Source organism: Stenella coeruleoalba (assembly GCF_951394435.1).
Source record: "Stenella coeruleoalba genome assembly, chromosome: 7".
NCBI classification, from domain to species: Eukaryota; Metazoa; Chordata; class Mammalia; order Artiodactyla; family Delphinidae; genus Stenella; species Stenella coeruleoalba.
This window is the reverse complement of record NC_137153.1, coordinates 120318072-120839037: the sequence shown is the minus strand read 5'-3', so window position 1 is coordinate 120839037 and position 520966 is coordinate 120318072. Positions and strand designations below refer to the sequence as shown.

Sequence of the window (520966 nt, the reverse complement as noted above, 5' to 3'; positions counted from 1 at the left end):
ACGTGCTTACCAACACACAGGTCCTCCAGACGCCCTGCAGCTGGGTGCCCACGTGAGTCCGTTCTGGCCGAGCGTGTAGACAGCAGTGTCCAGGGAGGGCCGCCTTCCTGATGAGCGAGGCTTTGGGTCCCAGCCGCTTCTTCCTGCCTGGGGTTCAGTCATGTTGCCTGGTGAGGCGGCAGCACTCTTGCACCCGGGAGGTGGGAGCCCAGGCTAGGGCGGTGGGCAGGGATGAAGCGGGAGCTCGATCTCTGGTGATGCGGGGCCTGGACGCCTTGTTGTGAGAGCTGGTCTTCTGTGTGTTGCAGCCTCGCGCACTCCTAACTGATACAGGCCATCAACCCCCTTCTCACCTGGGGATTAAGTGGCCTGGAGCCTGAAGTGGGGGGGCTCGTGGGTGCGCTTCAGAGCTAGGCATCCTCACCCCTCGGCCCTGAGAGGGCCACTGGGGACTAGTCCTCAGGGGCATCCAGGTGCCTCTTGGGAGGAGAAGGACGAGGAGACAAGGACAGCCCGGCCTAACTTCCCAGTGGGAGGCGGGCACCCCCAGGGCCCTCGTCCGAGACCGAGTGCAGCCTTGGCACCATGGGGCCTGCTCCCGCCCTGTGTCCTCCGCAAGGTGATGGTTAAAGAGACGGGAATGAAGTGACAGGTGGAAGCCCCCTCCCCCTCCCAAGGAGAAGGGACCGGCACAGACAGCAGGTGGGCAGGTGGGCAGAGGGAGGGCATAGCCAGCCTTCTTTATTCTGTACGCGGGCCTCTCACTGTTGTGGCCTCTCCCGTTGCAGAGCAACAGGCTCCGGACATGCAGGCTCAGCGGCCATGGCTCACGGGCCCAGCCGCTCCGTGGCATGTGGGATCCTCCCGGACCAGGGCACGAACCCGTGTCCCCTGCATTGGCAGGCGGACTCTCAACCACTGCGCCACCAGGGAAGCCCCGCCAGCCTTCTTTAGGATGTGGGGCAGCCGGTGCCGAGAGCCCAGCCCTGGCTGGACCCCTCTGGTCTCCTTCTCACCAAAGACCTGGCCAGACTCCACCCGGCAGACACTTCTGGGGACCTTCTCGGGGTCTCGGCCACGCACGCCACATGTACAGGTGGGTCCTGCTTGGGACACACAAAGGCAACAGAAAAAGGGCAGGGTGAGGCTCACCAGTCAGTCCCCGTGCCGGCCGTCAGCCCCTCCTTGGGTCCCGTGATGTGGGCTGGGGTCTGATCTGACGGGGTGAAGTGGGTTCCTCCCCGCTCTGGCCTCTGTGCGGGGAAGGGTCAGACCCAGGTTCCCCCGCCCCGGGCAGATGCGCAGTGACCCTGGTTCTAACCACGCTGGGGTTCACACCCCTCCCCTGCTGCCGCGACTGGCCAGGCCTGCAGGGGGTGGGGCTGGGGGTGAGCTCCGCCCGGCCAGCCTGGCGTTTCTGCCTTTTAACCGCCTTGGCCAACACCCTCTCCCGGGACTCAGCCAACTATTTCTGGGCCGCTAAGCGGCACAGCAGCTACTTCTCTCGCTCAAGTATGACATTACATTTTTTCGGATGGCTGGACCGAAAACCGGGAACTTGTTCCGGAAGTTCCCGGTTTGCAGCGTGTAAGCGACAGCCTCGCTCTGTCCTGGCCGCTCCCCCGCGTCCCTCCAGCGTCCCTCCACCCCCCCGTCCCCACTGTCTGGGCCGCCAGGCAGCGGTGGCAGCAGGGTCAGGCTCAGAGCCCACACAGAGGCCCCCGGGCTGCAGGTGGCCCAGGAAACTTCTCCCCGGTTATTTCTGGCCCCTGTGCTGGCCCGTGGACTCCTGCCAAAAGCAATTACTGAATTTTCATCTTGTTTTGCTGACGGCTTAGAATACGTCAAAAATGTTCTGCTGGGAGACCCGAGGGCGCTTTGGGGTGGGGCTGGGTGCTTGAGAGTCCAGCAGGGGCCTGGTCCCCCCAGGACTAGACCTTTGGGGTTCCGGCGAGTCGGGGAGGACGGGGGCCAGTGAGGGCGGTTTATTAGGCTGTTGTCTGATGGTGCTTCTGGAGCACAGTCTGTGTGCAGACACTGAGAATCGCCCCTCTCCTTGCGGCGCGGGGGGATTCCTCTCTTCCGAGGCTCAGAGCTGTTCTGAGACCCGGCGACGTCCCTGTCCTGGGAGGTGGCTGAGGGGGAACTCTGCCCCCTGTCTGTGGGCCGTGGGCTCACCCCGTTCTGTGGTGGGCAGGGCTGGGGGCTGGGGGGCAAGAGGAACAGGCAGGGTCTGCGCCCAGGGGTCTCCCCCTCCCCCGGCGCTGTGCTCAGAGCCACTGACAACAGGCCAGGAGGACAGACCAGGCCTGGCCATCTCCTTTCAAGTGTCCCCGTTGTGCGGCCGTGGGATCTGCACCCAGGCCCTTCGACTCCAGCACCTCTGCCGGGAGCAGCACGCCATCCGGGGAAGGACCTTGGGCCGCCTGATGGGCAGGCTGGACTCTGCCGGGTGGGCTTCGTCCAGGGCCCAGGCCACTCTCCACTTCCTCCCCCGCCCTCGGGAATGTCCACCGGCCACAGGCAGAGATCGGCTGGAAGGCGGTCGGTCGGGGCCGCAGCCCCAGCCCTGGGGGCCTCCTAATCCTGGTCTGGGGGGAGATGGGGGTGGGGGCCCCTGCCTGGGGGGCGGGGGGGAGCCCCAACCTCTCTGCCGGTCTCAGTGTCCACCACAGGGGTTTCCAGAAGGGAGTGTGGAGATGGGAGTCTCCAGGGAGAGGAACTCGGGCTGGGAGTTGAGCCGTGTCTGGGGGTGTGAGCACCCCGACCTCTTGGGACCTGGGTTCTTTGCGCACCTCGGATGGTACCCCGCCGGGGGGTGAGAGCTCCCTGCCCTGTGTGGAGATGGTGCCCGACCCCGTTTTCCCACCAGCCCTTCTTCTCAGGGTGCACAACACTCGCTGCCCCGGGAGGGAGGCCAGGAGGCCGAGCCCATTCTACATGCACAGGTGTGTGGACACACACGCACATATATGTACGCACGTGTGTGTGTGTGTGTACATGCTTTAACAAAGTGCCCCCCGTCCTGCTGGGCGGGCTGGCCTGGCCCCTGAGCTTTGTTACAGGTCCACACTGTCCTCAAATGCTGCTTGGTGCCCAGCTCCTGGCCGGGCAGTGGGATCGGACCGGCCCTGCCCCGAGGGGGCTCCGGGTCTAGTGGGGTGAGACAGAAGCTTGGCCGGAGGGCGTACAGGAAAGGGCTCCAGGCCCGGCCTGGAGTGGGGACCACGCAGGCTTCCTGGTACCGGCGGAGGGCACCTGGTGGGACCGGCCAGCGTGGGGGGGCTCTGGGGAGGGGGCGGTGGTTCCGAGGCCCCAGGGTGGGAAGCGGCTTGGTACTGGGTGGCTGGGGGCTGCAGTCAGCCTGTGGGGAGGGGGCAGCCTTGGACACTTGGGGCTGGCCTGGGTGTGGGGCGACCCTCGTAGATGCCACGTGTGTGCCGTGTGTGCCTCTTATGTCCCCGTGTCTCCCCAGACTGGGCCTGGCTTCCAGCTGTCTGTAGCCCTGGATTGGCCCCATGTGTTTGGAATTATGGTTGCAATTTCAGGGGAAGAAGCAGATGGGGTGCCTGTCCTCAGCCGTCCCCGACCTTTGAAGGCTTCGTCTCAGAATGCGCAGAATGTCTGTCCGGGGAGCGCAGCCCAGAGAAAGTCCGTGACCCAGGAGGCCAGTGGAGGCCAGGGTCTCAGGGGCTGTCCATGGTGGAAAAACTGAGGCTCCGGAGCTCTCAGATTAGCTCCCCAAGGAAAGGGCTCGTCTCAGAAGCCTGCCTGTCTTTCGCTTTGTCACAGCTCGAGAGAGGCATGGACATATATACACTACCAGACGTAAGGTAGATAGCTAGTGGGAAGCAGCCGCATAGCACAGGGAGATCAGCTCGGTGCTTTGTGACCGCCTGGAGGGGTGGGATAGGGAGGGTGGGAGGGAGGGAGATGCAAGAGGGAAGAGATATGGGAACATATGTATATGTATAGCTGATTCACTTTGTTATAAACAGAAACTAACACACCATTGTAAAGCAATTATACCCCAATAAAGATGTTAAAAAAAAAAAAGAAGCCTGCCTGGCTCATTCTCACGGGAACAGCAGGATTTGCGTTCTCGGGCCTGAAGGATGGAGACCAGGGCCCTGCGGTCCTTAAAGGGACTGGCTGGCAGGTCTGGATGCAGTGGAGGGTTTGGACATTCTGGGAGCAGCGTAGGGGGAAGGGGCCGCTGGCTGTCTGGGTCGGACCCCCCTCTCTCTGGAACATTCCCCAGGGGCAGCCCTGGCTGTGGGCGGGTTTGAGAGTGGGCTGAACGGCCCCAGGATCCTGGCCAGGCCTGGGCCTCCCTAGGCCTTTCCTGCGTCCACCAGGCGGGCGGCCTACGTGCTTGAGTGCTTCCCCGCCCCTCCTGGATGGAGGTCTGGCCCCGCCCACCAAGGCAGGAGACTCAGATGAGCTGCAGTTCCCTGGTGGTCTGGGCACATCCTCTGTTGCCCCTTGACCCTCTCACTGCCTCTGGACATGATGCTTTTCTGGGTCCAGTGCATCCTCAGGACGCCGCCCTGGGTCCTGAGCACACAGGTTCCCCTCCGCCTGGACTCTCCTGGGGCAACCATCTTGTGACACTTGTACTGTCTGCTGGACGGGACTTGCCAAGTGAGAAGCTCCCCAGTGCAAGGGCTGGTGTGCGTGTGCGTGCAGCCCCAGAACCCCACGGCTGGGGACCCTGAGCCTGGGCCCCCGTGGCTGCTGGGCTCTGCGCTCCATCTGAGGGTGAGGCTGGAGCCCGCGGAAGCTGCTGCCCGCACCCACAGAGCCCCGCGCTGCACCCTGGGACTTTGAGACGGCAAGGGCGCCCTTGGCTGCCTGGGCTTTCCCTCTTCCATAGATGTTTCATTTGTCAGAATGAAAGCGGAGTGCCTGTTGGGCCCTCGGCCGTTTCTCAGAAATGGGCCCCTCCCCGGACGTCCCCTCCAGGCATGGCTCTTCCCTCCTTAGTTCCCAAAAGTCCAGACACAGTGCCTCTGGGTCGGGAGCTCCAAGCACGGGGCCTGGCCCCTGGTGCACTTGGCACCAGGGCCTCACGTGAAGGACCCCCAGCTCTGGGTTGAGCCAGCAAGCAGGCCTTTCTCCGGGCAGCTCCCAGATGACGGCTGCGGACCCCCTTAACGGTGGGAAGGCACCCCGTCCCTGGCAGCCCTGTGGAAGCGAGGGAGGCTGTCCACACCTGAGAATCCCAGGCCCCAGAGCTTCCTCCCCCATGTCCTGAGTGCCCGTGCTTCAGCTCGCCTACGCCCCTCCTAGGGAGGGCAGAGGGGGTTTCTGGTGATTGGGGCCCCCTGCCCTAAGGTCTTGGCATGAGGTTGGGGCAGGACTCTCACCGCCAGGCGCCCCCCCCCCATCGTTCCTCGAAGCTGGCCAGCCTGGACTGCAGCCTCGACGACCTGGAACGGGCCCCTGGCCTGCAGGAGGCTGAGCTGCAGCAGACTTGGCCTCCCCTCTGTCGGGAGCTGAAACCCTTGCTGAGGCCAGCAGGCTGGGGGTGGGGCAGCCGGCCTGGCCTCCGGGAAGGGTTCCTGGGGCCGGGCCATCCCCACAGGGCACCCTCCTGAGCTCCCGTCCACCCTGCAACGTGACAGATGTGAGAGAGGACCCAGCACCCGACCTAGAAGGTGTTTGAGAGAGATGGGGGGTGGGGGTGACACAGGAGAGACGGAAGGCGGTGTTCCCATGGGCTCTGAGCCCCCTGCTGGGCCCAGGCCTGCCCGTCAGTCACATTGGCGCCCTTGACCTCGCACTTCTGTCGCGGCCCCTCCCCGTCAGGGCCGCCTGGGGATTCAGTGAGCTCACATCCGAGCACACCTGGCACAGCAGCCCCGTCAGCGGCTGCAGAGAGAAATACCTGTGATCGCAGGCGCTTTGGGCGGCCGTCTTGCTCACCTGCACGTTTGGACTTTTCTGCAACGTGGCCGAGTGACGGGTCATTTTTTAAGAGTTAAAGGGTTGCTTTGAACAAACCTGGAACCGTTGCCTACCTGTGTGCTGCTTATGTGGTAAAAAAGTAAAAGAAAAATGAATAAAAACACCAGAAATCTCCTCGTCCGTCACAGGCTGACGGGGCGGCAGCTGCTCTCAGGGCTCCGAGTCGGTGGGGTGGGGTCTGGGGGGAGGAGGGGCACGGGGGGCGAGACACACACGTGGATGCAAGTCGCCCCTCAGCAACGAGTGGTGAACGCAGGGAGGGGGTCGTGGAAGGGGCCGTTTGGGAGGCTAGGGTTTTCGCCTGGTGCCGGAGCATGAGCAAGGTTTTAACAGGCAGGGAGCAGAGGAACGTGCGGAGGTGTCCAGGCGTCGGGAAGCCTGTGAGCGCCCGGCCTCTCCACACCCACGTCCCCCCGCCCCCCACCCGCCCACTCACCTCCTGCACCCCCCACTCACGCCCCGACACCCACACCCACCCCCCTCCCCCCGCCTCCACGCCCATCCACTCCCCCACACCCGTCCCCACTGGAGGCTGCAGTTTGACGGGCGGGTGGCACGGTGCCACGGGAGGTTTGGAAGCGGGGACTCAAGCCGGGGTTGGATGGTGACCTCGGCCCCGCATCTTGCTGCGCGGGGACTAGGAAAGCAGTGCTTCTCAGCTGAGGCAAGTCTTAGCCTACAGTGGCCCGTGTGCAGGATTCGGGGACAGGCTTCACCAACCCTCAGATCCCAGGGGTGGCCCCTGAGCAGGTAGGTGGGAACCGCAGCACAGGGTTCCAGAAGCGCGGAGCCCCCTGCAGCTGCCCCCGGCCACTCTGGGGCCAGCATGCCGCCCTACCCCACAGACGGCACCCAGCTTGGGGCGGGGGCTCCAGAGAGGAAGCTTGCACATTCCTCCGGTTCGGGGCTCTGTCCTCCCACCGCTCCTTTGTCAGGCTGGGACGGGGGCCAGCCAGCCCCCAGGACACGCTGTCCCTTGGCCTCGCCTTCTGGAGTGGAGCCCATGCTGGGAATGAATGGCGTCTGACCCTGTGTTCCAGGCGAGGCTGGGACAGTGTCCTCAGGATGCAGCTGTGCCCAGCTGTTCCCTGAGCGACATCTTCCACCCCCTCCCCAGCGACTCGGCTGACCAACGGACACAGGTGTTGGAGCCCTTTTGGGGACCCAAGACCCTGGGGGACAACAGGACAGAGGCCAAGACCTACTTGGCTTACCGAGTTGTGGACAAGTGCTGACGCCCTGAGCTCTCCCAGGGGCATTGGGGCTGAGAAGTTTTGTCTACAGCCCAGTCCACGGGGTGCCCTTTGTTTGTAGGTGCTCAGGCTTGTAAATTGGGGTTGGCCCCAGCTTCTGACGGAACAGCTCGTAAATCCCCCATCGGGACCACCGGGGTCACCAGCAGAGGGAGGCCAGTCTGCCACTGTGACCTCTTCCCTCCCTGGACCCAGAGGTCCTCGGCCCAGAATCTCCCACCTGAGTCCTCGTTGGAACGGTCGCCTTCACCGGAACGGGGGAAAAATATAAGCTTGTGTTCAAGGCCAGCTCAGCCCCAAACCTTGGGAAGTCACAGAGCTTGCCTGGGCCTTGGGGTTCCCACGGGTCAGCGAGGTCACCACTGCAGCTGCCTCTTAGAGGCCTGGGCACTTTAGAGGAGGGGTCCCAGCCTTGAGACCCAGCCTGAATGGCCAGTGTGGGCCGAGGTCTCCTTGGAGATGCAGAGCCTCTGACCATGGCTGTTGGCCTCTGCGAAGGAGGTTCTGCAAACAGCCTCCACTCGCTCCCGGGCCTGCTCCCACTGGAACGTAAGTTCTCCGAGTGCAGCAATGTCACCCTTCTCATTTACTGCTGTGTCTTTAGTGCCTCAGACAGTGCCCGGCAAATAGAGGAAGCTCAATGAATATTTGATGAATGAATGAAGGGCTTCACCAATTACTGACTCATTTGTTGAGAACGACAGAGGTTAAGGGCATAGACCCAGCAGGCAGGCTGTCCGGGTTCTGAGGTTAGAGTCCGTTACTTACTAGCTGTGTGACCTTTAGGGAGTTATGAGCACCCCAGAGCCTCAGTTTCCCCATCTGTCCCTACCAATATGGCCAGTCAAGAGCCTGTACAAACCCTCCCACTGAAAGCAGCTACACATTCTGGGTAGAATAAAAGATGTTCATCTTGAATGCTGTCTTTTCTTTTTTTCTGGCTGCGCCCTGAGGCTTGTGGGAATCTTAGTTCCCCGACCAGGGATCGAACCTGCGCCCTCAGCAGTGAAAGTGCAGAGTCCTAACCACCGGATTGCCAGGGACTTCCCCTAGAATGCTGCCTTGAGCTGGCTAGGAGGTGTGGAATCCTCAAGCCAGGATGGGGAAAGTGGGGACCCAGAGAGCAGCGTCATACACTAAAGCTGGCTTTGCTTCGAGATGTGAAGGCGTGAGTTCACTGCACACCATCTGACACCAGAAAGGCTGAATGTATTGTTTATTAAGCTGGGGAGAGCCACAGTTGGGAGGCCAGAAACCCCAAATCGAAGCTAACTGCAGGCCTGGCACGGATGTTCAGTGTGACTCTCAGAGGAAGCGTTTGGGAACTGGGTGGTCCTCAGCGAGGGGTGTGACCGCCGCTGATTGGCTGAGTGAAGCTAGTGGTCACCAGGAGGTTGGGATAGGTTTGCAGCTGGCTTGGCAGCTGTTTGCTGTTATGATGGCCAAAGAACAGACTGTCTTCTCATTTTGAATTTGGAGAGTTGAGGTCTTTCTCTCCTCACAGGTAAACCAGAGCATCATTGTTTTTGTTTGTTTGTTTGACTTCCTTTGTTCTAAGGGACAGAAGGCAGAGCACAGAGGGGGCATATGTTGGGGGCCCGATAGAAGATCACCTCCACGCATCCAGGGTTCCCAAGGGCTCCACCTCAGCGTCCAGGTAAACTAGAAAACCCACCTGCCCTCTAAGTAAGGCTTTGGCCCTGCTCCCTCAAGCCTCGGTGCTGAGGAGAGGAGGAATAGGTCTCTAAGAGTTCGTAACCACAAGCTGGCCCTCAGATGCGTGTGCAGCCTGAATCCATACTCCCTCAGTTGTCCCCAGTCCTCAACAAGGGACTTTACTTTAAAGCCTTCTCAGACCGCCAGCACTCTCTAAAGGAACCTACCTTCGTCTCAAGCTTTAGAAACATTTCACAAAGGCCCACAGCCCATGAGCAGTTCAGAGTAAAGATTCACTACATACCCAAGAAGATAAGGCTGCATGAGTGAAAGCAGACAGAAACAATAGACAGTAGAGTCAGATTGGCAAAAATCCGGATATTAGAACTGTCAGACCCAGAAAACGAAGTATGTTTTATAGAAGAAACAAAAGGGACTTGAATACATTAGTAAAGAGCAGGGCGACTCCTAGAAGCAAAAAATTACGTAATACTTGAAATTAAAAACCAAAGGATGGTTTAACAACTGCTCAGACACAGCTGAAGAGGGATCAGTAACCTGAAGGACAAGGTCAGAGAAATTAGGAAACTTGCACCTGGGAAATGTGAAGAAACACGGAGGTTGGAGTGAGAAGGCAAGCGTATTGCTAATTGGAGCTCCAGAAAAGGAAGAGAGAGAGGATAGGGACAGAGGCAGTATTGGAAGAGGATTAAGGCTGAAACTGTTCCAGATCTAAGGAGAGACAGCCCCGCCCCCCCCAAAATATAAGGAGCCCAAGGAACCTCAAGCAAGATAAGAACAAGGGGTTCCCACCTCTCCGCTTCAGAGTGAAAACGCAGAACACCAAAGGCCAAGAGAAGACCCGAGAAAGAGTCAGAGAGGAAACACAGATCGCCTTCAAGGACGATTACGCCGAGAGCCTACTTCTCAGTAGCAGCAATGGGAGCTCGAAAATAGAGAAGTGATTGGTCAAGATGCCAAGAGCAAACGGCTCCCAACCTAGAAGTCAGTATCCAGTGAAAAGTGGCAAAATAAAGACAGCGACAGGCAAATAAAAATCAAGAAAATGTCCCACAGTTTGCGCCTGAGGAAGCTTTAAAGGACATATTTGAGGAAGAAGGAAAGTAACCCCAGATAGATGGCAGGAATGTTAGAAAGGACGGAAATCAAAGACATTATTATATATGTGGGCAAATCGAAATAAATGTGGATGGGGACCTCCCTGGTGGCGCAGTGGTTAAGATTCTGCTCTGCCAATGCAGGGGGCCCGGGTTCAATCCCTGGTCAGGGAACTAGATCCCACATGCATGTTGCAACTAAGAGTTCTCATGCCACAACTAAGGAGCTGGGAGCTGCAACTAGGGAGCCTGCTGGCTGCAACTAAGGAACACACCGGCTGCAACTAAGGAGCACGCCTGCTGCAACCAAATAAATTAAAAAAAAAAAAGAAAAAGCAATGTGGATGGTAAAAAGGGCGCGTGGGATTTAGATGAAGACAGTGCGAAAACACAAGGTAATACCGGCCTTAAAGTTGCGGGGGGGAGGTAAGTGGAATGAAAACGTTCTAAGAAAGAAAGAAAAAGTATTCATTTAGTATCGACTTTGATAAGCAACTACGAAAAGAATAGAAGTAGAGCGTGTAAATTCTAGACCAATGGAGAGGAAAGCAGAACGAGAAAACTCAAGAATCCAACAGAAGGCAAGAAAGGAGATAAAACAAAACACAAAAAGACAAAATAAGGTGGTAGAAATCAGTCCAACTATGTCGGCAATTACAATACATAGACCCTAATAGAATAGCTAAAAGTTATAGTGAAAGACAACGATTTCAGGCCAGATAAAAAGGACAAACTCCATCTGATATTTATAAGAAACATCTAAAACATAAAGATCCAAACCCATAGAAGGCAAGCATTAATGCAAGTACCAAGCCAGAGAACACTGGAAAGACCATCTTCACAGCAGAAACATACACTTTAAGTCAAAAAGAACTACTAGGGGCTTCCCCGGTGGCCGATGCAGGGGACACGGGTTCATGCCCCGGTCCGGGAAGATCCCACGTGCAGTGGAGCAGCTGGGCCCGTGAGCCATGGCCGCTGAGCCTGCGCGTCCGGAGCCTGTGCTCCGCAACGGGAGAGGCCACAACAGTGAGAGGCTCGCGTACCACAAAAAAAACCAAAAAACCAAACCAAAAAAAAAACCTACTAGAAATAGTAGTTCGTTCTTTGCTTAATAATAAACAAAAATCGATTTATTGGGAAGATATAACTGTTCTTCCTTTGAATGTACCTAATAACAAAACCTCAAAACAAAGATATATTATAATGCAAAACTTGGCAGAACTACAAGGAGATACAACAAATCCACCATTGGGGTGGGAGATTATTTTGAAAAACAGGTTCAGATGTATAATTTACACACCATAAATCCACGGGTATTAAATTCAATCAGTTTTTGTAAATGTACATTGGTATGTAACCCTCACTACAATCTAGTTTTAAGCTCCTTCCCTAAATTCTCCTGTGCCCATGTGTAGCCAAGTCTTTCTTCCCCACCCCCAGTCTTAGGCAGCCACCAATCTGTTTTGGTTTCTCTAGTTTTACCTCTTCTAGAAATTGGAGGATTCTATCTATATGAAATGTTGTCATTATGGGCTTCCCTGGTGGTGCAGTGGTTGAGAGTCTGCCTGCCAATGCAGGGGACACGGGTTCGAGCCCTGGTCCGGGAAGATCCCACATGCCGCGGAGCAACTAAGCCCATGTGCCACAACTAATGAGCCTGCACTCTAGAGCTCGCGAGTCACAACTACTGAGACCGCGTGCCGCAACTACTGAAGCCCGCGCTCCTAGGGCCCGTGCCCCGCAACAAGAGAAGCCACCGCGATGAGAAGCCCTCGCACCGCGACGAAGAGTAGCCCCCGCTCGCCGCAACTAGAGAAAGCCCGCGTGCAGCAACGAAGACCCAACACAGCTAAAAATGAATTAAAAAAAAAAGAAATGTCATTGTGATTACAGCCATGCTAGTGGGTGTGAAGTGGTATCTCATTGTGGTTTGATTGGCATTTCCCTGATGTCTAATAATGTTGAGCATCTTTTCATGCGCTTATCGGCCATTCATAAATCTTTGCTGAAGTGTCTGTCGAAATCTTCTGCCCATTTTTTCTGGCACTGTCTATCTTCTTATCATTGAGCTTTGAAATTTTATTTATATATTCTGGATACAAGTCCTTTATCATGTATACGTTCTGCAAATATTTCCTCCCAGTCTGTTTCTTGTCTTTCTAATTTTCTTAATGATGTCTTTTGAAGGGCCAAAGTTTTTAATTTTGATGAAGTCTAATTTATTGATTTTTTTGTTTTTTGGATGGATCACATGTTTGGTGTCATATCTTAGAAATCTCTGCCTCACCCAAGGTCACAAAGATTTTCTCTTATGTTTTCTGCTAGAAGCTTTCTGGTTTGGGGGGTTAATTTTTGGGATAGGGTGTGAGATAAGGGTTGAGGTTCCTTTTTTTGCTGTGGACCTTCATTTGTTCCAGCATCATTTGTTTTAAAGGCTGTCCTTTCCGGAACGTGAGCTTTATTACCGCTCTCTCAACAATGGACAGCGACTACTTAATAAAAATATAGAAGATTTAAATAAAACAACCAGCACGCTGGATCTGACGGACTCCTCTAGAATGTGACCAGCAAACATGCTTTGCAGGCTCCCACAGGGCAACTGACCACACACTGGGCCATAGTGACCGTAGCCCACTTTGAAGCATTGGCTGAGCTCAGGACCAGTCAGAAATCTGTAATGATAACAACGGTAATATAGCTTGAGAATCCCCTTATCTGCAGCTAAGCAAGAACACATCATTGTGGAAATCAAAACAAGGGCGATCACAGAGCTTGTCTCAGAGGGTTGAGCGGCCCAAGAGTCAATACATGCAAAGCAGCACGTGGAAGTTTCCGGAAGGCGCGGTGAGAGCCAGCGCTTGGCCTTTTGTTCCCTCCGCCTACTCTCCTTCGTGCTTCTTCTCTGGTTCATGCACTGTCTGTTTGACGGGTGCTGCCTGAATAATCAGTCATGCACCAGACGTGGGGGAGATGGCCCAGACCCCCCCCCCCAGGCAGCGGGGGAGTCACCCGTGCGCAACTGGGGCCGTGAACCCAACAGCCAAGTTCCCCGAGCTCTCACAGCAGGATGCAGCACCAGTGGCTCAGCTGGTCTGCAGTGAAGTTTCCATGCCATCAGGAAGCAGGACAGGGGGGCCGTGAGGCGCAGTGGACAGCAGGCCGGACTGGGAAACCCCACACCAGACGGGGTCACGTCTCAAATCTATCAGTGCGAGATCTCAGATACACCCACACTCATCCGTCCTCCATCTTCCAGTCTGTGCAGGGTGATGGCCAGGAGGCATTAGGACGAGGAGGTGATCACAGGTGTGCGAGCCCCGTCCAGGCTGTGGAGCCCAGTGCGGGGGTGACGACGACCGCCCATGGGACATGGGCATCTCGGGGCCCATTGTAGAAGAGCGGGCGTTCGCGGGGGAGATGAGCCACAGCCCTTGGCGGCCTCTGAGTTCGCCTTTTGGGCCCTGCTGCGATGTGATGTCTGGAACTGGCTAGAGGCCTGAGGCCAGACGGTGCCCCCGTGCCCTCTGCCCCTTTTCGCCCACCCCTGGCAGTCAGGGCTGTCGGTCTGAGGCCGGCAGCTTCCCGGAGCTGCAGCCGGTGGCGGGAGCTTATCAGCTGTTGCTTTGAGGCTGGTGGCTTCGGTGCGGGGGGCCCGAGGCTCTGCCACACCTCTTCCAGATGTGGCCACGGCTACCCGCTAGCCTGCCTCCGGCTGGGGCTCTCCGCCAGCAGCCCTGTTAGCCGAGCTTTTAGGAAAACAACCCCAGTGAAGGCACCAGGGGCCCAGCTTCCCTGAAGGGAGAGAAGGGGGTGGTTAGGCCAGATGCGCTGTTCCAGATACGCGCTGGCCTCTTCCTTCCCTGCGGCCCGCTCAGCCTGGCCCTGGACTTGGGGTGGTCACAGCCATCTGCTGGCTGGGGACCTCAGTCTCCCCGGCTAAAGGGGCTCCCTTGAGGGCTGGGTGGAGCTGTCATCCTCTGCTTCTCCACAGCGCACGTGGGCGGGTGGCGCTCGACGGCATGCTGCCTGTTTGCTGGTGGGATGGAAGGTCCTGTGCGCCTCTGCGGGCCTTCCTGACGCGTCTGCAGTGGGGGCCTGTGAGGGAGGTGCCATTTCCCCCAGCAGCCCATTGGGTGGCCCCAGCAGGATGAGCAGGGGTCCCTGCCTCTAGAGGTGCTGGGAGCTGAAGGTCACCCAAGGTCACATGGCCCCTGGGGAGTGGGCACTCCAGAGCCAGCCCCTTTCCTAGCCCCTGGGCTCCACCATCCTGCTCTTGGGGGACAGGTCAGCAAGGGGTCAAGGCTAAAGCCTCGGAGGTCACAGGTTAGCCATTTATCACGTGTGGGCTCTTCCAGGAGCCGTGAGCCTGCCCGTGCCGAGACAGACACAGAAAAACCCACCCGTTTATTGCTCTGGCCCATGTTTGTTAGGCAAGCGTGGGGAGCTGGGTGCCGAGGGGGACGCTCCGGCCGCACTGAGCTCCCAGACTTCAGGAGGTCTCAGACGCCTCCTGGCCCCTCTGGCCATGACGTCGGCGTGTGCGGTGCCCTCCGGGTGCCTCACCTCGCTGTCTCCACCCCACAAAGGATGCAGGGGTCCAAGGGACAGAGGACACTGGGGGTGACCTCGACTCTGTGCAACTTTACGGAACCAGTGGGCTGTTCGAAAGCTTTGGACAACTTACCTTGACGACCCTCCCGGGTGAGGGCAGCCCCCTCCCGCCCCTGAGCATATGCAGACACACCTCCTGCAGCCTGCTCGGTCAGGGCCACCCTGTCCCCCACGCCCCCTTCCTCCGCCCTCGCCCGGACCCACGCTGCCTCCTCTGGTCTGCTTCCCAAACTTTGCCCACCTTCTCACAGCAGCGGGACACGATGGCGAGGCCGCCCCCTCCCCAGATTCTCCCACAGCAGAGACAGCTTTCTGGACCGTGGGCACCCAGCCCACCCACTCTCCACCTAGCCCCGCCCGGAGCCGTCCATGGGCACTCGGGCCCTGCAGTTCCCAGATGGACCCTGTTTGACCTTTCACCCTCCCCCTGGACCGCTGCCCCTTTCTCCTTCAGGTCAGTGAACGGCACCCCCTTTGCAGAGACTTTCCTGACCCCCATCCCTCACTGCTCATCCCTGTCTCTGTGGCCCCCGCTAGACTGTGGGAGCTGGAAGGTCTGCCTGCTCCCGGGTGAATCTGAGGGGCTGAGAAGGCTGCTTGGTGACCAGCCAGGAAGCAGGTGACATTTAACCTGGGCCCAGGGCAGCCGGCTTCTTCCTCCGCCTCTGGACCTTGAAGTCACCAGGCCAAATCGTCTCTCTTGTCCTGGTGAGAGAGACATGGTAAAGGGACAAAGTAGCTGATTAAATAGCTAATCCCACTAGGGGATTGTACATAAGGAAGAAAAGTACAGGAGACCCCTGTAAGTTAACGATCACTCAAGAGAGCAGGTTTGCTTAACCACAAAACCAAGCAGACTTGCTTAGTGGCAAAACCATGCAACAGAAGCATGAGACGCGCCCCAGAACAATAAAGCAGCGGCGGAGCGAGACCCACGTCCTGTGCAGCGAGGTCAGTAAGTTACTGATTCCCAGGACACGCTCCTCTGCCCACGCGAAAACCAAAAATATAAGGAAAGGGTGACATTGTACTGAAACCGGAGATGATTTACCATTTTTAGTATGCGTTCCTGCCTTTTTGGTCATTTCCATTGCGCCATGGCAGTCCCGGCTTGACCACGTAAGGCCAAGAAAACTCCTCCGCCTGCCATGGAAGAGGAGGTGATAATGGAAGCTTGACGTCTACTCAACAGTGAGGAAGCAGGTGGTCTTTTCCCCCTCCCCGTTTTTCCTTTGATTGTGAAACCGTAGCCCACTAAATTCTCGGGGGTGGCACCCTCTTGCCTGCCCACTTGTAAGCCTCACAAGTGTCCTATTCTAATACATCACTTCTTATCTATCACTTTGCCTGTCGCTGAATGCTTTCTGCGCCGAGACATAGAGAACCGGAGCTCCTTGCAGCCCCCTGAGATGCATTCATGCCAGCAGTGGAAGCAGGGACAGCCCAGCCGTTGGCATCATCTCTCCATCGGGTCAGCGGTGGTTTTCCTGCTGCTGTCGGGAAAGGTGCAGGAGCTCAGGGAGATGGTCAGCACACAGGGCACGGTCAGACTCAGAGCATGCCTCGCAGGCGAGAACAGAGAGCCACGTGTCTGCAGGCTCCCACAGTTCCGTCCACTTGGCTTTTCTAGTTTCAGTCTCAAACCTGCCTCTTCCAGGCAGCCTGCCTTGCTTAATTCCTTCACCCATAATAAACACTTGGTTTGAAGCATTTTGTTTCCTTGTCAAATGGGGGTGTTGGAGGGTGAATGTTCCCTGAGGGTAAGGATCCGTCTACTACATTCTAGAGACTCCCTTGCTTGCCCATGACCACTGATAATGAAAGCAACAATGATGCCATTAAAAAAAATGTCCTTTAAAAAATACTCTGCTAGGGACTTCCCTGGTGGTGCAGCGGATAAGAATCCGCCTGCCTATGCAGGGGACACGGGTTTGAGCCCTGCTCCGGGAAGATCCCACATGCCGTGGAGCAACTAAGTCCGCGAACCACAACTACTGAGTCCGCGCGCCTAGAGCCCGTGCTCCGCAACAAGAGAGGCCACCGCGAGAAGCCCATGCACCGCAACGAAGAGTAGCCCCCGCTCGCGGGCTTTCTCTAGGCAACGAAGACGCAACGCAACCAAAAATAAAATTAAAGCTTTAAAAAAAACACAACTCTGCTAGTGCTCTGTATTCAATTATCTCATTTAATCTTGGCAAAACCCATGTGAAGTGGGCTCTACTACAAACGGACAAACTGAGGCATAGAGGACTAGGGGAACGCAGCGAACGTGCCTGGGGCCGGAGTGGGGAAACTAAAGCCGGGGCCCTGAGCACCCCACTCCTCCCAGCCCCGCCTCTCGCCTCCTGTTTCTGCCTTTATCACTTTCCCAGGATCTTTCCAGTCCAGCCAGCCTCTGACTTAATTCACCCTAACGGGCCTGAGCGCCTGGCGGGGAGAGGCAGCCACTCCCAGTCAAAGGTGGGGGATCCGGGTGCAGAGACGGGAAGAGCCAGGCCCCAGGGCACAGAGCCTCGGGGAGGTGGTCGGGACAGCAGCCAGGTCCCCAGGTGGCACGTGCCCTGGGTCGCTGCTAACCAGGGTGTTCAGCTTGCTTTGCTAACCAGCTAAGCAGCAAACCCCGGGGCTTCCAGCTGACTCTGCAGAATCGGGCTTGCCCACATACCTGGCCCTCCTCCCTGCAGCTCCTCCCGCCAAGACCCTGCGGCTGAGACCAGGACGAATTCCTAACACGGTGCCCAGCGCCCAGCGTGCCTCGCTAATTACAATCACAGCAGCTCCGAGAGCGGACCAGGATGAGGCAGATGGGGAGCTGTAAAGCCTCTTTTAAAGGGGCAATAAAAGTTTTGGGTTTCAGATGGTCTTACTGGGGAAGAGAATAACAGAGACAGGAAATTTCAGTAGCAGACACGACAAAGGCCACAGCACGCAGACTGCCCTCAGATGAAAACACCTCCGCTGTGCAAACAGAGGCCGTCCTGGCGGGGGCCCAGGTATTCCCCCCACCATGCCAGCCTCACCCCAGCTCCTAGGGGAGGCGGAGGGGTCGCTACAATAGACTGTTTTGTCTACTTGTTGTAAATGTTTATAATACTTCTCCACTGGGGCCGCTGGAGGTGTGGGGCCCCCCTCCCCCTCCCCCTCGGGGCTCGGAGTGTGTGGGCACCGGGAGGGGGCGTGTGCCTGGGCCTGGGGCTCGTGTGTGCTCCGGCCAGGGAATGAGCTGCTTCTTCTTCTTGCCCTGCAGGGTCTGGAAGCCAGGCCCAGGCCCAGGGAGGCTACTGCAGGGCTCCAGCGGGCCCCCCGCCCCCCCACCCCTGTCCCCCACCAACCACGCCGAGGCCACAGCGTCAACTGGGAGCTGCAGCCCCTCTGCCTGTGTCGCTTGGTTTAACCCAGGGTGCCCAGAGCCACATGTCCAGGGAGCTGCCCATCCTTTTGTGTCCTGTAGACGTGCTGCCCCATGGGCAGCTGCTAGCCGCAGGGGCTAGGTGCCCCATAAAATACCGGACGCTGGGTTACATTTGAATTTCTGAGCAACAGTGAGTCATTTTTTAGTTTGTCTCCTTAAGTATATCCCAAATTTAAGACATACCGAGGCAACATAATGATCTCTTGTTTATCTGAAATTCAAATATAACCAGGCATCCTGTATCTCATCTACGACCCTCCACGTGTGGCTACTGACATTTCAGTTCATTAAACGCAACTGACGCTTAAGGACTCAGCTCCGCCAGCCACATTTCAAGCGCTCACCAGCCTGTGTGTCAGGCGACCGCCGAACAGGACGGGCGAGCCTCTCCACTATTAAAGGAAGCTCTGCTGCACACACTGCTCTAGGCTTCCAGTAACATCTAGGACTACGTCTTCAGGCTCGCAGGACTCAGGGACCCCTAGTCCTTCCCCCATCAGGGCTCGGTGGGAAGGGCAGTCCTGTCTGGAGCCCAAGATGGCCCAGGATGGCCTCAGAGGTGCTTCCCGGCACCAGGTGCCTGAGTCTCAGATTCCAGGGACAGGAAGACCCCAGGGCTCGATGACACTGGGACTCGGAGGTGTTTGAACCTGAAGACCATGACCCTTGGCCCTTGTTAGTCTTGAGGTGTCGGGGTGACCGTTTGGGGTGGCTGCCTCCCTTTCCGTTCCCTTTCCTGGGCACTCCCCTCCTGGCCCTTGGGTAGAGCCCCCAAGATGCCAAGCGGGCCCTTGAGCCAGAGGAAGATGCCTCTGGGGTGATTGGCAAGACCCTGGGCATGGCCACCAACTCACTGGTTGGTGTCCAAGGGACGAAGGCCAGCTGCCAGCATCCCTGGGCCTCAGCGTCCTCCTCTGCAAAGTGGGCTCAGGACCTGGACCTGGACCCGCCAAGGGGTCTCTGTGGGGGACAGCCCTGTTCAGGAGGGGCGCAGTCGGGCCCGGAGCCCGAGAGGCAGACAGGGCTGAGGGCTGGAGCGCGTCTCCTAACTGTCCATGACTTACAGACTTGGCCAGGCTCCCAGACAGCCGCATAAATCAGCGCGGCCACAGCGAGCAGCCTGTTGGTGCGGCGCTTAGGCTCGGCGGGCCCCTCGCCGCTCCCTGCTCGGGAGCGTCTGCGGCCTCCAACTTTCCATGTGCCGCCACAGCGCTGGGGGTGGGTACTCGCTGGGGGGGATGGGAGGGGGCAAGAGGGAGGTGGTGGGCGGGGCGTTGGGGGAGGGAGGTGGTGGGCGGGGGGTTGGGGGAGGGAGGTGGTGGGCGGAGGGGCCTTGGGGGAGGGAGGTGGTGGGCGGAGGGGCCTTGGGGGAGGGAGGTGGTGGGCGGGGGGTTGGGGGAGGGAGGTGGTGGGCGGGGCGTTGGGGGTGGGAGGTGGTGGGCGGAGACCAGCCACCTCGCAGATGCCGTTTCTGGAGTAACGCCCCCTGGCTCCCGCCATCCCACCGTGGCCCCAGAGTCTGCCCCTTGCCTTACCACCTGGTGCTGAGACAGGAGTCTCCTCTTGTGGGTGTGGGAGACGGGACCAGGCGGGAAGTCCCTGGTACAGGGCCCCGGTCTCTTCACGTGTACCTGTGCGTGGCGTGTACATGTGCGTCTGTGTGCGCGTGTGTGTGCTCACACCCCAACAAGACGGCCAGAAGCCAGTCGAGGCAGCACCTGCACCCCCTTCACCGGGCACAGAGCTGCTCGGTGGAGAGGGCCTTCCGCGCCCCGTGCCCTCCCGTGGGGACACTGTGAAGGCTCAGCTCCCGCCCCGCACCCCCCATGGCTTGGTGAGGACCCTGATTGTTGGTGGGCTGCTCTGTCATCAACAGGCTGTGGGGACAAAAAGGGGCTGAGCTGGGGTGAGATTGCCGGTGTCCAGGGCCCTAAGACATGGGACGCCGGGCACTCAGGGAGGCCGACAGACGCGCCCCGGTCGGCGGGTCAGCCTTGTGCCCAGCCCTCGGTGCTGGAGCCAGCTCCCTCCCGGCCCCCCGAGGTGTGGAGGAGGTGACTTCAGGACAAATCCTGGGCCGTCCCATGCGGTGGGTGTGGATGTGGGTAACTGCACCGTCTGGCAACACGAAGAGGCCCCAGACAGGTGTCGGGAACTTCCTGCCTGAGAGATGCGCCCAGACCATTCGGCAGGCAGGAGGCTAGTGTCTGTGAGGTGATGTCTGGGAGGGCCGCTCCCGCCCGCACCCCCGGGCCAGTGCAGACAGGCCCTGGATGGGAGCAGGCTGACCTCTGCCCTCGGCGGAAGGCGAGCCCTGCCCCGTGAGGCCAGCCCGGGGGGCCCGCTGGCCTCCGCTCAAGGTCCTGGCACCCAGGCCCACCTTCCCACGCTGGGCCGGAGCTCAAAGGCTCTGAGGGCACTCCCGCCTCTTGCTTGGATAGCTTCATAGCGAAGTGGATGCTGTGGTGTCAGACCAGGGACAGTGGGCTGGGGTCCTGCTCTGGGCCTCGAATACGCCACCATCCCTGACTGTTTCTGAGAATCAGATGAAATGACGAGTGCGAAGAGCTTGGGCATCCCGTACATGAAAATGGCTTGATTCAGGGACCCGGCTGGAGGGGCGCCAAGGGGCAGGCAGGCCTGGGCCGGGGACAGAGTGGCCCCGCTGGGCCTGGCGCGCTGAGCCTGAGGGCACAGGTCAGGGGTGGGAATCCCTGTTTCCAAGGGGAGCACACGGGACTGGGGTGGCGGCAGACCCCCTTGGGGCTGGGACTGGGCGAAGAGGCGGGGGGGACAGACGCTGGCTCCAGGGTTCTGCAGACATACCCACTCGTCGGGACCTCGGCCTAGGAGGAGGGAGAAAGTTCTTTCCTTTCCAGCCTGGTTCTTAGTACCCAGTAGAAACCTCAGAAGTGGATTCTCAAGAAGCGCTCAGTGGGGCGCTTCCCACAGCCCTGGAGGCTCCTCAGGATCGAGGAGGGGCGCTTCTCCAGGTCGGGAAGGACGGAGGACTCTCGCCAGGCCTGGGACGGGGCGGGGCAGCGGCCTGGAGCCGGGGAGGCACAGTTAGACACAAGCGCAGCAGAGGGTGGAGCAGTGCAGCTTGGTGGGGGGCCCCGCGCTTCCAGCCTTCTTGTTGACCTTGGGCAGCAGCAGGACGAAGGCCATGGCCAGGGCACAGTGGTAGAAGCTGTGGACGTAGGTGTAATCCCAGTCCTGCAGGGGAGACGGAGGACCGGTCTGCGGCCTCAGCCCCCGCGCTGAAGCCCAGCTTCCCTCCCACAGCCCTGCCCCGCCCTGGGTCCTCCGCTCTGTGCCCCGGCTGCGGGCCTGGCGTGACATGGCACCTGCCAGTAACAGGGGCTCCTCCCCGACCCCCTGGCTTGTCCTCGGGAGTCTGGCCAAGTCCCCTCCTCCAAGAAGCCTCCCTTCACCGTCCAGCCCATAGTGGCCTTTCCCTCCACCGAACCCCTAGATCACCGAAGGTCTGCGCCAATTCACTGCGCCTTTGATGATGCGGCTGGGGCTCCTCCCTCCCCCCTCCCCCCTCCCCCAGCACATCCCTTCTCCCTGTCTCCCCTCTCCCTCCCTCCTCCAGGTGTGCCCGCTGCCCCAGGCCCCTTCCTGGCTGTGCACCTCATCAGAGGCGAGCCCTCTGTACTGACCCCCCCGACACAGCCCCGCGATGCCAGGGGTGCCAGGGAAGGACCAGACCGTGACTGGAGGGGGTGCACGAGTGGGGCGCTGCTGGAGGCCCCGGGAGGGGCGCGGCCCCGTTCGGCACCTGGCCAAGCAGGCTGGTGCTGACCTGCTGACCGGAGCCCTTGTGGGTGGGCTGCTTCCCAGTCCCCCGCCAGGTACCTCAAAGAAGAAGCGCAGCATGAGAGCCAGGGCCCCAAAGCAGAGGCCGGGGCCTATCTGCTGGGTGTACACGCTCTTGTCGGGATACAGGCGCCTCGTCTCCTTCATCTGCTGCAGCTGCGGGGAGAGGGGCCAGAGGAATGCTCTCAGTCCGCAGCCTTGGGCACCTGCACCCTGGGCATCCTCAGGTGGGAGATGGGGCTCAGGGAAAGGCCCGGACGCATCTGGCCCAATGGCTGCAGGACCCAAGGGAGACCCCCCCTGGGTGATCGGGCCGTGGATGCCCTGGGCATTTTGACCCCACAAGGACCCCCTGCCCCGTCTGCCTCTTGGGGTGAAAGAAGGCCGCCCTTTCCAGCCAGAGGAGAACCCGAGGGGACCAGACACGTGGTTATCTACAGCAAAGGGGTATTGGCGGTGTGGGACCTGCCCGCCGGCGTGGCCGTGGCGGGTGGGAGATGAGTGTGGCCATCCCTGCGAGACCTCCAGTCACTTTCAGAGTCGACAGACTCATCGTAGCATTTATTAGACACACCCGACTGGCGTGTGAAACCTGCCATTCCTCAGATGCTGATACCTAGGGTAAGGCTCAAGTGGGAGTTTAAACACATGGGTTCACATACAGTGAAAAGGTGAAGTAAATGCGGGTCACATCCTGAAAACCCAATCCTTCGGGGCCAAGGCCTTTCAGCGCACACGATGTTTTGGATTTCAGCAAGGGAAACGGTTGCACACATCGTGGACGGTGGATGCCCCGGCGGGTAGGGCAGTTCCCCGTAATGGCACCGCCCCCCCGCCCCCCACCCCGCCAGCGGATCACGCAGAGACCATGAGTAGCTTCATGCTGGGTCAGGGCAGGTTTTGTCACCAAATGAATTCTCAAACGATGCCTGAGTTTTCAGTTTTCTGAAATTTCCCATTGCTGGTGAGGAATCAGGACCTGCAATGTCGCGGGTGGCGTGTGGGTGCAGCTAGGGGAGCGTGACTCTGGGGGCAGCCGGCTGAGGCCCGGAAGCTCTCCTCCAGCCAATCCTGCCCCAGGTGGCACCCGGGCCCCGCTCCGCAGCCCCTTCACCCATCTCTCTCCACTTCCTGTCCCTGAGAGTTGCTCAAGAAGGGGCAGGCCTCCACGAGAAAAACTCAGCCCTCATTCCAGGAAACAACTGTCCTTGAAAAGCCAAAATCAACTCCACATTTAATGGTCTAGAAAACACCATTTGAGCCCCAGATGCAGGGAGCCAGGAAGCCCTCTCGGTTCCCGTGGTGCTTCGTGGGGACACTGGCGAGTGACCGCTCTTCTGGCTAATTAGAATCCAGCCCAGATTCAGCCCCGGCCAAGGTCTGCTGGAGGAGCGCCTTCCAGGGCACAACTCGGGAGCCTTTATCCCACTTCCTGCCAGGGAGGGAGCGAATTATCAGCACTGAGAGCGCTCTGTGTTTACGCATTCCAGCATGTTAATTAACGTGGTCCTTCCCGGTCCAGACAAGTCAGACCCCAGCACACTTCCGCCCCTCTCCGAGGGGCCTCCTGGGTCAGCGCGGGGCCAGCTTGGCTTCCCCAAGATGTGGTGAGAAAGAGGCTCCTTCCCTTCTGCTTGGAGTCAGGACCTGGCCTCACGCTTGTCCTGCCATGACATCTTGTTAAATTGCTGACCTCTGAGCCTGGTTTCTTCACCAACCAACTGGCAAACTAAATCCTCCGCTCTCTGGGCGGAGAGAGGAGTGGGGCGAGTTTGGAACGCTCACCACCAGAACTCTATTTTCCCTCCCCAGTCTGCACCTTCTGCACCAGCGGCCCAGCCCGACCTCTTTCCCCTGAGAACCGCCCTCCTGCTTCCCAGGGCTTTGTTCTGGTCCCCAAGGCTCAGTTCCTTCCCTGCCCTGGGGGCCCAGGAAGTACGCCTGGGTGCACCCTGCCCGGGCAGCCCTCTTTCCCTTGGGCTAGTCTGAGCGGGTTTCAGTCCTTGCAGCCAGGAGGGCCTTGTTATGACAGAGGGTGCGGGGCAGCCCTCTTTCCCTTGGGCTAGTCTGAGCGGGTTTCAGTCCTTGCAGCCAGGAGGGCCTTGTTATGACAGAGGGTGCGGGGAGGCCTGGGGACCACGTGTAGAAGGCCTCGTGGTGCCAGGCCCCTGGGTGCCCAACCAAGGGCCATCAGTCTGGCTCAGGCTGCTTCCCTGCCCACGAGCAGCTCCACCTTCCGGTCGGCCTCACGCACGTCCTCCCTCTTTATCTGAACCAGGCTCAAGCCTCAGCGCCTCCAGGACGTCTTCCCAGATTAACCCAGGCCACTTCCAATTGACATTGCATCTCTAAACCAGCCATTCTCTTCAATAATAATAATAATAATGACAATAATAAACAGTTGGGCACATTAGAAGCCAGGTTCCGTGCCAGTCCTTAAGAGGCATTATCTCAATTAATCTAAGAACCAACCCTATGAGGTAGGTACTGGACTGTAACACCCACTTTACAGATGTGGAAACTGAGGCAGAGAGGTTAAGTGACTGGGGTCAGGTCCAGAGCTAGTGAGTACAGACGTAAAACAAACCAGGTTTGCATGGCTGGGGCACCCGACGGTCATCTTCTATGTGTTAGCTGAGGCCCTGTGTCCAGCCTGCCAACCCACGTGGCAGGAGGTAGATGGAGACCCCAAGGGGGAGGAGTCACCGTCAGGGGAGGGTGCCCCGACCGTCGGGCTCGCACAGTACGTACCCACTTGGCCGTGATGATGAGGACGGCTGTGCCGATGGGCCCCGAGTACACCCCATAGCCCCAGCGGTCATGGTAGGTCCGCACGGCGATGGTCAGGACGCCAAACATCACTAAAGTCGACCGCTTGGGCTCATCGAAGTCAGCCAGTGCTGCCAGGGAGAGAGCCGGGTGAGGTGAGGGGCCTCCCGCGCCCCTCCCGGCCGCTGCTCCCCCAGAGGCCCTCCCTTCGGGGGCCGGGTGCGGTGTCCCCTCTGCCAGGGAGACCCCGTGGCCCAGCCTGGGCCCCCCAAAGGTCTGAACTGCAACTGGTTTTAAAGGACAAGCAGGCTGCTGCATTCCCGTGGACAGAGCAGCCTGGGTTAGGCTGGCGGGAAGCTGCTCTAATACAGAGAGCAATGTGTGGTGTCCGGGAATGAATGTCTCCCACGGGACCACTAGGGCGCAGACACGAAGACCACAGCTGGGAGACGAGAAAGATCTGGGTCCTTCACAGGCCCGTGCCCGTAGCAGGAAGTCCCCAGTCTAACGGGGACCGTGCGACCTGACGTCGCCACGCGTCCACAGTAAGTGAAGAACAGTCTCAGAACCGTGTGGTTTCGAACGGTCCCATCTTCATAAAGACCTGAGCTAAAAATCGTGTGCGAGCCTCGGGGACGGCCTTGGGGGCGCAGACTCTGAACTGCGAGCGGCGGTTCTCCGGGGGGAAAGGAGGGGGCCGAGCGCTTCCTTTTTTCCTCTGTACGCCTCTGCTCGGTCTGTCAAAACAAGCCTTTACTAAATGTGCCACTTGAAAAGGTTATGGAAAATGGGAATCAAGGCCCTGAAGGGCTACGCCTGCTTTTTCACGGACTGAGCACCACTCTGAACCTCCGGGTAAGGAAGGAGGTTCTCAGGGATGAGAGGCGGCGGGGAGGCAGGCGGCGGGGAGGCAGGCGGCGGGCTCGGCTGGCCGAGTGCAGGGTGGGTGGCGGGGGACCCAGGTCCCCGGCGCAGGGCTGGGCTGCCGGGGGCGGCCACTCACCCATCAGTGACACCCACATGCTCAGGGCCGTCCCGTAGACGCTGAAGTACTCCAGGATGTCGTGGCGTAGGAAACAGAGCACCGACAGGCCGGGCCCGTTGCAGGCGTGGTAGAGCTGCCGGGAAACCCACAGACGGTCGGTCAGCAGGGAGAGGAGAGCTCTGGAGCCCCGGGGCCATGCCTGGGCCCCGAGCCACGGCCCCGTGAGCTGGGACCTCGGGCAAGTCACCGAATGGCCCCATGGCTCTTCTCCCCATCTGAAACGTGGGGACGCAGCGGACTACTCCCCCATAGGGTCTTGCGGACGAAGCCCGCAGAGGTGAGGACCCTCCCATGTGATCTACAGATTCCCTCAACATCCAGGTCTGCTGAGGCTGGAGCCTTTTTCCTTGGGTACCGGTCTGCCCTGCACGGGCCGGTGGGGCCTTCTCTCCCACCATTTACCCCTCTGACCACCGGGCATCTGCAGCCCTGGGGGGCTTGCGAATTCTCAGGTACTGAGCCTGCCCTGTGGGTTGACCCCTCAGCAGGTCGGGGTTGGGGGTCAGAGGTTTGTTTCTTTAAGAGGGTCTCGGGCTGATCTCGGGGTGCCGCCGGAAGGGAGCCCGCTTTGAGAACCACCCGCCGGCAGCCCTCAGTTTGTTTCTCTAAAGTGAGGACAGATCGCAGAGACACCCCCGCCCCCGCCCCCCCCCCCCCCCCCCCGGCAGGTGCGGAAAGCAGCGTCCTCCTTGCCCCCCTCCTCCCCACGCTCCTATAGTTGTCTGCCAGATGCCTAATTTAATAGCAATTTTAAAGCAAAATGTCTGTATTTTCAAAGCTGTCAACTTATTTCTGGACAACCGTCTCCTTTCGCTTACACATTTCATCCTTTTAAGTAATATTTAATGACATGATGTAATTATTTTGACAAGCTCAAGGGCATAAACAAGCTTGGAGCCCAGCACAGGCGACGCTTGGTTAGCCCAGCTCAGCTGGGTGGAGAGGCGTGCAGGACAGCAGTCCACATCTGGAGGCGCCAGGGATGCTACGGTGCAGGGGTGGTGAGAGCCCCGGGTCATCTGGTGAGTCGAGCAAGTTGAGGTCGATTTAGAGCTTCCACTGGCGGCAACTTCATGGGAACTAAAGCTCAGGTGCACCGAGGAGGCATTAACAGAGATGTAGCGTCCAGAACAGGGGAGGACACGGTACTGCTCCCCTCTGTCTGGTCAGACCCCCCCAGAGAGCTGTGCTGAGCTGCGGAAGCTGCACCCTTTGAAGTGCCGCTGGCAGGGAACAGGTTGGGGGAAAGGGATCAGGCCGTGGATGTGACCGTTTAGCTCAGCAAAGAGGAGCTTCAGGTGGGGCGCGATCAAGGTGCTCACATCTCCAGGAGAGAGGAGGGAGAAGAACACTTGTTCCCCGTGGCTCCGGCAGGCAGAGCCAGGCCCTGTGAGTGACCCTCCGGCTCCTTCCAGAACTACTTCTCCCCACCCCCACCCGAGCCCTGCTGTCTCTGTACCCATTGTCTCTCTTACATAGCACAGATCGCGATGTGCGATTAAAGGCTTCATCACTCTGAGATTCTGGACGCGGTCTGCGCCCTGTCACCCGCCTCGTCCCAGCCTAGAGCTGGCTTACCATCGGCCAAGTGTTTGCCTGTGAACACAGCGTCAGGGAGGCTTTGGAGCGGTTTGAAGGAGAGCTGGCCCAGGAGGGGCCTTTCCCCCCAGGCCCTCGGTTCACCCCTGCTGGAGAGGTGGGGCAGGTGAGACTCAGGGGGGAGCCACCTGCCAAGGATCAGGGCGAAGCAGCTGTGGGCCCTCAGCCTCTGTGCCTCCCTCCCTCTTCCGACCGAGCAGACCTGGCTCTGCACGGCGCTGATCGGGGGCGCGGGTGGCAGGTGGCTGGATGCCTGGCAGGAGAGGGCGCGGCTTCCGGCGGCCGGCCTGGCAGGTCCTGGCCGTGAGCTCTGACAAGCGGCGGACTGCCCCTAGGGCTGGGGTGGAAGGCCCCTGTCAAACGGGGACGAGAGCCCCTGCTCCGTGGGGTGGGCCAGGGGACTCCACGTGACACGACACGCAGCACGGGTCCAGCAGCTGTCACAGGACGGGCCCGGTGGGAACACAGAAGACTCCACACGGGAGGCAGAAGTGGCGATGGTGCCACTGGGGGCTCTGGGAGAAGGGGCCTGATTGTGTCTTTAGGCCGGGGACACTTGTCGCCGGACGCAGCTGTCCCTGCCACTCTGGCTGGGTGGGGCAGGGCGGGGTGGGCCTCTGAGGCCAGCCGCAGAGGCAGCTGTGGGGTCAGCTCAGCCCCAGTGGGGAGGGGTGGCCTGGCGGTGACTGTGGTTTCGGGGGCGGGGTCCAACATGGGCCTGGAGGACAAGACCCCGGCTCCTCTCCCCGGCCCTGGGCCCTTGTACTCACAGAGAAGCCCCCTGTCTGCCCGGCTCTGGTTCCTCATCTGCTGGGCAGACCTCCTGGCCCTCACCCAAGCTGGGGTCCCGCGAGCAGCAAATGAAACGGCTTTCGACAAGATTCCTTGAAGGAGCTGGGAGGCCCTGCTGCCCGGGGAGGCCCTGCTGCCCGGGGAGGCCCTGCTGCCTGGGGAGGCCCTGCTGCCCGGGGAGGCCCTGCTGCTCGGGGCTGGGGGGGCGCCCACGCACGGCTGGCACTGCCACACGGAGTCCGGGAACCCTCACCTCCCCCGAGCATGCTTCATCAGGGAGTTGGGTTTAAACCAAGGCTGGGTCTGATGGAAGATGATGGAGGAAAAGAGAGTGGGGCCCCTCTGGGGGTCCAGCGGCAAGGGTGGCTGGAAGGAGCCTCAGAGGCTCACAGACAGGGAGGCAGGAAGGCACTAAGATGTAGAGAGATGCTGGCTGGCTGGCTGGTTGGCTGCTGGCTAATCAGGCAGGTAGAGAGGTGATTGATTAGATATATGTATAGATGACTGATTAGAGAGATAGTACATAGATAGGTAGGTAGGTAGACAGACAGACAGAAGCTAGAGGGATGGATAGATAGGGCCAGAGAGACACATGAGGGCAACAGAGCTAGGGACGGACACCATGAGATTTAGAAAGAGAGTCAATTCCGTGAGGATACGGCTCCAGAAATCCAGAGAGAACCAGACACAGCGCGAGCCAGCATGAGAAACACAGAGCGAAAGAGACCCACAGGGAGACGGGGGAGGGGGACAGAGAGAGAGAGACAGACAGCCAGACATATAAATAGAAAGAGAAAGAAGGACTCCGAGAGAGACGTAGGCCCCAAGAAGGAGAGACAAGCCGACGTGAGCAGGCCCTCCTGAACTGAGGCCAGCTGCAGAATCCTGGAACCAGATTCCCCTGGCCCTACACGTTCCCTGAGCCCTGCTAGCCCCCTCCTGGGCCTGGAGTACCAGGGAGAGTCGGGGGGGGGGGTGGTGAAGAGGGGAGCTGGAGCCAGGAGGAGCCTTGGGTGGTTGGCAAGAAAAGGGGGATCTTGGAGGGGCTTGTCCCTGGCGCGCTGTGGGCTTGGTCTCGCAGACACCAATCCCAGGGTGACTTCCTGCCACAGTTGGGGAAACTGAGGTCCAGGAAGGTGAAGGGGGCCCACAGCCCTCTCTCCTGGTCTCTGGGCTCTTTCCTCCACCTCCCCATCATCACTTTTCTTCATCACCCAACAGAGCAACGTGGTGGAAAGACAGCCCCTGTCCTCCGTCTCTGGGAGGGGCCCCGGGTGGGTCCTATCCCCAGGGCCCCGGACTTACCGCCACAAAGAACATGGTGAAGAGGTAGACCATGGCCTCCATGTGGAACTGCCTCTTGGCAGCAATGCTGACCGTGGGGAGGAAGACCAGGCTGCTGAGCGTGGGCAGGAGCAGTTTGGCCACCAGAGTCCCCATGGGCTGGGGGGGAGAGGTAGGTGCAGGCCTCCCGGGTCTCCAGGGCAGAAAAGCGAAAGGGAGAAGGCCCGCTCCTTGCACCAGGGGCTCCGGTGGCAGCTGTGGTTTAAATGCCCTGAAGAGAGGCAGGGCTGTGCGCACACATGTCCGGCAGCACGTGGAGAGGGTTCAACAGCTGATGTACCATGTGATCAGCACTTGTCTCTGATTTTTTTTTTTTTTTTGGGTAGGTCAGAGCTGTTGATTCAAGGAGACCGGCCTTCTTTTCTCCGAGGCAGCAACTTCGGAGAAGAGTCTCCACGAGCACAATCGCCGATGTCCAGCCACTTTCCATCCTGGCCCCTGGCCCCTCCCCGAGGTGCTCCGGCTCCGGCGTCCAGAATAAGAAGAGAGCAGACTCTGCTGCTTGAGTCACGCGTCCACAGGAGGCAAGAGGTTAGAGAACCCAAGGTTCAGCAGATTCTAATCACTAAAAGGACCCTGTAGATAAGTTGCACAATTTACCAGCCCACGGGCATGTCTGACTCCCCTGCTGCTGCCCCAAACAGGCTTCCTTGGTAACTAAACAAATGAAACTAACATTCTTTTCTATTTGGTTACATAGTTTCAAACCTGAAGTACACAGAACTGCACGAGCTCTACCAGTGTCCCCAGCGCAAGGGGGATGCTAGCCCTCTCAGCATTCCTTGGCCTTCGGGAAATTACCTTCCTTTGTTGAAGAGGCCTGGGGGAACTGGCCAGCAGGGTCCCCCCTACACTGCCCCGTTATCCTCTGGCCAAGGAAAGATGGGAGTGTGGGAGCTCCCCAGGCCAATTCTCCCTCCCTGGAGGGACTGCTTGATTCATTGCTTGACTGATTAATTCTTTTGTTTATTTGTTGCCAGCAAAAGGACAGCTTTCATTCCGTTTTGGTTTTCATCATGATATAATGGTGTCGCCTACAACAAAACGCACATGTACAGTTCGATGAGTTTTGACGTGTGCTGTGTGACCACCCCTGCGTCCCCGTGACTCCAGGACAGCCCTCGAGGCCCCAGCAGAGGCAGCCACTGTTCAGGTTTCTGCCACACGCTTGACTTTGCCTGTATAAATGGACTCACGCGGTGTGCACTCTTTCGGGCTGGCTTCTCTCACTGCCCCGGAATGACCCTGAGATTCAGCCACGTTGTGTCCAGTGGCTTGTTCCTGTGGTCGCTGGGTGGCTACGCCGGAGTTTGTTCTCCTGGGAATTGGAATCTGGAGTATGGGAACAGCGGGGGCGAGGCCAGGAGGTGCCCATGCATGTCGGCGCCTCAAGGAGAGGCTGCTGGCTTGTCCCACGCCCCCTGGGCCCGCTTGACCCACCTTTCCTTCCATCTGGGAGCTCCCTCACACCTTTCCAGAAGTCTCTTTTTTTTCTCATACGTTGGCTGGGGGACATTTCTGCCGTTGGCCATGAAAAGTCCCATTCAGTACACGTGGTCACGTCATTCTTCTGCTCAAGCACCTTTCAAGGCACCCTCAGCCCTCAGCGTGAAGTCCAAGTTCTCTGGGGGATCGCGGGGCCACCCCCGGCCAGCCCTGTCCCCCACAGCACACCCCAGCCTCCACGGTACGCTAGGACCCCGCCCCTCTTCCCGGCCTCACCCCCTCCCCTGCACACACACTTCCCCCTCCTCTGACATCTGTGGGACGGGTCCCCATCCGGCTCAGGCAAGCTGGGGTGCTCTGCGCTGGCCCCCAGCGCGCCACTCGTTCCCGTCCGGGCCTCCAGCTCTCTGTGTCGTGCGGCCGGTGCGGGGCTGCTCGGGGTGTGTGCCCACTGCTCGACTGGCCAGCTCACCACCCAAGTCCGGGGCCAGGCCTGGCACGTGGTGGGTGGTCAGCAGACACTGGCTGAATGAATGACTCTGTGAAAAGAATGAATGAAAGGCCAGGGAGGCGGGGCTGCAGGGCATTTCAGCCTGGCACTTAGGAGCCCCGTTCCCTCTCCAATGGGAAAACCAGATCGTGCCGTGTGTGCAGCTCTGGGTAAGAGGCAGGCGACCCCCTGCAAGCTGGTCATGGGGGCCCTGATCATCCCGGCCCGCCTCTCCACACCCCGCTCCTGCCCAGCCCCAGCCCCCAGCCCCAGCTTCCAGAAGGGGTAGAAATCGTGTGGCGAGGAGACGGATTAGAGGTCAGGGGCTAGGAGAGAACTCTCCGGAGCGGTAACCCCGCTCAGGAGCAGGAAAACATTCCACAGTCGGTTTTGTGCATGACTCTGTGTGTGCGTGTGTGTGTGTGTTTGTGTGTGTGCGTGTGTGTGTGTGTGTGTTTTGCAGCTGTAAACTCCAGGGCCGGGGCTGCAAGCTTGGGGAGGGGAAAAAGAGAAGGGGGAGGTGATGGAGGAAGCAGGAGGGGAGCCGCACATGTGTTGTAACCATTAAGGACCAAGGGGGCCGAGAGGGGCTGCCCCAAAGCAGGGAGACAGGTGGCCAGCCTGGGGGCGGGGTGGCCCAAGGACCCCCCTACAGAAAGGCTGGGACTTGAGCAGCGCTTTTGGGGGGGCGGAGCGTAGAATGGGGGTCGGGGTGCAGCCTGTGTGTGGCTCCCGTCGCAGACCTGGCCGCCTGGAGACAGGCCAACTGGCTCAGGGGAAGGCGTCCAGCTCTGAACAGGACTTAAAGGACCCTCGGTTCTCACTGGGGCCAGGGAAGCGATTGGCCTGGGGAGCTGGGTGGGGCAGAGTAGAAGAAGCAGGCCGGTTGCTGTGGGGGTGTTGTGCCCCCAGGCACAGGGCAGGGGGAGCCGGATCGGGCTGGGCTGGGAGACAGCAGAGACGTGCTCTGGCCTCCCCGTCTTCTGGGCTCCGGTGGTCCCTCCAGCCGAGCGGCTGGCCTCCGATACCCCACTCCACCCCACCCTCACCTGCTGGTGCTCGGGCCAAAGGGGATGCCACAGGCGGTGCGCCCTCCTTCTGCCAGGATGCCCTTGCCGGGCTTGCCTCCACGTTAATATTGTAGCCCTGGGCCTCTCCTGACCCCTGGTGCGGGGGAGCTGTCCATTCGAACCCCTGTGTGTGTCCTGAAAACCATTTACACACACAGACATTCATTCAGGGCCGGCATGTGCCGAGCTCTCTTCCTACTTTGTCCCTTTGGGCCGTGCCAGCAGCTGGAGGCGGGGGGTGGGGGTGGGGGTGGGGGGGGTGGACGCCTCTCTCTCCCCATTTTACAGAGGAGGAGACTGAGGCCGGGAGAGGAGGGGAGACTGGCCCCTGACGCATGCTCCTAGCCAAGGCCCCCAGGCGCATCCCTCCTCTCCCCAGCAGGTGGCGCTGGTCCCAACGGGACCTGGCAGGGCCTGTCCCGGGCAGGGTGGGGGCCGCTGGCGGGGCAGCCACAGCCTGGGGAGCAGGGAGTGGGAGCCGCCCCGCCCACCCTCCCCTCCCTCGGGCCCCTCGGCGTGGAGAAGGCTGGTTTTATAGAGGTGCTGAAATGCCCGGAATGCCACACGGCTCCCACCTCCCGGACAGCTGTCTGTCTGCTCAGCCGCCCAGCAGAGCGGGGCCAGCTGCTGCATTCGCATCCTACACGTTCTGAACGGCCGACCCGCAGCGCCAGAGCACAGCACAGCAGCCCTTGGCTCTCTGGGCAGCGACCCGCTGAGGCCCTCCTGCCCCTGGGGGGAGGGGGTCTGGGTATCGACGCTCCTGATTCCTCCCGTGGGGGTCCCCAGGCTGGAGGACCATCCGGGGCCCCTGCGACTGGGGTTGTGACAACATTCGTGTTGTCCTCAGCTAATGACTGGAAATGAGCAGCTCCAGCTGCCTCTGGTGAGCCGGGCGAGGGCCCCGCCCCTGCTTAGCTCTGGGGCCTTGGTGTACCCTCTGTCCGGTGAGCCTCAGTCTCCCCATCCACAAAATGGAGCCCCTCGTCTCTGTCTCATAGCGTCACGGAGGGCATAGGGGCAGGCCCTGCGGCAGCGGAGGGGCTGTCCCGGCAGGAGGTGACCCCCGCACAGCCGGGCTCGGCCTGCGCGCCTCGGCAGGCGGTGAAATTCAGGAGCTCAAGGACGCAGCTCCCGCCAGCCCCACTGCCCCTTGCCCAGCAGTGGTCTGTCCCTGGAGCGCCAGCGGCAGGCTTACTTCCCAGCCCTGACAGGGCCTCCCGGGGCCCCGTCCTTGCTCCAGATTTGGGGACAAAGGAGCCTCTTTCTAAACACCCCAAGTCCCCCCACTTGAACCTCGAGACTTGGCCTAAGAGAAAATGCCAGTGCTGACAAAGAGGGAGGGGGAGGACTCTGTTCTGTGGTCCGGCCTGCTGAGCTCCAGTGGTCTGTGGGGGTGGGTCCTCCCTGACGGCCAGCCCAGGCCCAGAGCATCTGCCCGGGGAGCTCACGGGGAGGGACTTGCTGCTGGGCCTCCCTCTGGAGCCTGGCTCTCTTCCAGTCCTGGCCAACCACCTCCAGACTGGCCACATGGTCCCACAGTGTCCCAGTGCCTGTTGGGTACAAGAGCTCTGCTGTCAGAAGGTGCCCAGGGTTGCCCCAGGCTCTGGGTGAGCAGCAGGACATCGGGGGACAGGGTAGAGGTCGTCACCCTCCAGGCCGTGCTGGCAGGCCTCTGGGTGCCAGGGTTGAGGGCCCACTTCACAGGGGCTCTGGCTCTGGTCCCCGTGTTTCTGAGCTCTGTTTCAGACACTTGGCTGTGCAGGACAGGGCCCAGCTCCCGGCGTGACTGTCCAACCACTGGGACCACCCAAACTGGTCATCCCATGGCCCGCTGCACCCCTCCCCCACCCCCTCCGTTCCCTTCCCCAAGTGGGCTCTTCCCCTTCCGCCTTGTTTTCCCACGCTTCACCTCGCTTCCCCTCAGAAATGTGCCCAATTTCCTGTTTGCAAGCTCTTCAGACATCTAGAAAACTCTGGTGGAAAGATAATCTCCTTCTGAAAAAACAGGTGTCACACAGAGAGTGGCGGGGACACCTCACCGTCACCCCGAAGGACCGCCGGACAAATCCACCCTTCCATGCACTGAGCACCTGGCTAGAGATGCTGGGCCCTGGCAGGTGCTAAGATACAGTGTGAACCAGGAGTAGCCCCCGCTCTGTGGGGTCACAGCCACAGGCCGGGGAAGATCCCGCTCAGTGCGAGAAGCCAGATCGAAGTGCTGGGCCACCTGGTGGGCTTCCTGGAGGAGGTGTCCTCAGAAAATCATCTGGAGGGCCAAGCACGTCCAGATGGGTGTGAAAGAAGGGCTCCAGAGAGGGGACAGCGGGAACCAAGATGGGGGCTCCGAGCCATTTCTTTCAGTGACTCTCCAGGGAGCCCCGGGCATCATCAGAGCTGGCAGGCAGCAATTCCGAGGGCTGCTGGGTGACCTGTGGGGCCCAGTGCAAAACGGGGAGCCCCTTGTTCACCAAGCAGGACAAAACTTTCTCATTCCTCCAAGGGCCTCTCCCGAACAATAGGAGTGTTTTTATTTGCTGTTAATGTTGTGCTCCTTTGGGCATGGGGAGCTTGTGGAGTGAGTGCCTGGGACCCCACCGGAGACTCCCAGAGGGCAGAGGGCAGTCCTGAGAGGTGCAGGGGGTAGGAGGTCCCCCAGCAGAAGTCTCTCCATCACTCTATCACCCCATCCAGTGTCGCTCCGAGAACACGAATTCTAAGATAACACGATTAAACCTTCAACACGGTGACGGCAGAGCCTGGGCCCCAGGCATGGCCTCTTCTGAGCCTGGGCTGCTCTTCCGGTCACCCACTGTGCTGCTGGTTAGAAGCTTCTTAGATACTCTGGGTTCTGCCGTCCAGGCCTGGCTGCGACCCCGTGAGGTGGGTCCCGAGGGCATCTAAGGCCCCGCCAGGAGGCCCAGCCCGACCGGTTCTCCAGAACTGACAGTGGCTCCGCGCTTGGCACTTGACGAGGTCTTCGGAGGCACCCCCTGCCTGTGCCTGATTCTTTATCACCAGTCACCTCCCGCAATTCCTAGGGTCTTCAGGGGCCCCAGGGCCTTCCCTGACCCCTGATGTCTCCCTCCGAAACCCCCAGACCACCAGTGGACCAAGCAGTGGTCACAGCTCCCTGCGGCTCTGGAGTCTGGGGGCTCGCTGGAGTCCTGCGGGGTGGGGGAGCCCCGGCCGGCTACTGGAGGTAGAGGGTGGGGTGAGGGTGGACGTGTGGCCCTCCCAGGTCACACACCTGCTAGAGGTCCCAGAGCTGGGGGTGGCAGCCCGCCTCCCAGGCACTGTCCCGTTGAGCTAAGAGAATGCGCTGGGGTGTTTGCGTCAGCTGGCTGTAGGGTCCCTCCCAAGGGAAACCGTTAGTCACCCTGGTGCTGGCTGGACGTGGATCCAGCAGTGCCCGGAGAGCTCGGGAGCATGCCCGGGGATCAGGGCCCTGGCGCCTGGGGGGCGGGGCAGGGGCGGGGCAGGGGTGGGGGCAGAGGCCCCAGGGCGCGAGTCATCAGCAGTGTGTCTGTGAGGGGTCGGTGAGTGTGTGTGCCTGTGTGTGCATTAGCGTGTGCCCCTGTGTGTGCCTGTGAGGTTGTGTGCGTGCGTGCGTGCACGTGCACCAGTGCCGCGTGCCGGGTTCCATCGTGTCTGCGCTTCAGCATGCTGACCCCAGGGGGCAGCGTGGACCTGGGTTTGAGTCTTGGTTCCACCCAACCACCCAGGGGCCCCAGGGGAAAATGAGATGGAGGAGACCTGCCTCCCAGAGGGTCTGGGGAGGATGAACGTGATACAAGAACCTGCCAGATGGAGAGGATGTGCTCAGTAAGGACGCTGGGGTCCCTGATGTGCCGCCCTCAGACGTGCGACCCCGGGCACCACCCAGCGGTCTCGGGGCCTTAGTTCCTCCATCTGTAAAGTGGGGAGAGCAAAGATGCTGACCTCCTAGCTCTCAGCACAGAGGGAGAACTCGATGCAGGGCAGCAGGCCTTGTTGGTTTCAGGATCATCTCTGGTTGCTCTCCTCCCTGACCATTCCTGTTGGTGGCAGAATCTTCCCAGGGGTGGAATGATTCTCAGTCGCCCAGGGAGGCAACTGGAGGAGCTCACCACAGTTCCTTCCGGCAGGGAGGGTGCAGGGAGGGGGAGGGCTTTCCAGGCGCCACTGGGAGCCATCCGCAGCGCAGAGGCAGGGGGATGGATGAAATGGCTCAGGGCCGCCCCACTTCCACCCCCACCGCGCGGAGGTGCCGGGAGGGTGGGCTCCAGGGAGGCTGGTGTGCGGGGCGGGCGCCTGGCGTTGTTTCCGGGGCAACTTGCAATGTCTGGGGTCCTCCCTGGGTGTCTGGGGGCCGAAGTGCGTGCCGCTGGCTCCGTGCTCTGCTCCACGCTCTGACTCAGCAGGAACACAGGCTGGAGCCCCACGCCGGCCTGCCAGGGGCTGCCCAGCTGGCCCGCGCCCAGCCAGGCCGCTGTGCCCTGCCAAGCTGGTGCTGAACATCTGCAGAGTTCCGCGCGCCTCCCCCCGACCGGCTCTGGCCGTCCTCGCCGTCTGGCCCGCAGGCCGTGGGCACTTCTGTCCCTTCCCCGGAACCCTCAGCTGAGCCTTGCTGCGTCTCCCTCAGTCCCTCCGCCTGCTCAGGCCTCCGTTTCTCAGGAGAATCTCTCCAAGGCTGGCTGGATGACCTCAGAGCATGGTGTCCCCTCTCGACCTCAGTCTTTCCTTCCGTAAAACGGAACTATTGGATTGGATGCCTCATACACCCCAGACTCCATTCTGGGGAGTGGCAGAGACTGGGCCCCCTCTGGAAGCAGAAATCCGACGGACCAAGCCTGGGGCTCGGCTTTGCCGCCGCCAACCTCCCCTGTGACCCCGGGCCAGTGGGCACTCCGCCTGGACACCCGGACACGCAGTCCCGTGTTCTGGACCTGGGAAGGCGGCCTCCCTGCTCGTGGCCGCGGCAGCAGTCAGCAGGCAGCTGGGCCGGCCTGGCCGGGCTCCAGAGGCGCGGAGCGGGTTAAAGTGTGCGCCAGGCCGGCCGGCGGGCGGCGGGAGGGGGGAGCAGCCTGGTGGGAAGTGTGAGTTCCTCCCTGTCTGCCTGACAGCTATAAAGGCCGCCGCGCTGCGGAGCTGCCACTGGGCTGCGCGCCTCCCGGGAACCCCCTCTCGTGGGTGCTCTTTGAAGTGGAGGAGGGAGGCGGCGAGAGGGAGGAGAAGGAAGGGAGAGAGGCCCAGCCCGCCGCCCTCTGCGCCCCGAGGCTCCCCCGCACCGCGCACCTGGCGCCGCCTGCCCGCAGCAGAGGCTCGGCCCCTTTCGTCCGAGGACAACCTGCTGACCCCCGGCCAGGTAGGCCTCCTCCCCGCCGTCCCGCTTCCCGCCGCAGCCCTGCCAGGGCACGAGATGCGGCCCCAAGCGCATGCATGGCATCCCCGGGCCCCTCGGGGGAGCCGTTATGTAACAGGAGCAGGGCTGGTGGGGAGGGGTCCAGACCCTCCGAGCGTGGGCGCGGGGGGCCCCTCAGCTCCTAGCCTACCGCGCCTGAAGCCCTTGTTTGCACGGCAAGTCTCTCCCGCCGGCCGGTGGCTGTTTTTGGACCCCAGGGAGGGATGGGTCCCGCGTGAGCCGGGCCTGGCCTGCAGCCAGCGGTGTCTGGGAGCCTTAATGAAAACCAAGTGTGCAGCCGCTCAGCACCTGTCTTCAGCCTGCAGGCAGGAGCCGGGGCACAGACTAGCCAATGGGACGCCGAGGGGCCTCTGTGCCTGCGGGAGGCTGGGGGGTGTAGATGGAGGCCTGCGGGGGAGGGGCGGCAGCCGGCTGGAGCGGTGGCAGGCCGCCGGCCGGGAGGTGCGGATCTCAAGGGCTCTGGCTCCAGGCTCTGGGGTGTACTGCCGCCTCGCCTGGGGCAGACAGAGGGCAGAGACATTCTTGGGGTGTGAGGGTGTCATTGGCGTAACTCTTGAAAATTTGCAGGTGCTTGAGCTGTGCGGAAACGAGGGTTTGAAGGAGGAGAGAAGGGGGCAGATGTGGACTTAGTTTCAGGGCTGGCAGGCGTGGGGGAGGGGGGCTCTCCTGCCTCCTCTCCCTGGAATTAGTCCCTGAGTTTGCTCTGGGGGCTGGGGGCTGGTCGGCCACCTGGCTGTGTTGCTTCGGGCAAGTTGGCTCCCCTCTCTGGTTCCAGGCTCTAGGGGGTGGGCTTGATGGCTTCGGAAACTCCTCCAACCCCTGGCAAGTGACAACTCGGGACCTGAGACAAACCCTGGACAGAGGCCGCTGTAGGCCCCACTCCTCCGTCTCAGGGACAGATAGGGGAGGCTGGGGGCCCGGGAGGCTGCAGGCTCCCCTTGACCTGACCCCTGGCTCGGAGGTCCAGTAGTGTTCTGTGCTGAGGGTGCTGACTTCTTGGGAGACAGCCCCGTGGTCCTAGGCCACCCTCGCTCCAGCACCCCGGAGGCACAAGCTGTGTGTCTTCTCTTGGGAAGGAGGGGGCACAGACGCTTGGGCTCTGCGCAGCGTGGGGTCCCTCAGGGCAGGGGGAAGCTGTGTCCAGGGAGGGAGAGGGCCTGGCAGAGCCTGTGGCGTCCACGGCCCCCTCCAGCAGCTCCATGTAGCCGACGGGAAGGATCGTTCTCCCACGTGGCCAGCAAGTGCTGAACAGATAAAAATCCCAAGGTGCTCTTGGTCGGGTCCACCGGCCGAGGTAATGGATCGACCCTCAGCGCCTTCATCCAATGGATGCAGCCTGGGCCTATAGGTGTCCCTGGGTTTCTCTCCAGGCGTTCCCCAGGCAGCTCAGCTATTCAGAGGCAAAGCGTGGCCCATGTCCCCAGATGCCCTCAGATCAGGTGGTACGGGCGTAGCGTGCACACCACCACCCTAGTGTCTCAAGCCCGTGCAGGCATCTCTAATCGTTCATTGAGCCCTCCCAACAGGGCCACCAGACCGCCACTACCAGCCAATCCCAGATAACCTCAGGCCTCAGCACTGGGTGGGCTCCGGGAGCTTTTCCCCAAAGCGGACTCCAGCCAGCTGCAGGAGGAGCTGGACCTGGCCTGGCAGTGACTGTGCCCTTGCTTCCTAGGATGGGTGGCAGATGGCAGCCTTCACGCTGGGCCTGGTCCCTGCTGGCTGTGGCACTTGTGGCTGGGGGTGCATCGTCCACAGGGGCCGTGGTGAGTGGGGCGCACGACCCTTCGCCCAGGTGGGCTGACGCTGAGGGCTGGGCGGCAGACACGGGGCAGGGGTCCGGGGGTCCTGGAGTGCCTTCCCAGATCCCCTCCCGCTCCCGGGAACGCGCCTTACAAGCCAGTGAGGCCAGCCCCTGCGTGCGGGGCTCCGGCCGCTCCAGAGTCCTTGCTGATTCGGCAGGACAGGGGCTGACTGCTCACCTTCTGAGAGAAGCCCCGGAGTGTGGCGTGTAGACGGGCGGGTTTGGGTCCCGCAGAACCCAGGCTGCTCGGGGAAAAGAAAGGATGGTTAGGCTCAGCCTCAGGATCCCGCCAAGCTCCCAGGATGTTCCAGATCCCCAGATGGGGCAGGACCCGAGGCCCACAGCTCCCTGGGAGGCCCCCCAGAGACCGCCCTGGAGATCTGAGCCTAGGCTTCGAGCAACCCACCCAGGGGGCTGTGTCCTCCTGTCCAGGGCACGGGGACGGCAGGCCCGTCCGGCCAGGTGCTCCAGCCTCCTTCTAACTGTCGTGGGGCCTCTCACCCAGGACAACAGCCCAACATCCAACAGCCTGGAGGCGGGCACCGATGCCACCGCCTACTGGTGGGGAGAGTGGACCAAGTGGACGGCGTGTTCCCGCAGCTGCGGGGCTGGGGTGGCGTCCCAGGAGCGGCACTGCCTGCAGCAGAGGTGCGGGGCTTGGGCACGTGGCCCTGAGGGGCTGGCGTGGAAGTGGGGCCGCCTGCACGGGAGACGGAGGCCTGGGAGGTGGGGGGGTCTCGGGCCGGGAGAGGGGTCTTCAGGTTGAGGCTGCACAGGCCAGGTGAGCAAGTCAGTCTTTTCATTGGCTTCCGTTGAGGACGTGGCTTCTGTTGGGTCCCAGGCAACAGCGTCCTGGGGTTCGTCCTGCTCCATTTCTAGTGCTCTTTCAGTGAGGGGCCAGGCCCACCCTGGGTTTCTCTTCTGAAGACCTGAGTTGAATAAACATGGGGGAAGCATAAGGTGCAGTGGTTACTGTTGGCCAGACCTGGGTTCAAATCTTGCCTCGGCCACTTCCTAGCTGTGTGACCTTGGGCAAGTCACTTAACCTCTCTGAGCGTCCGTTTCCTCATTTGTGGCGTGGAGATTATGCTCGAGTCCACCTGACGTTTCTGAGAATACAAGAGACAGTGTGTGGGTATGCACTGCAGCACGGGGCCCATACATGGGAAATGTGGTTATTTTATTACTAACTCTGTGTCCTGAGACCCTCTGCTGTGTGCTGGGGATAGAGAGGTGAATTGGATCTCACCCCTCCCCCTGAAGAAGGGGCTGAGAAACACCCTCAAACTACCTGAATACCTGTGACGTGAGAGGGCTCTGGTGCAGCAGCGGGGCTTGAGTGGGGAGGAAGGAGGCCTCAGTCAGAGGAATCAGAGCAGGCTCGGGGGCAGCGTGGTGGAGGAGTAGCCCAGAGGCCGCCCAGGAGCAGAAGCAGGGTCAGGGCTGCAGCCCGTGTCCTCCCGCCAGGAGGACGTCTGTCATGGGCACTGGGAACCGGACCTGCACGGGCACGTCCAAGAGGTACCAGCTCTGCAGAGTACAGGTGAGGCTCCGCCAGCCGGGACCCCCTCCCCCATCCCCCTTCTCTGGCAGGTCTCAGGGCAGCTTCCCGGTGGCCCTGGGCCCTCTGGACACTCTGTCCAGGGCCTGCCACTTACACCCTGTTGAAGAGAAGGGTGGTGAGGGCCTCCGGGCTCAGAATCCCCCCTTCCGGCATCAAATCAAATTTGTGGTGCCCACCACGGGCTGCGGGCACCTGAGGGGAAAAGGACCCACTTCTGCTGGCGGAACTCCAGCACGACCTCAAGGTCTGGGGTCTAGGGGCGCGCGCGGCCCCTGCACTCAGCGTGAAGCCTGCTCGCGGGTCTCCCCGGGGGACTGGGGTCACCGGCATCCCCCCTGTGCGCCCGCCTCCGCTCTCTGCGCCCTCCACACCCAAACCTTCTCTGTCGGTCGCGTGCTGCACCGAGGTGGCTGGGTCTGGGCAGGAGGTGCTGACCCTGGCTCACCCTCCGGTCACCTCTTGATGGGGCCAAAGCCAGTCTGAACCAGACCCCCTGGACCGGGGGCGGGGCAGAGAGATGATGCTGTGCGTGTCCCCATGTCCCTGCGTCCACGTGTCTGTGTGTCTGTGTGGGCACACGGGGGGAGTTAGGGGCTGGAGGGAGGCGAGCGGCCATGACCTCTGTGCTGGCCTCGCTGGTCAGCTGCCCTCCTGACGTGAGCTCGGGAGGGAGCCCTGGCCCAGTTCGGCTTCTGGCCGCGGCGTGAGCAGCTGGGCCCCGCGCAGGCCCCTCCCCTCTGCCCCACGGGCCCCTCTTCTGTGAAGTCAGGCCCACGCAGTCAGTGCCCGTGTCCCAGGCACTGTGGCTGTGGATGCGGACACGCAGATGGGCTCCTGCCCGAGGACGCGGGGTGCGTGGGGACCCCGCGCGAGCACCGCCGAGGCCGGTGTCCCTGCCGCTCCATGTGCGGCCGGGGAGAAGGCCGGGGCGGTGGGACTGAAAGGATCCAGCCCAGAGCACGGGGAGGGCCAGCACACGTGGGTGCTGGAGGCTTGGTCCTCCCTCCCTCCTTCCAGAGAGCCCGAGAGACGGAGAGCACGGAGGAGAGCCACTTCCTGCTCTGCCTGGACAAAAATGCTTTTGTCGGGCCGAGTCCCTCCCAGAGCCTCCCGCCCTGTCTTCCCGCTTCCCAGGAGTGTCCGCCGGACGGGAGGAGCTTCCGCGAGGAGCAGTGCATCTCCTTCAACTCCCGTGTGTACAACGGACGGACGCACCAGTGGAAGCCGCTCTATCCCGGTACTGTGGCCCTGGGCCACCCAGCAGGGAATTCTCTGGCAGGATCTATACCTGAGGGTCACTTCCTGGGGCCTGTGGGAGGGAATGTCCTCGTCCAGTGGGTAGGCAGGTGGGGAAACAGGCCCAGAGGTGGCGGGGGGTGGGTCTCGTCCAAGGTCATAAGAAGTTCAGGCGGCAGCGTAAATGACTTGGCCTCTCCCGCTCACCGGGTAAGTGCAGGGTCCCCAGGACCGGCAGCCCAGGGCCATCAAGTCGGCTCAGACCTCCTGCAGAGGGTACACTGCCCCCCACTCACAGGGCGGCAGAGGCTGGACTTCCAGAGCCTGGGCTGGGCCAGATCACCTGCATCTTGGTCCGTTTCTGCCACTGAGACCCCAGGCAAGTTCTTTCCATTCTCCAGGCCTCCGTTTCCCCATCTGTGCCATGAAAGAAGGGCCGTCTCAGTGCGGGGGAGGGGAGGTCCCTGACCCTGGCCCCCGCCAGCCGCCCTGAGACCCTGTCTCCCCCATCAGATGACTATGTGCACATCTCCAGCAAGCCGTGCGACCTGCACTGCACCACCGTGGACGGCCAGCGCCAACTCATGGTCCCCGCCCGCGACGGCACGTCCTGCAAGCTTGCCGACCTGCGAGGGGTCTGCGTGTCTGGAAAATGTGAGGTTGTTCAACATTGTAGCAGAAGTACCACCGGTCTCCTTGCGCCGGCCGCCCACCTGTCCACCCAGGCAGTGGCGGCCCCGGGGCCCGGGCCTCAGCGCCCTCCCAGCAGCCTCTCCACCTCCCTTCCTGCAGCCCATCGGCTGTGACGGGGTGCTCTTCTCCACCCACACGCTGGACAAGTGTGGCGTCTGCCAGGGGGATGGAAGCAGCTGCACCCACGTGACAGGCAACTACCGCAAGGGGAACACCCACCTGGGTAAGAGCCCCTGCCGCTCTGGGTCCAGGGCCCGTGGGATCCTGCCGCCGGCTGCTAAGTGGCTGTGCAGGGTCCTTCCCCTCCTGGGCGCCCCGATCCTCCACCCAGGCCCAGCAGGGCTGGCCAGTGGCTCTGTAAGGCCCCCATTGGCTACAGGAAGAGCAGCAGCTCTGTGTTGAGCACCTGCTGGATACCAGGTGCCGCAGTGCTCACGGGGATTGGGGACCACATCTGACCCAAGCGCAGCCTTCAGGGAGATGTTAATACCATCCTTAAAAGGGGGAAACTGAGGCACGCGTTCCGTCCTCACCGCTGATATGAGATTGAGGTCTGGGCGCACAGATGCTGGGGCCTAAGCTCTCAAACCCTAGTTTCAAGGTCTGAAGCAGTGCCCAGGCTCCCGCCAGCTCTGCGCCGGCCGCAGCACAGAGCCAGCCCTCCTGGGGGTTGGGGGAGGGGCGGGCAGGGGGTCTGTGCCTGTGACAGGACTTTGCACTTTTGGAAGGATATTGCTTCTAATACTCAGTCTTGAACTGAATACATTCCTGGGTCTCAGTTAATGCTTGTGGGATTAAACTGGGTTATCACAGCCTGCAGACTGGGAAAGGCAGGGCAGCTTGAAACCCATTTGACAGATGGGGAAATTGAGGCCCAGGGTGGGAATTGCCGGCTCGAGGTCCCTCAGTGAGGCCAGGTGCGTCTGGACTAGAGCCAACCCCTCGAGAGCCCCCAAGGACCTGGCTGTCGGGACCCCCACGTGTCCTGGAGGTGGAGGGGACGGACACTTTCGGAGTTAGAGTTACAGGGCTTGGACGAGAGACCCAGGGATGGACATGCCGACTGAGGAGAGGCAGGGTGAGGACAGGAGGGGTGTCTCTAGCGGAAGCCCAGCCGGGCAGGGGTCTGAGTAAGGCAGGGCGAGCGCAGTGGGCAGAGGCCGCTTTCTTCAGAGGCCTAGCCGTGGGAGGGGCGCGGGCAAAGACATCGCGCCTTTCCTCCCTTCCTTTCACAAACCTGCTTTTGGGACCTTCCGCCGGATGCTGGGGCGTCGAGCTGGCAGAGTCAGGGTTCAGAGGGTGCGTCTCTTTCTGAGCGCCTCCTGGGTGCCAGGTGCGGCAGTCAGGTTCATGCCCGCGTGGAGCTCTCAGCTTGGGGGCCCGGGGCTGACCCTTACCCAAGCCCACCTATAACTCTACCAAGTGCACTGCACGGAGCCAAGTGCAGCACGGTTAACTCGCTCCCGGCTCTTGACTCCGGGTGGGGACTACCACTGCTGTCATTTTACAGATGTGGAAACAGAGAGGTTAAGAAACTGGGTTAAAGTCACACAGCCAGAAGAGGCAGAGGTGGGTGTGAACGCAGACAGCCTGCTCCCGGGTCTGTGGTCCTAAGCGGTGACCCACATGCTCCCCTGGTAGATGTGTGCGAGGTAGCTCGGAGCTGGGTGCTCATTTAAAAACGAACACATATAAACCTTCATTTAAGTAAATGATATTTAAGCAAAGTCATCATTTCCTAATCGTTTTACCTCTATAACTCTTGTGTCTGTCAGCTGGAAATACTAGGGCAGCAGGTAAACGACTGTGTCCCTTTTCCCGACTCTGCGCCCAGCGACACAAGCTGGCAGCCTGACATCGGCCACAGTGGGTGGAAGCGCTTGTCCTCCGGAAATCGGCCGATACTGCAGGTCACAGCTGCTCCTGTCCTCCTGCCAAGAGAGCCAGTGGTTAGGCGTTTAGGGGCTCCCCGCGGGCCGGAAGGACCAGCTCAGGGTCTTCAGGGGGCCGTAAATGGGGGCGGCCGGCAGGAGCGGCTCACCTGGCAGGCGGGCCCACGTGCCCCTCGGGTGACTTGGGCATCGACCCCAGCAAACCTGATTCGAGAAGCCCCTCACCACCCTCTCCCAGACGGCTTTTCACTCTGAGGGCTTTAAAGCAACCTCCCTCCTTCTCCCAGCAAACCCTCTACCACCTGCTGGCAGCACGGTCCCTTCCTCAGACCTCTGCCCCCCAAGACCCTTGGTCCCTTTGTGGGGGGCTCTGTGAGGGTCTCCGTGGCTGCCACCCCACCTGACTGGGGCCTTCGATGACAGGCCCTGAGCTGGGGCCTCGTACTTTCTCATTTACACCTTTGAATGTAGCAAACCTTTAAAATCAACGTGATGGTATGACGACGTGGGTTTCTAAAATAGCACCTCAGGGCCGGGCTCTGTGCTACCCAGAATCTCCTCCGTCATCTAGAGTGGGGGCCGTCATCCCTGTACAGGCGAGAAAACTGAGGCCCAAGGGCTGCAGCAGCCTTCTCAGGGTCACCTTGGTGGTAGTGGCAGAGCAGGACCCACGTATGTTGACTCCGGCAGACTTATGGTCCCTGTGGCCTGTGGTGTGTCTCGGAAGGAACAGGGCAGGTACCAGGGAGCATCTCCCGCAGCCTTGGTAGGAAAGCGTCTCGGAAGCGGGGAATGCTGGGGCCGTGCCGGAGCAGTGGGTCAGCTCTCCCGCGGCAGGGCGTGTTCCGCCAGGTCCTGGACTTGCCTCTTGGGCCCCAGGTGCGCAGCTCTGGCGGCGGGGAGGGGCTGCCCTTAGACGCTGCCCCTCACACGCCAGGAGTGCAGGAGGGTGGTGGCTGCCGTCCTGCAGTCGAGAGGCAGTGGCCACAGCCGGCCTGCCGCTCACCGTTGTTCCGTGTCCCCCAGGTTACTCTCTGGTGACCCACATCCCGGCCGGCGCCCGAGACATCCAGATTGTGGAGCGGAAGAAGTCTGCGGACGTCCTAGGTGTGTATGTGGGGCCTGGGTGGCGTCACAGGGGCTTGTGGTTTCGCGTGGGGTGCAACGTGTGGGTTCTGTGTGGACAGGGGACACTTGACCTTGGGTCCCTTCCTGCAGGAGAGGGATGGCCCCAGAAGCCAGAGTTTGACCTGGGTGGGTGCACGTGTGTAGCATGTGGCGGTGGTGGTGGGGGTGTCGTAGGGAAGCTGACCTCACCCCCATGTGTGCAGAGGTGTTGCACTCAGAGTTGCTTAATAATGGAGGGGGTCATGACTCAGATAGTGAGTTCCCCGTCCCTGGAGGGCAAGGCACAGGCAAAAGCTGGAGGTGCTGGCGGTGGCCTCTCTGCTCCCCCCGCTGCCCCCCCAGGTCCGAGGAGTGAGACTCTGGGGCTGAGAAGGTTGAGGCAGAGCGAGAAGGAGTAGGTGGCCAGTCTGAGGCCAAGGGTGACGAGAAGCAGGGGTGGGATTCAAACTCCCGTCTGGGGCCCTCGAGTTGATGTTTCGGCCACTGGACTGTCTCTGGTGGGAAGCTGGATTCAGGAGGGGTCCTTGAGGATTGTGGAGTCATTGGCATGGTGACTGAGGCGGTGAGGCCCCACGTTGGTGACAGTTTCTGGAAGGGCTCCCTGTGCAGTGGGAAGTTGGCGGGGCAATGCACCTTGTCTGCACCCCGGGGGAGCCCCTTCTGGCCGAGGAGGGCAGATACTGACATCTGTGAGCCGATCTGCGCAGGGCAGGTGGGGGACCCCGGGCAGGGCTCACCTCCCTCCCTCTCAGGCCAGCTTCTCGGGGGCCAGGGCTGGTGGGGCACGACCACCCTTCTAAGGGGACGCAGGGCTGGAGGGTGGGCCTTTGGTAAAGATCCTCAAGGTTGAGCTCAGCACGGGCTCTCAGCCCTTCAGGCCCCGGGGCCCCAGTGCCTGGGGCCCTGAGCCCCAGCCCCCAGCCGGCCGGTCTGCACGCTCCAGGCCCCAGCCCCTGCGGCCCGAACACGGGGGCCAGGCCTCTGCCAGGCCGGTTGCTCTGTGGCCCGCTGGGAGGGTGGTGAGGCCAGGAAACACCGTGTTCCCAGAGCTGGCTGCAAAGCCATCGTTCTTGAAACAGACGCGTGGAAATACCAAGGGCAGCCTCGGAGCACTGGGAAAGCCGCAGGAAGGAAGGTCGTTACTGTCAGGAAACAGGTTTGGACTCGGGCCGGGGATTTAACCCTGTGCACGGACCCAGCCCGTCCGTGTCCCCCTCGCCCAGCTCCCGCTCTTGTCCCCGTTAGTTTTCAGCGTCGCCACATGGAGGGTGTTTTTCCAGCAGACGCGTCCTCCTCGCTGCGTCTGCCTGATAATAAATTAACCGCCCGTCTCCTCCGCTTGGAGTTGCATCAGAAGCTTTGGAAGCTGGACTCTTCCCCACCTTCGGGCCAGTTCCTGGCACGGGCTCTAAAGAAACCCTCTGGAAGACACACTGTCCCCGAGGTGGAGCCCCGCCCCACGGCCCCGGGCCTCCCAGGGAGGGCCAGCCGTCCCGCCTCTGGACAGATGTCCCAGCCCGTTGCGGGGGGCCGCACGTGCGTTCCCGCTGTCTGGGCGTCATCGCGCTCCAGTTCTGGGAGTGGATGTCCTTCTGAAGTCCTTGGTTCCAAGTGTCCACCGGCCTCAGAGAGAGGCTGACTGGGAGCCACACGGCGGGGAGTGGGCCGATCCGGCCCACGGTCAGCCGGGTCCCCCGGTCTGGGCAGCAGAATGTCATGCTCCCAGCGAGAGCACGGAACTGGTCAGCTTGGGGTCGGGTAGGGCCTGCTGGGGCCGCTGGGACAGGGCTGCAGTGCTGCTCGGCCTGGGCCCTGGTGGGGCACTACGGTCCTCTCCCCGTGTCGGGGAGGGGAAGCTGGGGGTGCCAAGTCAGCCCGGCTCACATGGGGAAGTCTGCAGCAGAGCCAGGCAGGGTGGCCCGGCCCCAACCTGGCGGACACCTGCTGTCCAGCGTGTGTCTCGACCTGGCCGCTTGGTCCCTATGCTTTACCTCACCTCTCAGCCCCAGGCCCTTTGGGGGCGGCAGGAACGGCAGGACCAAGTGGGCCCTGGGCCAGCCACCCTCAGTCGTCCAGACAAGCCCTTGTTTATTTTAGGCTGATAGGAAGGAGGGCCCACATCTCCCTGGCCAGGGCCACATGCCGTGTGCAAACAGAGCGTCCCACTCCCACGACGTGCAGTTTCCTGTCTTTGGGTGTTTGGGGAGGGTCGCAGGGATCCACAGGTTGGCCAGAGGCCCCGAGTGCGAGGTCCTGCCCCCCACCCCATCCCCACTCCGGCCGCTCCGGCTCAGGTGACCAGGCAGCTGTGCCCTTTCAGCTCTTGCAGATGAAGCCGGCTACTACTTCTTCAATGGCAACTTCAAGGTGGACAGCCCCAAGAACTTCAACATCGCCGGCACCGTGGTCAAGTACCGGCGGCCCATGGACGTGTACGAGACGGGAATCGAGTACATCGTGGCGCAGGGGCCCACCAACCAGGGCCTGAACGTCATGGTGCGTGGGCCGCGGCTCCGGGGCTTCCCCAGAAGCCGGCAGCAGGCGGGGGGCTTCCGGGCCAGCGCCTCCACGCATCTCGGGGTGGGCCTCGTTCCTTCAGTCCCTCGTTCACTCACTGAGTCACTCCCTCGACCCAGCCCTCACTCAGATTTTCATTCCTTCACTAGTCTCCCATTGACTCATTAATTCATTTACCTGTTCACTTGTTCACCCAAGCACCTGCTGACTCACACTCTCACTTGTGTGACCCTCCTCTCCCCTCCCTCCCTCCCTCCTTCCTTCCTTCCTTCCCTCCTTCCCTCCTTCCTTCCTTCCCTCCCTCTGTTAGCACCCCTGGAGGATGTGCACAGCAGGAGGTTCTGTGCAGGGCATCAGGAACTGTGTGGGGAGATGAGGACAGAAGGCTGGATGGGGTACAGGGATGCAGGACCCACTCCCCACTCCACAGGTTGGGGTTCAAGCCCCGCATGGAGTTCCCTACCCTCAGCCCCATGGACACTGTGGCATTCCTGCCAGGTCCTCGATGCTGAGGGACCATGGCGGTGCTTGTCACGGCTGTCCCCCTGATGCTGCACCCAGCATGCTCATGGCTTCTGGGGGGAGTGCGTGGGGCGTGAGCAGAGGGCAAGAGAGTTTGGCTTGCTATGGCCAGCTTGCCGGGACTTTTCCTGTGGCTACTGTCTAGAAATGAATGGCATTGCCGCTTGGTTCCCCAGATCTGAAAAGGCAGAGGAATTATCACCGAAATCAGGTGATGTCAAGAGGCTCTTGGAGGCCTGCCGGCTTTCATGGAGGCTGAGGGATACGGTGGGGACAGAGCCCACCCACCTGACCAATGCCAGAGGCTGGCCCATGGCAGGGGGCAAAGACGTTCTGTCTCTCACCCGTTTGTTTCGTGCCCCTCCCAGGGTGGGCGCCCTGTAGTGCGCCTTAACAGGTGCTCCAGAGACCTTCACATGTTACGTCTCCGCCACTGATCCAACGGCGCGTGTCTTCTCCAGACCTCCTCATGCCCCATCTTAAAGTCTTTTCCATCCAGGCTCCCGGCCAAGCCAAGTGCACTGCCCACGAGTCAGGATTTATTCTTACTTAGGGCCACTCTGCCTTCCAAACAGATTGGGTGACCACCTTACAGTACGGCCTGCAGCCCTCTGGGAGGATTTTCCTTCACAGCAATCCCATTTTCAGCTCACACCCCCCGACCAAGCTGCCGCAGCTCAGAGCCGAGTGTTGCCATGTCGCTCCTCTCTGTCTTCACCCTAAGGGCGCTCCGTGCAGCCGTAGCTGTGAGCTGAGAGAGGGATGCTGGTACCAGAGTCCTGGATGCTGGGAGGCTGGCTCACCCGTTCTTCCGTCCCTCTAGCCCTGGACTGCTGCTGGGCCCTCCTGACCCCGTAACTTAACGGAGTTGAGAGACCTCATGTTATCATGTTCGGCTCTGCGTGGGTCACTTGATGTCCTGCGGTCAAAGGGTCATCTCTAGGAGGGTCTGATAGCACACCGGGAGGCTTTTGCAAATAACGTTTATCTATTTTAGGTGATATGGCCCTTCCTCTAGAACACCAGGGATCTACGTTATCATTTTCTTAGCAAAGTTTGCCAGAAACTCCACAGTCCTTCTTCCCCCACCACAGACACCTTTATTACTGCAGGGGCTGCTGGGTATTACAGCCCAGGTGGTGGGCTGCTTGCGTCACAGCCTGGGCCTCCTGCAGAGCCCTTTCTCCTCAGGACCCCACTCAAGGCGATTCCAGTATATGGATGGGACCAATATTCCCTGATGCGGAAATGTTGTGTCCTAAATTCTTCACGATTGGGGGCATGAGATATGATGTTTCCCTTTATTTTCAAGGAGATGTCTTGTGCTGCCCTAGAGTACTGGACCCTGAGATTGTCACTGATGTGGGGCCAGTCTTCACAGGGGTTAATCGTCAATCCTCTGGAATACGTATGTTATGCCAAGGCCTCCAGTGCCCCTTCCTGCTCATCAGGTCTGATAAACATGATGTCGTCAATGTAGTGGACCAACGTCATGTTCTGTAGGACGGTCCAGACCCGTTTGTACCGTGTTATGACGGGAAGCGGGAGAGTCAACCATAGCTCTGGGTCAGAGCGCTAAGTGTATGAAACAGAGCGCTTCTGCTTCTCCTTCCTGATGGGGGTAGAAAAGAATTTGCCAGATGGTCAACTTGAGGGCATGTTAATCTGCTCTAGGAAGGATGCCACATCTGTCCCAAAGCTGCAGCTGGGGCTACTGCTCGTTTGAGCTTGCAGGAATCCACTGTCACCCTCCTGGATCTGTCTTGCTTTTGTAGGGGCCAAACTGTTGAATGAAATGGGGGCTATGATGGGGTCAGCACCCCTGCATCCTTCAGGTCTTTGCGCGGCGCTAATCTCTGTGTTTTGCCCCCAGGATGCAATATGGTTTCTGATTTACTCCCCGCCCAGGTCAAGCAGCCAACAGGAGAGTTCTGCTGACTCCCAGTTATGCGTTTGGGGGCTGGGTGACCCTTAGATCCAGCGGATAGACTGTCAACCAGACCTGGGCCTTGTTTGGGCCATTACTTGTCATCCACGTGCTCTCACCGTAACGGGGACAGTAATGATGCTTTGGGTCCCTGGTTAACAATGACACCTTGAACCCTGGTCCCACAATGTCTACCCGTTTCTCCACTGAGCAGCTCACCAAGTAAATAGCTGTGGGCTCTTTGGTGGGAGAACCGGGGTAATCATGACCATATCAACCAGTTGGGGATCATTCTTCCCGGGGACCTGGCTATTCCATCCTCCAGCAGATTCTGGGTCTAAAACGTGGTCCAGGAAACCGGGCAGCGACTGTGACGTTTATGTGGCAGCTGTCGTCTGCTTTGCGGTCATCCACCCGCGATTTCTTCTGATCATACAGGTTGAGAAGAACCTTTGCTGGGCCCATGCGTTTGTCCCCTAGGAGTCCTTTGTTCTGTCAGCCGTGCCCAAAGGCGGCTCAAGCTCCCTGGCTACCGTGTCAGCCTCATTGCTCGTTACAGTACCTGAGCCCCCTTGTCCGATTACCATGGACAGTTCAGCTCTGTACTGGCATCTCCTGCCACTGGCCCTGGCCTAGGAGGACACCCAACACCATCCCTCTAGGTGTCCCTCTGAGTGACGTGGGTGACCCTTCACCATCACGCTTTCTTTCACTGTGGCGGCCGGAACGTCCTCCAGGGGATCCTGCAGAAAATAGTCACCTGGCGGCTTTTCCAGCCTTTTCCTCCCTCTTCCGTCGTCTGCCGTGGTGGTGTCAGCACGGGTCCTCCCCTTAGTGTGTTGGCCTCACCTTCCCGGGGTGCTTGCGAGCGTGGTCCCTCCTCCATCCTGAGCCGGGGCTCCCACAGGAGAGACTCCCCCCATCCAGGCTCAGCTTCTGCCATCTGCCGCGGCTGGTTCTGCAGGGTCGTTGCCGATGGCCCCGTCTCCCCCGAGCAGCCCCAGGGCTCCCCTGAGTAGGTGAAGACGGCGCTTAACGTGAGCCATCAGCCAGGTGGCCCGGGGAGGAGGTGGGCAAGGCCCTCAGGGAGGCAGAGGTCTCCGTACGATCTTCAGGAGAGGGCCAGGTGCTGGCCTCAACAGCAAGGAATGGCCACTTTTTAGGCTCAAAGATTCAGGGGAGTCTGAGATTTCAAAATTTTTAAGCAGATTGACTCAGACCCCCACGCCCCAAGTCTCCTCCCGGTCGGGCTCTTGGCGAGGTGGAGAAGCCAACACGCCCCGGCTCTCTGACGTTCTTCCACCTTTTCTGGCCCTGCTGGAGGACACGTGAGTCTCTGTGTAACACCTAGGAGGTAACACTCTGGCTTGGCCTTAGGTTGGAGGTTTGGTGGTGATGTCACCCTAGCCTTTCACTGTCTATCTCCAAAGCGCCACATTCCGAAGACCTTTCTCCTTTCTCAAGGTACACCCCAAGCCCAGCCAACTCCCAGCACTTGAGACATGGCGCCCAAAGCACGTTTTCTTCCTCTGATGTCTCATTCCAGCCTGACACCTGGGGGGATCTCAGGGCTCCATGCACGGCCAGGGAGGGCTCGCGTCACCGCTGCTGGCGGGGGATCCGGCTCCAAACTCCCATTTGAGAGCTGCTTCCTGGGGCTTCTGACACCGGCTGACTTAGGCGGCGTCCCTCGAAAGACCCGCGAGCACTCAGTCGGGGGAGCAGGACAGTCAGGGGGGAAAGCTGGGGGGCGACGCAGTCTCGACAGAAACCTCAGCCCATCCCCCAGTCAGCTCTGATGCTGGGAGGGTCCTCAGGGGCCTGGGCCCTGGTACTTGCGCTCGGCTGGCAGCGGGGGGCTCCGGGGGGAAGGTGGTGGGGACGGTGCACTCTTATAACTTGGGGTTTCTGGCATGTGGTGGTAGTAAAATGCAGGTTGGGTTTTAATTGGTTTTATTACCTTTAAAACATTATCTGCACCCCGCGCACCCTTCACTCCCTGTGCCTGGGGCGGACGGCTCCCTCTGCCCCTTCCCTGGCTGCCTTCGCCTGTCTTTGGACACGGACTACCCCTGGGGCCACGCATAGCCTTGGGTGGGCGTGGCAGCGTTCTTCGGTCAAGGGTGAGTCCCTGGGAAGGACTCGGCTGCAGGCCGCCGCAGGAAAGCCTTCTGCAGCTCAGGGACAAGAGTCTTCTGTCCTCAAGGGGCTTGTGGGCCGCAGGCCGCAGCAGCCGCTCCAGGCTGGTGGGGAAGGGGCTGGGGTGAGGGAGGGCTTGGAATCCCACTTCTTCTCCTCCCCCAGGTGTGGAACCAGAACGGCAAAAGCCCTTCCATCACCTTCGAGTACACGCTGCTGCAGCCGCCGCACGCCCACCGCATCCAGCCCGTCTACTACAGCTTCTCAGAGCCCACCGCAGACAGCACGGAGAGCCAGGAGCTGGACGGGGCTGGGCTGGTGGGCTTCCTTCAGCACAACGGCTCCCTCTACGGCCAGGCCTCCTCGGAGCAGCTGGGCCTGGACAACCGACTGTTCGGCCACCGGGGCCCGGGGATCGAGCTGGGTCTGAGCAAAGGCCAGGAGACCAACGAGGTGTGCGCGCAGGCCAGCGGCAGGGCCTGCGAGGGGCCCCCCAGGGGCAAGGGCTTCCGAGGTAACCAGGAGGAGGGGCGGGGTGGGGCGGGGCTTCCCAGGGAGAGGGGCCTCGGGTGAAGGGTCTTCAGAACCCGGCACCTGCAGAAGAGGGTGACGGAGGGGCCGGTTCCGTGCAGGCTGACCGGGCAGGCCCAGGGCCGGCCCTTAGCAGACATCCTCTGCACATACCTTCCTCCAGGTGGGTATGGTTATCCCCATTTGACAGGTGGGGAGACTGAGGCTTAGAGGGAGGGGTCTTGCCTGCGTCACACAGTCCACCACGGAGGAGCTGGGGGCAAATCCAGGATGGTCCGGCCCCATAGCCCGTGCTCTCACTCATTCAGTGGAGACAGACAGACAGACAGACAGACAGACAGCATAGCGCGCGAGGTGTGACCAGAACTCTGGGAGGGAATGACGGGCAGCTGAGGGGCACAGGGAGGACCTCGAGTTCTTGGAGAGGGTGACCCCTGACCTGAGGGCTCCAGAGCAAGTACGGGTTAGCCAGGGGAGGGCATAGGAGAGGGGCGGGGGTGAGGGGCCCAGCAAGGGCCAGCCTGGCGGGACAGGCTCCAGGGGAAGCCGCAGGAGGTGCAGCTGAGGACGCAGCGGTGGGTCACAGTCCCTGACCCCCCGCTGCCAGCTTGGCTGTACTCCTGAGGGCCGTGGAGTGACACGTCGGGGCTGGGCTGGACCATCAGCCCTGCTGAGGGGTGGAGGTAGAGCAGACTTGAGGAGACTCCCCTCACTGACTTGGGGGCAAGTTTCCAAGACCCTGAGAGTCTTCAAGTAGGAAACACTTTAGAGGCGGTGTTCGTTCCCTGGGGCTCCTGCAGCAAACTCCCACCAACCGGGCGGCTTAAAACCTCAGAAACGTATTCTCTCCCCGTTCTGGAGGCCAGAAGTCTATGGAATAAAGTCAAGGTGTCGGCAGGGCTGTGCTCCCTCTGGAGGCTCCAGGGGAGGGTCCTTCCCGCCGCTTCCAGCTCCCGGCGGCGCAGGCGTCCCTTGGCTTGTGGCCGCATCGCTACAGACTCTGCTCTGTCTTCACACGGCTTCTCCTCTGCGTCCGTGTGTCTCTGCGTGTTCTCTTCTTAAAAGGACAGCAGGCGTTGCAGTTATAGGGTCCGTGACGATCTCACCTGGAGATCTGTATGTCTGTGAAGGTCTTATTTCCACATAAGCTCACATTCTGAGGTTCGGGGCAGATGTGGATTTTGGGGAAACCCTATCCAACCCACGGCAGGGGTCAAGCAGGCTCCCCAACAGGAGGTTGTCCAGGCTGGCTTGCGAGCCTCCGCCGGGCGATCTGTGTCCGCTCATCGGGCAGAAACCTGCCTCTGGACGCTTCCCGGTTCAGGTCTTTGCTGCAGCCCCCCTGCTCCGCCCCTGCCCAGGGCAGCCCTTGCCCCGCCACGAGGGGGCACCGGAGGTTGAGCCACCCATCTCCCCTGTAGACGGCAACGCCACCGGGACGGCTCATGCGGGACACCAGGATGACCAAGAGACCGGCGCCCATTTTACCTCCCAGGAGCTCCTCTCGGCCAACGCCATCTCCGACCAGCTCCTGGACACGGACTCCGACTCCAGGGAGGTCCCCCTCAATGAGACCAGCAACAGCATCTTTGCACAGGGCGCCCCGAGGGGCTCCCCGGCCGACAGCCTCTACGTCGAGTACGAGGAGAACGAGGGAGCCGGTGCTTACCTGCTCAACGGGTCCTACCTGGAGCTGAGCACTGACAGAGTGGCCAACACCTCCTCCGAGGCCCCGTTCCCCAACGCCAGTGCCAGCCTCCCTGCCCTGGCTGGGAACAGGACGCAGAAAGCCAGGTAGGAGGCAGCTCCCCAGTCCTCTCTGGGGGCTGCCGGGCGAGGGCCGGGACGGAGGTAGGTGGGAGAGAGCCACCCCCGCCCAGGGCCCCCCCCGCCTCACCCCGCGGATCTGAGCAGGGGGTCAGAGGCCTGGGTTTTAGCATCTTTTCCACGAGTTAGGTCCACGGGCTAAAGCTGGTGCCGAGTGCCCACGTGTGATGTGATCCCAGGAACTGGGGGGCAGAGGGGGAGGAGGTGAACGGCTCTGAGCACTTGGGGCTAAGTGTTCCGTGTGCACAGAGACATGTTCTCATCACAAACAGCCTTAGCTTCAGGGAGGGGTATTGGGCTCAGAGAGGAGGTAAGTGACGTCCTTAGGGCTCAGAGACTGGAGGCTTGGGGTCCTTGGGTTCTCGGTCTGGACACTCACTGCACACGTGGTCGCTGTGCGTAAGGTGGGACAGCTCTCGCGGGAGACCATAATGTTCCCCGAAGGTGGGGTGGCTCGGGACAACCTTCCCCGCTGGCCAGGGAGGAGACTGGGGGACGGTTCAGTGGGGTCCCCAGCCAGGGACCAGGCCCCAAGTCAGGCACTAGGAACAAGGCCTTCTTCTGTGGGGCTGGAGCTGCCCTGGGACGGGCCGTGGGAGAGAGTCCAGAGCGAAGGACACGCTGGGGAGGCCTGGACAGTCACACTTGGGGACACCTGAGTCGTGGCTGGCCCTGGAGGAGTCTGAGGCCAGGAGCCTCCCCGGGTTGGGGTCAGCTGGGATCAGGGTGGCTCCAGGCCTCCACTATCCCTACTAGAGGACAATTCCCTGGGCCGATGATGACTCCCCTGTTCTCCAGGCTAGCAGGGCAGCGAGGCTGGTTTAAACAGACCGAGCCAGGCTCAGCACCCCTGGTGGCGAGCGGGGACTGGAGGCAGGAACAAGCCCACTGTTTTTTTTTTTTAATTAATTAATTAATTAATTTAAAAATTTTTGGCTGTGTTGGGTCTTCGTTGCTGCACACGGACTTTCTCTAGCTGCGGCGAGCGGGGGCTACTCTTCGTTGCGGTGGCTTCTCTTGTTGCGGAGCATGGGCTCTAGGCGCGCGGGCTTCAGTAGTTGTGGCACATGGGCTCAGTAGTTGTGGCTCGCGGACTCTAGAGCACAGGCTCGGGCTTAGTTCCCCTGTGGCATGTGGGGTCTTCCTGGACCAGGGATCGAACCCGTGTCCCCTGAACTGGCAGGCGGATTCTTAACCACCGCGTCACCAGGGAAGTCCAAGTGCACTGGGTTTTAGTTTATCTTGTTTTCTGAGGACCCACCCAAACCCCTTGGCTTTAGACACCAAGCCAGTGGAACCCTAGCCAGGGCTGAAGATGCAGAGGCGGGCGTCCTTGGGGAATTGAGTTTGATGGAAGATTTGGGGTTCACTCTTGAGGTGAGGTGAGTGGAGACGACTCTCTCACCCTTCCCCGGGGATGAGAGCAGGGAAGCTGGGCCCCTGAGCCCACAGGAGGTGCCCCCCTCTTTTCTCAAGCTGTTTTCCGAGGCCCCATGAGATACCCAGGGCACATCCGGGGCAATCCTGAGGCTCTGGGTGGAATTCTTTGCAAATGTGGCCAGAGTGGGAGGTCTGGAGCCTTCTGCGGCTGCCCTTCTTCCCATAGGGTCCATCTAGGCCATCTGCTTGCCTGGCCCGGCTTCAGAATGCAGGGAGTGGGCCTTGGGGGTGTGTGGCAGCCAGCGGCCGGAAGGGCGAGACAGGCTCTGAGTCTGGGGGGGGGGTCAGAATCAGCCGGTACTTGCTGTTGTGATCCGGGGCCAGTTACTCAGGGCTCTTCTCACCCCCAGGGCTGGCCAGAGGATTGAGTTCCATCTGGTACTGAAGCGCTGAAGGCACCTAGTGAGGACCCAGCAAACGGGAAAGATCGTGAACACACTGAGCCTCGGGGTGGGGGAGGGGCCCTTCTGGGACCACGACCCCGTGCGAGGAAGGCCGCCCATCTCACGGTCAGGGTCCCTCCGTGAACGGGCTTGCCGGGGGGCACACAGGCTGCTGTTTAATTTGGCTTCAGGCCTGGAAAGTGCCAGTGGGTCTCCATCCCAACCCTCTCCCCTCCCCGCCCCGTCCCCATGGGACCTGGACCCATCGGTGACCCTCTCTGGTCCTCAGTTCCCCATCCCTGAGCGAGGGGCTTGTCAGACAATGCTTCAGGGCCCGCCGGTCGGGCACTCAAGGATTCTTAAGCCAGGTCATGGCACAAGATTTTGGGTCCTTAGGTCACATTATAAAGAATGTCTCCTGCCCCATCCCAGTTGACTCCCACCCCACCCCTGGGCCCTAAGGGGAATGATTGGGTTTCCAGTGCCATGTGGGATGCAGGAACCAGTACAGTGATGGTCATTACTCAGAAAGTCCTGACGTGGGGAGATGGGCGGCTCCCCCACCAGCTGCTTCAAAGTACACCGCGGACCAGAGGCCAAAGATGGTCTTTGGAGATAAAGGGCTGAGGGAGGTGGCGGGGTGGAGGGGGGTGGGGGAACCGCCAGGACAAAATAGCCCTGTCGCAGCGAGTTGTCCAAACACAGGAAGTCGCGTCTGCTCAGAGAGGGCGAAATCAAAGGGGCAGCCCAGAAAGGAAAGGTTATTTTCACCTTCTCAGAACAGCCCCGAACGATCAAGGGACGCCCCGACACCAGACGCTGGCGTTGGGAACAAGCGTCCGAGACACAGAGACACAGGGTCCCCGTCTCAGCCTGGATCGGGGGTGGCGGGGGTGGCGGGGAAGCAAAGCACCTTATGAGCCTTTTATAAACACGCGTGGCGGTCCTGGGGAAAGGGTCCAGACGCGGGATCCGAGGCATCGCAGGGCTGAGGTGGTCCGAGCCTTTCGGATCAGAGGGTACTACCTTCCTTCCAGATGGAGGCGGGTGGAGGGTTGGTGGTTTCAGCGATTTCCTGGGTGTGTTTCTCCCCAGGGCCCCACTTCCGAGAACAGAGTCTTTCAGGCGTTGCACTGTTGTGCAAATACACGTTTCGAGAGGCGGGACAGGCGCCCATGCGGTGCTCCCACGAGCAGTGCCATGTGGGCAGCCCCCCCAAAAAATACCTTTGGTGCTTAAAACCCGAAGGGTTATTTTGGACCGCTTGCTGTCTCTCCAGAATGAGTCACGCTGCCTGCTGGCCCAGGAGGGTGTAATTAGATAAAGATGGCTTCTCCATGGGTGGGGTGGCCGGGCAGGGGCTGGATCTTTTCATCCCCTTTTGTTCTTGGGGAGAATTTAAAGCTGTGGAAAGGAGGGTGGGGGACCCAATCAGCACATTTCAGAATCAGGCTCTTCCTCCCCGGGGAGGTTCCACGGGTCCCGTGTTCTGAGATGCTTGGGTCTTGGGTGGGTGGAGCGCCCCATCTTAAAGTTCCCGCTCACTTTTAAGGAGGAAAGAGGGAGGACCTTCCCCTTCCCCCGTATGTGTGGAAAGGCTGGGGCAGGCTCCCGGTGGGGACGCCACCAGGTGAGGGGTCCCGGCCGCCCGCCTGTGGCCGGCTGCCCTCGGCTTTCCCCTCCCTCTCCTCCCTCTCCCTCCTTCCTTGGTTAACGGAGCCCCATCAGTAAATTCGTTACTTGAGGTCCGTGGGTAGACCATTTCCTGGTTCTCAGAGCACGATGTGTCTTCAGGGCAACATTTATGCAAAAGTAAAGTGTAAGAGCCGTTCTCATCCACTTGTGAAATTCCAGAAGTTGGAAGACAAACAGTAAACTCCCAGTTGAATCCAAACCAATGTCTCTATCACAGAATTGACTGGAAGGCCTTTTAGAATGGATGCCCTGCAACCAACCCTCATCTAAGCCTGACCTCCGGGGTGACAGAAAGCCCCAGGGAAAGGACCTGCGAGCGTGCTCTGTGAGAGGGTCTGAGCTTAGGGCGGTCTTCAGTCAGCCCCTCTGGGCAGGAAGGGAAGTGGAGCCGGGCGGTGGGGTCTCAGGGACGTGCCGTCCCCCGGGCCATGGGACCGCGTCCCCTTTGCCGGCTCTGGGGGTGGCAGGGCTCCACGGGCCGCGTTCAGACTCAGCCGTCTGCATCTCAGAGCAGATGCCCGGGCTCTGGGAGCTGCCGCCACCTCCCTCTGCCCCTGCCGAGTCCAAAACGAGCCTGCACGTTGGATACGGAGGTTGGGCCCCAGCACACCGACTGGTTCAAAGAAGCAAACAGTCCTAACAATAGTTGGCTGGGCCGTCTGAGTTCCGGCCAAGAATCCTAGCCCGTCGCTGGCGGGGACCCAGCCCGGCGTTCCCTGGCACAGCAGCCCTTGCAGACCTGGGCAGAGGCGTCTGGAGGGGACGCGGCCACTCCCCCGTCTGCAGCTGAGCTTTTCTATTTTGATCGTCGGAGGCCCAATGGCTAGTGTGCCCCATTCAGTCAGAATCCCAGCTGAGGGAGGCCGTGGGAGAGAATTCTTGCACCTTCGCAGCACACCAGGTGCTTCTCCGGTCCCTTCCCGGGGACAGGGCAGGAGGAATCTGCACGACCCTGCTAGAAGGTGAGAGCGAGCAGGCTGTGTGTGTGGAAGGAGCAACTGCGATGTTGGGGAGCCCCAGATTCTTCACCCCCCAGCCCCCGAAGGTGCTCTGACGGCTGCAGGCCAGTGAGCTCAGACAGTCATTAAGACGGAAAATGCCAACGTCCGTTCCTTCCTACAACCCGCCGCCCCGTGGGCGCCGCTTCCCTTGTCTCTGTTCTAGACGGTGGGCACTGGGACCCCGACAGGTGGCGATTCTGCCTGGAGCTCAGGACAGGTCCACGAACAGATCCTCCCGTGAAACTCACCCCCTTCTCTGCTTCACCTGCTTTCAGGACCAGGCCCAAGACGCGCAAGCACGGCGTGAGTCCCGCGGACATGTACCGGTGGAAGCTCTCGTCCCACGAGCCCTGCAGCTCCACCTGCACCACAGGTACCCGTGACGGGTGCCGAAGGGCGGCACCTGCTGAGCCCACCTCACCGGTGGGTGCGAGTCCGGGCTTCGGGGCCCATGCACCTGCTTGTAGCCCCCAGTTGCCCACAGGGAGCTTATCTAGCAGTTTCCTGACCCACGAGGCAGTGCGATGAGGTGGGAGTTTGGATGTCCTTGTGCTTACGATGTGCTGGACCATGGTAAGGCCCAGCCGCTGGGGGGTTATGCAGCCCCCCAAAGGCTCCCTCGTCATTCTTCATATCACACCTTGTTAGAACAAACATCCTGGTTAAAAAGTAAGAAATCTCAGGTGGTCAGGATTTTACTTTTGCTTACAGCAAATGTAGGAGGGGGAAAGAGACCCACGTGGTCTGTGGCAGAGGGAACTGTTGGGATTCTAGGACCTCGTCCAGGGAGGAAGCAGGAGGGGAACGGAGACCCCCGGGGTTGCCTGGGCAGATAGACACGTGGAGTTAGGAAGTGTCTGAACCTATGTCTGCTCACGTGGCTGGGTGCCACCACAGCAAGCTTCTGGCTTACAGCCCAGGGCCTGGGGCTCCATCTGCCGCCAGCTCTGGTCCCCTCCCCCGGGGACTGCTGCAAGGTCAGATGCCAGACCCAGGTCCGGGACCTGTGGCAAATGTGGGGAGACCCCGGGTGCCGCCTTATGTATACCTGCGACTTCGTGTGTGGGTTTGGGCAAGACGAGTTCCTGCCACTCAAAATGTATGATCCCCGACCCTGCCCTTGCACTCCCACCCCAGCTGGCCAGAGCTCTGGCTGTCCCCTGCGTGCTCTGGCCAGTGTGGAAGAATTAGCAAGCCACCGACGGGAGCCCGGGCAACCGGTGGTCTGGGCGTGGTCACACCTCCTGCAGCCCTGGTTGGCATCTCAGGAGGAGGGCCCGAGGGAGGACCTGGGGAGGGGGCCCCGCAGGGCTCTGAAAGGACCACAGGCTCTCCGTCTTGGGCTGGAATCTGGGGCCCCCTCCTTTTACATGCCCCTCCTCCCCCAGCAGGGCACGGGACAGGCTGAGTTTGGCCCCCTGATATTCTGGAGGGCGCGAGGTGGGCTTTGTGGGGTATGTGGTGAACGCTTGGGATGCGCTATTTGGTCCACCACACCCCATGCCCTTGGCAAATTGCTTAATCTCTCCACGACTCAACTTGCTACCTGTAAAACGGGATGTCCGCCTTTCCAAGCGTGGTTACAGGGCTAGACACGAAACGAGAAGTAAGTTGTCGTGGCCAAAGCTGACCTAGCGGGCGCCACGGCCAGCACTGCTGCTGCTGGTCTCGGGAGAGGACAGGGCTGAGTGCTGGGATGGGTGCGGGAGGAGCCGGCCTTGAGAGCCTGCTCCCCAAGGGCAGGGTCCTCTTCTGAATCGGGAGCCCCGATGTCATCCCCACGCACGCCGGGATTGTCACAGACCACGTGACTGGGAGTGTCTCCTGTTCCTCCCGGACACATCGCTGCCCGGGGAGGTGACGTCGCTTGAGATCCCTCCAGGACGAAGCAGCCTCTGTGGCGAGGGGCCTGAGCCTGGCCCTGGGTGAAAGATGGTCCCCAGGGAGGTCACAGCACCATCTCTCCATGCCCACAGAGTGGCCAGGCAGGGTATGGGCAGACCTGCCCTGGGTGGCCCGAGGCGCAAAGTAGGACGAAAGAAGAAAGGAAGTGAGAAAGACAGATTTGGGCTCTGCTGAAAGGAAGCACTCTCCTTTAGACGAGCCTGTCCGGGACTGACATTAAAGGCCCCGACGCGGAGTGGGCTCCCCATCACTGCAGAGGCACCAAGCTGGGCATGGGTGGCGCTCAGCAGAAGTGGTGGAGTCGGGTCCCTGCTGAACGGGGCCTCCGTGGCCGGCTCTCCTCCAAATCCCACCGTACCGGGCGCCGAGGCCGGGCCGGCGCTGGGGGCAGGGGTGGTTTACAGCAGCTCTCCTGTGTCTGTGAACTTCAGCATGGCAGCAGGCAATCTTTCCTTTCCTTCGAGACGCTCCTGGGAGCGGTAGAAATGTAGGTGAATCGGTTTGGACTCTTAGCTGGAGCCTCAAGTGATGATTTCCAGCTGTTCTTGGCACCTCCTGGGCGCAGGCTGAGGGGAGTGGAGCGGGCGGGCCCCGCGCTCACGCACCTCAGGCAGAGCAGGCCCACCCAGCCGGGTGTCGGGCTTCTCTGCGCCTTTCATTGAGAGGAAGGGCTCGGTCTGAAAGGGCTCAGTAAGAAGGTTTGAACAGCACCGCGTTCAAGACTGATGTAGGGAGGTGGGTGTCCGGACGACTGGCGCTCTGACTGCCCCGCGTCCCTGGGGGGCTCCTCTGAGCAGCACGCTGCGGCCCAGAGAGTCTGACAGCGCTCACGTCACCCCCACCCCACCAGCGAGAGACTGGGCTGGGACCAGCATTCCCGTCTCTCTTGATCAGGACCTGCTGTGTTTCCACTCGATGACGAGGAGGGAATGAATAATCAGGCACTTGCCGAGGGTCTGCAAGTCCCTAAACTTGGACCTCCCTGGGCCCCAGAGCTGGTGTCTCTGAGGCCTGGAACACTCTGAACAGACCTGGCCAGGAAGCCAGTCTCCCCCTCAGCGACGGCGAAAGACGACACAGCCCAGCGCTGGCGGAGAGGCACCAGTGATTGCAACCTGGCTCGGCCCTTACGGAAAAAAAGAAAAAATCCCCACGTGGGCTGCTTCCCAGGCTGTTTCGTTCCGTCCAGGGCTGGGGCTTGGAGAGGCAGGAGCCGCCGGCTTTCAGACACGCGCCGCTGGGAAGGGAGCGCAAGGTGGCTGGGGCCCTTGGTTTACGGGGAAATCAATTTCCCTCTGGGGGAAGGGTGACCCCAGTGAGGAGGGTTCCGTTCCCTCCATCATTCAGGAAGGCTGGGTCCCTCTCTCTCTCTCTCTCTCTCTCTCTCTCTCACACACACACACACACACACACACACTCACACACAGACACACACACACCAGTAATAACAACCACCACAAACCCTAACCTCACCTGGGGACTTCACTAATGTTAACCCCATGTTAACACTCTCCCTGAGTCATCCTGGCTCTTTGGCAGGGACCCACCCACTGTGTAGTGACTTTGGCCCATGTGCCAGCTCGGTACCGAGCACGGGGTGCAGGGGAGGAAGACCAGAGAAGCAGAAGGTGGAGCTGGGGGTCAAGGAATTAATAATTTTAGTTGAGGGCTGGCCCTTTACATACTGTCCCCCGATGGGATTGATAGAGTACCAGGTATTTAATCACAATAATGATTAAAGAAAGTTTAAGAGGGAGTTTGATAAGGACTAGGGCGTGCCATGGAAGGGCAGGGAGGATCTGAAGATCTAATATAACATCTGAGGAGTCTGCAAAGGGCTGGAATGGTTAGATTATCCATCCATTCACCCATCCATCCACCCACCCATCCATCCATCCATCCATCCATCCACCCACCCATCCACCCATCCATCCATCCACCCACCCATCTACCCACCATCCACCCATCCATCCATCCATCCATCCACCCACCCGTCCACCCACCCATCCATCCATCCATCCATCCATCCACCCACCCATCTACCCACCATCCACCCATCCACCCATCCATCCATCCATCCACCCATCCACCCACCCACCCATCCACCCACCCATCCATCCATCCATCCATCCATCCATCCACCCACCCACCCATCCATCCACCCACCCATCTACCCACCCATCCATCCACCCATCCACCCACCCACCCATCCACCCACCCATCCATCCATCCATCCATCCATCCATCCACCCACCCACCCATCCATCCACCCACCCATCTACCCACCCATCCATCCACCCATACACCCACCCACCCATCCACCCACCCATCCATCCATCCATCCGTCCGTCCGTCCATCCATCCATCCATCCATGGATGGGTAGTTGTTGAATGAATGAAAATGAGCGACACTTGGCTGGCTTTGCCTCTGGGCCTCTGTAAGGGCCAGTCTGAGTTTATTTAAAACCCAGGGTTTGTGACACATAAACTGGGCGCCCAGCCTGGGCTGGATGGGGTAAGGGTGCAAAAAGAAGAGGTCAGGCCACGGGACATGGACGGGGAGAGAGTTCAGATCCACAAAGCCGTCCTCGCTGGGCTCCACCTGCAGACCTGTCAGCTGGTAACTGTCACTATCCCCGATTTAAACCGGGAAGTGCTGAGTGGTCGGGTGACTTGCCCATGGTCACATGGCCTGTCTGCCGGTCACCAAGGTGCTCACAGTTGGCTCACCTGGCCCCTCCCTTGTCCTGAACCCAGGGGTCATGTCGACGTATGCCATGTGCGTCCGCTATGATGGCATCGAGGTGGACGACAGCTACTGCGACGCCCTGACCCGGCCCGAGCCTGTCCAGGAGTTCTGTGCAGGGAGGGAGTGCCAGCCCAGGTACCTGCCACCCAGGCCCCGAGCAGGGTGTGTGTGTGGGGCGGGAGGCGGGGGCCTGGGGCTCTGCTTTGCCCCTGCCTGCGGGAGGGGCGGGAGTCTGCACCTTGCTCTGTCACCCAGGCGGGCCGCAGGCCTGCGAGGGGGGCTGCACTGGCCTACTGTCGGTCCCTGCGTCATTTCCCACGTTTTGCGGTAAAATCTGTCACTGTGCCTTGCACACAGGGGCGCTCAGTCAGTGACTCCCACCGCAGGCTGAGAACCATTCTGAACGTGACTCTTTGCTCCTGCCGCCCCCAGGGCTACTCGGTGCATCTAGAATTTTGAGAAGCCCAAAGGGATTATTCCCGAAATTCCAGGCTGATGGGTGTCCAGGCTGTGGGGGAGGCCCCATCTTCCTAGCCCCCCAGGCCTCCTGTCCTGCCTCACAGATGGTCCGAGGCTGAGCCCCAAGCATGTCCTCTTTCTGGTCATGATCATGGTGGTCCCAAGATGAGCCCAAGGGTGCCCAGCCTTGGAGGCCAAGTGCATCCCGCTCTCTGACGCAGATTCACACCCTCTTTTCTTCTGGCCTCTGCATCCCGGGGCCTCTGCTCCATCCCGGGGCCTCTGCTCCATCCCGGGGCCTCTGCTGCATCCCGGGGCCTCTGCTCCATCCCGGGTCCTCTGCTGTATCCCGGGGCCTCTGCTCCATCCCGGGGCCTCTGCTGCATCCCGGGGCCTCTGCTCCATCCCGGGGCCTCTGCTGTATCCCGGGGCCTCTGCTCCATCCCGGGGCCTCTGCTCCATCCCGGGGCCTCTGCTCCATCCCTGGGCCTCTGCTCCATCCCGGGGCCTCTGCTCCATCCCGGGGCCTCTGCTGCATCCCGGGGCCTCTGCTCCATCCCGGGGCCTCTGCTCCATCCCGGGGCCTCTGCTGCATCACGGGGCCTCTGCTCCATCCCGGGGCCTCTGCTCCATCCCTGGGCCTCTGCTCCATCCCGGGGCCTCTGCTGCATCTCGGGGCCTCTGCTGCATCCCGGGGCCTCTGCTGCATCCCGGGGCCTCTGCTCCATCGTGAGACCTCTGCTGCATCCCGGGGCCTCTGCTGCATCCCGGGGCCTCTGCTCCATCCCTGGGCCTCTGCTGCATCCCGGGGCCTCTGCTCCATCCCGGGGCCTCTGCTGCATCCCGGAGCCTCTGCTGCATCCCGGGGCCTCTGCTCCATCCCTGGGCCTCTGCTGCATCCCGGGGCCTATGCTATATCCCTGGGCCTCTGCTGCATCCCGGGGCCTCTGCTGCATCCCGGGGCCTCTGCTGCATCCCGGAGCCTCTGCTGCATCCCGGGGCCTCTGCTCCATCCCGGGGCCTCTGCTGAATCCCGGGGCCTATGCTATATCCCTGGGCCTCTGCTGCATCCCGGGGCCTCTGCTCCATCCCGGGGCCTCTGCTGCATCCCGGAGCCTCTGCTCCATCCCGGGGCCTCTGCTGCATCCCGGGGCCTCTGCTCCATCCTGGGGCCTCTGCTCCATCCTGGGGCCTCTGCTCCATCCCGGGGCCTCTGCTCCATCCCGGGGCCTCTGCTCCATCCCGGGGCCTCTGCTGCACCCCGGGGCCTCTGCTCCACCCCGGGGCCTCTGCTGCATCCCGGGGCCTCTGCTGCATCCCGGGGCCTCTGCATCCCGGGGCCTCTGCTCCACCCCGGGGCCTCTGCTGCATCCCGAGGCCTCTGCATCCCGGGGCCTCTGCTCCATCCCGGGGCCTCTGCTCCATCCCGGGGCCTCTGCTCCACCCCGGGGCCTCTGCTGCATCCCGAGGCCTCTGCATCCCGGGGCCTCTGCTCCATCCCGGGGCCTCTGCTGCATCCCGGGGCCTCTGTTGCATCCCGGGGCCTCTGCTGCATCCCGGGGCCTCTGCTGCATCCCGGGGCCTATGCTCCATCCTGGGGCCTCTGCTCCATCGTGAGGCCTCTGCTTCATCCCGGGGCCTCTGCTGCATCCCGGGGCCTCTGCTCCATCGTAAGTCCTCTGCTGCATCCCGGGGCCTCTGCTCCATCGTAAGGCCTCTGCTGCATCCCGGGGCCTCTACTCCATCCCGGGGCCTCTGCTCCATCCCGGGGCCTCTGCTGCATCCCGGGGCCTCTGCTCCATCCCGGGGCCTCTGCTCCATCCCTGGGCCTCTGCTGCATCCCGGGGCCTCTGCTCCATCCCGGGGCCTCTGCTGCATCCCGGGGCCTCTGCTCCATCCCGGGGCCTCTGCTGCATCCCGGGGCCTCTGCTGCATCCCGAGGCCTCTGCATCCCGGGGCCTCTGCTCCACCCCGGGGCCTCTGCTGCATCCCGAGGCCTCTGCATCCCGGGGCCTCTGCTCCATCCCGGGGCCTCTGCTCCATCCCGGGGCCTCTGCTCCATCCCGGGGCCTCTGCTGCATCCCGGGGCCTCTGTTGCATCCCGGGGCCTCTGCTGCATCCCGGGGCCTCTGCTCCATCGTGAGGCCTCTGCTGCATCCCGGGGCCTCTGCTGCATCCCGGGGCCTCTGCTCCATCCCGGGGCCTCTGCTCCATCCCTGGGACTCTGCTTCATCCCGGGGCCTCTGCTGCATCGCGGGGCCTCTGCTGCATCCCGGGGCCTCTGCTCCATCGTAAGGCCTCTGCTGCATCCCGGGGCCTCTGCTCCATCGTAAGGCCTCTGCTGCATCCCGGGGCCTCTGCTCCATCCCGGGGCCTCTGCTGCATCCCGGGGCCTCTGCTGCATCCCGGGGCCTCTGCTCCATCCCTGGGCCTCTGCTGCATCCCGGGGCCTCTGCTCCATCCCGGGGCCTCTGCTGCATCCTGGGGCCTCTGCTGTATCCCGGGGCCTCTGCTCCATCCCGGGGCCTCTGCTGCATCCCGGGGCCTCTGCTGCATCCCGGGGCCTCTGCTCCATCCCTGGGCCTCTGCTGCATCCCGGGGCCTCTGCTCCATCCCGGGGCCTCTGCTCCATCCCGGGGCCTCTGCTGTATCCCGGGGCCTCTGCTCCATCCCGGGGCTTCTGCTCCATCCCGGGGCCTCTGCTGCATCCCGGGGCCTCTGCTCCATCCCGGGGCCTCTGCTGCATCCCGGGGCCTCTGCTGCATCCCGGGGCCTCTGCTGCATCCCGGGGCCTCTGCTGCATCCCGGGGCCTCTGCTGCATCCCGGGGCCTCTGCTCCATCCCGGGGCCTCTGCTGCATCCCGGGGCCTCTGCTCCATCCCGGGGCCTCTGCTGCATCCCGGGGCCTCTGCTCCATCGTAAGGCCTCTGCTGCATCCCGGGGCCTCTGCTCCATCCCGGGGCCTCTGCTGCATCCCGGGGTCCCTGCTCCATCCCGGGGCCTCTGCTCCATCCCGGGGCCTCTGCTGCATCCCGGGGTCCCTGCTCCATCCCGGGGCCTCTGCTGCATCCCTGGGCCTCTGCTGCATCCCGGGGCCTCTGCTCCATCCCGGGGCCTCTGCTGCATCCCGGGGCCTCTGCTCCATCCCGGGGCCTCTGCGGCATCCTGGGGCCTCTGCTCCATCCTGGGGCCTCTACTCCCTGTGCGTTTGCTCCTTTGTGAGAAGCTGAGTGCGCAGCCATGGGGGGGGGGGGTCTGCTCTTCCCCTCAGAGAGAGCCCCCATGGTGGGGCTCGGGGCTCCAGGACACTGAGGCAGGATCCCCAGTTGGAGGAAGAAGGGCGGCAGTGGCAGGAGGGGAAGGCACTCTGGGAGGAGGGAGCAGCGTCAGCAAAGCAACAAGGCCGGGACTTTGTTTCCCTGAAGTGGCTGGAGGTGGTCTGGAGTTGAGAGCAGGTGGAGCCTACAAGGGCTCCTGGGCAAGCCGGCCACGTGCAGGCTCGGGTGCCCACTCACCACCCTACCCAGGTGTTTCCTACAGCGGGGGAGGCGGGGGTCGCCACGGCAACAGCTTCCCTGTGGGGCCTGGCCAGCTTCCTGTCTGACAGCCCGTGGTGGATTTGGACCCCACGAGGGAAGGAGGAGCTGGGCCGTGGGGTCCCGGCCAGCGGGAGGAGGGTGGGGGTCGCTGAAGGCCGTGCCCGTCCCGAGGCAGGTGGGAGACTAGCAGCTGGAGCGAGTGCTCGCGCACCTGCGGCGAGGGCTACCAGTTCCGCATCGTGCGCTGCTGGAAGATGCTCTCGCCCGGCTTCGACAGCTCCGTGTACAGTGACCTGTGCGAGGCGGCCGAAGCCGTGCGGCCCGAGGAGCGCAAGACGTGCCGGAACCCGGCCTGCGGGCCGCAGTGGGAGATGTCTGAGTGGTCAGAGGTGCGCATGCGCAGAGCGAGCCGGGCCAGGCTGGGAGGTGGGGGTGTCGGGGGGTGGGGCGCTGGGGGTGTGTCGGGGGTTGGGGCGCTGGGGGCCTGGCGCAGGGCCCTTGCGCTGCGACTCTAGCAGCCGCGGCCCCGCCCTCACCCCGGCTTCCCCGCAGTGCACGGCCAAGTGTGGGGAACGCAGCGTGGTGACCAGGGACATCCGCTGCTCGGAGGATGAGACACTGTGTGACCCCAACACCAGGCCTGTGGGGGAGAAGGACTGCACGGGCCCTCCTTGCGACCGCCAGTGGACAGTCTCCGACTGGGGGCCGGTGAGGGCGGGCGGGCAGTGGGGGGCGGCGCTCAGAGGGTGTCCCCGCGCGATTACGAGGAATCAAAACCTTTATCCCAAAACAAGTGGTCACATCCCGATGCCCTTTTATAAGCTCCCTGTCTGTCTGTGTGTCTGTCTCTCTTGCCTCTTGCCTGGATGAGACATTCAGGTGCTCACTGGGGTCCCCTCTGAGTGCTGGGTGTACAGATGAGCTTTTCAGGTGTCTTAGGCGTGCTTTTCTCTGTGTGTTTTTCAATGGGCATGCAATCTTTCTGTCATTAGAACAGAAACTGTTATTTAAAACATGGTTACCATGGCAACCCCTCCCCTCCCCCCAGCTGTTCTCCTCTCTTGGGAATGATGTCTGGGGGACCTGGGAGGGGGCTCTGCCTCTAACCCCGGGTGTCCCCTTGCAGTGCAGTGGGAGCTGCGGGCAGGGCCGCATGATCAGACACGTGTACTGCAAGACCAGCGACGGACGGGTGGTGCCCGAGTCTCAGTGCCAGATGGAGGCCAAGCCTCTGGCCATCCACCCCTGCGGGGACAAGAACTGCCCCGCCCACTGGCTGGCCCAGGACTGGGAACGGGTGAGTGCCCCGCGCCCGAGCCGGGTGGCAGGGCCCCCTCCGTCTGGGAGAGCATTTGGCCGAGAGCCAGGCGGCCAGAACGACGGACTGGTCAGACGAGGAACTAATTGGACATTAGGACCAAGTGCATCCTAATTCACACAATTCACTAAACATCCATTTGAAAGAGAAAAAAACAAAAAAGTAAGAAAACCTCTTAAAACTTCCCAAATCTAAATAGCAAATGTTCAACGAGGCATGCAGGGCTGGTATAGTTCCCATGACCCCATGTTCCCGAAAGATGGAAACCCAGGGTTTGGGGTCCTTCTGCTGTACTCGCTCTTGGCTCGTGGGCCCTGTACATCCCTTTGTTCTCACGACCCCTAGACCTGCCAAGGTCACCAACTTACAATTTCAGACGAATTGTTCTCAACCGCACTGCTGTCAACTACTCGCTTCAGGCAGATCACGATGAGCTAAATCATCTGAGGTCGGATGGCCGTTAACCATTTTGTTTCACAGCAGATGGTTTTATGCTAAATTGCTTGTCATTAGATCTGTCTGGGGCCACGTGGTTATCGACCGGAGAGTTCTCGGCCAACTTGCCGTCGACCTAAGCGTTTTCACCCGCTTGCTATTGACCGAGACATTACCACTGGCCTGGCTCTGGGCTCTGTGTTCTGGTCCTCGTGGCCTCTGGCCCTTGACCCCTGACCCGGCCCCGTCTGTCACCCTGCCTCAGTGCAACACCACCTGTGGCCGAGGTGTGAAAAAGAGGCTGGTACTGTGCATGGAGCTGGCCAACGGGAAGCCGCAGACGCGCAACGGCCCCGAGTGCGGCCTGGCCAAGAAGCCCCCGGAGGAGAGCACGTGCTTCGAGAGGCCCTGCTTCAAGTGGTACACCAGCCCCTGGTCTGAGGTAAGCGCCTGGCTGGCCCCCCGCTGAGGTCACCTGAGGCCAGGCCTGAGTTCTGGTCCTGCCAAAGTACCTCCTCTCTCGCCCCAAGTGCCCCTCATGTCCCCCCCTCAGCCTCCATCAGGGCTTTTCACCCCTGGAAAGATTGTCAGTGCTACCAAGTCAGCTGGTGCAAGAGCCACCTCCTCCAGGAAGTCCTCTTGGATCTCACCTCTGGGATCCCTGCCATGCTCGTCCTGGGCCGTTTTGGGGCCCAGGTCACTTCCGGCCTTGCACTGTAGCCTTTGAGTCGTGCATTTGACAGCACGTGTTCCTGACACCCAACACGGGGCAGACAGACCCCAGGTGGGTACCGGGACTGTGTGGGGCTGACTCAGATATGGCCTCGGTCCCGGGAGCCAGAGTCAAGGCAGGAGGGACACAGGACTGGAGAGGCGGAGGGGATGGCAGGACATGTGCACTGTGGGCAGAGGGAAGCCAGAGGAATGGCCGCCGCTGCCCTGACACAGGCCTGGCCCCTCCACGGCCCTGCGGGCTCCTCGGCCTCAGGCTGGCGGGTGGCTTGGAGCCGAGATCTCTCTGCTCTCTACAGCCGGAAGCAGAACCCTCACCTCCCAGGCCCCGAGGCCCCTGTGGGTGGGCCGGTCCCAGCACTTTGCCAGACGGGCTCCTTTCCTCCGCCCAACAGCACCCCGGGAGGGGGCTCCTCTTCCCATCCCACGGGGGAATAAACCCAAGTTCAGAGAGAGAGCTGACCCCCAGCTCCTGGGGCGTGAGCAGACATTGGACGCTGCTCCGGGCGGGCCGAGAGCTGTGCAGAGTGAAGGGAGGCCCTGAGCCGGCCCGTCCTAATGAGAGCAGGGCAGGGCGGGCCCTGAGGCGCGTGGGGCTGGGCTGAGCCGGGAGAGCAGCCCTGGTCCGCAGACCCCACCCCGCCCCAGTTCCCTGGCCGAGCAAAGGGGGTCCTTTAGCTTCTGCCTTTTCTCTCCTGGCCCCTTTCCTTCCCTGTGGAGGCCTCCCGGCAGGATCCCAGGGCACCCGGGGGTCGTCAGCATCCTTCAACCTTTCTTACAGCACAGGGGCGGCTGTGTCTAGACTTGGGTTCTTACAGATTCATACCGTCTCCCTGATGTCTCCTTACAGCAGCATCACCAGTCCTGTGCCCCAAGTCCCCCCTGCACTTGGTGGTGCTGTAGCTCCCAGGAGGGCGCAAGTAGGGAGGCCCACGGTGGTCTTTGCACAGGAGCCTGGGAGCATTGGGGGAGGGGCGCCCCTGTGTTGCCCTGATGATGGTGGGTGGGCAAGGGGTGAGCGGCCCGTGGGGACGTGGACCTCTGTCCTTTTGTCCCTGGTTGGGGTGGTGTCTGCTTCCCCTGTGGCTTCCCCTTCCCGGGATAGGGGCTTAGAAAGAGTGCATCCTCCCAGCTGTCCCATCTACTCAGGGGCCGAGGGACAGCCAGAGGTTCCTCAGGGCACCCATCCAAGGCTGACTGTTGTCTGTGCTTGGTACCTCCAGACTGGGCCAGCCCCCCGCCAGGCTGGGAGCGGGCATTGGGCAGGCAGCCCTCCCTGTGCCTCTGCAAACAGAACCAGAGGGTGGGCCCAGGGCCAGGGCCTCCCACCCCAGACCCCACTCGGGAAACCGAGGGCTCGGGTCCCAGACGTGCCTGGGGGACGTGGGGTCACCCACATCGGGGCAGCCAGAGGGAGCCACCGCCTGTAGGATCTTGGCAAGAGGACGGCGGGGTAACTGGGCTCAGCAGATGGCCCTGGTGTTTGGGTAGCTCAGCGGGGTTTTCCAAGGGGAACATCTGGACTCTGGGAGCCGGTGAGGCGGTGGCTTTGGAAGGTACACGTAATTGGTCCACCACAAACACAGCTTGTTACTGGCGTGGGAAACCAGCACTCTCCCTGGGCCGTGGCCCTGTGTGTCCTGAGCATTCGGTAGCATAGGACCCAGGAAAGCTACAGCCGAAGGACCCACCGGCCGGGGGTGGGGGGGGACAGTTGAGAGAGGAGATGGCCACACCCTCACGGTGCAGACGGGGAAACTCAGCGGCCCCGGGGGAGGGGGGACGAGCATTAGCGTCTCCTGGCTGCCAGCCAGTGCCCTTCCACGTGTCCCGTGTCGTGACAGGGGTGGGATCCCCCACCTCTGGCCAGAGCCCTCGCCCCGCCGGTGGGGGCTTGGGCCATGCCATCTCTCCCCGACCAGTGCACCAAGACCTGCGGGGTGGGAGTGCGGATGCGAGACGTGAAGTGCTACCAAGGCACCGACATCGTCCGGGGCTGCGACCCGCTGGTGAAGCCCGTTGGCAGACAGGCCTGTGACCTGCAGCCTTGCCCCACGGAGCCCCCAGGTGAGGGGGAAGAGGCTGAGGGCGGGGCAGGGGCTTTCCCGGGAGAGCAGAGGCTGGGCTGCGCCAGGGCCTGCGGGATGAGCAGGCATCGGCCAGGGTGACCGGGAGGGCCTAGTGGCTACAGGGACCAATGCGTGTTGGGGAGTGAAGGTTCCTCCTGGAGTGGCTGAGCCCAGGCTGGGAGGTGAGGGTGGGAAGGGCGGCAGGTGAGAGCTGACTGGAGCTTGGGGTCCCCAGGAGCCATGCCAAGACCTGCACTTTGGAGACAGCGTCCGGCTTCAGAAGATGGGAGGGCAGCTGTGGGGCAGGGGACCAGGGAGCCAGGAAGACTTAGCCAGAGCGCCCCCGAGCTGGGCACGCAGGAGCCGGGAGGCGAGGGGCTGAAGCAGGGTCTCTGGCTCGGGCACCTGGAAGATGCGTGAGGGTACTAGGCTCCGAGGGGGCACCAGGGCCGGGTGATGAGCTCTGCTGTGGACCTACTGAGTGGAAGGGGCACCTGTGGGCCTCCCGGGTAGGTTCAGGCCTCCAGGGGTGAGATCAGTGGCTCTTCCAGATCCTGGGCCCTGGGCATTACCCTTCCCTGTGCACCGTTCACATCAGTTGGTGGGGTCTGTGACATCCCTGGAGTGGGACGGAGGCAGGGAAGCAGTGGCAGAGGTAGAGCTCAAGGAGAGGAGGCGGTGGGGTGGGGCCGTCACCCCTGACCGCCTCCTGATGCCCTATGCCCCCCGCCGTGTCCCCTCCCCAGACGACAGCTGCCAGGACCAGCCGGGCACCAACTGCGCCCTGGCCATCAAGGTGAACCTCTGCGGCCACTGGTACTACAGCAAGGCATGCTGTCGCTCCTGCCGGCCCCCCCACTCCTAGGCCCGGCGGCCGCTCCTCAGAGACCGAGCACCCCATCCCTGGGGCCGCAGCAGCCCCTCCACGGACACCCTCCCTGCAGGGCGCCCCGGCTGTGAAGACGTGACACTGAGCCCCTGCTCTCTCCCCGGGCAGGAGAGCCCCTCCCCTGCCCCCCAACCCCCGAGCGCGCCCGTCGGCCCTCCCAGGACAGAGCCGGGAGGACTGGCGCGTTTGTGGCTCCCACCCGGGGGCCTGGGAACATCCTCTGTCCCTCCAGGGCTGTGGGGGTGAGGAGAGGGGGATGGGCAGCCAGGGAGACGGGGCGCCTGGGATCCTGATGCTGTCTAGGTGACTCCTTCCGGAGGAATTTTAATCTCACGACGTAGCATCGCTCGCCTCCCTGATACGAAGCTCTTGGCGCGGAGGGACCCACCGCACTTTACACCTGGGAAGAGGCGTTTTTCTCGCAGCACACGGCTGTGCTGTCGCCCGTCGGCGCTCTCTGTACGTTAATAAAGTGGTCCTATTTATGGCGGCATCTTGGGGTCTCCGGGGTCTGCCAGGCGGGGTGGGGTGGCCGTGAGGCTTCGGGAGCTGGGGCCGCGGTCTAGCTCGCCCATTCAGAAGGCTCTGCTGCGGCCTCAGGTCTGGGACCAGGTGGGGCTGGGGGCCGGGCTGCAGCGTCTCCCTGAGGAGATGACAGGGGAGAGTGGACAGAAGGTGACAGAAAGAGTGGGTGGCCTGCGGGGAGGGGTCTCAGGGGCATCAGGACTCGGGCGCTGGAGTCCGAACCGAGCCCATCTCGCACCTCCCAACTGCTGTGGGGCTTGGGGGACAGCGGAGCCCAAGGGAACTCCCTCACCCGAACCACGGGAGGAAGAGGTGAGGCAGGCAGGGTGGGAGGCGCGGTGTGGGCCCACATGGAGTGCTCAGGAAATAGCCATCACTACTGTTTCTGGGCCTCTTAGAAGGGCTACTTAATCTAGACTTGTGGGTGCCGGGACACAGGAGGGCTTCCTGGGGGAGGTGATGTTTAGGCTGGTCCAGCCGCGGGAGTTCTTCCAGATGAAAGCGGGGTGTGGGGGGGCGGGTGGAGTGTGGAAACGGAAAACTTCCAGGGAGAGGGTGGGCGCGGAGGATGCCGAAAGCACCTTGGTTTGGCCACAGCGGAGAAGGGACGATGGGGGTGTCCACCCGCCGAGGGACAGCGACATGGCACAGGGCCGAGGATGCCGCAGGGAGGGTCTTTGGGGACGGGGGCAGGGAGGCGAGGGGCTACCTGACTGCTTCCCCGGGATGCAGGGCCAGCCTGTCCCCAAACTGGGACCAGAGCGGGGTCCACCACAGTGTTTAGGATGGCATCCAGGGGGCTGCAGGTGGGTGAGTGGCTCTCCAGGTTCGCCGGGGCCTGTGGGGTGAGCTCCCTCAAGGTCAGCAGCTCAGTTCCGGCAGGGGTGGGTGGCCGCACTGCAGGGGTCTGGGGCTCCCTGACACACCGCACCGTTGTGCCCTGTCATTTCCCCCCACCCCCATCTTTTCTCTCCTTGTGACCTTCCTCCCCCATCCTCCTTTCCACCAGCACTTTCTGTGCGCATCCTGTGCGCCAAGGTCTGTGCCCAGTGCGTTACCAGCGCTGCCTCTTTAACCCCAAGAGCCCCGTGGAGTCGGTATCATTGTCACCCATTGCGTTGATGCTAAGACCCGTGCCCAGAGAGGTCAGTCACTTGCCCCAGGTGGCTCAGCCTGCCACCCCCCACCCACCCTCCAGGAGCTCAGGGTTTAGGCCAGTGGCTTCCAATTATGGAAGACTGACACATCCACCCCGGGAAAATCTAAACCAAACATGGCTGCGGCCGGGCGCCTTTGGGCAGTGCCGTGACCCCTGGGGCTGGACGGGAGAGGAAGGCCAGCTCTGCCCGGTGCTGGGCTGGATACGGCCCCACCCGCCGGAGAGGGGTCTGGGCTAAGACCCCCACCCCGGAGAGGGGTCTGGGCTGGCCTGGAATGTCAGGCAGACCAAAGACAGCACACGGTGTCAGGAGTTTTATTGGCTCTCGAATCCGTCAGAGAGCAGGCAGCTCCCCGCAGGTCCCCATGGTGGAGCCGGGGGAGTTCGGATGGATGGGTGCGTGTTGATGTCAAATGGATCTAGGAATCTACACAGAGGCCAGAGACCAGAAAAGGAAATAGGAAACCGAACAGAACAGCCGCAGGAAGCGCCACCTCCTGACCCTCACCCCCCTCCCCACCCCCGCCCACCCCGCCCAGCTAATGCATCAGAAACAAACTCACGGGCTGTGACAAAGGAAGGGGAAGCTTGGGGATGAATTCCATTAGCAAGTCCAAACTGAGGCAGGAGGAGAAAGGAAGAAGGTGGGGGCAGGGGGGAAATCGACAGTGCCAAAAATAGTAAGCCTTCCTAACTCTGCTCACGTCCGGAGTCACAGCTCAGCAGCCCTTTGGAGAAAGAGCAGAAGTGCGGTGCTCAGGCCGCCCACAGCTCGGGGATGGCCACGTGCCCCGAAGGTTTGTCTGCTAGGAAGGTGGCTTAGCTGGGGAGCCTGGTCCGTCTTCCTGGGCAGACGGGGCTGCCCTGCCAGGGTGGGGGCTGGCTCTATGGCTGGGCCCAGAGGCAGAGAGAGCCCGGGAGAGGGCAGGGGACTCTGGGGGCCATGCTGCCGAGAGGAAACGGTGCCTCTGCGTGGACGGGGCTGCGTGCCCCGCGGGCGGTGCCCCTGGGTTTGGGGCATTTCTCGAGCTGGACGGCGGGGGAGCCCCTAGCCCTGCTGGGAGCGTGCGCACGGGGCCGGAGCAGGGAAAGGGCAGCCTGGGGTCTTGCTTCCAGGTCCTCCTGAGAAACTGGGCAGGTGGCAGAGCTCGGGGGTCTGTGCCCCGGGTCATGAAAGCAGGAGGGCCCTGGGGGGGGCTGAGGCCCAGGAGTGGGAGGGCCCGTCCCAGGTCTCACGGGGAGTCAGTGGGTCATTTAGCCCCTGTCCATGGCTGCGTCCGCCTTACCGCATCGGGGCTGAGGACTGACTGGGCATTTTAGTGTGGACACTGCCGACGTGGGGGGAGCAGCACGTGGCCTCCTCCCCACTCCATTTTCACCAAAAAGCCAGTCGGGGCTGTGCATCCCAAGGGAGCTCCCCCTTCTAGGGCGATCTGCCCAGCTGGGGGCCCAGCTCAATCAACCAGTGTCTCAGCCTCCTGGCGCTTAAAGCCAGAGTGTGTGTGGGAGGGGCGGGGGGAGGCCCTGTTCTGGGACGGGGTGCCTGGTCTGCAAGGCGCCAGGTGAGGCTTGTGCTGCAGGGCCCCTAGCATCGCGGCTGCCACCCCTTCTTTGAACAAGTAGGTAGACTGAGGCCCAGGGAGGGAGGGACACGGCCAGGCGGTGAAGCCGGAGATGCCGACTTGCTGGGGCTGAGACGGAGGCCACCTTCCACGGCCCCCTCCCTGACGGCAGCACTGGTAGCAGCAGCCTGGGGTCTATGCTCCAGAGCCCTACCTCACCCTGCAGCCTGCCAGCCGGATGCTACCGCACACCTGTGCCCGCATCATGCCCGCCTCCCTTCCGGACCCAGGCCCCGGGGGCCACCACCCAGGGCGGCCACACTACTTTCACTGGGTCTGACCCCCGCCGCGAGCCCCGGAGCTCCCCAACGGGCCCCCGTGAGGACGCGGTTGTGAGGCAGGCTGGGCCGAGCCTGGGTCCCGGCCCAGGGCCAGGCTGGGACGCCGTGGGGACCCCACCGTGGTCTCAGGACCTGTCGGCGGCCGGGGGCGCCCTCAGACGTCGGTGCTGATGCTGCGGCTCCGCGAGAAGGCCTCCCGCATGGCCGAGAGGCGGCTGGGGTTGAGGGCCTGCAGGGCCCCGAAGCTCCCAGGCGGCAGCGCCACGTCCTCCCGGCTGACGCTCTTGTGGGCGACGCGCTCCCCGCCGTTGCGCACGCCCTCGTCCTCCTGCAGGAAGAAGGTGGGCGGCTCGTAGTGGGAGCAGCTGCGGCAGAGGGCGCGGGCCTGCGGGGACTTCTGGCTGAAGGAGGCGGCGGTGGCCGGGTGGAGCGCCGGCCCGTTGGTCAGCACGAGGCTGCGGTGCGAGTGCAGCGGGGGCAGGTGCGAGTGCACGGCGAAGTCGGGCTCCTCCTCGTCTTCCTCGGACTCCTCCTTCTTGCAGCAGTAGTACTGCGGGCAGAGGGCCACTGTGACCGCCGGCTCCCCGGCTCCCCTCACTGCAAGTGTGCGGCACCCAGCTCAGACACCCGCGTCCCTGGCACCACCACTCACGGGAGCTCGTAATCCAGGCACCCCGGACTGCCGGGATCCCTAAGTGAGGGATTCGCTCGTTTCAGCCCACGGCAACTGGGGGCAGGTGCAACGGCCAACTCCATTTTGCAGGTGGGGAAACTGAGGCACAGGGGGTGCAGGCAGCCTGAAAGCGGCAGAGCTGGGATTCGAGCCCAGGCAGTCTGGTCCCAATCTAGTTCCAGGGCACCAAGCCGTGCTGCCTTGCCCTATGCACGTGGCTTCCTGTCCTCTCTCAGGAAGAAAGATGCGGGGGACCTAGGACAGTCCTAGAGTGTGGGTGGGGCAGGGAGTGCACAGATGGTGGAGTAGCACCGCCCAAGGGCTCACCCCTGCTCCCCGCTTGGCAGCTGTGTGACATCTGCAAAGGCCCTTACCCTCTCTGAGCCTCAGCGGACTCACCTCACAGGGAGTCTGGGGAGCCGTCATCACCGAGCCCTCACAGGTGGAGTCCGGGGGTGCCGTCTGCCTTGCACCTTCTTGGAGACCTGACTCTTCCGCCTTCCTGGGCCCTGGCTCCCTCCCTCTGCAGGGCCCCCTCCGGGCTTCCCTCCCCGCGCCCCCCCCCCCCCAGCTCCCGGAGTACCTGGAGCCGGCAGTAACACAGAACCGCGATGATGCAAAGCAGAATCACAGTCGCCAAGATGCCCCCGGTGATGACCACGGTTCCGGCTGTCATCCGCCCCCTTCTCCATCAACAGCCTGCAACGCACAGCACCAGCTTCACCACGTTGTCAGCTCGTTGCAGAAGGAAGCTGTTCTAGGTTAGGAGGTTGAGGAAGCGCTCCGAAAGGGAGAACGAAAAACCCAACTGCATGCAGGAGGCAGCGGCTGGGCCTGGGGCTCAGGTGGGACATCCCCCTCGGCCTCTGCCTCTGCCAGCAGTTTCCACACCTCTAGGAGATGCTGCTGACAGCACAGCGCCTCGCTCTCAGGGGTCCCTGTAGGTTTCGTGAGCGCGTAGCCTAGCATACTTTCAGCCCGGGCGACAAGCTCGCGCATAAATTTACCCAAATGCAGTCGGGCTGAACGTATGGTTTTGTAACCGGCTTTGTCCCTTCACCAGCGCATCCTTATTTCTCCTTCCCATTAAATTTTCTTCTGTAACATAATTTCGAACCATATTCCATTTTATAACATAACCGATCCTTTTTTTTTAACATTTCAAGTCACCGGTAAAATACACGTGACATAAAATTTACCATCTTGACCATTTTTAAGTGTACAAGTCAGTAGCGTTAAGTATATTCGCTTTGCTTGCAACCGACTTCCAGAACTTTCTCGTTTTGAAACTGAAAACCAAACTCCTTTTTGGTGTTCAGGCTGTTGACATTAAAAAATAAATCTTAAGCCAACGTTTCCATACACGTTTGCGTAGCTAAAAACGGAAGCCACTTGAATTGCAGGACCGACTTCAATTACCTGTCCAGGATAAGTTCTCAGAAGTGGGATTCCTAGGCCTAAGGATGTGCCCCTCGTAAACTACTGTGGAAAATTTCAAACACACACAAAGTAGAGAGGATGCACAATGCGGTCACCAGCGGTGCCCTTGTGAGCACTGTCTGGCCGGGTGCTGATAAACTAGTTCTTGGAGTGAAAGCACCCTGACCTGTGGCGTTTGCTGATGCTCGTGCCGTAAATATTCTCACTGTGGCCCATTTCAAGCGACCAGGCTTTAATAGCCGGCTTGCCGTATCCCTGGACGGTTAACAGTCATCTCTGAGGCACCAGCTGCTGCTGAGCACACCCTGCCTCAATTTCCACCCCCTACCTTTTTTTTTTTTTTCCGCCAGGGGAATAGCATGGCACGGGCAACTGAGTTCCCTAAAGAAATCCCAGAGTGTCTTAGTTTACTCATAAATACTTCAGTGCGGAATCTGACAGGTGAGGACCTTTAAAAAGCCTCCAGTCATCTCCACAACGTCTTTTTACAGTTGGTTTTGCGCAAATCAGGATCCAGTTTGCCCCTTTTGACTGTAGAAGAGTTCCCATCCACTCTCGCCCCTCCCCCCCCGCCCCATGCTGTTTATAAAAGAAACTGGGTCATTTATCTTACAGGATTTTCCATGTACTAGAACTGGCTGCATTTCTCCCAGCACCATTTCATATGTCCCTCCATCATGGTTTTGTCCTCTAAACTGGCTTCCTATCGCTTCACTTTCAGGGCCCCACGCTGTCCTTGTCGTGATGTTGAGACTTGCCGGTGGGTTCAGCTGCCGTCAGCCCAATCCTCCCACCGTAAAATTCCCCATCAGCCTTCCACCTCATCCTTTCAGCAGCCGCTGGAAATCATAGCCTACGTCTGTTATTTCATTAGGAGTTGCAAATAGCGACTTTTCAGATGCTGTCATTTCTTCTGCGTGTATCAGCTCTGGTTCTTCTCTAAAGAACCTTCCCCATTACCTATCCGGTAATATTAAAAGACAGTCTGCAGAGGAAAGGCGTAGACGCTCAGTTCGTAACTTTTTCAATTTTCAGAATAAGTTGGCGCCCCGTGAGACTTGTGGTCGCTTTACTGTATCACTGTGATCTCACTGACTTGTATATACATCTGTTGTGTTTTAAGCCACTGCAGTCATCATTCTTTTTGATGTTCAGATGATCCCACCGGGACCGTGGGTTTGGAAGCACCTCCAGGTTGACTCCGGCGTCATTTTGGTGGGACCCCACTAACCCTTGGTCGCATGTTGCTTTTAGGCATAAGATGTCCCAGCTTATCTCCTGGGACACCCTGGTTCTCTTGCTGGGAAGTGGTTCTGGAGAACACAGCCTGGGCACTAGGGGTGCTAGCTGCCCCTGGGTTTCCAGGTTTTCCCGGTGGCCAGAGCTCAGAAAGACTTTTTTTTTAAGGAATAGAAAAATGAACTGAGTTTATACTGACATTTCCATTTAAAATTAGAGATCAAAGGGTTTTGACATGTTAAAACGTGATGTCTATGTGACCTTTACAGTGCAAATTTTATTTCCTAATAACATGCACTTCATTATTTGCTTTTTCCCATCATATATAATAATTTAAAAGTAGTGTTACCGATGTTTTTACTAACAAGTCTACTGAATGGAATTTGATATCTGTTATTTTTTTTGTCCTTGTCCCCTTAGGGATGTGTAGTAGAAAGACTGTTTCAAAGTCACTTGAAATAATTCTTAGTACGGTTTTCTTTCCACCACCTTGATATTCAGGTTCATTTATTCTAGTTAGTTTTTACTTTCTTTAAAAAAACGGATTTAGCTTTGCTCTTTAATTGTAGAAAACATTTGATTCCAAAGTCAAAAGCGTAAAACCAGGTGCATTCAGAGAGGTCTTGCACGCCCAGCCCCCTCCCCCGAGCCACCGCCTACCCTACTCTGCCCAGAAGTAACCATTTCACTTAGTTCTGGGTTTATCCTTCCATTGCTTCTTTCTAAAAATATAAGCAAATATAGATTTCCTTCTCCTCCTGAGCGAAAGTGGCATTCTGTCTACACCCTCCATACCTTCCCTTTTCACCCAGTAGTCTCTCCCCAGATACACCACGTTTCCCTAGGGGCGGGATTACCCCCAGGGGCCCCTAGAGCTCGCCCCGCGGCGTGAAGGGGCCCCACTCACTCAGTCAGGCCCTGCGGGCCGGGATCTGCGTTACCTCCCACGTCTTGCGATTACAGGAACGTGCCGTGAAGCGCTCTGTGCAGTGCTCGGTTCTAAAGCCGCTGATGCGCCTTTGCCAAAGACTTGATGGGATTTGGGCCGATTTGCTCTCTTCCAGGAATGTGTGAGAACTGACAGACGGGGTTTTCGTTGGGAGACTCGGGGGGTCTGGGCGGTCGGTGGGTCAGGAGTGAGGGAGGCTGCGCCCCGCCTGGTGAGGCTGGCTGCTCAGCGGTTCCCCACAGGCTCGTCTGCAGGGTCAAGTGGACTGGCAGGGAGTGGCCGGGCAGGGACGCCGGGGACGCTGGCCTATAGGTGGAGGAGGACGTGAACGTGTGCTCACAAGGGGTGGGGGGAGCGTCTTGCGACAGAGGCACAGCTGGGATGGGAACCCAGACCCTGAGCAGACAGACAGATGGACTGAAAGGTACATCCAGACAGGCCCAAAGCGACGAGACAACGAGACCCAGACTCACAGACAGCTCCAAATTCAGACAGACAGAGGTGCAGACAGGCAGATCCAGACAGCTGGAGCAATAGGGCCCGGTCAGGAAGACACAGTGCAGGCCACACAGACAGCAGCAGCCCCAGGGACCCCTGCATTTCTGGGCGCCCTGCCGGGCAGCTCCGGCCTTCCTCGGCCCCCAGGGTGGCTGAGGCCAGCTGGCCCACCAGCCCTGCCAAAGGTGCAGGCCGACCGGGGCCGGATCCAGGGAGCTGGGTGTGCAGAGGAAGCAACCAGCGGGGGACGCTGGGCAGGGCCAGGCCTGCCGTCCAGATGCGTTTCATGCTCTTCACAGAGGTGAGGCAAAGCAAAGCACGCAGCTGCTGCGCCCCACGCCCCCAGACCCTTCCCCCTGGGGGCTCACAGGGACACCCCGGCTTGTCTCAGCCTGACCCTGGAGTGGCCAGAAAGCGGGCAGTGGAATGGACCCCTGACAGCTCTCCCTGGTCTTTGCGGCAGCCGTGGGAGGGCAGAGCAGGCACCGGGACCCCCAATTTGCAGAGGAAGAGACCGAGGTTCAGAGAAGGCCAGAGTCCCTCCTGGTGATCCAGCCAAAGCCAGCCCCCCATTCAGGGCCACTGATGCACGCGTGTCATCCTGGCTAATGGGCCCGTCGCAGCTGAAAGCCACGTGTGACCCAGCGCCTGCCACGGGAAATCCAGGGCCTCCCAGGCCCAGAGGGCTTCAGCAGCCTCCGTACTCCCTGCCGCTCCGCTGGCCACGGCTTGCTGGGGCTGGGATGGAAAGGCGCCAGCCCCCCCACGCCGGGCCAGCCGTCTTCTCTCTCCCGGGAAGTGGAACCCGGACCTGGAGACTGGCCAGTCCCTGCTGGTCCCTTGACCTTGGGTAGAGACATGGGCACTCAGGCCGCAGCCAGGGCGGCATGTGTGTGGAGGCAGGGGAGTTGGTCCAGGCGGGAAGAGAGGAAGGACGCAGGTGCCCAGAGAGAGCCAGGCTGTGGTCCCAATTCACAGGATTCCGTTTCCCTCCCTGAGACCCTCAGAGTGACTCTTGCTGTGAACACATCAACCTTGGGTGTGCTTCTGCCGTTTGTACCCCCAGAAAGATCATTATGGCCCTGCTTCCTGGATGAGGGAGCTCACTGGGCTTGGGAAAGGTCAAGGAGGAGGTCAAAGTGCAGGAGTTAAACTCAGCGCCCCCAACACCCCAGCCGGACGGACCGCTGGGAGCCAGCCTGGCTCTGTCCCCAGTTAGCTGCAAGCGTGGGGCTTCGAATACCTCCATTTCTCTGTGCCTCAGTTTCCTCCTCTGTAAAACGGAAGAACACGGAGGATTCCACCCCGCGGCAGGTGTGCTGTGCTCAGTTTCCTATTGTTACTATGTCTCCCTCTCTGCCTCTCAACCCTCTATCAGGTCCCTGAGGGCGTGGCCACGGAGCCTCTCCCCGGGTCTGAGACACAGATGGCCCCTCGCTCTGCCCGGCTCTGGGTGGGGGGCCTCCAGCCACAGGCAGCCTGGCGGCGCGATGGGAAGGACCCCGGCACCGGCCAGGCGCCCAGGACTGTCAGCAGGCACAGCTCCAACACTCTTGCCCCGTCCAGCTGGAGCGTCTCAGCCTCACTCCGCAGATACACGCACGCCGACGGGCAGCAACGCCCGAGCCGGGCGCCGCTCCTGGGACCAGGCCCGGGCAGCAGACATGCATGCACACCACTGGCAGCTTCGCTCAGGCCCCAGCCTGACATCAGTCCATGGTCAACTCCGAACTGCCCCCGAGAGTGTGACATGGCCTCCCTCACCCCACCCTCCAGCCACCCCTATGCCCTTACTGTGCCCCACCCCAGGGATGCTCTTCCCTATGCCTCTCCAGGCCTTCCCCTGCCTTCAGTGCTCAGAACATGCCTTCTCCTCCAAGAAGCCTTCCTGGACTTCTTTAATGCCACTCACAGAACCTTGAAGTCCCACCCCTCTGTTTAATGGGGGGTGTAGGGGGAAGCTGAGGCCAGTGCAGGGGTGATGACCGTTGCGGGGGAGACATTCGTGACCTCACACAGCAAGTCAGTGGAAGAACAGCGGCCAGAGGACCCTTTCCCCAAGCCCCATACCTTGCTGCCCTCGCTGAGCTGTCGCCTCTCAGACCTCCTTCCTGTGCCTGGGGACGCTGCCCAGCTGGACACTGAAGTAACCAGGGCTGAGGGGCCCTTGTCCTGCCCTCGAGGGTGGGCAGGAGGGGGAGTGTCCCGCCATACACTCGCTGGTAACCCTGGGTCTCAGGCCACTCTCTGGGCCTCAGTTTCCTTCTCTGTAATATGGGCATGGGAGGATTTAGAAAACCAAGTCCTGCCAGCTCTGGACTGGAAGGATCTAGGTCTGTATCTTTAACCAGCCCTGCCTGTGAGGGGTCCGGATAACTGAGATGCAGGACAAAGTTTCAGAATCACGAATGTGAAAACGATGCCAGCTGCTGGTCCAGGCAATAGATCAGGATGGCATCCCGCAGGGGGGCAGAGAAGGGAAGGACCGCAGACACTCCGATAAACTTGCCTGGGAGCTTAGAGGGAAACCGGGCTGATCCAGTGTCCCCTGGACACTCGTGTCCCGGGAATGGCTACGCCGAGTGCCCAGAGACCAACGGAGGGCTTCGGGGCTCAGGGGGCAGTATCGCGTCAGGGAAACCGTGGGGGGCTTCCTGGAGGAGAAGGCTTCTGAGCCGTCCTGGAAGGATGGCCATCTGATGGGCCAGGCTGGGTCGGGCCGGGAGAGGAAGGAGAGGGACAGCGAGGTGCCGGCAGGTCCAGTGCCAGCCTGGTGGAGGCTGCCGCCGCCGTCCCTCCTCCAGCTCCCTGGCCCCAGCCCCCGCCCCAAGTCTCCACGCACCGCCAGCCAAGACGAGTTGGCGAGGACTGAGCTGAATTGTTAATCTGCCCCCCGGGACCATAAACGGTTTTAAAGCTTTATAAACGGCTTTGCTTCCCTGTCCCCGCCCCCGATTTTTACAGGGACAGGCTGTGAGATGGGGCCTCCCTGGGCACCCCCGGCCCCAGAGTCTGTGGAGGGGGGCTGGGCGGGCCACGGCCCCTTCCGAGAGCCCGGTGTCTCGCGGGGAGCCGCCGCTTTACGAGCTGCGGTTGCCTCCTGCGGCGAGGAGATCCAGTGGGGTGGGGGGCAGGAAACACCTGGCAGCGGGGCAGACGCCGGCCCACCTGCCTCCCCCTTGCCCTCACGGAGCCCCTCCCCTGGCAGAGGACCCCCGCATGGCTGCCATCTGGACCACGTGTCCTGCACTGTCTCAGACTCTCCTCTGTTCCCGTTGCTGCATCCCACCCACCCCTGCCTTGCAGACCAAGGATTGAGTCTCCTCAGTCTGCCTGTCTTACGCCCCTCCAGCACCCCCCACCCCTTCGCCTGTTCACCTGAGATGCCCGGCGCCCCTTCTAGGAGCCAAGGAGAAGCCCAGCCCTGCACCCTCCACACTGGCCGGGCCTCAGGCTCAACCAGCCCAGCGACTCCTAAACCCTCCAGGGACGGGAACCCGGGAAATATGCAGAGGCCCAGGCCTCGGTGGGTCTGCGTGGGGCCCTGGAATCCGCTTGCTTCACAAGCAGCCCTTCCAACCGGGCGAAGATGGTGCCGTTCATTTCCAGACAGGGAGACCGAGCCTGGGGGCAGAGAGGTCAGAGCTGGGCTTGGGACCCAGGTTTGCCGCCTCGCTGCCAGGCCTTTCCGCATCCCGGCGCCTCGTCGAGCTTGTGGAGAGCCGGCACGCTTTTCTCCACAAACATCTGTCTGGTTACCAGAGCGCTCCTGCTACCTGGGAGCCCAAGGGCCCCGTCGTCCTCGAGCGGGAGTGGCCCGGAGTTCCTGTCTAGACCTCCTCCACATTTGGTCCTAATTTCACGCTCCGCGGGCTCCCAGATTCCTGCGTTTGGTAATAAGTAGACGGCGAAGTGCTCCGCATCGCTGGGGCTGGCCTCGGAGATGTTATCCAGAGCCTGGCTGGGGGTGGGGTGGCGGAATCGGGGCCTGGGGCCCGGAGAGGCAGCTCCCAACACCACCTGGAGTGTCCTCCCGCCAAGCTCCATCTTCAGCCCGGATCAGCTCAGCCCCGAGAGCGCTCGGGCCAACCAGGCGCGGGGGACCCAGTAAGCCGGGCGTGTGCCCACCTAGGGTTCCAAGGCTGGAGGACGCCTGCAGCAGGGGGCTTGGCGCTGCCAGGCGGGCTGCGTTGCTGATGTTTAGGAAATGCTGTGGGTGCCTCTGGTCGGCCGGCTTTGTGCTCTGGACTCCTCGAGGACCCCCAGAGAGAGCACAGGGGCTGTGCCATTTGGACAGCCGTTTCTGGGGTTCACAGAGTTCCAGAAGCTCTCCCCATAGCCCTGCTGAAGAGCCCCTCGGGGTGAACCATGTGAGAGCAGGGCCCTACCTGGGGTCCACTGCTCTGTTCCTGAAGCCCAGTCCAGAGCAGGGCCCACGGTAGGGACTCAGCGCCGACTGGGAACGAATGACCTGCCGGGGTCCTTGAGCTCTTGAAGGGTGCACCGGAATTTCCTAGTGGGACCCTGGCGGAGCTCTCGGGGGGCGGGGAGGGAGGCTGGGGGTGTGATGGGGAACGGCGGGTCCCTCCTTCTCTGGGCCTCAGTTCAGCAACAGCAGGGTTAATGAGAACAGCGTCAGCGCATTGATCTCATTTCTCCCTGTGGCCGCCCCAGGGTGGAGGGTGGGACACACCCACTCTCCCAGGCCACGTGGGAAGCGGGGCTCAGACGCATCTCTTTGCTCGATTACCCCACTCACGTTTTCTAGGGGTGCACTGAGGCTGGAGGAGTGAGTCAACCCACCGAGCAAGCAGAAAACCCGACTGGATGGACACCCCATCTTTGTGGACCTGCCCGGCCCACCGTGGATATGGCTGGAGCTGAGGAAAGGAGCTCGCAGCTCTGTGGTCCAGGAGGGGAGGATCCAGGGCAGACCCCCGGGCCTGGTGGCTGGGCCGTGGCCAGGAAACTGGAGGGAGCAGGGCTTTGCCCCACCTGGGTGGGCCAGGGGGCTCAGGGCACCTCCAGCTGGGTGGCCTTCTGCCCCCTCTGGCATGGTCCCCAGGGAGTAGCAGGAGGAACCCCTCCTGGCCTCCATCAGAAGCTGTGCCAGAGCCGCCCGGGGCCTCCCTGGTCCTCTGGGGCAGCGGGTGGCACCTGGGAGGGCCCTGGTCATCCTGGGGGGGAGGCCCGGCCCAGAGGGGCCTTTCATGAGGCAGGCCCTCGGAACCCGCTCCAAAATTAAACCCTCAGTTGTGGCTGCTGCTGTCTGGCCCGGAGCCCCTGCCCTGCTCATCCAGATGGGCAGAAACTCGGGGTGCACTGGGGTGTATGGTCACACGAAGTTGGATCCCCCAGCTCCGTGGGGGCATGGCCGGTGGTGTGGAAGTCCGCGAGCATGTCTCTGCCCCTTCGCCGTGCAGACGGGCAGCTGTGCCCCAGAGAGGGAGCCTTGCCCAGGGTCACCCCGACCTCTGCCACAGAGCGAGAGCTGGGCACAGGCTAGCGACCCTGGACCGCCTCCCTGGGTCCCAAGGTGATGGCGGGAGGAGGGGAGGGGTGGGAGGAGGGCGAGGCCCCCCGCTGCCGGACGTTGAGCTCAGCAGCTCCCAGACCTCTCCTGTCCACCCTCCTCGTGGTCTGAAGTAGTACAGACGGCTGTGGAGAAGCTCACGGTTCACGCCCATCTCTCCGGCCGGCCCTCCAGCTGTTGACCCCAGCACGGCACAGAGGCTGCCGGGGCATCCCAGGACCTGGGGTTCCTGCCCCGCCCTCCTGCCCATGCTGCGCCACGGGGGTTCCTGAACCCAAGTCTGGACTGGTCACCGCCTCCCTCTAACACCTTGCGTGGCTCCCCAGTGCCTCACAACAGCAACAAGCACATCGTCCCGTCCTGAGCACCTCCTCTGTGCCAGGCAGGGCACAGCACCCTTGACCAACATCTTTAATCCCTAGGAGAGCCTGAGCAGGGTCACCATGACCCCATTTTACTAACAAGGAAACAGGGGCAGAGCTGCACGTGGCTCACACGATTAGGCGTGGGGACCAGGGGGTGAGCCTGGGTGCGCCTCCCAAAGTGTGCGTCTTGTCTTCTCCCTCCTTCTCCCACCCCGCCCCAGCTTGCCTACGGGTGTCAGGGGCAGGGGTGCACCCGCCTCCTCGCCCCCTGCCCGACTGGAAGCCCCGTGAAGGCAGGAACCTGGCTGGCGCCAGTTCTGCGGTCCTCCTGCCACCAGGGGGCAATAGAGCGCAAGGACACAGTAGTGGCTGCAAAATGCGGGCAGATGTGAACTGAGTCGGGGTCCGTTTGGCAAGCCTGCGCTGAACAGGCCCCCTGAACGCGGGAAGGGGAGGCACGGGGTCTTGCGTCTGTGGCCCCCACCTCCCGCGCTGCCTGGCCGCAGCGTGTCCTGGGCAGGTAGTGGGTGCTGCGGGCCAGGCCCGCGTTGGGGTACCCGTCAGAAGGAAGGCAGCTGGCATGCACCATTCCGGAACTTTCTAGGCTGTGGTGGGATCTTTACGGGAGGGCGGGTTGGAGACCCCGAGGGAGCCCCAGCTCAGCTGCAGATGCCGCGGGCTTTTTCTCTCCCTTAAAATAACCACGTGCAGAAGCTGGGTTTGCAAAACCCTTTCTGCTCCTTGACGTAACTTTTTTCGCCGTTTTTTTCTTTTCTAACTTCCTCTTCCAAGAACTGGGCACGGCCCCTGGTACCAGCTCGGAGCTTGGCGGGCGCACAGGAGGGGGCTCCAGGCCAGGGCTTCCTGGGACCATCAGAGCACTGTTCGTTAAGCACAGACCATGTCCAGCCGCTGGGCAAGGGCTCTCCCCTGGGTGTTTCACTTCGCCCTCACGGTCACTCTCAGCACCGGCGAAGAAACAGGCACCGGGGGTTGGGGGTTAGGGGGGCTCCGCGTCTGGAGGGGCAGGAGGGAGGAAGCACAGGCAGGACCCCATCTGGCCTCTGCCCATCCCTGCGGCTCAGCCTTGACGTCCATGAAACCCTCACGACTCAACCAGACCCAGGGGGGCAAACAGAGGCTCACAGACTCGGCAGGGACGCCCCGGCCCCAGGCGATTCAAGGGCCACCTGCCAGCGCAGGCTGGGCTCCTGACCCCTCGGCCGCGCGGCTGCCCCGAGCATGGGAGAGCGGGCTTTCGGTGCCGGGCGTGACCGTGGCTCCACCATAGGAGGGCCTGCCTGCCGGGGGGCTTTCTTGTATCCACAGAGCGCTGGCCACTGCCCAGGCCTGAGGGGATGAAGGTAACGTGCCCCCACCCCGCCAGACCACTAAGGCATCCAAGTGAATCAGCCATCCCACTCACACCGGGGCTTCCCACCCACTTCCCTGCCCGTTCCTTTGACAGAGCTGTCGTCTGTCACGTGCCGGTGCTGACCTCAACTTCCGAGAACTCCTCTCTCTGCCAGGGGCCCCTGGGTGCCGAAGGGCCAACAGAGCAGTACCATTCTGGGTTGGGGAGACCCCCAGGCCTAACCTCAGGGCGCTGTCCCCCTGGCTGTGTGTCGCGGTCAGTAACCGTGGCTGAGACAACACCATGGCCTCAGTGCTTCATCCTGTCCTGTTCCCGCCTGCCTCCCTGCCAGGGCCTGGGCCAGGCCGGCCCCCCAGCCAGTGCCAGCCCCCTCCGGGGCCCCCATCAAATTGGAGATTCTCACCTGGGCTGCACCAGCTTCCCCGGGGCGGGGGGATGGGGGGGCTCTGGACTGTGGGGATTCCCCTGTAAGTTTCTGCTCAGAGGTCCAGGTGGGCTAAGAATGCTCATCTCGACCGTTCCCAGGGGATGCTGAGGCTGCTGGACCAGGGACCACGCTTGGAGAACTACTGTCCCAAAGGATGGGCCCCCCAAAGCAAGTCTGGACCAGCAGTGGCTCCCAGTTGGCCCTGAATACAGCCCACGCCCACCAGGACCAGCCCAGATGCCCCACCTCTGCTTGAGGATGGGACTGCGTTGTGGAGGTGCACACTGGCCTCAGGCCTGTGCTTGCCCCACGGTCCCTTGGCCTGGGGTGCCCCTGGGACCATGCCCACTTCCTTCCAGGGGGCCGATGCCTTCTGATCCTAACGGCCATGCTCAGGCCTCCCCTTCTGCAGGAAGCCTGCTGTCTCCTCTGTGCACCGGGCTGTCCTCTCCATCCCTTGCGGTTTCATCCTCAGCCGCTTTCCCGCTAGTCCCCACAATGCACTGGGATCCCCACGAGGGCTGCACCATCAGCCTCACCTTGCCGCACAGACCCTGGTAAACAGCAGGAGCTCTATATACGCCTGTGGATTGAGTCACTGGCCAAAGCGGAGCCCCTGGAGCTAGGCACTGGGGGAGGGGGAGGGGGCCGTTGGAGCCATTGATGAATTTACAGGAAGAAGATCAAGTTAGCTGTGAAGGGCTCATGCAAGAAGGGTGAGGGGAGGAGGGATGCTGAGCCTGTGAGCCCAGGGGACCCCAACCAAATCTGTCCCCCTCCATGCCTGCAGTGTGACGTGGGAAAAGCCCCCCTGGGTTTACCATCTGTGAAAGCTGGATGGGGACAGTGCCTGCACTGGCGGCGCTCTGCAGAGAATGTGCACATCACTCCCTTTAAGCCTCACCATCGCCCTAGGAGTCGGAGTTATTAACCCCATTTTACAGATGGGGAAACTGAGGCTCAAGGAGATACTGTCACCTGCAAGGTCGGCGACAGGCAGAACCTGGGGCCAGGCTGGGGGTCAGGAGGCTTTTTCAGCAATGCCGGCTGCCTCTGGCATCTCACAGCGATTGGACGAGCACCCAGTCAATCACCAACAGCCAGTCCCACTCTAGGACCTGGAGGGGGCGGGGAGACTCGGCAGCAGCCCTGCGCTCCGGGAAACAGAGGCACGTGGTGGCGAGTGCAGTTCAGGACAGAGGTCACGGTCAGCGCAGACTTCAGCGCTAGGGAGCAGTTAGCAGTGCCGGGTGTGTGGGGAGTGGTTTCCCTATTAGAGCATAAATACCTCCCTCTCCGGCCTCAGGACCTGCCTCTGCCCACTCTTGGCCTCTCTCTTCACCCTGCAGCCTCGCCCACAATCACTGGCCTGAGCTGCTCCGGGCCTATGACTTCTTTGCTCAGAGCATCCCCAGTGACACCCGGGGACTTGATGAAATGCAGAGTCCGGTCCCGCCCAGACCCACCGAGTCAGAAACTCTGGGAGTGGCCCAGCGAGCTGTGCCTTAGCCTCAGGCAGCCCATCAGGATCGCCCCCCAACCATGCCCCCCAGCCCACCCCAGGCTAAGGACGTGAGACCCTCGGGGGTCCAGGGGTCTCCGATGTGCAGCTCAGGCTGAGTTGGGAACACAGACATCTATGCATGCAGTGCCGGCAGGCGGATCTGCCCCGAGAACCCTCACAGGGGCTGAGGGACCTGACTCGGGGTTCACCCCATAGCCCGCACGAGTCCTCAGAGCCCCGTGCGGTTGTACCCGGTGGCAGTGGAGGCAACAGCGGATGCACCTTGCCGCAGTGCAGCTCGCAGGGGGCAGACGCCCCCATCTCTGGCTCGCCCCGCTCAGCGGTCCAGACAGGATGTTGCAGCCAAGTTCCCGCCAATCCTGCCGGGGACTTTCCTGGCGAGCTCTGGAGCCCACAGTTGGCCACTTCGGTCATGCCCTCTGCCATCCGCTGGCTCAGGCCACCCTCAACCATCTCATCTGAGCAGCCATGGTCTGTTATATACGTTCTCTTGCAGAACCTTCACTGCAGCCCGAGGGATTCCTGCCACCCAGAGGCTTGGCTCCGATGCAGCCCGGGCTCGTGCCTGGCGGAGCCGGCTCTCTCTCCCAGCCCTGGTCTATCTGCGAGTCAGAAGACTTGGGTGTGAATCCAGGCTTTCCTCCCTCGTGCCAGGGTGACCATGGGCATCAGAGTCCTCATCTTCTAGCAGGATGTTAATGCCAGTCTCCCAACCTCCTCCTCCCCCTCCTCCCTCTTTTCCACAAGCATTTATGGAGTGCGGGGTGTGCCGCGTGGTGGGCACAGCGATGAACGGGGCCAGGGCCCCTGCCTCCTCCGCGGGACTTCCGGGCAGCCTGGCTGCACACCCCTGCCCAGAGCCTGGGCTGGAGACGCCGGTAGCCTCAGCGGAGCCCCCGCTGACCTCCTCGCCTTTGTATTTTGATTTTTTTTTTTTTTTTAAACAAAATGCGCCCGTTCCATATAGACTGTGCTGAGCTTTGTCTCCCTTCAGGTCAGCACATGCGGGCCACGGCTCTCCCTGCAGAGCACCCCAGCAGTGCAGCCAGCATCCCTCTGGAACGAAGCTCTGAGCGTGACTCTCCTGGTCCAGGCCCCAAACATCTGGTGTTCCGGGCCCGCTGCACTTGTCCCTGATTTGCCTTTCCAGCCTGGTTGGCTCTCCCTGCGACGCTCCCTTTAACGGGTCTGGCTAAGGTGTTTGTTCCCGGGGCCTTAAGACCACAAACTTTGCATTGTCTTGCCTCTGGGCCTTTGCTGGTGCCATTCCATGGGACCCTGAACTCCCTTCCACCTCTGCTTATGAAATCCTCAGCCATCAGTCTGCACGCTCCTTGAGAAAGCCTTTCCTGACCCCCAGCCCCTGGATACGACTCCTTCTTTGGGATTTAATAGCGCTCGCTGTCCAAACTAGGCACCTGGCGTTTATAATTTATCAACAATTCAACGCAAAAATTCACTGAGTTCCTGCTGCGTCCTGGACTCTGTTCTGGGTCCCTGCCTTGGTGGAGTTTTCAGTCTTGTTGGGGGACACAGATGGGGCGTACGGAGGGAGCATTCCGGGTGCTCGCTGGCGGGATGGGGGGGCAGCTGGGAGAGGTGGCTCCTAGAGAGTGACCCCGGTGCCGGGACCTGAAGGATGAGAAGGGAATGACGGGAAAGAGCATCGACAGAGGAAACGGCACGTGCAAAGGCCTGGGGGCAGGCGGCGCGGGGTGGACTCAGGAGCCCGAGCGCACGAGGAGGAGGAAGCACGAGGACGGGGCGCGGGGGAGGTCAGCAGGGACCTGGCTGCGCAGCGCGTTCCGCTGCGCCTGGCTCGGCCTTCACGGAGCCCTGGTCCTCACGCGGCGTGCCTGCTGGAGCTCGGGGGCCCTTCCTCCCTGAAACGACTCCTACATCGGCCGTCCTCATGTTTGGATGCGCACCCAGTCGCCCGGGAAGCTGGTGAAGCAGCTCTGACCAGTGGTGTGGGGTTGCTGAGACGGAACACGTCTTTGTTTTTGTTTTTGTTTTGCGGTACGCGAGCCTCTCAGTGTTGTGGCCCCTCCCGTCGCGGAGCACAGGCTCTGGACGCGCAGGCTCGGCGGCCATGGCTCACGGGCACAGCCGCTCCGCGGCACGTGGGATCTTCCCGGACCGGGGCACGAACCCGTGTCCCCTGCATCGGCAGGCGGACCCTCAACCACTGCGCCACCAGGGAAGCCCCGGAACACGTTTGAACAAGCGCTGGGTGGTGCTGGCGCTGCCGGTCCACAGGGCACACTTGGGGGGCGGAGCACCAGAGCCCTTAGCTGACGCTGAAGCTGCCGGACACGTCCTTCCTTCCCGGCTTCCTGTGCGGCCTCCTCCCCGGCTCCTGACCTCCACGTGTCCAGGGCCCAGGGGTCCAGGCCTCACACTCCCTCTCCGGTACACAGCCGCTCCCAAGGTGACCTTCCCCAGCTCTCCACACCTCTGGACAACATCCAGATTGGTAGCCCTGGCCCAGCCCTCGCCCTGCTCCTTGACTGCCGGCCGGCCTCGGCCCCTGCACGTGCAGCGCGGGGAACACTGGTGTGCAGGAAACCCAGTTCCCGACGCACCTCCTGCAGCGCCCCATCCCAGGGAGTGGCATTTACACCCTTCCAGCTGCTCGGACCCCAAACCCCCTAGTCCCCCGGGTCCCCTGCGTTGTTCTCACTTCACACCCGACCTGTCAGCAGATCCGCAAACTCCACCCGGAGTCTGACCGCTTCCCATGCCTCCTCCTTTTCCAGCCCCTCCCCTCAAGCCTGGGCTGCTGCCTGAGTCCCCACCCCCACTCCCACCCCCGGCCGCCTGCTCTCCACACAGAGGCCAGAGTGATGCTCCACACAGAGGCTTCAGGCTAGAGCTCTCTCCATCCTCTTCTCAAAACATCCCCGTGGGCCTGTGTCACTTAAAATAAAACACGACATCATGGCACTGCTGCATCCACAAGGCCCACCAGCCCCGCGCAGCCCCTCTTGGACCACGTTTCCTGCCTCTCTCCCCTGCTCACACCAGGCCCACTGCAGCCTCAGGGCCTTTGCACTGCCTCTTCTCTCTGCCTGGGATGCACTTGTCTCATGGGCTCTTGTCCTCGTTCCATGCAGGTCTCTGCTCAAATGTCTCCTCCTCAGAGACCTTCTCTGACCATCTATCCGAAATGACCCCCTCCCTACCGTGGCTGCCCTTTACCCGGTGAGGCTCGTCCTTCCAGGGATTTGAGTCGCCGAGCACAGGGGCGCCATCTCTTTTGCTGCTTGCTGGATCCTGGCGCCCAGAGTGGCTCATAGTAGGTCCTTGGTAACTGTCAGCTGAGTGATGAATGAATAAATGAAGCCGGGGGAAGGCACGGAAGGGTGCTGACAAGGACGGTACCTGGTCAGTTCTGCTTTTTAAAAACGCCTCTGTGGCTGCAGGGTGGGTGGGAGGGGCCGTCCAGAGGCTGTTGTAGGCATCAGGTGACAGGAGAGGGTGGGGCTGGAGAGAAGGGGAGGGGAGGGGGTGACTGGGAGGAGTCCTGGGGACCCCGAAGCTTCCGGCCTGGGCAGCTGTGGGAGAGGCAGCGCAGTGTGACACGGGGCTGGTCTCCAGGCTCTGCATCACCCTGGCCAAGTCACTTAACTCCTCTGTGTCCTGGTTTTCTCAGTGACAAAACGGGGGTGACACTGGGACTCCCCTCATAATTGGGAGCACTAACCCACATCACGAGAGCAGCATTAGCTAATCAGAGTCCTGGTCAAGGTGGAGGAGCAGGGCCCAGATTTATCCCACAGCCTGAAACAACTAAGCATCCAGGACAAAAAGCTACGAAATAATAGCTTCCAAGTCACTGACATCAGATGATGAAGGACCATCCTCAAGAGATGGGTGAGGAATGAGGAGAGCCCAGGACTGTCCAGGCTCCCCACCTGGTGAGAGTCTCCAGGCTGCAGAGCAGGGGAACCCAGGCAGGGCCTGCCGGTACCCCCTGAGTTGAGGAGAGAGAGCCGAGAGTCCAAGGACGCTGCGTGGCCAGAGTGCACAGGGCAGGGTCCTGTGCAGGAGGAGCTGCACAGAGAGAAGTACAGATCTCTGCAGAGGGTCCCCTTGAGTAGTCAGCCGAGTACTGATCAGCACACGTGCTGTGAAACTCCCAGAGAAAGAACTTTTTTGTTAAGAGAAAAAAACATTTGAAAGCGTTCTAGGGAACACTATTGGAAGCTCACACAGACCCGGGAATAGTTCCTGCTCCTATCAGAGAGGAAAAGTTCATAATTCCTGGAGCACTGGGTACAGAACTCAGAAGGGCTTTGGCTAAGTGTGCTCTGGTCTTGCCTCCCAAAGCATAACAGCTGGGGCTGAAGCAAACTGTTTCCAAGTAACACCCACACCCCAGAACAAAGTTCACAAATATATATATAGGGGTCTAGCACCCAACAAGGTGAAATTCACAACGTCCGGCATCCAGCAAGAAATTACTTGGCAGCAAAGATGCAAACGAATACAGTCCACCATCAAGAGAAAAATCAGCTGAAACTAACCCAGAAATGGCAGATGATAGACTTAGGAGACAAGAACATTAATGAAAACAGTTACTATAACTGTCGCCCACATGTTGAAACACTAGAGAAGAAACTGGACACGTGAAGTAGAAACAGAGAAGATGTTGAAAGGAACAAAACCAAATTTCTGGAGATAAAAAAGCTACGATGGCTAAGATGAAAAATACACTGGATGGGGTTAACATCAGATTGGATATTGCAGAAGAAAAGATAGGTGAACTTAAAGACAGAGATAGAAACTATCCAAAATGAACACACAGAGATAAAAGACAAAACGTAAATAAGTAAGCAGAGCTTCCGTGAGATGTGGGAAACTTCAAGTGACCTCGTAGATGTGTCACTGGGACCCCCAAAGGAAGGGGGATGCAGAAAAGTGAGCAGAAGAAGTACTGGATGAAAAATTTCCAAATTGAGTGAAAACCTATGGACCTACAGATCCAAACAGTCAATGAAACACAAACACAAGCGCGAAGCAAACGACACCGAGGAAGATTATAATCAAATTCCTTAATACCAGCGATAAAGACACGATCTTAGAGAAAAAGTCACGTGCCACATGTAGGGGAACAAAGACAAGAAGGGCGGCCGACTTTGCCCTGGAAACGATTAAAGCCAGGAGACGGAAAGAAGGCACACCAAACTAGAATGTTCTATCCAGCAAAAAATCTTTCTGAAATTAAGATGAAATCAAAGACAGTATTAGTATTGTTCCCCCTTCTTGACTATGATGCCCCGGAGGGCAGGGCCCATGGCTCAGCTCCTCGCCAGGGTATGTACGCCATCTGGACCTATTACTGGAGGAGTCTTATTTTCTCACTGGGTTTGGGTCCCCAGTGGCCCTACCTGAGCAGTGGGTTGGGGAGCCATGTGGGAAGTTCGCTGCTCATGGGGGACTGGGTGGAGTCTGGCTTGTCTTGGGGGAGGCCCATGTGGAGGGGGCAGTGGCCCTTCAGGGGCTCTCCCTACGGAGGACCCCAATTGCTTGGACCCAGGCCCTGACAAGCGAGCACAGGGGGAGTGGGTGCGAGGCATGTTTTGCACGACAACCTCGTGCTTTGCGTTCCCCTCACTTATCCCTACAGGAGTGTGAAAGTACAAAGGAAACCTGTATAATGCTTTTAAAAACAACCAACCAAAAGGTATATAAATTTTAGCTGTTCACAAGGTTACAGAAGTTTCCACGGCTACCGCCGCAAGCTGCGTGCACCGAGGTGAGCAGGTGGGGCCCCACTTAACCCAGCGTACCAGGGCACCTGCCCGATTTCTGCCCAGGAACCAGGTGCCTGGCTGCCGGACTGGAGGGGAGGCAAGCAGGGAGCGAGTGAGAACGGCACTGCCTCTCCCCGCTCGCGCCCGGCCCTGATTTCAGCGGCTAATTAGAAGAACACCTGGGTCTTAAGCTCAGTTTTCAGGTACAGCCTCTCCCGCGCAAGCAGCCCTGTGCGTTGGGAAGACAGGATTGTCCCCTTATCCACACGGGGGCACAGGAGACCAGGGGCTGGCGCACCCAGGCAACTACAGTCGGTGAAATGGAGGCCTGGGCTGCTGGTTAACTTGTAAACTCCCAGGACGCCTTTGTGTGTCACCGCTCGGCACACCCTGGGCGGCCCTGAACTCCCACCCCTGGAGACAGCCCAGAGCGGACGGAGGGGCCAGGGCCAGCCCTTCCTGCTGAGTCCAGGCAGTGCCGCCTCACCCCAGGGCTGTGTGTGTGGCAGGGGGCGGTGGTGTATGTGTACATATGTATGTGTGTGTGTACATGTATCTGTGGGTGCATGTATACGTGTGTTCTGTGTGCGTGTGCATGTGTTGTGTCTGTGTATATGTACGTATGTGCATTATGTATATGGGGGTATATGTGTGTGTCTGTATGTGTGTGTGTGTCTGTGTGTCTGTGTTCACGGTGAATGAAGAGCAGATGAACAGGGGCAAAGGTGAATCCAGCCACCTGGTTGTTCCAAAGACAATGACTGGACCGTCCAGCAGTGGCGGAGGGGTGTGTTACCACCGCCCTCTCTGGACACACCCTTTAAGTTCCGGGGACCTGGCACCCACCGGGGACCCACCTGACCCTCCCCTTGCGTGAGATCAGTGCAGCTCATTTAAATCAGGCCCAGCTTCTGCCCTGCGGCTTTAGGAAGGGCCTACAGCAGGGGTGCGGCTGGAGGAAGGTGGGGGGCAGGGGTGAAAGGGTGGACAGACAGCCAGGGAACCCGTGGAGCGGGTTGGGGAGAGGTCGATCTAAGGTGGTGGAACCAGGGACTCCCAGAATCTGAGCACCCACGTCCCAGAGTCCTAGAAAATCAGAATATCCGAGCAACGGACGCTCAGAATCTGAACCCCCTGAATTTCTTCTCTTCCATTCAGAAGGGACTTTGGACGTTACCTGGCCTAATCACCCGCTGGGTGAGCAATAAGGGAACTTTTTTCTTCTTGAAATCACAATGCACCCAAGATGGTCAGCCCGAGCAGTGGGATCTCCAACTCTCCCTCGGGAGGGAGGAGGGCGGCACCACCCCTGACTCCCGGCCAACTTCCAAGCTTTCCGCTCCTCCCTGGAGTCACCCCAGCTTCTGTCCCAAGGACAAGCCTGTGCACCTTCATTCTGGGGGCAGAGGCCTCAAAGGGCGGCGGTCAGCCCCCGGCCCGCCCCTCGCCCCTCACCCACTCACTCACCTCTTCATTCGTCTGACGGTTTACGGAGCTCTGCCTGCTGGGTCTGCAGGCACCCAGGCTGCACACTTGCTACGAGCCTCTTCCCAGCCTTGGCCACTGCAGCCGACTCAGAGACTCCCTTCCAAGCTCCTGGGGGCAACTCAGCTGCCCCGGGAAGTCTTCCGTGGCCCAGGCTCCAGCAAAGCCCGTGCCCGGAGCAATCTGTTTACATCTATTTTCCTTTTAAAAAAAATTGGGCTCAGCCATTCTTAAGTGAGTGTAGGCGTGTTGTTGAAAGGGCCCGTCTTGCAGATTAAATGATTTTTTCAAAACCGGGAGTTGCTGTCAATGAAGAGTGGCGGTGTTAACCCCTGGGGCCTGGCCAGGAGCCAAGGTCCGACCAAGTGAGGCCACCAGGTCCAGAACCGCCAACCAACACTTCATCTGATGATGACATTCCCACACTGCATGGAACAGAGGATGGTGGGCACTGCATAGAACAGACCCTGCTGATGCCCAGACCCCCAGGCACTGGCTACGCTCCTGCCCCACTGGCTGATTTCCCATCTCTGGGACACTCTGAGCCCCTCCTTTCCTGAACAGGTTTCGATTGTTTGGAAGGGAGACCCGGATGGGAATATAGACGCCGTTTCTGGCTCAAAACGTGGGGGGTCTCAGGCCAGGGAGAGCCGGGCAGAGGCCACCGGGCCCCCAGCAGATGAGGTTGGCCCTCAGAACGGCACAGAAACATCCAGCCGTCCAACAAAAATCTACAAGTGCCCCTACCCGGTGCCGTCCCCGAGCCACTGATGAGCCAGACCAACAGGTACCATTCTCGACGGGCTCCCAGGCCGTGTACAGAGGGAGGCCGGTGGGAACGAGCCACAGAGCTGGGCATGGACGGGCTGAGAGCGTGCCCTGGGCCTGATCTCCTCGCGAGGTGGTGTGAGGTCAGGGATGCTTCCCTGAAGGGCAGGCCTGTACTAGCCAGGAGGGATCTTTCAGGCCGGGAGGTGAGGAGGTGGGAGGACCCCCAGGGATGAAGGGTCTCGAGTGTTCCAGAATTGGAAGTAAGCAGGGCAGGGGAGAGAGGCGAGTGATGAGGCTGGGGGTGGGGGCTGGCAGGGTCTGTTCCCTGCAGGGCCCCCTGGACCATACCAGGGGTCTGGGATCTAGCCTCAGTGGGGATGGCTTTTAAGCAGGGTCCCCAGCCGCCCATGACAACAGAAAACCCGAGTTCCAGCGCGACGACCATTCCACAGCCTCCAGCCACCAGGCCCAGAGACCCCAGAATGTAGCAGCAGGTTGCATCTGTCATGCTCCTCTGGGTGTGCGGGGTCTTAGCTGGGTGACGATGAATCCTCACGACGAGGGGGGTACAACCATCCCCGTTTGTAAGGACCAGGAGACTAGGACACAGAGAGGTTTGATCACGCGCCTAAGGTCACCAGCTGGGAGGAGCCCTTGCCGGGGGCTGGGCTGAGCTGCGGGGTCCTAACCCTTGTGCCTGTTCTGCGCATCCCGCTAGATCTGCAGCCCTGCTGGCCCCCCCGTCCACCTCCCCCTACGCCCTCCTCCTCGCCCTCCCCTCCCCTCATCCTCACGTCTCATTGTACAGATGTGGATGATCCCAGGAGAAAAGGGCAGACGGCAAAAAACCAAACACAGCCCAGTGGTGATAAAAACCACCCCAAAAGTGATCATTCAAGACACCATGTCGTAAAACAAACTATGTTTTGGAAATAGAAATCTGTTTAGAGGGAATGCTCGTGTGGGAAGTTCCATGAAGGTACGATTAAAGTTGACTATATTTTGAATTTTGGAAATGGGTTCGCACTGAGCCAGGAGCCTTCTGCACGATGAGTGTTTTAACCAAACAAACCCTAAACACAGGTAGATACCAGAAGCTGACAAGTCGACGAAAGAGAGGCTGCTACTCTCTTCAGGTGAAATACGAGACTTTTTTTCACTGTCCTCCTTCAAACCGGAATTGGATCATCACATCTTGGGATCGGCCCTCTCAATGCCGTGACCGGTTTTGCAGTGTTTCGAGGGGATACCCCGGCAGGAAAAGACACGTGCTTTCTCGCTCTAGATGTGCGGCCTTCTCTAAGCCAGCGGCTCTGCTGGGCTCCGGGAGCAGTGGCCGGTGGGGCGGGAGGGCCCCCTGCGAAGAAAGGCTGGGGTGATGGGTCGCGCGCTCGCCTTGAACTGGAAAAGGGCGCATTTTTATTTTGTCTTAGGAGAGAGTCCCTGAATGTACGTACGGAGTGAGGGTCATTTGCCGAGGCCAAGCGGAAGCATTTGGAAGACAGGATGTAAAACATGGCTCTTCAGACTGCGAGGTGAGGCCCTCGACAGTGTTCCGGATAAACTAATGATGCTTCCCTGGCTGCCTCCTTCCTCTGCTGGGTCAGACACATTCCCCGTGGTCCCCGCTGCAGCCCCAGGCTTTCCTGCCTCCTATCGCGCTTGGCAAAATAATACCAGCTAACACTAGGGGGCGCGTTGGCGGCAGCTGCAAACCCGTCTGGCGCGGCTGGGCCCCGGGGCGGGGGCGGGGGCTCTGCAGTGGGTCCTTCCTTTGACTGCAGCAAAATCCCCTCGGCACAGGGGGCGGAGGTGGGCCTTTTAAAGCCTGGCAGAGAGACCAGAGGATGACAGAGGGGGCCACGAGCGGGGAAACCGACTTCAATCACAGAACAGGTCTGAGTGCTCAGGGCCAGTGAGACCACCAGGAAGTAGCCCAGCTGGTTCTCACGGGCAGGAGAGAGATGGGGAACGCCGGGGCATCTTCAGTGGGTCACCAGCCAAAGTCAACAGACGGTGCCCCTGCGTCCCCGTGACGGCAGAAACGCCCCATCTCTCCACCACGCCTGCTCCTCCCCACTCCATATGCGTCCCTCAAGGCTCAGCTCAAATTCCACCTCCAGGAAGCCTTCCCTGACTGCTCTTGCCCACGGGGTCCCTCCCTCTGAACCTGGGACGCCTGCCGCCTCGCACCCAGGTTACAATCCACCGAGAACTGCCCTTCCCTTGCCATCTCGTTCTATTCACGACTGCGTGTCCCCCCGCCCCACCCCCCATCCCCGGCCATGAGATCCTTCCCTGTAGGGATCACGTCACTGAACAAATCTGTGAAAACCAGACAACGCAGAAAACCCGGATGACCTCATACCTGTCTACGGGTCCAGGTAAATAAATGAGAGAATGGGGCGCTGGTATGGACAGATGCTCCAGATGGGCTGCTTTTAAAAGGACGAGGGAGGAGGACGGGCAGAAGAGCCCTTGGTGATGCCCAGCGTGGCCACAGCAAACGACTGACCGCTAACACAGCTTCTACTTTGCGACAAACAAACAAAGCTGCGTGTCTTGGTTCTTCTTTTACAGCAGATATGCCTTTATTTTATTTAAAAACCCTTTAATGTAGATTAAAATGAATATATATTCATTAATAATGTGAGTAGCACAGAGGAGACAGTCACCTACGACAGCCTTCTGCGGGTAGAGCCCTTTTTCTGTTTCGGCGTAGGGTATGTTTTCTAGAACAGTGTGATTCAAACTTCATGGAGCTGGAGAATCACCCAGGGAGCTTTTCAAGCAGGTCTGGAGGGGGCCTGAGAACATCTGCGTTCCCAACAAGCTCCCAGGGATGTCAAGGCTGCTGGTCTGGGGGGGCCGCCGCTCCACATTTATGCTTGTACGGTACGTGCAACTCGATCCGGCAAACAACCATAAAGATAATAAGAATACAGAGAAGACTATTTTCCAGGCCCAGCTGCTAGACAGGACCAGCCTGGGAGCGCCCCGAGGGGCCACCTTTGCCACTGCCGTGGCGTGCGTAAGCCGTGGACCTGGTCGGGAAGAATCAAGATGCAGGTGGCCGTCAGGGAGCCAGAGTGGTCCCAGGGTAGGGTCTGCCTGCTTGTCAGGGGCAGCCCCCAGGCCAGCCTGTGGCCAAGCCAGGCAGTGAGCACCGGTGGGGGCTGCCCTGGGGGAGACCTGGCCCAGAAGAGAGGTTTCTGCTGGGGCTCCTTGCTGCATGGGCTCCCCTGCCCGATCGGCTGGAACATCCTATGAGGCGGATGTCAGTCATTTTATTGCCGTTGGATGTAATATTGTTGTTTATTGTTGTTGGATGTTATTGTCATTTTATTAGTGAAGAACCTGGGGTCCACAGAGACTAAGTAACTTCACTAAGGACACACAGCTTAGACACAAACACAGCTCCAGTCAGCCCCAAAGGCTGTGCTCTTATCCACTCGGCCGCACTGCCAACCTGTCCTCAGTAGTCAGGGCATGTGGCAGGCCAGGCTGCAGCTCCAGGAGCCTGACTTGTTCTGGGGTCCCTGCCCAGGTCCCTGATCCGCCTCCACCTGGGACTCCCAGCCGGTCCAGCCCTCTCCCACCTCTGCAGCCTGGGAAAGCTGAGCCTGACATCTGCCCCCTTCTCACTCTCCTGGTCCAGGCCTCCCTTGTTTCCCTTCTGTCTGGATGCAGCGGTCTCCCCCAAATCCTCCCTGCTTCCAGCCTCACCTCCTCCCAGGTACCCTCCACGTTGCACTGTGGGGAGCGTTCTCTAAAGGCCGTATCTGGCCGAGGTCCTCCCAGGCTCTTGCTGTCTGTGGTTCCTGGGGACCTCGGAGAAAGCCCACCCGCAGAGCTGGGCTTACAAGCCTTGCTCCCCACTTCCAAGGTCCCAGGGCTCTCGCCAGGATTGTTTATTTAATCCTCCAAGGCCCCCAGGGAAGAAGGGGCCACAGTCTCCACTTCACAGCCCGAGAGCCAGAGGCCCAGGGTCCCATGGCCAGGAAGCAGCAGCGCTGGGCTTGGAAGCCAAGCCTCCGTCTGAGTTCGGGGCTCTGGCTCACCCTCCACCCAGGACAAGCTGGCCCACGCACCTGAGAGTTTCCCCTTGCAGCACCCTCCATCCCCGGGCAGACACCAGCAAGGGGGCGGGGCCGAGGCCTGGGGGAGGGTTCACCAGCGTGAGCCTGTTCAGGGAGGGGGCCTGATTCCAAAGGGAACAAAGAGCTTTGCAAAGAGAAACAAGCGCGCACTCCGTACCCAGGAGCCTCTCTGCTCAGTAGTGGAAGGAGAGGAGCTGGCAAACGCCGAAGATTCTGGGCTTGTCAGATCCCCTCTGGAGCAAATAAGAGGTACCGACACACCGCCAGGAAAGCCAGTGCCGAGGAGAGCAGCAGAGCCAGGCTGAGAAGCCCAGCCGCCGTGGCCTCGGTGGCGCAGACCCTGGAACAGGCTCCGGGTGCCAAGGCCGCCAGCCAGGACTCTCAGTTTATGCCAGTGGGGAAGGCAGAAGCACCCCCTTTTTTGCACACGAGGAGGCTGAGTGATCTGCCCAGGGTAGCCCGGAACCCTCTCTCTCTGCCATGCAAATTGCCTTTTTACTCATGCACAGGAGAGAGTGGCGGGGCTGGGAGCCGCGTGGAGGACAGGACGAGGGCCAGCTGCCACTCTGCCTTGCCTCCTGCCCGGTTACTGAGCCGTAATAAATCTCTCCCGCGGCTCCGCCTGCCCCCTCGCCCCTCCTGAGTGCTGTAATTATTCCTCGCGGATCCCACTGCCATCCCTCCACAGCGCAGGCCCACGTGGCAGGAGCCCAGAGCCGCTCTGCAGGAGCGGGTCCCGGGGCTGTGTAGCCCACCCAGAACCAGCAACGGGGGTCAGCAATTTACAACCAGCCCCCAAACATGCAAGGCTGGGGTCCTCCCTGGAGTGGGAAGTGGGGCTGGTGGGATTGGGGGCTTGGGCTCACATCAGCCCTGAGATTGCAAAACCCCTGCAAACTCTCCCAACACTGCAGCTCGTGCCAGCCTTGCCCACTCCATTCGGGGCTTAGGTGAACAGAGCTGCAGTGGCCCACAGGGCACATTACATGATTCACCCCATCGTGTCACAGATGGAAACTGAGGTCTAGAGAGGGGGAGTGACTTGTCCAAGGTCACGCAGAAAGGTGGACAGAACTGGGCAGCTAAGTCTTGGCTCCAGCAGCTGTGCCTACCTTTTCCCCAAGTGCCCTTATTCATGTTGGACCATCGTGCTGGCGTAAGCAACGCTTGTCTGGGGCTCAAAGCCTTGGAGCCTGGGGTGGGGGCTCTGGGGTGGGGGCTCTGGGACGGGCGCTCTCCCCTCCCCATGCTAGAGAGGCAAAGATGGAGAAGCTGCAACCCTTCCGTGTGCCAGAGCCTGGAGCAGAGCATCGGCTCCCTCCGGAAAGGCCAGCAAAGCTCCCCAGAGTTCCCCAGCCCGACTCCTGTGCACCCCTGGGGCACCAAGGCTGGGAGAGCCCGTGGATCCTTTTCAGACCCCAACCCCTTCGGGAAGCCACTTCCAAGCTTTCCAAGTGAATCCGGACCCGTCAGCCCCACTGGAAACGCAGTCAACGGGAAGACCAGAGCTCAGCGGGAGTATCACCCCGTCTTTTTCATCCTGTTCTGCAGGTGCTTAACAAGCCACTACCAAATAAAAGAATGAATGGAGACAACCCCACACTGCCTTGAGCCCTAGCGTCAGGAGCAGGACAGATTTTTCACAAGTTCCCAGCACGCAAGCTTCTTTAGAAAGCTTGTGGTCAGCGCACACAAGCAACCTCTTCCCCAGCACAGGAGGCGCCTGCACCCACCTGCTTAGATGAGAAGAGCTCTGGTCACCTAGACCCCATCCTCGATGCCGCCAGAAAAGGGGGAAGGTGGGGACATGGGCATATGTGCTTTCCTGGCGAGCCCGAACTTTTGGGGGTTGGAAGTTCTCATGGTTCCTGGAAGCCCCCCAGAAGCCTGGCCTGGCCTGAGTGGAGGGGATCGCTGGAGGAAGGCTGGCAAGGTGTCCCTTCTGGCATTCCTGAGCCGGCTTCCTGGGGAACGTGCAAGGGGGCATGTTGGGGCTGTGGCCTCCGGGACGCCCTCTTGTCTTTGAGAAGGGTCAGTGAACTCGACCCTCAAGATTCTAGTCTCAGAGCTGCGGGGGGCTGCACAGGGGCAGGACTGCTCATGCCACACGGTCCCTGGCCTTGGGAGTGGAAGACATGGAGTGGGGTGAAATGGCAGCGCTTGGGGGGTGGACAGGGCACCTCTCCTAGATTTTGGGTGTTTGGAGAGTCCTTCCACCCCCGACTGGAAAAACCCAAATGCCAGTCTGGCGCTCCCCTCCCCCACTTAAGCTGAGATTTCAAATAGACAAAGATTGGGTGTGAGGTGGGTGGCAGGGACAGAGGCTGGCATGTCTGAGGCCAGCTCTACCACTTACTGGCTGTGTGACCTTGGGCAAGTGACTAAACTTCCCTGAGCCTCAGTTTCCTCATCTGTCAAACAGGGCCAATGTCCCCTCCTCGCGGACGTTGGGTGCAATGCATGGATGATACCACAGGTCCAGCACCCAGCATGGTGTCTTGCAGAAGGCAAATCTTGGTAAAGGAAGGTCTCAGCCCCTGGCAGCAGAGAGAATGGGGGCCAGGCACCTCCTGGAAACTTTCCCTCTCCAACATCCCTCCTCCCCCGCCGGGAGACAGACGAGGCATCCCTCGGCACAGTGGGTGCCCCTGCCTTTCCCTCAGGCCCTCACTGCCCACTTCGGTTTCTGTCCACAGCCTCCTCGACAGGGCCGTACTTTGAGGGCGGCCGGAGATGGGACGGGCTTCCCGGGCTCCGGCAGCTGCCTGGGACAGGGACCTGGCGCAAGGCAGCCCAGGCAGGCTGCGGTGGGCGCTCCAGACGAGGTGGGCACTGAGCCGGGGCTTCCCCGCTTGCGTCCTCTGCCCCCCACGCCCCGTGACCCGCGCGCCATCTCGGCCCTTACCTTGAACCATGGGAACGGCGCTGCCCGGGCCGGCCGAGGACTTGGGCGCACGTGACGGGGCGGTCCGGCGTCCGTCCCAGGCCGGGCGCAGCTAGTGGCGGCCGCTCACGCCCAGGCCACAGCTGCGGCGCCTCCTGGGGCCCGGCGGGCGAGGCGGGCGCTGGAGAGGCCCCGGAGGTCCGCGGGAGGCGGCTGCGTGCCCAGGCGGGAGCCCCCTGCCAGCGCCGGCTGCGCCGCGGCTCCGGACGCCCAGGCTGGCTCCCGGCGAGCGGCACACGCGCGCTTCCAGCCCAGTCCCGGGCGCGGGGCGCGCGCGCAGGCGGGGAGGGCGCGCGCCCGAGCAGGGCGGGAAGCGCGCCGCCGGCCCCGCGCGCGCCGTCGTCGGGGGCTGCGGGGAGCGGCCCGGGAGCTGTCCCTGGTGCTGACGGCTCGTCCGCTCAGGGCCGAGGCTCGCGACCTCCCGCCGGCCTGGGGGCGACCCCACTCCCGCCCCTTGCTCGCAGCCTGCTTTCCTGGCGCTCTCCGTCTCCACAGCGTTGGGATTTGGAGTCAGGCCGAAGCTGCTGTTTACCAACAGTGCAACCTTGGGGCAAGTCCTTACTCAGGAAGTCTCTGGTTCTCATCTTCAAAATGGGCCTAAGAGCAGTGCCTGTAAGGTTGGTCTGAGGGTGAAATTCAACGACGCCTAGGGGCTTGGCACACAATGAGTGCTTAGTAAATGCTTGCCTTTATCATGATTCCCCCCCACCACCACCATTTTCTTGTTTAGCAACCACGGAGCAAGTGAGAGCAGGGGGCAGTGCTGCTTCGGGGCTGGGCTGGCCGGTGTTGGGGACTTGGTAGCTGCCTCTGGACCTCTTAGGGCATCCATAGCGGAAGGGAGTACACTTCTTTCTGGGGACTTCAAAGCACAGACTTAGGACCAATGGACAGAAGTGAAAGCGAGGCGGATTTGGGCTGAGTACTTTCTGATGGAAGGTCCTTCCGCCTGAAATGAGCGCTCCGTGACCTCTGTCCTCACAGACCTTCCAGAGGAGGCTGCACCCACAGGGACCCTGAACTGAGAAAGTTCTGGAATTAAAAGGGCTTTGAATCCAAACATGTTAAGCAATAAGAACCGTGCCAGCACCCTGAAAGCGCGGTTTGAATGTTTGCTTTATTGACCCTTAAGTTCTCTATAAGAAGCTATACCCTGGCAGGAAGAACGTGTAACTTCACCCCCATACTAGAGATGAGAATACTGAAAACAGGGGGAAAAGTGACCTCCTGGGAGTCCATTCCCACCTTACAGATGGGCTGAGGACAGAAGGGTAAGCAGCTTGCCCAGAGCCACACCGCAGGGCCAAGGGACCAAACGGACAGACTCCAACTGTCCAACCCGCTGTCCAGCCTGTCAGGTCCCCTGGCAAGGGTCACAGTCTACTTTTCCAGAAGTATTCAAGCTATTTTGAGTCTGGAGAGTTTCCTTATAACAAACCAGGCAAGTACCTTATTCCTCTTAACTAGTGGGAAGAGCTGGTGCCTGCCCCTTGTATCTCTGTCCCTTCTAAGCAGGATAATTAAACGTCACCTGCCTCATTTCCCAGGGGACCAGTGGTTGTGTTTGTTTCATTAATTAACTGTGAGCCGTACCTGCTTCCACCAGGCACTTATCTCACGATAAACATCACTCCTTATGTGCTTAATATGTTCTAGACACAAGCTGAACGCTTGTCCTGCGTTGTTTCGTCTAGTCTTCTCAACAGTCCAGTGAGATAGATGCTGTTGATACCCTGAGTTTGCAGCTGAAGACTTTAGGCTTAAGAACAGTAGACTGGAGGTGAGCTGGACCAGTTCTCAGGCGTGTGGTCCTAATACTCTTCTTCCAGATTTTCCACGTTTTCCCCAAACTAGGAAAAAAGATGGAAACATTAATAGAAATTCCACATAAGGAGTCAGAGAAAGAGAGGAGGAGGGGGGGAGAGGGGGAAGGGGGAGAGGGGGAGGGGGGAGAGAGAGAGAGAGAGAGAGAGAGAGAGAGAGAGAGAGAGAGAGAAAGAGGAAGACACGAGAGAGGTGCAAACTAGCCAGCCAGTCAACGCTCTAGGAGTCGGCACAGGAATCCTTTAAATCATCATTTCCAGTCAAAATCCCCGTTATGACAACTGAGCAACTTTTTTTTTTTTTCCCCAAGATTTCTTGGATCCTAGCAAATGTGTGCCAGGAATTTTAAAAGGAGCATCACTGCCAAACCCTCTTTACCAACCAGCTCCCAGGCCCTTCCACTGCTTCCCATGCCTACTTTTCATTCATACTCTGCAGAATCTCACCGCCGTGGGCCTGGACGGCTGCAGACCTCTGACACCGGTTCGGGCTCTGGAGCTCCTGACCTCTGGTTTCTTTCCTGTGCTGTGGAAGGAGGTGGGCTCCTGGTGCTTGTGATGGTGTAATCGAGCCCATTTTATTGAATCCAGACTGAATACGTCCTCCCAACACGTAAGGTAGATGCCTTTCTTATCTTCACTTTACAGATGGTAACAGAGGGGTGAATTGGCGCGCCCGTGGTCACACGACCAGCAAGGAGGTGGCTGAGTGGGTTTCATCTGGATAACGATGTCCCATCGTCACCACCACACTTGGTCTTTGTGTGACCAAAGCGTGGCTTGATTTTAAGCAAAAACCCCATTTCCAAAAATAAAAATGGGGTGGGGGAAATGAAGAGTCACTAGTCTGACTTTATAGAAACAACTCACCATCAGATTTCCTTAAATAACACTTTCTCCTGCGCATGAAGAAAAGGATTTGAGCTACGCACAGTTCTTTCAGGTTTGGCCCAAAACAAGCCTGGGGGTGGGAGGAACGTCATGGCGCCACCCCACTGGTGTTCCTTCCACTACAATCTGCTTTCCAGTTGCATGGCAACTGCAGACTACGGCAGCTACTACGTCCCCGGCACCAGCATCTTTCTGCAACGCAGAGCTTCATGGGTATAACTCAAATCCAACAGATGGCCAAGTTGGGTGAAAAAAAATCCCAACACGTTGGATCATGCGTGGCAATTTACAGAGGTTCGTTTTCCACTGATAGCAAATGGGGCTTTCGTAAGTTGAGCCTGGCACAGTAAAGACGGGACCTTTATGGCCACGTGTTTCTTGGGGGCAAGTGTGACTAGCCTGTAGGGGAGGGACCATGGCTTGACCGCGGGGACTCAGCCTTCTAATCACAGCCACACAATACACACAGTCACATATAAGTTCAGGTGGAGTGCATTAAGTTCTCGGGGGGCAAAGGACATTTACCCAGCTGCTATTTCTGACCCGAGTCTGGTCCTGCAGAGAGACAGAGAAGCAGAGCGCTTGGCAGGTAAAGTTTCTGCCAGGATGTGAGAATAACGGCCAGCTCTCTTTCTGGGAATCTTCAGGAGGGGGTGAGTTTGCCATCTCCAGACGTGTCCAAGCAGCAGCTGGCCATCACTTAAAGCAGAGGCGAGCTGGCCGAGCTGACCCCGGGGAACCCTTCCAACCTTGGAGGTCCGTGAGATTTCGGAAGGGGCAGCCGATGGCTGCTCAGAGGGGGCGCCCCTTCCCCAGCCTCTGTTTCAGCTGCCCAGTGGATCTTGGGGAACCCAAAGGGGCACCCCGTCGAGTTTTCCAAGTTTATGGGCGCTGGGCCAAATGACAGAAGTGGCGGCTGTTTCCACCAGGGAGTACTTATGGAAATAGCCTGTACCTTCGGGCAATTGCTAAATTAACCTTCGTTTGGTCATTGAATTGTTTTGTTTTCCCCATCTGCACTCCTAAGGGGTTCCGCCTGATTGAATGGGCTGGTGGCAGATCCGCTGATGTCACTAAATCTATGTCCCCAAGCCAAGCCCGTTTAGAAAACAGATTAATTAAAAAAAAATAATTGTGGGATGGGCAACACCATGACACTGTGATTATCTTGTGATGTTGGCTAGCAGCGTGTACTCACATCCTAGACTAAGGACTTGGGACTGGGTGTCCTTTGGACGTGACCAGGAGAATAACAAGGCATCAGAGTGTGTGAGAGTGAGAGGGTCAGACAACCAGGCGTGCAAGGGGCCGGGAATGGGCGGGTGTGTTGTGTGTGTGCCGGTGGTCAGGCACACGTAGTGGGTGGGATGATTCCAATTGCCCTGGTGGGAACAGACAGCCTGGTCTGTTTGAATGGACATCACTGATGGTTTTTAATCACCGCAACATTTGAAAACGTTGTGACAGCAAGCTTGGTATGTTTGTTCTTTAGGAATCTTCGAGGCTGCTGGACGAGGAAACCATGGTGATGACAGAGGTGCTTGGGACACAGCCAAGGGTCCCTCAGGGTTCCTTGTGTGAATCTCAGGACAAGTCCTGCCCAGGGTGGGGGAGTGAGATGGGGCCCCAGGGGATTCTTATTTGCTCCATTTCAGAGATTTGTTCCTTGTTGAGAAGCCTTAGCAGGAGCTCTCGGGATCTGATCTTCAGTTTCCCAGCCAAACCTTCCCACAAGAAGAGCAAACCCAGGCAGTGCGTTCATTCATTCATCCATCCATTGTTGTGCTGTGCCCCGGGGAGGGGTGCAGAGACAAGGGCAGAAGCCCCTGTTATCTGGGAACTCAGAGGTGGGTGAGGTTTCCAGTGAGACAAGGCTCCCTGCCTCAGGTGGAGCTGGACCCGGGACTGTACTATGATTAGCTACCCCTGAGCCCTCCTGACAGCCCTGAGAGATGAGAACTCTTCTTTTATTTGACGCATTTGACAGTAAAGAGCCTGAGACTTGGAGAAGGGAATGCCTGCCTGCGCTGCGCCACGGCCAGGATCCCGCTGGCCCTAAGTCCACACTGAGCATGTCCCATGCTGTTGGGGGGCCCCCGCTAATCCTGCTAAAAAATAGAAGATAAACATAAGAGATCGCCTGTTTGGACTATGTGACCCTATTGTGAACCTTTCCTAAGAGGAAAGCCATCTCCTGCCACCTGCCTGCGTCTGTTAGCACAGGCTGCGGAGAATGCTGAAAACTGTTCATTTTAATAAGAGATGAAGACGGAGGCCCCTCTGTGACTGACACTTACAAACGTCATGACCCGACAATAAGGTCTGTGTGAGGTTGGAGGCCTTTCATCCCCATAGCGAGGGAGCCGCTCCTTCCCTCAGGAGGGTCTCCGAGGTGCCATGTGAGCTCTAGCCACCCAAGCCCTACAGCAGGTGACCTCCTCTGGGGCACAAAGACCGGAAACATGGACTTGGCCGTGGCTCTCCTGTCAGAATCCATCGCTGCTGCCAGCTCCCGATGGCAAGCTTGGTGGGGGGTGAGGAAGGGGGAGGGTTTGGGGAGGGAGGGGGGCACAGCGAGGTTAAATGCGGGCAAGCAGAGCTGAGCACGTGTTCCGGGGTGGCGGGGCGCAGGGGTGAGGGGTGGGCTTACTGAGCTGAGACTCCCTCCTGCCCTGGTCTGGCCACTGCCCCCACCCCCCCCCCCCATCTGGGGGCCTGAAGCGACCTAAAGGGCATCAGCTACGGTCCTGTGCTCACGCACACTGCCGCCCGAGCCAGTCCCCCACGGTAAAATGGGGAGGTATGCGTGGTGTTTCGAATTCCACTGAAGAAGCTGGGAGGACAGATTTCATCCTCAGCCTCCCTCGCCAGGTCCTTCTCTACCGGGCGTCTGCTCCCTTTCTTCGTGGCCCTGATTCTCGGGCACCGTCTCATCTATGGCTCCTTCATCCTCTGCCTCTCTGTGCCGGGAAGGAAGGTCCATGAGGGCTGAGCTTTGTCTCTCTCGGTCTCCGGCTCCCAGCCCCAGCCATAGCGACTGTTTGTTGAATGAATGAAAGACCTTCGCATGAGAAAGCGTTTGTCTGAGGCTCTATGCTGGTCCTAGATTCTCAGCCTTCCAGACCAGGAGTAGCCAGAAGCCAAGCCTCCCTCTGCGCCTGACGCCCCACTGAGACCACTGGCCGTGATGGTCCTTCCTGTTGGATGGATGAGGAAACCGAGGCAGTGAGGGGCAAGTGACTGCCGGATACGGAGCTGAGGCACAGCTCAGGGGTGTGCCCAGAGCCCCTCCCCGCCACCAGGCTCCCCAGAGAGAAAAGGCAGAGCCCATCTCAGCCCATCTGCCCTGGGGACACTTGGACCACTGCAAGACCCCTAAGTGGGGCCTCCCACCCCGCTCCCCCCGACCCCCATCCATCCCACGCACGTCTGGGCCCCTCCCCAGCGGGAATTCCCTAGCCGTTCTCCTCGGCCTCCCGGATGGAGTGCAACTTCTGCAGGGCAGGCCAGTCCTTCGGCCTAGGACCACCCCCAGATTGGCTGATCCCAGGTGCACGTTTTATGTCCGTGCCTCACTGCCATTGCCCATGCCGGTGCCTCTGCCACAGATGCTCTTTCCACCCATCACCATTGGACGAACTCCTACGCACCCTACAAGGCCCAGCTTGAGTGATGCAGCCTCCGGGATGCCAGGAGGATCACATAACACTTTGATCAAAATTCTAATGTCCCCTCTTCTGCAATTGTTTACCTCTCTTTGAGCATGAGTGCTTATGCCAAGTCAGACTGACTCATTTATTGAGCACCTACTGTGTGCAGCACTGGGATGGGTGCTGTGATGCAGAGGTGGACAGGACAGGCCCAGTCTTGTCCTCTCAGAATCTACCCCTGGGTCAGGTTCCTGGTCTGGGCTGGTCCAGAATTTGGGTCTGGACCTGTAGATCTGGTCACACTGCCCTGGGGCAGCACAGGGGGAAGACAAGGGCTTGGAGGTGGACAGAGCGGGACTCGACCCTGGTCCCCTGCTTCCTAAGTGGGTGAACTTGGGCCCTCAGCTCAGCCTCAGTTTCCCCATGTGCGGCTCTGAGCCACATGAGTCTGCTTACCTCCCAGGTGAGCATGAGGCCACCCCCGCCCCGCCCCCTCCAGTGTGGATGCTCTGTGAGGAAAAGGCTCTGGCCATCCCAGCAGCGAGGGCTGCGCTGGACATGAAATCCCACCTGTTCCTCCTGGTGGTCCGGCCTGGCGCCTGGGTGCTGGTCTCTGGAGCCCCAGTCCTGCCGGCTTTACCCATCCTAGGGGCGGAGTGGGACTTGGCCAGACAGCTTCCTTGCCTCTGATGGAGCCTGGAGGGGAATGGCGTTCCAGCCTCGGCCCCGCCCGCCAGCCGCCCCCTGGGCTGGGAGTGTGCTCCCTCCACAGCCCCGCCTGCAGTCCTCCCTCCTCTGCCGGCTATGGAAAGGCCTTTGCGCTTGGTCTGTGCCTTGGCAATGATGGCACAGGAGGCTGGGGGCAGGGGGCAGCAGGCGCCAGGCCGGGGGAGAACATCTGGGTGCATTAGCATGCGGTGCTGGAAACCAGGCCTTGTCTGCAACCAGGGCCAGTGGTGCGCTGGCAGCAGGAGACATGGCAGGGAGGGAAGGGCCCGCCTCGGGCATCTCACTGACCCATTGTCACCCCCAGATGGGTCAGTCTGGGGCCATGAGTTCTCTCTGCTGGTGGTTCCTGTCCGCACTGCACCCTCCTTGCCCCCTTTCTCAACGCCTGGGGTGCAGTGTGGCTCCCAGGTTGGGGAGGGACCCTGGGGCCGCTGTCCTTGTTATGAAACTAGAATCACCCACGAGGACACTGCTGCCCTTCCCGACGCCTGCTGGCCTCTCCCGCTGCACTGTTTCCACTAGCCTTGCCGTTCGTGTTCTGATGAGAAGTTTGGGGTAGTCGGGTGACCCTGTGCGTGCTGAGACCCTGCCACGTTTGTGAGCCATGCCTCTCCCCTCGGAGGAGCCTGGGACGGCCGCACTTTGCTGCCACCAGGGATGCCCCTCCCTTAGGGGCTCTCACCCCGAGCATCGGGCGTTTGGGTCAGAGTGGACCTTGCTTGGCCTGAATGTCGGTTCCCTCCCTTTTACGGGGGCGCGGCATGCGGCTCAGGAGGGTGGGTGAGAAAGCCGTGTGTGAGCAGTGAACACAGCTGCTGCCTGTGTGGACACGGGCGAGAGGAACCTTCCAGTCTCCCCCCAGGCATGGCCAAGGAGCGGGCATGGCAGGTGAGCGAAGGCCGAAGCGGGGTGGGGGGGAGCTGTACACCCCGGGCCCCTCTCTGTAGGGTTGCATCTCTCCATGTCATGCTGGCTCCTGGGACCCAGCGCTCTCCTTCTGGGGCCTCTTCCCTTCATCCCAGCAGTGAGAACAACAGCTCATTCCTGCCCTTCACCTGGGGCCTCTCGCTGGGCCCACCTCTTCACAAAACCCCTGTTATTAAACCCTCCTTGAACACCCTCACCTGAGTGACCTGTCATTTTCCCTCCGGGACCCTGCCCGATGCGCCCTTCTCCCAGACACACCGGGACCCACACTGGATGTGATTAAATTGCACGATTTCGTGGCGTTAAATGACATCTCTGGTTGACTATGCCTTTGCCCACCTGCTGCCGTGGCTGAGAATCCTTTCTTACACCTGCTCATTTCGCTGGCCCATTTCTTCCATTCCTGAGGCTTTGTGTCTTCATACTGATCTGTGGGTGCTCACTACATATTCAGGATATGAAACCTGAATCTCTTTTATGGGTGGCAAACATTTCCTCCCCGCTGCTGTCTGTCTCCACCTCTCTTTATGGTCCATCACGCTGAAGCTGACAGTTTTCAAGGGTAGATCTGTGGGGCTTTTTCTTTAGGGCTTCTGGGAGGCTGATGAAAGTACACGATATTTTCCCTACTATTGGTGCAATTTTGACTTTGATGCTTAATTTTTAGCCCATTGAGGAATTTTGCAAATGTGAGCCAGAGGTTTGCTTATTTTTATTTTCATTTTGTTTTGACGCACGAAGAGCCAGGTGTCACCTGTTCACTATCGAAGTGAAAATCACATCCATCGTAAATCTCATTCCATACACGCAAGGGTCTGTTTCTGGACCCTCTGCTCTCCTGTTTGCCTCTCCCTTCCCCAGCATGTGACAGACACAACTTTTACGGCTCTGTGGAACCACTGTTCTCGAGAAGGGTAAAATGCCTGTCAGTGTTCCTTTATCTTGCTGCCAAATTTTTCTTAAGTTTTTTCCTCTTCTGAATTACGTGTATTATCAGCTCGTGAGGTTGGGAATCCTTGGGGGGCTTTAATTAAGATAGAACTGAATTACAGATTAATTTGAAGAAACTCAACGTCTGGAGAGTAGTGCAGAATGGTAGAAGCCCTAGGACCAGACAGCCTGGGCTCAAATCCCAGTTCTGTCTCTCCCCAGCTGTGTTCCCTTGGATAAGTTGCTTGACTTCTCTGTGCCTCAGCTTCTTCTTGTGTAAAATGGGGTAATAATCACACCAATATTGCTGGAAGCATTAGTGTAAAAAATAAAAGAGCTAAGATATGTAAAGCACGTATGAAATCAGACATCATCTGTTTTAAGATAAATCGTTATTGAATGTATTACTAGGAAGGAAAAAGCTGCGAGTTAAGCTGTGATATGCCCTTAATTGTAAAGTATATGTCAGTTTCAGAGATGTTCAGATGTGGAGAATATACTTATTACAATCAATACAGGAGAATATTGTCTTTACAATGTTACAATGTCTTCCCATCAAGGAGCCTGGTTCTTATCCTTAAATATTTACTGAGATTTTCATTTTCTATCCTTCAGTTAAAAAAAAAAATTTTTAAGTGCTTTTATTTATTTATTTATTCTTAAATTTATTTATTTATTTTCTGGCTGCGTTGGGTCTTCGTTGCTGCACGTGGGCTTTCTCTAGTTGTGGTGAGCGGGGGCTGTTCTTCACTGCGGTGCGCAGCTTCTCGTTGCGGTGGCTTCTCTTGCTGCGGAGCACGGGCTCCAGGCGCACGGGCTTCAGGAGTTGTGGCACGTGGGCGCTAGAGCGCAGGCTCAGTAGTTGTGGCGCTCGGGCTCAGTTGCTCCGCGGTGTGTAGGATCTTCCCGGACCAGGGCTCGAACTCGTGTCCCCTGCATTGGCAGGCGGATTCTTAACCACTGCGCCACCAGGGAAGTGCCTCGTTCAGTAAAATTGTTTAGCATCCTTCATATGAGTTCTTTAGGGTCTTTAATCATTTTTAGGAGGGTGAAGGGGTCCAGCAGCCCAAAAGTTTGAGAACCATGACTCTGCATTAACAGAAAGGCAGGGAGACCTAAGGATCATCTTAACAGAGGTGGACAGGGCAGCTAATCACAGTCAGCATCTATTGCTGTTTGAAAAGAGAAACTTGCTCACTTAGGAAAGGGTATCTGACGGCAATCGACGGCAGGCCTCCTGCACTTGGGGAAATACGGAAAGTGCTCGCGGGAACAAGCTGGGCTGTGCACCCTCGCACGCCAGAGTCTCCGCCGCCAGGGAGGCCTGGCGAGTCTGCATGACAGAAACGGAAATAAAAGACACAAATATTGAACCGCCGGAAGCTGAAATGTGACTACTCACGGACACTGGAAAATTCCACTTGACAAAACCAAGCGAACCCAATGAAGATTTATTAGGACAATTACAAGTTTAGCAAGTCCGCCAGCTACAAAATAAACGCTTTTAAAAATCAATGCTTTTGTACCCATTACCGTAATCCAAGTAGAGATGTGATGAAAAACGGATTCAATTTGAGGAGAGGGACAAAGGGAGCTTAACTGAACATGTGTTACTTATTTATTTTGTAAAACTAAAGCAAACACGGCCTAATAAGCATACGGAAGGTCTGAGTGGTGAGCACGTGAATATCTGTGACACCATTTCTCTTTAATTTTCTCATATTGGAAATATTTTAGAATACAAAGATGACAATGGATCCCATTCCTGACAACAACAAAACTACCCGGACTTCACCGTATGCTGACTTTTGTCTTCCCAGCATTTCTTCTGTCCCGTGTTCTCCTCTTTCTTGGGTTAAGATTTTTGTTTCGCCAGAATACACCCTTGAGTAATCCTGTCAGAAAGGAGGGTGGTGGCCAAATTTGTGAGTCCTTGAATGTTTCAATTTTGCCCCAAAAGCAGAATGCTGGATTTGGAATGGTGGACTTAATAACATCTCTCAGAATTTTGGAGGAGAGATCTGGGTCCCCTGTCCTTTTGTGCTGCGCTTAGGAAAACTGGCATTGCTCCGGCATGCTCCTCCACAGGACAGCGTTCTCCCCCTCTCGCTCTTTTTCTCAATTTTGCCCTCAAGTGGAAGTGCTCACTCGCTCTCTGGGAGCCTCTTCACTCTGTCCCTGGTGTTCCTTCTGGCCGCCCCAGGTCTGCCAGCCTGTGTCCATTGGCTCCGAGTCTGAAGATGGATGTCTTTCCATAGCTCTGGGTCACTTGGCTGTTTTCTCCCTTCCGTCCTTGCTGCTCCACTTTGGGATGTCCCTTAGGTGGCTGTGGGGCATCTGGAGCTGTCCCCCAAGTCCCCACTTTTCCCTCCTGTTTTCCATCCCTTTGCCCTTTAAGATGAATTCCTCCGGCAGTGCCTGGCCTGGTCTTCCAGCACCGATCTGCTCCTCACATGTCTCCTTTCTGCTTTCAGCCCGTCTATTTTAAATTTCCAAGATCTCTAATTAGTTCTTTTATATCAAGGCCCATTCTTGCTTCATGACTACGATAACCCCTCTTATCTCTCTAAAGATAGTAATTATACTCATTTTAAAATCTCTCTGCTTACTCAATCAATGCCGCTCCCCAGGGAGCTGGGGTTTGTGTTTCTGAGATGAAGCCTCTGTGATGGGGTAGCTTTTCCTCACTCGCTTGGTCTGGTGGGCAGTATGCCTATTTTTGCATTCGATCTGTCTGCCGCTGCTGCGTCGGTTTCTGAGCCTCTGACGGAAGATGGGGTGGTGTGAGCATCCGGGCAAGGTGGGTGGGGAATTGCTTCCCTGGACTGGGGGAGGGGGTCCCTGTGTTTCATCAGGGACAGTAGTTCCCTGGTCAATGTCCTGCAGTGGTGACCACTCTCTGCTTTAACCTGGGGACTCAGGGGCTCTCCGCTGCTTACCATGTGGGGGAGGAGCAACTGGTCACGGGGCTGGTCCGTGGGCAGCAGCTCGAGGAAGCACGCTGACCATCCTCCCACCCGGCCACGCGCCTCGTCTCCGTGGCTCTGAGTCTGGGGCTCCAGCCTCTCTAGCCGTCCTCTCAGAGCACCTGCTGGGAACGTAGTTTCCTCTAATCTTGTTTCTTTGCATCTTTCTGTGATCCCTACAGAATTCTGATCCCCTGAAAAGACTCCATTTTTTAAAAAACCAATCCTGTTATGAATTTTTTTCTTTTCAAAACATCTTTCTGACACTTGGTAGGATTTGGCGGGGGGGGAGTATGCATCGCTTCCCATTTGACTGAAGCCTCGGAACGTTATTCAACACACCTGAAGAGCATGTTCTGCCCTGGGTACCCCCACGGGCCCCCTCCGGGGCAGGTGAGGCATCAACAGATCCTGGGTACCGAGTACCGGCTCCCAAGATGCAGCAGCGTCCCTTCGTTACGGATGACGCTTCTGGATTGAGACTAAAGCCTGGGTCTGCTTGACACTGTGAGACCACACAACAGAAAACAATCAAACCGCTGAAACCACAAAAGTTATTGATAATTTCCAGGGCCTCCCCCTGAGCTGGGGGTGATGACGTCTACATCCCAAAGGAGACACCAGCTTACGTGGAGTTCCCCTTTGTCCCTCAAAGTGCTGTCCTGAAGCTTCTGTTTGTTCAAATGTAAGAAGGTGGTTGATGTTTTGGTTTTAAAGGACACCCCTCTGTACCGAGATGGTGTCAGTGGCAACAGAGGATCTCAGCCGGGGGGGTGGTAACATCAACCGGACTAGCCAAGGAGATGCCATGCGATGGGTTCCTCGACAGACCCCCTGGAATGTACCTGGGACCCTCAGTAGCGACCGCACAGTGACCTCCCACCTCCCACCATGCAGGGGACTGTCAAATGCAGACCTGTCGTCCAGGGGTGGTAACACCCAGCCCAGCCCCAGCCCTACCGAGACATCTTGTCACTCTAGATATGGACCACGCGTCCCCCGGAAAGATGTCCCTGTCCGCACCTGCACCGGGTCACGCCACCTCCTCACCGACGTGTAGCATCGTCTCTGTTCCTACGTTTAATTCGCCTTGACCCCCGCCCGCTGTTGGGCAAGTCTCTGTATAACTTGATCAGTGGAGAGACAATTGGATCAGGGCGTGCAGATCGCTGGCCCCCTCTTGCCTCGTGAATGTCAGAGGCCCCCGGGCACCGGGACCTGCTCCTTCCAAAGTCTCATCTTTGAAAAGCAGATGGCGAGCTTCAGGCTTTATTGAATTTGCGTTTATGTATGTGCTGCATCTGACTGTAGCCGGAGGGCGGCTGCCCGGCCCAAGAGCGAATTTGGCCCGTCAACAAGGTTAAAACCCACTTACCTGTAAGAAACTATTTGTTCCAGGGAGGGGGTTTTGCCTTTGGTGGTTGGCTCCCGGCCAGCGGCTGACAGTCTTTCTTGAGGAGAGCCTTTTGGACCTCGGGAGCGACTTCCGTGAGGAAGCCCAGCTGCCTGCCTCTAGCCCCACCGTTCCAGTTCTGGGGGCTGACCCTGAGGACTCACAGGCACGAGAGCCTGAGGATGGAGGTGCGTGACCCTCATTGCACCGCTGCCACCACCGGCTTAGATGAGAAAGCAAACAGCCCACGTATTTAACCAGCAGGAGGTGGGTTCAGTAAGTTTGCACATAGTCGCACAAGGGAATATTGAGAAAGGAGAGCGGCTGCGTGCCCAGCCCCCTCGGAAACAGACGCTTGTGCTCTGTGCAGTCTGTGCCCCAAGCGGGACCTCAGACGTCGCTCGGCGCTGGAGGAGCCGGGCAGGCTCCGCCCCGCAGCATCTCTCAGATCTGACCTCCAGATCTGCCCCGCCCCAAGGTGGGCGGGGCCCTCTGACCTTCAGGCCCGAGTCACCTTTACTCGGCTGTGGCTTAAGGAAGGGGGGGCAAGTCAGAGCGTCCTGGACTGGGCGGCACCAGCTGACCCGCGGTGCTGGGCGGCAGCTGGCAGGGACAGTTGGGGTCACGGGAGGTATAGCAGCCCCGAGCTTCAGGACCACGGGACGGTGTGGCTCTGGACCTCTGCACGGGGTGTAGAGGGGCTGGTCCTCCGAGGAGCGGCGTGGCCGGGCAGCTGAGGTGACCGCTGCCCGCTGGCTCCCTTGTCAAGGCCATCGTGTGGGCCGGCAGGGCCTGCGTGGAGCTGCCCGGAGGATCAGGCAGGCCCGCCCTCTCCTCCAGCCTGACCGCCACTGCCTGTGGCCTTGCCTGTATCTGCGTGTCTCTAGTCTGGGGTCCTCACCTGTGACGTGGTGGTGGTCAGGGCTCTGAATGCTCGAGAACGCCCCGCGCATGCAGCCTCACGTCAGAGCCGGGCGGGGGCTGGGCTCAAGCACGGGGCACCTCGAAGCATCAGGAGGACCCAGACCCCAGCAGCATGACGGCTGTCACCTACCTGGACTGGCCAACTCTGGGCCAACAGTAGGTGGACTGACTTGCGGGTGACATGGTGGCTGTCCTCAGGGGTGACTGGGCTTGTGGACGTGAACTAGAGGTGGGCACAGGCCTATGGAGGCAAGAGGGGCAGCCTCGTGTAGAGACAGAAGCAGCAGCGCCCCCGCCAAGGTCACAGCCAAGTGTCAGCGCCGGTCCCTGGGCGCTCACCCCGCTGGGCACTGTTCCCATTCTACAGATGAGGAAAGTGAGGTTCAGAGCACACAGCTCCGTCCTGACCACACAGCAGCCAAGCTCAGGGCTCAGGCCCCTCTGGGGTTGGGAGTGGTCTGGGTGCCGCCTGAGGACCGGCCACCTTTCTGGCAGTGGCCCCTTCGGAAAATCTAAAGACACAAAAATTGCGCACCCACACCTGCCACAGGGTCCCCAAACTCAGGAAAGAGGACGGTGTCCTCATCGTTTTGGAGGATGCAGAGAGCGCAGAACCTGAGGATGTTCTCCTGGTGAGATTCCTCAGGGCCCTGCAGGCCTCCCCCCAGGTGTGTGTCGTCACCTACAGACGCGCTGGTTAGGGGTGTGTGTGAATGTAGGAGTGGCTGGGGTGCAGGCCTTGGATCTGAGGACGGGCAGACTGAGGCCCCAAGAGGAGTCAGGAGACCTCACTGCTCTGGCCCAGGGAGCTCTGGGACCAGTGGGGGCTCTGGCCCAGCCGCCAGAGAGGGAGTGGGCGGAGGTTGGAGCTGAGAGGGCCTGGGGTGCCCTGGGCTCCTGCATGCCCCCAGCCCTCGGGCTGTGGCCACACCGTTTGATGCCCTTGGCCCTGGGCATCTCAAGCCTTGGATGTGCCGTCCTAATGTCAGGGCCGCCACCGTTAATGGGCAGACATGGGGGAACATACGGGGGCGGCAGATGGATTAGCTGGGAGGCCATGCTGCCTATACCTTCACATCACGACCAGCCATGCTCAGGACAAGGGACGGAGACTTGCCCCCCGGGCATGGGGGTGGGGGGTCTCCATCTCCGGCAGCCCCCAGCAGCCCTTCTCAGTCCGGCTTTTGCCCGGCTGTCAGCTAGATTGCTGGAGTTTTTTGGGGGGCACTGCCTGCAGCCACCCTGGGGTCGTTGGGGGCGGCCTGGCCTGGCCTGGCCTGTCTGGGTCAGGTCCCTAACTGGCTTCAGTCGGGTTGCTGTGAAGCCAGCCGGAGCGGCCTCACGTGGCAGAGGCGATGGGGGATTACAACGTGAAGGATGACAGTGTCAGAGAGATGCGGGAAAGCAAAGGGCTTATTAAAACGCTGAAATTGGTTCCAAATGAGGTCAGCCGTCGAAGCGCCTTGGAGGAGAGCCAGGCGCTGAGCAGTGAACAGTGTTTATTTCCCGACAAGGTGGCAGCGACGCCCCGGGTGCCACCCCCCCACCCCCGCTTCTGGAGGGCACAATGCGCCCAAACACCAGAGCAGAGCCGGGCAGGGGGGTGGAAGCAGGGGGGCAGCACGCCCACCCCTGCCCTGAGAGCACCTGGGCCGGGACAGCACTGACAGTGCCAAAGGGCGCCTGGGGTGGGCAGGAGTCTCACTGACACGGGCTGGGGCAGGACCACTGAGTACTGCTTCCTTATTCCAGGTCGGATTGCTTGTTTTTTAAAATCCATTAATGCAAGGAACGGCACCTCGTGGCAGACGCCACCTGATTGGACCAGCTCCTTCCCACCCCCAGCCCAGCCCAGAGCCTCCACAGTTTCTCTCCCTGCTTGAATTTCTCCTCCGAGCATCCCTTCCTTCTGACTCCAGTGGAACTTCCCTGACCTTGGCTGTCTCCAGGTCCAGCCCCCCTGGCTAAGAGTGCACCCTGGGGTCCTTGATCTGGGCACCAGGCCGGCCCTGTCCCCGACGGCACGATGCTGCCCCTCTCTGAAGCTTCATCTCGTGTCTGCGGACAGTCAGAGATCGGGCACCCAAGGCCGGTGGGGCTGAAATGAAACAAGTAGGTGAAGGAATGGCCGTGGACACAATTTCTATCTCCTGTTAATGACCTGGCCCGCGTTCCAGCCCAGTTCTGAGCTGGAGGAAGAGAATGCCTGTGAACACGTGTTCACACACGCTGCTAAGAGCCACGCAGACCTTTTCTCCTCGGCTCTTGGAGCAACTGTGGATCTCACCTGCATGCGGAGAGGAACGGGCCCGAGGTCCGCCGCAGGGCTGCTGACTCCAGTCCCGGGCCCTTGCTGCCAGGCCTCACACCTCTCGATGCCCAGCTCCCTGGGGGTGAAGGGAGGCGGAGGGATACACGGTTGTGTCGTCCAGCTCCTCCGACTCCAGATGGGCTGGGGATCTGATGGGGAAATGCTTCCGTGGGGAGGCCCAGCCGGGACTCAGCAGGGGTGGAGCGGGGTTCAGACCCAGAGCTCCGACCCTTCGGTGGTGCAGGATGAGCCCTTGGGGTCCCACTACCCCGGGAGAGAGCTGGTGCTCGTTCCGTCTGTCTTCTGGCCGGAGCCACGTGGATGGCCAGGAGGCTCACGCAGAGCCAGGGCTGCCGTGGAGCCCTGTCACCCTCGCTTTGCACCTGCCGGGAACACGGTGCCCGCCCGAGCCGCCCGTCTCACCTCCTCCCCGTGGCTGCACCCTGATCATGGCGGGGGGTGGTGAAGGTCCATCGTATCGTGGGATCCCAAATGCTACACGCCTCTTAGGCACCACAGACGAGGGAGTTTGGGCAACATTTTAAAGAATGAGGCGGTGCCCTGTGGGACGAGGCCTTCGGAGCCTGGTCTGGGGTCTCCCCTGGCCTGTGCCCGCCTGTCTTCTGTGCAAGGCAGCCTTACCTAAAGGCCTTTGGGTTTGATCCTGTAGCCTGACACCCCTGGTGCCCCCCCCAACCATGGGAACACCGTCCTGCCAGGCTCTACCTGAGTCCCTGCCCGGGCTCCAGGAAGCGCCCCTGCCGCCCCAGGCCAAGGGACATCCCTGGGCTCTACCTGAGTCCCTGCCTGGGCTCCAGGAAGCGCACCTGCCACCCCAGGCCAAGGGACAGCCCTGGGCTCCGTGCTGTCACTTGTGCCGAGGGTCTGCAGCTTCCACAGCCCCAGAGGGCCTGCTCTGGTGGCCCATTGTCCTTCCACATCTTTCCCCAGGCCCAGGACGGGGGCCTGTGGTGGCATCCTGCACTCACTCATGTATTCACTCACTCAGCCCTTTATTTCGCTCCAGCTCTGTGCTGCCCTGGGGAACGGGCCCCAGCAGTGGGTGGGCAGGCAGTCCCTGCCCCATGGAGAGCAGCTATTGTGGTGTCAGCTGCGTGAGTGACGTGCCCTGTAACGCCTCCACCTGTGTACAGTCGAGGGGGGTATCCCGCAGCCTTTTGTAGCATCTTTCCTTCTTCGGCCCTGTTTGCAGGGCAGCCCAGCCACTGGGAAGCAGAGACCAGCACCCACCAGGACCAGGGGAGGGGAACTTGCTCCAGATTTCATACTCATGCAGAGACACAGTCATTCCTTCCGAAGGAACAGAGTTCAGAGCAAAAACAGAGCCTGCTGCTGCAAGCTCTGGGCTAGCCTTTGTCACTATTTGAGGATTTGTGGGTATTTGAAGACGATATTGTGGACACTGAGGACATTGGTCAAGTTCTTGGTTTCTCCAGAGAGAAGAGGAATTGGAGGAGGAAGAAAGAAGGAAGGGTGTCAGATTCCTGGAAGGAGGAGGCCAAGTTCAGAGCAGAAGGCAATCAGGGACAACTTCCTGGAGGTCACAGCACAAGTCAAGTCCCCTCTGCACAGAGAAGGACAGGAGTGAGCTGGGATGCAGACAGACTGACACATGGGGCTTGCGGAGCCGTGAGTCCCAACGGGCCCGTGCAAAGGCTCTGTGTTGCGTGCGGGAGAAACCATGCAATCGGCTGGCTGCCCTGGGAGGGTTCAAATTCAGTCGGGGTCCACTCCAGGCTAAAGCACATTGTGGGCTTTGGAGCTTTGGACACAGGGAAGCAGGCCTGGCATTCACACCCCTTTCTGCAAAGTCTGTTTCCCCCAAGAATTGTGCCCTGCAATCAACCCCTCGGCAAGGTATGAATCAAGAAGTCTGCTCCCGTGAAGTAAGTCAGAAAGAGAAGGACAAATACCATCTGCTAACACATATATGTGGAATTCAAGAAAAAAAAAAATGTCATGAAGAACCTAGGGGTAAGACGGGAATAAAGACACAGACCTACTAGAGAATGGACCTGAGGATATGGGGAGGGGGAAGGGTGAGCTGTGACAAAGCAAGAGAGAGGCATGGACATATACACACTAACAAACGTAAGGTAGATAGCTAGTGGGAAGCAGCCGCATAGCACAGGGAGATCAGCTCGGTGCTTTGTGACCGCCTGGAGGGGTGGGATAGGGAGGGTGGGAGGGAGGGAGACTCAAGAGGGAAGAGATATGGGAACATATGTATATGTATAACTGATTCACTGTGTTATAAAGCAGAAACTAACACACCATTGTAAAGCAATCATACCCCAATAAAGATGTTAATAAATAAATAAATAAAAATTTAAAAAAAAGAAGTCTGCTCCCCAGCAGTGTACCCTGCTCTCTGGGGCCCCCAGAAATCCACCTGCAATCTGCCCCCACCCCTAGCAGTACAACCACGTCTTCTGGAGCAGCTGTGGCACCAGCTGGAGCCTGTGGGGAAATCGAGAGAAGACAAAAGTGGGAACAGCAGGCCAAGGAGAGAGTGTTTAAACACAGGGACTATTTGGGGATCGTCTTTTATCTTTAGTTTGAAATCGGTCCACCCTCTAGTATTATATGGTAGAAGCAGCTCCCTGGGCCTGCGGCCGTGAGGTCTCGTCACTCACTGGTCACCTTGGAAACCCCTCGGAGCCTCAGTCTGTCCATCCACGGCGGAGCAGCTCATGGGCCCAATCCGTCAGCTCCGCGGGGACAGGCCCAGGCAGCCAGCCTGGTGGTCAGCCCAGTGCCTGGCTGGAGGCCGCCTGCAGGGAGGAGCCCTTTCCGGACACCTCTCGGAGACTATTCAGAGCGAATGAAACCAGCCTGTCTGCTTCAATTCCCACTGATGATGTCCATGTGTCATTAGTGCCAATTAGGAGAAGCAAGGGCAGCAAAGCGTTTGGCCTGGGGCCCGGCCTGGTGGGAGGGTCACTGGGACAATTGAATTCCCCACCAGACAAATGTGATTACCGGTGGAGCCCGGGCCCACCCCCTGCGGGGCCGAGACATAAATGGCCAGGTGGGGCGGCCAAGCTCACCCAGCCATGCAGGTCCCCAGCCCCAGCGTGCGCGAGGCGGCCTCCATGTACGGCACAGCGGTGGCCGTCTTCCTGGTCATCCTGGTGGCCGCACTGCAGGGCTCGGCACCCCCCGAGAGCCCCTTCCCCTACCGCATCCCCCTGGACCCCGAGGGGACCCTGGAGCTGTCGTGGAATGTCAGCTACGTGCAGGAGACTGTCCACTTCCAGCTCCTGGTGCGGGAGCTCAAGGCCGGCGTCCTGTTTGGGATGTCGGACCGTGGCGAGTTGGAGAACGCCGACCTGGTCGTGCTCTGGACCGACGGGGACAGTGCCCACTTTGGGGTGAGTCTTCCCTCCGCAGTGCTCCTGAACTTGCCTTTTCCTCTACACTCACCGTCCTTAACCTGGCAAAGGAAGTCTCCCTCCTGCCTCTCTGGTCGCGTTTACTCTGGGCATCCCTTGTGTCCCAAGCTTGGGCATCTCGGGGATGCTGATGTGAGGACAAAATGGGAAATCGATGACTTCCACGGTCCTTGACTGCACGCCCCAAATGACAGAGCTCAGCGTGACCAAGGAGCACAGCCGCACACGAAGGACACACTCGCCACATAAACACACGTCCTCCACCGCCCCTGCCCTCGGGAGGGCGGCCCCACGTACCCACCCGCATGAACAACGCCCAGAGGTCACACGCGGCCAAGCACGGTGGCTGGCCTGCCTGCCCACTGCCAAGGACGCAGTGCTGGCTCATGTGGGTAACCTGAGCAGGTGCAGACTCCCCGGCCCCCAACCCGGAAGTGGAACGAACCGTCCGTGGAGTTAAGCCAGGACGCTGAGGGCGTGCGCTTCCCTCCACGCCCGAAATTCACCCCCATTCTTGCCAGAAAGGGAGAAGGAGTGGGGGGAGGTTTCCCTTCAAAGGAGAGAGGTTTTGGGGGCCCTCGACAAGCTGAAGGGAGGCCCTCTGGGTTGGGGGAGCCTAGCCATCTTGCCCTGAGCCGCCACCCAACATTCTTCCACCCTGACCTCTCTGGGGACCAAACCCAACTCTCTCATGGAAACAGACGCAGGAGGGTTAAAACAGTTTTTAAGTCAGGAGGCACTTTATCTGTGAGCAGCGGGGCTCTTCCTTCAATTAAGTGTGGGAATCCAGCGGTGCTCCAAGCCGGGGTCAGGACAGGCCCCCGGCCTCGCGTTCCTCATCTGCAGAGTGGGTACAATCATCCCTCTCCACCTTCTCGCGATGTGTGAGTTCACACAAGCTGGTCTTTCTGGAAGCCGGTGGTGCTCTGTCCAACCCCTGCCACAACTCTGCAGGAAGGAAGGAGCTCCGCATACTACCCAGGGGAGGGTAGGTGAGCCCGACCACCAGCCAGACGGGGTGGGGCCTCCTGGGCCCCGGGCTGTCCCACCTCTCCTCCACCAGGATGCTCAGTGGCTACGGGTCACGGCCAAGAAAGACCTGGGCAGCGCGTCCCAGAGGAGCCGGCAAGCCCGGAAGCAGCTTCCCCGGCTGCCAGGAGAGCTGGGGCCACTCGGTCTTCCAGCACAGGCAGGATAAATTTGCACAACAAATTCCTATGCAAACAAATGTCAGACTTGTTTTTCCTCCTTTAGCAAATATGTTCAACAATTAGTTCTAGACTTCCAGCCGAAGGCTCACGAGCTGACTTTCTGCTTCTGTTTAAAACGAGTCCTTCTGCAGATCAGCAGTGCACCCCAGCACGAGCTCCACTGTGCTTTTCTCTAGGGAAAATGTGGCAAAATCTTTGGCAGGTTTCTTTTTTGCTCAAGGAAATGAGGAAAACATGCTTCAGCCCTGAATGCAGGGTTTAAGAAAATCCTAAGGCCAAGGACTGGTGGTCCCGTGTTGTTCCTGAACTGGAATAGCGGCCTGCTGGTCGGGGGCAGGGTTTCCCTCACAGCCTCCTTGCCAGGTGGACGGCTTTCCGGGCCCTGGCCTGGAGCCCCGGCGTGGCCGAGCCCTAGAGCCTGGTGCCAGGGAAACAGCTAGGGAGAGGGGAGGGCAGGGTTTGGCCAGAACCACCACCCTCGGACATCCTGGGGAAATGCAGCAGGTCCGTTTCCTCCTGGGCCTCGGTTTACCCTCTCCGGGCAAGGCTAAGACTAGGGCGAGGTGGGCAAGATGCTGGGGGGGGCGGCGTTTCAGGCGGGCTCACTCTCAGGGGAGTGCAAGTGCAGGGTGGGCAAACCCTCTCCGAGGTTCCGTGTGCTGTTAGGGTCCCTCCCTCCACAGACCAAAGGCGATTCTTTGTCTAAGGCTCCCGGGTCCCACCCAGAGGTCTGGGAACCTGCATGGCTAACCAGCCCCAGTGAGTCCTGGCTGGCGTTTGAGGCCGTGTGTCAAGGGCACAGAGGAAGAGAGTGGGGTTGGAGGTCAACTCCACTGTCTCAGGCAGACACCGAGTGTGGGCGTGACGCCCACCCCGGGCAGAACCCCAGGAGCCCCAGGGCGAGGTGTGTCCAGGGGCTGCACCGCGGGCGGCCAACGCTGAACTCGGCCCCTTGTGCTCCGAGCCCGCCCTTGCCTCTACAGGACGCCTGGAGTGACCAGAAGGGGCAGATCCATCTGGACGCCCAGCAGGATTACCAGCTGCTGCGGGCACAGAGGACCCGGGAAGGCCTGTCCCTGCTGTTCAAGAGGCCCTTTGGCACCTGTGACCCCAAGGATTACCTCATCGAGGTGGGTGGCAGCCCGCTTGCCCAGGAGACCGTGGGCTGCGTGGAGCCCTCTTGCATACCAGGGCGGTATCCCTGGGCCGGCCGTGCACAGAGAGCATGGATTCCAGAGGCGGCTGGGTGGGGACAAGGCAGGTGGGGAGAAACCAGTTCTGCCATCGGCGTCTGATCCCTCAAGCAAGCAGCTCGTGGTTGACACGTAGCTGACGTGTTTCTAGATGTTGGTCTCGCCCCGAAGCTTTCAGACAGGGACCTGAGTGGTCTTCCTCCTGACTAGTTCTCTCTTCCTGGTCCAGCATCTTCAGGAGAATTCTGGAGAGAGCCCAGGAGACTTGGTTTCCCAGACTGGCTCTGTGGCCAACGGACTGTGAGGCTCCGGGCAGGTCCCCTCCTCCTCTGGGCCTCAGTTTACCTGTCTGTAAAAGGGACTTAGATGATCTGTAAGGCTCGGCCTGCTCTGTCTAGGAATTCACAGCCGCAACAGATCTAAAAATCCTTAGGCTTCTCACGCTGCTCCTAGACCCTTAGGGAAAAACAAGCCAGTTCCCTCCTGAAGGCAAAATCCTCTCCACTTTCCAAGGCACCTTGACACCCAAAGTCTGTGTTATCTTTATGACGCGTCAGCGACATGGGCTGGCCCAGTGCTACACGAGGAAACTGAGGCCAGACAGGGGAGGACTCGCCCAGGGACACACGGCAGAGAGGGGACAGAGCTGGAGCCAGAAGGAGTGCCCTTCCAGAAGGAGGTCTGAGTCCTTACCCTGCTGGCTCACCTTCCCCACGGACAAGCGCAAGGGCAGGCAGAGGACCCTCTCCCGGAACTTTGCATGGCGTCTGGTGCCAAGGTGTGCTCAGCTCAGAGCCTGCAGCCTGGGTGTGGGGAAGCCTCCTGCCTGGAGCTCTGAGACACCTGTGCAGAGAACAGCCCTGTCCCCAGTGACCCTGGGGGTGGTGGAGGGAACACATGTCCCAGGTGAGCCAGCCGGCCTGGTTCACAGCGACCCAGCAATGGTTGGTTGAATGGACGCTAAGCAAATGTAGATAGAAGGAATTTAGGGAGACAACATGTACTAATGGCTGGTGCAAACCGTGGGCTCTGGGGGTGGTCGGCCTTGGATTGAATCCCAGCCAGGTCCACACAGAGCCTCAAAGCTCCCCTCCTTCAGAGAAGTGAGAATCGGGCATGTCACCAGCCAGGCGGGGGTGGGTAGGGACCTGGCATCTCCCCGGTCACCAGGAGCCCAGCTCTGGGGGTGTGAGTGGATGAGTGCCGGGCCCTGTCTCGCCTGCAGGACGGCACCGTCCACCTGGTGTACGGGATCCTGGAGGAGCCGTTCCAGTCGCTGGAGGCCATCAACGTCTCCAGCCTGCAGACGGGGCTGCAGCGGGTGCAGCTGCTGAAGCCCAACATCTCCGTCCCGGCCCTGCCCTCAGACGTGCGCACCATGGAGGTCCGCGCCCCCGACGTCCTGGTCCCCGGCCGGGAAACCACGTACTGGTGCCACATCACCGAGCTCCCCGACGGCTTCCCTCGGCACCACATCGTCATGGTACGTGGGCCCAGCCCTATCCCAGCTCTGCCTCCCACCTGGGGCCTCGGAGGTGTCCCGCCCCGGGGAGCTGTCCGTGGTCCTGCTGGGACCAGTGACCTCTGTGGTGTGGCCCCCAGGCAGGGTCTGAACTTTCTGCAGCCACAAGTGTGCTCTGCCCCGCCCCCCGTCAGCCTGCTCACTCCCCGCCCTCCCAGGGCTGCTGCACCCCAGCTTCCCAGCCTGGACCAAAGGCAACTGATGTATTGATTTTTGCATGTTATCTCGGGACTGGAACCGCTGTGTAGCTATTTATCTGTCCGTCAGGACACCCTCCTCCTTCATGAAATAACAGCTCAACTCAGAGCTCAATGGCTCTAAACACCTTCCTGGAGATATAACAGTAAGGACAGTAGCTGTTGAATGTCCCTTCTTTGCCTGGCCCGGGGGAAAGAGGAGGTGGTTTACCCCCTCCATCACCACAATGCTACACACATAGTGCTAGATATTATCACTCTTATTTCCATTCGAGGACGTGCAGCCCAGAGAGGTAGTGTGAGTTCCCAGAGTCACACAGCAGGAAGTGGTGGGCCCGACTCAGTGCTGCACCTGCCCCCTAGGCTCAGCCTTGCCTCGGGCAGCCTCCGTGTGTCTGTGCAGCCACGTTCACACGAGGACGGCGGCCTCCCTGTCCCCCAGCCCCCTTATCGGGAGATGACTGGCTGGGTCCCCTTCCCTTTGCTCCTGAGCTCACCGTGAGCTTCTGGCAGATTCTGCCTGCTTCCAGGTTGGTGGCTCCACCCCCAAACCTGAGCCCCAGAAGCACCCCTGGAAATCACCAGGCTCAACCCTCCCATTTTACAGAGGGGCACGCAGAGGCCCACGGAAGGGAGCTGCCGGGTGACAGCCCCACCCGTGGGGGTGAGCAGGTGGGCGGGCGGGGTCCGCTGTCCCAGGTCCAGGGGGTGCTCTGCTCCCGCAGTATGAGCCCATCGTCACCGAGGGCAACGAGGCCCTGGTGCACCACATGGAGGTCTTCCAGTGCGCAGCCGAGTTCGAGAGCTTCCCCCACTTCAGCGGGCCCTGCGACTCCAAGATGAAGCCGGAGCGGCTCAACTACTGTCGCCACGTGCTGGCCGCCTGGGCCCTGGGCGCCAAGGTGCGTGCCCTTCCCAGCATCTCCCCAGGGGGCCCCCAGTTATGCATGAGAGCCTCCAAGAAGTGAGGCCCCCAGGGCAACCCAGGCCCCGAATAACCCCGTCTCCCCACCACCTGTGCATCGTTGGAATCCCATGGCTCTTCTGAGCCACGAACGCCTTCTCCAGCCTCCGTTACTTTCCTGTAAAAATGCAGGAGCCCCACGACCTAACATTCCTCGTGGGCATCGCTCTCATTTCCCCGATCAAGTTCCGCTGGACTTGGACGGGTCTGTGCACAGGGTGGTCCCGGGGCTGGCCTCCCTGGGCTGTGTCCAGGGTCTTCCAGCAGCTTCCTCCACCGGCTCAGAGGAGGGGCTTGGGCGGTGGGCTCGCCTGGGGGCATGAGCTCTCCCCACTCCCTGACCCCGAGTCTAATAGGAACGTTGCATGGGCTGGTAGTGAGCTGCCCATCACGGGGAGAGTCCTAATCTGGCTGCCCCACCAACAGCACTCACTGCAGCTCAGGCCCCAGCACATGGGTGGGTATGCCCTGACCGCCCCGGGACCCCTCTCTTGACACCCCAGTCTGTCTGCCTGGCCTGACCCTGCCCTCCCTGCTCCCTGCAGGCCTTTTACTACCCAGAGGAAGCCGGCCTTGCTTTCGGGGGCCCTGGGTCCTCCAGATTTCTCCGCCTGGAAGTCCACTACCACAACCCGCTGATGATAAAAGGTAGGGAGCTCCGAGGTGTGCTTCCAGCCTTGCCGTCCTCCCCTCGGGAATGCTGGGCACGGCCATACCCAGTTAGGAAGATAGCCGGGCTGGCGGGGCTTAGCACCGCATCCCTCTCCCCCCAGGTCTAGCCTCCTTGTCGCGTGGCCCACCGCGGCCTGCGTGCCTCTTGTCTCTTGTTCACGGCCCGTCTCCTGGGCCTGCGGTGGGCTCCCCAGGCAGAGTCTCATCGGCTGGCTCATCCGCACGGTGGGGGCCCAGCATCTTCACCCCTCCCCCTTCATAAACACAGCTGCCACCAACACCACGCTGTCCCAGGTACCACCTGGGAAAGGCAGGCAGAGGTTTCTTGTGTGCCTATTTTGCAGAAGAGCAAATTAAGCTAGTGGTGAAGGGATGCCTCCAGGGCCATGAAGCGAGTAGGAATTGAGAGCCAGCAGGTCTGGTCTGACCCGGCTCCGTGGCCTCAGTGGTGCAGCCACGCTGTGGTCGAGCCCACACTTGAACCTGGCAAGCTGGGTCTGATTCCGAAGCTTTAAGGAACATTTAGATGTCGGGTCCATCTGAGGAAACACAGCTCACCCCTCCTCCCACACCCTTTCCTCATTGGCACCCGACAGAGCAGAATGCTAGCATCAGGTGTGCCAACCAACGGGGTCCCAGACAGTGGAGGGAGGTCACAGGCCGGAGTGGTCGCATGTGCCGTCTCCCCTGAAAATCTAACTTCTGTGAGGCTGCTCAGACCAGGAGATGCCCCCCCAACCCTGACCTCCCCTCCCCAAAGGGGTGACTCTCCAGCACCCATGAGAGGCGGCTCTGCCGTCCCCAGAACAGGCTGGGCCAGGACAGGGCACATGGCAGGATGGCAGGATGCAGGCCACTCCAGAGCCAACACGATCCCTGCCTAGAACCCAGCCGCCAATGGTTTGACCATTGGGAGGCACAGCCCCAGGACTGTCCTCAGGGCAAAGGGAGTGCCTGGCTCACTGGGGGGCGTTTCTGGCTATGAACTTCCCTCCTGCTTCTCAAAACCTGTCACCACAGAGCAAACGCATGCCTGGAGTGTGAATGTGTCGATGGGATTTTATTTCCATGTGCTCTGTGTCAGGGCAGCAAACAGGTTCTGCTCACCGGGACTCCTCTGACTGACCCTCAGCTGCAGCTCCAGCTCCCTGCTGGAAAGGCAGCTGAAGGCCGTACTGGGATTGATTAGCGATGTCTGCCCTGGGCACTGGAGGGGTGGCTCTTGTTTGTTTTTCGCTGTTGAATTTATACTAGGCAGACAGAAATCCACAAGACCCCCTCCTGTGAGATGCAGGATCATGTCTCATTCCCCAATTTACCACACCAGACCTTAGGTCCAGAAAGGTGCAAAGGCTTTTTAGGAGGGAGACACAAGCAAAGTGCAAGAAAGTATGAAAGGAAGGGTCCACATGGTCTGGGCGGCATCATGGCAGCTTGTGACCTGGGCCTCGGAGGACAGGACCATTTTCACAGGGGAAGCTGACAGGTGCTTCGTTCCAGATGGAGGGATAGGCTGTGCCGTTCACAGACACGGAGGTGGGAAAGGGAGACAGGGGGTCCAGCCTGGCTGCAATGGAGGGGATGGGAAAGCGAGGTGGGGGCAGAGAGCAGGGACTGCTGGATCATCCTGTGCCTGAAGGAGGAACCACCAGGGTCAGTCTTTAGGGTGACGCTGCCAGCAGATACTGTATCCGAAACGGAAAACATTTTCCCCTCTCTGTTTCACCAGCATCTCCTGCCATATATTGTCACATGGCCCTCTTCCTCTCACTCACTCTCTCTTTTTTTAAATGACATTTTTCATTTGTGTAAGTGAGGGGCAGAAATAGTCTGACAGATTAGACATCAGCTCCCGGCCAGGTCCCAGCCTGTGTCTCCCTAGCTGCGTGACCCCGGGTGGGTGACCCCTACCCTTGCTTCCTGACCTCCCTCAGCTGTCCTGAGGCTGGGGAAGCTCGTGCATGTAACGCTCCCAGCTGGGTGCGGGCACCAGGCTGTGCTCAACCAATAGCACCAGCGACTTCTTCCCGGCCGCGTCACTAATACTTTGTGCCGCCGCTGGAATTATCTGCAGCGCACACAGAGGAGTGTACGTCAGCTTGGGCCTTAGCATGACACGGGATTTATTGCTCATTTAAAGCCTGAAAGCAAATGGATTTTTGAAAACTCCTTAAGCGTCAGGGAAGTCTGTCTCTTGCTGATTATCTGCTTGTATTTATGGATCTTTTGCCAAATGTAAAGATGCTCCTGTCACTTTGCAAATCTGGAGATCGGTCTCTTTTCTCTAAATATCAAAATTCAACAATTATTTCACTATTTAATCCCCATCTGAATTTTAACCAATTGCATCTCGCTTTTTATTATTATCCTCTGATGTAATCAGCCCAGAGATACAGAGGCTGAGTCTGGACATTGCAGGAGGAGAACGGGGCAGGGAGGGAGGGAGGGAGGCAGAGGCAAGACGGTGTGTCCTCAGCTCTGCCTCAGAGCAGCTGAGCAGGGAGACAGCCCTGCCCCCAAAGGTGCCCTGGGCTGGGGTCCCAGCTCGGCCACTTCCCAGCCCTGCAATCTTGAGCAGGGTCTTCAGCTCAGGTTCCGGGCCTCAGTTTCCCCGTCTGTCATCGCGGGAGGATGATTCTTCAGTTACACGGGCTCCCCCGCCCAGCTCCCAGCTCTCCTGCCCATTCCGAGGGGATGGGCCATGTCCAGCCCCTACTCCTCTCCCATGGGACTAGCCCCGAGATGCCAGGGCCTCGCTGACCGACTCCTGGCAGGGAAAGGATTACTCGAGACCTGTGGGTGCCGGCATCCCCAGACCTCCATCCGTCAGCTTCGTATGATCACTGCGAGGCTGCCCAGGGAGCCGTGGACTCTCCAATTTGCCGACTACAAGAAGACCTGGCAGGTGTGGCTGGAACATGATGGGCAGAAGCACCAAATTCTTCTTTGGAAGAGGTCCTTGACTTTGAGCCCAGAGAGGGACAGCAACTTGCCTGAGAGCACACAGCACACTGTTGAGCAGATGGGACCCAGGACGGTGTGTGAGCCGGGGGGGCTGCACCCTTAGCACTGACCCTGCTCTAGGGGTCCACGCTCCTGCTTAGGTTTCTCCTGCGATGTCCTCCCAGCACACGCAGCCCCTGGGTCAACCCTGCAGGACAGGAGTCGAAGGAGGAAGGAGGGAGAGAGGCCACAAGAAGGATGTGTCCTAGATGCTTCTTGCTGACTTCACCACACAGACTCACGCTCACCTGCCCGATGGGGCCGAGGCTCCTCTGTGAGAGCGGCCACGCCCTGCTCTCTGCCCAAACCTCACCGACAGGTGTCCTGCTGGTCAGTTCCAGCTCAGAGCCCTTGGAACCAGCAGGAAGAACATCAAAGCACTTCCCAAGCCCTCCGAGGCGCTGGCGAGCTTCCTGAATGCACCGCAGGCACCTCACCCGGCCCAACAGCACGGTTTTGGGTTTTCTTTCGTTGCCTTAATCAAGTCTTTCCAAAGCATTCACCTCGTTTCCACGGAAACAATGGCTCTTGCCTTGCACGTGGGAATTGCACAGGTGAATCGGTCCTTGTAACCATGGCGTTCCTCTGGGGTAAACAGGTGTGGGAACAAATGCAGGTGGGAGGGGGTGTGGGTGACTGGTGCCTCCTGGTTGAGGGTGGCTGGGGGGGTCCGTGTGCCAGGCGGGGCGAGGGGCGAGGGGCCCCGCTCACCTCCGTCCCTCCTCCTCCCAGGCCGGCGCGACTCCTCGGGCATCCGCCTGTACTACACGGCCACGCTGAGGCGCTTCGACGCGGGCATCATGGAGCTGGGCCTGGTGTACACGCCTGTGATGGCCATCCCCCCGCAGGAGACGGGCTTCGTCCTCACCGGCTACTGCACGGACAAGTGCACCCAGCTGGTGAGTGGGCCGGACATGGGGCTGGGCCGGGCACCGCCCTGCTTCCCCTGCTGAGGCCCCGAGGGTGGGGGCCGAGGTCGGCGGCTTGTGGCTTTGCTTTCCCCACCCTGCAGCTCCACCAGCACCCCCCCCCCACCTCCTCTGGACGCCAAGGAGCCGTCCCGCCGGCCGGCGTGCGTCTGCACCTTCCTCTCCAGTAATAACTGGCTCCCGCTTAGTCCAAACCTGAACCAGTGTTTAAAATACATGCTCGTCCCATGAACGAGACAGACAACCCATTCACCATGAGAAGCGCAGGCAGGGCAGCTAACACCCCTGGGTCCCGGCAGCCTCTCCCCCTCCCCGAGGTAGCCAGTTGCTGGATCTCTGGTGCCCCTTCGGACTTTTCCCCTACCTGTTTCTACAAGCCCTTACATGCGGCATGTTTAAAAACAAACTGAAGAGTGAACGTTTGTCTGTGACGCCCTTTAACCGACGCACAGCACAGATTCAGTGGGAACTTCGCTGGCGCCGGACCAGGTGAGGCCAGCGAGGTGCCTGGGGCGCAGGACACAAGGGAGCCCTGACGCCCAGGGCTGCTGTGCGAGGGCAGGTGTGGCACAGGTAACGCTTAGACTCGGGGGCAGGTGGAGGGACCGAGCTTCGGGAGGAGCGGAAGTGACTCCCCAAATTCTGGGCCCTCGGTTCTCCCTGGCCTCCCCCAGTCCCGGCCTGTGCTGAACTGTCCCCTCGTCACCAGTATCCAGGCTGCTGTCAACTTTCCACTGACAGGAAGAAGCCCTCAGGGAAATTCTGTGCCCGCGGGAAATGCGTATCAGGTGTATTCTAGAGGTGGAATTGCCGCGCACAGGGATGTGAGCTTTCATTTGAATAAATCTGGCAAAAAGCCCCCCAGAAAGCCCGTTCTGGGGCTTCTTCCCCCCACAGTACCAGAGGGTGCCTGGTGCCCCAGACTTCCTGACCCACCGTATTATCAATGCTTAAAATATTTTCTCAATCACTTGGGAGAAGAACGTCACTGTCGTTCAGTTTGAATTTCCCCATTTGTAGAAGTTGAGGGTGTTTGCACCTGTTTCTTGGCCATTTGCCCTTCCTTTCTGCGAATATCTGTTCATAACGTTGTCCAGTGTTTCTAGTGGGTTGTCTGTCTTACTACTGGTAGAAACCAATAGTAAAAGAAGCCAAAAGTTCTTTTTATATGGTGGGTGTTAACGGCATGGTCTGTTGGGAACGCTGCAAACACTCTCTCCCATGTGGTACCTTTGCTTCTCACGATGACCTGCAAGGTGAGTGTTAGCGTCCCCACTTCACAGATGGGGAGACTGAGGCTTGCCGGGGCCACAGTGCCTCTGGTTGCAGAGTGAGGAGTCAAACAGGGGTCTCTCTGACTTCTCACAGCAGCCTGCCTTGTGATGCGGTTTATATGCGGATCTGTCTTCCCAGTGAATGGATTCCCTGGGGAGCTCCCTGAGCCTCCAAGTCTTAGGCAAGCAAAGGGCCCTCGAACTGAAGGGACAGAGCTGTCAGACTGCACTGGCCTCGTCTGCATCCACGGTGGGTCAGCTCTTATCTGAGACCAGGGGGGACAGACCGTAACCACAGCAGCATCTGACACTTTCCCGTGTCCCCAGAACGTGGTGACACCTTGCCGTGTGAAAGTCTCTGTGGCCTGAGCCTGGAGCTGGGGCTGCAGACTCACCGGCATAGAGGGGCCCCAGGCCGAGTGACTGACCTTTGCCCGGGGTACACGGGTCATGCTGACCCGCTGACCTTGAGAATACGCCTGTCACCAGCCTGGGAATGCAGCCCTGCCTTCTCTCACCAGAGTCTCTAAATACTTTACAGCCCCAAATAAAAATAACTCCGTTTTCTTGCTCCCCTTTAAATGGTACATTCTTTGTGAAAATCGCATTTCTGTGGACTCTCATGGAAGGGCCTCCGGCAGAGTGGGGGATCTCATCTCCGTTAGCAGACCTCCGAGGGGCGTGATTTCTGCAGTCGGAAGTCTGGCCTGGTCCAGGTATCCTCACCCAAGACCAGCCAAGAAGAAGCACAGTGTTTTGGACCACAGGCCCCAGGACGGCAATCCTCCTGCACCTGTCACACACCCACGGCTCTGGGCCAGTGGTCGGCCTCTGGGGACCAGACGGGAGAAACCCAGGGCCCCATTGTTCAGCAGGTGCTCCCAGGCCTGGCCCCAATGGTCACAAATGTGGCCACAAGGTTTCCCAGTCCTCATAATGACGAGGGCAGGGGACAGTAGCTGGAGGAGAACAAGATAGAAGCACAAACGTGAAATCGGGTGACGTGCGGAAGTGCAGCAGCCTGGGGTCGCTCAGTGACGGGGCGAGGGCACCAGGACCTCCCGGAGCAGCCGATGGGGTGGACGAACACGGCGGTGTGTTGTCAGGGAGAGGACCACGTTGAGTAGAAAACGCTTGACGTGCGTAATCCGTTTTAGGAAACGTTCTGTCTAAATCAAGTGAATGTTAACGCAAGAGAAACATCTGGAAAATGGCCGTCTGCCCTGGTGGTGATGTGAGGGCTGGCCTGTTTCCTCCGTGCTGCCCGCCTGCAGCTTCACGGTCACGCCACGGCTGTAGTACCAGGTGACGGTGACGGCAGGGAACAGCGGCCTGGCTCTCACGCAGATGAAGGGAGGTCGTGCCGAGGGCAGCTGGGGACCTGCCAGTGCTGGAGGCTGGCAGAGGCTGGACAGGACGGCCGGCACTGCTGTCCCACGTCATCTGCCGGACGTGAGGACCCTAGAGTCTGTGGAATAGAGGCAGGATGAACCGACCAGCCTTCGGGGGCTCAAGAGAGGACCCAAAGGGAAGCCGTCGGCAGCCGGACGAGCCTCAGGCTTCTCTCCAGCTGCGGCGCGCGGGCTTAGCTGCCCCGAGGCACATGGGATATTAGTCCCCCAACCAGAGATCGAACCTGCGTCCCCTGCCTTGGAAGGCAGATTCTGAACCACTGGACCGCCAGGGACGTCCCTCTACTGAGTTTTCTGATGGGGGGTTTCACCGATCTGGGAGAAGGAAGGGCCTGGGTGATGCAAACGGTCCAGGGAAGTACTCACATGGCCGTTCTGTGGCCCTGAGGGTGCAGACAACCACGTGGCCAGGCCCTGACGCCCCCCCCCATCCCCGCAGGCTCTGCCTCCTTCCGGAATCCACATCTTCGCCTCTCAACTCCACACGCACCTGACGGGCAGGAAGGTGGTCACGGTGCTGGCCCGGGACGGCCGCGAGAAGGAGATTGTGAACAGAGACAACCACTACAGCCCTCACTTCCAGGTAGGGCCCACCACCCCACACCCCTTCCCCGCCCCGCCCCACCCTGCTGGCCCGCACAGGGCATGGCTGTGGGCTGTCCGACCCTCTCTCTCCCGACGGCCATAGAAACGTCCCTATTCCAGGGCTCCCTCTCCCGGGCCAGGCCCAGACGCCCGAGGAGCACACACAGCCAGCCGGTTCCTCTTGCGGATTTCATCTGGGGGAGGGACTCCAGTGGGGGATCCTGGCGTGTGGCCGACTGCGGGATTCGGGGGACCCTGGCAGCTTGATGGTAACATCCATCTTAGATGACCACCTTCTTGTCCTAATCTGTTCCTGACCGGAGGCCAAACTTAACTAGTCCTGGCTTCCCACAGAGGAATCGGGGGGGCTGTGTCTGCAGTACTCTGAAGTCTCCCCCTCCCCCCTGCTCTGCCCCTCCCCCTCTCTGCCCCTCCCCTCCCCCAACTCTGCCCACCCCAGGAGATCCGCATGTTGAAGAAGGTCGTGTCCGTCCACCCGGTGAGTGCCCGGTTAGGGACGGGGGGCCAGGAGTGCCAGGAGTGCTGTCCCCAGTGGGGAGGGACAGGAAGCAATGGGGGAGGGCAGAGGCTGGGGAAGGCCTTCCAGAGCCAGGTCCATGCAGGACAGGGGCTGGGGCTGCCCCACCGTGAGACTCACCGGGACTGCACGGAGGGGCCGCAGAGGGGCCGGGACCAGACTGCACTTGGGGTGACAAGCATCCTCCCGCCTGATCAGCTGACCACAGACCCGAGAGCCTTAGGGAGAGATGAGGGCATGGGGGTCACCGTGGGTCCCTCCAGCCCCAGGCAACCACCAGCCGGCTCTGTCCCATGTAGGAGGGGCCACAGAGGCCGACGAGTAATCACCCCCCGGGGACACTCAGAGAGGGACCCTCCTGTGTGGGTACCCTGGGCCCACTGCTGGGCTCCTCAGTAGCGGATTGACTACCGCAGTCAGGCGCCAGGTGGGACGGGCCCAGAGCACCTGGTACCCGACACGGGCCGGTGCTGACGGGCCTTTGTCGACTTGGTCCTCAGGGAGACGTGCTCATCACTTCCTGCACATACAACACGGGAGACAGGAAGCTGGCCACCGTGGTAAGTCACCTGGCTTCTTGCCATCTGCTGCAGAGCACGTGGACAAGTCTTATCTCCTCTAGACCAGAGGGCAGGGCTGCCCCTCCTTCATTCGTTCAGTCAACCAGTGGCTCTCAGGGTGTGGTCCCTGTACCAGCAACGTCAGCATCCCCTGTACCAGCAACGTCAGCATCCCCTGTACCAGCAACGTCAGCATGGTAAAAGAAACCGATGGTGAACTCATCGGTTCCTCCCCAGACCTATCGAGCTGGAGCTGGAATTTGGGTGGTGACACCGCGACCCGAGGTTTAACAAGCTCTCTGGGTTATTCTGACGGCTGCCCTAGGTAGAGCGCCACGGCAATAAATACCAACACTAGAGCCGGTGCTGGGGAGCGGCCACAGCTGTGAGGTCGCTCCCCGCCCCCAAGGAGGCAGGCCTGCCACCAGCGACAAGCAGAGTTGGGATAAAACTAAAGACGCGGTGGAAGCGTTGGGAGCAGGGCCAAGAGAGGCGATTGTCAGACAGAGACCAAGGAGGGGGAGAGGCTGGGAGGGCCAGGCAGAGGGGAGGCGGGCGGGCAGGCAGAGGACAAAGGTCATTCTCACACCTTTGGTAACAAACCTGCAGCCACTTTTCTAACACACTGTTCATCAGCAAAAATAAGGGGGCTACGGAGACGTTCATTGTTACGCTGTCCCCTTTTGGGCTTCATGCTAAGACAATCCCGTGTAAAGGTAGTCGACTCTGCTCCGGAGGGCTGGGGCATGGGTTCACCTGGGCTGGGCTGTGGGCAGCCCGGAGGAGGACCTGTCCAGGGCTAGGTGTGCAGAGAGGTGGTCACGTGACGAATCGAACAGCTGGGGCACCTCTGAGAACAAAGGGCGGCCCTGTTAACAATCGTGCCGGGTCAACAGGCACAGAGCAAGACCGCCCGAGCGCGCTGACCCCTTGCTGACAGAGTCTCTGACTGTCTCGATAGTCAGCGTGGGTCCCAGGAATCACCCCGGGAATCACGAGGTTCCGAGTGCACCAGACCTGGTGTTGCGTCCCAGCCTGCGCGGTCCCCTCCCCTCCCCAGGAACTCTGGTCTGCACCCGCGACTGCTCTGTCTCTTCATTCAGCTGACGTTCCTTGAACGTCTACCCTCTGTCCCATTTAGTTTCCTTTAAGACAGCTTTATTGAGATATAATTCACATGCTGTACAATTCACCCACTTCAAGTGTGCGATTCAATGACGCTTAGAATATTTGCTACGTGCAACCGTCACCGCAGTCAATGTTAGAACATTTCCTGCCCCCAAAGGAAGCCCAAATCCCTCAGCCCCATACCCTCAGCCCCAAGCAATAGCTGATCTACTTTCTGTCTCTGTGGGTTTACCGATTCTGGACTTTCAGCTCCACGGAATGATGTAATCTGTGCCCTTTTGTGACGGGCTTTTTTCACTCAGCATCGTGTTTTCAAGCTTCATCCAAGCCGTGGTGTGAGTCGGTGCCTCACTCCTCTTTCTGGCTGAATAAGACTCCATCGTGTGGATGGACCACAGTTGTTTGCCATTCACGCGTGGATGGACACTGGGGTGTTTCCACCTCTTATTTAGGGTTCACACCAGTCTCCAAGGTAGGAATCCTCATCTCTGTTTTCATGGGTGAGAAACTGAGGCTCAGAGAGGGGAGACACTTGCTGAAAGTCACACACCTGACAACTAGGGCTGAACAGGCATTTAGCCCCGGGCCGTGTGCCCGTAAATTTCCTGCCTCGTGACCCCTCCCTCCGTCTGGATTTAAGGTGACAACTGCTCTGGGTCTGTGGTCACAAACTTGGTGGCGGGGGCAGGAGAGCTTTGCAGGCACACATCCCTGCCCTAAACCCCAGCACCTTCTTTTTTTTTTTTTTTTGGTGGTACGCGGGCCTCTCACTGTTGTGGCCTCTCCCGTTGCGGAGCACAGGCTCCGGACGCGCAGGCTCAGCGGCCATGGCTCACGGGCCCAGCCGCTATGCGGCATGTTGGATCTTCCTGGACCGGGGCACGAACCCGCGTCTCCCGCATCGGCAGGCGGACTCTCAACCACTGCACCACCAGGAAAGCCCGCTAGCACCTTCTTTATGAGACTGCAAGGGGGGGCTCAGCACATCACACAGCCGCTAACGTGGAGCGCCTCCTAACCCTAGCCCTTCTCCACGCGGAGGACTTGCTGTAATGACTCAGCCTGTCTGTGCGTAGGAACGCTTGAAGCTTGGCCAGGACCCTCTGAGGCAGCTGTCCCAGGAAACAGTGAGATGGAGCAACTGGGGGCACCCAGCTGGCAGGGAGCAGGGCTGGTCCAGGCGCCAACACTGCACGTGCCGCCTCTCGGTAGGGAGTCTGTGAGCTGAACAACGCCCCGGGCAGGACCACAGCATCTCCTACCCTGTGGGCGAGGCCGCTGGGGCTGAGGGTGGGAGATGTCAGGCACCGGCTTGGCATCCAGCCGGTGAACGGTGAAGGGGAGCCCCCCAGGCCGAGCCCTGCTCCGTGCTGCTTCTGCGAGGGCCATGCTCCCTGCCCCACCCGACCTCATCCGGGAGAAATGGTGTCACGTCCAGGGATGTTGTGGCCACGTGAGTGTTCCTGAGGGCTTCGGGCCACCGCCCCGCACCCTCCTCGGGGAGGTGGCCCCGTCACCAGGCGGGATGACAGCGGAGGGCAGCAGGGCCTTCCCACACTCTGACAGCCCCGGGCCTGAAATGTGATTTCCAGCCCAGGGTGGAGACAAAGGGAGGGCTTCCTGAGCACAGCCCGCAGAGGGTCGGGACTCTCTCTTTTGATGTCTGAGACAAGCAGTAGTAGGAGGTACAGGAATCTGTGGAATTCCAGGAGGGAGGTTATCTTCATGATCTGAGGCCAGGCCAGGACGGCCCAGAGGCCTTGGGAAATGGGGGGTCAGAACCAGGGAACAATACAGGTGAAACCCTCCCCCGAGGTGCCGCTCAGGAGCGGGGCAACAGCTCCTGGGGAATTTCCTTTTTAAACAGTCATCCTTGAGCAGAGCTGCCCAGGCTCCCTGTCCACTGCCTGGCGTGAGCCCGCAGCTGGGCTTTTTACGGTGCTTTTGTCCTGCCATAAAGAAGCAGATGCCTTTCTCCCCTCAAACTTTCCCACCAGCCAAATAACCCCCCCACCCCACCCAGGCCCACTCCATTGTTCACAAAGAGCTGGGAGCCTGGGCAAGGCAAAGGTGGGCCGGGGCCATGCACCCAAACCTGCCCCTGCCCTGCTGGGGTCTGAGCTGCTGCCAGGCGGACCTCTGCTCCCTCCAGCCTGGCCCCTCTGCTGCCAGGTTCCTCCTCTTCCTGGGTCTGGGCTCCACGTTCAGCGGCTCTGAGAGCAGGGACCTGGCCAGGGGCTTAAAGCTGGTGGCACTCTGCTCCCTCCCAGGATGACAAAGCCACAGGTTTCCCTGGGTGGCTTGTGACAGCCTCTAGTCACTGGCGCCTCTTCTGCAGCCCCTGCTGCTCCCAGAGCTGAGTTCTGGAAATGACGGGTGGCCATGCGGGGTCTTCTGTGAGGGGAGGCCTCCCCTGCTGTCCCCAGTCCCCAGGCTCACACCGCAGACTGAGGGGACAGCTCCCCAGCCAAGGTCGGGAGCCTGCATCCACTCAGGCCTTGCCCTTTACCCTCCCTGGGACTCAGTTTCTGCATCCATAAAATGGGTACACTAATACCCCTCTCGGGTGCCTCCGTTGTAGTTTGATTCCTAACAACACTTACCACCACCCGAGACGAGCGTACTGGCTGACTTGTTTGCTATTGGTCTCACCTGCAAAGGCTGGGAATCCCAAGAGGGCAGGGACTTTGCTCGCTCAGAACATGGTGTGGCACCGCGTGGTGAGGGAACGAATGAATGCACGAATGCAGTGAATATATGAGATGTCGAGCGGCAGCGTCCCGGAGTAAAGCGCCGCTGCTGACGGGCGTCATCTCCGTCCCGCAGGGGGGCTTCGGGATCCTGGAGGAGATGTGCGTCAACTACGTGCACTACTACCCCCTGACGCAGCTGGAGCTCTGCAAGAGTGCCGTGGACCCCGGCTTCCTGCAGAAGTATTTCCACCTTGTGAACAGGTGATGGCTCCAGGGGAGCACGTCTGCTGTGCCTCCCATCCCTGGGCATGGCAGGGGAACCCCAACCCAGAACCCCCCAGGCCCCGTTAGGCAGCTGGGCGAAAGCGAGGAATCCAGGAGGAGGGGGAGCACAAATGTGGCAACCATGTCTCCACTCCCCCTTGAGGTGTCTGTGGCAGGCATCACTAATCGATCTCTGCACTTGTTTCCTAGTGAGTCTGGACTTGGCCTGAGAAGCCCCCTCCACCCAGCCTTGGAGCAGCCATTCCCTACTGATCCAAGCTGGCAGAAGAGATGAACCTATTAGCCATTGCCAGCAGGGAGTCAGGGCCAAGGCAGTATGTTAGGAGGCTGGTGGCCTGAGAGCTACTCTGGGGACCCCACCCATCTACAGGGAGGCGTCACTTGCCCTGCTGGGCTCCCCTCCCCTCTGCCATACCCTACTCTGGGCTGTTTCTTCCCCCAACAAGGTTCAACAGCGAGGAAGTCTGCACCTGCCCTCAAGCCTCTGTCCCTGAGCAGTTTGCCTCTGTGCCCTGGAACTCCTTCAACCGCCAAGTGCTCAAGGCTCTGTACAGCTTTGCCCCCATCTCCATGCACTGCAACAAGTCCTCGGCTGTCCGCTTCCAGGTATGCCTGCCCTGTGTGTGTGTGTGTGTGTGTGTGTGTGTGTGTGTGTGTGTGTGTGTCAGGGGCACGCCAGCCGCCGCCCTTGGGAACACCGTAGCCCCTTCCCAACCCCCAGCAGCAAGTTCTGCGGCTGCCCACCCCTTAGTGCCCCAGGCCCCTCAGAGGACCCCGGCGTGGGTGACAGGGCTCCACCCCAAGGAGCTGGCGAGACGCACTCACACAAAACAGTTGAGTAATCTGGTGGTGACAGACGGGCCCAGACAGACAGCTGACGGTCTGCAGAGGGAGAGACCGACAGCCACCCCAGAAGGGCGCTACCCGCTCTCTGACGCCGTCACATCACGGGACTAATCTTGGTGGTATGAGCAGGCCGCCAGCAAACTCCCCCGGAGTCTAAAAATAAAGTGCTCAGGGAGGGGCAGGTGAGAAACCATACAGTCTGAAGCTGCAGGCTGGTTTCTCTCCTTATCTGAGACCCGCTGGGATTCAAAGGCATCTCATGTGTTCCCCGGGCCAGCCGCCTGTCTGAGGCCAAGGCTGGTCCTGAGTTAGGCGTGGAGGGCTCTGCAGCCTGCAAGTCTGGAAGGCAGGTTTTCTGGAGGCATTTGGGAGCTGGATTAATTGCTATAAATCAAACATTCCCAGCACCAAGGGCGGGCCTCATGATGGTGCGTCAGAGAGTCGTTTAGGGCAGACGTCTGATGCGGTTAAAATGTGCCCTTTGATGCAGCCTTGTCATGGGGCGGGGGGTGGGGATCGCTAAAAACTCAGCCTGTGCCCAGGGCTTCTGACTGCTTCTCTGAAGGAAGTGAGGGGCGGCCAAGGAGGCAGATGGGGGCCTAGGATGACTTCCGGGTGAGGACCCCCAAGTAGCAATGGGGGGTTGGTTTGGGACAAGGTGAGTTTAAGGGAAAGAGGTCATTGGGAAAAGGGCCTGGGGAGGTGGCCTCCGCTTCACCCCTCCAGCCTCAGTTTATCTCCTGGTCCCTTCCTTGCAGGGTGAGTGGAATCTGCAGCCCCTTCCCGAGATCATCTCCAAGCTGGAAGAGCCCACCCGCCACTGCCCAGCCAGCCAGGGTCAGAGCCCCGCCGGCCCCACCATGGTCAGCATCGGCGGGGGCAAAGGTTGAGCGGGTGTGGTCTCCTCGCTCCCCCCTCCACGCCGTCCCTGTGGGCTCACGCCGGCTCTGCGCACCCCCGTACTCTACGAAGACCCCTATGGAGCAGCTCTGTGTGCCCAGGATGAGGGGCTGGACCAAGCCACTGCCTGAGACTAGGGTCCATTCCAGCATTCTCCCCCGGGGGAGCCCCTGCATGGCTGAGAGGGTCCCGTGACAGCTCCCTGTTGACCCGCCGAGGACTGGGTGGACCGAGACCCTCGCGCACCCTTTTGACGCAGCGTAAGGGTAACCTCCCTCGGAGGTCTAGAGTCCAGTGCCCTGAAAGCCCTGCCGTCTCTCTGGGAGGGGCCAGCCTCCTGGCACACGAGCCATGCCTGGCCGCCATCACCCGAGCTGGCCCCGCGTCCCCGGCCCCGGCTGATGGCGCTCTGTGTGGGCATGTGACAGGTGAGAGTGCTGCTTCAACGTGTCCCTGCAGACTGGCTCACGTGTCGCAGTGGGCGTCTTCCCAGCTGACAGAGACAGGACAAGCCATTTAGCTAGTTAGAGACTTGCCTGGGGAAACTGCTCCATTGCAGGGTAAACAGATATTTTCGCCCACCTAAAGGGGAAGCCTAACAGCACCTCTCACCACCACCGAAAGATGCGACAGCAGAGATCCAGACAAGGATCTGGGCGCCGGCTCCTTGGGAAGCGGAATTAATAGCCCGGGTCGCTTCTCTCTGCGGCGGGACAGGCGGCTGATGGAGCAAGCGGGCCCTGGAATCAGACCTGCGTGAGAAGTCCAGCCCCACCTCCCTGACCCTTAGTCTCCTCATCTGTAAAACGGGGCCAGCGCCGTGCGGGTTACTGAGACAATAAAACGCGTGCGCAGGGCGGCACCCAGCGACGGCTAGTACAGGGTGGTGCTGCCTGGCCAGGCACCCTGTCCCGGGCGGAGCAGAACATGCCTCACGCCTCCTGGGTCAGTCTTCACGTTCCTCCCTCTTTCTTCGCTGCCTCTGTTGAAGGCCAAGTTCAGCTCTTGGGTGGTTTCTGCCAGGAGTGACAGATTCAACTCTGTCCAGCCAGTTCAGCAAAATTCTGTACAGCCTCTAGGGGAGACAGAGGGTGATGGATGGCCTCCAAGTCCCCCCCAGCCCCGCCTTACACCCCAACAGCCGTCCGCTAAGCGCTGCCTCTCCTCCTGCCAGACACTTCATTACAGACGGGACGAACGGGCCCAGGCGCCCTGCACTGCGTCACATAAATCATGGCTTCCTGCGCCGTAAGTCACAGGCCATGATGGCTGTGAAACGCCAGGCCTGACAGAGGCTGCAGGGCGGCCAGCCCTCTGTCATCTTTAGAGCCCCGGACGACAGCGGGGAGAGAGGCCCCTCCCCTCAGGGCGCAGCCCTTGGGAGGGCAGCTGGAGCTCGCCCAGCCTCCGGCCCTGGTCTTCTGGCCCAAAAAGACCCCTTCCCTCTGATCATGCCCACCTGGCAGCCCAGACAGGGGTCCCAGTCAGCCCAGAGCTGTGGCAGAGGGTTCGAGGTTGACCCCCGGGCCTCACACCCACCAAGCCCCTCCTGGCCGCCATTGCTTTGTTCCACACTTGTGGCACCCCAGCCTCACCAAGGAGGGAGCTGAGGTTCACAGAGGAGACGCCCCTCCTCACCCGGGGCCCCTGGAGGATTAGTGGAGATCAGGAATCACACCCAGTTCCAGAACCTTCCGCCACCCACACCGACACCCTCTCCCCTTCACTCACTGTCGCTCGCAGGCTGCTCGCTCTTTACCTCGTGGGCAGCCTGCGCTTCTCCCCCTATCCCGCCCAGATTACCGCACCCGTGTCACTGATAAGAGTACATACCTGGTTCTGTGCTAACCCTCCCACGAACCCACGACAGACTGTTTCTGCTCCCACGGACAGATGGGGAAACTCAGAGATCTAAAGCTAGGTGCTGAGGTCACCCAGAGTGAGCACAGGGCCAGGAAGTGACCCCGGGCCTGTGTGACCGCAAAGCCTGGGCTTGCAACCTCCATTTCCTTGCTTAGGACCCAGGCACTGTCCCGGGGCCTCGTGGGGACTAAGCAATGACAGCTGGGGCAAATGTTCACTACCTGAAAATAGCCGGTCAGGGCGAGGCACTACCTTGGCCAGGTCCCTTTGAGCACTGTCCAGGATCCCCCATCTTCTGAAGGACTGGGGCGGTGGAAAGAGGGCGGTGAGGGTCCCGCAGCCTGGGTTCCCAACCCTCCCTCTGCTGTGTGGCCCTGGCCAATTTACTTTCCTTCTCTGGGCCTCCATCTTCCCATCTGCCCATGGAGAAGGTTCCCCAGCCTCCTGGGGGCAAGAGCTGCTCGGGTGACATGCCCAGAGTCCCGGGCTGAGGTGCGCCCACGCATGCTCAGTGTTGAGAAGGCCTGGGGCTGGGTGGTGGGGGCCGTTCCCAGGCTGCAGGCTCCCACGGGAGCAGGTGTGCCTGCCTGAGCCGGTCCCGGGAGGCTCCAGGGCTATATTGCCCGGTGGCCATTAAGCTCATGTGGCTGTTTAAGCTTAATTTTAAATGAATTAAAATGATATAAAACATTTGGGTTCTCAGTCACACCGGCCACATTTCAAACACTCGATAGCCACGTGTGGCCATGGCTACTGTACGCGCAGCCCAGGTATAGAGCATTTCCATCAACGTGGAAAGCTCCACAGGGCTGCGCTGCACCACGGCCGGGTCCCAGACAGCACCAGCTTAGCTGAGCTGCCTGGGCTGGGAGCCACGTGCATCCTCACATCCCAGCAGCCCTCTTGACGGGCCCGGCTCCGGACAGAGCAGCTGGACCACCGCAGGGGTGCAGGAATTGTCCACGGAGGCATTTGGGGCAGGACCAGTCTCCCAGGCTAAGGGTGGTCCCTCCTGCTTCGGAAGGTCCAGCCCCTTAGCCCCAGTGCAAAGCATTAGCAGCTTCCTGCATTATGACCACTGACAGGCCTCCAAAAGCCCAGTGGGGATGCTTCGATTCCCCCAACCGTCCCTGGCCCCCAGCCACCCATCCTGTGGTGCAGATGGAGAAACAGAGCCCCGGGGCTCCTGGGGGCTCCTACTGTCCTCTGCTCCATTGCAGCGAAAAACAAAGCTTCTCGTTATTGCAAAGAACCCCCGTTTCATCCCCCTCCGACCCTTCCAAAATGCCCTGAAAACCACGCAGGGTCTCCCGGGGACACGCACGGCTCCATTTTCTCCCGTCTGTCTAGCGCCCCCACCCTCACCCACCCTCAAGCATACACTCCACATTTCCCTGCATTTTCAAGAGGTTCTTGGGTGGAAGGCAGCCCACTGTGTCCCACGAATCCCAGGCCAGAAACTTCTGTGTTTGTGGCAGGCTCCTAATAAGGACTTGGGGAGCCCTCAGCGGGAGATTCTAGACTAGACCCCAGGAAGCCCTCCCCCTGTGCTGACATCATGGCCCAGGAGGCCTTCCTTTGCCTCTGTGTGGGGACCCTCGCCCTCTGTCCCCTCCCCGGTCAGAAACCAAAGCTTTGCCCTGGGCTTCCATCCTGCCCCTTCCTCCTCTGGAGGTGAGAGGAGGGGTGGGGGGCGGCAGGAGCGGGGAGGCGAGAGGAGACAGTTATTTAGGGTCCACGGAGGCAGTTCCTAGGAGATGCCTGGAGACCTCACGGGAGAGGGGAGGGGCGGCCCAGGCGGAGCCCCGTGTGGGCGGCCGAGGGGCAGTCACCCCCAGGCCCGGCCTGGCCCACAGACCCCTAGGTGCAGCGTTTCGGGGGTTAGCGTGTTTGCAGCGGGGGCCTTGGGCGATGAGCCTTTAAACTGGGGAGACCGAAGAATAAAGCTGAGAGGGAACAAAGGCAGAACCAGAACCAGCTCATGCTGGGGGTGGTCTGAGGCCTTCCAGCACTGCCACGGGCCCCTGAGCCCCTGGAGTGGCTGTCAGGTGAGGAAAATCGGCAGGCCCCCTGAAAGGCCGCCTGGCGCCCCTGGCGACTGCACCCAGCCCCGTGGCCATGCTCGGCGAGGCCCCTCCCGGCCACAGCGTCCACGCCTCCCCACGGCCCACTGCATGCCCCACTGCCTCCCGCTCGTGTAGTGGAGCAAGGACCCTGGGAGGAGTGAGGGTCTCGCCAGGGTCCCAGGGATTCCGCCTGGTGGACCCTCTTCAAGCTCACTCTGCGCGACCCCGAGCCAGATGGCTCAGTACCTTCCTCTCCAGCAGTGACCTGGGCGGGTGGTTCTGGCCGCCCAAGGGAAGAGCTTTGTTCCACGGGGTGGGGATGAGCTGAGCGCTCGGCCCTTCCAGGCCAGATGGTGCTTCTGTCGGGCAGGGAGGGTCCCCGGCAGGCAGAAGCTCCACTAGGGTGTCCTCAAGCGGAGGCAGGGCGAGGGAGCCCAGGGGCTGTGCCCCCACCGCCCCCTTGCAGATGGGGTGGCTGAAGCCCGGATGGGTAAACACGGTCCAGGCCACGTGGCAGGTCAGGCTCACCCCAGGACCTTAGCACGTGACGGGCTCGTCGTCCACAATCACTCAAATGCAGCCCCAGCTCCTCTCCTTTGCCGAATGCTTTTGTTGCCCCTCTTACCAGCTCTTCTGGAGGGAGGTGGGCCCCACGCCAGCTCCGTGTATGTGAGGGGTCTGGGAATCGAGCGGGCTGCGAGTTGCCTGGGGATTCCACTGCCAGGGCCCTTGGACCTCACGGAGGACAGGGGCACCTCGTTCCCGCCAGCCACGCAAAGACCAGAGGCGGGGTGCCAGCGGCTCTGATGCAAATGCCCTTGCTGGGTGCAAGGTGTCTGGGGTCCCTGTGGTCCCTAACAACCTGCCAGGCTGACAGACAGGAGCTAGTGAGAGAGTCGGGGCCTTCACCGTCCCGGGCCCCTGCAGGAGGCTCAGAGCTCCCGGCACGGCTGGAGCCGCACGCAGGTTGAGTCTGAGGGCGCGGGGGCGTGGGGGGGGGCACCCTTCTCCTGTGTCCAGCCAAGCTCAGTACTCAGAGCCACGGTGAGGGCCACAGTGCTCATTCTGTCCAGAAAAGCCTTCCAAAATAGACGCAACAGGGTGTGTCCGGAATGGGATTAGGAAGGACGGGCTGAGGTCACTGGCTCCGAGGGGAGGGTGATGTGTTCTAGCCCTAAGCGACCGGGCAGCCTGCTGAGGGCCAGGCCGTGGCCTAGACCTTCCGGAGCTGCGGGATCAAGCAGGTGAGCTGGGGGGTGGCCCGTGACAGCCTCTCTCATGTCGGCGACCCAGTGCCCTTTGCAGAGGGGCCAGAGCTATTTCTCCCCAGCAGAGGAACAAACACAAACAGGGAGGGTGAGAACGAACGTTTGTTTCTGGGTTCAACCCCTGGGGAAGGAGTCGGGCTGGAACCTGGGCCTGACCTCCCTCGTCCAAGGCCTCCCCCAAGGATGGCTGTGGAATGAACACGTGCACAGGCCCCGAACAGAGGTCCATGGCCAAACCACAGGGCCCGGGGAAGCAGCCCAGGCCATCTGGGAAGCCAGCTACCCTCCTCTCCTCCGCTGGTCCTACGGGGTCCACTCGGGGTTCCCCAGGCCCGTCTGTGACCAGGGTGGTGGGGGGGCTGCAGGCGTTCCTTTGCCTGAGGCTTGGGAAAGACAGAGGTCCCCGCCCCCCAGCTTGCGGTCTGGCGAGGGGGCCAGATTCTCTCTACAAAGGTCACCCGAAACCCAAACGTCTTCCCATGGCCTTGGCTTTATTAGCCTGACCTGTTCCGGCCCCGTCTGCCGTGGGGCTGAGTGGTGTGTGCGCCTCTGAAGGCAGCCTGGGCCCTCCGGGGACTGCCTGCACCTCTGGTACCGCGTGGCTTCCCGCCTGTGTCTGCGGGAGCCGTGTCTCTCCTGTCCCCAGCACCTGCCACGCCTGCTCCCCACGGGGCCGGGCTCGCTGGGGCACAGCTGCGTGGTGCCGCTTTGTGGCAGCTGCCTGGGCCCTGGGCTGGCCGCCATCCCGGCAGGGAGGCAGGGCTCCTCCAGAGGCACGGAGGACAGGTCTGGAAGCCCCACGAAGGGAGCCGGGACTCACCCCCTTTCAAGGGCCTGTGCGAGGCCCATCCCCAGGGGGCCGGAAGAGTGGGAGACCAGGACCAGAGCTCAGTCCTAATCAAAGAGTAAGGACAGGAGGCACCCACCCGGGCAGGAGGAGTCTGCCAGGTTCTCACCCAGCAGCATGCCTTCCTCTCCAGACCTAGAGAGGGAGGGGCTCTCGGGGAAACCAAGCCAGGAGAGGGAGCTTCTGCACAGGGGAGGGCGGGTGCTGACCTGAGACCCCTCCCACCCCTGCTGCTGGCACCACTTTCAGGGCTGGGAACTCTCAGGAGGCTCAAGGCAGGAAGCGCTTGCTGTCTGATCCACCCCCCACCCTTCCTGGGATCTGGGAACCAGACCATTCTGCTAACCTTGACCTCAGGGACCGGGCCAGTCTGGCACGCACGCTCTCTGCCTTTCCTACTGCGCCTGAGGCAGACAGTACTAATCAATCCCCAGTTCCAGACACACCTTACACCTCTGCGAGGCTGCTCTGGGCAGCCTTCCAGTCAAGGCTAGGAACCCAGGGTAAAGCTCCCCGCCTCCCTGCTTTGACACGGGCCTTATCAAGTGCTTCCTAAGCGCTTCTCAGAAGCTCTCAAGGGCTACAGGCATGGTCCCTGAGCCTAAGGGGCTATGGGTGGCTTTTTTAGGGTGTGGGTGGACTCGAGACCACCCTTTGGTCAGTGACCACAGCACGGGCCTTCTGGGTCCTCTTTCCACCCTCTCAGTTTGCATCTGTTTGGGGGGGGGGATGGTTCGCAGGCCTCGACTGAGGGCAGGGGGAGCCCAAGTTCTGGCCAGGGTCCTCTGGCCTCCGGATCGGCTGAGGCCCCGCTCCCTGCCCCTCAGTAGATCCCTTTCATCCTCTTGTTGTCGGGATCGAAGGGAGACTTGAGGTGAGCCTGGGCCGGGTAGGTCACCCCCATCCTCTCCAGGGCGTACTCTCCACTCTTCACAAAGTCCAGCGAGACCTAGTAGCAGAAGAGGAGGGATCTTGGTCACTCGTTACCCAGTGGGTGCTGGGCTCACGCTACCTGCCTCTTGGGACGGGGCCGGCTGTCTCGGCCTCACGCCCCTCCTGCGGGCAAACCCGTCGCTGTGCTGAGGGTCCTCCCTGAGCCGAGGAACTGCCCTGAGCAGGTAGATTCCGTGTCCCCGTGCCCCCGGGTTGGACTTGAGCACCCGGGGTCCAGCAGAGCCGAGGTCTGGCAGTCAGTGAGATCTCTCCCGCGGGGCAGCACCCCTCCGCCCTGGAACTGCAGGTTCCTGGGAACCGGAGCACGGCCTGGACACGCAGGGCAGTGGCGGGCAGAGGCAGAGTGGGCTGGCCCAGCACAGGATCCTGTTCTCCTGGTGCAGAGAATACACCCAGGGCCGGGCCTCACGGAGGGGCTCTGCTCGGGCTGTTAAATGACCTCTCTCAGCAGCTCAGGGTTGGATGGAAAAAATACCCCAAAGAGATGAGGCTTTTTATGTGACTGCAGTGTTGAAATGAAGCGGCTTCTAGACCAGGCTTCTGAGCCGTGGTGGGCACTGGCCGGGCTCAAAGCTCCACGCTGCCCCCACTGGGCCCAGAGGCAGGTGGCAGAGACCACTGGTGCCTTCAGACGTCTGAAGGACGGGCTTGCCCAGAGCTGGGGCGTAGTCCTTGCTAATAAACACCCCGGAGGCCACCAATTCTGCCCCCAGGTCCAGAGCCTTTCCTTTCAAGGGCAGTTTTCCTATTTTACAAAGGAGTCTTGGTTATCCCGCTGCTGGGCTGGTAAATGTTTAACAACCAGCTCTCAAGGGAGGGGAAGGGGTTGGGGGATGGGGGAGGCCTGATTGTGGCGTTTGCCCATTTCCATGGTATAAACACACTGGACATCCCTGATGGCGGGGTTGGGAAGAGGTGGACACAGTCGGCTCTTACAAGCCAGCCTGAGCCGGCCCTGGCCCTGCACTGGTCAAACCTGGGTATCCTGGGCCACCTGTCTGGGTAGGGATAAGCGTTCCTTCCTCGGTCACATTAATTAGAAACCCAACCTGACCAAGCAGAAAGAGCAAGAATTATTGTTCTTTGAAAGAAGAGGTGACTAGGCCTGCACCCACCCCTACCCTTGCACGGGGCAAATGGACACGGGGCTTCAGCTGGGACCCAGGGCTCCATATCTGGGGTGTCAGAGGGTCCTTTGTCACCGCAAAACGCCATCACTAGCCATGGCAACCCCATGGCAATACGTGGAGCTCATTAAGGCTCCACTTAGAGCAGAGCTCTGTAGACAGCCCTGTGAGGCAGGTGGGAATAATCTGTCCCCATTTTACAGATGAGGAAACCGAGGCTCAGAGAGACGCCCTTGTCCAAGGTCGCCAGGCCAGTCCAGGGCAGAGCGCCAAAGCTACTGAGGCCGAGCCTGTGTCCTGAGCCTCCCAGCCCACTGTGGATGCAGCCTCCTCAGACAGCACCGCAGCCTGGCCCCTTCCCCCTTGGGCCTGCCATCGGGCCTGGCCCGCCCCTGAACCTCTGCCAGGGCTGGTCTGACTCACTCCTCCTGCCCCCTCCACGTTGCTGCTTCCAGGTGCCTCTCCCAACCTGGAGCCTCAGTGGGAGGAGGTGGGGGGCCGCAGCCCAGAGACTTTCGGGGCAGGGGAGGCCGGAAGGCCCAGCTGGGTGGGCATCCCTGCCCCGACGTCAGAGCCTCTTGGGGCCCCTTTCTCCGCCGTCAGGGGGCTGGTGCACGACTCCAGGGAAGCAAGCAGGCAAAGATGGCACCGATGATAATGAGCTCCCCCCACTCGCGTCACACCACCCAGCCAGCCCGGCACGAGCTTCACACCCCTCCCAGGGCTCAGACCCCCGGAGGCCCTCTAAGGGCCCTCGCTCTGCCCTCACTCCCCTGCCAGTGTGCACGGCGGCATCCATGCTCGGTGGGGGATTATCTGGGTTTACAAATGATTGTTTGGGCAAAATGTTTAGATTTTCTCCACCCGGAACAAGCTGCCCCTCTGTCTCATTGCCAAGTTTCCCAAATGTGCCTGCGCGCGCGCGTGTCTGTGTGCACGTGTGTCAGTACGTGTGCGCACATGCGGGTATACGCGCGTGTACACGGACGTGTGTGCACACAACCGTCTGCACGCACACGGGGTCTCAAGCTCTAGGGAGCAGCGGGCGTTAGCCTGGCCCAGAGCCTCTTCCTGACCAGGAGAAGCTTGGAGCTTCCAAAATCAGATTCTTTTGGAGAGAAAACATGGAAAGAGCTCCGACTCTGCCCAGGGACACAGCCCCATCAGTCAGTCACCTCGCTGTGCTCTGGTCCCCGCACGCCCGGCACACTCGAGGCGGTGGGCAGGGGTGCTGGTGCGGAGCCTGAGAGGACCTCGGGCTCCCGGTGGCAGTGCTGGGGAGCTGGACTCACCGGCCCGCCGCTGGGGTCCCGGATGTAGCCGTAGGCCAGGGTCTTGTCGATGGTGAACCCGAAGTCGGCTCTCCGGACGTGGCCCACCACCTGGCCGTTTCTCCAGATGGCCTCCAGGCCGAACATGGGCACTTTCCTGGAAGAAGCAATAGACGGCTGGGACCCCAGATGCCCCGGAGGGGAAACTCCTGCGCTTTGCCTGGTCGAGGAGAGAGGAGCCGCGCCCGCCAGACCACGGGCTCCACGCTGCGGGGCTGGTCTGCTATGAGCCCCCGTGCCCAGCGCCTGGGCCCCGGGGATGCCACGGCACAGGCTCCGAGCAAATAAATGAATGAACAGAAAACACCAAAACCAGGATCTGACTTCCGTGTCTCTAGGGACAGGCCCCACAGGTTTGGAAGAGGCCCACCTTGAGGATTTGACTTCAGATCAGTTTAAAACTGTCGTACGACTTGTTTTACTCTGACGGGTCTCCTTTGTCTACAGCGTGCTGCGTCGTCTATTAAAAGCGATTTTCTGTATTACATGTAAGGTACAATGCTCGCTGTAAAAGTTTTGAAAATTCAAAATAGAAAACAAAGATTAAGCTATAGTCACAGAAACGCCAACACCGGATCGTCTGGTGCAGATCTTGGCAGACGTGCCCCTCCTGTGCGTCGCGCCTGCGAGGGCTGTGCTGGGCCCTGGGGAGGCAGCGAGCACCACGTGGCCCCGTGGGGCCCCGGGGCGGGTGTGAGGACCACACCCGGAGGCGAGTGGGGCACAGCTGGGCCCAGTTACGGTAACTGGAACTGGGTGAACCCTACACTGAGGAAAAGAGCCTGCACGGGGTCCGGGGTGCCGCCCAGTTCAGAGACCAGGAGGGAAAGGTCTGGGCCCCACGGGTCCAGTGGATGAGGGTGGGACGGAAGGAGGCTATGTAAGCACCTTCTTGTCTCCTTTGGTCTCACCCAGTCCTACCGGGGCGCCACGTCCCTGGGAGGGAACAGCCTCAGAGAGGCCACCTGCCTCGCCCAGGGCCCCAGAGCAAATGCCGCGGGAGTTCTCTGTGACTCCCCAGCCGGCGCCCAGGCCGGGTCTCTCCTCAGGCCTGGGACCGGCCAGGCCACGGCACTGGGTGGGTTCTGCAGCCCGGCAGGGAACCCCCGAGCGGGGAGAGCCAGGCTGTGGCCGGTGCCGTCTGAAGTTGTGGGCGCTTCCTGGAGGGCCAGGCGGCAGAAGGCCTCGGCGGACCCCTGCTCTACCTGCACCCCAAACCAGAGCTGAGCTGCTCCCCCGGAGACGGACAAGGAATCAAGCGGAGAGGCGGCCTGATGGGAGCCCAGGGAGAAGCCGTAGGACGGTGACGGCCCCCAGCTCTGCTCTCTCCGCCCCCCTCCCCTGGGCACTCTCAACACTTGCTTTGAAGGTTCCAAATCTGGGAGAAGTGGCACCCTTGACGGCTGGCTGTCAGCTCCAAATCGACGAAGCCCAGAGACGCCCGCCGCCCTGGAGACGGTTGCTACTCAGACTCCGTGTCACACCATCTATGTCTTCCAGTGCCGGCACCCCGGACCCAGGGACAATGTGGGCTCAGCTCCGAGCACGTAAGGGCGACACGCTCAAAAGCTGCCCCGGGGGAGGTGGGGGAGAAGGGATCAGGCCCCACCACAGGGCTCTCCTTCCCCCTCTGCCCCGTGCCCGGGCGAGAGCCACCCTGTCCCTTGGCCCCCATGGTCTCCACCTGTAAGTGGGGCTGGGGGCCCCAGCCTGGCCCTTCCCTCCACGGTCCCCCCTCCCGGGCTGTGGGGGGGCTCTAATGAGGACACACCGTGACGGGCAGCCAGCTCGAGGCCCTTGGTCTGGCGCCTCCCACAGAGCTGGCTGGGGTTGGCAAGGCCTTTCACTTTTAAAATCTGTGTTTGAGGGAATTCCCTGGCGGTCCAGTGGTAAGGACTCTGCACGTTCACTGCCGAGGGTGTGGGTTCAATCCCTGGTTGGGGAACTAAGACACTGCCAGCGCATGGCATGGCCAAAGTAAAATAAAATCAAATCTGCGTCTGATGAGCGCGACCCTCTTTACTCCCTGCTGACCAGCACTGGCCCCGGGCCTGGTTTGCACCCTGCCCGGCCCTGGCGGGATCTGAGTTTGCAGCGCTGGCTTCGGAGTCAGGCCCGGCATGGACCCAGCCTTCTCACCTGTAACGGGGCTGCGGTGGGAGTTCTGGGAGAGGGTGCCTGGCCTGTGGGGAGCGTCACACCAGGCGGCTCGAGAGGAGGAACCCCGAGGCCTGCTTGTCTGCGGCAGTCACTTCTGGCAGCCCTGGCCCCAGGGGTACTCACTCGTCCACGGTGAAGCCCACCAGGCGCCGGCAGAGGCCCTTGGCCCGCTGCTTCTCCAGGGCCTCGCGCCCCAGGAAGGGGATGGCGGACTTGAGTTTGCAGGCGAAGGCCAAACCCGCCTCCAGGGGGCTGTCATCGGGCCGCAGGTCGGCGTGCCAGTGCCGGTAGCCTGGGTGGGAGACGACGGGGTCAGCGCCAGCAGAGGCAGACACAAGCCCTTCGCGAGACGCACGTGGGCCCCTGCCCCAGCCCACATGCCCACCCTAGAAACTCCGTGACCTGGGCCTCCCGGGGCGGGGGGCATCCTCGATCGTAGTAGGTCCCCTGGACGAGCCCCCATCAGCACTGCGGCACCTGTGCCGTCAGGCTGGGGGCCCTGGGGAGGGGGCTGTGAAGGGGCAGCACTGAGGGCTCCTTCCCGTTCCGATGTCCTCCAGCTCTCTCCGGGAAACTTGGCACTACGTCCAAATCCAGCTCTGGCCCCCGTCCGCCCCTACCTGGGAGAACACCCCTCCCCTCAAGAGTGCTGGTGTCAAGAGATGCCAGCACCACCCCCGGGCCTGCATGGAGGACCCGGTTCGTGGACAGCAAAGGGGGTTTGGGGAGATAGCAAAGGTTGGGGGAAGGGGGAGCACAGTGGGGCTGGAAGGATCATGGGGCCAGAGGTGGGGGTAACAGCCTCTCTGCCTCCAGTGAACGTGGCTCAGGCAGCCCACCGTGGTGTCCAAACCCTGCACACACCTTTCTCGATGCTCAGGGAGTCGATGGCCCGGTACCCGGCATTGACGAGGCCGTGCTTGGCCCCTGCTGCCATCACAGCCTGGTACACGGGCAGGCAGGACGACCTCGGGATGTGCAGCTCCCAGCCCAGCTCCCCAACGAAGGACAGCCTCATGGCCCGGACCTGGGGGACAAGTCACAGCTTAGACGTGGGCCAGGGTCAGACGACTGAGGTCAAGGTCCAGCCACCACTTACTGGTGGACACTTCCTACCGTCACCATTATTAGCCGGCCCTGGGCCCAGGCCACGGCCTCTGGCCCCAAGAAATAGGGGGTCCCGAGGAGAGTCCTCAGGGGCACTCTGGAAATGTTTTTTGTTGTTGTTTAATAAGTTTATTGATTGATCGATTGATTTTTGGCTGCCTTGGGTCTTCATTGCTGCACGCGGGCTTTCTCTTGTTGCGGCGAGTGGAGGCTACTCTTCGTTGCGGTGCACGGGCTTCTCATTGCGGTGGCTTCTCTTGTTGGGGAGCACAGGCTCTAGGCGTGCGGGCTTCAGTAGTTGTGGCACGTGGGCTCAGTAGTTGTAGCTTGCAGGCTCTAGAGCACAGTCTCAGTAGCTAAGGCCCATGGGCTTAGTTGTTCCGTGGCATGTGGGATCTGCCCGGACCAGGGCTCGAACCCATGTTCCCTGCATTGGCAGGCGGATTCTTAACCACTGTGCCACCAGGGAAGTCCCTGGAAATCTTTAAAAGGAAGGGGTGTCGTCATTGGGGGTGGGAGAAAGTGGACATGTGGTTCCCGGGCCACAGCTCTTCTCCTAAGTGACTGTAGGGATGCCCTTGGGCCTCTGTAACGAATGACTACAAACCCGGGGACTTAAAACCACAGAAGTGTGCTCTCTCCCAGTTCTGAGGCCCGAAGCCCAAAAGCAAGGTGTGGGCAGGGCCACGCTCCCTCTGGAGGCCCCAGGCGCTCCTGGCTGCGTCATCCCGACCTCTGGCTCACTCTCCTCTTTGTCTGTGTCTCCTCGTCTCCAGCAGGACACTTGCTGTTGGGATGGGCTCCACCCTGAGCCAGGATGGTCTCACCCTGAGATCCTCTGCCTTAATCACAACTGCAGAGACCCTATTTCCAAGGCCCCAGCCCCAGGTCCGGGGTGGGGACGTGGACGTCTCTTTTGGGGGCCACCGTTCAATCGTCGCAGTGACTCGGGCAAGCCTCTTGGCCTCCCTTTGACCTCGATTTCCTTGTCCATAAGCGGGGTCAGGGGCCTGGCTCTGTCTGTCTTAGGAAGCCTGACTTTTCCTGCACGGCTGGTTTGGGGGCTCGTCACTTACACATCCGGCACCTGGCGGCCGCCTCCAGCCTTCGGGCAAATACTTGAACCCTCAGCGTCCCCATGCGCAAGGCCCAAGCGTGGGACTGTCCAGCTCACAAAAGGGACAGGGAGGGTGCAGCAAGTCACAGAGCTCATGGAGACGGAGGACCTGATCCCATTACTGCTCTGAGCCCCAAGGGCTGCCCAGTGCAGCTCCTGCCAGGATAATACCTGAGCAGAAGGAGAGCGGGGGCCACTCTGCCGACCACGGAACCAGCGCCTTATAACTCTGACACTTCAATCGCACCGCCACCGAGGGGCTGGATTCGGGAAGCTTTTGAAACAGCACAAATTTGCCGAGTTGCCATTTGTCCGGGCCTCTCAAAAAACTCAAAATTGACACAGAAAATGTACTGTTGACATTTCGCTGCTCCCCTGCCTTGTCAACGGGCTTCTAATTTTAGACAGCCCACGGAGGAGCTCAGGGCTCAAAGCCAATCTCATTTTGAACAGGAAAAAATCATTTTTAAAGCTCACCCATTCACGGCCTCAGGAGCGCCGGTCTTATCGGACATACAGCCCCCCAGTTAAGTCAGGCTCTTGAATGAATTTAGGGGTGGGATGGAGCTGCCCCCAGCCCCTTCCCCAGCTCCCAGGAGCCCGGCGAGGCCAGGAAGCTGGCTGGTCTCCATCATACCCCAGCACACAGACGGGCTGAATTAATACTTCCTGAGTGAAGGGGGAAAACAGGCACAGATGGACAGAGCTCTGCTTTCTGGCAAAGTGAGGGGAAGGGTTTGGGGATTCCTAGGTGACTTTCTAAGTTGCCGGCATCATTGGTTCTTGAGACATCTTGTGTTTTTTTCTCCACCGAAACAGTGGAGTTGGGGGAGGTCTCATTTCTTCTGAGAGAGGACACGTACTGAAGGGAAGGGCCGAAAATAAGGACGTCTGGAACATGAGCTCAGGGTCAGCCAGACCCACGGGCTGCCTCTCCCAGCCTCAGTGCCCCCATCTGATAAATGGGGTGAGCATCAAGTTCATGGGAAGCTGGTGCCTGGTACACAGTCATCTGACGGTCAACGTGGGCTTGGATGGACTTTAGAAAGCAATCCCCAAACTGAGGCAAACTCCCCTTCAAAACAGCCCCACACTGCCTGGGAACCGTGGGCAGTGGACAGGGCCACAGAATTGTGGAAGGCCATCAGGAAGGGCCTGAAAGCAGGTTTTGTTTAAACCTTTTCAGACCCCAAAGACTCCCCCGATACTGTCAGAACCGACAAACCTAGTCAGCAAGGTTGCAGGATATAAAATCAACATGCAAAACTGGCTGCCTTTCTATACCCTAACAATGGACAATCTAAACAGGGAATTAGAAAACTATCTGTTTACAAACACATCCAAAAAAATAAAATCCCTAGGAAGAAACCTAATGACGGTGGTGAAAGACTTGCATGCTGAGAACTATAAAACATTGCCTAAAGAAATGAAAGTTCTTTCATTACACAAATAAATGGAAAGACATCTCGTGTCCTCAAGATATCAACGCTACCCCAACGACCTACAGATTCAATACAATCTCTATCAAAATCCCAGTGGCATTTTTTTGCAGAAATAGAAAAATTCACCCTAACAGTCATATGGGTGACTTCAAATAGCCAACAATCTTGGAAAAGAACAAGGCTGAAGGACTCACTTCCTGCTTTCAGAAGTTATTACAAAGCTACCACATCAAAACAGCATGGTACAGCATAAAATCAGACAAACAAATCAACGGAACACAAAAGACAGCCCAGAAATAAACCCTCATGTAAATGCCCAGTGACCCTTAACAAGGGATCCAAGACTGTTCCGTGGGGAAAGGACAGTCTCTTCACCAAACAGTGATGGAAAAACTGAACCTTATCTTACACCATATATAAACATTAACTCAAACTGGATTAAAGACCTAAATGTGAGGCCTCCGACTGTAAAAGCCCTAGAAGAAAACACAGAGGAAAACTTCGTGACACTGGACTTGGTGGTGATTTCTCGAATATGATACCAAAAGCACAGGCAACAAAAAGCAAAAATAATTAAATGGGACTCCAGCAAATGTAAACATTTCTGTGCATCAAAGGACACAACCAACAGTGAGAAGGCAACCTACAGAATGGGAGAAAACATTTACAAATCATGTATCCGATAAAGGGTTACTATCCAGACTATATAAAGAGCTCCTACAACTCAACAAAAACAACCTGATTAAGAAACGAATTAAGAACGTGAATAGACATTTCACAAAGATGATATACGAATGGCCAACAAGCATATGAAAAGATGGGCAATGTCACTAAACATTAGGGAAATGTAAATGAAAACCATGATGAAGTATGATTTCAGACCCATTAGCATGGTTCCTATTTAAAAGAAAACACAGAAAATAATCAGTGCTGGCGAGAATGTGGAATTGGAACCCTTGGGCACAGTTGGGGGGAATGTAAAATAGTGTAACTGTTAGGAAAAACAGTATGGTGATTCCTCAAAAAATTAAAAATAGAACTACCATATGTCCAGCAATCCCACTTCTGGGTACATATGCAAAAGAACTGAGGGGTAGAGAAGGAGCCGGTCTGGTCATGTGCGTCCCGGGCAACAAGCATCCTGTTATCATCAACCAAACTTAGCTCTGCAAATAAAGGCTGGAACAGGACCTCGTGTGAGGCCCTGCTGGGAGCAATGCCCTCTTCTGCTTGGCCCAGCTGGGGTGACCACTCAGGAATCAACAGGGCTTGGCCAGCGCCCATCTTTGCAGTGGCCAGTGTGCTTCTGGCCGGCTGGCCCACAGAGGAAGGAATTGCTTCTAAAGCCAGCAAGAGCCACCTGCCAGCTGGGCCCCCTGGGAGGCTCAGACTCCTGGGCTGTGGAACGGAGACGCTAGAGGACCCCTGAGTGAGAAGAGATCCTGCTGGGGTGGGGAGGCAGACCCGCCAAGCCCCAAACACCTGGGTGAACGTCATTACTTCTATGCAGTGCTTCTTCATTCCAAATTGGCTCAAGGACCCTCTCCTTTTGGAAGGTTCTGGGTTTCAGACCCCTCCACCAGGACATGTGGGGCCCTGTAGAAAGTTCTGCGGGATGCTACGGGTCCCCAAGGGTGAGAGGATTCTCCGCTCTGCCCATCACATGTTTCATTCAGGCCACTAGGGTGGCAATGAGATGGTCAGCAGGGCGTGGTGTGGGGGAGTTCTCCCCTCCTGAGGCCGAGAGTGTCCCCATCAGCCTGGGCTGCAGCAGGCTTAGGGCTTATCCGCCCCGTAAGGACAAGGCTGGAATCTGGAACACGAGTCACGAGATGCCTCTGAGCCCCAACCCGGGGCTCTGCACACAGTGCGTGGTCAGTAATGTCTGTGGTCCCACACGGGGTCACCTGCCCAGACACAGATGGCCAGCCCAGCAAGACGAAGCTCCTAGCTACCCAGTCCACAAACACCTGTGCTCAAACATCCCGTGGGGCCCTGGCACGCCCGCCCCCAAGCTCTGGACCCTCCACAGTACTCAGGATGCTGCCTGGTCCTCCCGGCACTCACACCTGACGCAGGGCAGGTGAGGGCCAGCCACCCAGCCGTGCAGGCACCAGAGTGGCTGAGAGCGTGGGCTTGGGTGCCACATAGCTACTAGGTTTAAGTATGAGTCACAACCGTTGCATCCCTGGCGACTGACATCCCTGAGTCTACTTCTGCAAATCCTGGCCGATAAGAGAGCTCCTAGGGCCCATGGGAGCAGTCAACAAAGCTGTCACTATAGAGCCCCAGGCAGGAGGCTGGCTACTCGGAGAGGTGGGTGACGCTGGTGTGCCCATTTTACAGATAAGGATACTGGGGCTCAGGGAGGTCAAGCCACTTGCCCAAGGCCCAGTGATGTCCTAGAAAATGTTCAACAATCAACTCTTGGGGGGCAGGGGGCTGTTCTGTAGCATTTACCACTTCCTGTGGTATAAATACTCCTGCTACAGCGGATTTCAAGCTAACGATGGTTTAACCACCCCTTGCTGATTTTCGTACAGATTTAACCCTCAGCTCTCACGAGCTGGTATGAGCACTTCCCAAGACGCTCGGAGGACTCACAGCTAGTAAGTCAGAGCAAGGAGTCGACACCATAAGATCCTCCCTCCCTGCCCTCGACTGACTCACTGGAATATTTCTGTGGGGAGGGAATATGTTCCGGTTTCAGTAAAATGGATTTGGGGGCTTGGTTCCATGTTTGGTGCACCAGTGAACTTCCTGCCAGCTCTCCGTGGGGAGGACTGAAATCAGGGTAGCGCTAGGTGCCCACCCCAGCTCGGATAAAGGCCACACGAGTGCCCCAGGCAGGAGAGCCTAGGTCACTCCTGTGGGATGTTTGGCCACGGGCAGCATCAGAACAAGCCTGGAGTAGCCTCTCTGGGCAGACACCGCAGGAGGCTTGAGCAGGTGACCCACAGACACGGGCCCAAGCTCTCTCAAATCACATTAGCTCGTGGCGATTTCACCTGTTTCTGGGGAGTCTGGGTGTGTACCGGCACCCCGACTCACCGGGCACGTCATCCAAACTCAGTCACCCCTTAAATAAGTGAGGGTCTCAGGGGCTCCCGAGGCAGGGTATAGGCAGGGATCAGAGGATGTGCAGCCCCTGCAGGGGCCCAGAGCCCTGAATCCACAGGAGAGGGAAGAAGCCAGGTGGCAGGAGGTTGAAAGGATCTTCATTTTTCAAATCCTCTGGACATCCCAAGACACCCTTGATTCCAAAAACATCCTGCAGTGGGGTGTGCAATCTCTCCTAGGAGTCTGGACCAGAAGGCTAGTTTACGGTGGTGCTGGTAGTTCTGGTGAAGGTGGTCTGGTGACGGTGGAGGTGAAGGTAATGGTGGTGGTAAAGATAGTGGTAATGGTAGTGGTTGGTGGGGATGATGTTTGTGGTAGCAAGGTTGATGGCAGTATGGTGGTGGTGGAAGCGGTGGTGGTGGCAGTGATGATGATGGTGGTGATGGTGGTGATAGTGGTAATGGTGGTGGTGGTGGTGGTGCTGGTGGTGATGGTGGTGATGGTGACGGTGATGGTGATGGTGGTGATGGTGGTGGTGATGCTGGTGATGGTGATGCTGGTGATGGTGGTAGTGGTGGTGATGGTGACGGTGGTGATGGTGGTGGTGGTGGTGGTGATGGTGATGGGGGGGATGGTGATTGGAAACCAATTTTCAAAGATTCAGAATAAATAAAAGGTGTGATGCTCAAACCACACTTCACAAACTTGGCCGTCTCAGAGGATCAAAAAAAGAGCCACAGATTCCAAGCAGGTGGTAAACGCTATGGCCCACCCCCAGAAAGGCCCCGTCTGCACCTACAGACAACGGCAGGGGCCGCACGATCAGAACATCCTTGCAGAGAAAGGACGGGGTTCTGCCCTGGAGGAGCTTCCAGAATCTCTGAAGCACACTCCTGGGAGTCCCTCTAAGCCACCCAACCTCATTCCAGCCACACCTTGTCCTTATACTTTCATGGCAAGAAGCTGTCACTGCCCCCCACGGGACACCCCTGAATAGTGGCCTTGGCCACCATGTCTCTCAGCTACACACCACCCCCGGCTCTCTAGGACAGAGGTGAATTTGCACAAGATGTGCAAAGCGACTTTTTAGGCGACGGCTAAAACCCAGTTGGCAAACGCAGGCTCTGTGAAGGTATGGGCATCCCGCCTCTGTCCGTACAACGCGTGGGGGTGGGAGAATGTTCCATCCCAGACTAACTGAATCTGAATGGTGTCACAGCAAGGACACACACAGTCAGGAAAAGAAATTCAATTTCCTTTTGACCTGCAATTAATTTTCAGGAAAAAATTGCTTTATCACGTTGTCTAAAGATGAGCTTCTAGCCCAGCACCTTATGCTTTCAGAAGGGGTCCCCGCCCTCGGTTGAGTCAGGGAGACACCGCGCCTCCCCTGGGAACCAGGCCAGGAGCAGGCTTTCACTGGGAACCTCGCTGGCCTTGAGGACATCCGGTCAGCTGGCTGCCCAGGGGACAGCTCCCGCCCTCTGTTCTTCCTCTAGGAATGCCAGGATCTTGCAAGCCTGGGGCTGGTCCAAGCATCGCAGAATTATCGCAAAACAACGGCACCGCTCGGCTGGAGGTACCGCTCAGCCACGGCCGCCCACCCACGCGTTAGCCGTGAGCGTGGGTCACTGTGGGCGGCGGCGGGGTCCTGCTCACCCACCCTCGGGCAGGATCTGTGGTTCTGGGCGCTGACCCTCACCATTCCGCGTATCCCTCGTGACCCGGAGGCCTTCCCGATGACTCAGACACACATATTCCTCTCCTGCATCTGGTTGGCTGGCAGCCAATTATCTCCCATAAAGGCTTGGCCCCGAGCTCCGGGCCCAGCGTCGCAACATTGACGGAACCGGTGTCAACACATGATGACATTACTTAGGAGAATATGAAATTCCCCCTGGATCCAGAGAGCATGCAGGATATCTGGACAGACTTACAGGACGGGCCAGAAAAGATTTTGGTCATTGTCTAAACTTTGTGCTACAGATGGGGAAACTGAGACCCAGAGAGGTGGTCCCACAGAGGCCGGGGCAGGACCAGAAGCCAGGCCTGCTGGCCCTCAGCTCTGCTGGGCGCTGAGGTGGTGGCGCTCCCGGACCCCCGGATCCCGGGCTGACCCGGTTCCCGCCTCCCCGCCTGCCTGTGAGGCCACCGCGGGTGGGGGCCAGGGCGGTGGCCAGCGCAGGTCCCATGGCCCAAGTCCTGCTGGCCGCTGACTTCCCCATTCCTCTTGCCGGCCAGTGGATGGGAAGGCCTTTGTGCCCCTGGCCTGGACCGTCTGGGAACTTGTGTCTTGGGTCACTGTGAGGTCGGCAAAAACCGTAACACTGACACAAAGGAGGAACAGCCTAGCCTTGGGGCCCTCGGGAGAAGGCGCGGTCGCCAAGGCAGGACTGGAGTCCCCCTGCGCACGTCTTCCTCTTCACCCCCACGTCAGCTGCTGAGCAGCGGCGGCTCCTCTCACCACCCAGGCCCTCGCTCCGACGCAGGCTGGGCTAGGGCTGCAGCGTCCTTCCCGTCCCCCAACCTCAACTAGGCTGTGAGCCTGTGGAGGGCCAGGCCCGTGTCTTCCAGCCCAGAGCCCTGACCTGGCAGGCTCCTAGCCAACACGTCCAGAATTAATTCTAGGGAGAGTGTTGGGGAGCTCGGCACTGGGATAGAGCCTTCAGTTTGGAAGGGATGCTGGAACTCAGCTGGGCATCCAGACTGGCCATGTATGAGCCCACGGGCCAAATCCCTCAGGTAGCGACTGGCCTTGGACAGCTCTGTGCTTCTCCCCGACCCTGCCCCAAAGGCCTCGGGGACAGAAAATACCAAATGACTGCTGAACGGCCAGGAAGGCTGGGACCACGTCCCTGGGACGCCTCTGACTCTGGGTTCTGTGTCATAGGTCAATAATCAGAGTCATAAAAGGCCCACCATCGAGGAAAGCCCATCACAGGTTATTCCAAGGAGAAAAAGCAGCCCAACCACATGTCCTGCTCAGCGGAGAGGATGGCCCGACGTTCAGAGTGGTTCTCAGGCAGTATTTCAAGGAACAGGAAAACGATCACAGCAACTTAGTAAGAGAACAAGGCCGAACGTGCAAACTATATACATGGGATGATCTTGCTTCTGTTTTAAAATTTACAGGCAGAGATTAGGGAGAGAAGATGGAAGGAAGTACACTGTCAACCTTGGCTTTCTCTCTGGTGGAATGAGAGGGGTTTTTGTTTGTTCTTATTTTACTAATATTCCCTATTTATAGTGAAACCACCCATCAACTCTTCAGCCAGACTCTGTGGCAGGTGAGAAAGGGAAGTCTCAGAGAGGTCAAGGGTCACGCCCAAAGGGGTCATGTCAGCGGCGAGGTCTGCACCCAGGCCCTGCACACTGTGTACTGTGGTTGGAAACAGAGAAACGAGCAGTAAGGTGCTTTTGACTAAACCAGTAAAGCCAGTTCCAGAGGAGGGGGTGGAGAGAAGCAGCCCGTGTATGTCCTGCACCCCATGTATCCCACCCCGTGGCCCCCGACCTGTGCCTGTTACCCCACTCAGGAGTTCATCCTGGAGTCTGACCTCTGCTTCCACCGGCCAGAGCCCCGGCCCAGCCCGGCTCCTGGAGGCCAAGATGCAGCCAGACGGCCGTGGGCCAGGCCTGGGGCGGCAGCCAGGGCCGGGAAGGGCCGGCCCCCATTGCAGCCCGTTGTCCAAGACTAAGGCCCAGGTGCCTCGCTGCAGCGACCCTCGGCTGGCAGGGGAAGCGCTCCCACCTGGTCTTCTCCCACACAAACCCCGGAACCACACACAGGCTGAGCCAGCGCCAAGCTCCCAGCTCCCCCTCCCACTTCACAAGTCAGGACGCCGCCCCAGACAGGGCTGGGCGCTGCATGGACCCCACGGGGGCCGAGAGGGCCAGGGCTGCAGTCGGGGCGGGCCAGACGCCACTGTGGCCTGGGGTGGAGCTGTGCCATTCCCTCAAAACGCACGCCCTCTCTGGTCCCGGCAGGCAGGAAGCAAGCTAGACAGAGACATCCCCAGTTTCCTGCCCCCCAGCACAGCCTCCAGAGAGGGAAGGCAGACCAGAGCCGGGCCAGCGCTCCTCGGCTCTGCAGAGCTGCTTTTATCTAGTTTCTCCTGGCAGCCTCCTTTCTGATGTCATTGAAACATTGTTTACTTGCTAACGGGACCCAGATTCCTCTGACCTCCAGCCCCTCTGCAGGCCAGGATCACAAACATCCCTTAGCACTTTCCCCCCCAAACCCCCCAGATGAACACGAAGGAAGTAGAAGAGGGGGAAGTGCCCCTGAATCCGGCTGTCTGTCCACCCACCCCCTCCTTAAGGCCACCTCCGTGTTCCTGACATATTCGTGCGCTTTTTATGTTTCATTAGCTGGGGGCGGGCCTGGGCAGTCCATCCAACTTCTCTGAGCTCAATTCAGGGAAACACCCGTGCTGGGGGTAACATTTCCTACGTCGGGAGCTGCTGTACGACCTCGTTCAACGCACCTGGCTGTGATGCACACCTGCTAACAGGGCGATCACAGGGCAGCACCTCCTCCCCTGCCCCACCCCCCTTCCCCTGCCACGGCAGTGCTGCCTCTGGGGACGCGTGGCCACGTCTGGTCACAGTTTTGGTTGTCACATCTGGGGGTGCTCCTGGCGTCAGGTGGGTGAGGCCAGGCACGCGGCTCCACACACTGCGATGACCGGGATGCGCCCCCTGCCCCGCCAGAGTATCTGTTCCGAAACGTCACCGACAGTGCTGAGGCCGAGAAGCCCTTGCTAGAACCTTCCACACTGTCGTGAGTGTTAAGCACTAAGTACTCGTGAGTCACATGCTTTGTGCCTGGCGCCTCGCGAGCCCTCGGGTGACAGCGGCTGAGGTCACCTTGACCGCCTTCTCCTCACCTTGCCCTCGGGAGGTCAGGGTGGAGAACACGATGCTCATTTTCCTAAAAGGACACCACGGCCCAGGAGTAGGGCCTGACCAGAGCTGGACCCGGGACCCCGGCCCCAGGGTCTCTGAGGACATTGAGTCCGCTGCGGCCCTGATACTGTCCACAGTCTCAGAAGCTTCCGGTCCTGGGACCCGGCCTTCTGGAGCTGGGGGAAGGGCAGGGGCTGCTCCCTGGGGCCTGGCGGTGCACCCCGAGCGGCCCCTCCCCTCTCCCGCAGTGCCGGGGGCTGGGAAGGGGGAACACTCCAGAGGACAGGCCGCCTCCTCAGGACACGCAGACCTCCGGAGCAGCGTAATTGCTTGGCTGTCCCCAGCACTGTCATCTCCAGGGAGGCGCAGGAAATGCCCTGATCTGGGAGGGCGTGCCCTTGCCTCTGAGGAGCGGACACTGGGGGCGGCTTCACAGGTGGCAAGTCCCTGGCAGAAGCTTGGGGCTGCGCCCCTCAGCGTGCGCCAGACACCAGGTGGGGGGCACAGGTGATACCTGACTTTGACCCCCGCTCCTCGTCTGAGGCCCTAACAGCCTGTGGGCAGGACATGTGGTCCCCACTTCACAGTAGGGAACCAGGGTCCAGGGAGGTCCACTGACGTGCCCAAGGGCACACGACTCCCAAGCCCCGGGTTTGTTCCCTTGCAGCTGCTGCCCCCTACAGCCCAGGGGACCGCGGCCAGGTGGTACCTACCAGGTGCCCGGCGGCTCTCACCAGCTTGTGAGTGAACAGCGGGAAGGCCTCATTGCTCAGGTCTGCATCGAGCACTTCCTGGAGAATGGCCCGGCTGTGAGCGAGAGCAAGGTCGGTCAGTCAGTCGGTCAACAAACACCTGCCCAGCCCTCCTGGGTGTGTGGCCTGGCTGGAGACGCACTGGGGACACAGCAGTGAGGAGGACGGGGCCCTGTCCTCACGGGGCAGACCGCCAACAAACATGCTATTAATAAAACACACCAAGAGGGAGAGGCACCCCAAATCCAGTCAGATAAGAAAGGCACCTTCATCAGAGCAGTGACAGGAACAACCAAGCCCTGGGCAGAGACACGACTCAGAGATGGGCGCTCACAAGCTCTCCTTTCTCAGATGGGGGAACCAAGGCCTGGGGCAGTCATCTAGCCAGCTAACGCCCCTCATGCCACAGGCCCCCGAGGGCAGGGCCCGCCCTCCTCAGCTCCCCTGCCCTGCTGGCCCGGCAGTCTGGCTCTCATGCTGGACCTCTCGGTGTCTGTGGAAACCTTCAGTTCCTGGGCACCGTGCCCCTTGCCTCCCTCCAGGACTTAGTTGACTCTTGCTCCCCTGCATGTTTCCACCGGGTGCCCCGGCCCCAGTTTAAAGTTTTGTTATCCTTCAGGTTTGGTGCATCCGTCACCTCCTACAAGAAGGCCTCCCTGATTCCCCGAGTCTGGGTCAGGTTCCCGCCCCTCCCCACACTGCCCCCGGTCTGAGCTCACAGCCCTGATACGTCTCCTGCCAGGGTACCTCTCACACTAGTTGTATTGATACTTGCCCCCACTGAACCAGGAGCTCTGTGCCAACAGGGCCCCTATGCCTGGCACAGAGAGGACAACTGGTAAATAGGGCTGATTGAAAATGGGCTGGCTTTGCACTGCAGGGCCAGCTCCCCATTGGCAGGAGACAGCCCCACCATTTCTGCCTCGCAGGGGTCCCAGCCAGTGCCCAGAAACACGTCTGAGGCGAATCCCCAGCCCCACGGTGCCGGGAGCTGCCCGCCCACGCCTGCCCGAGGTGCCCAGCGTGCTGCAGTGTGTCAAGATCCTTATGTAACACCCCGGCGCCCACGTGGCGTCAGCCCCCGGAGAACCCACACCCAGTCCTTAAGAAGCCCATCCTCTCTGCGGCCCTGAGCGGATGGGGCCAGGGCTGCTCCCTGGTCTTCCCAGCAGGGGAAGGAGGAAGGAGGCTGGAGCTGCCACCCGGGGCCGGCGTGGCCTTAGCAGTGCCAGGGGTGCCCCAGCTCGGGCACCTAGATGGGCAGGCAGGTCTGCCAAGCACGGGTCGGGGTGCAGGAGGCTGTGCCTCTGTCAAGGGGCAGCGGGTGGCACCAGAGGGCACCGGCTCCGGTCAGAGAGCAGGTTCAGGTCCTGCTTCCTTCACTCACTCCCACCCCAGCCTCGCCTCGGTCCCCTCGTCCGCTCCAGGAGGGCAGCGATGCCACCTCACGGGGCCCTTGTGAGGGGGCAGCCACCAGAAGGCACGCGCCAAGCGCCGTGACACTAACAGCTACGATGGCAATCACTGTTCCCCGCGTGTCTCCCCAGTCACGTGTGGCCTCTTGAGCTTAAGGTAATTAGGGTAAAACATTCTGTCCCACGGCCACATGTCAAGGCCTCAGTGGCCGCATACAGCTTAGTGGGTACTGTACTGGACCACCAATTATGGAATGTTTCCAGAAAGTTCTATCGGTCAGCAGGTCATACAGCATCTCCCATGGTCCAGGTGCCACGCCGAATGCTTTCCACCTGACAGCTCAGAAAGTTTAGCCCTTGTCAGCGGTGCTGGTAACATTATTATTCATACAAGAAACTTTGGGTTATTTTTGAAAGAGCGAGGACAATTTGGGGGAGAAAGCTAAGAAGTTACCAGGAGGAGGAAAGCTTGTCTTCCTGCCCTGGCAGCTGTCACTTGCCACCCTCCTTGAGCAGCTTCTAATGAGGCTGGAAGAGGCTGGTCTGTCCTCCCGGGGCCACACCTTGATCTGTCTCTCTGGTACCCCCTCCCTCCCCTGCCCGCTCACCTCCACCACCAAACCAAAAATGGCCCAGTCCCTGGCCAAGGTCGCAGTGCAGATGAAGCTGAGGCTTCCGAGGATGGCCTCGAGCTCAGGAGGCCAGGACGCCCACCCCCGTTCAGCCCAGAGATGCGAAGGTCAGTGTGTGGGGAGAGGAACCCCACATACTGGACCCATCGACCACCTGGACACGGCTCATCACTCTCCGCTCAGAATCCCTGCTTCACCTGGCCCCTGAGGCTCCTCACACCTGCCGGCCTCCTACTCCCTGGCCCAGAATCAGAGACCCCGTTAAAGCCCTTCTTCTGCTCAGTTCCCTCTCCTGGAGGAGTAGCCTCTGCACCTGTAGGCTCTCGCCTCCACTGCCCTCTGAGCGTGTCTCCTATGGCCCTGGCCTCACTGGTTTTCCTCCTGCCACAGGGCCTTTGCACCTGCTGCCTCCTCTGCCTGAAACACCGTCCCTTCAGAGAGCTCCAAGCCTTGACCCCTCATTTCCCGCAGTGTCCCCTCCAAGGGCCCCCTAATAAATATTGCTTTTCATGAGAAGCCTGAAGTCCAGCACTTGATGGTTAAGGTACACAGCCAGCCGTGATTCGGAGAGCACGTACCGCGTGTGCCGTGTGCCTCTGTGCGAGACGATGCGCGCTCAGAGCCAGCTACACTCCGCCCGGGAGGGGAGGGCCGCCAGTCCAGGACCCAGCGGGGGTGCTGCAGGCTTGGTCAGCTCCAAAGAACCAGGGAAAATGGACCCCGTGGCGGGACCTGCGTGCACTGTCTGGGGATCCTGGCATGACCCCGGCTGACAAGGATGTCCCGTGGACACGGCCATGCTGCATCTAAGCGTCAGCTTTGGGATAACCTGGCTGGAGGTGCACCGTCCTCTCTTCTTCACCAATAAGAATAAAAATACTTCTAACCACCTCCAAGGGCTGTGATCAGGACTGGAGGAGATGTTGGTATATCCCAGCCCCCTGGCTGGTCAATGTGAACACGCTGTGCTTCCCCCCTTATCCCCTATCCCCCCGTCCCCTCTCCAAAGCGCAGCCAGAGGGATCTTTCCAACGTGCACAGCTGCTCAGGTGCCCCTTTGCCTAAGACCGTCGTGGGGCTCCACGCACAAGCTGGAATCCGAGGGCTTTCCAGGAGCTGATTCCTCCTGGGTGGGAACACAGCTCAGTAAACGCTCACAGAATGGATTAAGGAGTGAATGATCGTCTGCAGACCTAGTCACTGGGGGCGTTTAGGGAGCAGCAGGCCACCTCTCGGTGTAGAGCGATATTCTGAGCCCAGGTAGCACGTGGAACCCCAGTCTGGCTCTGCCCCCCTAGAGATGGCGCACATGATTCTTAGTCTGTGTCAGCTGTCCAGAGACACCCTCGCTGGCCCTTCCGTGACCACTGAATCCTCACGTACTGATTCACAGTGAGGTTCAGTCTGAGTCTTTCATTAAGGGCTTTTCTGTATTCTAGTGCTTCGAAAAGCGTCCTTCTGGCGTGGCCTCTCTGAGGTCGCTGGCACGTCGAGCTTACTGACCACAATGTCCCATTCTGAAGCAGTAAGTGGTTCTGCCCCGGGCCCCAGATAGAGGGCCGAGGGCCCAGGGCCCAGGGGCACCCCGGTGCCTGGCTCCCCGCCCTCTCCTCACCTGGCTGGGCCCTGGACGCTGATCAGGCCCAGGTCCTCGGAGCTGTCGACAAGCTGGCACCGGAACCTCCGGTCCTGCAGCACCGTGGTGATGTGGGACCAGTTGTGCTGGGCCACAGCCCCGCCCACGGCCAGGTAGTAGCCGTCCCCTGGAGGAGAAGCACGGGACTCAGCGCAGGACTGTGGGACGGAGGAGGCGGGGCAGAGGGGATGGCCCGAGGCCTCGTGGAGAAAACACACACTCTTTCCTTGAAAGTGAACGACAGAGGCCCAAGTGATGGGGACACTCCCAAGGGACCCTGGGTTCTCATCACCCGCAGGACGAAACGTGGGGAGGAGGGGCTGGGTGCGGGACCCCCTGAGGCTGCGCGCGTCAAGGGAGCATTTTCTGGGGGAGTCTGAGGATTTCTCCCACTTCTCAAAGGGTTTGTGGTCCAAGAAAGCGTAAGAGCTCCCAGTGCCATCACGCCGTGGGGAGACCGAGTCCCACCTCAGCTGCCAGTGCTGGGCGAGCTTGGACAAGCCTCTTTCCTTCTCTGAGCCTCAACGTCCTGACCAGCTCCCGTTTCTCTTCATATTCCCATGGCCCCCGGTCTCTAGGATCCCTGCCATGGCCTTATGGGGGCTGGTGTCGAGCCGGGGCGTTACAGGCAACACACCGTTGATCCTTCAGAGGGGACTGACACTCGTCACCACCCTCGGGAAAAGGAGACTGAGGTTCAGAGAGGTCACACGGTGTGAGAAGACTGGCCTCTGTCCAGCTCTGAGTCCACGGCCTGTGGAGCATCCACTGGGCCATGCTGCCACCCGGGTACTGCTGAGCGGAGGGGAGCTCACCTTGGCCCAGTGTCCTGGGAGAGCCACTGCCCCGGGGGGCTGTGACCTCAGACAGCTGTGTGGCCCTGGACCCCTCATGCAGCCTGCCTGAGCCTCCGAAATGTCACCTGCAATTTGGGGTGAAGGCACCTCACCCGCGGGGATGCTGTGAGATTCAGCCACTGTGTGTGCCCTGGGCGGGCAGGCTCTCACTGACTACTCCCCCCGTGACCTGGTGGAGGTGGCAGGCCTGGAAGGGGCTTCGCTCCTCTGCATTTTCTATGCGCCCTTCTCCCCATCCCATTCCCTCTCTTCCTTCCTTCCTTCCAGCAGGGCTCCCCCCATCTCAGAGTGATGGTACCCAGTCAATCCCTGACTTCCAGCCTCAGTTTCTGCATCTGTACAATGGGAATGAGGCCAGAACCCCCCCCCCACAAGGCTGCTGGGGTGATTGAAGGAGCTATGGTGGCACCAGGAGCCCAGCTTGGGGCTCAGGAACCAGGAACCGGGATGGTTACGCACTGGGACACTCATCTCCCTCCCCGGGGGTCCGGTCCTGCCCAAGGGCTGCTTCTCTCAGCTTTCCGCGCCATTCACTCTGGGCCCCGCCGGGGGCTGGCCTGGCACCAGCCCCCAGCCCACTCTGGGCACAGCTGGCATGGGAGGGGGGCAGCAGCTCTCGGGGAGGCTACAGAGTCTGGAGAATCCTGCCTAGACGCCCTTCCGCACACTGGCCCCCACTCCCCGAGGCTTCCACAGCAGTGGAACAGCATGTCATTGTGATCATAGGTGCGGGCACCTACTATAATTGAAAAAGAGACACGCCCCACTTCGCTTCTCCGGCAGGGGAGCGTGAAGCTCGTAGCAGAGCCCAGACGGGGACAGGGGATGGGGTGGGGGGGCCTGGGGCCTCTGCTCCCTCCCCAGAAGCACTCGCTGGCTGGGCTCTGATGGAAGGTCCTGGAGCTGGGACCGGTCAGGCCACCACACCTGGAAGCGTGAAGCTGGGAACCCTTTGCCCCCTCCAAGCCAGGGTTCCACCAGCAGCAGCCGGGGGGGAGAGCAGAAGAGCCCCTGGCTTTGCCATCAGCCCCCCACGTGGAGACCCCAGCCAGAGCCCTGGTCGTCCTCCCGCCCCGTCCAGGTGACCTCTGGAACATCCCTGACCTCGTCACCCCACGTTCTGTGTGCCCGTCTGCGCCCTCAGTCCTGGCTGTCCATCCAGACCCAACTCAAAGGCCAAACAAACAAGCTGATCCCCAAGGATCCCCTGCTACCTGGGCTGGGGGCTCTTGGGAGCTGGATTGAGAACACCTCTGAGGATCGAGTCTCCAGCGGCATCCTCTACCCCAGCGCCCGGAGCACGCTCCGTGGGCCCCGCGGGGCCCCGCCCGTCTGCAGCCATGCCGAGGCCCCTCCCAGGGGGACCCGAGCATTAACTGAAGCCACCTGGTTCCAGACAGACGGCGGCTGCTGGGCCTGGCCTCCTCTGGGCAGCTGTCTCTCATGAAAAACATCGCGAAGTGCCCAGGTCCAGGTCCAGCCCACACGGCGGACATGGCAGGGAGGGCGGTCAGAGGGCAGGCTCCAGGGCCCTGGCTCGGGCCGGGAGCTGTGGACTTTATTTTGTACTTTTCAGAATTGTCCAAATGTTTCCTACAGGTATGTACTCCCTTTGTGATGTAAAATACTGTTCAAAATCACATTTAAGACGGACAGCTGCTTTATACACAACCTTGATCACACGTGAAACGCACATCCTCTTGTCTTAACGGTGATCTGACCTAACAGGTATAAACACGCGCACTGACTGGACATGCATGTTCACAGCAGGAACAGTACCGCTTTTTTAAGGCTGAAAATACAAGGTCCGTATGTGGGTTTTCTGTGCTTAGCGGTGAAGCCGGGACCTTTAGCACGCTCCACAGACCACTGTGACTTGCTTGTCATCTGCACACGCCCTGGCAGGTCAAGAACCCACCAAGTGCAAACCTCCCCACCAGGCGGCCGTTTAACTTGAGGCAGACGCCCCCAGCGTCCAGGAGAAACATCTCCGGGGTCCATTAACACCTCCCCTTCCCCTCCTCTCAGAGCCTGCTCTTCCCGCCCTGGCAGGCGAGTTCTCCTCCAGGGCCAGGAATCCACCAGACTCATCGGGAAGGGCACAAGAAGCTGCCCCCTTGGGCCGTGGCTCAGCGTACAGAGCCTTGGTGACAACTCCCCCCGGTGACGGGGACTAGTTTCCAGGTGGGGAAACAAGCTCAGGGAGGCTGCTCCCCAGCCCTCCTGGCACCCCCAGACTCTCGCTCAACTCCCTGCAGCAGCTCAGGGAGGTGGGTCATTTGTCTCCACTTCACAGATGGGGAAACTGAGGCTCAGAGAGGCGGGCCCCGAGCCAGGCAGTGGCAGAGCCAGGATTTCAGGGACCTGCACACTCACTGGGGTCCCTCTGTTCTGTCTCCCCAGCTAGACTCGCTGTCTAAGGATGGCAGCTGTGGCTGGACCGGGCCTCCCCTCTCCTGGGGGATGAAGGGCAAAGTTTCCAGCGGCCCTTGTCAAAATGCCCCTCTCCACCCAGCTCCTCACAGGATCCTCCCGCGTTCTTTCCTCCACACCTTTCTAGCAGGTGGCTCGTATCCATCCTTCGAGGCTCAGGCCAGACATCACCTCCTCCAGGAAACCTTCCTCATCCTGGCTCACCTGCTTCCCATGGCCTCCCATAATCCTCACTCTTTCCCACCCCCTCACAATCCCACCCAGTGTTCTATCGGGCTTCTCCTGCACCTCCCTCTCCCAGTGCCCAGGCCAGACCTCGCCCCCCTCCTCCGTGACTGAGTCCCACGCAACTGAATGGCCAGCAGCACTGAGCCAGGCCGGGAGCTGGGGCCGCCAGGTTTCCTGAACGGGCTGACAGTGACCCTTCCCCCGACGGTACAGTGCAGCCGCACAGAGAGCAGCACAGTTGAATCCTTTCTCCCCTGCAAATCCAGTGTCCCAGAGGTGGCAAGGGGGCCCCTTCTTGGAGAGAGGGGATGCTTCCCACGCTCTGTGAAGCTTAGCCATTGCTACTCTTCCCTGACAGAGACAGGCTTGCAGCACTAGAGATTCGACTGCTCCCATGTGAACCAAGGGGTGGGTCGGGGAGGTGAACTGATGGGGGCAGATCTGGCTCAGCGTAGTCAGACCTGTGCAAACAAGGGGTACGAGTAATGAGCTCCCCGTCACAAGAGGCATGCAAGCAGAAGCAGAGGGCCTGCAGAGGGCAGTGTGGGTGTCAGCTTGGGCACAGAGCTGGATATCTTCTAAGGACCTGCCCCAGTCTGAGACTGAGAGTTACACGGGAACGGAGACAGCCAATTCAGCATAGATGCCGGTGTCAGAAGGAGCTAAGTTCTCTACGAGGGAGGCGTGGCCTTATCCTCGGCTCACTCTCTTCCGGGCAGGTGAGCTGAGCACGCACACGCTGTGGCCACTCCGAAACCCTGCAGGACGGGCAGGTTCAAAGGCATAATCACTGAGCGCTGGAAGCCCAGCATCGTTGCCTGAAGCGAGACCTCTGAGCTCCCAGGCCCTGACTGCGGCAGGCACACGCGTGACCAGAGCAGCCTCGGCAGCCCCTCCCAGTGCGTCCTGCGTCGGCGGCCGCCTCACCGAGCGGGGCTGCGTCGAGGGCACTGCTGGATCCTCGAGGCATCGCTTACCTTCAAAGGCAGGGGCCAGCGGGGAGGGCTGGGGGCTGGGGGCAAGGCGGCTGACGGTCAGGTCGCTCTCGGTGCCCCCGCGGTGGTTCAGCATGCAGGTGTACACCGTGGAGCCTGCGGACAGGATGAAGACCCCAGAATGTGGGAGCCATTTAGCAGGGCGGCCCCTCAGCTCAGGGTAACCCTTGGTCGGATACCCTAGGGGGACAACCTTGAAAGGCCCCTCGTCTCAGTGATGCCACCACGACTGAATGACCCAGAGAGGGATGAGCAGGTCACCCAGCACTGCCATGCCCAGAGGAGGAAGGGTCAGGAGGGAGGCTTCTTTCTTCTAGAAATGCCTCGAATCCCTCCCTCCCACCCACCCCACCCCCACGCTGGGACGTCTTTAAGGGCAGGATTTATATCTCATTCATTGGGCGTTCCTAGCACCATGCCTGGCACAGCAGAAGCTCCTTGAATGGCTGATGAACAAATGAGTATGCAAAAGGAAGTAGATGGATGGATGAGAGAATGCGGAGGTGGGGAGAGGATGGGGGGAAGCACGGATGGAAGGAGGGGACAGGTGGGTGGGTAGAAGGGTGTTGGCATGATGAATGGGACGCAGGGGATTAAGGAGAGGTGAGTAGCAGGTACATGTGAGGCGGGGAGCAGGTGGGTTGGCTGGATAAATGGTATAATGGGTTGAACTGTGACCCCTAGAATGGTATGTTGAAGTCCTAACCCCCAGTCCCTGTGAATGGACCTTATTTGGAAATAGGGTCTTTGCAGATGGGATCATGCTAGGGTGATCAGAGGTCATCAGGGTGGGGCCCTAATCCAACGTGACTGGTGCCCTTAAAAGAAGACGAAAATGCAGGGAGAAGGCCGTGTGACTCAGAGGCAGAGATTGGAGCAACGTGGTTGAAAGGCATGGACGGTGGCCACGGCCAGAAGCCAGGAGGGGCAAAAAGGAGGGATTCTACGTTCTTGGGATCACGGCCTGAGTCTGAACTTCCAGCCCCAGGCTTGTAAGATAACACATTTAGGTTGTTTAAAGCCACTCAGTTTGTGGTACTTTGTTACAGCAGCTCTAGGAAACTAATAGCGATGGGGCTGGGTGAGTTTGGGGTCGGGTGGATGGGGATGCGTGATAAAAAAGGAGAGGCATATCCCAAACATTGCATGGGACATACTTACACTAAGAAGTTATTCATCCTTTATTTAGAATTCAAATGGCACTGAACACCCTGTGTTTTTGTTTAATTCTAGAAACCCTACTTGGGGAGAGCATTCCTGGGGGGGAAGTGGACAGGTTCTGCAGCCCCAGGAGACTATTCTGAGGACTTGCTGCCTGGAATCCTGTCTGGAACAAAGTAAAAGTGGGGGTGGGGGCAGGGGGGAGGATGGAGGAGGAGACAGAGGGTAGAGGGAGGGAGGAAAGTGGAGGGGGCCTGGGGTTGGGGCTCGGCCAGGAGGGCAGAGGGGTCTGGACACGGGGACCCAGGGCCAGGCCCCGGGGGCAGAGCCATGAGCCAGATGAGCCCAGAGAGGACAGGGTTAGCTCGCTGTCTCGTCTCAGTGCCCGGGGCTGCACCGAAGTGGGAAAGCGTGGCCCACCTGGGCTCCGTACCTGGGGCCCGGCTGACATCGGCCGAGAAGAGCCAGTCGGCGGCCTTCCTCGCATCCAGGCCCACCAGGTAGAACTTCCCAAAGTAGGACATGTCAAACACAGCAGCGGCCCCTCTGCAGGCCAGACACTCCTTCTTGATCTGAAAAGTTCCAGAGGTGGGGTGCTGTGTGGGCTCAGGGACCTGACTCCCCCCCCAGACCCTGGGGCACTGGGCCCTTGGCTGCCGTCCTGCTCCGAGAGCCCCTCCTGCCTTCCCCCCCTCCAGCTAGGAACACACGGTGACCATCCTTTTCAAGCACAGGAGACACTCTCCAGGGTAGACCAGAAGCCATAAAACAAGACGATAAATTCAAACGGGTTAAAATCGTACAAAATATGTTCTTTGACCACAGTGGAATCAAATTAGAAATCAGTAGTGGAAGAAAAATCGGGAAATTCACAAATAAGTGAAGTTAGACAACGCAGTCCTAGATAACCAACGGATCAAAGAGAAAGGGAATTAGAAAACACTTGGAGATGAATGAACATGAAAATACAACATATGCAGACTGATGGGACGAAGCTAGTGCTGTGCTCACGGAAGTTTTACACCTGCAAGTGCTCTCCAGTCAATAACCTAACTTCTCCACTTTGAGAAACTAGAAAAGGAGAGCAAATTAAGCCCAAAGTAGGCAGAAGGCAAGGCAGGCAGAAGGAAAGACATACTAGAGATTAGAAAGGAAATAAATGAAATCTTGAAAAACAGAGAAAATCAGCAAAATTGAAAATTGTTTCTTTGAAAAGATCAACAAAATTGGCAAATCACTAGCTAGACTGACCAAGAAAAAACAGCGAAGACTCGAAGTACTGAAATCAGGAATGAAAGAGGAGTATCACTAACCAATTTATAGCAAAGGATTTTAAGGAATACTGTCAACAGCTGTCCACCAACAAATTAGACATGAAATGAAATTCCTAGAAAGACACAAATTACTGAAGCCGACTGAAGGGGAAATAGTCTGAATCCATCTATAATAAAAAAGAGACTTAATTAGTCATTTAAAACTCCCCACAAAGAAAAGCCCAGGTCCAGACGGCTTCACTAGTGTATTTCACCAAACATTCAAAAAAGAATTAATACCAATTCTTCACAAACTCTTCCCAAGAGGCCAGCACTACCCCTGATGCCAAAACCAAAGACCTCATAAGAAAACTACAGACCAAAATCCTTCATGAATACAGATAGAAAAACCTCAACAAAATACTAGCAAGCTAAATCCAACAACATATAAAAAGGATTACACACCACGATCAAGTGGGATTATCCCAGGAATGGGAGGCTGGTTTACCACCCCAAAATCAATCGACGTAATGTACCATCTTCACGGGATAAAGAACAAAAACCAAATGATCATCTCAACAGATGCAGAAAAAGTATCTGACAAAATCCAACACTTGTTCATGATAAAAACTCCAAGTAAACTAGGGCTAAAAGGGAAATTCCTCAACCTGATAAAGGGCATGAACAAAATCCCACAGCTGACATACTTAATGGTGAGAGACTAAATGTCCCACGCTAAGATCAGGAACAAGACAGGGCTGTCCACTCTGCTACTTCTACTCAACATTGTACTGGAGGTCCCGGCCAGAGCAATTAGGCAAGAAAAAATAAAAGGCATCCAGACTGGAAAAGGGGAAGTAGAACCATCTCTATTTGCAGCTGATGTGATCTTACATCAGAAAATCCTAAGGAACCCACTGAAAAACTATTACACCTAATAAAATAGTTCAAGAAGGTTGCAGGATATAGGGTCAATATACAACAAATAAAAAATTTTTGTATTTCTATATGCTACCCATGAACCATCGATGAAATTAAGAAAATAATTCTATTTACATCATCAAAAAGAATTTTTAAATGCTTACACATAAATTTAACAAAAGAAGTGCAAACTTGTACTTAAAAACTAGAAAATATCTTTGAAAGAAATTAAAGACCTAAATAAATGGAAAGCCCTCTCATGTTTACGAAATGAAGACTCACTATTGCTAAGATGACTGTACCCCCCAAATCAATCTACTGATTAGACAGAGTCTACCGAAATCTCGGCTGGCTTCTTGGCGGAAGCTGACAAACGGATTCTAACATTCATACAGAAATGCAAGGCACCCAGAATATTCAAAACAGTCTTGAAAAAGGAGAACAAAGCTAGAGGATTCACACTTCCTCATTTTGAAACTTACTACAAAGCTAATGTACTCAAGACGGCGTGGTATAGCATAAGGATAGAAATACAGATCAATGGAATAGAATTGAGAGTCCAGAAATAAACCCTGACGTTTATGGTCAGTTGATTTTTCACAAGGATGCCAAGGCAATTCGATCGGGAAAAGAATAATCTTCAACAAATGGTGCCAGAACACCCGAATAGCCGTCTGCAAAAGTGCGAAGTTGGACCCCTTCCTCACGCCACACACAAAGCTTCATCAGAATGAACCACAGACCTAAGTACGAGACCTAAAACTATACCATTCTGAGAAGAAAACGGAAGAGTAACTCGTTGTGACCTGGGTTAGGAAACACCTTCTTAAATATGACACTAAAAACGCAAGGGACAAAAGAAAAACTACATAAGCTGTACTGCATCAAAATTAAGAACTTTCGTGCTGCCAACGATATCGTTAAAAAAGTGAAAAGCCAACCCACAGAAGGGGAGAAAATGTTTACAAATCATAAACCTGATGAGGGACTTGTAGCCAGAATGTACGGAGAATTCTTATAACTCAATAAAAAGACAAATAGCTCAATTTAAAACTGAGCAAAATATCTGGATAGACATTTCTCCCAAGAAGATATACAAATGGCTAAATCTGCACATGAAAAGATGTTCCGCACCAGCAGTCATTAGGGAAATGCAACTCAGATCTTTGAGATACCACTTCACACCCACCCGGATGGCTAGCGTCAAAAAGAGAACTACACGTGCTCACGAGGATGGAGAACCGAGAACCTCGTCCGCCGCGGGCGGAGGTGTGAAACGGTGCAGCCACTTTGGAAAAGCCTTCGCAGATCTTCAAAACACGAAACGTGGAGCTACCACAAGGCCCGGCAATCCCACTCCCAGATATTTACCCGTGAGAAATGAAAACATCTGTCTAAAAACTTGCACGCACATTTTCAGAGCAGCATTATTCATAATAGCCCGAAAGTCGAACCACGCAAATGTCCATCAACAGATGAATGGATAAAGAAAAAGGAGTGTATCCATGTAATGGAATATTGTTCAGAATAAGAAGTCATGAAGTACTGACGACTTCCTAAAACATGGATGGTCCTTGAAGACATTATGCCAGTCACAGAAGACCATGGTACGAGTCCATTACGTGAAACGTCCAGATGAGGTAAAGCTACGCAGACAGGAGGTAGATTAGTGGCTGCCAGAAGGTGGGGATGCGGTGAGAAAATGGGCTAATGGGGATAGGGTTTCCCTGGGGGGGAGATAAAAAGGTTCTAAAATTAGATTGCAGTGATGGTTGCAGAACCCTCTGAAAATACTAAAAGCATTGTACACTTTAAGTGGTTGGGTGGTATGGTACGTGAATATATCTCAATAAAGCTGTTTTTTTTAAAAAAAAAAAAAACAAAAAAAAACAAGGCGACATCTCTCATTATTTCCCTCCATACGGTACGCAAACGCTTGGCTCCAGTCTCAAGGTTTTCTGCTGTCCATCTGTTTCTTCTGCTTGGTCTTCCCTTGCAATGTCAGTCCATCTTTGCCCTAAACCCCTCACCCCATCGCTGAGCAGATGTGCCAATCCCACTGCTTTTACGGGAAAAAAAAAAAATTATAACAGGAAAGCTGCCACTTAGGGAGCATTTAGGGTGTGTGAGGGGCCCACGCCATCTCCTCCCGCCCCGTGTGGTACAGACACCGCTGCCTGGGAGCAACTGTGATTAGCAGCCTCACGGCCGGGTGCCCTCTGAGGCCCAGGGGCAGTACGTGGGCCACTCAAGTTTACACAGGTGGAAACGATGAGCTGTTCATCACCTGGGTCTGTCTAGTAGTGCCCCGACCCCGAGAAGCCACCGTGCGCATCTCTCCCCGCTCTGCGTTCAGTGATGCCACGTGGGTGGGTGGGAGGGAGCGGACGGTGAGGGCATTTATACAGGGGAAACTGGCCAGCGCCGGGGATCAGGCTTCCCCCTGGGACAGCTGGTTGTTACACGGCACCCCATGGGGTCTGCACAGCTCCTGCACAGCTCCAGGCACCACTACTCTTTATGGAGCTCCCTTCACCCATCAGCCATGTGGTACCTTCGCTTACACTGCTGGGGCTGCAGATCAAAGCCCAGAACAGCTTCCCGGGCTGACTCTCGTCTAGCCAGGCTGGGGAAGTTGCCAAGGCTGAGCACAAGTGCCTGTTTCATGCTCTGGGACTGTCGAGGTGCCTTTGCGCGGGTGGGATGCAGCCGTGAAGCCAAGTTGGCATCCCCTCCCAGCGCCCACATCCTCAAGGGCCTGAACATCCCGCAGGCCTTGGAAGCCACCGTGCGGAGGTGCCAGACGGGTCCCCGTTTGCTCCCCGGAGAGGCAGCCCCCAGGGACTCCCGGGCTTTCAGACGCACATGCCTCCCCTTCCATTTCAGAAGCCGCCTCCTCCAATGCCTTTACTAGGGCAAGCTTCGGAGGAAAGCCTGCTTCCTCCCCTTCAGGACCGGGTGCAGAACTAGTCACGATAAAGATGCGGGCCTGTTCAGAATGTATTAAGAGTTTCCAGGCAGCAACAGCAGAGCTTTGCTTCTAAGCAGGGGGCCCCACGTGACTGCAGGGGTCCCACGCCCAGGAAGCTTCCCAGGCCACCCATCCCTGGGGACCCCCAGGCTGAGGCCTTGGCCCCCTCTCAAACAGATACCGAAGGGACTTCGCTCCCTCCCCAGTCGGCCACGTGCACGGGGACACAGCACGTTCTGCTGGGTAACAAAGCAGCTGGGCGGCTCCGAGGGGAAGCTGGCATAGTCTCTTCTGCAGAAGCTGCCTGTGAGAACTTCCCTGTGTGACGCAGACTCAGAGGGACTCACCTCAACCCCAACAGAAATGAGGAGTCGGGAAGGGAAGGAAGGGGCCAGGAGCCGCCAGGAGCGACCTGAGAATCGGAGCAGCTCCGAGAGGCTCAGAGACGTGAAGCCCTGGCCCGAGGCCACACAGCCAGACCCAGGCCTGGCTCCAGCCCCACTCCTTGAGCAGACCTCACCGCTGCCAAAGTCTTGGTACAGACGGGAGGGGAGGGCAGAGAACATCACCGATTCCTCCACGAAACTGAGCCGGCCAAAAACGGGGGTGGGGATAGCCGGCAGAGAGGGCCAGCCCACGGGGACGCCCGCCTTTCTGTCCCATCAGGGATGGGGCGTCCTACCACGTCGTGGTGGGGCGGGAAGTCGAAGGTGTACTCATGGCCCAGCAGCCTGCCGTAGAGGTAGTCCTCGTGCGCCCGCTGCCTGTAGGCCCCGTAGTAGTCGTAAGGGAGCACCTGGGGCAGAAGAGGGGTCGTCACCGGTTCCGCCCCCTCCTCCCCCCTCCACGCACAGCGTGGCCCGGTGCCCGCGGCCTGGCCAGCCCTGAGCCGGGTCCTGCGGAAACAAAGGTCCACAGGGCAGAGCTGGTCCTGCCCTCTCCAAGCCCCGCTCTCGAGGGGCAACGCGCTGTGGACGAGGCCGGGGTGGAGGCGGGGCTCAGGCATGCCCTCCACGTTGCACAGGTGACACCATCATCTCCATGGCGGTGGGAGCGCTGGGGCCCCGGAGGGTGGAGAACGAACGGGGTGTGCTCGAGTAGGGAGGACGGCGAGGGACGGGGCTGAACGGGAAACAGGCGGGTTGACTGGGACCTCGGGGGCCACGCCAGGGCTTCCGATTCAGCGCCAAGGCGCTGGGATAAGGCCCAGGGATCAGCCTGCGGAAGGAGAGGGAGGGGGAGTCGGGGCTGGGGTGGCCGCAGCGGTGGCTCCAGGTGCTGTTGCCATGGTGATCCGGGACCAGGTCCTGCTCGGGGCCAAGCCCTGCGCAAAGGGCCTCGCGCTTCCGGGAAGGGAGACCCTCTCTACAGATGAGGAAACCGAGGCGCCGAGAGACTGGAACTTGCCTCAGGTCACAGGCGAGTCCTGAGCGCCCGGCGTGGGCCCCAGAGGCTGGCCCCTCAGCCACCACTTGCCTTGGCTTCTCCTGCACTCGGTCAGCCGCTCTCAGGCAGGCCCAGGACCCAACACCCCGCACTTGGCCCTGTTCCTGCGGATGGGGCCCCTCCTCCTCCCCCAGCCCTCCCTCCTAACATCCCAGCCCGCCGTAGCCTGGCCAGGGGTCAGGGGTTTGGGGACGTCTCGTCACCCAGTGCCCTGGACTCCCAGGATGGCTCCCGGGTGGGGACTGCACAGCCTGCCCATCTCGGGACCAGGGGTATGTCGCCGATTCCTGCTCTGGTCTCATCGCCTTGCCCGCGGATTCCGGGGAGAGGGGCTTCCAGGGCGGACCAGGCTGGCTGCAGTGGGCTCTGCAGAGACCTGCTCAAGGAGGGGTCTCCCTAGGCCCCTCCTCTCTGCTGACCCCAGAGAAGCAGAGGCAGAAGCCATCAGGAACTCTGGCCTCCATCCACCTCACCTAACATGCCCTGGAACTTGCCTTGGCACATAGCTGCCACGGAGATGGGAGATGGGTCGCACCGGAAGGCGACTGGAGAAACATAGCAACGGGAAAGGGGTTTTAATTTGTACAAATCTGGATCAAATACTATCCCCCTCAGATCACATCACCTGCTCCAGAGACCCCAGGCCGAGGGGCTCACAAGCAGGACGGTTTTGACTCTTCTCTGAGGACCCGGGTCCCTGAGAGGCACTGGGTGGGGGCTGGGCAGCCCCCAGGAGGGCACCCAGAGGCCAGGACGCTGTGAAGTACCAACTTACGAGCTAACACACAGAATGCATAATTTTGGCTAAATCCTCCTACTAACATTCACAGTTGCCGTTGCCAAAGATATATGAACCAAATTACGAGAAGACGCTCTGATTCCTCCCGTAAACCTGGGAGCCTCGTGTGCAGCCTCCCCTCTGTGGAACACCAGCTCTCCTGGCCCCTGGCCCATTTGGGCCGTGGAAGGCCGGGCACCGTGGGCGGTGAGGGATGCCTGTGGGGACATCCCACGACCTCAGGTGGCCCGGCCGGGGCTCGGCTTCTCCAAAGGCCAGGTGACACACCCGCCCCACGGCACTAAGGACAGGGAGACACACAGCCACCTCCGGTGGGGAGGACGTAGGCGGGACGGTGGGCAGGGGCCGGGCGCAGGCCGGGCTGGGGGCATGGCCGCTGGGTGCCGGGGAGCCACTCACCGGAGCCGCGCCGTGGGGACTGAACCATCCCGGCCTCTCCCAGCCGTGCCGCTCCTGGAACACGCAGCCTCGTGCGAGGAGTTCCTGGTTGTGGAGGGAGAAGAGGCCCACTCAGGCCTGGCCAGACACGCAGAGCAGGGCAGGGAGGGGAGAATCCACCACCCGCACCGCAGCAGGCAGCGGGCAAAGAGGTCCCAGTACTCGGAACCAGGACCCAAGCCCAGGCTCTGACTCCAACTGTGCGGCCCTCCCAGCACCCACACTGCCCGCCTCAAGAATCCCCCATCTGCAGAATTACCTTCTCTTATGGACCGAACAGCACCCCCAAATTCCTATGCTGAAGCCCTAACCCCCAGTGTGACTGTATTTGGAGACGGGGCCTGTGAGGAAGGAATTAGGGTGAAATGAGGCCCTAAGGGTGGGGTCCGAAGCCTTATGAGGAGAGGAGAAGCCACCAGGGCTGTCCCTCTGCCAGGAGCAGACACAGCGGGAAGGCGGCCGCCCTCACCAGGAACCGGTCAGCGGACACTTGGATCCTGACCGCCCAGCCTCCAGGACTGTGAGAGATGAATTCGAGCCCCCCAGCCTGGGGTGTCTGTTACGGCAGCCCGAGCGGTCTGGGACACCCATTGACCCAGCGATGCCACAGCTAAGCGTACACCCAGGAGAAATGACACCAGGGACGCAAACAAGCCCGTGCACACCTGCGTTCACAGCCACCCAGAGGAGGGGACAGCCCAGGCGCCCATCAACGGATGAATGGATGGCCAGTGTGGTCCACCCATACGATGCGATGTTATTCAGCCTGACAAAGGAAGAACATTCTGACACCTGTTATATTGCAGATGAACCTCAGAGGCAAGGTAAGGAAAAGCAGCCCGGCCACCAAGGGCCACACAGGGTACGATCCCATTTATGCGAAAAGACCAGAACAGGCACATCCAGAGAGACAGAAAGTATAGATCGGTAGCTTTTCTAGGCTGGGGGGTGGGGGCGACATGGGGAGTTGTTGCTTAATGGGTACGAGGTTTCCTCTCGCAGTGACAAAAACATTCTGGAACTGGATAGCGGTGACGGTTACGCAGCTCCGTGTATGTACTTAACCCCCTGCGTTGTACACTTTAGAGTGGTTCAAATGGCAAGCTGTATGCTGTGTGCACTTTACCACAATAAGAAATTACAGCAGACACAGTAAAGTAATGTGGCGGCAGATTTCTTTGAAAATAAATTTAGCCTGGGGGGAGAAAAGAATCTCCGCTCTAAGGTTTGGAAGGGCCCTGTGCCTGGGGCCAACCCAGCCCAGCGCCCAGGAGGAGTGGGCTTCGGAAGCTGAGCGTGGCCGGGCGTTCAAGGGCCAGGACCGATGGGCGCCAGAGGCCAAGACGGCCTGAGTCTCCCCCTCCCCGTGGGCCACCACCTCGAGGGGGAGGGCGCTCCAGGTCACATGCCAACTGGTGACCCCCGGATGCTTCCTCCCTGGACGTCCAAGGGGGTGGCAACCAAGGACACAAAACCCACTCCCCTCCAGTGAGCGTGGGGACACCTCCACCAGAGACGCATCACCCTTCCTGGGAGGGAAAATGGAGAGCAGGCTCCTCTGTTTAACAAAACACACGCCAACCATCAACGGCTGGGAAGTGTCACCAGGAGGGTGCTGACGAGGAAGTGAAGTGTGGGTGAAGGCAGATTCCTCCCCGGGGGCAGGGCTGCTGCACCCGCCAAGCCCCCTCCGGGCAGAACTGTGCACATGTGAGCAACGTGCCTGAGCCCATCTTCCACCCGAGAGTCATCGAGCAAGCCCTGCGCTCCTTGGGAGACTGCTGCGCTGCGGGGACGGTGCAGGCCCGGGGACAGGCTGGGGGAACCCGAGCCCACGTGGGGCCCAAGATTCCCAGCTGGCGCTCTAGGCCAGGCTGGAGGACAGGGCAGCCCGGGAGCCAAGGATGTCTCTGTCCTGGGGAGGTGCCGTGGGCACCAGCTCCCTCTGGGGTCCAGGCGCTGGAGCCCCAGATGAAGGAGGCTTCTTCTGCTTAAATGTTACCTGCTTACTGCGCCCTGCCCACCTGCCTCCCGCCCCAGCCATCCAGTCAACAAACATTCCCTGAGCACCTACCCAGAGTCAGGCTCTGCGCTCAGAGTGACTGGGGCCCAGCCCCCGTTGCCAGGGTCCTCGTAGACATGGGGGCAAGGAAGGGGGGATGGAGATGGACTTGGGGTTGGGGGGGGTAATGGGAGCACAGGGAAGGCACCTGGGTTGTCAGGGGCCTGGGAGAGTGCCCAGGGGCAGGCCCCAGGAAAGGGCACCTGACGATGGGTTTCATCATATAAGTAGAAGCTTGCCGGGGAGGAAAGACATCCCAAGCAGGCCCCACAAGCAGGAGCACGTCTTCTTAGCACGCCACTGCCTGGTCCTGCCCTCCTGATGGGCGACTGCACACACCTGCCGGTGCACCTGGCCCTCACGACCCCCCACTGTGCTCCACGCACATTCCCTCGGTAAGTGCCCAGGGAGCGAAGGAGCCAACACCTGCCCTGCAGCTGGGGGCGGGGGGGCGCTGCATGCACTCTGTCACCCCACACCTGGGGCTCCCTGAGAGCGCCGGCAGCCGGCACAGAGCAGGCACTGCGGGGGGGTGGGGGTGGCACCTCGTGCAGGGGGTCCGTCCTCATGTTGCGTCCAGCCAGGGGCTCGTCGTGGGGGAAGACGACCGAGTAATTCTTGGAGTAGGACTCGTGGCTGCGCTCTCGAATCCAGCGGCCGTGGTCCGTGAGCGAGTGATGGAAGCGCCTGTCGTGGATGGAGTGGCCCGTCACTGCCTTGGGGACCCTTGTCCCCTCCACGGGAGTCCTCCCTATGGCTCAGGCCTCAGGGGGGCTCCTGGCTCTCCGTTCTCCCACTGAGGGGCCTTGGGCAGCCCGCAAATCTCGGGGAGCTCAGCGTCCTCGCCTGCAGCCCCCTACAGCTGACGGGCGCAGGGAGTGGACACCGCAGGCTCAGGGCCTCAGGCTGGGGAAGTGCGTGGGGTGAGCCGTGCTCCTTGCCCCCGACCTGGGCCCCGGGCCGGACAGGCCCCCATGATCTCGTGAAAGCTAACGTGAGGGATCTTCGGAGTTTAGGGTCAGCAGATGTGATGGAGCGCCCCTTTCCCCTCGGTGCCCCTCAGCGGAGGCAAGGGGTGCAGGTGACGGCCTCTCAGGTCAGACCCCCAGGAGGCGCAGAGGAGTGGGAGAAGTCCCAGCTGTGCTGGGGGCACTGCTCCCAGGGATGGTGTGGCCGCGATCCCTGCACGTGTGTCCCCTGGCAGCTGGGGGGACACCAGGTGCGGCCACTCCACCCATGGTGGTGTCCAACTCCGCCCGCGGATCCCACGCGACCTCCTGCTGAGCTGAGAGGCCCCTCCCCCAGCCTTCACGGAGGGAGGACAGCCAGGGCCAACCAGCAGCCCTGCCGTCTGGTCCCCAGCGTGGCCACAGTTGCTGGGCTGCGTTACACGCTGCGCCCTGCAGCCCCTCCCAGGAACAGCCCACTCTCAGGCGCCCAGCTCACTGCGGCCCCCGCCTGCCCACTCCTCCACTCCCCGCCTGTTGGCATCTCACGTGTCCTGTGGGGCCCACCTCCCCCCGGCTGTGTCCCCATCAGTGCTGCTGTCCTCAGGGGCCTGGCCTGAGCCTCAGCAGGGCTCCTCAGCATGCTGCTCTGACCTGTGCAGGGGCTGGGGCAGGGGCTGCCGATGTGGGAATTAGCACGACAGATACTATTCGTAGTGATTGCCGTCGTGTAAGGAGCCCTTTTCCAGGGCAGGCCCAGGGCTGCGGGCCACCTGCAAGAACCCCTCGTGCAGTCCTCAGAGCGGCCTCAGGTGTGGGGCTCCTGGTTTGACTCATTCCACGCGACAGGAACCTGCTGCACTGAGCCAGGAGCTTCCAGAAAGAAGGGGGGCCACGAAGCACCGCCAGGGGCCTGGGGAGGGGTCCCAGCAGCGGCACGTGGGGCTGCAGGAGCAGGCTGATGAGGGGCTGAGCCGGGGCGGGAGGAGGCCAGGAGACTCACCCCCCTTGGCAGCAGGAGCCCAGTGGCTCCTGGGATGGGACGTGGTCACCCACCCAGCCTCGCTGAGAGTGGGGCTCCTGGGGGGCTCTCAAGGGGGGAGGTGGAGCCTCAGTTGTCCTCTCAGACCCCCTGGGTGGCAGGGACCAGGGAGGGGGATGGGCCTGAGGCAGGGCTGGGTGATCCCTGCACAGGCACATCCGGCCCCTCTAGACAGGCCCCCACCAGCCCCTCTGCTCGCCCCTGTGCACACCTGTGGGTGTCAGGGGCGGGGGCACTCAGCTCAGCCCAAGCACGACAGGGGTCAGCAGCGGCAGGACCACTCCCCGTGGTCCACAAGGACCCGGCTGCCGTTTTCCACCTGCATACAAGCGGGCAGAGGGGCCTGCAGCCGGGGTCCGGCGTCCAGCCACCCTCCTGACATAACAAAGAGCGACTTCTCCTTCCCTGGTTGCCAGGACCCCAAGAGCTTTCTTTAAAAACAACGGCCCGTGCTCTGGGCCCCACCTATGCCAGGCCCTGGGGGAGGCGACGCATCCCTACCATGAGCCTCAAATGCACTCCACTGAGAGGGTGGATCACTGTTCCCATTTCACAGATGGGGAAACCAAGGGCAGGGAGGAGGAAGAACTGGCTAATTGGTGGGGGGCCGGGACAGCTGAGAACCTGTTTGGGTGTCCAAAGGGGGTGCCTCTGCCACCATCCGTGAGGCAGCTGCTGTGGCCTGAAGGGCACCTGGTGCCAGGCCAGCCCCGGGAGCCTCACATGCAGGCCAGGGTCCAGACACGCCCTGGACCCGGCCCTGGGTCCCGATCGCCTCCTCAGGCACCTCTCCCTGAGCCCATCCTCCAGCGTGTAAGACGAGGAGGTGACATGGGTCAGAGCTCTGCTCTGATCTCCTGAGTGTCTAAGCAGGGGCACAAGGCTGGCGCTCCCTCGTCCGGGTTTTTTGGTGACTCCCTGACACAGTGCCCTCGTTTCCTGGCTCTGCCTCTCTTGTGGCGCCTGGGTCTCCATGCCCCGCTCAGGCCAGGGAAGCAGAACATCCCATCAGTGCTGAGAGGCCCCGGGTGCCGGTGCCACAGCTGGTCCGGTGGTGGCAGCCGTCCAGTATGTGAGTGGGGATGGGGGCGGGGGTGTGGGTGCTGGGTGGACACGGACGCCCCACATCAGTGACCGCTCAGGCCCGATGCCATGAGCCGGTCATCTCCTGGGTGCATTGCCCGGGCCAGAAAGGCGGGTGGCCCAGATCACAGCCCCGACCCCTACCCACTGGGCCCCAGCACTCAGGGGCTCCCTCCCTGGGCCCTCTGCCTTCCAACCTGTGACGCAAGGCCCCAGCCAGGCCGGGGCAGAGGCAGGAGCTCTGCCTTCCACCCACAAACCCGCCCACAAGACGCTCCCTCTAATGTCACAGCTTGTGAGAAGAGGCGGCTGAGGAGGGAGGCTCAGACCCATGCCAGGGGCCTCCACCAGCCCCGGAGGTGAGAGGCCACTCGGCGAGGCCGAGGATACGCCCTGGTCTGTCCGATTCCACTGCTGAGGCCTCACCCCGCGAGGGAAGCCGGACGGCAGACAGCCCTGCAGGGCTGGAGCTGGGTCCCTGCCCACTGGCTCGCACGCGGGGTGACTTCAGACACGATGCCTCTTGCAACGGCGCCTCTGTTTCGCTGTTTGTAGCGGGAGGGGCTCAGACTGGCCCATCCCTGAGGCCCCGTGCAGCTTTATCATTTCTGGAACATTCCTCTCTTGGGAGAGCACGTGGGCACAGACCCAGACAGACTCCAAGGTGGCGCCAGAGCGGACCACGCTGTGCCAGGCGCCATGGAGGGGGCGGCAGTGTTGGGGGGACCTCAGGGTATGTCTGTCTGTCTCTGTGGGGACCAGACATCCCCCCCAGTGGACGCGAGGTCCCCAGCGGGCCAGGCAGGGACGAGGTGAGCAGAGGAGCTGGGGTGCGCAGAGCTGAACCAGCAGCACCTCCAGCCCTGCCACCTCCAGCCCTGCCACCTCCAGCCCTGCTGGGCAGCTGGGATCTCCCCAGTCACAGCGGAGGGGGCCGAACACCCACAGAGGCCCCTCCAAGCCGCTGCCTCGACTGCCACCTGCAGCGCTCGGGGCGCAGAACTGCCGCCTGGGGGCCAGACCCCAGCCCCACCGATTGCCACCCTCCGGACCCTGCCTGGGGGCACCCGCATCCCTGTCCCAACTCATAGAGGTCAGTGGGACGCCTCCCAACTCTGATATCAGTGCCCCCTGGGCTCAGCTCAGCTTTGTTTAGTGTTTCCGTGTGCAGACCTGATGCCGAGCGTTTTACCTACACAAACACGCTCACTGCTGCCGGCGGCACTTACAGCATATACATCACACCCCAGGTTACAGAGAGGAAAGTGCTCGGCACGGGGTCTGACTGATTCCAGACACTCTGTGAGTGACGGATGGATGCAGCTGACATGTCGCTCAGGGCTGCCTGTCTCCCAGACCTGCACATGTCCTAACAATGACCACCAATTCAGCCCCATTTCCTGGGCAGCCTGTGCAGTCCCTCCTGCTCCCCGGCCTCAGTCTCCCCATCTGCAAAGTGGGATGATAAGATCTCACTGCTGAGCCCAGAGCTGTCAGGCGGGTCAGGCAGGACACTGGGACAAGAGGTCCTGGAAACTGTAGAGGGCAGTGGATCTGCCAAACCCAGGCACCCTGCAGCACCGCCCCCGCTGGCAGGCTTCTTCCCTTTCTTCCCTTACTGCCACCTCTTCCAAGAAGCCCTCTGGATTTCAGGGAAGGCTCCTTTCTAAATAGCCCTGGATATTTACCCCACCCCACCCCACCCCACCCCACCCCACCCTGGGGCAGCCGCCTCCTGCCCGCGGGTCCCAGCGGGCCCTTGCCTGATGTCGTAGCTGTGCATGTCCTTCTCCGGGCGCCCGTGGATGATCCAGTGGGCCAGCTCCTGCCCACAGCCACCTCCCAGCATCATTCCTGGCAGGAGCGGAGCCGCAGGTCTGCGATCCACCCCCAGGGCCCTGCACCTCAGTTCCGTGCCCCTCCCACCTCTATGGGCAGCATCAGCCCCTAAGCCCTGGATCTCACACCTGGGGTGCCACACACCTCCTAACGGGACCTCACCCCCTCCCGGCAGGCTTGTCCCATCTCCACCCCTGTCAGGGCTGCAGTGCTGCCAGGCCCAGCACCCCAACCCGGGGTGGGGGGTGGGGCTCTGAGAACTGAAGGAGAGGCCCAGTTGGCTGTCTTCACTTGCAGGGATGCCAGGGAGTCGGGGACGCACTGCTGCCCACGCTTACCTGCACTGTTGAAGCCGCAGCCCAGGAAGAACCCACGGAGCTCGGGTGCCTCCCCCATCAGGGGCTTGTGGTCCGGTGTGAACGACTCTGAAAGGGAGGGGCAGGCCTGAAGCTCCCTCCCGGCCACATGCTCCTGGGTGGTGTCTCCCAAGAGGGCAGTAATTGAGGTAGGGGTGTGTAGGTGCCTCCTTCATCCAGACCCTCCCTATCCTCAAGACCCAGCTCAACGCTGCTTCCTCCAGGAAGCCTCCGTGATTGCTCCTGCCACATTCCCCTGAGTTCCTCAGCATTTACGACCTGAACTGGGTTCTGCCTTGGGGGGGTCCTGGTGTATCTCATGACTATCACCATTCTCCTGCTGGTGAGGGGCCGCTCCCTGAGCCCCCATCACTGCACGGGGCTCCCGGTCACTGTACCATCTTCCTGCTGTGTCACTGCAGGGCACTCTTGCCCACTGGACACGAGTACCTTGAGGGCAGGGGCTGGGCTTTGCTCACTGTGTGCGGTATCTCGAGGCCTAGCACAGGGCCCAGCAAACAGTAGGTGCTTGATAAATGTTCACTGAGTGAATGAAGGATCGTAAGTTCTTTGGGAGAGGAGACCAAGTCTCTCGCTTCTGTCTGCTGCCAGCGTGCCGAGAGCAGAGGCCAGGATTGGAGAGCATAGTGATAAAGAGCTGGACTTTGCAGCCACTGTCCTGGGTTCAAACCCTGCTTTACCCCTTCCCAGCGTGTGACCTTGGCTCAGAGCCGCCTTGATTTCCTCATCTGTAAAATCCGGATCAGGGTATTTACTTCATGGGGCTGTGAGTTAGTCGGTCTGCAAATATTTGCAGCCCACCTGTTTGTGCCCAGAACTCAGCCACGGGAGGCGGCTCCGAACAAGACAAGCCCCACCCCTCGGGGAGCCGACGGGAGAGTGAGAGGGACAGAGAGTAAATGGGTAAATAAGGGGAAAAGGGAACGCCTGGGGAGAAAACACAGGGGGATTCTGGGTCTGGAGTGCCCAGAGGGCTGGCCGCTCCTAACCGCCCCCTGGCGCCATCATAACCCCGGGTCACAGAGGAGGACGCTGCACAGCAAGGAGCTGGGGCCGCCGGTCAGGGCTGCCCGGCTCCCAGCCGGGCCCTCAGCCGCCGTGTGCACTGGTCACAAGCGCTGTCTTTCTCCCTGCTGGTGACCGGCGACCCCGGTCTCCGATCTTCAGCGTCTGAGCTGAAGGAGGCCACCAGCCCTGGGAAGCTGGGGAGCCTCCCAGACAGCCACAGGGAGGGTGGAAGAAGCGGGGCGGAGAGGAGGGCGAGGCCTAGGGTGAGTCCCTGGAGGCCACGGTGACACTGGTGAGCCTCCGGGGGAGGCGTCAGGAGGGGCGACAGCCCTGTGAGGAAGCGTCAGGGGCCTCTCTGGGGACTGTGCGGAGGCCGGGCTGCAAGGGGCAAGCTGGGGACGGGGTGGGGGGCGGGGGGGGGCAAGCGGGGGGCGAGGGGCGGGGTGCAGGGGGCGGCTCCTGCAACAGTGATGGGAGGATGCAGTTATGTTCGGGGATGACCCGGTGAGCACTTCGGGAGTGTTGTAAATGTTTCCAAACGTTCTGAGCAGCCTTACAGAAAGCCAGCAGGAGGGAAGTTTGGGGGTCAAGGTCGCCTGGATGTTTAACAAATGACTCGAGAGGAGGCAGGATGCATGGGACAGGGGCCCCCACCTTGGCTCTGACCTCCCGACCTTGGAACGAGAGGTCTCCCCGCCCCCAGCTTCCCCGAAGTCAAGGGGGCCTGGGACTTCCCTGTTCTGCTCCGGAGGCCGAGGGTCGTTGACCGGCCTGTCCTCCCTGGTGAGAAGTGCTGATGTCCCCACGGAACCTCCCTCGCAGCTGGGAAACCAGACTCCACATGCATCTCCCCCCCCCGTAGGGCTTCCTGGGGGCCATGACCCCCAGTCCAATTAAAGCGAGAATGCTCCCGTGCCCCTGGGATTGCTTTGGGCCTGGGTTTCTCACTGCCAGCCCCACGCAGCCCCGGGAAGCTGCCGGGGCAGTGAGCCCTCGGCTCTCACACCGCACCCTGTGCCCCAAGACCCTGGGGTTGGCCGGGGGACCCCAGCTGCCTCTCCCCAGAAAGCTGTCCTCTCACCCAAGGCTCTTTCATGAGCTGAACAGATTAAAGCAGTCGGGGCTGGCGGCTGTGCAGACACCGTGTGTGCCGGAACCAGGAAGCCTGGATCCCCGTCAGTCCGCAGGCTGGTGTCGGGACCCCACCCCTCCCCGGGCCTGGCCTGCCCCTCACGCCCTGCTCGGCCTGTAGGAAAGGCTTTGACGGCCGGCCTGGGCCTTGCCCTGCAACCTAACGTGTGGCTTCCTCGCCTCACTCCGCCCGTCACCCGTTTCACAGACGCAGACACCGAGGTTCAAGGAACTCAGCGCCTCAGACACAAAGTTTCCTCTTTGGGCAACTGAACCTTTCGGAACCTCTCTCCACCCCTAAGTAGGCATCCTACCCGTTTCTTGCCTTTCTTGAGGATTAAAGCGATCCCATCCGTGCAGGAAGGAGGGGGTATGCCCACGTGTTTCTGCTGGAACCAGCCTGGGGTGGCGTGTCTCGCCGCCCGGAACCCTGGCCCCGCAGCCCCCCATGGCACCCTCTGGGTGGCCCACCCTGCTCCCACCACCCCTGTACCTCCTGCCCTCAGCCCCGCAGCTGAAACGTCTGGGCCCCAGGGCCAGCTTGGGCCCCTCTACGCCCAGAGGCCACTGTCTGCCAGGACCCCAGGCCAGCAGCCTCACCCCTGCACCCCAGTGCCGTCACACGGGAACGTGCTGCCCCCCTGTCCCGAGCCCACCCGCCTTGGGTTCCAGCTTCGGGAGCTCCGCCCAGCCTCCCACACAGGCTCCCCCGCTGCGCTCCCCACGTGCCCGGGCACGAGGCAGGCGCTCAGCCGTCAGAAGGAGCTGGGCGGATGCTGTGCGAGCTCCCCCACACCACATCCCCGCTGACGTTGTCCCGGGCTTGAATCTTATTCTAGAACCTTCTCCATCTGCACACAGCCTTTGAGACGCTCAGCGTGCCTGGGCCTCCCCCACCCTGGGGTCCCTGAGCTCCCTGGGCAACCCCAGGATTGCCCTCTCTCAGGCTCCGTCGTCGAGCGGTCATCTCTCCGTGCTGAGCTGTGAGTGACCCGTGCTGGGACAAGTCACATCAGTTTGAATGTCCAAAGTCTAGCCTGGCCGGAAGGCCCTAAACAATAAACTAGTGGCCTTGGCCAAACGTGTCAGTGCTGGGGGTCCGAGTCCACCCCGCCTGGTGTTCGATCCCCGTGGGCACCGACCGGCCGGGCAGGGTCAGGGGCTGCACCGTGCATACCCAAGGGGGGCACTGGAAGCTGAGCCACTCTGTTCTCCCCCTTTCCCTCCAGCTTCCTGCAGCTCAGCTTTCCCGGGGGCCAGAGGGGAGGCACCGGCTTGGGCCTTTCCATGCTGTGTGGGCGTGTGGCCCTGCTGGCCTGCCTGCCGAGGGCAGAGGGCAAAGGGGGCGAGGCTGACCTGGAATGGGGGTCTGCAGGCCTGTGAGGACGGCATCAGGGAGGAGCTTGGCCCTGCTCTCCATGCTCAGCCTCACCAGGCGCTGGGAGGGCGCTCATCCCACCTTACGGATGAAAACACCAAGTTCCAGGGAAAAGTCAAGCAGGGATTGAGCCCGGCGGGACCTCAGGAGGGACTCACGCGGGCGTGGACGGGAGGAAGCCTGGCCGCGTGCCCGTGGGCGGACTTCTGCCCTCACCGAGCTCACGTCCTTTGCCTGCAGAGAAGAGCGAGCGCGGCACCCGAGGCCCAGGACGGAGGGACGGCCGGCGTGCGCCCGGCGCAGGCCAGCCTCAGGGGGCAGCCCCCCCGCCGGCTCCAGGCCCCCCACTCACCTGGGCCGCAGACTGTGGACTTAATCCCCGTTTTCTCCAGCACGGGGACCCGGTTGACGGCACCTTCAATGTGCTGGGTGAACACATCCCAGTCCAGGTCGAAGAGGCCAAAGGCAAACTTGTCCGACACCTGGGGAGGCGGGCAGGGAACTGCCCTGTGACAGCGCCCCACGGGAGTGAGAGCCAGGCAGGGCCTGGCCAGCCCCTCCATTAGGTGGTGACAGCGCTGGGCTGGTCCCGCAGTGTGTCTCCCCTCCCCCAACCCCTCAGCGGCCCGTCTGCGCCCCCTTCACGCCCCGCCCCAGGCCCGCCTGCTCTGCCCGGTCTCCCTGCCTCCCGCCCTCCTTCACCCCATTCACCTAAGTCAGATCGGCCCTACGTGAGCGGACCCTGCCCACGTCTGCCACCAACCCACAGCTACGCTGACCTTCCTTCGGGTCTTCGGGAAAAGCAAGCCTGATCTGACCTCAGGGCCTTCACCTCCACCTGGGGCAGCTCCTCCCCCGCCTTCTGTCTGCAGGGCTCTCTGCTGACGTCAGCTCCTCAGGGAGCCCTGCCCGGCCACCGTCCGAAGGACATGCTTCCACGCCAGTCTCGCTAGGCTCATCCTCAACCTGCTAGCTTCACTCGGGGCACAGACCACCATCCCAAATCGCATTACTTCTTTGCTTACTTACTGTGTGTCTCCCCACCAGAATAGAGGCCTCTGGGGACAGGGACTCTTATTTTGATCTCCCTCTTTCTCCCCAAAGTTAAACAGTATCTGGCTGAAAGGACTCATTTTGTTGTTCAATTTGTAGACTAAATGCATGAGTACGGGAGCTGGGGTGGTCCGTACATGCTCGAGGGGGCTGGGGGGTGCTGAGGGGGCCGCTGGCCCTGCATGAACCCCAGGAGCTGCCGGCAGAGCAGCCCAGGCTGGAGGGAGATACAGCCGCAACCACGGGGGGTGGGGGAGGGCATGGGATTGTTTGTTGATGGACAGAGGGCTTCAATGCTTTCATAATCTTCTAAAGTCATTATTTCACACTTTGCAGCCTCTGATGATTGATGTTTTGAGGCAAGCCCTCCACCTGCCCCGAGTCTGGATCTGCCTGTGTGCCAGGTTCTTCAGGGGTTGGAAAAAATGGGTTTGACCTTGACCTTGTGGGATGGGGGACCTGCCACTCCTCAGGTAAGCCCCCAGGGTCGGGGGAGCTCCGGGGGGACAGTCTCCGGAAGAAGGCTCCTCCACGCTGAGATGCAGCCCCAACCCCTCCCTCGAGCCCTGGTGTCTCACCTCCTCCCAGAAGATGGGGTTGGTCTCGTAGCCGCCCACGGACAAGGCGTCCCCTTGGAGGCGGAGGTAGATGGAGGCGTCGTGGTCGCGGACGTTGGGCATGTTCTGCAAGGTGGAGCACAGAGGCCTCGGGGTCAGGGTCACAGACCCAAGCTGGGCCCACGGTGCCACCTCCTCGTTGTAGGACCCTGAGGACAGGGTGGACCTGGGGCCTCTGCGTCACACAGTGGACAAACCACCCCACTGAAACCCCATAAGATAGCAGCAAAGATGGAAGGGCGGAGGGAGGGAAGAGAAAAGGGTAACCCACGGAACACAGCAGACGGGGGATCTCAGCCAACACCGGAGGTGCAGAGTGGATGGGGGAGGGCCGGCGCCTTAGCTCAGGGCTGGGAGAGGGGAGACAGCTTGCCAGCCTCTGTCCAGTCCCCTCCAATCTGCAAAGGCCGAGCCTAGGGCAACCCCAGGTCCCTCTGCAGGCGGCGGTGGGCCGAGTGTGTATGTGTGTGTGCACGCATGTGTGTGAGTGTGCATGTGTGTGTGAGTGTGAGAGAGAGTATGTGCGTGTACGTGAACAGGAAGTTGGACTAGGGTCTCTTCAAAGCAATTGGACCCAGATCCCTTCCATCCCCGCTGCGTGCAGCCCAGGGCCTGGCCCTACCCTGCAGGGGCCCTGAGGTCTGTCTCTGGAGAAATGGGTCCCCAGGGGCTCCAGGCTCCGGGGAGGTGAGAAGCCGGCTGCCATCCCCCCTCGACAACAGACTGGAGAGTCTTCTGTGGAGACACTGAGTGGTTTGGGGAAGACTCCAGACGCTGACATGGAGGTCCCTCACCAAAGAGAAGGGCATTCGACAGAAGGACTGGATAAGGCCAAGGACATCTTCCAGATATTAGGCTAAAACAGATTAAGGCATGGAAATCAGGAAAGGGAAAAAAATAAGAAAATTAGAAATTCAATCCTGAAGGTCCAATGTCCACCTTACAGGGGTTCCAGGAAGAGAAAACAGAGAAAATGGAGTAGAAGGAAAGTCAAAGCAAAAATCCAAGATGATTTCTCCGACTGAAAATCGTGAATCTCAGTATTGAAGGGCCCACAAGTGCCCACCAAGCCCTGTGACTGGACCAGGCCTGCACCAAGGCCACATCAGGATGGAACATCCGGCGAACAGGTGGGTCCTAAACAAAGAAACAGCATTCCTGGAGGCTGAAGACCTGGAACAAAGTCCTCAAAATTCTGAAAGACGATTTTAAATACAGAATTCTCGACCCAGTCAATTCGTCAACCGACTGTAAGAAAGAATAAAGATTTTCTTCAGACATTCACGGACACAAAAACGTTTATTTTCCAGGTACCCTTCTCAGTAAGTGGCCAGAGACCATATGCCATGGATCCGGAGAGCAGCAGATCCAAACAGAAGATGGGTGAGGAAGGTCCCAGGGTAACAGCCGGTCAGAGGCTGATGGAGAAGATAAGAAGGCAGCGGGAGGAGTCCTTCAGGGGAGGGGAATGGGACTTACAGACTTTATGGGATTTCTCTGCCATGTATGAGTATGCAGAAAATATTACTGATATGGGCTTCCCTGGTGGCGCAGTGGTTGAGAGTCCGCCTGCCGATGCAGGGGACACGGGTTCGTGCCCCGGTCCGGGAAGATCCCACATGCCGTGGAGCGGCTAGGCCCGTGAGTCATGGCCACTGAGTCCAGAGTCTGTGCTCTGCCACGGGAGAGGCCACAACAGTGACAGGCCCGCGTACCGCAAAAAAAAAAAAAAAAAGAAAGAAAGAAAAAACCCGAAAATATTACTGATAGGTGTTTGACAGATCTGTTGAGATGTTTGGGGGAAAATTGTGACAGTTATGAATACAGATGCAAATATCCTTGACAAAATACTAGGAAACTGAATCCAGCAACATAGGAAAAGGATTACATACCATGACCAAATGGGATTTATCCCGGGAATGCAAGGTTGGTTTAACTTCTGAAAATCTGTGTAATATACCATTATCAATAAAGGACAAAATCCACTAATTATTTCAATAGATGCAAAAAAAGCATTTGACAGATAAAACACTTTCATGATAAAAACACCCAATGTCTAGGAATAGAAGGGAACTTCCTGATAAAGAATATCTGAGAAACACCCACAGCAAATGCCTACTTATTTGCAGTCTTTCCTCTAAGACCAGGCCAAGAGAAGGAGGTCCACTGTCGCCACTGCCAGTCAACATTGTACAGGAGGTCCTGGCCAGGGCGGGAATCAGGCAAGAAAGACTAATTACAGGCAACCAGAGGGAAAAAAAGTAAAACTATCTCTAGGTGCAGATGACATGATCTTACGTAGAGAAAATCCTAACGACCCCACTAAAAACGATTATAACTTATAAAATAGTTCAACAAGGTTGCAGGATACAAGGTCAATATACAACAAAAAGCCACTGTATTTCTATATACCAGCAGTGAACAATCAAAAATGAAATTAGGAAAATAATTCAATTTACGATATCAAAAATAATAAAATGCTTACAAATAAGTTTAACAAAAGAAGTACGAAACTTGTACTCTAAAAACTAGAAGATGCCTTTGAAAGAAATTAAAGAAGATGTAAATAATGGAAAGACCTCTCAGGTTTACAAAATGAAGACTTACTATTGCTAAGAGGACAGTACCCCCCCAAACGGATCTACAGATTCAACACAGCTCCCACCAGAATCTCAGCTGGCTTCTTGGCAGGAGTTGACAAGCTGACCCTAAAATTCATATGGAAGTGCAAGGGACCCAGAATATTCAGAGCAATCTTAAGAGAAGAACAAACACGGAAGACTTACACTTCTGAGTTCAAAACTCACTACAAGGTTAATACAATCAAGACAGAGTGGTCCAAACATAAGGATAGACATATATAGATCAACAGAATAGAACTGAGAGTCCAGAAATAAACCCTCACACTTATGGCCAATTGATTTTCCACAAGGATGCCAAGGCAATTCAATGGGGAAAAGGATACTCTTCAGCAAATGGTGCTGGAACACCTGAATCGCCTCCTGCAAGAGCACGAAGTTGGACCCCTTCCTCACGCCACACACAAAATTTAACTCCAAATGTGTTGGAGACCTAATTATAAGAGCTAAGACTGTAAAAGTCTTAGAAGAAAATACGGGAATAAACCTCTGTGGCCTGGTTTAGGGAATGCCTTCTTAAATATGACACCACAAGCACAAGGGACAAAAGAAAAAATTACATAGGTTGAAATTACTTCATCAAAATTAAGAACTTTTGTGCTGCCAACAATACCAACAAGAGGGTGAAAAGACAACCCACAGAATGGGAGAAAATGTTTGCAAATCATATGCCTGATAAGGGACTTGTATCCAGAATACATGAGCTCTTATAGTTCAATAGAACGACAATCCAATTAAAAATGAGCAAAGTATCTGAACAGAGGTTTCCCCAAAGAAGATATACGTATGGCCAACAGGCACATGAAAAGACACTCAACGTCATCACTCATTAGGGAAATGCAACTCGAGCCACAAGATACCACTTCACACCCACTACGATGGCTAGAATCAAAAAGATAGACAATAAGAAATATTGCTGAGAATGTGGAGAAGTCAGAACCTTCATACACTGCTGATGAGAATGTAAAGCAGTGCAGCTTCCTTGGAAAACAGGCTGACGGTTCCTCAGAAAGTTCAACATAGAGCTACTCTGTGACTCAGCAATTCCACTTCCACCCAAGAGAAAGGAAAACATACGTCCACACAAAAACTTGTACATGAATGTTCATAGCAGCATTATTCACAATAGCCAAAAAGCGAAAACAACCCACATGTCCATCAACAGACGAATGGATAAATAAACTGTGGCTTACAAGAGTATATTATTCAGCCATAAAAAGGAATGAAATTCTGCTACATGTACCACATGGATGAACCTTGACAGTGTCATGCAGAGTGAAAGAAGCCAGACACAGAGGCCACAAATGGTATGATTCCATTTCATTCGAAGTCCAAACCAGGAAAATCCATAGAGACAGAAATCAGATTAGTGACTGTCTAAGCTGAGGGTGGGGTGGGAAATGGGGGCTGATAATGTGTGTGGGGTTTTAAGGACTAAGATAATGTTAGATAGACAGACAGACAGACAGGCAGACAGATAGATAGACAGACAGACAGATAGACAGACAGATAAATAGATAGACAGACAGACAGATAGACAGATAGACAGACAGATAGATAGATAGACAGACAGACAGATAGGCAGACAGATAGATAGACAGACAGACAGATAGATAGATAGACAAACAGATAGATAGACAGACAGACAGATAGATAGATAGATAGATGATAGAGATAGATGATAGATAGACAGACAGACAGATAGGTAGACAGACAGACAGGTAGATAGACAGACAGATAGATAGACAGACAGACAGATAGATAGATGATAGACAGATACATGATAGAGATAGATAGATGATAGACAGACAGATAGATGATAGAGATAGATGACAGAGATAGATAGATGATAGAGTTAGATAGATAGATTGATTGATAGAGGTAGACAGATAGACAGATGATAGACGACAGACAGATAGACAGATGATAGATGACAGACAGACAGATGGACAGATAGATAGGAATAAAGAATTAGTCACCGCTACATAGGAAACTGAACAACCAAAAAAAAAAACTATTAATAACTCCAGGAAACACGAAACGTTGGACACTATTTGCTCAGGAGTTAACAATGTTCTCACTGTCATTATACTGCAAATACTGCTGATTTAACCAATAAATGAATGGATACACAAAACCGAAGCGTTTTAGAAAGTGAGCGGAGTGGGAAGAGGCCACCCCACAGGGGTGCTCAGCACCGGGGGAACTGCTTCCTCTCAACCCTGCTCTCCGGTGCCCCTGCCCTGGAGGCGGACACATCTGATGTGACCCCTCCGCCCCACCTTCGAGGACACGCAGAGACCAAAAGGGATAACCTGGCAGATGCCCCTCCCTGCTCCTCCAGTCTCCTAGTGGCCTGGCTCCCCTGCAGAGCTGGACTAAGCATGTCTGCACTGATTGCAAGAAGGCCCCCGGGAAGCTCTCAGTAACCGAGCACTTCAGGAATAATAATAGTGAGAGGTTACCTCTGCTGTCACTACCACTCTAAAAACAAAACCAACAGAATGCCAGAGCTCCATAGAGCAGGAGAGCGGGGACACCTGCTGGCCAGGGAAGCCCCTGGCTTTCGTCCAGCAGGATCAGGGTCCCCATCTCCCTGCCTTGCAAGGCCCCAGCTGCCCCAGAGTGGCCAGCACAGGCTCAGCTCAGCCCCAAGGCATCCACAGGGTACCCTCACTGCTTCCTCCCTCCGGAAGCCCACCCTATAGGTGTAACACCAATTCCACTGGTGTCTCTGCCTCCTAATCTCAGCCCGTTCCTTCCATCTGCTTCTCCCGGCCCCATCTCCATCCAAATCTTGTCAGCTGCTTCCTCCAGGAAGCCCGCCCGATGGCGCCAGCCTTCCCTGCTCTCTTCCTCTGAAGCACCAGCTGGCTGGACCATCCCATGCCCTTAGTCACGGTCGGTCATCGTGGCCCTCACCTAATGAGCCCCTGCTATGTGCCAGGCACTGCGCTCAGCCCTTCAGCCCATCACTTGGTTCCTCCCTCAGCACCGCCCTAAGAGGTAGCTACCATTTTTACCCATTTGGCAGAGAAGGAAACTGAGGCTCAGGTGGCACCTTGACTCACCTGGCTGGGCAATGGGGGAGTTGGGATGCAGAGCCTGAGCACGGGCCCTCTCCCATTGCTCTGTGCCCCAACAGAGCAGTTTCTGCAAAAGTGGGTCGAGGATAGCGGGGATGCCAGATCATGAGGGAGCATCTGGGCCACCACGTTTGACAGACGCAGAGGCCAGGCCCAGAGAGGAAAGGGACAAGGTCACAGAGGAGCTGGGGGCAGCATTCGGCTAGGACCCAGGACGGGGACGGCTTCTCAGAACTGGGGTCCCTAGGCAGCACAGCCCTCTGGCCACCCATAAAGAAGGATAAAGGGCATGTGGTCCAGGTGGCAAAGCCCTGAGCCCTCACTGGCCAGCCCGGGGCCAACACCACGAGGCCCAGATCTGGGCAGTTAAGTGTCCTGCTGCAGGACTGTCAACCCAGGGAGCGACCCGAGCAGCGGAAGACAGGCCCAAGTGTCAGGGGCCTCCCAGCATGAGCCGCAGAGCCCTGACTGCAGGAGCTGCCGTGGCCTAAAGGAGCTTGTTTTCTGACCCACCATGGCATCAGACCACGTGGGAGGTCAGGGTCAGAGGCCTGCCCTTCTCCCAGATTCAGGCTGCCCAGGTGTGGCCTCAGGAGAGGCTGGCCTCCCAGACTCCCCACGTGGAGGGGAGCATGGGGAACTTGGCCCCCAGCCCCAAATCTCCTCTTTTCTCCTACAGAAGTCTCATAGATTCTGGGGCTGGTGGCCCTTTCCTGGAGCGCAGCCTGGGGTTCCCAGGACACACAGGTTGCTGGGTGAGGGCAGTGTTTGTGAGTTACATGAATAACCCCAGCCTGGCTCTGACCTTAAAATTCAGGGTGCGGGTCCCTGGGCCCAGAGTGGGCCCTGCTTCTCCCTGAAAGCCGCCTCAAAGCTGGGCATCCTGCACACCAGGACACGGAGAGACTGAGGCCCCAGTCCTGGGCTCTGTAGGACACAGCCCTGCTCTGCCCCCAGCCTGTCCCCAGCTTTAGCCCAGCCCCCGAGAGCCCACTGCGGCCTGAGGGCGACCCCTGGCGGCCGCGGGGGATATTTCCCACAGAACCAGGGCCAGGGACTCTTCGCACCAACAGCTGCAGTGATGCCTCTTTCCCCAGAGCCCCACCCAGAGGGCACACAGCAGCCCTGGGGAGGAGTGTGTGTGCTGGGTTGTATTAAACTCTTCCACGAACGGGGGAACCTTGTGTGTGGGGGGGTGGGGGGACAAGAGCGGCGGAGACCCCGGCCCCGCGGCAGCTTCCCTCACCCTCCGCCACTGGGTCCACCCAGCGGCCAGCCTGTTGACCAGAGGGAAGCCAGGCTTGTCCAGTGCAGCGGTGAGGCTCCCAGGCCCCTCTTTGCTGGAGCCTGACCCTAAACAAGGCCAGTCTGGTCTCTCACGCTCTCCCCACACCCACACCCTCAGGCCCGCTTCCCTGAACTGTCTGCAGTGCCCCGGCCGCCAGGCTCTGCGTCCTCCCCTTCTCCCCCTTGTTCTTTCTCTGCCACCCTTCAGATGCCTCAGAAGACCCTTCAGACATGGCCTCCGCCAGGGCACCTCCCTGGTCCATAGGCTGGGAGTCCCTATAGCCCCTGTGCTTGCCCCCTGGGAGCCCCTGTCAGCCTGTTTTAAAATAAATAATACCTTTACTTGTTTGTACCCTTCCCCCAGCTCACCTGGGCGAGAACTAGGTTCTTATCTCTGTTATAGTCCCAGTTTCTAGATGAGGGCTTGGAGCACAGAGCTTATCCAGTGAATGTTTGATGCAGAGAGGGGTGGGGAGGGAAGGTTAGATGGATTAATAAACGGATGGATGATGGAGGAATGGGTGGAGGGAGAGATGAATGGGTAGAGGGGGTGATGGCTGGATGGATACATGAGAGAAAGGACGGACAGATGAATGGATGGATAAATAGATGAATCAATGGATGGATGAAGGGCTAGAGGGAGGGAGGGATCGGAGGAGGGATGAATGGATGCAGGGATGGCCAGAGGAACAGAGGGAAGGAAATGAGTGGAGGGATAATGGATGGAGGGAGGGAGGGAGGGGGAAGAGGCTGGAGGGAAAGAGGAGTGGTCAGTGACAAGGCGACAGGAAGCCACCTGCCACCAGCACAGGAGAGGGGAGATAGAAGGGGAGGAGAGGGGAGGTAGAAAGGGAGGAGAGGGGAGGTAGAAAGGGAGGAGAGGGGAGATAGAAAGGAAGGAGAGGGGAGGTAGAAAGGGAGGAGAGGGGAGATAGAAAGGGAGGAGAGGGGAGATAGAAAGGGAGGAGAGGGGAGGTAGAAAGGGAGGAGAGGGGAGGTAGAAAGGGAGGAGAGGGGAGATAGAAAGGGAGGAGAGGGGAGGTAGAAAGGGAGGAGAGGGGAGGTAGAAAGGGAGGAGAGGGGAGATAGAAAGGGAGGAGAGGAGAGAGGGCAGGGGGCGCACAGCTCCCCTCTCCCCCACCGCCTCCTCTGGCAGAGGTGTCTCCAGGGCTCCCTGGGAGGTTCTGAGGGCCAGGGATCAATGTCCTCTGAGACTGGCACCCAGGGCACATTTGGGAGCATGCGAACATTCAGAGGTTCCCAGAAACACCTGGGGCCCAGAACATGGCAAAAGCCAGACTGGCCGCACCATGCAGGATGGGCTTGGGCATCAATGAGAAGCCCTGCTCCCAAGGCAAAGGGGGTCGGGACCCTCGGGTTATGCCTGTGCTACTTCACTTCATTCTCAGGCCACCCAAAACCTCCAGTCATGAGGAGTCCCATTTCACAGATGAGGCCACTGACGCTCAGGGCAATGAAGGAACCTGCAAGTGTTGGGCTTCGCAGCCAGGTCCGTGCACCACCCACTTGGTGCCTGGGGCCGTCTACTCACCTGGATCCCTTCAATGCGCTCGGTGACGACGTAGGCATGGTGCATGGCCACCAGCGGGACCTTGACGCCAGCCATCCGGCCCACGGCGCCTGCCCACACTCCTGCAGGCAGAGCAGACAGTTGAGCTCTGCTGGCACCTGGCGGGGGCCAGCCAGCTGGGCGCCTCTGCAGGCCTGTCTGCCATGGCAGTGACTCCCCAGGTCACGCCTGGGCCCCCACCCCTAAGTAAGGCCAGGTTTAGGGAGCAGCCGGGGTGGCCACTTGGGAGCCCAGAAGAAACGTGCTCCCACCTGCACAATTGACCACGCAGGGCGTCTGGATGGAGCCGTGCTCTGTCTCCACAGCCTCGACCCGCCGCACCCCAAAATCATCCGTCCGCACACTGATGCCGGTCACCGGGCAGTTCTCGATGACCTGAGAGCGAGAAGAGCTGCTTCCAAAGCCATGTGGGTGCTCTGAGCACTGACCACCTACCCTCTCCTACCTCCAGCCCAGGCGGCACCCGGGACACCTGCTTCTGCTCAGGCAGGCTTCATGTGACCCCACTGGGGAAATGGGGTGACCACAGGGTGGAAACTAACTCCACGTGTTCCTTGACTTGGAGAACTCGTCCCCCCAGACAGAGGCTTTTTTTGAAAAAAAGAAAAGAGAAGGAGGGCTCATTTGACGGACAGGTGCTTGCGGTAAAAGGTCACATACAGTGCAGTTTGCTTCCAGTTGACTTACATATACATCTTCATAGAAAAGTACTTGCAGTAAAACTACGATGTCAACATTGGTTACCTCTGGGGGATCCTCATTTCTTCTGTCTTGCTTATTTGTCTTTTCTAATCTTTCCTACAACTACGTGTGTATTCGAGACAAAAGAAGATAAAATTTACAAGAAGAGATTTGGGGCGGGTTCACTCTTCCAGCAGGGCCAGACCTCGGGGAAGGGAGGAGAGCTGACCTGGGGGACAAACCTGAGGCCGGTCGGCCTCTGCAGGATCGGATTAGAGGCTCAGGTCCTATGTGGAGCAGAGAGAACGGCACGTGTTCTCTTGCCTTCTGGTCTTGGGGTTCTTAGGCAGGAGGGGTGGGCTGGGAGCAGGGGACCCAGGGCCAGAAGGCCATTGTACCTGTGCTCCGCGGGCAGTGGCGGCTCTGGTGAGGGCGGTACAGGTGCCGGCGGGGTCCATGGTGCCGTCATGAGGCACGTACAGGGTCCCGTAGAGGTCATCCACATTCATCAGCGGATACAGGGCCTTGGTCTCTGCCGGGCTCAGCACGTGGGACTCCACGCCATAGGCCTTGCCCAACTGGGGGACCCAGAGGAAAGTACTTGAGCCCTCGGGGAGCAGACCCCCTTGGCCACTCTCCTCCCCATCTGGGCCTCCAAGGGTCAGTTCAGACCCTTTGTCCCCCAGGAACCCTTAGCCGGCCACCGTGCCCCAGCGGCCCCCATCCCTCGGGCCAGCTCCGAGGAAGAGTCAGGAGCCCGGGTAGTGCTCGGAAGCAGGCTCTGGGGCCCTCCCGCCTCCCCCATCCAGCTCTAACATGAGCCATGTGACGTGGGGCAAGTTGCTAACGTCACCTGGGGGAATGGGGGTGATAATGGTTTATGGGGTTGACACCTTTAAAGAGCTTAGACCAGTCCCTGGCACATAAGGATTTACTGTATAACATAAATAAAAATAATCCCCATACGTCTGATAGTTTGAGCTTCAACCAGGTTTGAGGGTCAGACCAGCTCCCCAGACGAGAGACCGCTGCAGTCCTCGGTCCCAGGCCCCACACCCCCGGCTCATTTGATTGGCCCAAGGGCAGCCAATCAAATGCCCCCAGGCATCCATCCGTCGGGACAGGCTCCGCCCAACTAGAGATGAGCTGAGCCAATCAGATTCTCTCTCCGAGCAGTGGGACTGAAAAGCTGCAGAGACCTCGCTCAGCACTTGAGCTGAAAGGTTGCCTGGGCACCTTTGGAGCCTCCATCGCAGCTGATGAGTGAGCAAGGCGGCGGGGGGGGGGGGGGGGGGGGGGGAGAGGTGGGGGGGAGAGGTGGGGGGAGTAGGCAGAATGAGGCCACCTCCTAACCCCAGAGACCCAGCCCGTTCTAATGAAGCCAGGTGCCGCTGCTTCCGCCTGGGCAGAGGCGCTCGGCATCCCTGTGACAATGTACCTCTGCTACCCACACAGGCCTCTCTGCTCGCTGGGCCCTGAGCCGCTCTTCAGTTGGTGCTCAATAAGGAATGACCTGCTGGAGGAGCCAGTCTCTGCCACGCCCTGGAATTTGGGGTCCGGGCCTGGCTGCTCTGGGTGAAGAATCAACTCTCCACCCCAGCAGAGGGCCTTCCACAGCGGAAGGCTTTCTCTGCCGTCTCGCCCCCAATGGCGTTCCCTCAGCCCCGCCAGCGGTGCCGGGAGAAGGGTGGTCCTTCCTCCTGGGTACTGCAGTTTCTCATCATGCATCCTGGCTCCTGTGAGCACCGTGCCTGCCGATAACTCCCGGTTATCGGGCCTCTCCTGCCTCGAGGCTCGGCAAACGGTGCTGCGCAACGCAACGGTCCCATTTTAAAGGCGAGGATGCCGAGGCTCGGAGGCAACGCCGCTCGGCCCAGGTGCCCGACCAGCAAGGGCAGCACCAGGGCTTGAACCCAGATCTGTCGGGGCTCCTTCCCTGTGCTACGCTGCCCCACCCACCACCGGCAGGGGGGCACACACCAACACGAGCCGCTCACTCGCCCGGGCGGGAGTGCACCCAGGACATGAGTCCCCGCCCTGGCAGGGGTGCACCCACCGACATGAGCCTCTTGTACTCATCCAGACGCTGCCGGTTGGACGCGATGAACAGGCCCCCGTTCTGGATCCAGCCCGTGTGCAGCCCCGTCTCCTCCCCCAGGTCGCGGCTCACCACGCGCCTCGTGTGGGCCAGAAGCTCCACCTCCACGTCGCTAGGCCGCAGCTGCCACAGCAGGCCTGGCGGGGGAGGGGCGGGGCGCCGTCAGCCCCACCGCTGCAGTGCGGCACCCCGGCTCCTCCCAGCAGGCCCGGGCTCCTGAAGACCAGGCAGTGGGCGGGGAGCGTCTCTGCAGGCCATGGAGAGCCCCGAGCGGCTGATGAGCAGGAAGTGACGGGGTCAAAGCTGAGTTCCAGGACGTCGCCCTGGGGCAGCTCAGAGCGTGACGATACCCAAGGCTCCCGTTTATGGAGCACCTCCTGTGTACTGAGCCTATCACTGGGTGACAGAGAGGTCCTGGGAGGCAGGCGTGACTATTTTATAGTGAAATTAAGGTGGTACCAAACGGCTCTGTGCCCAGGATCACAGGACGGGTGATGATGGGGCCGGGACCCCAACCCAGGACTGACTGAGGTCCAAAGGCAGCCCCTTCACCAACAAAGCTGCTCCCTTCCGAGCAGAGTTTGGGGAGCGGGGGGGCCGGGGAGAGGTAGCAGTGGGGGAGAGGCTGTGTGGGCCCAGCCGAGACAGGATGGTGGGTAGGCAGGGGCAGTGGCGCGCAGGGCCGGCTGTGTCAGCTCTCAAGACACGTGATGCCTGAACCTCTTCTCAGCCCCACATCCAGCGACATCAGGCTCACATTGGCCAAAGTGGGAGCGTTTTCCCCACAGAGCCTGGCAAACTCAACGCAGGGTTAAGGCAAAAGGTTGGCTGCCCTGGGGACATGCGCACAGTAGGTGCTTTTACTGTATGCCCACTGGCTAGCTGGCTGAGAACCATGGTGCCCACGGAGGACACCCCCTGATGGCCCCTTCCCCGTCCATCCTCTGCACCCCGTGGACGGCGCTCACCCCGGGTAGCTCCGTCCAGGGAAGGGGCTTCTGCTCTTTGAATACACAGCTGCCTGGGCTCCCAGCTCTGGTCTCTGCTCTGCCCTCCAGGATCCCCCAGTCAGTGTCTGCTCCCTCCTCCCCTCCGCAGCTCTTCAGAGACTCAGGGGGCACGCAGGCTCACCCTCAGAAGGACCCCGCGTCTTTTCCCCATGTCCTCCCCCTCCAGCTCAGCTGCCTCTAACAGGCCTCCGGCTGCCAACCCAGAGCTGGCCCCTGGCTGAATCCAGTCCCTCCCGCCCCCACGTGCACCCAGGCCCCTACCCGCCGTGTGCCAGGTGGTCCCGGAGGTCAGCCGCTCCCGTTCCAGGAGCACCGCCCCGCTCACGCCCAGCTTGGCCAGGTGGTAGAGGGTCTGGCAGCCCAAGCTGCCCCCGCCGATGACCACCACATTGGCTGTGCTGGGCAGGGGCCGGCTTGGGCCCTGGGCGCCTGCCCGGGGGTCCCGGGCCTCTTTCAGGGTCTGCTGGTAGGGCACACTCTTCTCAGGGCTGGGCCGGGCCCCGCTGCTCAGGAGTCGCAGCCCCAGGCCCTGGGCAGGGCTCCGGCGAGGACAGGTGGCGGCCACACGCAGGGCTCGGCTCAGCAAGGCCATGGGGACTCGGCTTGAGCACCGCAGGGAGCTGGGGAGAGAATCGGGGCTGCCTGGGGCACAGAGGGCTCTGTGCAAGTGAGCCCCAGGGCCCCCGCGCTGTCACCCTCCGGCCGTCCTCCTGCCACCCACCCACGTCACGTGTGCACCTGTGCATTTGTCCACGTGTTCTGAGGGCCTCGTACGCTACAGGCTCTGGCTGGGCCCAGGGGAGACCACGGTGGGGGCAGAAGGGGGGCAGTGTGCGTGGCGGGGCAGGGCTGCAGGGCTGCAGGGCTGCAGGGCCACAGGGTGGGTGGCGGGGAGCCTGGGGCAGGGACACCCAACCCTCCAGCCTGTACCCAACACGCCCTCCGGGGCAACTCCCGTCTCAGCCCCAGACAGAAGTTATTTCTGCCACGTTGACTCCACAGCCCTTTGGGACCCGAGGCAGAAGGTGAGCAACGCAGCGGCGTCCAGGCCCCCGGCTCCCTCGGGCCATCTCGAATCCAGGTAGGGACTCGGAGGATGGGCAACCAGCCTCCCTCCTCCTCGGTGACCTCCCAGTAGCCTGCAGGGCTCACCTTGCATCCCTCCCCGGTCAGAAGAGCCTCATAATTCTAAGAAGAAAACTGTGACGGGGCCCCACCTTCTAAGGAGACAGGATGCAGCAGATGTGTCTCCCCGGAGGCGAGGAACACAGGGGAAAGGACGCCTCAGAGAGGCTCCTGGGCCCACTCGTGGGATCAGCAGGAAAAGTAAGAGGGGTTTGGCTGTGGTCGAGGGACTGAGGTGGGTCCCGCACCTACGTTAATAGCCGTGATTGGTATCAATTAGCCAGTTAATTAAGACCACTTCCATTTCCAAGCATGTGTCACATGGCAAGCCGGGAACACGCGTTCTCTCTGCTCGGAAGTCAGGATGACTGTTGTCCCCATTTCACGGAGGGGGGAGACTGAGGCCCAAGGAGGCCCGCCAAGATGACCAAGGTCACAGGGCCGCCGTGTGGCCAAGCCTGCTGGCTGTCCTGCCCCCTCCCGAACTCCCAGTCCGCAGACATCTCGGGGCCTGGTCTGGGGGAGGAGAGACTGGGGGGGGACCCACTGCCACACCCTTTCCCGCCCTCACAGGTGGGCACTGCCCACCGCACCCCCTCCGCTCCCCCGCAGGCACCCGGGCTCTCAGGTTGGTCAGGGCTGCCCTGCCCTCACCACAGAGACCCCCCCCCAGGGGGTAGGGGCAGAGGAGGGAGCAGGCAGGGGTGAGTTGAGGGGCTTCGGGGTGGGGGGTTGGAGGCTGGAGCCGGGCACCCCAGTCCCTCCGTCAGCTCTGCCCCGCTTCAGGCGCCCTGGGCACGGGGAGGTGCAGCCCGGCTCGTGTCTGCACTTACCTTTCGTCCTTGGATTTCCTTAACCTTCCAGGAGCCGCCAACAGTGAGGACCTACTGTCGGAAACTCAGCTTCACGTGGGTGCCCAGGAAGCCTTTCCAAGGCCAGGCATCTGCCCGCCCCCTGCCCCACCCCCTCCTCCTGGCCTCTGACCCAGACTCCTTCTTCCCTCCCCCTGTGCCAACGCGGGGGCTGCCACGGGCTGCCACGTGCCTCTTCCCGGCGCTTGGCCAGTCCCGTTCTCCCACCCAGGCTGGGGGTAGAGGGGGCACGGCCCCAGCAGGGGCAGCCCAGTGCCCTCCCGCCAGGGCAGCTGCTTCCACATTGATCTGCACTTCTGCCCCCTCCAACTCTCTCCCACCCGCGTCCGCAGCCTGACCATTCATTGCCAGCGTTCGGGGTCAGACAGACCGGGTTGGCCTCGTGCTGTTAAGCGGGGCGGCCCAGAGAAGCCCTCCCCGCAGGCGGTAGGATGACGGGCCCGGCGGTGGGGGGATGGAGGGAAGGTCCAGGCACAGGCCTCAGCGGGAGAAGAAGGGCTGGGAGGGTGTCCAGGCCCCCTGGCCTCCCCCAGAGTGTCCCATGGTCGTGCCCAGCCAGCTCTGGGCCTGTCCCCACCCCGCCAGCCCAGGGAAGGGCCTGGGCCCTGCCCTCCCGAGGGCTGTACCTCCGGCCGGCCACTGCCCCTGGGCCCCGAGTGGCCTGCCAGTGCCGGGCCCAGTGGCTGCAGCAGTGCCGTCACCTCCTTCTTCCCCAGCAACAGCCAGGCGGGAACCCGGGGCCAACCCCGCCCCCACCCCCCGCTGGCCCCGCCCCTGGAGGCGCTGCCCGCCCCCATCCCACCCCCACCCTTGGCTGGGGCAGGATGCACCGCCCACGGCCAGGCTTCTAGGAGGCGGGCTGGGCACAGCCAAGCGGGCAGTTCTGAGGGCAGCAGCGCCAGGGCAGGCGACCTCTCCCCCTCCTCCCTAAAACAGGGGTCACAGCGTTCTGCAGATGAACCCGTGCACCCCTGCCTGCCTGTGCCCGCCATGCTCCCCGTGCCAGAAGGGAGCTTAGCACGGCCAGGTGGGCAGAAAGTGCTGGGTCAGCAGCAGCGTCGTGCCGGGGCTGGGGCTCCTTGGTGGGGTGATCCAGGGCCTTAGCACAGAGCTGCCTGTCCAGCCTCAGCTGCTCACCCCCAGGGAAGGGGCGCTCACTGCCCTCGGAGGCAGGTCAGGAAGTCTGGGTTGCCCGCACCACCAGCACTGGACAGCGCTCCTGACCTGTCTGCCCTCCAGAGCTCCCAGATCCTTCTGTTTCTGGGCGAGACATCCGTGAGCCTCTGGCTTTTCCACTTCACAGCGACCAGCTTCCCAGGGCAGGGATGCCTGCCTCCATTTGACTGTTGGGGGCACCAGGGCCCAGAGAGGGGAGCCAGCTTGCCTCGGGTCACACAGCAAGCTAGTGGGGGAGCCAGACCAAGCCTGCAGTCAGACAGACGGAGTGGGGCCTCAAGCTAGGTCTAGGGCATCTGGTTTGTGCTCAGGCAGAAGATGCCCAGAGGAGACGTCCAGAGGAAATCTGGAACGAGTAAGTACGTCCACCTCTGACTGTGCAAAGAACCAGAATAGGTGCTGATGTAAAATAGGACCTCCTCCTCCCACTGGGTCAAAGAAAGTATTTAAATTTCTGTCAGTGAACAAAATAGTAATGCCAGCTGCTAATACAGGGAGTGACGGAGGCACGATACTGTGATTAATACAGACAAACAAATATGTGTGTACTTATTCCCACTGGGCTGTCCAACTGTCTTACTGCCAATTTGTCTGCCCTCTACATTTACTGAGCACCTACTGTATGCAAAGAACTGCAGGGAGACCCAGAGGCAACTATGACCCATTCCCTGCCCTTGAGGGCCTCAGGGTCCAGGAAGAAGATGGAGGCAGGGAGGGGCAAGGCGACCACGAGGCTGGCTGTGTTGGGGGGTGGTCCTGAACAAGCTGTCCTTCCTTCCAGCAGAAACCCAGGAGGCCATCTCGGAGGAGGTGGCTGGGGGCTCTGGCCTATGTGCTGTCGCCATCATGGGGACAGAGACTTTCACTCCCCCCACCCGGCCTCTCTGGAGGAAGGCTGGCTCCACCAGCACAAGGCTTCCCGGGGCAGTGCTGGGGTCCAGGGCAGAGAGGACAGCAGCCCGGTCACTCAGCAGATGGCAAGCTTGGCCTTGCAGCCCGAGGCAGGGGTGCCCTCCCTGGATGGGGTGAAGGACAGGTCAGAGAGGGCTAGGAAGGAGCGTGACCATGTCCTCCTCAGACCCGTAGACACGAGATGCCCAGGCGAGGGACACAGTAGTCACTGCAGCCCCAGGACAGCAGCCGAGGCAGCCCAGACCTCTCTTGCCCTCTGCTCAAAGACAGGCAGCTGTTGCAAAATTGTCCCAAGCAAGCGGGCAGCACAGTCCCCCTGGACTTTGGACGAGGGGTGGTGGCTGGAGGCCTGGGCTTGCCTGTGGGTCAGCGTTGTAGGATTCGTCATCGATTGGGTGCTGCTTGGGTCTGGAAGAGGGCCAAGGTCAAGAGGTGGGCAGGCTCCAGCTAGGGGCCCTGGGCCAGGGTCCTGCTGCCAGGCTGCTGCGCCATCTGGGCTGGTCTCCCTTCGAGGAGCCTCTTTCCCCATCTGGGAAGCAGGGACTGGAACCCCCGGGCTGTCAGTTTCAGGGAATTTTTGTAAGTTTCTCTGCATGTTATTACCAGGCCTGAGACACCTCCTTCTGGCCCAGACTGGCCCTCTCCACAGCCCCGGCCAGCCCTCCACACCCACCTGCTGGCCAGGCTCCCAGGGCAGAGGGAGGCGTCTGCAGGCCGCCCTCTGACTGGGCAGACGTCCAGGGTGGAGCAAGGGGACTGGCCAGAGGAGGAGGTTCCTCCTCGGAACTCTGCGTGTGGCCCTGCAGAGGAGGGACATTAAGTAACCAGCCAACAGTACCTGGCCACATCTGACCCAGCCACACCTGGTACCGGCCCCATTTGCCCCTGAGCCTTGCCCCAGGGCACACCTATGGGGGGGGCGCGAGGGGGGCCAGCAGTGTGCTGACTGCTTCATGTGTGTCATCTCAGGGGAGGGAGGAACACTGTTGCCCATTGTAGAGATGAGAAAACCAAGACAACACAGCTAATGGGCACCAGACCCGGGCAATTCATGGACCAGGGAAGTTTCCAGAACAACTGTTGAGGGCTGCATTTGCACTGCCAAGATTTTATTTTTCCAATAAGAACCTTAAAAAAAAAAATGACATCAACTCCCTGCCCATGCCTTCGTGAAGACAATGTTTTATTATCTGGGGGTAAGTGGTGGTCCTTCCAGAGAGGCAGGTGGGTGCCCCTCCCCCTAGACGCACATGCCGACGGCAGGTGAGGACGGCTGCGGGCTGCAGCCACCTGGGCCCTACCTCCACACACACACAGCGGGCGTGGGCAGCTGCGTGCCAGGGCCTTGAGGCTCTCACTTCACTCCGTCATTTCTTTCCAGCGTTATTTGTGATGGAAACAAATGTAGGGCTGGAACTGGTCACTCCGGCCGCTGAGCCCGTGTGGGCGGGGCCAGCACCAAGATCCAGACAGCAGGGGAGAATGGGCCTTCCCAGGAAACATCGTCCCCTGGTGGCCACATGTGAGTATGACACCCCCGGGAACGCTGGACCCAGAGACTGGGGATGCAGCCCCCTGGACAGGGACTGTCCCCAAAAGGGGACCTGCAGACGGGCAGGGAGATGGATCCCCACTGGGAGTGACAGCCTGGGCTCTGTCTGGCTGTCCCGCTGTCCTCCACACGGAACACTCCCCTGGCAGGGAGCTTCCTTACTGAACACCGCCGGCTATCTCTGAGTGCTGTGTGAGTGTCCCCCTCTGCGACTGGGATGTGTCCACTTCTCCCCATAATTCTGTGTGTTTTTGCTTTATGTATTTTGAAGCTATGCTGTGAAGTGCATTAACCTCCAGGACTGTCATAGCTAATCGTTGTTAGCGAGCATCCTTCTGCAGTGGGGTGCCGCTAAACGTTTAACACTTGGCTCTCCAGGCGGGGAGCGCTGGCTGACTTCTGCCGTGTACATGCCCCCACCAGGGCCAATTTCAACCTGCCGATGAGAAGGACGCCACCGAATAGAGACCTGGGAAGAGGCTACACCCTCAGCTCCCATGAGCTGGCACCAGCCGGTTCCAGTGCGCCCACATAGGTTTTAGGTGCATGTGTGGGTTCTCTTTTTCTAGGGAAAGGAAAAGATCAAAACTAAATTGTTAAGGAAAATAAATTCATCAACTTGTGACTAAGGAACAGGAGTCTGAGTTAACCCACAAGGGTTGTAAAACCTTCTCAGTAAAGCTCCCCACTGCCACCCACTCAGAGCAGGGGGAACCAGCCACCCTAAGACAGCATCTGAGCCAGAGCCATCATTTTAAAACCCTGTAATCTGTGCACATTTAATACATTTGTAATTTTCTTGGAAAATTTGGAAAAATTACTTTTCCAACTTGGAAAAATTACTTTTTTAAAAAACAAACGGAGGCCACACACTTTATGTCTGAATATTTTATTTAATTTTGGCTCGTCGCGCAGCATGAGGGATCTTAGTTCCCCAACCGGGGATCAAACTCGTGCCCCCTGCAGCGGAAGCGCAGAGTCCTAACCACTGGACCGCCAGGGAATTCCAAAATGACATTTTAAATAGATAAGTTGAAAATGCTTAACGGAGACATAAAACTTTTGTTCAAGGAATCAATGTTTTGTTCCAGCCTGAAAGAAGGACTATGTGTGAAAAGAACAGCTACTTCCAGCCCTCTGCTTTTGCAATGCAAGCTATCAAGGTCACAAATTTTGGTTCAAGTTCAGCTTTAGTATTAGTCGACAAGTTTTGTTATGGAGTATTTTTTTTTAATTTATTTTATTTTTGGCTGCGTTGGGACTTCGTTGCTGCGCGTGGGCTTTCTCTAGTTGCGGCGAGCGGGGGCTACTCTTCGTTGCGGTGCGCGGGCTTCTCACTGCGGCGGCTTCTCTTGTCGCGGAGCACGGGCTCTAGGCGCGTGGGCTTCAGTAGTTGTGGCTCAGATTAGACAGAATCAGAGAAAGAGTAGCCCCTCCTGCACCCCAGGATCTGCAGGGCAGGGCAGTGAGCATTCCCAGACAACTCCCATAAGCACTGGAACCCAAGGAGTTTGCTTGCACTTCTCCCTCTGACAAGGCCATTTTCTCCTGCTCCTACTATAAGAAGGTAGCCTTAGGGTAGGGGTGACGGTGTCATCCTCTGGAATGCAAACACACTGTGTCTCCGCCAGCAACACTGCCTTCTAGGCTCGCCTTGCAAACGTCTCCCAACAGTGCTTCTTCCTTGACCCACGCCATGTCATGCTGTGGTGTCCAGTCTCAGCCCAGCTGCCCGATGGTCCCAAAGTTTGATGACAGGTCTAGAAGCTTCGTTTGTCTAACTGGCTTGGTTATTTTTCACGGTTCCTTGGCCATTACACACAGTTCCGATCCCTTTTAGGCTGATTTTAAGCACAATTATTTTGTAGTCTGCTTGTGGATCCAATGCAGTGGCCTGTGGTTTTTGCTACCCATTTCCTTGTTACCTATGCTTTGGGACAGTGAGTGTGTATTTCTTGGAACTTCCCTCAGGGACTATTTGAGGCTGAAATTGAAAGCGGATTCTTCCAGAGATGATTTGCGTTTCCTTTTTCCGGGCACTCAGGCGTATCCACAACCTGTGATCCTGCTTTACGCTCTCAGCTCCTGGTTTTTCAGACCCGCAGGAAGTGCAAATTCAGGCGGCAACCTTCTTAGGTGCCAAGTTAGAGTTACACGTGGTATGTGTTTCCTAGGGCTGATGTAACAAAGGACCACAAACAACAGCGATTTATCCTCACAGTTCTGGAGGCCAGCAGTCCGAGATCAAGGTGTCAGCAGGGCCGGCCGCTTCTAAGGGCCCTAAAGGAGGACCTGCTTCCGTCTCACAGCCTGTTCTCCCTGTGTGCACGTCTGTCTCTCTGTCCAAATTTCCCCTTTTTATAAGGATACCAGTCATATTGGATCAGGGCCCACGCTCGTGATCTCATCTCAACATGACTACACCTGCAAGGACCCTATTTCCAAATCTGGTCACTTTCACAGGTACTGGGACTTCATTGTATCTCTTTGGGAGGGATAGAGTTGGACCCATAACACGTCCTCAGGGAAGTTTTTGCTTCTCCCTCCACCCATTGTCAAGGTCCAAGAAAAAGAATTTTCTCTGCCGTCCATGATGGCTGTGGTGGCTACAGCCGTGGTGAGCTCCCAGTCGTCTTGACGTGTAGAGTGAGGTCCACTGGGGTCCCAGCTTCAAGAAAGAGCTCACCTATTAGATTTGGTACTTTGGTGGGGGGCTAGGCTTTGTCCCCTCTCCTCCACACCCAGCCGGGCTCTATGAACTGGTGGTACTCAAGCTCTCACTAGGTTGGGCGAGGGAGTCAGCTGACCTCTCTGGACTCCTGCCTACACTCACCTTTTGGCTTCTGAGTGTTTCTTCTTCATTACCGGCTCACTGATGAAATCAGAAACACTTTCCCACCGCTTTTGTTGTGCTTACAAGAGAGACTGGTCAGAGTATCCAACGTACCGTTGTAGGCCGAATAATGGCCCCCCCCCCAGAGACGGACGGCCACATCCTAATGTCTGGCACCTGTGGCCACGTTACCTCTCACGGCAAAAGGGACTTTGCAGGTGTGATGACAGCGAAGGACCTTGAGATGGATTATGTGGGCGGGACCCATCTGATCACGTGTCCTTAAAAGTGGAGAACCTTTCCCAGCTGTGGTCAGAGGGAGACAGAGAGATGTGACCACAGAAGGGTCGGCTATACAACCCCGCTGGCTTTGAAGATGGAAGAAGGGGTTATGGTCCAGGGAATGCAGATGGCTTCTAGAAGCCGGAAAGCCAGGAACAGATTCTCCCCTAAAGCCTCCAGAAAGGAACGGCCCCATGCAGCACCTTGATTTCAGCCCAGGGGGACCTGTGTGGGGCTCCTGTAACCCACGGAACCCTACGACGACAGCGTGTGCTGGTAATTTGTCATGGCAGCAACAGAAAGCCCATCTCCCGACCCACCGCCGGAAACAGACACCAAGCCTCTTCTTCTCAGGCAGCGCCCATCACCTCTACATGAGCTGTGATGAAATTGGACTATTTGCTCTTCCCTACCCTTCCTCTCTCATCTCCATCCAACTTTTGTTCATTATCTCTTCTTTCTTAGTGTTTATCTTTATGCTGTTCAGCATACTTACACCTCTATTAGTTTTCAGGTTTCAAGACCAGGTCTTGACTTCTACCTGGAAAAGATGAGAAAACCAGTGCACCTATGCTGCTTCTCACCTCCTGTCTTTTTCTCTTCCCAGCGCTTTCCTGAAATCATTTTGACATTCGTTCTCTCTAAGGGACAGGGTTTAGAATCGTTATATTAGGTTCTGAAACCGAATCTTCACCTTGTCTGAGACGTGTTCCTGCAGATAGAGGTTCAACATCCCCCCGACCCTGCGGTGGCGCATTCCCCCTCCTCCGGCTCCAGGTTGGACCCCGGTCGTTTCTGTAAGCAGCGCTCCCACGCGGGACAGCCCCTGCGAGGCTGCGGGTGGGACGTGGCCTCCTTGCTGCCTCCCGTTTAGACGTTGTGAGCACAAAGCCTTGGGCGCACTGACAGGCGGAGGTCCAGGGCAAACCCAAGCTGTTCTCCCGGTTAAGGCACCTGATCTTTCGCTTGCTGCCCTATGGATTTTATTTTCTCTTTGAAGCCCAGGGTTAACCATTCTGTGTTAATTCATTCTTTTACTTCTGGAAAGTTTAAAAAAACACATTGAAATATTTGTCCTGGTCCGTGATCTTGTTTCGATCCACGTGTGTTAGAGTTCCCTGGCCTGTGAGGACCTGTGGCTGATGCCGTGCGTGTTAGAATCCCAGGTCCCAACCCAACCCCAGCTGGCCCGAGAGCCTAGAGGCTGCCCTGGCGTTGGCTCCCGGTAGCTGCTCTGCTCCAGGTCTCTGCTCTCCGGGATGGGCCCCTTCTCTCAAGCTCAGCCTTGCATGCTGTGTCTTCCAGGGTGTCGCTGTCGGCAGTGGCGGGGTGGCGGGTAGCTGCTCTGCTCCGGGGTGTCCCTGTCGGCAGTGGCGGGTAGAGGCGTCCACGTCACCTCAGCAAATGGGTTGTTTCCTTCCTTCGCCCAGGGAGTGTTTCTCAGACTCTGGACACAAGAGGCCTCCACGGTGGCCCTGCCCAAGGGGAGTCTGCGGTCGTCAGAATCAAGGGGCAGGACACTCAGTGCCCCTAAGAGCCCGCAGGCAGCCACCCTCAGAGACCGGGAGCACACGGCTCCCACCTGCTTCCCAGCGTCTGGGGTAACCTCAGGCGGGCAGGCCTGTCCTCGCTGGGCCTGCAGCCCGTCCACACGCAGGCCTGGGGCTTCCCACCCTTTTCCAGTCTGGGCCCCTCAGCGGGTGCTGCTGGTGCCCTCCCCAAGGGCCCCCAGCCCCATGTTCACCCGCAGCTGCCCCTCAGGCCGCCACAGCTCTCTGCTCCCCGGCCTGGAGCTTTCTCCAGGGCCGTCCAAGCTCAGGGCAGCTGAGTGCCGGCCCAGGGGCTGGTCAGCGAGGGTCTGGGCCTTTCCATCCCCTACGTGTGGACACGAGAACTCAGAACTAGAGGCTGGTTCTCGGGGAGGCGGTATGGGAACACCTGGCCTCTCGGGGGACTCAGGCCTGAGAGATTCTCAGAGAGGGGGCGGTCCGCCCATCTGGTTCTCGGGGCACCAGCTTAAGCCAGGCTCCGAGTCTCCCTCGGCCCTCCCTGCCCCAAGGTGGGTCCCGTCCGGTCCCATCTCTGCAGTAACAAGACCCAACATTCTCCAGGCTGTGCACCCAGCCCAGGTCCTGCATCTGCAGCCCCCGGTGTGGCCAGGAGTGGCCACATGCCCAAGCCTGGGTAGGGAGAGTAAGGGGAAGCGCTGTGTCGGCTTCTGCATCTGCCCACAGCCTCGATGGCAGCAGCTCTGGCAGCCACCTTGGACCACGAGGTAACAATGAGGAAGGAAGCGCGTGCTGAAGATGAGGGGAGTCTGGGGTGTGGCGGGGGCCCCAAGCCACCCTGGGCTACCACCTCTGCACTGCTTCCCCGTAAGGGAGAAGGAAGTCTCTACCGCACTGTTCTGATTTCCTCTACCACAGGCCACAGAGTCACCCTCCGGAGAGATTATTTTTACCTCCAACACATATATATAAAGAAACATGCTCAGGAGGTGAAGGACATGCCCAAGTGGCAGGGCTGGGGTTTGAATCCCGTCCCAACAGAAGACAGTGACACCCGCCTCTGAGAGCTGCTGGAGGGGTCACAGGGCACTGCATAGGAAGCCCGTGACCTGGGCCGGTCTGGAGGTGCCTGGTCAGTGGCCCGGCGTCACTGTCGCCCAGACCCCCAGCGGGTGGCTGAGGCCGAGCCCCCCCAAGGCCCATGTCTGACCCAGGCCACCGCCCCCTGGGCCGACAGTATCCGGACGGGGCAGACCCTTCTGGACACACAGGAATCCAGCCAGTCCCTCCTCCCCAGCATGAAAGGCCAGCCACTCCTGCAGAAAAGAACTCAGGTTTATTTGTGGTAGAAACCGTGGTCTGAAAAAAACCTATTGGCAAATGTACAGTTTGCGTTCTGTTTGGGGTCCCCACCAGCTGCGGGACCCCCAGATCCCTGACCCGCATGCGTCGGGCTCCTAAGTGTTCACAGCTAATCTCAGGCCCCAGGTCCGAAGCCCCGCCAGAGGGCGTCCCATCTCCTGCTGCAACCACCCGCGTCCCAGCCTGTGCCCGGCCCTTCTCCCCTGCTGCTTCCTGCAGTGCAAAAACTAACCCAACCAAGACAAGCTCCCTAACACACAAAAACAAAGCAAAACAGTCACAAGAACCAGGGTTCTAAATTAGGTTTTCTCAGTGTCCTTTGTTATCACGACGCCTTGTTTCATGATGACCTCAAATATACATTATTTTCTTGCTATTATAAAATCTCTTCCTTATTATCCACAGATATATAATGGGAGTTTTGGAGGAAATAACTACCAACCTGTTTTTCCCTTAAAAAGCAAACAAGGCAAACCAAAACCAAAACGAAACGAAACAAGACCCTAAAACAACATCAGTAACAGAAACCAAAGCTTTTCCCACAACCGTAAACACGAAAGGCGCTGGCCGGCTGGTCTTCTCCCCTCCCGTCCCGGGCTCACAGCTGGGCCAGCTGCGCCGAGGTCACGTGCAAAGTGCTGGGTGCACCCTGACAAGGATTTGGGTCTGCTCTCTCCGTGGAAAATCCCTCCTTCCCCCGCTTTGCCCACCGCCCCCCAAATACAATCCTGTGACCCTCATTTCCCAAAAGCCTTTGCGGGCTGCCTTGTCTCTCCTGCCTGCACACGCCCTCTCAGACCCCTCCCCATCTCCTCCCCACGCCAGGATGCTGCTGTGTTGAGCTGAGGCTGGAGATCGCAAGGCTGACCTCAGAGGAACCCCAGGGTGCAGTGTGGCCACCAGCGCCCACCCCGGCAGGGGCCACCCTTGGCAACGCCTGACCTCGTGCAGCTGACCGAAGGGAAAGGGGGACCCGCGAAGCCCACGCTGCACCCCTAGCTTTGGCACGGAACTCGGAGGGGACAGCGTCACTGGGTCTCAGGCGGCATCCGGGCGGAGAGAAGAGGGTCCGGCCAGCCAGCCAGAGGTCAAGGGCCAGGCGGGGTGCGGAGGGCGAGCTCGGGGGCGGAGCTTCCCCAAGAGCACTGACCTTGGGCTGTGGCCGCAGGCCCTGTTTCGTGGGCTGCAAGAGCCCTTGGAAGGAAGACTTGCCGAGGGCTAGAACCGACATCTGTGCAAAGGCTGGGAAGACCCTCAGGGACCCCCCTGCAGGACACGGGACACCCAGAGGGCCCGCCTGCTTGGGGGCGGTGGCGGGGGGCCTCCTTCTGGAGAGGAAAGTGAACAGCAGAGACCAGGCCAGCGGAAAGCCCCCTCTGCTTCCCACCCACGGGAGGGCTGGCAAACCATGTATCCACCCGGCAGCAGGACAGGACAGACACGCACCAAGGGCTCAGGGCAAAGGACAGTACCACTGACTGGGGAGCGGGGTCGGCAGCGTCAAGGTTCCCAAGGCTCCCACCCCAGGGTCTCCGCACACCCCCGGTGCAGAGGGACAGCAGGAGGCCGGGGGGCCGCACAGGCCCCGGCGATGCTCCCTCCCTCTGTCCCCGAGCACAGCAGCCTGGCTCTGGGCCCTTCCGCCTCCCCCTGGGAGCAGCAGGGCGGAGGGTCCAGAGGCTGAGCAGAAGGGACCAAGGGGAAGGTCCCCAGCCCTCCCCGGGACAGCATATGCCATTCAAACCTAAGCTCCTGCAGGCCGTCTCGACAGGACAAGGGCAAGGTGAGCTCTGGCCTCAGCTGTCGCCCAGAGCCTGGCTCGGGACGCCGCAGGCACTCCCTCTACTCGGCCCTCCGGTGGTGAAGCCAGGCAGGGCTGGCCCAGGTCTCCTGTATGTACAAGCGGCGTACCCAGGACAGGCCACCAAGGGCAGGCTGATGGTGGGACGGATCACACGTAGGGTTCTGAACACCCTCCCCATCCCCACGGGCTGTTGGAGACTGGAAGGTTGGCGGGCATTTCCCCTCTGAGTCTCAGAGCTGGAGACAGGCTTCAGCACCGGAGCGACTCTTCCAAGAAAATCGGCGAGTCCTGTCCGCGTTCTTGCTGTCACTGGATGCCCTCTTCTTCTACGTACGTTGAAGGAAACCAGCCAATCTGAGAAAGACGACAGGCTCACGTTAAGAGTGTGTGAAGGGTGAGGGCAAGTGGAGGTCTGTGGAGGTGGGCGATTCTTTAAGAGGCTGACGTCCTAAGGCAGGCCCACCCCCCGAGAGAGGCCCTGGAGAAGAGTCAGAGAGCCTAGCGGAGCCGAGGCCCAGGAGCAGGGGTGACCCTGAAATGCACCAGCCCAGAGCGGTTCAAGGCGACCTGCCTGCCAGCTAACTGCCTGCCAGCAAAAAATTAAATCCTCTCTGGAGGAAAATAACATCATCCAGGGCCTCTATGGTCTTTTATACGCAAGCTCGGCATTTAATCAGGAACAAGTGACAGAAACTAAGAGAAAATGCAGACAGCAGAAACCAGTCTACAGGTCATCCAGGTATTGGGTCATCCATCAGGAAACGTAAGTGGCTCTAACCTGTCTGCTTCAGAAAACTGATGAAAAAGCAGAAAATCGTCCCAGAGAACTGAAATCAGAAATCAAATGGAAATCCTAGCACTGAAAACTATAATGACTGAAGTTAAGAGCAGATTAGACAAAGCAGAAAAGAAGACTAATAGACTGGAAGAGAAGTCAATAAAAAGTAATGAGATGGAAAACCAGAGAAAATGGATGAAACACACATAGAACAGTAAAAATATTCTGTGGGCCATGGTGAACAAGGTCTACCATCCACGTGAACAGATCCCCAGGAGAAAAGAGAGAAAACGGAGCAGATACACTATCTGAAGAAATTTCCAAAACTGATGTAGGACATCAAACCACACATTCAAAAAAATCTCTGCAAATCTCATACAGAATGAATACAGAGAAAACCGTACATAGGCACAGTATAGTAAAACTGATGAAAAACAAAGACTTTTTTCCCATGGAGCCCAGTGGGGAGTCGTGCAGACACTTCCTCCAAAGGAATCACCGTAAGAACGCTGATGGACTTTTTCTACAGAAATGATGGAAGCCTGGCGACAATGGAATGACATCCTCGAAGTGCTGAAATAAAAGATCTGCCAGCCTAGACTTCTAAACCCAGTAAAAAATACCCTTCAAAAATGAACTCAATAAAATGGCTCACAAAAAGGAAGCAGGTCTCATTGGAGAGATGACTGATTGCTGGGGGAAAGTGACCAAGCGGAGAAGAGAAAGCTCTTCCTTACAGTAGAACTCCCACTAATAAGTGTATAAAAAAAGATGGAAAATCACTATTCTCCACCATGATAGAAATAACTGAATAGGCAAAATTCATCAATGAATGATAAAACTAGTAGGTGAAAGGTTGATGAGGAAGAGCCTGTTTATCTGATTTCAAAGTATTACCCCGCACATTACTTATCAATTACAGTAAATTCAGAGTGGAGAAACCTGTCAGACACCACCTTAACCAAGTGATCAGAGTTAACGTCACAATAATGGGGCAAACAATAAACTTCTTGAAAGGACCCTACAGCCACTGGAAAAGAGAAAACATCCCCATCGTGGTGTTCCCACCAAAAAATACAACCTCAGTCTAATCACGAAGAAATATCAAAGAAACCTAAATTGAGGGATAGTCTACAAAAATAACTGGCCCATACTCTCCACATTGTCAAAGTCACGTAAGACTGAGAAAAGCTGAAGAACTGTCCCAGATTAAAGAGAGTTGAGGGTCATGCCAAGTAAATGCAATTCATGATCTAGGACCAGGGGAAAATAACTAGAGAAGACACTATTGGGACAGTTGTGAAATCTGAATATGGACTGGGGAGTAGATAATTATAGCAAACGGAAATGTCCTTGATCTTAAGAAATACACACTACAGTTCTTTAAGGGTAAAGCGCTATGATTTCTGCAACTGATTTCCAAATGGTTTAGAGAAAAATAAGTGTACACACACACACACTTACAGAGAGAGAGAGAGAGAGAGAGAATGCAAATGAGAAACCAAATGAACAAACCATTCTTAACTGGTAAATTTGGGCATATGGGAGTTTTTGTAGGACTGCAACTTTTCTTTAAGTTTGAAATTATATCAAAATAAATTACAAATATTTTATAATGAAAACATTTAAAAAAGAAAGTGAAAGAAAGATGTGTTCAGATCCAACAAAAACTGAGAATCTATAAGTAGCAGACTTGCACTAAAAATCATACTAAGAGGGAACTTCAGGCACCAGGAATTTGGTTTCGATTGTGTGTGTAACAATGCAGAAAGAAACGAGGAACCCTGGGAAAGGAAAAGAGGTAAGTCTAGATGAAAATTAACTGCTTAAAACAAAAATAATGTCTTATGGGGTTAAAAAATGTCAAATTAAGAAACATGACAACACCTGCCCAAAAGTTGGAAGGAAAATGAATACAGTCAAAGGGCGTCAGGTCCTTGCATTGTCTGGTAAGTGGTGAAAGTACTAATTTAAGGTGGTCTGTCAGAAATCAAAGTGTACATTGAACCTCTAAGGTAACCACTTAAGTAACAGGAAAAGAATGTGTAACTAACAAACGAAGCAAGGGGGGTGAGAAGTGGAATAGAAAAATTGATTAATCCGAAAGTCAGAAAGAAAGGACAACAAAGAAGGAATAGATGTGAAAAATAGAAAATAAACAGATAAACAGATAATGCATTTAAATCTAAATATCTCAGTAATTACATTAAATGTAAAGGGACTACCTATACTAATCAAAAGGTCAAGACTGTCAGATCAGACTGGCTTGTAAAAGTCCATTTACAGTAAGATTTTATCATCTAACTATCTTAAATATAAGAATACAGCAAAGCTGAAAGTAATACAAGAAGGAAGAAAGTACGCCATGCAAAACACTAATCCCCTCAAAAAGCTGGTGTCTCGCAAACAGCAGGTAAAGCAGACTTCACAGCAAGAAGAACTGCGACATTTCATAACAGGGTTAAAGTATCAACAACAGGAATATCTAGCAACACTCCAAACCAGTGGTTCTGAAACTGAACTCTGCATCGAAATCACCTGGGAAACTGGCTGACATCGTGACTGGGGTGAGGGCCCAGCTCCAGGCGCCTCTTGGCACTTTTGAGAGCTGGCAGTCCCAGCCCTCTAGGTGGACTGCCTAGGACTCAGAGGCCTCACACTTCTGAAGGGCTGTCAGATGGCAAAAGGATCAGACCCAAGGGCCTCCAAGGTAGAGGCAGACCAGTTCCTTCCACCCGGCAACGGAATGGTAAGGACGGGAGCCAAGTCTGTGGGAAGCTGCAGCCCCTGCAAAAACTGGACGTTTCCTAATCAGTGCTTTGTGGAGCCCAGGCACCCTGTCGGGTGACTGCCAATGGAACTGGTCAAAGCCAGGGGGTCCAGACAGGGTACCAGGATAAGGAGCCATGGGGTTTCAGAATCGCAGGCTAGCTGGGGACACTGTGTGTCCCCTCCCATCTCACCAAGGTGTAAACGGGGTCTTATGGGATGGCAGGAGCCCCGTGAGGACATCCCAGCCCTACTCTCAGTCCTGCAGCCTCCCGGCCTGCAAAGAGGGTTGGGTACGTGCAAGGGACTTAAAGACTGCACCCAACATCTGTCCCCTGCCGTTTCCACGACGGACCGTAGAATAGGACTAAGCACAGAAACAGCGTCACACAGGCCGGGGTCCAGATCTGAGCCAGGAAGTCGCTTCCTCACTGTGACCCTGGCTCACGGAACCTGGGGACACCCAACCTCCTGGGCACAGTCAGAGGACACGGGGTCGGGGCAAGGTGGTGCTGCGGTGCCAGCCTGCTGGAGCCCCACCTTCCCGAGCACCACGGGGAGGCGGAGCCCCCGTGGGGCCCAGGACCCGGGGCCGGTCCCACTCACCCGGCCGTTGGTCTCGCCCTTCCACCAGCCCTGGTCCCCACCGATGCGGCTGTAGATCTTCACCACGTCGCCTTCTCGCAGCGAGAGCTCCCGCAGGTCCCGGGCAGCGAAGTTGTACCTGGCCACGGCTGTGCCGATGACGCGGGGCGTAAACACTGCTGGGGGAGACGGGCGGCGTCACACAGCTGCCGGGCGGGGCCGCCAGGGCTGAGGGTCCTTCGGGCCGAGCTGGGTCTCTCCCCTGGGGCCCAGCCCTGTGCCCACAGAGGAGCCCATGGAGCGGAAAGGCTCTGGTGGGACAGACCAGGCTCCAATCCCAGGGCCCCTCGCTCCTCTGTGGGAGCCCCAACCTGTGGGCACGTGGCCCACCTGAGCTCCACCGTGATTAAGTCAGAGCCTCACTGCCCCACTGGGGGCCGTCACGGGCGGCGAGCGTGCCCGCGGGGATACGAGCGGGTGTCGGTGCTCTGTCACAGTTCCCTCGGGGCCTTCCCCCGTGTGCCCTGGGCCTGGGCATCACATGGCCAGTGGACAGCTGAGTGCCCGCTGCCCAGCTCCCAGCCTGCAGTCTGACAAAGTGCCTGGAATTGGACCCCAGGGCACTGCTGCCCGACTTCCCTCGTGTCCCCAACTCCAGAGCCCAAACGAAACCAGAGAGCCGGTTGGACCAGCTTGGCCCGGGACCCAGGAGTCCTGACGGACAGATGACAATGGCCCGTGACGGGAGGGGCAGCACGTGCGGCTGCTGGGGAGGGCTCTGCCTCTGGCAGTAGAGGGCCGTGCGGTCAAGGCCAGTCGAGACCTGTCCCCCTGCACCCAAGCCCCACAGGTCCTCCTTAGTGTCGCCGAGTGGGGCCCGCCCCGGGTCTGCTCCCACCTTCACCCCGAGGGGGTCGCCCAGCTGTTTGCTGCTGCCAGACGCAAAGCTCCCGGGGAGCAACGGGGGACAGTGGCTGATGAGCTGGAGAGGGGTCGTGGGGGTGAGCATGGCAGGGGTGAGGGCAGCGCCAGGCCGACTGTGTCTGCAGGAGCCGCGGCAGCCCCACCCCCCGCCCCGCCCCTCTGCACACACCCGCCCCGCCCCGCCCAGGCTGCGGGCAGCTGCGGACACTTTCAGGCCGGGGCCGTGGCCCGCCAGGCAGCTGGCGGCAGGCCGGGCCCCCCACGCCCCGAGCAGCAGCGGTACCTGGCCAGAAGGGCACGGAGGAGCCCTGAGAAGCAAGGCTGAAGCCCTGAGGACTGAGAAAAGAAAAGTTGTAGGAAGCGCAGGAAGCTGCAAAGAGGCGAGAGAGACTGTGAAAGGGGCGCCGGGGAGCATCCACACGCCGTCCCAGGCGCGGTCCCAGGCGGCGGGGAGGGGGCCCAGGCCCCGCCCAGGGCACCAGGAGGGCAGCGGGACGGCGCGGGCCCTCGCTCCACCTCCTGCACCTGTTTCCTGGGCCACCTCCTCCCAGTGGGCGGGCTCACGCGAGGATACAGGAAACTACTCGTGCAGATCACAGCCCCTCGCCCGGCACACAGTAGGTGCTCACTAAAGGCCCGTCGCTCCTCTCCTGGCCTGCTCTGCCCCGGTGGGACCCGAGGTCCTGCGGGCCCCTGCAGCTGGAGGAAGTGGGGTGGCTGGCTCCGAGACAGAGCCCTGGGCCAGATGCCAAACACTCTGGGCCCAGCCTGCCCCTGCCCCCAGCTGGCCCCCCATCTGCGCTATGGAGCCCATTCTGCAAACACAGGTACTGGCTCTGGCTCCCTCGTAGCTGGGGTCCCTGGGCGGGGCGGGGGCGGGATGCTGGGGTACAGGGATGGATTTGAGGACAGAAGGGACCTGCCCTGTTCCCTCCCCACTCTGACCTCCAGGCAGAGGTATCGATCGGAGCAGCAATTCATAGCTGGCACTCCCCACCTGTCACATGGGGCACCCTGGCTCAGGAGGGTGCTGGTGAAGGGCTGGGGGGCCTGGGCCACTGCTCCCCGGGGTGGGAATAGGGAAGGGGCTCCTGGCCGAGGTCAGTGCAGCCCACCGGAAGCCTTCCGCGCACGGGCGTTACCTGGGGACCGGCTGGAGGCCCTAGAGGCCACGCGTTCCCGTGACTTGTAGGGGTACTTGAGCGTGGTGTCCAGCTGCTTGAAGCTCTCCTTGAGCGAGTGGCACTGGTAGTACTCTACCAACTCCTGCAAGACGCACACACTCACTGCTACCTCCGCCTCCAGGCAGTCCTCCCAGACGCCCTGCCCTCCCTCTCCCACCTCCCCAGGTTCTCAGGGGACTCATCTCCTTGACCCCCGGAAACACCCCTCCTCCTCGCTGCCCCTCCTAGCACCCAAACTGGGGGCAGGGTGGTATCGCAAACTTTTGATCCTGCAATTTCTCTCCCAAAAGTTTCTAAGGGAAGAGTCAGGGAAGAAGGCCGGGATGGATGGACACAAATGCTCCCTGCAACACTCTTCGTAATGGAGAAAAACTCGAAACGCCCACACGTCCAACACCAGGGAAGCGCCTCGGGAAAATCCCAGCGTATCCACGTGACCGAACGCCACGCGGCTACAGTGGGGCAGGAAGAGGGCGGCGCCCCTGGTGAGCATTCGCTGTGTTGAGAGGTAAACTGAGAGTTGGGTCCAGTGTGGCCAGGGGCTTTGTTTGAAAAAGGAACCTATAGACCACACCTAGGCTCTACTGAGAGGCGGTGGGGGCTCACCCTGAGACGAGAGCATCAGGTCTGGGGGCAGATCGTGGATACTCTCTGTTTTACTGGGTGTGTTTCTGCGGCCGCAGTGGGCAGTCTAAGAGCTCAAATGCTCCAGTGAGATGTTCTCCGTGCACGGAACACGTGTAATTTAGCAAAGAAACACCAGGTCCAACTTTAAAATCATTTTAAGAAGGACTATGCCTCTCGCGGCTTTCTGGCTGGGCTGGGACAGCTGGGGGTAGGGGCGTTGGAAGCGGATGGGCTGCGTGATGCTGGTGGCCCTACTGTGTCCGCCACGGGGTCTGGGGGACAGAAGCCTGACTCGGGGGCCTGCGACGAGGCCCTCCCTGTCCCAAGGTGCCCTACGATCCAGTTTCCCTGGATCTTTCCCACACTGGGAAGACCCTCCTCCCCGGGGAGAGGGGGACCCCTGCTGGGCTCTCCCCCTCTGCAAGCCCGGCCCGCAGGAGTGGGTGCAGGGGGCCCCTCCTCCTCGGTGCGGCTGCGGTGGGGGACCTGGGCCGGCGGGAGCTGCGGGATCACGTACTGAGAGGCTTTCAAATTTCTTGGCTTCGGTGATGTGCACCCAGCTGTCCTTCTCCACCACCTTGATGTGTTTCACCTCGTCGTTGAATCTGGGCAGAGCACACGGGGGCGCCGGTCACTGCGCGAGCCACACGGCCCCCGGCCCCCCAGGGGTCCAGGCTTATCGTATGTTTGCTGAGCGAAGACCCCGGCCCTCGGCCCACACCTCCTGCTCCTACGGCTGCAACCTCTCTCCCCGCCCCGGCCGGGGCCTGTCTCCTACCGCTTGTCCATCCATCCATCAGGCCACCCGTCTGAAGCCCAAACTCCCGGGTCAGCCAAGGCCTCAGGCCCCGAAGCTCCCCTCCTCTCCTCCATCCAGCGCCGCTGTGACGTCCTGCCCCGGATCCCGCCTGTTCTCTGCACTGGGGGCGCCCCCTCCCCACCCCCCATCACCTGGTGAGGCTTTCACAGCATGGTTCGTAAGTCAGAGGCCTGACCTTGGCCTGTGAGGCCCGAAGGGAGCACCCTCACCCCAGCTGGCCGGAGGAGCTCTTCCTCAGACACGCCAGGCACAAGCCTGCCGTGCCCTGGCACTGGCTGTCCCGTCAGCCCAGAACGCTCACCCTCCTGCCACCCTCACGACCCTGCCTTGTGTCCAGGTCTCAGTTCAAATGTGGCCTCATTGGAGAGCGCGCACCCCTTGCCTCCGAATCACAAAGCCACACGACGACATCACAAGTAAAGAAAACGACACGCCAGTATCCCCTATGACGACGGAGGCACGAATCCTTAACGCACTCTCTCCATACGCACATCTATACACACCAACGTATAAAGAGGCCTTTACACCACGACCAAATGGGACATTCCAGGAATGCAAGGTTGGTTTAACATCCGGAAACCAGTTAATGGAATAAACAGTTGTTATATAAGCAAACGCCCAGCTGGCCAGCCTCCTCTCCCATGGGGCCTTGGAGAACACCCACCACTGTTTCTCCTGGATTCAAAGTGAGCTGAGCGTGCGCAGCCCCACCCCAGCTCCTTGGACAAGACCCGTCTGAGCCCCACTCCAGAATCCTGCGGGCCAGGCACCCAGAAGGTGCTCCACGAATTCCTATCAGGCGAGACACGTCTCTGCCACTTCACTGCTGGGTGCTGCCCCAGCCTCTGCCACAGGCCTGCCAGCACGCCTCACACGCCACTCATCTCCCAGGGCCCTACTGAGACTCTCACTGCGGGAGGCCCCACCTGCACTGGGTCACACACCTTACGATGCTCCCACCACCCACGGCGGGTACGGCTGATCTCTGCTTGAGAGCAAGTCCTATGTACCAGGCGACCCAGGTTGTGTCCGGCTGACATTCACTAGACGTCTGTCACTTTCAAGGCTGCAGGTGTCCTTCGGTTTTTGTATTTTAGAAAAGCCAGTGCATTTGTTTCAGGCCCAGACATTAGTGGGGCCTCTTGGAAAGCCCGTGGGGACCGTGGCAGTTTGTCCACCTGGGTGGGGGTCTCGTCCTCAGTTCTGGCTCCTCCTAGCTGCCCAGATCCCGACCCCTCCAGCTTTCCCACCCCAGGGGTCCTCCAACAGCCGTTCTGTACAGTGGGACCCTGTCCTGGATGACCAGGGCATGACCACCTGCAGCCTCCCAGTAATGCAAGCAGGGGATGGGGATACGTTCACGCACGTGCACACGCGCGGGCACGCTGGCCGGCAGCACGTGCTCAGGCCGGGACCCGCACCCTGCTGCTGGGGCGCTCATGCCCTCGGCCCCCACTGGGCACAGATGCAGAGGAAGCTGATGCAGGTGGCGGGAGAACAAAAGCTGAGATGGAAAGATGGGAGTGGGCTGTGTGCTCAGGACCTGGGTGCGGCCCACTGAGCCCGGCTCCCGTCTGCCCCTAACGGCCAGAGGCGCTCCAGCATCTCCCACCGAGAGGGCCTCTCTGCTCCCTCGCGTTGGCTTCTGTGACTCGGTACCAGAAGCACCCAGGCGGTGACTCTGTGGCCGTCCGGTGGCCCGGTCGCTGGGCCTGCCCCACCCCCACCCAGCACCCACCCAGCAGACCCGAGGGGGCCTTCCCTGGATACAGGTCACCCTGCTGGGGGCTCTTGACCCCATCAAGGTCACGGCAAACAAGAACCCTCTATTCACCGGCCTGAGACTCCTGTCCAATGTGTGTCCTATGCCGATGGTGACCAACGACCAATCAGATTCTGTCTCTTGAAGAGGAGACAGAAGACCCACAAGGGGGCAGAGTCTGAGCAGGGTGACCCCAGCCCAAAGGCCACGGGCTGGAGCCCCGAGCTGGCAGCAGCGTGACTGTCCGTGTTCTCCAAGGCCACCTGCGGGGCCGCTGGAAGTCCCCGACCTCTCACCACAGGCCTGTCCCCATCCCTGAGCTCCTCTGGTCCCCGCCACCTGAAAAACGCCGGACCAAGCCCACGGGGCGGCTTCGGGCAAGGCCGACGGCAGGCGGGATCACTCACGCTTGTCCCGGGCCAGGTGCATTGTGCAGACCCGCCGATGCCCTTGCATCTCCAAAGTGCCCTGGCGTGGGCAACGCATCCCAAGGCTACACCCAACAAGCCCAGAATCCGGAGGGGATGTGGGCTCCTTGGCTCGGAACGGCATGAGGGGAGGGTCTCTCTGAGCCCCAGCCTCCACGTACTTGATGCTTATGGCAAAGCGCTCGGCCTCCGCCGGCCGCTCCCTGATTAGGTAGGTCCCGCTGGCGTGGGATTTGAGCAGGTTGTCGGTCTGCTGCCGTTCCATGTTGCCGGCAAACCTGGAGCAGAGGAGGAAACGGGGCTGTTCACTGACACGTCTCTAATCTGCTGAAGAGCCTATTGGGACGTGAGGCCACGCCCCCGGGAGGAGGGGCGAGCAGTGGGCGGGGTCTGGAGGAGACGCGCGGGGCGGGGCATCCGCGTGCCGGCTCACAGCCCGCACCGGGAAGGTGGCTGGGGGAGAGACGAGGACCCCAAACAGGCCCCAGGCACTCCACCGCGGCCTCCACCCTCCAGAACCTTGGGCCTGCAGGAGGCGTTCAGGGTAACGAGGCATTAGATCAAACTTCCTTTCCAAGTTGTCATTGTTTAATAAGCAGCGATAAACACAAACTGCTCACGTGGGGTTTTGTTTTGTGTCCTAACATACTGGAGACCATGAGCATCTCCATGGGTGGGTTTCCGACACACTGACTGAAAGCTTTTCTCGCCAGCTCTATGGAAATGAAGCCCACCCCGACCCCCAACCTCAAGAACAAAGCCTGACCCCATTTGCACCTCCCTGTGGGGCTGAACTGGGACTTTTGTAAACAGATTCATTAGAAAATTAAAGTTCTGTGCGTTACCCCATCAAGTGAAAATCACAGCTTAAGTCCTCCACCCTCCACATTAGACCCAAATGCAGGGTGAACAGCGTACTGGAACAGACCCAGGGGTCTCAGAGACGCAGATGGGGCGGCGCCGGGGAGGCCAGGGGCACCGAGGGTGCAGGCACGTCACACCACTGGGCACAGGGGTCTCGGGGTGGCTTCAGGGATCAACCCCAAACCGAAAACCGCAAGGGCAGACCCTCCCGGGGTCGAGCGGCCCACTGCTCTGGGGCTGCCACAGGGCGAGCTTCTGCAGGCCCACGGTCACTGAAGGGCAGTCATTCTTCCAGGCAGCCGGTGAGCCAGGCGGCAGAGCGACAAAAGCTGGCCCTGAGGCCAACCTGCATCTGAGACTCGTACCTACCGGGTCACCTCCACGTTTTATTCATCAAACAGCCCCACTGCTCTCATCAAGCTCGTATGAGCAGATACAATTATAATCTTGGCCTTAAATACACCTCCTTCTATATACCGGTATTTTAGACAAGGCTCAAGTAAGATCACATTTTAAAAAGGGCTTCGTTCTCCCAAATGTTAGAACCTGATGATCTGTTTATAGACGGGGAAACAGCGGCCTCGGGGTAGAGAAGACTCCCCCGGGCTCCCAGCGATTCAGAGCCGAGGAGGGGAGAAGGGGGCGGCGTGCAGCCCGGCTCAGCCGCCCTGGAGACACGAGAGGCAGCCTGGGGCCCCCGCTGATCCACTCACCAGGGGTATGCGGTGTAGTCCATATCCCGGGACGGCGGCCGGCTGATGGGCGGCTGGCAGGAGAGAACATTCGGGTTGGTGTATCCCCAGGGACTGTCCACAGAGCAGGGCCCAGCGACGTCCTATCATCAATGACCCCGGGAGCCCAGCACTGGCTACCAGGACGTCTGTGGACTTAGGCCCAGAGCCACTGGCCTGGGAGGTCCCTGAGGGCAGCAGCCAGGACTCACCATCTCTGAGTAGATGCTCAGTGGGTCTGATCGAATGAATGATTGATTGACTGACCGAATGAATGAATATATAGCATCCAACTAACAGTGTAAGGGGAAAGAGAGCAACCTGAAGGCAGCTACGACTGCTCAGCAGTGGACAGGAGCACACCCTATACCTCGCGTCCTCTGCAGCAGACGGGCCGCAGCCCCAAGGACAGGCATTGGGCCGGCAGCAGCGCGCTCTGCAGGTGGAGAGCCGCGTCTGCAGCAAACCTCGCGGCTCTCCAGACCCCACGCTGCGCCCTCGCCGGCCTGACCTCCCCTCACTGGGCCACAGGCTGGGAAGAGCCTCCTAGACTACCTGTCCCTTCCCCACCCCATTCACCATGCAGATGGGGAAACTGAGGGCCGGGGTTGGGAAGGGACCCTGAGGGACCCCCTGCCCCCCCGCAGGCCACCCAGTGAGTTAGTGACATTTTCTTCCTCTGCTGTCTGGTCCCTTCGACCTGCCAGCAAAGCCTGTCCTAAAATGCTTTCTCCTTCGACTGGGCAATGGCCTGCACAGAAGCACAGGCTGGGTGGTGGGGCCAGAGGCCGGGCAGGGCCCGGTAGGTGGACCGGGGCTCCCAGGGGGTCGGGCACCTGCCTGCTGCTCCTTCGGGAGAAGTTTCACTCTCACTTTTAGCTCTTTCTGGGGTGTGTGTGGGTGATGCAAGCTCGATGCCTTTTGTAACGGAGCAGAATCTGCGCCACAGAACTCAAATGCAAGAAATGCCATCCTGCCTCTTTTCTAAACATCATAACATCCTAGCTCTGAGTCCTTATGTTCGAGGGAGAAGACTTATACAGTCCCTCCAGTGTGGAGAAAGGCGGCTGGTCTTTGGTCCATTGCACCTGCTGCAGAGATGCCCATTTTAGTGTTTCTAAAACAGCCAAGCCCTCCCGAGAGGAGGGATCCCCTGCCCCTTGGCCCTTCATCCCAGCTCCGGGGCCAGCTCGCAACGGCCTGAACAAGTCCAGGGCGTCCTGAGCGAGGAGACAGCTCTCGGCACCCACGGCACCCTGGCCACCATGCTCCAGAAGCTTCCACGGGAAGTACTCACCCTTCCATCCACTGGACAGGGCTTCACAGACGAGCTAGGGAAGTAACCTGACTTCCTGGTTTGCACCAACCGACCCTGGGAGAGGACAGATGGTCAGGGCCGGCGGGGCCTGGCCTGGCCAGTGGTGGGGGGAGGGGGGATTGCAGTGTGCACTGAGCCTGCCCTGAGGAAGACGAGGGGAGTCCCTGAGAAGCCCATCACAGCACCACCTTCCTGCTGTGACCTCAGCTGACCTCATCACCGTTTGGGGCGCCCTCACTTCACAGATGAGGACACGCTGAGGCCCAGAGAAGTTACACGGCTTTTGCTCAGCGCTGGGACCAGAGCCCCCTCTCCTGGCTGCCGTGTCCTCTTAGCCACACCGGCCCTTCCCAAACTGTGAGGGGCGTGTGGACCTGGGGGTCTTGATAAAACACAGCACAGCGTGGGAGGGCCTGGGGGCGACTGTTCACTCTCTCCGTTCGCTCTGCCTGGAAGACCCTCCCAAGGCCTTCCCGGCCCCCACTTTCACATCAGCAAAGTGTCTGTGCAAGGCCACCCAAACCTGATGGCCCTGGTGACAGCTAGGGAGGGGAACTGGGTGGCTGGGCTCAGCGCGGGGCAGACGCTGTACCGCAGACACCTTCTCAGCTCCTGAATCTCCAGTTACATGAGGCCGAGTCTGGTGCGATAAGTTCGTAAGCAAGTACGTGCTGACAAGGACCACCACACAACAACAACGACGGCAGTAACAGTACTTGGACACTTGAACACACGCACTGTAGCATCAGCTCTAAGCAGGTTGCCCTGGTCACCCAGCCTGGGCAAGTGCCCCGGTTTCCTGCGGTACCACATAGACCCCGTGGACGGGGGCGATCTCAGGGCAGCACCAATGGCTCCCCTTTCTCAGGCCTTATAATCAGAAGAGCAGGTTTCATGGCTCAGAGCCGTAAACCATCACATGGACCTGTGTCCGTGTTTGGGCCTCCTGGGGCAGGGCGGTGGGCGGGTCTCGGTCATGCTGCAACCCCCGTGCTGAGCAAGGTGGTGCTGGCCTGAACTGGGGCAGGTGGGGAGCAGGGTGGGCGCGGCATGGCCTGGGCGGGGCCTGGGGTGTGTGTGTGCAGGACATGACCCAGGCAGGAGGCAGACAGGGCAAGGGCTTGGACGCCAGGAGGACGATCTCTACCGTGAGGGGATGCTGCACCCCCTACCACCTCAAGGCAAACACCCCAAGACCCGGGCCTGCTAACAGCCCACTCCTCTCGACCCCGATGGTCTCGCACCCCAAACCCACCCCTGCCTGGAAATGCAGGACCCTCTGCCTCTACCCTGGGGAGTGGGGAGGGGGTAGCCGGGGGCCCGAGACCCTCCCAGGTCCAGGACCCACCTCCCACCACTGAGACTCAGGGTCGCCTCTCAGCAGCTCAATCACATCACCCGTCTGGAAGGTCAGCACCGGCTTCCCGGGGGGAGCAGGGTTGCCATGGTAATTCTGCACGGCCACCATCTTGGGACCTGCGAAGGACAGGGCAGGAGAGGGCGTGGCTCGGTGGCTCCGTCCTGGTGGCAGCCCGCCCCAGGCTGACCTTGACCTCCCCGGCCTTCTCAGACCTCTCAGGGCTCTTGGAAGCGGGCCATGGGCCTGTATCGCCCCTCCCTAAATTCTTCCCCTAAGGCTCCCACGTCCCTTTGTTACATATCATAAGTAAACTATTTATGAGATGAACAGATTCAGGGTATCACTGCAGTAACGGCAACTTATTTTTAAAGAGCGCTTTCTGTGCCGTCATCCAAACACCTTTCGAATCTGTGACTGAGAGCCAGCAGCGTGGAATAGAAGACGGGGCATCCCTCCTGTTAGAGGTGGGGGCCGGGTCAGCGACCTGCCAAGGCCACACGGCCACTCCGGGGCAGCCCTGGGCTGACGGGGGGGCCCGCCTGAGCCCCCCCAAAACTTGCAGGCCTCTCCTAGACCGTGCCCTGCTCTGACCGGCCCAGCCTTGCATGGGCCGCGTCTGCCAGGCCTGGTTCCTGAAGCCGGTGCCCCAGAGGCGGCAGCATGGTTTTTGTTTTCTGTTTTCATGATTAGGTTGGACTCTGTCCGCAGCTCGGGCTGCCTCATACCTGGTGCCTTCAGTTCTCCTGCTACCCAACGCAGAGCAAGGGGGACGTGGGGGGACGGAGAAAATGGTAAAGCGACAGCAGCAGTGTCCCAGAGTCTGCTCTGCTCGGGGTCTCCGGGCTGCAGCTCAGGGCTTCTACTGGGCTGAAGGGACCCTGACTCTCTGCAGGCTGGGCCCTGGCCCCATGCCTGGCGCTGCGTCATCAACAACTAACGAAACTCCCAGGGGAAGTGGCCGTGGAGGTGGGAGGGAGATGGGGCCGGAGGGCAGCACACACCCTGGGAGCCCGGAGCCAGGTGGCAGACACCGAGGCCAGGCCCAGGCTCGGCTCCCAGGGTGACCGCTGACAAGGACGGTACCAGAGAAGACCCAAGTCCCACAGACTCACCTGGCCCCACTCCAGAGGTGTCCTGTGAGAGCAAGGACAGAGGACAGTGAGGAGGGAAGGCTGCCCAAGCACCCCACACCCCCTGCCCCCCACACCCAGAGGGAAGGGTCAAGGCAGGAAGTGGGGAGGGGGCCAGGGACACGTCCTGAGCGCCCACGGACATTTGTGATGGTGACAACCTAGTTCCCTGTGTGACACGATACTTACTTACACCCTCCACCTTTGTACCCCTCCGCAGCCCTGGGACATCCGTCCTCTTCCCCTCCCATCCCTTACCAGTAACTCCCACCTCCTCCAGGAAGCCTGCCCTGACCACCCCAGCCCAGGGCCTCCCTGCTCAACGCTTGGGGTTTGTCGTCTCTGTCCGGGACGTGTCCTGCTGCATACACTAAATGTTCTGTCTTCCCTCCTCTTTGAGGGCATCTCTGTAGCCCACGCAGGGCCCAGGAAGAGCCCGTTACATGCTGGTTAATTTGACTGGACCCCCACGGCTGGGGAGAGAAATGACGTCCACAATCCAGAAGTGAATTCAGTGACTCCGTCCCCAAGTCAGCTGAAGAGAGGGCTCTACGTCTATCAGGATGGGGGGCAGGTGGGCAGATGCCTGTCACAGAGCTGGGGACCCAGAGCCGCCAGCAAGCCACTGGGCAGGTGGGACGGGTGGGCAGCCGGGCAGGGGGAAGCTATCAGGGCCCAGGAGGCCATGCACAGGGACCCATCTCTACTGACGACCACGAAGGAAAACAAAGGCCCCTCGTAACCAACAGGGGCTCTGCAAGCCGGCCTGGCCCCAGAAGCGTGAGGGCCGGAACGGTTGGGTCTTTCCGGCTCCAGGCACGGGGCGGCGTAGGCTGCAGGGCAGTGGGAAGGGAATGGTTTGGGGGACTCACCAGGTCTGCAGGAGAACCTGAAAAGGAAGCACATCGGGGTCAGAGCCGCTGGGCGTGCCTGCGTGGGCGAGCGAGGTGAGCTCCAAGGCCCTTCCTTTCAGACCTGGATTACGGACACGCGTGCTTGGTGACCGCGAAAATCTCTCGACTACTTCTGATGGCGACTTCTGAGCTCTGGTTTTAGGGGCCCCACGGGAGAACACACACTGGGTATCAGACCCAATGGCAAACAGGTTTTCCTGCATGAGCCAACTCTGCTCCAACGGCAGCAACTGCCTGATCACTGGACAGAACTGGGCTCAAAGGGAAGGTTTCCACAATTGATTAGTGATGCCTGCCGTGGGCAAATGACAGAAGACGTGGTAGTCGTGCTACTCTATTTGTCAGCACCTCGGACACGGGACACCTCAGCTCATCAGATGGAAGGCAAACACTCTAAAGATTCTTTCCGCCTGCCCTGGGGCGACCCAAGGGGAGGACACAGCTCCAGGCTGGGCCCCGGCCATCTGACAAGCTGAGCTGCCACTCCACCACCAGACAAAACAAGCACCACAAGGGCTAACGTGTGGCTGATGTGACTTCAACACCGTCTAACACACGCACAGTCGCAGCCTGCTTTGGGCAGACATAGGATCCGACAGACCCTGCAGATCAGAGGCTACAGGCGTCAGGCATCAGGCACGTGCCCTTGGGGGAAGCACACGCTCCTTAAAATAAAACCAGGTGCCCACCACGGGCTCTCAGTGACACGGGGAGGGTGCTGATGACTTCAGCTTTCGAAAGATGTGCAATTGCCTAAACTATACACATCATGAAAAACACAAAAACCTAAAAAGAGATGGGGGGCGGGGGCGGGGGCATTGCAAAAAAGGGAGAAGGCAGGTGATGGCTAACGGCAGCTGTTTTTGCCTGGCGTGACAAAAACCAGGATTGCTTTCATCTCCCTTACTTTTCTCTATATCTTCTATGGGAAATGGGTATTTAATAATCAGGGAAAAGGAAACAGAAAGATTATTTAAAAATAAGAAAACTTGGGCTTCCCTGGTGGCACAGGGGTTGAGAGTCCGCCTGCCGATGCAGGGGACATGGGTTCGTGCCCTGGTCTGGGAAGATCCCACATGCCGCAGAGCGGCTGGGCCCGTGAGCCATGGCCGCTGAGCCTGCGCGTCCGGAGCCTGTGCTCCGCAACGGAAGAGGCCACAGCAATGAGAGGCCCGCGTACCGCAAAAAAAAAAAAAAAAAAAAAAAAGAAAACTTGACAGGAAATACACCAGAATATCACCTTTGGTTATTTCTTAATCTGTTCATAAGTGATAATTATTTTCTTTTTTACTTCATTTCTCCTCTTTTTTTTCCTCTAAGTTTTTGATAAAGAAGTATGTTACTTTTAAGATCAGGAAAAAAAATGTCAAAAGAAATGAATTGTCCAGTCGCTTGACGCAAAGGACACACGGCCACAAGAGGGCGGTAGCCATGGGCGAAGCTGAAAAGCTGCGTCGGGGCCAGTCGGGGCCGGCAGCATCCTCTAGGCTGGAGGAGATTGGCAGGGTCGCTGAACTTCCGCCGGGCCGGAGTGGGCTGCATCGGGCGGGCGTTGGTGGGGACGAGGGGGTCTGGGCTGACCTGTCGGACCCTCCTCCCAGATCAGGGCACTGGACCAGCAGTCACAGTAAATGAGGAATTAAACTCTCCTACTCTGGGCGGTGGTGTCTCGGGGGACAAGCAGGCCCGGCATGTTTCCCTGTCTACTTGCAGCGTGGTTAACCCGCTCTGAGCGCAGCTCCCCTGAGTGTGGATGTCAGCATAACAGCCCCATTTCACGGGGATGTGGGAGCATTTGGGCCCCGTGAAGCAGGGCGAGCAGCGTGGTGCTTGGCGGGTGCCCCACGCCCGGACCCAGAGCTCAGCCAGTCCCTGACCGTGGCGGCTTTGAAACCTTTCAGAACCATCTCAGGCTTTCCGGCGGCCCGTCCAGCTGCTCTAGGCTGGGCCCTCCCCCAACTCATCCCTCAAACCAAGACGACTGACAGGAGCCTCAGGCTTCCCCCATCTGAGGCAAAGGGGAGCACAGTAGGTGCCGTGCACGCACGTGAACCGTCTACAAACAGGGCTGTCGCTAAAGAGGGCCGGGCCTCTCCAGGGCGGGGGAACCCAGGGGTGAGGTGTTCCTCTGTGACCGGAAACCTCCATGCAGCTGCCAGGAATGTCCTGTGCCCTCTGCGGGGTGGAGATTCTAGACGCTTACAACTGCAGCGCGGCAGCGGGTGCCCAAGAGGCCGAGAGAAGCCAGCCAGTATGCAGTTAGGAGGAGGGCTTTGCCACGGAATCCCCGCTCCCGCTCCGGCTGGGCCTTTTGACCCAGTGTGACCCGGGGCCGGCGTCCTCCCCTCTCTGAGCCTCTGTTTCCTCATCTGGTCCCTGCCCCGTGGGGTCACCATGGCAGGAAAGGAGAATGTGGGAACACCGCCAGAGCCGGCAGCTGCGAGGGATGACGGGACCCTCGGCTCGGGGTGTGTCGTGGGACCCTGAGGACCAGCCCCCAGGGCCCGTGCCCCACGGGGAGGGCGGGGATGGGTACTCACTGATCTTGCAGGGAGGGGTCACCTCCAGGCACTCCTTGTGTGCCCCGACGCCACACTTGGTGCACAGGTAACCCTGGTAGAAGGTGCCTCTGCGCCGGGGTGGGAGGGGGAAGGGGCAGGAGGTGAGGTGGACCACCAGACCCACCTTGCCTTCTGCCCCCCAGGGCATCACCCCTCAAAGCCCTGGGGCCCAGGACCCCCGCCCCGATGCGCAGCCTGGCTCTGCCATCCCCACAGGACGGGGACAGGCACCTCCCCTCCCGGTTGGATCCCAAACGTCCGAGGGCCGGCTGCCTCCCACACGATGGGATGTCTCCCCGGGTCCCTGGGCCCCAGCACAGCACTGGCCTAGGGGTGCTGGGCGGCGATGGGGGCACAGGAGGGAGGCAGCAGCGGGCCCCCTCGGGGGCCGGGAGACGGCCTCACCTGAGGAACATCCTGCACGCTCTGCAGTTGGTGGTCTTGTCAAACGTGTACATCTGGAAGCTGTGCTGGTTGGCGGTGGCTTTGTCGGGCTTGATGTTTGACCTGATGGGAGGGAAAGCGGGCTCCAGGTTCCCTGAGCCCCCCCGAAACGGAAGCCGCCAAACCAGCCGGGCTCTGGAACGCGGCCGGGAGTCAGGAGGCCAGGACTCAGAGCCAGGATCTGCCCCGACCCCCGGGCAGACCCGAGGGGCCCTGACACCCCGGGGAGGATGAAGGGTCCGAGTGGGAGCTTTCGAGAACCTTCTGGGGTGATGGTTAAGAGCTGTATCTGGACAGGGCTTGGGTGTGGGCCGGTGCAAGCGTTTGTCGTGACTCAGCAAACCGCACCCAGGATGTCACTGTGCGCGAGCCTGAGATATAAAGATCTAAACAAATCGTGACTTCATGACGGGCACCCTCACTCGCACTGATGTCTGCAATTCACTACGACACGTCCGCTAGCAGACGGCACCAGGGCTGGGGGGACGGCAAGTGACAGAGGACAGCACAAGACGTGAACGGAGCAGGCCGGGCATTTACCGTGACGTTCTTTCAACTTGGATTAACGCTTGAAAATTTTCATGAGAACGGTGGGGAGAAAATTACAACCCCTAGAAAGCCTTGGGGCCCACCGCCTGGCCGCCATCTATTCTGATGTGTCCCACGCGGGACCCCGTTGGATCCTCCCAATAATCCCGGAACCTGGACCCTCCCTTCACGTGCATTTCACCAGGAGGAAGAGGCCAGGGAGGTGAGTGCACCTGCCCGGAGGCCCCAGGACCTGCCACCCTGGCCTCAAGGTCTGATGTGGCCAGGCACCCCCATGATCACCTTTCTCTGTTGGGCTAACTGGGGCTCCTCCTAGATTTCATGGAAAAACAGCTCTGGGGCTTTTCGCCAAAGGTGACAACCCACCGGCCTGTAAGACCCAGGGATCTGGGTCACCGTGAGTCCATCTGGCACCATGGCCATTCCTGGCCACTCGCTGCCCTGCCGGTCAAGTGTGGGAGGCTCGGCCCCAGGGGGAGGGCCCTCTGGCCACTGTAGATTAAAGAGCGAGGCTGCCACGCGGGGGGCAGGGGCTGGCATCCCGGGGGGGCGGGTTCCCCGAGAAAGATCCACGTGGCCTCCCACCCGCACCGCTGCCACGGCGGACTCACATGGCCATCTCAAACTGTTCCGTCCACTTCCTCTTCATGTCTTCCGTCTTGCAGAAAAACTGGAAGCCTTGCTTGCCTTGAAGGTGAATTAGATAGAAACCGTAGGACCACTGCGGGAGGAGACAGGGGACACGCTTGCAACGGGCGTGGCTAGGTGCACACAGGTGCACGGGCACATGTGCAGGCGCACTTGTGCCCGGGCCTGTACGTGCACACGTGTGTAAGTGTATGCAGCCTCTAACGAGATGTCCTGGGACCCACCTCCGACCCCCTCCGAGGTGCACCCTCAACTGAGGTCTCTGCGGCTTAGCCCAGGCCACCTCTAATGACCTGCGTTGAGGCGTTCACCTGGGGCCCCCTCCAGGACGCCAGCCCACCCACTTTCACTTCCTAAATGTGATGCCAGAAAAGCTCACTGGTCTGAATTAGAACAACAGAAAAAAACAAAAAAGGCAGAGGAGGCCATGGGCCTGGGGAGCTGCGGCAAAGTCAGCCCAGCCTTCCCACCCCTCAGCCACCGCCAGGCCCGGCTATCGCTCGGGGCTTCCAAGGGGCCCAGGAAGAAGCGTCTGGGAAGCCTGAGCCCATCTGTGTCAGGAAAGGTGGAGGGAAAAAGGAAAAGAGGGAAGGAGGGAGGGAAAGAAGAAAGAGGACAAAGGCCGGCAGAGAGAGAACAGGCCAACCCCAGTGGCTCTGAAACCACCCAGGTCCTTAACCTCCAGGGACTGGGAGTGGGTGGGGCAGGCGGGAGGGGGGGGTTCACTTGACACCCTTTGCAGCCGGCAAATCTGTTATCACAGATACATGTCTCCTCTTAATCCAGACACTGAGGGGAGGAAGGAGAACGCCGGGAACCCAGCCCGGCTCAGGCCCACCCGGCTCCCCAGACCCCACTCCCAACTCAGGGAGGAAGCGTCGGCATCGGGCCCGGAGGTGAGGAAGGTGGCGAGCACGTGAGCGTCAGGGGCTTACCATTTTCCCGTGAGACTAGGAAGCGCGAGGAGAGGAAAGGAAAAGGGGAGACGAGATCATCAAGAGGCCTGGCCCAGCCCCGCGGTGGGCGCCGCAACCCAGGACACTGCCCACTGCCAAGTGCCCCAGGATGGGACCACCATGGCAAGGGCCTTCCTCCCAGAGGGGTAGGTGCTGGGGCGGAACCTGGGGGGCTTCGTCTTCAGCCCTGAGCCTGGGAGGTGGCCTCAGGTCACTGCTTCTGGGGCCCCAGTGGCCTGTTTTGGACATCAGGGCTAGGCAGGTCACCCCCAATAGCTCTTCCAGGTGGCACCCGCATTCTACCTGTTAGCTCGGGAGTCCAGCCTCTTTCAGCACTTTGGTTCCTCGCACCCACACCCAGCCCAGGGCTGCACACCACAGGTACTCAAGCACTGGGTGCAGAAGCAGGACTGAACCAGAGAGCACGGCAGCCCCAACTCAGCATCCATCGCACCACCCACAGCATCCACGGCCCCACCCCCAGCAGCCATGGCCCCACCCACAGCATCCACGGCCCCACCCCCAGCAGCCATGGCCCCACCCCAGGAGCCATGGCCCCACCCCAGCAGCCATGGCCCCTCCCTCACCAGTCATGGCCCCACCCCCAGCAGCCATGGCCCCACCCCTAGCAGTCATGGCCCCTCCCTCACCAGCCATGGCCCCACCCCCAGCAGCCACACCCCACTGGCTGGACATCAGAGCCCCACGAGCCACAGCAAGGCCCACCCGGTGCCCTCCTCCAAAGCGGGAGGGCCGGGGAGGGGCAGGAGGGCCTGCTTGCCGCAGGGGGCCACATGCGCCAGGCGGCCAAGGTCTAAGGCTGGGCTCTCACCAGCGGCCTCGGGCCACACCCCTCAGCTCAGGGTCCTCACTGGGGGGCTGCGATCCGGATCGTGCCCCTCCGACCCCCGCCAGGAAAGACTCAGACAAAAGGCCGGGGGGGGGGGCAGTGCCAGGCCCAGCACAGAGCGGGTGGAGGCCAGCCCACCTGACCACGCTTTCCCTAGCCACCCCACAACTCCTGCCTCGGGGGGGTCGGTGCCTGCCCCGCACCGGGCGGCCCAGCCTTCGAAGCCCCTCTGCCACCACCGGGAGGCCGGGGCTCACCTTCTTGACGTCCTTGTTGTTCATGGGGTCGTCGGTCATCTTGTGGAAAAGCAGCTCGATGATCTCCTTCAGCTCGTAGCTGTCGCCCCTCCTCTTGCACACAATGACCGCCTTGTCAAACAGGAACAGGTACCTGGCCCGACAGCGCGGCCACAGGGGCCCGTCAGCGCGGCCACAGGGGCCCGACAGCGCGGCCACCAGGGGCCCGTCAGCGCGGCCACCAGGGGCCCGACAGCGCGGCCACCAGGGGCCCGTCAGCGCGGCCACAGGGGCCCGACAGCGCGGCCACAGGGGCCCGACAGCGCGGCCACAGGGGCCCGTCAGCGCGGCCACAGGGGCCCGACAGCACGGCCACCAGGGGCCCGACAGCGCGGCCACCAGGGGCCCGTCAGCGCGGCCACAGGGGCCCGACAGCGCGGCCACAGGGGCCCGACAGCGCGGCCACCAGGGGCCCGTCAGCGCGGCCACAGGGGCCCGTCAGCGCGGCCACCAGGGGCCCGTCAGCGCGGCCACCAGGGGCCCAACAGCGCGGCCACAGGGGCCCGACAGTGCAGCCAACGCAGCAGGGTCCGAGGCCGCGGGACGGCTGTGGGCGGCCGGGTGGGCAGCGCGAGGGCTGCTCCCTCCCCGAGCCTGAGCCCTCCCCCGGCCTGGCCCTCCCGGCCAACTCTGACCCCTCAGCCCGGCCTTGGATCCTCCACGCCCCTGCCCCCGCTGGCCTTCCCCACACCACTGGCCTCTGCCGGTCACTGCCCATTTACACGTCCATCCTCCACGGGATTAGGAGCCGCGTGGGGCAGGGCTCACGTCTTCTGTGACCCCGGCCACGGCCCCAGGCCTTGGACGCAGCAGGTGTGCGTGGAGGACTGAACAAGCTGGGGCCGTGCCAGCTCCCCGGGAGCTTTCGCGTCGCCCGCCCGCACTCCCGCCCAGTCCTTTGGCAAACAGCTCACACAGCCGCTCCCAGGAGCCCGTGCGCTCGCAGGCCGCGCCTCTGGCGGTCCCCCAGCCCGCCGGTCCAGTGCCGGCCGCAGGCAGGGCAGCCCCACGGGCGTGGCAGCCACTGGCCGTCGCTCTCACCGGGAAGGAAGGAAGCAATTAAAGAGGCGTAACCCAAAGCCAAGTGCACGTGAGCAGCTGCTTCCAGGCCCGCCGGGGGCGGGTGCCCTGGAGCGGCGCGTCTGACTCGGTGCCACCCAGCCCGGCGCCCGCTCCGCTCACCTGTCTTGCTTGGTGTGGTTCACTATGGACCGGACCTTCAGCTCCCCGTCGATCTTTGGTCTCCCAAATTCCTCCAGTTTCACTTGCTGGGAAAGAAAGGGCAAGGCCGTTAGTCCCGGTGCCAGAGCAGGTTCCCTACGTGGAGAGAAACGCAGGTGGGCACGCGTCCGGGGCGGCCGTTTTCCGCTGAAACCGAAGGCGGGAGCGATGTGAGACGAGCCCCCCTGGTTCCCGGCGGGTGCCGAGGACAGAAGGGAGGAACTGGGCCTGCAGACTCTGCGCCCCACAGACCCGGCCCTGCTGAGGACGCCCTCCAGCTCTGCGGCAACAAAGGGCGATTGATGGTGTGGGTCAGTTAGCAGGCCACTGTCATCATGGAGCCAGAGCGGAAACCTGGTGGGAAACGCCAGACGCCTGACCCTGAGAAACCAAATTAAACAGAGAACAAACGGCGCTTATCAGAGAGAGGGCGGGCGGGGCGCGGGGGTCCTGCCAGTGGAACCAGGGGGAGCCTTCGCGTGGAACCCCCTCTCTGGTTTGCAAGGATTTCATTTTTGTTTTCTGCCTGGTTTGCATCTCTGCTCTGCTCTGATTCAGAGAGACGTCTCTGGGCACGTTCCCTGTGCAGTCTACGCGGACAGAACAGGAAGGAGAGGATGCCGCAAAACGCTATCAGGCCAGCCCGCCTGGTGCTACGATGGGGCTCTCAGCATCTTCTTTCAGTTTTCTGCATTTTCCAGGAGCTGCCAGAGCAAAACGAAGGGCGCAGCGTGGGTGTCACCCAGGGTGGGACCAGCACCTGCTTAGTGACTCTGTGTCACTAACGGCCTCTGTGTCTCATCTCCAAAGGGTGGGAAGAAAGGTACCAGCTCCACCTGCTGGGATGGGGTCCGGAGAAAACCACACGGCTGGGCAGAGCAGGGCGCCCGGCCCACAGGAGCGCTCCACACCTGCTCCCCTGCTGCTTAACTTTTGTCATTTGATGCGCAAGAATTAGTCGTATGTAAAAACTTAAAAAAAAAAGTCTTCTTGTCACAAAAGTAGTGCCCATCCACCCATCATAGAGCATGTAGAAAACATCCAACGCTCAACGAGGGGAAAACCAACAGCCCCAGGCCCCACCGGGCACTAACACCACCGCTAACAGCCTGGGGCACAGCCATCCTTAACCTCCTCTGCCCTCAGAAAGGAAAGAAAAATGGGGTCGGGTCATAATGCTGTTCGGCGACTTCTTTTTTCTTTGCTGGACGACACATTACGATTGTCTTCACGCCACGTGCCTGTACCACAGTCCTGTTTGGGCTCTTCTGACTCTGGTCGGGGAGGACCAGACAAATGGGCACCAGGTGTCAGCCTGGGCATGCGGGGCTTCCTTTGCAAAAGCTTCTGTGCTGATTTGCTTTCGACAGACACTCACCCGGACTCTGAAAGTTCAGGGACCAGAGAGTGATAATGCATGTAAACCAGCGGTCCTCGGCCAGGGCTGATTCTGTACCCAGGGGACATCTCGTGATGTCGGGAGCTGTATCTGGTGGCCATGACCTGGGCCCCTGAAGGGTGGGGATGCTACCAGCATCTAGCGGACAGAGTCCAGGGGTGCAGCTCAACATCCCACAATGCACAGGACAGGCCCCGCGACAGAGAATGGTCCAGCCCCAAGTGTCAACAGTGCCGAGGCGGAGAAACCCTGTTTAGACCTTCAGCAGATCAGCGAGAGGCTGGTACCGGTTGGCACAGGCGGGGAGGTGCCTGCTTCCTGGGGTGGCCCATCTCCTCGCCCCGCAGGACCCAGTGGTTCACCCGACGCCCTGAGGCTGAGCCTCTGATGGACCAGGATGAGGATAAGGTCCCATGAGGTGTCAGCCCTGCCTGCTAGAGGTCAAGGGGGAGGGGAGAACTCAAGGGCAACTCCTGGGCAGGGTGACCAAACCCTCTCTATTGTCCCTCATGGGGACAGGAGATGTGGGTGAGCCAGGGGTCCCAGAGTGTTAGGAGCCTCGTGCTCCCCTGGGCGCCGCACTCTCCCCTTGGACCCAAGAGAGTCCCGGTCCAGGCCAGGGAGGGAGGGCAGAGCAGAGCAGTCAATACCGTTCCCCTCCTCGGGCCCTCAGCCAGTGGCCACCCTTGTGCACAGGGCCCCTGGGCTGGTCTCGGTGCACAGCCTGGCAGTGCGAGGTCAGCCTCCGCTGCAGGAGCTGCTCCACCCTCTCGGCGGAGAGCGCTCAGCACGGCTGCACGTGCCTCCACGACCCGGACGGACGGAGCGTGCGGTCGCCCTTCCACTTATTCGATGCTGAGATTGTGAAAGTCATTTTTTTTTTTTTTTTTTTGCGGTACGCGGGCCTCTCACCGTTGCGGCCTCTCCCGTTGCGGAGCACAGGCTCCAGACGCGCAGGCTCAGCGGCCATGGCTCACGGGCCCAGCCGCTCCGCGGCATGTGGGATCCTCCCGGACCGGGGCACGAACCCACGTCCCCTGCATGGGCAGGCGGACTCCCAACCACTGCGCCACCAGGGAAGCCCTGAAAGTCATTTTTTAAAACATGCATATATGGCCGTGACTGTCTCCGCTCCTGGGGAGCCGGCGCACTTACCAGGTTCTCTATGGAACTCTGAAACTCGCCGATTTTCTTCAGGGTCTCTTTGTCCCGTTTGACTTCGTTGATGTACATCGCCAGGTCCTGGGACACAACAGAGGCGGGGAGCGGGTCAGCAGGCCCACGCTGGGCAGGGCGTGAGGGGCTCAGCCACGAACCCCACGGCACCGTGCAAGGGCTGGGCATCTCCAAAGCACCGCCCACCGTCCCCAGAGGTGGCTGGCCCTCGAAATGACCGCAGGGGTGAGAAGCGTCACCCCACTTGGCAAATGAGGCAGAAAAGCTGCGCCCCATTGGTGCGCCAGGAAATCCCTCCTCCTAGAGCAGCTTCCTTCTGCCCCGTCACTCAGCCACCTTCTAGGTCAGAGTAGAAGGAAAACAACCAGGTCGACCTGGACCAGCCAGTTCCTGGCCCTACAGAGCCTCAGCGGAACAAGGGCGACCCCACCGTGCAGCCCGGCTACCCACACGCTGCAGTCTCCTGCTGGCCGCCAGGGGGCACTGCCCACCGCGATCCAGAGGGCCCAGCGGGACAGACACCCAGAGCCCAGGGTGGAGCCCCTGAGCCAGGCGGTGGGTAGGGGGTGAGAGCTGGTTCCAGCCTCCCCTCCAGTGCCCCCTGCCCGTCCACACTGGGAGCCCACTGGCCAGGCAGAATCGGAGACCCCGAGGCAGGAACATTACAAGATGGGCCTGGTGAGCCGTGCAACCGCCGGGGCCTCCATGGCACAGGCCACAGAGTTCGCACAGGACTTGGAGTGAAGAGGACAGGCTGCTCAGAGAAGCTCCAGAAACAGACGGCCGAGCAGTGGGGGGACAGAAGCCAGAGGGGGCGATCCCCCTGGGAAGGTCACTTCGCAAAGACGAAGGAGGCACAGGACGTTGCCAGGTGACAAGGACAGGTTCAGCCCGAGCCAACACACAGGCGGGGAAGAACGGACACCTTCAGGGGCCTGAGCGTGGCCAAGCCTGCCTGGAAGGTGGGGCATTAGGGGTAAACACAACTGCAAAGCCAGCACAGCTCTGGAGGCCTGTGTGCCGGGGGGAGGGTCTGGGCCTGACTCAGCAGGCAGTGGGGAGCCACAGAAGGGTTCTAAGAGGGGCAGGGACGTGAGCTGGGCTCTCCTTCCGGGGGCTGAGCTGCAAAGTGGGCTTCCGTGGACAGAGGGAGGAGGGGAGAGGCACCGTGCCTGGGTGGAGCGGGCATTTCAGAAGCAGATGCCACACACTGGGCAGCAGGCAGGGGAGGGCCAGGTGGCCCAGCACTGGGTCCGGTGCCTGGATTCTGGCGACCGTCTGGCAGACGATCAGGGAAGCGAGAGGAAGGTAGGCCTGGGGGTGGGGGTGGGGTCACTGTGGGCCAGGGGAGGCTAGAGAAGAGAATCCTTAGGGAAGCCCCCTCCCCCCCCCCGCCCCTGGTGGGTCCCATCCACCGCCCTGCCCCTGCTCCGCCTCTTGCCGTCCCAGGAAGATCTACATCTCCGATCACCGAGGTAAGGTTGTTAGCGAGCCCAGGTCCAGTCAAAGAGGGCGGGCACAGTCCATGAAGCCCCAGGCTGGCCCGGCCTCTCCCCTGCCTCGGTTTACCCACCTGCATGGCCTCCAGCGCTTCTTTGAGCTGCTGCCTCTCGGGCCGGTCGGTGGAATGGCTCAGAAGTTCCTGGGGGGGGGTGGTGGTGAGGCGTGGGTGACCACTCAGGGGTCCCCACCAGGCCCCGGGTGTGCAGACAGAGCCAGGCCCTCGGGACAAAGCCCCACTCCCACCCCCCCGGCTCTGGTCCAGCCGCCCAACTCCGGCAGACAGACAGCGAGTCCTCCTCCAGGGGACACGCGGCTTCGAGGCGAGGTGTCTCCAACTCTTGTGGATAACGGGGGGAACATTAAGACGCCACAAAGCCAGGGGCCGCGCTAACAGGTGACCTGCTGATTCACTAAAGAGCCTTGGCTGGCATCTCACAGAAACCACTGTCTCCCGCGCAGGTCTGTCTGTCCCGAAGGACAGGAACTGGGTTAGGAGACGAGCCCCAGGAGCTCTTACTTCCGGCCTGAGGATGGTTTTCTGTCTCTCTCGGCTTTTCTCTTCTCTTACCGATTTAGATCATAATTGTCCTTGCGTACTAACTGACAATATTCACAAGACACACAAATACTGCGTAGCTCCCGGCACTGATTTTGCAGCTTTTAGGCGCCAAGCACGGGCTGCCTTACTCTATGCGCTTGTTCATTTGCCTCCCTGGCCTGTCTGTGGGCTCCACCCCACGCCCCGGGGGCTGCCGGGCCCTGACTCCCTCCAGCCGGTCTCACCTTGAGGAGCAGGTGGTATTTGAGCACCCTCTGCATGGGGACCACTAGCAGGTCCTGCAGCTTGAACTTCCCGTCTTGGACCTTCAGGGTGCATTCCTGGGCGTCGGGGGAGCAGCGGGTGGATTTAGGGCATCCTTGCCCGGGCACACCGGACCCCAACACTCCCATCCCCGGCCTGGGGACGGGGGCAGACCCAAGCCCTGCACTGGGGCCCAGGTGTCTGGTCTTCCTCCAGTCTGGCTCCCAGAGACCGCCCCCCCCAAACCAGGCGTGTGCAGAGGGGTGGGCTTCACAGCAGGCGGGCAGGGGCCCTGCTGCCTCTCATAGCCTCAGGGGTCTGCAGTGGCCACATGGGGGGGATTCTGAGTGACTCCTGGTCTGGGGTCTACCAGAGACCCTGGGGGAGGCCAGCTCACACTAACGGGGGCACCGCCCTCAGGAACCAGGGGCTCCCCACGGGTTGCCTGGACACACGAGGGCATCAGGCCTCTCCGAGGGGTGAGTCACCCCCAGCACTGCCGGAGCAAAGGGATGTGCCACCAGGGCTCACCCTGGGAACCGTCTGACCGGCCAGATACAACATGGGAAGCCCAGCCTCTGGGGGGACGACATGGCAGGGGTGGGAGGCTCCCAGCAGAGGTCCGTCACATGGGGCCCCCATGGGGTCCCGATAGGCCAGGGTCAGGGCTCAGTCACTCAGCCGGATCTGGTCCGGGGTCCTGCCACAGTGGCACCCAGGCTGGGCCCTGGCCTGGGACGGTGACCTCCCCCTGCCCACTCTCAACCCCAACAAAATGCAAAGGAGAAAAAACCACCTGCCAAAAACATCTACAAAAAATGTCCCATCACTGCCCCGCCCCCAGCTTCCCATGGAACGGGTAAGAGGCCAGGGAGCTGGAAGCTCGGACACGGCAAGGGACGGGCCAGGCCGGGAAGCCCCAGGTACCTCGACTTTCTGTCTGAAGTCCTCCCTGCCGGCCAGGAGCTGGCTCAGCGTGCTCTGCGCGTGCTCCATGCGGCTGCAGTACTCCCCGTAGATCAGGAGCCTGGACGGCGGACACACACACACACACACACACACACACACACTGGGTGTGAGCCCGAGCCGTGTGCACGTCAGGCTGTGAGCACAGCAAGCAGCTCCCCCCCGCCCCGACAGCTCCTCACGTGTTCGCACATTTAATGGTTTCGTTCTTTCCATGAGGCTGCTTTCCTTCCCCGCCCTGCCCAGGAGGAGGGCTGCCAGCCGTGGGGAGGGAGGGGCACCCTGCCTTCCCCGAACCCCAGGAGGCCCTCTTCTGTGGTTCTGTTCCAGGTCAGGACCGGGTTTGGGGGTGCCGCCCTCAGCCCCCCATCCCGCCCCTGGAAAGGGCCAAAGCCAGACAGAAGCCCCCGCCTCCCCAGGCAACTCACGCTGCAGCCCACAGGCAGTGAGCACCCAGGCCCAGCCCGGCTCTGTGCTCGCCCTGGGGGGCCGGCCCCTGAGCTGACATTTCGAGGTGCGGGGACCCCGCGGGCCAGCCCTTGTTGCTGCCACATGGCACTGACGGTCTGTGCCTGGGTTCCAGCCACCGGCCTCTCAGGGCAGGGTGACGTCAGCCCCCGTCACCTGGGAGACGGGGGTGCTGGGAGGGGCCGCGGATCCAGGGAAGATGCGGGGTGCAGAGGGGGAGAAGGAGCTCCCTCTAACCCAGCCCCGCCCCCCCGCTTCCGGCCTCCCCCGCGCCCACTGCCTGCCTGCCGACCTGCTTCTCTCCTAACACCCTCTGCTTTCCTCCCCACCACGATCCTCCAGGGCCGACAGGCCAGAGCCCCCGGCACCGGGGCCCAGCGCTCTCAGGGCCTTGGGTTACTGGCCTGAAACCTCATCTTTCAAAATCTTGTCACCCGACTACCGAGTAGGCCCCTGGAGAAGGACCAGGCAGGTGACGTCGTTGGCTGCAAGTCACCACCTCTGGGAGCCACCAGGGCCAGGAGCTTCACGCACAGCGTCGCGACCCTTTAACCCACTTGTAGAGGTGGGGGTGGTGAGCCCCACTCTCCAGTGGGGAAACCAAGGCCTCAGTGAACTTGCTAAGAGTCACCAGCTAATAAAGGGCGACACCAGGAGGCCGGGCCCCGCGCATGACGTTCCAGGGACGCCCTGCCAGACGCAGGTTACGCTGTGTGTCAGCAAACGTCTGGAGGCCTCTCCCGGCCCAGCTCTGGGAAGCTCGGGTGAAGATGACGTCAGGCCCATTTCTCTGTCCTCCGCGGACGCTGCTGCACCCTGGGGTACCTGGCGAGGCGCTGCGGGTAGGCAGTCAAGGCCTGTTGCTGGCTTCACTTTGGAGGAGATGACACTGCATCCCGCTGGGTCTGTGGGACTCCCCAGGCTCTCCCTGCACGGCCCGAGGGACCCGCGGTGACCACACCTGGGCCGGGCATCCAGCACCCCGGCTCTGCCACGTGAGCCCCCGGGCAGGTCTCCCCTCCCTGGGGCCTTGGGGGTTTGGGACAGATGGCGGGGTCCAGAGTCCCGAGTGTGACACACTGACCAGGAGCCACTCTGCATGAGAAACTGAGCCCTGGCTTCCACTTCAAGGAGTCTGCTATTCAATTCAGAATTTTCATAGAAAAGTTGATTAAGGGGCTTCCCTGGTGGCGCAGTCGTTAAGAATCCGCCTGCCAATGCAGAGGACACGGGTTTGAGCCCTGGTCTGGGAAGATCCCACATGCCGCGGAACAACTAAGCCCGTGCGCCACAACTACTGAGTCTGCGCTCTAGAGCCCGCAAGCCACAACTACTGAGCCCGCCTGCCACAACTACTGAAGTCTGCGTGCCTAGAGCCTGTGCTCCACAACAAGAGAAGCCACCGCAATGAGAAGCCTGTGCACCACAGCAAAGAGTAGCCCCCGCTCGCCGCAACTAGAGAAAGCCTGCGCGCAGCAACGAAGACCCAATGCAGCCAAAAAGAAAGAAAGAGAGGGAGGGAGGGAGGAAGGAAGGAAGAGAAAGAAAGCCAGTTTCATGTACCAAAGTTTAAAAAAAACCCAGAAACTTGGAAGTAAGGCAACGCACACGCGGAGGACTTGACGGTTCACGGTCCCACCGGAGCGCCTGGGAACGCCAGCCACCCGAGGCCCCGGGGAAGGCGGTCTCCCCGACCCGGCCCGACGCATGCTGCGTGACCCTGTTCTGTACATGTGATTTCCGTCACGCTGGGGAAGCAACCCAAAGGTTCCAGCGCTCTTGCCACGGAGGAAATCGACCCGTTTGCATGTAACGTGGCCACCTCGTTCCTAACTCCTGTGTCCGCTGACTCTGCGTGCCAGTGTCCCGGACTGTCAGCGGAGCGACCTTCGTCAACCTTCTGCTCTTTCACGGGGTGGTAGATGTTGGCCACCAGCTCCGCGCTAGGTTATTTATTTAACTGCTTGACCTTCCAACTCCGACCCCATAGAGGGAGCCTGAATCCCTCTCACAGAAATACATCTGACGCCTTATTTCCTTACCGCGTCACTTCTGTCTCAGCCCACACAGCCGGGGACAGGACGGCGCACGTCCCAGGACACAGGCGACGCGCCCAGGTGTTCACCCGGGACACGGGAACAAGCTGAGACCACGCGTGGCCAAGGCCGCTCCCCTCTCCCGTCCCGAGCTGCCCCACCTGGGAAAGGAGCTCTGGACAGGGCGGGAGGCAAAGGGCTCTCCGGCTGGTGGTCCCAGGGCAGCCCTCCCGACAGGGCAGCCATGCGAACCCCTGCGGGGGCTCTAGGGGGTACGAGAGGGTTGTCTCCGTGCAGGACCACCTGACCTCGGGCTTTGAGATGAAAGGCCCCCAGAGACCCTGGTTTCTGTGAACGGAAATCACAGCCAGAGGGCAGCGCCGTCCATCTAACCTAAGAGCAAGGAGAGGCTGCAGAGCGCCGAAGCCCTCCCCTGCCCAGAGCCTCTCTCTCCACACTCACGGAAATCCCACGGGGTCCTGGGACGGGGAACCTTCCTTTCTGAACAACGTTCCTCCTAACGGCACGTGCGCAAAGCCCCACAGACAGTCCCTCCTAAGAGCTCATCCTCCCGTCTTACCACCGGGCCACCAGCTCCCCAGGCCCCATCCAGCCCGAACCACGGACCCACGAGAAGTCAGGCTCCAGGCCCACCTCGGTCAGCCCCAGCGATAAATACAAAAGGTGTGACTTCAATGCAAACCCTGCCCGAGAGCCAGCTCCCTCCGTGTGGGAGACGTCGTCGCCTTTAAGCCCACACGGCAAGGTTAACAGGAGCCCCCGCCTTGTCTGAGGATCGAGGCTGCATTAATGGGAGAATAAGCTCCAAAAAGAGGGAGGTGATCGCCCCCTGCCGTTCTGCTGCTCATGCCACACCCGGATGCCACCCCATCCTTCATCAGGGACGAGCTGGCGGCATCTTGCCCCTTGAATTCCTCAGTGGCTTCTCCTGCCCTCATTAAAAAAATGATGGAGCTTCCCTGGTGGCGCAGTGGTTGAGAGTCCGCCTGCCGATGCAGGGGACACGGGTTCGTGCCCTGGTCCAGGAAGATCCCACATGCCTCGGAGCGGCTGGGCCCGTGAGCCATGGCCGCTGAGCCTGCGCGTCCGGAGCCTGTGCTCCGCAACGGGAGAGGCCACGGCAGTGAGAGGCCCGTGTACCGCCAAAAAAAAAAAAAAAAAAAATTATGAATCCCTATCTTCGCCCACCAGATCCTGCAGAACCTGTAACTGCTCCTTGGAGAACCTCCCCTTCGCCCCCTCGGTCCCGCTCCTCCGGCCTCTGCCGGTTCCCCAAACAGTCAGAGCTCCTGGCTCTCCCGCAGCTTCTACTCCCCACGCGTCTTCAGGGCTGATCCCCTCTCCCCCAGGCCCTCAGGGGGCCCCAGCCTGTGCTCATCCCCCTCCCCTTCCCTGTGCTCTCAGGTAAGTCTCTTGTCCGTGGACTCGTCTCCCAGGGAGCGCGGAGCCTGCTTCGCTCACCACGATGTCCTTGGCCCAGAGCTCTGCAGCCGCACACAGCAGGCGGTCCATAAGTGCTCGCAGAATCGGTGAGCCGGCGACCATCAGGGCCTTCGGGGCTGACTCAGAAGTAAGAAGGGACGTGCCAGAAAAGGCGGACGCGGGGGTGAACAGTGATTTGGCAAACGAGGTCTGGTGAGATGCAGCCAGCCCCTCCCCCAAAGGAGGGAAAAGTGCCTGGACCCCCCGATGCCTCGCTGGGCGGGTGCCTGGACCCCCCGACGCCTCGCTGGGCGGGTGCCTGGACCCCCCGACGCCTCGCTGGGCGGTGACCATCTGCAGAGCTCTCGGTGCCAGGATGCATTCTGCTCACGGCGATTCTCCAAGGCGGAAACGTCCGTCATTCCCAGAGGAAAGGAGGCCTGGGGGCAGGCCAGCCCGAGGTTGTGTGTAGAGGATGGTGTGAGGTCTTATTCACAGGCAAACTGGACCACGGGGACAGGCCAGGCAGCAGAGCCCTTGCGCTGGGGACGTGGAGGGTCCCAGGAGAGGACAGGTCATCCATCTGTACCTCAGCCACGCGGCCTAGAGCTGGGTTACTGGGCCTCAGTGCCCGTCCGACCCCAGCCAAGGCGCAGCACTAACGAGGTGCTGAGAAGTGTCTGCCGTGCCTGTCACCTGGGCGAGGGTCAGGTCTGACAGTCAGCTCAAGTCCAGCAGCGGGGCGCCATGGGCCCACCTAGCAGGGTGGCTTGCAGCCAGGTGAGAGGAAAATCTTGTTGGGGGCAGAGGGCGGGTTAGGAGCTGGCCTGACCCCCAGACCTGATCCCCACCCCCTTGCCCGGGCCAGCCAGCATGCCCACACCTGCTGGTGCCTGGAGAAGCCTCGTCTGCTCTCCTCTGGCTGCGTCTGCCACCTGTACTTGGGCACTGCCTGCTCCCTCATGGCTCCCGGGAGCCCCCCGACTCGTGGCCCCTCAGAAAGCAGGCTTGAGGACCCTTGCCCGTTCAGGAGGCCACGGCTCCTTGCCTGGAGCTACAGGGCACCTGGGGGAGGCACGTTCAGGCAATCCTAGGTGAAGGCGCCTGGGAATGCAGCTGCCTGTGCAGAGAGGGTTGTGAGCGGAGCTGAGAGTTACCTGACGGGCGATGCAGGGGACCCTCCTGCAGATGAGGGTCCCCACTGGCCCCTGTGGTGCCTTCTACAGCTCCCAGGATCCCTCATCAGACCCCAGGAATCGGTATTTTTTTTTTTTTTGGCTGTGTTGGGTCTTTATTGCTGCGCGCGGGCTTTCTCTGGTTGCGGTGAGTGGGGACTACTCTTCGTGCGGTGCACAGGCTTCTCATTGCAGTGGCTTCTCTTGTCGCGGAGCACGGGCTCTAGGTGCACGGGCTTCAGTAGTTGTGGCACGTGGGCTCAGGAGTTGTGGCACACAGGCTCCAGAGCGCAGGCTCAGTAGTTGTGGCGCACGGGCTTAGTTGCTCCGCGGCATGTGGGATCTAGTTCCCAGACCAGGGCTTGAACCCGTGTCCCCTGCATTGGCAGGCGGATTCTTAACCACTGCGCCACCAGGGAAGCCCCAGGAATCGGTATTTTTAACAAGCTCCCAGGCAGAGGCACCACGAAGACAGAACCTTCAGGCTCCTTGTCCAAAGATTCTACGAGGGACAGAACGCCAGGCACCATCTGCTGATGCATATCTTGAGATTTCAGTGGCTAAAAGCCACCATCTCCCAGGACCCTGCAATGCTGGCATCCCGCGAGCCCTCCACGTCATCCGGCTTCGTCCTCGTCAGCATCCCGTCTTGAAGCACCAGTTGCCAAGGCGCAAGGGGAAGAAGCAGGGGCCCGGGCTCTCCGCTGGGACGGCAGAGCCATCCTGACAGCTGCCCCCTCACACCTAGTTGGAAGCTTCCAGAATCCCAACGCCCCCGCCAGCCTCCAGCAGGACATTCTAGAGAACAGAAGGCTGCCTCCGTACCCCCTCCATCAACTGGGGTGACCAACAGAGGCGCTTAAAGCCAGCATCAAATAGATTCACAGGGGTCACATAAGAGCGGTATAATTTTTTTTAAAAGAAGGTCCCTGCGTTGATTCCTAACGAGCTGTCGCTCTCTCCCATTGACAGTCTTGATTCTGATCAGGGACCCCACTAGCGGGCATGATTATCACAGGTGACTTTCTGGCGGGGTGGAGGCCGGCGCCCTCTCTGCGTCTAGACTCAGCCTAACCACCTGGGAGGGGCCTGGAGAAGAAGGGCCGCCTCGGATCCTGACAAGAGCATCTATACCCCCTCGGGCTCCACGGACACTTGCCCCGAAGCTGCGGAGACTCGCACAGGACCAGGGCACCACGGGGAGATCCAGGGCTCTGCGCTTCTCGGTCCCGGAACCACGTCTCCCCACGTTCAGGGCTGAAGCCAGTTTATGCCAAGACGGCCACGCAACCGCGTCCAGGGCTGCCGTCCGCACCCCCGCCCGGCTGCCCAGGTCCGGCCCCTACACCTGCCCGGTCACCGCAGCCTTCGCTGGGTGTGGACCAGCGTGTCGGCAGCGCAGGCCTGGCCTCTGCTCACCCTCAGGGCACCAAGGGGCACAGACGCCATCGTGGCCCCTGACCGACAGATAAAGAAGTCGGGCTGTGGTGTCGTGTAGAAGCAGCGGCATGGCCTCAGCCCTGGGGACCCAGAGCCTGGGCTCTCAGCCATGGCTCCCTGCAGCCCCTGAAGCCCCTCACCCAGGCGGGCACAGGCGGGGGGAGTGCAGTTGTAGAGGGAGGTGCCACAGGTCACCTCCCCCCAGGCACAGAACTCAGGGGCAGACTCTCCCGGTGCCCGACTCCCGTGGGGTCTGCAGCACGGCAGGGGCGTCGTGATGGCACGAGTGTCCTTCAGCCACCACGACCCCCAAGAATAGAGGCAGAGGGGGCGGCTGGAGCCCCCGAGAGGCCCCTCCCATGCAGGCTGTGACGGCAGGGAGGGCAGGCAGTTTTCTCAGTTTACAAGTGAGGACAGGGCGAGCGTGGGAGCACCGACGCCCGCCTCGGCACCACGCAGCGGTAACCTGGGTAAACTCACCCACCAGCTCCGCCCCGTCCCCACGATGGAACCGAGCGGCGCCCGGACGCCCCAGAGGCCCCGGCCACTCACCTTTCCTTGAAGTCCAGGAAGACCTTGGCCAGCGAGCTGCCCCCCGCCATCATGGACACGTCGATGGCCCTCAGGAAGCTGTGATGCACCTTAATTAGGTCCTGGGACAAAAAGCAACCACACGTGAGCAGGCACAGCCGGCGGGGGGCACGCGGGCTCCGTGATCCCGCTCCTTCCGGGCTGCCGTTCCGATGGAGGGACGTCCACGTGAGCGGCCGGGCGCCGGGCGTACTTCCGCACGTACACACCGGCTGCCGTTCACCAGAAGGTGCCACAGCCGTCCAGAGTCTGCACAGCCTGTCCAGACACACGGTGCCCGGCCCCAGCCGGCATCGTCGGGACCCGCCCGCTGTACGCGGGAGTGCGGGGGCGCAGGCGCCCTGACGGGTGAAGCCTCTCCGCTGTGGAAGCGGGGCCTGGGGAAGTGTGTCCGCACTCCAGAGCAGAGGGGTGGCTGCCAGGCAGCACCGTCCCCCAACCAGGTCCCCAGTCCTTCTGTGGCCACGTGTGCCACTGCTCACGGCAGGATGAGCTCTGGGCCGGGGGGCGCAGGGGCTGCGAAACTCCGGGTCTGCGTCAGCCTCACCCAGGAGGTGCCCAGCGCCCACTCCTCAAGCCGTCGGCACCCCAAGGAAGAGTAGGGCCAGTGCTCCCCGACGAAGCCCACCCACACGCAGCTTCCGGGCCCGGCTCTGCTGACCACATCGAGGTGAGCCCCCCCACGCGGGATGGCCCTCCGGTGTCCGTGTTCAGACACCGCAGAGCAGTGAGGGCGCTCTGTTTGCTCAGAGAGGGGGAGGGGACACACTTCCCTCCACTGATGACAAAACCTGGTGTTTCCTCCAGGGCGTGTGCGTCCCGGGCACACCCGCCAGCACAGTATTGGGCAGGGAAGCTCCCAGAAACTGTCCTCTGTCTCCTAAAACCAAAGTCCCCGAGAAATGGGGGCCTGCTCACCGCCCCCCATCCGTCAGCCACGAAAACACCCTTTAGCCAGGATCAACCATGCAAGCCCTGGGGACGGTCACGTGGGAGCCCGCCTGACGTCCGAGCAGGTTAGGACCTCCAGCCCACACACGGTGAGCCGGGGTGGGACCCTCACCTCCAGGTTGATGAAGATGGCCGCCATGTCCGCCGGGCTCAGCACGAGCCTCAGAGGGGTCACGTAGTTCTGGAAGAGAGAAGCCCGTCACCGCCTGAAGGACGCCCGTCACCGTCGAGGCCACAGTCGCCGGTCGGAGGGGCTCCAACGGCCTCAGAGAAAAACAGGCGACTGCAGGCAGCGCCCCCGTTCCCCCATCAAGGGTCCTGCGGGGCGGCCGCTCACCAGCACACGGGGGTGCTCCACGCTTACCGGAGAGGGGGTACCTGCGTGGGAAGTGTGGGACCGGGTGGGGGTCAGGCCTGAGGACCCGCCAGGTGGGCAAAGCTCCACAGAGGGCCCCTTGCACGTGGCGCTGGACTTCCACCCTAAGGCCAGCCAGGGTGGGCTCTGCTGTTTTGAGATATTTGAGCAAGTGGGGTCCTCCCGGGAGGTGAGAGGCGTCACCCAAGGGAGAGCCTGAGGACCGAGAAATGCCGTGATTCCCACCCGACACCCATTCCTGAGCCTACACCCGTGAGTGTACCCCCAAACCTGTCATCAAGGGGCCCGCTCCGGCCCCACAAGCGCCACAGTAGCAGGGGTGCTTCTGCCCCCGGCCTCCTGGAGGCCCCCGCGGGGAACTACCAGCCACCCTCCCCTCTCGCTGCCCTTCTCCCACAGGGTCCTGGTCCCCTGGCCCTCTCCTTGGCCGCTGTGCGCAGCAGGAGAGACCTGTCCAAACGAGCAAGCACTGGCGGCTGCTGCACGCACCCAAGCACTTCTCCCCGTGCCGTGGTGGCACTGGCCACTGTGTGACTCGTTTTCCTCACCTGACACGGGGATGGCAACACGGTTAGGGGAGGATTGCAAACACGATCGTCCCCGAGAACACTCAGCACATGCACACCCTGGCTGGGCACGCCCCCAGCTCAACCCCCGACGCGCTCTGCGCCCGCAGATGGGCAGCACCCGCCCCCAAAGCCCACACTGCAGGGGTGGAGACGGGCCACAGTGGCCCGCCGGTTTTCTGCGACGAAACTCAGGCTACATGAAGCCTGCAGGGCCCTGGAAGGAGCTGACCCGGGAGCTGGGACTCGAAGGAGTGGGCAGCTGGGACCATGTGTCTGCAGAAAAGCTGGTGGTCGAGGAGAAGCTAAAGGGCGGACACACAAGGGTTGAGTGGGGCGGGAGGAGGGAAAGGTCAGAAGCCTGGGCCAGACCTGGGGCCAAGGGGCATCTCACGACCCCCGGCTGGAGGCTCCACAGTGCCCTGAACAGTGGGGACCTTCTCAGGCCACCCCCTTATGGCTACACTTGGCCCTACTCTGCAATGAAAGACCGGCCAGGAAGGGTCCGTCTCAAAAACGGCACTGCGCCAGTGACCACAGGAGGCCAGGGCGGATGGCGGGAGAAGGCCCGTCCGTGGTTCTCCAGGAGCTGGGCAGGCCGGCAGGGAGACAGCGCTGACCAGCCATTCAGGGGAGCACACAGGCCGCCACAGGAGCTCCAGAGACTCACGTCACTGGGCCCAACTGCGTCCCAGGTGCAGGATGCCCACAGTGGGTGGTACTGCTGTTATCGCAGCTCACGGGGTGGGGGGGCTGAGTGCAGACAGCACCCCAGGGAGGAGGGACACATCAAGAGCTCACTCAGCGCCTGGCCTGGGGGAGAGTGTATACAGAAGGCGTCTAGCTCTGGGTGAGGATACACACACAAAGAGCCTAGCTTGGCGCATTCCGGAGCGGAAGCCATAACGACGCCCCGTTTAGGCTGGAAGAAGCCTCCGAAACAAGCCCAGGAACAGTCCAGGGTCCGAGCTGAGGCCAAAGGGTGGGAGGTGGGGCCAGGGCCAAGGGTGGCAGCTGACGAGGAAGCTGGGCTGAGTGGAGCCCACAGCCTGTGGGGGCAGAGGGCAGAGGGCAGAGGGCAGAGGAAAGGTGAGGGCGACCTCCTTTTTGGAAGGTGCAAAACCGAGAGGGCCCCTGAGCCCCGCCTCCGTCACCACTGCCCGGAGTCCCTGCCCGGTGACAGCGGCTCCCAGGAGGCAGGGGTCCTGGGTGGACCCGGCGGCCACGCCCACCTTCTCGATGTCCTCCAGGGTCCGGTAGTACTTGGCTTCCGTCTCCTGGATCTCCAGCAGGCAGCAGCTTCTCTTGTCGTCCTCCGTCATGCCCATTTTCTAGAGGGGGCACAGGAGGTCAACCAGGACCCCGCCATGCCCTCCACCTGCCGCCCACCCGGGCTCGGCCGTGGGGTCACTGAGCGTGAAGGGGGCCGCATGGGAGACAAAAGGCCCTTCCCCTCCTTTCTGCAGACGGGCAGCCTGAGGCACAGGGGAGGGGATGTGGTGTGACCCTGAGAACTGACGACAGCGCAGAGATGGGACAGAGGCTGCTGAATCTGTCTCCACCAGACTGGTCGCCCCCTCCAGCAGACACAGCGGGCGTCACATGCGTAAAGCGCCGCCCACGTGCACAGAGAGGGTCTGACCAGCTCCCTGAGGACACGTGTCCACCCGCTGACCCACCTCCCAGCTTCAGCCTGCTACCGCCTCAGAGGAAGAAGCCAATTCCCCACAGGGCTGGACTTTCCAAATGTCCACTGCCTCGGACCAGGTTCCGAGCTAACAGCCCGTCGGCAGGCGTCACTGAGGACACGCCTCTGAGGCAGGGCCTGCCCCACCTCTGGGGTGGGACTGACCAAGAGACTGTGGCCACGGGGGCCGGGGAAGAGGCAGCAGGTGGGCTGACTGTTGGAGGTTCTGTGGACGGTCCAGACACTCTCCTTAAGTCCTTTCAGTCCAAGCAAGCAAAGCTCCGGGGAAACAGTGCTGGGACGTGGGACGCGCCGTCTGGACTCATACCTGCCCTGACGTCATCCTCCCCCTCCTCCAGGAAATGCCCCAGGGCCCCGCGTGGGTTTGCCGGGGCCACAGTTCTCCAAAGTAACCTGCCGGGTGGGCACATCACCCAGGCCCCCCAGGCCCCTTCCCAAAGCCCGAAGCCCCGCTCAGCCTGGGAATTCAGTGTTGAGGGTCCACAGCTCCCCTAAAACTGTGTGTAAGGATGTGGTGCCCAACAGCGTCTCCCTGGGGACAGGGTCCCGAGTTCCTCCCGGAAGTCAGAGGAAGACGGTGCTGGCAGGACTGGCCCCGGGCCTCCCCTCCACCTGCCACTTACCTGCGTGTATCTAATCTGAAAGCGTGGAGAGACAAACAGGGCAAAGAACCAGTTAGCGGCACTTACGCTCGCTCAAGCCGAGCTTGGGGGAGTCAGGGAGCTCACCCCCATTAGCCAACGGCCCCAGAGGGCACACCACACCCTCCGCCCGCCCGCATGGCAGCCTGGCAGCCTGGCGGGGACAGCGCCAGGACCGAGCACATGGCAGCTTGCCCACGGCCGGGCTCTGAGAGTGGCACCTGCCATCTCCTGGCTGTAGCTTCCTTTAGAAACGTCACTATTCCCAATACTTTCCACTTAGACCGTCCAGATAGCTCCAGACATGACAGGAGAGGAAATAAAACCAGCTGTTGTATCTCAGAGGACCTGGCGGGTGGCAGGAGATGGACAGGACAGCTCGTGAGCCCAGCGCCGAGACTTGGGGCGCTACACATCGCTGGGCAGGTGGGACGCTGGTTTGTCCCCAGGACACAGGCGGGCATCTCCCCCAGCCCCGCAGGTCCTGCAAACGCCCCGGGTCCTGTCATGTGCTTTCAGCACCAGGGACAGCAGCGGCCTCTGGGGAGCGCCCACTCCAGGGCTTCTGCAAGCCAGGTGCAGACGGGGTCTCGTGGGAGCTTGTACAACCAGGGGGCAGGGGATCCCCCCAAACACACAGGCCACTACACCCACATGCCTTCGCCTAACCCAAGGACACCCAGCTTCCAAAGGGCCTGGGGAGTCAGGCGGCGCCCATCTCACTCAGCCTGCTGGCGATGCGGGAGGCCAGCCAGCCTCTCAGGCCGGGGCGGCTAAGCAGAGCCCTCCGGCCCCCTGAGCCCACTTCCCTGGAAGGTCCAGGAGCAGAGCTGCCTACCGTAAGGCTGCCCGGGGCGGGGGCAGACCTGGGCTCACAGACCCACAGCTGACTCTCCAGAGTGAGATTCCTGGTAATTGTGGGGAGCGAAACCCACCTTCAGACCCTTGAGGGGCAAAATGAGAAACCCGTTCCTAGAAGCAGCATCTGGGGCTGTGAGCCACTGCCCGGCATCTTGGCACGTCTCCCGTCAGAGAGCGGGAAGGGCCTCTCTGAGAGGCCTCGTGGGGAGCTGTGTCCTACCCTTTTGTTTCTCCACCACCAGCTGGTGGCCCCCACACTGAGGGAAAAGACTGAAACCCGCTTTCAGAGAAATTTCCCCCATTTCTCTGGTGAGGGCAAATGGCATCAAAAGCCGCCACAGTGGGCAACTGGCATCGCGACCGCCCCCAGGAGTCTGGGGGTGCGAAAGGGCTGTGGTCCAATCCACCAGAGCCCCGTCTCCCGTCCTGGCCTGGCAGGAACCCTCCCTCCCCAGTACAGCAGCTGTGGGCAGCACACGGAGCAGCAGCAAACAAACATGCGAGACGTGATGAGCCGACGCCCGTCGGAAATAAACATCCTCACGCAGGAAAGACGCACGGCTGGCTCAGGGCAGAGGGAGGCAGGCTGCCTGAGACCAGCACCGCGTCACTATCTAAGGCTCCCTGCGCAGGAAGGACTCGGGGTCCTGCACGCCCTCCGGAGAAGACTTCCAGAGCAACACGTCCGGGGAGGCGGGGTGGCAGCGGTGTCACATCCCGGTCTCCCTAGAACATTTCACAGGAAAGAAGGGACCTGGCCGACCGGCGCAGGGGATGAACCCCATGGTGGCCAGGAAGGACCGGGTGCAGCTCCCCCCCCCCACGCCCGTGGCTCAGACGGTGGGGTCTGCGCAGAGGCTTTAAAGGAGGGGCGGGGCGGGCAGCGGGGGCTCACCATGGGCTGCTGCACTTCCACCTTGATGATGTCCTCATAAATGTCGTCCCCTTCATCCTCGCACGGGACGCAGTCGTAGATGTCCTCCCCCACGTCATGCTCACTGCACAGGAGGGAAGCGGGGGAGAGGGGTGGGCGGCTGAAGCCACGTCCACGAGGGGGGCCCCCGGAGGGGAGAGGCAGTTGGGGCCACCATGAGGCCCTCCCTCTCGGCCTCAGTGTCCTGGTCCAAGGACAGGGCACCTGCTTCCCGTGGTTTCTGGTAGTTTAACCCAGGCAGCCTGGGAGTGCCTTGTGCTCTGCCTGCCGCCCTTCTGGAAGGTCCCACCATGACAAAGCGCACCTACCCCAGCCCTTTAGTAAAAGCAGGGACACACGCTGGGGCCCGGGGGCGAGATGCTGCCTTAACGGGAATCTTTGCATAGCTGACGGACAGGCATGCCCAGCTCTGGGGACCAAATGCCCTCTCCCTGGGCCCACGCCTGGGACCTGGAGCCCCGAGAGCTCTGGGCTCAGCCCAAGGTCTCCCCAGTCCCAGAAGTCGAAGTGTGAAGGTCAAAGTGCAGCGCTCACAGGCACGTGGACGTTTTCCCCACCAGTCAGCAAGGGAGCAGAGCAGAGGGGCGAGGAGTTTGTGATGCGCCTTCCCAAAGGAGCAAGGAAGCTACCACTTAACTTGCGATTCAATAAACCTTTGTTTTCAGCTCATGATCTTGCCAACAAGTTACCCCCTCTGACCTGCAAGCCTCCAGTCAAGGGACACCTCCTCCAAGAGGCCTTCCGGGATCCCCCGCCCAGTCTGCCATCTGGGACTCTCCGTCTGGAGCTCTTGTACCAAGGGCATCCCTCTCACTGCATCTCCAATTATTTTATAAGTGCCTGTGGATAAGCCTGTCTCTTCCCCAGACGAAACCCAACTTCTTCCTCCCTTCTGATCCCCACTCCGGATACAAAGTAGGTGCTCAGCAAATATTTCACTGAATGAGGCAACAGCAAGTGAGCCAACCCGACTTGTCCCTCACCTCCCACAGGCCCCCAGCCCCCAGGGGTCACTCTGGCCTGGGGATCAGGGACAGGAGTCACCCTGGGCCCAGGGCAGCCAGCTCTTCAGCCTGCTCTGGGGTCCGACCTCGGGGCAGGCTGTGCTCAGAGGCCAGCTCCCCCGGGAGGCCCACGCCAGCCCCGAGTGCCTCTCTGTGTGAGGACACATCTCACGGCCTGGCTCAAAGGAGGCCTGGCAAAGTTCTCTTCCGAAAGGCGTCATTATGAGGTGGACCACTTCCCCTCCCCACCGCACAGAGTCCGGGGGTGGGGGGGAGGGAGGCGAGAGCAGAAACGATTACCCAGCGGCTCTTACGAGTGGGTTTCTGGCCCGTCCCAAACCTAGCTTTTGAATATTAGCTGTCATTCTAGAGGCTGGGGCGGGGGAGACAGAGCGCCCCAAACCTACTGGAGAGAATGTGTCGTATTCAAGGAAGGTCGCAGCAGCCAGTCTCCCCAGAGCCCTGGACACCTCCCCCGTGGGGCTGAGCTGCAATGGGACAGTGGGTAGATGCATCAGACCTCCCTCTGTGGGGGGCGATTCCAGGCACGGGGGTGAGCCAGTGTCTACCTTGATGAGACCTATGAGCAAGGGCAGGAGAGGAAGCTGCTGCTTTGGGGGTACGTCACTTGCTGTTTTACCAACACCACCCCAGGAAGCAAAAGTCGGCCTGAGGACAAAGCCACATCACACGGGGCTCGGCCAGCTAACGGACCCCCCGTAAGTGTGACGTCACCCACCCCCGACGAGCCCGTCCACAGGCATGCCAACGCACGTGTGGGCACTTGGAACACACGTATGCTTTTCAACTCAACACGCCCTTGGAGATGGAGCACACTGAGGCCCTTTCACAGGTTAGAAAACCACACACCGAGGCTCCACAGCGGCCACAGGGAGCTGCGGGGTGATCCCGGCCCCAGCTCGTCCCTCCTCCCCTCTCCCGCCCGCCCTCCACCGCGAGACGAGTGTCTGGATGTCGGCAGTGCCAAGAACTGGGGTGGGAATCAGCACCCAGATGGTGACGGGGCTCCCAGCTCCTCTCAGAACCAATGAGAAGGCGGAGAGGGGGTTCTGTCCCCCAAGGTGGGCCTTGGGAACGGTCACTCGTGTTGACACAAATCACCCCCGCCTCTCCAGAGGCTGCCCCCAAAGGAAACAGTTCCCGCAGCCCTGCCCACCAGATTGCTGGAGGTCCAGGCAGGTACCTGCAGGGGTTCCTTCCGAAGGATGCCAGACACCCTGGATTTCTGTCGTGCAGCCAAGCGAGGCTGGTGACAAAGGCACTGTCGCGAATTCTGACAGCGTGGAACAGAGGGGAGACACGGAGGCCCCCGGGCTGCTCAGTGCGACACCTCAAAGGCAGATCAGCCCGCTCGTACCGTCCGAAGACAGTCATCAGCTTTGCTCTGATGGGCCGGTGGAAGGAAGTGGGCTGGATGGGGGGACCTTGACAGTCAAATATTCTACGAACCGATGAAATGAATAAAATGACTGAACGTCAGCCTGGAAAGGGTCCTCGAGACCATCAGGTGCAGGGACAGCAATCTGCCAGCCCAGGAGCCCCCTTTCTCATCCCACCTTTGGGGGAACATCTGACTGACCCCAGGACTCTATCCCATCCAGCTCGGAATGTCTTTCGGCAAAGACCCCCATGCAGCCCCCACCATGAGTCAACCGGAATCAGGGCTCGAGATGCAACTGAGCCCAAAGTTCTCTGTCGTGCGGATGGGGAAGCCGGGGTGCACGGGCGGGGAACTGGCCACGTGGTCTTTCGGAAGTCGCGTTCCTGCTCTGCTATCTCCTGGTCGGTGGACCGGTCAGAATGCTTTCATTGGCTGAGGACCTGATGGCGTGGGCACTGAGGGCTCTTCAGAGAAATAGAACCGGCGATCTGTCGATCTTAGGGTGATGCAGGCACCCGCCCCATTAGGACCCCAAGCAAGAGCTGTGCTTGACAGAGAGGACAGTGAAGGCTGGAGAGGTCAGAAGCACCCAGACAGGTGGGACCTGAAAGACGCTTGGACACCAGTGTCGACCGTGGGGTCCTATGGAAGGTGCCGAGGGGCAGAGTCCCTCCTCTGCCACCCTCTTCACTGGCACCATCCGCAGATCTGGGCATGCACCGACGTCTACACGCACCTATTGTGTCCACAGGGCACCTACTGCATTTCGAGCATGGGGCGGAATGCCGTCACATAGGCTTCTCATTTGGGGGATAGGATTTATGTAGATCGAGATGTACGCTGAGCTCCACCATTTTGACAAGGGGACGCCCCTGGGTAATTCACACCCCGTGACATCACAGAGCATCCTCTTGTCCCCTGAAAGTCCCTCTCCTCCCTGATCGACCCCTCCTCCTCCCCTAGTAACCCGCCTCTGACTGTTCCTCACCAGAGATTCCCTTCGTCTGTTCTAGAACGTCGCATCAACTGCGTCATCTGTTACATTCACGTCTGTGTCTGGCTTCCCCTCCTCGACATCATGCCCCCGAGATCCAGGCTGTTGCCTCCATCAGCAATTCATTCCTTTTTATTGCTGAGTCCTAATCCCACAATTTGACATCCATTCTCCTTTTGATGAACATTTGGGTTGCTTCCAAGTTCTGGTTATTGTAAATAAAAGCTGCTAGGAGCATTTGCCTTTTTTTTTTCTTTTTTTTTTTGTGGGCATGTGCTCTCATTTCCTTTGGAAATGAAATTCCATGAGGAGTGGAATTGTTGGATGAAAGGGGAGGTGTGTGTGTTTATCTTCATCAGTAACTACCAAGCACTTTTCCAAAGTGGCTGCAGTGTTTACTCCACCACCAGCGGTGTACACGAGTTACATTTGTTGCGGTTCTCTCCAGCTCTGGCGGGTTCCAGCCTTTTTAATTTTAGCCACTAGAGCAGGTATGTAGTGAGAATTGCGGTTTTATTTTGCATTCCTGCAAAGATCAATGATGTTCACATTTTTTCTGTGTACTTATGGACGTTTGTGTATCTTCCTATGAGAAAGGCTTGCTCAAGACTTTTGTCCATTTCTAAAAATTGGTTGCCTTATTCTTGTTGAATTCTAGCAGTTCTTTATTTACGATGGATACAAGTCTTTTGTCAGATATGTTTTTTGAACTTTTTTTTCTCAGTCTCTGGCATGGCTGCTCGTTTTCTTAATGGTGCCTTTTGATAAACATTCATTTTTCATTTTAATGAAGGTTAATTTATTGACTTTTTCTTCTATGGTGTCCTGACTCTATCCTGTGTTGCACCTACAAAATCTTTGTGCCTTGTGTAAGAAATCTCTGCTTTCTTCCAGGTTGCAAAGGACTTTCTCCTGTATCTTCTTCTAAGACCTATATGGTTTCAGTGTTTTTGTTTAGGTCTCTAATCCATCTCAAATGGATTTTTGTATATGGTGTGAGGTAGGGATCGAAGTTCATTTACTCATCCCCACGTGGATATCCAGATGTTTCAGAACAATTTGTTGAAAACTTTCTTTTCTCCATTGGGTTGCTTGGATCTCTTTGACAAAAACCAATTGACTATACATGTGTGGGTCTGTTCTAGAATGCTCTATTCTAGCCCATCAATACATTCAGCTATCTTTATGCCAATACCACTCTGTCTCGATTAATTTATTTTATAGAAAGTATAAAACTAAATAGAGAGTTTTATAGAAATCAGGCAGTGTAAATCCTCTAGCTTTGTTCTTTTATAGGACTGTTTAGACTATCCTAAAGTCCTTTGTATTTCCACATCAACTTTATAATCACCTTGTCAATTAAAAAGAAAAGTCTGTTGGAATTATAATAGGAACTGTAGTGACTACAGTTTAATCTGGGGGAAAACTGACATCTTAACAATATCATCTTCCAACCCACAAACATAGTATACACTTTCATTTATTTAGGTCTTTAGGTCTCAGCAACATTTTGTAGTTTTATCATAGAGGTTTTAGAATTTAGGAAGCTTGGGACTACTGTTTTTTTCAATTTTTTTTTTTCCTGCCTTATTCTCTCTTTCTTCTCCTTCTGGGATTCCAATTATACCTGTTAGACCACTTGATATTGTCCCACATGTCTGAGGCTCTGTTCATATTTTTCAACCTCCTTTTCTCTCTGTAATTAAACATGTATAACTTCCATCGAACTACTGAATATTTTCAAGTTCAATGACTCCTTCCTCCGCCATCTGCAGTCTTCTATTAAACTGATCCAGTGACCGTTCATTTATCATGCTTTTTGGTTCTAAAATTTCCATTTGGCCCTTTTCTATAGTTTCTTGTTTCTCTACGGAGGCTCCTCATCTGTTCATTGATTTGGTGCATGTTTTCCTCGAAGCCCATATTTATAAAAGCTGCTAACTGTGACTTCTAAGTCATCTCAAGGTTGGTTTCCCTCGATACTGTTTTTTTCTTGAGTATGATTCACTTGTTCCTGTGTCTTTGTAAACTTGATGATTTTTTTTCATTGGACGCTGGGCGTTATGAATGATTCATTACAGAGATTCAGATCCTACTATTTCTTCTGGAGAGTAATACTTGTTCTGACAGTTACCTCGGTTGGTTGTACTTAAACTTCAAACTCTACCTTCCCTGCAGTGGGCAGCAGCTGAAATGGCTGCTAAATCCAGTTTCCAGCTGCGACACTTTTTGCTGGAAACCTTAGGGACTCTCCTGTGTGTGTGAGGTTTAGTGGTCAACCCAGGATTTAGGTGGATTCTATGAGCAGATGTGAGCCTGTGGGTCCCTCCCTGCCAGCATTCCCTGCCTAACTTTCTGCCTGTTCTGCCACCCCCAATTCCTTTCCTCTGGCACCGCAAGCCAGTGGATTGGGGATGCCCTCATACAAAAAGACTACAAGCGCTCAATCCCATCCACAGTGAGCAGCTCTTGAAGAAACAGTGGGTTCCTCCGGGTAACAGTAAGACGATACCGTCCCCCCCTCCCCCGCCCCCGTACTCACAGAAGGAACAGGACTGAGACACCAGCAATACAGCCCCAACACACGTCCACCACCATGATCTCAGCTGCTCTTCTATCTCAAAATCAATAAAGACAAGAACAGCCATTCACGCAGGATCAATTTTCACCACATTCACCTCTTCTAATTGACACAGGGCACTGAGGTTAAAAATAGGCAGAGCCAGAAACACCAGAGAGAGAGAGCTGTGCTCTGGCATCTGAACTTGGGACAGAAGAATCTCAAAAATGCAGACCCAATCACTGCTCTCCATTCTGCAAAATGTCTGTTATCCAGAGCCTGTTGAAAACTTGTGGGGGAGGGAGGGGTACATCGGGAGTTTGGGATAAACAGATACACACTACTATATATAAAATAGATAACCAACTAGGACCTACTGTACGGCACAGGGAACGATACTCAATCTTGTAATAACCTATAAGGGAAAAGAATCTGAAAGATAGATATAGATGTATGTATAACTGAATCACTCTGCTATACACCTGAAAGTAACACAACATTGTCAATCAACTATACTTCAATTAAAAAAACAAAACAAAACACCTTGAGTAGTGAATGGCCAGCTTCCTGCCTGTAATGTCCTCACTTTACCGCTGTCTGCAGGGCCTCATCATAGAGCCATGAGGGCACTCATAATCCCACTGTCTACATTTACGATTCTTTTTAATTGTGAAAATACTCCCCAACCATTATTTAATTCAGGTCAGTGAACACTAAGAAATACAGGTTCATGCATATTACACAAAATCATAAAACAGCAGCATTAAAATTTCATCTTGTGCATGTTCCCCATTATGGGAGAAGGGGAAATAAAAGAAAAAGCAAAGACGTGGGGTTTTAAAAAAATGAAAACAAAGTCATAAAAGTAAAGTTACACATATTTGTTCAACGCAGCAATTAAGATGAAAAGACCATCGGATTTGATTGGCTTCATCGATACTTATCCTAAGACCAATTCTGTGCCGGTAGGTAACTTGTGGAATCTGGGGGGACACAGAGATGACAGAGGCACCAACGGACTCTGTCCCGTGGACCTCACAGTCCAGATGGGGAGACAGACAGGGCAGCAGTTACGGCTGAGACGCAGACCCTTCTAAACTGGGGGAGTGTCTTTTGTGTGGGGTGACAGGCTCTGGTTCCCAGCAGCTCTGTCCCTTTGGCGAACATCCCATGGAAGTTCCACTGTTACCCAAACTCTTCGCTAAGGCATCGCCTCCAAGTGTGAGTCTCCTGAACAGGGCAGGGGATACACTCCAGGTCTCAGCATCTGCTAAAGCTGGTGCGTTAACGCTGGGACCAGCTGTGCCCAGTGCATCTGACGGCCGTGGCCCTTGAATGGAGGAAAAGGAAATGACAGGTGTGGGCTCTGGAGTGGGGGAGGGGTGCAAAATGAGGTCCCCCGAGCGTCTGAAGTGTCCTGGAGTGCAGGGCGGTGACATGGAGGTAGATCCCATGGGGTACGGATCCCGGTCTGTTTCCTCCCTGCAACACGAGCTTGATGACCACCCAGCTCTGCCCTGGCCCTCAGAACCGGAGCCAGCCCCCAGCAACCCCTGCACACCATCCCACGGCAGAGAGGCAAGGAGTCTGGACCCCCATCTGGGCCTGGTGCACTCACCCCAACCCCCAGCCCAACCTCCCACAGTCATTGAAAAGGACCCCAAGGCCCTGAAAACACCCGCAAGAGCCTCTGAGTCACCCCAGTGGGAGTCCATCACGGCAGGTGGTCTCGGCTACACCCCGGTTCTTTTCCCATCATCACTCGGACCAACAGAGCCTTGTCCTGGGGTTTCAAGTTATCAGAGGCTGGGTTTCATGGAGAAACTGCACGTCCCCACCATGCTGGAAACACCTGTGTACGTAACCGTGCTCGGTCAATGCTGGACCGCAGGGCTGCTGGGTCCCCTTCTCCTTCAGCTCAGGCCGGGGGCTCTCGGGGCGGGAACCTGACTCTCCCAAAAGTGACCCCCGTCGGGGGAAGCAGTCAGGCGAGTCCGAGATGGATCCTCAGCCCTGCCAGTGTCTGGCTCTGCAACTCTGGGCAGGAGAACCTAAGCCTCGGTCTCCCTATCTGCAAACTGAGAATAAGGCCAATCCCCCGGTAGGGTCATTGGAAGGACCAGCCTCAAAGGAGACGACCAGCAGAGGCCCAGCATACAGTAGGTGCTCAATAAGTGACCGTGGCCCACCACCGCGTGGGTGAGAGGGGAGGGTCAATGAGACGATACTTAGCTCAGGGGTCCATGCTCGATCAACAGACACCGGCAGCATTAAATACCTCGGATGTTCTGAAACGCATCAGACTAGACAGTCGGGAGCCGGGTGTCAGCACTGATGTGTCCTTGGTAGGTTTCAGAGATCGCCCTTCTCTGTCCATTTGTCCAGGAGAGAGCGGAGGACAATGTGCGCGGGGGAGTCCGGGACCACGGTGGGGACGTGCATGCCTGCTCAAAGATGAGCCTCCCGGCCAAGCCCACGCCACCGCGAGACCTCAGCTCGCCCTTCAGCTGGACGCCACGTGGATGCCACGGCCTCCCCAGCCCCAAGCCCACGTTCCGGGACAGGGACCTCCCTGCCGGCCTCCTCTCCCCTCACCCTTTCACTCCCGCTGCTTTCCGGCAGCAGCTGAGCTGACAGATGCTAAATCCCCCAAATTATTCTGGTCCTGACAATGGCCCGAGATCCTCCAGGAGGGCCCGAGCGTGGCCTGCTGCCCTCCGGAGACGGCAGAAAGCTCGCCTCCCGCCGAGACCCCACGGCCCGCCCCCCGCCCCAGAAGCCTCGCCGGCCTGTCCCAATTCTGGTACAGAAAGTCAGCTGCTCAGAAGAGCCCCCTGCCGCCTATGGAAAATCAAAGAAAAGCCAACAAACTCTCCACTTTCTGCCTCTGGCGAGCCTCTGTGTTTATGACGGACATAAAATATCGCTACTGACAGATGCGATACGCACTCTGGCCCCAGGCTGTCTGATGCTGGGAAGCAGGATCCCAAATCGCCGTTAAACTGTTACTAGGAAACCAAACCTGACATCTCCCGACCTCCGTCCACACCACGCAGTGCGGGCGGCAGGGAGAGGGGGCTTCAGAGGGCCCGGAGAAGCCAGCTGTCGGCTGGATGGGCTGCACGTGGGGACAGACAGACAGATAAGGCGCTGCTAACACTAGGGAGGTCGGCCTCACATGCCCTCAGCGGCCCCTCCCCCCAACAGTCGAGAGAGGGGCTGCTCTCCCTACAGATGGGGAAAGCAGGGCCCAGAGAGGGCAAGATGGTCCCCCAAGGTTGTAAAGCCATTTAGGGGCGCACCTGGAGAAAGAGGCGGCTACCAGATTCCCAGAGGGGGCCCGGCTCGCCCGGCAGTGTGCTTCTGGCCATAACTCACCCTTTTCCAGGGATTCCTTCTAAGCAGAAGAGTCCTCCCACCGTGAGCCAGACTCGGTCACAAGGATGAGGCCCAGAGGACTGTCCTAGCCAAGCAGCAGCTGGCTCCTTTGTCATGTAAAGTGTGCTGTGCGACCGCAGGCCAATCACTTACCCGCGCTGAGCCTCCATTTCCCCAACTACAAAATGGGGGCGGGGCCACCCACCTTGAAGGTCCGGAAGGCTGAGATAACAGGGCAAAACTCAAGCACCCGGCCTGGCGCTCAGGGGGACTCACTGAACGGCACCTGGAACCATGCCTGGATCCTTAATGTAAGAACAGCAGATGTCCAGGGCCTCCGTGGTGTGCGGGGCCCAGCTCAGGTCACCTGCCTTCTCTGTGCTCTGTTCCCTCGAGGATGACCCTCGCGGGGAGCTTTCCTCTGGGGCGTGGGGGACAAATGCAGGAAGACGAGGACAGCACAGTGACGAAGATAATCCTGGTGGACGTTGTCATCTTCTGGGGAAGGGGCACCTCATTCAGCTTCTTGGAGGAGGTGACCTCCGGGCTGGGTTATGTCAGAGGAATAAGGGTTTGGCAACCAATACCGCAGATATTATGCACATGACAGGGTTTTTTATCGTTCAATCCAACGTGTCATGCTTATTCATTTTTTAAAGGAATATTTCTTAAGTGCCACTGTGTGTCAAATCTGTGTTGAACACACGGGAAATAATGTAAGAAGGGCCTAGTCTATCCTCACGGGGTCCTGGAAGTCAGTATCAGGAGAGTGATTTGGAGAGGCCTTTATTAGACAGACTTTTGGCCACAGCCCAGCTGGTTCCCGCTTTCTTCTCGAAAACAGTAAAGTGAATGTGTACATCCTTCCACACTGGCCTCCCCACCCTACAGAGACTGTGCGAAATCTGACCCCAGAATCGCTGTGACAGCCTTGTCCTCAAAGGACCCGGGCTTAACTAGGTATTAAACATAAAAATGCATGTTAAGTCTGTGTCGTACCTGCTGGCCTGCATAATTTAAATATTTAGCCAGGGCAGAGTGGCAACCGGGCATCTGCTCTGCGTTCATTCAGAAGGGCCCCTGTGCTCTCTCTAGCACAGAGGAGGAACAAGCTTCTTTCCTGAAGTGCTGCAGGTCAGGGTTTCAAGGTCAATGAAGCCCTGGGCCCCCACGGCAGCCAGGACCTTGCAAAAGTGCACAGGCCCAGGTACCAAGGGGCCGAGATGTCCCTGGAGGGCAGGGCAGGGAGCCTGAGAGCCGTGGGGCGCAGAGCCCAGGGCTGTCATTTGCACCGGCTGCCTCCGTAACCAGAAGAGGGGGGAGCTACGAGCCTGTTTACCGCTCGGGGTGAGGATGGGCTGCCCTCTGGCCAACCGACAGTCCTGCAGCCAGCTCTGGGAGGGCGGGGGAGCATCGGGCATCTTGTCCAGGCCACAGGGGCAGGAGAGCCACTGGGCTGCACACACACGGTGACTCTGGGGCCGGCACGGCTAGCCCTCAGGTCCTGAGTAACAGACACAGCTGAGACCCAGACTCTCCCAGGACCCCAGCCCAAAATTAGGCAGTGGCCGGCCTGGTGGGGGCGGGGACAGGTTTCCTAAGTCACGTTTTGGCAAATCCTATGCACTTTCCATCCCCTTCCAGCAACACCTCCTCTGGGAAGCCCTCCAGGTGTCCTGGCCTGTCGAGGTCTGAACCCAGTGGACACCGCCTGGATAGCTCCTGTGGGGCTTAGAAGAGCTGTAAGAATCAGAACTGCAGGGCCCAGGTCACCGCAGGGCCCTACCAGACAGCCCTGGGGCGGAGAGGGGGGTCAGGCAGGTGGCCTTCTGAGTCAGACCTGCTTCAAGTCCCCTCTGCCCCTCAGCCACAGGGCTCAGTGTGGGGACAGACCCCCGTGTGCTCCGTGGACGCTGGATTCGTTCCCTCCATCTGGCCGGTCCCAAAGCCGGGCCGGGCCTCCCAGACTTCCCGTGAGGATGGAGAGCCCCTCGACAGGGAGGCACACAGCTGGCGCTCGCTAAGTGCACACTGTACAAATGAAGGCCTGAACGGCCAGAGGGGAGGAAGCTGGGCCGGTAGACGGGGTGGCCCTGTCCAGCAAGGACCATGGGAGAGCCGAGGCCTGCCCGTGCATGGCTGTCCCCACCTCAGCAGCCCGGAGCCAGGGCGCCCGGTCCGGGGAAGCAGGCTGCAGAGCAGGGGGGAGACCTCCGCGGCGCCCAGGGCTCAGGGGACCCTGCCCGTCCCTGTCCAGCCAGGCCCTGCACCAGCCTGAGGAGGGCGGCCACCGACACCGCCACTTTGGGGGCTTTACTGTCAACCCCCTTTGGGCCACGGTGGGGTCCGTGTTCTACACGAGGCGGGCTTTCTGGTTTGTTTGTAATGGGGCTGTTTCTGTCTAGTCTGCTTTCAAACTCGTCCCCTCGGAGAAGCAATCCTTTGGGAGAAACACGAGACGCCCCCAAACCCAGCGACCCGTCCAGGCCTCGCCTTGGGTGTCCCCCACACGTGCAGGTCTCCCGCTGGACACTGAACTTTCACACGAGGCGGCGTGAACGTAAGGGAACTTCCTTTGTGGCTGGGAGCCGCGGGCGGGCAAGGTCACCGGGTGGGGTGGGCGTAGGCTCTCCTCGACCGAGGGTCACCGTCGGGCAGAGCGACAGCTGCCCGTCCCCTGGAGTAGGGGGCCGGCAGGAGGGGCGTGGCCTCCGCCCTCCCAGCAAGCGGCCCCCACCCCCGGACCTGTGCACGCCCACCTCACTCCCCAGGGACCAGGAAGCCCAGCTCCAAGAAGATGCCCCTTGAAAGCGGCTTCGACTCGGGGAAACTCCTACATTTTATGCATCTTAAAAAATTACCCCGACGATGCTAACACGACGCCTTTAAAGCTGCGAAGTCATCTTATGATGTAGCAAAGCGCGCAGCTATACATCTACGGATAAATTATATTCCCTGCCGCGTCACGACCGCATTTGTTTAAGCCTGAGAATCACTTCAATTCCGAGGAAAGCGAAACCGGTGTCAAGGAGCGGCCTCCCACCGTGGCTCCGTCAAGCTCGAGGTGCCCCACGTAGCATCTGGGCCAGTGCTTTCACTCCAGAGACGGGGGAAGTGAGCCCCGAGAAGGATCGAATGGGCCCAGAGAAAGACAGAAAGCCACCATGTGCGGCCGAGACGGACGCGCCCCTGCTGTTCCTCGGCCTGCGTGATGCTCTCTCTCCAGCCGGCAAGGATAACCTTGAGGTGCCCCCTCCACGCCGGGCGCCCCCCAGCACTGAAGCACACCCAGCTGGGGGGTCTCTGCAGGCCTTCTGATGCAGGCCGCGCCTTCCTGGGTATGAGGAGGGTGGTCCTTCCCAGCACGTCCCAGGGTGCTTCGACGATTCCGCTTTCTTGCAAACACCTTGCGGTGTCTCAAACCTGCCACGCCTCCCCGGGGCGGGCCTTGGCAAGGCTGCTCCTTCCACTGGGACGCCAGCCCCACCCTTCAGCCGATTCCCACTTGGGCTCCAAGACTCAGGGGTCACCTCTTCTGAGAAGCCTTCCCTGATTTCTGAGCTGGCGTTCACCCGGCCCCACTCTGGACTCCCGTGGTGAGCTGTCTCACGAGGGTCGTTTTTCTGTGTGCAAATCTGGCTCCCAGCCCCTGTGTGGGGGGCTCCCCCAGTGCAGATTCCTAAACCCTGGCCCACCCAGGAGTCGGGCAGGTATGAGAAGGTAGGGGGGCAGCTCCAGGTTCCCGGGAGCACCTGGAAGGAAGCAAGGGGTAGCGGGAGGGACAAGCCATTAGGCAAATGCAAGGTACTAATCGTCAGGGCAGTTTAAAAAGAGGCCTCTCATGTGGGGCTCAGTTTGCTTGATGAAGCGTTTTTTAAGTGGCGCTATTTTGTGTTAATTTTTTCAACCAGCTGCTCTATTATCTGATTATACATTATTCAAGGATCTCAAAAGTGAGCTCAGAGCGCTAGAGAGCATCATCTTAGTTCAGCATCGTCCATTCAAAGGCAGGGGACTCTGCGCTGGTCCCCGGAATGCTGCTCCGAGACCCGGGCTGCCCACGTGGGGCCCCTAAGCCTCACGTGGCTGCGCGCTCGCAAACGTGGCCAGTGGACGGACCCGGCTCCCATTCTGCACGAGAACGTCAGCTACTTCATTAATGATCACGTGTTGAACCAGATGATACACTGGGTTCAGTAAAAATACATTCTTAAAATTCACTTCACCTGTTTCTTTTTTCTCTTTCTGGTGCAGCTACTAGAAAATGAACAATCGCACAGGCGGCTCGTGTATGATTTCTCCTGGACGGCGCTGCCATGGCCATTTGGAAACCGGAGACAAAGGCCACGTCGTTGGTAGACCGGGAGGATGGGAGCCGCTTCCCCTGCCCGGGCGCTCAGGGGTGCCCGCTGGGCGCTGTGCTACCGCAGTGTAGCTGACACCGCGTGTTACACACAGGGGAGCCGGGGCGCAGAGACTGGGTGACCTGCCAAAGCCCACGTGGTAGGACACGCCAGGGCCGAGGCCCCAGGTCTGCCCAGAGACGCCCTTGGCTGCTTTGGGAACAAGGCAGAGGCTCCTGTGCAGCCCGGTCGGTGCCCCTGCTTTAGGTGGGTGGAAGGGGGCTCTCCGTGTGGAGTGGCGTCTCGGGGGCTGAGGCTGCAGGGCCCTCAATGACCCGCCAGGGTGACACTGGGGGGCTCTGAAGACACGCCCGGTAGGAACGGCGCCTCTAGCGAGGATTCTGAGGGGCCCACAGAGGGGCCCACGGGAGAGCCACATCTCTCCTCCAGCAATGCCCACGCTCGCCCCTCGCAACCCAGCACGCTCCCCACTCCCCACTCCCGCTGCCCATTTCCAGAAAGTGCACAGTAACCAGCTGGTGGCTGAACAAATCCAGACTGATCGACTGACTGAACGGAGAAGGCGTTCTCGGGGCCACGCACAGCTGGCGGTCCCCCACTGGTGCCCAGACCCCCCACCAGGCTCGCCTTTCCCCAAACAGCTGCGGAGCGTCGAGGGGCCCCTTAGAAACGCGAGGTGATCATCCTTTCTGACACCTGGCCAGAGCCCAAAGGAAAGAATTAGCCGGTTCTGCTCGAAACGTCACTCCCCGGCTCCCTGGCGCTGCCTGGCTTCAGATCCGGGCCAGTGCCCCGTTCCCTGCCCCGGGGAGGCCAGGGAAGAAATGACATTTCTGTTTGTGTCTTGTGAACTGCCATGATGGATAAATATGAATCCCAGGTCCGCAGAGACAGGACGCTAGGAAATCTTGATTTTCAGTAAAAGGAGAAGGGGGAAAAAAGCATGAAAAATTTATTAACCTCGAGCCTCTGGGACAAAACCGCAACTTCAAGACTCAAATTCATTCCCCTCCCCTATTAATGTATGATTTACGTTTGCAATAACTGCAGCCATGAGGAACTCACTGGATTAAGGAGGCTCTCTCTTAATGTCATGGAATAATATAATTGAACTGTGTGCAAAGCCGCACATCCCCCAGGCTGGCTTCTCCGTGCGAGAGGAATTCCATCCTGTGAGAGGTCAGACACAGGCAGAATAGACCGAGAAAGGGGAAAATGGGCACCCGGGCTCGCTGGCCAACTCACCGCCCAGGAATCCTCCAAACTGAACGTGAAAGAGCCATTGGGATGGGCTAAGCGGGGGGCCTGGCTGGTACAGAGGAAGCCGCACGAGGGTGCCGTGGGCCCCATCATCCTGGAACCCTCAGCCTCTGCTGACCCCTCGTGCATGTCTCGGGAGGGCAGAGACCCCCAGCCTCAGCTTGGGGGTGACTCGGGAGAAATGGCAGATCAGGTCCCGGCACTCAGCACTGGGCAAGAGGCTCTCCGGACCCTGGGGGGGGGCACTGACTTTGCATGGTGGAGAGGTGAGGGTACAGGCTCGGGGTAAGACGGCAGCTCTGCCGCTCCCTCGCTGAGTGACGTGGGCCAGTAGCTTCCCTCCCGAGGCCTCAGTTTCCTTATCTGTAAAGCGGGGGCCCCCCTAGAACTCCCCTCACGGGGAGACTGTGGGGCGGAGTGGGGCACAGAAGGAGATGAACATTATCGCTTGGGATGCGCTGTTAGGCCGCGGGCACGGGGTGCCAGCTGCTGGGGGGGGCGGTGACATGGAGATGCAGGGACTGACCTCGGGAACCTTCCGGTCTATCACAGTGCACCCCACAAACACCCCAAAGGCCACACAGGGGTGTGGGTGCTCTGTGATGCGTGGGGTGTGAGTGAGGATGCTGGCTGGGCGGGCGGATGGACGGAGGGTGAGAGGCTTCCCAAAGTGGGGGGCGCTTAGGCCCGGACTTGGCAGACAGGGAGAGGCTCTCCACGGCGGAAAATGCCGGGAGGGCGGGTGGGAAGCAGCCCCAGCGCGGAGCTCAGCCAGCAAGGGGGCTGCAGACGGGGGGGACCCCTGGGGGCCTCCCTCCGGCCGTGCCTCTCTGAGCCTCGGCTTCCTCACCCTTTACGGGGGGTGGGGGAAGGTGGGCAGCCACGCATGCAGCCCCGCGCCTCGGGAGGCCCCGTGGGTTGGAGTGCACCTTTCTCGAAATTTTCCAGGTCCCCCTCTGATTCCTGGGACCGGGCAGTAGCACCTAGGTAGGGAGCCCCAGGCCCTGGTTGGGACTCGTGTGGACCCTGGGCCCCATTTGCCCCCTCAGGGTGCTCTCCACCCTCAGACCCACATGGGGTCGACCAGGTGTCCCGAGGATCGCCACCATTCACACTGGGGTCAGCCCAGTTTCTGGAAGATGGGCTGGTGGCAGCTATGCCCACTGGCCAGTGAGTGTTTCACTCACAGATCACATAATGTTGGGCCGCCAGCTTGCTGCCCACAGGCTGATTCTTCAATGACTCCAATTATTTAAATGGACAGAGATCCTGCAAAGAATATCCCATATCCTAGAAGCAGCCTGGACGGGGGCGTGGAACAAGCCGGGGGCTTTGAACAGCGAGTGCACAGCAAATCCCGGCTCTTACTCTGATTATGATTCTTATTCCCAGTCTGTGCTGTAAGACGAAGGAGAGAGAGGCCACGAGTCTTCCCAGAAGGAACGGCCGTTTATCCGGGAACAAAGACAGGAAAGAGGCCCCCAGGGGCAGGAATCCGGGGAAGAGGGTCGTGGGCCTGCCAGGTCAGGAGCCACGTGGGACAACCCCACGGCCTGGGCAAGCCCATCATCTCCCGGGCCTCGGTCCCCCCCCTGCAGGATAGGGCGGCCCTGCCAGCTCCACGCCGCCGCCCCTTCTCCGAGCAGCAGGCCACGTGACCCCACCCCCGGCCACAGCTGACCACACAGAACCCAACCATCTCTTCTGGAAGAGCCGCCGCCCAGGGATTCCTGCCAGTCCCTGGGGGGCTCCAGGACCATAAGGTGAAACGGCCGGGGAGGGGCAGCTGGACCCAGGCTGCATGAGATGGTGCAAGAAATCCTCGGAGAGAGGAATCGGGGGGACCCGGGGCAGGCAAAGACGGGGCCTTGGGAGAAGGGGAGACGCCCCAGTGGCTTCAGGTGGCCTGGCCTTGGCCCCGCCCCAGCCCGTGTCAGGCCACGAGACAGCCCGGAATCACCATCTGCCTTCGCCTGTAACCTGTGCTCCAGGGGCCCCAGCTTCTGGAAACGCCAGCTCTCTCCCATCCGCAGCACAGCCTCCAAGGGCCGAGCTAGGACACCTCCCCAGCCCCCCTGCAGCTTCGATAGAGAAGCCCGGCAAAAGCCAGCCCTCGTCACGCCTGAGCCTGGGGAGGAGGGCCGCAGCCACGTCACCAGCAGGCACGCTGGGAGCCTCCTGGAATGTGGGGTGAAGAACCGCGCATCCTTCCGGCAGGGGAGCCACACCACCACCCCCGTGGGGACGGCCCGTGCAGACGGCCGAGACCAGCGCCCGTCGAGGGGGCCCGCGTGAAGCCCCGCTCCCCACCCTCCCCCGCCTGCCTCCTTACTCTGCCAGTTCCTCCAGGCTGCGGTAGACGTCATCGTCATTCTCCGCGGTCTCCTCCGAGGGGAAGGGCCTGTGGGAGAGGAGACGTCAGGGGAGTGAGCAGGTCTCAGTGGCACCGCCGCCCTGGCCGGGCCCCCAGCCTGTGGTCCACCACGGGACCCCCCGGAGCGAGCGCAGGAGCAGGCGGGCTTCTGTCCGCTCCCTCGTGGAAGGAAACAGGGTGCACGTTATGTGGCTGTGTGACGCAGGACCACCCAGATGGACGTGCCTAGAATGAGGACCCCACGCCCAGCTCGGCCCCGGACACCGGAAGTCGGTCCCTCTGTCCAGGTCCCGGCATCCCTGTTGGCAAACGAGGGAAGCGGGTCAGGGACGGCAGGAAGCTTCCGTCCGCGCAACTATCCTGCTTCCACACGCCAGGGGGACCCCAGACACGGGGATGTGGGCTCCCCTGGGCATCCTCGGCGGGGAGCACGGGAACCTGTCTTTAGGAGACAGAGAGGGTGGGCCGTGAGCCCCAAACTTATCTGGACTTGAGACCCTTGTTTTCCATGAAAATCTCCCAGTTCTGTATTGGGGGGATGCCCAGGGTCCCCGCAAACTGTCACCCCAAAGACGCATCTGGGAGGAGGAAGAGAAGGGCCCAGGAGTCAGAAAGCTTCCCGCTGGTGTGGGGAGGGCGGCATGGCAGGGGCGCCACCTGCAGACGGGCGTCTACCTCGGCAGCTCAGAATCCGTGGGAGGGGAACTCACGGGGAGGAAAAGGGGGCTCCCTGGAAACGCAGGGTCTCGGGCCGCACCTGTCACTACTGCAAAGTGAACCTGGGCCTGACTCCTGGGAAAGGGGGTGGAGCCAGCCCACGCTGCCCAGGTGCTGGGGGCCGGCCAGTACAGGTGAGGAGTGTTAGGGCGTGAGATGCAGGTGACGCAGGTCTGGGCGCAGCCGGGCTCACGGGAAGGAATGCAGGCGCGGCACCGGCCCCAGCCCCGCCTGCACGTGGCACGTGCTCGCGGGGAGGGTGGGTGAGCCCACCGGCTCTGTCACCCCGAACTGGGGTCTCATCTGGAGACTGACATGAGATCCCAGTTCACGAAGTGGAGGAAAGGGGAAGGTCCGCAAGCGGAACAGCGCATTCTGGGTAAAGAAGCGATTGGGGTGGAAATGGGAAGGGCACACTGTCGGCACCATACCCACACCTGGCCCCCCCATGCCCACCACCAGCACAGGGAGCCCATGCAGCAGCCCTTCAAGGAAACGGGCTTCCGACACACTCTCCGGGGCTCCCCGGGGTGCCCTGCACACCCACGTGCAAGCGCCCACTCCTGCCTCTCCTGCAGGGACCTGCAGACGGGTGCATGGTCCCCACGCCGGGCACAGAGCCCAGCCTCCAGGAGGACGGGGCCGGAGGGGGGTGAATGCTGCCAGGAGGAGGGAGCTGCCAGCTCGTTCGAAAGCAATGGGCCCAAATTAACCACCTCCATGGAGACGAAAACGCCCCTTTGGGTGAAACGAGCATCTCCCCATCTCCCAGGGCACGGGTTCTGGTAGGAAGTCTGTTATTAACGATCTCACAGGAGACCCGGCTGGCAGCCTCCTTGCTGTGGGTCAGGCTGACGTGCTCAGCAGGGCAGTCCAGTGGGGATGGACGCCTGGACCCTGTAGCTTCCACTACCACTCGGGGCCTGTGCTCCATGGGGTGGGGTCCTGCGGAGCCCACTGAGCCAGCAGCTGGAGGCCTGGGTCCTGCCCAGCTCTGTCACAGCGTTGCATGGCCCTGGGTCTGAGGTCCCAAGGCAGACCCACCAGACCAGGGGTCCCCATCACCTGCGGCTTCATGGCGGTAGCTCATGGCACAGCCCAGCCTGACCTCTCTGTGGGGGGCTCCCCCTCCTCCCTGTGGCTCTCCCCCGCTTCCTCGCATCACCATGACAATGGCATCCCCCACTGGGCATCATGTGGCAGGAAGGAAGGAGGACAGATGTGTGTCTTCGGGTCACAGGGAGAGCTGCAAGCCATCAAGACGCCCTGGCCCTCAGCAGACGAGGGACCCTCACTGACCAGCCATGGTTCCAGCCAGGAAACCACTCCCACGATACAGGAGAACCGGAAGCCGACCCAGATCCCACGTGGTTGACGGGGTGCTGGAACCGAGCTCTGGTTTCTTCAAAGTCAGTCGAACGTCAGTCACCCCGACTGCCGAAGGTTCCGGCCCCCACCCAACTGATCACAGGAGATCTCAGGTCAGGCTGAGACGTGACTGCAGGACCCAGAAGTGGAGCGTTCCCCCAAAACCACTCCCTGACCAGCTTTCCACCAGCTTGACCACTCTCTCAGCCTGGGTCCACTTCCACCTAGCACGGTGCCTGACATTAGAGAGGCATGGATGGACGGACGGATGGATGGATGGATGGATAGACAGACAGATGGGTGGGTGGGTGGATGAATGGTTGGATAGATGGATGGGTAGATGGATGGACAGATGGACAGACGGATGGACAGATGGATGGATGGGTGGGTGGGAGAACAGGTGGGTGGGAGACGGATGGGATTTGTGGGTTGATGGACAGATGAATGAGTGAGTGGGTGGGGGCATGGGGGTGGAAGGATGGATGGGTGGCCAGGAGGACAGGTTCAGGGGGGGTGGACTCGTTGGGGAATGGATGGGCGCACAGATAAATGGATCGTAGATATTCTCAAGCTGTTCTCAAGCTATTCCAAAACAACAAGTGGCAGCCTCCAATTAGATACAGGGAAGCATTTTCCAGAAGCGCTTATGAGAATCCACGCAGAGGTACCCGAGTCAGCCCTGAGCTGAGACTCTACAACACTGACCCTGACTTAACCCCGAGGAGACGCATTGGCACAGAGGGCGTTTCTGGGGCCACGTTCCAGCTGTAACTTCAAGCCCGAGAGGGGCTGGAGCAGGTGTGACCCTCGGGTCACTTGCCGCAAGGCCTGGCTCCACCCTCCCGTCTCAGGCACCCGCTGATCATCCAGACCCCACCGCGCAGCATCTGCCACCCCCGCCATCAATGCCCCCCTCCCCGGCTAGACCAGAGATCCAGACGTTCATGGTGGAGCTCATTTGTTCTTGAAGAGGAGGGGATGAGAATCAAGTATGCAGAACGGCACAGAAATGCCCGTGGGCCAGACACCAGAGTGAGGCCATCAGGGTCCTCAGGGCGGGGGGGGCCGGGGGTCAGGGCGGGGCTGGGTTCCTCTTATCCCATCAGACCCTTCCTGAGGACGCATTTCCTCGTGCTCCGCTTCTGGGAAGCCAAGTTTCCCACTCGCACCACTGAGGGAATTACAGGGATGCCCAAGCCGGAAGCAGAAAAGCTGCCACGTGCCAAGAAATCCCCAACAGAGTCCATGCGTCAGGCTGCGTCAAATCCACCCCAGCACCCCGTCCTCCCGGGGGGGCGGGGGGCAGGGATGAGAGGCTCAAGCCACTGCTTCAAGGTCCCACCAAATTACGCCTCCCACCCTGAGGTCAACGTGAGCATCCGGCCGCTTGGCCGGCATGGCCGCGTGTGGGCAGGACAGTGACAGTGCCAGTGCCAGAGGCTAGGGGCGCCCCCCGCTAGAGGAGGAAGGCCCCAAAACACGGCACCCTAAGGGAGTGGCTGAGCCCAACCCCTCGAACAAAGAGCAGAGGGGGGCACATTCTTACGGCAAACCACGCCTTGCTCTCCGTCCCCCATCCATTGGGTGGTCCCTGGACACCTGCCCTGAGCTGGGCTTGGGGGCTGCCACTGTCACTGCTTCAGGGAAAGGCGCAGCCTGAACGCAGCTCTGGGATCAATAATCAGCCTCTGGTCCTTGTCTGCGGGGCTTCTTTGAGAATCTGCTGTAAAACCATGGCCTCTGAAAAGTGCCCGCGTGCGTAGCTGTGCGTACGGCCGCGTGGGGACAGGACACGTGGTCGGGAAGGGGGCAGACCCGATGCTCCGGGGTCATGGCATGAAGGTGGCGGACACAGGTGCACGCCAGCTGGGACCCAGGAGCAGTCGGATGGGGACACTGGAAGACCCTGCACGGCGGGCAGCAGGCCCGATTTATAGGACAAGAAACCCAGGAGTCAACGAGAGGACCCCTTGGGAGGAGGCGCCAGGTCCCCGCGTTCTGTGTGTTGGGGGAGAACTCGTCCAGCTTCACCTCTTCCCATGCTGTGCTGAGGGACTCGGGGCCTGGACACAGGGTTCCAGGGCAGTGCAGCCCACTTGTCGGCACTGATTTACTATTTTTCCAGGCAGCAGCCTGATTTTCATGCGCTTCAAACCCAGCTCCGGTGCAGCACTCGGTGTGCCGACCCCTCCCGCTATCTGGCAGCGGCCTCCCCTGCGTTATCCAATCCAACCCAGGGCTCCACCAGGCGGGGCTATGTGGTGGCTCCCGGGCCTGCTTCCCTGGGGGTCCCTCCACCCCAGACCAGGGAGCCCCAGGCACACAGCAGGTGCACATCTCATGACTGTGCTGTCTGCAGACGGCCCGCCAGGACAGAGAACGTTGCTACCTAGAGCCATCACTCTACACCCTGGCAAGAAGCCAAAACAGAGACCCCCCCCCCCCCCACTGCCACTGTCACCTTCCTTTTCAGGGAGACCTTGTGGAGGGAACTAAGAACCAGGCTTCGGCAGGTAATAGATCTGGGTTCCAATCCTGGCTCTGCTGCAGACTCGCTGTGTGACCCTGAGCAGGAAACTCTCCCTCTCTGAACCTCAGTCTCCCCAACTGTAGAATGGGGGCAGTAGTCATTGTTAAGATTAAATGAGATAACACACGAAAGCCTCTCAGCCCACGTCCTTGCTCCCAGCAAGTGTGACAGCCTGAGTCACTTTCCCTCCCCTTCTCGGGGGCTCATCCCAGGAGTCCACTTCCAAGTCCAGGGCCTCCGACTCAGGCAGTCCCCACTGTCCCCACGGCCTTCTGAGCAGCAGCCCCAGTGGGCCCACCCCGGGTTTCCGTGACAATTAGGAAATGCCCCTCACCCAGGTGCCTCCAGCCCTGCCCCAGGCCCGTGGGGTCAGCACCACCACGGGGTCCTCCAGCCCACCCTGCTGAGGTCGTTCTCCCCGGGGGCCTGGAAGAAGAACGGCATATCCAAACAAACGCTCATATTCGGGAGGTAAAAAAGCTTTGGGCCCGACCACCGAGCGCCACGCAGAGAATCTAGGACGCAGGGTTTATTTTTCCACGCTTCAGATGAAAGCGACCCGGGCCCAAGACGGCTCTTCACTTCTCCATCCTTCACTTGGCGTGTGCAGGGAGGAAAGTGGAAATTCAACTCACAGAAAAGCGCTCCCTGCAAAGTGACCTCCCAGGTCCGTGTTCGCCAGCAGCATCACAGAGGAGCCCAATCGGCAGACGCCCCTGGTCCTCCTTGGCCGGCCCGGGGCGTCCGAGAGAAGGGGCAGAGCCTTGGGTTCCCACCCTGGAGGGCGAGACCAGCTCACGATCCCCAGAGAGCAGACTTGGCCTCAGAGGGCACCTGTCCTGCAGGGGTGACCACCGCCCAGCTTGCCCCGGACAAGGGAGTTACCAAGGATGCGGGAATTCCAGGGCTAAAACTGGGACGAGCCGGCCGCCCCAGTCGTGCATGTGGCGGACAATGGTGCCCCATTTACGGCGCTGGCGCTACCTGGGAGCCCTCAGAGGTCGCTCCCCCAGTCGGGCAGGACACAGTTTCCGAAAATGGCCTGAGAATTAGGTGCGGTGGGCCTGCGGAAGGCCTGGCACGGGGCCTGGCCCCGGGACACTACTGGGTTCAGCCTCACCTCACCAGGGGTGATGGGGGCCCAGGCAGTTGCTAGGTGAGCAGGAAGAGAGCAGGGTGGGCGGGAGGGACCGGGAATACCCGGCCCACAGGGCACTGGGCCACACCCCACGACGTACCACTTTGCCAGGGAGCCGGCAGCCAGGAAGACTTCAAAGGCACATCAAACCGCAGCCTGAAGGCCCTGGCAGAGGCCCATTTAATTATTCAAAGAGTCACCTGGGTGCCGCCTGCTAATTGGCAGGGAGGCCTTGAAGCACTGGATTTTGCTTATTAAAAACGGCTCTCCAGCTCAACAGCCCGACCGCCCAGACAAGCAAGGGATCATGTCCCTCTCTCCAGCCCACCACACTCCCATGCAGACGGGCCACCGTATCAGGGGCTGCGACGGGCCCCTCCACCCACTCCCACCACGAGGGCCACACAGGGCTAAAGGGCATGGGGACGGCCACAAAGGTATAGACGGCAGGAGGAGGAAAGGGAAACCGGGAGGGCTTCCCGTAGGAGACGCCGGGGAGCTGACTTGGAGAGCAAGGTCTAATCTGAGTTCAGAGCTCCAGCCCTGCGTCAGACAGACGGGGGGCTGGAATGGGCCACACAGCTTCCTGGCCCCTGAGCTGGCCAAGGGACCTGAGTTAACTCACCTGTAAAATGGGTGAGTTAAAAATAAGCCACCTGCTTCACACACAGGCCGTGTATGACGCTTCATGACGTGCAGTGTGGCTGTGCCCTCCCACAGGGCCTGGCCCGTAAGGAGGCGAGGCGATGGTCAAGATTTAGGGGCTGGAGGAAGCGGCCTGGGCAGAGGTGATCACACCGGGCACACTCGGGGGTGTGTGGTCTCAGACAGGCTGGGGCAGAGCAGAAGCAGCTGAAGGGCCAGGTGGGGCAGGAGTCCGATGGGGACCAAGGCGGAGGGAGGGAGCGATGGATGGGCCGGCCCAGGTGCCACCACCAGGACCTTAAGCCCAAGTCAGCACAGAGGTAGGAGGTCTCGAGGTCCCCCTGTGACGTCTGCAGAGGCAGTCGGGGGACGAGGTGTGGCCGCGGCTCCAGGCGACCGGGGGAGACCCAAGTGAACCCCCAGATGCCAGCCAGGCGGTTTCAACCCTTGCTTCCAGAGCCCTAGTGAGGCAGAGGGGGACACTGACCTTGGGTCAGGAAAGAACGGTTTGTTTCCCGCCATCCCATTGTCTGAGAGAGGGAGGGGCCTGGAGCTGCCGCTGAGACAGAGGAACGCCGTTTCTCAGCAGCTGCGATGCTTAACAGACTCTTGACTTTCCGGCCCGCTTCTCGGAACGGCTGCAGTTTGGAGCGGAAAGGCCAGCGGATCAGCGGGGCCGAGTCCCCTGCAGCCACTCGGCTGTTTTCCTTTCATGCCACCTTGACCTCTTCCCAGGGGACACCTGCCTGGCCTAGACGGGAAATCCCAGCGGCCTGCCAGGGCCCCGCCTGGATGGAACGCTCTAGAAACGGCCATCGGGGAACGAGAGGCATCACAGAGAGGCCACACAGCCAGCACGGGGGCTTCCCAGAGCCACAGCCCGTACGGCCCGCCCCGCAACAGCCTCTCTTTCCAGCCCAAGGCCCAAGGCCACTTGCAGCCCCGTTTTCACCAGCAGACTCTGCACAAAAAGTTTCCGCACTGCTCACTCATGCGCCAGGGTCCCTTGGCCACGCCCAAGCGCAGTCGGGGCCCCAGGGGATGGACGGGGCAGGCTCGGCTCCAAGGAGGAAGCAGGCCGGGCAGGCGGGTGGCTCTGGCCAAGGCTCCAGAGCCCATCGGCTGCGGGGCGGGGATGGGGCCCCCCACCAGGGCAGCTCTGAGCACGCATGGAAAGCTACACCCCGGAACACCCGGGCGGCTACTGGAAACGCTCTTCCCTTTTCTCCTTCTCCACGTCCAAAGCTGTCTGCTCCCCGAAATGCCCCTTCTGGCCCTGTGAGGCCTGTAACAGCAGAGCAGGGCTGCAGCTGCCCCCTGACCCTCCCCCTGCTACCCGGTCACGGCCCGGCCGCACTGGACACGGTGACAGTGGCCCGTCTGGGTCACATCCGGGCACAGCAGTGAGAGTCAGAAAGAGAAGAACCAGTGGTTGGCTGTGCCAGGTGGGTGTCCAGTCCACACTGCTGGCTCTGGACGGTAAACCCACTGGGACGTGTCAGAAAAGCAGACCTTCCAGGCTTCCCTGGTGGTGCAGTGGTTGAGAATCCGCCTGCCAATGCAGGGGACACAGGTTCGAGCCCTGGTCTGGGAAGATCCCATATGCCGCGGAGCAACTAAGCCCATGCGCCACAACTACTGAGCCCACGTGCCACAACTCCTGAAGGCCGCGCGCCTAGAGCCCGTGCTCCACAACAAGAGAAGCCACCGCAATAAGAAGCCTGTGCACCGCAACAAAGAGTAGCCCCCGCTCGCCACAACTAGAGGAAGCCCGCGTGCAGCAACGAAGACCCAACGCGGCCAAAGATAAAGAAATTTATTTTTTAAAAAAGCAGATCTTCCTCGTAAATACATGAAGCCTAGGAGACTAGCTGGGGACCCTCCTCAGGGATCTGGGGAGACCCGGAGTGGGGGTTCTGAGAGACCACCAAGCCGCTGTGTGACCTCAGGCAAGACCCCTCCCCTCTCTGAGCCACGTTCTCCCACCTCCGAGAACAGATGGTGGCTGGGGGGCTGGGGTGTCAGAGCTGGAGGCACTCCTCTCCCCTCCCCCCACTTCCTGCCGGTCTGCTGGGAAGTGAAGGGTCAGCCCCTGGCCCTTCCACCAAGTCCTAAGAAGGCCTCTGCAGGCCCGCAGGAGGGTCCCTCCCCTTGGTGGGTCCGCCAGGACGGAGAGGGCAAACCCGGGCCTGCCTGCAATCACCCCTACCTTCCCATCCCCTCTGGCCGGGGCAGGCATCACTAGTCGATCTCTGTGGCAGAGCTGGGGTGGGTGATGCTCCAGCTGGAAGACTGGTCTGCGGACTCCGGGTAGAGAAGCAGGTCCTCTTCCTGGGGCAGTTCTGGCCAGCCCTCCACCTACTGCCCAGAGGAGGGGACTGTTCCAGGGCAATCGGGCCAAGCCCCTACCGCCCGGCTGAGGGTCTGGGGTGGAGGTAGGAGCACACACACCCTGCTGCAAGGACACAAGTGAAACCCAAGCCCTCCCCCCAGTTCACAAACGAGGGGTCCAGGAAAGGCCTCTGGATGGGGGTGTCCTCGGGTTTCCCCGTCAGTCATGACAGCCCCCCACAAGATGGGGATTACCGTCTCATCACAAATGAGGACACCAAGGCTCAGAGAGGTAGAGAAAGTTGCCCGAAGAGACCAGCCAGGAAGTGACAGAGCCGGGCTTGGAGCCAGGACTATTCCCAAGAGGGGTCAGAGCAGGGAAGAAACCCAGGCGGGAGGAAGCCTGCGTTCCCCGCCCCTGCCCAGGCGTCCGGCAGCATCTGCGCTGCAGCTCTTGGTCATCCAGAGGGACTGACCTGCCAAGCGGGTGGGTGGGGTGTCACTCCCTGCACCGCCAGCCCCTCCTGTGGCCTATCAGGCTCTCGCTCCCCTCCCCCGAGCCACCATCTCTCCGGCCTGGACACCCACGGCAGCCCCTCACTGGTCCCAGCCTCCACCCTGGAGCCCCTGCAGTCCACACGGGGCCAGCAGTTTCTAGACAAAATCTCAGAGGCCACTGCCTGCTGAAACAACCCCCAGGGCTTCCCCTCACACTCAGAGAGACCAGAGACCCCCCACCCTGCCCAGCCCTCCCAACACCATCTTCCTCCCACCCCCGGCCCCTCTCCATCCCACAGGGACACCAAGCACATCCCCTCCCCGCCCCCACCCCCCAGCACCTCTGCCTGGGCCTCCGATGCCCAGACCTGTCCACACTGGCTCTGCTCACTCCTCGGGGGCCAGCCAGATCGAGGCCATGTCCTCGGAGAGGGGCACTGACCCCTGCATCTGAGGACCTCCGTTCCTCCCTCTGCCGCCGTAGCCTCAGACTCATCCCCCTGGAGCAGGTGCACATGACTGGTGACGGTGCAGGGCAAGGTGCGTGCCAGTGTTTGGGCAGCAGGCTGCTCTGGGCTCGTGTGAGGGCATGGACAGGACTGCTGCCCCCCACGTGTCCCGGGGGTCCGGCCTGGCTACTTCAGAGCAGAGGACTGGACTGCAGCCCTTCTGGATGTTGCCAGCCCTGGGTCTGGAGGTGGCCCTGGGCAGGGAGGGCTGGGCTCGGGCCAGCTGTCCAGCTCACCTTGGAGTCTGTAGGGCCGAGGGCCCAGCCAAGCCTCAGGGCCGGGCTCCAGGCCTCGGCGTTAATCAGAACCACTGGTGCCTCACTGCTGCCCTCCTGGGACGGGCCCGAGCCGGACGCCCATCCCATCCAAACCCCCCTCCCGGACTGCCAGTCAGATTCCCAAGCTGGAGAGACGTGCCGGGCCCGTGGGAGCTCAGTGGCAGGGACCCAGCCTCCTGCAGCCGCCGAGCCCACCAGGGGCGGGGCCAGGACCACGCCTCAGCCGTTGGGTGGCCCCGCATCACATCGCATGGTGGAGGCCGGACCCTCCAGTGCCGAGCAGGGTACAGGCCTGCCCTGGTCTCCCTACCAGTGACCCCAAAGGGAACAGTGAGGGTCAGCAGGTGAGACCCGAGGCTGGTTTCCCAGCCCCCAGAGGCCAGCTCCGCCAGGACCTGAGGCTGGAAGGGCCCGGAGATGCCCCGGGCAGCAGCTCTGTGCCTGGGTCAGTGCTGGGCCCATGCCCCAGGACCCCTGACGCCCAGATGACTCCCACGGGAGTATGGGAGGATGAGGTCCCAGTTCCACCCCAACCGGCTGGGCGACCCTGAGCTAGAGGTGCCCTCTTGGGGCCTCAGCCTCCCCTGCAAAATGGGGTTGAATCCTGATTCCCGGGGTCCAGGTGCACGTTCTGTGCGCTGACCCGTGGGGAAGGCTCCGCCCCATGTGTGTTGCTGCTGCTACGATGGGGGGGGATGGGAAACGGGGGACAGGAGCAGCTCCGGAAAGGCCAACGTGCCTCACAGGACAGAACTGCACACCACGACCTGACCGATCACGTGACAGCCGTGAAAACAGCAATCCCAGGAGTCAGCTCACACCTGGTGACTCTGTATTGAAGGTCCGAAACAACGGGGGCTACACGAAACTACGCATGAAATACAATAAGACTAATTTTACAGGAGCAAGGAGGTGGAAGACCCGAAGTTAAGGATGGTGGCTAACCATCCTTCCTGCCGGGCCCGGACCCGGGAGAGCAGCGGGCGGTCATACGATTCCTTCTGCCCTGTGAGCTAGAAGGTTCTAGTTTGGGGGTTGAATGCTGGGCTCATGAGACTTAAAAATAATTAAAAACTAAATAAATGAATCCATAAAAATAAAAGAAGGAAAACCGATAACCAAGAGGGAAGAAGCAGGGAACGTCAAGGGAAGCCAGACAGACGGTCAATTCCAAGAGTCCCTTCTCTCCTGTCAAAATATCGCCCCAAGTTGCCTAAAAATGAGGTGTACGGTGGTGGGGACCGGCGGCTGGGACCCGGTGCCTGAGCGTGAAGCCGGAGGTGAGGGAGACACGGCGGGCGGCGGGCAGGCTCAGGTGGCACGGGCTCCCCCACCGAGGGCTGGACGGTGCAGGGGCCCCTCCGAGGCAGCCTGGTGGGGCCATATCTGGGTTCACTGCACCAGTCCCTAAACGCCTGACCTCAGGCCAGGCCCCCAGGCTCTTGGCCTCAGTTTCCTCATCTCTAGAACGGGACACAACAGCCCCTCCTCGCAGGGATGGGCAGTATCCCGCAGCGGGGCAGGTTGAATTCTGGTCGCTGGACATCCTGGCTTCACCGACGGGGCGGAGGCTGCAGGAGCCAGTGGGTGACTTGCTGGGTCTCCTTCCCCTGCCGCGGTGGCCACTCTGTTCCAGCAGGAGGCCGTCTGTCAGCCTGGCTCTGGGGGCAAGTGGCGTGGAGGGGAACACGGCCGACACACACGGGTCACTGCAGCAAGTCATCGAGACTCGGGGCTGTTTGCTGGCACCGAGGAGGCTGGTCCATCCTGACCGCAGCAGCAGCCGGCACGGAGGAGGGGCGCGACAGGAGACCCACAGTGGGAAGGATGACCCAGGTGACATCGGGGGGGCTGTCCCTTTATTACCAAAGCCCCTCTCCCGACAGGGAGATGAGCGGGACTCAGGCTGACCCGAGCGCTGCTGTCACACCGTGTAACTGGATGTCCCCAAAGCACCAGAACACCTTTTGCAGATGCTGCTGCACCTCCAGGCGGCAGGTCTGATTCACGGGCTCAGCCGGCCACCCGCCACGGCGGAGACTTGGGCCGGTCCCCTCCCACCGGCCACAGCTGGGAGCAGAGCTCAGGGCTGCACAGAGCGCAGCGCTGACCTGCTGGCCCCAGAGCTGGGCTTGGGGGGCGGGGGCTGGTGGCTAGCAGGGCCACATCCCCCCATACCGCCGGCCACACCGCGATGTCACATTCTGTTCCAGAGCATTTTTAATGACCTCACATCCCTTCTGCACATGGATAAATCCCACTGCAAAACAGGACAAGATTTCCTTCTCCGTCTCTGAAAGCGAGCGGATAATGTTACACAGCTGCCCAATAAATGTTTAATGGTGGCATTTGCTGAGAAGGCAACGTTTGATTGTTTTGCCTGTTACAGAGTGAAGCAGTCTTCGCTCCCTAGAGGGAAGGACAAGCCTGGGGAGGGGGGCGGAGCTGGGGCTCCAGTGCCCGAGGACATTCTTACAGCCCCCAACACTGCATGTCGTTGGGGACAGGGCACCTGCCAGTGAGGACACCACTGTCCTTGGAGGCCCACCTCCCATCCCTGATAACTGGAGGGGGGCTCTGAATCCCAATCTCCCTGCCAGCCGCTGGCCTCCTCCTCGGCAGTCAGGTCTCAGGCTGGCAAGGGCTGTGCTGGGACCGGGTCGGGGCTCCTGGGGGCCCTTGCTCAGCTTTCAGGAGTTGCAGCTTTGCGCCCCCACGCACCGGGGATGCCAGAGGCTGAGGGACCCCTGCCTGGGCCCCGTCCCAGAGCTCGCTGCCCAGCAAAACCCACATCCCCGGGCTTGAAACGATAGAACTTCATTCTCTTGGTGCTGGAGGCCCCAAATCCTGAAATCAAGGGGCAGGCAGGGCCACACGAGGCTCTGTGGGGAGCCCTCCGGCCTCTCCCAGCTCCCGGGGGCTCCAGACGGTCCTGGGCTTCGCAGCGTCACTCCAGTCTCTGCCTCCGCCTCCGCCTCCAGGTCCCTCCCCTGTCCCTGGGTCCCTGCTCCGTGTGCCTCTTATAAGGACACCTGTCTTTGGATTTAAGGCCCACAGGGTAGTCAGGATGATCTCATCTCAAGATCTCTAATTTAATTACATCTGCAACGACTTTTCCCCAAAGCTCACATTCACAGGTTCGGCGGCATATCTTCTTGGGGCCACCACTCGGCCCAGGACACCTGCCCTCCCGCGGGCTCACCGGGGGCCCCATGGGAAGCCAGGGCTGGGAGGCAGCGTCCTCAGGCCTCGCTTTGAGAACTGTGTTCGGGCCACTCCACACTGGCCCTCGCCCCGGGCTCCTTTTCAGAGAGCAGGAAACAGGCCCAGGGCTAAGAAACCTGCTAAAAACCACACCGGCAGCCCAGACCCGGGTCTCTTAGGCCCTTAACCCCGTGCCTGTGGCCTGGGGTCGCGCTCCGGCTTCTCCCCGCAGCCTGCCCTGCACACGGCTGCCTGTGACCGGGGTCCGGTGTCCATCTCCGCACCTGACAGTGACTGGTCCCCCACGCGTCCCAGCACCTGTGCAGAGCTGCTGGCATCCCCAAGCACTGACAGAATGAATGAATGGGCAAAGGAATGAATGAATGAGCAGATGACTCCCTGGGCCCCGTCACCACCTGCTCGGGAAGCTCTCTGGGCCTCAGTTTCCCCGTGTGTAAAAGTGGGGGATGAAGGGCCAGGTGTGGGAGCCAAGGAATCGGAATGGGGAGATTCACACTCGACCTGCCCCAAGCCTCCCAGACAGGTGCGGGCAGATCCCCCATGCAGAGAGGGTCCTTCTCCTCCTCCTGTCCCTCAGCGCTCTGGACCTACTATGTGCCAGGCCCTGTGCTGAGACCGTCACGGCCATCCTGTGAATCCTCACAACAGCCCAGGGAGGGGGCTACCACTCTGACCCCACTTTACCCAGGAGGCCATGGAGGCTGGGGGCATGCAGAAACTGACCCAGCGCCCCAGCACCACCCCCAGTCGGCCGGGTCACTTCCTCATCCGCCCTGCACTGCAACGCACTGTCGAGGGCCTGCTCCGTGCTGGGGATCACTCTGCCAGCCATTGACCACCTCAGAGCACCACGTGGAGACCAACCGACTGACGTTTACGTGAAAGAGGACAGATGGAGGAAGGGTGGCAGGACGGGGTGTGGACGGAGAAGCGGAAGCACAGATGGGTGCCTGGATGAGGGCACAGGTGACGGGCAACTGGAAGAAGGGATGGACAGACGGATGGGTGGATGTGTAAGTGGACTGATGATGGGTGCAAGGAAGGATGGACGGACGGACAGACAGATGGTGGGTTGGATGGACAGGACAGGCGGGCAGGTGAATGGGAGGGAGCGAGTGAGGGTGGGGGAGGGGAGGGAACAACAATAAAAGTCCATTAGCTCGGCCAGATGCACATGTTCTGTGGGCAAACTGACAGCACGGGCACGTCTAGCCGGCGACGACTGCGACGATCTGGGAGTGCGGCAGAGAGACATTCAGCTGCGCTGTGTCTTTTTAAAGACCCCCACCTGCGCGGAAGCTCCAGCTGGCTACTCACGCCCCGCCTGCCGGGCTGCATCCCGCTTCTCCTGACCGCCTCCAGCACGGATTACCTCCCCGCTGCCCCGCGGGAAACGGCCAGTTAACTTCTTTTTGAACAAACGTGTCCCCTTCCAGCTCTCGCGCCCACAGTGGTAGCGGCAGAGAGAAGCAGACACAGCGCTCCTTCAAAATTCTGCACAGGGGTGAGTGACGGGTGAAAGGAAGCGGCCCTCCCGGTGTCTGCGGTGGCGACGGACTCAGGAAGAGTCAACCGGCCACTGTCTGCCACCGTCTGTCAAGCACGCGGCCCACCTCCTCCATGCCGTCCTCCCGACAACCCCACTCACAGATGGGGCCCAGGCTCAGCTGCCGGTGGTAAGCACTCAGGTGTCCAGGGAAGGACGCTGCAGGCCCTGGATGGTGGGGAAGGTTCAAAGGCTCCGTGGTGCCTCCCGGGAGCTCCGTCCCCGTGGCCAGCGTGGACAGGACACGGCCTTGGTGTCGCCAAGGCCAGCGTTGGGTTCTCCCCGCTGCCCCAGGGCTGTCCCCTCCTCCCCGAGTGTGGGTCACTGTCACCAAGTGTGGGGAGAGGGTTCTCGGCAGGAGGTTTAATGCAACAGTAGATTCCCTCCCGGGAGGGGCCCTGCATGGAAGCAGGTGTCACCTTGTTAGGAGAATGCGAAAGGAATGCACACGCTGCGACCACCCTGTTCGCCAGGCGGGGGCCCCACACTGGCCTCAGCTGCCCCTCCTTATTCTGAGGTGGGTTCCGTGTGAGGACACCTGCGAGGCCAGAGTGGGGGGACAGGCCAGGCGGAGCCCCATCCGCACCCGCTCCCTCGAGCGAGGGCCTGGCCCACACAACATGCACCCCTTTGAGGCGTGAAGCACCCCACCCACCCCAGTGACGGCGGGTCACCAGCCTCGGCTGCCACGTCACAGCAGCTCCGGGGTCCTTGAAACACAGGAAACCAAACTGACCAGGCCTGACTGCCCACCCTCCCCTGCCTGCACGCCCTCGTCCAACACCTCCCAGACAGGCGCTCCCTCCCCACCAGCCTTGCCTCTGCCATGAGGAGCACCCTCCCCTTCTAGAACCTTCTACAGAGCCCCAGGCAGGATCAGGAACACTGCAGGCGCCGCTGCCCCAACTGGTGGGATCCCTCCGTTCAGGTGAGAAACGCTTGGGAGTAAGACAGGGGCGATGGCGGCACTGAACGTGTGTGAGCTGCCACCGAACCGTGCACTTCAAAGGGACGAAGCTTAGGTGGAGTTTAGTGCAGCTCAGTAAAAAGCCAGAGGGCACGAGACAGGGTGGTGGGGCTGGGCTAGGACCAGGGAATCAAGGAAGGAGGCTGGTCCCTGCTCCCAGAAGCACTCAGCCCAGTGAGGACCCAGAGCCCAGCCCACCACCTGGACCCAGCGCGGCGTGTGTGCGGACGTCCACGCGCCTAGGGCGCCACGACAGGCCCCCACCCGCTCCTAAGGCTCCTGTCCCATGCCGTCTGCATTCACTCCCACTGCTGCTGTCCCAAAGCACCACAGTGGCCCCAAGCAACACGGGTTTACTATCTTGCAGTTCCGGAAGGTGAGAAGTCTGCCATGGGTCTTAGGGACTAAAATCAAGGTGTCAGCAAGGCTGGCTCCTTCCGGAGGCTCCAGGGCAGGATCCGTTCCTCTTCCAGCTTCTGAGACGACCCGCGTTCCTTGGCACGTGGCCACATCACTGCAACCTCCTCTGTGTCATCACACCTCCTTCCTCTGACTCTGACCCTCCTGCCGCCCTCTTACAACTACAGGTGTAAGTACATCTATAAAAACGTAACCTGCAGAGAACCGTTTCCCCGTCACACAGGGTCCAGGAGTTAGGAGGTGGATGTATCTTTTGGGGGGCACCTGTCGGCCCACCACCCAGCCAGCAGCCCGTGGGCGTTCACAGAGTGTCAGGGGCTGCACTCAATCGCGCTGCAGTGTACGGGCTCACGGCAACTTTGCATGGCAGGGAGAGCTTTCCCAGCCTACAGAAGAAGAGACAGAGGGTCCAAGAGCGTCCCTGTCTAAGGTCACTCAACAAGCAGGTGGCTGGCAGATGAGGCCTCTGCCGGCGGGGGGCGCCTTGGCTTCACCTTTCAGTTTCAGCCGCAGAGACGGTCTCACCGTCTCCTCCTTCCCAGCCATTCCCAGCCGTGATGATCCCTCAGTCCGGAGGGCCGGCTCCGGCTGCGACAAGGACCCACATCCCCACACGCTGAGCTGGGTGGCTCCCCAGGGATCCCCCCCCACCGCACACACACATCGCTCCTGATCCCCCAGCCAGCACCAGGGTGCGGCTCTTAGATTAGGTCTCCTATTCATCAGCCTCTGAGAAGCATGATTGGGGCTTTTGTGGAAAATCGTCTCATTATGCACAGAGCAAGCGTTGTGAAAATGATCATTTTTCTAAAGGACCATGTTGGGCTCCTATCCAGCCACGAAAGAAAAGAGGAAGAGATTCGGCAGGGCTGCAGGCTCGGTCTGTGGGTTTTCAAAACAGAAAAGGGTTTGGCTAAAGGAACACCTTCTGCTAATTAACAACACTGTGAAATGCTCTTAAGGGAAGGGAGCACAGCTAGCGGTTTGTGTCAGCGCCGGTGGCTCCCAGAATGGTAAACTGCCCGCGAAGACTCAACCTGTACGGCGCACGAGGAGAGACGACTCAAATACGTCGTGCTACAGGGGCGGTCGGAGCCCGCCTCCCAGGCTCAGGGTGGGTGAGCCGTGTGAAGTGATGGAGGTCCTGTCCCCAGGGGGCTGCGGAGGGAAGGGACCCTGGGAACGTTCTGGATTGGGGCTCAGACGAGGAGGGAGAAGAAACACAGGGTGGGGATGGGGCACAGGGGAAACCGAGCGATACAGACGAGGAGGAGATGCAGGTGAGCAGGGCAGCTCTTCCTGCAAAGGCTCTGCTCCTCCCGGGAGGTCCTGCCTCTTCCTTTTGTCTGCAAACACCTCCCCCATCCCCTTCATTTCCCCCTCCCCCGTGTGCAGTAAGGGCTAACCCAGCAGACCTGGGCTGCCCACACCCTGCACATTCTAGAAAGATCAGGCCCTGGTCCCGCGGCTCCCAGCAGGGACCTCTGTGCCCTTGGGATGTCCTGCTGATAAGAGCATCTTTGTCTACCTGGGGGGCCCTGGGCCCAGCCACAGAGTCTGGGAAATGATGGGGTTTATGGGGGGGCCTAGGGCCCCACCGTACCAGCTCGACCTCTGCAGGGGCTGGAGGCTAAGGTCACCCACGTGGGCAGTCAGCCATGTCTACATGACCCACCCCAAACGAGAACCTGGGCACCAAAGCTCAGGGGGGCTTCCCTGGCTGGCAACCCTCACCCGTGACATCACACATCGTTCTGGGAGAATGAAGCAGAGAGAGGAGACCTGGCAGACTCGTGCAGCGTCTCTCCTGGATGCCAATCGATGTGCCTTTTCCACCTGCTAATTTGTATCTGGTTCCTTTTGCTATAATAAACCAGAATCTTGAGTAGAGCGGCTTTGCTGAGTTCTCTGAGTCCCAGCGAATCGTCAGACCCGAGGGTGGTCTTGGGGGCCCCCGACGCACCCTGTTACATCACTGCAACAAACTATAGTATGTATTGAGCCCTTCCGTGGGCCAACACGGACCTCGGGATTTACGTGCCGCATCTGAATGAACCCTGATGAGCCCCCTGGGTGAATCCCATGCACCGACTCAGAGAGGGGCTTCCCACACGAGGCACACAGCCAACAGGTGCAGGGTTTACAGCCGGGTCTCACCACCTCCGCAGCCCAGATCGCAACCCTCTCTGCTCACCATCGCCCTAGGGGCGGCCACCTTCAGGGCTGGGGTCTTAATTCCCCATCCAGGGGGCCACTGTGCCCACACACTGCCCGGGCGGCTCCCGGAACAGGGAGGGGAGAGGGCAGGTTTCCAAGCTCACCTGCCAGCCTCGGAGAGCACCACGGGAGCAGCCTGGGGGGCACCTGGGTCGTGGGGCGGGGGCCCTGGGACCATGCGGGCGGAGAGGTCAGGGGGGATGGGGGCGAGAAGGCCAGGAGGGAGGGCACCGCCCCGTCCCCCAGGGGCCTCCACGCTGATCAGAGGTCACACGCCCGCTCTCAGGCCCCTCACCACCTTCTAAGCCACCGGCAGACCCTATGGCTGGCTGTCAACCCTCAGGGAAACTGAGGCTCCAGGAGCCTGTAGACAGGGCGGTCCCAGCCTCGGTCACGGGCCTTGGGCACGGCAGGGCACGGCGTGGGGAGCCTGGCACGGTGCTCAGGCCACCGCAGGACCGAGTCCAAGCACAGCCAGCTGGCTCGTCCGCCCCAGGGGCACCGCGGGGCTCCCTGGCAGCAGGCCCCTGTTTGGGAGGACGTTTAATGGATTGAGAGAAAAGCTCACATTCTCACGCTACGTGACAAAGCAGAGAAAATGACTAACTTCTGTGGCAGGACTTCATTCCCGCCTACGTGTACATGCAGACAGGCACGCAGGTGGAGAATGTGCTGGAACGGGTGAGAGGCGACCCGGAACACCGCCTGTCGTCCCGGGCTAGCGGGGGAAAGAACGGACGACCGTTTCTGGGAAAAACACAAAAAAATCCACGTGCTGTCTTTGTATCCGGAAACAACTCGCTCTTCTCAATTAAACATTTTTAACATGTTCCTATTACAGACAAAAGCTACAATGAAAACCAGCCCATGCAACTGGGGGCCTCATAGCAGAAGTTCTAGAACGTAGGCTGGGTGGTGGGTACAGGGGTTTCGTCTTAATGTTACTCCTTATACCCTAAACGCGTTATAAATATTCTCGAATATGTGCTTAATAGCAGCTTAAAAACATTTTTAAACAGACTATCCTTCAGCTGACATTAAAAAAAAATCCTCAATTCAATGAAATTTCTGAGTCCTTGGAGAACCCGACAGAGAAAGAGGTTCTGGGTGGGTTCCCTAATATCTGCGTCTGTTCCGGTGACCCTCTGGACCTGGGCAAACAGCCCCACCAAGGGTCCCACTGCTGTAGGCACCCTGGTCCTGGGACCCCCGGCCCACGCATGTGCAGCGCCCCCCTCCACGACAACACCAGGGCGAAGCCCCTCCGTAGTTCCACCACCCTCACGAAGTCGCCTGCACCCAGCCAGGTGCGACCCCATCCACTCCACCCGCAGGAGGAGCTATTTCTGCCCCCCCAAGCTTCTCATCCCCCCCCTGCTAGCCCACAATCCCCAGGGACATCGAGGAAGGGAGGCCCCGTGCTTGTCCTCACTGGATATGGAAACCTGGTCTCGCTGACCCCAATCCATGGGTCAGAATACACAATGACCAGTCCTCACCTGGGGCTGCCGCCCCGTCCCCCTCCCCCGTGGCCGGCATGCCCCCATCCCCCCATCTCCCCTGACCCCCTCCGCCCTCACAGTTCCAGGGCCCCTCGCCCCACGACGTCCACGTGTCAGGGACGAGAGATCAGACCAACGGGGGCCATGGGATTCTCTGCAATCCAAGCAGAATTAAAGCTGAGAGTGGAGAGATTCCTGCCGGGAGGCCCGCAGCCCCAAGCAGAGAGGTCCCCTGGCTCGGCCCCATCACAGCAAACAAACACTGCTACTTCATGCGAGGCAAGACCCACTTCTGATGCATTTAGGTAGGCAATGATCTGTGAAAGGATTAATTTGCTGATCTTATTACCTAAATCGAGAGAGATTTTGCAGCCATCAGTAACACGCTGCAAGATTTCCCCGGTGTGAGCTGAAGCCTCTCCCTTCCTCCCCGCCCCTTCCAGCCGCTGCCAACAGGCAACCTGACAACATGCTGAAAATTCATGAGAAAGACACAGGGCAGACGGTGTCTGCTCAAAACTCCAAAATCTGCGACAGGGCACGCGGGCGGCGGATGAAGATGAAAGGGCAGGCACTCAGCAGCGCGCGTTCCGCGAAGCTCACCTGATTCCTTTGGTCTGAGCCAAGTTGTGCAGGGAGAGCCTCGACACGGCCGAGATGACCTGGGGGGAGACGAAAAGATGCTTCTGTAATTTCACCAGAAAGCCTAAAGTCATCATAAAACTGTCATGAAGTGTTTTGTAGGTGTCGTGAACAGTTCACTGAGCCCATCTCATCTTGGTAAACAATAACAAAAAAAAACACAGCATAAGATTTTTTAGGCAAGACAGCCCTTTTGTATTTGACGTGCAAAATATGTCATTTTGGTGCACTAATATCTGCTGAGGGCTGCTGCACGCCCGGTGCAGCGCCCTGGAGAGGAGCAGGGCTGAGCTCACAGACCCCCTCTGCTGACTCCCGGGGCTCCGACATCAACCACTCCCTGAGTCTCGTTCTCCCCCAGGAGAGGGTCTGCCTCATCGGGGCCACTGAGCGTCTGTCTGCTCAGACATCATGCCTACAAAGTGCTCACCCCAGGCTCCTGTTCTGCAAGTTACCATGTGATTAATAACAACTCCTGTTCCGAGTAGGTGCTGATACATTTCAGAGATGGGGAAACAGTGGCCCAGAGAGGTCAAGAGATTTCCCCAAGGTGACACAGCAGCCCGGGGCACAACGTAGACAGCATAACGCTCCCTTCCCTTCCAGCCCCTCCTCTCTCCAGTAGGACCATTTAAACAGATGCCCGGCGCCCTGGGGGGTCGGAGTATAGACGGAAAACGAAGCAGCCCAGGTTCAGATTTCACGAGGGGATCCCAGCAGGCTCTCCCCAGACGGACAAGACTCGTCAAACTCAAATTCCCGAAGTGCTCGGCGAGAAGCACTTCCACCTGCCGCCCCTGCCCCAACCCGGTCCTGCCCTGTGTCCAGCCCCCTCCAGATACGCAGGACCCACCCAGCTCCCAGCCTCAGAGGCCTCCACGTGGCCATTCCACAGATCTCCAAAATGACCAGCGGCAAGCAGGGAGGAGGCTCCGCAGATGGTCACGGGGTAACGGAGGCCAGGAGAGGGCGGTGACTGACCCCGAACACAGCATAACGCACCCGAGAATGACTCACAGCTCACACAAGCTGCTCACGATTCCCGGCAGGACTGACGGGGCACCTGCCGTGACAGACACCTGAGCACCGAGGAGGCAGGGGCAAGCCTCGACTCTGAGAGCCAGCTGCGTGTGCACGGGTGCGGGGGTGGGGGGTGTGTGTGGGTGCACGTCTGAGGACGGGGAACGTGAACGTGGCCCGTGATGACCACTTGCTAAAGTCACAGACACCCTCTGCTGAGCGCTGGCTGTCTCAGAAACTGAGTCTGATGGGCCTTTCATGGCCATCATCCCAGCGAATCCTCACACCCCTAAAGGCCAGGCCTGCTGTGCACACTTGGGAGGCGGGGAAACTGAGGCTAGGTCACCTTCCCGAAGTCCCCCGTCCGGGACACACGCCTCAGACTTCCTTGTGGGCAGCTCTCCTTCTAGCAGCAATTTCTTTTTAAAAAAGAGGGGGAGAGAACCCCAAACCATACAGAAGGGCCCTTTCTCAGCTGGCGAGACGGCAGACTGGGCCAACAAGCTGAGTGCTGTGCGCTGTCTTCCGGTAGGGGTTCTATTTCAGGGGCCGGGACGCACGGAAGTTATGAATGCAAAGAATGACAGGGTTCTTCTGTGTTTTCTCAGACAAGACTCAATGGGTTTATTGTGCAGCTGGCCCAGCCAGGGCGCCCACACTTGTGTGCTCCGAGAGGCCTTTCACAAACAACGAGCAACTTGGCTTCTGCTGTTATTCTTGGCTTTCAAGGGCTCTAAATATTTAGGAAGAACAAAAATTAAAGCAATGTTGCTTGATGTCCTTATAGTTACTAGACAGAATGCTGGAAGTGTTAGGGCCAAAGGGCTTAGCAACTAGAGGGCACACACGCCACCCCTCTCCTACGCCTACCGTGGCAGACATTACTAATCAACTGCCGCACTCCTCCGCGTGGAGCCAGACACAGGCCTAGAGTCCTTCCTGCGGAGTCCACACAAGGCACCAGCAGCCCGTCAGCATCGGCACAGGAGACGAAACCTGTCTGCCAACCTGCAGTCAGGGCCGAGGCCGAGTCTCATACAGGTGGAGCCCAGGACAGGGAGGAACTGCCACAGCGGAGTGAGCTGAGGCCAGGAGACCGGTCCCTGTGTCCACGTGTCCACAGTCCCAGCGGACAGAATGGCTTCTCCTGCTGCCATGACCACAGCAAAGCTCAGTCCTGAGCTCTCAGTCACTCTGCTCCAGGCTGGAACCTGTCACTCAGTCCTGAGCTCTCAGTCGCTCTGCTCCAGGCTGGAACCTGTCACTAGCAGTTTGTAAAGGGCTCCGCTCTGGATGTGTGTCACCAGACGGGAGCAGCTCCTTAAACGGGGTTAACAGGATTAACTGTCCCAGCTCTGCCGGAGGTGCCCTGCCCCCCGCTCCGCGTGGGCTGTGCATTTCTTGGCTGGTGTCTGTGCAAGAAGGGAAATCTCAGGTCTCACCAGGGGGGACCTCACTCCAGTGACCAGAGGCCCAGGGCAGGAGCTGCTGGGAACAGACGTGGGACCCCTCAGAGCCATGGGGTCAGATGAGGGGCACTGGCCCCGCGTGAAAGGTTAGGGGTGTGGGGGGCGTGAAGCACCTCAGCGGCTTCCCGAGGCGCCTTTGGCCGGTGCCTGCCCCACTCCCAGGATGGAGGAGCTGGGCTTCCCCAGAGGCATCGCTCTCCCGTGATGATCAAAAACCTCCTGGCCCACAGTCCTGCCAACGCCTCTGAAAACGTAAATGTCAAAGGATGACATTTCCCCAACTTTTATCTCCACTTCTCATCTGCATCCCTGATAATGAATGAAAAGACACGGCACCTGCTCTCCCTCCTCCCTCCCTCTTCCCCTTCCCTCCACATACAAGCGGCTCAGACCTTTGGGCTCAGCGATCCACCAACTGTTCCCGCCTGGGCCCAAGGAGCCTCAGCTCCAGGCAAACAAAGAAACGTGTGTGCAGGGGCCGGGCAGGGGATTGACAGGAGAAGGGTGTGCGCCCACGGGGACCAGTCCTGCTGGGAGGAGAAACGTGCACGGCCAACTCCCCAAAGCCACGGCTGTCCGTGCTCTTCACTTGCATCTACGTCTTGACTGTGACCTTTAATGTTTCAGCTCCTTTAAGACTCGGTGAAGGAACAAGAACGGCTGTGACAGCCCAGAGGCTGGGAGGCCGGGGTCCGGGGTCTGGACCCTGGACGGCAGTCTTGGCCCCGTCGCCACCAGGCGTGGCCTGCTTTGACCCTGCAGCTCTCCACCCGGCCTCCATCCAGGCAGACAGATTCCCAGACACCGGTGGCCAATCACCTTCCACACGTGCGTGGGAGGACCTTTAGAATGCAGACCCCCGGGCCCAGGCCAAAGGCTCGGACAGAGGTGGCGGCTCCTCCTCAGAAGGTGGCCCAAGCAGAGCATGTGTGGGGCCCGGCTGGGGGCCACCGGGGCGGGTCTGGGCTGCAGCCAGATGGTCTGCTGGGGAGGAAGAGCCCAGACAGTCCTGGGTTCAAATCTGGCCCCCCTGCCTCAGTTTGCCTGTCTGTGAAATGGGGGAGAAAAGCGTGTCTCTCATGTGACTCTGTTGGACTCGGCGGAACAGTGTGTCAGGTGGCTGGCCTGCAGCAGGTGCTCACAAACGGCTCACAGAAGGGGGTTTTGCACAACCAGGGGAGCGAGGAGATCCACGCGGTGATTAAGGGTTGCCTCACCCACCCCCTATTCAGATGAAAACACAGGAAGAGGGCGAAGCTCCTGGCTTCAGGCTCGCGCCTTTGTTACGACTTAAAAAGAGGAGTTCAGGGCGAGGGCTGAAGAGGCAGACGGAGACCAGAGGCCGAGGGAGAGATGGAGAGATGAGGAGACAGACAGAGAGGGGATCTCGGACTCCAAAAAGCAGCATCATTCAGGGGTCTCCAGGGGGAGACAGGGAGGACATCCCGAGGCCTCCGGGCAGCTCTGGACCCGTTACCCCTTTGCTGAAGCCTCTGCTGAAACCTGCACGGGGAAGCAGCTAGACAGCGGCCTCAAGGGCCTGGCCCCGAGTGGGCGGAGACAGCTCTGGGCTGCCGGGCTTGCCAACCCTCCTCTGCTCGGGTCGTCCCTGGGCTGCAGGAGGCCCAGCCATAATCAGTCAGCCTCCTGCCCAGCAAGGGCTGTAACTCAGGTGACGACTCACCTTCTACTGCTCCGGGGCAGAGTCTGCAAACTGCAGGTGGTGACCCCCTGGTGAGGCGTAAACTTGGGCGGGTCCTAACGGCATTTTTTCAGTGAAGTAGGATAGGATGGGACGGAAAAGGATGGGACGGGACGGGAAGGGATGGGACGGAGTGGGATGGGATGATATGGGATGGTAAGGGGTGGGGGTGGGGGGGGTGGGATGGGATAGGACAGGACAGACAATACCAGAAAAGGGAAGTAAATTAAGTATGAGCTCATGAAAATGCTGTTTCAGCCTAGAGGACATGACTGATTTTAGCTCCTCTGACTTAGTCACTCATCAAACGTTTAATGCACGCGGCTGAGTGCAGGCACCGTGCCTCGTGGTCGGGACGTAATAGAGGGTGGATCAGATTCAGGGCCACTTTGCTCCCCAACAGACGCCATCTCAGAGCTGCGAGAGCCCCAGGAGGCTCCCTCCCATGAGATAGGCTGGACTGAAATTGTGGCCCCATTTTACAGACAGGAATTCAAGGCCCAGTGACCCGCGGACTCGCTCAAGCTTACACAGTCAGCTGGGGCTCTGAGAGGAGAACCTTCTGTTATCCCCCCCCCCGCTGTACCTTCGGTGGGGTGGGGGAGGGGTCCGTGACATGTCTCTCAGCCTCCACGCTTTCCCCTTTCCCTACAGGGCGAGCAGAGGCCGTGGTTCCAGGGGCTCCATGCAGACAGCTTCAGGCATCCCAGACGATCGACACCTTTCATGTCCCATGGTCAGCTTTTCCAAGCTCTTCTGGGGCTGGCATCACATCTGACCTTCAAACCCAGGCTCTGAGCTGCCTCTTCACATTTCCCAGGTGAGAAAAACTGCAGCTCACCGAGTTTATATGACGGCCTAAATCACAGAGTGACTTAAAGAAGGCTCAAAGGATATCTGGGGATTCGGGTGGGTGTGTGGACGAGCAGACATGTAGATGGGTGGGGGAATGGGGGATGGGTGGACAGATGGACAGACAGACAGATGGGTAGGTGGATGAAGAATGGATGAATGCACGGACGGATCGACAGATGGGTGGACGGACAGATGGACAGACAGGATCAACAGCAAAGGTTCCAATGAGAACCTGCCTCCCAATCCCCACTTCTTAATTATGAGAACCTGAGCTACTGTTTATTGAGCCCTTACTAAGTGTCATAGGATTAGCATGGCACAAACATGGTTCCTGTATGGAAGGTTCTCTCCCCCAACTCTCCACTTACTAGATGCAGACGCTGGGGACTAGAGAGAACACGAACCCTGCCCCAGGTCACCCAGCAATAAGTGGCTGACTTAGGAACTGGACCCAGTCTGTGTCAGCCAACCCCGTGCTCCCATCAGCTGCACCGTACTCCACACGGGAGCCCGCAGTGGGCAAAAAGCCCCCCAACTCCTCTTCCAGGCCCCACCAGACCACATCTTCCAGCCTCGCCTGCAGTTACTGGGAACAGACATCAAGCAGGCTGCTTTGCAGACCTCGCTCACGAAACCGCCCTGCTCCTGGGTGACCTTGAAAGCCTCATTTAAAGGTGGCAAAGCCGCCATCAGCCTGGATCCCAGAAGGCCTGCGTGGAGCAGAGCCCACACACGCACGCACGCGCACACACTCTCTGCCCACCGGGAAGCTCTCTGAACGGTTCCGCCACCTCCCGTGTAAGCCAGCCCAGCCCAGGTCTATCCGTCACACCTCTGCTGTCATCACACAACGTCACCGCCCTGCAACTCAAAACGTGAACCCAAGAATGGGCAGAGACGATCCAGTGCAAGAACAGAGATGGCTACAAGTCGGCCTTTAAAAGGGCCGGACGCTGCCCAGTCGCTGACAAGTGGGCTTCCCGCCCCAGCTCCCCTCGGTCATTAGGAATCATTAAGCAGGAACTGCACAGACCAGCAAGACTTTCTTATCAGCCAGAACCACTCATCTGCGAACACACCAGCAGCTCCGAGGAGACAAAACGGGCCAGATGACCAACCTCATTTCAATACGTTGCCCGGAAACTCACCTATCGCGGAAATCTACAGCTCACTCGCTGCATATTTAGAAGCAAACCATTATAAATTGCTTTCTCCAGCTCAGCCGGCATTGCCCTTCCTTTTTTCCTCTTTCCGCATCAAGAGCAAAAAGGTCAGAAACACTTGTGCTGTTGCCTTCGGAACGACAAGCGGCCGGCGAGGAGTGATTCATTACGACGGGCAACCACAGCTCCGTGCTCCAGCTCTGCCCCTAGAAGGCCGGGACACAAAGGCCAGCGGGGAACACGGCCACCTCTCAGCCACCGCCTTCTGCACAGCAGTGCCGCGGTACCTAACGGATGGGGTTTTCCTTCAAGGGTGCCAAAAGGATGCGGGGAGATGGGAGGGGGCCAGACCCCAAGCCCCAAGACAGCGATACAGAATGAAAAAGAAAAAAATGCCACTCGCAGAGCCAAGTGACCCGCAGCAACCTGGGAGGGGAGTGCTCGGAGGGAGGGTCTGGTAGCCTTTAGAGGGTGGGAGCTGGAAAGTGATTTCGGAGGAAAGAAAAAGTTAGGCTAAGAGAGCAAAGACTGTGGATATCTCAGAATTGGCCCACTGCTCTGTCGTGCCCTTGAACTGAGCTTTCAGTGAGATCTGAAACAATTCCCCAAATCTAGCTGCACTTCCTCGCTCGGTGGGTCCAGATCAAGACCTTCACACGCAGGGAGAAGAGACCACCCCGAGCCTCAGCGACCAGCAGCCCAAATCTTCACGCCTCGGACTCTGTAGCTGCTGACACCTGCGACCCAACACAGAGGGATCCCTGAGCCCTGGGCCCTCTCAGACCCGTGACGGTGGGCTCACATCACTCTGCCTGCAGTGGACCTCCAGCGGAGCCAGCGCCTGGCAAGCCCTCAGCTCCCTCTGTGCGTGGACACTCCTCCGTCTCCACAGCCACACCCACCACGGGGGCTGCCCTGCTCTTACTTACAAGTTGAGAAAACTGAAGCCCGGAGAGGGATGGTGACAGGACCAAGGTCTCACCGCTGGTGGCGGGGACCGCACTGGAGCTCGGCTCCTAAAACACATAGGAGGCCCCGCAAAAGCAAGGACGCTGAGCACGTGTCCCAGCCACCTCCCCGGGACCAGGAGACAGCCCTGGCCCCCACCTTACCCAAGGTGGGTGCTCAAGGAGGACAGGCTGGACCCCGGCTCCGCTCTCTGCTCAGCCCTTTCTCTGAGCGTCCACCCCACCCCCCGGGCCTCAATTTCCTACTGGGAATGAAAGGCTGTGACCTAGTTTGGCGTTCCCCTGGCTCTGATCACATCTGAGAGTCCCGGGCCACGGCGCACAGGACAGACCCAAAGGGCCTGGTGAGGCCCCTGGTGAGGGGGCCAAGCAGAAGCCCCCAGGGACATCACAGCTGTAAACGGTCCAGGACCAGGAGCCTGGAGAGGAGGACGGCACGTGGCCCGGGGCCTCTGAGACCAGCTGACCACTACACTGAGCCCAAGAGGGGAGATGGGAAGGGGGCAGGGGCCACCGCCGTTCCTCCTCGTGTTCTCTGCCGCCAGCATCCCTGCCCTCTCTGTGTCTCCGAGGCTACGCTTGGCGGGGGGTTGAGATTTAATATCCCCTCCATCCTGACACCCTCCGGAGACCTGGAAGAGGAGGGCCGAGCGGCAGCCCCTGTCCCCCGGCACCATCCCCTCCCCACTGCAACCAGCTAAGGTGGCCAGCTGCCCCGGCCAGTGTGTAAGGGTGATGGGCCAGCGCCCGTAACTCCAGAGGAGAAGGAAGCCCAGGACCCAGCCGGAGCAGGAAACGCCGGGGGCAGCACTCCATAACCCTGGGAACCAGGAAAGAAGAGGCTGGAAGGGAAGCTGGATCCAGGTGTCCTCATGGAACACAGCGAGGGGTCAGGTGTGAACGGAGCACGCAGAGCCGCCCAGCCATGAGGCTCAGGGGCGCCTGCAACACACTGTGTCCATCCAAGAGTCCCTGGGCACCGGCTGTCTATGGTGTCTGACCCATAACATCGAGGCAAGCGCTGCGTGATCACAGGGCTGGGAGAGGACCAGGGAGACCCTGAGCTGGAGCTGTTCCCAACGAGGAGGGTTTGCAGGAATCGGTCAGGAAACGTAAAATCCTTAGTGGAAGGAGCTTGGCAACCACCTGGTCCAAATTCTTCAATCTGCAGATGGGAAACCTAAAACCCAGCTAGGGAGATGTAAGTGATTTGCAAAGGCCACCCAGTAGCTTCCAGGCAGAGCCAGCCGGGGAGGCAGGGACGCCACTCGGAGCTCCAGGTCCCTGCCCTGACCGTCTTCATTGACAACCTCAGCTAAGGTGCATCCAGGCCTCCCCCCGGCCAAGTCTTTACCAGGTTTATTCCCCAAAACGCCCCCTCCACCAGGAGACACTCCTGCCAACCTTCCCATTTCACAGAGGAGCAACTGAGGCTCGGGGATTCACAGCTGACAGGTGGTGAGCAGAGGTGGACCCAGGTCGTCCATCCAGCTGCGGGGCTCCAGGTCTCCACCCCGGCCCTGCCCCAGCAAGGCTGGCTCCTCCACCCAACCTGAGGCCAAGAGACAGCAGCGCAGGATCGTAAACCCCGGAAGAGCAGGGCTGCTAAGTGAGGCCCTGAGGCCAGGAAGCCCGCCCACCACAACGGTGGCTTTGGGAGCCTGACGGGGTGGGTTGCCCCAGGCCTCCACTCACCGTCTGTGAATGCGGCTCACCACCCCCCTCGACATTCCCTCCCACCTCCCTGTTAGCACAGCTGCTGATGGAGCTGCCGCGGCAGCAGGAGGCGAGCACAGGCCGGGCCTCCCCTCCCCCATCTGGCAGGTAAGAGGTGGGATGAAGGTGTGTCAAAACGTAGGAGGCGTCTCAAAGCCAGCTTCAGACGGGCAGCGACACAGCTCCCCGCTGATCCGGGGTGAGGCCACAGCGTCACGAGTCACTGCCCCGAAGGTACGAGCATCCCAAGGGCGGCCCAGAGCTGGGATGCCCACACACTTCACAGAACAGCACTGGGCAGGGTGGGAGGAGCCCCCCATCCCAGGAGGAGGCCTCGCCCTCCCGAAGGGCCCCCGCTACACTCTTCCCTTCCCTCTTCCTAGCGGCGGAGACGGTGAACCAAGGGGCCAGGCAGCAGGCGTCTACAAGGCCGGCTCCCTGAGCAGGTCCCCAGGGCCCACCCCAGACACACCTGACTCCGCTGCTGCAGCGACTCCCGCCTCGGCACGTGTGCCTTGGCCCCAGCACAATGCCGTGGGGTCAGGACCATCTTCCCCTATTTCCAGACGAGGGGATTGCGACCTCACTTGCCGGGGACCCAACTGGAAGAGGCGGCTGGCTCCAGGCTGCCTGACCCCAAGCCCTTTCTAAGAGGCGTCTTCTGCATTTTCACACCCTCCTCAGACTTCACGTAGCTGCTGAGAAACAGGGAGTGGATTCTGTTTTCCTCCATCCCGTCCTAGAACTGCACTGGGGGACACTGGGTACTGAGGTGGTGGCGGTCTTCCAGCACACAGTTCCGAGGGACGCCAAGCCACAGCCCCTGGAGGCGGGGGATCCACACCCCCGGGCAACCTGGCAACGCTGCCGCGTCTCAGAGCCTCACACCAACCAGGGGCCTCGTTGAAGAAGCCTACGCTCAAGTGAGCCTGAGCCCTGACCATGAACCTGAGCTCTGACCCTGACCCCCAGCCTGGCACCGGGCTGTAAAGTTACCCCACTGCCTCACCGAATCCTCAACCACATGAGGAGGTGATACTGTGTCCCTTGTCCGATAACGAAACTGAGGGTCAGAGTGGTCACCCACACACAGTAGCAGAGATGACTAAGAACGTGGATGATCTGATTAGCGCCTCAGCCTCCGGTCTGAGCCTCACCCAGGAATCCCCGCCCCGGCATTTCCAGCTCATTGGCTCCCTGGGCCTTCCTCATCTGTCACACTCCCAGCTTGCTAATGGGGGCGAGGTGAGGGCAGCCAGCACCTGGCGAGGGCCGGTGACTCAGAGCTGCTCTACTGCTCTCCCTGATTAATGGCCATTTTAATGGGAAGGGGAACAAAAGTTGTATCTTTAAGCCACGGCAATAATTTCCCAATATACACACTTATCTCTGAAGTGATGACTTAGCAACTCAGTTATTAACTGCAAGCACAACCCCAGTGCACTGGGCGGCACAAGCAGCAGAATCTCTCCTCTGCCGGATCAGCCCTCGCCCACTCCTTGCTCCTGACGCCAGCGCCTGCAGAGCCTTTGAAGCTCCGGCTACCCTGCAGCCCTGCAGTGTTTACTTTCTCCCTGGGCTTTCTGATGACAAAGGAGGGTGTGGCTCTGCCCCTCCCAGGTCCCAGCGCCAGGCAGAGTTCAGCTTGCGCTGTGTTCATAGGCTCCCGGCTCTGCTGACCTCCCGCAGGACAGGGATCAGGGACGTCAGGGATGACCATCGGCGCCACAGCAGCCACGGAGCTGCGTGAGGACGGCCTCGAGCAGCTACACAAATTACAAGACAAACTGCAAACCCAAGCGCGTTCATGGCTGGGTGGGTGTTTCTGGAAAGATCTGACAGCACTGAGCATTAAGAAAGGTTGTTCTGGGGCTTCCCTGGTGGCACAGTGGTTAAGAATCCACCTGCCAATGCAGGGGACACAGGTTCGAGCCCTGGTCCGGGAAGATCCCACATGCCGCGGAGCAACTAAGCCCGTGCGCCACAACTACTGAGCCCACGAGCCACAACTACTGAAGCCCGTGCACCTAGAGCCTGTGCTCCCCAACAAGAGAAGCTACCGCAATGAGAAGCCCGCGCACTGCAACGAAGAGAAGCCCCCGCTCACCGCAACGAACAGTAGCCCCCGCTCACCGCAACTAGAGAAAGCCCGTGCACAGCAACAAAGACCCAACGTAGCCAAACTAAATGAATTTTTTTTTAAAAAAAAGAAAGGTTGTTCTGAGTCTGACAGACAAGGGTCCCCATCCCCCCCCAACCGAGGAGGCAATGCTGAGTGCAGCTGAGTCCCAGAGTCTCCTTGCCCGAGAAACGGGGGCAATACACACCCTGGTGGTTGAGAAGGTCCACCCAGCCTGTGGGTTCACTGTCACAGTCATAATCATCATTTCTGCCCTTCCTGGGGGAGCAGCCCCCCACTTCCACCACCTCCAAGCCTTCTGTGGTTGTCTGTCACTGCACACCGGTTAGCGTTCGCTGTGGACTGAATGTCTGCGTCCCCCCCAGATTCTTGCATTGAAGCCCTAACCCCCGATGCAACTGTCTTTGGAGGCAATTAGGTCATGAGGGTGGAGCCTCATGAAGGGCACTGGTGCCCTGAGGAGAGGAGACTGGGGAATGTTCTCTGTTTCTCTCCAACACATGGGGACACAGCGAGAACGTGACCGTCTGCCAACCAGGAAGGGAGCCCCTACCAGAGCCCGACCGTCTGGGGGCCTGATCTCAGACTTCCAGCCTCCAGAGATGTGAGAAATGAACGTGTGTTGTTCCAGCCAGCCAGTCGATGGCATTTTTGTCATAGCATCGCTGACAGGACAGCCTTGAAGAGGTGATGCTGCAGACGCTGCAGAATTACCACCAGTCGTGGCACAATTCCCGGGAAGCCACACCTGGGAGCTGGGGGGAGACCCCCAAGCAGCAGCCCCAACACACTGCCCTCAGCAGGAGTCCCCGTCCCTGCCGGGGATGGCGGGGAGGCTCCAAATGGGTCAGCAGAGTGGGAGGGTGGGGAGAAGCTGAGGGCAGCAGCTGACCACGGGCTAGGGAGCGCCTGCCTACCTTGTTCACGCGTCCTGGGAATTCCGCCTTTGACTCCCTGCACGAGGGAGCAAGGATGGGGGACCCTGCTGAGGGGTCAGGCACCTGCCCGCCCCCATCTCAGGGGCCTGTGGCACAGCCTTCCACAGGGGACAGAGTGCCAGGCTTGGTGTCGCTAAACCCGGCTTGATATCCAGCTGCAGCCTGTCCCCGCCATCTCGGCCATGCCCTGAGGTCTCGGGGGTCTCAGGCCCTCATCTGTAGCGTGGGGACGATAACGAGGCTGGGGGTCCTCACCCACGTGTTGAGCGAGCAGCGCAACATGCCGGCACTGTGCCGGGGACGAGAGGCCAGAAGTGACTTCTGCAGCTCACAGGACCCAGTGCGTGCTCAGTGTTACGAGGACAGGAGCACAGCAGGGGACCTAACCAAGCTTGGGGTGGGGGGGGCATCAGGGAAGGCCTCCTGGAGGTGCCGCTTGCCACTCCACCTCAGACCCGAGGGATGAACTGGACTCGCTGGGGGACCTGCTAGCACGTGTCCCAGTGCCGGCATGTGTGCGGTGGGCTCTCCTTAAATGAGGGCGCGCCGTCCACAGGACGGCCTCAGGAAGTGGCCTCCCCGGCACCTGACGCTGCAGAGGGTGGCCGGCTCCCGCGGACCACGAAGAACCTCTCTCCCTTCCGAAGCAGTATCAGCCCAAGAATCCCTGCTGCCCGGCAACCGCGAGCCCCGTTTGTGCAAAGGAAACCCTCGGCAGGAAAGGAGTCTAAAGTGATTTTCCCTCCCCTGCATGTTGTGAGGAAGGAGACAGATGGAAAACAGCCACAGACAAAGCTCCGGATCGCTCCCCGAAAAGAAGTTTCATCGCGATTCCTGCTTAATCCTGGCGCGTCAGGGCCCTTCCCGTGCCAGCCACTTCACGGATTTCTTCCTCCCTGAGGGTAGGCTTCAAAGATGCATTTTTCCCAGAACAGATTCTCCGTGACCACAAGGGAGAGGCCGGCCCGAAGTGGAGGAGAAAGAGCCGCTGCCTGGGGAGGGCAGCAGAGGAAGGGCCCACCCACGCCCCACTGCCGGGGCTCGGCTCCCCCACCTGGCCCGCAGGAACAATCTCCCACGCTCCATCCCTGGGCCCCCGCCCCCTCCCCCTCTCTGTTCCTTCCCTCCTGAGACGCAGGGAGGGACGTCCCCAAGGCTGCACGAGGCTTCATGCCCCACTCACCACTCCTCAAGCAGGTGGACCCTGCTTCGTTGCTTCCCCCAATGATTCAGAGAGGGTCCTGGTAAATGACACTGACCCTCTGCAAGAAGTCCAGACGGGGGCTGGCGACATGGCCCCGAGGGCAACACAGCAAGAAGTGGGGGGGTGGGGGCGGGGGGGGATAGCAGAGCCAGCTGGTGACCTGCTGGGGCAGCTCAGGAACGTGAAGATGAACAGGAACATAGCGAAACAACTCGCTGTGCTCACCCCACGCGGTCCCCACCACGGCAGGTGGGTGCCAGGGAGGCAGGCCTGGGTGTCGTGGGAGCAGCCCCCAGGGAGGTGGGCTGCCACCGGGGGCGCTCCGTCACGAGAGGAATACAAGAAGCTGGTGCTGGCATCGCACAGGCCATCGGACCAGAAGACTTCCCAGATCCGGGGCCACTCTGGAGGTCAAGGGCACCGCAAAACCCTCACCTGAGGCCCGCGGCCGACTGACGACTTTGCTTACATGGATTCCAGCGGCTCTCACGGCCGAGGAGCGGGCACTCGAAATGAACGGTGAGCAGTCAGGACACCAGCAGCAAAACAGAATAAAACCAGCACACGGGCACGGGCACGCACACGCTTGACAGGCCACCGGGGTGAGGCCCCAGAGGCACACGGTGAGCAAACGCATCGACGACGTGCCACCTCCTTGCGCCGTGACTTAACGGCCCACCGCGCCTGAGCTGCTCCCTCGGCCGGGAGCGCCCTCACCTGCCTCCTGCCGACCTCAGCCTCCTCCAAAGTGCCCTCAAAGGTCACTCATCCAACGAGTACTTCCTTCTGTTCCTGGGCCCTCGCTGGAGTCAGCCCACTGCCCTCGCTGGAGTCAGCCCCCTGCCCTCGCTGGAGTCAGCCCACTGCCCTCGCTGGAGTCAGCCCCCTGCCCTCGCTGGGTCCCGCCATGCCCTGCGGGCCGATTAGGGCAGCCACTCCCACCCCACGCGGTGTGGTGGGAACTCCCCAGGCGCCCAGGAGATGCTGGCTCCGTCCTGTCTCTCAATCCTGGTTACCTGGTGGCTTTACTCTGTGAAAATTCATCGAGCTGTCCGCTTACGACAGACACTTTTTCTGTATGTGCAGGATACTTTGAGAAGTTATGTTTAGGGGAAAAAAAAAACCTCTAGCTTTAAATCTAGAGATTTCAAAGACATTTAATCAGCTTCATTCATTCAAAAACACACAGCTCGGGCTTCCCTGGTGGGTCAGTGGTTGGGGGTCCGCCTGCCGATGCGGGGGACGCAGGTTCGTGCCCCGGTCCGGGAAGATCCCACGTGCCGCGGAGTGGCTGGGCCCGTGAGCCATGGCCGCTGAGCCTGCGCGTCCGGAGCCTGTGCTCCGCAACGGGAGAGGCCATGACAATGAGAGGCCCGCGTACCGCAAAAAAAAAAAACAAAAAAACACAGCTCAAGGCCTTCTGATGAGATAGACACTTGGTGAGAACATGGAATATAGAGGAAGGAAACGGCCAGAGATGGGCAGGGGTCGCCCAGGGACACCTCGGCCCTGGCCTCAGATCCACACGCGCCCCCAACCCCAACCCAGCCAGAAGGAGCACGAAGGAGGCCACACAGGAGGGGCTCAGGGCTGTCCCAGCTCATCCTCGTCCCATAAATGCAGAGACTCCGCCCCTTGCAGAAGGGCCCCATCCACGCTGCGTCCACCGGCTCTGCCTGTGACACCCACGCAGACAGGCCGGGTGGGGATGACTCCGGGCCCCGCAGAAGACTCTCTCCAGAGGCTGGGAAGGCACGACCACATTCATAAACGCCGTGAATCTTTTCCGAGGCAGTGGCTTCCTTTGCTCCAGAGCACCCTGCGATTCTTCCGAACCCCCGAGCGCGTGGGCCGTGGGGGACGCGTGAGGCCCAGCGGCCACCGGCTCGGCCCACAGCCGGCTGCCCTGGAGACCCCCACCTCCCGCCCTGGCTTCTCCGGCGACTTCAAGGGCTGTGTGCTCAGGGGCCCCTGTCACATCGATGGCAGCCGCGGCCCCGTGACGTGGCTTTCTCAGGGCTCTTTCATTCCGAAACAAGACTGGATCTGAGGACACCAACTTGCCTGCAGCAGAGCGGCGGCCCTTGTTCCTGCAAAGCCCACCGTGCGCTCACGAGGGCCTCATGCAATCACGCAGCAGAGCGCGGACGATCCCCTTCACACTGTTCACCAGCCCGCGCGTCCTAGGGGGGCCGGAGAGACGTGACCCCGGGGCAGCCCTCCTGCCAAGGCGTGGCCCCAAGGTGACGGGTGACATCCCTGTGGCCCACACACCCCGTCCCTCCAGAGCCATCCAACAGCTCTGACATGAAGGGCCTTCCGTAGCCCGTCACCCCGGGATGCTCAGGACACCCGAGGTGGAAGCAAGGCCACGCCCCGCAATGCCCCCGGGCCGGTCCCCAAGCGCCCCCCCCCCCCCCCCCGCTTCTCTCTGGGCCAGAGGGAGCCATGGCTCCTCGACCAGCTCCCACCATGGGCGCCCGTCCATGACAACCCAGCTCAGGTGTTCAAAGCTCAGACCACAGCTCTCGCTTTTCTGAGGACCCACCTCTGAGAAGACTGTGCTGGACAACAGGACAGAACCTCGGTTACAAATCTCAGATGAGCTCGCACAGAGGCTGGTCCACCAGAGGTGGGCGGGGAGGCCCAGCGCGGCCCAGAGCAGAGCCAGCTGCCCCCGGAGGCCTTAGGAAGCCGCGAAGGCCTCAGGGAGGGCGGGGGGGCTGGCGCAAGTCTAATCTTGTGGCCCCAACGGCAGGTGGAGCAATTCACAGGCGCTCCCACTCCAGGAGCCGTCTGCACCCAGGTGGGCACCTGAGCTCAGGTAGAGGCCCTCCGGAGGCCCCTGCCTCACTCTCTGACATTCCTTCCAATCAAAGGGTCCCAGGCCTGCACCTCACATGGGATGGGAGCCTAATGCTGCTCGATGGGCCTCGGGGACCCTGAGGGGCACCCCACATGGGAACCGATCCTCCCATCAGCCTTCAGGGTCTACCTCAATGTCCTTTTGTCCAGGAGCCGTCACCAGGGGCCGCCCGCCCCGTGCCCCTTGGGGTGCTATCACCTCCCTCCCCATCACAGGGTGAGGACGACATCGCCAGGGGCTCATTCTGCACGGAGTCCCGGGGGCCTGGAATCAAGGGGTGGGGTTACAGGGGGTCTGGGGGCCCCGGCCAGGGCTGAGGAACCCGGGTGGTGCGGGCACCCAGCAAAGTCCCGGAAGCACAGACCTGAAGCATCAGCCTAGTACCCAGCGTGCGCTCAGCAAACGCTTTTCCACAAAAGAAAACTGGAGCCAGGCTGTCCGGGCCCCACCGCCCCGGCCCCGGCTCGGGCAGCTGCTCACCTCGCCCTGCCTCAGCTTCCCCGTCTATTGAAAGAAAGCTCATGGGCGTAAGTGATTAGTGCCCGTCTCACTGGGTCACCGTGGAAACTAAACATGCACGCTGGGCACACAGAGGGCCCACTGCCTGCACGAGTGCACGAGGAGGTGTTTGCCATTGTCAGCAGGGCGCTGTCACCCCACGTGCAGCTGAAGAGGCCCTTATGAATGACGGAGAGAGAACCCTGACCAAAGGAAGGACTTCTCAGAACCCACGTCTGCTCAGGGGTGGAACCAAGGGCCACTGGGCTCACCCCGCCTGTACACTGCAGCATCTGGCCCCCCTCACCCACCTGCCTGAGGGCTTCCACAACCCTCGAGGACTCGCTGACCCTCCGAGCCACCCACCTGCTCAGCAAGCATGGCGATGACCCCGTGAGACAGACAAGCAAACTGAGCCAGAGAACAGCCGGGCCACGGCCCCCGGGTGCTGCGTAGAAAGGCCAAGTGGGCCTGGGACTCCGGCCTGCAGAGGCCTCCCCTGTGACCTGCACCCTGGTCTCCCGCTGCCCCGTGCAGAGGGCTCCCCTTCCCAAGGCAGGCCCTCGACACCTGCACCAGGTCAGCTGGACATACAGGGGAGCAGGTCTTGCGCTCTGCGTCCTAACAGGCCGGGACCCGTCTGCAGAGACCCCTGGGTGACTGCAGTCACACGTCGGCGCCCTCTCAACCACAGTCAGCGGCCGGGCCGCCGCCCATCTCAAGCCGAGACCCGCACGGGGCTGCCCCGTGTCCCAGCACATCTTGGCCAAAAGCAGGAATCTGGGGACAGCACAGGACAGGGCACCCTGCTCACGGCCCAGCCTCCCGAGGAGAGGGCGGTGGTAACCTCACGTAGCGTCGCGGGGCCAGATTCAGAGAGGCTCAGTCCCCTGCCTGCGGTGGCCCAGCTAGAAATGGCGTGTCCGGGACTCACACCCAGCTCAGGCCTGACCACACAAGGAGCAGCCCCAGACTTAAGGCACCACGAGCATCCTCTCTTCCCTCTGGGTTGGGGTCTGTGAGGCCCAAGTGTCCGGTGGGTACAAACCCCTTCCCCTACGGGGGACAAGGAGAGAAGACAGGATGTGGAAGCGAGCGGAGCGCGCTCCTCTCCTGGGGCACGTGGGCGCTGAGCTCACCCCCCGAGAGGCTAAGTCCCCACGGCAGGACACGTCTCTACGACCTGGCAGTTCCACCACCGGGGGGTCAGGGTTACAGCCACCCAAAGAGACGTGAACTCAGCAAGCGCAAAGGCCTGCTTTCGTGCAAACACCCCCAGAAACCTAGCAGGACGACTAGCCACTTGGGCAGGGGACAAAGTCGGGCTGTGGACAAGTTTTCCAAAATGCAGGGAGAGGCTCAGGGATACTGCCCTGCAGGCACCTTCTCGGTCTGTCCCCGCCCAGAGGGTAGCACTTCCTTTCCAGGTCACACAGAGGCTGGTCTTTCTCCCCTGCGGCGGTTGGGGGGGGGGGCCTCCTGGTGGAGGGTGTTAATCCCAGGGTGGGTCCCTGGGCTCAGGCCCACTCGGGGAGGGCGCCAACAGGCAGCCGCCTGGCGTGGCCGGGGACAGCAGGGCCCGTCACAAGCCGCGCCGCCTTCTGGGGTGGGGCAGGCTGGGCAGGGGGCCATCTGCTGGGCCCACTCAGGGGGAAGTGACCGCTTCACCCCGGCAGAGCCCTCAGGGATTCCCTGCAGAAACTAACTGCCTGGAAGCATAAATAACGCCGCCCAGGGATGGGGTGGGGCGGGGCCGCTGAATGAGGAACAAAGCAGGCCTCAGCTGTTCTGAGTCCACCCACCGCCCCCAGGGAGGGCGTTCCCGGGAAGCAGCCCGGCTTGCAGAGGTGTGGACAGCTGGGCCCAGGGAACATTCTGGGTCCTGTGAACCCACCTCTCTAAAACCATCGATCACCAGCCAGCAGCCCCCCCGCCCCAGTGGACCCCCCCAGCCCCAGTGGACCCCCCCCCCAGCCCCCAAACACACACACGGGACACGGGACACACTCATCCCAGGAGGTGCCAGAAAAGTCCGCTCTCCTATCCGACCAGCGCCCTCCCTGACGCCAGCGCCCACGGAAGGCAGGAGGGAGCCACGGGACTCGGGGTACAAGCCACAGCCACGGGAGACACAACGGTGCTCATCACAGCCGCCCACCAGCCCATCTCCACCTTCCCACGGTGGACGCATAAGCCCCAGGGGAGGTGGGGCGAGCCCGCCACCCCACTGAAAGATGAGGGATGGAGGCCCGGAGGGGAGGCAACCACCCGAGGTCACGCTGGCGACAGAGCATCCCAGCCAACTGGGGACCCCCAGCTCCCCGCCCAGGACGGCCCTGGACGCAGGTGGAAGGGAAAGCCAGGGTGCTGGATCAGCCTCCCGCCACCCGCCCCCTCGGAAGCAGAACAACAAACAACGCCCTGGAGAGAAAGCAGCCGCTCCCGGGGCCTCCCCTTCAGAGGGCGGCTGAAGGGGGCACCCACGCACCCCGCCACGCCCGGCTCGGATGGGGAAGGCGCCAGGAGTCCAGGCCCGCGGGGAGCGAGGTCAGACTGGGCTCAGGTCCTGGCCGCGCCACTACGGGCTGCTCCCCACTCTGCGCACGAGGATTCCATCCACGATGGGGGTCCCCGGGGAGACACCTCGATGTCTGATGGGGCTCCCCGTGCCCCCCCCAGGGGATGTCTGGGCCCCCTGGCCTGCCTTCGGCAAGCATCTTGCTAGGTCAGCTTAGCCCCCAGCCTCTTCTTAGCAGCCTTCCTCCTCCGCAGCTGCGATCCCCACCCGCACGGGCCGTGTCCGGCGCTGAACCAGCCTCCTTCCCCTTCTGCAACAGCTCCGACCACAGGCTGCTTTTACCACCAGAACTACTGCCCAGGTCTGGTTCGCTTCACCAGGAAGTGCTGAAGGCTGCACGGCAAGGTGACTGTACTTAACGCCACAGAACTTACACTTCGAAGCTGTTGGGAGGTAAACTTGGCGTGTTTTCTACCACAATTTAAAAAGCCGCTGTGAGTACAGACGACCGCACCTTCGGCCCCTCGGCTCTGGAACAAGGTCACGGGCGCACCCTCCCGCTTCCTCACAGGCCGGGTGGGCCCACACGACAGTCTGGGTCCCCCTGAGCGCCTTCTGCACAAACCACTGCGTCTGTCCTCCGGCCTCGCTGCGCCCAGGCGACACCGACGTCCTCCAAAGTGTCAGAGCAAAACAACCCGGGATGTCGCCCCAATTAGTGTCATAGCCTCTGCTAATTGATTTGTTCCAGAGGGCGTCATCCCATCAGCTGGCTTCAATATACGTAACGTCTAATTTCCAGATCCAGAGAGGCTGCCATTAGCGAGATGAACTGTAAGCACACACAATTTCATCTTCCTGTCTCTGCAGAAACAAAAGTGACACTTCTCCCAACTAAAGGACGGAGCCCTGGCGAGATGGCCAGTCGTTCAGGAAGACGATACACCACCACCATTTCAATGAGGTACCCGTCAAGTACATCCCTGCCGGGCACCACACAGGGGTCAGATCTGAGAGCCCCTGGAGTGCGGGTTTTGGGGACGCAGAGACTTGACCTCCAGAAACCTCACCTCTGACCTTCTCCACGGTGCGCTGGGGGAGGCCTGAGATAGGACGAAGGGAGAGAAGGGACTTGGGTTCTGAGCTGGAAGGGGTGTCAGCCATCGACCTCTGTTCTGCCCTTGTCTTGGGAAGTCGAGGCCCAGGGAGGCCAGGCCTTGCCCAAGGTCATACCCAAGGTCATAAGACCATGGACGAGAGGCCCGAAACGTGGGGACAAATGCAGTGTGACCCTAGACAAGTGGCTCCTATCTCTTGGCCTGGGTTCCTTGTCCAGGAAATTAGGATAGTCACGGCTCCCACCCTAGCACGAGTGCTGAGGACCAAAGGGGCTCGGGGATGTGACACCTAGAAGGGCCCCTGAGGCCTTAAAGCACAGCTCTCTGTTCACGAGGCGTTACATTTAGAAACATGTATTTTCTGGTTTCTTCCCTGTCCCCCAGTTCAACCGAATCGGGCTTTCCAAACGTGATGGTACTTTACGAATGCTTCGAATGTTAACACTGATACAAGACGGGGGACCCCGCAGCCTCGCCGAGGAGGACTCGGGCTGGACTATTAGTGTTTTCCATGAATAATGCACAAGCCGGAGGGGCCACTCCTGGGATGACCCCACGAGTCACTATCTCTGCAGTGGGAGGGGCGGCAGACCCGGCAGGGGACCAGCAAAGGCTAATTGACAGCATCCCCGCACACGTGGGTGTGGAGGACAGGCAGGCCCAGAGCCCTGCACACGGGCTGAGGTCTTAGGGGGTGAAACCAGGGTGCGAGCCAAAGACAGGGCCTGGCGGACAGCTGCTCCCATGGCGTCGAGCAGCTCTGGCCTTGAACCCAGCCCTGCGTGACCACACAAGGCAGTCTGTGCCTCGGTCTCCCTATCTGACGGCGTCCACCTCGCAACGGCCGTTGGGACTCAAGGAGTCATATTTGCAGTGAGCAAATGTAACGCACTGTAATGTAATGTAAACGCACTGTGGTTCCCAGCTCCTGATCAGATTCCTTTCTCCCCCGCAAGAAAAGCCGAGGAAAAAACCCCAAGAGAGGGAGGGAACGGGAGCTTAGCTGTCCCCACCTGTGGCAAAGACTCCTAGCCACCCCGCCCCCAGATCCCTCTCCCTCTTCGGTGGGAGATGAGTTCCAGATGAACACAGGGCTGCCGGGCTACAGACCCCACTTCCCATCCACCCTTGCAGCCAGACGTGACCTTGTAGTCGTGTTCTGAACATCAGGTAAAAAAGAAAAAGCTGTGAGGAAGACCCCCGCTCTTAAAAGAAAAGTGCTGCCTCCCCCTTTTTCTTCCCTGATGCATGGAATAGAGGGTGGGTGTGATAGCAGGAGCCAAGCGGCCTGCACCACGAGGAGGCCACATGCTAGGGACGGAGATGGCGGAGCGAGGGATGTTGGGAGCCTGAGCCGCGGGGACTGTGGTGCTGCCTAGACTTCTGCCCTAGAGAGAGAAAGCCTCTGGCTTCTTCAGCTGCTTCTACAAGATCTCCTGTTTCCGCAGCCGCACCCATCTCACCACCGGCCAACAAGGACTGCCCATCTTTTAGAATTGACGTGCAAAAACATTCAGACATCCTAATATTCATTTGGGCATTTTCTGGTCTGAAAAAAAAGTGCAAAAGAAACGAGCCTTTTCTCGCCAAGGCTCTTGTGGGTGAGAACCAGAATCCTGCCCAAGGTAGTGGCACCAAATAAGGGCTCACAGGGAACAGAGGAATCTCGGCGACCCACGGGCAGCAGTGGCCTGGGTGCAGGGAGACTGCCAGGACCACCCTGGGCGACCCTGTCTCCAAACTCAGCTTCTGCAAGCAGTGGCGCCTCTCCTCCCTTACGCCAGCTCTCGGCCGCACTCACCCACTCTCTCCTGCCCTCTCCTCCTGACCACCTTCCCTGTCCACCAACAGTCCAGCAGGACCACCAGCCAGCCTCCCTGCTCCTGGAATCGGGCTCCAGCCAGCACCCCTGATCAGCTCCGCATCCAACTGCCCAGAAGAGGGGTCAGCCAGGCCCTGCTTGTTGTGCTGAGCCAGGTCACAGGTCACAGGACACAGGGCAAGGACTCAGGGCACAGGAGAGAGGGGACAGGGCACAGGGCATAAGACACAGGGCAAAAAACACGGGGGACGGGACCCAGGTCAGAGGACAGGAACACAAGATAAAAACACAGGGCACAAGTCACAGGGCAAGGACTCAGGACACAGGGCACAGACCACTGGGCCCCGGCCAGCCCAAGGCATGGGACGTCCTAAGTCAGGTGCCCGCCCCCAGCCCAGGCAGCTACGGCCGCGCCAGGGGCGAGGCTAAGTGGTCAAGAGTGGAGAACAGAACATCCGACCCCAGGCCCAAGCCCACCCCCAGCAGCAATCGCGCTGGGACACGAAGCCACGCCTGCCTCCGCGAGCCTCAGTTTCCCCTCCACAAATGGAGGGAGCACCCTAGGGTTCCTAACAGCCTCTTCTGCGCCGGCACTGCCGGTTCTCTGGAGACCGCCCCTCCAGCCCCCTGCACACCAGGCTGCAGGGCCGAGGCTGGTCCGGGTGTTGGACCAGAGGCAGGACCCTGGCAGGACCAGGGGCGATTCTTCTAAGGGGGCACCTGAGGCCGCCAGCCACCCTCCTGGGGTCTGGAGCGAGACTCGCCCGACCCACTCCCCCAGGCTTCCCCGGTGGTCAGTGTGCCCATGGTCTCAGTCTAAGGGGCCCAGGGGGCCAAAGAAGGCAGCTTGTCCTCCCACCAACAGAGAACATTCCGGGCGTGGGCCTGATACCTCACACGAGGACCAGCCCTCTCGGGGACAAGGAGACGAAGCAGAAGCAAGAGGAAGGGGCGGGAGGAGGCAGGTGAGCCAGCCCTATGCCATCACCCTGTGCCCCCGACACGCCACTGCTGCTCCCCAGCTCCAGTGTGCTCACCCACAGAGGGTGGCAACGGGGGAACGAGGGGAGACCCAGCATGAGGCAGAGTGTGGGGGCAAGGGTGGTGGTGTGGAGGATGGAGAGAGGATGGGGGGGGGAGGATGGGATGGGTGGAGGGGAGGGGAGGGAAGGAGGGAGAGATGCGGGGACGGGGTCCAGGGGAGGGATGCGGGGACGGGGTGGAGGGGAAGGATGGAGAGTAGGGAGGGTGGGGAGGGAGGGAGGCAAATTGTAAGACCTTGTGTGAGGGGCCCCTCGGGTAGCCACGGGGAGAGGCTGACTCCCAGGGTGAGTGTTTGGGGCTGTGCAGACTGGATTCAAGGCCATCCTGGCTCACGCGGAGGCGAGCGCTTTGTGAGCTGGGGAGCGTCCTCTGAGCACAAACAGGCCTGTTTATTTTGGAAACGTGGGCCGGAGGCTGAGGGGGCAGGGAAAGTGGACACCCTGTAGAGAAGGCTCAGACCACAGTCTATCAACACACACTCACGCTGAGACAGAATTAAGTCACCTGCCCAAGGTCGCTTGGCGAGGCGGCCCTGGGGTCCCCAAAAGCCAGCCTGCGAGGATTCCCGATGATTCCAGCCGCCTGAGGTGGGGTCTGGCCAGAGGGCAGCCAGGTGCTTGTCCCGAGTGGACACCGTCCGGGGTTGACGCCTGAATCAGACATCAGCACAGATGGAGCTGCAAGGGAGACAGGCAGGGCACCCAGGGCCCCCGGAGTCCACAGCGGGGGGAAGCGTGGGAGGGCCACAAGCCTGGCCACACAAGGAGGGCCAGCCCTTCCCACTTACTCCAGGCAGATTCTTAATCCCAGGCCCTCGGACGCCCTGAGAATCTAAGGAAGGCCGTGAGCCTCTCCCGGAACACAGTGTACCAAGGGGGGCCTTGGACCCTGGCACCTTGACCCCGGTGTCCAGGGCAAGAAACAGTCAGTGCCCCGGGGCCCCAGAGGAGAAATGGCACCCGCCGCCCACCTGGGCCTGCAGTGACACTCCCGGCACTGAGCACAGCCCCATGCTCTCGGCTTCCGCACCGGCCCCCAAGGCCAAGGACAGAAGACACGGTGGTCAGGGCAGAAAGCGACGCCACCAGTCTTACAGCAGTCGGATGGGGGCAGGTGGCCAGTGTCCTGGAGACGTCGAGAGAGAAGAGGGAAACAGTGTGAAGATGACGAGGGCGACCGTGGAGAAGGGAAAATACGATAACGATCTGGGGAGGGGAGGCTATTCAGTGACTCACTACTGAGAAGCTCCACCTGCATAATAAACTGTCCTCCTGCTAAAAAAAAACAAAAAATCAGGGTAAGGGAGGGAGGCAGAGGCTGCTCTTCTATAGCAAGGAGTACAGAGACATTTCAAGTCAATAAATCAAGAGCGAGGGCTATGAGGGCATCACGCGGGGCCGCAGAGGCGACCAAAGGAGAGTTAAGACACAAGTTTTTATAAGTGCGGCCCTGGGAGGCGGCTGGGTGGAAGGGGACCGGGCAGGAGCTGCCGCTTTCCGTTCCGAGCCCGTTGGCCTAGCCTGATCGCTTTTTTGCCGTGCGCATATATAATTACTCGGACAGAAATAAATAAGAATTAAAACGATCAACCCAAACATCTATCAACGCATAAAGGGATACACAAAATGTGGCACATCCAGTGGAACGTTATTCAGCCATTAAAAAGAACGACGTGCTGGGCTGCCCTGGTGGCGCAGTGGTTGAGAGCCCGCCTGCCGATGCAGGGGACGCGGGTTCGTGCCCCGGTCCGGGAAGATCCCACATGCCGCGGAGCGGCTGGGCCCGTGAGCCATGGCCGCTGAGCCTGCGCGTCCGGAGCCTGTGCTCCGCAACGGGAGAGGCCACAACAGTGAGAGGCCCGCGTACCGCAAAAAAAAACAAACAAAACTCAGAGTGTAGAAATGGGATCGTGGTCACCACTGTGTCACTTACAGCTACGCACACCTCCCTCACTGCTCACAACCATGTGAGTTTCCGTTGGCTGCTCGTAGGGTAGCTCTCAGAGGCTGGTTGCTAATTTAATCGTATTTGCACACCACTGTGTTCGTGTAAACGACATTTAATTTCCATTTAACACTTTAATTCCATTTTGGTTTTCTTCCAAAACTTTCTATAAGCCATTTCTTCCCTCCAGATTTATATCTGAGAGGTCTGGCAGCTCACAGAGGTCACGCCATAGATTTGGTTTTGAAAAGAAAGGCAAAGAAATTCAGTACAGAGCCACTGAGGGTCTGACCTCAAAGTGTGGGCGTCGCTGAAAACCAGCCTTTGAAGAAGGCTCTCAAAGGAGGGACAGGGCACCGGTGCGGGGGCAGCCCGCGGTCACCCACACAACCCCCAAGCCCAAGGTGGAGTGTTCCCAGGCGGTGCAGGAAGCTTGCAGACAATGGGAGGAGTCTAAAGAAATACATTTCATGCATTGTGAACAGAAAAGTACAATTGGATAGTAACGTTATTTTTATCAGGTGTTTTCTAAAATGTAAGTAAATTAAGGAATGAAACATTTAAGTAAGCGTTTGACGGTTTCATCTGTCTCTGAACGCTTATAAAACCATGGTGACCAAGAGATGTAAAGTCCTCTCGCTGGGAAAAAGGCGGGAGCCGCTTGCATTTGGGGTTTCTTCCTCCCGGGGCGTATTCTGCGCCCCAGATCACAAGAAGCGCCCAGGGTACCCTCTGCCACACACAGCTCTGTTCTTCTGGGCCGACCCTTCCATGGAACTGAATACCAAATGCTTTTTCTAGATGCTCAAAGAGCCTGAACAGGCAGACAACATAATCCCAAATCCTCCCTTTCAAAACCTCAACCATCTGATACATCAGTAAAAGCAACTACGGATGCCTCATTATCTGAGTTCCCGTCCTCTGGGGTCCCATGAAATCCAAACCAGGAAGTACCTCGAGCTGTTCTCGACTGTCAGCCACGTGCAACTGGATGAGCGCCCACCCCGAGGGCAGCAGATGCCCTTGCAGGAACCAGACCTTGAAATGCACCGGGGCACAGGGCACCGACCCATCCCAGCCTCTCGCGGACACAGAACACGTGCTCCCGGTGGGGTCGGGCCAGGAACCCACTCGCTCAGGGTTCTAACTCCCAGGAGAGGTCCGTCGTCTCTCCTGCCCATCACCATACACCCCCTCGAGTTCCGACAGTGGCTGTGGCATCCATGGGCACAGACTGGGTGCCAGGCACCAGTTCCAATCAGCTCCATCCCTGCCCTGCTCACCCAGCTCTCACGGTGCCCCATGGAGGGCAGAGTCGTCCTGTCCCGCTGCTGGCGAGGACACTAGGGCGGCTTCCTCACCTGCTTCCGGGCTCGCAGCTGCAATTCAAGGCCAGGTAGGCCCAGGCTCCTCCCCCCATGCCAGGCCCTACCTCCCGAGGCGCCATCCGTTGCCACGTCTGCAGCCAGGACCCTTCTGGGGAGAGGGTCCTTCTCCCACACGTGTGTCCCTTACTGTCCCTGGGTCTTGGGGCCACGGATTTCATCCAAGCCACTGAGCCAGCCCTTTGGAAGGCCCCGTGAAGCCCACCTCCCCGAGAAGCTCCCCCGCAAGCACTGAGGGGTGGAAAGAGGCCCCCTCTGAGCCTCAGGGCGTTAAAAATCTACACATTAAAGGAGCTAAAAACACTGTCTGCGCTAAAAATAAATGACATTTCCACCTCCGTAAATGAAGGCGCTCTCGGCCAGCATCCAGGGCTGACATGCCAGCGCCCCTGCGCTGAACGGTCAGGCGAGGGGGCTGGACACAGCACGTGCTCACGAAATGGGAGAACGAGGGGGAGGGGGAGGACAGCACAGACCGGAAGCTTCTCCTGGCAGGGGGGCCAAGTGCACAGTCACCCAAGCCCCCGAGCTATCAGTTCACGCTCTCACAACATCAGCGGCTGCTCTGGGGGGTGGGGAGCGTTCTCCCAAGGACCAGGCGCCCGTGTCTGTCCCCCTGCACCCGGTTTACGGCCACCTGGGCCTGCCCGCCGGCCATCACCCTCCCGCCAGCCCAGTCATCGGCCCAGCCCCTGGCTCTCCCTCCAACAGACCACATTCTTATTATACTCCCAAGGATGGACTAGGTACATGAAAATGCCGGTGTGAGCACGGCTGGGGGCTGCGAGGTGCCCCCCCCAGACCAAGACAGTGACCCCACGGCCCAGGGCTCTACACCCAAATCCGAATCACCGATGATCTCGTGTCACAGAATCCCGGGACAGCCCGAAGGTCAAAGCACCGACCTCACATCCACCAGTGCCTGGGAGCTGGGGGCAGTGGGTCCCGCCAGAGCCCAGGCCTGAAGTCCCCCAGCCTTCTCTCCCGACATGTGGAGCCCCAGCTCTCCCACGGCCACCTGGAACCCCCCCGGGTCACAGCGGCTGGGACACATCAAGGACCACGCCCTCACGCCTTCACCGCAGACAGACACAGCCGACGTGCGGGAGGGCCCTGGGCCTGCCCACGGCATCAGGTGAGCCGGAGTCCACCCTCCCCCAACAAGCCTGGCTGGTCAGCGTCCAAGAGGAGGGCGGGGCTTGGGCATCCATTCCGTCACCCACACCTCCTTCAACCAAGGCACAAAATCTGCTTCCAGGGACACTGGGGAGAGAGGACACCTGCCCAGGACGCACACCCAGCTGGGACACGGAGCCATGGCACTGCGCCTACATCCTCATTCAATTACAGGAGAGCAAACCTCACGGGCCCTCCGATCACTAGGGCCGGTGAACCCAGCCAACGGGCTTCCAAACCCGGGGAGCATCATTCCTTCCCCGGGGCAGCTGAAGACCTACTGTGTGAGGCTAGTTACCCAACCCCAGTCACTGCTCTGGATTCAGGCTGATTCTGGCCGTTCACTTGTCCCCCGCACAAAGGACCGAAGGAGCCCCCAGCCTCGCCCATCTGACCTTGGTGACCAGGAGGCAGAGTGGGGAGAAGGCTCTTTAATCCAACTGGTCCAACAAAGCCAGGAGACTAACTAGGTCACCAGGTGACTGACTCCAAGCTCGGCAAGTTGCAGATCCCCTCAGAGCAGATTTACGGGACAGGAGAAAGCCTTGCCGGAAGCAAAACCGATTTATAGACTCTGGAGAGAGACGCTGACGCTTCCTAGACGACGCCGCCGTCCTCGTAAATCAGTTCCCGTTCTCTGCTCTGCTCGGGCTGCTGCCAGCCTTTGCAAATAAATGCCAAGCCTAATGAGCTTCCAAACAACCAGGCTGAAAGCAGCAGAGAGAATGACAGTGGCAGGGCAGTCCCCAGCTCACTTCGGATGATCACAGATGCACAAACGGTGCGGGAGGGAGGGGGCAGGATGCATCCCTCCCACCACCACCCATCCCCGCTTTGCTGCCCACCCCAGAGAGCAGAGGAGGGCAGAGGCCCAGCACACTGACTCTCCTGGTCCTGCCGGCACCACCATCCTTATGGCCACTCAAGAGCCCCAGGGCTGAGGAGGTGGGCGGAGAGGATGGGGAGCCCCGCCTGACAGAGAGAAAAGCCACCCTGAAACGGGAGGTGCAGCCCCTTGGCTCGCCCCACCCTCCTCTCCAGCTCCCCGGGCTAAGCTGGCGGGCACCGCATCCTCCCCGAGAGGCTCTGTCGGGACGCCCTGACCCCCACACCTCTCAGACCCGCCCCCTCTGACGCCCCTAGCAGACGAGGACCTACAGGGTCCACCGCAGCCAGCCCCGTCCCTCACGGCACACTGTTGCTCTGTGGCCATGGCAGCCCTGCCTCTTCTACTCAGAGCTCCCCGAGGGCAGGACACACCCACCGTGAACCCAAACTGAGACCCGAGGAGGGGAAACGGTGGAGGCTCATCCCTGTACCCGCCCCTCCTTGTCCCTGGGTCCCTGTGGCCGCCGGGAAGTGGGGGAGCTGTACCGATCCACCTAGAAGACCGGTGGCAGAGGGTGAGGGTAAGCGCTGCAGGTTCCAGTCTCAGCCCCTTGAGGGAATGGCGCCCCCCAGAGTTGTGTGACAAGGAGCCCCGAGGGCAGGAAAGGTGCCAGGAGGGCCCCGGGTGGAACCCGGGGCGTGGGAAAGCCCTGCTCCCCGGGCGGTGGAGACGTGCCCCCACCACCCCCCTCAGAAGGACTCGGACCAAGGATGCATCTTTCTCGTTTCACATCAGCCTCAGGTGGCACAGAACCCAACTGTGGACAATCACGGTCCCCAAGAGGGCCTTCAGGGACTGTGCTATCTGTTCCTGTGTCATCTTCACTGTTCCTCCCTGTTTGTCATGGCCCCGGTCACGGTTTTTTCATTTTATAATATACGTATTGGCAGCCGCCCGAACCCTGTGTGCACTGAAGGAGGCTAATTAGTGAATTACTGGGTCCCACTTTTTTCCAGAAGCCACGTCTGGCGTGGTGCGTGGGCACCATTTACTTGGTGTCACAAAGACGCATTTGCTAGCGCTTCCCCAAAGCAGAAACCGGGCCGGATGGAAGAAGGGATCGCTGGCCCCTGCCCCCCAGAGACGGGCAATCATCACCTCCCCAGAGGGAAAGCCAGCCCCCCCGACTCTGTCCCCCACAGAGAACCGCGACAGAAACGGCAAATACCCTGAGGTCATGAGAGCTGGGCACCTAGACCAAAGCCTCCGTGGAAAAGTCTGGAACCTTTGAACCTAATGGCCCAGGAAGACTCAGGGATGGGGCAGCAGCTTCAAGTCGATTCTGAAGCCCTGAAGGGGACCAACTGGAGAGGCCTTTCCTGTTCTGGGTCTCGGAGGCAGACACATCTACAAACCGTGGGGCAGGAGCACAGCCCCCCCCACCCGGGTGGGTTTTGCAGCCCCTGCAGCTCTGAGAACTCCGTGCGGGGCCCAGTCACCGGTGACGTGATGGAGGCAAGAGCATCTCGGTCCAGCAGAGCCAGCCATGGAACTCAGCTCCTCGGATCCCAAGACAAACCTGCGCACCTTCCAGTAGGGACCGGGGCGCACAAGGAGTAAAGGAGAACCACGTGATCTTTACCTTACAAAACTGCCAGGTATGGCCCAAACCCAGGCCCCCAGAGCAACCGGGAGAGACCACGAGTCTGCCCAGCCCCGTCCTTGCAGAGACAGCGCACTAAGAAAACCGGTTATGGAATCTTCCAACAAACCCTCTGCCGGTGGGCACGGTCTCGTCTCCTTTGCTTTCCCCAGGACGGGGTGGACATGTGCCGCCTTTTCAAAGTCCCTGGCCTGAAAGTCACTCCTGGGGCTGAGTTTGAGCCCCAGGGCCCACCAGGGGGGTCAAAACCCAGTTCCTCCACTGTGGAGCTGCACAATCATATACAACCAGCAACTTCTGTGAGCCTCAGTTTCCTCACCTGCAAAGTGGGTCAGGGCAGACCAACTGCCGTGGCCAACAAGACCTCGGTGCCCAGGCACAGTCCAGTTTACTTCTCGCCCTTGACGTGGTCGAGGGTGGCAGAGTCACCCAGCTCACGTTCCACCAGCCAGCCCACGGCCACGCATATCTGCAAGAGGTCTAGATCAGCCGCTCGCTGTTGGCTCCTTGCTAACACAGGAAGCGCTCAGAATAGTGCTTGGCACACAGCGGCACTCGCCAAACGGTGGTGGGAGGACGCTCGCAAACACAGCCAGTGGCTGGGCTGTCTCCTCCGTCCCTGCCTATGTCTGGCCAGAGCTGTGCAAACCAGACGCCCGGACTGGGCCAAGAGGAAGAGAAAGCCTTGTAGAAGATGAAGGACACAGGTGCACGGGGCCAGAGGAGACACCCAGACCCGACCCTCCTCTTCTCAACTCTGAAACCTCACCTGAACACTGTATTTCTATTTATTAATGTGTCCCCTTAAATCCCCAAATGTGCATTAACTTCAAATTCTTTGTGCATGTCAACAGGGATGAGCTTACAGACTCGCTCTCCGAAACTCAGCTGCAGGGCAGCTGGTGGCCTCCCATCCTCCATCCTGCCCTTCAGTCTCACCAGGTGCACTACCTCTATCAGGGACAGCCCAATACCAAAGACCACATTTCCAAGGCTTCCCTGTAATGGTACGAGGCCACGTGACTACAATCTGGCCAGTAACGAGGAACCAGAACGGTGAGTGGAGCTCCCACAAAGTCTGCTTAAATGAGTCTGCTTCCCCTTCACCATCCTCCCTACTGCCTAGAAGAGAGAAGTAATGGCTAGGGCTCTTGAAGCCATTTTGGACCGGGACCTTGAGACTGGAAGCCAGTGATGAGGGGACAGAAAGAAAGACGGGAGGTGCCTGGGTCCCTGATGATTCCGTGGCAGCGTCACGCCAGCCCTGCATTGCCTACTTCCCAATTTCCTTTAGGAGAGAGTAAACATTTGTGAGTTTAGGCTACCATTGTGTTGGGTTTTTTGCTATACACAGCTGTCTATTCAAACTGGTGCGGGCTCGGGTCTTCCACGTGAAGACACAGCACCAGAGAAACGCCATGCTGAGAGTTCCCTAATGTACCCAGAACTGACCCCACTTTATAGATGAAGGACCAGTGAGTCACTTTCCCAAAGTTGCAAGAAAATGGGGGGAAGCAAGTGGAGCCCAGAGCTGTCTGACAGGAGCATCTGTAAGTGCTTGGGGAAGAGGACTTAGTCTAACAAATGCCTGTAAAGGGCACGGCCATCTGAGGCAGCCGGGTGTTTATTTCCACGTGGGACAGAGCCAGACACGAAGCTGCACCTGGGAGGTCATGGTCTCCTGGCTGTCAAAATCCCTGGCAAACTAAACAGGCCGTGGAGTGTCGGGCTGGGCATGGCCACGTCTCAGGAGCACTGATCTCTACTATCTCCACATTTAATGAACGGAATATATTCACGCATTCACGGTGTACCCAGAACTGTGGGGGGTTTTCTTTGGTTTTTGTTGTTGTTTTCGCGGTACGCGGGCCTCTCACTGTTGTGGCCTCTCCCGTTGCGGAGCACAGGCTCCGGACGCACAGGCTCAGCGGCCATGGCTCACGGGCCCAGCCGCTCCACGGCATGTGGGATCTTCCCGGACCGGGGCACGAACCCGCATCCCCTGCATCGGCAGGCGGACTCTCAACCACTGCGCCACCAGGGACGCCCTAGAACTGTGTTTTTAAATAAAGAAAAACAAAACAAAAAGAGCATGCCTCACTCCAGGGCAGATCCCAGAGCAGCGCTATCCCACACGACTTCCCGCGGGGACAGAAATGCTCCGTGTCCGCAGACACACGTGGCCACTAAGTACTTGAACTGTGCCTGGGGCAACTGAGGAACTAAACGTCGTTACCTGTTAACAGCTCTATTCAAGTATGATCCACGTACAATAAACTGCATATACTTAAAGTGTGTAACCCGATCAGTTTTGACATTTGTACGTACCCAGGAAACACAGCCCTCACCCCACAGGTCCCCTCCTGCCCTCCTCGGCGACCCCACCCCACTGTATGGACAGTGTCACTCCTGAGGGAGCCTAGCCCCAGCCCAGGGCCAGCAGGCACTTAGCTGACTCTTCGCCCCCGGCCAGCCTCCTGGTCGAGATAAAAACCTGCAGCCCAAGTCTCGTGTCTGGGTTGCCCAGGGCGTGACTCTCAGGCCCGACCTGTGACGCCAGCTGGGCCCTGGTGAAAGGTTCAGAACCCCAGGCCGCCATCCAGACCTGCTGAATCACAGTCCCCTGCAAGGGGGACTCAGGACCCTGCATTTGTAAACACACTCCCTCTGCTCTACCGCTGTAATGCCAACGCAAGCTTGAGAGCCATGGTTTGCATCACTGCCCAGAGGAAATGCATTCAGGCGCCTCCAGACAAGTTTGCAGGGACTTCTGTTCTCCCAGAAGACACTGTGACTGATAGATCTTCGCAGTAGAGCCGGGTGACAGAGTGCACACCTGTGGGAAAAGTGTACACGGGAGGGTGTGCGGTCCCCGCCGTGACCTTCGTCCCTGTGCCAGCAGAAGAAATATAAATATTTGGTCTCTGCTCCCGGTTCCTGACGTGGAGCTTCTAAGACCCTTGGGATTTCTGGGGTCGTAGGAGGCGGCTTTTATTCTAATGAGGTGACTCTGGGTGGGCTCGTGGGTAGTTCAGGACGGGGGCTGGTCACCAGAGAAACCAAGCCAGCCATCCTCCAGGGAAGGGAGAGTGGCTGGAGATTGAGTTAATACTGAATCATGCCGGCGTGAGGAAGCCTCCATAAAAGTCCCTGAACTGTGGGGTCCGGAGGGCTTCCGCGTTGGTGAGCACACAGAGGTGCTGGGAGGGAGATGCTCCTGGGGAGGGCATGGGAGCCTCACCCCTTCCCCACTCCTGGCCCTATTTACCTTTTCATCTAACTGTCCCTGACCTGCACCCTTCATAACAAACGGGTAATAGGAGGCAAAGTGCTTTCCTGCGTTCTGTGGGCTGTTCTAGCAAATTATTGAACCCGAGGAGGGGTTGGCGGGAAGCCCCAATTTATAGCCAGTCGGTCAGAAGCACAGGTGACAACCTGGCCCTGTGACGGGCATGGGGCTGAGCCCTCCACCTGTGGGGTCTGTGTTAACTGCAGGGTCAGAATGGCTTGGTGGGGAAAACCCACACGCTTGCTATCACGAGTGTTCTGAGAATTAAGTAAAGGAAAGGGCTTTCTTTTAGTCCCTAATTCACACCTTTCTGCTGAGCCATGCATACACCTGTGGGAACAGCTGTGCGCACTGGAGGGCATGCTGTCCCCTCTCGGTGACATTCTGTCCCCATCACACTTTTCTACTGAAAGTATCTCCTCAAAGTGCTGGCACATTCGTGACGTACTCTGGCCCCATAACAAAACCCCAAGAGGAGACACTGCACAGGTGCCCCGGGCCGCCCAGCTGGATTGGGTCAATGTTCTGGATCCGTGCAGAGAGCCGCGTCCACCCGGAAGGGCTGCTCGGAGAGCCCCCACTAAGACCCGCAGAGTCGCTGACTGCTGCAGGGACATAGTCCAGGCAGGGGTACTCTGAGAACGCAGGCTCTGAACACTCTGCTCCCCGGGTGCTGGACGCCCTGGCCAGGTCCTGCCCCTGCGAAGCCGCTTTACGCTCTCTAGCAAACGGAGAGCACAACCCAGGCGATTCTGGGAGGTCCTGGATGGCTCCCGAGCGGGGTGTCCACACAGCACTCAACCGGCATTAAGGGCTCCAGCTGGCCCTTCCCCAGAGTCTGGCTTGCGCTTCCTGCTTCCAGAGAGCGCAGGAGCCGCCCCCGGGCCCAGCCCCACCTCCCTCAGCGAACGCATCACCATGGGGAAATCTGTTCTGCCTGCAGCCCTCAGAACGTGGGTCTGTTCAATCAGCACAGGAGATGAACGGTAAAAACCGGCTATACTCCAGAAAGACGCAGGCCCCCAGACAGAGGCCCACGTGTATGTGGGGAAGAAAGAAAGGATGCCTGCGGCCATCTCCAGAAACTCCTGCCAGGCGGGGCTGAATCATTCTTTCAGTCTGCAAACGTATATGGGGCCGGAACTGTGTGCCAGGCCCTGCTCTGGTTTCTGAGATCCGGAGGTGAACAAGACAGACCCCTCTTCTCATGGGACCAGCCTTCTCTAGGGCTAGTGACAGGAGCGTATTAATAAGACGCTTATCAGCATGCTGGAGGGCACAGGGCAGGGGACGGGTGGGGCGTGGGGGGAGGGAGGGGTCAGAGCTGCCAGAGGACCTGAAGGCCGTGAGGGAGGGGCCGGGCAGCCCTCTGGGGAAGGCGGTCCAGGCAGGGGGACCAGCCAGCGCCGGGTCGGAGGGGAGAACAGCCTGGCCTGATGGAGCAGCTGCAAAGAGGCCAGCAGAGCCGGGCAGGGGGCGCCACGGCAGGGCCGGGTCCCGTGGGCCTGGCCAATCCTTGCGGGGATGCTGGCTGTTCCCCTGAGTGAGCGCGGACCCAACAGAGCCTTTGAGCAGAGGAAGTGCACAAGCAGACCTGCATCTGAAAGGTGACTTTGGCTGCTGTGTCTAGAACAGCCTGCAGGCGGCGGGCGCGGGAGCAGGGGCTACAGCAGAGAGCAGACAAGAAAAGGAATCCGGGGACTCAGCTGACAGCAGGGGAGGTGGCACGCAGAGGTCGATTCTAGGGAATTCAGGCGATGGAGCTTTGGGGCTGGATGCTTTGTGTGGGGGGGCTGTACCCCCTACCCACCAAACGCCAGTAGCATCCCCTGTCCCCTAGCTGTGCCCATCAAAAACATCTCAAGGGGCTTCCCTGGCGGCCCAGTGGTTAAGAATCCACCTGCCAATGCAGGGGACACAGGTTCAAGCCCTGGTCCGGGAAGATCCCACATGCCGCGGAGCAACTAAGCCCATGCGCCACAACTACTGAGCCTGTGCTCTAGAGCCCGCGAGCCACAACTACTGAGCCTGCGTGCCACAACTACTGAAGCCCACCTGCCTAGAGCCCGTGCTCCGCAACAAGAGAAACCACTGCAATGAGAAGCCCGCGCACCACAACGAAGAGTAGCCCCCGCTCTAGAGAAAGCCCATGTGCAGCAACGAAGACCCAACGCGGCCAAAAATAAATAAATACATTCATTTAAAAACTGTCTCGAGATATCACCACGTGTTTCCTGGGGGCAGAATGGCCCCACCGAGAGCTGCTGGGATAGATCATGGGGGCAATGATGGATGTGGGGCGTTGAGAGGGAGAGTGAGGGACAGCAGAGAGTTCTGGTCTGGACAACCCCCAGCTCCAGGTGGAGGCAGGACAGTGTGGCCTCCGGCTCCTTAGCTGGTCCCAGGACCCCCAGCAGCCCTCCACCTCCCTGCCTGCTCGCTGGCGGCGAACAAGGACGCACAGAACCCAATGGCTGGTAAGGAAGCTAGTGAGCTCCTTCCTCCCCTCCCCCACCCGGAAACATCTCCCCCCACAGGAGCCCCCGCCCCTGCAACCCTCTGGTATCCCTCCTGTCCCCAAACCCTCCAGTGGGGCCAGAGCAGAGGAGCTGGACGACACCCGACCACAAGGAGATGCTCAGGTTCTGGACTTGGGACGTGGAGACCCTGTCAGGGAGCCACGGGGAGGCCATCCGGACAGTCACAGAGATGCAGCGGCAGACTGCCCTTTGGGGATGGCCATGGAGAGATTATGGGGGAGCAGGAGGTGGGCCCCCCATAGAGAAGAGCATGCAGCGATGCCAGCACGTTTCCCCAGTCAGTCCCAGGGGAGAGGGGGCCCTGCCCCACGGGAGGTTTCTGTCCAGAGCCCCGTAACGCCATAAACATCCCAGCTCCAGTGGCAGGGATGTCAGCTCTGTTATAGGTCAACATTAATCCTGAAACACAAACACCACCCAACCAAAAATGACAACTCAGCCTAAATACCTCAGGCCCTAAACCCCAGAAGGTGCCCTGGGCTGTCCCGTCAAGTCAGAAAGTCGGTGGCTCCGGTAAGTTAGACCCAGGCTCACCACGTAACCCGGCAATTCCGCTCCTAGGCGTGTACCCAGAGCACTGAAGCAGGCGGTCAAACTAACACCCGTACACGAGTGTTCACACAGCTCTGTTCACGGTAACCAACAAGCCCGTGGCCATCGACAGATGAACATGCAGATCCCACAATGCGATATTCCTCAGCCATAAAAAGGATAAAGTCCTGACGTGTACAATGTGGATGAACCTTGGAAACGTCACGCTGAGGGAAAGAAGCCAGACACAGAAACGACATGTAGGAGGAGTCCACTTACATGAAAGGTCCGGAAGAAGTGAATCCACAGAGCCCAAAAGCAGACTGGTGGCTGCCAGGGGCTGGGGGAGGGCGGAGTGGGGAGTGGCTGCTGACAGGTGTGGGGTTTCCTTCCAGGGTGATGGAAGGTTCTGGAACTAGACAGCGGTGGTGATTGCTCTGCCTATGAATTTATTTAACGCCGCAGAACTGCACACTTTCAAGTTGTTAAAATGGTAAATGTTATGCTATGTGTGTTTACTCTCCTTCCCTTCCTGGCACACACGTGCTGACAAGGGCCCCCGGATCTAGTCCTCACGGGCCCTGGTGATATCAGATTTGCCCCAGGTGGACACAGGGGCCCCTCGCCACCCAGCCGCCGCACCCTGTCCCCGCACTTCCTTCCCTGCAGACACACCCCCAGGAACCAGGAGCAGAGCTGCACAACAAGGAAGCTTCTTTGGAAGAAAATGCCAGGTGAGGGGCCCTGGTTGTTTTGCGAAGCACCCCAAGAACACGAGCCTTCAGTGAGTCCCTCGTCCCCGGGGAAGAGCCCAGTGGAAGCCTTGAGGGTGCAGAGCTCACGTGCACAACATGGCACACAAGACACATGCACACAGACACACACCGCACAGGCACATGGACACACATCACACACACGCACATGTACACACATACCACACACACGCGCCCATCACACACCACACAGGCACATGCACACACACAGACACATGCACACACACATGCACCCGTCACACACAAGGCACATGTACACACACCACACACACATACGTGGACACACACGCACACATGTACACACATACCACACACATGCACCCATACACACACCACAAGGCACATGTACACACACACACACCACACACATACGTGGACACACACGCACACATGCACCCATACACGCACCACACACACACCACACACATACGTGGACACACACGCACACATGCACCCATACACGCACCACACACACCACACACATACGTGGACACACACGCACACATGCACCCATACACGCACCACACACACACCACACACATACGTGGACACACACGCACACATGCACCCATACACGCACCACACACACCACACACATACGTGGACACACACGCACACATGCACCCATACACGCACCACACACACACCACACATACGTGGACACACACGCACACATGCACCCATACACGCACCACACACACCACACACATACGTGGACACACACGCACACATGCACCCATACACGCACCACACACACCACACACATACGTGGACACACACGCACACATGCACCCATACACGCACCACACACACCACACACATACGTGGACACACACGCACACATGCACCCATACACGCACCACACACATACGTGGACACACACGCACACATGTACACACACACACTCACAGCACCCACACAAGCGCACCCACATCTTGCCTTCCCAGGGCCTGCCAGGAAATGGGCACAGGCCACGGCCACAGGGAGCGGCAGGAGAAGGAGGGTCTTTTCCCAGACGCGGCTGTGCTGCTCACGGCTTATCACCTGCTCCTTGGAGGAGGCTTGGTCTGGCGCAGATAAGGCGGACTAAAGGAGCACGACGCATGCATGAACTGCGCTGACAGCTAACTGACAGTGATTCATGGGGGAAGCTTCCCTCCTCGGGATAAAGCCCTCTCTGTAGAGAGGGAAGGGGGGGGCGCAGACAAAGGCAGCGCAAACCCAGACACACGGGCATATTCGCCCGCTACCCCAGAGCTGGCATCTGGGTCCGACGGGGTCGTTCTGGGAATCCATGTGACTTTTAGTGGGGAGTCTGGTGCTCGAAGAACACGGGTGGGTGAGTGGGAGTCTCAGTGGCCATGAAGAGGGCGAAAGGGGGTAGGGAGGGAGAGCAGGGGATGGGGAGAAGCACCTCTGTGGATTCCAGAATCGGAGCAGAAGGAAAGCCGGCCCAGTTTGCCCGACAGACAGAGGAAGCTCCATCCCTCCACTCCCGCTGGGTTTCTTGGACTGGCCGCAGCTCTGTCTGTCCTGGGCTTCCCTCCTTGCCTACTGCGAAAAGTCTCTGTCCATCAAAACCAAGCAGGCTCCGGACCATCCCTCCCCACCCAAGGGCCAGTGACGGGCCGGCCCGAGAGCTCATTCAATTATCCGGGCTCTGCACCTCTCTTCCTCCGGGGCCCCAGCGCTGTCCTCCCCTGTGCTGGGCCCAAGTTCTCTCTCCGTTCCTGATCGGAACCCATCCTCAAGAGAGGACCTGCAAACTCCTCGGCACTGAGAAGTGAGAGATAAAGCCTACCGGGTTACCTACATCAATAGGAACTTAAGTCAAAGGAATGATTCTCTAATGGTGGAACGTCAAGTTGAATATTCTTTATGACTTATCAGAGATCTGGGAACCCACCACAAAAGAAGCAGAAAACTCATACTTTTGCTAGAAGGGTTTTTTTTATGTTCACAAAAGATCGAGCTGTCATTTTTAGTGAGTTGCAAAGACATAATCCCCAAAGTGCCATTAGCGACTCAAAAACAAAATACTGGTCCCACTGAAAAGGTAAACACCGCACAGAGGGGCCGCTATTCCAATCAAGTCAACTCAGACCTGACGGGGACTGACCCATGGGGTTTCACTTGCTCCCTAAGTCCCCCCAGAGGCAGGTGTCACCCTCCCTTTTATGGGTGAGGAAACTGAAGCTGGGGGGACAACCTGCCAGGTGAGCACCCTTAAAGGGCTGAGCTGGTTCTGTCTCCCCGCCCCCCAGATCAGAGCCCAAAAGACCCCAGAGAGAGAGCCCTGGAGACAGAAGAGGCCGGGTGGACCCTGTTTCAGTCCATCCAGGCTATCACCGAATACCGCAGACAGGGTGGCTGGCAGATTCGGTGTCTGGTGAGGACCCGCCTCCTGGTTCACAGGCCGGCTCGTCTCGCTGTGCCCTCACATGGCAGAAGGTACAAGGGAGCTCCCTGGGGCCTCTCTGATAAGGGCACGAACCCCATTCATAAGGCTCCACCCTCATGACCTCATCACCCCCGAAGGCCCCACCCCCTAACACCATCACCCTGGGGACTAGGTTTCAGCATATGAATTCGGAGGAGAGGTGGACACAAACCTTCAGGCTACGGCAGCCCCGCACCCTGCTTGCAGAGACTGGGACCACGAAGGAGAGAATTTACACAACATTGTGGAAAACGCTGGATCCCGCCCACCCTGCAGCCCTCACCCAGCTGAGACCCCCATCCAGACCCAGCACCCGCCACTCCCAAACACTCCTGAGACTCTCCTTTTCCCCGACCTCCTCCAAAGGGCGCCCGCGATTTCTCATTTCCCGCCTCACCAACCCCATTTTCCAAAGTGATCGAGATTCTAACACCATTAAACACGAGTTAATTTGCTTTTCCTAATGACATGCCCACAGTAGTAGGACATCTCTCCTTTTCCAGTTGAAAGACGTCTTGCGGTGATTTCTCCATTTGCATTAACAGGGAAACCATGAGAAACGCTAAGAGCAGTGGATGCTTCCAGCGCTGCTAGAAGCTGGTTGAAAGACCGCCAACGGTAAGGGTCTTCTTTCTGAGTTATCCAGCGCTTCTGTGCTCTAACCCATGCCCAGCGCTTACCCCCCCGTTACCACACCACTAGACACATCTAGGGATCCAGGCCAGAGATGAGAGCCCCTGGTGGGGGGGGATTTCTGAGCGCTCGCAGGTGCCAGAGCCCCTGGTGGGGGGGATTTCTGAGCGCTCGCTGGCGCCAGGACAAGGCTGGCGCTCCAGCCTCCCTCCTCCCAACGTCGCGGGGCTGCTTTAACGTGATACCATCCTGCTTCCCATTTTGTAGATGAGGCCAGCGAGGCTGTGCAGAGGACCGAGGTCACACATGTAACGGACACGGAAGCAGAACTGAAATTGGGCGGGCCTGACTCCCCCCGCACACCGCCTTCTCAGCCCCGGGGACCCACAGCCCCCGAAAGACCACCACGGTCCTTTCACAGCGTCCCCACCACCTCGGATCCCCACCTCTCCTCTCATCCAGGCCTGGCTCGGCCCTCGGGGTTTACCGCTTGACTCTCCGCACCCCCCCTCGGGCCCCCCTTGCTGCCGTGTCTCTGCATTTCTGACACACACCCCGCTACCCAGTGAAAGGTAAAACTACCACCACAGGCTGCTCCAGAACCTTCTATGCGTGGGGCGCCATCCTTCCCAGGTGCCCACAGCCCACCTGTGGAGCAGGGACGAATGGGAAACAGAGGCAACATCCCAGGCCTCGCCACCAGAGAGGGCCCAGCTGGGCTCTGAAATCAGGCTCGAAGGCTCCAGGCCTCCGCGTTCCTCGCTCGGCCGTGGAGCCGCGTCCCGAGACCCGCCCTGAGGCCGCGCAACCCCAGTTGAGGGGTTCCTGGAACCCAGGTGCCCAGACTCCTAGCCCAGGGCCTCACGGACCCCAGTGGCCGGCACAGCGGGCTGGTCTCCCTGCCATTCTAATCCACGGGTCATAGGCTGCCTGCTCAGCCAGGGAAGGCGCCAGGGCAACGGAATTTTCTTGAACATTCCTCTCGTCTCGGGAGGGAGAAAGGGCACTGGGCCATTTTTGCCACCCGCTAAAATATTTCAGTATCAAAAAGGAATGCAAGCCGGAAACGGCACAGAAGCCAGAGCCAGACGGATGGGGTCTGTTTCAGGGAAGCAAAACAAAGAGCATGCCCTCGGCATCCCTGGGCCGCGAGGTGGAAGGCCCGGCCCGTCCCGCCCTGCCATCCTTCAGCAGAGCCCAGAGTCAGCTTCTGCTGGCCCCAGACCCCGGGGCGGCTTTCTGTGTGCTCAACCCTGCCCGGCCTGGGCACTGCCACCCCATGCCAGGTGCTACGGAGAGGCCAAGGAGGACCGGGTGTGGACCTGCCACAGGCCGGACCCTACTACCTGCCAGGGGCCAGGCCTCCCAGTGGGAAAGCGGCAGCTCGAACAGGTAAAGGGATCTGCTATAGATGTTGAGCTGCGAGCCTCACCCTGGTCAGCCCCTAGAGGCCATGCCCGGCCCTCCCATCACCCGGGACCTGGGCTCCAGGGGCCAGGAGAGAGAGCCTGGGCTCTCCTCAGACCCACAGAGGGCCTCCGTGCCCCACCGGCACAACAAGGGCTCTGGCTGGAAGACTGCCAAGGCCAGCCATTCTAGGATCTGTGCTGGAGCAACCCACGGCGGCTTCACGGAGGAAGAGATGCCGGGCCGTCCCGGAACCATGTCACTGGGTCAAAGAGGAGAGTCCGGCTGGTTGGGCAGAGAGGTGTGCAGGGGCCCCTCTGCCTGCCCACTCGCATGGGCATGGGGGCCCACAGCCCCGTGGAGACCAGGCTGACACTGGCGGGGAGCCATTCCTCCCTAGATACTTGCCCTCCACCATCCCGGCTGACGACACAGGGGAGCCTTGGGTTGGCCCGGGACGGGGTGCAGCCACCACAGCTGCTGCTGATGACCCCGTGTCCTCCATAGTGAAAGGCACTGGGGTCCTTGAAGGTCACAGTCCCCGGGTGAAGGTCACAGTCCCAGAGCTCTCCAAGTACCATGAACACACCCAGACTGAATGTCCCAACTCATAACTTCCCACCCGCACCCTTTCTGGCCATCGCGCCCTCCGCGTGGGGCAGGGCTAACGCGGTGGATCAAGTGTAACGCATAATTAGTCTCTAATTAAAAATGGGAAAACTAATGACTTGTCATTGGTTTCATATGTGTACTCTTTGAAAACTCAAAGTCCTAAGAGGAAACATGGGGGCACTCAAAGGGTCCTTGGAGGACCCAAGCTGGGGATGCAGACTCGGGGTTCTCCCGAAGACCCCAGCCCTCGGCCTCCAGGCTCAGGCATGGGGGAGATCCGCCCCCGCCTCGCCAGCTGGAGAGCGGGGACAGTGGGAGCCGGCCACTCACCACCCTGACCGCGGTACCTGGCCCGTGGGCACGCCACAGTGTTTGCTGAATGAATGAAAGACCACTGAATGTCCGGAAGGAAAGCTGTGTCTCGCTCTAAGGAATCCGGACCCCGAGTCTTGAGCCCAAATACACCAGGTCCCACTTCCCTGACCCCAATCTCTGCAGCCCCACAGACCGACCTGGGGCTGCAGCCAGGGACCCTCCTCTCAGCCCATCCCTGCCGGTCCCGTGACACCGACCTGTTCCTCCCGGTCTAAAAGCTCTTCGCTCTAAGAGCTTCAACAGAGTGAAGTCATTTTGGCCATACCAAATTTACTTATCGTATTTCTTTTGTATTTTTATTTTTTAATTATTTTTTTTAAAGTAAATCTGTAGTTACTATTGCGAAAGGATGATTGTTGACATTTAAGAGTCTGGCCTCAATTCAGTTTAATGATTTTGTTTTCCGCAGCCCACAACGCTGAATAAAACTCCAACTAGTTACTTATATGTCAGATGCGGGCTAGTTATTTGTCTTTGATATGCGGGATTTGTTCAAATTAAAAAGCAGAATTCCCTGGCGGTCCAGTGGTTAGGACTCGGCGCTTTCACTGCTGTGGCCCCGGGTTCAATCCCCGGACAAGGAACTAGGATCCCACAAGCCGCGTGGCACGGCCAAAAAAAAAAAAGTAGAATTCAGAATTTAAAAAGTAAAATAAAAAATAAATAGAAGGGACCCGAGAACACTCACCTTGCCTGTGCCCACCTGCAGCGAAGAGATTCGAGAGGGTTCGGGATGTCCGCAAAGCATGAGGCCACACACCGGCCGAAGCCAGGGGCCATAAAGGAGGTGTGACCGGGGCCGAGGTCACAGCCGCCTCATTCCCGGGGGTGCCTCATGACGGCCACCGTGGTGACACAGCTGCACCGAGCCCAAGGGCCTGGTCTTCCCAGGATGGCTAGGAATGGTCCAGTCCTCCCTAGACCAGTGTGCCGGCTACTGGCCACAACTGCCCCCATTAGGCGCTCTCGTCTGTAATCAGCCCGGCGTCAGCCCGTGTTCACGTTCTCCATGAACGTCACGCCCGATCCCCCTGGTTGTCGCCGACTCCTAGCCCCTTTTGAAGGAGCATCTTTACTTTCAGACACCCAGCGACCCCCACTGCATCTGCGAGGAGCCCCCCAGCATCCCCGAAGGCTGCCCTCGAGACCGGCTCTGACTTCAGAGCTGCCTCCCCACGTTCCCACCCGGCTCCCCGGCCCATGAGGAAGCCCGGGGCCTGAGCGAGTACGAGAAATCAACCGCTGATTAACACAAATCTCCACGGAGCCCATCTGCCCAGACGTTCATTCTTCATGGAAATTAAGCCACGAGGACTGGACGTGAGGGTTGTTCTAACGACGTTTGCAGGTAGCACTTAGCCCGGGTGCGTCCCAGCGCGGGCAGGTTTAGTGGGCCAGGTAATGGCATGCAGGTGTGCTGACATGCCCGCAAGGCAGGACGGAACCATCGAGAGCTGCTGAGGGGCCCGGGCGCTGTCTGGTTTCAGATTGCTTTGCAGGCCCTGGAGGCTTCTCTACCCCGTTCCTGGGAGGCGGCGGGACAGCCCCAGCCCGCCCTACCTGGCTGAGCTGGGGGGAAAAGAACGTCCACCCTTGGCTCTGACCCAGCTGTGACCCCAGAAGTGTCCACCTGCCTGGGTTTCCCACCCAGGGAAGGGGCCTGATACTCAGTGCCGGGGAAGCAGGTGTGCCTAGTGCCCTGGTGGCCTGGTAGGGAGAGTACTGGGGTAGAGGGAGCTTTGGAAGGTGGGGTTCTGGGAACAGGGGAGAGGTGGGCTGGACTGGGCAGACCCTGGGCATTCTGTGAACATTTCACCAACTGCCCGTCAGCAAGTGGCACTGGCTGCCCCTCCCACAGAGGCCCTGTCCTAAAAGCTGAGCATCTGTCCTCCCTCAAATATATGGTCAAACGAAAAGGGAAAAAACAAGCCAAAAATATGATTAAAAGATGAGCAAAGACTTGAATGAACATTTCTCCAGAGGAGGTACACAGATGGCCAATAAGCACATGAAAGGATGCCCGTCATCACCGATCACCAGGGAATGCAAATCAAAACCACAATGAGAGACCACGCCACACCCATTAGGGGGGCTATTATCAAACACACACACACACACACACAGAAGGTAACAAGTGTTGGTGAGAAGGTGGGGAAATCGGAACCTTGTGCGCGGTCGGTGGGATGTAACATGGTGCAGAAGCTGTGGAAACCATTATGCTGGTGCCTCAAAAAAAGGTAACACAAAACCACCATCTGATCTGGTAATTCCACTTCTGGGTATATAATCGAATGAAATGAAAGCAGGGACTCAGAAAGATATTTGCACACCTGTGTTCCTAGCGTGACTGACAGTACCCCCCAGCCTCACCTGGCCCACAGATCTCGTTTGTAAACAACCCCATATTCCGCAAGGCCCGCCCGAGAGCCGGAACCCACACACATGAGACTGGACACCAATCTGCTCCCACGCTTCCCCTCAGAGAGCGAGAGCCAGGCTGGGGGCCAGGCTGGGGGTGGGGCACCTCCTCTTGGGACCGAGCGCGGGCTTCACTCCATAGCGAGGGTGCTCGGCCCTCTGGGGCCCAGAGCCTTGGAAGCTGAGAGGGCTGCAGGTTTAGGAATCCAAGAATAAAAGTGGCGAGCAAAGCTTTGCACACGCACGGGCACAGCAGCCGTGCTCACAACAGCCAAGACGTAGCAACTGCCCAAAGGCCCGGCAACGGGTATGGATCAACAAGATCTGGTCCAGCCTTACAACGGAATACTACCCAGCCTGAGAGAGGAAGGGAATCCTGACACACGCTACAGCGTCGATGAACTTGAACACATTACGCCGAGCGAAAGAAGCCCGAACAGAAACTGAAGGCCACATCCCGTGTGATTGTGTCTATATGAAATGTCCAGAATGGGCAAATCTGTAGACAGAGATCAGTGGTTGCCAGGGGCTGCGGGATGGGGGAGGAGGAACTGGGGTTTCCTTCGGAACTCTGATCAAAAAGTTCCGGAACAAGACAGTGGTGAGGGCTACACGGCACTGTAAACATATGGAATGCCGCTGAAACGTACGCTTTAAAATGGTTAACAAGGTAAATTTCACATTAGGTCCATTTTATCACAATATTTTTTCTGAAGGAACCACAGTCAAAAAGGACGACGCAGGAGGAATACTCCAGGGCTCGAGCCGAAACTCCCTAACCGGCATGTCAGGCGGTTGAACCAGCACCCTTGCTGGTGCGGACCTGGGGTAAATGGGCAAAGGTCTGAACCACAGCGGGGTCTCTCCCCCAACAAGGTCACAGCCACACACTTTGTGATTCAGAGGCACTGCCCATAAACCCCGAAGGCCTGACCGGCCACAGACCCCCACCTGCCACGTGCTATTTGAAGCAGCAGTATTCCTTGGGAAAGGCCTTCCAGGATGCCAAGAAGGAACACTTTGTTACAATTAATTATTTACATCTTGTTTTTTTTCTTCTTTTTTTCTTGGTCTCATTCGGCTTTTTTGCTGCAAACATCAAGTTGTCAGGCTTCAACAGAAACAATCTCTTGGGGCACTAAGGAGAAACAATTAGCCAATTAAAATTTAATTAACTGTGGACACAGACCAAAAAAATAGCATGCATGAGTGATGCCAGGACTAGCTGAGAAAATTCGAGCTCCCAGCCCCCTTGGGTGGGGCCCTCGGGGTACAAGTCACGGATGAGAGTGAACCACGAGGTGTGCAGCTCACCCGACACCCACAGGGACCAGAAAGGCCCCCCCACAACAACCACCGCCAAGAGGTCAGCCAGCCGGTCCAACCCTCTGTTCACAGATGGGGAAACTGAGGCCAGAGAGGAGCACAGGGGCCTGCCCACGTGCCAGGAGGTGCAGCGGCCAAAGCAGGGCTTGGACGCAACGCTCCTAACCCCCCACCCCGACTTCTCCATTGCACGTGTCTGCTGCCACCACAGGCACCCAAGTCCCCTCTCCCCAGGAATGATCCTAAGTGAGAAAGGAGTCGATGGGTAGGACTCGCCCACGAGTCCTACCACGGAGACACCTCCCTGGCCATCAGCTCCTCCCTGAACCCCTTCCAGGGGTAGAGGGGCCAAAACAAAGGCCCAGAGGCACCCGGGCCTCACACACAAGACCTGCCCATCTCCCACAGGGCGGTGGACCCAGATCACTCACAGCTCATCAGACCTTCAGGGACTCAACCACCAGAATGGAAACTTCCTGGTCTCCCCTGGTGGCGCAGTGGTTAAGAATCTGCCTGCCAACGCAGGGGACACGGGTTCAAGCCCTGGTCGGGGAACTTGATCCCACATGCCGCGCAGCAACTAAGCCCATGGGTCACAACTACTGAGCCTGTGCTCTAGAGCTCGCGAGGCACAACTACTGAGCCCACAAGCCACAACTACTGAAGCCCGCGCGCCTAGAGCCCGTGCTCCGCAACAAGAGAAGCCACCGCGATGAGAAGCCCGCGCGCCGCGATGAAGAGTAGCCCTTGCTCGCCGCAACTAGAGAAAGCCCGCGCGCAGCAACGAAGACCCAACACAGGCAAAAATAAATAAATTTATAAAACAAAAAACGAGACTCTCCCAACCCTTGTCCACTATGCGGGCGATGACGGCCAGGAAGCAGAGAGAAAACCACTCCCAGCACCAGTGAGAAAACGTGGGGTCAGCATCTGAACGGCTTATCTGACTCTGCGTGTGCCTGCACGCGTGTGTACACACGTGTGCCCGGTGGTGAGTTCCTCTGAAAGCGGACGGGCTAAAAACATCCTGAAATGACAACCCTCAGTTAAAAGGAGGAAACGTCTTCAAGCAGACGCTCGCACAGCCCCAGCCAAAAGGCCTGCAGGCGTCTCTGCGGGGCCGGAGGCGCGCCTGCCCCCCGGCAGCGGCATTTTAATCGGTAATTAGCGCCGCGCGCATGCGATCGGGGCGGGGGTGCCGATGAGCTCGCTGCAGCCCGGGCATCGGCGGCAGACAGGCCGCAGGTGAGCGCAGAGCAGCCGCGCTCGGCAAACGCATGAACTAACGCCAGGGAAACGAGCGCACACGGACGGGGAGGCCCGGGCGAGGAGACCGGGCTGTCGGATGGATGCCCCGAGGCTGCCTGCTCCTTCCCTGAGCAGAGCCCGGGAGCTGCCTGCATTCATCGAGGAGGAACTGACATCTCGATCTCGAACGCAGGGCAGCGGGGCAAGGGTGGCGGGTGAGGTTGGCACTCCAGGCACAGCGGGATGGGCTGTCGGCCACCCCCCTGCCCCGCTGCCAAGGCCACCGCCACCGGCTCCGCGCGGGCTGGTACAACGAGGGCACCACCCCCGGGACTCAACGCACGCAGACAGGCAGCCGCACCGTCTCAAATCTTCCTCCAGCAGCTGAGACGGGGCCCATCTGCAGACCCATTTTACAGATGGGAAAACGACAGCCCCCAGGGTGAGGCGACCTGTGTGGGTCAAGCCCGCTCCCCAGCGTCACACTCTGTCCCAAGCCCCTGAAGGTGCCTCAATGGGCCCACTTTCGCCTGGCTCCCAGAAGCATCGGCACTCTCAAGGAGTCCGGTGGTGAGTGTTTGCCGGAGGGGCCGGGCAAGAGAAGGGGTCATGGCAATAGCGGGGCTGATGGGAGGTGTGGCAGAGCAAACTGGTTTCCTCCCGTGGGCCAAATCCAGTAGACTGTCAGGGCCCTGGGGAGCCTGCAGAGGGGCTCGGTGGGAAGGTGCTGGGATCGATAAGTGATGCCTGCCCAGGGCTCTGCAGGGGTGGCGGCATGTGCCAGGCGCTCCCATGCCAGGGGGACGGAGGAGGGGAAGGACAGGCTGATGATAAAAGAGGGTCCCAGGCAGAGAGGAAGAGTGGGACAGAGGGCCAGGAGGAAGGGCACCTCTCCCGCAGAGACAACCACCGAGGGGCCCTGGGGCCGGGGCAGCAGATCCAGGCTCTGGACGCAGCCAGAGCAGGTGGCAGCTGACCTGCGGACAGTCGGACGGACTGGGATGCTGGCGGACAGGGCCTGCTTCCCACATCCAGGACAGCTGTGACCAGCCTGCCCACCACCAGGGCCCTCAGGCAGCCCGTGAGGCCCCAGCCCTAGCCCCCGCCTCCTAGAGCCCTGATCCCAGGGAGGTGGGTTTCCTCAGCTGTTACGGACCCCTCGTTTCAAACTGTGCTTTTAACCTCTTCAGAACACTTCCTATAAGCGAGATGTCAGGCACAATACGAAAGAGAAAACAGATAAAAGTGGACTCACTCCGATTCAGCAAGGCCCTGCCTTCCGCCTCCTCCTGGCCTCCAGAGACAGGCCCAGACGGTTTAATCCACTGCAGGAGGGAATGCACCTCCTTGTGCCCTTTAAAAAGCTGATGGTCAGGGCTTCCCTGGTGGCACAGTGGTTGAGAGTCCGCCTGCCGATGCAGGGGACACGGGTTCGTGCCCCGGTCCAGGAAGATCCCACATGCCGCGGAGCGGCTGGGCCCATGAGCCATGGCCGCTGAGCCTGCGCGTCCAGAGCCTGTGCTCCGCAACGGGAGAGGCCACAACAGTGAGAGGCCCGCGTACCGCAAAAAAAAAAAAAAAAAGCTGATGGTCAGCCCTCCCCTCCTGAGTCAGGCCTCCTGTGGCCTCTCCCCAGACAGCCCTGCCAGCCTCCACGCCGCCTCCCGGCCCCCATATCGCCCTCCTGGCCTCCACACCGGCCCCACATTAGCTTCCCAGCCCCCTGCAGATGGCAGAATTCCACAGAGCTGACCACTCCTTGCCCCTGCAAACAGCTGCCTCGCTTGGCAGAGGGAAGGGGCGCGGCAGAACGCAGAACTCGGCCTCCGCCGTCCGCAGGACCCGAATCGACCCCCCAGGTCCACCACTGCCGCGGGACACAAGCGAGACGCAGCCTCTCTCTGGGCCTTGGTTTCCCTCCTCACTTCCTGAGGCCCCTGAAGACGGCAGGAGCTCACAGATGCAAAGATCTGGGCACACAGCGCACCGGGCTCCACAGGAGGTGGGAAGCACGGGAGGGGTGCCGGCGGGAGGGCTCCCGGCAGGGCCGGCACTTGGGGGAAACACTGCGCGCCCCACCTCGTGCACTGACTTAAGGAGAGGCCTGTTGTCCGCCCCCAGCCATGCTGAGGGCCAGGTTTAACCGCTTCGGAAGCTTCTGAGCCCAGCAAAATGTTTTCATGGATAATAAACAGGAGAATTCAACCTGTTTACTAGAGGGTGTGCTCTGCTCTTGAACTCAGATGAGAGAAACAGCCTCGCAGACCTTCCTCCCGGCTTGTTAATTCCACTCAAAACGGGGGGCTAACGTGAGCCGCGCTGACCAGGTAGGGCTGCAGGTCCAGGGCGGCCCAGGCTGGGGACACGCAGGGAATCGGGCCCCCGACGTGGGCGATGGGGGCCCCCCTGGGCCCGCCTGGGCCTCCTGACCTACCGAGGGCACCAGGGCCTTCTGCGAAATGCCTTACCCTCACCCCGTCGCCACCAACAGCTTCCAAGCTCCTCCAGTAAGAGCCACAGACTCACGCAGAGACAGATTGGTGCACTGCCCCCCATCCCAGGCTGGATTCTAGGCACCAGAAGAGAGCATGAACGTCCCTACAGCCAGGCAGCCCGTGGTCCGCTCAGGGCACTGTGACCCGCAGCCCTGGTAAGGAAGGAAACTGCTTAGACGGTGGGTAGCACTGGGCCCAGGGGGCATCCCCACCGTTTTAAATAGCGCGATTTGAGCCAAGGCCCCGGGAGGTGAGGGTGGTGGCCCTGCGGTGTGGTGAGGGCCTTGCAGGCCGAGGGGCAGCCTGCAGGAAGGCCCGCGATGAGAACGAGTGAGTGAGTGAACTGGCAGGAAACCGGGAGCGGGTCCCAGGAAAGACGGTCCAGGACCACTCAGAGCCAGAGGCCGGCCGTGGCCTCCTGGAGGCTGGGGTCCACCCCCTGGGCCCCCGCTCCCTCCTCCCTCCCTGCCTGATGCCCACCCAGAGGACAGACTCGCCTCCTACAAAGCTTTCTCAGTTCCACCCCTGGCTTCACGGTGCAAGTAAACACGCCCAGTAGGTGGCTGGTCCACAAAGGATTATAATGAAGATGACGATGAAATCTCCGTCTGTTCACTGACCACCGGGTCCCAGCCCGCACGAAGAGGTGTCCGTAACACAGCGCCCGTGGGGCTCCGATCAACAGGGGAGAGCTGGTACGACCAGTCGCATCTTCCAGATGAGGAAATGAGGTTCCGGGAAAGTCGCCAGCCCAGGGTCGCTGCCTGGACCGACCCCAGCAGCAATGCCAGGCGGGACCAGACGTGTTGGCAAAGCCACCACTTCAGCGCCCTACTTAGGAGGCTCACAGCGAGGAGACGAGGCTGTCCTTCCACGGTGACTTTTATCCACAATCTCTGGGACCAAGACACCAGAAGAAAGCCACAAAAACCCTGCAGCCTCACCAGGATCCTCCGTCCAAAACTACCAACCAGATTCCACGCTAAGGCATCCCGGGAAGACCCAGCCCATCCCGGCCGCCCACTCGGCCTTCCCGCGCTCCTTCCCTTCCTAGGCCCTGTGCATCTGACGGACGCCCAGAACAGGACTCGAGGGAACGCGAGAAGGAACATCAAGGAGGGAGCAGGGCCCCGGCCTCAGCGGCCAGCCCCACCGGCTGCCGCTTTCCACACCAGGCGGCTTGGCCTTTAGCTCCCATCTCAGGCCCTTTGCTCAAACCTTCCCTGACGGGACTGGTTTGAGCAGAAACCTAATACCTTTAATGCGACCATTCGGGAAAATACCAGGGACAGGGACCAAAAAAAAAAAAAAAAAGACGACTTCCGGAACCAACTTTCTGGATCCCTCAGCGCCTGCTGGAGCTCGCCGGATGGGGGAGCAGAGGGACAAATTACTAGTAACAGTGAGAAGACCCGTGTGTTTGCTTCCTGGCTGAGGCCGCATGACACTACCGCGCCCTGGGCCGTCATGTCCTCGTTCTATCCCTGCAGAAACGAAAGCTCAAAGAGTCCAAGTACCCGCAGAGCGCGATCCACACTGGGTCTAACCGACAGGAAGCCCCTCTCCCCGCCGCCCACCCCCTCCATCGCCGTGCTCTGGATGGATGAGAGACGGCTGGCTGCACCCGGGGTCCCGCAGCCCTCCAGCGTCTCCGGGGGTCCACCTGCCTGCCGCGGGCCGGGAAGCAGAGGGAGCCCAGTCGGCATGAGCTGCCCCTCCCAGCGCTCCTCCCAGGGTCAGGAAACACCTTCTGGAATTTCATGCACCCCAAAACACCAGCTCCTCTCCAGGGGCCAGGGGGCGGGTGGGGGACCCTGCTGGTTCTGGAAACAGGAAGAATATGCCGGCGCATCAGCCCAACTCCGCACGGTGGCTTCCTGGGAAGAGGGGTGATCCCTCCCCTACGACGGGGGGCTTTTGCTGCAGCCGAGCTCACACTGCACAGGACCCGCTCCGCACCCACACGGCAGAGGAAGGGCTCCGGGGTCACGGCCACACGGTGGGCCAGCACGGCCAGCTCCAGGGGCAGAGTTCAGAGCCTTCACTTTCCCACCCCTTTTTTCTACCGTGACCTGCACAACGGCTCATCTGGGTGACCCTCGGAAGGCAAAGGTCATGCAAGTCTCTCTGTTTGATCTCTGCCACAGTAAGTGTTTAATAAATTCTTGGTCAACTGAATGCTTAGCGGGTAGATGGCTGGAAGGACCGAAGAGTGAACGCCTTTTCGCTTCTCAAGGAATGACTCCAATTTGAGAGACTTGGGAAGCTGAGAGGCAGCTGTTCAGTAGAAGAACTCCGCCACCCAGAACCCAGACAGGACCTGAATGCTATAAGCCTCCTTCAATAATAGCAAAGAAAAAAAAAACACCTGGAAATTTCTAAGCCAGCCTAACTAGCCAGCTATCCCATAAGGATCCTCTCTGCTCCTGAATCCTATGTAAGTGGAGGACACCCAGGCAAAAAGTGCAAAAGAAACCTTAAATCCCTGCCCCCACCCACCCCCATGAGAGAGCACAGCCACCCCCAAGCCCTTTCCCAACCAGGCAAGAATTGGCCGCAGTGTCACTCTCAACACGGGCTCCAGGCAATTCCGGTCGGCAGAGATTGGACTCGACCCTACTGATCGATCCTTCTGCCAGCGCCGGGCTGGTGGTGGCAGTCGGGGGACAGCAGAACAAGCATCACATCTTCACGGTCTGACATCACTGAGCGCCACCAGGCACATCTGGACTAGCCTGGGCGTCCCCACCGGATGGGGCTCCTGGAGGGCAAAAGGCGGATCTGGCCCGTGGGAACCTGGGCGAGTGTCTGCTGTCTCTGCGCTCAGAGCCAACTCTCACATGGTGACGGCCTTCCCAAGCCCATCCCAGGAAGTCACACCTGAGTGAGGGGCCTGACCTCCCCAGACCTGCTCCCGTCCTGCAGTCTGGAGCCCCAGCTCTGCCTGCCCGTCCACAACTGCCCTGGGGCGGGGACGGTCCCCAAACGGGACCAGGGCAGGCAGCGGTGCAGCGGGGAGGAGCCGGGGTCTTGCTTACGTGCGTGCTTTCCAGGGGATCCTGTCCCCGGACGTCGGGGGGACGAGCCGAGCAAAGCAGGCTCTGGTCAGTGGCTCCCACATGGGGAGAAGCTCCTCTCGGCGCCCCAGCCTCTGCTGGCCCCACGTCAAACTCAGCTCGGGCTGCTGACCACGGGTTTACCGCGCTCAGAAAACTAGGCGGGGAAGGGGGAGAGCAGTACACGGATGCTCAGTCAGATGGACACAGGGAGGACGGTGGGAGGGCCAGGCTGGGCTCCGGAAGTCTGCGCGAATAAAACGATGCAGAGAAACTACGAGAGGGCAAGCTGCCACCAACCTGTGCTGGTCACCCAACCTGGGGGCGGCACCGCTGTTTAATGAGCACCTACTACGGACCGGGCACCAGGCAGAGGGCTCCCCGGCCCACGCGGTCCTTGGCAAACCGAGGTGGGTCACAGTCACTGCCAGTAAGTGGACCCAGGTTGTGAACCAGGTCTGTTGGAATCGACGTGAAGGGCAGGAACAGAACCAGGGCAGCCCTGCCCTTCCCAGAGCCTCGGGTCTCCCTGCAGGATGTGAGGCTGAGCCCAGGCCCCTCGGCTCCTGCGTTGCATTCCCGGTCCCCACAGCGTGACTCACAGTCGAGATCCCCTGCCCACTCCTGGCTTGCCCCGAGCGGCCCCTCTGCAGGCAGCTGGCACGCCCCGCCGGGGCCAAACCACCCCACCGGAACCACTGACGACCATAAGGGGTGCCCCCTTTCACAGTGTTCGGCCATGGTTGGCAGGTCACGTGACGAGAGTTGAATCCAAATTCACGTACGTGTTACATGACTGCACTCGGCTCAAGTAAAGCCCTGAGCACCTGCTGCAGGCCGGGCGCTCTGTGTGCCACAGCTGGCCAAGAAGTGGGTTTGGCCAGGGCTGATCCTGTCTTTTCCTCTATGCAATTATTTTAAATACCAGTTGTGTGTATGAGTGTTTGTGTGTGTGTCCGTGTGTGTGTGTGTGTGTGTGTTCCAAAGGCCGTTCCCCAAAGTCCAGAGCCACTGGCTTCTCCCCTGCCCAGGGCACTGCTGGTCACGAGAAGAAATAAGAACAGGTGAGAGGTTCTAAGCCATCTATAAAGCAAGACTGTGAAAACTGAGAAAAGCCCGCTTATGGGAAAGGACACCAGCACAGCTCCATGCAAGCTCCGAGCCCCAGCAGACATGCCCCCAGGCAGAGGGGAAGAAGGGGGCCTCAGAGTCCCGGGCAACTGCCCTACAGCCAGAGGGACTTGGGTGAGTCATTTAAGAGAGGAAGAGAAACCGCTAAGAGCTGGGTGCTGACACTAAGAGACAGGCTCTTGAACAGGTCCTGGAACCTCGTTTCTAGAGAATTTCAGAACTAAAGAAGAGGACCGTCAGGCCCAGGTGGCTTATGGGAAACTCCTAGTCATTGATGCTAATTTGACACTTTACAGCACTTCAAATAAGGGCTCTTCTTGGAACTGACTCCTCAGCATTTGCAAGTGCAAATACAAAACTCCCCTCGCGTTTCATAAATCAAGTATTCACAGAACTCGTCCGCAAACACCAGGTCCCTTACGATAACGGTCCTCAGATAAAGCAGGCAATAAATATCTCTGATATTTCCCATCAGCAGGTGGAAATGGCCCCGGGTAGTCCTGGGCCGGCAGCAGAGGGAGGGGCCCTCCAAGAGCACGCAGGAACTCAGGAACAGCTGGGCCACAGGGCGGCAAAGAGCCAGGCCTGATTCAAGCCCTCGGCCCCCGAGCCATCAACAAGGTATCACGTCCTGACCCCATCTTTTCAAATGAGGGACCCTGGAACTGTTGGCTTCCAGATGGAACGTGACACCCTGCTTTGACACTCTGAACACAGGCTCACCAGGAAGCCACAATGAGCCATACCCCTCACCTGGCCTTTTGCACCTACCTGCCCGGCCTCAGGTTCCCCTCACCTGTGCCAGCAGGACTCCCAGACAGCTGCCAGGGACACTTTCTGAGAACACGGGGAGACTTCCCGGGTTATCTGCCACGGACCTAGGGAATCACCTCCAGGGACCAGGGAGTTCAGATAATCCCACCCCCACCTTGCCCGACACCTGCTCAGAGCCAGACGGCCCTGCTTGTTTCAGGATAACCTTGACGGCTCCCTTCTCGGAGCGCCACAGTAAAAGCGGTACCTGCATCACCTCAGCTGACCCACGGAGCCGGTGCCCTTTCTCCCACAAAGAATGGGAGACTCGGGGCAGGAAGTAAATGCTTAGGGTCGCTCAGCTAGAAAGGCAGGGCCAGGGCTGCATCCCCGGTACTGGCCTCGTCCAGGCCCGGCTTTCCCCCCATCCTCCTGGATTCAGGATGCCTGACTTCACCCTGAGCAGCCTGAGAGGCGGGAGGGGCCGTCCCGCTGCCCCAGCCTCCGATGCACCCCCTCCTGTTAGTAACACAGCCAGGCCTGCACCTGCCCACTGGGCTCTGTGCGGAGGGGCCCATCCCGGAAAGAGGCCACTCACCTTCCCAAAGTCTCGGACATCAAAGAGGTCGAAGGGGTCAAACAGCTCGCTGTTCCTGAGTCCAAATTTGTCGTGGCAGACTTTAAGGAAGGTGCGAATGTTCTTCAAACACAGGAACTAGAGGAGAGAAGGGAAAATTACTCAGCCTGCACGGTCTGTACGGGCAGTAACGCTAACAGCTGCAAACTCTGCCTCCGTGCGCCGACCTGGACCAGCGCTTCCCTGCTCGGAGAAGACAGCACGGCCATCCCACTGGCCCTGGCCATTCCTGGCCATCTGCCCCGTGCCCCTGCCCAGGGATCCACACGTTTCAACTCCGACAATCACGGCTGGCACAAAATACGCTGCGTTTCAGTCAGCAGGCACAGAGCGGGCACTCACACAAGTGCACACTGCCTTCCCCACACAGACGCAGCCCCCGTTACTTTACACGTGACAAAGCCCTACAGCAGCCATGGGGACCCCTGGAGCAGCACGTGCCAGACAGGCAGGGGGCCACTGGGAGCACAAAGGCCAGCATCAAAATCCCAGATCAGGGGCTTCCCTGGTGGCGCAGCGGTTGAGAGTCCGCCTGCCGATGCGGGGGACGCGGGTTCGCGCCCCGGTCCAGGAAGATCCCACGTGCCGCGGAGCGGCTGGGCCCGTGAGCCATGGCCACTGAGCCTGCGCGTCCGGAGCCTGTGCTCCACAACAGGAGAGGCCACGACAGTGAGAGGCCCGCGTACCGCAAAAAAAAAAAAAAAAAAATCCCAAATCAGCATCCACAGTACCTCCTCCACCCAGTAACCCAGAATCTGAGCTCCCAGCTTGCAGTGGGCTTGGCAACACAATCGGAGGCACGCGGTGAGGGGACTTGGGGGCAGCAGGCAAGGCGGCCTGGAGCGCAGACCTTGCAGTCACAGCGCCCTGGGTTCGAATCCTGTCCAATGACTCTGGCGGGACCAGGGGAGAGTGGCTTCGGCTCCTGAGGTCTGGTTCCCTAACAGGACGTGCCTGGCTGGCTTAACTATCCACCCTGACGGCACAGACTGGGCATCAGGTAGGTGAGAGCCATCAGCCCACCCAGTCCAGTTCGGCGTGGGCGTCCACGAGGTGAGGACCACGGTGCACACAGCTGAACGCTAACCCAGGGTTCAGACCAGCTGTCCGCATGGTAACCACTCACTAAGGGCCCAACAGCTCAACTTCAAGAGACCTGCAGAGAGCCTGGACTCCTCACCGGAAATTCAGACGAACAGACTGACTTAGATGAAGGATGGGTCAGAATCAGAAGCTACGCAGGCTGAGAACGCCCACAGGGCACACGGCGCCCCAGCAGAGATGCGAATCTCCCCACCCAGCTGCACCCAGTGGGCATCACCCCCGGCTGGGGAGCACCCCCCTCATCGGGCCACTCCTGCCTCCTGGCTGGAGCTGGTCACTGTCAGAGAAGACCCCGGCTTACATGCTTGTAGTATATTAACTATTCTCTGTCTGTGTGTGTGGGTATCTGGGTGTGTGGATCTGGGTGTGTATCTCTCTGCATTTATCTTTGTGTATCAGGATGTATCTGTGTTTGTATCTCTGTATTTATCTGTGTGTATCTGTGTGTTTGTGTATATATGCGTGTGTATCTGTGTATCAGTGTGTATCTGTGTATGTCTGTGTGTGTGTGTATTTTTTCTGAACACCTGAGAGTAAAATGCAGACGTGACCCCCTTCCCCCAAACATCTGAGTGTGTATTTCCTGAGAACAAGAACACCCCCTCCACAATCCCAGCACCAATGTCAAAATCAGGCAATTAACATAGGTCCCACACTTTACCTCAACTAGAGACAGGACTCACATTTCTTCAATAGATAAAGATAAAGGACAATCAAAACGTCCTGATAGAAAAAAAAATATTCTGGCCCAGCATCCAATCTCGGCCCACACACGATTTTAGTCATCACGTCCCTTTTGTCTCCATGAACCTAGAAGAGCTCTCTCCAACAGAACTTTCTGGAAGGACGGTCCTGTGTGCACCGTCCAGTAGGGCAGCACCAGGCCCACGTGCCCGCTGAGCGCTTGAGATGTGGCCAGTCCAACTGAACAACTGCACTTTGTTTTAAAATAAATTTATTCATTATTTTTGGCTGCGTTGGGTCTTTGTCGCTGCGCGCAGGCTTTCTCTAGCTGCGGCAAGCAGGGGCTACTCTTCGTTGCGGTGCACGGGCCTCTCATTGCGGTGGCTTCTCTTGTTGCGGAGCATGGGCTCGCGGCGCATGGGCTCAGTAGTTGTGGCACGTGAGCTCAGTAGTTGTGGCTCGCGGGCTTAGGTGCTCCGCCGCACGTGGGATCTTCCCGGACCAGGGCTCAAACCCGTGTCCCCTGCATCGGCAGGCAGATTCTTAACCGCTGAGCCACCAGGGAAGCCCAACAACTGCACTTTTAATGTAACTGTATTCTAATGAATTTAAATTTAATAGCAAAACCGGCTACAGCTACTGGTTTGAACGTGTGGACCTAAAACACTCCAGTCTTTGTCTTCCTTGACCGGACATTTTTGAAGAAACACAAACACAAAAAGACAAATACTGTAGGATTTCCCTGACATGCGGGGACCTAGGATAAGTAAATCCATGGAGACAGAAAGAGGGCGGAGGCTGGGGAGTTAGTGTTTAATGGGGACAGAGTTTCACTTTGGGAAGATGAACAAGTTCTGCCTGTTACACAGCATTGCCAATGTACTCAATGCCACTGAATTGTACACTTAAAAATGGTTAAAAAGATAAATTTGTTTGTCTGTTATTGGTGTTAACCTGTTTTATTGTGAAGCATAACACACACAATGGATCCCCAGAAGAAGAGGGTAGATTTGTGGTTCTGGCCGCACCCCGCCCCGCGGCATGTGGGATCTTCGTTCCCCAACCAGGGATCGAACCCGCGCCCCCTGCATTGCAAGCGCGGCACCTTAACCACCGGACCGCCAGGGAAGGCCCAATGGTAAATTTTATGTCTTGTCTATTTCACCACCATAAAAAATTTTAATTCACAAAACAGACCCACAGGGAGGAGGCCACGTGACGACGGAAGTGGAGACTAAGGTGATGCTCCCGGGAGCCCAGGACCCACCAGGAACTGGGAGGGGGGCTGGGACACACTCTTCCACCAAGACCCCAAGAGACAGCCCACCCTGCGGCCACCTGGATCGCAGATGCCCAGAACCGTGACTTCAGCTGTTTCAACCCACCCCTGCCCCCCACCCGGAGGAGGGGCCTGAACCAGAGCTGCGCCGGCCCCCTCAGCCCTGCAGCTCCAGACCCTCTTCCCGCCCGCCCTGCAGGCCCGGCTGCGGCGTCCAGCCGGCTCCAGCCTTTTCTGCACCACTTGTCTCTGATTTCCACTAAGCCTCTATTTTAATTCCTCCTCGGCCTCCCAGTTTTAGAGTTAATTACACAGCTCCTAACCATAATGGCAGCCGGCAAGGCCAGGCTTCCCTTGGGGGCTCAGGCGGGGCAGGCAACCCGTGGGCACAGTGTCTGCCCAGCCTGGCCCCACCCCCAATGTGGCCACTCGGGCCCCTCACCTTCCAGAACCGCTCCCTGTGTGGTCTGGGCCCACCCCAGGCTGGCACAGACAGGCTCGGACCGCAGGGCAAGGGGCACGGCAGGACTGGGAGAAAGCACCCGGGCCGGCAGCGGTCCACGGGTGCCTGTGCGCCTGGCGCCGCGCTGCAGCCTCTGCCCTCCCTCCAGGAATTCACCCCATTTCACAGGTAAGGTAACTGACGTCCAGGCAGCGGAGAACTTTGGCTCCAGATTAGAAGGTGGCCAAGCCAAGAGTTGAACCCACGTGTGCTTCCAGAGCGGTGACGGCCCTTTGAGAGGATGGGGCCTACCTCCAGGATGCCCTGAGGCCTGGGTCCCCCTTGTCCGGTGTGCTTACCAACAGCATCCCTTTCACTCCCATACGTGGCCCCGTTTGAATAAGGGATGTGGTCACCGTCTCCCTCATTGTACAATTAGGGGAAGTGAGGCCCAGAGACTCACCTCCTCCAGTCCCCTCCTTCCCCTCCACCCCTGGGCTGGGAGGGTGTGTCGTTGGAGCCTGGCCGATCAGAGCCATGTGGTCCCTCACTCCCAGCAGAATCGGCTTCTGATTCTGGGACAGAGACTCCTGAGGGGTGAGGGTGAGGGGACCAGGGCTGAAGCGGCTGCAGGCACGTCTCAGCCACAGGCTGGGTGACAGTGGGCGGGGCAGCGGCCAGCGTGAAGCCAGAAGTTGCCCACCCTTGTCTTGTGGCCAGAGAAGGCCTGACAGCCGGCCGTGTCCCTGTGGCTTCAGGGGTAAGTGGCATTCTTCTGTCTCCTCGGCTGGCGGGGCCCTCTGGCCACAGTAAGGGTCTGTCCCGGGAAACCTGGCCCCTTGACAAGTGGCCCAGACCGGAGGCAGCGCCGTTGTATTGGTTGAGGGCATCCTGTGGGGCGAGGGCTCCCCCAGCCCCAGACACGGGGCTGGTGGCGGGGGGAGGTCCAAGCAATCCCTCATTGAGGCTTGGCCACTGTGCCGAGAGGTGGGACCGCCTATGTCCTCTAGTCCCAGGCCCTTTTCAGCCTCCTCCGACCTGATCAGGCTGAAATCAGATTAGCGTGAGGGCACAGGCTCCACGGGCCGCCGCCCACCTCCCCAGGCACAGCCGGACAGGACAGCCCAGGCCTGCTGTTCACTGTCACCTGTCACTTAGCTGTTCCCAGGCCCCAGCGCGGGGATCCTGGACGTGATAGGCAGAGCAGGGTCCTGAGAGCCAGGGGCCGTGTCTGAGCCTCGTGGCCCCCATGCACCCTCGAGGGGCGGGGGCGGGGGGGGGGCTTCCTGGCCAGGCTCAAGCGGCTCCACTACGGCCTCCTAGTGGTCAACCCACTGATCATGGAGACACCGCCAGGGACAGCCCCACCCTGTGGAGGAGAAACAGAGGCCCTTCCCCACTGGGCGGGCAGCCTTCAGGCCACGAGGGCCCCTCCTGTTACACCCCCGCCCAGGCTTGCTGTCCCCCAGGCAGTACTGGGACAGGGCCCCCAGAGCTCACGTCCACTGCTCACGCACCTCAGCACCGAGAGGCTGGTGCAAAAGGGGGAACTGAGGCACAGGGTGCTGAAGCCACTTGCGTGAGGTCACATGGCAGCAGGGAGCCCGGGATTTGTGGTTTGAATGCAGGTGGCCAGGGAACCGCCCACAGGGCGAGGGAGGGAGGTAACAACGGCTGCGTGCAGTCCTGCTCCAGTGACAAACCTACTACCGCCTGCGACGGCCCCCTGAGCTGTGCACCCCATTCCACAGATGGACAAAGTGAGGCTCAGGGCAGCTAGACCATGGGTGGGTCCAAGTTACTGCCAGAAACAGTGCGGCTGGGATGATGACCACAGGCCCCTGCCTGAAGGGGGGAGGGGAAGCCCTGTCAAAGCCCAGGATAAGGGAAAGGGGCGGGGTCTGTGTGTTCAAGGCCTGGCTGGCTGCCCTGCCCCTTGGAGCCCCCAGGGAGCTGTGTTGGGCCATGAGGGAGGCGCCCAGCCCCGGATACTGGGCTCTGTGGGATGTGACTCACCCCTCTGTGCATACCTGGCTCCTGGTTCCAACCTCCCTCCCCCACCGTGTGTGCCTGGCAAGTCTCACTGCTACAGTGAGGGGCTAGACTGGGGTCCGGGGATCCCAGGCATCTCACACTGGCTCGTAAGAATCTCCAAAGCTCCCATGTAGCAAGGGTTTCCATGGCACCAGGCTCTGGGCTAAGAGATGGGCTGCTCACAGCATCCCAGAGTCATTACAGCGATTCCTAATTCACTGACGAAGAAACTGAGGTCCCAAGAGGTTCCCTAGCCTGCCCAAGGTCACTAGCAAGGACGTGACAGAGCTGGGAACAGATCTGGGTCCGTTTAACCTCCAAGGCCAGACTCTTCATAGTTTATAGGTTTCTGAGCAGGGAGTCAATAAGATTTTTTTTAAAAAAGAAAATAATACTTGCAGGAAAATTAAGTCTGGCCGGGGTGATGGGGAGACACTGAATGAAGGTAGGAGCCCAGCCTTTGGACCTGACAGGCAGGCTCCACACACAGAAATCGTGGCTCACGAATCGGCCAGTGGGTGGGGGAATTTGGAGGGACTGCTGCACACACAGGAACCGGCCAGCACGCCCCAATTCATTGTTTACTGAGACCTTCTGCTTTCAGGTCTGCATTCGATCCGTCCCTACGATGGACTTTCACTTTGAGCCCTAGTTTGCAGGTGTGGAAACCAAGGTTCAGAGATTTGGCAAAAGGAGGGGTGACCTCTCCTGGTGCCCTCTTGCCTCTCACAGGGCTTGTCCCAGGGGAAGAAGTCCCTTTGGCTGCCCCCAGGCTAAGTCAGGAGGCCAGCAGCCTTCAGCTCCCAGAAGTGATTGGGGCCCACATCCCTGCCAACATTCCTCCCCTCCGCACCCCCCCCCCCCGCACGTGGTCCCCGACACGCAAAGCTCCTCTGGGCACTCTGGCTGGCATCCTCAGCCCACCCACTCCACCACACAGTCCCACCACCCCCAGGGTCTCCAGGGCAGGGCAGGAAGGCACAGACGCACGTTCCAGCCCAGACCCTGGCCTGGCTGCTGGGCGGTGCCTGCTCCAACTCAACGGCCCTATCTTCTCCCGCCTCAGTTTCCCCATCTGTGAAATGGGGAAGCCCTGCTCACTGACTCCTACAATGCTGGGCCCCTCACTCAAGAAAACTGCTTTACGAAGGGACAGTTGACACTGGGACCTCCCAAAGTCCCTGTGCCCAGAGCTTCCCTGGGCCATCATGCCCTGCAAGGGGGGAGGTGGGGTCTGGCCCCGACGGCCCCTCCAGGGCCCTGTGATCTGCACTCCCTCCTGGACACAGTCAGCCGGAACTGAGGAGTGGCCGCACCCCAGACGGAGCTGGCCCTTCGTCCACACCTCTGCCGGCCTCTAAGCTTACCAGCCTAACTCCTCAAAGCTGATGCTCAGGGGCCAGGGGAGGAACCAAGGCCTCCAGGACATGACGTGTCTGAGGCTCTCTGCTCACGGCCACAACAGCGGGACAACAGCGAGTTGAAGAGCATCCTCCCGGCACCCCCCAGCCGTAAGACAGACCCCTGGACCCCCGGAGAGGGACCCGGGCATGCCAGCTACCCAGGTATCTCGAGAACGGGAGCTTTGTTTGAAAACCCCTGCATCTTTCTGCAAGGCGGGGGTCTCCACATCTGAAGTTCACGCTCTACAACACAGGCGCCAAAAAGTGCCCACGGACAGCACTGAGTTTCTTGAAATATTTCAACAAGCGGCACTAAAACTGCACGTCACGATGACAAGTCGCTTTGCTGCAGCTAGAGCGATGCTGACCCCCCGCCCCCGCCCGGAGCCGAGCTGCTGAGCCTGACGGGCGGCTGACGACGAGGTCTCTGATCAATAAAAAATGGGAAAAGGAATTAATTTCTTGTTTTATTTATGCCACGTTCATTCCAAAAAACATCTTAAATGACTTCATTACTATCTAATAGAAGCAGCTTACTGGAACGGATCTTTGAAATTTGGGGCCCTTGGGGTGAATAAATAGGGGGCCTGGAGGTGACAAGCTGGCCAGATATTCCATGGGGGGTCGGGGCCAAGACCCTCTTCTCTCCCTGGGTCCCAAATACCCTGGGCAATGACCCACAGCCAGGGTTCAATGTCTAGTGAATGAATGAACAGATGACCGCCTACAGAGCATTGACTGACATCTCTGAAATGGCCCCGCTTTTCCCCCAAGCAGCAGGGATTCCATGATAGCTTTACAGGCATCTGGGGCCCCTGGACGGCTGCAGCTGCAGGGTGGGAGCCCTCCCTTTCAGAAGCATCTCTTCCAAAAATAAAGGGACAGGTGGAATTTGGGGTTGGCCATGACCACTCACTCCCGCACCCATCAGTACCATCCTCGGGCCTCTGTGCACCAGCCAGGTAGGGTCCACCAATTGCTAAGCCCAATGACACCTCCGGCAGGGAGGGATCACTTATCACCCATCTTACAGAGAAGGAACCAGGCTTGGGAGGTCGGCATCTGGGATTGGAATCAGTCCTTCCAACTCCACAGCCCCAGTTCCCACACCGTCGGGGGCCGAGCCTCCGTGACCGCCCCCAACACTGACTCCAGGGGGAGAGGCCGGTGCACCTCCAGCTCACCCGCTGCTCCAGGCAGGGAACGCACAGGCCCAGCCAGGTATTTACTGAGGAGCGTCAGGGACTCGATTATGTCTGGACAATTTAACAGGAGCACTTCCTCCACTCAGGCCGTTTCCTCAGCTGCAGACGCACCAGGAGACAGGGGCTCACGTGGGCGCCAGCAGGCTGACGGATGAACCCCAGCGGCCTCTGTGCAGGGCCCGCTGCAGGGAGCGGAGGGGGTTTTCTTTGTGCACCGAGGTCCTCCAGGGGCTGGCCTCGCCCCACATCACAGGCAGGCCACGTGCGATGGCGGCGTCAGGCCCACCGCTGTGCCCGCCCCTCGCCGTCGCGTCGAGTGGCTTACCCCACAGCCGCTAGATTTTTGTCCAGAAAGGACCGAGTCACCCGTCTGGCTTGAAGTCTAACACTCATTGGTGCTGAAACATCATCGGATGGAATTCTACTTTCTCCAGTAACAGATCATCCCTCAGCTGCTGGGCCTGTGCCGGGTGCTCCACAGAGCTCTTTTTTTTTTTTTTTTTTTTTGCGGTACGCGGGCCTCTCCCGTTGCGGAGCACAGGCTCCAGATGCGCAGGCTCAGCGGCCATGGCTCACGGGCCCAGCCGCTCCGCGGCATGTGGGATCTTCCCGGACCGGGGCACGAACCCGTGTCCCCTGCATCGGCAGGCAGACTCTCAACCCCTGCGCCACCAGGGAAGCCCTCCACGGAGCTCTGTATGTCCACGGTCTGCACATTCCTCTACCCGACTCACGCGTGCCCGTTTCATGGCTTGGGGTCCGCCCGGTTCAACCCCCAGCGAGGGGAGGGCCAGCTCTGACCCTTGTGGTCTGGTCCAGCCTGGGCCACGAAGCAAGACACCTCCCACAAGGGACCCCCCCCCCGCCCCCCGCAAAGCCATGGGCAGGGGAAGCCCCTCTGGGAACGACATCGGAGGAGGACGGGGCCAACCCGCTGCGGTGACAACAGCTGCACTGATCTCCGTGAGCTGGTGCCTCTCTGCCTGATCCCAGCTTTCCTGGGAGGAAGGGGCTCCCCAGTGATGCTGGCGTCTCTCCTTCCCCGGGACATTACCCTCCCGCCGTGACCATGTGATTCAAAACGCAGTCTGCCTCCTAGGTGCTGGAAGAGGGGGTGCCTCTAAGGCAGACCCCAAGTCCGGCCTCAGCAAGCTTCCTGACCCCTGAGCCCGGACCCTTCTCCCGCGAGAATGCCCTGACCCATTTCCAGCGCCCTCTGGCCACTTCCGGGAGCAATGGGCGTGGGCCTTGGCCTCCCACCCGGCCACTCCCTTCCCCCTTTGGCCCATGAGAAGGCGGATGCTGCACACACAACGCGACACCTGGCACCTCTGGGGCTCCCGGCCCTGCTGTGCTCAGTCAGCCCGCTCCCTCCGCACAGCCTTCCACCGTGGGTCCCAGCTGCGTGGGGGGTCCTGCTCACCACGCCCCGGAGGGGGGCTTCCAGTGAAATGGGGAGGGGCTCAGCTGAGCCACGGGAAGCAGGTTCTGAAAGGTTAGGAGGTCAAGCTCCAGCCGGAGGGAGACGCACTGGCAGTCAGGCTGGACCAAGCTGGTGGCAGATGCAAAGCCACCACCCCCCACCCTGATCTCGGAGCACGTCCTCATCAACACTTGAGGGGAAACTCGCCAGGAAAACCCATCCTGGAAAAACACTAGGTTGGAAGTCTGAGCAGAAGAGGAGGGGCGGGGGTAGCTGGGGAGCTCATCCTCAACTCTGTCCATAGTCAGCAGACACTTAACAGGCACCTACTGTGCGCCAGGCCCTGCCGCAAGCCCCGGGCTCAGGGAACACACAGGAGTGCAGCGAGAACTCCTCTGAGCCCTCGGCTGCCCAAGGAAAGAATAATCTGTGACTTCCTCCCGATACCTGGATGGAAACTGTTCCCAGCAGTCCTCAAAAGATCCGCTGCTCCAGCTAAGGCCTGTTTGAGCCGGGGGTGGGGGGGGGGGCGGGGCGGGGAGGATAAAACGTAGCCCGCCTTATCAAGACTTCAAGGTCAGGGTCAAAGCAAAGGTTTTCTACAAAGCCGGCAGGAAATTGCTTTTCTAGTGTTTCTATGTGCGACCATCTTCGCTTGAGCCAGAGGGTTCAATCCCGCTCTCTTGCTGCTCCAGTCCTCCAGGCGGGCACGGCTAGGAGAGATTAGCTCGGCCGCTGCCTGACACAGTGCCCCCTACCACCACCCCAGCACCCTCCTGCGGCCCCGAGCCAGGCCGTTAACGCTGGCCCACAAGCCCTGTGAAATCACCCCTTGTCTCTGCCACTTCAGTGTCTCCATCTCTACTTCCTGCCTGAAAGTGGCCTCAAGGTCAACATCAGAGCATCCTTCTCCACACGCCTCCAAGCTCCTCTTTCCCAGTCCGACTCCAGAGGCAGGTCAGCCCTGCGGACGTTAACAGGATGGTCGGAGCACAGACACTACCCCCCTTTTTACAGATAAGGCGGCTGAAGCTTGAGAAAGCTGCTTGCCAAGTGTAGTGGCTTGAAAGATAGTCCCCAAAAGCACGTCCATGCCCTGGGAAAAAAGGTCTTAACAGATGTAATTAAGGATCTTGAGACCATCCTGAATCAGGGTGGGCCCTATGTCCAATGACGAGTGTCCTTATAAGAGACAGACAGAGGAGAGACGCGGGGAGGAGAGGAGAGGCCAGGTGAGGCCAGAGCAGGGACAGCAGTGAGGCGGCCACAGCCAGGGATGCCTGGACCACCAGGAGCTGAGGGAGGTGGGAAGGACCCTCCCGCAGAGCCTCCGGAAGCGGGTGGGGGAGCATGGCCCTGCAACACCTCATTTCAGATATCTGGCCTCCGGAGCTGGGAGAGAAGGAACCTCTGCTGATGCCAGCACCCAGTCTGCAATGCCACAGCAGCCTGAGGCTCCAGCTGCTGGGAGGCGCCTTTCATGAACCGCCCGCTGCCTGGCCGCAACACAACAGACAATGCCACACGCGCAGGCCCTCAGCAAAGGTCTGTGGGATGGATGGATGGATGGATGGATGAATGGATGGATGGATGAATGAGTGAAGAGGGTCTTGATGAGAAACAAGCAAAAATCCTGGTTTCTTCCACCGGTCGTCCCAGCTCGCGACCATTCCTGCCCCTTACAAGTTCCCCAACGGCCCTGCCTGGCTGGGAGTCCCTGGATCCTGGACCTGGCACCCTGGGGCCCTCAGTAAATGTGGTTTGGATCCCCAGGGCCAACCCAGGGCTCTTTGGGGGTCAAGGGCCCCAGAGAGACTCCCAGCCGGATGGGGAAGTCAGAAGTGGCTGTGCTGGGCCCCAGACCCACCTCCTTGCTGCTTCTCTGAATATCATGGGGCTTAGCTCCAGCTTCGGACCCCCTAAATTGGGGCGGGGGGAGGGGTCTTGGCAGGTCCAGCCAGCTTTCAGGCAGAGAGATCCAGGTTCAAATCCTGAACCCTCCCACTGCCACACCCTCCCTGGGAACTCCGCCCCGCCATGACCCCAGCTCTAGGCTCACCACACGCCTCAGGCCCCCGCCCTTGCCTCCAAGTCTCTTTGGGAAGGTGCCCAGCTCGGGCACCCCAAAATAGAGCACCCCAAAACAGGCCTGTGGTTCTCTAGCCCCAGTGGGGACCCCTGCTCAGTGAAAGCCACCCGCCTCCTCAAGCAGGGGCTGGAGGGAGTACCAGCAAGCAGCAGAGACCCCCTCGCACGCCGCACTTCCACCCGACGGCCAAGTGGCCTCCACGTGTGGGAAACCAACACATTACGTGTGGTGTTCGTGTCACCACGAACGCCGCAGAAACTGTCACTCAAGGCAGCACGCCGGGCACGCAGGGGCCTCGCGCCCGGGTCAGCTCACACCACTGTGAGAAGGGCGGATAAAACGTCATGTTTGGTTATCATCCCGACGGCTCCCAGCGGCTCTGAGAAGCGGCGTGACAGACACACACCGCAGCTAACGTCCATGGGCCACCTGCGGAGGGTCTGTCGTCCCCATCTGCGTGGCGAGGCCGCTGAATCGGCTCTGTCGCCCTGTGGGGATGGGGGTGGTGGGGTTACTGCAGACCTGGCCGGCAAGGCCCGCCGGGGAGCAGTGTCCACATGATGTCCTGCTGCTGCCTCGCTCTCCGCAGACACCGCAGGGAGCTTCAAGAAGCGTCTCTCCTGAGGTGCTGGAAAGGACCCCAAATGCCCAGGGCAGGGGCGGCCATAGGAGGCGCTCAGTAGAACCTGAGCCAATACACATGTGCCTCCTGGGAAGGCTTCGGTGGAGATGGGGACCGTTTCCCCATCCAGGAACGGAAGGCGCCTGCAGGGCAGCTGGGGCCTTCCTGGGCCCCCCAGGCTCATCTCCTCCCACACCAGCCTTGGGGGGCACACAGCCCTGTGCAAACGGGACAGGGGTGCAGGCACGCAGGAGCTTATGTGCGAGGGGCTGCCAGTGGGCGTGATTGTGGCGTGCGTGTGATGGTGTACGCGTCCGTGTTGTAATTAACGAGGCCAAGCACGAAAACGTCTTCAGGTGCACATGCGCTGAGAGCAATGGTTTTCGAAGTCCAGGCAGGGGGACTTCTAGTGGGACTTTATTTTCATTGCACTGCGGTCCGTGAGCCATAAACGTGAGTTTTTAGCTAGATGAGGAAAGAAGGCACTTCCCCACCCCTGCTGCCCCCACAGACACCCACACGAGGAGAAGCGGACGCTCAGCCAGGCCCGAGTGCAGAGGCCAGGCCGCCTCCCGGGCTCCGTCTGCAGGGAAGACGTGGCCTCCACGGTCCCCGGGGAGCGAAGCCGAGGCCCCACCTCTCCCAGTACCTGTCCCGGGGTCTCCAACCTGCCGAGAGCCCCCGACCTCCATTCAGTCCAATGTTCACCACTCGTGCCCCAACGAGGCGCGCATCATATGCAACCCAGGTCCTAGGGGCCCCACGGGGGCCTCGCCCTCCATGAAGAAGCCCCGCGGTGAGGGTACAGCTCCCGATGCCACCGCCAGGCGCCCCCCCCATTCTCCCCACTCCCCGGGCCTCCCCGCACAAGGGACGCCCTTGAAACAGTAAATCTCAGGCTCGGCTTCCGACGTCTCTTCTCCCTCACGTGGCGAAGGAACTATGGTTCCCAAGTCAATCCAACTGTTGCCAACCGCGGGCTCAGCGGGGCAGCCCCGGCCTCCAGCGGCGAGAGCGGCCTCTGCTCTCCCTCTGGCTACAGGGCACCACGGAACTCTCCGGAATCGGGGCCTCGTCTCAGTCACTACTGTCAGCCTGGGTGGGCAGAGGGACAAGGGGGATACATCGACAGTGGGCACGCAGCTCGCCGGGTGACCCTGGACAGGACTGCCCGTCTCAGAACCTCGGTCTCCCCACTTCAGTGAACCTGAATGTACTCCTGGAGCTCCGAGGAGGCAGACCTCCTCACAAGGTCACGGGGGAGCGTGGGGAGGGAGGGGGTCCCGCAGCATCAGTACTGGCTTGAACGAGGTACCACCTGACACCCGTTAGGGTGGCAACTAGCAACAAAACAGAAAATAACGTGTCAGCGAGGACGTGGACAAACGGGAACCTTGTGCACTGTTGGCAGGAAAGTAAAATGGTGCGGCCACCGTGGAAAACAGTATAGCAGTTCCTCAAAACATTAAAAATAAAACTATCCTACGATCCAGAGATCCTACTTCTGGGTATACACCCCAAAGAGTTGAAAGCAGGGTCTCAAAGAGATACTCGTACACCCGTGTTCACAGCAGCCAAAAATCATGGAAGCAACCCACCCATCAACATATAAATGGATAAACGAAACAGGGTCTTCCCATACAACGGAATATTATTCAGCCTGAAAAAGGAAGCAACTTCTGACACACGTTACAGAATGAACCTGGAGGACATTATGCTCCGTGAAATGAGCCAGACACCAAAAGACAAATACCGTGTGATTCCATTTATATGGGGTCCCTAGAGGCGTCCAAATCGCAAAGACAGAAGGTAGCGTGGTGGCTGCCCGGGGTGGGGGAGGGGAACAGGAAGTTGGTTAATAGGTAGAGTTTCAGTTTTACGAGGTGAAGAGAGTTGCGGGGTGGACGGTGTTGTTGGCAGCACGACAGTGTGAATGTCCTTAAAAATGGCTAAGATGGTAAACTTGGATACGTGTATTTTACCACAATTAAAAAAAAAAAAACAAACACCTCGTTTGAAAACTTCAAAAACTGTATGGTTTGCAAGGTTCCCCCAGCATGAGACCCCCACTGAGGACCATGTGATTCCTCGTGGGCCTCCCCTGAGGTCCACCCACCCCCTCCCCAGCCCCATGCCCTCCACCCAAAGCCCTGGCCTCGTGGGAGGGTCTCTGGCTTTCCCAGGAGGAGAAGCAAGTACAGCATGGGTGATGGACACAGGGGGTCTGGGGGCCTCAAAGCATCGGTGACACAGCTCCTGTGGGGAGCGGGAGTCCAGGGAGCTTTGCCTTTCGAAGGTGCTTCTTTTTACTCCTCCCATGAGTAGGCATTACTTTCAAGACTCCTTAAAGAGATTCCTCCACTTTGGATGGGGCCTGGGAGGAGTGGTTCCCACAAAAGGACTGAAAACACAGCCGGGCCAGCACAGCAAGCTCCCGAGGACGTCACCTTCTGACAGTCAGAACATGTGAAGATCAACTCAGACGCTGCACTTTCTGGAAATTCCAGCAGCACCGGCACCAGGCCCCGCGCGCAGCGGGGGCACGGGGAGCGGGGGCACGGGGAGCGGGGGCACGGGGAGTGGGGGCGGGGAGCCTCCATTGTTTGCCAGGCGAGCAGCTGGGCTCTCTCCCCTGAACTGCGGGTCAGGAATGTTCGCAGCTGCAGACTCCCCGCCCCCCCACCCCAACCCGGGTGGGAGCCGAGCGGGGGAGGGAGGCTGCCCGAGCCTGAGGACACAGCCCGTCCAGGCAGGAATGGGAAATCTGTGCAGAGAAGCTGAGCCAGCACGCAGCCTGGCCCCACCTGCCCAGGATGCACGGGGAGGATGAACAGCTCACCTGCCCACAGGTGCCCAGGGCCCGGAGTCGGCCGGGGCTCAAGCTGCAGCCCGTCCCTCTGGCCCTTTACTCTCCCGAAGGCCTTGACGCTTCCGCTGCTCCTGGGCTGGAATAACCCTCCCCACTTGGCCAGGTGGAGAAACGGAGGCCCAGACTGGCACTGAGAGGCCTCCCCCCTCACCAGCTGCCAACAGGTCCTGTGCAATTTTTTTTTTTTTTTGGCCGCGTTGGGTCTTTGTCACTGCGCGCAGGCTTTCTCCAGTTGCTGCGAGCGGGGGCTACTCTTTGTTGCGGTGCACGGGCTTCTCATTGCGGTGGCTTCTCTTGTTGTGGAGCACGGGCTCTAGGCGCACGGGCTTCAGTAGTTGTGCCTCGCGGGCTCAGTAGTTGTGGCTCACAGGCTCAGTAGTTGTGGCTCACGGGCTTAGTTGCTCCACGGCATGTGGGATCTTCCCGGACCAGGGCTCGAACCCGTGTCCCCTGCACTGGCAGGCGGATTCTTAACCACTCTGCCACCAGGGAAGTCCCGCCTCCTGTGCAATTTTAACAGAGAAGGAAACATGCCTGGGGGGCACCACTCCATGCTGGAGGGGCGGGACTGAAATAAAGCGAAAACCTACAGGATGTCCCGGCCTAAAGCCTAAAGCACCACTGACCACTTAGGGTCTTTTTCTGTCCAGCTCCTTGACTTTGCTTTTTTTTTTCCTTCTTTGGATTTTTTTTATCGAAATATACGATATTATACTAGTTTCAAGTGTACAACATAGTGATTCAATATTGATTCAATAGATTATCCTCTTTTTCGTTTTTTTCTGGCCGCCCCGCGCAGCCTGTGGGATCCTAGCCCCCCGACCAGGGATCAAACCCGTGCCCCCTGCAGTGGAAGCACGGAGCCCTAAACACCAGACCTCCAGGGAAGTCCCTATCCTCCATTTAAAGTTATTATAAAATATTGCCTGCATTTTTTTTTTTTAACAAAATCGACTGCTGGGAATAACTGGCAATTCTGAGTCCTGCATTTCCTCACTCACAGCATAAGTGCCCGGCTCACAGCACTTGGGATCTGGAATCTCCCCCTGGCCTGGCCGCTCTTCCACATTCCATGCCCTCCCACCCCCTCCCGCAGGGCATTCCGGTTGTTTCCACAGTTTCACCATTATATTTGCAGGACAGTGAGAGGCTCTGTTCCTCAGATGCAATTCTCTCTTGGGGCCAAAGGCTCCACCTCCCCTAGAGGTGTGTCATGGCAGGACCACGAACAGAGGACGGTCACGACCCACGGCCTTGGATCCAGACGGGCTCCACCAAGAAGGACCTCAGACAGCTCCAGGCAACCGTCACCCACTTCCATCCATCCGTCCATCCAGCCATCGTTCTAACGCCAGTCAGGCCCACCTTTGTGCAGGCACGGGGGCCCCAAGCAAGGCTGTGAATGCCTTTGCCCACCCCCCACGGAAGAGACCCTTAGTTAAACATTAAACCGAGGCTCTCAGGCCAGGACAGCAAGGTACCCGACCACCTGCTGGCCCACCCCCACCCAGCCACCAACCCCGGTGTTATTTTCGGGAGGAGGGGGCGGGGGCAACGGAGGGAAGTGAGAAGGCAGCAGAGCAGCTCAAGGGGTTGAGAAATGAGTGCAGGCCGACCAGCTGTGACCACAGCCCCGCCAGCCCACAATCTCCCACGTCCACCTCCTTGACCTGCTGCCTGCCATCTCCACCTGGCCAAAATGTACCCACTCCCAACACCTGCCAGCCCCTGCCCTCCTGGGGCACCACACCTCCACGTGCACCTCTCCTATAGCCTCAACCACACTCCATCCCCTAGCCCAGCCCTTCAGCAAGGCCTGAACCCCATACCCCCTCCCCACCAGGAACCCAGGGCCTGAGCCCAAATCCCCTCCCCCACCAGGAGTCCAAGTACCCAGCCAACATCTGGACAGAAGAAAGAGTTAGCAGGGTGGGTGCAGTGGGTCCAATTGTGCTCCCCCCAAAAAACCCAAAGAGATGTCTATGTCCTCAACCCCAGAACTTTAGAATGTGACCTTACTTGGTACAAGGTAAAGGTATCAAGATGAAGTCATCCTGGATTAGGATGGGCCCCACGTCCCATGAGCAGTGTCTTTTTAAGAGACAGGAGAAGAGAGACACACAGAGGAGAAGCCACGTGAGGCCAAAGGCAGAGAGAAGCCAGGGACCACTGAGGTCACCAAAAGCTGGGAGAGGCAAGAGAGACCCTCCCCTGGAGCCTCCGGGAGGAGCACAGCCCTGCCCACACCTTGATTTCCGACCTCTGCCCTCCAGACCTGGGAGAGCATATATTCTGTGGTGTAAGCCCCACAGTCTGTGGCACTTTGTTGGGGCCACCCCAGGACAGGAACGCGCAGGGAGCGCTGAGGAGCCCGGCGCCCACCTCTAGGCCCTCACTTGGAGGCCCTCCTTTGTCCTGGTCCTGCCACGGGGCTGTTTTTCTTTGCTCCACTGTCACTGGGAAGAATCGGACGGTTAAACCTGGTTGGGTGCCCTGCGCTCCTGAGGCCTGCCATCCAGCGCCTTGTGACACCACGCACTCCGGGATCACACTGCCTACGTCGCGGTGCACGGGGGTCAGGGCCGCCCTCCCAGGCCAGAGCAGAGCTGATCTGTGAGGCCTTCCATCCTCTCAGTTTAAACTGTAAATCACGAGACTAAAGACTTACTTCCCTGCCTCCCCCGGAGAGTCCTCCATCACTGGACAAAGGCCGAGGAGGCCAGGGGGCCGCTTACCCTGAGGCTCGCCCTGAGTGATGGCTAAAGGGACCCGCGACCAGAGAATCGCTGCACAAGGCTTCGCCCGGCCTGCCCTCCCCGCACAGCTCAGCCAATTACTCCTTCAGCCAGGACACCGAGAGCACCCATCTGCCAGAGGGCAGGGGGACCTAAGGGCACCGTGCCTCCTCTCCACCAGGAGGCTGCCAACGCCACCGGCACAGAAAAGGGAGGCTCCCGAAACTAGGGCGAGGCCACTTCCTCCCTCCAGACAGTTCACGTGGGACGTGCCGTCAGCCCAGGCCTGTGAAGCTTCCACAACACTGTTGAGCACAAGGGGTGTCAGACTCGGAGGAAAGACGCCCCAGACCCTGGGAGAAGGGGGCCCAGATCCAGGGAGAAGGGGGCCCAGACCCTGGGAGAAGGCGTCCCAGATCCAGGGAGAAGGGGTCCTAGACTCAGAGAAAAGAGGCCCCAGACCCTGGGAGAAGGGGGCCCAGACCCTGGGAGAAGGGGGCCCAGACCCTGGGAGAAGGCGCCCCAGACCCTGGGAGAAGGGGGCCCAGATCCAGGGAGAAGGGGTCCTAGACTCGGAGAAAAGACGCCCCAGACCCTGGGAGAAGGGGGCCCAGATCCAGGGAGAAGGGGCCCCAGACCCTGGGAGAAGGGGGCCCAGACCCTGGGAGAAGGCGCCCCAGACCCTGGGAGAAGGGGGCCCAGATCCAGGGAGAAGGGGTCCTAGACTCGGAGAAAAGACGCCCCAGACCCTGGGAGAAGGGGGCCCAGATCCAGGGAGAAGGGGCCCCAGACCCTGGGAGAAGGGGGCCCAGACCCTGGGAGAAGGCGCCCCAGACCCTGGGAGAAGGGGGCCCAGACTCAGAGAAAAGAGGCCCCAGACCCTGGGAGAAGGCGTCCCAGATCCAAGCAGATCGGAGGGTAGCGACAACTCCCTTAGAAAGACAGACTCTTCACACGCCCCCACTGTGCCAGGCCAGGGAATGAAAGCCCCCCAGGGCCGGCATCAGCAGGCTAGGAGTGGAGCCAGGCACATGGAACAGGGGAAGTGGTCTGAGGGGGCTGCTTGGACTGGCCTTGGAGGAACCCGAGGAGGGGGAAGTGCACACGGAGGGGGCTGTCACACGGCTGGGTACCCCAGGGCAGGCTCCAATGGTGACGGCATTCCCTTGCACCAGGGAAGGCAGATAAGCAGAGTGTGTCACCCTCCATCCCCCATGCAGACGTCACTAATCCATCTGCACCCCGCAGCAGCCACGCCTAAGTGCCCCTCCCCACCCCGCTCGGCACAGGCAGGCCGGGCCCCGGGCTGAGTGTGGCACCCACTAGTGAGGCTGAGGGTCAGCCTGTGACCACGGGGCCAAGGGCAGCTCAGGGGAAATGCGGTCCTTTAATGCGGAGTCTGGCTCTCCATCACATGGTGCGGCGTCCAGAGGTGGTCCAGGCTCCTCTGATGAGAACCAAGGTTGGGAAGCGCCGGTCATCTGAAGCTGCAGACCCCACAGAAGGTCTGGAATCCCCTCTCTGCTCCAGCCAGGGCTCAGGAGACCTGGAATCAGGGGCACCAAGGGGGTGTGTGTGCCCGGCCCCTTCCCCGAGCCCCGCTCCCAGGCTGGCGCAGCAAGGCTCCTTTTACTGCTCCAGGGTCTGCAACAGCTACCCACCCCCCTTCCTGACCCGGAGCTGGGGCTGCCTGGGAGAAAACTGGCCGGGAGGGCATGGCGAGGCCTGGCTGGCTGACCTCTGGTCCCCACGGGACGCACAGCTGCGGTCGGTTTTGTCTCCCATGGCCAATCCCCACACCGGCCAGCTTGGAGGACCGCTCGGCCAGCAGTACCTTGCTCTTTAAGAAACAAGGACAAATCACACCCGAGCGGCTTGGGGACGGGCCACTGAGAGCCATGCAGAATCAGCACGCCACGAATCAGTGGGTGTGAAGGAGCGTGGAAGGGCAGCCGCGGATTCCCAGAAGTCGCCCATCGCTCTGCACCTACCCCTAGGCCTGGAGTGGGGAAGGGGTACCCTCAGAGGACCCCCACCTCGACTCCTTGTGCAGAGCCCCAGCATCGTCCCCCATCTCCTGACAGCTCGGTCCTGGGACACCCCCTCCTAATAGCCCTCAGTCACCATCGCCCCCACGCGGGGGTCCTCATGGAAGCCAGTTTGGGCAAAGACGCAGCAAAACGAGCCGTCCCAGGGCTGGAGGGTGGGGGGAGCAGATCACAGGGGAGGCCCGCCAACCCCAACTCTACCTACCCGGCTCTTCCCCCCACCCCACCCGTGTGCTTCCCCCCTCCTCGGGCGACGTCTCCTCCGCAGGGAGGTCACGCGGCCCAGTGGCGCCCACCCAGCCCCGCCTGAGCACAGCCTGGGCGGCCACGCCCACCCGCAAGGCTCCGCCCACGCGCGCCGCGAACACCCGCATCTCAGTGACTTTACCCACTAGGAGGAAACTGGAAACACCGTTCGGGGTGAGCTCTAATGCCTCGATTAATTCCTTGACCGGTTTCTAGAGATCGTTGTTTGATTTGGAGTTTTTGTTTCAACTTCCAGTTTTCTTTCGCTAAAGGTATCTTCCCTGCTTCCCTGCTTCCCTGTGACCCTGGAGGCTGGACTCTCGCGTCGGGTTTTCCCTGCACTTCCGGCACCTTCCTGTCATCCTGAGGTCCTTTCCATCAGCTTTTATTCCTCCAGGTTTCAGTTTCACCCGCTTTAGTCAATAATGAGTGTTAACGCGTGCAGCTTTAATGACGGTCACTTTTAGGACAGCACACCCCCCGCCTGGTGAGGACAGGCTCTTCAAGGGAGGGGCCTTGTCTCAGACACGGCCTCGGAGACACACCCCCGACTCAAGGATACCAGCTGGACAGAGCCTTTGCTCAGGGAGCTCTCAGAGTGGCCGTCCCCACGGCAGAGGTAAACAGGACAGGCTTTCCAAAAAGGAGGGTGGTGAGCATCCAATCACGGGGGGACTGGTGTCACCTCTGGAACTTCCATACACCAGGCAGCCCTGAAACACCGGGGTGTACAAATGCCACGTCTAGTCACGTGGAAGGCACGGTCAGATGCAAGCCCGGCAGACTTCACGTCTCACTGGGAACACACTGCCCAGGAAGCTCCAACACACCCTGATTGTAAGGCTCCCAGACCACGCTGACGTCAGAAAAGTGAGAACATGAGAAAATCCCCATCTTGGAGCGGGTGAAAGAAGGTGTGTGGAAAGATGTTTGGGGCAGGTGTGGAAACGGGAAACGCAGATGCGCCCAGCCCAGCCCAGTTCCATGACCAAAACGGGGTGCGTACAGTTGAATATACGGAGAGTTCCTCTGGGTGTAAGCAGGCCAGTCGGCCTGAAATATACGTGCATATGAATATACCTGGCACCGCCCACACCGGGCCTGCGGAGGGGCAGAAGCTGCTTCTGGAGGCGCCCCGGGATGCTCCAGGGTCCCTACCCACGGGGTCATCCCCAGGGCCCTGGATAAAGCTGCATCCGTCCAGACGTTACAGAACCTGGTGACCCTAAGAAACAGAGGAGGGGTGCCCAGGAGAGGACCTCCTCCTCGATCTTTGATTCCCGTGGTGTCAGACAGAGGCTCCCCGTCCTCTGACACCCCTGGGCTCCCTGCTGGGTCGGCCCCCACCCAAGCTCTGGCCTTGAGGATGAGACCCCAGAGAGCTGGCTCATGTGCGGCAAACGCCCCCCGATAAAAAGTCAACGAGGCTGTCACGTTACCCTCCACAGACCCCACTGTGCGGTCGTTTCCTGATTAAAGCTTTCCCGCATCAATGGCAATAAAGCAGTCCTAAAGAAATCCACCTGAGGCAATGCCCTTTTTAAGAAAAACCACTCTTTCCACGGGCAAAAACCACTTAAAAATAACACACAACTATTGCGGGTTTTGAGGCAGTTTTGCTGGGTCTCTGCAAAGGCCATCATGTTACCTGGAGATAAACCGTGTGCTGGGGATCCTGCCTGTCCCCGGAGAGCTGGGATCCTGCACGCTGGCCCCACGCGTCTGGGTGAGAACATCAGCACCTGTTTGTAACCTTCTGCATAAACTGCGTGCTTCGGAAGGCAAAGCTGGTAGCATGGTGAGAATGGAGTTTGGTACACGGAGGCCAGACCAGCAGGATGACCCCCCCCCCCACCCCAAGTCCAGCCTGGACACTGGTCAGTCACACAGACACCGGAAAGGAAGCAGGAAGCTCAAAGCCAAACACAGAGCACGACGGGGGTGGGGCTGAAACATCCCCCAACTCCGGTCAGGGCAGATCCTGGACCGACCACTGGGAGAGTCCGGCCTTCCCTGGGCCCTCGGCCAAAGCCGACCCCGAGCCCCGAGGGCCGAATCCAGACAGGCCCCACCACCTACCCACCAGCCCAAACCCCACATCAGGGCGCCCTCTTCATCATCCCACGTCTGATGGATGGCCAGCCCTGCTCACCCTCCTCCTGGGCCCTGAAGCCCTTGTTTCCCTCCCTCCCCACACACTGCATACCCCCCCCCAGTGCAGGCCCGGTCAGTTTTCCTTCAGGGATGACCACATCCGCCTCCTCCCCAGCCTCCCAGACTTTAGGCCTGCCCTCCGATCCACTCCCAGCACTGCAGCCACAGCAGAACTTTCTGGAGCCAAATCCAGGCACATCGTGTTCTCTCCAACCCCTTCCGGGATTCCTTGGCACCCAGGATGAAGCCACCCACACACCAACCACACCCCGCCTCCTGCAAGGCAGTGGCTCTAAGTCCCTGTCACTTCCCCTAGAGATGACCACTGCTCCCATGGTCCCTCCCTGACCCTGCTCTCCCCCCAGACTTTGGACTCCTCAACGGAGGCACAGAATCTCACCTACCTTTCCCTCACCCTGAGGGCCGATCGCTCACAGGCTCAAAAAATGTTCCCTAAGAGCTAGACGGCCCAGACGACCTGTGCCAGTTGCAGGAAGAGCTGGTGAAATCCAGGTGGTCTCCCTGGAGGAGGTGAGAGGTCTAGCAGACCTTAAAGGAAGAGGGAGCTCCAACAGGTGGGGAAGGAAGACTCTCTAGAAAAGAGGCAGCCGCCCCCCCCAATAAGAATCCAACTACAAGTGACATGACCACCATTCGACTGACGGGCACAGAAAAGCCCAGGGCCAGATGTCCTCCACCAAGAGCCCACCTGTGCCGCGGCACGGTCCCGTCACACCACGCAGTGACTCAGATAGAAACCAGTGCCTGCCAGGTCCCAAAAGTGCACTTCACAGACATGGCAGTTTCCAAAATGGACGAGGGGAACTGGCTCACCATCCAGTGCCCACTGGGAGCCACAGCCACACAGCAGCCCATTTTACAGACAAGCCAAGTGAGACTGGGTGCGGGGAGGGTGATGAAGAAGCTCGTCCAGGGCACACACGGCCACGTCAGCAGTGGGGCAGGTCTGAGCTCCGGCCCCGCCGGGCTCCTGACCACGACAGGGCGCCCACCCTTCTTCCCCTGAAGGAGGGAACATGGCCAGGATGGTCTGGGTTTAAAAGCCCACAGACGGGCTGCAGACACAGGGCAGCCTCTCCCTGAGTCCTGGCCACCGCCAAGCCCGCACATCAACGGGAAGCCCAGCACCTCCCAGTCTTCAAGGCCCACCGCCAGCCCCTGGCCCGGCCACGACCAAGGATGTTCCTGCTGTCCTCAGGGACCCACGGGGGCCGGGTACAAAGGCTCCAGCCCCCCCCCACCCCGTCACCGTGGCCTCGGGTGCCACATGTGCCTGCACGCGGGCGGCTCTGGCCGGCGAGTCCCTGCTCCTGCGGTAAATTACTTCCCAGGCGCTCTTGCACATCCACGGCCCTGCGCGGCCTGAGCCTGGCTGGCTGACAGATGTTTCACTTAAGCCGCTAAATTACCACAAATACACCCAAAGAGATGACACGCCAACTTCTCCCAAGGTTTATTTGCATGAGGAGGGAGTGGTGTGTGAAAATTCTATCTTCCCTCTTCTTTTTGAGGAAAAAAAAAAATTATTACACACGAGTTAAGAAAAGAGAGGGGGTGCTAGCACGTGAATTACCGCGGGGGGGGTTCAGACGGATATAAATCCCACATGTCCGGAGCCCGCTGGCGCCCCGCGGGAGACATGCTGATGCCACGGGAGCGCGGAGGCCACGGGAACGCTGTCTCCATCTCCTACAGGTAAAGGCAGACAAGGCCCTGCTTTCTGAACCTCGGTTTCCAATGCTGTCAAATGGGTGACAGCGACTCCCACTCCACGGGGCTGCCCTCTGCCTCCAGTCTTGTGACTAATTATGACCATCTCAGCGTCGCCAGGTGGCCCTGGGAGCAGCCCGGAGCAGGCGCAGCAGGACAGGTGACTCCATCACGCCCGAGGAATATCAGAGTGGGCTGGGCACTGTCCCGGCCGGGTCCACCGCCACCAAGAGGCAGCCCAGGTGCTGGCCTGCTCCTCCCCAAGTCACCAGATGGCAACGCGGGAGAAAGGCTGAGGGCCAGAGCTGCTCCACTGGGCAGGGTGAGACATGTCCATGACACTCTGGTCTCCTGCCTGGGCTGACCATTTCCCACCACCAGCAGGAGGCCCAGACAGGAGGGAGGGGGCAGGATGGGGGCCCCAGAGCTGGCCCAGGGTGTGGCCAAGCCACAGCCACAGGTCTCCAGCATCAACAGAACCCACTGTTCAGCGGCCACCTGCACCACCTGTTTCCTACCCCATGGCCGGGAGGTGGCCAGGGCTCCCCCCAGGCAGCCAGGGTGGACAGAGCTCTGTGGGCCAAACCCCAGAGCCCTCAGCCGCTTCAAGGAGAGTGGATTCGGGCCCCAAAACTACCCAGAGGAGGTGGATGGCATCACCCAGACGTATCAGGGATGCAGACGGGCGGAGACAGGGCACAGCACCGACGGCAGACCAAGCCTGGCCTCCCGACTACAGAATCAGCTCGACTTTGTTCACACCCGCACCTGGTCCCAGAAATGAGCCCGCGTGCTCCCGGGAAGCACAGCTGTACAGTCCACTGCAGAGATAAGCCAGACGGTAAACATACACACACGGGCCGCGGAGGTGAGGTTTACAGCCTGGATTTACTGACTCGGTTATTCACTCCAGACAAGGCATGCGTCCTCCACGGTCCACCCCTCAGCTCCGGCCATGGGAACAACCAGGAAGCGCACTGCCCCCATGTGACCCTTGAACGGGTCGTCCCCAAGTGCTCCAGCGTCCCTGCAGTGCTGGGGGCGGCGGGCGGGGATGCTCCAGGAACCCTGCGTCATCAGCCAACTCGGGGAAACCGAGCTGCTCCCAGACACCACAGAAAACCCACGTCGCTCCAGGAAGCAGACGCTGCGTCCACACGCTGGTTCCTGGAGATGGTCGCAGCTCCCGGGACGCCCCTCCTTAAGAAGTGTTGGAAGAGGGAGCTTGTCAACCAGAACACAGAGGCTCACGCAGCCGGCTCAGTGGCTCCCGCCAAGAGGATTCCACACGCACAGATCCTGCGCTTCCCCTCCAGACGCCCTAGAGCCCTCCTCCCTTCCACCCTTGGAGGCACCTGGGGCAGAAATGATGGCCCCATTTTACAGGTGAGCCAACTGAGACCCAGGCACAAAGCCAGTGGCCCAAGATCTCCCGTGTTCCCTGGGCCCGTCTTCCCTCATCACCTCCAGGAAGGCACGTGGAAGGCACGTGGGTCACAGGAGGTTAGGACAAGTTCCTTCTGCAAACAGAGCTACAGAGGCCACCACCTGTCGGGGGTCGGGCCCCGCCTGGTCTGGAGCTGGCAGGCCCCGGGCATCATCTCCCTCCAGCCTCACAACCCACCTGTGGAGGAGGAAGCGGTGTCACCCCAAGAAACCCCGAGACAGCAAGAGACTTGCCAAAGTCATACACCAGGTAACAACGGCCCTCAGGTGCCTGCGAGCACCTGGCTCCCTCCCACGCCCCCGGCTGGGGACTGTCACTGGAGCATCCCTGCCTACGACCCAACTCTCCAGGTGCACCAGCCCCCGAGGCCATCAGCAGCGGGCAGCGGTGCAGAAAATACCCCAGTTCCATTTTACAGACAGAGAAGCTGACTGGGCTCGGCTCACCAGAGCAGGAAGATGTGCCCAGAGAAACACAATCCAGCCATCGGTTAAGGGCCCCAGGCGTCCCATCAGGAGCGGGCCCCTCATCCCCTGGGGCCCCAGGGACGGTCCCAGCCCATGGCTGGTGAGACTCACCCAACCCATCGGCGCCCACATCAGTGAGCCCCCTGCGGAGCAAGGCGCCCACATCAGTGAGCCCCCTGCAGAGCAAGGCCGACGCAGGACGTCCCCAGTCATTGGGGTGAGCGTCAAGTTCCCACTTGGCTTCTGCAGAGGAACGGCAGCCAGGACGAGAGGACAGGCGACCCAGGAGGAAAATAAGAAGGGAGGAAACGGGCTCAGAGCCAGAGGCCGCCCCAGGCCTGGCCCGGCCTGAGATTGGCAAGCCAGGAACGGGGGCTGGGAAGTTGTCGACCTGTTCTAGAACGGCTCCCCTCCCCTCCCCCACCTGGCTGACTCCTACTCCTTGTTCAAGGCTCAGCTAAAAGGTTACTTCCTGCAGAACAGTTCCCTGACTCCGCCTAGTCTGGGGAGCGCCCCACACCACCATAGCGCTGGCTCTCCAACTCACCTGACGTGGAGCCCCGAGCAGTGACGGAGCGCCTCCTCCTCCAAAGCCTGTTAGGTCATTCATAACTGTTATCAGGAACCAGCCCTTCGCAGTGGTTAAGAATCCGCCTGCCAATGCAGGGGACACGGGTTCGAGGCCTGGTCCGGGAAGATCCCACATGCCGCGAAGCAACTAAGCCCGTGCGCCAGAACTACCGAGCCTGCACTCTAGAGCCCGCAAGCCACAGCTGCTGAGCCCGTGTGCCACAACTACTGAAGCCCGCGCGCCTAGAGCCCGTGCTCCGCAGCAGGAGAAGCCACCACAACGAGAAGCCCGCGTCGCGCAACCAAGAGTAGCCCCCGCTCGCCGCAACTAGAGAAAGTCCGCACGCAGCGACGAAGACCCAACGCAGCCAAAAATAAATAAATACATAAATCTATTTAAAAAAAAAAGAAGAAAGCAACCAGCCCTTGCTACTGCCCATACACACAGGGGGCCCGGTCCATCTCCAGGCCCTCTGCCAACAGCGACTCAGATGAAAGCTCCCTGGGCTGTTTCCTAGAGCCGGATGACGGGAGTCATCATCTCCCACCCAGGATGAAGAGCCACCTTCCTTCAGCAGCTGCAGGCACCCCGCCAACGTCCCCCAGGGCTCACCACTCCAGGGCCTGCCCCAGCACTGCCCTCTGTGCCCGAGGCTGCTGCCCGGCCGGGGACCCAGGAGCGGTGACAGAAACCCCGGGTTCCCCTCCCTCGGGCCGTGCCCCTCGAGGACCATCTTGCCCCCAGCGCTCAGCGCCCACGGCAAGAAGCTGCTGGAGGAGGAGGGCCTCGGCCTCCATCCCTCCCTCCCTGGCCTCACTGGCTCACCTCCCGTCTCGGGGTCTGCTCCCCAGGGCCCAGCCTGAGACCCTTACACTGGGGGGTGGCAGGGGAGGGGGGCGTAAAATGGGCCGGACATCGGGCAGAGCCTGCCACTCACACGAGCTTGTTCAACTTTCAGAACAGTGTGGTGAGGACCCTTAACTGTCAACATCAGCACCTCCAGTTTACAGAGGAAGGAAAGCAAGTTCCCCAGCGTCACCCAACACATCAATGACAAACACCGAAGTCCAGGCTCTCACTTCCCTGTCCTGCCTGGAGTGGCCAGAGAAGACCACGCGGGCCTGACTCACCTGCCGGGCGCTGCGGGCCAGCACTTCTAAGAGCCCGTGAAAGTGTCTTGGATCGAAGACAATGTTGAAATATTTAGATATTTAAATACACTATTCGTATATTTGCCTTTACACCAATGCAGGCATCAAATGTGACTTGACATTCCTTATGGAGGAAGAACACAGGGGCAGGTGTCCGGGCCACTGCAGTCCCAGGCCACAGAGCTGCTCGAATTCCTCATGCAGTTCTCCCAGTCTCACAAGGGCGGTACTACTTTTTTATTCCGGTAAAGTGCACATAACGTAGGGAATTCCCTGGCGGTCCAGTGGTTAGGACTCAGTGCTTTCACTGCCACGGCCCGGGTTCAATCCCCGGTCGGGGAACTAAAAATCCCATGAGCTGCGTGGTGCAGACCATAAGAGAAAAAAAAAAAAAAAAAAGTACACATAACATGAAATTTAGCATTCCCCATGTTGTGCAACCACCTCCACTATCTAGTTCCAGAACTTTCCATCACCCCTAACAGACCCCGTACGCGTTAGCAGTTGCTCCTCCCTTTTCCCTCCACCCCCCCGACAGCCACCGACCTGCTTTCTGCCTCCGTGGATTTGCCTGTCCTGGTCATTTCATAGAAATGGAATCGCGTAACGCTTGTCCCTTTGGGTCCGCCTTATTTCACTCAGCGTAACGTTTTCAAGGTTCATCCACGTTGCAGGATGTCAGTGCTGCGCTCCGTTTTATGGCTGATAACATCCCATTGTCTGGACAGACCACATGTTGTTTGTCCATCACCCGCTGAGGAAGACACTTTTTTTTTTTTTTTTGGAAGATACTATTTTTATCCCAGTCCTACAGAGGAGGAAACTGAGGCTCCGTGAAGGTCAAGCTCCAGGGCCCACAGTGGTCAGTGGCACAGCCAGGGCTCCAGCCCTTGGCCCTAACCACACAGACTGTGCCCAGACATCACAAGAGATGGGGGCGTCCGGTCCCTCTAAGCTAGGAACACAGAGGCCCAGAGGGGAGGGGGAATGTGGCAGGTGGGAGGAGGCCCGGGGAAGCCAGAGAACCCGTCCATCTGCAGGCCCGGGTCACACCCCGCCGCCTTGCCTCCCGCCTACTTCCTTTGAGCCCTAGGGTGAAAAAAAACAAAACCGCTTCAGGCGGAGAGAGACCTCTGGCATCCAGATGGGTGCTCAGGTGCTCAGAATCCGTATGTGTGAGTAACCCGTCGTGTATAGAGGAAAACAGCTTGGATCTGAAAGGTTCCTTGTCTCTCCCAAAATGACTATTGGGTGTTTCTCTCTCCTGTCCCGGGAGCCAGATAAGCTGGGCGAGGCGGGGAGGAAAACACAGATGCCCAGTCTCTGCGGTGGAGGGTAGATTAAGGATGAGAGGAGCTTAAGGGCAAGGGAGGGAGGGTCTCAGGATGTGACTGTCATGAGCTTAAGGGACCAGAACCTTCCACCATCCCAGGGGTACCTGGAGGCAGGGCGTGAACAGACGAAACCTCTCCAGCTGCCCCGTGCGCCAGGGACCGGGACCAGACACCCCTCATGCAGCTGAAAGGTGGGACAGTCCACGCTGCACCCACGACCACTGTCCCAGTGGGCACCTCCCCATTCCTGGAGGGGCACGGAGGCCAGGTGCGGAGCCCCGCCTCCCCTACCAGGCCAAACCTGGCAGAAACACTGCCGCCAACCAGAGCCAACCCCGAGGGGAGGAAAGCAAAACGTGGGCCTTGGACTCTGGGGTCAGGAAGGCCGGGGCGAGCCCAGGCCCAGCCTCTCGCAGCTGCGTGGCCCCGGCAGGTGGCTTAGCGACTCCGGGCCTCAGCCGCCAACAGGGCCGCGCTGGGCCCTCACCGCGGGGCTGGGGTCGTCCACGCGCTCAGCACGGTGCCTGCACCCCCTCCCCTGACGGCATCCTACGTTTGTGAGACAAATACGACCATCAAGCGAGTGTGGATGAAAGCTGGAAATGTGTGGACGGCACATTTAGGAGAGAGGCCGGGCAGAGGCAGGGCTGGGGTGGGGGGGTGAGGCACGTGGAGCAGAGGAACATCCGGAACCCGAAGCCGCCCACCTGCCAGGTGACTCCGGTCCTGGCGACGGCCCCCCAGCACCCCACTCTGCCGCCCTCCACATCCCGGGAGACACCTCTCCTGCCGCAGCCATGAAGCCCCCAGCAGAGAGGATGAACTTGGCAGGCGGCAGTGGGGCAGCATCTCAGAAAGTCCTCTGACAGCACAAGACAGAAAAGTGCCCCACACTCCACACAGACGACAACCTCGGGGCGGGGGGGGTGCCTCGGGGGGGACTTGGGAGCGGGGCCCATCCCTGGAAAGACCCAGAGGCTACCAAGCCCACGGAGGGATGGGAGGCCAGGCGGCCGGCAGCCGGGGCCCCCTGCCTGCCTGGAGCAGCTCTCACCGGACACCATGTGCGCACGCTGCCTTTGAAACCAAAAGCACAAAACAGAACAAACCGACAGCAGCATTTATGGCCTGGAGTTTAAGTTGGCTCAGGGGAATGAGGAGTAGGTGTGTTAAAAAGAAGTGTTTTAGGGCTTCCCTGGTGGCGCAGTGGGTGAGAGTCCGCCTGCCGATGCAGGGGACGCGGGTTTGTGCCCCGGTCCGGGAAGATCCCACATGCCGCGGAGCGGCTGGGCCCGTGAGCCATGGCCGCTGAGCCTGCGCGTCCGGAGCCTGTGCTCCGCAACGGGAGAGGCCACAGCAGTGAGAGGCCCGCGTACCGCAAAATAAATAAATAAATAAAAATAAGTGTTTTAATCCTTATATAAACTCTGCAGAGATGACAAACAATCCCCACAAGACTGAAATGTCGTGCGTTTCTAGCAACACTGAAGCTTCCAAAGGCAGGGAGCCTCGCTTGGGGGCCACCCCCGTTCCCCCATCCCGGCCGCCGGCGCCCACGGCACGGCCCTGCCCCCTCTGCAGCCGTCCATTGTTATTGCTGTTTACCATTTGGGTTCAGAAACCAAAACAGTCACAGCAGCCCCAAGATGCTGACCGGAGCGCCCCGGAGAGCGTGGAGCCTCCGAGGACCAAGGACGCGGCGCGAGCAGAGGGCCGGGGGCCCCTCCCGGCCGAGCCCGAAGCTTCGCCCGAAGCTTCCCGGCTGAGCAGGGCACGCGGTTCATCCCACACGCGCGGTGCTGGCGCCTGATCCGGCACTGAAGCAGGTCTGCAGGGCCCCTGCCCTGACCTCTCTCCCGGGTCAAGCTCAGGGGCAGGTGCTAGGGGAGGGGCATCTACCGGGAGAAGCAGAGCCCCAGGCTTCAAAGGGCCGGGCCGCCCAGGGTGAGGGTGTGGAGGGGCGGGCAACACCCTCTGAGCACACATCACCTCCAGATGCTGGGCCGAGAGCTTTGGGTCCCCTCTGGCTGCTCTGTCTTCAGCCAACCCCCAGGAGGTGGCTGTCAGAAACCCCCTTTCACAGCAGAGGAAACAGGGGCCGGGGCACGGGCGGGGCACAGCACACAGCCCAGAAGTGGCGACCAGGATTTGAACCCGGGTCTGAGCGGGTACAGCACTGCACCCGTCTCCACCCCAGGGACGCGTCGGCGGCCGCCCCACTGCCCAGCAGCACACGAGGCCAGGCGCAAGGTGGGAAGTGGGTCCAGGGCGGGGCGGTGCTGCCCCCAGACGGCTTGGCCAGAATGAGTGGCCCAGGACCCCCCGGTGGTGGAGGAGTGGACGCCACACAGCTATCGGGAATGGGACGGAGGATGTGTGTGGATGGGGCAGGAGGAGACAAGGATGCCACGCTCTGCGGCCCAGACTTGAAGCGGGAGCCACAGCTGCTCACAACCGGACGGTGCGGAGCTGGCCTGGCCCCGTGGCTGGGCCTCGGGCACACAAGGAACCCCCAGAGACCGCGGCCTCGGGCACCCGCCCCCCACCGCGGGGCTGAACTTCACTTACAGGCCACGCGCCCCATTCCAGCTCAGAGCTGAGACAGCACCCGAGGGGAGCGGGTGCAGGCAGCAGGCTGCAGAGGGGCCCCTCCGGCCCCTCCTCGGGAGCCTGCCTGGGCTTCCTGAGCCCAGCCACCAGCCTTCTGCCCGTGGTCTTTCTCTGCATCTTTCTCTCCATCTTAATGCTTCACGAATCCCTTATTCTGTCTCCCCTCCAGAAGGTCAGACACATGTCAGGGGTCTCTGCCTCTTCTGCCCAAGGCCCGTAGGCAGATGGGACTTTGAGTAAATGATGGAGCGACCCTCCCCCAGCCGCCTGGGAGCAGGTGAGGGGAAGGCCGAGCCAGCCAGCCCAGCCATGTCTGGACTCAGGCACTGCGTGGCCCCCAGCCTGCTCACCCACGGAGGACCGTGCCAAGGCTGCTTTGTGGGCGAAGGGAGGAGTGAAGCGAAGGGCACGCCAGGCTCCAAGAGACCCGGGCGGATTGGCGAGAGGCCTCGGCCCCCGCAGCTGTGCGCCCCCAGGCCAGCCTGTCACCTCTCCATTGACGGGGGGCACGGCCGCCCAACCCAGTGCCTCACAGGGTCTCCCCAGGCCCAGGGGAGGCGCCCTGGCTGGGCTGCCAGGGAACAAAGTTTGTCAGGACAGGGCATGGCCAGGCAGCAGCGATCTGCCTGGGGGGCAGAGTGGGAACCCCCCCACCCCAGCTTCTGCCCCCACAGAGCCCCATCCCTGCAGCAACCACCCATCTCCAACCTTTAGTTACCTAAAGGCGTCCAGTTTTCACCAGCAGCTCAAGTGCCACCTCCTCCACGAAGCCCTCCGAGGTCTCTGCCCCCAGGGATCCAAACATCCGCACCTGCTGAGGACCAGCACAGCCCCGCACGGGACAGCAAGTCCCATCCCATCCAGCCCAGGAGCTCCTCGGAAGGAAGCGGCAGAGAGAGCGTGTGAGACCCCTTCCGGCAGGAGTCCCCGGTCACCCCCAGAGGAAGGGGCAGCGCTGCGGTCCATCAACCCTGGGCCCCTCCACTCCTGGGCCAAGGATCCTCCGTCCTTCCCCTCCCCACTCCCCCTACCTGGGGCCGAGTGGGAGGGGCTTAGGGGCTAGGGAAGGAGGGAGAGGCAAGCCCTGGGCCCCCTGGCATCCCACGAGGCTCTGCAGCAGCTGGGCCGCCAGAGGCAAGGTGAGGCCAGGTGGACGGGGAAGGCAGCTGGCCCAAGAGGCAGGCAGCGAGCCGGGGCCAGGGTCCGGCCAGCAGGAGCAAGCCGGCCAGCCGGGCGTGGGGTGGGGGCGCAGTGTTCTGAGACTTCGCGGGCCTGGTGGGAGGCCCACGCAGGTGGCCACCGTCACCCCCTTTCCAGGCAGGGAGAGTGAGGCTCAGCCAGGCCGGTGACACGTCAGCACCAGGATCCTCACGGCAGCCGAGTGGCCGAGCGTGGCCCCCTCCACTGCCATCTCAGGCAGCTCGTCGGGCTGAGAGCACGGCCTCAGCCTCGCGCGCTCCGGGGCCGAGAGGAGGTCACCCCACGGGGCTCAGCACGCTTTCTGGCACCAGGGAAGTGGTGAGGACGCTTTGTTCCGTGGACCACTTCCTGTCTCAGGAGCCCATGCCAAGGGCTCTGGATACAAACGGAGACGCGATTGCCAAGCGCGATGGGAACAGGGAGGGGGGAGCCCCGGGGACCAGGACACCTTCGCAGGCCCCGGGAAGGGCTCTGAGCAGACAAGCGGCAGCGAACCGGCCCACTGCCTGGTTCCACCCAGCCTACAGGCTAAGAAAGGTGTTTACATTTTCAAATGGCTGGGGAGAAAGAGAACAGTATTTCGTGACATGTGGGAAATATATGCAATTCACGTGTCATTCTTCACGAATACATGTTGGTGCACAGCCCCTCGCTCGTTCACAGATCATCAGCGCGGCACAATGAGGGCCGAGGTGCGTACCCGCGACAGGACCGTCTGGCCCACGGGGCCTGAAACATCTACTGCCTGGCCCTCGACAGATAACGTCTGCCCACCCCTGCTCTGGGAGTGGGTGGTGGCTGCCGGCTGGGCGCCAGGGGAGAAGCAGTTGGATTCAAGGGGCAGCCGGGAGGGAGGTCCACCTGGCAGGGTCTCAGTGGTAGGGCTGCAGGGCGTCTGCCCTGTCCTGGGAAGATGCAGCCACAGACGTGGCCCGGACACGGGGACAGGAGGCAGGGGCTGGAGGGCACCGCCCTGCCGGGGAGGCGACATCCTCGGTCACGTGGACCTCATGGCAGCAACGGGCTGAGATGAGGTACCGGGGCGGGGGGGGGTCACCTTGTGCCTCCTCACCTTGTCAGGCCCTGGGCCCACGCGCAGCAGGGCCCCCATTCCCGGCACGGAGACGCCCCATTTCCAGGGCCCAGACCACAGACAGATGAGGGCTGCCCCTCACGACGGACTCCCCACCCAACACAGCATTCTTCGCCGTTCCACCCCGGCAGCCCACGCCAAAGCCAGTTCTGTCATCAGCACACGTGGCACAAAGAAACCACATTCCACCAACGCCAGCTTGCGCCCACCCATGACCTGGGCAAGCGATGCCCGACGGCCGTCCCTGCCAGCTCCAGACCCAACCTCGGACCCTGCCCCACCCAGCCCTGCCAGTGACCCTCCAGCCAGCAGGTCAGCGCTAAAGACGAGACCCCGGTCCACCGGCTTCTGCTCTCCCCTCCCCCAACCCCACCCCCTGCTGCACAAACTGGGTGCCACAAACCCTGCCGCCGGGAAATGCTAATATTCGGGAAATCAGCGTCTCTCAACCTTCTTGTCAGTATCACCCCCCCTAAGGAGCCTTTCCAGGCATTGTCTTAATCGCCCTCCCCGCATGAAATTTTAATACCACAGATGTCCTGTATATCTGTCCTGTACTGTTCTTTTCTCTGGGTACATCTGTGCTTGATGCATAAAAAGAATATGATTTCTTCACCCCCGCAGATCTGATTTCTGCCCCCTTGGTCATGGATTACATAAAATGTATTATTAGAATTAACATTACACAGTTCTTTTCACTTCTTCAATATGACCACCAGGAATCTTAAGAGACAGATGCAGCCCACACATTTTCTACTTGACAGCACCGATACAGACAGAAGTACAAGTGTGGACACATGCAGCACACAGGCGGGGACACACACACACACACACACACACACACGCCTGGGTTAACTCAGAGGTGCACACTGCCCAGGTCTCAGGGCTGAGACACCCCAGCACAGGTGCACCTACACCCAGATCCTGGTTGCTACATGTGCCTCTGCACTGCGGACCCGGAGCTCCTTCCACAAACGGCTGATTCCGGAGCTGGACAAAATAAAATACAAGATGAGCTCAGATATCTTGTGCCAGGAAGGAGACAGAGCTCACAAAATGATGGGAACGTGTCAAAAAGACACACGGAAGCAGCCTGAAGCAGTTGCCACTGGTCAGACCTGAGACCATCTGAGCGTCAAAAGAGAGTGACGGTAACAGATGAGAATCTGTGGAATAGGATAGGAAGCCACAATCCACAGTGGTAGACGAAAAGAGGAAGAGAAGAGGGAGGGAGGGAGGGAGGGAGGGAGGGAGGGAGGACTGATCCTGTCACTGTCTCAAAGCACCTTCTCAAGAATATTCGTGACCTACAAGGGGGATTGGAGGGCCTTCGTGGCGCAGCCGTCCGGCAAACAGCGCCGGCGTCAAGCGATTACAGCCAACACCCCCAGCAAGGGGACGCTTGGAAACCACGTGCCACCTGCTAGACAGGATGCCAGGAGAAGGCAACGGTGTGCTCACTCCACCCTCTCCGGGTGCAAAGCCCGAATCCAACGCGAGGAAACGGCAGATGAACCCAAAGGGAGGGACATTCTGCAACAAAAGGGGCCTGTCGCCTTCAAAGGCATCCAGGTCGGGAAAATCAAGGTGAGGCGGAGGGGCCGCCCCAGCCCCCAGGTGGACCATTTGCTGAAATGGGCATTTGTGGAGACGCGCGCTGAAGCTCGAGGGGATTCCAAGGCGGCACCATCCCCACTGTTTTCCGGGTTCAGGTGGCTGCAGAGGGGACCTTCTTCTGTAGGAAACATGTGAGGGTGCAGGGCACCAACTTACTCTCGAGTTCACACTTAAAACGAAACCTGGGGCTTCCCTGGTGGCGCGGTGGTTAAGAATCCACCTGCCAGTGCAGGGGGCACGGGTTCCATCCCTGGTCCGGGAAGATCCCACATGCTGCGGAGCAACTAAGCCCGTGCGCCGCAACTACTGAGCCTGCGCTCTAGAGTCCGTGTGCCACAACTACTGAAGCCCGCGTGCCTGGAGCCTGTGCTCCGTAACGAGAGAAGCCACCACGATGAGCAGCCCTCGACAACTAGAGAAAGCCCGCGCACAGCCACGGAAGACTCAGAGCAGCCGATAAATAAATAAATAAATAAAATCTAAAAAAAAACCAAAAACAAAACCTGACTTGAAAAGAAAAGGCGTCCTAGTTTCCGCTGGAATCGGCCTCCGTGTCCCTGCTCCCCGGCAGCCCAGGCATCACACCCCTTGGCCTCGGGAACCGCGTCCCCCTGCCTGCACTTGGGAGCTCTCAGGACACTTAAAGGCCACTTCTTCATCCACAGGCACCTCAACAACCTGTTGTGTGTCCTGCTCACCTGAAAGCATCTCAGAGCAGGGACTGGGCCCTTGCCTGGCAGGGCAGGGGCTCGCAATTATTCCTCGAAGGAAGGACCGGAATGACACGGCAGCAAAGGGAGGCCCGGCTCGGCGGGACCCGGAGACCCCTCGGGAGGGCTCACACCAGTCCGGAGGGGGAGGGATTCACCGTCCTGGGTTCAGGACAGTGAGCTACGAGCGTGGCTCCGAGGGACGCTTGTTTACTAAAGCAAAGTGTGCAAAACGCAGGGTGAGAGGTACATACCCGGTTCACGGGTGGGGGGCAGGTCAAGGGCCAGGCTCGCAACGCTTCAGGATGGGAGAAGAGTGAAATCAGAGGAGGCTTCCTAGAGGAGGCAGCCACTAGACTAGCTCCTACAGGAAGAACCAGGACAAAAGGAGGGGTAGTCTTCCAGCATGGGCCCGACACACGATGGACCCTGATGGAAAAGGCTTAGGGGAGGGGGGCGCAGGCTGGAACGTCGGCACAAGGCAGGGACGGGAAGGACTTGAAGCTAGAGGTGTGGGCATGGGGGAGCTCTCTCTGCCGTGTCCCTGCAGACGAGCTTCCCAGCCTTGTTCTACGGAGAGGAGGCCTGCCGGGGTGGGGGGGCAGGAGGCCGGGCGGGTGGTGCCCTAAAGATTCAGACTGCAGACCAAACGCAAGGGCCATCTGCCGGCATCAGCAACCTCGGGACCTCGTAACTGAAGCTGTCCCAGACGCACGCGGTCTCCTATTAGGATCAGCAGATCTGGCCGCACCGCATTACTTTAATTAAACCCAACGTGGCTGCCAGGCATTTTGGATAAAAAAAAATAAAGCACACCCGACCAGATCCAGAAGGGCAGGACAAGGGGCAACTTGGATCTGCCTGTGAACCCCTCCTAGCACCTGGCTCTATACACAGCAGATGCTCGGTAAATGTGTGTGCCTGTTATGCGCCCTTGGGGCCAATAACCCAGCTGAGATCCACGCAGCAAACGGGAGGGGCACTCGACGCGCGATCCTTGGAAAACAGGATGTCACCGGTCACAGGAGAAGCCAGGGCGGCATTCTGGAACGAGGGGACGTCAGGCAAGGCCTCTGAGCTGGACGGGTCCACGTGAGGGCACAGAGTGACAGCAGGAAGATGGGAGGGCCCTGCCCACTCGCCAGCAAAGTGTCCAGATCGCCCAGGAAACAGGCACGCACTCCCCACCCCATCCATCCCATGGAAACAGACACACACCGTGAACACCCTGAGGAGCGGGCCAGGAGCATCCCTCAGAAACTCAGCGGGACGGCAGAGGGAAGGCTTCTGAAATACACGGTCCTGGAAGGGAGCCCTCAGTCCAGGGGTTAGTTTTACCACTTACTACCTGTGTGACGTGGGGTGAGTCGCTTCACCTCTCTGAGCTGTAGCTGTCTCATTCATGGAACAGGGGGGACATACGCCTCCCAGAATCATGACTCGCTCAGGGCAGGTGGGTAAGAAAAGGCAGCCGTGATTCTTCTCGTGATGCCACCACCACGGACCAGGAGGACCACGTCGTCTCCCCTCCTCCTTGGAGGGAAGCTCCCCAGACAGCAAAGAAAGCCACACAGACAGACCGCCATGTTCCTCTCCCCAGCCCTGCACGGCCATACATGGTCAAGAGAATTGTTTCTTTAATCGTGAATACACAGATGGGGCCATGCGCCTTAACCCAGCCATCCCTGTACCAGCAAGAGACACACAAAGATGGGTGTGACCAGCCCCACCCTCCGTAAGAGGACAGGCAGGGGAGACCAGCCCTCAGACACCAGGGGCCACACCTGCCCAGATAAGATCTCTAAGGTTCATCCAGGGCAGCACTAAGGATGTTCTCTACCCTCCCCTCACCGAGTCCTCACAACCTGGCTATGAGGCAGCCACTAGTACTGTCCTCATTACATAGATTGGGAAACTGAGGCCCCCAAAGCGGTCACTCCAGGGAGGTGACAGTGCCAGGTTTCAATAAGAGCACATGGCCATGAAGACACAGACACTCGCCCATCCGGGTCTCCCTACTGCCCAGCCCCCCGACACTCCTTCATCCGGGCTGGAGCAGGGGGGCTCAAGGAGGCTGTGCCGGGTCAGCGTTGCTGGCCCAAGGATGGCTCCAGGGACCCCAGGAAGCGCAGGGGCTGAGCCAGGCCACCTACCACAGCCAGCGCGCCCTCTCCCCCTTCCTGGCCAAACACAGCTGGGAGGGGCAGCTCCGGGACCCAGCCAAGGCCCCCAGCCACTCCCGGCCGTGCCCTGGGCCCCAGGCTCTCTACCAGTCAGCCAGGAGCCAGCAAGCCTGGGCAGCCCCTGCAGTTCACAGCCAGAGGCAGACACTCCCGCTCAAGCCCCAGCTCTGCCCTCAGCGGCTCCAACACCCTCAGTTCCCCCAGCTGCAAAATGGGGTAAGTATGTCCCAGCCCCCGGGGGGTGAGGGCAGAGGAGAGGACTGGATCTGAGGGCACCCGGCCCCGGGAACTCAGGCTACTTAGCACTGAGAGGGCCCAGAATAGTTCTGGCTTCAGTGGGACCTGGGGACCAGACGGCAGGCCAGGGCTCCCTCCCTGGGCCGTCCGCTTCCCGTGGAGTGGGAGGGTGGCCCCCTGCCCCCGTCCCCTCAAGACTCTTGGTCAGCGGCCACCCCCATCCTCCCTGAAGGGGGGGAATGCCCCCATCTCCTTGGAAATGCGGTCACAGCCAAAGGGCAGAGGCCACGCAGTCCAGCCTGGAAAAGCAGTGACTCACTCCATCCTCCTCCCCCCAGCCCGTTTCAGCTGTCACTGGCTTGTGAAGGCCAGAGGGTCACAGAAGAAGGGGCTGTGGGGTGAGCAGGAAGGTTGCTCCTGGGCAGTGCTGGCCAGACCTGGGGTGGCCCCTGGCCCCGCTGGGCACCCGGGGCCCCTTCAGAGGTGCTGGGGTGGGGGTCGCGGAACCCGGGGTGGGGGCAGGACAGCAGCCTCCACTCTGCTTAAGTCTTCGCCAAGTTCCCTCTAAGGGGCCACGAAAGGCAGCGCCCGCCGGCCAAGCAGACATTTTCCTGCCCGCCCGGCAGCCACATGCGCGTCGGCCGCGACAAAGGCCACACTGGAGGGTACCGGGAAGCATGAGGGGCTCCTGTTCCCACCAAGTCGCGCGACCCTGGGGGACTGGCGCTGCTTGCCACCCCCCCAAAGGGTTCGGGAGGAGGCTGAGGCCGGCGAGGGGGCGGTGCCCCCAGCCCAGGGCTCCCGGCTCCCCGCCCCGCCGGGCCCCTTCCGCCGCGCCCCGAGCCCCTGTCTTCCAGGGCGTCCAGCCACCAGGCGCGAAGCCAGGGACCTTACACCTGACGAGGCCACCGGCTCGGCGGGATCCTGGGGTCGGCGGCGGGGCCGGGGGGGGGCACTCGCTGCTTCCCGGGGCCCAGGCCCGGGAGAGGGGGCGGCAGTGGTGAGCGCCCCGCCGGGGTTCGAGCGCCCCTCACCCCGGGAGGCGCAGGCCCAGCAGCGGGTGCTCCCAGGCAGGGCCCGGAGGCGGCGGAGGCGCAGCCCAGGCTTGGGGCACTTTGCCAACTTCGTGCCTCCCGGGGTCGCCCCTCGGAGGAGCCGGTTCCGAGGCCCGGGGCGCGCCGCCGCTCCGCTCACCGTCCCGCCGCCTGCCGACGTCCCCGAGCCCGCCGCTCTGACCGGGGTCCCGGGACCGCAAACCAGGGCCCCTCCCGGCGCGCCCGGACCCTCACCTGGGACATCTGCGGCCGGAAGTTGACGTCCTTGAGGTCGATGGAGCCGGGGGAGAGGTTGTGCAGCAGCTGGCACAGGAGGACGCCGTCGCGCAGCGCCTGGGCCAGGTCGAAGACCACGGCCGAGGGCCACACGACCCGGTGGTTGGGCGGCAGGACCTTGCAGTCGATGAGCCAGCGGCCGCACTGCCGCCACTGCTCCATGGCGCCCGCGGCGCCCACCCGCCCGCCGCTCGCTGGGCCGGCCGGCTCAGGGCAGCGCTCCGGCCGAAGTGCAGCGGCCGCGGGGCATCCCGCCCGCCCGCGCGGGGCTCGGCGGCCGGGGCGGGGCTTCGCGCGGGCGGCCCCGGGTCTCCGCTGCGCCGCCGCGCGTCCCTCCTCTTCCTCCTCCGGCTCCTAGCGCGCCGCAGCTCCCGCCCACGTGCGGCCGTGGGGCAGCCGCCGGGCAGCGCGTCGGACCCCCGCTTCACACACACAAGTCCCCCCGGGCCCCGGGCCGGCCTCCGCGCAGCCCGCCACCGCAGCGCCCCGCGATCCGCCCCGCCGGGCGCCGCATTCTGCGCTCGGGGCGCTCCGCGGCCGCCGAAGCTTCTGCCCCGCCCGAGACAAAGGCCCGGCGGGTCGCCTGCTCCGCGCGTCCGGGGCCTGGGCCGCCCTCGCCGCCGCCGCCGCTTTGTTCGCCCCGCCTTCGCGCTCAGCGCTCCACGCCCGGGGCTCCGACTCCGCGGTTCCGCAGCTCCAGGGCGCGGGGGGCGCGGGGGCGCGGCCACTGGCGGGGTGGGGGCGGGGCCGGCGCGCTCGCCTGGCACCGCCCCCGCCCGACCCCCCCCACTTCCTGCCCGGCTGCCGCTCACAAAAGTTGCAGAGGGCGGGGGTTGCGGCGCGGCCGGAGCCCGGGGTCCGCCGACTTCTGCGAGGGGCACCAAGATTTTGAGGAAGCTCTGCGCCCGGGGCGCGCGAGCTCGCCTGTGGAGTGATGGTCGGTCGTTGTTTCTGCGTCTCTCCTGCGTCTCAGGAGGAGCTCAGGAGGTGGCCCCTGTCGCTCTGGGGGGCCTCCGCACGGTCCTTCGGGAAGGACAGACCCTGGAGGGAGCACCGACTGCGCGGAGTCGTCCCGCGCCCTCTCGGTCCACCAATTGGTCCCCACGGGAGAACTCGAGGCGGGAGGCACCCGGGCCGGGGACTCGCCCAGATCCCCTGCCTATCCTGTGCGCTGGCTAGGGACCCGCAGGAAGCCCCCCGACCTCGCACAAAGGCCGGGATTCGCCTGTTTTGAAACCCAGAGGCCTGCCACTCGCAGCTGCCCAGAGGGCAAATCCTGGCGTCCGAGATGGAAGATGTGACATAAGTTAAGTGGGAGAGAGGGAAAGAGATGCGGCCAGACCCGGCCCTGGGTAGCGCCCGCCGCCATGCTGGCTGCGGGGTCTACTGACCGAGCCTTGAACTCCTTCCTGGGCCACGCCCTCCGGGAGGGGGTGGGCAGTGTTCTCTGGCCTGTGACAGTGGGAGGGCTTCTAGAACAGAAAGAGCCCATCTGGCGACGAAATGATACGGGTCCTGGCTCAGCTGTTAGGAGCCCTGGGCTCTCAGCCGGGTGACCCTAGGCAAGTCTGATCCCCCCTCTAAGACTGGCTCAGTCATGGGGTGAGCCTGGGGGTGACCAGTCTCTGAGCAGCCCCACACACTTGGGTTGAACCCTGGGGCAGCACCCGGCAGCCGCCCCTATGGCCCAGTTCCCCCCTTCCTTTGGCATTCCTGGGGCAGGAGCCAGAGCAGGGTGACACCCCTACCTCATTGCGAGCCCAGTGAGGGTCCCCTGAGCCCTCTGTTCTGGGCAGTGGCCTCTGCAGAGAGTCAGGCTGGCCCCTTCCCAAACTGAAGAGGAAGCATGGGGACCCAGGCAAGGTTCTGGCCCACAGAGAGGAGCGGAGGAGGGGGCTGGGCTCCCAGGGCACACCCCAGACTCTGGCAGGAGTAAAATCAGGCCAAGTGACTGGTGAGCTCCAAGTTCCTGTCCAGGCATCCTTCCTCCGAGGAAACGGGTGCGGCACCTTCTTGAACACGGACAGGAAGGAGCCTGCCTCAGACGGGTGAGATCGAGCCTGCCTTGCCCGAGACAAAAGGAGATGACCCCGCGGCAGCAGGCGGCTTCTTCTAGCATCACCCCGAGAAATCACAAAGCGGGGGACAGAGCCTGACTCCCGGCGCCTCCAGCCGCCCCCGGCCCCAGAACCTGCACAGGACCCCCCCCCACCCTCTCTGTAGAATGGGGAGTGCCCCATCCCGTCAGAATCGCTGGTGAGGACTGAACAGAAGTAATCATCCAGGTGCTTTGCACAGTGCTTGGGGCAGAATGGGGCACACTATTCGTGTCCTCACTGTTCTTGGCCTTTTTGCCTGGACAGGGAACCAACCTAGAGGATGAGCCCGGGCTGGGACGCAGGCAGCCAGCCACCCTCCAGCCATCAGCACCGATGATCGTCTGCTGCCCCCTGGTGGGTGCAGAGGGCACTGTCACCACCTGGCTGCCCCTTGGCGGGACGCTGCCCAGCGGCAGGAAGATCAGGTTTGGCCTGGAGAATAGCCAAGTCAGGAGACGCAGGCCTCACTGCTGTGTGTTAGCCAATCGCAACACCTTCCTGACCCCCAGTGTCCTACTGGGGACACTGGCCCACCTGTGTACCTCACAGGGTTGGGGGAGGCTCCGCAGGGTGGCTGGGTGTGAGTGAATGAATGACTGCATGAATGCAACCTGATAGGAAGCCTCCTCCAAACACTTGGCGTGGGTGTCGTGAGCAGGTGCGGAGTCCACGTCTTCTCAGACTCAGAGCCGTTTGCCGGGACCGCCCACGGCACACCTCCAGGGGGACGCAATTCCCATCACATTCTATAGAGGTGGCACCCTGGAGAGGAGCCCGCAGGCCACAAGTGAACGGTACCCTCTGGGGGTTGCCTCTCAGCGTGGCCCCCCTTTAGCGCCGTGAGTGAGAAAGGCCCACACGAAGCACTGGGACAGCCCGCAGGAGAGGCGGGAAGCTGGGCGTCCCAGTTCAGTGGCGTGGATGAAACCCTTGGGGCAGGAAGTCACCTACCCCAAAGTAAGGGAGGAGGGTCACGGGCCCCCGCTTACTGGGCCCCTCAGCCTCCCCCTGCGCCACCCTTGCCCCCTTCAGTCTGTCCTCTGCAGCCAGCAAGGCCCCAGTGAAACCTTGGTGAGGCCCTGTCACCCTCCTGCCCAGACGGGGGGCCCTTCGTGGCTTCCCCCTCACCAGAGATAAAATCAAATCTCATCGCTTGCAGGTCCCATGTGGCGCGTCCCCTCCCCGGATGACGTCATTCCCACAGCCCTCCGGCCACGCCCAGCGGCGCCCCCACCTCAGGGCCTTTTGCACCTGCCACCCCTCTGCCTGGGATTCTTGCCCGGATGGCCACATGGCTCACACCCTCACTTCCTCTGCTGACCCTCTCCCGCTATGAGACTCCTTCTCTGCAGTTTCCGCCACGGTGTCTGTTGCTCGGTCGCATCCCTCTAGATTGTCAGCTCTGTGGCAGCAGGGGCCATCTCTGTCCTGTCCCCAGTTCACTCCCAGCACTGCAAACTGGGCTCAGCCCCTGGTAGGTAGTCGAAAAAGAGTCGTTAAATGAAACACCAAATAAGGGCCTCCCTGGCAGGCCAGTGGTTAGGACTCCGAGCTCTCACTGTGGGGGACACGGGTTCAATCCCTGGTCCAGGAACTAAGATCCCGCGAGCCGCGTGGCGCCGCCGAAAGAAACAAAAATTCAAATGCGAAATAAATAAACCAACAGGTCAGCAAAGCACTGCAGCTACGACTTGAAAATCCAGTTCTCTGCGTTCGTAGAAGTCACAGAAATGGGTAAAACTGATACAAAGGTTTAAAAACTAGGCTGTGCCATCTGTTGATTTGTAGCATATCTCACCATTGTTATATGAATCTATAACGTTACACCCTGTGAGATTTGCACTGACTTAGCATATTATTCTAACTATTCACGACTAATAGCCACTCCCATTTCTTAAGTGCTGCGTGGCTCGCCTCAGGGCTTTGTGTGTGCCTGGCCTCCGTTAAGCCTCACGGTGAGAGTAAGAGTCATTGCCCTGGGCGGTTAAACACAGAAGCCGAGCACGCTGGGAACTGCCCAGCATCACCCAGCGAGGTGCAAAGGAGCCTCCCCGGCACCTGCTCACGCACCCAAATCTCGCTGTTGCAAAGGGTTTCCATGCCTGGAACCGAGAGCTGTCGGTCGACATGCTGGTTTGGGTGGACAGGAGACCAAGGAGACGGGAAAATGCTGTGGTGTCTAGAACACGGAGATCCTGACTCAGCACGTAGATCCTGAATTCAACAGCCTTCAAAGGCCAGCACGCACACACCCACTGCAGAAGTGGGTGCGAGCACGGCCAGCAGCAGCAGAGCTGGCTGGGAAGGGGCTGATGGGGACGCAGCCTGTGTCTGAGCTGAAGGAGGACAGGGTGTGGAAGTGCCGCCACCGGCCTCGAGCTCCTGGAAGCCTGGTGGCTGCAGGGTCCCGGCGGGCCCCAAAGGAGGCCTTTGGAGGGAGGTCGGCCGACAGGCTGCGGCCGCTTCGTGGGAGCCGCCCCGCTTCTGCCTCGCAGGGAATGACCGTCCAGCTCCAGGCCATGCGCGTTGCTATTCTGTTGTCAGGAGATGGTCACGGAGCTTGAGGACCGGCCGATGTTAGGCATTGGGCAGAGGCAGGGTTGGAGCCCTCGTCTGAATCCTAAGTCTGTCTCCTGCGATGCCTCCTGCTGGGGACTTTGCTTCTTCTGGCTGGAGGCTTCTCTGCCCATCCAAACACCCCAGACCGGTCCTTTCCTCACAGGCCTCCTCTGATGACCAGGTTTCCCCCAGAATGCCAAGGGCTGCTGCGAGGTCTCGCTGCTTCCTCGCAACAGGGCCCTGATTCCATAGCCAGGGACTCAGGGACGTGCTGGGAGCTTCTCCTGCAAAGGCCCTCCCCCGAAGCTGCAGTCCACCCATCCCTCCCACATCGCTCTGTCCATCCCTCCTTTATCCTTCCACCCATCCCTCCATCCCTCCACCCGTCCAACCCACCCATCCCTCCTGCATCCCCCCCCCCCCCAGAATGCATTTACTAAGCACAGGCCTTGTTCTTGGGGTAGGGGAAGTGAAAGTTTTGACTCTTCCCAACGTGACTGGGTGAAGGACTTATTCTCATGTCCAAACCGCGTGAACACACACATTTTGCAAATTCCATTTGTAGCTGCATCATGCCAGTTCAGCTGTCACGATTTCCTGGGAAACCATAGGTGTAGAAAAAGGCCTCTGGCCCGCCGTGGAGTCAGATTACACCCCACTGAACTGCTGGGTGTGGGCTTTTTACGTTTTGTTTGAAAAGGCAAAATGCAGACTTTTCACTGCTTGTGCTTCGACTTTCAAAATTAAGTCAAATGCCATGGTCCATGGATTGTACCCCTGACTGTGACCTCTGACCTCTCACCTCCAGTGGGGTTTGTCGTGGTACCTCCTACCCCCCCTGGTTCCGGGCAGCTTCCCCGGAGTCCTGTTCGGGGCTTGGGTCTCTTCGAGAGGCGCCTGTGAGGTCAGGGTGCAGGGTTACTTAAGGCTCTAAGGAGGGGGGAGGGCCTCCAGGACTTAATTCATTTGTGGGCGTGAGGCTGAGAAGCCGGTATTTGGGGGCAGATCCCAGATTTCTGCAGGAGCCCCATCACTGTGACCCCAGCAGGCCACCTCAGCGAAGGTCAGAGGGGGGCGTCCAGTCTGGCCGAGGGAAGCCCCATGCGGCTGGTTGTACATTACGGGACCCAAGGGGTGGCCCGGGTGCCGCTGCCGTTGAAGGTGGTCCTGGGCCGGCTCAGCCTTGACATTGGCTGCCAGGAGCTCGGGCTGTCATTGAAAGGAGGAAGCACACCGTGGTATTCAGAACACAGAGCCGTGGAGAGCCCTGGTCAGGGCAGGTCTGCCCCTGCCCTTCCTGGTGTTCAATACGGCCCTTGACCTGGGCAGGAGGGAGCCCTCCTGGGGCAGTAAGTCAGCACAGTCAAGGGAGTGTGACCCTGCTAGACCCTGCTTCTGCACCCCAGCACGAGTGCTCTGAATCCTAGAATGTGCCCATCACCCCAAAAAGACACCCCATGCCCCACAGCTGCCATTCCAACACCCTGCCCACGCCAGAGCTGGTAACCGCTAATCTACTTTCAGTGTCCATGGCTTTGCCTGTCCTGGACATTTCATACCAATGGAATCATGTAATGCATGGCCTTCTTTCACTCAGCATAATCCCAAGGTTCACTCGTGTCTATCAGTGAGTACTATATTCCTTTTTATGGCTGAAGGATAGCTCCTTGTAGGTGGAATCCATTTTAATAATTCATTTTATTTGAATCCACTATATCTCATGTAACCAACCTGAAAACATATTAACGATACATTTTGCAGTTTACTTTTCATGCTAAAGTCTTCAAAATCCAGTGTGTATTTTACACCCCCAGCACATTTCAGCAGGAGCACTAAACTGTCATCAGAAACGTTTGATCTGTATTTAAAGTTCAGAAAATGTATCCTTGAAAAAATACATTCATGTACCCAAGTTGTTTCAAATATACTTGAAAGTTTGCCAAAAACTGAATTGGGTATCCGATTTTACGTGAATTAAAATTAAATGCAATTAAAAGTTTGGCTCCTCTGTCAGACGAACCGCATTCAAGACTTCAGAAGCCACACGTGGCTCGTGGCTGCAGTCACGCTGGGCAGCGTGGGGTCTGTCTGAAGCCTGGCCCCGCTCCCCGAGGTGTGACATTGCAGAAAGCACACGTCCTCTTGTCTTCTCACCTGTGAATTCATGAGACCTGCCTCCCCACGGCGGGGGTTCCCTGGGATCGTGGATGGAATCCACGGCATTCGCTGCATCAATGAAAGCAAAGACGTTACGATGGAGGTTCTTCTCCATCACGTCAGGATCAGGCACGTTTTGCCTATTCCAGGAAACTAACAAAAGCACGCTCCCCCAGCGTGCATGCTGGGAGCTGAGGAGAGCAGCTGTGCGTCACACTTCCCCAAGGCTTGGAGGTGTCCTTCTAGTCTCTCTCCCCCACCTGACCCCCACAGACACCCCACCCCTTGCAGGAGCGACCCTTCTAACCCCCAAAGCTGGTCGTGCTGCCTTCTGCTCAACGCTCACCCCCTGTCCACACAGTGGACACTCAAACACCCATGTGCACAGCAACATACTCACAACAGCTGAAGGTGGACACAGCCCGTGTCCATCCACGGATGATGGAGAAACCAAATGTGGTCCATCCCTAGAATGGAACGTTACTCAGCCATAAAAAGGAATGAGATTCTCACACCTGCTACAGCATGGATGGACTCCTATCTAAACCCTTATGCTGAGTGAAAAAGGGGTTATAAGTTATATGACTCCATTTATATGAAATGTCCAGAATCAGTATATCTGTAGTAAGAGAAAACAGAAAAGCAGCTGCTAGGGGCTGGGGGAGGGGATGGGGCGTTACCGTCTACCGGGAAGAGTTTCCGTTTGGGAAGATGAAAACGTCCTGGAGATGATGGTAGTGACGGCGGCACAGCAATGGGCACGTACTATATGCCCCTGAACGGTGCCCTTAAACGTGGTTTAAAGGACCAAGTCCATGTTGTGTATTTTGCCACATACACAGAAAGGAATGAGCACTGGAACGCGCCACGACATGGACGCAGCTAGAAAACGTTACGCTAACTGCGAGGAGCCAGACACAAAACGCCATACGTTATGGGATCCACTTGTACGCAATGTCCGGAATAGGCAAATCAGAGGCTCAAAGTAGGTTAGTGGTTGCCTAGGGCTGGGGGCACGTGGGCAAACGGGGTGTGACTGCTGATGGCGACAGGGTTTCTTTATTTTTATTTTTGGGGGCCGCGCCGCGCCACGCAGCATGTGGGATCTTAGTTCCCCGGCAGGGATCGAACCCACGCTCTCTGCAATGAAAGCACGGAGTCTTAGACACTGGACCGCCAGGGAAGCCCCGGACAGGGTCTCCTTAGATGAAAATGTTTTCAAACAGACTCTGGTGATGGTTGCGCAGCTGTGAATAAACTAAAAGCCATCAGATTGTGTGCTTTAAATGGGTAGATTTTATACAATTATGTCTCAACGTAAAAAACAAACCAGGGCTTCCCTGGCGGCGCAGTGGTTGAGAGTCCGCCTGCCGGGCTTCCCTGGTGGCGCAGTGGTTGAGAGTCCGCCTGCCGATGCAGGGGACACCGGTTCGTGCCCCGGTCCGGGAAGATCCCACATGCCACGGAGCGGCTGGGCCGTGAGCTACAGCCGCTGGGCCTGCGCGTCCAGAGCCTGTGCTCTGCAACGGGAGAGGCCACGACAGTGAGAGGCCCGCGTACCGCAAAAAAAAAAAAAAAAAAAAAAAAGCCCTTGGCTCCCCCAGCCCTCTGAGCACAGCCTCCTAGGCGTGATTTTGGAGTCGCCTGCACCCCATCACAGTCCCCTCAGGCTAACCCGAGCCACTTCCTAACCTCCACCCCTTACCCCATCTTCATCCTTCATGTACCTGCAATTCTGAACTGCCTGCCCCTTAACTAGAGCTGGCTCCAGCCGCGGGCTCACAGGAGCCTGGTCCACTCAGAGAATGTGTGTGTTTCCTACAACCCATCTCAGCCATCTCTTCCTTCAGGGACCATCTCCTGCCTTCTCAGTGTCCCTCAGTGTTTTGCTTGCAGACATCTGCTGGGAGTGGGATGGACGGTGGCCTCCTCTGGGCCCAGCCTGTGGTCTCACCTCCCTGTGTCCTGCCTGCATCCAACACAGTGCCTGGCATGAATTCATTCCTTCATCCACCCATCCACCCATCCTTCCATCCATCCACCCACCCATCCATCCATCCATCCACCCATCCACCCATCCTTCCATCCATCCACCCACCCATCCATCCATCCATCCACTCATCCATCCATCCATCCATCCACCCATCCACCCATCCTTCCATCCATCCACCCACCCATCCATCCATCCATCCACCCATCCATCCATCCATCCACCCATCCATCCATCCATCCATCTATCTACCCATCCAACCATCCAACCCCCAACCACTCACCCAACCATTCCCCCCACATCCAACCAGAAAACACTTCTGAGTACCCGCCCTGCACAAAGCTTGCCCCTTGGTGGGGAAATGAAGCTGGCCCAGGATTATCACAGTCAAGACAGAGGTCTCAGGTGGGGGCTACAGAGGCTGCACCAAGGCCTCCTGCCTTCCAGGGATGTCCCACGGGTCCCAGAGGTCAACGTGTTGTTTGTCTGAGCAGAGCTCAGTCCCCCCACTGACATAGTGAGCCCCCATCCACCCCCAACACACACTCCCATGCTTCATCCTGATGTAATGTGGTGATGCCGCTACCCCAGTAGAGGTCCCTGTGACTGAGTGATCCTGCAGGCCCCCCAAGTGGGCTCAGCACTTGGGGGACCTGCAGGATCAGGAGGGGCTTCCCTACGAGGGGCCTTTGCAGGTTTCTTGGCTCCAACTAGTGAGAGAAGATTATGGCCCAACCCTGCAGCCAGAAGGCCAGGCTCAGTAGGAGGTGCCCCTCACAGACCCCACCCTGGGCACACGGCAGAGCTGGGGCGGGAGAGGGCCATAGGGGGACCTCCTGAGACTTGAAGCCCCTAGGGAGAACCCCGAGGTCTCACCTCTCTAGCGTTTCTCATGTGCTCGAGCTGGAGGGCTAGGAGGCTCCCGCAGAGAGAAAGGCCACGAGGGAGGCCTCCCGAGTTCCATGCAGCCACTCTGTGCCCTTTGGCAAAAGCGATATATGTGTCTGAGACTCAGTCTCCTCGTCTGTGAAGTGGGTACGACGGTGAACCCAGGGCAGAGGCTGCGCTGCTTGAGTCAATGAGATCGATGCGCACACAGCACTCAGGACAGGCCTGACCCTGCGCCGGCTCGCGGTCAAAGGCAGTCCCAGCTCGTGTGTTTTCCCAGCCAGTAGCTTCATGCCTCACTTGCTTTGACTCAGGAAGTCAGGGCTTCCCTCCAGTGACGGGCCTCCACTTCCCTGAACTGTCCCAATGCCCAGAACGCAGCCCACCTGGGGATCCCAGTGCCTCTGCCACACGGGGCGGGGGGTGCTATGGGGTGCCCTCCCCAGCCCCCCGCCAGGTACCAGCCCCTGCAGGACACAGGCCATTTCTACCACCTGGACCTTGGCTCAGAGCGTGGCCCAGCTGGCCTCGTCCTCCCATGCCCCGCTGTCCCCGATGTTGCCCTGCTCGCACTCTCAGCCACTGCCGCCTGAACAAGGGTCCGTCCCTGGGTACCGGCATGTCCCCCAGGACAGAGCACTGCCATCTCACACTGTAACTTGAGTCTCACCAGGCACCTGGTTATGGTGTTCCGCTCACCCACCTTCTCCCCTGCCTTTGGCCCTAGATCTCCTCTCCACCATCCCTCCGGGGTCCAGATGCAGGTCAAAGTTCTCAAGGTCCACCCTGCCTCGGCAGCCTGTGACGTCATGAACCCCCCTCACCTTGGCTTCCAGGGGCCACACGTTGATTTTCTTTGCAGTTGCCGGCGTGACAGGTCTTTGCCAATAGATGCCGTGCCCGGCCTGGCTGTGCTCTGCTCTTCCTGTCGCCCTGGCCAGAGAGGGGCCAGTAGGACCCCCAAGCCGGGGTCCAGGAATGGCCCGATGACTTCCTAGCCACCCCCCCTGCCTTTCCTTCCAGGCAAAACAGACCCTGCTGTTCCCCTGAAGCCCAGATCCTTCCTGCTCCCCGACCCCCACTCCCAACCCTGGGTGTGTGGAGGGGCCCCAGGAAGCAGACTCGAGCCGCTGTTATGGACTGGCTGGCCTCGGGCAGCTAGCGGCAGGAACCCCACTGCCAATGGAGAGCGGAGTACGGAGAGTGCCTGGTACGGGGCAGTGATTGTTAGAACTTTCCTCAGTGGTGAACTGGGGCGGGATGCCTACACAACAGAAGGTACTGGAGCACAGTACCTCAGACGTCTGAATGGTGAGGGGAGAGTAATTAGTGGAACCTCGGAAACATCGGCTGTCACAGGCACAGCTGTGAGTGCATCGGAGAAAGTCAGCAAACGGCTGAGTGATTAATCGCCCACTGGAGGCAAAGTGTGTAAGCTGGAGCAGCACATAAAAGGACGTGGCGGGCTTCCCTGGTGGCGCAGCGGTTGGGAGTCTGCCTGCCGATGCAGGGGACGCGGGTTCGTGCCCCGGTCCGGGAGGATCCCACATGCCGCGGAGCGGCTGGGCCCGTGAGCCATGGCCGCCGAGCCTGCGCGTCCGGAGCCTGTGCTCCGCAACGGAAGAGGCCACGGCGGTGAGAGGCCCGCGTACCGCAAAACAAAACAAAACAAAAAAAAGGACATGGTATAAGGGGACATTATCCCCCAGAGCTGCAAGGCAGGAAAAGCGGTGAAGCTCCCGGGAAGGCTCCAGCCAGCAAGTGTCCTGGACCAGGATCACGGCCCTGATGCAGAGGCAGTGCCACGAGATGGAGGGATGGGGACACCTGAGTCAGCTCACGGGGAGCTCGTCTACCCATGCTCCCTCCGGAGCCTCTGGGCAACACTTGAGCAAGTATGAGAACCACCGTTCTAGGGGGACACGCCCTGTAAAGCTTCTGTGACAGAGACATCAGAAGAAAATACTGCCTTTAGGGAGAAGTCAATCATCCTGTCCTGAATCGGTTAGAATCCTGGTCGCTGCAGAATCGGCCTGCTCCCGGAAAACCTTCAGATCTCTGAGGCTGGCCCAGAGGTGGCTCGTAGGGGATCCTGGCGTTGCAGTATTCATTCTGAATGATCATGCGGTCCTCTTCTGCCCATGCAGAGTGGCCATTCCCCCCTTAAAGGCTAGCCATCGCCCAGCCTGAAAACCACCCGGCCTCTGCCTCCTGAGATATCACCCCTCCGCTTCCGGCCGATGGCATCCTTGGCTATCAGTCTGCATCTGGGACTAAAATGGAGGAATCTTAGCTTTTCATTCTCTTTTTTGACGAGCCATTTAAAAAGTATCCCACACCGTAGCCATTCGCTTCTTTTTCGGGCACCATTCCATGGTCCTCCAGAGCCTTCCCCTGGGCCTGTCACTTCAGGGTACCACAGGAAACGGTCTACTCAGCCGTGCGGCCCCTTCTGTCCCATCTCCTAAGAAAGCTGTGTTTTCACCGCTTTTAGCCACAGCCTGGCCAAATAACCAATCCTAGGTTCCCTCCATCTTCCCTGCACCCGTTTCCGTGTTAGGGTTTGCAGTGGGTTGAATGGGGGGCCCCAGGAAGGGCTGTCACATCGAACCCCTGAAATCTGTGAATTGTGACCTTATTTGGAAAACAGATTTTTGCAGCTGTAATGCGCTATCTTGAGATGAGATCATCCCGGATTAGCTAAATCCAATGACAAGTGTCCTTATTAGAGGTACCCAGCGGAGAGACACAGGAAGAAGCAGACGGGGGGGGGGGGGGGGGACGACGGGGGGGGGGCACAGTCACAAACCACGCAAGCCAGCATGCCGGCGGCCACCAGGAGCTCGCAGAGAGGCCTGGGACGCACTCTCTCCCCAGAGCTTCTAGACTGAAGGGGCCCGCCGACAACTTGATTTCCTACTGGCCAGGCATAGAAAATCCTGAGACTCAAACACAATCAGGCCATTCTCTGAAAGACATCAAATCCATTCAAATTCATGATGTCATATTGATAATATTTTTTTAAATCCCTGACTTAAAAAAAATCCTTTTGGTGAGACTTCCCTGGTGGCGCAGTAGTTAAGAATCCGCCTGCCAATGCAGGGGACACGGGTTCGAGCCCTGGTCCAGCAAGATCCCACATGCCTCAGAGCAACTAAGCCCGTGTGCCACAACTACTGAGCCTGCGCTCTGGAGCCCGCGCACCACAACTACTGAGCCCGCGTGCTGCAACTACTGAAGCCCACGCACCTAGAGCCTGTGCTCCGCAACAAGAGAAGCCACTGCAATGAGAAGCCCGCACACCACGACCAAGAGTAGCCCCCGCTCGCCGCAACTAGAGAAAGCCCGCGCACAGCAACGAAGACCCAACACAACCAAAAATAAAAATAAATTAATAAATTTTATTTTAAAAAAAACCCTTTGGAAGTTGATAGAGCACTGACACATTATTCTGAAAACTGATAGGTAAAGAAAGAATGAAGTATTTATTCTGCCTTTCCTGTATGAACTGTATTTCAGGGTAACCCAAGAGTTGATGAGGCAGCCCCAGCCCTGATTCTTCGCCCCGGCAGCAGCAATTTTGCAGGGCCAGCCTCCGGCCTCGGGACAGCACCACCAGCCCCTCCTCACCCATCTGGGTCCGGGTCCGGGTCTGGGCCCAGGAGGCCGCTCCTCCAGAACCAGCACCGCCCCCTCCACAGAGCTCCCCGCGGCCGCCTCTGAGCTCTGTTCCCTCAGTCCTTAGCCGGGGGCAGGATGGGGGGAGGGTCGCTTCCAGCAGTTGCTGCCTTCCCCATGCTTAGAGTTCAATGCGTTCAGTGATCTGGTTGACGGCTTTACACTATCAACGCTTCTTTATGCTTTTAATTTTATTTATGTATTTATTTTATTTTTGGGCTGCGCCGCGTGCCTAGTGAGATCTTAGTTTCCCAACCAGGGACTGAACCCGCGCCCTCGGCAGTGAAAGGGTGGAGTCCTAACCACTGCACCGCCAGGGACGTCCCCAGCAATTTTTTATTTTAAAGTTTCTTTATTCAAAGAACTGGCGTGGTTTCTGTTTCCTTGTGGGACCTTGACGGATACCTGAATTGGTACCAGGCAGGGTCTCAGGAAGCCGACTTTCAAATGTGGAGTTTGGGGAGTGGGTTGGTCACGGGCTTGAGCTTGGACGGGGCAACGAGCTCCTCACGATTGAGAAGTGGGATTCTGGTGACCCCAGGCCAGCCGTGGCATCGCCATTAAGCAAACTACTCCCTGCGGTGATGCTGGTGGACAGAGACGGTGTCTCAGGGGCACCGATACCCTTGACCGTATGACAGCAGTGGTGGCCCCAGGACTGTGGTGTGGGATGGCTGTTTCTGAGCCCTAGGAAACAGGCTTTCACAAAGAAAGGAAATCTCAGGACTTTGAAGCCTCAGCTCAGGTCATGGTCAAGAAAACCATGGAGTCTCCACAACAGTCCTAAAGGAACTTATTTCTTGCAGCCACCAGGCCAGTATCGCTGAATTTCAGACACCAAATTGCATTCCGTGGGTTGCAGAATGACAACACGTGTTGAGTCCCCAGCCTCGCCAGGTCTGTCTTGTGAGCGTGTGACATTGGCTGGGAAGGCGTGGGACCCTGAAACTTGGAAAGGGACATCTGGTTAGACTCAGAGGAAACTGAGAAGCTCCAATCCCCCCGCCACTCTGAGCCTGTCCTGCCAGGGGACATGACTCGAAGGCACTGTAATAACCTCACCTGGGGAAACTGTCTTAGAAGGAAATGATGTTTCTCCTCAAAACCCACCCCGGACACCCTTGTTGCCCTAGACCCATAGCTAGGTTCAGATCTCAGCACGCTCCAGGGTCAAGGACCAAGACCGATCCAAGAGGAAACAGCTTCTACACTAAAAGAACGGAAAGATTTCTCACATAGAGATTGGCAGAAACCAGAACAATCTGTGTGGGGATGGATTCCGAGAGCGTTAGACCAAGGAAGACAGAACATAACCCTGGATCGGGCCATGTGTACTCATAAGCGCGTCCTTATCGGCGATTCTGGATTTAATTGTCTAGCTCTTGCAGCTTGAAGTGAAATGGACAGAAATTGGACTGTGGACTGTGTTTAATGAGATTGAAATGCCAGAACTTCACTGGTGTGAAACAGAAGGAATCAGAAGGCTTGGGGACAGAGGAATGCCACCTGCCCACCTCCCCTCCCCCACCGACTATATCTCCCCAGAGGTCCCAGGGAACACTCCCTCTGCTAAGGCACTGAGGACTGCATTGGTGAGGGGCAGCTGAGCTAGCCATGTCCTACAGCCATGTCCTACAGTCCTACACATTCCCACCACGTGATGGTGGGAATCCCTGGGCTCCCTGATTTCAGAGATCCTGGGGTCCCAGAGTGGCAGAGACTAAGTGGCAGCATTAATTCCCAAAGCCAAGGTGAGCCCAGTTCCTGAACAGGACAAGAGGGGCTAATGTAATCAGTAAGCTCTACCAGTATAATTGAGGGTCATGTCCCTAGGAACGAAGTTGCCCACTACAATGTTGCTTGATCCCTAGAGCGGGAAAAACGCCAGGTCTGGTGACCCAGAACCTGACTTCAGTTGCCAAAGTGGAGATTGATGGCCTCTTCCCAGTTTCAAGACTCGACACCGGTTTGCCGATCCACAGCTCATGACTGACGAGGAGGCCAGGTCCCTGGAGGGAGGACCCTGCAGCACAGACAGAAGAACGTGCTGTAGATCTTTCTCTGGACCTTCTGCAAAGGCAGCTGTGGCCCTTCACCCAAGTGACATGCCCCAAGGAAAAGGAAATACCAGGTCTTCGGGGGATTACTAGAGGCGGGCTCTGGATTAACGCCAACTCCTGGGACATCTCTACGGCTGAAGAACAAACCTAGTGGCTTAACAACGGTTATTTATCGTGATCTCTCATGGTTTGGGGGTTGGCTGGCTTGGCTTGGTGGCTCTGGCTCGAGGCCTCTTCGGTGTCACAGGGCCTGGGGCTGGCTGGAGTCACATGGAAGGCTGGCGGTCAGTTAGGACCTCAAGCTGTTGGCTAGAACACCCATGAGAGGTCTCTCCGTGTGGCTTGGGCTTCCACACAGCCTGGCAGCCGACTTCTATGAGCAACTCTTCCAACACAGAGAGCCGGGGCTGGGGGTGGGGGGCGGGGAAGCTGTACCACCATCTGTGGACCCAGCCTCAGGAGTCAGGCACCGTCACTTCTGCCACGTACTGTTCATCATGAAGGAGTCACCGAGGCCAGCCAAGCATCAAGCGGGAAGGATTAGGCTCCATTTTTGAAGAGAGGGGCATCAAGGAATGTGTGGACATGTTTAAGCCTATTACAGTCCATCCTCTGGCCATGAACTGTTTGTAATTCTTGAACGTGAAGAATAAACTCACCCCTCCCAAGACTTTGCCCCAAAGCCTCATCAATTATGGCCTCATGCTCTTGGCATCTAAATCAGATCCAGGTGCAGATGAGGCTGCACAGGGGCATCTCTGCAGGTACAGCTCATCGTGCAGAGTCCATCTAAAGCCTTACGGACTAAAAGGCCAGGGATCCATCCCTTCCTACACACCCAATGTGCAAAGGCGGCGTGGGCGTAAGTAACCACCCTAGATGCTCCCTCAGAAAGAGGGAAGCCGGCGCTGGGGGTGGGGACACAAACCACAGCCCCAAGTCCATAACCTTTCTAAATTTCTGGGCATTTAAAATTTTTTTATTTATTTGTTTGTTTGTTTGTTTATTTGTGGGTGTATTGGGTCTTCGTTGCTGCGCGTGGGCTTTTCTCTAGTTGCGGTGAGCAGGGGCTACTCTTCTTTGCACCGTGCGGGCTTCTCATTGCAGTGGCTTCTCTTGTTGTGGAGCTCGGGCTCTAGGCGCGTGGGCTTCAGTAGTTGTGGCACGTGGGCTCAGTAGTTGTGGCGCACGGGCTTAGTTGCTCCACAGCATGTGGGATCTTCCCGGCCCAGGGCTCGAACCCATGTCCCCTGCATTGGCAGGCGGACTCTTAACCACTGCGCCACCAGGGAAGCCCCTGGGCATTTTACCACTTCCTTGAGGCTCAAGGGATGATTCCTCGCAGGTCTTGGCTCCAGCCTCTGAGTTATTCCTTTTCTCCCATGACTGTAGCTGTGTCTGTCGCTGAACATCTCCTGTTTGAGGCTCGTGTTTGTTGTCGAGTGTGACTCCTGCCTAGGAGCTTGGGAGTCAAGACTTCTTGTTTTGTACTTTCTCCGCCCGCACAGACCCAGCTGGCAGGGCTGACAGCTAGGGTGATGCTCTTAAAATCTTTGTGGGAAATCAGGGGTAGGATAAATGAAAACACCACAAAGTTTGCTGTTTGTATCAAAAATCAGTCTTAAGAGAAAAGAAAAAGTGTTCCTGGGTTCCTGCAAGCCTTTGGTTAATTTCCCAAGTTGCAGAAAAGTTTATTGTGACAATTTTTGCCTATTTTTTCCTTTCCTTTGTGAAGGGGCAGAATCTGGATTTCCTATTCCACCATTTTTGCTGACGTCTTGAGAAAGTTATGATTCTTCTTTTAAAAGCAGCTTATTGTGATAGAGTTCACGTACTATGCAATTCACCCGCTGAAGGTGTACAATTCAGTTTTTTAGTATGGTCAGATGATCATGCGACCATCACCCAATCTAATTTTAGAACATTTTAGCCTCTTTAAAAGCAACCCCAGGGACTTCCCTGCTGGCACAGTGCTTAAGAATCTGCCTGCCAATGCAGGGGACACGGGTTCGATCCCTGGTCCGGGAAGATCCCACATTCTGCAGAGCAACGAAGCCCTTGTGCCACAACTACTGAGCCTGCACTCTAGAGCTCATGCGCCACAACTACTGAAGCCTGAGCGCCTAGAGTCCGTGCTCTGCAAAGAGAGAAGCCACCTCATTGAGAAGCCCACGCACCGCAATGCAGACCCAACACAGCCCAAAATAAAAATGGGAATGGCAAAAAAAAAAGCAACCGCATACGTAGCGGCTGTTACCCTCCATTCTCTCCCAATCTCTAATCCAGCCGTAGGCAACCACTAACCTACTTTCTGTCTCTACAGGTTTCCCTGTCCCGGACATTTCCTATCAGTGGAGTCATACAGTGGTCTTTGGTAACCGGCTCCTTTCGCCTTGCATAATGTTTGCAAGATTCATCCATATTGAAACATGTATCAGTCCTTCATTTTCTTTTAAATTACTGGATCGCCTTCCATCGCATAGATCTACAATGATTCTCAAGCAGTTGCTACTGGTTTGGCTGGATGGTTAAGGGCTTGGAAAGAAAAGGATTGGGAGCTGGGTGACAGCAAGCTCTGGGGAAGAGGCACCGGATGGACTTCTTAGAAAGGACGCAGACTGTGACAATATCTGTATCCCAGGTGGACAGATGTCTCCGAGGCCCGTCCAATGCAGAGGAGACTCTCAATAACAGCTGGAAACAGGGACCACTCTGTGGAGGTCTTCAGCCCCTTCATCGAGCCGGTGCATTGCTTATTTGATGCACCCGTGTGCAAACTGATCTTGGAGGGAGCGATGGAGGCGCTACGTGGATGACAATGCAAGCTCCACCACCGAAGCCGCCCTGCCCACCACCACTGCCAGCCAACGCTGAGCCCCCAGTATGGCATCATTACCCGGGGATCCAGCCAGCCAAGTGGTAGCACATTTATTACATGGACTCATCCATCATGGAGGGGACAGAGATGCAGTCTTGCTGGAATAGACACGGATTCTGGACTTGCTTTTCCTGCCAGCACCCCCATCCACAGACTTAGGGAGGGACTCGCTGACCATCACACCATTCCCACAGCAGTATTCTGCGCAGGGACCTCGTTGCTGAGAAAAAGAAGGGCAACTATAGGCCCTTGCTCGTGGAAGCCACTGGCTTTATATGTGCCCATCACCCAGAGCGCCCCCCTAGCAGAGAGCAGAGTGGCCTCCTGAGGACGGGGGTGAAGCACCCATTGGGAACTTCACCGTGAATGCTTTGAGCCACAGAAAAATATACGGTGCTGTCTTCCCCAAAGCCAGACCACAGGCGCCTGGGAACCAGAGGGTGGAGGTGGGAGAGGCCTTCCAATGATGCCTCATGTCAGTGTTAATTCTGCCCCACGTCTTTGAGCTTCTGATGACTTGCAAGGCTTGGTTCTAGAGAGAGGAATGGGCTCACCAGGGAGCACATCAATGGCTTCTTTGATTTGGAAGATGAGACTGCCACTTGGAAATCAGGGGCTCCTGATACCACTGAATCAAAACACTGAGAAGTGGGTTACCTTCCCAACTGGGGTGATGGAGAAAGTGAGTTGTTGCTTCACGTTGAGGTTGAGGGCAGGAAGAACTATGTTTAGAACCCAGGGGATTCTTCCTGGTACATTTTAGTATTTCTACCACCCAGAGCAAAGTTCATGGAAAGCTGCAGCCACCAAAGACGATGGATGGATGGACGGATGGATGGATGGAAGGGCGGACAGACAGACAGATGGATGTACGGTTAGATAGGTAGATGGATGGATGGATTGATTGATAGATAGATAGACAGATAGATAGATAGATAGATGGTTAGATAGATGGATGGATGGATAGATGGATTGGATAGATAGACAGATAGACAGATAGATAGATAGATAGCAGGATAATTGAGGGTTTGTGCCCTTCAGGAATGAAGGTATAAGTCACCCCACTAGCTAAAGAAACCTCGACCAGCTGAGATCTTGCTGAGGGCAAAGGAAAACCCATCTGACTGTTACAGAAACAAGGACGGTAACAACTCTCCGTATTTCCCCCTGCCTGTTAAGTACGTATGTATTTGTATCTAGCTCTTCTTTTAGTTCCTCACTTCCCTTATGACTTTCAGTACAGTTTTGTTGGAAGTTAACTTTGCAATTTAGTTTCAGGTAAAAGAATATTCAGACAGAAGGAGACTGATAGGAAAAGTAATTAACCTAACCCGGAAAAGGAGCCCTCGATTGGTGGGACTTTGTATTTCCTCTATTTGGGATCCCCCCCGTCCTCGGGGTCTGGGTCCCTGCCCTACTGGTACCCTATTCTTGGTGCAGAGACACCAGCTCCAGCTGCCAGCACCCCCTCGTCAAAAGTCTGAGTTTCAGCTCTTTGGTGTCCCTCCTCTGAGTTTCTAATGTTCACAATTCCACCCTCTTCTCTTTGGCCCTTTTGCTTCCTGTGGTTACCACCCTTGAGATACTTTGGAGGTCTTTATTTTAACCTGAAAGTTACCTAGTTAACAACTTTGTACCTAATGAACAATCCCTTCTATTAATCTCTCTCTGGTCAAATCATTGGTGTGATTTCTGTCTTCCAGCTGGACCCTGACTAAGTCCCTCATTAACTAAACATATTGCCAGTTTCTTCTCACCTCTGTGACTTTCCTTTTCACTCATTTTAAAAATAAGCTTTTACATTTTAATTTAGGACAGTTTTAGATTTACAGAAAAATTGCAAAGACAATACTGAGAGTTTCCATATAGCCCACAAACACACCATACACGTGTATATTTTCTTGTATATGCATTTAAGACAATAAACTTCCCTCCAGGCATGATTTTGAACTGCATCTCACAAGTTTTGATATATTGTATTTTTATCATCATTCAATTAAAATAGTTTAAAATTTGTACTGTGAACTTCTCTTTGACCCATGAGGAATTTAGAATTTTTTTTTTTTTGGTATCCCTGGGTGGGCTCGAGAATATATTTTAAAGTAATCATATATAGGAGTTTTCTTCTAGTATCTTTTTATTGTTGTTTTATAGACTATGTTTCCTGTGACCCTTTTCGCCTAGGATTTAAGTGCTTTGAAATGTATCGAAACTGATTCATGGACTGGCATGTGGTCAATCTTTGGAGATGTTCTGTGTCCTTGTAGAGAATGTGCATTCTACAGTGGTGGGTTCAGTGTGCTTGAATGTCTCTTATGTCGTCGACTTCCTGAATTACCGTTAGGGGAAACCGTAAAAATGAAAGTTCAGTAAGGAAAGGGACAGATACCAAACGAGAGTATTATTGCAAAAGGATTTGGAGGTGGGTGCGGAAGGAAACAGACCTAATTTTCATGGCAGAATGAGGACCTGGCCCGGCTGGGTGACACGGGTTAGTGGGACACGTGGTTTTGAGAGAGTACGTACGCCCGGGACAACATGAAATTATTAAAAACAACGCTATAGATTATTAGGGGTAAGAATGCTAATAGCAGTAGCAACAGCAGTGGCAGAAGCGGCAAGAGCAGACGCAAACAGCAACACAAAGCTACGACCTACACCATACTACGACCTACAATAATGGTCACATGGCTCCCGCAGCTGCCCCACCCCCAGCGGGAGACCCCCGCCCCCCGCCCCCGCCCCGCGGAGCCATCGATGGCTCCGGCTCGTGGCGCCCGCCTACCGGCCTCGGCGCTCGGCTCGGCATGCCTGCGGCGCTGCCATAGCGACGCGGACACGCAGCCAACTGGCGCCGCCCCACCCGAGGCGCCCGGCCCCGCGACCCGCTCGCCGCCGAGGCCCCACGGCGCGGGCGGCCGGGGCGGCGACGACGGGGGGCGCGGGTCAGGTGACGGGGGCGGACGGTAGGGGGACGCTGGGCGCGGGCCGGGCCAGGCGGGACCCGGGATGCCGGGGAGGCAATGGGGACGCGCCCTGGGTGCGTCCTGGGTGCGGGCCGGGCCGGGCGTTGGGGGCTCAGCGGCAGCCGGCAGTGATGACTGGGCAGGGCGATGGGGGCGCGGGCCGCACAGAAGGAAAAGCGAACTTGCATGGCTGGGAAAGCATGGGCAGGGGCGGCGTGGGGCGGGGGTGTTGTGGATGCTCCCGTTCGGTTTTCCCCTGACGTCATTTTTCTTTCTGGTCCAGGGGCCTCCCTGATGCTTGGAGCAGAAAGAAGGCGCTGGTGGCTGGGTGAGTACCAGCGTCCCCAGCATGGGCAGGTCACTTCTGTGCCCCGTCAAGTTCTTAGGACTTACTTCGCAGATCTAGACACTAACGCTCCAACAAGTGGCCTCCCCAGGATCGTCCCCTTAGTTAATAAGAGAACTAGGGTGAGGCACAGGTCTACCTCTTAAACCCAGGCTCACCGCGTCACCAGAGAGCAAATGAAATCCTGGAATGTGTCGATCGGTAGCTTGGTTTAACGCTCTGATGCCAAGAGTTAAGGACGATTCTGTGCCATATAACCTGCCATTTCTGCTGGGGCCCTTTTCTCCCCAACACCTGACAGCATGTTCATTTCTTTGTAGCGTCACCTTGGAGAGGAGCTGGAGACCAGCCAGATAAAGAGCACTGAACAAATGCTGGTTCCAAATCCCTGGCAGGGATCGGAACGCCTCTGCTGTGCCGAAAGTCGACCCGAGCACAGATCGTGAGCGGGCAGTTACAGGAGCTGCTGTCAGGTTCTGTCTAGTTGTACAATGTCCTTTCATTCGGGACACCAGGTATACCTTTGCAAATTTAGTGGTCCACGTCGTGGTGTCAGAATCGCTGCAGACACAAGTCCCCCCTGAGGTGGGCGCCTCGTCCCTTGTCAACTGCACATCTAATGCAGTGCACACAGCCGTCACCAGGAAACGCTGCGGCCAGGGCACTGCTGACCTGCTTGCCGACTCACGTATGGTTCTTAAGTGTCTTTTCAGAATGCTCGGAGGCGCCTCTCAAGTTTCCTCGCAGAGAACCCTCACAAGGGTGTGGCCTGTAAATGGCCTGAATGTCTCATTTGTACCGGTAGGTTAAAGAAGGAATCCTCAAAACCCAGCAGCTGAAATACCGGTTCATTAGTGCATTTAGCGCAAAGCACGGGCTCAGAGGCCTCCTGCTCAGGAGCCCAGGAGAGGGGAGGTTCTGGCCAGTGATGAGCGGCCGCGTCCCGCTGGCAGAGAAAGCCCTGTCCGAAGGCTACGCCCGGCTCCGGTACCGGGACACCTCCCTGCTCATCTGGCAACAGCAGCAGCAGAAGTTGGCATCTGTGCCGCCCGGGACGTACCTAAGCAGGAGCCGAAGCACGTGGTACTCACAGTACGGAAATGAGGCCATCCTCGTCCGGGACAAAAACAAGCTGGACATCTCCCGGGACACGGGGCAATCCAAGTTTTGCTCTGTTATGTAATTCTGGTGTGAAAGCCTGGGCCCAGGCACCCAGCCGCCTTGCTGATCCCTAGTCCTTACTGGGAGATCCTGAACAGTGAACGTGAAGGTTGAGCTGTGGTAGAAGAACCCCAAAATCCCAGAGATGGCGCCCCGGCCCATTCGCAGTCGGGCTGGTGGGTGGTCTGGGCTCCTGGACTCCATTCTGGTCTTGCAGGCGCTGTAGGCACCGGCCAGGTCCGGGGCCCGGCCAGATGCTGTTTTGGTCGTGCTTCCGAATAAGTCAAGCGGGAGGGACACCCCGGTTACAGACCACCTCTTCACATTCTTACAGGCTGTCCTTTAGGTTTCCCTTCTGCCTGGTAAAGAGTGGGTCAGATCTAGAAAAAGGTGAAGGAATTGGCATCATGTCGGGTCGCAGATCCACGTGCGGGACCACGATGTGCGGGACCAAGATGGATTCACCCTAAATGGTCATCGGCAGCAGCATTTCAGCAGGGACTTTGTGGCACTTGAGTTTTGAGTCTAGTAACCAAAATGATCACTGCGTGTGAGGCACTGTGACGGCTCCTACGTTAGCTTCCTGATGCTGGAGGTTTGTGGGGCAAAGGCATCCCCAAAACATTAAGGAAACCCCCAAATTATTAAGTTACCTAAAGTTGCTAACAGTGATTTCAAATTTAATCACAGGGCTGAAATAGGCAGGTCCTCAGCGGACAGTAGTTCAGCCTCGACTCCGAGGCTGCACCTCCCGGCCACCTGCAGTGTCTGATGTGCGTGGGCCATGACCACACACAAGCAGCCTCGCCCACCCGTGTGGGCAGCTTATGAGTCATTTTTAAAGGATCTGCTGTCTGCTGTAATTAAGGTCTGTGTGGCGAGGCAAACATGGACGTGTCTTTCGTCAAAGCTGAGTTTTCTTTTCTAAATAAATCTCCTTTAGGAGCCGCCTTCCTTCCTCACTCCTTATTTTGATCTGTTTGCTCCTAATATCCTAACTTGGCTTTCAGGTTTGTTTTTTTTTTTAACAACAGTAACATCTAACGATTGCTAAAAGCCCCAGTGCAGAAACGCACGAAGCGCCCTCCCGAGACGCAGCGGCTGTCAGCAGCTCGGCGCGCGCGTGTGCCGAGGTTCCGGAGGTGGCGTCCCGCACCACGCAACACCTGGTTCTGTGACGTTTTGCTCAGCTGTACAGACGGGGCGGTTACGTCATGCTTCCAGCGGCCTGCTGGCAGCGCTCCCGTGAGCCCACAGGTGGGCAGAGACCTTCTGGCCGCCCATGCACACGGCACGTCCTGGGCTGCCCCTTGCGTGCCTCCTCGTGCAGGCGTGCAAGCTGCTTAGCAGACAGCAACCAGAAGGGAGCTGCTGGGTCCGACGTCTCTCCCCCCACGTCACGTGTCCAGCCAGAGGCCTGGCCCTTGCACAGGGAGCCTCGGCTGGCTTACTGCCTCAGGTGGGGAGGCCGGAAGGCCGATTTCCTTAGGCACCTCCCCGAGGCGAAGAGGGAAGCCTGTCTCGTCGACACAGTCAGGAAGGACTCTGCAGTAGGGGCTCGCCTGTCCAGGCGCCCTGCCACTGGAACTCCCCCGTAGACAGGCCTTGTCGGCATCTCCGCGCTCCTTCGACTTCAGTTCGGTTTGGGAAGGCGGCAAACTTCTGACTTAGCTGCAATGCCTCTGTGCTGCACGCTCGCTGCCCCTCAGACTAACCTAGAAACGGGCCGTGGTTGGCTCAGCCACAAGCACAGAGGCGGTGGCCGGGAAAGCAAGCACGGGCCCCGGCCGCCGTCTGCACTGGTCGGGTGTGCAGGTGACCGACGTGCCCTGGGCCGCTCGCACACAGCTGGCGCTAAGCTGCTTAGCGAGCGGGGAGGCCACGTCTGCCCTGGGGACGCCTGGGCGGCTTGCCCTCCCGGCTGGGGCTGGGGATGCCGCGGCGGACGTGCTCAGTCCCCGTCCTCGGGGAGCTCAGTCTGGGTGATGGGGGGCAAGGGAATACAGGGGAGGGGGGCCTCGGGCCTGGACTCGGGCAGAGCCTTCTCCCGGGACGTCACTGCAAGGCTCGGTTCCAACAGCTGTGACTGTTTGGAAAACGGCGTCAGGACTTGGCATTTGTCTCGCTACCTCCTTCATTCCTTGCTGCCACCTCCACTGTGGACGAAACCTCAGCGCGCACAACGTCTCAACGTGGTTTCCTGGAAACGTCCGTTGGGCCAGCGGACGAGCGTTTGATGCCTCTGGTCCCGGAAAGCACCTCAGTGCAGACTGAGGGCACAGCGGGGACAGAGGATGGATGACCGAGCAGGCGGGAACCGAGGCGACCGAACCTGTGGGTCATGGAGGGGGGCGGCCCATCCACAGAGCTGCTGACCTGAAAAGGTGACAGAAGACACTCCCTAAATCCCGGAGCCACCCCACCCAGGCTGTGGACCAGAGCCACTGAGCTCTTCAAGACCCTCTGGGATGCTCTGGGTATTCCTGCCGGGAGCTACGGGATGTCAAAACGAGGGACTCCCCCCGTCGTCACACGCCAGCAAGGGGAGAGCTGGGAGCCCAGAAAGCACAGGATGAGGCACCTCTTTTTTTTTTTTTCTTTTATTATGAAAACAAAACAAATGCCCCAGGAGAAGGGTCCATGATTACCAGAAACATCAAAGAGTACTTTCTACCACTTTTATTCTGTTGTGTTGAGGCCAGCATTGCAATAAACAAGCTAAAACTACTTACACTGGACTCATTTTCAGTAACTGACATTTACAGGAATATACTAGAAACGGCACTAAAAAGTTTAAGAAAAGTTACGGTAAACTTGCATGCACATCATACAGAAAAGTAACATTTTAAATATAAAAGAAAAACCTCCTGGAAGGGTTATGCCAGTATTAGGGAACAGCGCTACACCAGGTGTAACAGATCTTTTATCGTGGGCGGTGTTCCCCCCCCAAACTGTCAAAGATGTGACTGTTGCAAAAGAACTAAAACCAAAGAACAAACACAGAAGAAAAACGTATCTTAACAGTTTGTAAGCAAGATGAGTGAGCAAGCATCTCTGGAATTCAGTTAACAGCCCAGGCCACCCCCTCGACCCCCAGGGATCACGAGGACTGTCTCACAGCCATTTCCGTGCCCTGCACGAGGCCTACCCACCGAACACAGGCCCTAAGCCTCGACAGGCTGCCCTCCAGTTCTCGGCACTGGAACTCCGCTTGCCCAACGCAGAGAAATGGAAATGGCGAACACCCACAGGCTGACCTCGGGGGGGGGGGGGCGGTGAGGGGGTGGAGAGGGTCCCCCCAAAACTCTGAAATCAGTTTTGAAGTCTGGACAGAAAGCCTTAAAAAAGCCAATGAACTACAACCGCTCAGCACGGACTAAGCCCTCCGGCAGCGTCAAAGCCAGCAGATCTTTCAGAGGAAAGGAGCACAGGTGGCTTGAGACTCCACATCGCTCCCAACACGGAACCAGCAGGTAAGGAAATGCTCCCGCTGTGCTCAGCTCTAGGGCCCGATGGCCCCCGCTGAGTGGCTGGCGCAGGTGACCCTCCCCGCTCGCTCGCGGCTGGAGGGGCGCCCCACGGGAGCCCCCAGCACCTCCAGGCCCCCCAGCTGGGGTCTGTTTGTTACTCAGATGCGTGCCTGCTGCATTCTGCCCGTGAGATCCTGCTTCAGGACCTTCCATCCTGTCGTAATTCCTTCAAGCCACAGGTGGTTTACTCCATTAAAGATCTGCTTAGAAAACACCTTTGAAAAATGGCAAGTCTAAAATTCATTTATATTTTTATTACAAACAAAACGTAATGAAAAAACTTGAACAGACTGGCTCAAAACTCACCCAAAGGTCAGAATCGCCAGCAGTCAGAAAAATGGCAATCCACCACCCATCGCCTCGTCAGAGTCTATACCCATCAGAGGTGTCCTCTAGCCATAAGCGCTAGTGGCATCCAAGTCGACTTTAGGATTTTTAGAAACCACCGCCCGTTAGGATACCAACGACTAGTCTCCCGATCCATCCAGAAGTGCTGGCAGAAAGAACTCGCCACCAGACAAGAGGCCAGGCCACCCGCGGCTCCACCCCCAGCACCCCCCTCAGTAAAGTCTCACGGGGAGAGAGACTATCGCGGTCGCGTCTGTGCTAACTGGAAAATGCGTGAGCAGGGAGCCCCGTGCCGCCACTGCTGGCGGCTGGCTGGAAGACCGCGTGGGGCAGCGGGGGCCACGCCCCTCTCCTGGAGGTGGGGGGGTGAGGGGTGCCCCATCCGGGGGCCCTTGCATTCCTGGCCAAAGCCACAATGGTCAGAGCGTAGGCAGGCAGTGTGGACGGGGCATCCCTGCACTCAAAGGCCGTATGGCAGCCTCTGGAGAAAACAAAACCAAAACATAACCTTCTGTTAAACTCTGTATATTATTATTATTTTTTTTTACAATAGAAAGTTAAAAATCAAGACTTAGATTTACTATACATTTTTCTTCTCTCAGATTACAAAGTTTATATTATATAACTGGGGTTCCCTAAATTGAAGTCTTTTAAAACAGTCCTAAGAGAGACCAGAAGTGAATACAAAAGAACTAAACAAACGAAATAAAAAATCAGAATGTGCTGCAGCTGGAAGTCGTCTACACCTGTAAGTCTCCAAATTTCATACACACACGAAAAAGAACAAGAACAAAACCCCCAGCAGCCCCGAGAGGAGAGCAAGCGCACACAGACGCGATCGAGCACCGGCACGGGGACAGCAGGCCGTAGCACCTGGAGGTGAGAGGCCCGCCGGCCAGCAGGGTCTGGGGCTCCCCTTCAAACCATTTAAAAGGCCTGCGTCTCTGCCACTTTTTTTTTTTTAATGTGTTTCTTTTGCAGTTTTGTTTTTCTTTCCTTTTTTTTTTTAAAAAAAATGACCAATGATCTTAATAAATAAAGTATTCATATATACATGAAACTGGGACAATGGTTCCGGAGTGCGTGGCAGCGGCTGGGCTGGGGACACACGTGGGGGCTGGCCTTTTGTAGAAAACTGCTGAACCTTACAAAAAAGTCTCCTCCTGTATTTTTTTGTTTTTAATCTTTTCTTCTTTTTTTTTTCTTTTTTTTTTTTTTTAAGTTGAGGTAAAAGTTTCAGTGTTTGGGAACCCGCGCGTTGCACACGCAGCCACCGTGTTCCCTCCCGGGAGCTCCCAACGTCACAGAGATCAGAAAAACTCGGCTCCCTTCCACGCCCACCCTCGCCGGTCCGCCACCCGCGGGAGCTCTGGCTGCAGTGACGATGACCCCTCCCCGCTCGGGCCCAGCCCTGGCCCTCACGGCAGGGGCAGGCATGGCTGTCCTCAGCCCCTGCAGAAAGAGGTGACCCCTCGGACGTGCGGGTCAGAGCCCAGGCCCCCAAAGACAAAGACAAACGCCTGTTCGCAAAGCTGGCAGCTTTCACATACGGTACCATTTCCAAGACATCTCCTTTGGAGAAATTCTCGCTGGAGCTACAGACCGGGTCGGGCGTTAAGAAAAGGGATTTTGCATGAACCTCCGGATCACACCTTACGTGTTTTTCTACGGTCATCAGGTTAGCGTTTGAAGTTGTCATCTCCAAGAGACTGAATTCAGTTACGAAGGAAAGGCGTTATGCAGATTCACAGCTTCTCATAAAGTCTAATGGACACACACGGAAAGATCTTTGACCTATTAAAGCCCAAACTGGAAGATACCATAACACTGAATTAAAAAGAGAACCTGCACACCATGGAACGAAAATAGTAATATTAACCATAGAAGGGAACACTGCAGAGTTTCGGCGTGGGCGACGTCCACTGGTTTTGTTCCGTCCCGTGAGAGCCCAGAGTTTATTCCGAGTCGCTGCTGTCGGAGCTGGATCCGCTGGAGCTGCTGCTCCCGGACTCAGACGAGCTGCTGCTGCTGAGCCGGGAGGGCCCTCCCGAGGGCGCGGAGCCTGACTTCTCTGGGGGAGACGCGCGGGTGAGGGGTGCGCCCCCCACGCGCCGGCCGCCCCTCCCTCCTCGTGAGCCCGTCCGTGCCTCCCCCGCCCCCCCCACATGCCCCGACCCACCCGGATCCTGACCCGGTCACGTGATAAACGTTAAGCGATTTTGTTGAAATGCAGCAACGCGTTAACGAGGTTGTGATGGTGTAAGAAATGCGTCTGGTGCTCGTACCCTGTTCCCAGCACAGAGCTCCTAAATCCCCTGCACTCTCCCTAGTGGCAGGAACATCTTTTACTGCTAAGGAGCCCCTTTAGCTCCCACCTGAGTTTACGCTCACGAGTGACTCGGGGCGGGGGCCCCCCCAGGGCCACACAGCCCAGGGCGGCTCACCAGGAAGACCATGTGACCGGGGCGGGGACTTTCAGCTCCCCCCCCCCCTCGCCCCCATGGCCGAGGAGGGGCGGGGACTGGAGACTGCGCTCCAGAGAGAACCCCCGGTTCAGGGGGCCTCCAGCTGCTGGGAGGGTGGTGGCTGGACAGGCCTGCAGACCCCACGCCCCCACTCCCTGCCCTGTGCCGCTCGTCCACCTGGCTGTCCCTGAGTTGTGTCCTTTATAACAAACCACAAGGGGTTTCACTCATAATTCCTGAGTTCTGTGAGCCGTCCTAGCCAATTTTCAAACCTGAGGAGGGGGTTGTGGGAATCCCCGATTTACAGCCTGTCAGTCAAAGGCACGGGAAGCTTGGGACATGCACCTGGCGTCTTAGAGGCGGGGGGCGCTGAGCCCTTAACCGAGCAGACAGCGTCAGCACGGAGCTCAACTGCTGGACACCCTGCTCGTGTGGGAGCTGGAGAACTGGCGTGAGAAAAACTCACACGTTTGGTGTCAGAAGTGTGAGCAGAAACGGCTCAGAGGTCAACACATCTAAATACACTTAGAGGCTGGGAGAAAAGGCAATCTACTACGAGAAACTGATGAGACGTGCGGGGACGTGGCCGGCCACATGAAGGTTCCACAGTCACACGCGCTGAGCAATAACCACGCCCTCCCCAGGGCTAACGCAAGGGGGGCCTCTCAGCCATCAGTGGGAGCGAGCAGGGCTCCGAGCCCCAGCTTGGCACTGGGCAAGGGGGCCAGGCAAGGCTGTGGCACCTGGCCACTGCATGACCAAGACTGGACCTAGAATCTGACCGCCACCTGGGCCCCACTGTCCCTGGGGCCAGGACAAAGGTATTTGCCTTTTCTTACAGGCCCCGGGGAAAGGAGGCAAGGAATCAAATCACCTGCTCGCCTAAAATAAGACCCCGAGTCCACAGAGCTGAGGGCCTGGGGCTGGAAGTCAGACCCTCCCCCTCCACCTGTGATACCGGCTAACTGGCTGGGAACTAGTGTTCCTGTCTGAGAGCAGCCAGAAAGCCCACTGCTGGGGGCCAGGACCCACTGAAGCTGCAGGGTAGGACCTCAGTCCCTCCCAAGTCACGGGGTCCAGCCCCCCAAGACCACAGCTGCACCCTTCCAAAGGGCCGTCTCCCAGGGGCTCTGCAAAGCGGCGCTTTCACACACGCCTGTCATGTGCTCAGCCTCCCTGCAGGGCCGGGCTCTGGTCCCAGTTTGCAGATAAGGAAATCAGGGTTTCGGGGGGTCAACAGCCTCCTCCAGGGAAACGCAGCTCGTTACGAGGTGGAGCCACAGGCGCAGACCCAGGTCAGCTGCCCGCTCCCTCCCACTGCCCTCTGCCCCCGGCGGAGCAGCGCGAGGGCCACGGGTACCTCTCTTGGCAGGCTTCTTGCTGTTGCCCAGCTGCCCGCTGACATCCTGCAGCCGCCTCTCGAGCTCCTTCTTCTTCTCCTGAGCCAACTCCTCCTTCGACTTGGCCGCCTGCTTCTTCCCGCTCGTGGCTGTGGAAGAGCACGGGAGCTGAGGCCACAGGCGGGGAAGGGCGGGCGGCCCCAGGGGCAGCCCACACGTACGGAGGCCCCGCCACACGCGAGGCTCTGCAGCTGCCGCACAACTCCCGCGCTGGGACAGACCACGCCCACTGCAGACGGCTGCACCGACGGCGCGCCCCCGGGGGAGGGGCAGGACTGCGGCTTGAGGCCCTGACCCCCCAACTCATGGTTTTCCTTCGCCACGCCACGGCCGAGGCTCTCCCTCGGCCTCAGTGAGGCCCAGACTCCGCCCTGGAGCCAACTCCACCTCCTGGCGTGCCTGCGCGAGCACCTCTGAGTCCACAGGCGACTTACCGAGGAGCAAACGTGCCATGACTGCAGGGGTCACGCCATGCTCCATCCAGGAGAAGGCAGCTTCCCCCCTCAGAGCGAGTGAGGACCACGTAGCCCGAGGGGGCCACACACAGCAGCAGGTGCACCCTGGGTGCTGTTCCTCAGGGCCGGGCGGCTGCCCTGTTCTCCTGCCACCGTGGGGTGGCCTGGGGCCTCCTGCCCTTCCTCTCACTCCCCAGGACCCAACAACCCAGGCAGCGACTCGTTCCCGTCCAGCGAAGTCATCGACTTCCAGGGTGAGCCTGAGCCAGTGCAATCGTCCGTCCTGGGAGGCCTCTGGACCTCCACCCCAGGCAAAGGGAACTGGTCTGCCCAGGCAGGGAACCATCGACAGGTCGCCTGCAGCCCAGGCCCCAAACGGAGCCTCAAGAAGGCTTGTGGTGAGGGCCTTAGCCAGCATTTGAACGAATGGGGCTGGGGACCGACCCAGGGTCCTGCCTGCTCTGGGGAAGGATGAGGCACACAAGTGCTGCCCACCTGCCCGGGAGCAGGGGAAGAAGGGCTCCGGCTGGGATGGAGCCGCAGCTGGTCTCAGCTAAGCCCCGCCCCCAGCTGAGCAGAGGGAAGCTGTGTCCCTGCATCCTCAGGGCACAAGGCAGAAGAGGGGCGAGGAGCCTGGCAGCGTGCGACCCACTCCCACTCCCACCCCCGAGGCTGCCTGGCTGTCTGCTCCGGGACCGAAGGGGTGATGGGCAGGGGCGGCAGCAAGGCACCCCATCCCGACGACTTACAGAATGGCTTCCTTTGCTTTTTCTGTAAACAAGACTTGACGTATCTCTCTAGCTCCCGCAAAGTGGTGGGTTTTAGCGTCTCAAAGTCAATCTCTATCTCGTCGGGGTTGGAGTCCCTGAGCGAGGGCTCCCGCGACTGGATGATGTGCACCACGCGGCCCAGCTTCTCCCCCGGCAGCCGGTTGATGTCCAGGCTGAGCTGGCGCTTCTCATCGTAGCTCATGGGCAGCCCCTCCTCCTCCTCCTCCGAGTCATAGGAGGCCGACGCCTGCTTGCCGCCCTTCTTCGGCTGTCTGAGGCAGAAGGCAAGGAGCATCATGGCGTGGAGCCCCCCGTCCCCATCCCTGGAGCCCCCTACCCCGCCCAGCCCCTGCCCCACAACCCCGAGTTCCCCCCACCGCCCCCCCCCCAGACCCCGACCCCTTGCCCGCCGGCCCTCTTCCTCTCCAGGACCAGGCTCTCTTACCAAGGAGCAGCCCAACCCCCAGACAGAGAAGCCGGGCGACTGCCTGGAGACGCACATACATCTCCAGGGACACGGAAGACCCTGCTCCAGAGGTCAGAGCAGAGGCTGCTACCGGCCTAGGGAGGCCTTGGCCAGGAAACAACCGTGGTGGTCAGCTCCCCTCAATGCCCCACAGGCATCTCAAGCACGACAGGTCAAACTCATCTCCGTATTCAAATAACCCAGAAGAAGGCAGGAAGGGGGACAGAGGAATAAACAGCAGGGACAAATAGAAAATAATGGAATGGTAGGTGGAAACCAAATTGTATCCACAATTACATTAAATATAAATGGTCTAAACACACCAATTAAAAGAAAGGGGTGCTCAGACTGGGTAAGAACCAAGACCCAATTTATATGCTATCTAATCTACACGACCCCCCTTGAAATGTAACGACAGAGGTAGGTTAAAGGTAAAAAGATGGGGGGAAAATATTCCGTGTAAATACTAATCAAAAGAAAACCGCAATGGCTGTAACAATTTCAGACAAAGTAGACTTCAGAAAAAGGAATGCTACCAGGAAAAAGAGGGACACTGTATAATGATAAAAGAGTCAACTGACCATCACAGTCCTACACGTGTGTGCATCTAAAACCAAGCTTCAAAATATATAAACAAAAGCTGATGGAACTGAAGGGAAACAGGAGAACCTGCAACTTCACTTGCAGAATTCAATGATTCTCTCTCGGTAATTAATAGAACAAATCAGCAGAACAGAGACGATCCCAACACCACCATCAACCAAATTCACTTATTAATTGACATGTTTTTGTCTGTTTGGGGTTTAAAATTTTTTTTTTTATATACATGTATCTATTCCTTTTCAAATTATTTTCCTATTTAGGTTATTACAGAATATTAAGCAGAGTTCCCCGTGCTCTACTGCAGATCCTTGTTGGTTATCTGTTTTAAATGTAGCAGTGTGTCCGGGTCAACCCCAAACTCCCACTATCCCTCCCCTCCCCCCCCGGTCCCCCTTGGTAACCATAACTTTGCTCTCTCAGTCTGTGAGTCTGTTTCTGTTTTGTAAATAAATTCATTTGTATCTTTTTTTTTTTAGATTTTTTTTAATCTTCTAACTGACATTTATACGACACTCCACCCAACAGGAGGAGGACACACGTTCTTTTCAAGCGCACATGGCACACTCACCAAGACACACCGTATTCTGGGCCATAAAATCCTAACGAACTTTAAAATGTTGAAAACATGTAAAGTGTGTTCTCTGACCCTAGAAATCAGTAACTGAAAAATATCTGGAAAACTCTCCAAATATCTGTAAACCAAACAACACACTTCTAAATAATCCATGGTCAAAAAGGACGCCTGAAGGGAATTAAAAATTATTTTGAACTTAAATGAAATCACAGTATAGCAAATTTGTGGGGAACATTCAAAGGGACTGAATTCGTGGTTAACAACCTTCCAACAGTGAAACTCCGGGCCCAGATGGTTTCACTGGTGAATTCTACCACACATTTAAGAATTAATAGACCAAGGCTATAAATCTACTCCAGAAAACAGAAGACAAGGGAACACTTCCCAACTCCTTTTTGAGGCCAGCATTGTACAGACACCAAAACCAGAGACAGAGACAGAACAGGGAACCTGATTTCTGCCTCCCCCTGCAAAAGGCGGGAGCAAACCGCTGACCATTCTCGCTGCCCCTCTCGATGGTGCCGCTGCCCGCCCAGCTACCAAAGCCCAAGTCCTCAGCTCTGCATACCCCTCCTCCTACGTCCAGGGACCAAGGCCTGTCCACTCTGCCTCACAGACAGTTCTCAAAGCAACACACCTCCACCCCCATGGCCACACCGGCCTCTCCTGCCTGCGTGACCACGGCAACTCCAGAGGGCATCCTTCCTCCCATTCTTGCCTCTCGCTAATCCATCCTCCACACTGGCCAGGATCTGACCACTTTCACTGGAGAACGAACTGCAAACACCTCAACCGAGCCGGCCAGCCTCAGCAGCCTCAACCCTCCCCTCTTCCCAACCTGGCCTCTGTTCTTCAGCAGTGCCCACCCTTATCCTCATTCCCACGAGGAACACATTCCACTGGCCTCTACAGCTCTGTGCCCGCTGTTCCTGATTCTTGGAACCCCATCCGGACCCTCTGTGCAGCCGTCGCCCCTCCTCCAGGACGCCCTCCTCCCACCCCGCCGGGAGAGGCGCCCGGCCCGGCGTGCCTTCCCACCACCCTCACCTCCCCATGTCGTCCCTGCTCATCTGCGGCAGGCGGTCCTCGGGGCAGCGCGCGGCCACGGCCGGGGCTGAGTGAAGGCCATGGGGACCAGGGAGCTCTGTGCCAAGGCGCACCTCCACCCCCGACCCTCCGCCGACCAGGCCACGCGGGGATGGGGTGCCAAGGGCCCAGGACACGGCGCCAAGACCCCCCAAAGCAAACTCCCGGGCCCAGACCAGGGAAATGTCCCCGAAGCCTCTAGATGCTGAGGTCTCCCATGCCTGTGACTGAGCCCGGCCCCACGGGGAGCTGAGCGCCGCCCTCCGGAGGCCACGCTGTCGAGGCAGAGATCTCGTTTGGTCCTCCCAGTCTTCCCACGAGGTGGGCACGACGAGGGCCACCAACCCCTGCCCCCATCTCCCCGTAACAGCCCAGGGTCCAGGTCACCAGGACAGAGCCCCGAATCCAGCATCCTCCCGCCACATGCGTGTCCAGGACACGGGGCGCCGGCGCCCACCTGCCAGCCACAGTCGCACTGTTGGCCTTCTTGGCGGGAGCCTTCTTCTGCTGGGCCTGCTTGGCAGGCGGGGCCACCTTGGCCTTCTTGTCCTCCTCGGACTTGGCCTTGTGCCTCTCCTTGTCCTTGTCCTTCTTCTTCTTTTCCTTCTTCTCCTTCTTCCTCTTTGGCTTGTTCACTGGGGCCTGAGACAGGGCGGCCAGCTGCTCGTGCACAGCCTTCAGCTGGAAGAGACAGGCAGCTGAGCGGGGCTCCCCAGGGCTGGCCCAAGGGGGCCGCGGGCGGGGGGCCGGGGTGCCCAGGAGCTGCCGCCACCGTGCGGGGAGGGGAGCCGGGGAGCCAGACAGGTCCCGGAGGACGGCAGAGCCCGTCTGGCCCTCCCCACCCCTGCGACGGCGGGCGAGCCGCTGGGCCTCGGTCTCCCCGCCCGAAGTGCAGGGCAGGTGGCACCCGAAGGGCTCGATAAATGGTGCCTCCTGGTTTTCCTGCTAGTTTCTGTTTTCCAGATGAGGGAGACTCTCTAGGGCGAGGTTTAAACGCCTGCACAGAGGAGACTTCCCACTCGTGGGCAGCTGCTGGGATGTGACACGGCAGCTCTGCAGGGTCAAAACGGTCCGGTGCCGGCAGGGGACACTCATCTCGTCCGGCAAGTGGCTGCCAGTGTGCTACGTGCTCTACCCGCTTCTCACCTCAGCAGACCCCAAGCGGAGTCTCACGCCGGACGGGCGAGGAAACGGAGCCCCCAGCCTCTAGCAGGTGGACGGGCCAAGACGGCACCAGGCTCGCACACGCCAGCCACGTCACGTGGCGTGGGAGGGACCCCGGCCCGACAGCTTCACCTCAGGGCCATGCTCCCTGCACCATCATCCCTGACAAGGCTCAGCTCAGACGCCCAGCCCCACCGGGGTGCCGGCAGGGTCACTGTTACCCCACTGTCTCCTCCCTGCTGGAGGCCCCCCACCCCCCAGGAATCCAGCACCTCTGGGTCCCATTTTGCACGTGAGGCGCGCGAAGCGGTGGGGAGGGCCGACTCACAGGTGGCCAGAGGCCGAGGCAGGACAACCTCGGGCAGAGCTGCGGAGCCCGTGCCCGCCCCCAGCCAGACAGGCTCGTGGAGCCCCACGGCTGCGGCTTCCGCAGGTGCCTCCCAGACCTTTCTGGAGCGGAAGGAGGCTCCAGGGCTCCAGGGACGTCCCGACCCGGTCGGGCCTGCAGGCACTGCCGAGGGGGCCCTCGGAGCCGACACCTTCGCCGGGTGCCCTGCCAGCGACCCCGCCGTGGAGGACGGCTGCGGCTTGGGGTGGGGGTGGGGGGTGACCAGGGCAAACATCGGATCAAGGCCCGGCCGCGGCCACTCACCTGCTCCTGCAGCTCCGCCAGCCGCGTGGCCCGCTCCTCCTCCGAGTCCGAGCTGCCTGAGTCCGTGGAGCTCTCCTCGCTGCTGCGGCTGCTCTCCACGCCCTTGCTGACCACAGGGGCCGCGGGCACGGGCAGCGTGGGCGCCTCCACCGGCTCGTCCGGCATCTTGGCAAACCGCATCTCAAACACGTCCTGCGGGACAGCAGGGGCCGCCTGGGTCCTGGACGCCCGTGGGCAGCCCCCGGGGAGTCGGGGAGACTGGACCCAGCCTGCCCAGGGCGCTGGGCCGCCCCCACGCCGCCCACCCCGGCTTGCTCTCTGCCCCTCCCTCCCCAGGCCCTGAGCGCGGGTCCAGGGCCAGAGGGCGCAGAGTCAACGGCCACAGACACAGCCTTTTAGGAGCTGGCACACGAGCTCCTTTATTAGACACCCGACCTCCCGTCCACGGCTCGCAAGTCTTTTCAGCATCCCGGTCCAAGGCTGCCACCTACTGACAGACAGTGAGAGGGCCTTCCTTTGAGCTCTGACCCTGTTCCGGGGCCCCCCAGCCACTGCATCTGGGAGCTCCTTCGGCTTCCCCATTTCTCTCCCCTGTGATGTTACTGTAGTATCACATCTCGTTCTGAGTTGGGTCCAAAAGTTGGCTCAAAAGGCAAAAGTCTTGTCCGATCCAAACTGCCCGCTCCTACACAGCCTTGGGAGCACACACTCAACAAAGATCCCCCCGCCCCACCCCCGGCGGCCCAGGTTCATTTCAGACAGGACGAGCGGCCACGAAGGGAGACTTCTCTCTGCTAGCTCGGACACCTGAAGCCACACACACCTGGTTTACACGCAAAAGGTGCAGCCCCACCGACCAGGCGTCCGGCTCCCGTAAGAACCTACTCTGGGTCCCGGTCCCCCAGAATCTCCTCCTGGGGTAAAGACATCTCAGAGGTACGCTGCTACGCAAGGCCATGACCTGGCCGCTCTGGGCAAACGGCCCCCCCGCCGGCAGGGGGTGGGGGTGGGTCCACATCAGGCTGCTGCAGCGTCAGGCTCTAACCCCACCCAGCTTGACGTGACACAATCGATAGCCAATTACTGAACAGGCATCGGTGATCAAGATGCCCAACCTCCGTGGCCGCACCGCAGAGACCACCTTTTCCGGAACAGAATCGGAGCCGCTGCCCTCGGCCCGTCTGCTGCCGGCGCCGCCTGGCCTCCTCGTGGAGCTACGCGCAAGGTTCAGCATCAACAGAGCAACGACAGCACGGGGCCTTGCAGAGCCTTTCGGCTTCATGGTCTTGGTATGAAACCGTGGGTCCCGGTGGCTTCCTCTGGGTGTACTGGGACCACCAGGACCGCTCTACCACACTCCCCAGTGGGAGCCAGTGCACAGAGGGGGCAGCCCGCAGCAGCCGGGGCCCACAGGCAGCAGGAAGGTAAGGAAGATTATTGCAGGCACCCAGAGGCCCGAAGGAGGCTCCCCCTGAGGCCCCGTGCGGGGCCTGGGTGACCAAGGATGCTCCCGAGTTACCGTACCGGGTTTTCAAAAGGCTTCTGAGCAAGGGACTGGGAACGTCTTACAGGACGACATTCTGGGTCCTGTATTTACAAAAGCAACAGGCTACGTGATGGCAAAGAGAGATAAGAACAGGCTCGTGTACTGGCCCGTACAGAAACCCGCGGCAGCCCCCAGGCTCTGACAGATCATCACGCACAGGGGTGTGCGCACACTCGGCCTGTGAGATCCGTGTGCATGTACGCAGAGTGCCACCACTGAAGGCCAGACTGCGCTTCCCTGCAGGCCCGTTTCTCCCACGTGCCGTCCGCCTTGTGGTCGGGAAAGCAACAGGCTACACAAACAGCCGTCCCCCGCTACGACGCCCACGGGCCGCGCCAGCAGGCTCCTGACGAGGGGCCCCCGGCACGCGGTGAAGTGCAGGGCAGCAGGCGTCTGCCTTCTCTCCGTCTCCACCCTGGCTAGAACACCCGCTGGCCCCCACCTGCTCGCCGCTGCCCACCTGAGCCTGCAGCTCCCAGGAGGCAGAAACTGGCCTCTTGGCCACCACGTCCCTGGGGAGCAGGCTCGGGGCCTGGCCGCCACTCGGCCGCCGCTCAGGGGAAACGTGCCCGTGGACGAGGTCCCCAGACACCCCGCCCCTCCCCCGGGAGACATGCCCTCCCAGACACCCATGTCCTTCGCGGGTGCCTGCCCTGAGCGGCTGATCCCACCTGTGCCCAGGGGGCCCCTCCCCACACAGAGCACCTGGCGTTACCTGCAGCTTCCTGGCCATGGCCACCACCTCGTGGTCGGGGGGGTTGTACTTGTAACAGTTGGAGAACATCAACCGGATGTCGGCCGCAAAGCCCTGTGCGTCTGGGTACTCACGGCTGTCCATCTTCTTCTGCAACACACAAGCCACGGGGCGTGAGGGCACCGCTGTGCCTCGGGACCCTCCGCACGTCCACCGCCAGCCCGAGACCTCGTCTGGGAGCCCAGGGAGAAGGTGGAAGGGCGGCCCCGAGGGCTTGGAGGGGAGGGCCCAGGACCCCACAGAGAGGCTGACACTCAGGGAGAAAGAAAACGGTGCTCCCCAAAGTCCCAGCTCCCGCAACCAAAGTCCCCAGCTCTACGTTTTGGCTAACCTCACACGTCGACACCCCGGTTGGCAGGAGCTCCGGTGGGGAGCAAGCAACTTCTGGCGAAAAGTTGCCCTCGACCAGTTTAGGGGGCTACTCAGTTCTCAGAATGAGACGTTCAATTTTCTCTCCTGAGAATCCAGGTCCTGTTAGCTAGCCTGCTTCACAGAGCACCAGGTCATCCCACTGCCCCGCCGGGAGCACGGGATGACTGGCTCTGCAGGTGGGGACAGAAGTGCAGCCAGCCAGGGACCACAATGTGGCAGCTAAGATCGGGGCAGACGGGGCAACGGCTCTCGAGGGAGAGAGCTCCCCACGCCTGATGGGTTCACACAGATATGAGCTCGTCAGTCAGGGACCTTGTGTCGGGCGTATGAGGTGCCCGCTCATCCTGGGGGCCATGCTGTGCTGCAGCAGGACATTGTGGGCTGGAGCCTAACCACCTACCTCGCCGGCACCTAGACTAACAAAGTCCTGGCCTCGATGGAGGGGTTGGTGGTGGTCAGACTCCAGGACCTGCAGCCTCTACAGCCTAGGACACACCATCCTCCTCTGCTCCCACCTGGAGAGCTTCCAACAGCACTGGGGCTGCCTGGCTCCAGCCCTCTGCACAGCCTCCCCAGTCTGGGGTAGCTCAGCCAGGAAGGAGAAATGGGCACCCGAGACCCTCTCAACTTCTGCAAGATTCTCAGACTCCGGCCCTAATTTGACAGCCGGCCACTTTCCTGGTGCATCTGGGAGCCCAAGTACCACTGCCCCACAGTCAAAACCTGCTTGGAAAGAGCCAGCCTGAGCCAGGAGCTAATCCAGAAAGATGTGACCAAACCATTAGCTGGAAAGATCTCTGGAAAGGGGGGCAACGATACCAGAGGTTAGGTCATCTCTCCACCCACCTCTGCTTTGCTTGGATTTTTGACCCTCTGTTCCTATCTTACACAAATTAAAAGAAAAAAATCAGTCAAAGAAAAGTAGCTGACACTCCTGGGCTCCCAGGAGGAGCAGGGCCACTGTGGCACTGAGCGAGTCCAAGAAGGCCGGAGCCCTGCCCTCGCAGTTAGGACGAAGATCAGAGAAGGTGAGGAAGCTGCCCGGTCACCCAGCCCAGCCAGGCCCGCCTGACTCGGCCAGCTCCCCGGGAACCACGGCCCTAGATGGCCAGGTCTGTCCTGTCCCTTGGCGGGGAGGAAGACTTCCATTAAGGAGAGAGAGTCTGCCCCAGACAGGTATACACGAGGCAGTGTCCAGGTACATGAGGCAGAGTGACTGAGCCCAGCGGCTCAGGGCCCAGACCCCATCGGTGCCAAGAAACCACCTGCCCCTTTTGTGGGGTTACCTTTCCAGGTAACGGTCCAACGGCCAGGGACGTTCCTCAGACCGTCAGAGACCGATCCAGACCGAGGAAGGGCAGCTGTGCTGGGGCCCAAGCCCGACGGGGGCTCAGGAACCCCTCGTGCACGCACTCTGAGAAGACCCCAGGTCTCCTGCCCTCGAGGCTGCCGCTGCCAGCCGGGGAATTTTCTCCATCTCTGCCTGGCCCAGACCTGCTCTTCCCTGCTTGTACACAACTGACCTGACCCGGAGGAAAACCCACAAAAGCCAAGGGGGAAGCCCCCAGTGCAGGAAGACCCTGCTGCGGGAATCGGGAGGCCGGGGCTCCCGGTCTCGGCTCTGCCACCACCCTGTCCAGCGCCCACTTCTGTCCAGGGAGGGGCTGGGCCACGGGAAAGGGCCACCTCGCCTAACGTCATTACAAAGACCTGCAAACGCGCCGGGATGAAAATGAACGAGATGATGAAACCAGCTCAAGAGGAACAGATGACGAGGAAGCTGCCGGTTCCGTGAGCGCAGGGCAGAGCACACCTTCCTCCCTGACCCTGCCAGACCCATGCCAGGGCCCCGGGCCAGCCCTGAGGCCCCGTTTGCCGCTGCAGGGCAGGCCAAAGGAGCCGGGCGATGCCCCAAGCCTGCTGCGTTGCCCCCGGGCCGGCACAAGACATCAGCACCACGACAGGTGCCAGGGGCCGCCCAGACAGGGGAAGGGGGCCCGGCTGGCTCACCACCCACCTACCTTGACGGTGCTCAGGTCCATCGGGTGCTTGATGATGTCGTGGTAGTCGTGCAGCTCCAGGGCCTCGGCGTCCACCGGCTTGTAGAAGGGCCAGGCGTAGGCCGCGTGCTTCTTGGACAGCATCTCCTTGAGGATGCTGTCGCAGTGCCGCAGGTGCTCCGAGAGCCGGCCCTTCTTGCCCGCGTGCTGGGGCACCTCGCCGTCCTCCAGGTCCTTCTTGGGCGGCTTGATGGGGCGGCCCCCGCTCTCCCGCCGTGCCACCACCTTGGCCTGCTTGGGGTCCGCCAGCGGCGGGGGTGACTCGCTGCGGCTGGCGGTGATGGCGGACGTCGTGGGCGTGGTAGTGTCTGCTTTCCGCTTCACGCCCTTCTTCTGCGACAGCAAAACAACAGTGAGCCCCGGGATCCGGGATCCGAGCCGCTGCGGTGGCGCCCCTGGAGCGCGGACCAGCCGCCAGGCACCGAGCGAAGCAAGGACATGCATGGTCGCGGCCATCCTCCCGGGGCCCCGCGCCACGCAGGACGCCGAGGCTCAGAGGGGCCACGTTGCCGGCCCGAGGTCACACAGCTGGCGGTGGTGAGGCTGGACTCCGAACCTACCCCGGGCCGTCCCTGAGCCCCGCCCGCCCGCCAAGACCCCAGGCCCCGCGCAGTCGCGGTGGGCGCTCACCACCCCGAGCGGCGTGAGATGCAGCACGCAGCCCACCCGCGCCTGGGGTTGGGCCGCGGCTCAGGGACTCGCACAACCGCGGTGGCACCGTGACTGGGACCGTCACCAAGTGGGACTGGGGCTTGGGGACAGCAGGGGCGAGAGGACCCCCGCTGGTCAAAGGCCAGAGGGGCGTCCCAGACGCGGGCCTCAAAGCTGGCGCTCCCAGGACAGTGGCAGCCACGGGACGAGGGGGGCGGGAGGAGCATGCGGGGGGCGGGGCGGGGGCAGCGGCCCAGCCGGGAAACACAAGCAGCAGCACGAGGTTGGGGACCAAGGACTCCGGGGGGGTAAGTGCCTGGGCAGGGCTGGACTTGACCCTGAGGGCAGCAGATGTCACAGAGCTACTTCCCACCGGGGGAGGAAACACTGAAATGACCAACGAGCACTTGGTGGGTGTGTCCAGTGCGTGAGCGCGTGTTTCGTGCCTGGGTGGCCAGGGTCGCTGTGACCCCGAGGCCAGCCCAGGGGGCTCCCCTCCCATCAGCTCGGGCGGGCGGAGCAGCCCCTGGGAGCCAGGCGCACCTGGGCCGCCGGCCTCACGGGGGTCTGCTGTCCGAGCGCCACCAAAGTCACCAAGCCGCTGCCCCCAGGCTGGCGGGCACGAGCCAGCCACCCACACACACTTCACGGGCGCCCACGGAGGCCAAGCACGTGCCGCGGGGCCCGGGGGCTCATGGGGCCATGGCAGACGGGACATGCTCCAAGACAGCCGGGCGCTGAGTGAGGCGGCCGGGCCAGGCGCCGCCCGAGTACAGGCAGTGGAGGCCACGGGGGAGAGGAAAGCGACGGAGATGGCGTTTTACCTTGGGGGAGCCATTTAACCCCTCTGAGCGCCTGCTTCCTCATCTGTAAGATGGGGGAAATACTGCCTGCCCCAGAGGGTCGCTCGCTGTGAGGGTCAAATCGGAGAAGACGATACACATCAGTGGCCGGCACGGGGGCCTGCTCAGAGCAGGACACTCAGCCGTCCTCGCTGGCCCCCGGATCTCGCGGGGAGCGCTCGCTCCGAGCCCAGGCCCGGCCGTGGAAAGCCCGCAGGGAGCCGGGGGAGGGACGTGCGCGCACACTCACGGGGGCGCGAGGAGCAGGCGGAGGCCGCCACCGCCCTCCCCGCGCCAAGGCAATCCGGGCGCAAGCGCGGGCGGCGAGGGCCGGGACCCCCCTCCTTTCTGCGCCCCCCACCTCGGCCCACGCCCTGCAAAGGCCGGCAAAGCTGGGGCTCAAGCGCAGCCGCCCTCACCAGCTGTGTGACCTGCCGCTCCGAGCCTCGGGCTCCTTGTCGGTGTCAGGAACCGCGGCCCACCTCACGGGCGTGGCGGGGGAGGGGACCCGTCCAAAGTCACATACGCCCAACTCCCGACAAGCGGTCGGTGCCAGGGGAAAGCGGCAGAGCGCCCTCCTGCCCGCCCCACACCTGCCTGCATCCCGTACGCCCCGGGGGAAGCTCACCTTGACAACGGGCGGCGTGGGAGGGACCACGGGGATGATGGGCGTCGCGGGAGGGGGCGGGGCGGCAGCCGGGGGGACAGGGGCCGACGTAACGTTTGCAGTGATGGTTGGCACAGGGGTGGCAGCAATGACGGGCGTCTGGGAGACCGTGGGGGGGACGCTCTGGAAGGGGGTTGCCGGGGAGACAGAGGACACGGCCGCCACTTGCTGCGTACCTTGAGGACAAAGGAAAGGAGGCTGAACTGACCCGGCTCTACCAGCGATGCTTCTGGACGCTGCCGGGACCATCCCCTCCAGCCAGGGCCCGCCGGGTGCCAGCAGAGCCCCTCCTGCCGAGACCCTGGCCCTCATCGTGGCTGCCTCCGTGGGCCAAATGAGCGAGTCAGGACAAGGTGCACAGCCCGGTAAGGAAGAGCCAGGGGGTTGACTCGGGTTCCACAGGTAGCCAGCCTCAACCCCGTCTGTAAGTGTGAAACACCCTGGCCTCTCTGGAGGGCTGGGCCGCCCGGGAAGCTCACCATCGGGGTGCACCTCTGCTCCAGGTGCCCGGACCAGGTAAGGTCACCCCCCCGTGCTGACCCTAATGCCCACCGCTCCCTGACAGGCCACAGAGAACACAAAGTGTGCCGAAGAGGCAAAGTCCTCGGAGGGGACAAAGGGACCGCGTGGCTTCCAGAAGAGGTGTCCTCAGAGCTGGGGGGTGAGGTGGGTGGGAGAGGAGCAGCGTGGGGACACAGCAGGAGCACGATCCCTGCCCGGAGCGAGGCTCCAAGGCAGGCGGCAGCAAGGTCACCAGGCCTGCAGGCCACACACAGCAGAGGCCCGGTTCCCGGAGCTCCGATCATCACTGACCCAACCTTGCAGATTGGGTCAGGAAAACTGAGCCCAGAGGGGCGGACGGACCCTCAGAAGATACGCTGTCATCGGCGCCCTGCCCACCTGCCAGAGGTGGAGAGAAGGACTGCACGTCCACCCCTTTACCTGCACTCTGGGTTCCCGAAGCTGGTTTCCGGCCTTTGCCCTTTGGAGCAGGGGGTAATAACTCAACTTCCTCCTGGGGCATCTGGGCCACTTTCTGCAGAAAAATTTTCTCTAAGGCTTGGGCCATGAGCACTATGTCATCTGTGGGCTGAAGACACAGGAGAGGCAAGGTTACCTGCTGGAAAGGAGCCGTGTGTCTGCAGCAGACAAACACATAGCAGTTGCTCAAGAAAAACATTTATTTAGCAAGCTGTGAAGGGACGTGGCGGGGCGGGAGGGAGGCAAAGAGAACATATTTTAACGTGGAAACTCTTGGAAGAATTCAAAAACCACAAAGGATAAAAACCACCCTTTATCCCATCCCCCAGAGGAAAAAAGGTCCAAGCACGTCGGCGTTTTAAAGCGTCTGGTACATATCGACGCCCTCCGAAAAGGCTGTTCTAATGTTCCCTCCTTGGAGCAGGGGACGGGGCCGGGGCCGGGGCCGGGGCCGGGGCCGGGCGGGGCGGGGGGGCGGTCCACACACAAGGCAACCGCTCAAACGCGTAGCCTGTGGGACCCACACAAGGGGATCGCGGCCAGACAAGGGCTGAGCGCGAGGCTGGGATGCACCCTGGGCCTGTCTGAGAGCTGCTGCAAAGCGCCCAGCCCAGCCCGGCGGGCACCGGCCAACCCCAGGCTGGCCCTCCACCCCAGGCCTCCCCGGGCCAGGGGCAGCTCACAGGGGCGTGTAGGGCCCACGCCACACCATTTTCTTACCTTGTTATAAATATAACAATTTGTAAACATGGTGTTGAAGTCCTGCATACATTCACTCGCGCTCCAATAATAATTATTCTCCAGTCTCTTCTTAATAGTCCCCATATCCATTGGGTTTTTTATTATCTTATGATAATCCTAAGAAAGAGATTGTCAGGGGTGTTACTGTTGGATTCAAATTCATGACGACTTTCGCGACTCCCAAGCACAGAGATTGTGCAGGGGGCAGTCTCCTCAGGGATCTGGGTACTGGGGCTGGACCCAAGTTTCTGTTCACCTGAGGGCAGGTGGGCGTGAAGTCTGGGGCAAGCGCTTGGCCAGCGTAATCCCTGCTGAGCCCCCGGCCTAAGCAGGGTTCTGTGTGGATGCACAGACCCGCAGGGCTGGGGCAGAGCCCAGAGCTGTTCTAGGCTCCAGAGGTGGGGCTGAGACCCCTCCCCAGATTCCAAACTTCACTTGGGGGCCCGCAGTGCCCGGAAGCCAAGCTGGCCCAGGACCCAGGCCGCCAAGTGCTAGCCCAGGGCTTCCCCTCGCAGGACTCAGGGGCTCTCTATTCGGGTCCAAAAGAGAAAGCCGTCAGATGGTCAGGTCGGCACCGGGCACGCAGCTGAGGCGCTATCCCTGGGGAAGTGGGCCGCACCCGTCTCGAGCGCAGGGTCTCGGGTGTGCACGCGTCATTCCGCAGGACAGTGCCGGGCACAGGATGAAGACACAGGCGAGCCTCTAGGCCTGAGCCCCATCGCCGGCTCCCCCTTCATCCCCCCACAGGCCAAGGGTTCTCCCCGCTTCCTGCACTTGGGCAGCCGCCCTCCGTTCCCCCACTCGCCTAAGCATCCCCTCTGCTCCTTGGTCATTGTGGGTCCTAAGCTGTGCCTGGCTTAGCAGGACCAGCCGCCTCCAGGCACCATCTCTGCCAAGGCCAGGGGGGCCGTCCTCCCAGAAGTCGGGGCCGCGGAGGGGCAGGGCCGGCGGGTGGGGGCCACTCACGGGCAGGTTCAGCTTGATGGCGTCCACGGGCTGGTAGAAGGGCCAAGCGAACTGGTGTTTCCAGAGCGTCTTCACCACCACGTTCTGCATGTACTGCAGCTGGTTGGTCTTACGGCCGGGCTTGGCGGGGTTGGAGACCTCCGGCGGGGGCGGGTTCACGGGGCCCGGGACCGCCGGGATCCCCGCAGGGGCGACCGTTGTCGTGGTGGACATCCTCCGGCTGCTCGCTCACTGGCCGTCACGGCAGCAGCTCGGCGAGGCCCTGGCTTCCTCTGTGCTCCCCGCCGAGGTGCGACATCCCATGTCTGGGCCCAGTCAGGCAGCACCTGCGGGGGAGGAGGGACGGCAGGGAACGGCCGGTCACCCCAGGCCCCGCCGCCTCGCCTGGGTCCCCGAGCACAGCCGTGCGGTCATGTGAGGCCACGTCGGCGCACTCCGCCCGGTCAGGCCAACCCTCACCTGTCAGAGAACCACTCTCCCACTGCTGCCCTCAGGCTGGGGCAGGGAGAGACACAGGTGACGGGAAAGAATGCCAGCAGGTGCCACCTGGGCAGGCGGGGCGGCGGCCGTCCAGGTGGGGGCCACTGTCGGCTCACTGCCCACCAGCCGCCTGCCGCTCTTGACTGTGGCAACATTTTAGGGAATGATCCGCACGTAGAGAGCTACGACGTGGACCGGCACAACGTGCGTGGAACCACACGTGGCACACGGAGCCAGGGCCCTCTGAGTGAGGCCACCGACGGAGGTTCTAACGTGACCATGAGAACGGGCTCTGGTTTGTGATGGCGGCTGGGCTGTGGACACGGCCGGCCCTCAGCCAATCGGGGTGGGGGTGGAGGGAGAAGGCGATGGGAGCCTGCAGCCTCAGCGAGTGAGGGGCTGCAGGACCACACCCCAACTCTCGGAATGTTCTCTGAGTGTGGAGCTGGGAAGGAAGCGGCTGCCGCTGCCCCACGTGTGTCCCCAGGAGACCAACTAGCACCAAGAAAAATGCTGTGCAGTAAAGGATGAAGGGGCTGCCCCCAATATCAAAACCCCACCACGTCTTGGGAGGAAGTCGGTGGTCCCAATGTCGCCTGAGGACGCAAAACGCGCTGGGGGCTGCATACGAAATCTGGACCCGGGCGGCATCTGTGCGCGCTGCTACCGCGTAGGTGTTTATGTGCACCTGTCACGGGATTGAGCCGGGTTGGGCTGGGTGGCAGGGCCCGCCTGGGGGCCAGCCTTCGGGGAGGACAGAGCAGCGCGTGTCGGCCGCTGGAAACATGCTCTCTACGACGTGCGAAAGCAGATCGTTAAAACTTGGGAGAGTTTTCGAGCTGGCTGACGGACGTCCTGCCGGAAGCCTGCTCTGCCACGTGGGCGTGTTTACACCACGGTCATCAGCACGAGGTACAGACCAGGGCCCCCCCATGCTGGCTTGTTAAACCCCAGCCAGTGCCTCCTCAGCGCCCCCCGACCAAGAGGGAAGAGGACTCAAAACAGACGCCGCGCACACCTGGCCACCGAGCACACCTGCCCCGCTTGCCCGCCCTTCCTCGGAGGAGCGCTCTGGAGCACCCCTAGGGGCCTCCCCGCCCGCCATCCCGGGGGCCTGCAGCTCCTCTCCTCCACACTCTCCCCGGGCGAGCGGGCGCCTCTCACACGCCCCCATCTCGCCAACCCGGGGCAGCGCCCTGGCCCCCAGGGCAGCTCCGTACAGAGGGCGGCCGTGCCCGCCGGGCTGGCGGCGCTGAGGCTGCAACACACCACCCGACGGAAAGGCGCCTGAGTGCTCACCCTGGAGCCCCACCCCCAGCAGGTCTGACCCCTTCTGGCCCAGCACCACCGCCTCCTGCTGGGGTCTCTGCGAACCTCCCACGGGCCTGCCCTCCCCTGGACAGCCTTGCCCTACACGGGGCTCCTGTCCAAAGCAGCACTGCCTGTCCCGCTCTGGCCAGTGACTCGTCTCCCTGTCCTGGCTGCTGTGGCTACGCAGGCCCACACCCTCCCTCTCCTCCTCTGGCTCCTCTGCCCCAATGCCACCACCCGCCAGGGCCTCCCGGACCCTTCCGGACCCCGGGCAGCTCAGGGGTGCAGAGCAGATGCCGGGGCCAGGCTCCTGTTCGCAATTCCAGTTCTGCCCTTCGCCAGCCATGGGATCTGGTCCCCCTGTGTCCCCACAGGGCTCTGTGAGACTAAAGGGATCCAACACAGAGCGCTCAGGTCGGTGCTGGACACGTACCAATCGCCGCACGGTCCTGCCGGGACGGCTGAGGCAGCTCCCTACGTGGGGGGACCCGGGATCCGTGAGGGAAGGATGCACCCTGTTCCTGCCACCCCCCAGCCTGGGCCTAGATGCCAGCCCGGTGCACTGCGGGCCGCCAGATGTGGGGCGGGTGGGCAGATGCCCAGTACCCAGCGCTGCTGCTGCACGGTCCAGGGAGCAGAAAACGGGCGGGACACAGCACACCGGCCTCCTCCGAGCACAAGGACAGACGGACACAGCTCTCTGCAGGGATGTGCTGGGGCTGCCGTCAGGACCCTCGGCCTGGCCTCTGCCCTGCCTCCCTCTTCTGACCAATCACCAACCACCCCACACCCACGGCTGAGCAGGAAGCCGGCCCCCGCAGCAAACACAGGACACAACCCCATCGTGGGGTGAGCACCCAGCGGCTACAAGGCAGAGCCGGCGGGGGTCCCAGACTGCGTGGCTAAGCTCACCGAATGCCAGCGCTCACCCCAGGCCACAGGGAGTCCCGAGGTGTGGAAACACTTGGGACCCCAGCAGGGTCTGTGAGGTCTAGGGGCGACACATGCAAAAGGTGCTGGATGCCCCCACGGCCTGGGGGACAGCACGTGGCAATGGGACCTCCCCCTCTCTGCAAACAGGAACGTTGCCCCCAGCACCTCCACTGGAACGAGGCGGGGGGCCCCCCATGCACTCACAGCCCTGCAGGGACGTGTGGATGACCGCAGGGGTCGCAGTGTCCCCCATCAGGTTGTGCCACATGGCACCCCCCACGGCGGAGGCAGGCGCCTGGCTTGTCCTCTGTCCCCGGCAGCCTGGGCACCAGCTCAACAGGGAGGAAGGAAGGGAGGGCAGCTAGAGCGTGAGAGGTTGGGGGGCACCCCCCTCCCCAAGCCCCTTCCATCCCAGGAGCCAGGACCCATCTCCTGGGAAGGGCTGCGTGGCCGGGGAGGAGACTGGCAAGAGACAGCCGGGGCGCTCGGGCATGACCCTCTCCGGTGGGACATACAATCGCACAGGTCACCCCGCGCTGTCCCCTCTGGGGTGGCGGGCGGAGTAAAGGGGCCACGCAGCTCCCTGCTGGGGCACAGCCTTCACTCCTTCACACGGAGCCCAGACCTCAGGGCCGGCACGTCCGGGGCGAGCGGAGCCGCAGCGAGAGCCTGGCCTTGCCTCTCCCGCAATCCCGCAGACCCGACAGCGACCCCGAGGAAACCAGACCCCGGCTGAGCATGGACGGGAATGCAGGAGGCCCCACGCCGCCTCGGGACGCTCCCACGAGGGGCAGGAAGATGATGGACGTCCCCAGCACTCAGGGCCTCACACCCACAGCATACGGGCCCCAAGGCTGCTTTCTCCCTTTCTGCTGGCAGTTCTGAACCGGTGGATTTTTTTTTTCTTTTTAAGAACGTGTTACTTTTGCAAAAAGAAAGAAGTGTAAAGGGATTTCTCTTTTGGAAAAATGTACAAACATGGCCAAGCATCTCAGAGCTCGTTTCCCTTCCTCTGGGGCCTGGGGACACTGCCCCAGAGTCTGGGGACAGGCCAGGCAGCCCCGTGTGCTCCGTCCAGGGGAAATCCGGGGGCCGCGACGACCCCGAAGTCTTGGCTGGATCTCGGCAGGGCCACCAGTGGGAGGCGCCGTCGGCCACCCCCGTGTCGCCCGGAGGGCCGAGAAATCCCCCCAGCGCCCACCTGTCGGGGCAGCAGAGGGACGAGGATGGATGCCAAGGGTGCCGCCCAGCTCCCCGCCGCCAGCAGCTGTGCTGTCCGTCAGCCTCCCGGTCTGGGCGGGGGTCAGGGCCACATTCTGAGACCGGAAGGCACAGGCTGCTTCCAGAGAGAAGCTGGAACTTAAACAGTCTACCAGCTGACCCTGTCACAGGGCTCAGCCCTGAACCGCCATCAGTAACGGACAAGAGGTGTGGAGGGACATGGGGGTTTGAAGCAACAGGAAGGGGAGACTGTGGGGGAGTCCCCCACTACCCGCGCCCAGGGTCCCCCGGCCGCACAGGAACAGACTCTCACCGCGCTTCCTGGAGAAGCACCAATTAATGCACTGGGTGGTCGGCCACGGCCAGGAGCCCTTCACGCCTCTGCTGAGGGCGAGACACCATGTGGTCCTATGAGGTCAATGACCAGGCCCATCGCACAGACGACAGAGCTGAGGCTCCCCCATCCCTGGGCTACGTCCTGAGGCTGCCCACGTGGAGATTCGGGGACGTAAGCCCAGGACCCCGCGCCTCCCCGACCTGGCTCCTGGCATCACGGGTGACACAGGGTGAGAGGAGGAGCCGGGCAGCTAAGGAACCAGATGACCCCACTGCAACCAACGGCAAGGCCACCTGGCGAGCCCTGGGGGCAGGCCACAGGCCAGCAGTGCCCCTCCAAGTCCCTGGCCTGATCCTAACTTCCGGCCAGAGATGCAAAGAGGGCCCCAGACACGAGGAGCACGCAGAAGGGCAGCGGGGAGTGCCCACTTGGGCCTGCCACACCGGGGTCCAATGCCAGCTCCCCTCCTGGCTGAGCCCCGGCAGCACGGCCATCAGCTGTCTAGTGCCCCCAACGCAGCCCCGCGGATGGAGGCATGGCTCCCCACCCACGAGGACGTGGGAGGCCAGGGACATCACGGAGAGTGCTTAGAGAGCTGGGTGACACTGGCCCCTCGGGTGGAAAAAAGGAGGTGCCCGTGGTTCCCAAGCCACGCAGGGAGGGGCCACAGCAAAGGGACAGAGCCCAAGGGTCCCTGGATACCCACCTCTGCATGCCATGAAGACACCATGAGGTTACACTTGGGATGGACCCGTTTAAAACACAAACGCGGCTTCCCACTTCTCCCAGCTGCCACGTCCCGGCGCACCAGGAGCAACCCGTCATCCTCCTCCCGACCCCACGTGGTCCTGGCAGGGAACCACAGGCCACCCAGCTGAGCCGCCCTGGCCGGAGCCGGCGAGCTGCGCAGGAGACGACGAAGGTGCAGACGGAGGCGGCCTGTCCATCGGAGAGCAAGGAAGGAACCTGCTCCTCTGCACAGCTCCCCCCGGGCCGGTCCCCTCCCGGTGGCCACTGGCCCCTCGTGGGAACACAGGCCATGCCAGGCCCCACCCAGGAGAGAGGCCTGGTCACCCTGCCCAGCAGGCCTCACCAGCTGGGGACCCAAAGTTGCCATGGGGGCCGCCAGACGTCATCCTCGAGGGAATCCCAGTGGGGTGCCCACAGGCCCCCAAATCAAGGGAAACAAGGCAAATTCAGAGTGGGGGGTGGGTACCAGAAGGGTCCGGCCCGTTCCCATGTTCCAAGCCATTGAGGCTGGGCGGAGACTCCACGAGGGGCCACAGAAGGAGCAGACAGAAGGTCCGGCTGGGACCCCACCCCGGGTTCCCTGGTCAGCCCGTGGCACCCCGAGCTCACAGGTGGCGTGCCAGCTCAGGTTCTCACCACATTGTCGAGCTGCCCCCTGGGGGCGGGAGCAAAGCCCCCACAGACGCCCACCGTCCTGGGACAGCCCATGAGCCCCGGGAACACCTGACATCCCCTCTCCAGCACTCGGACACGAGAAGGCATCGCCCACCAGGAACGGGGGGAGCAAATACCGCCCCCCGGCCTCATGGGACAGGCCAGAGCCTGACAGCCGCTCTCCCCGAGCCAGGCGTGTCCTGAGTGAACCTTTCGGGTCTCAGAACCCAGCCAGTGCACCATTCCGTGGGGTGGGGGGAGGGGGTCTCCCAGAGACACCCCCAGCCCCCTGGGTCTGAGATAACATACCAAATCAGACACGACATTCTGCAGGGAAACATACAAATGTTCAGTCTAAGAGGAAAAAAGGACCACAGACAGCCTCGTATCCGCTGTCAAGGGTCAGCTTTCAGCGCAAAAGGATCAGGAGAAAAGCTCACCCCTCCACAGAGTAGTGTTCTGGGGTTGCAGCTGGAACGGAGGAAGGCGGCCCATCACGGGGGTCGGCCCCCACGTGGCCAGGAGGGAGGACGGCCGGGGCAGGCGAGGTGGTGGCCCCCGACCCCAGCGCCTGTGCCCTGGGCCAGCTTGTGAGAAGCACCTGCCGGGCAGTGAGGCAAGAGGCATCTACCTCAACGCTGTCTCTCGGACCATCTCTGGGGTCCAACGTCAACGCCCTGGGGGTGACGGTGGCGCTGTGGCCTTTTATAAGTCTTAAAGAGCCCTTGTCTTTTATTCGTGGGCACCAACGTCCTACGAAGGAAATGTGCCGGGAGCTCGCTTCGTGACAACGGGGAGGTGGGAAGGGGGCTGAAATGAGCGGGGGTCTGGAGGGGACAGGACGGAGCAGGGGTGCTCGTGGCAGAAGCTGAGTACTCTGGGGGCCTCTGCTGTCTCTCAACTGGCCACACTGGAAAGCCCCTGCCCCACCCTTTTCCCTGGGTGCTCAGGACCCTGCGTTGCCCACCACCACAGCAACAGCGAGATTTGGGGGACATGACCCTACTCCTCGTGCCACACCCCACCCCACCCCCCCCCGCCTGGCAGAGCAAAGGACTACAGGTGAGGGGGTGGGGGCAGATGCACTCAGGCAGGATAACCCGGGACCGGGTGGGCAGTGCAGGTGGCAGAGCCCAGCGCCCTAAACCCAGACATATAAAACCCGCAAGTTACCAGGTCTCCCCTTCACCACCCCCAAGCCCCCAGCGGGACGGGCGTGTCTCATCTCCTGCGGGCAAAGACGTGCAGCCCGATCTCACCGGCGTCACAGCCCACCGGGCCCGCTCCACACGGCCGAGCTGGAAACCAGCCTTCTAGGAGGTGGGGTTCGGAAAGGAGCCTTGAGGATCCGCTGGCCCGGCTGGTGGCGCACACCGCGCGGGGACACCCGGGCCGAGGGCAGGGACGGGGCCCCACCCCTCAGAGGGGAAACCAAGGCTCGGAGAATCTCCCCCACCCCCACCTCCCGGGGCTGCCCGACGGGGCGGGAGGCGGCACCACAAACGGGGCGAAGGTCAGAGTGAAGACAACCTTCCCTCGAAACCACCCAGAGAGGAAATGCTCAGACAGACCACAAAAGCCCTTGAACAGCAAGAGAAAACCCAGAGACGCGGCTTCTGGTGGATCCTGAGGAAGCGTCCAGAAAGCCAAACGGCCGGCCAGCGGCAGGCGGGGGACACAGGCCAGTCACCCCACCCTCCAGAGTCACACACTCGCCACTCCGTGAGGGACTCACGGGAGCTGGACACACCTGGCTGCAGACCGGGGCAGGCGGACCCGGAGGTCATGGCCATCTCCCCGCCCCTGGACTCATCCTCTGGGACCCACCTCATTCCTCCCTGGGGAACTGGAATCGGAAATAAAGTGCAGAGAACCGGCCCCTGTAGGCTTGCTCAGCCCAGAGGGACACATCAGAAGAGCCTGGACACCAGGGCTATTCAGGGTCCTGGACAAACAAGGAGAGAGTGGGGACCTCTGTCCAGGGGCCACTGTGGGCAACACCCTGAAAACGCAGCAGCAGCAGCTCCGGCCCTCCCGCCACAGACAGGACCACAGCAGGCAGAGGAGGGCACTCCTGGGCAGCCTGGACCCCGACAGGTGTCGTGGGGATGCTAGATGCAGGATGCCGGACAGAAGGGCAGAAAGAGCCTCACTCACCAGCATCAGGGGAAGGGCCTCCAGCCACGGGGTCGGGGATGAGGCCGGGGGTCAGAGGAGGAAGCAGGTGGAGGGGGTCCTCAGGAGGCTCCTAGGTTGGAGGGCGTTGGGCCTGAAGGGGGAAGTCCTGAGCCACATTCAGGAAGGAGGGGAGGCTTGTAGGGGGTGCTGACGTTCAGAGGGGTGATCAGAGGTAGGAAAAAAGCCAGGGAGTGACTCCACCATCCTGGGGGGGGGGGAGGGGGGAGGGGCAGGGCCTGCACTCCCTCCGCCTTCCCTCTCGCCCTGCTCAGACCCACCGGCCTTGCTGAGTCGGGTGACTCAGGGATCAGGTGAGTCAGGCACCCCTGGGGGGCCCAACGCTACACGGCCCCGACTCCCTGGGCCCCATCCTGGCGTCAGTGTGGGTCACGTGGGCTCCACTTTCCAGGTGGGGGGGCAGAGGCTCAGAGATCAAGGGGCACGAGGCCATCCAGTCAGAAGCAGAGCCAGGCTGTGAGCAATGCCGTCCACCCAACCCCGAAGACTCCTCCACCTGACCTCCCTGGTGGCACGGTGGTTAAGAATCCGCCTGCCGATGCAGGGGACACGGGTTCGAGCCCTGGTCCGGGAAGATCCCACGTGCCGCGGAGCGACTAAGCCCGTGCACCACAACTACTGAGCCCATGTGCCACAACTACAGAGCCCGCATGCCAGAACTACTGAGCCTGCGCGCTAGAGCCCACGAGTCACAACTACCGAAGCCCGCGTGCCTAGAGACCGTGCTCCACAACAAGAGAAGCCACTGCGATGAGAAGCCCACGCGTGGCAACGAAGACCCAACGCAGCCAAAAATAAATAAATAAAACAAATAAATTTATTAAAAAAAAAAACACTGCCTCCTGGAGCTCCTGCAACAATCCCGCAGAGACAGGGGGCGGTGAGCTGCAGGAAGGGGCAAGGCCCGCCGCCCCAGCTCCTTTGCCCCCGAGCAGCCGGGCCTCAGGAAACAGGATCCGTGCGGGCAGGGTCGGCTTCCGTGACAGACGGAGCCCACTGCCTCCTCCCGTGGGGCCCCAGGGGACGTTAGGTGGGCGAGCGGGGGTCCTCCGCACACTGGGCCCTGCTGGCCACCACCCCCTGCCCACCCCCTGCCCGGGCAGGGAGCAGTGCTACCACGGCTGCCCCCGAAGGGGCTCTGCCTGGAGCGCCTTGGCCCCGACCAGGGCCCCAAGCCCACCGTTGGTCTGGATCACTTCTGCTCCCCACCGGCAAGGGACCCCATCGGTCCCACGGAACGTCTGCAGCACCCCGAGGCCTATGGGGTCTCCTGAGGCACCCTGCCTGGCCCACTGAGGGGCCGGCAGCCACGGTCCCCCTTCCTGACGCCACCATGTCCTCTCGGCTCTGCACTCCTGGCACCCAAGCACCTAAGGCTCCTTCTCGATCCAGTTTTCCCTGATGCCCCATGTTTCTCCCCAGCCCGCCAGCCCCCCTCAGGGAAGCCAGCCTCTGAAGGTTTCCCTTCTGGCCAGAACGTAGGCCTCACCCTGGACCCGAGATACCGGCTCTGGTGGGCGTCGCCAGCCCTGCTGAGTGGGGCTCACTGCTCACGGCGGGGGTCAGGCCAGCCGCCCCCGCCCCACCTCTGTGAGGCTCTGTCTCCTCCCACCTTTCAACCAACCTACCCAAAAGAAAAACCAACTGCAAAACCACAAGAAGCCGCTGTGTGATGTGTGTGTCGGGGGGGGGGGGGGGGCGTGTTAAGCTCCATGGGGCTTCTGGGAGGGGGGTGAGGGACCCACCACTCAAAGGGGAAGGTCAGGGGACACAGTGAGTGAGGATAGCGTGACCGGCGCCACACTTTGTCTTGGAGAGGGAAAGGGGGGACCATCCTCTCTGCTAGGGGTCAGGCGGTCACACGCACTTACGGGGGGACCCGGCCCTGCGAGTACCAAGGCTCGGCGTGCTGTCATCACCCCCGGGGGGGTGTTCTGTGCCCGTCCCAACAGAACACCCCCCATTCAAGGCCCGACGCGTGTGCATAAGCAACCCCCAAAACCCCGAGCCAGGCACTGTACCCCAGACCAGGCCGAGGAAGTGGCTGTCCCCCAGGTCCCTCTCAACTGAGACCCCAGGGAGAAGCCCTCAGAGGGAAGCTCTGACCCCATCACCCCACCTAACAGACGGCACATGAGGCGGAGAGGGCCTGGGGGGCCACGGAGCCCAGAGACACAGCGGCAGGCGAGCAGACTGGGAGCCCCCGACCACTGCCGGATCCTGATGTCGAGGGGCAGCCAGCCCTCCACACCCCTCACCCTAGCTGCCCCTCGGGGTCAGCAGCAGGAAGGGCAGCCCGCCGGCACCAGCCCAGAGCGGGGCCGAGGATAGGATGGTGCAGCCTCGGTAAACCAGGGTCCGAGTTAGGCTCTCATCTCCCCGACCCTGCCCAACACAAACACATTTCCCGGGTGCCCACGCCTTTCCAGAACAGCAGGTGCTCCCACGGGAGGGCTGTCCGGAGCCTGGGAGCCCTGGAGAGGGACCAGCACCCATTCCGGCAACCAGCACCAGGCTGAGCTCAGGCTCCTGAGGGCTGGGCCCCTGGCCCGCTGTCGCTGGGACGTTTCCCACAGCCCGAGGGCTCGCAACGGAGCGCATCCTGCTGCCCCGCCCAGCCTGCGGGGCGTGGGGGGGGTCTGTCATCCCAGGGGACAGTCACACGGTCACTGGTGTCTCCCCACCCCAGACCTACGACAGCCTGGTGGCAGCTAAGACAACAGAGCACAGGGTGGGTGTGCGCCTTATCTGGGGTGCACAGCCAGCAGGGCCCCAGCTCTTAACAAGCAGCACCAGGCTGGCACCACCACGGCTCTGCCCGACGGCGCAAGCGGGCTTGGAGCTGGGCAGCACCCCGTTCCTGCCCTGCCTTTCCCTTTGCTCCCAAGTTTCATCCCTGAGACACCGTCAGGCCAGGCTGCCCCCAGGCTCCGCCTCCTCCTGGTAACGCGTCACGAGGGTCCAGCCGCACGACACGCATTCGGCCTCACGGGAGGCGAGGGCGTTCCTGCCCCCGCGTACCGGGGACCTCGGCGGGGACCCTGGAGCCCCAGCCCCCCCAAACACCCTCCGGATCACACTCCTGAACATCACTGTGGAAACGCTGCCACACGGGTCACCAGGCCCAGCTTCCAGCACTGGCAGAAAAATCCCACTGGGGCGCCTGAAGCCCGCCCCCCCCCCCCCCCCCCGCATCCCAAGTGGCAGTTCCCAAACAGCAGCGAAAGGACTCTCCCAGGCACCTCGTGACCTTCCGGTGCACTCTCCCAGCACTGCAGCAGGAAGGGAGGGGGGCTTCCCCCCAAGTGCACCTGCCGGTTCTAACTCGAGGTTACAAAGGCCCTAAAAAAGGGGTTAGGCTGAGAACTGATTCTCCTGTGGGATAGTTAAAACCTGGCAAAAGAAATAAACACTCACCCACAGCACTGACACAGCAGAGCCTCCGGCCTCTGGACAGACACCCCCACACAGGTAACCGTCATCTCCGCTCCAGATCCAGAAAGTGACGCTTTGCCTTTAAGAGGCCCGTGCTTCTCAGAGGCAGGACCACAGGCACCCGGAGCAGGGGTGCAGGTGCCAAAGGGATTCACAATGGGCGGGGCGGGGTGGCTGAGGAGGTGCAACAAGCCACTCACCACCTGGGCACCTACCAGCAGCCCCGAGCCAAGCACACTGGGCAGTGCGCGCTGCTCTGACACCTGCCGCAACCAGGGGGCAGAGCCTCGGGTGGGACGGCGGGCGGGCTCCCGAGCAGGGGGCTCCCCTGACAAGTTCCCAGCAGGCAGGAATACGGCCAGCAGGACACCGCTTTCTGCCACAATTCACTAAAGTCTCCTTCGGAAGCAAGGAATGCTGACTAGATACGGCCCTGCTAATGCAGGGTCTGTGGGCCCTGCCTGGGGGTTCTGTCGCTTTACAGCTAGACCATCACGTGGGGAAACGGGAAAGGCGGACCAGGCTACTCACTCACCCACCCACACGACCGCCCCGAAAATCCAGCGACCTGCAGAGAGGCTTGAAGCAAGCGGCCAGATGCAGCCGCTCGCTGGGGGGCGGTGGACCCCCCCCACACTCCCGACACGACCCAGCTCCCCCTGGACCCACTGGTTGAGAGCCGCTCTCCCGAGGAGAACAGGGCCCACCAGCGGCGGACGGAGAGCCAGGCAGACGCTGGAGCCGGCCCGCTGGTGCCGAACCAACCACTCCACTCGGGGCCGCGGCCAGCACTCCCCAGGGAAAGCTCTGTCGCCGAGAACCAGGAAATGGCCGTGCGCCTCGCCGCTTGCCCGGCGCAGGGCTCGGGCAGCTGGCAACTCGCCAGCCTGGAGGAAGAGGGCGCAGGAACAGCCGCCGGCTGCGGCGGGCGGTAGGCGGTTCGCTTTTTACCCCGCCACCACCCCCACTTTCACTTTCTGCCCGTGACCGCTCTGCTGGGCCAGGCAGGCAGGAGCAGAATATTTACAAATCCTCTCCCTTTATTCAGAGCTCACTTCCCAAGCACGCGCGGGCTGTGGTGGAGAGAAAGCAATTACTCCACTTTCTAAAAACAAAACAAAAATTGACCTGGTGCTGCCCGTCCCTCCTCCCCGGACGTCCCCGTGGCAGGGCTGGGACTGGATCGAAGCTTCTGAGAAGCTGCTTGGGGCGGGATTCCAGAGTCCTGGGGCCCCCGAGGTTACCAGAAAGGTCAAAGCGAAATGACCCACACCGCCCGCCCCAGATGCCGTGTGCCCTATCTCTCCCGATCTGTAACCACCAGCACACATCAAGGCCTCAAGACAGAAAAGGGCAAACACAGAGCTTTATTTGCAAATGAGAGGCCGCACTCAGGGCTGCCAGAGGACGGAGGGAGGGAGGGGGGAGGGAGGGAGGGAGGGAGGGAGGGAAGGAGGTCCCTAACTCCTGAAGACTCAGCCTTGCACGGGTTCAGGCCTTTTCTTGTTACCCTTGAAAGCCAACTACTCCCCCAGAAGACATGCCGCCCAGGCAACTTTGCGTAGATTTCAGGATCTCCCCAGGGCCACTCCATGGACCCAGGAAAAGAACTCCTATTTTAAAGAAAGAGTCAGGAAGAAGGCCTACAAAAGCAGGATTAAAAAAGAAAAACAAAAAAAAACTTTCGTCTTCACTTGGGGGGGGCACGAGGAGGAGGGGCCAGAGCGACTCCTTCATTTACTTGCCTTCCGCCCTCCAGCCAGTTTGCCCACTGATACCCAATGCCACCTCCCCATTAACTCTGCAGCCACAACCCAGGGAACACACGGGGGCACCCCAGTTATGCACTTTTGGGTAGAAAGCTTTCAGCCAAAATGAAGGATCGCAGGATGGTCAGGGACTGGGCCCAATGGCGGGAACCCTCAGGATGGACCACGGGACCGCCCCACGTGGGTCTCCAGGCGGACCGGTTCCGTACCCCCACTTTCATCTTTCCAAAACTGCGCCCTAGCCCCGAGGGAAAGGAGGCGGCCCAAGACCTCCACCCCGGCCTGCCCCCGGATGAGCAACCGGTGGAGGAAGAGGACTCCCCCGAGCCCCAGCTTTATTCACGGGGAGCCCACGAGGGCCAGGGGGCCGTGTGAGGTTTGGGGTGAGTACTTCTCCCCGATGAGCTTGTGCCGTGCTGTCAGGCCGCGGCCCACCCTGAGTGGGAAGGAGGGCACGCACCCCCGCTCCTCCCGCAACTCAATCTCGCCCGGATTAAGCGCTTTTCGGGCTGATTTCAAAACGGGAACTGGGTCTCCTCTTGGCCGCGCTGCAACGACCCAGCAACTCCAAAGGGCTCAAAGTCAGCTCGGGCGCCTAACTCTGGAGAAATCGGCCTCCACGCCACGCCGCCCGCTCCCGGGCCCGGCCTCGCCCCCCGCCCCGGCCGCGGCTACGGCCCCCGCGCGAGACCCGCGGCCAGGAGCCAGGGCGGGCGGGACGGGCGCGGGGAAAGGGGCGCGGGGAAAGTGGCGCCGAAGCGCACCTTCCCCTCCACGTCCGCCCCGATCCCCCCCTTCGAAAGATGGCGGGCGGAGGAAAGGGGGAAAAAAATCCTTTCCGTGAGGGAGGGCGCGCGGGAGATCGCTGGCGCGGGGCGCGCGGGCCGTGCCAACTCCGGGCTGCGCGCCCCGGCCGCGGCGACGCCCCCGAGCCCGGGACGCGGGCGGCCGGGAGGGCGCGGGAGGAGGGGAGAGGGCCCGCGCCGCCGCCGCCGCCGCCGTCGCGACCCCGGGCCGCCGCCGCGCTTTGTTGCATCGTGGCCGCGCACAAAGGCGGAGGCGGCGACGGCGTCCCGGGCGCCCGGCTCCCCGGACGCGCCGGCGGCCTGCGCGGGGCGTACGGGGCCGCGCTCCCCGCCCCGCCCGGCCCGCCGCCACCCGCGCCGCCCGCCGCCCCGCGCGCGCAAGGAAGCAAGAGAAAGGCGTACTTGGCCTCGGCGGCTCCTGCGGCCGTCCCCTCCCGGCCCGCGCGGCCGGCTCCTCTTTGGCTCGCCGGCCCCGGCAGCATAATAGACGCGCCGGAGCCGAGCAGGGCTCATGCGCTGCGCCGCGGCGCCTGGCGGGAGTCGTAGTCCGCGGCCGGGCCCGCGCCGGGGCCGCCCAGGAGAGGCCATGGCGCGCGGACTACATGTCCCGGCCCCGCCGGCGCCGCGCCCCGCCCCGCCCCGCGCGCCCCCGCCCGCCGCCCGCCCCGCCGACCCGGCCGCGAGCGGGCCCGGGCCGGGGGGCGCGCGGGGGCGGGGCGCGGCGCCGGCGGCGACTCGGGGACCCGGCGCGGCCCTCCCGCGCGCCCTCCCGCGCAAGGGACGTGCGCCTCTGGGCGTATTTCCTGGTGCTCGGGGAGGCGCGCAAAAGGCGGGAGAGCGGCCAGCGCTCGCCCGCCGCTGCCGCCCGCACCGGAGGACCCCGGAGTCCGGGGGGCCGCCCTCTAACCTCAGGCGCGCACGGTCTGGCGGCGCGTACCTGCCGGGCGCCCATGTTTGTAAACAAACCGCGTGCCTAATTAGCCTGGCGGGGGCGCGCGCAGGAGGGCGGGGGCGGGGCGTCGGCGCGCGCAGGAGGGCGGGGGCGGGGCGTCGGCGCGCGCGCAGGGGCGGCCCCGCCCGGGGAGGAGTCTCGCTCGGTCGCGCCCCTATCTACCTACCTCCCACAACCCCCCACCTCCCGTTCCCACATCAGGCCAGGGCCTGGGCCCCCGAGCTCGCTGTCGTGGGAGCGGGCGCCAAGTCCCAGGAGCTGGCGAGGAGCAGGGGATGTTCCCGGCTCTTCCCGGAGACCTGGCCCCCCCAGCCTCTTTTCCCATCTGCCCAGTGAGGGGCAGGAATGAGATCAAAGGTCCCTAGCCTGAGGTTCCAGCAGTGGGCCCCAAAGGTAAAAACTGGGGACTCTGGCCCTTTTTCTGTATTTTGAAAGGTTCAGCTCGTGGACACGTTTCAGATCTTATTTTCAGTGGCAGTTCCTCCTGTGTATACATTAAGTTTTTATCCAGCTGTAACTTAAGGTGGACGCACGTTGTGTATATTAAACCCCCATAAAAAGTCAAAAACAAAACAAGTTTTCCTTGGTACCCACTGAACCTGCCAACTACAAGGTCGAGTTTCCTCGTGTGGGCTGAACCCCTCCCAAGCCCCTGGGGTCACTGGGTTTATTTTAGGTTGCGCAAGAGCGCTACTACCGCAAACACACACGTCTTTATAACATTAAAGTGAGTGACGACTCGGCTGAGCCCATGCAGCCCCACACCCACCCAGGACAGGCCTTCTGTGCCCGGCTTACAGGTGAGGCAACTCTGGGAGGTGGGTGAAGTGGCCCTGGGTCACAGAGAGCTGAGATGCCAAAGCCTTGCGTCCTGGGAAACACAGCTTGTAGGAGAGGCCAAAACCTCCCCCCACCCTCCCCACTGTCCCTTTCCTGGGAGCACAGGACTTCCTGCAGCCCCGGATGTCAGACTCTGGCTGGGGAAGACCTTTGCCTTTTTAGTTTACAAAGTGGGAGAAAGTCGAAAGAGGGAAGCGTGGACGGCGAGGACCTGCAGGTTGACTCCTTCGGAACCATCACCCTGGTTGCATCCCTCCCGAAGCCCGAGTTTGGTACTCCAGTTTACAGACTTCTGTTTTAGTCACCTCCAAGGCTACATCCCCTTCCTTCCACCTGGGTCTCATTCTCTTGGACATTCTGGGGTCTCTGGCCATCAGCATGTTCCACCTCACTGCTAGAAACGATCCCACCTCTCTCCTCACGAGGCCGAAACAGAGAGCCTCTCCACCTGGTCTTACGTTGCAGGGCTTGGATGGAGCGCACACAGAGGCCACCCGAACCAGCCAGGCTGGCAAGGCTGCCAACTGAATGCCCAGGACCCTGATGAGCCTCCTCTGCCCTGCCACTGACCTGAGGACTCCCTCCCAGGAGTAGAGCAGGACCCTGGGCCACCCTGGGAGCCTGGCTCTGATGGAAGGACCTAGGTCTCTGCCTCTCCCTTCCCCGTGCCCAGCGGTGCTGCGTGCCCGCTCACCCACAGCCCAGGGAGCTCAGAGGAGTGATCTTCCCTGAGGCTGGAGAAATCTCTGGAGGCGGAATCTGTAGGAAAAATGTGACCGATACTCATTTGAGCATCTCAGCCCCTGGGCTAACTACCCCTCAAGCCTAGTGCAGGAGCCCCTCCCGGGGGCTTCTTGGGAAGCCCCAGGCTTCCCCAGGCTGCCTTGGGAAGGGATTTGGGTGGCCCTGACTGTCCCCACCACCACCACTAGCCACCGTCTTCTCCCTTCCCAGGCTCTTGTAGCTTCAACGCCAGAGGTTGGGCCTCCGTGGACTGCTGTGTGCCTGGGGTACAGCCACTTAATCTCCCCAACCGGGGTTTCCTCATCTGTCAAAGGAGGATTAAAAATAGGACGTCATCCTGCAGCTGTGGGAGGGGAAAGACGATGCAGGCTGGGCCTCTGGCCCCTCTTGGTCGTGGCTCACCTCTCTGCCTTGGTCTCTTATTACTGGGCTGTTTATTGGCTGTCTCCACCCTCCAGCATGGCAGCTCCCTGAGAGCAGGGCTCTAGACCCCCAGGGCCTACAATAGGTCTGGCGTGTCATGGGTGCCCAATAAATATTTGCTGAGTGAATAAACTTTCTCTTCTGCACATCTGTCCCACTCTCCAGGCTCCATCTGCAAAACTTGGCGTAGCCAGACCATTACCAGCTAAGGCAGCTGCCCCGATCTCCCCCACTGGAGCCCTGCAGACATTAAAGCCATGGTCTTAAAGCTTGCAGTTGGCCTTAAACCCTTGCTCAGGCCAGCCCAGGGCCCGGGCCTCGGCTCCCTCCTGCTGCCTCCTGCAGTCTTCACCCACGACGCCCCTGGAGGCACAGAGCAGTTATGTTATTGCTTTATAGTTAATACATGAGTCTCTTAAAAGTTTAGTCTCGGGCTTCCCTGGTGGTGCAGTAGTTAGGAGTCCACCTGCCAATGCAGGGGACACAGGTTTGAGCCCTGGTCCGGGAAGACCCCACATGCCGCAGAGCAGCTAAGCCCGTGCGCCACAACTACCGAGCCCGTGCACCACAACTACTGAAGCCTGTGCGCCACAACTACTGAGTCTGCGAGCCACAACTACTGAAGCCCGCACACCTAGAGCCCGTGCTCCACAACAAGAGAAGCCACTGCAGTGAGAAGCCCGCGCACCGCAACGAAGAGTAGCCCCCACTCACCACAACTAGAGAAAGCCCGCGCGCAGAAACGAAGACCCAACACAGCCAAAAATAATAAATAATTAAAAAAAAAAGTTGAGTGTGCATGAGTCCTTCCCCCAGAGGCTGATCAGCATTTGCAACAGCTAAAAAGGAATTTCTGTCTCCACCAAGCAAAGGCTGCACTACGGCTGATGGGGAGCAAAGGTTTCTACTTATATCAGTACAATCACATATGGACCATTTACTGTGAGCCACGCACTGGGTCAAGCGTTTTACATACATAATTTCCCTGAATCACCAATTTGGTGAAGCAGGAATAATTCTGCCCACTTTTTATAGATGAGAATGAAGGCGCTGTGAGGTTAAATTACTAGCCTGAGCTGTGGTTTGAACCCAGGGGGGTGGGGTTCACATTTCACCTGCAAAATACATTCCAGGAGCTGCGTTGTGGTGGGAGAGATGAGGTGAGTGTTTGAGTCCGCAAACACCCAAGTACGTTAGTTGGTTCTCTTATAAAAGCATGGGGAGCCCCTGGGATGGGATGGAACTTGGAGTGAGCCATCTCACTTCCCTGTTTTTCCTGCTCCTAACATGAAAAATCATTATTACAAAAGTAATAATAAAGTCCTTAAAAACACAGTGTGGAAATGTCTTGGACATGACTTGGGGCTCAGGTGAACAGAGAGAGAGTGGGCTATGCTGCAGCTGCCTAAATATGGCCACAGAAAGACGGTCAGCAGGAGGCCGGGCGAGAAGACAGGTGGTGGCCCCCGGGGGTTTCAGTCTACCCGTCTGTGAAATAGGATAGTAAACACCTGCCTTGTAGGATCGTTGTGAGGGTAAATGCGGTAGACATTTTCATTCATAAGACGGCACGTGCGTTTGTTCGTTCACTCCAAAGGTGCTGATGGAGGGAATGGTGCCGCACACTCCCGCTTCCCAGCTCTGCAGGTACGAGAGGGAGCAAGACAAAGGGCCAGCTGCCGCAGAGCCGACGTGCTCCCGGGGATGCACAGACTATCAGAAATAAGTAAAATCTGCGGTGTGCCTGACTGTGCTCACTGCTACGGAGAAAAATCAAGTCAGGAAGGGAGCTGGGGAGCTGGGGAGCTGGGCTAGTTGGCTCATGGCAGCTAAATATGGAAACTAGGATTGTGGGTGATTTTAGTTTATTTTTCTTCTTGATCATTGTTTTCCCATGGCAAACAGATTGCTATGAAATGAAAAATGAGTTTTGTTTGAAGAGGCGATCGTTGTGATACTATGGAGAGAGGGTTGGCCTCTCAATGCTTCAGTCCGGGAATCCTCGCTCAAAGTTTAGGTGCCCCTGGAATCCCTGTGGCTCTGATGGCTTAAAAGATGATGGAACCAGCCCTTCTTGGCTTTGCACCCACAGGAAAGCTTTCTGCACTGATGTCCTGTGACACCATGGCCCTGTCTGTGTCCCCTCCCTATGTCCTCTGCCTCTGAGAAGGAAACCCAAGGCTATGAAATAAGTGTGTTTAAAATGATTGAAGATGTAAAATAATTTTTTTAAAAAGACTACCAAAAAATCTGGGAGTTTGGGGAAAAAAAATCCTAGAACTGCTAGAAATCAAAAATATAGGCTGCACGGAAATTTGAAACTCAGAGGAAGGGTAAATAGCAGCTTAGACAAAATTGAAGGAAGAATTAGCTCCCTGAAAGATAGATCTGAGGAAACCAACCAGAATAAAGGTCAGAGAAACAGAGATAGAAAATATTGTAAAAATTGGAAAATTCATTTAAAAAGAGGGAAGAAGGCTTCCCTGGTGGCACAGTGGTTGAGAGTCCGCCTGCCGATGCAGGGGACACGGGTTCATGCCCCGGTCCGGGAAGATCCCACATGCCACGGAGCGGCTGGGCCCGTGAGCCATGGCCGCTGAGCCTGCGCGTCCGGAGCCTGTGCTCTGCAACGGTAGAGGCCACAACAGTGAGAGGCCCGCGTACCGCAAAAAAAAAAAAAAAAAAGAAAGAAAGAGGGAAGAGGTGCTATGCCATCCTTCCAATAGGAGTTGCAGACAAAGAGAATTAAGAAAAGGGGGTGAAGAAATATTTGAACAGATAAGAAGTGAAACTTTAACATAATAGGTGGAAGAAATGAATCCTTGGATCCAGGAAGCACAGGTCACAAGTAGGATGAACACGAGTGACTCCACACTTGAATGTATCATCGAGAAACTGAAAAAGCATCAAAGACAAAGAGATCTGAAAAGCAATTGGCTGAGGTGAAGTCAGCAAAAACGGCAGAGCAGAGAGCTCCAAGGGCCCAGGACTCCACAGAAACAGCACATAAATGGGCAAAAGCCATCAGAAATAACTTTATTTGAACTCTGGAAACTAACTGGGAAGACAATCATGAAAAAGGTGGCTTCATCTCAGTAATTGAAGAAATCTCTGTTGACTCCCTAGCTGACCACCAAGCTCATCAAACACACTGCAGTGGCCACACAATAGAGAATCCTGGCTTTACGATATTGGTTCTGAAAAGTCACCAAACAGACGGCAGCAACAATGTACAGAGGCAGCCTCAACAAACCTCTGGACAGGAGGGAATCTGATTTCCAGAATTGCCACATTATAATATTAAAAATGTCCAGTTTTCAAGAAAAGTGGACATGCAGAAAAACAGGAACGTATGGCCCACACACAGGAAAAGAAATTGAATAGAATCAATTATACATCAATAAAAAAGAAAGAAAGAAAGTGAATAGAAGCTGCCCCCAAATGAGCCCAAACACTGACTTACTAGACAAAGACTCTATATCAAAGCAGTTAATATTCTCAAGAGCTAGAGTGAACCATGTACGGGAGCTAAAGGAACCATGAACACAATATCTCACCAAGTAGAGGATAGCAATAAAGAGAGAGGAATTATAAAAAGAAGCCAAAAAGAAATTCTGGAGTTGAAATGAGCAGTAACTGAAATTTTAAAATTCACTAGAGGGGTTCCATTGCACATTTGAGCAAGCAGGAGAAGCAATCAGAGATAAGTCAATTGAGATTATCCAAACTGAGGAACAGAAAGAAAAAAGAATGAGGAGAAATGGACAGAGCCTAAGAGACCTGTGGAATGCTATCAAGCATGCTAATATATGTACAATGGAAGTCACAAAAGAAGAAGGGAGAGAGGATGGTGAAGAAAGAATATTTTAAAAAATAATGGGCCAAAATGGCCCAAATTTGATGAAAGACATGAGTCTGCATATCTAAGAAGCTCACAAAGTTGATCCAAGGTGTGATAAACTCAGAGTTCTTCACATTATAATCAAAATTTCAAAAGACAAAGAAAAAATCCTGAAAGCAGAAAGAGAGAAGTGACTCACTGTGTACAAGGGGTCTTCCCAATAAGATCAACAGCTTATTTGTCATCAGAATCCCTGGAGGCCAGAAAGTGGCAGGATGACGTATTCAAAGTGCTAAAAGAAAAAAATTCCTGTCAACTGAGAATCATATAACTGGCAAAGTTATCTTTCGGAAAAGAAGGAGAAAGGGAATTCCCTCGTGATCCAGTGGTTAGGACTCTGTGCTTTCACTGCTAAGAGTGTGGGTTCAATCCCTGGTTGAGGAACTAAGATCCTGCAAGCCATGTGGTGTGGCCAAAAAGCAAAATACAAAAAACAACAAAAAAAGGAGAAATAAAGTATTCCCAGACAAACAAAAACTGAGAGAGTTTGTTGCTAGCAGACCTTCCCTTTAAGAAATGCTAAGTGGAGTCCTTCAGGCTGAAATGGATGGACATTAGACAGCAACTCGAATCCACGTGAAGAAATAAACAACAGGAAAGGTAACTACATAGATAAATATAAATGTCAGAATTAATGTATTTTGGTTATCAACACCTCTTTTTCCTCCATCTGATCTAAAAGGCAACTGTATAAAACAAAAATTATAAATCTATGACAGTGGACACACAACGTATAAAGGTATAATTTGTAACAGTAAACAACATGAGGGAGGGATGGCCCAATATAGAAGCAAAGTTTTGTATACTATTGAAACTAATCTGAAGTAGTTTATTATAAATTAAGATGGTAACTGTAACCTCCAGAGCCACCAATAAGAAAATAACTCAAAATATATATCATAAAATAGAGAAGAAAATGGTACAGTAACAAGTATCTATCTAACACTAAAGAAGACAGTAGTAGAAGAACTGGAGCACAGGAAAAGTGTAACATATAGAAAATAAGTTGCAAAATGACAGGAGTAAGTGTTTCTGTATAAGTAATTATATTAAATGTAAGTGGATTAAATTATCCAATTAAAAGGCAGTGATTGACAGAAAGGATAAAAGAAAAAAAAGTAATCCAACTATATGCTGTCTACAAGAGACTCACTTGAGAACCAAAGAAACAAATAAGTTGAAAGTAAAAGAATAAAAAAAGATATTTAATTTAAACAGTAAGCAAAAGGGAGCTGGAGTGCCTATTCTGATATCAGACAACGTAGACTTTAAGACAAAAATTGTCACAAGAAACAAAGAAACACATGAACTAATGATAAGGGCGGCTCAATGCATCAAGAAGATATAACAATAATAAACATGTATGCACATAATAACAGAGCCCTAAAATATATGAAGCAAAAACTAACAGAATTGAAGGGAGAAATAACAGTTCAACAATAATAATTGGCGACTCCAACACTTCACTTGCAAAATGGATGTTACAACTAGACAGATGATGAGCAAGGCAATAGATGACTTGAATAACAATAAAAACCAACTAGACCTAACAGACATCTATAGATCACTGTACCCAACAACAGCAGAATACATAGTCTTCTCAAGTGCACATGGAATATTCTCCAGGGTAGACAATATGTTAGGCCACAAAACAAGTCTCGGTAACTTTTTTTTTTTGCGGTACGCGGGCCTCTCACTGTTGTGGCCTCTCCCGTTGCGGAGCACAGGCTCCGGACGCGCAGGCTCAGCGGCCATGGCTCACAGGCCCAGCCGCTTCGCGACATGTGGGATCTTCCCGGACCGGGGCACGAACCCGTGTCCCCTGCATCGGCAGGCAGACTCTCAACCACTGAGCCACCAGGGAAGCCCTCGGTAACTTTTAAAAGATTCAAATCAGACAAAGTATCTCCTCTGAGCACAGAGGAATGAAGTGAGAAATCAATAACAGAAAGAAAATGTGAAAGTTCACAGATATGTGGAAATTAGAGAACATACTCTTGAACAACCAATGGGTCAAAGGAGAAATCACAGGGAAATTAGAAAATACCAAAAAAATGAAAAAAAAAAACCCAAACATACCAAATCTTACCCATAAAGGACCACAACAAAAGCAGTACTCAGAGGGAATTCCCTGGCGGTCCAGTGATTAGGACTGAGCACTTCCACCACAGGGGGCATGGGTTTGATCCCTGGTTGGGGAACTAAGATCCCACAAGCCATGGCACAGCCCCCCCCCAAAAAAGTTGAAAACCAACTAATGTAATAAACTATATTAAAAGAAAGAAAGGAAAAAAACACACATGATCATGTTATGAGCTGAATTGTGTGCCCCCAAAATTTATATATTGAAGTCATAATCCCCAGTACCTCAGAATGTGACTGTATTTGAAGATAGGGTCTTTAAAGAGGTAATTAAGTTAAAATGAGGTCATTAGGGTATGCCCTAATCCAATATGACAGATGTCCTTAGAAGAATAAAAAATGTGGACACTAACAAGTATAGAAAAAAATAATCTTTTCAACAAATAGTGCTGGGATAACTAGATATCCATATACAAAAGAATAAAATTGGACCCCTACCTCACACCATATACAAAAATGAACTCAGAATGGATCAAAGACCTAAAGGTAAGAGCTAAAACTATAAACCCGGGACTTCCCTGGTGGCACAGTGTTTAAGACTCTGTGCTCCAAAGGCAGGGGGCCCGGGTTTGATCCCTGGTCAGGGTACTAGATCCCACATGCATGCTGCAACTAAGAGTTCCCATGCCACAACTAAGGAGCCCGCCAACCGCAACTAAGGAGCCCACGTGCCACAACTAAGGAGCCCATCTGCCACAACTAAGACCCAGTGCAACCAAATAAATAAATAAATAAATAATAAAACTATACAAACCTTAGAAGAAAATATAGGGTCCTGGTCAGGGAACTAAGATCCCTCATGCCATGCGTGTGGGCAAAAAAAATTTTTAATAAAAGGAAGATAACCTGTGTTGGCAAGGAGGTGGAAAAGTTGGGACCCTCATACATTGCTACCGGGAATGGAAAATGGAGCAGACCCTTCAGAAACTAGTTTGTTAGTTTCTGAAGAAGTTAAGCATAGCATTACCATATGACCTAGCAACTCTACTCCTAGATATATACCCCAAAGAACTGAAAACAGATGTTCAAAAAAATTGTACACAAATGTTTACAGGAGTATTATTCATAATAGTCCCAAAGTGAAAACAAAATGTCCATCAGCTGATGAATGATAAGTGAAACGTGGTATGTCCACACAATGGAAACTTACTTAGCCATGAAAAGGAATGAAGCATTGATACATGCTACAACATGGATAAACTTTGAAGCTATTGTGCTAAGTGAAAGAGGCCAGAAACAAAAGATCACATATTGTATGGTTTCATTTACATGAGATATCTATAACAGGTGACCCATAGAGACCGAGAGCAGATTAGTGGTTGTGGTGGGCTGGCGGGTGGGGGGAATGGGGAGTGACTGCTTGACAGGTGAGGGGATTTCTGGGGTGATGAACACGTGCTGGAATTAGGGAGTGGTGCTGGTTGCCCAACATTGTGAATATCCTAGAAGTCATTCACTTTAAAGTGGTTAAAGTGGTGAATTTTACCTCAATAATAAGAATACTTAAAAGCTACTGGCTGACCCTCATTTTAAAAAATTATTTATTTATTGATGGGCTGTGTTGGGTCTTAGTTGCGGCAGGTGGGATCTTCGTTGTGACGTGCAGGCTACTCTCCAGTGTGGCGCGCTGGCTCCAGAGCTCACGGGCTCAGTAGTTGCAGTGCACGGGCTCTCTGCTTGTGGCTTCTGGGCTCTAGAGTGGGCGGGCTTAGTTTCCCCGCGGCACGTGGGAATCTTAGTTCCCCAACCAGGGATTGAACCTGCATCCCCTGCATTGGAAGGCGGATTCTTAACCACCAGGCCACCAGGGAAGTCCCTTTTTTCTTTTTTTTTTTTTTTGCTGACCCTCATTTTGATGGCTGGTTGACAGGGAGAATGCAGAAAGGGAAGGGGTTGGCTCCACCCTTGGGAAATGCCTCTGGTCTGGAGCATGGCTCTTCAGAAGCCATGGGGTCCTGGGTAGGTTGGTTTTGGTGAGGAGAAGGGCATGGGGCTGAAGGGCAGTTAAATAAGAGAGAAAACAACCAGCGGAAAGGAACGTGTCACCTACGAAGGAGAAGCAATAGAACAGAACAGGGCTCCCAGCAGCGGTGACGGAAACGCTGCGAAATGGCGGCGTACGGAGAGAGCACAGCTGTCAGCCCCAGTTCTCTGTCGCTTACAGGCTAGGGCAAAGGAAAGGCTTGTGCAGATTAACGTTAGAGCCCTCGGCACAAAGAGACCTCGACCTCGTTCAGAAGACCACGGAAATTTACACTCCAGTGACAGGACATCGCACCCAGAAGGGCCGAGGGACGCTACAAGGGATGGTGAGCCAGGAAGTCGACAACATGTGGGTAACCACTGCTGAGCGTGGACGGACCGTAGGGCGGATGGCGGGGTGACCTCAAGTGCCCATGCTCCCCCTGCCTGGGGCCACACGTTGTCCTTGCTCTGCCATCTGCAGGATCCCCCATCCCGCCAGCCCTGGCCGTTCCCCCCGGACTCTATTTCCACGGGAGAGAAAGAAAGTCCAGTTCTGTTGAAGGTGTTGAAGGCTGCTTTGGACTTCTCTCTTCGGAAGCTGATGTTAACCCAACTTATCTAACGAGAGAGATTTGGGGGCGGCGGGGGGATGAGAGCAGAGCGTTCTGAGTTCTCTCCACACTCGGGAGGATGACAGAGAGCCACTTTCGTCTCCAAGGAAGTAGGTCTTTAAAATGCCAAGGGTAACTGCTAAAATAATAGCTATAGGATGGGTAGCTCCCAAGCCATCACAGGACACAAGAAAATAAGTGATCCTCCGTTGCTTGTACGCGCATCGCCCGCGCTGCCTGGGCAGGAGGTCACGGGGGTTCGGAGCAGCGCTCCCTGGACGTCCGCTGTTGAGAGGCAGCGCGTGCGACCCTGGAGGGCACCCAGAGTTTTGGCGTCTCTCAGATCTGGGTTGAATCCTAACGGCCCCCTCTCCTGTGACCCGCAGCAGCTAAACCCCTCTGAGTCTTGGTTTCCCCACATGGAAAGCAGGGATGAAAAGAGAACCAACATCATAGGGGTTCTGGGGGACAAATAATAAGAGGGGGCTGTGTGTGGAGGTGGAGTGGCCCCGGCCACGGCCCTGAGAGGCGAGCTTAGGACTGAGCAGCGGGCGTCAGGCCTGGGAGCTGAGACCTGGGAGGTGGCGAGCGAAGGGCACCCGTGGGACACCCCTGTCCCCCAAACGCCCCAGTAGAAACTGGCATCATCCTTGACTCCCGCCCCCCCGCCCACATCCAGACGGCCACCGAGTCCTGTGGAGTCTACCTCCTAACTACCACTCCAGGACGTCTGGTCCCTCTTTTGCTGTACAACCACAGCCGCCCCTGGCTTCCACAGAACAGCTGGAGGAACACCTCACTGCTGCTGCCAGCGCGTCAGAGCTGTGCCATGTCCCCAGCCCAGCCTGCAGGTCCCATGCGCTCCAGCCCACCACGTCTTGGGCACACTGGCCACCTCCCAGACCCTTGGGCTCGCCAAGCTCCTTCCCGCCACAGGGCCTTTGCATAAGCCGTTCACTCTGCTTATAACACTCCTCCTGTCCCCTGCCTCGCTGTCCCTGGCTCCTGCTGCTGACCTTTAGGCTCTCAGGGGCCCCCTCCTCAGGAAACCTGCCTGCCCTGCCTCACACTTTGTAGCTCACACGCACGGCTGCACCCACCCATCGCAGGACTCGCTCCCACTGAGGAGCACAACCCTTGGGCCGTGTGTTGCTCCCAAGGTCCATGGTGCTGAGGCTGTTTCCATCCACCTGCACCTCCCTGGTGCTTAGCACAGGCGAGCTCTCAGCCCTCGGGGGTGAGTGCTGGGCAGGGCTTGGCGCACGACCCTTGCCGGACAGCCAAGGGGAGACACCAGGAGCAAATGAAGTCACCGAGGCAGCCCTCGGTGTGTGGCTGCTTTAATTGTAATAGCTGCTCATTTGAGAAAGAAGACTTTTATCTTGTTTATTTATTTAGTCTTAGTTGTGGCACGCGGGCTCCTTAGTTGCGGCATGCAAACTCTTAGTTGCGGCGTGCATGTGGGATCTAGTTCCCTGATCAGGGATCGAACCTGAGCCCCCTGCATTGGGAGTGCGGAGTCTTATCCACTGCGCCACCAGGAAAGTCCCAGAAAGACTTCTAAAGCTTTTCAAATTGATGCTGTTTTTTCTTTTCTTTTTTAAAATTTATTTTATTGAAGTATAGTTGATGTACAAGGCCGTGTTAATTTCTGCTGTACAGCAAAGTGATTCAGTTTTACGTATATACATTCTTTTTATGTTCTTTTCCATTATGGTTTATCACAGGATATAGAATATAGTTCTCTGTGCTATACAGTAGGACCTTGTTGTTTATCTATTCTATTGAATATATATAATAGTTTGCATCTGCTAATCCCAAACTCCCAGTCCGTCCCTTCCCACCCCCCTCCCCCTTGTCAACCACGAGTCTGTTTTCTAGGTCTGTCTCTGTTTTGTAAACAAGTTCATTTGGGTCGTATTTTAGATTCGAGATGTAAGTGATATCATATAGTATGTGTCTTTCCCCTTCTGACTTACTTCACGTAGTATGGTAATCTCTGGGTCCATCCATGTTGCTGCAAATGGCATTACTTCATTCTTTTTTACGGCTGAGTTATATTCCATTGTGAATATGTACCACATCTTTTTTTTTTTTTTTTGCTGCGCCGTGCAGCTTGTGGGATCTCATTTCCCCAACCAGGGATTGAACCCGGGCCACGGCAGTGAAAGCCTGGAATCCTAACCACTAGGCCACCAGAGGACCCCCTACTACATCTTCTTCATCCATTCACCTGTCGGTGGACATTTAAGTTGTTTCCATGTCTTGGCTATTGTGAATAATGCTGCTGTGAACATAGAGGTGCGTGTATCCTTTCGAATTATAGTTGCTTATATGTTTTCTTAAGTAGGAAAATGAATGGCTATTCAAGTTCTCCCCCCACAACGTGTCTCTGCATTAGGGGGAGCTGGGCACAGTGATGTCCCGTGGGACCTTCTCTAAGTAGGGGGAAGAGTCGTCTTCCTAAAAGCCTTGAGACACAGTAGAAAGTAAGTGTGGGGGGCAGAAGGTGAGGGGGGCCTCACACCTGCCTCTCCTTGCCGGGGGCCTCCGTTCCTCCGCCTGGGTGCTCCCTTTGAACCACATTCCATGCAGGACCAGGCCGCCCCACCAGAACGGCAGCACTGCCCTGCGCCAGCCCCGCACCAACCCTGGAGCTTCCACGCCTGCACCTGCACTGGGTGCTGCCACTGACCCACCTTATAGAAGAGAAACCGAGGCTAAGGGGACGTAGGCATCAGTAGGTGTCAGTAGGTATCAGAGCCGGGATCGGCCAACACCCAAAAGGGCTCCCCCACTGGCTCCCCTGCATGTACTGTGCCCATATTGGCAAAGTTCTGCACACAACACCAGGAGGTCCACAGAGGCCAAGGGGGTGCAGGGACCCCAGGTCAATAAGCGGGTCATAGAGTGGAGCAGGGAGCCAGGGTGGTGCGCAGTCGTGTAACCCCTAGAGCTTGGCAGGGCTGGGGCAACACCGCAGAGGGAGCTGCATGCAGCCCTGCCGGTCTTCCCGGTGCCCGAGGCCATCCAGGGCAGCCACACCACCAGGAGCAGAGAAGGAGCCGGAGAAGGATGGACGCCTGCCTCTAGTGTCTCTACGCTGCCGTGAGCCCAGGCGCCTACACACCCACGAGCCTGTGACCCTTGCGTGGCCCCTCCAGTCTCTTTAAAAATAAGCTTTTAATTTTGGAATGGTTTTAGATTTACAGAAAAGTTGCAAATGGCACAGAGAGTCCCATGTATCTTTCTCGCAGTTTCCCCATCCTTCCCACCTTACATAGCACAGAACGTCCGACACAACTAAGAAGCCGCCTTTGGCACAGACTGCATCTGGGGTTTGCCAGCGTGTCCGTTAGCCTCGTCCTCTGTTCAGAATCCCCAGATGCCGCTTGGACTCCAGCTGTCAGCCTCCACCCCTCTGTGGCAGTTTCCCAGATTCTTCTTGTTTGGAGAAGTACTGGTGAGGTGTTTCGCAGAATGTCCCCCAACCTCGGGTTGTCTGAGGTTTTCTCATGATGAGTCTGGGATTATGGGTTCTGGAAAGAGACCACAGAGGTGGAGAGCCCGTCTCATCCCATCCCATCCTGTTGGGGTCCATGCTGTGCATCGCTGCCTGAGGCTGTGTCTTTTTTTTTTTTTTGCGGTACGCAGGCCTCTCACTGTTGTGGCCTCTCCCGTTGCGGAGCACAGGCTCTGGATGCGCAGGCTCAGCGGCCATGGCTCAGGGGCCCAGCCGCTCCGCGGCATGTGGGATCTTCCCGGACCGGGGCACGAACCCGTGTCCCCTGCATAGGCAGGTGGACTCTCAACCACTGCGCCACCAGGGAAGCCCCCTGAAACAGTTTTAAACTGTTTTAAACTGTTAACTTGAAATTATACAAAGTATGTTCTCTGACTATAGCTGAATTAAATTAGAAATATCTAACTCACATATATAAGAAAATCCCCAAACAGGAAATTAAACAACACACTTTTAAATAACCTATGAGTCAAAGAGGAAGTCTCAAGGGAATTCAGAACATAGTTTAGATGTAATGAAGATGAAAATATATCAAAATTTGTGGAATGCAGCTAAGGCATAGCTTGGAGGCAGGAACTTCAGAGCATTAAGTGCTCATATTAGAATAGAAGAATGGTCTCAGATCAATAATATAAGCGCCCTCCTTAAACTAGGAAAGGAAAAGTAAAATAGAGCCAAAGTAAGCAGAAGGAAAGAAATAACAAAAACAAGAGCAGAAAAATCAATAAGATTGAAAACAAAAGCAATAGAGAAAATCAATGCGACTAAGAGCTGGCTCTTTGAAAAGTCCAGTAAAATTAGTAAAACTACAGCTAGACTGACAAAAGAGAGAGAAAACACAATTTACCAATATCAGGAATTAAAGAGAAGATAGCATTACAGACCCCCCCCCCCCCACACACACATTACGGGGATGACAAAACAATACCACAAGCAACACTCTGCACATAACGTCATCAGCTTCGACGAAATGAATGAATTCCTTGAAAAGCACAATCTTACCCAAACTCACCCAAGAAGAAATAGATAACACAAACGGTCTCATATCTAGTGAATAAATAGAATTTTCAGTTTCAAATTTTATGAAAAAGAAAATAATCTAGACCCGGACAGTTTCACTAGAAATTCCACTCAAATCTAAAGAAGAAATAACACCAATTCTACATAATCTCTCCCAGAAAATAGAAGAGGAGGAAAGTCTAGCCCCTATTATGAGGTCAGCATTCATCTGATACAAAACCTGACAAAGGCAATTCAAGAAAAGAAAACAACAGACACATATGCCTCATGAACATATGTGCAAAATCCCTAATATAATATTAGCAAGTCAACTGCAGAAACAAATAAAAAGAATAACACTTCATTACCAAGCGAGGCTTACCCTAGGAATGCAAGGCTGGTTTAACATTTGAAAGTCAGTGAAGGTCATCCAGCATGTGAACAGACTAAAGAAGAAAAATCACGTGATCACACCAATTGATGCAGAAAACGCTTTTTGACACAAATCCAATATCAATCCGTGACAAAACCCTTGAAAACTAGGAATAGAAAGCAATTTTCTTAACCTTAAGGGCATCTACAAAAACCTATAGTCAATTTCATACTGAATGGTCAGAGACTGGATGCTATCCAGTAAGATCAGGAATCAGGCAAGGTAGTCCACTCTCAGTTTCCAGCACTGAGAAGTTTCTTGCAATAAGACAAAAAAAGCAGGGTGGGGGCCATCTTTTCAAAGAACAAACTTTTGATTTCATTGATTTTATTGTTTTTTCTATTCTCTATTTTATTTATCTCTGTTCTAGTCTTTATTATTTTCTTTCTTCTGCTAGCTTTGGGTTTAGTTTGCTCTTCTTTTTCTAGTTCCTTAAGGTGTAAATTTAGATTGTTGATTTGAAGTCTTTCTTTTTTTAAATGTAAGTCTTTACGGAGATAATTTCTTTTCTTAGTGCTGCATTCACTGCGTCCATTAAGTTTGGCATGCTGTGTCTTTGTTTCCATTTGTCTCAAGATATATTCCAACTTCCCTTGTGATTTCTCCTTTGATCGATTGGTTGTTAAATAGAGTGTTATTTAAATTCCACACACTTAAAAATCTTCCTTCCTTCTGCTGTTGATTTTTAGTTTCATTCCATTGTGTTGGGAAAAGACACTGTATATTTCAATCTTTATAATCTTTTAAAGCTTGTTTTGTAGCCTTACATATGGTCTATCTTGGAGAATATTCCATAAGCACTTGAGAAAATGTGTCTTCTGCAGTTGTTGAATGGAGTGTTCTGTATATGTCTGTTAGGGTCAATTGGTTTCTACTTTGCTTTATATATTTTAGAGCACTGATGTTTGGTGCACATACGTTTATAATTGCTACATCTTCTTGGTGAATCAATTCTTCTATCAGTGAGTGATGTCATTCTTTGTCTCTTTTAATAGCTTTTAAAAGGTTTTAAAGTCTATTTTGTCTGATACTAGTGTCGCCCCCCCTTGGTCTCATTGGTTGCTATTTACATGGATAATATTTTTCCATCCTTTCACTTTTTTTTTTTTTTGGCTGTACCACAGGCATGCAGGATCTTAGTTCCCCAACCAGGGATTGCACCGGGGCCCCCTGAAGTGGAAGCACAGAGACCTAACCACTGGACCACCAGGGAATTCCCCATCCTTTCACTTTCAACCTATCTGTGTACTTAGATCTAAAGTAAATTTCTTTTGCTTGATTTTTGGCAAAAGTCCAGAGACATTTCAATAGGGAGAGGATAGTCTTTTCAACAAATGGTGTTGGAAGAATTGTACATTTATTGCATTAAAATGTACCTATAGCTCACACCTAATACAAAATGTAACTCAATCTGGATCATAGATCTACGTGTAAAATGTAAAATTAGAACTCTTTTAGAAGAAAGACCATGGACTAGGCAGAGTCGTTAGATACGACATGACAAAAACAATTCATAAGAGAAAAAAATTGGTAACTTGAACTTCATCAAAGTTTTTTAAAAAACCCTTTATTTTGTGAAAGACACAGCTAAGAGAATGACGATAAGTACAGACTGGGAGAAAATGTTTGTTACTTACATATCCTGCAAAGGAATGTATCTATAATATAGAAATAACTCTCATTACTCAAAAATAAGAAAACAAACAACCCAAATTTACAAATGAGCAAAATAGGGAATTCCCCAGCAGTCCAGTTGTTAGGGCTCTGCGCTTCCACTGCAGGGGGCACAGGTCCGATCCCTGTTTGGGGAACTAAGATCCCGCAAGCCCACGGTGTGGCCAATAAAAATTTTTTTAAAAATTTTAATTAGCAAAATATTTAAACAGAATAAATACTTCACCAAAGAAGATATGGAGGTGAAAACTATGCACAACAATAGCCCAAAGATAGAAACAAACCAATTGTCTCTCAATAGATGAATGGATTAAAAAATGTGGTCTAGACGTGATGGAATTTATTCATGCATAAAAAGGAATGAAGTACTGACACATGCTACTGTGGATGAACCTTGAAGACATGATGCTACTAATCCAGACTGGAAGGGAAAAAGAATTCATGATTCCACTGGTATGAAGTACCTACATGGGCAAATTCAGAGAGACAAAAAGTAGAATAGAGATTCTCAGCGGCTGGGTTGGGGGAGGTGGGAATAGGAGGTTTGTGTTTGGTGGGTACAGAGTTCATGCTTAGGATGTTGAGGACGATGAAGAAGTTCTGGAAATGGATAGGGGTGATAGTTGCAACAACGGGCTGAAGGTACTTAATGCCACGGAATTATACAGTTGACCCGTGAACAACATGGCTTTGGACCGCATGGCTCCACTTATCTGTGGGTGTTTTTCAACAGTAAATACTGCTGGATCCACAGTCAGCTGAACCCACAGGTGCAGAACTACAGATACAAAGGAACTGTGTGTACGGAGGAGCCATGGACAAGGAGGGCTGATGGAAAGTTCCAGGTGGATTTTCAGCTACGTGGTGGTTGGCACCCTTTACCCCCGAGGTGTTCAAGGGTCAACTGTATAGTTAAAAATGGCTCAAATGGTAAATTTTATGTTCTGTGTATTTTACCGCAGTAAAAACTGTTGGCAAAAAGCCCGCAGTGAGACTTCACTGCATATCTATTAGAACGGGGAAACACCTGATCATACCGAGTCCCGGTGAGGCCGCTGAACAACGAGAGCTCTTGCACACTGCTGGTGGGGATGCAAAACGGTCCAGTCACGCTGGAAAACAGCTTTGCAGTTTCTTAAAAGTTAAACACATACTCACCCCAAAGAGCCAGCAATCCCACTCCTGTGTATTGACTCAAAATAAAACCTCTTCATGGGGCTTCCCTGGTGGCGCAGTGGTTAAGAATCCGCCTGCCAATGCAGGGGACATGGGTTCAAGCCCTGGTCCGGGAAGATCCCACATGCCGCGGAGCAACTAAGCCCGTGTGCCACAACTACTGAGCCTGCGCTCTAGAGCCCTCGAGCCACAACTACTGAGCCCCCGCGACACAACTACTGAAGCCCACGTGCCTAGAGCCTGTGCTCCACAACGAGAAGCCACTGCAATGAGAAGTCCACGCGCCGCAACAAAGAGTAGCCCCCACTCACCGCAACTAGAGAAAGCCGTGCACAGCAGCAAAGACCCAATGCAGCCAAAAATAAATAAACAAAACAAAAAACCTCTGCGTGAATGCTTATAGCAGCTCTATTCATGATCACCCCAAACTGGAAACAACCCAATTGCCCTTCAGTGAGGAAATGGTTAAACAGACAGCAGTCCATCCATGCAATGGAATATTACTCAGCAACGAAAAAGAACAGACTTGATACAGCAACTGCATGGATGGCTCCCAGAGGCAGTACGCTGAGTGAAAGAAGCCAGTCTCCAAGGTCACCTACTGTCTAATTCCGTTTGTATGTCATCCTGGAAAAGACAGGACTGTAGGCTGTAGGACACATCTGTGATGGCCAGGGGTTAGGGATGGGGGGGATTTGACTGCAAAGGGCAGCAGGAGGGATTTGAGCGTTTGGTATTCGACAGTCCTGCTTATGGTGGTGGTGGCACAAACGTACATGTGTGTGCAACTCAGAGAACTGGAGAGCACCCCTCCCATTTCAATTTTACGATATATCAATTTAAAAAGAAGTAAAAGACTTGCAAACATCTGGACCTTCTGAGTGCTCACTGGGGTCTAGACCCTGCACCGCATTCCACGTTATTACATAAGAATCCTTCACACACCCCACCAGTTGGGCTTACCATTCCCATTTTACAGATGAGGAAACTGAGGTGTAGGGAGCGGCCTGGGTGTGTCTGACTGCAGAGCTCACGCTGGTAGCGACTACGCAGTTGAGAGCCTTGTGAAAGTCAAGTCCGTGTTCAGGCTGTGGGGGCAGCAGGCCTGCTTCATGGAGCCTTCAAGGAGACTGAGAAGATGCCCATGGCTTCTCGGGGATAAACCAGGACTCTGGCACTGGACAGACCACCCAATGGGAGGGGGACAGAGGCCAAGAGCCAAAGCGGATCCCTCGGGTCGGCTGGCTGGGCGAGCACCGCAGGATGGCTGGAGCTGTCTGGACACCGTGCCAGGCAGGCCGAGGCAGCTGTGGTCACACCACGGCTGCTTCGAAGCTCCCATCGGCCAGCACAGGCCCTGCCAAAGGAGCAGCCCTGGGCCAGGACGCTCCCCACCCCTGAAAGCATAGCTGAAGAGGGGGTACTGGCCAAAAGTGGCCTCCCCCAGGCTTGCCATTGGGAACGGGATCAGGAGAGACTGAGGCCCTTAGAAGGCCGAGCTGAGGCTGAATGGGGTCGGGGTTGGGGGAGAGGGCCGCGGGGGGCGCGGGGGGCAGCGTCAGACGGAGCAGAGGCTGGGAAAGCAGGGGGGATGGCAGGCCTGACCGAGGTCTCAGCCACAGGGACAGATGGGGGGGTGGACTCGTCCGAGGGACGGGTACGTCGGGGCTGGCCCCAGAACAGTGTTCCTCTGAGCGTGGCCAGGATGCTGCAGGGGGCCAGCTGGGGCTGCAGTCACCTGGGCTCCCACCAGGCACACGGGGGGCCCCAAGTCTGAGAGGCTCTATGACCAGTGAGGCGCCCAGAAGCCAAGGTCCCCTGCAGCCTCGCTACCTGCGGCAGCTCTCAGAGGGGCTTCCCCTGCTGCCCTCCCTTGCACCCACCAGAGGTAGCCTGGGGCACTGGGGGTGGCTCTGCACTCAGGGCCCCGAGCGCCGCAGACAGCAACGCTAGCCCCTCTAAGACTGAAACCCAGCCCCGTTGGTCTCCTTGCCTCGGACTCACTGCGGGCTGCGCCGTCCAGGCCCAGGCCCACCTCCTTCTCCCAGCATTTCCTAACGGGTCGGGCTCCCTGCGCAGCTGAGAGCTGGGCCGAACGCCTCGGGCTCGCGATGGCTTCGCTCTGGCAACAGCCCTACAAGGCAAGTCCGCCCTCACATCACCCGCATTTTCAGGGGAGGCAGAACCCATGGAATGAGTGTCCAGGCCACTCTGGGTGACCCAGCCAGTCTCTGGGTGCCACGGTCTGAGCCCAGAGCCCTGCTCTCAGCCCCGTTCCTACTGCTGTCCCAGGAGGGTTGGTTTCTTCCATCCTTGTGTCTTCCGGACCCTCTGCAAGCTTGGGGCAAATCCCCGGGTGTGGGGAGCTGCAGGCTCGCCTCCCTGCCACGCGTCATCCTCGAGCTGAGCTTTTCCGTCCCCCTGTCTACGTCCTGCGGACGCTGTCCGCAGCTTGCTGGCCGGGCCCTGCCTGCTCCAGCCTCACGCCTTCCCTCCTCCACCCCGCTGGCCTTTGTTTATGTGGCCTGTTCTCCCCTCCCCGACCGCCCTGCCCCACCGGCCTGCACCCTGATTGTGGGCCAGCCCCTGCGCTTCGGGGGCCTCTGGTCAAACACCATCTGGGAAGGCCTCCTAGACTTTCCACCAACCCGCTAGAAGCCTATTCTAGAACCTGGCACCACGTTCTGGGACCACTGGCTTGTGGGTCTGGCTCCCTTTAGACAGAGAGCTCCCCTGGGCAGGGGCCCTGTGGGGCCAGCTTCACAGCCACGGCCCCTGGCAGCACGGGGTATGTGGGCCCATTCTGGGGGTGCTGGTGGGTGGGTGAGAGGGGGCCGGGGAATGGGCTGGATGGAGGGAGAAATGTTTGCAATGGCCTACCTAAATCATATGTCATTCTCCTGCTGTGGAAATGAAGGAAAACCGAGACCCATTATTATTCCCTTTAATCACAACGAACATCCGATTGGAAGAATCTCGGGGGGGGGGCATAAAAGGAAAACTGAAGGGTGCCCCCTCCCATCCTTCCTAGTCCTCTCCCCCGGGCACCTGTGACAGGGATGAATCCTCCAGAGACTGTGCCCGCAGATTCTCACTTTCTCCCTACACACAGCTTTATTTCACAACAATTGTATTATTCTCTTTCTCCATGTGCCATGGCGGCCGTCCCTCCACTCACGACGCCCCCAGCTACCTCATTCTTCTGGAGGCTGCAGAATGTTCCAGTACCCAATGTACCATGATGGATTCACCTCTTCCCCTAGGGATGGACATTTATGTTGTCTCCAATTATTTCATCCTTATAAATAATGTTGCTGTGGGATCTCCCTGGTGGTCCAGTGGTTAGGACTCCGTGCTTGCACTGCAGGGGCCCAGGTTTGCTCCCTGGTCGGGGAACTAAGATCCCGCAGGCCTTGTGGAGCGCCCAAAAAAAAAAAAAAAAAAAAAGGTCGCCGTGAACTTCCTTGGGCAGCCTGCAGCCTTCTGCAGCTGTGTCCGAGGGAAAGATTCCCCGAAGGGAACGGCGGCAGGGTCTATGTGTTCTAAATGGCACTGAGGTCCATCTTTCATTTGGGTTTTAGGGACTACTGTTTCTATTATTTAAATGGCATTCCTACCTTTGCAGTCCTTCCTCTTTGGTCCCCGGACAGCGTTAACATGAATTGATGTCTGGGATTAGAGCTATAGCCAGAAAACCCACGCCCCACTTCCTCTGCCCCAGACTGCGCCAGTCGGCCCCAATTTCGAGTTTGCTCCAACTTCCCAAAGCGGGCCCACAGTGGGGAACGCCTGTCCCACTTGCTGGGAGCTGGAAGCTGGGTGGAGTGGGGTGCCCCTCCCTGCCGCCAGTTCCATGCCCCAAGGTCAGGCTCACACAGGAAGACAGCTGCGAGGAAGCCCTGGCTGCTGGCCAGCCTTGGAGAAGCCTTGTCCACGGTGCCTGCAAATGCGAGGCCCTGAGCTGTTTGCAGGGGGATTTAAAGGCCCCGAGGATGGAGGCAAGTGGGGACGCAGATGCAGGGGGCACCGAGGCTCCTCGGGGGGAGCCAGGGCTGGAGGGAGCGTGCCGGCAGCTGCAGCCGGAGCGCCTGGGCACAGACTTCGGCCCCTGGCGTTTCCCCTGTGTCAGCTTTTCTATTTTAGGCTGGTTGCTCCTCGTCAGGGAATTCTCAGCGAGCCGTGGGAAACCCAGAAAGGCGGGCGCTGGGTCTGCGCGGCTCCCGCGCGCCCTTCCGCGGCCCTGGGGTGCCCTCCAGCACCCGGGCGAGGGGCGCACCCGGGTTGGCAGGCTCGCTCGCCCACACGAAGGTCACCCTTTCCCTGGCCTCACCCTTTCCCTGGGTTACGTGTCCCGTCGAGAATGTTCCCAACTTGCGACCCAGTCGGGCTCCTGGATCTTATCCCACAGAAACAATTTGCAGACGTGAAACCCTGGCAACGGCCCAAGCGTGCAGCCCGGGGCTCACCGCGGCCGTGGGAAGGGGATGGAGAGCGCTGCGCAGGGTGACGTGGGAAAAGCCCGCGACAGGCGCTGAGCAGGAAGGGTGACTGCAGGACGGCTGTGATTACAGTTACGTGGAAACCGTATCTGCGCACGGAAAACGGCGGGCGGCTGGTGGCACGCGCGGGAGACTCAAGGCCGAGGGTGGGGTCAAGCCCCAGCTCTGCCATTCGCTTTGGCCTTGGGACCCTCTGCGCCTCCATTTTCCTTATCTGTGAACCTCAGAATAGCTTACCACCACGTTTGGGGTTTAAGGGGACCGTGTTTATAATCCTCAGGCCAGGAGGACTCAGAAAGGCACACATTAGGGGCTCAGGAAGGGCAGCTGCAGTGGGTTTTATAACAGGGACAAATGGAAATAGTTTGACAGGACCGGGGAAACACCTGTGGGAGACCAGCAGCCAACTTCACATCGCTTAAAAAGGGCCCCCATAAGCCGCTGCTGCACAGTCCACACCGGCTCCCCCTCCCCCCACCCCCGCCAACCCGGAAAACACCTCTAAAGCCTTTGAAAACTATCCCCTGGCTTTTGCGGGCCTCTGATTTCCACCTTGCCTGTCACAGGAGCTGTTTCTTTTCTCGCTGCTGGGACCCTCTCTAACCAGGGGGAGTTCACCCAGGCCGAGGCGGGGAGGAGAATTTGCAGACCATTTGCAGACCGGAACAGGTGGGGCCTGGCTTTGGAAGTGGGAGCCGCGTTCCGCGGATTCCTGCCGGGCGCTCCGCCCAGCCTGGCTCCGGGCCAGACCGGTGCCCGCAGCGCCCAGCTCCACCTGGAGAGGGCCCACCCGGAGGCACCCAGGCCTGGAGCCAGCAGGAGGCTCGAGGCTGAGGGGTTTCGTGGTGGGGACTTTCCAACAAGTGAGAGTAGGTTTAAATCCAACTGCAAGTGAAATCGAACATTCCTGGATTCATTCATCTGGAGGGTCTGTCCCCTACTGTGTCCCCTCCCAGCAGGCATCTCAGCCCAGACGGGCCACCCCTGCTCCTATGAGCCCACAGGAGTGATGGAAGTGGAGGTGGCTTCAGGTGACTGTCCCCACTTTCTTGAGACGGAGGGGCTGCCGGGGATGAGAGCTTTCAGTTCTGAAACAGGACAGTGCCAGGCAAACTGGATGGTCAGTCTCCCTGGGGAGAGCAACCTACAGGGCTGACCTCAGGGAGGGTGGCACCAGGAGGAGAGGCCATGCAGGGGTGCTTCCTAGCCAGTGGGAGGGGGAAGGGAGACAAGGAAGGATACGTGGGGCTGTGGGCTACGCTGGGCAAAGGCCATGGAAGGAGGGAAGCTGACACCAGGAGAAATCTTGTCAATGTCAAAAGCTGGTATTCTTGCTGTCTAATCTGCTCTTTCTGTACCCAGGAAAGTGAGGCCAGGGGAGGAAGAGAAGGAGGGTGGCACAGTTAGGACTAGAAGTGGCTTTCTGGGCACCAGGGTTGAGAGCTGCGGGCCGCTGGGCCCCAGGGGTCGAGGGGCAACTGCCTGTCCTGATGGACTGGTGGGAGGTGTGGGGAAAGGGAGAGCAGAGATCAGGGAGGGAAAAGGGGGACAGAGTCTCCCAAACCAGCTGCCCTGGCGTAGTTACCAGGGGAAAAGGAGTTTTAACACAAAACCCCACTGACCTTGGCTGGCAGGAGCCTTGGGGTCTCCGGGCAGCGTCAGCAGCTCCCTGGAATGTGGCCCAGCAGAGGTGGCCCGTCCAGTCAGGAAATCTGGTGGGCAGTGCCCGCAAGCCCTGGGTCCTGGGCGTCTTCCACGACCCTCCCTTATCAACTGCCATGGAATGCAGAGCTCTGGGCCTGGCCAGTAAAGGGCCAGTTTGCCCACCCAGCGTCCTGCCCACTGTGGGGAGCATCACAGCCTTCCTGCCACGTCTGCCGCGTCATCTGTTCCTCTGTCACCTCCTGGCAAGCCCTGATCGAGTGCTGTCCCTGATGAAATATTTATCACTAGGTGACAAAATACGGTTTTTCAAAAGCTTCAAGTCCTATAAGAAGGTGATGTTCTCCATTTCAGCCCCGCCACTTCCGCAGACCCTTACTGACGGCTCCCGTTGACATAGGTTGTTCCTTTGCTATTCATCCATCCATCCATCCACCCGTCCATCCACCATGCAGGCATCTATCCATCCACCTGTCCATGTATCCATCCACCCACCATCCATCCACCATGCAGGCATCTATCCATCCATCTGTCCACGTATCCATCCACCCACCATCCATCCATCCACCATGCAGGCATCTATCCATCCATCTGTCCATGTATCCATCCACCCACCATCCATCCATCCAGCCGTCCATCCGATAAGCACCACTGGGTGTGTATTGTGTAGTATGGTGGTTGCGAGTGCAGCCTCGGCCTTTCCAGCCCTGAAGTCCATGGTTGCGCCTACCGCCTATGGGTCCTTGGGAAGCTTCTCAACCTCAGTTTCCTCACTGTGAAAAGGAATAAAGGCACTTACTTCACAGGCTTGCTGTGAAGGTGCAGGTGCAGGCAGGTAACATGTAACAAACTTACTAAAGAATAAAGCACGCAGGTGCTTTCTCTCATCCTGGGCCACCTGCGCAGAGTGCTGTGATGAGGACCCCGACGCAGCTCAGCCAGGAGACGCTGGACAAGGAATTACGATGAAAGAAGAGTGTTTCTGCTGAGGAGGAGCTGGGAGCCGTGAAAATGTAGCCAGGAAGACTCACCAGGTTTGGGGCTCGGGGGAGGAAGCCCAAGCGGATGGACGTTGGCTGTCGGTGGGAAGGGTGCCCTGAGAGCAGGAGAGCCTGGTGGAGGGAGCTGGGTGAGTCGGGAGGTGCCCAGACATGCTCCGGTTGTCTGGTTGATGGGACAGCCTGGATGTGTTGTATTTATAGAAATCGTTCACGGAAACAGGTTCCTTTGCCAATTAGCTGCCGCTGGCCAAAGCACAGTGATAAATGTTCTAAAAGACAAATCTCCAAAATGTTTTCTCCTTCTCTAGTTTTTATTCTCCCTTCCCTTTCCACTTGTGATTTTTCTGAGCCTGACCGCATTTGGGGAGGATTGTAAAAGGATTTAAAACTTAAGACAATAAACAAATCACCTGCTTTTGTTAAATTGCTTTACTGGCTATGTTATTTGCTTTCAGGATTTTAGCTATGACCGCAAAAACACTCAACAGATTTAGAAGATTTTCTCATTTTAACTGGAAGGCTCTATCTCCTGGGGGCGGGGGGGAAGGCAAGACCGATTTACCTGGGAGCCTGGTTTGAGTTGAGTTCCAGGGTCAGGAAGTACTTCCGATTTGGGGCTGGGATCCGGGGTGCACAGTTTGGGGGTGGCATTAGGCTACAGGGGGAGGCCAGTCTGGTAAACCCCGCCAGCAGAGACTGGGTTTGGACCCGAGGGCAATGGGAAGCCGGCTCTGAGTCGTAAACTGGGGAGTGACAGATCAGACCGGGGGTTTTTTAAGTTCTTCTGACAGTGCTTCGGAGAGGTTTGGAAGAGGCCAGCTGGGAGGTGGGACTGGGGTAGGGATGGAGGGAGGGAAGAGGATGGCTCTAAGAGCTGTCTGAGAGGTGAGGGAGGGGTCTGCGTAATGGGCTCTGTTTCCGGCCCAGGCAGCCTGGTGGATGCAGATACCCTTTTTCATCCGGAACTGATTTTGTTACCTTTTGTAGTCAAGGCCTCATGCTCCAGGGCACCTGGCCTAAGATGACTAGGGCTGCAGGGCACAGAGCTCCACATCCGGCCGGGCAGGGCCAAACTGGGACTTTGCTTCCCCCCGCCCCCCCCCCCCCCCCCCCCCGGCATCCTTCTTGGGAGGGGCACTCCAGCCGGCTTGTCAATCGTGGCTCCTGTATCTATGACAACCACACAACTCATTTTCCCTGGTCATTTCCATTTAAAATGCGCTGTCCTTTTGTTTGCACGGGTTCCTGTGTCATATTTGGTGTTCCCATTTTTAGTTGGGAAATAAGACACTGCATATTATTCTACCCACGGGCCTGAACGGGGCTGCGGAGAACATCCACGACTCTAAGACCTTTGTGGGTAGCAGAAGTAGGGCAGTGGGGTGAGAATGCGCAGGCTTTGGGGTCAGAACGCCGGCTCCGGGTTCTCCTTGTGTCCCTGAGCCCTCCTCTCCAGGCCTCCCCTTCCCCACTTGCAACTGGAGGTGGTAATACCTGTCTGGGCCGTCACCCTGCAGACAGCAGAGCAGCCCGCATGCAGTGACTGTTCGCATCTCCGCGCTGGGGGCTCAGGAGGGAGCAGGTGCGCCCCGCGGGCTCTCCGCACGGAGGGATCGGGAAGACCCGGATAACCCGGCCGCCGGCCTTGCGGGAGAGCTGGTGGGCGCAGTGCGGGGGACGCAGCTCCCAGAGCCCGGGTTCTGAACCTTCTGGAGCTCAGGTTCTTCGTTTCAAACTTGGAAGGTAAGGGCCCCTGTACGGGGGTGTCCCGAGATTAATGGAGACGCCACGCGGAGACACCGCCGGGGCCGGTCGGACGCTCTGGACGCCGTAGCCGCCGCTCCCCAGCGTGCGCGACGACGGAGGGACGCGACCGCACAGGTGCCCCAGCCCAGGAGAAACGTTAGGGCCCCGCCGCCCCGCGAATCTCGGGGGCGGGGTGCTCTCTCCTCCCTGGGCGCTGCTGCAGGGCGAGCTCAGGATGTGGACAATCGAGGGGCACATGAGCATTTCCTCTATGTATCTTCTTCCTACTTCAGTTTTCAGAAAGTGCAGGAGAAGGGCTGGAACCGGCCACCTTTGGGGTTAACGCCTGTAAGCAGGAGGCACGGGCAGCACACTGTCCCTTTAAGGCGTTGAGCCATGCCGAGGCGTTCTGCTCCTCTCCGCTCGCCGTAGCTGCCCTCCGAGAGGCCGGCTTTGTGCGTTTGCCCCGCCCCAGCAGTCCCCGCCCCGCGCGCGCGCGCACGCGCACTGTTGCTCCCCGCACCGCCTAGTTGAGCTCCCGCCCAGGCGGCGGCCGACGCGAAGCCTTGAGCGCCCGCCCCCGTCCCCCAGCCGCCCGGCAGGTAAGTGGCGACCGCCCGGCCGGCAGGCACGCCCCGGGGGTGCGGGACCGGGACAGACGCTAGCTCCCCCCGCGCCGCCCGCCGCCGCACGTGTTCCGGCGGGCCCGGCCCGGCGCCGGTTCAGCCCCACCGGGCCTCCCGGCGCAGAAGCCCCGCGCCCGCCGCCTCGCCTCCGGGTGCCCGCTCTGCGCCCCTCCTCCCCGCCGAGCGACCGGGCCCCGGCGGCCCCCTCCCCTGACCCGAACCAGCCCCAAACGGACCCGCACGGACCGCCGAGCCCCGGGGACCCCCGGCTTCTCCCGCCCCCAGCGGTCAGGTGACAAGCCCCCGGACCCGGGACTGCGACTTCCTCCTGCAGCCGGCGTGCGTCCCCCGTTTGCCTCCAGAGAAAGACCTCTGGGCCACCGAGCCATCCAGTGCCTGGATGTGGCGCGCTGTCCGCTCTTCTCTGCTGCAGAGGCGCCCTCACCCTAACCAGCTGCTCACCCCCAGCCGGGGGCAGCCAGGCCCCATCTCCCCCCGCGCGAGCCCGGGGCCCCAGGGGTGCGGGGCTGCCGGCATGAAGGGAGAGACCACCACGCTCTTGCTGTGGAGTCTCAGACCCCTTCTAGTCTGGCCTGCGAGAGCCATTTTGGGGGATGTGGAAGATGCTCCCTGGTAGTCCTCTCACCCCGTTTCTACCCGCCCAGGTCCGCTGTCGACATTGTCTCTGAGGTTGGCCCGGCCCCGTAGGAGGCGGAGAGGTAAGCCAGAACGCCCGCGTCTCTGAGAATCCAGGTGGGGTGCGGAGAGCCGGGTTCCCTCGCTCTCAGTGGGCCTCGTTACCGCCAGTCTTCTCACACCCAGCGGCCCAGTCTCTGGGGTGGAGCCTAGTAATTTGCATTTTGCTCCGAAGCTCTCCGAAGAAGTTCGGACGCTCAGCCTTGGGTGGTGTGGCTCACCTAGGTCCCAAGAGGGAGCAGGTAGCAAGTGATCTGGAGGCCGGCTGCAAACGTTGAGTCGAGAAGTTGTGTTTCTAAAAGTTTGCTGAATTTTTGTGTTGGTTTTTTGTGTGTTAATGTTTTGCTGGCAGGGGTTGAGCTGGGAGGGGCTGGGCACCTTTCTGTAAGACCACCTATTGTATGTATCCCCAGCTCCTCACCTGAGGGCAGCAAGTTTGCGGGAGTCACACCACACCTCCTGGCGGGTCTTGATTTTTACTGTAGAAGGAGCTGCTCAGGCCTCTGGGCTGCCCTTTCCACCCCACGTGGAGCCTCTTCAGTTCCCACTGGTGTTTAGGTTGGACGCGCCCCGGGCTTTCCTCCTCTCAGCCCTAGTTGTGGTCTGCCTTTCTCAGATGCTAGGTTCTGTGAAACAGACCATCCAGCTCTCGTCCTTGGCTCCTTTCCCCCCACTTGTCCGGCCCACCCAGGGGAAGGCAGCACCTGGGTTAATTGGCACGGCCTGCTTGCGCTAAAGCTAATCACCAGGTAGGCAGCGTTTCCGGAGCGCCAGCTTCGTGCCAGCACTCCCCCCCCCCCCCCAGCAGCTTTATTGACCTGCCCCTCCCCTACCCCACCCTACTGCTTGGGCTTCGAGTGCTGCAGGATCCGTTCCTGGGCCGGGATCCTTGCTGCAGGTAACCCGCTGTGGCCTCACGGGGTGCTCTGCACAGCTGTATTGCATTGTGATTTCGCTCCCCTCCTCTTGGATGAAGACTTGGGGACGTGTTCTTTTTGATGGCTTCTGTCCCGCCTTGGTGCGACAAGGAGCCCGTGCAAGCTTCCAGTTTTAAGCGCCGAGCTAGAATTTACAAGGTGTGCACGCGTTGGATTAACGGTGGTGTCAGCTTCCGGGAGTCGGCTGGCCAGTGATGCTTGCAGGATGTCTTGGTGGCTCTCCTCTGGAAAGGCGCCTTCCCTCGTTTCAGCGTCACCTGGTGTGCTTCTGTGCCACGTGTCCAAGTCGCGGAGTCTAGTCCTGTGATAGAGGAAACCAGTCTCTTACCATGCAGCATTTGAGGGGTTCCCGTCTTCATGCCGAAACCCAGTTGAGCTGCAGCCTCTTTCCCTCCTCTGCAGTGAGTTTGCTTGCAGAGTGTCCTTGCGTACTTCAGGTTGCTTTTAGGAAGCCTAGCGCTGGCGACTCCGGCAGGCGGGGCTGGCTCCAGTCTGTGCTTTTCCGGCTGAGTCTTGTCGTTGCTTCACCAGGGATGGAGAACCTCTCGGCTGTTAGCGTTTTGGAAGCAGCCTTGTGTCTGCCGCCTACACGTGGTGACCTTGGAGTCCCCGGGAGGTGTGGACCACTGGGGCCTGCTCTTGTGTTTTCAAACGTGGCTGTTAGCACTTTTGCATCACTTGGGATGCATTTAAGGATTTGGATGAGTTCCCAAACTTCTGCACCCCGTAGCTCAGTCTCCTGTAATTTGGCGTGTTTGCTTCCTGACAAGAAGTCTTTGGTTGATTTTTTTTTTTTTTAAATGTATCAAGGACTCTTTGAAGAGAATTACGTTTTGTCTGCCTGGACTGTGCTGCATTTCAGACATGCGGTAACAAGATAGGAAGCACCCCTGAAGGTGGGTCTTGGACTCTGATCACAGAAGGGATGAGAGCAGCAGAGTACCTGCAAAGGACTAGCGAGGAGTTACGTGCAGAGGACCCTTAGTTTGGAACGGCACCTGCTACAGGGCTCAGTGAGGTGGTCAGATTTTTAAAATTCTTTTTCCTGGAAATTAATTTTTGAAGTGTGGTTTGTCTGTTGGCCTCGGTCCCCCACTGCAGGTTTGGATTAGCAGACAGCCCTTGCCACTGTGCGTCCTCCACTCGGAGCTGTGAACTCTCTACCCGCGTCGCCCTGCCTGGTGGGCTGCAGAGCCATGGCAACCGAGGAGAAGAAGCCCGAGGCTGAGGCCGCCCGAGCACAGCCCACCCCGTCGTCGTCGGCCACGCAGAGCAAGGCACGTCCCTGCGGGCTCCTGGGCACGAAGGCTGGGAGACCCTCGGGAATATTTCACGCCCGGAACTGTTTCCCCTCCCCTCCCCACCCCCCACTTAAATATTGCCAGTTTTTACTCCAAACTACATTCCCAGCCAGTCCAGTGCTGATGTGGGCCGTGTCGGGGATTCCCAACCTGTCACCTGGGGAGGGGGCTTCACCAGCAGTACGCATCCTTGGTCTTGATCGTAAGAGTCTGTGTGGGACCTGGGAAATGCCTCTTGTTCAGCACCTCGCCCCTGGCCCGCACAGTTCCCTGCGGAGGGCGGGTGTGCTAACCCCTCCTGTAGACCGCAGGCGGGCCTCTCACCAAGGGCGCAGGCCTTCAGGTGTGCGTCGGGGAGCCTGGCCTCGGGTGGGTGGGCTGCCGAAGCAGGGCTGGGGCTGCCAGAGGTTCCGGCTGCACTGGCGGGACTGCCTGGAGGGCGGCCTGGGTGACGGGGGCTTCAGGAGAGGCAGGGCTTGTGAGGGGACGCGCGGAGCCCGGGGTTAGGCGGGTGCACCCCGGTGGACGAGGGCTCTGGGAAGCGCCGTCACAGGGTAGGTGTGAGCGTGAAATTCGGCCTGGGCGCCAGCTCCACACTGGCGATCAATGGGTTTGGACAGTGGTGGTTACTTTTCGCTGACTAGTACTCTCTCTTGAACAGCCCACACCTGTCAAACCAAACTACGCTCTGAAGTTCACCCTGGCCGGCCACACGAAAGCTGTGTCCTCCGTGAAGTTCAGCCCGAATGGGGAGTGGCTGGCGAGTTCGTGTAGGTGCCCCTGGGGCTTCCCTGCGTGTCCCCTCGATGTGCCCGTGCCGGTTGTGATTCTGAAGGGACGGGCCTGGGCCAGGGGGGAGGCCTGGGGGTGGGTGCCGAGGACCGCGGCTCCCTAGGGGAGGCTGTGTTGTGGGCAGCCCAGATTTTGGCCCCTGGATGACTGGAGACCTCAGTTGCTTTTCATTCCTTTTTTTCAGCTGCAGATAAACTCATTAAGATTTGGGGAGCATACGATGGGAAATTTGAGAAAACCATCTCTGGTCACAAGCTGGTAGGTCTCAACCTGGGCCGAAGTTGCTGCTGGACGTGGGTTGGGGCCCATCTCCGGGCTTGTCAGGTTAAGATTGAACCTCCCTGCCCCCAATTTTTGGGATAGTTACTTGTCTCTTGGGGTTTTTTTAATTAGTTAATTGATTTTTGGCTGCGTTGGGTCTTCACTGCTGTGAAGGGGCTTTCTCTAGTTGCGGCGAGCAGGGGCTACTCTTCGTTGTGGTGCGCGGGCTCATTGCAGTGGCTTGTCTTGTTGCGGAGCACAGGCTCTAGGCACATGGGCTTCAGTAGTTGTGGCGCACAGGCTCTAGAGCGCAGGCTCAGTAGTTGTGGCTCACGGGCTCAGCTGCTCCGCGGCATGTGGGATCTTCCCCGGACCAGGGCTCGAACCCGTGTCGCCTGCATTGGCAGGCGGATTCTCAGCCACTGCGCCACCAGGGAAGTCCGCCTCTTGTTTTTCAAGCAAATAGTTTCGACCAGATGAGTTTCTGCCCAGCTGTGAGGCCTGGCAGAGCCACGGAGACCAGGCTTCTGGGCCCGGCCTGCGGGTTCAGGCTGTTCGGTCAGCACGAACCAGAGGGCGTGGCCTGCTCAGTTATGCCCAGTTGGACGTTGAGGACTTGACTTTTGCTGGCTCATCCCGTTTTGCCGAGGTAGTGACTGTGACCGTGTGTTTCCTCCCCCAGGGAATATCTGACGTGGCGTGGTCCTCAGATTCTAACCTCCTCGTTTCTGCCTCAGATGACAAAACCCTGAAGATATGGGACGTGAGCTCGGTGAGCCGCATGGGCCCCTCCTTGGGAAGCGCGTGCGTTTGGGGAAGGGGCTCGGGGTGGGACTGCGTTTGGGGAGCAGCCGTGCTTGTCGTCAGAGGGGCTTTACAGCTGTGGCGGGTCAGCTGCTGATGGGTTTAGCCTGACGGCTGACATTTGAAGAAACAACCACTGGGAATGACTTAGTCTCACAACACTTCCTCTCAGGGAAAGTGTCTGAAAACCTTGAAGGGACACAGCAATTACGTCTTTTGCTGTAACTTCAACCCCCAGTCCAACCTCATCGTCTCGGGCTCTGTGAGTTTGGGGCCTCCCCAGGGGCGGGGGTGAACCGGGGGCCGTCCTGGGCTGCTCTGGGGGCTCGGGGGCCAGCGAGTCTGTCCCGTCCGAGCCCCCGGAGAACCACTGCCACCTGCCCCTCTGTCTCCAGTTTGACGAAAGCGTGAGGATATGGGACGTGAAGACGGGGAAGTGCCTCAAGACCCTGCCCGCGCACTCGGACCCCGTCTCAGCCGTGAGTGCCCCCCGCCCAGCCAGGTCGCGGCGCTCGCCCGACAGCAGGGCCACGAGTGGAGACTGGGCTCAGGGTTCCGTGCCCGTGGGAGGCGGGGCGGGGAGGCGGCCCTGCCCGGAGGCTGGCAGAGCAGGCGGAGCGCGGGCAGCGTGGGTGTTGCGTGGAGCCACCTTTGGGTGGGTGGGCAGAGGGCCCTGGGGGCCGGGTGGCCCAGTCGTGGGGGAGGCGGTGGGAAGGTGGGGCCCCGCGAGCCTGCTGCACGCGCGGTCCAGGGCTGCTGCCAGCGCACAGGATGAACAGGCAGGGGTTAAACTACGTGCGTGTCATAAACGGCTCCATTCACAAACGGCCAAAGTATTTCTTTGCCAGCGAAGGGCCCGAAGTGGTTTCTTAGCCAGGTTTGCCTTTTGGAAAGTGGAAGGGGTCACGTATAGATAGTTTGTTCTCTGTTAACGAGGACATGGTCCTCCTCAGGTTCTAGGCTTGTGGAGGTGAGTGACTTTAAGTGGCTTCAGCCTTGGAAGCCCTTTGTCCAGCGGGGCCGTGGGCAGAGCCCTGACCCCCTGGGGGACGCGTAACGTGTGCTGGTCGAGGCTGCCTGGCCCGGTGCTGGCCCTGTGTCACGGCCGGTGCCTGCGGCTGCGGGGAAGGCACCCCTGCCGTCTGGGCCCCGGGCCCTCCTGAGTCTGTGCCGTCGCTCCTCTGTCCTCTGTGCTGGGGGCCCCGTCTGAGCCGAGCTGGCTTCCAGACAGGCCGCAAATGGGCATGTGTGAAGTAACCAGGAGATAGTCGGAGTGAAGGCCATGAGTTGAAAGAGTTCTGTCTGTGTTGCAGTGGTCAGGGACGGGGCTCTGATCGCAAACGATGGTAGGATTTTTAAAGTCTTTGCTTCTTACAAAAGTAATGTGTGCTTATTTTTAAAAAAGGCAAGAGGCAACGTAGCGCGTAGCAAATCAGAGTCTTCTGAGCTCCCATCCTCAGAGGCAACTGCGCGCAGCTGGCAGCTACCGTCTGGGGGTTTCGGTTTTTTAAGTGCGTGTTTTCCAGCCCACCCCCCCTTGTCGGATGGCGGTGGTGCTACGGGACAGCGGCATCCTGCTCCAGCTTGCGCACCGCAGAAAGGTCTCGGACACCTTCCGGCTCTGTGCCTGCAGGCGCTCGATGCTCTCGTCGTCCCCCCGGGGACGCTGGCTTGTGACTTGCACTTTATGGAGAGAAGTGCAGCGCACGTCTGTTGAACAGCCTTGCACGCTTGTGCCACAGCATCTGCGGGCAGGTGTCGGGGGAGCACCGGGTCTGCGAGCGGTCAGCCTTTGCAAGGCCAGTCGGGGATCAGAGCCCTCAGGGTGCGTGGGCTTCCTGCAGTCTTCCGCCCCCTTGAGTCCAGCTGCTGTCCCCCTGCCTGGACTCCCCCATGTCAGTGCTTTCCTGAGGTCCCTGCTGTCCCCTTCGTCCATCCCGCCCCCTCTCCGCAGCTGCTGGCCTGTGCGTCTGCCTCACTTGCCCACTCTCTCCCTCCACGGCGCGCCTGCAGGTGTCACCTCCAGGGAGCTCAGCGGCTGTCCGTCTGAGTCGGGACTTGGCGTCCCCACTGGGGTCTGTCTGGCCCCCCCCTTCCTTCTGGGTAGCACTGACTTTCTGGCTGTCTTGCCCCTCACACCCGCGCGCTGGTCTGCCAGCGTGTGCCGGCGGTGCTGTCTGGACGTGGCTGGAACAGAGCGGAGCGCGGCCCTGGTGGGGCAGGCTTTGGGGCCCCGTGTCAGCTCGTCATCACCCAGCGAAGGGGCTTGGATCAGATCGTAGTTTGCAGGTTCAGAGGGACGAGTGTGATGAGATCCGCTGCTGTGAGTTGTAGGGAAAGCGGCTTCGGGAGGCTGACGAGCACGTGGCTCAGGAGTGGGGGGAGGGGGCGCCGTCAGCACCGCCGGGGGAGCAGGACGAGGACGGTGACGGCGGCCCTTCACGGGCCCGCCATCCACGTGGAGGCCGCCAGCCACACACGGCAGCACCGCAGGCTGAGACATGCAGGAGTGGGCAATACGTAGGCTTCCAGCTTCTGAAGATCCAGTGCAACGGAAAGAACGTAAAGTGTCTTGTTTATAACTTTTAGTGTCGGTTACGTGTTGAAGTAGTATTTCAGGTATATTGGGTTAAGTAAAAACCTGTCAGGTTTGTTTCACCTGTTAACTCCCCTGCTGCAGTGGCTAAGAAGTTTAAGTGGCACACGTGGCTCCATCACGGGCCCCTCGACAGTCTGGACGGTGGTTCTCCAAGCGTGGTCCCAGGACCACCTCTGCTGGGAGTGCGCAAGCTGTGCGGATTCTCGGGGCCGGCGCTGGGCTTTGACAAGCCCTCCAGGTGCTTCTGCTACACGTGGGCTTGTCCCCTGGGGACGCCTGGCACCGTCTGGAGATGTTGAGGTTTTCAACAACCAGGTGCTACTGGCATCTCGTGAGTCAAGGGCGGGGGAGCTGCTACACGGGACAGCGCATAGCAAAGGAGTGTGTGAACCGTGTGTCAGTGGTGTGAGGACCAGACACTGGTCTGAACCGTGGCGGCAGGCGGGCAGCCCCAGCCCTGTCCCCGAGAAGTTGACCCGGGGCGTGACCCCCCATGGGACAGGCATCACACGTAGCAGGAAAGAGGGCGTTCCAGCGGGGGGGGTGTGTTGTAAAAAGGCTTTTCCTGCCCAGGACTCGAATGAAAACGATGGGAATTGATGAAGAACTCTACTTCTGACGTTGTGATTCCTTCTGTATACACTGAGGTTCAGTTGGAAAAAAGAAAGAGGACAAAGGCAAAGGCAAACCACTTCTGAGGAAGGGACTGCTCACGTTGCCATTTCTTTATCAGACGGTGTGTCTCGCCTGTCTCTGTAGTGGGCAGTCAGGCATTCAGATACAATAACTGGTGTGGAAGTGTCACAGGTCGGCTTCTGGGCCCGGCCCCCGATCTGGACATTGCTCCTCTTCCCGGGCACAGAGTTTGGAGCAGCCTGGATCTTGTTCCTGCCCCGTCTGCAAAGCTCGAGTGTCGCAGGGGTTGGTGTCCGGGCCCTCGGAGCAGGAACCGGGCCGTCTTGTGATTCTGGGGGTGCTCAGCGTTACGCGGCTGGGAAAGCTCCGGAGTGTCTGAATGAGCGGGCATCCTTCTCCTGACTTCTCTGCCTTGTTCGATGGAAGTCGGGGAAGCCCTGGTCCCACTGCCCCCACGGCCATGCGGGTCCACAGACACGCTCTGGGCAGTGGGGCCTCCACGGAGCCAGCAGGTCTGGGTTGGTCGAGTTTGTGATTTAAATACTCAAGACGTGTTTCGGGGTTGGTTTTCTTTCTGTGGTTCAGTCTTCCGTCGTGAAACAAACTGACGGTTGCTTGAGACACCAGGTAAAAATGACCGTTTTATCCACGCTGCTTGTGGTCTGCGTTAGCATCCTTGGGAAATCAGAACTTAAAGCTCGCTCAGAATGCAGCAGGGTGCGTGTCCCTTTGTCGGGGGCCGGTGAACGGAAGGCCATCCAGGTGAGGCGCAGTCTGTGTTGATGCTCTGAAAGTAAGTTTCTTTTCCCCTCTCCCGCTCCTTCATCCTCAGGTTCATTTTAATCGTGATGGATCCTTGATAGTTTCAAGTAGCTACGATGGTCTCTGGTAAGTGAAAGAGCTTTACTTCGTTGAGTCAGCAAGCGTTTAACGGCTTCCCCTTGCACCGTTGTGCCTCCGGGCGTCCAGCGGAAGCGTCTGCCTCGAGGGGCTTGGGCAGGCGGGGTGGCGGTGAGCGTGGCCGGGAGAGGGGGCTCCTGTCAGCAGCGAGGCCCCAGCCGGAGACGCGGGGAGGCGCTGCTGTCCTGGACGTGGCTCCCCGTGGACCCTGAAGGGGGCGCGTCCCAAGCTCGTGGCGCTGGTGGGGAGGTGGAAGGAAGGTGTGCTGACGTGAACGTCCGAGAGTGTCCATCGGGGCCGTCAGGGTCCTGAACAGGTGGATGAAAACAGGTCCCGTCACGGAGGGTGAGGAGGAAGGGTGGCGGGGGCGGGACATCCAGTCTAAGCGGATCGCGCTCGTGGCCTTGGCGCTGGTAGTGTAAGTGCCCTGTGGATGCTTTAAGAGACGCGAGGGAAGACGCGGAGATAAGCGTTTGAGATTTAACGCGGCCCACGTGGGTATAAAGCGTCAGGAGGTATCTGGGCTTGGCGGGTTGCGCGTCACAGCTCACCTGGTTACCGGGGAGGGGAACCTGGGGAGGGGGTGGGGCGGCAGCAGCCACCAGCCGGACCGATGGCCTGAGAAGGACTTCCCAGCTACGCGGGAGAAAGACAGGGTGGCTAGAAATTTGTCTACATTTAGTGAAAATAAAGTAGAGAAACTCGAGTAACATAAGTGATAACGTGTAAGAGTACCGTGGAAGAAACGGAGCTCAGGGTGCTTGCTGGGCGCTTACCGTGGGAGGGCGGGCTGAGCACCCCCAGGAAGGCTGTCAGGTTTGGGTTAAAAGCCCTCTGACTCTTGTTGCTTTCAAGAGACACACCTAAGACAAAGGGATGAGTCAAGGCTCGGAAAAGAAGGGTGGGCACATGGGGTCGGGCAGGTGGGAAGCAGAGACCGAGTGTCAGCCGGGGCGACGGTGACGGAAATGCAGCATGTGGAGTTGACGGGAAGGCTGAGAAAGCTCCGGCACCAGGCCCCACGGCCGCCCGAGGCTGCCGTGGGGAAGCTAGGGGTACAGGGAGCCGAAGTGCTTGTGAGGGAGTCCAGCCTGCTGCTTCGACTCCGACAGCAGGGGGCTTGGGGTTAGCGGGGCCGAGCGATGCCACAGGCTGGGTATCTGCTGCAGAAGTGCTGGTTCTCTTCAGCGTGTGGCGCGTTCTCAGAATTGCTTGCGGACGGCCTCTGAGAGCTTTCTAAAGAAGTCAGGGGAAAGCAAAGCAGGCCAGAAAAGGAAGGGGAGCAAAGTTGTAAAGTTAGAAGGCGGAGAAAGGGGAAAGTGACAGGGAAATTTAAATAAGCTGTATCCTTCATAAGGCCCACAAAGTGGTCAGCCTTTATAAGCCTAAGTAAGGAAAAAGAGCAGAAACGTGCAAGACTAAACTAGAGAGGGGACGGGAATTCCCGGCGGTCCAGCGGTGAGGACTCCGCGCTTCCACTGCCGTGGCCCGGGCTCAGTCCCTGGTTGGGAAGCTGATATCCAAGGTGCGACCCATGGCCAGAAAATAAAAAATAAAAAGGGGGTGGAAAAGAGCAGTTTCGGGGGGATGAGGGACGAGCAGGAGGATGCCTGGCCCACCTCTGAGCAGGCTGTGTAGACGGGGATTAATTCCGACTCCCTAAATTGAGCAAGGGGGTCACCATGGCGGAGATTGGAAAAAGCGATTCAAGGGCTGAAAACTATATGGGCCCTATGATTCTACACTGGAATTGGGTTAAGTGACAGAAACTGCTAAGGCTGCTGGAACTGGACCGCAGGACAAGTTGGGGAGCCCCCGGTTCATTTCTGGGTCCAGCATGACCTAACTCCCCAGCTTGACTGCTAGTCCAAAAAAGACAACCACGAAGGACACTTCACTAGTGAAACTTGAGGTCACAATCCCAGGAAAATGTTACAAACTGAGTCCACAGTGTGTGGAAGAGTAGTATTTCCTGACCAAGTGGGTTTGTGAGTCATGAGACGATTGTAGTAATGTGCCAACCAATAGGAAATTGAAAATCTAATAATTATACCAAGAAATTGGAGGCAGAGATCCGTATAATTTTCTTACCTGATAAAATCCAGCAGCCGTTCCTAATGAAAACTCCAGCAACATAGGCCAGTGTCACAGACTGTTTAACAGAAACTTAATAGTCACGTTTATAGCAAGTGGTTAACGTGGCACATCCATTTCTGCTAGAATCGGGCAAAAGTCATGCCCATCTCCTTCAGCATTTGGTGCTATTTGGAATTTCTAGCTAACGTGGTAAGAAGATAAAGTCATTGTGTGAAAACTGGATAGAGACTTATCTCTCTGTAGGTGGAACATTTATATGGTTTTTTTTTTTTTGCGGTACCCGGGCCTCTCACTGTTGTGGCCTCTCCCGTTGCGGAGCACAGGCTCCGGATGCGCAGGCTCAGCGGCCATGGCTCACGGGCCCAGCCGCTCCGCGGCATGTGGGATCTTCCCGGACCGGGGCACGAACCCACGTCCCCTGCATCGGCAGGCGGACTCTCAACCACTGCGCCACCAGGGAAGCCCTGTATGTTTTTTAAAACTTAAAAATCACGTATTTGTACTTTACAAATAGGGACTCATTTAAGCCTCACAACAGTCCTGTGACTCGGGTACTGGATGGTCGCCATCCCTGATCCTCAGTTGGGAAGCTGAGGCAGGGATAAGCCCCTGCCCGCCATCCCCGAGCTGGTCAGCGAGAGAGCCAGGGTCCGGAGCACAGCTCGGGCTCTGGAACCCAGGCTCTGAGCCACCAAGCCTGCCGGTTACAGAACGTGGACGGGCACTTGGTGAGGTCACTGTTTGCAGATTGACAGTGTTTCGCTATCCTGGGAGCTACCAGTTAGTGGATGAGAGCAAGTTCCCCCGTAAGAGTCACAGAAGCATCGGGGTGCTTAGAATGCAATTAACAAGAGAGCAAGGCCTGTATTCAGGAAATGGTAAAATGTAACCAGAGGGACACAAAGCAAAGAGGGAGGGACGGGGGACCAGGCACGTCCTCATCCTGGCGGTGGGGAACGCCCGTCTCCTGGGCTGGTATGCTGTAAGCGGTTCGATTTAGAACCCCTCCAACTAGATAAAGTGAATTTAAAATTCTTAGAGAAGCGTAAACTGAGTTCTCTGCCAATAGAATTAAAACAAACAGCGAGTGGGGGAGTGATGTTTCTGGGTGTTAAAACCCGAGACACAGTTACTGCGGCCCCCAGGGCGGGATTGGCTCCGAAGGGCTGCAGGTGGGACAGTGAACGCTTGGGCGATAACCCCTGCGTTCCCGTTACCTGTAAAACCCACGTGCCCTCGACCCAACGCCCGCCCCCATCGCTGGGCATCTGTGCTCCAGAAGTGTCCGCGCAAATACACCGCCATGGTTCCCAAAACAGGGTGTTGTGTTGGCAGAAATCACAGAAACACTGAGGTTGCAGCGACGGGATACCTGGCGCGTCCCGTTGGGGAATAGCGGCCCTTTGAGTGGGTTCTCTTGGTCCTGAACTAGGGGACGTCCAGAAAAGTGCCTACGATATCCTGTTTTTATAAAAAGCACTCTGCCCCAGGGACCGTGTGCTTGGCGTGTTTTCGCGTGGAGAGCCCTGCAGGGACGCAGGTCGGGCTGTTGGCCTCGCGGCCGTGGGTGTGCGGAGAGGGCCGGTCATCGCCCCCCCCCCCCCCCGGCTGTCCCAGCTGTCGCGATGAGCGCGCTGCTCCGTGGTGAAGGCAGCAAGAGCACACGCGTGCCGTCTGCACGTGCCGCGCCCGTTCTGGTCCCCAGGGCTCAAGGGAGTGGTTGTGAACGGTGACTGGAAAAGCGAGATAGGACTGGCTGTGGCTTGGTCCTGAAACATCCGCGTTGAGAGCCGTGGGAAGTAGGAAGCCGCTTCTAGTCACCTGCTGTGCTCGTTGCTTTGCAGTCGGATCTGGGACACCGCCTCGGGCCAGTGCCTGAAGACACTGATCGGTGAGTACCGCCGGCTCCTGCTTGCAGGGGGGCCGCGTCCCAGGGGACAGTCTGCCGGGTTGGCTGTGGCGGCTTCTCCCATGCTTCCTGCCCTCCGTGTGTGGTTCTCTGGAAGCCTCCCTCTCTCCCCGCTGGACCTACTCCCTCTGGGAGGGCTCCCCCTCTCCTGAGCGGTTCCGGCTCCCATCCGCTCCTTCCTGATTGGCTCTCCCTTCTGGCCTCGCGTGGCGCTGCCCGGCGGTGTCCTCTGAAGGACCCGCACGACCCTCGGACTCTGCCCGTGCTCAGCAGACCCTTGTCTTCCTCCCCGGCCTTGCGGACCCTCCGCTTGGGTCATTCCTTCAGCACATGGGGTTGAGCCCCTGCCCTCAGTGAGCCCTGTCTGCTGGGGGTGCGGAAATGGGGGGGAGGAAGTGGGCAAGGGGCCCCGAGGTCTCTGCACATGGGGCTGGGCTGTGCCTTGGGGAGGAGGGGAAGGCGGCACGGAGTGGAAGGACAGCGTGGTCTGGGCGGCAGCTGGTGCTGCTGGGCGTGGGGGGTGTGTGGCCAGAGGGTGGCCTCGGGCCTGGGAAGGCAACGCGAGAGATGGAGCCCTGGAGGGGTCCGGTCACGGACTCGGCGGGCAGGTCTTTGCAGTGTCGCGTTGAGCAGGCAGGGCCGCCAGGGCGGGGCGTCCACCTGAGCCTCCTGCGCCCGGCTGTCCTGGGAACAAGCGTGGCTGTGAGAGTGCGCTGGGACCACCGTGACAGGACACCGCGGGCTGCGCGGCTTCAATAGCAGAGACCCGTCCCCACTCCCTGGCGGCCAGATGTCCAGGGTCAGGGCTGGGCCGGGCCGCTTCTCCCGAGGCCGCTCCTTGGCCTTCTCAGCGTGCGCTCGCGTGGTCGTCCGCTGCGTGGGCTCCTGCTGTCCCCACCTCCTGCTCTGACAGGGACGCCGGTCAGACTGGCTTGGGCGCCCCCCCGCCCCCGCCTTATTTTAACTTAGCCCGCCTCCAGGATGCTGTCTCCCAGGTGCCGGGCTAGGGCTTCAGCAGGAGAACCGGGGAGGGACACAGCGGCCTCTGTGGTTTTCTTGCTCTGCGAGGGGGGCCACCCTTCTGACGCGCGACCTTCCCCCGACCGCGGCATCTCTCTGTGTCTGTCGCGCTGTCTTCCCCCCCGAGGCCTGGGTGGCCACCTCCGCCCGGCGGGAAGTGTCCTCGTGCCCAGACGGCCGAGCGCGGGCAGTCCCTGCAGCTGCCCCGCAGCTGGGTGGGAAGCCGAGGCCAGAGAGGTTGACAGCTGGCAGCAGCGAGCGGTCTGGGGCCGGGCCGGGAGGGGTGGTGGGGAGCCGAGTCCCGTCCCGTTTCTAACCTCGGGTCTAGGGCGTTAGAACCTCGGGCGTTGATGGGCAGCCCCGCGGTGCTTCGCCGTCGGAGCCTCGTTAGACCTCTGGGCACTGCCTCCTGTCGTCTGAGCTGGGGCGGGGGGGGGGCCTTCCGTGTGGCCCGGCGACCGGGTGGCCCTCGCCTGCTTCTCGTGGCATTTTCGGTGTCGGGGACCAGCTGGAGGGAGCAGAGGCCCCCGGTGCGCGGGGGGCAGGCCTGGGCCTCCCGAGGTGGTGATGCGCGTGCTGCTCCGCGCCTGGTGCTCGGGACACGTGGCCGCGCTGGCCCCCCCCAGGGCGCACGCCCAGGGCTCTCCTCGCTCAGGCAGGGACACCCTCCTCCCAAGGAGGCGTGGGACCGTCACAGAGCCCCAGCGCCTCCTGGGCGTGTGCTCCCGTGCCAGCGGCTGAGAGGGTGGCAGGGCCTCTGACCCGCCTTCCCAGGGCCACCCTGGGGCGTGCGCTCTGACCCCAAGTGTTGGGAGCAAGGGTGCGCTGTGACGTCGCCAGGGTTGTTTCCGGGGAGAAATTACACGCCTTCCGCTATAACCATGCAACCGGAGAGCGCCTGCCTGAGCCACTGTGTTCTCAGGGGGATAGTTTCTCGGTTTAGCTGGGTGTTTGCAAACTCCCTCCTGTGAGGCAGGCGATCCCGAGGCCGACTGGCCGCAGGGCCTTCGCTCCCGAAGCCCTAGTGTCATGGGGTCACTGGGAGAACCGGCTCTCACGCTGGCACGAGCAGTGGGTGAGGGAGGTGGCCGGCCCTGGGGGATGCCCGCGAGGGGCGGTGTCGGCGCAGGTGGCGGTGAGAGAGCCCCCCTTCCCGGAGAGCCAGTGCCCCGCTGGCAGCCGTCTCTGTGCTCCATGCAGACGATGACAACCCTCCCGTGTCGTTTGTGAAGTTTTCTCCGAATGGCAAGTACATCCTGGCCGCGACCTTGGACAAGTAAGTGCTTCCATCCCCGGCGTGGCGTGCGGCCAGGCCCGTCGCCCCCCAGGGCCGGATTCCTAGCGTGAAAGACGATTCATCCCGCTGGGGCTGGGCTCCGGACGTGGGTGCCACGCTGGAAGGGCCTGTCTGTGTGGGGGCTGGATCTCAGGTTGTTGGCTCCGTGGTCACCGTGGCCCATCCTGTCTGAGGTGGTGGCGGGCATGGTGGCCTCGAGGTGCGGGGCCCTGTTCTGCCCGGGCACCCTGCTTCTCCCCCGACACGCTTCTGGGCAGATGTCACTGGCCACCGGCCGCCCTCCCGGGAGGTGGTTGGCGCTCGGCCTCCTGTGCACCGTGGGCTGCCCTCAAGTGGGCTTGCCGGGTCGGCCCCCATGGGAGGAGGAAGGACTGCCCTGGACGGGGCTTCTTCTGTCCCTTTCTGGCAGCAGCGAGGACCCCTTACTGGCTTAGGGACACTGAGTAGCTTCCTTTAGAAAAGTGTCCTTGACCCACAAATGCTGGAGGCCCCACACTCTGCTCGGGTGTCCTCACGGTCCCTGGACGCCGTGCGCGCGGGGCACCTGCACCCGGAGGGGGTGGGGCGGCCGTGGCGGAGCGCACTGACCTGCCCCCTCTGCCTTGCAGCACGCTGAAGCTCTGGGACTACAGCAAAGGCAAGGTGAGCGGCGGGCGGGGCTCGCAGAGGGCTCGTGTGGGGTCCTGGGCTGTGGCCGGAGGGGCCCAGGAAGCGGCCCTGCACGTTGCTTTGGTGCACGTTGCCTGACGACTCGGGTTAAAGCTGGACCTGGGCGGGTTGTGCGGGGGTGGGGGGCCCCGGTGCTCTTCAGAGCCGTCCAGTCGCTGTAAGATGCCTGGACGGGGGCAGCACCTGGGCTGCAGGGCGGTCGTGACTGAGCTGACGTCCCCTGGCCGTTTCAGTGCCTGAAGACGTACACGGGCCACAAGAATGAGAAGTACTGCATATTTGCTAATTTCTCCGTCACTGGAGGGAAGGTAAGTCGTCTCCCAGCTCAGGAGCTGCTCCCGGCCCCTTCCTGAGACGGGCCTTGTACTCTCACCCACAAAACAAACAGGAATTTCCTGTTTTTTAACCAAAATGAAGTCACGCCACACAAAGTGCTGATGACTCTCACTTGTTTTGGGGTGTCCTGTCCTGGCTGCTTGGGGCCCGCAGGCTCCGTGGTCACGCTGAGGCCTCCTGGGAGCCGGTCGCCGGTGGGTTCTGCCCTTGCGGGCGGCCCTCGCCCAACCCCCAGGCTCAGACTGAGGAGCTGATGGTGACGAGCAGCCCAGCCACGACTGACGGCAAATGTCAAACGTGGCGACGGAGTTGAGGAAACAGCTTCTGTCCCAGAGGCGCCTCGAGACGCGTGGCGGGCCATGCGTCAGCCTCTGCACGGGAGGAGGGCAGGGGCTCGGGGCCCACACGGGGGCGGGTGTGCCGTGGGGTGCAGGGTACTGTCCGTCCACATGTGCGCCCTGACCCTGCTCTCTCCCCCTTCGTCTGTGACCAGTGGATTGTGTCGGGCTCGGAGGACAACCTGGTCTACATCTGGAACCTGCAGACCAAGGAGATTGTACAGAAGCTTCAGGGCCACACAGGTGAGCTCGGCACCTGTGCCGCCGCCCTCCTGCGCCTGGTGCCCCGGGAAACCCGACCCAGCGCACGTGGGCACCTTGGGCTGCCTCCGCTGCCTCCTCTCCTCGCCCGCGGGTGACTGGGGGACGCTGTCCGTTTTGGGGCTGCTTGCGGCAGGGGGGTGGGGGTGGTCTGGTCCTGGCTCCCGCAGCCTGAGGCCACAGCCTTTAACCTCTTCTTCCTGTCGGCCGACAGGAAGCCCATGCGGGCGCTGTGGCCTGTCCTGCGTGGAGGTGGCGCGGGGAGCGGGGATGCCTGCCGTCACCCCGGTTGCCCTCCGGGCCGCTGCTCTTCCCCCGTGCTCAGTGGAGAGTGGTGTTGAGCCCGTTGAGAATCAGATCAGAGTGACACCCTCCTCCCTAAGAAAGCAGCTCCGCCTGGGAGCAGGGCCTGACCCCGGAGGCCAGTACTGGCCTTCGGCCTCCATCGTTGGCCTGTTGCTTCTCCTCTGCTGTGCGGGCAGGACGCTCAGAGGCTTGTTTGAAGCCACTCAGGCAACAGGGAAAATTCTGGGGTTCATTTTATTTAAAAGCTACAAGCGCATTAACCTGACCAGCCCCAAGTGGCAGCTCGCGGGATCTGCTGTCCCCGCCCTGGTGGACTCGCAGAGTTGGCCCCTCGGGGCGTCCTGGGGCCCAGCGCTGGTGGAGGGGGGCAGCCCCGGGCTCTGGTCCAGGTGCAGAGGGTGCAGTGTTGACACCGTGAGACCAACAGCGGCCCCCCAGCTGTGCCCCCGGCCCGTGCGGCGCCCCAGCCTCCGGGCTGGGTTCTGGGCTGGGAGCCCCCGCCGTCTTCCTGCTCGGGCCCTGGGCTCTGTTTGCCGAGTGCACCGCGCGCAGGGCCCTGTGGGGAGGGGCCCGGTCCAAGGAAGGAACTGTTGTCGGCTGTCGTTTCCAGACGTTGTCATCTCGACGGCCTGTCACCCGACCGAGAACATCATCGCTTCGGCCGCCCTGGAGAACGACAAGACGATCAAGCTCTGGAAGAGTGACTGCTAGGCCCGCCGCGCGGGGGCTGTCGGGAAGCCCACCCGGACTGGCGGGGGCGCGGCTCCCGGAGGGGCTCCCGGGGTCCGGGCCTGGGGGCCGGAGGGGCTGGGCCTGAGCCGCCTCTGAAGACGACTTGCCTGGGGCGTGTCTCCCACTGGAGGGTTCTAGAAGTTGCTGGTGAAGTTTCTCGCCAATTCCTCTCACCGTTGGGGAAGAGTTCCTAGTCTGTGTTGTGTTCAAAGAGAGTCAACAGAAATTTTTAATTTTTTATTACAAAAAGGTGAAGTTCAATTTACCACGAGTTGTGTGTTTTTCCAGTAACTGTTCTGTACCGTTTATGCGATGTTATTACCCAGTGCCAGCGCTGTGACCACGGCTGTGTTGCTGCCACGGCTTCTGGCCGCCAGCCTGGCCCGCCCGAACTCGGGGGTTGCCCCTGTCAGTGCTCAGCAGATGCCCTGGAGACACTGTCCCGCCTGTAGCAGTAGCCACGTGTCTCGAGTCTTTCTGGGAAGCGCAGAGCGGCGTGCACTGACGTCCGGGTAAAAGCCTTCTGTGTTTTGGGGTGGTTGCCCCTGTGCTGTTGGCGTGGCGACCACACTCAGGGCTTCCGTTTGTCCCACGGGTGGTCACACTACAGGCAGCGCCTCGGGCTGTAATGAAGGTGGGGTCGTGTGCGCGTGTGGCAGCCGAGTTCTCAGCAAAGCTTTCCTCCATGCGGCTCTTTTAGGAAAAGTCTCAGTTGGCAGGAGGTTGAAAGGATTTTTCTCACGAGACAGGTCCCCCGAGTGATGTGCCCACTCCTTCCTTGTCCACGCGGGGTCCGGGGCCGCAGAGGGCGAGTCAGCAGTCCCCGCGGGCTAACGGCGCGTAGATGTGGGGCCGCGGGAAGGAGGCGGGGGCCTAGTTGGGATGGTGCCGGGGACCCTGCGATGTTGTCCTGTGGAACCTGGCGGACGCTGGCGAGGGCGGGGGTGTGGGCGCCCCGGGTCTGGGGCGCACAGGCTGGTGTCCGCCCCCGCCGCCAACCGCGGGACCCACGGGCTTGGGAGCCGGCCTCTCGCAGGGAGCTGGGTGTCATCCGCCCTCCTCGCGCACCCAGCGGCTCTGCTTGCTGGGTCAGGGGCCTCTTTCCTGCCGGCGGGAGTGGGGTGTGGGGCGCACCTGACTGCAGGGCAGTGTCGTCGCAGAGCCGCTGCCGTCCACAGGGACCCCTCCCTGCAGCCAGGCCACCCTGGGGTTCCGATCTCGCCTGTGGCCCCGAGACCTTTGCTGGGGAGGCGCGTCCCCTGCCTGATGCCGGGCGGCGGGGCCAGTCCTTGGGCTCCGGGGGTCCCTGCAGATGGGGGAGCGGCAGCCCACCCCGCAGCGGCCGCTGTGGCCCAGAGAGGACAGTCGCACCGGCGTCTGGAAACGAGCATCCCGCCGTTCCCCCCCCACCACGTGGGAAGAAGCCGTGCGGACGCTGGCTGTCGTAGGAGCGAGTTGCTCCGGCGAAAGGACCCCCGTGTCGGCAGCGTCCGCACGGGGGACGCTGAGGCCCCGCGTCGGTGGCGGAGGCCTGGCCTCAGGATTTCCGAGACCTTGAGGTTCTTTGGGTTTTGTTGGTTCCGGTGTCGGACTCGCCCCGGGGGGAGGGGCATGCGTGCAGAGTGCCGTGTCCTTGAATATAGTTTATTTTTTCTACATTTGAATTCTCTGTTGTAGATTTATGTAAAAATACATTCTCTTTTTGAAAATAAAGAATTTCCTGTCTTGTAACTGTGTCCCCGCGAGAACTGTTTACCTTTCTTTCCGTGTAGCGGCCTGTGGAGTGGAGGCGGGCCCCGAGGCGGTGCTTCCTGCTGCGCAGGCTCTGCAGTGCCACGTGCGCTAGCGGAAGGTTCTTGGTCTTTAAAAAATGCTATTTTCTTACTATGATGATTATGTATTTGTGCTAATTATCAACAGAAAAAAAAAAAGCAAAGATAATAAATCACCCAGATGCCTCTTCCCACTAACATTTTGGGGAATATCTTCTATTATATTAAAAACAAAAACTTTATTGTGGAACATTTCGCACGTATATAAAAGTGGAGAAAATCGCTGTGTTCTATCATCCAGTTTCAAAAACTTTTAACCTCTTGTTTCAGGCATCCCTCCCTGGTTATTTGAGTATAAATCCCAAATGTTTTATAATTTAAGCAGTGAATTCATGGTATCTCTAAAAGATAATTCTCCAAAAGCATTACCCCAGTACCGTTTTCACACCTAAAATATGAATTCTTTAACCTAGTGTCCAGGTTTCCCTAGTCGTCTTAGTATCTTAAAGTGTACGTGCCTACGTATGTACACACAGCTACATACACATACGTACGTATACACCCGCGCACACGCACACAAGCTTGGTGTGAACCGGGGGCCCCAGCAAAGCCCCCGCCTGTGTTTCCTTCTTGAACCTCCGGGTTCCCCCGTTTCTCTCTCGGCATCTCTGGAGAATGGGTCACTCGTCCCCTAGGTGTCCAGGTCCGGGTTTGCTGCCGGCACCTCCGAGGGGCTGCCGACCACCTTCCCGTCTCCCCGTTTCCTGAGAGCCGGAGTGGACCGACCACCACCCCTCTGTGTTTAAATCGTCGGTCACGTTGCTTGTATTTACTTTGACCATCATTTAACTGGGTCCTTAAATGAGCCCTGCATTTGAAACTCACAGCAGTTTGTGCTCTGGACATAAAGGGGGAACCTGGTTCAGGGCATCTTCCGCCTCGCCTTCCCTGACCGCTCCCGCCTGCTCTGCTCACCCCACAGAGGTCGTCTGCTTTGGATCTGTCCGCTAAGGCTCTGGAATGGTCCAGGATGTGAGCTCCTGGGGCTGGGGTCCTCTCCCACCTGGATCAGTGTCCCACGGAGGACGGCTGCTCAATTCCTACTTGTGCCCCGAATGTCTGTGATGCTGAAGAGATGCACATGGAAACTTCGAAGCCACCAAGGCCTCAGACCTCAGCCACCTGCGGGACCTGGTCTGACCACCAGGTCACCTGCCTAACCTCCCCGCCCCGTTCCTGCTTCCACGCTGAAACACACTGACAGGAAGTGGAAGCCACCTGGGTGTCCTGATGTCCGCTCCCCGGCCCTGCCCCCCACCCTGTGGCTGAGGTGAAGGCACGCCTGCCCCAGGTGCAATGATACCCATACAAGAAAGCTGTGATCCACTCTGTATTACGAAAAATGCCAAGCATCTCATTAAAGACCTAAATGTAAGGCCAGACACTATAAAACACTCGGAGGAAAACACAGGCAGAACACTCCATGACATAAATCACAGCAAGATCCTTTTTGATCCACTTCCTAGAGAAATGGAAATAAAAACAAACAAATGGGACCTAATGAAACTTAAAAGCTTTTGCACAGCAAAGGAAACCATAAACAAGATGAAAAGAAAACCCTCAGAATGGGAGAAAATATTTGCAAATGAAGCAACTGACAAAGGATTAATCTCCAAAATATACAAGCAGCTCAATATCAAAAAAACAAACAACCCAATCCAAAAATGGGCAGAAGACCTAAATAGACATTTCTCCAAAGAAGATATACAGACTGCCAACAAACACATGAAAGGATGCTCAACATCACTAATCATTAGAGAAATGCAAATCAAAACTACAATGAGATATCATCTCACACCGGTCAGAATGGCCATCATCAAAAAATCTACAAACAATAAATGCTGGAGAGGGTGTGGAGAAAAGGGAACCCTCTTGCACTGTTGGTGGGAACGTAAATTGATACAGCCACTATGGAAAACAGTACGGAGGTTCCTTAAAAAACTAAAAATAGAACTACCCTACGACCCAGCAATCCCACTACTGGGCATATACCCTGAGAAAACCATAATTCAAAAAGAGACATGTACCTCAATGTTCATTGCAGCTCTATTTACAATAGCCAGGACATGGAAGCAACCTAAGTGTCCATCGACAGATGAATGGATAAAGAAGATGTGGCACATATATACAATAGAATATTACTCAGCTATAAAAAGAAATGAAATCGAGTTATTTGTAGTGAGGTGGATGGACCCAGAGTCTGTCATACAGAGTAAAGTAAGTCAGAAAGAGAAAAACAAATACCATATGCTAACACATATATATTGAATTAAAAAAAAAAAGGTTCTGAAGAACCTAGGGATAGGACAAGAATAAAGACGCAGACGTAGAGAATGGACTTGAGGACACGGGGAGGGGGAAGGGTAAGCTGGGACGAAGTGAGAGTGGCACTGACATCTATACACTACCAAATGTAAAATAGACAGCTAGTGGGAAGCAGCCACATAGCACAGGGAGATCAGCTCAGTGCTCTGTGACCACCTAGAGGGGTGGGATAGGGAGGGAGGAGATATGGGGATATATGTATATGTATAGCTGATTCACTTTGTTATACAGCAGAAAGTAACACACCATTGAAAAGCAATTATACTCCAATAAAGATGTTTAAAAAAAAAAAATGCCAAGCATCTCAAAGAGCCGAGCAAGTAGCGTCGCATAGGTGTTTGTCCACGCGGCACACACACGTATCACACAGCCGTGTATCACAGATCCCTGTGTCGCACCCCCCGCTTATGCACCCGCGCGCGTCACGCCCACACGTCAGTGTGGACAAGTGCAGCACACATCGTATAGCGATGCACCCCCGCGGACCACACGCCCTTGTGTCCGCACAGTAAAAAACAGTGGTTAGATGCCACAACGTAAGTGGCAATGCCTTAACCGTATGCGTGTTGTTAGACCCGAAGGTCTCTTCCATCCTTGTCAAGGGGAGTGCTAACCTTCTCTCCTTTCATACAACACATTTCCATCCTCTGCGCGCTCCCTATTTAAGAACCCGCCTGCGCACCGCCTTTTGCTTACGGCGACTTCGCGTTCGCACCTCAGACACGCTGGTGAAAGCGATCGCATCCAACAGATAGCCGAGAATAAGTTCTTTTTAAGTCGCTATATTATTTTAGCGCGATGAAAAAACTTCTTTTTCGTGTTCTAATATATTCATAAAACAAGCCAATCAGAGGCTGAGAGGAACACCCAGAAGTCCAAGCGTCCCTCAGGAAAATAGATTCCCCCGGAAACAAAACAGGGTTGGCGCGCACTTCCTACAGCGACACGCCTCGCGGAAATGGCTCGGAACTTTCTGCGGAAATGGAAGTGGTTGGTAGCGAATCAGAGGACGAGGAAGGAAGAGCCCCTCCACGGACATCCGGACGCGGCCCTGCGCTTGGAACTGTGGGTGCGGCGGGAGCCGGGGCGTGGTCTGCGCATGCTCCCAGCCTACGCCACGCGTCTTCCGCGCATGCTCTGAGCCCGCTCCGCGCCATTTTTGAGCGGATGGTTCGAACCCCGGGGCGGGACAGAGTCTGCGCGGAGCCGGCTTTTGCTCTTCCCGTCCGTCCTTTCCCTAGAGTTTTAGGATTTAAATCCGATGCTTCGGGTGCTGGCCGTCCCCGCAGTGTGGACGGTGGGGCCATGCGGCCCCGGCCGAGGCGGTGACGCGGTGCCTCCCCACGGCTGCGGGCGCGTGGTTCCCCGGCCGGACGCGCGTGTGCGCTGGGCTCCGTGCGACCGGGGGCGACCTTCCGATGAACCGCGCGGGTTGAGAAAGGCGTGTGCATGTGTGCATAAGCATATGTGCATACGTGTGCAGACACGCCTGCGTGTCCACGGCGTCCGTGCACGCCCAGGCGTCCCTGAGCGCGCCCGTCCACACCGTGTATGCGCGCACAGACAGCACAGAAGGGCAGTGGACAGAAGGGGGGGGCGGTAGGTCCAGCCAAGGGACGCTGAGCCGGCTGGGGTGGACACGGCCTGCAGGAGGCTAGCAGTGTCCCCCATCCAGTTCTCCTTTGAGAAGTTCCCAATCAGCCGGTTAGTTACAGGTAGAGAGCTAACCAAGTGCGCACGGGAGAGCTCTGCCCAGTTTGCAGAGCATCGTGGGAGAGAAGGGAGAGAAGGGCCGAGGGCGTGACCAAGGGACAGGCAGGCAGCCACCAGGGACGGGGTCAGCTGGGAGTGGGTGTGTGTGTGTGTGCTCTGGGCAAGGCCCTGTCCTGCCCTGTGTCGGCGCTCGCAGGTGCAGCGTGGGGCCTGGGTGTCACCCCGGAGCTGGTCAGTACAGTGGGCAGCTGCAAGGGGCATCAGTCCTGTCTCAGTCACTGCTCTGTCCAGCTGCCCACACCGTCCTAGCGGCCGGGCTTCCTTAGTCTCAGACCTGCGGGGCTGTAACTCTTCACTAAGGACAAGCGGCTGCAGGCCGTGCTCAACACCCACTGTGTGCCAAGGCCCCAGCGGCCCTGCGCTAACGTCCTCCCGTTTCACGCCCCTCCCCCACGAGGTTGGTGCCATGAGCACCCACACTTGATAGCTGAGGACACAAGCCAGAGTGGTTGGGTGACGTGGACATCACACCTCCAGTGGGGCAGCAGAGGGGTTAGAGCCGGGCTGCGGGGTGAGGGGCTGGGAGTCTGCTTGTGCCAAACTGTCCTGCTCCACTGCTGGGACTTGTGCGCACAGACCTCTGCCTTGGGCCTCCTGGGACCCTCTGGTCTGGGCACATGGGAGGGTCCATCCAGAGTGGCCCGGGGCCCCAGTGATGTCACCTCCTGCCCATTGACAGGCCACATGGGGCCTTGCCCTTCCCTTGCGTCTGTAAGCTCCTGGTCCCCGTTGGCTTGGAACAAAGGGGCAGCTGGCTCCTCAGGAACCCCAGACCAGGCCTCTCAAGCTTTAGGCTGACTCCAAACCACCTAGTGTTAAAATGTAGATTCCTGGGCAGAGTCTGAACCTGGGGGGGGCGTGTCTAGCGGCAGGCCTGGGAATCTGCATTCATGAAGCCCTTTGGGCCCCCACCTCCCATCCCCCTCTTGACGGCCTGTCTTTGCTCTGGGTGGAGAGTGGGTGACTCCATTTCTTCCAGGCGACTTCAAGATGATGACACAGACTGGGGAAGAACTTGCAGAATAAGGTGGAGGCTGCCTGTGAGGGAAGGTGGCCAGAGGGTCTTCGCAGTGTTGAGAGGACCAGTCGGGAAGGACCCACGAGGAGCAGCTCCCTTCCGGGACTGGCGCAGACGTGGGTTCCTGGGCTGCATTTACTGAGGCTGCTTTTCCGGGCGCTTGCTGGTACCTCCCGGTCATCATCGGACCCGAGTTCACCAGGAACGGAACTCACTAGACCATCCCCAGGGGTGGTTCCTAAAGGCCCCCGTGTGGGATCAGGGGCTACACCCAGGAAGTCCCAGAAATAAGAGAAGGCGAGATCACCCACCTGACCTGCCTGTTTTGCAGAAGCTGAGGGAGAGGAGGGCCTTGCTGAGCACCCCCCTGCCCGTTGTTTCCTGGGTGGTTGGGGGGAGGACCCAGACCCAGATGGTGGAAGTGTGGGGTCCCCTCCAGCCCTGGCGAAGCCCCAGGCCTGTGTGAGCCTTTTCCCTGCAAGTGTCCTGGTGAAGATGCTAGATTAAATACCGACGCCTGGTTAGATTGGAATCTCAGGTAAACAGTGAGCACTGAAAGTGTGAGTATGCCTCAAATATGTTATGGGGCGGTGCTTATACTAAAACGTATTCATTATTGCTCTGAAATTGTCCTGGATTTTCATTTGCTAAATTTGGCAACCCCAGGAACAGGGGAGGGGGCGCTCTTGTCATCTGCCTGGGAAGCAGCCCCTCCCAAAGTGTGCTCTAGGGACCACTGTGCAAACAAGGGAAGGGCTTCCCTGGTGGCGCAGTGGTTGAGAGTCCGCCTGCTCAATGCAGGGGACACGGGTTCGTGCCCCGGTCCGGGAGGATCCCACATGTCGCGGAGCGGCTGGGCCCGTGAGCCGTGGCCGCTGAGCCTGCGCGTGTGGAGCCTGTGTGTGCGGAGCCTGTGTTCCGCAACGGGAGAGGCCACAGCAGTGAGAAGCCCTCATACCCAAAAGAAAAAAAAGGGAAGGTGTCCTATGGAAAAAAGGGGAGGAGCTTGTTTGGGGAATTCTGTGTTGAACCAAGTTGCAGAGTCCTTCTCCGCCCCCACCCCCCTTAAAAAAAAATTATTTTATTTATTTATTTTTGGCTGTGTTGGGTCTTCATTGCTGCGCGCGGGCTTTCTCTAGTTGCAGCGAGCGGGGGCTGCTCTTCATTGCAGTGCAGGGGCTTCTCATTGCGGTGGCTTCTCGTTGCGGAGCATGGGCTCTAGGCACGCGGGCTTCAGTAGTTGTGGCATGCGGGCTCAGTAGTTGTGGCTCGCAGGCTCTAGAGCGCAGGCTCAGTAGTTGTGGCGCACGGGCTTAGCTGCTCAGCGGCATGTGGGATCTTCCCGGACCAGGGCTCGAACCCAAGTCTCCTGCATTGGCAGGCAGATTCCCAACCACTGTGCCACCAGGGAAGCCTCCACCACCCCCTTTTTAAAGGAAAGCCTGCTGGGGGGCCATGGAGCTTGTGAAAATGAGGGCTGGAGGGGGCGTGGTCATTTAGTCATCCATCTTGGCTCATGGGCTGGTGGCATGCAGGTCTGTGCAGGAGGGAGAAGAGAGGGCCCAGGCGAGGGAAGAAAGCAGAGGAGGAGGGGGAGGAGGAAGGCCAAAGACAGAGGGGAGGAGGCTGAAGGGCCTCAGCGGTACTTGGGTCCATCCAGACCAGCCAGGGTCCACGCCAGGGCACCCCCTGGTGGTGGCCACTGGATTTGCCAGCACAGAGCTTGGATGGTTGGCTCTGCACATCCAGCCCCATTCCAGTCCCTCAGTCCACTTGTAGCCCTGGGGAAGCACTCCACAGTGGGCACTGAGTCGACGAGTTCAGGCAGTGATCCGGGTTGTTCAGAGCCAAATAATCCTGCTTCTGCTCTGATTATAATACTCTTATTCCCAGGTGCAGGTGACTTTGGAGAGCTTGAGTTTTCCAGCTCTCTGGTGAAGGCTGCACCTGATCTGGAGAAATGTCAGGGTCAGGACTCAGCAGCTGGAGGAAGTCTGAGGCCAGTTTGGGCCCCCAAATGTGGCCAGTTCCCTTTCCCAGAAACCCACCTGTGGGATGGCCCAGCTCTGCTGGCTTTCACAACTCGGGCTTCTTGGCACCTGCAAGGAAGGGCAGAGCCGTAGATGGAAACGCTCGTCCCACCCCCAGCACCATCCTGTAGAACTAGGGATCTGGTGGGATGAGAGCTAACTCTTGACTCAACGATTTGTCTTCACACATCTTACTGTCAGCATCCGTGGGCTGCGTGGGGTGAGGGTGGGTGGCTATGGGGGAGCCTGGCCCCTGCCCCACTCACCTCCAGCTCACAGACCTCTGCCTGCTGACCAGGCGGCCCCTAAGCCCTTTCCAGCTTCCTGGGAGATCCTCGGCTGGACGGGGGAGAGCAGTGACATTCCCAGGAATGGCGACAGGCCCTGAGGACTCGTCGCCTTTTGGAACGGGAGACCTTGGTGACCCAGCAACCTTCTGGGGCCGTCACGAGCCTTTCGGAGTGACTGCTGGGGCTCAGAGCATCAGCTTCAAGGCCATTGCTAGCGGCCACCACCTAGACTGGGGGCCTTTGGAATCGGGGAGGCCCCCGCCTGGGGGTGCCCCTGTCCACTGGCTCCTGTCTTGCTGGCCTTGGAGTGGCCGGTGGGTTGCCCCCTGGGTGGTGGGTTTCTGCCCCTTGCCTGTTCTTTGCTCTCTGTAGGAAGGGACACCCCAAGGCTGGGCATCCACGCCAGGAGGTCGCTCCTGTGGGAGCAGCGCTGGGTGGGTGGGGAGCTCGGGCTTTCTCCTCCACCAGGGGGCGGGGTTGCACCTCTCAGGGTCTATGCCGCCTGATGGAGCTGGAGCATCCTTCCTGGGGGAAGGGCCTGCATCTCACCTTCTCTAAGCCTCAGCTCAGCCCCTGGAGCAGAGGCTACTTTCTTGTTCAGAGTCCGGCTCTCTGTGGCCCTGGGCAGGTCACCTCACGGCCAAGCCTCAGTTTCCTCCCTTACGGGACTGGAGCTCAGGGCCTGGCTCACAGGGAGGGTTCAGTAGAGGGTGGCTGCTACTGTCCTATTTTCCAGGTAGAGAAACCGAGGCTCAGGGCATTTCCAGGATGCCTAAAGGTGATACCCCCAGGTACGGCAGGCAGTGGGGTCTGGAGCCCAGGTTCTTGGGCCCCCAGAGGCACCAGAGGTACTGGGAGGTACCGGGAGGTGCTGCGGGCTGGTGGCCGTGCGGGAGACGTCAGATTTGTACGGTTCCTGACATGCGCCCGACACACAAAATCTCTATCCACGTGTAGCCTGGACACTTTTCCTGGAGTTAATTCTTTCAAAAGTCCATTTTTTTTCTCATTATACATGGTATACCTACTCATTGCACGTGCATTTAAAACCACACAGGAGCAAAATAACCCTGCATCTTACCAACCACCCATCTCGATCGGCACAACTTTTACTGGTTTCCTGTTTCCTATAAATTCCTGTGTTGTAAGATAGGTTTGCAATGACTTGAGGGGTACCCTAGGCAGGACCAGCAGTAATCTTTTTTCCTGGCGGTGGAGGACTCATCTAGAGGTCTGCTGTGCAGAGGAGGGAGGGAAGGTCCAGATAAGGGGACTAACTTTCCAGATTTTTCTCTGTGCGTCAATGGGCCCAGATGGCTTAAGGCAGGATTTTCTTTGCAATGCTGAAACTCTGCCCCTCTCGTCCTGAGTGTTCCTGAGGATGACGTGTGTCGCTGTGCCGAAGTACAGAGTTAGTGCTGTTGCTTTTCGTCCCCAAGAGCTGTCATGAAATTGACGCTGTGTCTTGCAGTTGATGGCGGGAGGGAGAAAGTGTGATCTTTGAAACCTGCTTTTTCCCTCTGCAGTGTCTGGAGCCTCCGGGCAGGCAGGGTGGCGATGTCCCCCAACCGTCCCTCCGAGGAATGCCCCCAGGTCGCTCGGCCAAGCCCACAGGGCGGGCGATGACGGTCCAGGGGGTGAGGCCTCTCCTCGGGGGCTGCTATTAATAAAGTGACCGCTGACCCCGGATGTGTGGAAGGAGGAGAGGACCGAGCGTTCCCAAGGCTGGCGTTTGGCCGGAGGCCTTTCTCGCGTGACCGGCCGGCCTCCCGGGCGCTCCGGTTCTGCCCTGGCCCCCACGGCCCCGATGGACAGGAAGCTCCTCGGGGACCAAGCACGGGGACTGCCCTTCCTCCAGGATATAAATGTCCCAGGACCAGCTCCCTGCAAGCGTCCTGAGGCCCCGAGGGAGGGAGCCTCAGGCCTGGGGGGCCAGGCAGGACCCAGACACAGGTCACCCGCCCTCCAGGAGCTGGCTCGCAGCTGCTCCAGAACTTTCTCAGGCTGCCCCGCTGCCCGGCCCCACTTACAGGCCCCAGAGGCAGCCTGGCAGAGGGTCCTGGTTTATTTCTCTTCTCATTCGGTCATCTGTGGGACAGAAGAGGGGACTGTGTCCACGTGCCAGGAGTCCTTCCCCTCGCTGGGGAGACAGGGAAGACGTGATGGGGGCAGTAAATGGTGTTTGTGTGTCTCGTGTCCTCTGCCTCCGTGTGCCGTCCTCCTGGGCCTGGGCCTGGGCCCTTGGGTTTCAGGAAGCAGAGACAAACGTTTAAACGAGCCATTGCCGGAACAACTTGACCGACAAGAGTCTGTGCGGGCACACGTCCTGCACCTCGTCTGGGCCCAGCTGCGCCGGGTGCTCTGTCTCGGTTTCCTCATTGGTCCACGCACAGCTCTGCTGCCCCTGCCCCATGGGTGAGATGCTCACTCTGGGCCCTGCAGCCGGAAGGAGTGGCGCTGGCAGCCATCCCACTATGGCCCCTGGCTGGGAATCT

General features: G+C 59.4%; 9 protein-coding genes and 1 long non-coding RNA gene across 22 annotated transcripts; 5 read left to right on the top strand and 5 right to left on the bottom strand.

Moving 5' to 3' along the window:
• Nucleotides 1-19381: 19381 nt before the first annotated feature.
• On the bottom strand, nucleotides 19382-30046 carry MYMK (myomaker, myoblast fusion factor). Its single transcript, XM_079927347.1, has 5 exons — nucleotides 29356-30046; nucleotides 25618-25732; nucleotides 24597-24745; nucleotides 21885-22001; nucleotides 19382-21239 (listed from the first exon to the last, which is right to left on the bottom strand). Exons 1-5 carry the CDS (start codon nucleotides 29488-29490, stop codon nucleotides 21090-21092), a joined length of 666 nt encoding a protein of 221 aa, XP_079783473.1. The 5' UTR covers nucleotides 29491-30046; the 3' UTR covers nucleotides 19382-21089.
• Nucleotides 30047-37411: 7365 nt separating this feature from the next.
• ADAMTSL2 (ADAMTS like 2) lies at nucleotides 37412-74272 on the top strand. Of its 6 annotated transcripts, none has more exons than XM_079925491.1 (19): nucleotides 37412-37747; nucleotides 39480-39570; nucleotides 40114-40256; nucleotides 41076-41151; nucleotides 42307-42409; nucleotides 42922-43067; nucleotides 43201-43324; nucleotides 46020-46100; nucleotides 48442-48617; nucleotides 53392-53740; nucleotides 55179-55551; nucleotides 60379-60476; nucleotides 64766-64892; nucleotides 68931-69144; nucleotides 69308-69463; nucleotides 69882-70052; nucleotides 70774-70950; nucleotides 73163-73307; nucleotides 74056-74272. In XM_079925491.1, the coding sequence occupies exons 2-19, from the start codon at nucleotides 39481-39483 to the stop codon at nucleotides 74172-74174; spliced, it is 2868 nt and encodes a 955-aa protein (XP_079781617.1). In that variant the 5' UTR covers nucleotides 37412-37747; nucleotide 39480; the 3' UTR covers nucleotides 74175-74272. The 6 variants fall into 6 exon arrangements, with proteins under 6 accessions (XP_079781617.1, XP_079781616.1, XP_079781615.1 ...); XM_079925490.1 differs by having other exon boundaries at nucleotides 73085-73307; XM_079925489.1 differs by lacking the exons at nucleotides 37412-37747; nucleotides 39480-39570 and having other exon boundaries at nucleotides 39754-40256; nucleotides 69033-69144; nucleotides 73085-73307.
• A 3428-nt stretch (nucleotides 74273-77700) lies between these two features.
• Nucleotides 77701-79134, bottom strand: FAM163B (family with sequence similarity 163 member B; the record flags this gene model as incomplete). The annotated part of the gene is made up of 2 exons (XM_079927297.1): nucleotides 77701-78335; nucleotides 79042-79134. The coding sequence occupies 2 exons, from the start codon at nucleotides 79132-79134 to the stop codon at nucleotides 77940-77942; spliced, it is 489 nt and encodes a 162-aa protein (XP_079783423.1). The 3' UTR covers nucleotides 77701-77939.
• A 47355-nt stretch (nucleotides 79135-126489) lies between these two features.
• Nucleotides 126490-146730, top strand: DBH (dopamine beta-hydroxylase; the record flags this gene model as incomplete). The annotated part of the gene is made up of 12 exons (XM_079926944.1): nucleotides 126490-126807; nucleotides 129023-129169; nucleotides 130458-130715; nucleotides 131677-131853; nucleotides 132461-132563; nucleotides 136323-136489; nucleotides 139645-139788; nucleotides 140251-140289; nucleotides 140829-140888; nucleotides 144843-144970; nucleotides 145441-145600; nucleotides 146599-146730. 12 exons carry the CDS (start codon nucleotides 126490-126492, stop codon nucleotides 146728-146730), a joined length of 1833 nt encoding a protein of 610 aa, XP_079783070.1.
• Nucleotides 146731-151536: 4806 nt separating this feature from the next.
• Nucleotides 151537-217390, bottom strand: SARDH (sarcosine dehydrogenase). 2 transcript variants are annotated; one of them, XM_079927727.1, is made up of 22 exons: nucleotides 215480-217390; nucleotides 214815-214865; nucleotides 213118-213476; nucleotides 211805-211983; nucleotides 210147-210326; nucleotides 209319-209442; nucleotides 209029-209129; nucleotides 200426-200530; nucleotides 199147-199276; nucleotides 195239-195325; nucleotides 194825-194915; nucleotides 190535-190676; nucleotides 187889-187972; nucleotides 185927-186040; nucleotides 180533-180671; nucleotides 178921-179034; nucleotides 174405-174552; nucleotides 170704-170797; nucleotides 159221-159383; nucleotides 158480-158648; nucleotides 156158-156293; nucleotides 151537-153733 (listed from the first exon to the last, which is right to left on the bottom strand). In XM_079927727.1, exons 3-22 carry the CDS (start codon nucleotides 213446-213448, stop codon nucleotides 153608-153610), a joined length of 2757 nt encoding a protein of 918 aa, XP_079783853.1. In that variant the 5' UTR covers nucleotides 213449-213476; nucleotides 214815-214865; nucleotides 215480-217390; the 3' UTR covers nucleotides 151537-153607. The 2 variants fall into 2 exon arrangements, with proteins under 2 accessions (XP_079783853.1, XP_079783854.1); XM_079927728.1 differs by lacking the exon at nucleotides 185927-186040.
• On the top strand, nucleotides 210763-212197 carry LOC307189541. The gene is made up of 3 exons (XR_013829206.1): nucleotides 210763-211011; nucleotides 211204-211625; nucleotides 211832-212197. It is a non-coding gene; the product is annotated as an uncharacterized lncRNA (long non-coding RNA).
• A 9067-nt stretch (nucleotides 217391-226457) lies between the features above and the next one.
• Nucleotides 226458-403999, bottom strand: VAV2 (vav guanine nucleotide exchange factor 2). Of its 5 annotated transcripts, XM_079927729.1 has the most exons (28): nucleotides 402586-403999; nucleotides 362570-362686; nucleotides 306868-306926; nucleotides 286332-286400; nucleotides 268999-269101; nucleotides 266126-266224; nucleotides 264064-264132; nucleotides 262962-263062; nucleotides 255809-255908; nucleotides 254863-254958; nucleotides 254150-254218; nucleotides 252556-252642; nucleotides 249963-250048; nucleotides 248742-248874; nucleotides 246642-246751; nucleotides 245443-245544; nucleotides 245017-245105; nucleotides 242435-242451; nucleotides 241545-241566; nucleotides 240421-240548; nucleotides 239052-239126; nucleotides 237737-237789; nucleotides 236321-236437; nucleotides 233667-233754; nucleotides 232481-232604; nucleotides 231622-231708; nucleotides 230436-230593; nucleotides 226458-226636 (listed from the first exon to the last, which is right to left on the bottom strand). In XM_079927729.1, the coding sequence occupies exons 1-28, from the start codon at nucleotides 402787-402789 to the stop codon at nucleotides 226589-226591; spliced, it is 2610 nt and encodes an 869-aa protein (XP_079783855.1). In that variant the 5' UTR covers nucleotides 402790-403999; the 3' UTR covers nucleotides 226458-226588. The 5 variants fall into 5 exon arrangements, with proteins under 5 accessions (XP_079783855.1, XP_079783856.1, XP_079783857.1 ...); XM_079927730.1 differs by lacking the exon at nucleotides 231622-231708 and having other exon boundaries at nucleotides 402586-403998; XM_079927731.1 differs by lacking the exon at nucleotides 231622-231708 and having other exon boundaries at nucleotides 230436-230590; nucleotides 402586-403998.
• A 19774-nt stretch (nucleotides 404000-423773) lies between these two features.
• On the top strand, nucleotides 423774-426731 carry BRD3OS (BRD3 opposite strand). 2 transcript variants are annotated; one of them, XM_079927736.1, is made up of 3 exons: nucleotides 423774-423886; nucleotides 424186-424230; nucleotides 424569-426731. In XM_079927736.1, exon 3 carries the CDS (start codon nucleotides 425177-425179, stop codon nucleotides 425429-425431), a length of 255 nt encoding a protein of 84 aa, XP_079783862.1. In that variant the 5' UTR covers nucleotides 423774-423886; nucleotides 424186-424230; nucleotides 424569-425176; the 3' UTR covers nucleotides 425432-426731. The 2 variants fall into 2 exon arrangements, with proteins under 2 accessions (XP_079783862.1, XP_079783863.1); XM_079927737.1 differs by having other exon boundaries at nucleotides 423806-423881.
• A 696-nt stretch (nucleotides 426732-427427) lies between these two features.
• On the bottom strand, nucleotides 427428-462866 carry BRD3 (bromodomain containing 3). 2 transcript variants are annotated; one of them, XM_079927735.1, is made up of 12 exons: nucleotides 462797-462866; nucleotides 448503-448828; nucleotides 447516-447653; nucleotides 446757-446904; nucleotides 445776-445990; nucleotides 443616-443987; nucleotides 441184-441312; nucleotides 438923-439114; nucleotides 437564-437787; nucleotides 434357-434649; nucleotides 433113-433241; nucleotides 427428-431358 (listed from the first exon to the last, which is right to left on the bottom strand). In XM_079927735.1, the coding sequence occupies exons 2-12, from the start codon at nucleotides 448713-448715 to the stop codon at nucleotides 431243-431245; spliced, it is 2169 nt and encodes a 722-aa protein (XP_079783861.1). In that variant the 5' UTR covers nucleotides 448716-448828; nucleotides 462797-462866; the 3' UTR covers nucleotides 427428-431242. The 2 variants fall into 2 exon arrangements, with proteins under 2 accessions (XP_079783861.1, XP_079783860.1); XM_079927734.1 differs by lacking the exon at nucleotides 427428-431358 and having other exon boundaries at nucleotides 431482-433241.
• Nucleotides 462867-491087: 28221 nt separating this feature from the next.
• On the top strand, nucleotides 491088-511153 carry WDR5 (WD repeat domain 5). Its single transcript, XM_079926820.1, has 15 exons — nucleotides 491088-491287; nucleotides 491977-492030; nucleotides 494047-494222; nucleotides 494908-495016; nucleotides 495223-495296; nucleotides 495982-496071; nucleotides 496276-496365; nucleotides 496499-496582; nucleotides 500171-500226; nucleotides 504180-504226; nucleotides 506465-506540; nucleotides 507170-507203; nucleotides 507464-507538; nucleotides 508060-508147; nucleotides 509082-511153. The coding sequence occupies exons 3-15, from the start codon at nucleotides 494142-494144 to the stop codon at nucleotides 509180-509182; spliced, it is 1005 nt and encodes a 334-aa protein (XP_079782946.1). The 5' UTR covers nucleotides 491088-491287; nucleotides 491977-492030; nucleotides 494047-494141; the 3' UTR covers nucleotides 509183-511153.
• Nucleotides 511154-520966: the final 9813 nt, after the last annotated feature.

Coding starts and splice junctions, on each gene's coding strand:
- ADAMTSL2 (XM_079925487.1), top strand. CDS start 39,871: ATGGTTAGGCTCAGCCTCAGGATCCCGCCAAGCTCCCAGGATGTTCCA. Junction 64,893..68,930: donor GGGAGGGAGTGCCAGCCCAG/GTACCTGCCACC, acceptor GTCCCGAGGCAG/GTGGGAGACTAGCAGCTGGA. Junction 69,145..69,307: donor AGATGTCTGAGTGGTCAGAG/GTGCGCATGCGC, acceptor GCTTCCCCGCAG/TGCACGGCCAAGTGTGGGGA.
- WDR5 (XM_079926820.1), top strand. CDS start 494,142: ATGGCAACCGAGGAGAAGAAGCCCGAGGCTGAGGCCGCCCGAGCACAG. Junction 495,017..495,222: donor GGAGTGGCTGGCGAGTTCGT/GTAGGTGCCCCT, acceptor CCTTTTTTTCAG/CTGCAGATAAACTCATTAAG. Junction 496,583..500,170: donor ACTCGGACCCCGTCTCAGCC/GTGAGTGCCCCC, acceptor CTTCATCCTCAG/GTTCATTTTAATCGTGATGG.
- VAV2 (XM_079927729.1), bottom strand. CDS start 402,789: ATGGAGCAGTGGCGGCAGTGCGGCCGCTGGCTCATCGACTGCAAGGTC. Junction 255,909..262,961: donor TTCCTGGACTTCAAGGAAAG/GTGAGTGGCCGG, acceptor TCCGCCGTCCAG/GCTCCTGATCTACGGGGAGT. Junction 236,438..237,736: donor GACTACACCGCATACCCCTG/GTGAGTGGATCA, acceptor CCTCTGCTCCAG/GTTTGCCGGCAACATGGAAC.
- SARDH (XM_079927727.1), bottom strand. CDS start 213,448: ATGGCCTTGCTGAGCCGAGCCCTGCGTGTGGCCGCCACCTGTCCTCGC. Junction 209,130..209,318: donor CTGCGTGGTCAATTGTGCAG/GTGGGAGCACGT, acceptor CTCTGCCTGCAG/GAGTGTGGGCAGGCGCCGTG. Junction 190,677..194,824: donor ATGCACAGCTACGACATCAG/GCAAGGGCCCGC, acceptor CATCCACGACAG/GCGCTTCCATCACTCGCTCA.
- MYMK (XM_079927347.1), bottom strand. CDS start 29,490: ATGGGGACTCTGGTGGCCAAACTGCTCCTGCCCACGCTCAGCAGCCTG. Junction 25,733..29,355: donor TCACCATGTTCTTTGTGGCG/GTAAGTCCGGGG, acceptor GTTTCCCGGCAG/CTCTACCACGCCTGCAACGG. Junction 24,746..25,617: donor CATGTGGGTGTCACTGATGG/GTGAGTGGCCGC, acceptor TCTCCCTGGCAG/CACTGGCTGACTTCGATGAG.
- BRD3OS (XM_079927736.1), top strand. CDS start 425,177: ATGAGCGGCCGCGTCCCGCTGGCAGAGAAAGCCCTGTCCGAAGGCTAC.
- BRD3 (XM_079927734.1), bottom strand. CDS start 448,715: ATGTCCACCACGACAACGGTCGCCCCTGCGGGGATCCCGGCGGTCCCG. Junction 441,313..443,615: donor TGGACCTGAGCACCGTCAAG/GTAGGTGGGTGG, acceptor TGTGTGTTGCAG/AAGAAGATGGACAGCCGTGA. Junction 434,650..437,563: donor AGTGCGACTGTGGCTGGCAG/GTGGGCGCCGGC, acceptor CTTCTGCCTCAG/ACAGCCGAAGAAGGGCGGCA.